Here is a 576,716-nt window from a genome sequence, read left to right as displayed (position 1 = left end):
ACTGGTGCCATGTGCCCTGGCACAGTTGAAGGGAGTCACAGACTGGAAGAAATTCTTATAAGGTTCATGATGTGACTTATATAATCCTGATTTGGGCTGTATGTTTTTCATATTGTGTTTATGGCCTTGGGCCAAAAGGGTGTGTGTTTGTGTATGGCTAATGTGGAGGGCCACACTTCGTCCACCCTTCCTTTCAGTGAACTCAGAGTTGGTAAAGGTACAGTAAATAAGGACTGGAGCAGTTTTGGGAGTTGTATTGATTGTTGCAGCTCCAATGTTCACTGTGCTGATTTTTGTTTTCCATCTGTAAATGCAGTTTTTGACACAGAATGAGTAGACTCTACTAAGAGATAAGTATAATTTGTTAATATGGAAGAGTCTCCTAAGGAGGTGACATATCTCACAAACTTGTGTTTCATATATAAACCAGTGACTGATAGATTGAGAGCACCCTTTCAGTCTATTTAATTTTTTAAAAAAATCAATTTGTTTAGGAAACATTGCAGTCTTGAAGAATATACACCTTGGATCTTAAGGGTAGTCAAAAATGACAATGAGTAATGTTGCTGAGCTTTGTAACTATCTGGATCCATCAATAAATTTTGTCTAGCTTGTAAGGTTTGGAAATATTTTGAATACAGAAGTTTTCTTTAAACACTCTTTCTCTGTGTGCAGTGTGATATGAGAGTACTATTTGTTTGATTTTAGTGACCACAAACCAGATTTTCCAAGCCAGATCCACAATAGGGAAGGTGCTGAGGTTCTTACCACTACCCCCTTCTTTTTAGTGAAAACTGACTGGATGGTGCAACTACTTTCAACAAACTGTCCAATGAGTGAAGGACATTCACCAAATTTCATATCTTCTGCAAAGCTCTGTAAAGCCTTGGCTTTTTTTTGCTCAGATTCAGACAGATTCTAAACACTCTTTGGTGGATTAGTGAAGACTAATTTTGGAAAGATTTTAATTTGTAAAACAAAAACAAACTCATTTATCTTAGTAACCTACACGTGGTGGGAGAAAGACAACAGTAATTTATTAATAGGGCTTGCTCATGTGAGTGGAGATAATTTAAATACAATAAATACTGCTATACTAATCTATCATTTCCCAATTGTTTTTGTCTGTATGTACTTGCAATGCATAAACCTTCTTCCTAGTAATTATGTGAAGTTTTAAGTAATTTACTGTAGCGAAATGCCAAAAGGTGACGTCATTCCGGCCTGTCCATCACAGAAGCTCAAGGGGGAGGAGCCAAGGATAGGGCAGGAGGGGCAGTGTTAGACAGACAGTTGAACAGTTAGAAACAGTTGGAGATGTGGAATGGCAGTTGGAGTTAGGGTTTAGGAGAACGAAGGAGAGGGTTAGTGAATTGAGCTGAGAGTGTTAGGAGAGGAAATTGAGAAGTTTAAACAATATTGAACAAGCAGGAATGAAAGTATAAGCACTACAAGAGAGATATTGATTGAAAGTATACAGCAGTTTGGAATAAAAGTGATTGCCTACATGATCCAATACGTGTTAATACCCGAAACAGTTCATATGTGATTTACCTTTATGATTTGTTTTATAATAAAAGAATACTTAATTAAACCTTTGATTCCTAAATTATATAGCCCTTAATGTTGGCAGCACACGTGTATGACATAAATTGGTATTAGGAGAATACCTGGTGGCAGCGTGAAAGGGAGTGATCCTTTGTGAGGGCCAAATAAATAGGGGCAACAAAGGGAAGATTGCCACATTAACTGAAGTGCAATGGTATTCACTATACAATATGCTCAACTAAAGCTGTGTGTAAATAGTGTTTCAAAATTGTCTGCTATATTTTTTGGTGGGACTATGTTGTTAATTTTTTTCCAGGGAAAGGAGAATTAGCAGAGGTTAATATATGTATATGTATGTGTATATGTATGTGTACATATATGTATATTGTAAGGAGCTGCTGAAAGCAAGAACAACAACTGCATATGCAATCTGGATACCATTTTCATCCCTCACTATGGTCTGAACCTAGGCTTATTCAAAGGCACTGATTTCGATGGGGCTAGAACAGGAGACATCATCAAAAATGCAGAAAATCCTGCCAAGAAAATGAGGAAGCAAATTCTGACTTCTTCTCATTTGTGGGGAAATGGGAGAAGAGAAAAGCTTAGAGAGAGAGAGAGAGCACGAGCACGAGCACTGTCTTCTCTGAGAAAATTTACCTAGATTTTACAAATAACACATTCTGAGTGTACCAGCTTTCTATCATGGATTTGCATTGGTACAATTCCTGATTTCTTTCTGTACCTCTAATGGGGCTTTTATGGATATTATCTCTGTAGAGAGATGGAAAAACTCTTTTCTTTCCGTCTTTCAGTTGTAAACAGGAAATTCACAGCATAGCCTGTTTTTCAAGATATTACAACTTGAAGTCATCATCGCTTGGAAAAGTAGAAACAATCTCTCTAGACATTGCATGGAGTGTAAACAGAAAACAGAAAAAGCACAAGAGTTTAAACTTGTATTTAAATGTGTATTTTTAGAGGTATAGAAAGTCCAAACCAAACACTTTCATTGCCTTTGGACAGCATTATTAGAAATGATAAATTGCTTTCTCATATCTTTGGTATATTTTAGATGTTATTTATTTATTCACTCATTCATTCATTTGCTCAACTTCTATACCACCCATCTGGCTACAAGGCCACTCTGGGTGGTTTACCGTCAAAAAATTAAGACACAAAATAAAGATGTCATCAAATTATAACTATCAATAGTGGATATAAATTCAAAATTAAGCAAAATCAAACACAAATCAAAAATGGAACGTGCACCATAAATAAAATCAACATAAACATAAATGATTAAGAGGTAAGATGGTGGAACAAAAATAAACACTGGAGAAAGCAACGCATTATTCAGATGTCAGTTCTGGAAAAGCCTACCTAAAAAGCCATGTCTTCAAAGATCATTTCAATGTCATTTCATTTTATTTGCAAGTACTTTTAGGCTGCCTTTGAGAGGGGAACTTTCCCTAACTGATATATACAATTAAAGGAGAAATCATTAAACAATAGTCACAAATAAAAACAGGAATGTAAAAAAAGATGAGTTCACAGGCCAATTCCTTGCATTTTCATTTTTAGGCATTAGGTACTAGAGAAAAACAGAGAGTAGGCCTCAGATAAACAAAGTGGCAATAGACATAACCATGTTGCATATTTATAAGGCCACTATTGCTTATTTTTGCAGCCTTGTGTGTAGTCATTTTGCTGCTTTTTTATTCAGCACCTTGACCCTATAATAGGAATATTAAGCAAACAAGCATTCCTTGAGAAAAAGAAGACAGCTGTCTCTGGATTATCCAACAGCTTGCTGGACAACTGTATAATCACTATTTTCCTCTAAGCATAACCAGAAGTGCATTCTGCCTACGAATGAATTGGCTGAGCTGGTTAATCACATCCTGCGCTGTGAATGAAGGACAATGTGGGAAAGAAAAGACATCTGAGTGAATCAATAACTATGTTTTTGGAATTACTCATTTCAGATTCATACAATTTCTAGAGATTTATTTTTCCATAACACGTTAGAAAAATGTATATTTGAAGAATGGGCTTCACTTCCACATACCGTTCCAGAATATGTTGGAGGGAACCAACCACATCTATAATTTATACGCAATACAACATTTTGTTTATCTGTTTCCATAGCCTTGGCTCATTTACAAATAGCTTCAAAAGAGGAACTGGGGACATAGATACTTACCTTCTGCACCACTAGAAGGTTAGCAGGAGGACCTTAAGACCATTCAGAGACACAGGCTGAGCCCCACCTCCCACCAGGGAGAAAAGAACTAATGAAAGCCTCTCATTTCCTCCTACAGCAATGGTTCCCAACTTTGGGTCCCCAGATGTGCTTGGACTAAAACTCCCAGAAGCCTTTACCACTATCTGCACTGGCTAGGATTTCAGGAAGTTGTAGCCCAAGAACATCTGGGGACCCAAGGTTGGGAACCACTCTTCCAGAGGAAGTCAAGGAAAAGCTGCTGCTCTTCAAATTAATTTATTAGATTGAGAAAACACAACACTGCTCTTCAGTACCTTGGCTGTCCCACTCTTTTTTGTCCTATTCCATCATAATGTCCTGGTTGTCTGCTCAATCACCCTTCCTCCTGTTTGCCAGTTTGCTTAAACTGCCTGCAAAAGTGTTCTGCTGATCCTCCTCTCTTCTCTTCTGTCCACCTGATTGCTCATCTCTACTGCCCCATCCAGTTTGCCTTTCTGATCTTGCAAGAGCACAACAATAGCATTAGCTTGTGGGTTGATTCTTTCTGTGTTACTGCGTGTAACCCAACTGAATTTAATTTCATTTGCTCCCTTACTGACAGAGAATCTAACAATTATTCTCTATTGTATTTTCAGATAATTGCACGGAATAGCTTTTTCAGAACACTGATGTTAGACCTATCAGGTTAGGAATATAAGTCCTGATGTGTTTTATCTTCAGGCAACAAATGAGGGGTAAAAATCCTCAACACAGACGGTAAGTTTGTAGTTTGTTTTCTTGGTCTCAGAGATATTTTGTGCATTTGTGAGACTATGTTTTGCAGATACCTGTCAAATGTACAGCATCAGAAAATGCAACAATTCATGCTTTCTTGCATGAACTAGCAAACATAGTATTGGATGGGTTGTTTTCTGTAGTTGTCACCATTTTTTTGCTCCCTGTGTGTATATGTGCTTAGTAGGAGAAAAACTTTGTTTTTGCACTGTAGTATTTTGTGCAAAATACAGAAAATGGGGTGAGAAGGAGCCCTCAGGGGCTGTCTACAAATCCCTCTTTAAAGGTTGAAACTGCCATCAGTGGATTCAGAGTGGAACCAAAAAAAAAAGCCCTCCTTATTTTCCAGGTTTTTTTCTGCTACTGATGGGTGATGGTCTATTTTTTTCTGCTTGGCCCCAATTTGCTCCAAGGCAGAATCTGTTTGTATGGATTCCAGCTGATTCCCCACTGATGGATGGATGCTAATCTGTGTACTTTGTGGATGTATGGCATTTGATGATGTTTCCTTACTTTTCTGCTGGTCAGTCTCCGCTCCTCAAAAGTCAGCTCTTCCTGCATTCTGCTTTTTTATTTTTTGAAACATTATCACTTTTGTACCTTAGCACAAGAGTGAAAAAAAAAAGTGAAAACATGAAGTTCTGGAAATGGAGGGAAGGTAAAACTGGATGAGGAAAGGGGGAAAGAGTGGCATGGGCAAGGAGAGGGCAGCGAAGATCCAGCTGGTCCTGTGCTCTGATTTTTTTTAATGTTATCTGTCCATAGTACAAAAATCAAAAGTAAAAATTTTTAAAATGAAATTAGAACGTCTCACAGCAAAAAAAAACAAAAAAAAAAAAAAACTGAAGATTTGAGAATGGCAGATTGGTAAAACCAGGAAGATTGGGAAGAGAAAGTGATATAAGTGGAAAGAAGGCAGAGAAGATAAGCAAAAGAGGAAACAATCCATGTTGGGAGTGAGACCTCATGGAGGAATTTGGGATGTGTGTGGAAAGGTAGTACTGATGATAAGGTATATCCAGCAACAAGTTTGCTCCCCCTGTATGGAGGTCAGTGCTGGACTGATCTAGTCACACCTGCAACCAAAAAAAAAAATCCAGAATGACCCAGAATAACCCCAGAATAAGGGAAGAGAACACCACAGTGTGGATGAACCCTCGGTTTTCAAACTGGGGTTTCTCATGGAGACTGGAGAATCCTTGACAGGTTGTCATGGTGTTGAAATGCACTGCCTTGACTTAACTTCTCACTTGTTTCATCCTAGCATGTGAAGATAAAAAGAACCTCAATACTAATTATTCCCATTCCCAAAGAGTGGTGGGCATTTTCTGATGCGCTCAACAACAAGAGAATAGAGAAGTAATAATTTTGTGCAAATTGAATTACACAAATAATGCTTTAATTCATTTAGAACAATTTAATTCACTTAAAACAAACTGTCAATGGCTGCTACCTTTTGGATGGATTTAGGGGTTAGAATTTGGGTTGTCTGTTCTTTTTTTATAAATCAGCTAGTCTTTTGGGCTTGCCAATATGTGTTGCTTTGCTCTTCACAAAGAAAGAACTCTAGTTCTGTGCAGATGCAGTTTGCATAAGTAATGGAGAACCTGATGAGACAAAATGTTGGTCATCTCACTATTGTCTGGAAGTGAGGAATCTCATAGGGCTTCGAACTTATGCATTGACGTTTTTCCATAGATTCAAGACAACCTAAAATAACGAGAGAGAGAGAGAGAGAGAGAGAGAGAGAGAGAAACTCTCATCATCCATTGCAGCACAAACGAGGGGTCATCAGGATGTTAAGCCACACAGCAAGAAACATCTTCACCTCCACAGAAGCCAAGAAGAATGAAGATGGACATCTGAAGACAGCCCTTAAGGCTTGTGGATATCCAAAATGTGCAATATCCTGATATCCAAAATGTCCAGCAGGACAACGGAACAGTCTGGGACCCAGAGCCAATGGCAGAACCTGGTCATTCCTTACATGGCAGGTGTGTTTGAAAAGCTCAAAAGGATTTTTGGTAAACACCTCATACCTGTGCACTTCAAACCCACAAACACACTAAGGCAGAGACTCATCCACCCAAGAGACTGGACACCAAAACACAACAATATAGCATATGTGGTCCAAACAGCCGCTAAACAGGAGAGTGACCCAACACAGGAAGGGCAATGGTTCAAGACCACAGTCAGCAGTGTTCCTTCATTTAAAGGACAAAGGACACTCATTTAATGACCAAAATGTACTAATTTTGGACCAAGAAGATAGGTGATTTGAGAGAGAGGTCAGGGAGGCCATACATGTACATATAGAAAATCAACAGAGGTGGAGGCCTTCGATACAATCTGCCTCCTATTTACCATGCTGCCCTTTCATCTGTTCCTGGAGAGATTAGGACCACACACACCAGAAAGACCACTGTTAATGACTGTTAACAACTCATGACAATGGGACAAGAAGGACTGCAGAAGTGGGATTTTCATTCACCTCCAGTCCTTTGTCCCTCTAATGAACCTATTTAGACCAGAGGGAAGTGAAACCAACATGAAGGGATCTCCTACCAACTCTCCTCAGACTGAAGAAGCTACTTGAATGAGTAGCAAAACATTTCAGCGCAATAAGAAATAAATCCAGTTGCCATGACTCAATTTCCAAAGGAACACCATGTGCACATGCATGCATACAAATGCACACACATGTACATAGGTATGTATATATAGAAAAGCAAATTACACGAACAACTTGTCACATGTGTTTGCACTGCTGAAATCACAAAGCAAATCCCAGTCATAAGAATGATCTTTGCTTCCTTGCTTGCTGTGCCAAAGTTTCTTTTAAGTTTAATTCCCCTCTAACTTCCTCAACAGTGCATGAAAATCTAATGCAAATAATGTGCTAAAAACTAAATGGCTGAGACAGTTTGTTGGCAGAATAAATTTATATCAGCCCTAAGGGAAAATAATGAATAATGTCTTGATAGTGTGTTGTTGTTGTTGTTGTTGTTGTTGTTGTTGTTGTTGTTGTTCTTCTTCTTCTTCTTCTTCTTCTTCTTCTTCTTCTTCTTCTTCTTCAACAAGAGAGAGAAAGAGAGAGAGAACTTGAATCCAAACAGAACTCTTTCTACCTTAGTCATTTCCCCCTGATGGCAATGAAATTTCTCTTGCTAAGGGATATAAGATCTATAAATGGGTAAGAAGAAGCTATTGATTCCCCAAATTTGGGAGAAGCTGCTTGTTCCAGGAAACAAGACAACTCTATGGGCATGTTTTGTATGATTTACTGTCACTTTTTAACTAACTTTGTAGGAACTGATGCTGCATATCGCCTGAAATCTGAAACCTGTTTTAGTATAGGACACCAAAATCAATTGGATTGCTCTGATGTAAACAATTAGAAAACTACAGCTATAGACTGGAACATGTGGGGCCTTACCATTGATAACAGATTCAGTAGTACGACTTCCTTCAGAAATGTTTTGGGAAGTTTAGTGTAACACATTTGGCTAAGCCACATTTCTAGAGGAGTAAAAGCCAAACATATAGAGACAAACAGATGGAGAAGACATGCTTGCATATACAGTGTGTGAACTTTCAATCAAAATGTGAGAAAAACAGCATGCATAATAACCAATTGGTGTAAGCACCACTGTGGCTGTATTAACACACAAAGCAAAGTGACTGTGAAGAAAATATTTACACATTTGAATTTGGACCAGAGGTATAATGAAGCCAGGTACCTCATGGCTAAAGCACTGGGATATTTTTATGAGCAGAGATGACAAGGTTAACTGACCCTTCTCCCAACTTCCTTATCTCTTCTGAGTTTCCATTGCAACCCTCACAGTAGACGGAAAAGAGAGAGGAGAGTGTTTTTTTTTCAGCAACAGCATGTTCTTATATATATCTGTTGTAATCCATTAGAGCATAATTTAATTGGCAATTAAAACCTATTATATTTACAATAGACCCTGTCCTGGTGGATACAGTGATCCAAATCCTCTTGCCCAATTACTCTGATTGAACACAAACAGCACAACTTTTGGATATGAATTGCCTTAAGTTAAGAAATTACAGTGGTGCCTCGCTAGACAGTTACCCTGCATGACCATTTTTTCGCTAGACATTGACTTTTTGCAATCGCTATAGTGATTCGCAAAACAGTGATTCCTATGGGGGAATTTCGCTGGACAATGTTTGGCCCCTGCTTTGCAAACCGATTTTTGCTAGAAGACAATTTTGACAGCTCTGTCCGTGCTTGCAAACAGGTGTTTTCGGGACCTAAGCTTCGCAAGACAGTGATTTAAACAGCTGATCGGCAGTTCGCAAAGTGGCTTTCCTATGGCTGATCTTCACTAGACAACAAAGATTCTTCCCCATTGGAACACATTAAACAGGTTTCAATGCATTCCAATGGGGAAATGCTTTTCGCTAGACAATGATTTTGCTAAACAGCGATTTCAGTAGAACGGATTATCATGGTCTAGCAAGGCACCACTGTAATGTGTTGCAAACTGATGTCAGAAGTGCTTTCTTAACTTGGGACAATTTGCCCCCCAAAAGTTACATCATTTATGTATCTACAGAAGAGGATTTTGGCCAGTGAAAACTGGCAAGATTTCTTGATGTGAATCAATACAGCTGTCTGTATTTTCTGGGGACTTTCCTACATAGCACCACTAGAGGGACTGTCACAATGACTACCTGCACCTCAAAAGGTACCACAGCAGCACTGTATGGGACCTGCCTTTGAAATATGCAGTAACACACAACATTTCTAAAATGGAGAAAATATGCATTGCTCATGTGCAACTCTATGTGTGTTGCTCATTACTACCTGTGAGCAGCTTGTGGATCAGGCAATTTTTGTAAACTAACAAAAGCAGTTTCAAGAAGAAGAAGAAGAAGAAGAAGCTGTACTTCAAATACACTTAAAGTCAAATTCAAGTTAAACAGAATTGTAAATAGATATGCAACCGCCCTAGTAAATCACTAGATCCCTCAGCAACCCTAAATCCTGTCTTTGTCAAAGACATTTATTTGCATTTATTTTGCTGAGTCTCAGATGAGCTGTTTGAACAACCTGCCAAAATCGTATATACTGAAATTCCAAAGGGCTGTAGAGAATGTCAGAGAAGACTCCTTCAGTTGTTCCAAGTATATCTTATCAAGGGGATAGTAAATGGCCTTTAAAATAAAGCCGTTACCTATTCCATAATATGACAAAGGTGATTATTTCAGTGTTTCAAAAAGATAACTAAGTAGGCAAGTCGGATGGTTTTAAATGTAAATGTGGAGTCTTTCTCTGGAAGTCAGATAGCAAAATGAATTTAAATTCAGATACAAAAATGGAAGAAATATATCTCAAAGGCTCTACAGAATTTATAAATATTGAAGTGTCGTTAAATATATATATTTCCCAGCAAGTTCTAGGAGGGAAGAGTTTATCAGTGGGCAGTCTGTTTAGGAAATCTGAATCACACAGTGATGTAAAGAAATCTTCTGGAAAGGGGGTGGAAATGGATTCTTACAAAAGTTGCAGGACTATATTCTGATTAGAGATGGACAGTGGCTCCCCAGCCCAGTCCATGCCCAAATAAGAGCACATAGATTGCTTCCAGAACCAGGTGTGTCTTTCAGAGAGATTCTTCTCCAAACCTTGCCCACGCCCAGGCCACTATATATATGTCTCTGGGAGGAAACTCATACCTCTAAATGGGAAAGTTCAAATGGCAATGGGGCAACTGCACCTGCCACCAAGGTGTTGAGGGGCTCTAAAGTAGTGGCAGGATACAAGGGCATCTTGCCAGGGCTGCAGCAATTCACAGAGCTGGGCATTCTCTTTTATATTCCTCCTTCCTTTTCCAAACTGTCAATGAGAAAGCCCCAACCTCACCAGTGAGTAATATAGCTTCCTAAGGCAGTCACAGGGAAGGGAGTGAGTGAGGCTTTTTAAGAAAGCCAAGGGGTGTGGTCCTCTTCCATTCCTTCTTAAAAGGGCAGTGCAGAGAATCTGCTCCTCCTTCACCCTTCCTGGACTTCCTCTTCCTGCCTTTCTCCTGTGTCAGACTAAATATGTAGGCTCTGTGCAGGGTGCCACTCCACCCCATGGGCAATTAGCAGCTACTTGCTCCACCCCGTGATCATCCCAGAAATGCACATACATCTCTGTTTCAGTTAATGCTTCTGCTTTTGTCCAAAGACAACACACATCCCTAATTCTCATTGTCCCAGGAATCAGGCAACTTTGAATTAAAGTCAGGAATGGCTAAGGTCAGAGAAGATGTAATAGCTAAACATCATGCCATTTTTGTTGTTTCTACCAAAGCAAGATTGATGGAGCCAGTCAGAGTAAATCTTCTTTTCCTGTTAGAAATCAATAATGTTACATGGTAGGAAATACAAAAGCAGTTCAATCCAACATATTCCACATTTGAAGATACAAATACGTAAGAGGGATCCTAAACATCAACATGGTTGACTTTTCACCTGATGAAATCACATGCCAGTGGTACCCCAAAATTCACAAGAGAGAAATCACTTTATTAGGTCTCTTTGTCTGGCTGAGGTAAGCAACAAATGGAGTGAGGACTGACTACCTCTTCCTATTCTCCATTTTAAGATGATAAATCAGTGCAAATTCACAGTCAGCTCTATGATTAGACAGAATGAGCTGACCATCTCAGAATGCCTACTGTATAGTGGAGGACAGCTACACAGCTATTCTCCTATGATATTTGGAGAAAATCTTAGTCTGGCTTTCTGCAGTGTTTTTAGCCCTATTTTACCATTGTGCTTTCCTTAATGTGAAGAATTCTGGAGAACTCCAAAATGTAGTTACTCTATGATGCTTCGGTTAGTTTATTGTTAAAAATTTTCCTCTTATGAGCTATCAGTCAAAACAACCAGTGCTTTCTTTATATGTTAGTAACATTTAACCATGAGGTGAAGCCAATGTCTACAATCAAATCTCAGAATTTCTCTTCCTGGAGCAGGTACAGAATTTCTCTTCCTGCCCCAAATAATACCTTTTTTAACAGATCTTACTTTAGTTCTTGAGCATAATACTCAACCTTTTGGGGGGGGGGGGAATCCATCATCCTATCGCAGGAAAGTGTTGTGTGTGATTTGCCTCCACTCAAATTTTCCAAGCCAAAGGCAACTGTTTAAGACAGTTACAGTGCCAAGGTCTCTGTCACTGCTCTACTATGGACCTTGCCATATGTGGGGCTCTATCAAACAATATTGCAGTGCTGGGGCCAGCAATCCACAAAACTGAGTCAAAGAAACATTTACTATGTGTGGAGTAGGGCAAAATACAGCAGTTTTCTCTCCCATTCCCCAATAGTCCTCACCCAAGCACTATGGATAGAGATAGCCCCTGCTCAGATCTGGTTTCTGCCTTAGTCCTGATTTTGTATGTAATAATCTGGTCTGGTCCTATTGTTAAGCCAAGTTTTTCATACGATTGTATTTTTTGCTATCAAGGACAAGAGTATTCTGAGTCAATTTTTCTGGCACCAAAATAGCCCAGCTGGTCTCAGGTCCTGAGCAGTGGTGGTAGGGAGTATCATTTGCTGTACCTCAGGCAACAAAATGTCATATGTGGTGACACAGCTACATATGTTATCAGGCACCGCATATCATTTCTCCAGCAAGAGGAATAAAAGTATCCTCAAATGCTGTGAATTTACCTCAAAAATTTGCCTCAGACCTTTCTGCCTTGTTATTTTCTTTTTTCCTGCCTGCATTTTGGACTCTCACAAACTGTCTTTCCATTGTGTCCTTTCCCACAAGCCTACAGAATACCATCCTTCACATGGGGGAGTAGGCCAAAAGAGCTGGGCTTGCTTTCAAAACCAAACTCTCCAAGGCCTCCATTCTCTTCCTAGCATAGGCTTCCCGAAGAGAATGCCCTACAGATATCTTAAACTTCTCCCACCCCATGTTGTATTAACATAACTCCCAGAACATTTTCAGATTTTATCTGTAAAATGCAAACTTTAATAGAACAGTCATATGTCTCCTTGCTTTCACTGGAGTCAGAGCTGGAATAAGTTAGTGTTAATGCTAATTTATTAATTCAAAAATTAATTTTTAGCAGCATTAACCATTTCAATGAAAGTTATGAAATGAATTCACTATGTTGGTGATGAATACCTTATTAATGATATATTGGTTTGCAATGTTTAAAAATCAATTGCGGTCACTGAATATGGTCCAAAACAGCCATTGATACCCTAAAATAAACTCCCCAAAGACTTCAAATCAAATAACATGAAAAATTACTTGGTACCCAACCTGTTAATGTTATCATATTATTATTACAATAATGACTTTTAAATTTTTTTTGTTAAAATGCTTAATGAATTGGAAATAATGAATTAATTCTTCATTCATTATTTCCACAATCAGGGCAGGACTGACCTTCAGCCAAAAGACTATAGATCTGCAGTCAAAGCAAACTTTTGTTGATTAAACTGAACATAATACACCTGATCCAGTAACCCTGAAAGCAGAAGGAGTAGCATTATCATTGTTACAAGGGATACCCAGTACGTACCTGTAATCGGATCTCTGGTGAAGAGGTGTGTTCTAGGCCTCCTCATTTAGTTCTCATGTTTTCTGGATCGTGTTTAGAGAGAACTGATTAATTTATGAGTGATATAGGCAGTCATTCTGTTTCTAAAGATGTTTGATGTGATTGGAGTTACTGCGTAACCTGAATAGTGCATTTGTGAGAAACTTTTCAAGTCCCTAAGCAGAGAGAAAATGAATCGTCATCTCAATGAATACAGTGCGTGACAGGGATCTTTCCGTACAACTTGCCTTATTAATCACATCCACAGAAGAGACGTTGACAACCAGAGAAGGTGCTCTATGTCCTCAAGTAGATTGCTGGGCCAGCCTTCCCACTGGGCAGAGTGAGGCAATTTGCTCACATGGCAAATGCTGATGTGGGAGTGGAGACCAATTATGGGATACTGGAGGGCAGACCTACTTGTGCCACACAACCTTTTCTATGTTTTCTAACTTAGCCAGCTATGCTCAGGTGCAAAGTATATTAGACTTTGGAGTTTGTTTGTTTTTAATGGGCAGAGAAGTTCTGGAGGAGAAAACTATTTGGGCAAGCCACCCTTTTTTTATGACAGCCTACGGTTGTCATATGTTTCACCATTCCAAGAAAGATTCAATATACTATAGATCCATAACATCTCACCCTACCTGCTGAGCACACTTTTTGCCTCAACCTTTTTCTTGGGAATGGTGGAAATCTGTTACTTTTGCTACCTTCAACATTCTTTTTTCTTCTTCCAAGTTCTTTCCATCACAAAGATGATATTTGTGACATTTGGTTAAAAGGGATGTGATCTTCTGGTTGTTGTTGTTGTTTTAATCCTCAGAATTCACCAGGAATCCCCTAGGCAGGATTCTAGGGATTGCAACCCACAAATCCAAATATGCACTTCTGTAGGGTTTGCCACCTAGAAAATGGCTTTCATGTTGCTTGCTTCCATCATCAGCTTCTCCAGTCTTAGTGCACTCATGTTAAGTTTTTTTTAAAAAGAGAGAGCGAAAGCTACCATAGTGCTTCCTGGGAGTCATAATCTCACTAGACTCTATAGAGGGCACCTCCTGGAGAACTATGACTGCCTGGGAACCTCTTGGGGATTTCTGGGGGCTGAAGTCCAAAAACATAAAACAGCACGCTTCTATTGGTAAATTCTTAAAGGATAGGCCAAAATTAAATTTTCACCCATCTGTACAAGTGAAATTCTGCAGGAACATTTACTTCCAGACTGAAAAGACCATATTGCATGTGTTTCTCATTATTTATTAAAAATGTGGAATTTTTGGGTGGGAAAAAGATACGACTGCACTAAATTCTTCACCAACAGAATTCAAACAGTCTTTTAAAGTTGAAAAACAGTTTACACCGTGGAAGCCCAGCTCCTGGCACTTTTCATTCTTCCCACTTAAGTTATTTCCATTTCAAATATGAGGACTTTGTGAATTTTATTTAAAAAATCTTATTTAAAAAAATTAAGTGAAGAGAATTTCTCCCACATCACCCAACATACTTCAGTCTTCCTTGTTTTGCCATACATACAAAAATGTTCAGCAGGATATATTTGAAGGGGGAATAATATTTTTGTTTTTTCAGAATGTAAGTAATGTGAAATATTCAGTGACATGAATTTTCCTGTGAAGGAATGTGAAAATGCCCTGAGAAATTTCTTTTTCATTGCAACCATCGTTCTGGGTATAATAAATTTGCAAGGAGTTTAGATTCTGAGGAGCAGATTGAATAAAAAATTCTCTACTCCCAAAACACTATATCGTTGTGCTTCTCATATACAGTGGTGCCCCGCATAGCGACAATAATCCGTGCAGCAAAAATCGTTGCAAAGCAATTTTGTTGCTATGTGAAATTAAAAAGCCCATAGGATTGCATTGAAACTCCTTCAATGCATTCCTATGGGCTTAAAACTTACCTTTTAAGCGAAAATCCTCCATACGGCGGCCATTTTAGCTGCCCAGTAAGTGAGGAATCCATCCCTATTTTAACTGGTGGCCATTTTGGAACCACCAATCAACTGGGGAAAAATCATTGCTATGCGATGATCAGTAAGCGAAACAGGGTACCGATCATCACAAAGTGATTTTCCCCATAGGAAACATTGTTATGCGATCGCAAAAGCAATAGCAAATTCTTCATCGCTATGCGAATGCGTCGTTAAACGGGGCGCCCGTTATTTGAGGCACCACTGTATATTTTTTTCTCCTGCCAACATTTTGGGACTTTGATTCCCTGAGTTCCTGACCATTGGTCATGCTAGCTGGAACCTCTGGAATCTGAAGTGGAAAACAGCTAAAAGAACAGTAACTGATAACCAGTGCTCTAAAGCTTAAAGTCAGTTTTTTTCCAAGTGAAATATATCCATTTTTGCAGCTAATTTCATATAAGTGTTTCAAATCTGTGTATGAAATATGCAACACAATTCTGTACATGCTTACTTAGAAGGAAGTCCATTGAAACTTCTAAGTTCATTTATTTATTTTTTTAGACATACACTCCACCCATGTATTGGACAATTCACTACTCTGGGCAGCTTCAAAAAGTAACATGAATATACAAACAAGATTAAAATAATGAACATGTAAAAACCAAAAGCTCTCATAAAAACCTGCAGGCCAGCAAATATTCCAAGACTCAGAATGGCAAACCACAGGCCAGTATAGACAAAATTAGTATTACAAAGGGGTGAGGCTTGTAAAGACCTAGTTTAAAAGGCTGGCTTTGACTTGCTTACAAAAGCTCAGGACAGTGGGGAGCCAGTTTCACCTCCACAGGGGGAGGTGCTTTGACAGGTAGCAAGGTCATAAACCATAAAGGGCTTTATAAGTTGACATCAGTACCTTGAATTTGGCCCTTGGATTTCCAATCAATGCAGCGAGTTATGGTTTACTGCTACAACCCTATGCACACCTGAAGTTGATCCTCAGTTCCCTTGAAACTGGAGTTACAAACCACCACTGCCTCTGCACATAATCTATGGGGAAAGGGCCTTTATAACAGAGGAGGACATGCCTTCAGATGCAGACCAAAAATTACTTTGCTTTCAGAAGCAATTTTTTAAAAATACACATTACGCCTGTCAAAGTCAAAGTAGTCTAGGGAGTGTAAGCCTGCTCTCTCCATGCATCTTGGTAACTACCTTGCTTCTAAAACTATTATGCAGTTACATGATGATGTATTTTTTAACACTACTGGTAATGCAGCAAAATCACAGTGTTCTATTTTGCTACCCGAGTTGTAATTTTCTGCCATTGTGCACTGGTTCAATTAGATTCTTACTACCAGTAATGGCTTGCTCTGTGCAGCAAAAAATCATCAGAGAGACTAAGCACAGATTCCACATCCTTCGGATTTGCTTCTCAATTTACTGATTTGTGGAACAGCTTATAGGTGAACACTTAACTTTTTGAAATTAGACTCAGCAATGATGGGAGCAGAGAGCTTGGAGGAGAAGCAGTCAGACATACTTGAATGTATCATAAATGGAATGGCCCCATTGTTTTAAAAAAAGCAACATATGAATCTTGTCCTGTGGGCAATGGAACTCTTCCTGTCTGTGGATGAAAGTGAGATCCACAATCACCTGCTGCATTAGGAATAAAACAAATGGAAAGCACAATTCCATAGATGTCCATTCAGAAGCAAGCTCTATTTAATTCAGTGAGATATGATGGCAAGGAAGTATGCATATGATTTATTCCACACTAAGGATCTCTGATTTCAGGAATAAAATGCATTGTTTCAGAACATTTCATTCTTTGAGCCAGATATGAGTTGGTAACGAAGATATAAACCGGTCCCCAAGGATCATGCCTTGTCAAGGTGTGAGTGATTTGTGAGAGTACTGCTATAGAGTTGATGACTTTTCTAACACTCAAATATATATATATATTTGAGATTTGGAAGAAATGCAGAACAAATATTTTGTGGTCTCAGCAGGGGGGCATCTCACCCCAATAAGCCACCTCAGGAAGCCCACATCATCAAATTTTAGAGCTTGAAAAACCTGGGGTTGTTTTTAACTACAACTCCCATAGATGGGATTTGTTGTGCGACACTATATGGTCATATATCTTTTCTAACACTGGCTGGTTCTTGAATTTTTCTTTGGAGTCATTATATGTATGGGATATAGCTGTATAAATGCTAAAGCTGATAATTAGATATAATGAAATATGAATGTTTGGGTTTTACCTATGCACAGATGATTAAGTCTTATTTCCTTTAGTTGAAAGCTGCAGAGATCAACTACTCCAACAAAAAATTGGCTAGCTTTGTCATATTTCTCAGCAATACGCTCAGAAGTGATTAGTTTCCAGGGTGAGGGAGATCAGAGGTGAACTAGATCTCCCAGTCAAGTAATGCAGTCAAGTAATTTAATTGGCTGGGAGTGACGGGAATGTTAGTCCATCAGACCCAAGGGGTTCCAAGTTGGGGAAACATTTGCACAACTAATCTTCATCAACAGGATTGTAGCTATGGCATGGAGAAAACAGAGAGCAATTTTCTGACAAAATGCTAGAACCGGGGGTTCATCCAAGGAAGCCGAATAAAAAGATATCCCTGACAGATAAAAGGAAGTACTTCACACTATGAAGTTAAACTGTGGAATTTGCTCTACATGATGTAATAATGGCTTTCAAGGAGTGATTGGACAGATTCATGGAGGGTTAAGCTATCAATAGCTGCCAGCTACCATGGCTATATATTTCATTCACCATCAAAGGCAACATGCTTCTGAATAGCCTGTGGTGGGAAACTTGAGCAGAAGAATGCTGTTGCAAACATTGCCTGTTTCTCATCGGCATCTGGAAAGTCACTCCATGAACAGAATGCTGAACTCAACAAGCATTTGGCCATATGCAGTGTGGTTCTTCTGTTCTTAAGGTCTACGACTGTATCTCTTTAAGAATAACAAATAGCTCTGACTTCCCAGAAACAAAAAAAAATTATAGAAGAAGCAAAATAGCCAAAAAATCAGGGAGACATGAAGAAATTAATATTAACAAGATGTCAGCACTAGAAAAGCAAAGACGATCTGCATCATAGATGCAGCTGTCAAAGAGCTCTTTTTAAGGAAAGCAATGTAAGCTATGACCCCAAGACATTTCTTGCAATCTCTGAGTTTATTGTTCAGTGAATCTCACAGCTTCCTGTCTATATCACACCTACAACATTTCGAAAGCAGCATTGCTTTGAGAAGATTGGTTTATGTAGCTGTTACATAGAAGGGATAGAATAGCCTTATTTGATCACATTAAAGGCCTATTTAGCCCAATGTCTCTTTTCCCCAGTAGCCAAGTAAACATCCATGGAAAGCCCACAAAGGAGACATGAGGTCAATAGACTTATCCTGCTGGTGGTCCTACCAACAGGAACTCAATGGAATACTTTCACTGAACCTAGACATGTTATAAATCACCATGACTTACAGGCTTTGATAGCTTTACTTGCTAAGCAGATGTGTGGTGGGGGGTTCAGAGGGTTATGTGCTGGTCTGGTCTGGCTGATCTCATCCATGGAAATATCTCTTTCTTGAATTGGTTGTGTTTCTCTCAATGGCACTTGCATTCTTATCCCATCCCTTTCTTTGCATCTGTTGTGAATCCTTTGTCTTTAATGCTCACAAGAAAATTACAGACCAATTTTTTTTTTGCATAAATTATGCCACCATAAGGGAAGGATTGCCATCTGCTTAGATTCTTTATTGCCTCCATGTAATTTCATTGTGTGAGAGTCGGATGGCTTCATGCCATCCAACATTGTGTGTGTTTAATTTCTTCAAGGCATGTAGCAGGCCTTGCAAAGGAGTACCTTTTTACGGAGTCTCAGAAAGTGCACAGTGATTGCTTTCACTGAGGAACTCCATTCCTGAAATTGTTTGTCATCCCTGTTCCTCTGCCCTTCTAGCCCCTTCCTTTGGATAGAGTTGATTTGTTATGTACAAACCGAATATCTGACAAGAGATGAAATGGCTGAGGTCCACGACCATGTGCTCGGTCTCAGGTCCTACCAGAAAGCAACAACAGGGATAAAAAGCAGCCAAAACAAACAAAATGATCTGGTTTAGGATCAAAGGAGTGACAGGCACTGGTGAGAAAAAGAGACTCCTGCTCAACATAGCCAAATAAATCTCCATCAGATATTTCAAACTAGAGTTGCACTTATTGATCATCCTACTTGGATATGAAAAGGAAATGGTTTTCCTAAAACATAGCCTGTTATTAAATGTTTTACTGACAACAGCCAGGTTCATTGCAATTAATATTTCGGATAGGGTTCCAAAGTTAATACTGCTTGTTTGCTCGTAATTAATTTCTGGCTAGATGGAAACTAGAGTAATGAAGCCAAGCATAAATTTTTCTTACCGAACTCCTGATAAAGCAAAGAACTTCCTGGCCGTGCTTGAATATCTTTATGGGCCTTTACTTAACTAATGGAACAGTGGCAACTGATGGATGTGTAGAGGTCACCAAAGCTTCCAATGATCATTTCATTCAATGGGCAGGAGAATGTTGGAAAAGGCATTGCTTCCCATACCTTTCTTCCCACAAGGATTTAAAAGCACGTTGAATTGGACTAATAGATAAGCAATAACAAAGGAGATGGTTGAGAATTGGTGGATATGAGAAATATGTTCCTGTCTATCAATCACAGTCAGATGTGCTAGTGCTGATGTTTGAACTCGCTGGTATTTCCGAACAATCTTCAAAGCATTGCTACCTGCAACATATTTAAACAGTCTAAACAGGAGATGACCAGGACATAGGTAGGTGTATCCAGGTTATAACTATTCAGGAGGGGGCACAAATTAATGCCAAGCCACTGACTAAAGCCAAGCCACTGACTTCACTTGTGTTTCAAGCAAAGTTGGCTTATAGACCATGCATGTAGAAGCACATCTCCTCAAATTTTGAGCACGGCACTCTCAGTTCAGATTATATACAGCTAATACTCTCCACTGACAAAATAAGGCCCACCTCCAGCTTATCTCTTTCAAGGAAGTTCAACCTCATTCAGATTGAAATTGATCTTCCTCTTTAGATCACTTTTCTGTCCTCCTCCATAGGAATATGCAGGGGTGGCTGAAGGGAATCCAGGAATTTTTCTTGAGTTTAGTTTAGTTTCTTGAGTTTAGTTTAACCTTGTTTCCTGAGGTTAACAAGATTAAGAAGGTGTTTTTTTTAAGAAAAAATTGTTTATCATTCAAGGTATACTTAGCGTATACCTGTTAGTTAAGCCTGTTTGTTAAGCCTGACTTGGGAAAACTTTGGCCATTACTATTGCCAGCTCCACTTTCCAGGAAGGTAAGGATCTTTTTAGCTCTGGGTGAACAAGTCACAACAAAAAAGAGCATTTCTGCTTCTTATTTGGAATTCTAATTTTTCAAAATGAATCTATTATGCAAGTTGGCTTGCTTGCATCTTCTTTCATGCCAGTCTGCACAGTTTTAAAGTATGCCAAGTTTTCATAAAACTTAGGAGTTAATTTTTTTTGTGGCAGCGTTAAGATTGTTTCTGCAGATACAGTAAACTGCAAGTCCATGCAATAATAGATATACATTGTTGCCCCTGTAAAATGTTCATATTTGTTAGGCAAACCTCTCTTAGCAAATGTCAGGCATGGCCACAAAAAGCTTTGTTCCAACTCAAACATTTCCTATTTCTACATTACTAGCAGACTGTCAAGATCATTAGATTAACTGGAAGTAGCCAAACTTTATCATATCTAGTATAGGCAAGAATCTGTGATTATTTGGAGATGTAACCTGATATCAAATGTACAATAGTTGCCTGCAGGTAATAGCCACTGGCATTTTTAAAGGGCAAAACTCTATCTTAAGAGTTGCGAAGTCAACCGGTCTTAGCTGAGATATGTGTTTCATTATATGTCACAGTTAAATGACCAGACTAAACGTTCACCACTTTCCACCATCTAGAGATAATGGTTGTCAATTCACCTTTAATCACCCTCTTCACAGTTCTTGGTTAGGGTTGACCAGAATGGTAGAAAACAGGATAATAGATCCCCTCAATAATCATTAATTTGAATTATCATAAACTATGGGACAGTTCTCCTTCCATGAGCTTCTCAGACTGGGTTTTCAAACCATTCTGCCTTTTCGAAGTAACAACAGCTTCATAACTATGCTAGGTGAGATGGGGATTGTGCTGTTTTCAGTTAGTGTAACTGACAATCCTGACTGAAAGTGAGAACCTATGAACAAGAGGAAATGGAGTAGACTAAATCACTCATAGGCAGTCAGCCAGGGCAGCAATTCAAACTGGAGTTGCATGACCCTCTGAAACAGGTTGCACGGGTAACAGAATGTATTTTCCAGTCTCTCTAGAGGAATCACTTTGACCTTGGGCTCAGCATTCCACCATCCCTTCTTTTGCCAATCAAGTTGTGGTAAACAGGATCTCTACAGGAGCCACTCTGAGCAGGGGCCATATGACCTCGGGGGTGGGGGTGGTGCCTGGCACATTTGAAGTGGGCACAGACTGGAAACAGTTCTTCTCACACCACCTTATAAGGTTTATTATACAACTTATACAATCCTGATTCTGCCTATATTTCTTTCATATTGTGTTTATCACCATGGCCAAAGAAAAGGCTGGGATTGGCTGCTCTGGTGTACTAAACCTACCAATGACTTCATAAATCTATTCATTTGGTTCAAAACTTTTTCTTTTTCTTTTGTTTTCACCTACGTTTTCCCCCCTGCTCCACTTTAAGAGCAAGAGGTTGCAGGCTTCACATCATGAGTTGAAATTCAAAACAAAGGTTTTAAAAATGCAAAATGTTCTTTTCTATGAGATAGAGGAAAAATAAGACATATATATTTACTCTACAAATGCACACATGCACACATACCCTGTATACAGATTTCTGCAATGTTTTCATTTCTTTTATCTATTGATTCCCGAGTGACCATATTTCTTAACAGTGATACTAAATTTTCCTTGAGTGTATATTCTGTATATTCAGATTTTTAAGAAGTACATAATACTATGTGATATTTTAAGCCTGTCTAAGGGATGGACAATGTGATATAGTGGACAGAATAATGAACTAGGACTTAGGGGGCCTGGGTTCAAATCTTTACTCAGCTATGGAAACTCATTGTGTGGAACTGGAAAAAACACTCCTTAGATATTCCCCTTACTTTATAATAAATATTAAGGTCGCTAGAAGTCAGTTCTTGCTTGAAGGCACATAACAACAACACATAACAACAACAAGGGATGGATAGATACTGTATGTCAGTTTTACCTTCTCCCACATTCATCTTCTTTTCAGTCTCAAATTTTAGTCCTCCTAGTTGTGAAGAAATCTCTGAATTTCTTTAAATTTATTTTACTTGGTTTTTGAAAAAGTTGCCAAAATACAAAGCTTTCTTCCTATAGAAGGAATCAAGAGTTTTCGAGGCTCTGGACTTCCATACCAAAGGAGGCTAAGTCAGATCATACCCTTCTCTTTCCACCGATAATTATATTGAGTCCAGCTTTGGGCAACCTTTTGGTCCCAAGGAAAGGCTTTGCATAGTGTACGTGCTTTATTGTCTTTGCTGCATGTTTTAAAATTGTGATTTAGATATGTAAGATTACATTTACGTTATATTGTAATTGTATTTGTTTTCCATAATTATTAAGTCACCTTGAATTCCATTTATGGGAGTAAAGCAAGATGGACATTGAATAAAATACATAATAAACAGATAAAGAGCTCATGATTGGGAAAAAAAAATCAAATGTGGGAAAACAAAGAAATGACAGAATATTCCTTCCCTAATCTCTAGTTGGCATATCACTGGGGAGCATCCCATTTCTTTCTCCACTGAGGAAAAAAGATAAGGTCTATTCAAGAGTTATAAATGCTAGCACTACGAATTTCCTTAGAGATGAGTGCCTGCATCCTTCCTCCATTGTCATATTCGTACTTCAATTGAACTTGAAAAGGAGAAAGCTCCTGTTTTGTTGAGAACTCAGTTTTTCCAGGCACCAACATGTGAAAAGGAATCTCTTCAGAATCCTCTTCAGAACTGACAATGAAACTGTGACAAATGTAATAATATTGGAGGCTGGGCAACTTCCATCCCTCTATGCTTGTTCTTAGTGTTGGCATTTGTAACACCTCAACAGGATTATACTTAAATGAACTGCTGGGTAGCACAGGGGTTTGGGTTCAGAGACTGGGATTCTGATTCCCTACTTGCATCGTTGACAAGAGCTGGACTCAATAATCCATAGAGTCCCTTCCAGCTTTGCAGTTATAAGATGACAATGGTAATGATGATGATGATGAGCAATTGATTCAACTGTTTTGTATTTATAATTTAGTTCTGCAAAAGCTGGAAAAATGTCTGGAAACATTCTTCCATTGTATGATAAATAGCAATGTGGTATATAATCAACAATTTTGCAAAGTTTCTGAGATGTGCACAGTGGAAGAATTAAACAAGGATGTCATGTGTAAAAGGAAGGAAGGAAAGAAAAACGTGTGGATAGAACATAAGTATAGGATTCTATTTGTCATGCATTATGAGCCAGGTGGAACAGGATTCCAGTAAAATACATCTGTTTTGTCTTTGAACCTGCCTAGCAGCAGGAGTGCAGACACTTTAAAGCAAGAAAAAGTAAAGGTGACCTTAACCTTGTTAGCATGGAGAGCAATTTAAAAATGTATAAAGGAAACATACCCTATGACTCATTCCTTGCTGTTTTAGTTCTTTTATGTAGCTACTGTGTACTGAAGCAACTGCTCCGAACAACTTATTTTTGCAGTTAGGCATGTCTCTATTCTGTTGACTTTTGGCATTCTTCAGAAACTTGGAGTTTGGGTGAGGGGAGGCATGTTGGTCCAGAGTACAGTACTGTAAATATTTAAAATAAATCCCTCAACATTTCAGTTTTGACCAATAGTGAACATGCCATGATGAGTATACTCTTTGTGCCTTTACTCTGTTCTTGCCTTCTGCAAAAGTACTAATTTATGAAGGAGTCAGCTTGGCAGTAAAGGAGAGAATGTGTGGAGAGCATAGCATTTCTGTAGATACTCGTACCATTGAAACTACAAGGCACTGAAAAGAGAAAATTGGTTTCTTTTGTGAGCTAGATAATAACCCATTCAGTATAGTTAATATCTCCATTCCCAGCCACATTTGGATTCTGTTCAGGAAAGAAAGAACATATAGATTTGTTCAGTTCTTCAGACTATGTCAACAATAACAAATAAAGATTAGATACAGAGTATAAATGGAAACTGTGAAATAAGTGCAAGAGGAAAACCTACAAATATAAAATATTATCCAATCATGCATGGGCTATATGAAATACTTATGTGATTTCAGGTCTAGAGTACAATTAATTAAAGTTAATTCTAAATTAACCATTTAAACTGACAATTAAGAAATTAAACTGAATTTAAATTAAAAGCATAAAAATTTATTGTCAATGCTTTATTGTTTATATTATTAAGAATTGTTTCAAACTCTCAGTTTATTGTTTGCTCCATTTTGTTAGCTATTAAGATTTTGATGCTGTCTTAAATAAGTGACAGAAAACAGAAGGAAAAATAATTAAAACAGAGGGCCTTATTAACCAGAAATAACTGCTACAAGCAAATTTAGTTTTAGTAAGTCAGCCATTCAAAGCTCTCTCTCTCTCTTTTTTTAAAAAAAGAAATTTTTATCATCTTAAAGAAGACCTGGTTTGGGACTACACACTTTCAATAAATTTGGAAAAATGTATTTGCTTTGAGCGTTCCGTGTCTAAATCACACTGGCCATGTGACCACGGAAAGATTGTCTTCGGACAAACGCTGGCTCTATGGCTTGAAGAGCGGGATGAGCGCCGCCCCCTAGAGTCGGACACGACTGGACAAAAATTGTCAAGGGGAACCTTTACCTTTACCTTTTATTTGCTTTGAGAGAGAGAGAGAGATACAATAGCCAAAATCCTGTTGCATAGTGTAGTAAATCACACTAGAGTAGGGCCATTGAAACAATGGGGATTTGTGAGTGAATTCCTTTGTAAGTTCCATTGATTCAAATGGGCCTACTCTGTTACTTACTTTAGTATAGTAAATTGCAGTAAGAGTAGGCCCATTGGACTTATGGAAGAGTTGACTCATCAAATTCCCATTGATTCAATGGGCTTACTGTAGTGTTATTTACTATAGTAAGCAACAGGATTTTGGCCACTGTATTGCTGACACTTTCATTTAAAACATGGAACTTAATGATCAGCCTTGGACCGTTAATGAAAATAATAATACTATGTGCATACCTTGATTCGGGGCAGGTAGCATTTGTTACTCTGTCTTAAGCAACAAATGTCCCAGGTTAGTTCTGTGTCTCCTTCATCACTCTGACAAGGTCAGACTATGGGGGCCACTTGGCAGCAGATTATGGGCCAGTGTCTTCTTAATCCATAAAGACCTTTCACATAAAGTAGAGCAATTCTGTTATGGAAAGGAGTTTCTGTAGGAACATCTCTCACATAATTGCACAGAATTATGCCATCATTAACCTTTAGAGGAAACAGCTGTGGTACACCAGTTATGGCACCTTTGGAAGCATCCAACTGGCATGCATGCTGCAGAAAAAGTAGAACTAGGTCAATAATACAATGCTACAAAATAATATTCTAACAATCTTGGGGCTTCATTTAAGAAAGTAAGATCAGAACCTGCCAGACGTAACCAGAGGTTTGTGTTTATGAGCAAACATTATGGGACAAATATAACTTCCCACCCTTCTTATAAAGGAAGTAATATTGCTAGTAATAAAAGCCACAGTTTCAGCTTCTGCCTCACCCTGCTCCCTGCCTGCCATTATTTTTCTAGACCTTTATACATAGCCTGTGAGAAAAGGACTGGCAGGTTATGAAATTACCTTTTGAAATGTGCTTTACAATGAGTTGTTTGCCAAACTCAGTGTTAGGAGATTATGGCCTTTCATGTTTGGGGACTCACAAAATTGAAAGAACTGTGTTCTTAAAAAAAGGTACCTGAATTTGGCATTGAACAGTGTATGACCCTTGGAAAAATGAATTCAAAGGTTCGGCATGAAAGGCAATGAACATTAATGCAGTGGCTAGTGTGCTCTGTTCTTTAGCTCTTGAATGTCAGGGCTAAAAACACATTTGCACAACTATTCCATAGAATTTTGCATGGCAAAACCATAATACTGTTTTTCAGGCTTCTTGTTGTTTAGTCATTAAGTTGTCTCTGACTCTTTGTGACCCCGCGACAAGAGCACACCAGGCCCTCCTGTCTTCCACTGCCTCCCGGAGTTTGGTCAAATTCATGTTGGTAGCTTCGATGACACTGTCCAACCATCTCATCCTCTGTCGTCCCCTTCTCCTCTTGCCCTCACATCTTCCCAACATCAGAGTCTTTTATTTCTCTTTTCATGAGATGGCCAAAGTATTGGAGCCTCAGCTTCAGGATCTGTCCTTCCAGTGAGCACTCGGGGTTGATTTACTTCAGAATGGATAGGTTTGATCTCTTTGCAGTCCAGGGGACTCTCAAGAGCGTCCTCCAGCACCACAATTCAAAAGCATCAGTTCTTTGGCAGTCGGCCTTCTTTGTGGTCCAGCTCTCACTTCTATACATCACTACTGGAAAAACCATAGCTTTGACTATGCGGACCTTTGTTGGCAAGGTAATGTCTCTGCTTTTTAAGATGCAGTTTAAAATGCTGTCTAGGTTTGTTTAGGCTTACACTGAAGAAAAACCTTCATTTTTGAAAGAGAATGACTGGGATGCTACAGCAAGCATTATAACAAAATCTCTTCGTTGCCTTTAGGAATGGAACATCTGATAAAAAATATTTCACATTTAGTTTGGACCCAGACTTTTTGACCCCCTTGGGCCACCACTATCCAGTCTCCTGCCCTTGAAGAGCTCCTGTTCAGGTCCTCTTAACAGCTTCCAGCCAAACACGTCATATAAAATTGTAATGGAGAAAAAAAATGAAATACCTCTCATATATACCACACTGCTTGAAGATACAACTGGAACTGCATGGGCCAAAATTAGTGTTGTACAAGCATCCTATTGGATTGAGTCTTTGGGAACATTCCAGTTCATCACAGACAAATCAAGGTTCTTTCCAAGCAGGTCCAGTCCTACCATGTGGCAGACTAGGGCAACTGTAGGTGTAGCAAATCTGGGAGATGTAGCAGATGTTGGGGACATAGCAGATATGTCACCTTGACATCTCCTTCTGAGCACCCTGGCCACTTCCTTCTCCAAAATGGAAGAAGGCCTGCCTTGTGTCCCTAAACTAGCTTGCTGCTTCCAGGAATGGAGGAGAAAAGTGTTATTTCATCAATACCAAAGTCAGAGTCATCTGCCAGTGTAGTTCAGTACATGGAATGAAAGAATGCCATATTTCCTCTTGTGCCAGACAGGAAAATGCCATTGAACGGGGAGGAGGAGCTTCGTCTTGGTGAAGCTAGCAGCTCTCGGGAATAGCTCCCGGGAAAAGCTAGAACCACTTCGGTCTGGGACCCTTCCAGAAATGGGGGGGACAAGGAAGAGTCAGGAGAGACCCTTCTGCAGCAGCTGGTGAGCCACAGAAGTTAGAAGATTGGGCAGCAACTCGATTTGTCTTTCTTCTGGAAATTCACATCAGCACAGATGAAGATGGGCGCCATTTTTGGCAACTAGCCAAAGACAGCTCCGTTCGCCGAGAATAAGAAAACAGAAGCACGGCGAAAGTATACATCAAAGTAAGTGGAAGCCCTTGTTCTATGAAAAACCTCATTAAATGAAGAACAAGTGATTGTGTGCAAATTTATGACCAAATGAGATAAGGAGCGGCATTCCTAGCATTCCAGCTTTACCCAAGCTGAAGGTCGGGTTATTTCGAAAGGAACAGCCAGGCAGAAATAGCTCGTGTCTCCATTAAAGGAGGAAAAATAACTCTTGAAGAATCAACTGACGGGCCTTGAAAAAATAAATTCTGTTGCAAACTGTTCACTTTGGACCCCTTTTCCTCTGTGGTTATATATTTTTAGACTGTATGGGACTCTGCTTTCCGTGGATAATATATTGCTGGGACTCTGATTGCTGGATCTCCCTGTTCGGGGGAGGAGAAGGAAGTCTTTGGAAGTAAAAGGAAGAAACGAACGGTGAGCTGTGAACTGGGGGCTATGTGGTTTGAACTGAACTGGGATCTTGACAAATGACATTCTAATAATAGAGTCTTGCCGGGTGAAGGTTAAAACAAACTTGGAGAAGAGAAAAGAAGGGGAAAAAAAGAAGCAACCGGTCTGAAGATATTAGCGACTACAAAGACACTTGAGAGATTTATGTTTTAGATTCCATCTCTTACTTGAATGTACCTGCTATCTTATTGCTAATATGGTATAGTTGTAAGGTGAAATATTAGAAATATTGGATGTGTACTGGGGTAAAGGGGAGAGGGAATTTTAAGTGAAAATAGTGGAAACAGAAAATGGAACCTCCCCCTGAGAAAAATACAGATCGGTGGCTAGACTGGAAAACCTCTTTTCAGATGTCACTGTTGCAAAAATTCATGCAGGTAAATTATTATATTGACCAGATGGAAGACGTGATTGGAGGCTCTAGGGGAGGGAAGGTAGCAGAGGTTAAATTACACCAAAAAGAGATCTCAGAACCGGTTGTATTGATGAAGATATCAGATAATATACAAGGGATGGAGGACCACCCAGTAAGAGATGTAGCAATAGCAGATAAGGAAATTGAGGTTGAAAAGCAAACTTTGAATGATATTGTTTCCCCTTTTAAAATATGGAAGAAAAAAGAGTCGCAGAAACAAAACAAGCACAGGGAGGAAAGGGGAGGGGAGAGCAGGATTTATATTATTTTGGGTCTGCTGAGTGCATTCTCAAGAAAAAAGGAGGGTGAAAGAGGGGATATATTTCACAATTGGCCTTGGTGTTCTGATGCTGTGGGAATAACATAGATTTAAGCTGTATTACACATATAAGTTGAAAGCTAAAGAGATTAATACATAGACAAAATAGTCAAAAGAAGAAGAAGAAAAAGAAGAAGAAAGATGAACCTTTATTGGAACATGAATAGATTAGATGTTTATATACTTGATATGTAAGATTGAATGATTATGCATTTGATGTTTTCTTATTCTCAAAACCCTTTTTCCATTCCCCCCCACTGCCCTTTGCCTTTTGTATTCCTTCCCCATTACCCAATAGTTTTGAAAATAAAATTAAAAAATTTTAAAAAAAGGAAAATGCCATTGAACTGACCTTGTTTTCTAGTGTTTGATGAGAACTTTCACAAAAGTTTACAAAGCTATTTCCATTTATTCACCCTGTTCCTCAGCCAAGAAACTAATTTTGGAGCAGTGGAAGAGTTTCTTCCAGAAATGGACAACAGCCTTTTTTAAAACCTTCATTTCCCAGAATCCCACAGCCAAAATAGCAACTGCCATGTTTTTCATCTTTGGTTCTAGAACTACAAGTCACAAAATTCACAGCTGAAAGCTAATATTCCATCTGACATATTTGGCCTGGCATTCAGGGACTTCCCATTGCCCAGGAACTTGGGAAGGACAAATTCTGTGAGTGCCACTACCTTTTCCTGTCCCAAGGTAACTGGCTTGAAGGGCTAAAGAGAGTCCAGTTTCTTCTTCCAAGCATTTAAAGAATCCTCATAGTTGTGATACCATCCAAAACTGATATCAAGAAATCAGTTCTGAATTTTTTCTCCACCATCAAGTAGATATCTTATATAAAGCGAATGCATAGACCTTAACTATCTATTCAAGCTTACTCAACATACCTGGCATTAAAAAGTATGCTGCTTAGGCTCACACAGTGACTTGGAAAAATCCATTATTTTGTCCAAACTCTAGTGAGGATCACAGCTAAGTAAACTCAGAGAAGACAGGGAAGCCTAAGGAGATGGGGGCTGAAGGTGACAGATGTTCTTATAGCCCCCTTTAATCAAAACGTCTTGGTGTTCTGACCCAGCTCTGCTCTCTTACACCAGAGACACAGATCAAAACTTCTCTGTCACCTTTTTAAAAGACAATAACACCCTAGTTGCTCTGAGAACTCAACAGATGTGAATGCTAAATCTGTGCTCCTCTCAATCCATGTTGTTAAAAGTAGCCACACCGAGGGAGGCCAAAAAGGCAAATACAAGGAATTGTGCCCTTTAGTTGTGGTCCTCAATCTTGGGATCAAACAGTCTTGGGATCAAAATGCCATCAGAGATACGCCAAGCTCCCTCCCTCCCTATGTTCAGAAAGCTGGTAAATACTGGATTATTTAAAGCTGCCTTTAATAGCTGACTCTCCTAGATGTCAAAAAATGTCAAAAATATTTTTAACTAATTCTAGATTTTATAGGGTTATTTATATTTTTGGTTTAATTACTATATGTTCTATCGCTGTATTGTTTTGAATATGTTGTTGTTGTGGGTTTGCGGGTTGTAAGTTGCGATCCTATAAACCACCCATTGTAGTGCTTGCATTAACAGGGTGGTATATAAATCAAATCAAATCAATCTGTCAGTCAGTCAGTCAGTCAGTCAGTCAGTTATACTCTAACATTGTCAACAAGGACTCCTGACTATGTTTCTCCAGGAAGGAAATATTGCCTAGTCAGGCAACTAATTTATCCATCTGCCTAATATGGTACATTTTGAACACATGCAGCTTTCTACTTCATGTGGTGTTCCCACCACCAATTCTCACTTCCCCCGTGCATCATAGTTGGATTCTTGCTTTCCTCCCTTGAGCCACTGATATGTTCCGCTGCATCAAAATGAAATTGGAATGCATGGAATCATTTAATCCTTCTCCTCAATGGTGTTTTTAGCACAAAATAAATAAAGCTGAGAGGAGAGGTAGCATTTTTCTAAATGAACAGCCACATACAGGTCATTGAAAGCTTCCTCTGTCGGAGCAATCATTCTTTCATGCAGCAGAAAACATCTTTGAAGGATTAGAGGCACTTGTTAATGAATTTTCCAGCTCAATGTCTTCTGTCCCATACATAAAATAGACAGCTAATGTGATTATATGCATGCACATCCTAGAAATCAAGCATAGCTAACAGGAACCACTTCTGTAAAGCTGCAAGTGGAAGCTTTTTTCTTTTTTCTTTATTTTTATTTTTATTCCTTTTTTTTTTTTTTTTTTGAAAGACAGCTGTACTGTAAATATGTTCAGATTATGATTCACTGTTATGGAGAGATGTTTTCATTGCTTTATTGTTCAAACTCACAGACAACATATCATTATAAAATCAAAGCAGTTCTTCAGTGGAAGGAAGGAAGGAATCCAGAGCCCAAAATAAGAATTTAATAGACACTCAGTTGTTGCTTTCCCCATGTTAGCTTTTGTTTTCATTCCCGAGTGGTCATCTGAACATTCTTTATGCCTAATCCAGCATCATTTAGAAGCATTGGGCTACAACTCCCATAATTCCCAGCTAGAATAGACCTGGGAATGTATTATTATTCCGCAGGTCAGCCTTCCCCAAATAGATGCTCTCCACCACCACCCAGCCAGCATAGCAATGGGACTGAATAACTATATTTTCTGTCAGCCTTCCCCAGTGTTATACCCTCTGACACAACTGCCATTGTCCTCAGCAAGCATGGCCATTAGGCATCTTATCTAGGAGTGATGGGAGTTGTAATTTAGCCCTTCAGGAGGATGCCAAGCTGAGAAAAGCTGTTTTTATGTCTTCCTTAGGATTCCAAAATGAAGTGTGCTAATGTAAAGCCAGATATTTGGAAGCATCTAAAATCAAATATTTCATGAAGCACTAATGAGACCTATTAAAATAGTTTAAAGTCAGGAGAATAGTAGCACAAATTGCTACTAGGTTTTGCCTAAAATTAAACTCTGAGATGAGTATGGTGACTGAAGAGCTAAAAAAAAAAAAAGCCCAATAAATTCTAAAGGAAATCAAAATAATTTTTATGAGGCTATGGAAAATTCCAGCAGGGTATTATTTCCATACATCCCCCCCCCAAGAAATTATATTCATTGCAACATGTTTTAGTTACATTGAAATTCCTCAGATCTTTCTTTCATACAAACCTTTCAAGGTACCCTGGAGTCTTTCACTAGCTGAAATCTGGTGTCAAACCTTTCATTTATTTACTACATTTTTTAATTATTCCCTTCCTCCAGATAAACTAAGCAGAACAACAACCTTCTCCCGAGCCCACCCCATTCTTCAGGAGCTCTATAATTTTCCAGAGAAAATTTTCAGTGTGCATGGCTTTTGTGTTACAACATTCATGCCACAAAAATCACTTTCCAATGGATATTTCTTAATTGCTTTAAAACAGTTTCTATGGCTGCTGCCTAAGTTCAGATGTGGGGATGAGGTCAAGAGCAGTTTACAGGAGGGGGAATTGGATGTTGGCATAAATGGGTTTGGGACCTAACTCTGTTAGAGAAACTGCCCAGGAAATTAATATAGGCTAGAGATCAAAAACACACAATTTCATTGTAGATTGCTTCATTTGATCTGTTCAACACTTCGGAGCAATGACAATGGTGAGCCCACATAAGCCTCTGAAAGGATCCTCTTGATATGAGGGTGTCACACCCGGGCTTCATGCTGAGGATCTTGGTAATTCCCTGAAAAACATGATCATGGGAAATCCTGAAGTAGATCTCTGTGGTTACACCATTACACATTCATTTAAAAGCAAAATCATTTTCTGCATTCAGCCCAAAAGAGGGGTCACTGCTGTTGCATTCCAGAAAGGGCTGAAGGACCTCATCAGTGTATGACCGTCCTTGCTTAGCACAAATGAAGTAATGGTGGAAAAGTACAAAACAAAGAAGGATAGAAATATCAAATAACCATGGAGGCACTAACGGAATGGACAACTTGACACATATAACTGAATTGGGATTTATGGGGATAGGGCTTCAAGTTTTACAAATTTTGTAGGACTTTAAAAATAAATATAACTGAGGAGGGGAAAGGGTTCAGCTTGCAAGAGACAGTATAGTAGCCAAAGGAGCTTGAGTTCAAATCCCATAGATTGAATGGTAATATTTAGCTATTCAAAGTCCCTCACTCTAGCCTTGCACACTGAGTGACTATAAAATGGGAAAGCCATGTATATACCGCACTATTGTCTTGGAAAAAGAACAAGATGCACTTGAAATTAATATGTAGCTCCACCATACACCAAATCTAGATCATAAGATTTGATATCCTTGTGATTTCTTTGCTTTAGAATTGGGTATTAATATGTTAAGCTTGTAGCAGTCAAGTAAAAAGTTCTCAGGTAAATTTCCTTAGTACTCTATCCTTTTGTATAATCCAAAATTGGATGAGTACCAAGCATTTTGTAGGAAACAGGAACAATTGACAGTAGGCTTAGTCAAATCAAATTTATTGGTCTTTGATTATACAGCTTTTAATAATAATCCAATATATTTATTTTAGGGATGTGAACGCAGCCTTCAAAGTGCCTTTGGAAAGTGTCAGTCACTCTTGACAGGAAAAAATACCTGAGGACAGTTTACCATAGCTTTCAAAGCTACACCAACAGTTTAAGTATTCTTCTATTAGAGAATTTTGGCCTTTCAGCTATTTCTGTCTCTTGACTCCCAGAAGCCCTAGCCTGCATGACAAGAATTAAGGGATATGGACAATTTAGTAGAAAACCTAAATGTCATCCATCTGTACATCATTGTATATTATTCTGCTGCCTGATTATTCTCAGTGTAATGGAAAAGCAGGGTGGTGGTAGATTCATTCATGGTAGTTTAGAATAGTATAGGATAAATTATGTTCCTGCTTCTCTTGCAGGTGTGCCAATAAGAGTTGGACTGGATATTTACAGCTGGAAAACCTTCGTACCAAACACATTTTACCTTCTGATTCCCTCTACTGAAGCTCCCAAAACATTGCAATGCTTTCAGTACAGTTACCAAAAGTAACACTGATATAGAAGTCTAACCACTAAGGATATATCTGTGAAGATCCTCAGTCGTCCAGGTGTAGCTATCTGGAAGTTGAGTCATGGCAACTGGACTTCTTTCTTGTTAGGTTGAAACATTTCACTATTCATCCAAGCAGCTTCTTCAGACTGAAGAACTGCAGACTGAAGAAGCTACTTGGATGAGAAATGAAACGTTTCAACCTAACAAGAAAGAAGACCAGTTGCCATGACTCAACTTCCAGATAACCACTAAGGATGTGAAGAAAACTAGACAAAGCCTCACATATAGTCAAGACAGGTTATCTCAATACAGTGAGACAACCTATCAGGTGTTCTGAATCCCCCAGGAGAGATTGCACCTCCAGCATGACAGCAAGACACAATCATGGTATGTGCAATTTGCACAAAATGTCTTGAACATCCTTTTCTCTTTCTAGAGTTAAGCACACATGCAAAGCAGGCACAAAATGGTGGGATGATTGCCACAAAGTTACCAAGAACCCAACGAATACTTCTTCCTTTTAAAAGTCAATGCAAAAAAGGCAGCAATTAATTATTTTTTTACTTTTGTGCAATTATCAAATATGTCTGTCTCAAAAATGAGCAAAATCTCTCTGAAACCAGCAAAAAGAAAACATCTCATCCACTATTCAGAAAGATAATTTGTCTTGTTTTGTTTTTCACTTACTCATTTAGTATGTAAGGATGAGCCAGGTCATGATTTACACCCCTACTAACCACTAGTAGTTTTCCAAGAGGGAAAGAGGGCATTCCAGTGCATTTATGAGCTTGTGCAGGGCAGCTGTGGGTTCAGAGGATCCTAAGTTTCTTCAACACACCAACAAAATTAGCCAAATAGATGTTCTCTGTGCTAGACCAGAGGCTGGTAAAAATACCTGTCTCCCACTGATGTTGGGAGAGATTTCTATCTTTTGAACTCCTTCCTCACCAACATCAGTACTGGGTATGGTGCTTGTTGTACCACAGAATCTCAATATCTTCCTCACCTCCCAGGATGCAAGTGTTCTGACTTCCACTATGCCACACCACCTCCAAGTAACCATTTCAATTATTAGTAGCAATGTAGGAATCATAGTGCTCAATATTTTGTAGAGATCAACATTGTGCATTATACATACAATTTATACTATCATTGAATATTTGGACAGGGAGTTTGAATTTCCGAGATGGTGAAGGATAAATGACACATTTCCCTTTGGCAAATAAAGAATTAGACTGTGTGGTCACTGTTTAACATGTTGGACACAGAAAGAGTCACCCCAAAGAGTGGGAAAGCATTGTTGAGTATATTTGGGCACCCCATGGGCAACAACATTCAGCCAGCCAATCTTTCACTTCCAGAAGTGTTGTACTGCAAACTTGCTGACAAGATCATCTGGAAAAACTTAATAGACTTTGAAGCAAAGTAGGAAGATCAAATAATAATCAAGTGAAATGGGACTACTTGGATACAAGACAAATTTTCTGTGATCATGGAGAAATTCAATCAACATAGCACTGATGTGCATGCAATTTATGCCCCACCATTTGTACAAAAGAAGATCTAGGAAATGGCCAAGATGACACTATTGAAATAGCTTGCTTCTGGTTGAAAACAGTTTAATTATCTTAATATTTTAATTTGTTATTAATTTTACCTATATTTTGTTTATGTCCATAATTTTAAAATATGCAACACTCTGATATGAATAAAGAAAGGCGGTGTAACAAATAATTTTTCCCTAGCAGCTCACCAATGCATTAGATTTTACTTAAGAGGTAGTTTCACAGAGTTATTCTGTATTCTAGTTATTGATTAAACATTTGTGTCTCACCTTTCACTGGATAACTCTATACTGCTTGTTGAAAATACACAGAAAAATTGAATAGCACAGTGATGAAGAATGAAATCAATTGGGAGCAAATGACATTATAACCTTTTCTGCACCAGGTATGTTGATGACCTTCTTAAAAGAAAAAGAATGTTGTTGTAAAAAGTACATACAATGGTGGAAATGGAAAAAGTTGATCTCAGACATGATTAAGGATGTGTTTGTAATAGCTGCAACATTGGTCCATGCCTTTTCCTTCTTAACATTCATATTATCAACAGTACAGCATATCCCGTCAAATGAATTCTGACTTATGGCAACTCCTTTCAGGATTTTCCACATAGGGAGTACTCAGAGTGGTTTACCATTCCCTTCCAGAGGCACTCTGGGGCTATGCAGGTTGCCCAAGGCTGCACAGGCTGGCTCTACTTGCAGAAGGAACAGTGGGGAATCGAATTCCCAACCTCTGGCTCTGCAGTCAGTTATCAAACCACTGAGCTATCCTAACCCATACCAACAATCCCTTATGAAAAGACTATGTTTTCTTATTTTTCACATGCACACAAAAGGATCTATAATGTGAAAAATAAGAAGAAACATCATTTATTAATTGCATGTGCTTCATGGGAGATATGAGGATGTATAGACACCCAGAACAAGAAACAGTAATGATTAGCACAAAGACTTTTAAAATGAACATGACACACATATTATTTGCATTTGCATCTATCAGTGACCTTGTAGCATACCCAGTGAAATGCTGTTCACATGTTTCTCAAAGCATTTACTTCTTTTCTCTTGTTTTTTAATCTTTGAACACAAATTAATACAGGGATCTGGGGGCTTTGAAAACAATCCTTATTGTAGTGATTCATCCGTTTGAAACTCACTTTGTTTCTTCTTATCACAGTATCATATTATTGAATCTGTGCTGCACAGTCTAATAATAGGATGTGTTGTTAAAAAGTGAAGAAGGAGAAAAAGAATGTTGCCCGCTATTTAAAATGTTTGCTGCCTTGAACATGTTGCTTTAATATCAAGATAGTACTGAACAATGGTTCTCAGCATGCCTTTCTATAGGAAATATTGCTTTCATTCTAGGGGTGTTGGAAGGCAACAGACCAGAGCCTCATCTTCTGTTCTTTCTTGCTTTTGAATCACCCTATTAGGGCTCAAATTTAAATTCACTGCGGAAGTCTCGTAAATAAAAGCCTGCACAAGACCAGACTTCTAATAATAGATCTGATAGCCAGTCATTGTTGCGACAGACAAAAAGATTTTGCAATACAAATGCTTTCCTCAGTCTAGTGCTTGACCTCAATTTTGGATGCTGACACGGCCACTTCAGTCATGTCACCGACTCATTGGTTGTGTGTCTCAGATGGATAGACCCCTAGACAAGGTTGCACAGAGAAGAGGAAATTATAAGGGGATAGAGAAATGCCACAGGCATAAAGAAGGCTGGAAAGAAGATGCTGAAGAAATTAAGAGGGTCAATAGAATGCACATTCATTGAACAAATGGGCAGAGTACCACTGTACATTCTGTACAGTTTACACAGTTAGGAATCTGAGTGATTGCCAGAAAACTTAAAAGCAGTGTTTTCTCATCTTTTAAAGGGTGCAATAGGCTAACACAAAATAGTGACATCTATATAACTTTCCATTCCCTGAATTTGTGATATAAATCTGGATATGGGATTTTTTTCCACCTCAACCTTACTGTTATTTAAAATGATGCATTGTTTTTGGTACAAATTCAGTTGTTTCTCCCAGCTAGAGTAGGGAGAATGGAAATTGTTAAGGCAATTCATATAGAAATCCAGTTTACTCAGTGGGTCCACTTACAGCAAGTCTACTCTCGCTGGAACTAACAATTGAATTCAGTTGATAGAGTATAACAATCATCTTCTAGCATCATCTTCTAGGCTGGAATTTCCTGGTACTTCTCAGTGGCCAGAATCCTATTGGGATTCTGGGATAAGTAAAATTGCCTAAGTCTTGGTTGAGAACTGTATCTAATTAGTGAGGAGCCAATTACATGCTTGGTTGTGTGCCAGTCACGTAATTGGATGTGGAAAGAAACACAATGACCAGCATGTTAACTAGCTACAATTTGCCACTGTGGTTTATGCAATTACTCTAGAACAAAATTCCAGTAGGATTCTGCCTAGTGTCTCACAGTCCCATCCTGGTAAACTAACTCAGACAGCCAATGTTATTAAATGCTGCTAAAAAGCCAGAGGATGAATAATTTCTTGTCACCAGACAATTCAACTGGTTCAGCTTTTCCTTAGCATGAAAATTCAGTTCAGAAAAAAAGTTCCGCACATTGACATTCTGCCTGTCTTGCACACAATAAGGATTTGTTAGACTTTATAGCTTTGAACAAATTTATTGAATAAATGCTCAGAACAGGGGGGAAAGGTGTTGCTGGTTAATGTTTTTCCCTACCTTTAACTCCTACACAGACACACATAGTTTCAAAAATGTACCCATGTAGAATTTCTGAACCTGTAAGTGGAATTACATTGAACCGATATTAATTCCTGAACAACGAGTATAAAGAATGCTTCCCAGTATTATAAGTTTGTGATAGCAAACTTAGAAGAAATTGTTTTGTATTTCTTATTTGTATTTTCCTTTAGGAGCAATCATTTTATACTTCTTATTTGGCTATTCCTTTATCTGTGGGTTTCTCTATTTTCATTTAGCAATCTTGCATTTTTGAGTATTCATGCAGCCGTACTTGAGACAAAAAAAGGAAAGCCATCACTTTGAAAGGTAACTCTTGTTGGACTGTTCCCAAAATAACTTTACTAGTGTGGTCAGTGGCCATACTGTCTTGGGGATTTTTAGAAATATTGTCCAATAAACAAATGTTTTTAAGCTCTGAGAAAACTGATATCACTCCTAATCACTATGTGAATATTGAACAAGTTCTTGCCCTAAGAACAAATCTTAAATCTTTAGCCCTTTACAGATGATCAGTACACACATTAAATGAGAATAGGATCATCTCTTTAAGATTTTTTTAATGCAAATAGTGGTATTTCTTTAGTCCATATAATTGCTACATTCTTTGCCATTAAATTACAACTATTGTTATGTCTGGATACAGAGCCTTCTACTGCTTAATTTATCACAGGGGTTCCCTCCAAAACTTTGTGGAGGTCCCCCCACCAGCCTTGGTGCCTGTTCATTTTGGGCTTGAACTTGTTTTAGCCTCACTGGTACTGTACTTTCCCTTCCCTTATTCATAGTCTTTAAATAGCTGGTTTTCTATCTTGCTTCAAGTCAAACATGGGACGCAGGTGGTGCTGCGGATAAAACCATTGGCCCACTGGGTTTGTCGATTACTAGTTTGGCAGTTAATCCACGGAACGAGGTGAACTCCTGTTGCTTGTCCCAGCACCTGCCAACCTAGCAGTTCAAAAGCATGTAAATGTGAATAGATGAAAAGGTACCACCTCGGTGGGAAGGTAACGGCATTACATGGCTAGTCATGGCAGCCACATGACCACAGAAAGTGTCTATGGAGAAACGCCAGCTCTACAGCTTACAGAGATGAGCACCAGCCCCTAGAGTCGGACACAACTGGACTCAATTGTCAAAGGGAACCTCAGGCACCTTAGGGTTCATTCTGTGTTGCCAGAACACCTTCACCTAGAGCAGTGGTTCTTAACGTGGGTGATAATGCCCGCCAGGGGGCGATTTCATTTTTCAGGGGGGCAGTAGAACAAAAAGGGGCGGTGCGGGGGCGCTGGAGCAGAAGGGGGGCGGTAGGGGGGCACTGGAGCAAGCCAAACCTGTGAAGATGGCTGCAGCCTTTTTACAGTGTGCATGAATATATATTTTCCTCCAATCTTAATTTAGTTTCAGAGTTTTTGTCTTGAAATTTTTAGTTCCTGCATTGCGGTTTGTTTTTATGCCCTTTTTATGCTGTATTTCTTTTTGCGTCTTAAAATTCGGTTGCAACTAAATTATTAAATGTTACTTTTTGGGGGCATTTCATTTTCTTGGAATTGAATTTTGTTTTCAGGGGTCATTGGATTTAAGTGTCTTAAATAAATAAATAAATAAATAAATAAATAAATAAATAAATAAATAAATAAATAAATAAATAAATAAATAAATAAATAAATAAATAAATAAATAAATAAATAAATAACATCACCATGGGGAGGGGGGCGATGATAACTTCCTCAATGGCTCAAGGGGGCGTTTCTTTCAAAAAGGTTAAGAACCACTGACCTAGAGTAAAAGCCATAGTTAAGGTTCAACACATGCCATTATGACATAAGAGAGGAAAAACCCTAGCTAGCCCTTGAGAGGCAGAGCTGAGTAGAAAATACGTGGCTAGCGAGATCAATCTTCTGACACCATACAAGACAACTCCCTATTGAAAACATGGACTTGGTACCATAAAGCAGGTGGAACTCACAAAATTTGCATAGATTTTCAGCCCACATTTGTACTGCTTGCCTAAGAAACTTCTCACTGGACAAATGTATACATTTTCCCTCTCACAGCACTCAATTTGTGTTCAAGCAGTATAGCAAGTTCTGTAACAGCATTGTGTGACATACCTCTGACGGTACTAAATCATATTCACTTTTCATGTGTGTTTGTGTCAGTCATCAGTGAGGGCGATACATATTCTTTACCTCCCTCAGCCAACTAAATGAGGTGCATTTTTGCCTGTCATGATATTTCAAGATAACAAGAAATCTCTCTTTACTTCTAGCAAATAGTCTGTCTATTTATAATGCAGGTATGAATGTTTGTTGTTATCACTTTTTTTTTCCTGTCTTCAGCCTAGCAATGGATTTTTTATATATGGTATATCATGTACTGTCTGCCAGCCATTGTTTCCTTCCTAGCATACGTTTGTCCTTCAAAATTTGCTCATAGTACTTTCAAGGGTTGTCACATTTCAGCCAGTTTTCAGTTCCATTATACCAGGGGCACATAGTCTTTTTTGTAATGATTGTCAAATTGGATGTTAGCTGAATGGAGTAGGGCTGAAATACACATGCATAGATGCACACATGCACAGGCAGGTGCGCACACATTCACATTTATTGTTTCATTGCATTAAATGGAAGAATTCTTTTCATTACATTAATTTTAAACATGCCAGATTGTTGTGCCTCCACTTCAGCCTGGCAATATATATATATTCTTATGTCATTTATTTTACCTAATGCAGAAATATCCTGCAGGAGGAGGCAAGCAGGTATGCTCCCCATCTTCTTACCGGTAGGGATTGTACCCATAGGAAGAGAGAGAGAACCGCATTAGGTCCCCTAAATTTAAATCTCCTCCAAATCTTCAGGAAAAAACTGCAAGCTGTAACAAAGAGTCATAGACAGAGGGACCAACTAGGTTTCAAAGAAAGGAAGGAAGATGAAGGGAATGTGATTAGCAGGAAATTGACACTAATGCTTGGGCCAGCATGGCAGGGTTCTGGCCAATGCAACATTGCTTTCTGAAATCATAGTTCTGCAAACTATTTCTTGACAGTAACAGCTACATCACTACAGTTTTGGTCAGCAGAGGTTGGAGGTCTAGGGATTGAGGTGCATAGACAGCTTGGGGACAGGTCTCTGTGGCCCGTAGGTCATAACTAAACTTCCCTATACTATATATTCCACATTAGAAAATGTCTTCTTTTTACAACATAACTAAGGTTGTTTGCCCTAGCCTTGCTCAAGGGAAGAGCCCCTGCTTGTGTGCCGCTCTTCCATACTTCAGCAGCTCTGAATTAATGGCCAGTTGCCACCAAGCCAATTGTGAATATTCTTCACCTCAGGCTACAAGGCAGGCCCTCTTGCTCAGGGTCTTGCCACAAGTATAGATGAGATTTTAGAAATCGTTTGCTTGGGCTTGAATAATTGGATGCTGGTATTGCTAATGCCAGTGGACCAACGGATGTATAGCTGATGCAGATTTAAAATCAAAATTACTGCATAGCTCATTTTGAGGAACCTTGAGGATAGCAAGCACAATTGTTCAGCAGTACTCTAGGGATTTACAATTCAACAAATCACAATACAGAAATACTCCAGGAACAAGTTTTCCATTCAGGCCAGTGCTGGCATTTATAATGAGGAGATTATTTCTGCCAGTCATTCTGTTCCCTGGACACTTCAGTGGAAGGTGCTGAAGGCTGAGTCAGGGGTCTCAGATATAAAAAACATGCTCTCCAACTCAGAACTGCTATGACATCCACAGCTCTTAGAAGCTCATTGACACGTTGCAAATCAGAAGAGCTGAAACTCTGTAGGTATGAGCACATGTTTTGCATCTAGAATATTCCAAATTCATTCCAGCTAGGACTAGGAAAGAGGAGGCTTGCTGCTAGTTAAAACAAACAGTGCAGGTGATAACTGAGCTAGATGGCTGAGGGTCTGACTCAGACCCCGATTCAGTTACGATTCTTAAGGAATTTGTCAGTTCTAATACAAACTCTCTCAATCGCTACCTCCTAGCCATCGTAGCCTTTTACCAACTGGCTTTCACACTTCCTGAATGTTCTTGCCTCAAAGGAACTATTTTGAGAGGAAAACCTCTTCAGGAATGTGTTATTTTGAGAGCAAATATGTTTAGAAATGCATATTTTTGGAGGCACTATATTTAGAAACATGCATTTCAGTCTCCGCTTTCATGGAGATTTGAAGAAGGGGAACACCTGACAGACAGCTCATAGTAGAATGGAGTGGAATAAATGTGGGAGTGAATGAATGAGAAAGAAACGTAGACTGGTGAATTCATCTCAGAGAATAAGGCAGTTTTCCAGTCACCTTTGACGGATGAACATTGCACACGGCATGCCCCTTGACATCTTTTACCATTAAAAAGATGGCATTCACATAGTTTGATGAAAATCTCCTGTCTGTAGGATTTTTTCCAGGGATGAAGGCAAAGCTGAAGAACAACATGAGCTTGTACAACCTGTATGCTTGCCTTGTGTGCTTTCTTGCTCAGAGTCACGATCCAAGAATCTCACAGCACTAATGCAAAGATGTGCTAGAAACAATCTTCACACAATACGCATCATGAACTCCCACAAAACAGTATCTGGAATGAGAGTTACAAAAAAGCATAAGAGCAAGAGAGAAACAAAACACTTGCATAAACATAGTGCAGCAGTCTTAAGAGTGTCATATTTCACTTTTTGTTTTTTGTTTTTTGGAATGGCTGTCCTATAATAACATAGATGACATGGACCTGTCAAGAAAATGACCTGTTTTAGAATTATTTCTTCCCTCTTGGTAAAGTCTGCCAAAATGTTGGCAGGGAAAGGGGAAAAGAATGAATCAAGGTGGTTTAGGGTTCTTGAAGAGCCTGAATTACATCCTTGACTTTAAACATTATTCTTAGCTGCATTTTACATCCCATGAGCATACATAGGTTTCTCACAGGACAAACCTATGTATTGCCTTTCCCCCCAAGTTCTATAAGGCATGTTTTGGGGTTCTATAAAGATATTTTGGCTGGCTGGCTGGCTGACTTAAATTTGAGACTCTTGTCTGGGCAACACCACATTGTGTATATTGTGTATATATGCATGTACTGAAATAAAAGGGAACCTATAAAGTATTGCCTACTCTTGTATGTGCATATATTGGTATGCATGGTGAGTGACTAGAGTTTTATTGGTAGTGGTAAGTTGTATGTGTCCCAAAAGAATCAGAGTAGTTGGAGGATAGTGAATAGGACTGTGTGCTGATTGGCTGGCATGTGTTTTAGAGATGTTGTTTTAGCAAACAGAAGGATTTGAGAAAGAGAGGGAGACTGGTTAAGATTTAGTTCAGTAGAAACAGAAAGAGCTATAAGGCAGATAAGAGCTCAGATCTGAGACATCAAAGACACTTTAGAGCAAGAACGTTTTCATGTGTAGAAGCAATTAATTAGGTGGCATGGGGTTTTGAGTTGTGTTAAAATGAGGTCAGAGTTTAAGAAAGAAAGATGTTTGCTAAGAACTGTAGAAAAAGCTGAGGTGTCTGTTTTGTGAAGAAGTTGTGAAGTCTAATGTATGATTCTATGAAAATTCTCAGTCATCCAGGTGAGGTTATCTGGAAGTTGAGTCATAGCAACTTGACTTCTTTCTTGTTAGGTTGAAATTTTTCGCTACTCATCCAAATAGTTTATTCAGCCTGAGGAGAGTTGGTAGGAGACCCATTTCTTGTTGGGACATGTGTTAAAACAAGCATCCATATAGACATGTCATGCATATCACTGGCCAATGCTGTATACACAGTCAAGACTGAGTCACCAAAATCTTACAGGCAGCATGTGCTTCACCAAGTGTCCTTATTTATTTATTTATTTATTTATTTATTTATTTATTTATTTATTTATTTATTTATTTATTTATTTATTTATTTATGAATTTATGAATTTATGAATTTATTTATGAATTTATTTAATTATGAATTTACTGTATGTAGTTATGAATTTATTTATTTATTTGATTTATATCCCGCCCATCTGGTAGGTCAGTACCACTCTGAGCGGCTAATTTATGTAGTTATTTATTTATTTTAAGACTATGTAAATTCAGTTTTTAGCTCTGGCCATGTTTAAACAGCCTCAGAAAGGAAACACTGGGTGTTTGCCTGGCTTGGTAAAAGGAATATCCTAACAGAAGGAGTCCATATTACTAATTAAATGCCAGCCCTAAACTTAATGAAGGGATTTGTGAGTGGTGGTTGTTTGGTGGCAGCACACATCAGACAGAAGAAGGTGAATGACAGGTGTTGCTGGACTGGCATTTAAGGCTCTTTGCTCTCTCCCCACCCCCAAACATCCATGAGAACGTGGCATATGGGAGAAACATTTATGGCATTCAGTAGTAAATCAAAATGTAAGCATGAAAATGTGTGAAAAGCCATACTCATGATTTTGGATACCCATTGATATAAATATTACATGGCAATATTTCCGGGGAAACGACAGAAATGGGAAAGAAATAGGCTCATTTAGTGAAGAGTCTTGGATTGTTCCTGAGAAGGAATATACTGAATGCTCAGTCGAAATGTTCTTCAATTCTCCATTGACGTCCTGATATCTTTAAATGATCCGTAAGCATCAACAGACACCAGGTTTTTGATGCACTCTCCCACAACCCCCAAACAGTTCTGAATTTTCTTTTCACCTAGTATTTTTACAAATGCAATACTGTACAAAGCAAGGGAGTCACGTCTTTATACATTGCTGCTAAGTTTTTATGAGTCCTTCTCGACAGATAGCTATAAAAAGTCTTTTCAATCTTTATCAGCCCAGTATTCACAAATGGTTCTTCCAATTGACCTTCAAGATGAGATTTCCACAAGCACTTTGGTTTCTGGCCAGTTCAGTATTTCTCCGAAGTGCTCAATCCCTCATCATTTCTTACTGGTGAATTGTGCATATTGCTTTTGAGTGGAGCTGGTAATAAAATGTTTCATACATGCAACTTTTCTTTCTTCTTTTACTTTGCAGTATTAGCTCTGTTCAACTCTTGTACTGAAAGTCTAATGAGGGAATTTACAAAACGGCGGGCCATGACCCTAAATGTTTTTTGGACGTATGTCAATATACAGTAGATAGTTGTTATTTGCCAGTAAGTGATCTTAGCATGGAGACTAAGTATGCATCATCATCAAGTTTACATTCTGAAACATTGGCAAAGGAAAAATAATAGGACATACAGTTAATTGGGAGAGAAAGGGGAAAGTATCATATGCTTATGAAGAAATGTTAACATAATGGTTGTTGTGGGTTTTTCGGGCTCTTTGGCACTGTCCTCTGAAGATGCCGGCCACAGAGACTGGTGAAACGTTAGGAAGAACAACCTTCAGGACATGGGCAAAAAGCCTGAAAAACCCACAACAGCCATTAGATCCCGGCCGTGAAAGCCTTCGCGAATACAAAATATTAACATACTTTATTGTGCACTTAAAACAGGGGTGTAAGTTCTTCCCTGTTTCATCTTTGCACAGTAAATGAGAGAATGCAATGTTTTCCCCCTTGCTGTGGAGCAGCAAGTTTTTAAAAACTTATCTCAGAAAGAATTCCTGTATTTTTGAGGTAGATTTTGTGTGTTTCTGTAAATGTGCAGAATGTAAAGCTTTGATAACTATTGTCGTGTCTCATGGACTGCTAGAGCTAGCAGCGCTGGACTGATTGTCAGTGTCCTTATGATCAATCAATGTGTCCTTTTGTGATTGCTGTGTTTGTGTGTGGGGTGTAGCTGCTCAAAGAGATAAACAAAGCCAGAGTCATACGGCCATAGATTCAATCTGTTTTTCAAAATTTTGTATTCAAGTGATCCGGACCAGCAAATTTTGTGGGACAAAATGAAAAAGAAGAGCAATTATTGGCCACTAGGGGTGCTCTTCAGGTCAAGAAATTATTTGGAATCTGAAGCAAAGTAGGGGTATTTGTCCATTTCCAAACTAACCCAAAGTAAAACAAGAAGTCCAAAGTGGAACTCAGATTGACTCATGGCTCTCTGAAGCACTGAATTTCGCTTTAGCTGTTCAGTTTTAAAGACTGAAAAAAATTAAAACCAACCAACCATTTGGCACGATGTCAGTCAAAAACTATTTCTTGTAACAAGCAGAATACTAGCCTTTTGCTTGCTAATCTATAGTGGTGGACCTGAAACTGGGATCCACAGATGTTCCTGGACCGCAATTCCCACAAGCCTTCACCACTTGCTGTGCTGGCCAGGATTTCTGGTAGCTGCAATCCAAGAACATCTGGGACTCCAGTTTGAGAAGCACTGATCTATAGCAGTAATCTGGACTCTGAATATTAGGAATTATTATTACAGATATTCGGAACTATCATATTCGTAATATGGCATTATTTAGTGAATTCTGAATATTTCCAAATCTAAATGCACATCTCTATTTGAGTAGCATTTGGGTGGAACAGATCACAGTAGCATTAGGAGAAAATTGACTTCTCGCCCAACCCCAGGCCTGGGTTAATGCCTTGTTCATCTTTGGTTCAGTTTCCACAGATATGGAGCCTACGTCCCTGATACTGTTTCCATAACTGGGGTTAGGGTTTGGGGACTTTGTTTCTCTTGATTTTTGGTCAGGTAAGCTCATTTCACAGCACACCAAATAGCAAGCAGCAGCATCCCACAGTTTTCCATATTCTTGGAAAATGAAGAATAACTGTGTTTGGGATTAATGTTGGGTTTAGGATTGTTGTTTTTCTTCCAGCTGTCAATCTGTTAAGCATACCTGACTGCACATACTTGAAATTTGTTTTCTGTACTCTCCAATGTCAAAGAACGTATACCAAAGAATAAGCAGCAATGTGCACCCATTTTCTATATCATTGGGAACAGCAAAGTGATGGCAGAAAGCCAGGCCTTAGGCTTAGGGTTTGCATTAGAGTTAGGGCTCTAGATTTCAATCAGATAAAACTTATTTCACAGCTCAACAAAGATCAGTTAGCATTGCACACCAAATTTTCTACTCTGGTGGAAATCAGAGAATAAATGAAGAGGGACTGGATTCAACACTAGGGTTAGAGTTAGGATTAGGAGTCTTCACATTTTCTTGCATTTAAGTGAAATAAGCTTAACTCACACACACCCAAGAACAAGCTGCACTCAGCAATTTGCGACATTTGTGGAAATTTTAGAGGGACGGGGATATGGTTTCGGAATAGGTTTACAGTCGGGGGTTCTGCTTAGGAGGCATGTTTTCTACTGACTTTTAATCAGTCTTTCTAAAAGGTCACAAAAGAAATCTCAGAAAAACAGGTACCTGAGCCTGTATTCTCTAATCTTTGCTATGCAATAGACTTCAGCTTTCTATAACCAGTGCATGTATCTGGAGAATGTCTTGTATGACCTTGCATACAGATGCAACTATAATTCTCTTTGGTTCTTCTCTGTATGTAGCATCTACATGTGGAGAATATCTGAATAGGGATTATCTTATATTGTTACCTGCAGATTCAGAAGCACTTTTGTGCCTTTGCTATGATGACACAAATTGTGTCTGGGAATTGTATGCTTATAATTGTGGGCAGTTGGGGTCACATGTTCCATTCTACAACCAACTCTCCAAGTGCATTCTGCATAGAAGATTTGAATCTCCCAAATGACTTTAAATTTGAGTTCATCCAGAAACCTTCCTGAAAGTTCAAAAATATGTATTTAGCTTCACTGTGGGGGAAAAAAAGCAAGGCAGGGACATTTAGACTAATGACATAAATGCTGATCTGCTGGAAGAAAAGTATAATAGGAATCATAAAATAGTAAGCTGAAGCCTGCAAAACTGGAGAGAGGGGAATGTTTTGACATTTTTGAATAAGGCTGCAAGATTAAATTCTCATCAGGACTGAATACAGCACTCCATCCACTTTTCTCATTGTGTAAAGAATATCTATATCTAGAGTGGAGCAATTGGAGCTTTGCCACAGGACACCAAAATTTAGAGGGCACCAAAATCCAGAAGTGAAACAACTGTTGAATGTTAGGAAAATAAATGGAAACACCTCCTGGTTCTATTCATTTACCTTTTTTAAAAAAAAATGTTGGTACCACATCCAGTCCCATTTGGTGATAGAGAGGACTCATGCCCATGCATCTGGGTGGAGTGGGTGGAAAACGGTATCATTTTCTCCAGATACAACAATTGCTAATTATGGCTCTGTTGCAGGATGCAATTGAACGTAAACAATGCACTCAAAAGTGTCTGACTTTTTGAAAAAGTAGATTTTCACAGTTCCGGCACATAATCAGAATATGGTACTGTTCTATTTCATTGGCCCCTTTAACTCATGTCTCCAGAATAATGAGTCATGGTAGGCATTCACAAATATTTAAACCAAAAAAATTCCATATCATTCTGATTTATTAGCATAAAGACATAACTGTCGGTAAGCTCAAATACCACGATGCAGTAAACGTAACAAATTGTAGAAGCAAAACATTGTGAATACTGGCTTTTGTGATACCATCCTGTGCCTCAAAACCAACCAGCCAGAAACAAACAGCTTAGTGCTCTGAGAGGGCCAATTTCCCTTCCAAACCATTTTTTATGGAAGACGTTATTCCTAGTGGTGCTGGCTTTGCTACAGGTCTGAGAGATTTTGAGTTGTCATTGCGCCCCATAGGAAGTCCATTCATCCACTTGTTTTATGAAAAATTTTCATATGTTCCTCATTTGTAGAAGGAGGGACACTTAACTAGTTTGCTGCAGCATTCTTAGTTGTTGATGTTGGCAGCAAGAAGTGTTGAAAATGGCATAATATACCGCAGCAATGCAGCATTATACCTCTTGCTGTCGTTTGGTTCTCACATTTCCTTACAGCTGACAGAAGTTCTCCTTTGGAACTCGCTTTCATTGTAATTTTGAGCTGAGGGATAGATAGCCTTTTACAAAAGGTCTATAAACACCTGTAACACTGGTTGCTTTAGGAGTTAGGTCATACCACAGATAATAGTTACCAGTAGAGATGGGGAGGAATACAAAAATGGATTGCTTTTTCTGACGAATATAGCCGATTTGTTAAATATTCACCAATCTTTATTTGTGGGTTCCAGAGACCCCCACAAATATGAAGGGCCAAATATTTACCCATTTTTATTTATCCTTTGTATTTTTTTTTTAAACCACCATTCTGCCTATTGGCAGAAAGGCAGCCACCACTCCACATAGTCACCTAATAACACAGCCTACCCCCACCCCCTTCCTTTCCCTCCCTTAGCCTGCCTTAAGGGAATCCAGGCTGCCCTTTGCAAAGATGGCAGATGCAGCTTCCCTACTCTAAATGAAGCCACATCTTTGCAAAGGGCAGCCAGTCTCCTTTTTTACATGCCGTGGCTGCGAAGGCCTGATGGAGACCTCGGCAGCAGTTATGAAGGTAAGGGAGCGTTGGTGGGAGTGGGGTGGGAAAGGAAGGGTGTATAGGAGTAGGCTGTTGGGGTGGCTGGCTGTGTGGGGGTGGTGGCTTCCTATCGGCTTCTGATCAGTTGATTGCCTGCCAGTAGGCAGAATGGGCTTCTGTAAACTCTCCTGGGTGAATAACTTGGAGGTCTGATATCCAATATTCAACAAAGTTGGCAGGCATGTTGGGGAAAGACATAGGAAGTTCTTTTTGTGATTCTGGAGTCTCTAAGTACCTGGAGGGAGCTTTCCTGGGGGGGTCCTCTTTGTGACTATATAACTCAGGAGTCCATGATCCAATATTCACCACACTTTCAGGACTTGTAGGAAAGCATCTGAAGAAGCTTCCCTGAAAATATGGTGTCTCTAGGTGCTTAGGGGGAAGTTTTATAGTGGTTTAAAGTGCAGATGAATTGACAGATTGATCCATCAATTCATCAAAGAATATTCGTATTCGTTGATCCGTTAACCTTGATGAATAATGGATCAGGGTGAATCACTATTTTTTCATTTGTCCCCATCTCTAGTTACTAGATTGCTAGTCTTCAGTACTTAGGGTTCATCTTATGACTGAAAATTAACATTTACTGAAAATTAGAAAAAACATGTCATCATAGTTACAAGAATTCAGGGACCCTATAATTCTGCATTTGTTTCCCACATTCCAGTGCTGCTAGTTGAGCATAAGCTGAGAAGTCATTCTTAACTCTTAACCATGATCCCCCCCCCAAAAAAACCCAAGAAGTTTCACTTCCATATTACCTTAGGGTGCTGGAAGTTTATCTAGCAAAACTATATAACTCTAAATTTTAAACATATTTTAATCATCATGGTTTTCTGCCTCAAAATTTTTTACAGTAGAAAAAGAAGAAAAATCAATTTCAGGAAAGTATTGCAAATTCTGTACAAGGACTATGTTGCATACAATTTTTTTCCCGTTTAAAAAAGGGTTTGCCTTAATCTTCTTCCCCCACAGCTGAGGAAAATACCGTAAATAATGCAGCTTTTGATACGGTATCTTATCCAAAGTACACACAATTGGAGCGCAAAACCTAATTTAAATGGGCCTTGGAGAAGTAACATTTTCCTCTCCCTGAGATAAAGGAATAGATGCTTTGATATATTTTTGGCAGAAAGCTGCAAAATCTGAGAGCATGTGAGCAAAAGCCCTTGTCAGTTTGGAGGCAAAAGCTATGCCAAAATGATATTAAACAAACAGGTAGCTGCAAAGAAATGAATCAAAGTTTCAATTCATAAAAAAGGCAAGTCCAAGGGGCTTTAAGTGTAAAATAATATTTTATATTGCTTCTGACATGGTGGGAAAACAGACAGGGTCACAGTTTAACAAGAAAATAATGTGTCTAATGATTTTGTGGTGTAATTTGTTCCTCAACTATTGAATTGGTGTTTCTTTTCTCTAACAGAATTTTTCAGATAACTACTCATGACTATGCACCTGAATCTTTTTCAAAGTGTGACCATAACTCTAACCCATGAGTGTAACCCCTACGAAATATTGGTTCTGTCTAAAGGGGCAGAATTAAGAAAGAGCAGGGCTGTGAGTAAGGGATTTGAATCAGAAAGAGCAGGAGAGCTGAAGAGGCTGGAGCTGCTCTTGCCACTTAGACTGCAAAGGCCCTTGCCAACTTGGTCTAGGGCTTTGAAGGTTTTGCAGGTGAAGCTGATCCTTTTATGTTAGAGAAACCCAGTTAGAGATACCAAGCTGAGGAAGTTATCTTGGACTTTTGTTTGAATTTGAATTCAAAAGGACACTTGAACCTTGCAATTCTATACAATTTCTGTATTGGTGCTGTTGCTGAGGGCTAGGGTGCATTTTGTTGCTGTTGTAACTGCTCATGTTATCTGTTATATAATTGCGAATACGAAGAGACTCCGTTTATGAAATTGTGTTTGCAAGGTTTATTAATAAATATCTAAGTGAACAAATAGCCTTACAGAACTCAAAGAGATCAGTTTTTGAGAATATATGTTAATTTAAGAGACAGAACTTTCTGGAGCAACCAAAGAAAAATCTCTAGAAATTTAATTTCCAAAAATTAACCTCTGAAAAGCAACATTGATTGAAATCCTGTTGTTAAGTGTAAAAAAAAAATCATAACTTTTAGTCCCTTTCTAGCCAGCAAATAAAACATTTATGTCATGAATCTTTGTGGGCACATGCCAACCCATCATTCTCATGCACTCCCCAAAATTACAATGGATACTTTTTATTTGTCAGCTAGAAAAAGACTGAAAGTTTGGTCTTTTCTTATACCTGACAACTGGATTTCTGCCATTAACAAGTTGTTTTAATCTTAAAAACCCTAGTTTGAATATGTTTTCTCCAGAGAAGGCATGGGAATTCATAGTCCTCTCCCCAAAGGATAAGAAGCCCGTGCCTCCTTTTTAAAACTACATTTATAGTGGATAGCTCAAACTTGCCCCTATAATAGTATCTAGATTATGCCCTTAGAACTCTTAGCTAAGGAGTTAGCTGGTGGGTTAAAAGAGTCAAGGATTGAATACAATATTTAATTAAATGTTAAGAGCTAAATATGAAAAGGGTTTTGTGGGGTTTTTTTTTCCCTTGTTCATCAATCGTTTCATTCATCATGAATTGTTCTAAATGGCAGGCAGCCATTTAGGTATCTGGCTGTGGAGCAAGAGGTTGCGAGTTCAATTCCCCTCTTGGCCTCCTAGGAGAAGAGCCAGCCTGTGTAGCCATGGGCAAACTGTACAATCCCAGGCTGCCCTCAGAAGAAGGGAGCACTTCTGAGTATTCTCTAACTGGAAAACCCTGAACAAGGGCTGCCATAAGTCAGAACTGACCTGATGGCAAACACAAACACACCAAGACAACCAGGCCAGGTCAGCTCAAGAGGGGCTAGGGTTAGGCTCCCTTGTCCAGAGACAATGGGAGTATCCATGCAATTCAAGCTACGTACTTCCTGCACAGAAGCTGCAGAGCTGTGGTTTTGCTTCAGGAAGGGTAATTTTGCAAAATGGTCCACGGGATATTGAAGCCAGAGGGTTTTTTTTTTACCGCAGCTTTTGCATAATTATGTTGAACTGCTTTGTACTCAAGAAATTTGTTACTATAGCCTACGTAGCTGCTTGAAAGTATGGTAAATCTTGGGTGGGAGATGCCTTATACGTAGACTAATTATTTCTTGTACATCCAAAGAGTTATGGTAGATGTTTAGTTTTGTTGTTTAGGAAGCCAGGTTAGGTGAATCCACCATGGCAATTGTTAGGGCGGTATGTTTTGTTGCACATCAGCATCATATTTTACCTGTGAAGATACATGGTTAATATGAACTAAAGCCTATTGTATTTTATTAGTTAGGAATTCTTGGCACTGTGGTTAAGGTTACATGCTGCTGAAGGTTGGGCTGCTTGCAATAAATAAATGGCTGGAAAATCTTGGTATTTTATATTTTACCTTTCAAATCAGATCTGGGAACAGAGTTTACCCATTTATATAAGATTCATCTATAGGTATTTGTACACACCAAAGGTGCCAGCTGGTGTTCAGAGTTTCCTGCTGTGGGTGCATGGATGAAATATGGGTTCCCTGTGAACCATATGTTTGTTGCTCTGAGCTATTCAGATGAGCAGTGGGGTATAAATATGATAAAAAATTTACAAATTTCCTGCAGTAACACAGGCAATTCATCTTGTAAAGTGGCTGTTAGACTCCAATTGTCCTAAGTGCACTTAAGTTAGCTTTCATCAATTTGTACAGAACTATATCAACAAACTGCTACTTTACAGTGTATTAAAATTGATAGAAGCTGAAGGAGCTTGATGAAGGAGCACAGGTAACATGACAAGGTGTTTCTGAACATTTAGGGGGGTGCTGGAGCTTTGGACTCATTTTCATGAGGTCTGGATTGAACCAGACTCAGTTCTTGGACAAAGCAAAATAGCATGAAGGGACTAGTTTGGCAATTCTGCTGACTTAAATGAATTCGGAGAAGACAGAAAACAGGGATGGGTTGTGTGAACAACAACGGTTGACATGATTGGGAGGGAGTTTTGCCCATGGGTAGCTCTAACATGCAATTTGAGGTGAGAACTTCATCACCACCCTCCATTCATGATGCTTTCAGCCATCACTGCAATAGCCTTGCCTGTCACATGAGGGACAAGGAAGGAAGGAAGGAAGGAAGGAATGAAGGAAGGAAGGAAGGAAGGAAGGAAGGAAGGAAGGAAGGAAGGAAGGAAGGAAGGAAGGAAAGGTAATTTTGCAAATTACCTTCCCCCTCCTTCACAAGAAGGAGGAGGAAGACTGTTGTCACACATCACATCTAGAACACCCACTAGGAGAAGGGAAGACAAGAAAAACTAAGGTGGTGCTCCTTGGCCAGCTGTGTGAATAATGCCTGGCTTCATGGAACCTTGGGAACAAGGCACTATGGGGTGGGGATAGCAAAAAAAAAAAAGTCACTTGTGTGCAGGCAGTTTTTTGACTCCCCTCTCTGTAATGCCTTGGGTCCAGACATCATTCACCTAGCCAGCCAAGGAACGCGTGGGCTATGCAGTCAGGTGGTGGCAATGAAAAGAAAGATGATGCCACCCTCTTTGTTCTGCTAGAGGTGGCCAGGCTATGCAGGCGGTGAGACAATGGCTGGGAAAATGAATTGACATGACTGAGCAATCAACTGATTGAACGTGGTTTTTTAAAGATTTTTTTAAAGCAAATGTTAGGAACCTAATAGAGATAGCCTTGAAACTGTCTAAATTTTACTCTCCTTTTTAGGATCTATTGTATCTCCAAAGCTCAAGTACATCAGTACAAAAAGAAAGAAAGAAAATAATAGCTTTTGGGGGGTTTCCAGTGCATGGATGTGGGGGTTCTGTTGTACTTTCAGTGTAAAAGTAGGGGTGCTCAGAGGTTGACTTGTGGTTGTTGTGGCTTACTTTAACAGCTACTGTACAATCTTTTACATGATGCGGTGCAGCAGGACTGAGGCCACAACATAACTTTTCTTCCAAGATTCACACCTCACAATTTCAAATAGCCTTAAACTGCCCCACAAGTACAGTAACTTCCTTGCCTCCAAACCTGTCCTTTTGAAACCAGTAGCTTTCCCGCCTGGAGACAATTCTGTGATGTGTGTTCTTTTCATGCAAACAGCCCCCAAAACCATGATAGGAAGGAACCAAAAGCAAGTCATTTTACCCACAATGTTTGGCTCTTCAGTTTCACATGAAGGACAACATCTGTCCTACTGAAACTTTGCAACTTTTCTACTTAGGATCACCTCTGTGCTCTCCATCCTTTTCAGGACAATGCTTCTAGTAGGACAGTTGCATCCTTTCCCTATATCCTCCGAATGGAAAAATTGCTCTTGCACAAAAATCTGTGTACCTATTTGTCCAACTTACAAGCTTTGATTTCCTCAGAAGACAAGACTATGCTGTACAATTTCTTTGATTCCCTCCTACGACAGGACTATGCCATACAATTAAAATGCTACAGACAGTTCAACTAAAGATTCAAGGGCACATAGCACAAAAACCTTTTGGCGGTGTTGACCTTGCTTATCCCTTCCTAAGCAGATACTATGCCTGCAAATGTCATTCAGTTCTGTCAAAGATCAAAAAAGCAAGGACTGGTGATGTTGCTTTTAAACTATAGTTCTCAGAATCCTATATGGGGGAAAATTGTAGCTAGTTTTGGGTACTCAGTTGTAATTGCTGGGAAATATGAACATTTTAGTTTTGACTGAAATTCAAGCAGATTGGCTTCAAACTGATCTCTGTTGAAAAGGACATTAAATTCTGTGAGCTTTAAAAAGAAACCTGTGACAAAATAGGCACTATTTTACATATTCAGGAAAAATTATGGCATGATTTTAGAGGTTCCTTCCTCTTAAACCTCTCCCATAACCTCTTAGTACAACTCAATTATAAAGACCAAAGATGTTCCCAGCCAGCCAGAAGTGGTAGAAAAGGAGTTGTGATCAGAGCAATCTTGGGAATAATTAGGTATTTGTTAATACTGAAGAGCTTCTTATAAAGTAGTGAGGTGGTATGCGTTACATCTACCTATCTTGTGACTGAGTACAGCTCAGAAACTGCATGTAAGAAAATGTAATTAGTCTATGTCATTTGTGACAAACAATGAATATTTGTTCCTTGGCAAATTATTTTGACATACCCACAGATCTGTGATGCCAGTTCGAATGCCTAGTGCCTTTTTTTAATTCCACAGAAGGTCATCAGTATCAAATATTCAAGAGCTCACGCTGCTGCGCATCTGGGTCAGCTCTTGCATTGTTTGCCATTCTCATTACGGATCTGCAAGAGAGGTGTAATCAGTGGCCCATTAATGAATAATGCTTACAAGTAGATTTGGTCTGTTAAATTAAGCCTGTGTGTATCAATAGCAATTCGGGACAACTTTTTCCTGCAAGCAGATCTGCTCTATATAATCTCCTTGATTCCTGAACAGCTGTAGCATGTTCAGGGTGATGACTCATCTTCTTCCAATCCTGCCTATGATTGGTGTTTGCAGCTGTATTCATACCACTTGGGTAAGATTGGCAGTAAACTGATAGAGTAGCATTGTGGCAGTCAGCCTTAAGAACACAGACTGGCATGGAGATGAGCCTTTGAAAATGTAATTTTGGACTTCAGCTGGATAAATTTATCAGCTGGGGTTTCTCCCACATTTGTTTTATTCATTTTTAAATCTTTAGCTCCTAGTGGGAAAAAATGTGCAAATTTTGGTACAGATTAAGCCTCTCCCCCCCACCTGTCTTCTGAGCTCCAGAAAGAAATTAAAATAAAGACTAATCCTCATTTCAATGTACAGGTTGAGCAAATTCCATTGTTAGAGTATTCATGGAGAACTCATCTGCTTACTGTGCTTTGTTGCCACAGCCAGGTTTTCCAGTCCAGACCTGCATTTTATCATGTCACTTCAAAAAGTTGTGACAGTATTTGGTGAAGGGCCAACGTGAAAGTGTAAGACTGGTGTTAGCATTTGTTATCTAGGGCCCTGGTAAGATCTACTACTAATGTCTGCCTCCATATATTTTTTTTTCCTTATCATGGCATTCCAAATGCTACCAAGTGACATGCCCTAGACCAGTGATTCTCAAACTTGGGTTTCTGTAGACTGCAACTCCCAGAAATCCTGGCCAGCCCAGCAAGTGGTGAAGGCTTCTTGGAATTGCAGTCTAAGAACATCTGGGGACCCCATTTTGAGAACTGCTGCTCTAGACCATGCTTCCCAGCCTTGGGTTCCAAAACATTTTTGGCCTGCAGCTCCCATAAATCCTGGCCAACACAATTAGTAGTGGAGACTTCTTGAAGTTTTAGCCCAAGAACATCTGGGGACCCAAGGTTGGGAACCATTTCTCTAGACACAGGCATTGAGGCATTGAGGGAAACTAAAATGGTGGCTGGACCCAGCTGGCCAGTCCAACTTTTAACACTGCGCTTCAGCCAGGTAAGCCCAACTGGGTTCATTGAGAATCCAAAATAGCACACATTAGTAGCTGACTCTGTACAGGCTCATCACATCTTACCAGGTCAGCGGGTGAGAATTGTCACTTGTACTATCAGAGTTGCACTTGAGTGCTTCTGGCCTACTCCAACACAGAGAAATTAAAAGGATGTTGTATCGTGGGGAATATACTGAGGAAGAGGATCATACACGACTTCTGCAGAGACAGCCACATCACATAAGCTTGAAGATAAGTGACTAAGCAGTGATATCTCTGTACCGACTCTGCAGGTGAATTCTTTAAAAAAGGAGTTGGGAATGTATGAAGTATGGAAGCCTTTGGACTACAACTTTCAGCACTCTTTAGAGTTGGCTGTGCTGGCTATGGCTAAGGATGTGACAAAAGCTCATGAAATTACTCATTCTCAATGAAACAGCTGCCATAACAGCCTATCAAGAAATCACTGGGACGTCGTCTTTCCAGAGCCAGAACAAACCAAGGAGCCCTTTATTTCCTGATGAGATTCCTACAAATTATCGAAATATCTCTGTGTCACATGAGAGTTGTAGCCGAAGAATACCTAGATGCCCCCACTTCTCTCATCCATATTAGAATATGACAGACCTGAGAATCAAAAATGAATGCTGCAGTGACATGTATTCACGGACTTAATTGAAATTATCCTCTGGGTAACTTAACTTTTAATGACAAAAGTGGTACCAGGAGAAAAAAAAGAACAATAGGTCCTTTTCCCCAGCAGCTCAGAAATAGATATGCTGCCCTAATCATAGTAACCATGCAAATGATATGAATATGAGAAAGGAAAAAAAGGGGTTGTCAGGAACATTTTCACTTGATTATTCCATTCATCTCACCTCATAGTACTTTTACCGTCTCTCCGGACACCTTGACTGAAACTTCCCTTGTAAATGGAACAGCAATTCTTCTAGGAACAGCAGAATTCTGGTTGAAACAGGTATTAACAAAAATGTAGAACATGTTTTTGAGTCTAGAACTGTAGGACATTGTTCATCCCTTAAAAATCTAGGATAAACAGTGGATTTTGCAAGATTATTAATAGAAACTAGATGTGCTATAAACTGACTAATTTACGGCCTCAGAAGTTATTGTTAAAATAATTGTACATGCTGTATTTAATGGAACTGAAGCAGCTATGAATTATAAACTGTCCAAAGCTTGCTCAGAAATCAAAGGAAATTAATTTCTCTTGCCCAAGAGGCAGCCCAATTGATTTGGGGGGGGGGGGGGGAACAACCATCCTAAAAAATTAAAATGAAACAAAATATCTTTAACATGAACCACACTAAGATAAGATTTTGTCTCTTTATGAAGAATTGCAGAGAAATGCAAATAGCATATAACAGCAGTTGTGGAAAACAGCCAAGATGTGTGTTACTGAATCTGCAATGGGTCAGGGAAATTGAAGTCATTGCCTTCCAGCAAATTAAGGAATACTAATTATCTTATGGGATCAGTTTTTGAACCTATTCCTTTCCTCTTTTTACATTAATTTGCTCTGAAATTACATTAGTTGTCTAATAGGAAAACAATCTCTTCACTGGAAATGAAAAATATTCAGCAGACCTGGGTTAATTAATTAATTAAGGATTATCTACATCCTGAAAAAGCATTTTCTTCACTTTTGTTTATTTATTTTATTCGTAGACTTAGTCCTGAATGCTACAGAGTGACTGGAGCTGCAGTTCTACTCACATTTACTTAGATTTATGTTAAGTTATCTTCAGCTATGCTGATAAGTGCTAAGGTTGTCCAAGTCTCAAGCCATAATAGGTTGAAACCCACCAAATTGAAGCAGTCAGATATGTGGGACATCCACTTTGGGGCTGGCCTAAATATTCCCACTTACTGAGACAGGAAGTGAAATTCCAATGCATGCACAGCCCATGAGGATAACACATGAAGCAAATCCTAGCTGAAGTCAACAGGTGCAACATAGATGATCCATTTAGTTTAAGGATGTGCAATTTCTGCTGGTAGAGGGGTCTCTGGGGGCCTCCGTAGTTGCATGGATCACCAACATTGCAGAGGAAAAAGAGGAAATAGAGAATATGAAATGGCTGGATATCTTCTTCTGTTTTGGGGGAATGGACATTTTGGGTTAAAAAGTATTACAAGAAGGCCCTGTGGCCTATTTAAAAGGTAGTCAATGCTTCCAGAGATTTTAAGAAGCATCAGTTCTCCTTCTACATGTTGCTGGGAATCTGATAGGAAGGTTGCAAAAAACAACCTTGCACTGGTTACATATTTTTGTTATTTCCTGGAAGCCACCCAGAGTAGTGGCTTGTCCACTAAATAGGAAGGGTACGTTTAAACACAAAATAAAAAAAATAAATCTGGAGATCCAAGGTTGGGAATCACTGCTCTAAACAAAGACTAGGCAATCATGGGCCACCAGGTGTTTTTTGCCCATAGCTCCCATCCATAGCTGGTGATGAGGAATGATGGGAGCTAAAGTCCAAAAGCCTGTAAGGTCACAGCTAATCACTCTGCTACAGAGAGCTAGGCAAGGGTAGTAGAATACTCTGAGTAGAGAGGAGCAGAGAGATAGTGGAATGACAGATATCCATATGGCATGTAACACAGGCATGAAAAGTCTGGCTGCTGCTGAAATTTACTGTAAGATCAGACACAGGGATAATTTAATGCCATAAGCTTAGTAGAGCAAGGGATGTGAAGAAGAACTGCTCCACAACTCAAGCACCATATGTTTGCAGAGATGTGCTAGATGCAGGTCAGGAAAGCAAGAGATCAGCAGAAGTTCTAGTACAGGTTAGTAAAGGGCAAAGGAAAACTGGGGAGAGGAGGCTGAAACAACAAAAAGGGTTGGGTAGCAGTCTCCAGATTACGGATAAGAATGTGGAGAGGTTACACTCTTTTCTCCTGCCAGTTGGTGATGAAACAACTCAAGACAAATAGCTACAACCTGTGTTTTCACTGTTCATAAGAGGGATGTGAAGAATGCTCAGAACATTCCTGGTTCTCACAGAGCCTTCTCACTGACACTTTCCCCTGCACCAATGAGATTTCTCTGCTCCCCACAAAAATGAGACCCCAGTCAAGTTTTCCCACATTTTTAAAAAAACATTTTTGCCTGTTTATTTATGTGAGAAATTGCTAAATTCTATCCAGCTCAATGTTCTTTCTGGGGAATCTCAAGCTCTGGAATCACAATAATTCTCAAAGATCAATATTTTGTTTCTTGGGATAAAATGACTCTGGAGGAGCCAAGAAATCTTTCACAGAGGGGGGAAAAGAAGAAGAGAGATCAGGCAAGTCTCTTTGATTTTCTTCCCCTCAGTTTCTCATCAAAAGTAAAAGGCAGTAAGATTTAAATTCCTAACTTGTAGCATTGCTTGATTCTCTTTCAGGCACATTTCGTTTCCTCCCTTCCTACAAGCAGTTTGAGGCAGACTCTACAACTGGCAAAATTTATGAAAGAACTCAGGAATGGTGTGTTTGGGATTGAAGGAGGGTGGCGCTGACAGGCAGTGGCAACCCAGCTATGATACTCTCTTCTGGGTTGCAACTGGGGAGCCATCTGACAGCATAGGAGCAGTTGTGGGTGGGAGCAAGTAGAGAACAGAATACAGTACAGAGGGCTCCACTACATCTCTCCCACCACCTGGCCCCACTCTATGTAATTCTGGCTGTAAGACATATTGCAACCCTTTCACGATTTTTCGGGAGGAAGGGGGAAGGTGTGAAAGCCTGAATATTGACCTACCAAGATATAAACTGGGACTAGAGGATGAAAGAGGCACAAATAGAGGTCAGGTGACACAAATAAAAGGACTGGAAAGAAGTGTGGAAAGATTTAGAACACGAAGAGGTAAATCTGAGGGGAGAAGCAGACATAATGAAGCAGTGTGGTATTATATTGGGGATATATTAGGATGATGGAGTGGCACTGTCTTCCTTCTCTTCCCATCCCCACACACTTTAGATTTGAAGAGTACTCCTAGAAATGGTCATAAATAGAGAAGTCAGCTCTAACAATAGGCAGCTGACACTTAATTGACTGCCTCTTCCTTCTCTGGCAGCATTTACACAGGAAAGCATTTGGAGTTGCTGCCACCTGTAACAGAAGGTAGTTTGAACTCTCCCTTTCCAGAGCTGGGCAAACAGAGTGCCCATGGACCAACGAGAACAGTGGCTAGAGGCAACTACCCCTCTGGTTTTATTTTAGCAAAGACATACATGCAAAATTCATACATTTAAAAAATGCAGATATCTAAAATGAATATATCAGAAGAATGCCCTCCAGTATATTTTAGTCAATTGGAAAATGTGTAAAAATATGTACATTACAAAAGATGTGCACAAAATATGTACATTAGGAAATGGTATACAAAACATGGTATACTGGATAGAGAGTGAAACTTGGATTCAGGAGGTCAGGATTCAAATTCTGGCTCAGCTACTGAAATTCACTGGGGATGTGAAACTGGTAAAGCCACTCCTTAAATCTCTCAGTTACCTGGAAAGCCCTATTATGGTCTCTGTAAAATGTTTCTGACTTGACAGCACATAACAACATAAACATACCCTGTTTTCCCCAAAATAAGACCTAACCTGAAAATAAGCCCTAGTATGATTTTTCAGGATGCTCGTAATATAAGGCCTACCCCAAAAATAAGCCCTAGTTACATGAAACCCTGCTCTCCAGACTTGTGCAGCAACCAGAAGATGTTTTTGTTGTTGTTTAGTCATTAAGTCATGTCCGACTCTTCATGACCCCATGGACCAGAGCACGCCAGGCCCTCCTGTCTTCCACGGCCTCCCAGAGATGGGTCAAATTCATGTTGGTAGCTACGGTGACACTGTGCAAGCATCTTGTCCTCTGTTGTCCCCTTCTCCTCTTGCCCTCACACTTTCCCAACCTCAGGGTCTTTTCCAGGAAGTCTTCTCTTCTCATGAGAGGGCCAAAGTATTGGAGCCTCAGTTTCAGGATCTGTCCTTCCAGTGAGCACTCAGGCTTGATTTCCTTCAGAATGAATAGGTTTGTTCTCCTTGCAGTCCAGGGAGCTCTCAAGAGTCTCCTCCAGCACCACAATTCAAAAGCATAAATTCTATGGCAGTCAGCCTTCTTTATGGTCTAGCTCAGTGGTTCTTAACCTTTGTTACTCGGATGCTTTTGAACTGCAACTCCCAGAAACCCCAGTCAGGACAGCTGGTGGTGAAGGCTTCTGGGAGTTGCAGTCCAAAACTCCTGAGTCACCTAAGGTGAAGAACCAGTGGTCTAGCTCTCACTTCCATACATCACTACTGGAAAAACCATACCTTTGACTATGCGGACTTTTGTCGGCAAGGTGAGGTCTCTGCTTTTTAAGATGCTATCTAGGTTTTTCATCGCTTTCCTCCCAAGAAGCAGGCGTCTTTTAATTTCGTGGCTGCTGTCACCATGTGCAGTGATCATGGAGCCCAAGAAGGTAAAATCTGTCATTGCCTCCATATCATCCCCTTCTATTTGCCAGGAGGTGAAGGGACCAGTGGCCATGATCTTAGTTTTTTTGATGTTGAGCTTCAGACCATTTTTGCGCTCTTCTCTTTCTCCCTCATTAGGAGGTTCTTTAAGTCCTCCTCACTTTCTGCATCATCTGCATATCGGAGGTTGTTGATATTTTTTTCGGCAATCTTGGTTTCCATCCAGTCCAGCCTTTCACATGATGTATTCTGCATATAAATTAAATAAGCAGGGGAACAATATACAGCCTTGTCATTCTCCTTTCCCAATTTTGAACCAATCAGTTGTTCCATATCCAGTTCTAACTATTGCTTCCTGTCCCACATATAAATTTCTCAGGAGATAGATAAGGTTGCCAGGCACTCCCATTTCTTTAAGAACTTGCCATAGTTTGTTGTGGTCCACACAGTCAAAGGCTTTTGCGTAATTAATGAAGCAGAAGTAGATGTTTTTCTGGAACTCTCTGGCTTTCTCCATAAACCAGAAGATGACATGACTTTAAAATAAAACAGCCCCTGTAAATAAGCACGAATGCGTTTTTGGAACAAAAATTAATATAAGACCCTGTCTTATTTTCGGGGAAACACGATACCAAAAATAAATTGACATGTGAGAAAGCAAGGACAATTCTTCCAACTACAAAGATGATGATAATGCTGTTGGGAATCTGAGAAATGTGACAGTAACAAAACTCAGGCTTTTACATCCCTTCTCCTGATCACCCCCTCAAGGGTTTTTGAACAAAGTGCCACTCAAGCAACCTGATTGATCTGGGCAAGAAACAACCATCTGTGCTCCCATCTATTTATTTATGATTGCAGCTTAAATCAGGTGAGTGTCTAAGAGTTTCTTTTTATGGACATTTCTAACTGGAACAACATTACTTTAAGTGCAAAATGATAACTTCTTTCATAAATGTATGTGTGGTGATAGGTCCTGGGTTAATGATCAAAGTAATTTGCATCAGACAAATTAGGTTTTCCATCTGTACTTGTTTTCTTTTTATGAAGACTTTATAATTAAGACACAATGAAGAACAAATCTATCATTTGACTTATTGAAAGGAATGAATTTAGACAAGTTTACAGTATACCTTTATGAGAAGTGCAAGAAGTGAATTTTAAAAATCAGAGCTAATTTAGTTTATTATTATGACTAGATTAAAGTAATCAGATAACATCCACTCTACACATAAAGATGAAGGTCCTACAGGAGTCATATTCTTTTATTTATACTGTAATAAAGGTTGTGTAATTGGCCTAATTTAATTTATTCCTTTTATTTTCAAGTATTTCCACAATAAAATTCTAAGTAATCTCAAGGCAGTCCTTTATGTAATTTCCTTCCTTCCTTCCTTCCTTCCTTCCTTCCTTCCTTCCTTCCTTCCTTCCTTCCTTCCTTCCTTCCTTCCTTCCTTCCTTCCTTCCTTCCTTCCTTCCTTCCTTCCTGTAAGGAAAATTTCTTGTAACTGAATGCTTGACATGCAGTTATGTAAACCCATTTTTTGTCCTCCTCATACTTGCTGAATTTTTAAGGAAAAAAAAACACTGCTTGTCTCTTTCCTACTCTTGACTTTTCTTTGCTTTCTCCTCTGTCTTTCTCTTTGTGCCTCTTTAATTGTCTGGTAAATTCTTTTTAATTCTCCTTTTGAGAAGTTTATGGGTTCTCCAAGTATGTCATTTAACTTCTTTTTACTCTATTTTTCAGTTACTCTGACATCTCTTGGTGCTCTATGTCACATCTTAGTGTCAATTCTCAAGGTTACACTCAGTGTCAGTCATGTTTTCAAACAGACTATACTTTCAACTACAGTTCTGTCATATCTCTTCCCTTTTCTAAATGACAGATATGTCACCCCATACTCCATGTTCTTAAGCAACCAGATTCTCTTTATGATACCTAATATATCAAAATATTTAAAATATAGTTTGGAATTTCACGGTGAGGGCATTGCTTCATCTGAACCCATTTAATTTCTAAAGTGATGGGGGGGTTATAAAAAGCCAAGCCTAAAAACAGAAATTAGGAGTATTGTCATGAAGAAGGCTATATATTTAGTTAATTCATATGTGAATAAAACATGTCAACTAGAAATGGAACTCTTAAGTTGCTTTGCGCACAGAGGTAGCTGATTAGCTCACTTCACTGGAACTGGATCAGTTGATTTTCTTACTTTTAAAAATTTATCCTGAAAACATATAATGGAAATCCAAACTAAACATTTTATATAAAGTTGGAAGAAAAACAACTTATGATGGCAAAGGGCGCATCCACACCATTCATCTTTGCTTGAAGATATGATACCTGTACTGCATCCCAGGGGCCACACAATATAAAGGTAAAAATAGTGTCAAGAGGGAAAAAGGACCTTCACTTTCTGTGATTGCTGAAACCACCACTGGATGAAGATCTGTTCTTCCACCACTGAATGAGAGTTTGTTCTCTCTTTTTTTGGTCTGATTTGCTCCAGTGGAGGACCTACTTTTAGGGACACCAGTACCATGCTGATGCTTGCTAATTCCATCCACTTTGTGGATGTGTGTTTGGTGCCATTTTCCTCTGCTTGGTCTTCTGCTTGTCAGTCTCCACTCCACCCGTCTCTGTGCCAGAGCAATCTGTGTTGCGAATGAGACACGAAGAGCAATTCTGGATGTGTGTGAACGGGTGGTTTTGGGACAGCTCGATGCATCTGAATATATTCCAGGAACAAACGCCCTCCGCATCTGCAGATACCAATACTGAGATGATCTAGTCAGATCTGCAATTAAAAATCTTCTGAATGGTCCAAACCAATCCCAGAATGACTGGAGACAAACTGGAAGTGTGGATGAGTCCACAGTAGCATAAAAGCACCTCAGGGTATAGAATAAATTCTCAAATTCTTCTGTCAGATAGTTTTAAAGCTCCAGATAAGTGGACTTAACATCTTGCATGGAAATCTTTTGCAAGATCAGAATTAAGCTCTTACCTTAAAAGATTTATTTTATCCCTACCAGTTGTTCACTGAGGCAAATGTATTCAGAAGAAGATTTTGAGAAGTAAAATATTATGTGGCTGTCTTTTTGTGTTGAGCAGTGAAGTTTTTTATTTTATTTTTTTCTCATAACCCTTTGTATGTGGAATTGGAAGCCTGGGTGACCTTTGTTTGAAGTCTTTAACATCAGCACCTTGCTGGATGCAAACGCATGTATAGGCACTGTTATTCTTGTTGTGGGAGCACCATCTATCAAACAGGAACACTTTCAGTATCTTGGATAAAGCTGAAAGTACTGGTCAAGATTGTTATCCTGACAATGAAAAAAACACTGCTCAGCCCATGTCCTCATTATAGGACATTGGCTTATGGAGTCTCACCATCCTTGTAAACTGTCCTTTCATGCATAAAGTGAGATGATTATAAGGAATGTCTAAAAAAATTGAGGGAACAACAAAAGCAAAGCATACCTCAGGAAGACATAATTTTAAGGGAGAAGAGGTAACTCCGGAATCTTCTGGGGTATGCCCAGACCACTTACACAGGAGTTCCAGCATTTCCTGAAAGGGTGTCAAGAGCTGAGGAAAAGTGGTGGACTTGGAAAGAGTTCTGTTAGGGAGGGAGCCCTGCTCATGCAGACCTGGGCTAGCATTCCACACATTGCTCCTAATGTCTAAGGTATGTGGATGCCGCAATTCAGTACTTCCCCCAGTCCTACTGCCACTAGACAACAGCTACTGCCACTGGACTAGTTTTGAGGGATATTGGCATAAAAGGATGTAAAGAAAAGGTGACTCTTAGTTTAAATACATGCAAAATTACAATATATGTAGACCTCTGGGTAGAAGGGAAGGTATGGTTTGCATCCCCAACCCATGTCTCCATGCCTTTTTCTTGCAAAATGTGTATGGAAATGGTACATGTTATAGAAGCATCTCTAGGTGAAATGTCTGTGCAAGGACAAAAGAACAGGTACAGGGACTAGGGGATGATGATGAATGAAAAACAAGTTAAGATTATTTTGTTTTGTTTCCTGCTCAGTTGGTGCAGAAGTTAGAGAAAGTGTAATATGACAAGGATGGATGAGGAGCTCATAGGGACAGAGGAAGAAAAATCTGAACACCCATGATATCCAAAAAGGGACAGCAAGATCCTTTCATGCTGTGTAGCAAAAAGAAGCCAAGTCTAAGATGGCTGGGCCTTGCATAGGACCAGTCAGAGCGAAAGGACTCTCATGAGACCCAGCAGGGCATCCAAATCCTACATGACAAAGCCTTTCAAAATCCTGGCTCTGATCTCTCTCACCATAGGACAACAAGGCAATGAGTGCCTTGGTGTGGACTCCCCACAACTGGTGTCCCTCTGAAAAAGCTCTCAGTGCTGCCAAGGCTATTCCCTGTTACCTCCCTGCCAGGCACTGTCACCTGCCTCTCACCTTTTCATGGATCCTTTTCCCTGTGAGTGCCCAGGTGGCATTCATCGTGTGATCTCTCTATAAGGGAAGCTGATGCCAAGTCCAGGTCTCATCACTGCCCTCTAGCTGGACACCGTTGCCCAGCTCTCACTTGCTCTTGGATGCAGGGTAAGCAAACCTCCTAATAAGGTCGTGGCATTTCCCCTTGCCTCCACCCATAAACAAATCCTGGCTTGGAAAGGGAACTAAGTAATCTTACTGGGAGCACCTTTGCTACTCCCTCAGTGAGTCAGGTCCTACCCATCCCTGCATCCTCTACAAATAAAACTACTGCTGCCATTTCCCTTCAAACACCCCATGGGCCGGGCATTCCTTGCCTAGCTGTGAACCAGCACTGGATCCCTGAAAAGAACAGCTGACACCAAAGCCATTTCTCTTTCTTCTGTCTCCATGCTGTCTAGCTAGCACCTCTCCTTGTATCTACATAAAAGGCCACTCAACACCCCCCAAACCCCAGCCAACCTTTGCATGATTGCCACAAGTAGGCCTTAGGTGCTGCTTTTTCTTAGCACATCAGGACGAATGACCCCTCGCAGAAGCAATCACATCTGGGGAAGAATGACACTAAGTCAAAGGCATACATGGAAGCCTGGTGTGGCGTTGTGCCCCTTGCTTGACCCTCAAGCCTCAGAGCACACGAAGGCAAACAATCCTCTTTTTTACACTGCTGCCACCAAGTGATCACTAAATCGCCATTACTTCAGGAAGATTGAGGTCCACACTTCAAGGTCTCTTAAATAGAACTTTTGTTTATTGATTACAGAGATTGAAATTGATTCATGAGTATCTTCTGTAGGTAAAGTTATTATCAACAACAACCTTCTATTCAATAATACACTCCTAATCTAATCACACCTCAGAATTCCCCAAACTCCACACTCTATCCCCTTCTCTCACATTCCACTATTACTGACTCTGTTACTCTCTCTTTGACTATCTCACTCCACCTCTTATAGCATCTCTCTCAGGCTCCGCCTCTCAGCAACATGAATATGCATGAACCATTACATAACAAAACATGAACCATTGACCTAATAAATGGGGAACGCTACACCTGGCACAGACCGCCAGCAGCTTAAACTGGGGGATATCACATGAAGCACCATAGGGCCAGCTTTCTTTCTGCATGTTATTAAGGGGTGAGGTACTACTGGGGCATACCTAGTTTCCAATGTTTGCTTTTCTGACAAGGCTGATACAGAAAGCTTCACCAGACAGGTGTGTTGGTCTGTTTTAGCACGGAGAAGAGAAAAAACTGCAAACAAGCAAACAGAAGTCCAAAGAGAAGGCACCACTAGGAAAAGGATGGAGACAGCCACCAGGGAGCTGGAAATGGGAAAACCTATGTGGCCAGAGAGATGGGAAAGGATTGATCCTGCCACAGTAACTGGGCACCTGTCCTGCTACAGTATAAGGAAACTGCCATAGTCCCCTCGGCTGGGTTGAGGAAAGGAATTTGCTGCTAAGAGCAGGCTTCTTGAATGTAAAGACAGAAACAGCCAATAAGGGCTGCTTAGAGAATATTGACTCGTACTTTGGCAAAGGCAAAGCTGGCTTGCTTGGTAAAGTCGCAGGAGAAATGGCCTTCCATTTCTACCTATCCAGGCCAGAAAGAGCAGTAGGCAGCTAAAGTAGAATATTGCTTTATAGTCTGTAGGTAAAATAATGCATGGCTGATGTATCAAAATATAAAACACTTTAAATTATTAAAACTGGGGAAACTTCAATGATTACAGTAAGACGGACGGACGGACGGACGGACGGACGGACGGACGGACGGACGGACGGACGGACTGACGGACCGACCGACCGACCGACCGACCGACCGACCGACCGACCGACAGACAGACAGACAGACAGACAGACAGACAGACAGACAGATAGATAGATAGATAGATAGATAGATAGATAGATAGATAGATAGATAGATAGATAGATAGATAGATAGATAGATGATCAAATGTTTTAGGCAGAATTATGTAGCCATCCTGTAAATACATGACCAGAATGATTATTTTGGCTCTTGCAAGGCAATATTTAAACCTGCTGATCCACACTTCTTTATTTTGTGCTATACATTTCTTCATAGAAATAGTTTCCTATTTTCAGTATTAAGATAATAAATATTTTAAACCATCAAAAGTTATTGTTGTTTTATAATCCTGCTGGTAAGTGTACATCATACAATTGTTTCCTACACAATGCACTATACAGAACTAGTTTTTTGCAGCCTGGCAGTTGCCATGGAAACTGATGCAGGAGGCCTACTGTTTTACTACAATACAGTTTGGAGTACTGTGGAGTACTGTGTACAATACTGGAGTACTGTTGGTTCATACACTACCTCTCTTGGAAGCATCTGGTTTTTGAAGACAGCAGACCTAATATTTGATACCTCTAGTCAATGTGTCAAATTGAACATATTTTATTTACTTTTTAATCCAGTTCTTTCATAGACTAGCTAGGCATTAGTCTAGAAGGACCTTTGGTGCCTTCAGGCCTCCATGGTTTGAAGACAATTCATACCATAATGGGTAGGTCTACCCTCTAACCCAACATTTGGGCTACCTGCCTTTGTCAGAAAAATCCCATGAGATGCCTACAACATGGCTACATTTTTTGAAGGAGGGAGACAACATCCAGAAAATATATCTATACAACCTTGCTGACATTTCTGTTCACTCTGTGAAAATAATAAGAGATTGTAACATCCCTAGCATTAATTGATATACAGGTTTATGAAAAATACATAATGTATTTGCATGGATGCATAGGACAGGATCTTTGTTTCTAGTGCCTGAAAAGGACCTTGTTTGCTTCATATATATAGATCACCATTTATCTGACTACATTCAAAAGTGTTCAGAAGTTAAGGCATTTCAAAAAATAATTTCTGAACTAAAATGGCATACAAAATGTATGTTAAGATAATTTCTGTGGTGTATTAAATCTAGGGGAGTTGAATTATTTAAATATTCATGGGCAGAATAATAGCAGCAATAACTGCTGTATCAAACCACAGGACAAAGAGAGGTAAGCCCAGTGTAAGAGTGAACTGGTAATATATGTTTAATACAATTGGGGTACAGGTTAAAAATACAGGGCAGAATTCAATGGTGGTGTTCTGCTGGCAGAATAGCAGGAGCCATCAAAATAAGAGGTGATCCTACTCTGAACTATAGCCCCAAATCAGCTCTGGGCCCAGATGGAAAATCCTCCAGAGCTGGAGAAGAATGGAAAATGTAGGGTAAAGGGTGAATGTGAAACTGCAGCTGCCAGTAGCCCATTGTACCACTGTAGCATATTCATGCACGCACATCCAGATGCACATGCATGTACTGTACCTCCTTATGCATGGTGTCTGGCAATACTTAGAGGTAAAACTAACTTTCTTGATGCATAATAAAAGAAAAGTCAACTTCAATCCTTTCTTCTTAAAGCATTCTGTTGCTAGTTGATATTACTTAAAACTTATACTGTATTTGTGTTAATATTTTCTGCAGAAAGAGGAACATTAGTTTAAGGAACCATAAAAGAACAAGAGAATTAGAGTCCATACTTTCCCAGCTGATGTTGCCAGCCTTCATTTGAGTGAAATAAATGGTTAGGTGCACCAATATTTCAAATAAAGTGAACATCCAGTGCTAATGTGAAATACACAATTTGAATTCTTCCAGGTCCTTGGGCTTTCTTTCTTTCTTTGCTTTCACTTAGAAAGCCAACATAGACATAGAATTTTGAATGCAATTATTCCTGTACCTTTTTCTAAGTGCTGGCACCTTCTCACAGCAAGACTGTATTTTTCTGTTCTAAGGATTTCCGTGAAAGTACCTAAGCGATGCATTTTTTTTATTTGTGTTCTGTGTATATGCATTAAAGGTATCTACATTGGTCTTCAGAATGCCAGCATTTCAGTACAAAACAGGCTTTTAAAATTGTGCTAAGATCTCAGCCCATAACATCTGTTTACAATATCTATTCATATATAATCATTCACTTTAAGTAAAAAAATATTGCACTCTGATACAACACAGAAAATTCTTGCTACAAGACTTTTAATGCCAATAAACAATTTTTGTATAAAAATATAATGCAACAGAAAAGAAGAAAACTAGGAAAAGAACAGCATGATAAATCTTTTTTGTGTTGATAAGTAGCAATTGATATAAAGTCCTTCCAGTTACTGTGGCTTTACCTCATGTGTTACTCTACATATTTTTAATTGTCTCTCTCTGTCATGTTTTTGTAGATTTTTATCTACAAAAACATGACAGACAGAAACTATTTTAAAATATAAATGTGTGTAGCATAAGAATGAGAGGACACTATACCAGAGAAGTAAAGTAGTGCACATAAAATTGCAAAATACTGTATTTATCTTCACCCTGCAAGACTGGTGAGAATTCTTGCACTTCTGCAAGTTACCATAGTTGTTGCCTCTTTGCTTGGATGTTTAAAAGTAAAAGCATTGGATGGTATATTTGCAGCTTTTTTATCAATCAGCCATTCCTTCTGTGGTTGCTTTGGCAGTGTGCTTGGCTTCAGAAAGACACTAGTTTTACAAAGAGAACAGAAAGATCTCCAGATATCTTTTATACACCTTGGGAAATGCTCATTTTCTCATTTTCATACTGGCAGTGAAAAAATCTTGTACAGGTGTCACTTCTCTTCCCATGCTCAGTGTCATTGAGAATGAGGACTGGGCTTTTCTGAGAATTCTTCACCTCCCTATGCTACATATTGCAGAATTAATCCAACTGTTAATCAATGTTAGACCAGGTTCCATAAGTCAATGAGATCTGTGCAAATGATAACTTAACAAGTCATATTCATTCAGTGGGTCTATTGTACTTGGGACCAACATTTGAATGTGCCCCTGAATGAATGTTATTGTGTCTTTTGTTTATTATAGCAGGTAGAACTAAAGGCTCCCAGAGAAAGGAAATGACAACATTCATTCCTCATTAATGTTTGAATACACAGGGCTTCAAATCCAAATTTCCAAAAATTCTCAAAGTCTTGAGTTTGAATGGACCAATCTGTCTATTCCATCTTCTATCCTATATATATATATGGAATAGACAGGTTGGTCCATCCATTATATATATAATCTGTGAATATTAGTAAATACTTGTAACAAACAAATTGAAACAAACGTGTTCCCCATCCTTTAGTGGCACTGAAGCATAGCAGAAAGTAGCAGCTCCCTCTTCTGGCCAGCTATCATGCTTTCATAGAGCTTGGGTCCATGATTAGAGATCTGCCAGCTTCTAATGTACACACAGCAAGCAGGACAAATCAAGACTTCTCCCAGTCTGCATGAAACGTGTTTCCACGTTATGGTCTTAAATCCAAATAAATAGTTCAAATAATGAGCATGGAATTAACAACAAACATCCCAGCATTGTTTCTCTGGATGTAATGCTGCAGAACACTGCATCCACACTAAAGTCCAGAATCCTATTGCTGATTTACATTTATATAAGGGAAATCACATACGTCTTGGTGAGACATTGCCACTCACTAGCGAAGTGCTGGTTGCATTCTAAGGTGCACACCTGAACACGTGCTTGGACGTGTGTCCAAGAATTCAACCAGCATTTCATCCATGAGTAGCAGTTTGCAGCATGACTTCTCTTAAACAGCATAAATTGGCAGCACAATGCTGGTCAGTGTTTTGCAAAACATTGTTCAACCTAGGCAAGTCTAAGAAAATAGGCAAAATAGACAAAGGCTTGACAAAGCATGGTGAATCATGACTTTTCTGATGCAACCAGATGATATATGTATTTTTTTAAAAAAAATAGCAATTTTCTCTTTGCAATTACACGGCAAAGGCTGCAAAAATATTTAGCATTTTCCATGCATATTATACAATATCATTTCCATTTTGTTCAGTAAGCATAAGTGCCTGGTAGGAAGTGTTGACCTCTGTGGACGTCTGTTAATGCTTGTACACAATCAGCATGATAAATAATCCACTTAAGCCCTAGTATTAAGAGTTGTGTAAATTTAGTACCATTGACTTTCAGTATTTTGATCTAACTGGCTTGTGGATTAGGCTGTTAAGAGAACACCCAGGAGGAATCAGATGCACAACACAATTAGAAATGAAACATGAAATATATAGCACAGGGAGCAATGGTTTGTATGGACTACTTGACAAAAAAAGGAATTAAATGGGCTCTGTGTGCCACATCAATGTGGAAAAAAGCAATAATGAATTTCTGGTTTGGAAAAACATATCTGTTCTGAAATTTAATTGTGCTGGCATCACTTTTAGTTAATGATCCAGCTGTTTATATGGATCAATAGTTTTCACAAGAACCATCTTTATTCCTATCCAAGGCTGTAGTGCTTGACAGAGCCAGAACTTTGCAGAACTAAACTTGCTCTTTCTGCCAAAGCAATTTTCACTGTGGAAGGAAAGATATTTCTTTAAAACCTAGACATAAGCTAGCCTCTTCAGTCGTGAAGGGCTCTGTGAAGGATGTGTTGCCGAGTTTTGAATTTCTGGTAAAGATCTCCTTTTGTTACACAATAGAAGTACAGAGATTCACAGAGAATAGCTACAAGTTCCCTGGAGTTCACCCCTTTCTCATTAACTGGCACTTAAAGTCTCGATAACTCACTCTGAGACATTTGTTGGAGAAAGACTAGAAAATATTTCTTTACGTGGAGTTCTTTACCTACTACAGTTGTATATACTGCTTTCTTTCTGCACACATTCTAGAAACCAACTGGACAGATCAGAAGCAACAAACAACTGCTACCCACCAACAAAAGAGAGAGGCAGAACGCTCAGCAGACAAGTGGGGCTCTTTCTGAATTTCAAAGCTTGATGGAACAATTGGTTAGTGTTCGATAGACAATCACCACATCCCAGACAGCATACAAGGGTGTAAATAGAACTCCAGCAATATAACATCAAGTGAAATGCTGGATGACCATATGTAGACTTCTTCTATATGCTATTAGCTTTCCAAACCATGCTTCCACTTTGTGGGCCCAAATTTCCAAGTCTCAATCTCCCCATCCCACCCACACCAAATAAAACCTAGATTAGGAATTAAAAACATAGTCTAAGAACATAATGAAAGGCCTCCTGGATCACATACAGTCCATACAGTAGTCCAGCATCTTGCTTACTAGAGGCACCCATTAAGTGCCTTCTGGGAGGCCACAAACAGGGTATGAAGATAATGGCCTTGGGTTTTTTTGGTCCTTGGCCAAAAACATTCAGTGCCATGTTCTCTTGGATGGTGATTGAGATATCATTTGGTCATCATAACAAATGGGCACTGATGAATTTATCCATGAATTTTTCTAATATCCCTCTCATAGACTCAATTTAGTGTACAGATGTACACTGCTGGACTTTCAAAATTCTCCATCCTATCTGTAGTTTAAAAAAAAGGATCAGACCATTTCACCAGAAAACTCTCCAACTAGTTCTTTGTGGCCCTGCTCACTGTTAGCAGTGGATGCAGAGAAACATTGTTCTTTTTTTTCCTCATATGATTCTTGGGTTTCGCACCGTGTTTAGCTCCAATAGCAACTTCATTGGCAATCCGGCCACCATTTTAATTAATCTTTGATGCCCTCTCCCTATTACTGTTCTAGGCCATTATGGTGGGGAGGGTGAGAGAGCCAGTTTAAACAAAATGGTAGAGAAGTTTTCAAAATAATTCTGCAATGTGAGCTTATATTTCTAGAAGAGGAGGAGGAGGAGGAGGGAGTAGTAGTAAATGATTTCTAAGGAGAAAAGTTTTGACAATTATCTCCTCAGCATTTGTTGCTCTTCTAGTTTCAGCATTTTCCCCAGGTCTTTCAAATATTTTTGAGGAGTCAATATACATAAGTTTATACATATGCCTCCACTGCATTAGAGTAATAGGTACAAGGGAAGACAGTACTGTGTTCAGCTCGAGGAAAAATGAAAAGATAGTGCTGTATGATGCTTTTCATTTCTCTGTGAAAGAGGTTTCCATTTTTCTGCCTCATTCTCAGAGCCCTTTTGGTTCTATTTTTGAGCATAACATGACATTGGGAGATTGCTGGGGACTGTGTTTTATTCTTCCTTTCTCTCACCTATCTTATCATTATTACTCTGCAGCTTCCCATACTTTTTTCCCACCTTCCCTGGCTTTCCTACCTGCCATTCCATACTCCACATACAAGCCTTCCCTGTGGGAAGTAGCTACTTTTGATAGCTTCCTCTGGGTTTTAACTGAAACATGAGGTTGTGGGAGCTGCCAACTGCCACAGGGACAATAGTACAATGAAATTCAAGACATGTACACAGTCCTCAGCCACCTCATAAGAAAGGTAAGCACAACAATCTTGAGCTTCACTCATGAGTTGATCTCTGAAATGTCTCCCGCGTTTGAAATGATTTTGAAAGCAAATGCCTTTTCCATCAAATTGAAGGACAGTGATTGAAATTCTCATGGGACAAATCTTTGCAGCAACACTAGATTGTACTCACTGGCCTCTGGCCAGACTAATTAGCCAAGAACAAAGGAAGGAGTAACCTACAAGACTTAATGGAAAAAGGAAACCTTTAGAAGATAAATATTAGCACGGGGACACAACTATGACTAGCACAATTCACAGTCTTTTTCTAAATATCTCTCCTGAGGTAAATGGTTCTTCATTTTGTTTCATGGCAGTAGACCAAGGCAGACAGTAGTAACCTAACATAGCTATCCATCTGTAAAATTAAAAACAGACACAGAGCACTCCAAGTGCTGAAAACTTCAGTACAGCATCCAGTCCACTGAAGGTATGAAAGGGAGAAAGAGAGAGACAAGGCAATATCTGTCACTCATTAAAGATGCTCATATTTATGTTTCTTCATGTTTAGCTTCACTGTTGTGGAAAAAATGAGCATGAGCGTCGCTCCCTTCACGCCCCAACTATCCAGACATGACAGATAGACAGTTTTGTTAAGAAGGAACTCTCAGTTGATTTTACAGATTTTTATAAGGGAGTTAGATATTAAAGAGGATATCCAGAAGCAAACCGTGTAGGAGCTTTACAAGGCATGTGCATATATAGAGAGGGGTGTGTGTATGTGTATAACAGAATTGTCAACCAAATTCCAGTTATTAATATTAATATTAAATCTGATTAAACATAAATAATATTTAAAAGATTGTTAGTTAAAACAAATTTAAAACAGATGATTTTAAAAATGCTGGGTCCCTGCTAAAAACTCCAGTTCTGCTTGGGCTTTCAGAGATCAAAAGACAATTTTAAAAGGAAGGTGTACACTACCCAGAGGAAGAACTATAAGGACCCAGAGGAAGAACTATAAGGACCCAGAGGAAGAACTATAAGGACCAACCTGGCTTCATGTGGGAGGGAAGTCTGCAGAATTTCGTTCTCTATGGTGCCCAATTGAAACCTTCAGTCCATAGATAATTAGTATTCTTTCAAAAGGCAATGTGGTGTGATGGAAACAATGCTATGTGGAAGATCTGAGTTCAAGTTCATGAAGCCATAAAGTGTGTCACACACTGATAATTCCATGTCAGCTTAATTTATTTCACATATTTGGAAGATAAAATGAGGAGAGAAAACACCCTGTGTTGTTTGGAAAAGTGTGAGCAGTAAACACACAAAACAATATCTTCAGAAATGTTTTAGAAGTATTCTACCTGGCCTGGTGTAGTGGGCAGAATAATGGGCTAGGGCTTGCAAGACCTGGGTTCAATTCCTCAGCTCTGCTAGGGATACTCACTGTGCAGTGGCAATGGTAAAACCACTCCTTAAATGCCCCACTTATCTTGAAAGCCCTGTTAGGATTATTATAAGTCAGTTCCGACTTGATTGCACATAACAATAAGAAATTCTTTGTTACTATGTACACACTTACTGGGACGTGGTGGCGCTGTGGGCTAAACCGCAGAAGCCTGTGCTGCAGGGTCAGAAGACCAAGCAGTCGTAAGATCGAATCCATGCGATGGAGTGAGCGCCCGTCACTTGTCCCAGCTCCTGCCAACCTAGTGGTTCGAAAGCATGCAAAATGCGAGTAGATTAATAGGGACCACCTCGGTGGGAAGATAACAGCGTTCCGTGTCTAAGTCGCACTGGCCATGTGACCACGGAAGATTGTCTTCGGACAAAACGCTGGCTCTATGGCTTGGAAATGGGGATGAGCACCGCCCCCTAGAGTCGAACACGACTGGACAAAAATTGTCAAGGGGAACCTTTACCTTTACCTTATGTACACACTTATAGTCCAATTGTGGCCTGAGGAACAGAAGGCTCAGTCTTAAGTAAGGCTGACCCATTTTATTTTTAAAAGTGTAATTTTTGTATGAACATTTTTTTTAATTTTTTGGATCCTGTTTGAACAGGCAGCAAAGAGGCTGATCCAGAGGGACCGAACCTTCTTAAAGGCTCGGTCCCCCCTTCCCTCCAAAAGCAGTGTCACCAAGTACAACACCACTCTCCGAGAGGGAGGGTAAAGTGTTCCCGCCATGGCAACTCTGTGCCATGGCAGAGCGGACAATTTTAATAAAAATAACTGTTAAGAATAATGGTTGGATGACAAAAAAATTAGATGATAGAAAGTGAGAGCCACTGAAATATTATAAGTAAAAAATACATAAAAATCATCCAAAACTTTGCAGAAAGAAAGTTTTGTCCACTGTGGCTATTATAGTAAAAGTAAATAAACTCATAATTATTAATAATAAAACAATTCTCTTGGAAAGGCAGACTTTTCTCGCAGATGTGACAATTCTCTATGAAGCCTGGTACATTTTTTTCTAGTGAATGTGCATGCCATAAAATATGCTGGTCTAATAACACTAAATAATACAATAAATATGCAAATATGCCACATTTCAATACTTCATGATATACGGTAAAGCAAAGTCTAATCTATCAGACTCCGTAATTACAACATTCCACTGATTAAGAAATGCATTACAACATTGCTAATATGAAAATAATTGCCTTAGTGCAGCACATTTCATATCACAGCATGGTGAGAGTTTGTTTATTTTCGTACTTACGAAAATTATGGTCAAAACAGTACTCTGCATCAGACTGCAATGTGGAGGTGCCTGGGTAAAGAATAATTTCAGCAATTAAGTACAATTTTGTAAACTTCTGAAGAGAAATTACCTTTCAGATGACTGCGTGCAAAGATAAGCATAGACGCTTATTAAACCTTCCTCACTGTGTTTTCAAACAATTACATTTTTTAAAGAAATGAATAGCTCCAGTGTCATTTGGCAATTTATTAACTAAACAAAATATTGTAGCAGTTTCTTAAGAAACTGGGAACACCTTCATATGGAGCAGATTACATAGCAGGCAACATACACACTGAGCAGCATCTAAGGCTTTCTCAATCCCTGAAACGAAATGAAGAAAAGTAACAAATTAAAAGTATATTACACAACATATGTCAAAGAGTTTTATCTCGTCTAATTTAAAATGCCCCAAAGAAAACACATCTTTAATTTTACTCTGACATTTCATCTGTCTACTAGAAAGGAGGGTTGATGTCTGGACCTGCTGGTCATTACAATTATATATCTTGCTATTTCACTTTTGAAAGGCATTGACTTATTCTTTTGCCATCTCTTAACTTTCATCTTTTCCCTTGACACCCTAGGTCAGCCTCATTTTGAAAGTATTCTGGTTTACTCAAGAAATGATGGCACTTGACACTCATCTTTTAGGACAGATTAAAGCTTAACTCTGACAACACAGATTAAGTGGATGTAATGTTCCTGAAAATATAAACTACGTATCTAAAAGTCAGTTAATGAAAGTAATGTGCTTTAGATATTGGACTTTCCATCTAAAGAAATGTTTCACTTTGAGCAGTTTTGCTGCTTTGGGAGTTTGACCTGTCCTCTATAGAGAGGCAGGGTGTATATATAAATATGCATATATAGATGGCAGTTGCTCTTATTCTTTTGAAAATATTATTAATATTACTGATGGTCTGATAAAGGAGTTTTATGTTTAGGATGCATGGGCACTAATGCTCTCAACCAATTAAAGATTTTGTTTTTCTTATCTGTTCATCTGCTTTGAATCCCTTATGTGTTAATATATGGACATAATATAACTTCAATACATGTGCATTTGTTGAAGAAAACATATGAGAACAATTTCATAAACAAAAGCTACCAATTGTTGCTAGAAACAAAGAGCATATCTGATATGTCTAATCACTCCATTAAAGCATATAAACAAAAATAGCCAAATATGTTTCTGTATCTTGGAGCTCCATCATGTGAAATATGCTCCTGGCATCTGTCAAATCAATCAAGTGAAGCTTGAGTTTATTTGTTGATTAAGCTAGCTACGTAAGATGACTAATTTATCAGTGGAACTCATTATAGTTTTAAGACCTAATGCTATTTCAAAAGACAACTGTAAGATCTGTGTTACAGTGTTTGGGGACGTTAGTCAGGGCTCCAGATGATGAATATAGAGAAATCAGCAATGGGACAAAACCAGTGCATGGCTTGCATTTATGGAGTAGGAGCATGAAAAGAGGATGGAAAAAGAAAATAAAGACAGATTGAGAAAAAGAGGATTGAAATTGAAAATCAGATATTTTCCTAGTTTAAATTCAAATCGAACAGAATTTTGCCTCCTTTTTTTCTATAAATGATGGGTGGAAAGGAGTGCTCTAAGAGGTTTACTTTTGGTCTGGCAACAATAGTTTTCTGAAGAGAGTATCTTGTTTTCGGTAATGGCTGCAGTGATGGATCTGCAATTGGTGGACCAGAGGTCAACCGTACTCCTCGACAATGGCTCTGGTGAATGACACTTTCTTAGGATGAAATGTCATTCCACAGACTCAGTGAGGGGAGGAGGCGTTTCCCACTGCTTCTCCTTATCTGTGCTGATGAAACAATGTTACATCTTGGCATACTATCATAAATAAGCAGGTCATGACAGTTGCTGCCCCCACCCACCCACATCTTGGTGGTGCATTTCTGCCCCAGTTAGGTCCATGACACCCCTATAATGTACCCACCAATGGCTCATAATCTGACCTGGGAAAGCACCTTATCACTTTATCCCACTATGGCAAGATGAGGTATGTTTCCTCAGGAATTGGACCACACACTGCTGTGGGAGTACCCTGACTCCACTAGTCCACTAACTGCATCTCTGTCAGGAAGTGGAACGACTAGTTAAAAATAACTTCTACTAAAAAAAAACCCTCTACTGCTGCTTTCACTACAACGTACTATTGCAGATTTCAAAGACATTTTAAAATGCCCAGCCCACCCCAAACCAGTGCCTCTGCCTGCTTTCAGAGCTTGTGAAGGGCAGCAGGTGGTGGTGCTCAAAGTAAGTTTAATATCGCTTTTGGAAACAGACAATTCAGGGATGATGATAACATTCATGGAGTTTTTCACCAACTTCTTAGCATATAGAGAGAAAGGAAATCAGGTGCCTCACTTGAGTTCTAGCACATCTCTTAACACAGTGGTCCCCAACCTTGGGCCTCCAGATGTTCTTGGACTTCAACTCCCAGAAATCCTGGTCAGCAGAGATGGTGGTGAAGGCTTCTGGGAGTTGTAGTCCAAGAACATCTGGAGGCCCAAGGTTGGGGACCACTGTCTTAACACACACTCAGGGAGAAGTGATGTGTAATCTTGTATACTAAATTGCTGCCAGAACCAATATTCCTTTGTTTGCAATTGTTCAGGGCTGATTATTTGTGTATAAGAATTAATTTGAAAATGTTCTTCCATGTACCTGTGTGAGAGAAACAGAGAAACAGATTCATCTGTATTATAAATCTCAACTCTTTTGTTAACATTAAATAACAGATAAATGCAGGGCCAGAGCCATGGTTGAGAATACCATTGCAAAGGGTTGAGTGGTGACCCTCATTGTCATTGAAGGTGCAATCTCAGTCTTTGAACTTCTGTCTGTTTATGAGTGTCCATAGAACAGGGATAGGGGATCTGTAGACATTCATCCCTTCATCATCCATGAGCATCATACTTGTTGCCATGATGGAATTTGGAGACCAACAACATCGGGAAAGCCAGAGGATTCCTATCGCAGCTATACAAAACCAATGGGATCCAATGGACAATGACCTAGACTTAGCCATGTGTCCAAGGCCCATTTCCAACCTTTCGTCACTGTCTCTTAAGGATTACTCTTAATACGATTGTTTTGAGGGTAAAAAAAAACCCTATAGAAGTATCTATATACCAAATACGTCATTAATATACCAAAGAGTTGCAATGTTCTTTAATGTAGTTCAACGAGAACAACAAAAGCGGCAAATCTTTCCAATAATTACGCAGATGGAGAACATCATGAAGATAATGCAGTTACGTTCACCATAAAGTATATATAGTTTTATGACATTAGAAGTAGAAGACGAAATACCAGATGAGAGGTTTGGAAATGTTATTATTATGTCCTAATATTAATTCTAAGGCTCTCAGGTCAGACTTTGTAAAGGTGAATTAATATAACATGTCTGTATTATGCATGAATACATGTCAGTTCATTAGGATTGAATTATGTATCTTTTGTCCGCAGATGGCTCCCAAGAGCAATTATGAAAGTCATATACAGACATCAGCTGTTCATGTGGCATAGAGAGAGTGATGGATAGAAATAGTTTGCTTATTTATCTACTATTAATATTTCTATTCTTTTCATTTTCCTAAAAATCTACAGTAGTGTACAAATGAGAATAAAAATGCCAGTTAAGATCATATTCATACGCTAGCCAGATGACAATTGGGGCCCTCTCATTTGGCCTGGGCAGAGGATGGTGCCATAGCTCATGATACCGCACCCAACATGTCCACTTCATGGGCAACAGCCCCCACCTGAACAATAGCCCAAATTGAGGAAAAATATTCTTCACACATCTCTGGCTCAGAATATTAAACCAGAAGAAGCTAGACTAAAAATAAGGAAAAGCAAAACAATTCAACTTGCCGAATGGATGAATACTTAAGACGGTCCCCCACCAGGGCAAGACTCTAGCTGGACCATTTGGAATTCACTTAATAGACTTTGAATGTAGCAAGATCAAAGAATAATCAAGGGAAATGGGGCTACATGGATACCGGATAAATTTTCTGGAACAGTGGAGAAATTCAATCAATGCAGCACTTATGTGGGAAGGAGGAGGGGCCAAGATGGATGGAGGTTGCAAATTGGGAGCTCCCTCTCAATTGTAAACACTGATGGAGGTTCTGTAGGCTTGAGATAGCCTACTTAATTTTCCAGGAGAGGAAAATATATTCCAAAGAAGAGAAGCGCTGTCTGAGAAGGTGGGGGGAGCCAGACGCTACCTCCCTATCCCAGAAGATCAGCATTCTCTTTGGCAGAACTCAGTACAGGTCTGTAAAATTGACACAGTCCAGAAGGCTGGAGGAGAACAGATACACAAAAAAATCTCCTTTTTGCCAACCACAGGAGATGCCGTTCTGTGCCTTCAGCGCTGCCTGGAGGCCGTACTGAAATGGATGCAGGAGAACAGGCTGAGGCTGAACCCGGACAAGACGGAGGTACTAAGTTGGGGATTTGGGAAACTCCCTCTCTTTTGGGGGGGTGACTCTGCCCGCCAAGGATGGGGTCCGCAGCTTGGGGATCCATCTGGACCCAGCGTTCACCATGGAATCACAGGTGGCGTTGATGGTCTGCACCGCCTTTTTTCATCTCAGGCGGATAGCCCATCTGCGGCCCTACCTTGATGTGGGGGCGCTCACTGCCTTGGTACATGCGCTTGTAATCTCAAGATTAGACCAAGATGCGCTCTACATGGGGCTTCCTTTGAGGCTGCTGCGGAAACTACAGGTGGTGCAGAATGCGGCGGCCAGATTACTTAGCGGAGTGAAAAAATTCCAACATATTTCGCCCACTCTGGCCGCATTGCATTGGCTGCCCATCCATTTCCACATCAACTTCAAAGTGTTGATGCTCATGTATAAAGCCCTAAACGGTTTAGGGCCTCGTTATCTGGCGGAACGCCTACTCCCACCAAGATCTACCCATGTCACTCGTGTGAGCCAGGAGGTGAGGCTGAGGAGCCTAACGCCGAGGGAGGCTCGGAAGGAGAAGACAAGAAATTGGGCCTTCTTGGCGGTGGCTCCTCGCCTCTGGAACAATCTACCTCCTGGGCTTCGCGGGGCTCCCTCGCTGGGTATCTTCAAGAATCAACTAAAGACATGGATGTTCCGGCAGGCCTTCCCGCCAAACAATTCCTGACGCTTCTTTCCTTCCCCTCTTCTCTGGTTTTCTATCCCTGTAAGGTTTTTATTATTTATGCCGCCTTATATATGTTTTCTTTTATTATTTTCTCTTGTTAGCCGCCTAGAGTGGTCCTGAGTTGACTAGATAGGCGGGATATTAAATAAATAAATAAATAAATAAATAAATAAATAAATAAATAAATAAATAAATAAATAAATAAATCCCAGATACAGTATATGACACCAGTGTAAACAAATCTATTTTATTAATATATTTCAGCTGAACACCTGAAAAGCTACTGCGATATATGAAGATAGGTGGGAGTAGTAGGCTGTAAGACTGAACATTGAAAACATTCAGAAGCAGACAGCTGAAGAGGATGGGAGGAAACACAGAAGCTTGTTAAAAGAGATTTTAATCTGATGAACTGCTAAACTATCTATCTGTAAAGTTCCCCCTTAGAGTCCTGCTGGTTACTACTGAATAATACTGAACAGTTCCACAATATTAATCATTTGGAATGTGCCTGCACTCACTTGAAGTACTATCCATGCTGGAAGAAACCAACAAGTCCAGTGCAGAGAAGAAAGCAGAAAATGGAGGCTGCTTATAATCAAAATGACACACTTGTGGATTATAAAAGGGAATAGATTGGAGTCTAATTTTCTTTCTTTTTGATTTTTATTTCTTTTGTTGAGAGTGGTTGGGGGAGGAGTTGAAAAATAGCTCTTTGGGTTTATTATCTTAATTTCCCTGTTGTTTTTGAAATATATTTTTGGTGGAGATGTTGGAAGAGATTTTTCTTTCTTTTTTTCTATTCCACAATATTTTATCTTATCTCCTTCTACTCAAGGTCTCAAAAGTTGCCCAGAACGCTGAACTATCTGACTTTTGCCTTTTTCTCAAATCTAGACATTAACAGACTTCTTGAAGTGGAGTAATATTGTCTATATCTATTGTATCTAGGATATATTCTCTCTGTGTAAAAATGATTAAAGATAGTTTCCCCTTTTCATTAATAACGTTGACTTTTTGTTTGATATAGTGCATACTGGGCAATCCCCATCTGTTGGCTGATTGATTCGTGTTTGTGTTTGTTAGCTGTTCTTATATTTCTCCATATGTATACATCCTTAATGTATTAGATTATTTAAATCTACGTAAGAAGGGAGAAAGGAAAAAGCAGATACCAGTGGAGAATATTGAAGAATTGTCATATAAAGGTTCTTATAAAAATGGCTGCAAAACTTAAGGTGAGGAAAGGAAATCCAGCACCAGAAATTATACCACTGAGACTGAGGCAAGAAACCCAGTCCTCTTTATTAACAAAAGAAAATTTCGAAAAGCTCATGAGCACCATGTTCAGCCAACAGACAGCCCATTTTGATAGGAAGTTTGAGGAAATTAAGTCGGATATTTCAGATTTGAAAACTAAAGTGCCAGACCTTTCCAAACAGCAGGAAGGCATAAATTTACAATCGGGGCAAATGAAAGAGGAGGTAACACAGCAAAATCAAGAAATACAGAAGACAGCGAGACCAGTAAAGAAAACAGAGAAGAAAGTAATAGAACTTCAGAAGAACTTAAGAAAAGTGGAAACCCGACAAAACCAATATGAGAAATCAAGGATTCAGAAGACAACTAGATCAGCAAAGAAAATGGAGAAGAAAGAATTTCAGAAGGACTTAAGAAAAGTGGAAATCCAACAAAATCAATATGGGACATCACAAATTCAAACCCAGATAGAGAATGCATCATATTTTCTCCGAATAAACTAGAAACTCAAAATGAAGATCTCCTAGAAGTCACAACTGACTTATTATCAGATTGGGCAGAATGTGAGAAGGCGGAAATTAAGGGGAAAATAGATGGGGCCAGAAAAATGTCCTCATTATTTACCAAAAAAAGAGAAATAAATCATCCCCCACAAGATATGCAAAAAGAAGGAAGGAATCAGAAGACACTGAAATATATCCCCTGGGAAATAAGAAAAGCGCCATGGTATATAAGAAATGATAGAAAATATATGAAAATGGATAAAGACTATCAGCTGTATAATCAATAATCAGAACAATAATATAACGGTCCAAATTTGATTTTCCCTTTTGCTCACTCTTTATATTTGTTTCTGATATGTAGAAATATTACTAGATAGAATGTACAGAATTACAATGGAAAATAATAATCTGTAATGTATCTGTTGAAATCCACACCCTCCGAGGGTACCCCCATCCCAGTTGTCCCTTACCTTACTCTACCCCTATACGAAAAATAAAAAATATATATTAAAAAAATGCAGCACTTATGTGCATGCAAATTTTGCCCTTCCCGGGTGTACTAAAGAAAATCTAGCAAATGGCCATGATAACACTATTGAAATAGCCTACTACTCTATCATTTGTACTGCTCTGTTCCTTGCCTCTTCTCCACCCCTCCTTTCATCCCCTTAAGAGAGAAAAGGAAGCTGTTAGGGGTTATCTGAAACCACACTTACCTGACAGAGCACATCTGATACAACATGGCATCTGGTAAAGTATGATTTTCAGGTTTTTAAAGGTTTGGAGCAGAGACAGCAGAAAAGGAGGGGTTGGCCAGCTGTTCACTGCCAGAGCAAGGTGGGCAAGCTGCTGGTATCTGTAGAGCACCTGGGTTTCTAACTTTCTTGAACTGTGAATTGTGTGAAACAGTGGTTAATCTGCAAGATGGGGAAAAAAAAGAAAGGAAGAACAGTTTGAACTGTCCTGGACTTACAGTAGTCTGCTTCCTAAAACGTGCTTCCAGCTACACATAGCTATCACATTTGAAAAAGTGAGCTGTATATTGCTTTATGACACTTCTCTGAGGAAATCAATGTCAGTGTCACCCATCACTGTTCATTTGGAACAATATAGGCAGCGCCACATGCCAGAAACTGAGATTCAAACAACACAATCTCAAACCTTCCCCCTGCCCAAAAGAGTAGCCCTCGCCAGTGAACCAAAAAGACTGGAATGGCAATAAAACAAGGTTGGGCAGGTTCATAATTAGCTGTACAGAGTGTAGTTGCCAGAAAATTCATTGAACTTAACCAACTGTACATCATGTAGTTACAATGAACCCCAAAGGAGAACATACTAACAAGGGATAAATCGCAATGTAGCTGCACCCTTACTTATAGACTGGTGTGTTTGCAGAAAATCCTTATAGACCAACTCTCTATGTTACATCTTCCAGTCATGTCAAGTAAAATATACTGAGGTAGAATGAACAGTATACAGTGGTATTAATCTCTTGTACACAATAGGCAACACCTGCTAGTACCTCAGAGGTGGGGGTCATATTAAGATAGGAAGACACTAGATACTACCTGCTGGTATCTGTAGACCAGAGTTTCTAACTTTCCCAATCACAGTTTTATTTTGTCCCATCTCTGAAATCATTTGTGCACTAAGTGAAAAAAGAGTCCATGTAAAATACCATATGCTTTTCCTGCTCACATAAGCATATGATATGCCATTCTCCTTTTGTATAATTTTTTCAGTATGATTTGAATAACTGCTTTTTCTTACAATGTGCATTTCTGAGCACACTTTTCTTATATATATGCTTTTTCAAATGTGTAAAATGTTTGAATTATGAACTGCATTGGAAAAATGATGGCATGTACAGCTTTTAATGTGCATTCCGAATTGTTTCAAAAGGTTTGAATTGTGTGTTTTGATACACGAATTCTCCCTGATCCCTATGGTTGCATGAAAATAGCTCTTGAAAATTAAATGTGCAAATGACCCTCTTGGCCACACCTATCCATCTTTAGTCCACCAATGTAGGAGTGCAGCCCTAAGGCTACGTGTGGGTACACAGAAGGTAAGCCATAAACAATTCTTATTTGTAACACTGTATGCCCTAATTACTGAATCGCAGGGATGCTTCTGTTGATGCATTTGGTTTTGATTCCACTTTCTTAGCTTTGTGGAGCTTGAGTCAGTTTGAGATAGCCATAACTCTGGTCTTTGAATGGCAGATTTTGGGTGTGTGTGTTTTTTTTAAAAAAAAAAACACTGAATAGGTAGTATCAGTATGTAGAAAAATGTGCAACCTTTAGAAGCCTTCATTCTGCCTCCCCACATGAAATAGCCATGGTCCCCACAGTGTCTTGGATTTGGGTATTTGTCTTCAGTATAAATGTAATCAAGGTTCATACATGTCGCTTGTCCCTGAGGGACATACATTCCAACTTTTGAGAGCGGCTAAGTCTGATACTCTACTCATCTGCAATGCAAGCCTCATCTTCCTCTATCCTTCAGATAGTCCGTGGGCAAAAACCAGCACAGTGGGTTGTCAGGAGGCAGCCCACTCAAAATGCATTTATAAATGTAAAGGACTTTATTAGACCCACTCAGTGGTTCACATACTTTTGACAAATTACATAACAGATTTTTGAACTATTTCCTGTCACAGGTGATTTTTCATGTATTTTTCAGAGTGCTCTCTGCAGGTGGAAGTACAGTGTATTTTAAATTGTAAGTAAATCCCTTCATTAAAAACAGCCAAAGAATAACAAAATGAAAAGAAAGAGACACTCATCTCATCTCACTGAACAGCAGCCTAAAATTAAACTCATCATTAGGGTCTAACATTTTAAAGGGAATTATTCACTTATGTTGAAGGGGAAATGGTTGCCTCACCACACAAAGCTAGTCCTTTCTGCATTATCTAGTGAAAATGAATGAATTTTAGCATCACCTTTTGAACAATACACAATGGATATAGAATTGAAGATAGGGGAACTCTGGCCTATAGGTCTTGTTGGAAGTGAATGAGCGCAACTCAACTTACACTCAAGAAGATGCAAGTCCTTGCATAGGGAAAATGAGAGGGAGAAACTCTTCAGGTTTCCTAGACCACCCTTTACCTGCTCTGACATGTGCTGACCTTTCTTCTACTTCAGATTGCTGTTCTTAGGTTGCCGGTGTCTTACGCTTCTTCCTTCCTTCTTATGCTCTTCTCTTGTTCCTCCCAGGAGAAGACAACTTGACTTTGTTCTTTGGCAGCCATGATTCCTGACATCTCCAATTTACTTAGAACTAGACCTTCTCTAACCTTTCCTATGATGAGTGGACTTCTCTAATAAGTAGAAGCATTCTCATTTTCTCAGAAATAAGTGTGGAGATTATTCCTTTACAAAGCAGGGAGTGTGGTCATTCTAAATTTTAAAGGCCTTAGCCCACCAGATGACATTGCTCCGGTTCATGCTTACTCCCCAACAGATCTAAGCATCCCGCAAATGCCCTGAATCCAGACTGTGGATGACAAGATTGAGGCCCCTTTCTCAAGCCCTGCTCCACCGCATTGGAAAAAGATCACTATTTTGTCTCCATTCAATGGGACAACTACATGGAGAAGGGGCAGAGAGAACAAGGCCAACTATCTCTCGGCTGATGCTTCCAAGAGCTCATGGAAGTGCCACCTCAGAATGTTTCATTTCTCCCCACTGTTCCCTTGTGTGATAAAGTGGAAGACAAAGAGAAAAGATCCTAGGCAATGGCCCAGGTAGAAAGGCTCTGCATTGTGCTTCAAAACTGAGGTTCAGTGGTTTCAGGATGAGGAGCCAGATTGTGTGTCATCCAGCTCAAAGACCACTGAGAGATGGAGAATTTGGAGGTTATAGTTCATGCAAAGGGCAGCAGACAGACTATTTGGAGGCCACGTCTAGCCAGTCTTGAACCAACTGTGCCAGCTTCCAGTTTGCCTCGAAGCTCAATTCGAGGTACTGGTTTTGACCAACAGAGCCCTAAAGACTTGGGGCCAGAAAATAAGGAAGACTGTTTCCTTCTGTATTGCTCTATACATAGGAGGCTTGTTTAGTAAGAGGCTTGCTTAATGAGTATACAACATGTATTCCTTTGTAACACCTCAAATGTAGAACCCCCCCTTTCAAGAGAAGAACGGGTAGCTCCATGATCATCAAGCTTGTGATGGGTGGTCAGGGCTGTGTGGCTGTGTATGGTCTTTCCTTCTTAAAACTGGTTTCAAAATTACCTCAATTGTTTTCTAAATCTGTTTTTAAAGAATGCTGGTGTCTTTTTAAAATTGGCTTTTAAAGGTAGTTTTTAATCTGTTTTTCAAGATATATGGAGTACATTGCCTTCGGTGCCCTAACGGATAAACAAATAATAAAGAAAGACAATAGATAGATTGATAGGAATGAAAAAGCAGGGAAGGAAATAAAAAGCCCTCTAGTTAAGCCATATGTTGTGGCTCCAGTTAAACTGATTCTCTAGTTCAAATTCATTTTCAAAATGGAGTTTACAGACTAAATGTGGCATTTAGTCTGTAAACTCCATTTTGAAAATGAATTTTTATTCCTATCCTCATTTTTGGATCAGTAGAGCAGTAATTTTTTAAAATATATATACAAAGTATCTTACCATTTCAGATCTTTACCACTCACTTCATCTTACTTTATCCTGCTACGTGGAAACCAGGCAATATTCAGGGGTGTCTGAAAGACCATCCACCCATGAAATTTCAGGTGATTTCAATAGCAGGTCCATGAATAAATGTAGTGTTGATAGGTGCCTTTGTTATTCAAGAAGAATCAGATGTACAGTAGGGTTATCGGCATCTCAGATTGCGATGCTTCCCTGTGTCTCCAGGAGGAAACACACATTTCAGAGAGAATCATGCTAGTAGAAGTGGAAGTGTGATTTTACTGTCTGTGATGGCTTTCATGCCTAGATGCCATGATCTCTCCATTCCTAATTGACACCAGAGCTCCCCACTCAGTGTGAAGCTGTTTGTATGTGAGTTTTGGGCCAGGAAATCAACATTGTTTGCTTAACTTTCTCATGTGCTTACACATATCAGCTGAAACCCTCTTGCACATATTTGTGTGCACAATAGTGATGACAGCAACAGCAACAGCAGTCACCACCGATTAAAGACTTCATTTGGCATATCTAGATGTACAGAACTTTATTGTGTTGTATACAAGTCACATGCACTCAGAAATCAGCTTTAATCTGTGGTTATTTGCCTCTGATGATGATATCACCTACATTGTTCGTACAGAACTGCATAACAGGATTTTAGCCACTGTTTCAGTTCTTGGACAAAGGCCTTGCTGGCTGTGATCTCACACTGGTACACACATACACACACACACCACATATATATATTCCATGGTCCTGGGCTTTAGCACTATAATCTCGAATGGGAAGCTGTTGACATGGCAACTCTAAATTTCTATATTCTTTCTGTTGGGTTTCAGAGCCTTTTGCAGGCTAATGTGATTGTCCTTTGCCACTAACTTGATTAGTAGATTTCTCTTCCTGCCTCTGGCATTTGAGGCAATCCCCTTCTCCCTCTTCCTGTTTGTTTGCTTGCTTATATTATCTTTGTTGTTGGTTGCCTTTTCCTTCCTCTCACTGCTGAACAAGCAACAAGAATGGGAGGCTCTTCCACATGGTAGAGACTCCATTTCCCCACTTTTTATTCTAGTGACTGTAACCACAAGTGGTGAATGTAAGTGTAGCGTTCAACCTTGTTAGGTAATATGAGTCATGTATTATTCATGTTCTATGCTAATATGGTTGAGAGGCAGAGCCAAAAGAGATGTCAAAAAGGCAGAGCCTGAGAGGAGAAGGGGTCAGTGTAAGTCAGATTCTGTGTTAGGAATCAGAGAGAGAAGGAGGGGTCTGAGGAGTGAGACAGGACAGGAAGTGTTTATTTATCAACTATAAGTCATTAAAATACGTTAAAATAAGATAATAAGCAGCAGGTGAGATAGTTAATTAAAAAGAAAGTACAGTAAGGCGTAAGCAGGAATCAAAAAGACAAATGTACAGGGAACAAGCGAGCTCGAATGTTAATTGCAGCCAAGGCGAAGTTTGCCACGTTTAAGGTGGTATTGGCGTTAATGTCAGCCAGGAGCCAACAGACCTGGGTGAGATTAGGTCTGTCTTGGATGGAAGTCAGAGAACTTGCCAAAAACCTTGATCTAGGGGAGTGGTAATATGGACATCTCAAAAGGTAGTGAGTGATGTCTTCGACTTCTCCAAGGTGGCAAGGACAAATTCTTAGGTGATAGGGCAGATTCTCGTGTCTGCCCTCTAACACTCTTGAAGGCATACATTGAAAACGTAGAGCGGTAAAGGCCTTGCGAAGGGCAAATGTAGTTATCCAAGTCAAATAGTTTTCCATGACAAAAGTTGACTTATAGAGTGGGAGTGAAGAGGAATAGGGCGAGCTAGAGATGATGCAAAGGTCACTTCTGATATGAAAAAGGCGAATTGTATCCATGAGACTAGCTTTCACACATTTGGGCGGAAGAGCGGTTAAAGAATCTAAGTCGATGCCATAGGAGTCAGTTATTTGTTTCACAGCACTCACCCAGGATTTAAGAGAGGGGTTGGCCAGTTGTTCTCTAAGGCAGATCTTAGGTAAACTGGTATCATTCATTTGGGACAGTTTATGCCAGTACCGGACTAGTGCTGAGTGGCAGGTGGCAGCTACAGAGATAAGGCCTACTTCTGCCCTAAGTAAGGAGGCTGGAGTACTCCGCGGGACACACAAGATGGAGTGAATGAAGGTGTTCTGTGCGGCGTCTAGGGTCGAAATGTTTGTGTATCCCCAGATTTCGGCCCCAAAGGTCATTTGGGGAATCAGTTTCTTGGCAAAAATTTCAGTAGCGGGCGGAACCAAGTTGCCTCCTTTAGACCTTGTAAAGTGTAGGAGAGCTTGGATGGCATGGGCAGCTTTAAGCCTTGCTGAGTCCAGGTGTTTTGACCAGGAAAGATGAGGGCTAAAAATAATACCCAAGTAATGAAAGGCTGACACTTGCTCGATTGGGAAGTCCCCAAGCCTCCAGGTATGTTTTCTGCGGTGGTTCCCAAAGGTCATCACTTTGGTTTTTGCGTGATTTATTGTTAGTTTTTCATGGCTGCAGTAAGTACTTAATTTGGCCAGTAGTCTACGTAGCCCAACCGGGGTGAGTGAAAAAAGGGCAATGTCATCGGCATATAATAATATTGGAAGTTTTATGTCCCCAATTGTCGGCGGAAAGAAATCAAGGCCTTGGAGCTCAGGTACAATGTTGTTTATGTAAAAGTAACCTTGGCGGACCCCCTTTTCGGTAGTAATTTCCTCTGAAAGCGTACCATGTGGGCCGAGTCTGACTCTGAGATTGGTATTTGTGTGGAGCTTTATAAGAAGAAGGAGGAGTCTTTTGTCAATATTGGTTTCTGCAAGTTTCTGCCATAGACGGGATCTATTTATTGTATCAAAGGCCGAGGATAGGTCGACAAAGGCAGCGTACAATTTTTTCCTCCCCACCTGGGTGTATTTACGGACCAAATGGTGGATAACAAAGGAATGATCCAGCGTTGATTTCCCTTTTTGAAAGCCAGCCTGTTGAGTGATTAGTCTGAGTGTAAATTGTGAAGATAACTATAGAAGGTTATTACTGAAGCTTGATAAAACTTGCGGATTCTGCTTATGAATTGTTCCAAAAAACCAACTATAAATGATAAATCTGTTCTATTAAAAAGTCAGTACTGAATGGACCATCGTATTTGCTAAGGAAAGTTGATAAGGAGATCAACTGGTGGCAGCTTGTCAAGAGGAGTTTTGGGTTTGCCTTTGTGAGGTCTGTGTTTAGTGAGACAAACAGGGGCCACAAGGGTGAACGCCATAGTAAGGAAATACAACTTTTTCTACTTCATATGCTTCTATAATAGTTTTACCATGGCAAAGTGCTAATTTGTATGGAAAAGAAACCAAAGGATTGAGGCTGAGCTAATATTTCTATTCTCTGTGCTGCTGGGTATTTTTCTACTTCATACTTTGCTAACTAAGAGGAATAAGCAAAATTCCCCAATACTCTCTTTGCATGCAGTCATGTGAAGAAGGAAGTACACTTGGAGGTTCTGCAGTTTATTTTTAAACAATTGGTCAATGTTCACAAATTTCTTTATAATTTAAAATGGAATGACAAAATGTTTGAAAATGTAGAATACAGTGGTGCATGGCATAGCGACGTTAATTCGTTCTGCAAAAATCGCTGCAGAAAAAAAACATCGCTATGTGATATTAAAAAGCCCATAGAAATGCATTAAAACGTGATTAATGTGTTCCTATGGGCTTAAAACTCACCGTTCTGAGAAGATCCTCCATAGCCATTTCTGGTGCCTCTTAAGGGAGGAATCCGTCCAAAAAAACAGCGGGTGGCCATTTTGTTTACCCAGCAAGCCATTTTGAAACCGCCGATCAGCTGTTAAAAAAACATCGCTTTGCGATGATCAGTGCCCGAAACAGGGAGCCGATCATCACAAAGCGAAATTCCCCCATAGGGAACATCGCAAAGCGATCGCTTTTGTGATCACAAAAAATGTGTCACAAAGCGATTTCGTCGTAAAACGAAGCGATCGCTATGCGAGGCACCACTGTATAAGGGAAAGCAGAACTGACTTTCCCATATGTGACTGTGGGTTACTCATGCACTTATCTTTTGCCCTTTCCAGGTAATGCACAGAAGCTCTTATGGCACAGCATGTCTTTAAATAACACTGTGGCCGTAGGCTTCTCCCTGCATGTGCCTGCTGTTTGCATATTGGGCATCATATTGCAATATTATCTCATATTATTAACCTCTAAAGAAGTCCATTTAAAAAAATTATGATCTTCTATATTAGGAATATTTAACTGCTCTTAAAATTCATATTAATGTAAAGGAAATTAATGAGAAGATGTTAGAATGAGACACCATCATGCATAGCATCAGAGATGGGCAAAGTGTTATCCTCATTTCTTGCATGGGTGAGTGCCAAAACCAATTAGATCCCCATATATTCTCTGAGAGAACATTGTTATACAATAAAGGTCACACAAAATTGCGTGTGTTGTTTTATATTATCCTAGGCAAATTATAAGGCAGTAATAAGGTAGTCAAGCCTTCCAGAAGCAGATTCTCAAACAAAGGACTCTCATTTTATTTGAAAAGTAGATAAAAAAGGACAATAGTGGTACAGAACTTGTAACTCAATTTAGAGGATGGACTTCAGCTAAACAGGGTCCACTTTGTAAAAATAGCACTGGTTCTTAACTATTTCCTATAGACCTACAGAATCTGTGTAGGGAATGCTTCTCAAGAGAAGCTGGCCTTTTTGTTAATTATACAAATGATTATACTCTAATAACTTCAGTGAGATAATGCAAGCTCTAAAACAGGAACAAGGGAAGTATATTTTGTAAACACCACAAACTGGAAATTATTGAACAGCAATCAATTATGAAAAGCTACTTAGCACGATAGGTCATTCTGGAGGTCATACATTTATTGGATCACCATAAGTTAAAAGTGATTTTATGGAACATAACAACAATAAGAACAATAATACATAGTAAGCCCTTGTGATGTATTGAATAGAGTGTCAGACAAGGACTTGGGAGAGCTGGGTTCAAGATTCTACCCTGGCTCCACTCAGCCAGAGAAACTTACAAAGGTAACACTGGTAAACTTAAATACTTCCACACACCTTTAAAGCCCTATAAGGGTTGGAATAAGACAATGCAACTTGATGGCACTTACCATACAACAGTACACACATAGTAAGGCAATACAGTAGGGCCCTCTTATCTGTGAGATCAGTATCCACTGATTTACTTATCCACAGTCTGAAAATATTAAACATTTTACAAGAAAAATCCTAGAAATATATATTTTTAAAGGTGAAGTTACCAGAACTGGCCAATAGAGTGAGACAGAGACCATGCTATGTTCACTATTAAACTAGTTTTCTCTATAATATGCATTTTTCAGCATCCATGGAATTGATGCCCTGTGGATATTAGGGTCCTGCTGTAGTTAAGATTAACTGATACAGAATGTGTGTGCATGTGTCTGGTCTCTGGGTGTCTGTGAATTTCATTGTATGGGTACACTGTGTATATACTTACAAGGACAATAAATTATGATGATGATGATGATGTTAAAAGTATATTCTGAAATTATTCTTACATCCATATGAGTGTGATGATAAAGTAAGTACTAGCATTTACTTTGTGTCTATTAAGATTTTTTTGACATTACAGAAGGGATTCATCCATTCTACATTTCCTGCAGTATTTAGGAGTATTTTACTGAAACAATAATAACCAAAATGCAACTGTTCAGCTTCACCTAAAGGAGAGCCATTGTATCTATAGTATTTACATAAATGTTCACTTACAAAAGCCCATTGACTTGACACCAAGAATTGGGTTTCGATCAAAAGTTGTAAGAAGCTAAATCCAACATGGTGCTAGCATCCAAGTACTAGTGTGGCAGAATTTCCCCTCCATGTTCTCTCTGCAGCTGTTCTGCATTGCTCCAAAACCAGCTCCAATGGGTTTCCTACCCCTCCAGAAAAGTGTTTTAGGGCTGTAGAAATGGGGAGTGAAGGACGGCCTCTTCCCCCGTTTCTGGTAGTTGAAGCAGTTCTATGAATGGAAATACTGTCCTGGATTCTGACCATAATGATTCTGGCATAATGATAGTGGCCATCACCGTTGTTAACCCACGTCATCATCACTGTGGCCACCGCAGCATCAACAGACTGATCCTATAGTCTCCTTTTGTCTCCTATATACAGACCGCTCTTCAAGAATTGGTGAAGTAGTGCAAGTATTGTGTGCAGAGTATCACAGTAATCCTGACAAGAGTCCTATGGGGTAGATCGTTGCAGATCCTGAGGAAGATGACTTGAAATAGAATGAGTAGCTTCCCATCTAATTAATTTATTGCTAACAGGGACCTTGAATTATTTTTGTGCCCAAACTACATTACAGCACTTATAAATCATAAATCAGATAATGCTCCCCCCTCATGCATATTGTAGCTCAAATGACATCTTGTTACTGAAGGGAATAATAATAAAGTAAAGATAAGGATAAGGATAATGCACTCCAATGCACTGCTGTCAGGACAGCATTTTTGCAGAGATGTAACATGCAAAAGGTGGATTTTGCATTGCACTACACTAGAACTCGAAAAATAGCTTGAGGATAGCAAAAAAAATAGTAAGCTTGAAAAATACCAGATTTATTTTGCCATAGACGGCTGTAGGAAGAAAAATGGTACACTGTTCCTATCACTGGGCTAAGTGGAACAAATGGATTTTGAGCAATATCATAGAGAATATAGAATGTTACATGTTGTATCACTGTGTTACTCATTACTTCTCAACAGTCAGATTTCCCCTCTCTGTTGCTTTGCGTGCTATTTACTCATTGTCACCAAACCAGAAAAAAATGCAGCAAAATATTGATTCCCTCTACTACAATTCTAATATTGCACTTTGGAAATAAAAAGCAAACAAAAATATTAAAGGAATGATTTTCCCATTACGTAGGACTGCTAAAAAAAACTACATAAAATCTGAAAAATTTCTAGCACCATGCCTCAAAAATTGCCTTAAATTCCCTTTAAAAGTAACTTCAACAACATGTTACCAGTTATTTGTGATCAGTAACCCAGGTGTTACTCATCACACCTGAAAGTAACTTTGCAACTAATAAAATACACTTTACATTATTCCAAAAAGTAAATAATTACAGGTAACTATGTCACTTCTTAGTTCTGGGGATAGAGGAAGGAAGAAAAAACAGAGTGAGTGTTTACAGGAAAAATAACACTGAGGGCTTCATTTCCTAGAGCATAAATAGCAAAACATCTTGAATATGAAGATGATGGTGAAAAAAAATTAATAGCCAGATTAACATGATAATGAATTGGTATCCCAGTCACCAGAACATATCCTTGATGATGCATGAATAACTAGTGCATGCAATATATATTTCTGGAAATTTTGCCTAGGATGAAATTCAGTCACATTTAGCCACCTTCAAAATAGTAAACCTAAACTCCTGTACCAGAGACGTAACTTTTTTCTCTTTTAGAGGAGAGTGGCCATGGAACTTGAGTGGAAAAAAAATTACCTCTTGTTTCCTTTGCCACGATTTCTGTTTCTGCTTTGTTTTTACCAGAATGGCCCACAACGGCCCCTTATCATCCCTCTTGATCATGACTGTAATGACCAGGCCAAATAAGTCACCAGCAAAACCATCACAATCCTTGATATTTAAACTCTAGATAAACAATATTCTAGAAAAGCTGTGGGTCTCCTTTAAAAAAAATTAAGGGACGTGGTGGCACTGCGGGCTAAACCGCAGAAGCCTGTGCTGCAGGGTCAGAAGACCAAGCAGTCGTAAGATTGAATCCACGCGACGGAATGAGCGCCCGTCGCTTGTCCCAGCTCCCACCAACCTAGCAGTTCGAAAGCATGCAAATGCAAGTAGATAAATAGGGACCACCTCGGTGGGAAGGTAACAGCATTCCGTGTCTAAGTCGCACTGGCCATGTAACCACGGAAGATTGTCTTCGGACAAAACGCTGGCTCTATGGCTTGGAAACTGGGATGAGCCCCGCCCCCTAGAGTCGAACACGACTGGACAAAAATTGTCAAGGGGAACCTTTACCTTTACCTTTACCTCCTTTAAAATAGTGTAGCAACCCAGCCCAAAGTGCCTTCTTTCTTTGCCAGTTCCCTTTGATGGTGAAACATCTCAGCCTCCTTTTCCGTGGTCACAGACAAAGCTGTATTGCTTCAATAGACTGACCTTGGGTTCTCTCTCCAAGCCTTTCATATCCCAGACCTTTCCCCTGGCAAACCATAGAGCGTGAATATGTTCATTACTTCCTGGGGAAATTCAGAAGCTTTACATTTATTCCTTAGAGTGCAAGCATATGACTAGTGTATTTATTACATAGGCCAGTGACCAGGTCATGCACAAAGTGACAATGGTTTCTTCGTACAGGAATAGGACAATCAAGTTGTAAATAATCCATTTAGCACATTATAGATATGAGTCTGCATGGTAACAACAGCAATTACTGACATGAGTGGTAAACTGTGGGTGTCAATGTATGTCCATCAATTCTATTGCATAAAGAGTGTCCTGTTTCTCCTGTGCTGAATATAGAAGGGCATGACTGGCAAAGGATGGCACAGATCACATCAGCAGAGGAACAAGTAAACAAGCCCCTAATGATGTGTGCGACATTGTTAGGATCTGTAATTGTGTTGCTAGAGTATATTGTACATGGAAACAAAGCTTGCATTTGGGTTTATAGCAGGATGTATATCTGACATCAGAACTGGCATCACACAAAAACCTGTTTCAGAACATTTCAGTCTGCCATGATGCTCTTTGAACAACCTGAATGTGACTGTCATGGGGAAACAAGGAAAGGAAAGGTTGTGACTGTCATGGGGAAACAAGGAAAGGAAAGGAAAGGAAAGGAAAGGAAAGGAAAGGAAAGGAAAGGAAAGGAAAGGAAAGGAAAGGAAAGGAAAGGAAAGGAAAGGAAAGGAAAGGAAAGGAAAGGAAAGGAAAGGAAAGGAAAGGAAAGGAAAGGAAGCCAGCTGAAGAATCAGACCTGAAAAAGAAATAGCTGAGATAAGAAACATACATAGGCTACAGGCTGTGTGCAAAGGATTAAACATCAGCCAAGGATTCCAAGCTTATTACGACATGTGACACCCTACATCAAGTCCCACAGTTTACCACTTGTGTAAATAATGCTATTGTTACTTTATTGATTTGCATCCAGTACCTGAAAATGAGATTATTTACAGCTTGATAGCGTTGCTTCTATACCAATGAACCATTGTCACTTTGTCCATTATTTGTATCTTCACCTGGTCAGGAGGTTATGTGTAAATATAGCAGTCATATAGTCTGAGGAAGTGGACTTGAGCCACAAAAGTTTACATTACATTAATCAGCTGCCATGGTGGACAAAAGAGGAATGTTTGGGACCTGCTGTTTGGGCTGGAGGTCCCATGTTGGCAAGGGTGAAGATTACATTAAGATCACACAGGTAAGAAAATTGTGTCTGTCTTCTCTGCCCCCCTCCAAACATTTGAAGATTGAGCGCAGAACAACACTGCTCTTAAACATTCACGTTTCCTACTGAATATAAAGTCACTGGAAGTTAGAGGGTGGTAGATGACAGTTTCAGACAGGAAACCCAGTATCCTAGAGGAATATTCAGTTGTTGCCTCCACGGATACCCTCACCATGCATACCAAAGGAATGGTCTGCCCCTCCCTTCTGCCTTGTCACTTTTCTGTAGGTGGAGAGTGACATGTCTGTGCACCAGATGCTCCTGTTCACATACAGAGTGAGCAGCATGCCCCTTTGCAGGCTTGTTGCTTTCCATGTACAGAATGCAACAATGGAGACGGGAGTGGCTACCCACTCCACTCTAAATCTACTGTGTCCAGATAAGAAACAGACCAATGCCCATATGTATTGTTTACCCTGATAAATGAGAAGCCCTTATAAATATAAACTAAAGGAAGTGTAACAGTATGCTTCAGAAACAGATAACCAACGGGGGTGGGGGGTGGGGGTGGGAATCAGTTTTACAACAAGGCTTTACATCCTCTAGATTATCTCCAGATAAACTTTTACATGTTGGTATTTTCTGAACTTCTTGAATGTCCCTATATGAATTTTAGATGAATGCAGATTTTATTTTTTTTTACACATGAGAGTACAAACGGTGTGGGATTATATGTTTCAACAAAGAAAAATACCCTTTTGATCTGAAATCATAATGTTTAAAGCAAAAGCAGCATGGTTCATTTCTTCTTCTTCTTCTTTTCTCACCCTTACATTAATCTTTGACTGGCAGCCCAAAGCGTTATATAGATTTCCAGGACAAAAGAATGTTTCCACAGATATCAGCTGAAACTGAAATTGCACTTCTGCTTGCTTGTTTGTGACTGGGCATGTAGTTCAACAGCACTGATCTGGGGAAGTACATTTTACAACAAATGTCCAGAATAAAGTGAGTACATAAAAGAGACAAGTCTTTCTTCAAAAGGCACAAAAGCACATCTTATGTATTGAATGATGCACATAAGAACATGAAATAAATGCTCATTGTTTTATAAATAAATGGGTTTGCAAAAGTTTTCACTCAACAGGCTGAATGTAGTTCACTGGTCATACATAGTATCTGCCAGCTCTTTTTTTAACAGTTTATTGTGCCTCATGAAACAATTTTTTGTAGCTGGCTAGGATGAGTTTTCATCCTAAAGCTGTGCCAACTGGGGGTGGCATTCTGCTTAAAGTAGCCACTTTCGTACTGCACACAAAGGACATGCATGATCAAAAAGGATGGACAGCTGAGGATCCTGATTTGCACAGCATTGCACATGCTTATTTGTATGTACAGCTGATATGCAGTATGTAAAATTGTTTTCACAATTTAATAGTGCTTTAATGCACCATAGCAGAATAGAGATGGCAGCAGCCAGCTGACTTAAGTGCCTATTGAGTCTGCTCTCCGGGGCTTATAGTGGTTGGACAAGTTCAAAGGTCCTTATGCTACTTTCTCTTTCAACTACACTTGGATTGGATAGCTTTTCAAACAGAGGACACTTTCGAAAAGAGGACTGCCCTCTGGCAACTCTTTAAATAGAGAAGCATCCAACCTAAAAGAGGCCATGGGACCACCCAAATGGTTATCCATTTCCTTTTACATGGACTATCAGTGGATAAATCTGTCTTTTTTGTCCAGTTTCAAAACGTCTCAAAATATGAAGCCAACTTTAGCAGAAATAAAAGCGGCCTTGGATTCCCTTGCCTCTGGCAAGGCACCTGGAAAGGACAACATCCCCGTTGAAGTTTTGAAGTGCTGTAAAGAGATCATCACCACTGAGCTGTATGAACTCTTTTGTCTTTGCTGGAGAGAAGGTGGAATACCACAGGACATGAAGGACGCAAACATTGTCACATTGTATAAGAACAAAGGCGACAGGGGTGACTGCAATAACTACCGTGGTATCTCTCTTCTCAGCATGGTAGGGAAGCTGCTGGCCCGTGTTGTGCTGAAGAGACTTCAGGTGCTTGCAGACAGAGTGTATCCAGAATCACAGTGTGGTTTTCGAGCTAATAGATCCACCACCGACATGATATTTTCCCTCAGACAGTTGCAGGAGAAATGCAGGGAACAACAACAGCCACTCTTTGTGGCCTTCATAGATCTCACAAAGGCCTTTGACTTGGTTAGCAGGGATGGACTTTTTAAAATACTTCCCAAGATTGGATGTCCACCTCAACTCCTTAATATCATCAGGTCCTTTCATGAGGAAATGAAGGGCACTGTAGTTTTTGATGGCTCAACATCAGATCCCTTTGACATCCGAAGCGGAGTAAAACAAGGCTGTGTCCTTGCGCCGACCCTGTTTGGGATCTTCTTTGCTGTCATGCTGAAGCAGGCCTTTGGAACTGCAACAGAAGGTGTCTATCTCCGGACTAGATCAGATGGAAAGCTCTTTAATCTCACTAGATTGAGAGCGAAGACCAAAGTCCAACTGAAATGCATGCGGGACTTCCTCTTTGCTGATGATGCAGCCATTGTTGCCCACTCTGCTGAAGACCTCCAACAACTCATAAATCATTTTAGCAAGGCCTGCCAAGACTTTGGACTAACTATCAGCCTGAAGAAAACACAAGTCATGTGCCAGGGCGTGGACTCACCTCCCTCTCACCTCCCTCTATTACTATCTCCATGCAAGAACTGGAGGTTGTTCATGAATTTGTGTACCTTGGCTCAACAATCTCTGACACTCTCTCCCTAGATGTCGAGCTGGATAAACGCATTGGGAAAGCAGCTACCATGTTCTCTAGACTCACAAAGAGAGTATGGCTTAATAAGAAGTTGACGGCATACACCAAAATACAGGTCTATAGAGCCTGTGTCCTGAGCACACTCCTATACTGCAGCGAGTCCTGGACCCTTTGTGCACGGCAGGAGAGAAAGCTGAACACCTTCCATATGCGTTGTCTCCGACGCATTTTTGGTATCACCTGGCAGGACAAAGTTCCAAATAGAGTAGTCCTAGAACGAGCTGGAATTTTCAGCATGTATACAATATTGAAACAGCGCCGTCTACGTTGGCTTGGTCACGTCGTGAGAATGGCTGATGGTCGGATTCCAAAAGATCTCCTGTATGGAGAATTAGTGAAGGGAAGCCGCCCCCGAGGGAGACCACAGCTGCGTTACAAGGACATCTGCAAGCAGGATCTGAAGGCCTTAGGAATGGACCTCAACAGATGGGAAACCTTGACGTCTGAGCGTTCAGCCTGGAGGCAGGCGGTGCATCATGGCCTCTCCCAATTTGAAGAGACACTTGTACAGCAGACCGAGGCAAAGAGGCAGTCCCGAAACAAGCAAAACCAGGGAGCTGGACAGGGGACAGATTGGATTTGTCTCCAGTGTGGAAGGGATTGTCACTCTCGAATTGGCCTTCTCAGCCACACAAGACACTGTTCCAAGACCTCCATACAGAGCACATTACCATAGTCTCTCGAGACTGAAGGATGCCTACTGCAATAACTAATTCTATTGGTCATCAATTTTTCTTCAGATAAATTTATATTTATGTCTAGAATTTGAAACAAGCACTGTTGTGATATTTTCAGGGGGTTGTACAACTCTTCTGGGAAAATGGAGGTAGCCAATTTGTGTATTGCTATGTAAGCTGCCTTGGGTCCTTTTGAGGAGAAAGGTGAGGTAAAAATATTTGAAATAAATAAATTTAAATAAATATGCCAGCTAATTGCATCCATTTAAATCTGGATCCAAGACACCATAGCTTTTCATAGATTCCATATACAGTATAGCATGACATGTTATATGATATTCAGCACTGAGAAGATATAGTGGTTGCTAGAGCTTTCAAAACTAATGCAGGATTCAATGTTTTTCTGCTGACAGTAGCTCAGAATTCATTCTGACAAGCCCAGAGGCTTTTGGGGTGGAGAAGAGAGACTACTGTTGAATCTGGCTCATGTATAATGATCAGTTTTAGATCACACTAACAGTCCATGAGGAGACTACTAGTGGCATGGCAAAGTTTTTGCCTCCTGGTCTTTCTACCTTAAGATGCCAGGGATTGAATCTGGGTCCTTTTGCATGCAAGATCTGTGCTGTAAGTAGCAATGAGTGAAAACAGAGCCCGTGTCACATTTTAATGCAGGGCTTCCCTCTCCATGTTGCCAGGGATTTAGCACTCAGAAATCCATACATTCCTGAGTTTGTGATGCATTTCAGAAAACAAAACACACCAAAACAAAAGCATTTGTGAACATAAACAAATGCAGGTGGGAAAAGGCATACATTAGAAATACAGGTATAAATTCATATTAGCTAATGTAGGAAAGATAAACAGAAAGCAAAAATAGTATGCTGCTTATATACTGCCCCATAGCACTTAAAGCACTCTCTTGGGGGAGGGGTGTTACAAGTTAATTGTGCAGGCTACACATTGCCACACTCCCAGTGAGCTGGGTACTCATTTTACCAACCTCGGAAGAATGAAAGTCTGAGTGAACCTTAAGTAGATGCTGTCTAGAGGGGCAGGGTAAAAAATCAAATAAATAAATACAATAAAATAAATAAAGCTGGCTACCTGGGATTGAACCCTGGATTGTGAGCCCAGTTTTGGCTGCAGTACTGCAGTTTCACCACTGTGCCCTGAGGCTCCCATACATTTGGAAAATGAGCACATCAATGCTAAAGGGGAAAAACAAGAAGCTGATTGAGCTTGAGCTCCAGAGATGCAACCATCCTTGTCCTCTTTCACAATGAGTTGAGACTGGACGGTTCCCACAGGAAAGGTCCAGGACTCCAGTCAGCCCAGTATCTAAGCCAGATGGATCCACTCTATTCTCCTACTACCAGTTTCTCTTTTTTTCCCAGATCACTGACTCATTGTTCCATGTCAATGAACTATTACGGATCTGTTGCAATTGGGATTATCCTTTAGGGCAGTCGTGGTGAATCTTTTTGGGCTCGTGTGCCCAAACTTGGGGGGGGGGACAGAGGATGGCATGCCGCAGTGGCACCAGCAGAACTGGAAGTGGTGGTGGTGGAACTGGAAGTGGCAGCAGAAGGGGGAATCCCGGCATGAAGGTGCCTCGAGACCCTACTCCAGATCCACTACCAGCACCAGCTGCTCCAGATCCGCAACAGCCAGCACTGTGGCTGCAGCCACCTTCTCAGGTTTGGCTGCGAGGGGGGGGGGAGTAACGATCTGGCAATTTATGGTTCGTGTGCCAGCAGAAAGAGCCCCACGTGCCAGCTGTTGGCATGCATGCCATAGGTTTGCCATCGCTGCTTTAGGGGCTTTTCCCCCTGAAGATTCATTTATATACAAAACCCCCAGTCATCAGATCTGTAGACACCTCTAATTTCCATGTGGATGGTGAAATTTAGGTTGTGCAACCATAAAAGTGTGGCTCAAGGCCAGATGGCACAGTATAAAAGTGTAAACAATAAATAAAATAAATAATTAATAATTATAATTAACATATATGACTATAACCTGAACTACAGCCTGAGAAGAGAGAAAAGGAAATGTCATGAATCCAAGGAATATTTTGAAATTATAGACCTACTAGTTTTCTTCCTCCTAAAAGGGATTTCCATAGAAGACTACTGTGTTTCCCCAAAAATAAGACAGGGTCTTATATTAAATTTTGCTCCAAAAATGCATTAGGGCTTATTTTCAGGGGCTGTTTGATTTTTTTTTTTCATGTACAACAATCTACATTTATTCAAATACAGTCATGTCATCATTCTGGTTGCTGCACAGTGGTGGAGGGCGGGGTTTCACTTAACTTGGGCTTATTTTTGGGGTAGGGCTTATATTATGAGCATCCTGAAAAACCATCGTTCATTCGTTTAGTCGTGTCCGACTCTTTGTGATCCCATGGACCAGAGCACACCAGGCCCTCCTATCTTCCGTTGCTTCCCGGAGTTGGGTCAAATTCATGGTGGTTGCTTCACAGACACTATCCAGCCATCTCATCATATTAGGGCTTATTTTCAGGGTAGGTCTTATTTTGGGGGAAACAGGGTATCCTGTTCTCAACTCTCTCATTTTATTTTTAATGTTTTCCTACTGGCAGACACAAGATTTAACAGCTTTGGATTACACCCAACAGCTGTAGAGGAGTTCCAGATGTCATGTTAATCCCTTCACATCTGTTATCTGAAAACAAATGTGCTTTTCCTTTGAACAGCAAGAGTGTGCGTCACTGACCATCCTACCTGTGTTACACTGAAATCATGAGCTCAGTATGCAGACAGTATTTAGGAATGTACCAGACCCTCTGCACTTCTCCAGACATAGTGATATCGGAAGCTAAGAACTCAACAAAATATTCAAAGATTGAGCCAAGATTTATTACCATTGAATCTCAAAGAAAAGGCTAGCCATAAAGGCTGGGGCAGGAAGAGGTGGGACACACTTCATGGGAATAAGCTAGCAAGATAAGATAAGATAAGGTGCTAAACTACAGCAGAGAAAAATTTAGGAGTCTCTGGAGAAGAATCAGTCTTACAACAGTAATTCTGAACAATCAGAAGCAAGACTGGTACTAAAAGGCAATTCTATACAATTAATCTGGAGTAGGTTCCATTAAACTCACAGGGCAAAATCCTTCCGTGTTTTTAAAGTGGTGTAATGCAGATATTGTAACATTTGGAGGTGAACCACCTCATGTTAAAAAGTCAATACAGCCATTATCTGTGTGCTGAGCTGAATGACTTGATGCACAACAGATAACATCCATTTTAATTTCTTCACTTGAGGTAATTCCTCTTCCAAAGTTTTGCAGTTCCTCTTCCAAAGTTATGCAGGAGTAGATAAGAAGATTTTGGCCACAGGGACTTACTTCTGGGTAGGCATATATTGGATTGCACTGTAGATATGTTCAAGTAGTACAGTTGATAGAATGCTAGATTTGGACATGGTGAACCACCCCTCTGGCCTGCATGAAATACCATTTCTCTTTCAACATTTGACAAATTCAGAAGAAAGATACTTTTGAAACAATTCTTATTTGCAACGAGCTGAAGTTTTTGAAAATGTTCTTTACTAGATTTACTTTCTTTTAAAAGACTTGAGAATTTTTATGTAATTCCAAGGTTTTTGTAATACAATCCAACTGCATTTCTGTGACACTCATAGTTTTATGGCAAGCTCCAAGGTGTCTAGACCATTATCTCATTAAAACATTTTTTGGCAATTTTCAATGGCACTTCTTTTCTAAAAGAAAGAGTACTCACAATGTAGAAACATTAAAAGGGCATTAACATGTGTTGTGATTATTTTCAGTGACCTCTGGGTAGTTTGGGCGGCATATAAATTGAATAAATAAATAAATAAATAAATAAATATAAATTAAATCAGTAAAGAACCTTACAGCACCTCATTGGGATTGTGAACTTCATAGCCTTCTGTTTCTCTGCACAAATTTCTTTTTCCCAAGAAAATGTGCATGATTTTTCAATTGTTTTATGGGGGGATTTGTTTGTTTCCAGGCAAAATGCTGACATGCTCAGAATTATTATAATACCTGCAAACAAATGGCATTGTTCCTACACAGGATTCACAGGGAAGTGCATTAAGCTGCAGGCGTTTGGTGATTTCCTGGGCAAAAGAAATGGGTGAAAGCACGCATAAATAAATAAAAAGTATATCCTGACTCTGAAGTGAATTTGATTTTATTAAATTTTATTACTTTTAACTCTACTAGCATTAATTTTCCTCTGGGCTATGGGTGGTCCTATCCTAAGATAAGTTAGAAAGTTTGGCACTATTTGTGACACCAGACAATTTATTGTTCCAAAAAAAAATCATCTGATGGCTGGTTTCATTTAATAATAAGGTGAACTAATGGCATTTGTTTCTTCTTTATAATCGCTGTGTTACAAATTTTGTAGAGAAGAGTAACACAGCTCACAAGTGTTAACATATTTTAAGTGTCTTGTCTTCAAGAAGGTTATTCCAATGCTCCCACCACACCTAAGCTTATACTGTACCATCAAGTATTCTTGTCTCCTGACATATCTGAACATGTAAAATGAAGAGCCTTCTCAGCTGAAGAGCATGCAGTAGCTCCATCACCATACTAGGATAGGCATTTGCACATAAAACATAAAGTCTAGAATTTGTTTTATTAGGTTGACCGTAGGCAGAGAGGAGGTAGCATCATCTATGAGACAAGACAGTCTGATTTAGGATTTACAAATTAAATGAATAGATTCCAAAATAAATATTCTTCCTGCAGAAAGAAAAAAAGAAAGAAAGAAAGCAAAAGCAAAAGCAAAAAGGTCTGCAGCATAAAGTGCCCATAGCTCAAAAATGTGATTTCAGATCATATTTTGGAACAAGAAATGGTCTAGTAAACACATGCATACTAGAAAAGGAGGAAGAAGGTACACTAAGGGAACAGAAAAGACCTGAGGTTGACAGATATAACAAGTATAATAATATAGTTATGACAACAGTAAACTGATACAAGAAAACATCTTGAATCATGAGTTGAAGTGAATAAAATCTCGGATATAGCAAATGTTTAAATTGAGATACTCAGGTGGTCTAGCACTTCTTGAAATCAGTAAAGAATCTTACAGCACCTCATTGGGATTGTGAACGTCATAGTTTTCTTTACCCTGTGCACAAACATTTCTCTGCACAAACTTCTTTTTCCCAAGAAAATGTGCATGATTTTTCAATTGTTTTATGGGAGGATTTGTTTGTTTCCAGATAAAATGCTGACATGCTCAGAATTATTATACAGTAATACCTGCAAACAAAATGGTTTTGTTCCTACACAGGATTCACAGGGAAGTGCATTAAGCTGCAGGCATTTGGTGATTTCCTGTGCAAAAGAAATGGGTGAAAGCAGGCATAAAAAGAGCAGGGGGGTGGAATGAAACCAGGTCTTTTTCTCATAATGAAAGGGGAAGTCTTGTAATGGCAAGATATGGGAAATCATAGTACAATGCGAGTACTCACCACATCTTTGCCTTTAAGCATACCACATATATGCCACCCCGGACCACTTAAAGCACTCTCTGGGTGGTTTGCAATTTAATTATGCAGGCTGCACATTTCCCCCTCAGCAAGCTGGGTATTAAATTCACCAACCTTGGAAGGATAAAAGACTGAGTCATCCTCAGGCAGGCTACCTGGGATTGAACTCATGTCATGAGCAGAGTCTTAACTGCCATACTTGAAGGGTAGTACATCTAACTGGGCATGAGTGTTTATGAATGAATGATGAAGTGGTTTGCAGTGAAAAAAAACCTCATGCTAACTAATTCATGTTGATTTTCAAGATACACAAGACTCATTATTTTTTCTGTAACAGTTTAACTAGGTGATACCCTTAGAAGCATCATCTAAAATCAGCTAGGTATCTGTCTAGGCTTGTTAAGAGTATTCAAAAAATTCTTGGTTCTTGAAGTTTTCTAAATCTTGCTATGAAAACACATCTCTGCAAAACTTTCCCATGCACCAGCAAGATTCTTAGCTTCCCACAAAAAACAAGACCCTGGTCTCATTCCACTCTTTTCTTTTTCTTTTCTTTTCTTCTTTTCTTTTTCTTTTCTTTTTCTTCTCTTTTTTCTTTCTTTTTCTTTTTTCTTTTTCTTTTTGCCTGCTGTAGGAAACTGCCAAAGCCTGTGCTGGTTTTTTTTCAGTGAATCTTTCTCAGGACAGATGACATTCTGTGCAGGAATTGTAATGATCCTGCAGAGCTTAGTACTTTCGTGGGCCTTTCACAGCAAATTATATGTGGGGGAAATGCCATTCTGCACAAGAATTTTAATAATCCTGCAGAGTGTGGTGCTGCTTCCAGTAAAATTTACCCCAACGTTTCACTGAAATTCCATGAGGTTTCCAATGAGATTTTTGTTTGCACCTTTTATATCATTCAGCCATTCCTTCTTGCTATGTATGCTTGTGTTTTGCTTTTGGGTGCACAAAGTTGATTTGTTGGTTTTTGTACCACACATTTGACATCACATGTCTATAACATCATTTTTCAAGATCTCTCACTGGTTCACTTGATCACATTGATCTGCTGGGTTTCTTTGTCCACTTCCAAAGTCCAACCTATGGTTTGTCCATAATTTCCATCATTCCATGTCAATGCCCCACGTACTGATCCTTTGATCCCATAATCCTCTGTTTTATTATCATGTTCTATGCCACCTGGCATTAAAGTTCTTTTCATCAACACTGGATAAGAGGACTGAGAAAAGGCCTGCAAAGAGCCCCCTCTTACATTCTGCACCCTCAATTGGAATCAGACCTTGCTGTTCCAGGATCTGTGGACTGGCGAATGGGTCAGATTTGCCAATGGCACAGAGAAGGAGCACCTCTTGTTGCCTTGCCCAGGCCCTCATAATGGCAGCTTAGACACCCAACTGATCTAGTGTCCAGCAGGCCCACAGCCACCCAGAAGAAGCAATAGCAGTGCATGAGGCACAATCAGCAGTTGCTTCAGGAGTGGAGCAAACTGCTGGGACTCAGGCACCTCCATCAGCTCAGCCATCACTGGTTCTCCCTAAAGGGTGGTGGCTGGCTGGGGTTAGTCCTGCAAACTCTATCCCAGTCTCAGACTGGAAATTCTGGAGGACCGGTGAAGAGCATGTGGGCCTGGTTAAGTATGGTAGGCAGTGGGAGCTAATAAGTCCTCCGTGAACTGTTGGGGTGGGAAGTATGAAGTGCCCAACCTGATTGTGTACTCCATTCCACAGTTGTAATAACAGCAAGTTCCTGTGACACCAAGAGTCTGGAGTCTATGGAGCTTATGACTGAGGAGATCCACCCAGCCACATTCCCCCTGGGCAGGGATGGCAGCAGTCACATTGTTCACCTTAAGAACAGCAGTGCTTTCAGTCTGCACCAGCAAAAGAAAAAGTAATAATAAAGGATTGCACATTGATTTGTCTAGAAATGGTTCATTAAAGATTCTACAAGTACTCGTACTGCCTCTCTATTATAATATATTCCATTTGGTCTTGTGAGCTATTATTTTTTAAATTCAGTACTGTCTCATATATATATTTTTACCCCACAGTTCAAATAACTGGTAAGTGTACAATTTTGGAGGGGCTTAAAAATATGCATTGCTGTAAGTATAAAAGTAGGTCAAGTGGCTTTTAGCTGTGTATATTGTGTATCTACATGTGCAATTCAGCAAGCTCCATCTTTCCAAAATAGCTTGTTGTTGTTGTTTAGTTGTTAAGTTGTGTCCGACTCTTTGTGACCCCACCAGGCCCTCCTGTCTTCCACTGCCTCCCAGAGGTTGGTTAATGTTGGTCGCTTCGATGACACTGTCCAACCATCTTGTCCTCTGTCGTCCCCTTCTCCTCTTGCCCTCACACTTTCCCTTCTCCTCTTGCCCCCACACTTTCCAGGGAGTCTTCTCTTCTCATGAGACAGCCAAAGTAATGGAGCCTCAGCTTCAGGATCTGTCCTTCCAGTGAGCATTCAAGGTTGATTTCCTTCAAAATGGACAGGTCTGTTCTCCTTGCAGTCCAGGGGACTCTCAAGAGTCTCCTCCAGCACCACAGTTCAAAGGTATCAATTCTTTGGCAGTCAGCCTTCTTTATGGCCTAGCTCTCATTTCCCTACATCACTACTGGAAAACCATATGACTATGTGGACCTTTGTCAGCAAGGTAATGTCTCTGCTTTTTAAGACGCTGTCGAGGTTTGTCATCGCTTTCCTCCCAAGAAGCAGGTGTCTTTTAATTTCGGGGCTGCTGTCACCATCTGCAGTGATCATGGAGCCCAAGAAAGTAAAATCCGCCTCCATATCTTCCCTTTCTATTTGTCAGGAAGTGATGGGACCAGTGACCATGATCATAGTTTTTTTGATGTTGAGCTTCAGACCAGTTTTGGTGCTCTCCTCTTTCAGCCTCATTAAGAGGTTCTTTAATTCCTCCTCACTTTCTGCCAGAGTGGTATCATCTGCATATCTGAGGTTGTTGATATTTCTTCCGGCAATCTTAATTCAGGCTTGGAATTCATCCAGTCCTGCCTTCCACATAATGTATTGTGCATATAAGTTAAATAAGCAGGGGGACAATACACAGCCTTGTTGTACTCCTTTCCCAATTTTGAACCAATCAATTGTTCCATATCCAGTTCTAACTGTTGCTTCCTGTCCCACATAGGGATTTCTCAGGAGATAGATAAGGTGGTCAGAAACTCCCATTTTTTGAAGAACTTGGCAAAGTTTGTTGTGGTCCACACAGTCAAAGCCTTTTGTGTAGTCAATGAAGCAGAAGTAAGTGTTTTTCTGGAACTCTCTGGCTTTCTCCATAGTCCAGCACGTTAGCAATCTGGTCTCTAGTTCCTCTGCACCTTCAAAATGCAGCTTGTACTTCTGGGAGTTCTCAGTCCACATACTGCTGAAGCCTACCTTGGAGGATTTTGAGCTTAACTTTGCTAGCGTGTGAAATTAGTGTAATTGTACAGTACTTGGAGCATTCTTTGGCACTGGCTTTTTTTTTGGATTGGGATGTAGACTGATCTTTTCCAATCCTCTGGCCACTGCTGAGTTTTCCAAACTTGCTGGCATATTGAGCGTAGCACCTTAACAGTGTCATCTTATGAGGCAGCAATCCGTGAAGGGTTCCCAAAATAGCACTCTTCTATAAAAAGCTAAAGAGGCTCCCATTAGAATGGTGTGGAATGGAACATCTTGAATGCAATTGGAACACCTTAGACATGAAAGATAATCATTTTTAAGGACTGCAAATATAAGTAAAACTTTTCTGTGGGAATCAATGGAACTTAGAGGTGGCTGGAGTCCTCTACATCAGGAGTAGGCTTCTTGCGGCCCTCCAGATGTTACAGACTGCAACCTCTATCAGCCCTAGCTAATGGATCTCATGGTGGGGACTCCTAGCACATGAAGACTAACAACATCTGGAAGGCCACAGGTAGCTTATTTATGCTATAGTTCTTGTCTCTTCTTTGGATTCTACATTTCCTAAAATAAAGATAGTTGGTTTTCTTCTCAGCACCAAATTAAAGGCCAGATATTTAAGCTTTTGAGACTGTTTTACAGATGGCTTCTTCTGCTTTCCATTGACTTGGTTAGCTGAGGAGATTTTATATTTTTCATGATGTATTTTTATATTGCATTCATTCGTTAAAACAACCATTCTCAACAGGGACCATATGACCCCCTGAGGGACCCATGGCACATTTGATAGGGCCCACAGACTGGAAACAATTCTTCACACACCACCTTATAAGGCTCATTATGAGATTTATACAATCCTGATTCAGCCTATATTTCTTCTATATTGTGTTTATGGCCATGGCAAAAAAAATAAATAAATAAATAAAAAAGAGGTTGAGAATGGCTGCATTTAGAATATTGTTTATGCCACCCTGGGGACTTTTACTGAGGAAAGGCAATTTATGTTTTATAGAAATATTTTGTTTCATAAATTCTGTAAGTAATGGGGGACAGAGAGAGATAGAGCGATAGAATTAGGATACTAGCAGTTCACATTGAGATATATTCAACTGCAGAAATGAGCAAATTGGTTATTGTCACTTTCACCCACATTCCTATTCTACAAATTGCAGTTGGGGTGATACAAAGGTCAACTGGTGTATGTTTTCCCGCTGAAGGAGGAAGTAAAAAAGCAGACTAGGGTTGCAGGTCAGAATACAGGTCAGATGCAGATTTGCAAATGATCTGTAATTGTTGTTACAGGGTAATCCCTTGTATCCTAAGTCTCTCAGACGGAGAATCCCTGGGAAGCATATCCAATGTCATGTGCCTATTATCTCTGCATTGCTTCAGAAATAAGGACAAAGTTACTAGTGGCATTACATATTTCAAATGCCATTATGTTCCATAATAACCTTTGATGTTTGGAACACTTTCAGTTGAATTTTACATCAACAACAAGGAAGCATGTGCATTTGGTATGTGCACTATCTTTGGAGAAAAGTTGCAAAACATATTTTATGTGTGTGGTTTTTGGCTGTCGAGACACTCCCAAGTGCTCCCCAAGGGTGTCACCCACCCCAACAGACAATGCAAGTTCTCTCCAGCAGTACTGGGAGTAAAACAGTAGCACAAGAAGAGAAAAAGACGAATAACCAGTAAAACCCCAGAGCACTCCAACTGCTAACACTGTGAGATGTAAAGTCACTGCAGTTTATATATCTCCCTGCAACTACTTGGGCAGCCATTTTATACTTGGGCAAGGTACAGGGAGGAGGTTGTGCTGTTTGAGACTAGCGTTTACATTTTGGAATTTTCCACTTTTTAAAAAAAATTAATTACCTTACACTTCTGCATTACTGTATCATAATAGGGTCAAGAATGTGGGTGAATGAAGGTCTTCTTTCTTGTGTAGGCTTGTTGGAGGAATCTGGAATTTGGTGTAAAAAAAAGCATGGAGAGATCTGCCCAGTCTCATCCCTTTCCATGGAAAATGAAAATTATCAGACTGGATACTTCTTAGTTAAAGGAAACAAACAAACAAAAAACCCTTTTAGATAAAGTTCAAATCTTTGTTCTGTTATATATAGTCTTTTAGTGTGGATCTACATGTCTACAGATCTGCCTTCAGAGAGCAAAAAGTGGAGGAGAGAAATGGTGTCTAACAAAAGAAGTAACAGGAAGGCAGGGATAATTTCAAAGACTGTGAGATATGGAAAAAAGAAACTCTATGTTTAGTGGCAGATACAGAGCATGCTCCCCACAGACACCCAGTGTTGAAGGAAAAGCATGCAGGATTGTATTTTTCCAACAGGGCTTTGACTGAATAGGTCACAAAATCATTAGGAATTATTTTCCACCTCTTCCCTTTTTTTACTGTTTTCCTTCTTCTTTTTCATCGTTGATGCATTGCAACAAAAACACCTGTGCCTGGTGCTGTTCTAGTCTGTTGGCAGAAGTGAAGAAGAACAGAATAGTTTTTAATTCAGATCCCAATGAGTTCTATTCCCCACTGTGCCTCCTTGACAAGGGCTGGACTCAATTATCCATGGGGTCCCTTTAAGCTTTGAAGTTCTAAGATGATGATATAAGACCAATTCTGAATTCTCTTCTCACTTTCAGTCTCTTGCTTGGGCATATTTTTAGAAGGTAGTTTCCTGACTGGTAGACTCACCTAAATAGCATGATCACCTCTGGATTCTCTGCTGGAGAATGGTCAAGGAGATTATTCCTTTCCTAGTGCAAAGCAGTACTTTAGAGGTGACTCCCCTCAATGCTTGGGAACATATGACCGTCTGAAATGTAGGCAACAATGAAGCTCCATTTAAAGTACACCACATTGCCAAACTAGATGGTATTGCATAATGCCCTACCACTCCAGATCATATCCCCTTTTTCTGCTCATTCAGTTTGGCATAATCCTGTTCTGGAAATGTATAAATATTCACAACAAGTCAAGAACAAACTGGTTCAGGTCACCTCCAAAGCAACTCAGAGTGGGTTGGTCCTGATCTCCTTGAAAAATGTTTGGATACCAAATGGATCAAAAGGCACTTGCACTTTCCTAAATGTTATATACTTTGCAGTGTAATGTAATGCACTTTACTGTACCTTGACTGTAATTTTTTCTTATAGAGATCTTCTCAAGCTCTTAAGCAGTTCATTTTTTCCATTATATTTCCTTATACCTAACTTTCACCACTGCATTTAACAAGGATTATTCACATGAAAACAGGATTTTCCACTCTCCCCATAGTTCCTGTTGCTTAATTCTTACTTGAAGTCATAATCCTTTTTATCACATCATGACATTCTCCTAATAAATGATTGTGATGTCATTGAAAGAGGATTATGACTTTAAGGGATTAATTGATTGTGAAGCGGTTTTAATTTACATAAAATTAGGCTTTATAACATATAAATTATATGAGGTGCTAGTGCAAGGATACTGAAGATTAAAAAGAGAAAAATCTCTATCCAAATGATAAATAATCACAGAATAGGCATAACGCTTATTTCAGCTTTTATGGAAATGAATTCTACTTGCATATAAAAATATTTTCTGAAAGAATAGAAGATCACATAGCTTTTGTCTAGCATATTCCACAGAGTATCTCCAAACTTTACACAGAAGTAGTATTTTTCCCTCATTCACAGACAATTCACAAATCAAATATGAAGTTGAACTAACTGATGCATTTTTAAACACCTTATGAACCACCATCTTTAATTTTTATTATCCCATCTTGCAAAATCAAACTATGAAACACCACAGTTGGTTAAAACTAGGGATGTAATCTTATAACTGGTCTGAAACCTAAGCCTGTAACTCCCAAGACTCTAGAGATGGTTAATTGATGCCAACTTTTGGAAGCTTTGGAAATTACTCTCTCATGCTGCCTTCTTGCTTTTCAAATGGTTCCATAATGGCTCAAAAACTGAAAAAAGGACCATTTACCATGTTCGGCCTTCCATTACTTGCAGGCAGGCACACAGACACCTTAAAATGTATGACAGTGATGACCTGCCATCATCACCCGCTTCCAAGATGCTAAATGTTCAAACTTACTGAGCTTGTCCAGCACTAAAGGGTTCCTACCTCTAACTTTGTTGTGGCCAATGAAATTTGGAAGACTAATTTTAGTAAGTCTTCCTCCACCTCTTTGAGGCTTCCATGGGCTCATGCATGCTTACTGGTTGTTCCCACACTTCACTCACTTAATGGGACACCTAGCTAGAGCCTCACATTCAGCACTTTTAATAGATGACAGATAGGACAAGTTTTTGATTTTGTGTTGTTTTTGTTTTGGGTGTGTCTATTTTGGGGAGGGGGGACTACAGCTTCCAAAAATATCCAGGCCAGTGAGATAATCTTTCTCATCTACCAAATCCATTTCTGTAGTTTGTGATCATTTGACTCAAGCCAACTTCAGTGGCAGTTTATGTTACTGTTGGAGCCTTGCAACCATGAACATACTTACAGTACTATGACGCAAGTCCTACTGAGCTCAGTGGAGATAACTTCTGAACAAACAGGTCTTTATCTCAATTCTTTCAAAAAAAATGAAAGTTTTGAAACAACAGTATTTCAGTAAGGGTCTGCTGAGGAGTCAAGGGCATACTGGGCAGCTGGAAAAAAATATTTTAGAGGGATGTTTTTTGCAGCACACACCTTGCTATGCTGCTGAAGTGAAGACATCAATCATCTGCTTTGATAGCAGTCAAAATATTATCGTCCTACATTATTAGATCAGAGGCCCTGCCCTTTCACTTAGAATTGGAAAATGGTATCTCTGACATTTCTTCTACATGTCCTGAGTCGCTTACAGGAAATTGTAGAGCAGAGCTTTTTAATAATACAATTACTGACTTTTTTTCCTATAATATCTGGGGTGTTAAAACCCTGTTCTGCACAAAATGCAATATAAGATGACTTTTCAGAAAGTCAGTCTATTTAAAGCATCACCCTTGCCAAATCCTCGTGAAGGTTTTAGCATCCTCGCACTACCCACCTCCTGAGTACATATCTTGCTCTGTTTTTTACCCATGTTATAGAACTCACTGAATTTCAGTGCTGAGGGGGTCTGGAGAGACAACTGCTAGCACCCAGTTCCCTACAAACACTATGTATACAGCAAGATTTCCATGTTAATAAGCTTTTTAAAAGAAAGAAACAAAAGTAGATCTGGTTCAAATTGATGTTTACATTGCTTTAAATGAGATTTTGCCTTTGTCTACCAAGCACGGTTTAGTGAAACATTTATGTAAATATCATGCAAGATTGTGCCATGAACAATGACGTCCTTTCATGCCCACCATAAATCATTTTTCTAACTGCTGTATGGTAGATATGGGTGTTTTTAATAATTACTTGGCAGGTGCCTGGCAGTAATCTCTGTTGCGAGCATCTTTCGGAAGAATTGTTTTTGACTGGCTCTTCCTAATTCCAGGATGCCTCTGAGTGGCCAGGCTGTATGCGGCCTGTTATTGAGTGAGCAGTGTTAAACTCCTGCAAAAGGGCTGTTCTGAGTCACAAGAACTTGGGGTCCTAACTTCTATTTCCAGTACTGAGGCACTGCAATCTACACATGCTCATATGTCACATGCTTACCTCGTCTGCAGAACTTTGACAAGATGAACCAGGACTGAGCCATGAACCTTGGCTCAGATTTTTTTACAAAAAAAGCAGATGGAGCAGGTGCAAGATAGGAATAAAAGTGAAATAGCTCTGTAGGTATTTATCACTGATTCCAACTGGCTATTTTGTAATTCCTCTGATACAAAAGTATAGTAATTCAAATGAATACAGGTGTAGCTTAAGCAGTTCTTCTTTAAGCAGTTGGTAGGGACAGCAATAATCTAGACCAGTAATTCGCAACCTTGGGCAACCCAGGTGTTGTTGGCTGGGGGTTTCTGGGAGTTGCTGTTCAAGAACAACTGGGGTTACCCAAGGTTGTAAATCACTGATCTAGAGTCTGCCATGTTGGAAAAAGCATAGTTTCAGAGTAATAGTACTTATTGGCATGTTATTAATATATGTAAAGTTATTGTAAGGATTTAATGTATTTGCGAAGGCTTTCACAGCTGGGATCTAATGATTGTTGTGGGTTTTTCGAGCTCTTTGGTTGTGTTCTGAAGGTTGTTCTTCCCAACGTTTCACCAGTCTCTGTGGCCGGCATCTTCAGAGGACAGGAGTAGCACTCTGTGCTCTGGTGCAATTTGTTTGGGAGTTGAGTATTTATAGCTGTAGGATCAGCTTTTTTCCTTTTCAGGCGATGGGTGATTATGGTGATCAGTGTATTTTTGTTGTGGGTGTATTGTTGTGATAAGGAGGAGAGATTATCTGTCACTGTGATTGATGGGTGTCATTAGCTGGTCTTTTGTGTGTAGTGATCACTGGTCCTTGTGGTTGGGTAAAGTTCGTTGACCTTTTGCAGGCTGTATTTTTCAATGCTGGGAGCCAAGCTTTGTTGAACTTTAAACTTTCTTTTTTGTTGAAGCTCTGCTGGTGTTTGTGGATTTCAATCGCTTCCCTGTGCAGTCTAACGTAATGATTGCTGGTGTTGTCCAGTATTTCAGTATTTTGAAATAGAGTTTCATGTCCAGTTTGTTTTAGGGCATTGTCAGCTACTGCCAATTTTTCCAGTTGTTTTAGTCTGCAGTGTCTCTCATGTTCTTTGATTCTGGTGTGGATGCTTCATTTTGTGGTACCAATATATACCTGGCCACAACTGCAAGTGGTGTAGCTGAACATGCCCTAAAACAAGCTGGACATGAAATTCTATTTCAAAATACTGAAATACTGGACAACTCTGAAGATGCCGGCCACAGAGACTGGTGAAATGTTAGGAAGAACAACCTTCAGAACACGGCCAAAGAGCCTGAAAAACCCACAACAAACACTGTAGGGATTGTTCATGAGTCTGTAGAATGTTGCCTTCCACACTTTTACAGCATGCCATTTTGCTATTAAGTATTCCTATTATATCTCTATTATCATCTAACATTTATTTGGTTAGAACAACTGGCTTTCAAAACTTAACAGAATAATGGCAACTAATTAAAAATGCAAGATAAAATTTGCGATAGAATGTAAGATCTGTCATCACATATCTGTGACATTTAGGTTCAGGTTCATCTTTTCTCTTAAAAGATGGTGAAACAATAGATCTGTACTAGCCAGGGTTGGTCCTGCCACTCAGCAGGATAAGGAAGCAGCCTCTAGTGACCAGTTGTGCATGTCATGAAAGGGAACCAAATTGTTAGCCACTCAGAGTGGTATAAATATACCAGATGAGCGGGCCATAAATCTAATAAATAAATAAATAAATAAATGTGTCATTTACTCTGATAATATTATTTATTTATTTATTTATTTATTTATTTATTTATTTATTTATTTATTTATTTATTTATTTATTTATTTATTTATTTATTTATTTATTTATTAATTAAATTTATACCCCATCCCTCTAGACCATGTTGCTGCCACATAGAGGGAAAGCTGCCCTTGGGATATTCGACCATATGTTGCCCACATAACACCCCTGCTTTTGGATATTCGTGTATCATGACCTAAATCTGTGAGAAGTTCCTTTTTCTCCTTTGCCTTGGGAAGCAAAAAGTTATCTTGGGGCAGTCCTGGTTCCAAGGATAGGCACCCTGAAAGCCACGCAGGCCTCTTCAAGCAGTCTATTTATAGAATCACAATCATAGAATAATTGAGTTGGAAGGGGCCTATAAGGTCATAGAGTGCAACCCCCTGCTCAATGCAGGAATCCAAATCAAAGCAGATCTGACAGATGGTGGTCTAATTTTCTCTTGAATGCCTCCAACATTGGAGTGCTCACTACCTCCCAAAGTAATTGGTTCCATTGTTGTACTGCTCTAACAGTTAAGAACTTTTTCCTGATATTCAGCCTAAATCTCACTTCCTGTAATTTGAGCCCATTATTACCTGTCCTTCCCTCTGCGATGATCGAGAACAGATCCTTCCCCTCCCCTGTATGTCTACCTTTCAAGTATTTGAAAAGTGCTATCATATCTCCATTCAGTCTTCTTTTCTCAAGGCCAAACATGCCAAGTTCTTTCAGTCTTTCCTCATAGGGCTTGGTTTCTAGTCCCCCGAACATCCTTGTTGCCTTCCTCTGAACTTGCTCCAGTTTACTGGCATCCTTCTTCAAGTGTGTTGCTCAGAACTGAATACAATACTCTAGATTTAGATATCCTGCCACAGGGACATGTCTCTCCTTTCATAGCCCTGAGGCTGGAGCAAATGGGGAAAGAACAGACAAAACTAGAAGAGTTTTTAAAAAGATGCACTGAAAAGGGAGATGGGGCAGAGGGCAAGTGAAAGAGCAAGTAGAGATGCCCCTTAAGCAGAAGAAAGGCCATGTGCACACCCATCTATACTTAAACCAATTTTTATCCCCAAGAGTAAATCAAGACTTTTTAAATGGCAATCAGTATTTGGAAACAGAGGCCTCCTCCCTCCTTTAGTGGTAAACATTTTCTTCAGGCTATATCAATATAGTCTGTAGATAGGAGACCATGTGATTGACTGTCTCTATGCAATTTTAAGATGTAGTTGTATGAATCAATTGCAGCCATAACAACAAAGTGTCCTGTGGAATCTTAATGTTCAACAAGTTTTATCTGGTACAAGCTTTTGTGGACTGAAGCCCTCTTCTGCAGATGCCATTAGCCTTTGGGCTACAACATTACTGGCACATAAGTATCTTGTTGAAATAGCTGTCACCTCAGACCCCTCTGATTACCTATCCCCCTGAAACTTAAATGTGTTTATTATTTTAATGTACATAGACAGATGCACTGTGTTTGTAGCATAGCTGTGCCATGCATGTGAATTATGCTGTCACAGCACTTTGCAGTTTTGACCCACCCCAGGGAAAATTGCTGCAAACACTCTTGCAAGTGGTTGTTGTGGGTTTTTCGGGCTCTTTTGCCGTGTTCTGAAGGTTGTTCTTCCTAATGTTTCGCCAGTCTCTGTGGGACTGAGTGCTGTCCTCTGAAGATGCTGACCTCAGAGACTGGTGAAACGTTAGGAAGAACAACCTTCAAAACACGGCCAAAGAGCCTGAAAAACCCATAGCAACCGCTAGATCCCGGCCGTGAAAGCCTTCGTGAATACTCTTGCAAGTTTTAAGGAAGGAAGGAAGGAAGGAAGGAAGGAAGGAAGGAAGGAAGGAAGGAAGGAAGGAAGGAAGGAAGGAAGGAAAGGATCCTTCTTACTGGCATTTTTTATTTGATTTGATTTAAAATATTTATATGGTGCCTTTCTCTTAAAGCAGTGGTCCCCAACCTAGGGCCTTCAGATGTTCTTGGACTACAACTCCCAGAAGCCTTCACCACCAACTGTGCTGGCCAGGATTTCTGGGAATTGAAGTCAAAGAACATCTGGAGGTCCATAGTTGGGGACCACTGTCCTAAAGGATCCAAAGCAGCTTACAGTATTAAAAGAAAAAAAGTTAAAAGTTAAAATAATAAAGTATTACAATATTTTTTTAAAAAAAATTAAACACATATCTTAAAACTTATAAATAAGAGCAACACTGAAACTACAAATAAAACAGAATACAATAATCCCTTTACAAAATCCGCTTAGTCAACCAGTCATTTAAAGGAAAGAGAAGAGAAAGGTCTTCGTAGACAAAGTTTACCGTGTAGTATCTCCCCAAACCCCGGTTTAGGTCAAATATCATTCAGTCATAGGAGCCCTGGAGTGGTACAGCCTTATAAACAGGCTTTGATATCACCTCCAGCTCAGGTTTGTTCTTTGAAGTCTGAGCTATGGAGGCTCTGCGGAAACTACTCGTCCTCCACGTGCCACCTAGTGGTCAAAAAGGGAGATCTGGGTTTGTAAAACGGATAGTAGATGGAAGTGAAGATGGGGGCGAGGAGGTGGGAAACTCCTAGGCAGCGTTCCAGGAACGGCGATTATTTTATAAAACTAGTTCATAACGATTTGGCCACTGTTAAAAAAAAATCAGTGGAAATTTGGGAGCAAGACGGCGGGGCGCGTTGCATAATCAGATGTTACTTAGATTTTAGTTGCAAATTGGCATTTTTAAAACGGGCGCGCAGTGGCGGCGGGGAAGGGGGTGAGGACAGAAAAAAACCCTGCAAAGTTTTAGCAACTCTGCATTTGATTAATTCAATGCAGGGTCTCTTTCGTTGTATTTTTTTTAAAATCCCTGAGAAGTCTTTTTAGAATCCTGATCCCTTCCTGGAAGGAAAATGGGCTCCGGATCCTAAAGTGTGTGAGCGCGCATCCGAGTGTCTGTACAGTATATGTGTGTGAGAGAGTGTGAGAGAGATGCCTCTGAGGATGGGGCAGAGCGACAGGCGCGCGCGCGCACCCACCCTCCACACACACGCAGTCCCTTCGCCTGTACTCTACGATCAAGCCGGAGTGTGCACCGATTTGCGATTCTCTTTGTTCCCCTCCGGATCGATGCCCTCCTCCTTCCTCACGCGTCGACTCCCACCTGCTTTCTGCTGCTCCGTCCTCCTCTTTTTGCCTCCTCCGGTGACATTTGCAGGAGCGGAAAGGCGACGCAGAAGGCGCCCCTGAAATAATAACCTGCAGCAGCAGGGTGGGATTCTCTCCCCTCCTTCTCCTCCTCCTGCCTTGCCTTGCCTTCTCCGCAGCAGCAAGAGCAGCGGCAGCAACGGTAGCAGGAGGCGGCGGTGGAGGAGGAAGAGGAGGAGGAGGATCGGCCGCAGGCAAGCCCCTCGCCTTCGGGTCGGCGAGGCATGGGCCACCCACTGGAGCGGCAGCGGCAACAGGACGCCGGTGGAACCGGGTCCCCCCGGCCAGCCTTGCCTCCGCGATCAGACCGCGGCGCGGAGAGCGGCAGCCCCGCGGCTTGACTCCGAGCAGCCGCCGCCGCCGCCGGCTTGAGTTTCCTGCCCGAGCGGGAGACGAGGCGGCGAGGAGGTGCGGTGAACTGCCGCCCCCCGGCGGGATTGCGTCGCTCTCCGCTGCCCGCACCCCGCCCGTCCCCCGCCTCTGCCGCTGAACTTGTTGCTGAGGGGAGAGAAGGACCGGGCGGGAGGGTGGAGGGGGGAAGGAGAAGACGGTGGTGGAGGAGGAGGAGGTGGAGGAGGGCGGGCTGACCAGAACGGAGTCTCCTCAGCTGCATCTCCGCCGGCGTCCACGGGGGACTCGCCCACCTTCCAAGTCCTCTCCATGCAAACTGAAGCGCTCTTCTGGCCAGACTTTGCCAGGTAAGGAGACTGCGGAGAAAGGGCGGGAAGAGGAGGTTGGAGAGGGGTGGGGGCGGCGAGAGCCCTTCCTTTGGCTGGTCACAGCCCCCCCTCCGTCAAGAAAGGGAGCCCCTACATCTTCTCCCTCATTCAGACCCACACTCCCGTCCAGTCACACTCGCTGTCTTACACACACACACACCCCACACACATCGAACCTGGGTGCCCCCGCTTTCAACCTCTTCCCTCCGCCAACAGGTTTGGGCGCCGCGCCGGCTGAGCAGCATCAAGTGGCGGGGAGAGTTTGTGTGTGGGGGGGGTTGCTCGGGAGGCGCCGAGGCGGGAAGACCGCACCGGCAGCGCGGCTGAGGAGAAAACAGGGGTGGGGGGCAGAGGGGCGAGGGAGAGGGAGAAGCAGCTCTGGAGAAGCAGGGACGCACATTCGGGCAACTGCTGGTGTTTGGGGAGGAAGGAGAAACAGCAGGAACAACCCAGTCGGTTCCCTTGAAGCCGACTCTTTCGTGAAATAGGTTTTTCCAAAATAGCATTTCCGTCGCAGACTGCACAGCCCCTGCGTGCCCTCTCTGAGACTTCTGAACTTATAAGTTCCTGATTTAAGCCATTCTGAAGGTTCTCCGTTCCAGACCGCTCATCATCTCCTCTTGTGGAACTGCCCATTTTCTCCCTCTCTTTGGCACAGCAGGAACTATGGATCCTGGGAAAGACTGAGAGAGATTCTTGAGCGTCCACCTCTGTAGCAGGGCACCCCCAGAAAGAGAAAGGAAGGGGCTCCTTAACATCCTCATGTCCCAAACCTGTCCTCATCTTTGTCCATAGAACTCCAACTGTAATTTTTTTTTACCCTCCCTAAACTTTGTATTGTGTTTCAGGGTTCCTCTACTTCCTCTGTGTCTCTTTTGTTGCCTTAGATATAGATTGATTCACTGCTCATCCCTTTGCCTCTCTCAAATCCATGTGATCCCCTTCCTCCCTCACCACAGCTCCCCAACATTTCTATGTGATGATCATTACCTCAGCTCCCAGTGCATCTCTTTCTCATTCTACCCTCTTCACTCTCCACCACATTCTTTTCCCACCTAAACTTTCCTCCCAACTATACTTGTCTCCTCCTCCTCCCCCCTGATGTTTGATGAAACTCCTGGCTTTTCCCTCTTTTATTCCATTAAAGCTTTCTCAGGAGTGTCCTCCCCCTGTTTAAACATTTCCTTCTCTCTTCTCACTATCCCAGTCATTTGTGTAAGAAGTTCTCTGATCAGAAGTTCTGCTTAGATCAAGTCGAACACTGAAGTCTTTCCACACAGACTTCTCCTTTACTAAGGCACCTCTTATAATTCCTAGATTTTTTTTTTAAAAAAAATTCAGCTCACCTTAACCAAGGGGGTGTGCCAAAGTGTTTTTCTAAATATCTTTTTCCAGTCATCTGCTCCTCTTGAGTGGAAGTGTCCCCCAGTGCTTTTGTTAGTTTGTTGGGTGCTTTAAAAAGGAAAACTTGGAAAGTGTATTATTCTGCTTTGTCTTTCTAAAACAGTCAAAGTCTAGAGGAAGTGAGTGGTTTTCCTGATGTGGTGATCAGGTTGAAGAGAATCAGCTATGAATTCAAAAGGGATATGTTCTTCACGCCTCCCTCCTAAACCAGCTGTTGCTAAAAGATGGAGGTGGAAATTGGCAAGTGTTCCTACAGCTGCCCTAGCCTACAGATTTACCCAAGACCACTCAGCCTCCTGTTTCCGTTCACCTCATTTCCCAGCCAGCAGTTGGCAACTGATGGGTGTTGTAGGGATAGGTGGGAGGAGATATGGGTCTGAATTTGGAAGACATTTCCAAGAATCAGGACAGAACTTCTTTGCCAGAAGATTGTGCCCTTGGCCTGGCAGATTGGCCAGATAATACTTACCAGACCTGATCTGATTTGATGACTAATTATCTATTGCAGACACTGTCCTTCTTGCTAAAAAAAAAAATTCACACATGGAATTTTCCTGATCTCAGCCAAACAATAAAGAAAGTGCTACATTTTTGGCAGTCATATCGGACAGCTCCTCAGGTATTATACATAGTGAGGATGTTAAGCCAGTTATCTTAAAATGACTTGAATCATGGGAAACCATTGAGGGAGGTAGCATCATGTGAGAACAAGAAAAAAATAACGGGCAAGGCTTTCCATTATATAAAAACAATAGACACCCTAACATCCTGACAATCTTGTTTTTACATTTCAGTGTATTGGACTGTTTCTAAAGAAGACACTGAGCAATACTTATAGCAATCTAGACAATGGCAGCTGGAGTAGCAGCATGGTTGCCTTTTGCTCGGGCAGCAGCTATAGGATGGATGCCAGTAGCCACAAACCCCATGCCAAGTGCTCCTCGGCAGGACAGAAAGCGAAGCCAGGACTCTCTTGTTGTGCTAAATGTGAGTGGCACCCAGTTCCAGACCTGGCTGGACACCCTAGAACGCTACCCTGATACTCTGCTTGGCAGCTCAGAGAGGGATTTCTTCTATCACCCAGAGACACAGCAATACTTCTTCGACCGGGACCCTGATATCTTCCGACACATCCTCAATTTCTATCGAACAGGGAAGCTGCATTACCCACGCCAAGAGTGCATCTCAGCCTATGATGAAGAGTTGGCCTTCTTTGGTATTATCCCTGAGATCATTGGCGATTGCTGCTATGAGGAATACAAGGATCGACGACGGGAAAATGCTGAACGTCTTCAGGATGATGCTGATCAGGATAACGCTGATGAAAGCAATCTGCCCTCCATGACCGCACGGGAAAGGATGTGGAGGGCTTTTGAGAATCCACATACCAGCACACTGGCACTGGTCTTTTATTATGTGACAGGATTCTTCATTGCAGTTTCTGTCATTGCCAATGTGGTGGAAACAGTGCCCTGTGGGGTAAGTCCTGGTGCCATCAAGGAATTGTCCTGTGGAGAGCGTTACGACGTGGCTTTCTTCTGTCTGGATACAGCCTGTGTCATGATCTTCACAGTTGAGTATCTGTTGCGTCTGGTGGCTGCTCCCAGTCGTTACAAGTTTGTGCGTAGTGTCATGAGCATCATTGATGTGGTGGCCATTATGCCCTATTACATTGGTCTTGTGATGACCAACAATGAAGATGTCAGCGGGGCCTTTGTAACACTGCGTGTCTTCCGGGTCTTCCGGATCTTTAAATTTTCCCGCCACTCACAGGGTTTGCGTATCCTGGGCTACACTCTGAAAAGCTGTGCATCAGAGCTTGGCTTTCTCCTCTTTTCTCTCACTATGGCCATCATAATCTTTGCTACAGTCATGTTCTATGCTGAGAAAGGCTCAGCATCCACCAAATTCACCAGTATCCCTGCTGCTTTCTGGTATACCATTGTCACTATGACCACCCTCGGGTAAGTTATGTGGCTTTTGTATTTACTTGGTGGAGAACTGTATTGTTACAGTGGGTTGTCTGCTGCTGGTTTTCAAAAAAGTGTTTGATATATAAACTGATGTTGGCTGCTGGTGTTTTGATCAAGGAAGTTCTCATGACTTCTTATTATGGCGATTCACCATCTCCGAAACAATCAGAAAGATTGAAAAAAAGCAATAATGGATTCTTAGAATTGCTTTGATTTCCATACTCCATTGTGTTGGTGGTAAAATTTCTAGCTGGCATCACATACCAATTTCTTTTCACTGTTAAAGTGAGAGTAGGGAGAAATGACCTTAATGACCTTATGACTGAAATCTAATCAGAGATGTTTCATTTGTGATCATTGAATCAGAATGATTAAAAAAAACCCCTCTCAAGCTTTCAGTTATATTAATAACTTATGTATTTGTGTAATGGTGACTGTTTTAACAAACTTTACCCTGATCTTTGATGTCCTAATGCCTCCAACTCAATCAGAACTTGCACAATCCTTCTCCATTTGTTTGCATTTATGTCAGTGTTAGTGTACCATAATAATAGATTATGATTGCCACGCAAGATAATGTTTCTCTAAATATTTGCTAAAGATAATTATGCTTACAAACAACTCCTGATGGATTTAAAAGTAACTCAGTTTATATTCAGATTCAGAATATAGCACATTGAAATGTATGTGGGAAGTTCACTTGTTTACAAATGGCAACAAGTTTGTCAAACGCTTAGATGGATGACATGGTGATCTCTTTATGTTTCAGGAATGTATAAATGTATTTTCCTAGGGAGGGAAATGATGCAGCACAAAATAAGTTCATTTACATTTTAGTGCAGAGAAGTTAAACTGAACTTAAATCTCCTCTTGAAGTCGGTGGTTTTCCAAAGTGCACAATACTGGCTATGCTTGTCTAGAAAAATTAAGTTAATTTAAAAAGATTTTTATAATTTTATTCAAAAGTATTTACAATAATTCATTCAAGGACATGGCAAAAAGATAACCTTGCATTTTCAACATTACAACTGTGTAATAATTGTAATTTAAAAAATTATTAGCTAGAACTAAACTCAGTAATTAAATATTTTATTTTATTTATTGTCTGATTTAAATATTATTTATTACTATATCAAAAATAAAGAATGTGGGTTTATAGTTTATGCTGGGATGATTTTCAAGTAATCTATGATGTATAAAGAAAAAAGGGAGGAAGTGCTTCAAAAGATGAAGGCGGGAGTATTCCGTCATCAGCTCAGCAACTTGTCTGATAATAAGCAAAATTATTTTATAGGTATATTTTGTACAGCATTTTATGTTTAGTAATCAATAGTAACATAAAGATAGAGGAAATAAATAGTCTTCCTCTATAGGCTACATTATTATTTTCCATTTTAATGTAGTTTTACTCATGGGACAAAATATAACCAATTAAGCATCATTGTTTTAGTAGCAGAGATTTAAGCATGCATTTAACAGTCTCACTGAAATCAGTGGGATGCAAAAAATGCTTAACTATGGCTTGATCATGAGTATAAATTAGATTCAAACCAGACATAATGGTTGTAGAACTTCTCTAAAATGCACCAGTCATGAAACTGCTGATGGTGTTAGGGAGTATTAATCCATTCATACATCCTTCAAAGACTTTCCCCCCTAAACTGGCAGTGTTTGAATTGAAGCCTGATAAATGGAAAAATTGTCCGGAGGTGACTTAAAGGAAAAAAAAGGGCCCAGCAACTACTACTTTTAATTCTACTCCCTTATCCTCTTGTTTAAATGTGATTTGGATTAGACTAGAGCCATGCCTTATGAAACAAGGAAACTGCATCTTCAGTTTCTCATTTGGCACCAGATACCTCTAGTGTGGCATTCAGTAAAGTATTGGCAGTACTGCTACAGGAAACATTAGTTGATGCACAACATTGAACTAGTATTTACCACAGCACTTGAAGACAGAATGTCTGGTTTCTAGTTATTGTGGCTCATACTGTGGTTGGCCTTGTCCATGGTTCTGAAAGAGACACTTGCTTTTTGCTCCATTGCCTTGCAGCTAGTTGCTCCAAGTTGAAAATCCTCATAATCATTTACTACTAATACTTCTTCCTTCCCCTCTCCTTGTTTCTACTGTTGATGTATGTTGTTATTTATTATGATTAAAGAATCTAACATTCTCATGAAAGACGGATATAGAAAAGAGGTGGGGCATGTTGCATCCTGCAACAAAATATTAACATTATCCTTTTGTGCAGGACCCCAGCAAACAGTTTTTCTAATCCTGTATGTAATGTACACCTTCCACTTTTAGAACTTAGATCTATGAAGATTATTAAGGTTTTTAATACAAGGGATAACTGAAATACTAAGAATGTGTGTTAATGTTGTATTTGACTTGAAGATGATGGCACTTTTAGATTTCCTGTGATATATTTGCTGTAATCCTGTTGCTTAGCATAGTAAGTCACAACTGGTGTAAGTCCAGTCAACTTGGTTGATCCTCACTGGTCAGTAGGCTTACTCTAGTTGTGACTTGGTATGCTAAACCACTGGTTCTTAACCTTGGGTTACTCAGGAGTTTTGGACTGCAACACCCAGAAGCCTTCACCACCAACTGTGCTGGCTGGGGTTTCTGGGAGTTGCAGTTCAAAAACATCCGAGTAACAAAGGTTAAGAACCACTGTGCTAAACAACAGGATTTCGGCTAACATTGCACATATCAGGAAATATAAGACTGATACTATTTGTCCTTTTATATCAATTTTGTTACCTTTATAAAGTTTGTGGTTGAATTTAATATAGTAGTTGAAATAATATAGTAGAAAATAAATCCTCTCATGTGCATTTTCAGTTTATTTTGGAGCAAGGTCAAATAAAAGTGAAGAAGAGAAACAGGAAGAAGCAAACTTAAATGACAAAGATGGTTACTATTTATATTGACTTTTAAGAACAATCCATTTTCCAGTCATCCATTAGACACAATTACCCAATTCACATGTTTTAAGTCTATCTTAGAACTAAGTAAACTTTACACTTTATCTACATGAAAAATTACTTAATTTAGCAAAGTTAAATAAAAATTGTGCTGTGCTTGCTCAGGAAATTATCTGGAATGTATAAAATCCCGTGGAAGTTGGTAATAAGTAAATAGTTAACTTTATGATACATTGTAAAGAATGGCTATGATTACTCTATTTTGCTGAGAAAATAAGGCTGTTGAACAGCAACTTCATACATTTGAAATGTTATAATAGAGGGAATTTTTCTCAGTTCTGTGAACCGTTGGGCAATTGAACAATCTCCAAAAATGAAGTAGGTTACATTTTTTTCTTTTATAAACATTCATCATGCTAAATACTTTTACATTTTATCATCAAATAACAATTCTGACAGGTAATGTTCAGAGTCAAGAAGAAAGTTAAAAGTGACCTTTGGGGGGGGGGGAGGCACAGACTACCTTGAAATTTAGAATAAACTTGTATACCTTTAGTCTCAACACTGACTTTTCTATAGCTGTCAATAGAATTTGCCACATTCTGATGCCAATGTAGTGTTATTATTAGTTCATGGCATTTTTTAAAAAATGCCAGAGATATGGTGAACAATCCTATCATGGAGAGGAGGGATTGAGACATGTCTAAGGTCACCCACTGGGACCTGAAATCCCAGTCTAGTTCCCAAACTTATATCCTTGAAGATCAGAATTTAGACTAGAGAAGTCAAGACTTTTCCTCCGAGCTACATATAGTTATAAAATAGTCACATTTGGAGCTGGAAGTCCTTTAGCATTGTATGCCATTGCATAGCACAGTAAAAGGAAGCCACTGGCGGTGTAAAGGAAAAGGATTTATCCCTTTCTCACTGTGAACCCCCCTGAATTCTTCCAAAGAAGCAAAGGGACAATAGTCTTCTAGCCAGTGACACACTTTACACTTATCCTATGGTCCAAAAAAGTCAAAAGTTACCACTTCCCTCAGATTTGAAGCATTGCTGCTAGTGAAAAATCACTTTAGCCCTATTCAGGCATCTCACATGATTCAGAATGGGTTTCCATGGTCCTGAGTCATGTGGAAAGCCCCCACAGATAGCAGGTGCTCTCTTCTTTAGACTCACTACTCTCCATATATGCAAAAGCAACAATGCCAGGAATTGGACTTGCAGCAACAGCACTCACCAGCCTCCATGATAAACACTCCCACACAAACATATATAAAATCTGCTAATGACTGAATAGGACTTTTATTCATCATGCTTCTTGGAACTCTGTGTCACTGTTACTTACTTCCCTCCCTCTTTTCATTTTTCACTGTGAGTACCTATAGTTATCAAATTAGTGATTATGATTTTTGGTTTATTGTGATTTATGTGCACATAAATCCTATGGATTTCAACAGAAGGAAAACAACAGGGTTGAGTATCAGGAGATTGTGCATGCACATTCATATGTGACCCCCTCACAGCATACAAAGGATGTGTTTATTAAGTTGGTATTAGTACTTCTGAATTAGTTCAGCTAGTGAGATATGTGCATTCTGATTAGTTATTTCATAATCTTCTTATTCTGCCCACTGATATTTAAGATCATGGATAAAGACTGTTATGGAGTTCTACTACATATTCTATTGTACTGCTATTGCAAACAGACCCAAGGCATCATATTGGCTCAGCAGAACATATATCAACATTGCTACACTGGTAATAAAAAACTATTGTTTCACAAAGCTATTATGCAGCAAGAGGATATTACAACAGCAGAGTGGTAATGACTCACTCTTCTGGCATTTTTTGTTTATGCAATTAATACTTTAATAAAATATAATTCAATAATATACAATATTTCTATGTCGATATAATGAAATCATCACTGCACAATTATCTATGGCTTTGTGTAAATTAATAAAATACATGACATCCAAAGATGCATATGATTTACACTGCCAATATTTAGTAAAAGAAGAGTGATTTTTTGATACATCTGTTACACATTGCACTATCTTTTAAAAAGAAATATAGAAAGATGCCTTATACCAGTCTGAATTATTCATTCAGATAAGCTCAGTATTTTTTATCCTGACTGGCAGCATCTCTATGATCATATGCAGTGTTATTTGCCCTCATCTGCTACCTGTCCAACGGGAGTGGAGATGTTACACATTGAATTCTTCAAAATGCAAACCATCTGCTCTGATACTGACCTATAGTCCTTTTTGCTACTTCTGCCATGCTCATATATTAATATATTTTATGTTCACATTCCAAAGTGTATAGTATTGTTAGAACTCTCCACTACTTAGCACAGCAAATTCACACTAACACTATTTACACGAAGTTGCAGTAATGAAGTAATATTCCATTTGCAGCAGTACTTTTGTGTTGTCTTAATGTCATTTTATTCTCAGCAGAAATAGGTCTGTTGGAACAACTGCCTACACTTAATATTTGGTAGGAAGCCTTAAATAGGGAACATTATCTTCCACCTGCAAACTAGAAGAATGACTCAATCTACTTACCAAGTAGTGGATACGTACAATGATAATGGTTTATATATGTATGCTGTAGATTAATTTGGAGCTATAATTCCTAAATTTTTATGTACAAAACCTCTAGAATTGCACACATTCTATAAATTACACAGTTGGCTGGATAGCTCAGTGGTTTAAGTATCTTACTGTAAAGCCAGAGGCTGGGAGTTTGATTCCCCATTATGCCTCTTGCGAAGAGAGCCAGCCTATGTGGCCTTGGGCAAGCTGCAAAATCTCAGGACACCCCCAAAAGGGAATGGTAAAGTACTTCTGAATATTCCCTACCTGAAAAACCCTGCAAAGGGTCACCATAAGTCAGAATTGAACTTAATGGCACATGATTAATATTCTTATTATAAACTGCATAGAATGTGATAGGCTATGGTGGCAGAATTCTGAATTGTACAATTCAACTGGATTTCTAGAGTGTTTCCTAATGTAAAATGTTTCTTGCTTTTGGTAAACCAAACTTTTGAACTTCCCCACACCCCTGTGTGCCAGCTTTTTACATACCCAACATATTTATTCAATGCTACACAAGAGTACACATGCACCCTCTGCAAAATTTGCAGAGGTATGGTTTAAAAATTTATTATCCTTATCTATCAGTTAATTCTGCATAACTGGCAGCCTTTGATAGAATCATTTTTAGAATTCTGTAAAGGTAAAGGTTCCCCTTGACAATTTTTGTCCAGTCGTGTCCGACTCTAGGGGGCGGCGCTCATCCCGCTCTTCAAGCCATAGAGCCAGCGTTTTGTCCGAAGACAATCTTTCCGTGGTCACATGGCCAGTGTGATTTACACACGGAACGCTGTTTACCTTCCCACCGAGGTGGTCCCTATTTATCTACTCACATTTGCATGCTTTTGAACCGCTAGGTTGGCGGGAGCTGGGACAAGCGACGGGTGCTCATTCCGTTGCGTGGATTCGATCTTACGACTGCCGGATCTTCTGACCCTGCAGCACAGGCTTCTGCGGTTTAGCCCACAGCGCCACCACGTCTGTACATCCTGACAAAAATTTTCAATTAGCAACATGGGAACATTCAAAACAGAAAAAACAAGAAGACAACCAATAGAATGGAATAGAGAAAACTGTATTTTTTTTATAAACAAACCCTAGTATATTATGAAACAGAATGAGCACATTATAGGGGCCCCCATTGTGCTTTTAAAACTTTTTTAAACCTAAGATTACATTTTCATTACACAGTTCGCTAATGAAGGATAATTATGCTTTGAAACAGTTTTAGACAGTACTCCTATACACACATATCTGAGAATAATCGCTGCTGAACTTGGTGTGACTTATTTTTAGACCTACATAAAACTGCTCTGTCTCTGTACCTTTCTACAGATTTTGATAGCAATCCTGTAATCCAGGGGTCCCAAACTTGCAGCCCGCAGGCCGATTGCGGTCCTCGGGATGATAGTTTGTGGCCCCCACCTTAATATGAAAGTTTAATGTTAGTGCGGCCTACGAGTTTGATACATATGGCACTTTACAGTGTTGTGTGTGGAGCTGAACAAACCTACCAATCACGGTGGGATATATGGATCTCAGGGGCAGGACATTGGCCAGGCTTGATGCAAGCAAAGATAGATTTCTCAATGAGTGAAAGTTACAGCAGCCTTGCCATGGAGTGTTTTCTTCCGTGCTTGGCTGGCTGCCTCGTTTCTATTGGGCACGCGTGGACATTCGTCCCAGCGCGCTGCGCTCACAACAGTTCAAAAAAAGTTTTTTTAAGTTGCTGTCCAGTGGGACATTATATGTATATATACATATATAAATGTATATGTACATTGACACACATCAATGGCACTTAGAGAGTTAATATGAGCGCTCTCTCTCTCTCTCTCTCTCTCTCTCTCTCTCTCTCTCTCTCTCTCTCTCTCTCTCTCTCTCTCTCTGACAAAATAAATTGAAGTGATGTGTACGTGGTGAGAAGTATGTTGATGTCATTTTGAAGCTACAGGAGGAATTTGATCACAGATTTGCAGACTTCAAGATGCACAGAGCCACATTTTAATTTTTTGTGGGCCCCTTCTCCTCTGATGTGCAGGATGCCCCTCCTGTGCTTCGAATGGAGCTCATTGACCTGCAGTGCAACTCTGAACTCAAAATGAAGTTCAGGGAGGTGAGTGGAAAAGCAGACAAGCTTGGGCAATTTTTGAGAGAATTGACCCCCAGCTTCCCTGAGTTTTCCCGAATGTTCAGGCAGACCATGTGCCTTTTTGGGAGCACACACTTGTGCGAAAAGCTGTTCTCCACCTTGAACTTCAATAAGTCCAAGTACAGGTCCAGGCTACTGATGATCATCTTCAAGCCATACTGAGGGTCTCAACAATTGACTTCAAAGTGTTAATGCTTACATATAAAGCCCTAAATGGTTTAGGACCTCGATACTTGGTGGAACGCTTACTCCCAACTAGCTCTACCCGTGTCACCCGTGCGAGGCAGGAGGTGAGGCTGAGGAGCCTGACGCCAAGGGAGGCCCGGAAGGAAAGAACTAGAAACCGGGCCTTCTCGGCGGTGGCTCCTCTTCTCTGGAATAACCTACCTTCGGAGATTCACGCTGCACCCTCGCTGGGTACTTTTAAGAACTAATTAAAAACATGGATGTATAGGCAGGCCTTCCCTTCCAGTTAATTCCTGTCTTCTTTCCTTTTTTTCCCCTCTTTATTTGATTTATTTTGTATTTTTTCCATTGCAAAATCATTTAATTAATTAATTGTTATAAATTTTTCTTGAACTTGTTATGTTTTATGTTGTAAGCCACCTAGAGTGGTCGAAATAACTAGATAGGCGGGGTATAAATACAAATAATAATAATAATAATAATAATAATAATAATAATAATAATAATAATAATAATAATAATAATAATAATAATAATAATAATAATAATAATAATAATAATAATAATAATAATAATAATAATAATAATGCTGTAAACATTTTATTTATTACTGACTGACTGATTTATTTTCTTATTAATTCTTTATTTATTTTTTTATTTTATTTTGTGTTAAAAAATAAAAATAAAGAGATTTGAGAAGATTGGAATTTTTTAACAAAGCTTTTCTTGTGGAAAACCTGATGTCTCCCAGCCTCACCCAGACTCTGCTTCCAGTGGCCCCCAGGTAAATTGAGTTTGAGACCCCTGCTGTAATCATTTTCACAGTGAAAAAAGGGGGAATTGAAGATGTGCTAACCTATATCAGCTAAAGAGCAAGGGGTGAAATCTAGATTTGTCTTCTTCTAACAAAACTGTATCACATTTGTGTCCCTTAACAGAGGACAAACAGGTAGACAGGATCTGATTTCTGCCAGTGAAATCACTCCACTTGTGGAATGTCCATCTTTCTGATTTTTAGGGATCCTCTCCCAGTTCAGCAGAAATATTTTGGCTTTCTTTACAGCATTTTCATAGGGTTGCAGGAGGTTGCAACTTTTTAACAAAGTTACAACTTTATGCACCACAGTGGCTTCTACAGTTGGAGCATTGCCTAACCATAAATACTGAAGAGGTTACTGCCAACATTTTTTGCAGCTGTAGAATGAGGTTCTGTCAATATGTCATGATTCCTATAAGTCTCTCCTTGCCCTGGCTCAAGATTGCAATTGTGTGACAAGTTACCTTTTAAATACATCATAGATGACAAGAGTGAAACAACAGAAACATGACAAAGACAGAGCCAATGAGTGCTGTTCCTTTCCCCCTTTACATGATTTCAAATCCATGGTGTCCTAGTGCCTGGACAAGACCATTGTCAACTCTTGCAATGTACAACCAAGATGATGGGTGCATTTTGAGCTAAGGCAATTTGGTCCTATGGGCTTCTCTGGAGCAAGTTTAGCCAAACCGTATGTCTTCATTTGCCTGTGAGTAAATTTAAAGATGTGTAACTTTAGAAAGGAAATGCTAGATATAGATAGATAAATATGGTTGCTTGGAGCCCAAAGTGTTACGTAGAGATGGACATGAATCAGAAAAATTGTGATCAATTTTGATTAATAACAAATCACAAATTATGAATTTACTATTTTTAATGAATCAATGAAGTGATTTGTCAATATGTTTTTGAATTTAAAACCCTATAACACACACACACACACACACACACACACACACACACACACACACACACACACACACACACACACACACACACACACACACACACACACACACACACACACACACACACACACGGCATCTAGAGACACCAAATTTGCAGGGAAGATTCCCCTGATGCTCCCCTACAAACCCTGCAAGTCTGGTGAAGTTTGGGTGTAAGATTCCAAGTTATACACCCATAAAGAGGGGCCCCCAGGAAAGTTCCCCCCAGGCACCTAGAGACACCAAAATCACACAGAAGCTTCCCCTGCCCTTTCTTTATAATCCCTCCATGTTTGGTGATTATTGAGTTTCAGACATCCAGGTTATACACCCACAAAGTGGGTCCCCACAGGAAACATATATTAGAAACATATATTATTATGGCAAGATATACATTCGGTCAAAATTGTACTCTGACCTGATGCAGAGACTGTGTACAGGTTACCATGAATTAAAAGCAATTGATTTAGTTATAATTTTTTAAAAGAAAATGTTTGCTTGACTATAATCATAATATGATAACTTCTAAGTCTCCCTCTATTGGCTTGATTGTTAACATTTTCAAATGCAGTCCCATACTTCATTCATGCAAATTTACCCTTATGCTTTCATCATTATCATCTTAGAACTCCAGAGTTGAAATTATGAAGTCCAGCCACTGACAAGGAGGCACAGTAGGGAATCAAACTTGCAACCTCTAGCTCCACAGCCAGATATTTAAACAACGGAGCTATCCAGCAGTATGAAACAATCCAACTAGGATGATCATGGAGCCCAGGAAAGTAAAATCTGTCACTGCCTCCATATCTTCCCCTTCAATTTCCCAGGAGGTGATGGGGCCAGTGGCCATGATCTTAAGTTTTTTTTTTCTGATGTTGAACTTCAGACCATTTTTTGCACTCTCCTCTTTCACCGTCCTTAAGAGGTTCTTTAATTTCTCCTCACTTTCTGCCATCAGAGTGGTATCATCTGCATATCTGAGGTTGTTGATATTTCTTCCGGCAACATGAAAACAATGTTTTCACATTCAAAGCAAGAGTAGAAAGGCTTACAACCCCCTGTTTGGATATAATTTAAAAGTTTTCCAAGACACCTATAATAAGATGGTTATTTTTAGCCATGCAGTAAGCTAAATCAGGGAAAGAGGGTTAGTAACAGACAGTATATACTACCATTTGACTAGTATCAGTTTTCATCCAGGTTCTAACATAGTTAAATCCACCAAAGGAACATTTTCAGAAGCCTCTACATTCTAGCCTTCTAACGTCTTTCTATTATCAGCCAATATGTACTCTAGAATATATATTTTTCAAAATTTGCTACGTGAGAATGGTGTAAAGCTAACGTCATTGGCTGAACCAAGATGAGAGCTGACATATTGATAGCTGCTAAGGATGATAGGTAGGTTGGGAATAACCTTGTGAGGAGCCTTGAAAGTGAATTTTGTGTTTCATACAATAGAAAAGATAGAGTGGAAAGGTGATGTGATTGAAGCAATTACCCAAGAGAATGGCTGTTACCTCTGAGCTTGAAGGATGCATGATGAGTTCTGGTAAAAGCCACAGGACATGAGACTGAAGTAGGGGTAGAGATTACATATTCAAATTAATAGTATGGCTTTAACAGTCGTTTGGTTGAAGGGATAGCAATTCACTTGTGATGGGAAGATGAGCAGTCTGACATAAGAAGGAAAGCCATTGTATCTAATCAGAAACCTTTCAGCAGCGTTATTTTTCTTATATTAAAATGTAAGAAAAGGCTTGATAGGTCAGCCCATTCACCCTACTGTATTCTGTAGAACAGCAAGCACAGAGACAGACATTATAACAAAATGGGCCGCGACATTCAAGTTGCTCTTTATAGAGCACAGTCATCTCTAAACGATGAGCAGCATCTCTCTCCCTCTCTCCCTTTCTCTCTCTCCGCACACATTCACCTCTTTGTTAAGGATGGCAGTCACAGCAGTGATTATAGATATCTGATATTCTCTTTCGGTGTCAGAGTATTTTGACATGTAGCTGGAGCACCCAGTCCACCATAGGATTCTGTTTCATGGAGAATGCGTGACAACAGCTCTATTCGGTTCAGGAGTAAGTCACTCTGGTTTAATTATTTGAACTACAAATCCCATAATTCTCCATTCTGAGAGTTCTAACTGACATGCAGACACCTAGATATGACTCACTGGAGAGAAAGGCCTCATCTGGAAGGCTTTCAGGCTGAGCTAGGCCTAGCTCCACCCAGGTGTCCTGTTCTTGCTCCATTGAGACATTTTCTTTTTGAACAAAAAGCTAGGAGGCACTCAGCATAGCTCAGCCTAGAAACCTTCCAGTTAAGGCTTTTCTCCCAGGTAATTCACATTTAGGTGTCTTTCTGCCAAGCAGAACTTACAGAATGGAGAATTACAGAATATATAGTCCAAGAAATTGGAAAATTCCATTCCTACTGGCTATAATTCTTAATCACATGAGATTACACATGAGAAGTGTTATATAAATGCAGAACTATAACTTGGGCTGAGTTTTGCAGAGGCTCTATTGTATTTAGTCTGTGGGATGTCTGGGTATTAAGGAAGCAACCATACAGAGGTTATATTTTGTTAAAAGTGAATTTAGTCTAAATGGAGATGGGGGACTTACCATTATGCTTCACAGCAGCAAAGATGAATTGGATTCTTTACTGTTTCAATTTTTGTAAAACTTCATCTTTCAAAAAGAAAAAGTAATAGAAAAGGAATTTTAATACTGCTTTAAAGCACAGTCTAATTTCCAGAAATATTGTTTCTTGTTTTTTTAAAAAGTTGATGATTTTGCTATGGTGTTGGTGGCAGTTAGGGGGATGATTTAAAACAGGTGGCAAAAAAGAAGGGAAAAACCTCATGAATCTGAGCACAAGAGACAACATGTAATTCTTTCCTTTGTTGCCACCAAGCATAATTGTAAATCCCCCATCCTAATTTCGAGAATTTCTTTTTAACAAAATACAACCATTGTATATATCCTACAGGCTAAACACTGTCCCCTTCTGTTTGTGGTTATTATGTATGTATTGGTAACTTAGCTGGTTCTATGATGGTATGAGATGCATGGGTCGATTGATAGGTGAATGCTGGGTGAGTGCTAGTTAAGATAGTTAACATCTATATGAGGCCGCTGGGTGGGGTCATCAGGGGGTGTGAAGCATAGTGTCATCAATATGCTGATGACACCCAGGTCTACATCTCCTTTTCACCAACTGCAGGTGATGCTGTCCTGTCCCTCCAGCACTACCTGGGGGCCGTACTGCAATGGATGTAGGAGAATGGGCTGAGGCTGAACCCGGACAAGACGGAAGTTCTGAGGGTGGATGGCCCTGTGGATGGTGGCTTGGGAAACTCCCTCATGTTTGGGGGGGTGGCCCTGGCCACGAAGAGTGGGGTCTGCACCCTAGGGGTACACCTGGACCCGACACTCACCATGGAAACGCAGGTGGCGTCGGTAGTCCGCACTGCCTTTTTCCACCTTTGGTGGATTGCCTGGCTGCGACCTTACCTAGACACGGGGGCGCTCACTACCTTAGAACATTCACTTGTAATTTCTAGATTAGACTACTGTAACGCGCTCTACGTGGTGCTCCCTTTGAAGCTGATGCGGAAACTTCAGGTGGTGCAGAATGCGGCGCCCAGACTCCTTACTGGAGTGAGAAAATACCAACATATCTCTCCTACTCTGGCCATGCTGCACTGGCTGCCCATCCGTTTCAGCATTGACTTCAAAGTGTTAATGCTTACATATAAGGCCCTAAACGGTTTAGGACCCCGATACTTGGCGGAACGCCTGCTCCCAACTAGATCTACTCGGATCACCCGCACGAGCCAGGAGGTGAGGCTGAGGAGCCTAACGCCGAGGGAGGCCCGGAAGGAAAGGACACGAAACCGGCCTTCTCGGCGGTGGCTCCTCGCCTCTGGAATAACCTTCCTCTGGTGATTCGTGCGGCCCCTACGCTGGGCACTTTTAAGAGTCAACTAAAAACATGGTTGTATGTTCAGGCCTTCCCTCCTGTCAATATTTAATTCTTTCTTTATTCTTTCTTTCATTTATTGGTTTTATTATTGTATGTGTTATAAGAATTTTACAAACAGTCCATGTTTTATCATATACACCTTATGTTTTATCGTATACACCTTTATTATTAAATAAATAAAATAAATAAGATAGTCAGGACAGTTGGACTGTGTTAAGAATATACTGTAAATCCATAGAATTCTGTTGTGATTGACTGCTTTCCACAGTCCAAGGATTGGAGCAGAGAATATATGAGAGTGAGTATTTAGGAATAAGATTGTTGACATAGCTAGGGATTAGAATTGTGTGTTTTAGACAGAGAAATAGAATTTTGACATTTGTTAGGATAAGGTTTAGATTAGGACTAGACATGGGGAAAATAGAATTTCACTTCAAAAGATAAAAAGGCCTCATGATGTACTTAAAAACAGTGCGTTACTGTTATTCCAATCCTCATTTTATCTATCATAAAATAAGCAAACAAAAGCACCCATTGTTTTCTAAATGAAACATCTCTATGTCAGTTATCACATAACAAACATGTACACTGGCTGTTTGGTCATAGCTTAGCAAATAGGTAGAAGAAGAAGAAGAAGAAGAAGAAAACCATAACATTTCAAAGAGTTTGGTTTGGGATTGTCAAGAATCCTAATACTAAAGTAAAATCCTTCCACAGGGTAAGTCCCAGATGGTAGGCAAATATGTGCACATTGAGGAGCTGTTTTGAGTAGCAGAAGGGCAAATCCATGTGATAGTGTAAAGCGGCAAACCAATTGAAGGAGGCTTCAGCAACCATACCTGCTCATGCTTGTCTTCCAGTGCCAAATAACAAAACACAACGAACAAGAAAACCAGACCAAGCACAACCAAATGTAAGTTATGTAGGGGGAAAAATTAGTATGTGCTATGACAAACAGGTGTCTTTTATCACTTAAAGCAGTGGTTCTTAACCTTGGTTTACTCAGGTGTTTTTGGACTGCAACTCCCAGAAGCCTTCACCACCAGCTGTGCTGGCTGGGGTTTCTGGGAGTTGCAGTTCAAAAACACCTGAGCAACCCAAGGTTAAGAACCACTGACTTAAAGGAGCACTTCTAAAAAAATATTCTAAATGTATCACCTAGAGATCTACTCTCATCACTCTCCTGAATCATCCATGACTTGTTTAAGCCTGTTGGGTGACCTGGGACCCACTCTGACTTGCTTTCTAAGTATTTTGTGGATAATGTTGCTTGGTTACACCTTGATTGAAGAACACAACATTCCAGTTAATCCATTAAGCATTCAGTCCTTTTTTGTTGGATGGATTTCAGTATTGTTGTAGCTTGATAATCTGGATGACATGCTTACTGAAGTATAGCCTACCACCTGTCTGCAGTGCTCTTTAACAGCTAACACCATTGGGAGGGCTCATCTTAAATGACATATCTGTTCTAGCAACAACAACCCTAGGAATGATGTCACATGACACAGTGGTGCATCCATTGGACAAGTCACAGGGGCAAAATGCAGATAGGCCAATGCTCACGGTGATAGCAAAGTTTTGAGAAGGTTTTGTTTTTAAATAAGAAAACCTGATAAAAACTGGCTGCTTCTCCCCAGTACAAGTTCCCTGCTAAACTCTCCCCATGACAAAAGTGTTAGAAATACTTCTATTTGGCAGGTGGCAAATGAACGAACATAGGAAGCATCAGGTATTTTGACTCAGCAGTAGGTCATTTCTAATGGAGTTTCTACCCCCCACCCAAATGGAAACAATTATTTATTAGACAAAGCCATACACATATACTCCTTGAACAGGATCTATGCTGTACTTACCGGCGATGCTCTAATTTTTGCCTAGTTGAAATGCTTTTACCCAGCAGAATCTAATTTCCTCATGTCCATACTTCCAACTGGAAAGGGAAAGGTGTGTGTGTGTATCTTTCACCTTATTATTTTGATCTGATTGTTGCATTATAAGTGACACAGATATGGTACAATCAACTTTTGTAATCTCTCTCTACACAATCTGCAACCAGCCAGCTAACATTTCCTTGAGCTGCCTTTATCAGTAGTGGACAGATGCAACAAGACTGCCTAGAAATGGCTTAGGAATAAAGTTGATGCATTTCGCTATGGTGGATTGCAGCTGCTCCATGGCTCTTATGCTGAGAAATGGAAGATATGCTGCCCATCATAAAAGGAGAAAATATCACTTACATTGGCTTTAAGAAAAGAATTTTATCTGCTCATTGATGTGAACCAAAACATTTAAAATGGAGCATCATTCTTACAAAAAAACATGCAGCTGTAATAGGCTTGCGATTCTCTCCATTAATTTATTATAGGCCGCACATCATAAACATCTTAAGAATGGAGGTGATTCATAGTTGTTATAGTAAATGACATTCTTTCTTCACCTGAAAATTGATATCTATTTATGTTTCTTTCTTCCCCACGGAGTTCTACAATAATAAATTTGGCTCTTTCACCTACATTTCTTTAGGCTAAAAAGCCCAGTTCAGGAGCCAGGGCATTGTTTGTGGCACTAGTCAACCTGCTAATCATTTAGAGTGGTTCTTTTACTCTCATGAAGGAAACATGAAGACATGAGAATATTCCTGTTGATGGCAAGACAGCGAATTTCTTTTGATCAGAGAGAGTTGCAATAATGATCGTTGCACATTTCTGTAAATATGCACATTTCAAAAATGCAGCCATTTCTGCTTTTTTGCAACAAATTGTGAACACAGCAGCATTAGATGGATGGTGTTCATCTTTTTAATCAATCAACCTATTGTTTTGCATTTTTTGTCCTTTTTTCATGCTCTAGGTGAGAATTCTTGATAAGCTGTCTCAAGAGATTTCTACACATTCTTATCACCACCACCACCATCATCCTACCACCACCACTAGTAGTACTAATAGTAATAACAATAGTCAGTTCAGGATACGAAAGTACAGAGTGCCCAGTTTACAGAATCTAGTTCTCCAATTCCAAATTTGCCGCAGGGCTTTTCAACACAAGGAAATGGGCATATATTTCTTCTTCAAATATCAGTCAATCAGTCAATCAATCACTTAATGGAATCCAATTTCTACACACATATGGACCTAGCTTAGTAAAGGTGATGGACTGATAATTTGTTCTGTTATATGATAAGCTCATTCCACCTGCTAGTTCATCTTGGTTTATTTAGAATGTAAATCAACCAACAGATGGAATGAATTTATTATATAGCTGAAGTTATAAAACCATGACCTTTTGGAGGCACTGTCAATTCATGCTTTCTTCTATAATGATTCACAATGCAGTTCATCTTCAACCTCTAAAGAAAAAGATCTGGAGCTAGTTACAATGGCTGGGACACAAATGTTTGACTCCAGAATGACAAGCTTTACAGTGTTCCATAGCAGCTTCAATTTCTGCTGATACTCTAGGCCTGTGGTCCCCAACCTTGGGCCTCCAGATGTTCTTGAACTACAACTCCCAGAACCCTTCACCACCACCTTTGCTGGCCAGGATTTCTGGGAGTTGAAGTCCAAGAACATCTGGAGGCCCAAGGTTGGGGACCACTGCTCTAGGCCAGTGGTTCTTAACCTTGGGTTACTCAGGTGTTTTTAGATTGCAACTCCCAGACGCCTTCACCACCAGCTGTGCTGGCTGGGGTTTCTGGGAGTTGCAGTTCAAAAACACCTGAGTAACCCAAGGTTAAGAACCACTGCCCTAGGCAGCTCAAGGTCTGAAATCATGTTGCACAGCTCTGTGTGCACAGTGGTGATAATATAATAATAATAATAATTAGCAAATCATTGCTGATTGAAGTATTGCTTCAGTGACTGTGAGGTGCTTGTGACTTCATCACATTGTGTATGAGTTGTGTGCATCCCAAAATCACCTTTAAACAGCTGTAGCAATTTGCCATTGATTATGTTGTTATCTCATGGTTGCACATGCAGAGCTGTGTGACACAAGTTTAGGCAATGAGAGCTTGCTTTCACGTCTATCAAAAATCACACCAATATCTCTTTCCTGTCAAATAGTGTAAATGAAGGACATTCACTGACAGTTCACTGTCATCTATGGGATATCCACTTAAACGATACACATTTTGGAATTTTCTATGACATTGTATATTAAGGAAGATTTTGAAGACACTTGATGTCTCTCAGAATTCAATCAAGAGCAAAATTCCTTGTACACATAAATCCATCAAATTTACTTAAGACAAATGCAATACAGAATGTAAATAGAGATGAATATGAATACAGAGAGGTACACCAGATGGTAGATAGAAATGTTGATGCAAGTCAATAATTCAAACAATAAAAAGGACACATTTTGATGTTGCAATATTTATTATATACTCTGTAATCAGCTGCATTAAAATAATTATCTTCCAAAAATAACTTCAGAAGGAAACTGAGTGACAATATCAGTACAAACTGGATGGTGTTTCTGTCTTCACCGCATTGAACAGGAAGCTTTAAAATGTAGAGAACAAGTTTAGTTTCTTTCTCCAGTGAGAACTGTTTTTCTTGTGTTGCATCTGGAACAGATTCCCAGGTCCTTCAGTCAGTAAGTTCTCCTTTCTGCACATATTTTCCTATTTATTTTATCTTCAGATGAGTGATAAAGAACAGATAAATGTGTCTGTTTCTTATGAAATATCCAGTGTGGTACAGGGGATAGAATGATAGACTAAAACTCAGGAACCCGGGTTTGAATTCCCATTTGATCATAGAACTTGAGGCAGGGGGGAGATGCCTGTAAATAAATAATAACTGCCTATTCTCAAGTTTCACTTATGGTGACCCTTTCCAGAGTTTTCTAGTGGTTTACTATCTCCTGACAAAAATACTATTTAAATATCTCACATACATTCAAAGCCCTATTCACGTTTCTATAACTTGGTACTGACTTAATGTCCCTACAGAGAGAGAGAGAGAAATAGCTCTTTTTGTACAAACTAGGTAGTTATTTGTTGTTTTTGTTTAGACGTTAAGTCGTGTCCAACTCTTCGTGACCCCATGGACCACAGCAACGCCTCCCGGCGTTGGATCAAATTCATTTTGGTAGCTTCGATGCCACTGTCCATCCATCTTGTCCTCTGTCATCGCTTCTCCTCTTGCCTTCACACTTTCCCAACCTCAGGGTCTTTTCCAGGGAGTCTTCTCTTCTCATGAGACGGCCAAAGCATTGGAGCCTCAGCTTCAGGATCTGTCCTTCCAGTGAGCACTCAGGGTTGATTCCCTTCAGAATGGTTAGGTTTGTTCTCCTTGCAGTCTCTCAGGAGCCTCCTCTAGTAACACAATTCAAAAGCATCAGTTCTTCGGCGGTCAGCCTTCTTTATGGTCCAGCTCTGACTTCCATACATCGCTACTGGAAAAACCATAGCTTTGACTATGCGGACCTTGTCAACAAGGTGATGTCTCTGCATTTTAAGATGCTGTCTAGGTTTGTCATCATTTCCCTCCCAAGAAGCAGGAGTCTTTTAATTTTGTGGCTGGTGTCACCATCTGCAGTGATCATGGAGCCCAAGAAAGTAAAATCTGTCACTGCCTCCATATCTTCCCCTTCTATTTGCCAACAGGCAATTGGACCAGTGGCCATGATCTTAGTTTTTTCGATGTTGAGCTTCAGAGCATTTTTTGCGCTCTCCTCTTTCACCCTCATTAAAAGGTTCATTAATTCCTCCTCACTTTCTGCCATCAGAGTGGTATGACATGCATATCAGAGATTGTTGATATTTCTTCCGGTAATCTTAATTCCGGCTTCGGATTCCTCCAGTTCTGACTTTCACATGATGTATTGTGCATATAAGTTAAATAAGCAGGGGGACAATATACAGCCTTCTCATACTCCTTTGCTAATTTCGAACCACATCAGTTGTTCCATATCCAGTTCTAACTGTTGCTTCCTATCGCACATATAGATTTCTCAGGAGATAGATAAGGTGGTCAGGCACTCCTATTTTTTGAAGAACTTGCCAAAGTTTGCTGCAGTCGACACAGTCAAAGGTTTTTGCATAGTCAATGAAGCAGAAGTAGATGTTTTTCTGGAACTCTCTGTCTTTGTCCATAATCCAGCGCATGCTAGCAATTTGGTCTCTAGTTCCTCTGCCCCTTCAAAATCCAGTTTGTACTTATGGGAGTTCTTGGTCCACATACTGCTGAAGCCTACCTTGGAGGATTTTGAGCATAACCTTGTTAGCATGTGAAATGAGTGCAATTGTACAGTAGTTGGAACATTTTTTTAGCACTGCCCTTCTTTGGGATCAGGCTATAGACTGATATTTTCCAATCCTCTGACCACTGCTGAGTTTTCCAAACTCACTGGCATATTGAATGTAACACCTTAACAGCGTCATCTTTTAAGATTTTAAATACTTCCGCTGGAATGCCAACACCTCCACTGGCCTTATTGTTAGCCATGGTTTCTAAGGCCCACTTGACCAGGATGTCTGGCTCTAAGTCAGCAACCACACTATATGGGTTGTCCAGGATATCCAAATTTTTCTGGTATAATTCCTCTGTGTATTCTTGCCACCTCTTCTTGATGTCTTCTGCTTCTGTTAGGTCCCTACACTATTCGTCCTTTACCCTGTCCATCTTTGCACAAAACGTTCCTTTAATAGCTCCAATTTTCTTGAACAGATCAATGATTTTTCCCTTTCTATTATTTCCCTCTATTTCTTTGCAATGTTCATTTCAGAATTGTCTCTCCTTGCTATTCTTTGGAAGTCAGCATTCAATTTTCTGTAACTTTCCCTATCTCCCTGGCATTTTGTTTCCCTTCTCTTCTCTGCTATTTGTAAGGCCTCCTTGGACAACCACTTTGCTTCCTTGCATTTCCTTTTCTTTGGGATAGTTTTTGTTGCTGCTTCCTGTAGAATGTTACGAGCCTCTATCCAAAGTTCTTCAGGCACTCTCTCCACCAAATCTAGTTCCTTAAATCTGTTCTTCACTTCCACTGTGTATTCATAAGGGATTTGGTTTAGGTTATACCTGACTAGCCCTGTGGTTTTTCCTACTCTCTTCAGCTTAAGCTTGAGTTTTGCTATAAGAAGCTGATGATCAGAGCCAGAGTCAACTCCAGGTCTTGTTTTTGCTGACTGTATAGAGCTTCTCCATCTTTGGCTGCAGAGAATATAATCAATCTGATTTGAGTATTGCCCATCTGGTGATGTTCATGTGTAGAGGTGCCTCTTGTGTTGTTGGAAAAGAGTGTTTGTGATTACCAGGTTGTTCTCTTGACAAAACTCTATTAGCCTTTGCCCTGCTTGGTTTTGAACTCCAAGGCCAAACTTACCTGTTGTTCCTTTTACCTTTTGACTCCCTACTTTAACATTCTAGTCCCATATAATGACAAGAACATCTTTCTTTGGTATCAGTTCTGTCATAGTGTTGTAAGTCTCCATAGAATTGGTCAATTTCAGCCTCTTCAGCATCAGTGGTTGGTGCATAAACTTGGATTACTGTGATGTTGATCGGTCTGCCTTGGATTCGTATTGAAATCATTCTATCATTTTTGAGATTGTATCCCTGTACAGCTTTTCCCACTCTTTTGTTGATTATCAGGGCTGCTTCATTTCTTCTACTGGACTCTTGTCCGCAATAGTAGATATGATTATCATCTGAATTGAATTCGCCCATTCCTGTCCATTTTAGTTCACTGACACCCAGGATGTCAATGTTTATTCTTGCCATCTCCTGTTTGACCACATCCAACTTACCAGGGTTCATAGATGTTACATTCCAGGTTCCTATGCAGAATTTTTCTTCGCAGCATCAGACTTGCCTTTCACTTTCAGGCATGTCCTCAGCTGAGCATCTTTTAGGCTTTGGCCCAACCACTTCATTAGCTCTGGAGCTACTTGTACTTGCCCTCTGCTCTTCCTCAGTAGCATGTTGGACACCTTCCAACCTGAGGGGCTCATCTTCCAGCGTCATATATTTTAGCCTTTTGTTTCTGTTCATGGAGTTTTCTTGGCAAAGATACTGGAGTGGCTTGCCGGTTCCTGCTCCAGGTGGATCGCGTTTAGTCAGAACTCCCCACTATAGCTTCTGTGAATTACTCAAGCCCCTTTGCCATGACAAGGCAGTAATCCGTGAAGGGGAAGTAGTTTTTAGCTACACAAAAACTTGACTAAATTGTCATGAATATTAGTGTGTATCAGAGGTTTTACTAAATACTGGCCAAAATCTTACTGGGTTTTTACACTGGCATAACACAAATGGTGTAACTCTTGGGAGCAAATTACTTTAAATTAAGAAATCACTAAAGACATTGCCAGTTGTGTTCCAAGCAACACAACAGACTATGTCTACAATGTTTTCTTAATTTGAGGAAATTCACTTCCAGATGTTGCGTCGTTTGTATTATGTTGCTGGGCATAACTAACAAGCTTTTGGCCACTGGTATGCTACTGGTTTGTTCCAGAATTGTTGATATAGAAACACATCTCTGTTAGAGGGTGTTGTGAATCACTAGGGCAATTTGACTTAAATGAAATGCATTTTACTTCCTCAACAAAGCAAGAAATGCCTCCTGTTCTCTCAAGTCAAGATGCTGAGTATCCCAAGCCAGGCAAGTTATAATGAACAATGAACCATGGGTACCTCTCTCTGACCTGGAAGAAAAAAATATAATAAGAAGGTAAATAATTATATGCTAACCTTTCATATCATTCAGAATCTGGTTTCTGAGACAGCTTTTTGTCTCTGCCTAATAACAGGGCTAACTTTACTTCTGAATATAATATATATTTGAAATTATTCTATTCAAACTTATAATAGAAAATTTAAAACTAAAATGTTGAATGAGGTAATAGCATGTAGACTAATAAAAGAGTAGTTGATGCAGAAAGAAGATGTATGGTCAGTGTGTGTTCCTGCTGGTGTGTCTTGAAACAGTCCTTCTATGAAATATTAAGGCGTTTTATGAACAACAACTGTGTTTGTTTGTTTGTTTGTTTGTTTGTTTGTTTGTTTGTTTAACATGCATATTTGAAGCTGTCTTTCTGGACAAAGTCTTCCCAAGTTAACATACATCTAACATATTTTTTCCCTACATTGGCTGGCAGTAGCTCACTGGGGTATTAAACAAAATTCTTCCGTAGCCTTCTCTTGTGGAAAAAAAAGATACTGAATCTGAAACCTTTCTCCTGCAAAGTATGTACTCTGTCATTGATCTTTTCTTCAGTTGCTTAGAAAGTCTAAATTTATCTTTTTCAGAACACAGTATTAACACAGAATATACGTAAGTTACGTGCTTGTAATGTAGAAGAAAACAGATTGCTTTGACATTGCTAACTGCACTACAAAATAATATTGATAGATTCAGAGTGGGCTTCATGTAATCCATCTGAGTCATCCTCATCCACATCCTAGTTCTTATGACTGATTGAAGAAAAGGTATTTTCCACTAGGCAGTGAGTTCTCTCACATATGGAATACCTGCTTACAAAACTAAAACAGTTACTGCATTACTGTATTGTTCTTGATGTAACTTGAGGTCAGGTATATCTCTAATGTGTTATGAATACAAAGCCCATTCTTACAGGACATGTTTGAACAGAGAGATGTAATCTAAATAGACTTCAGAAAAGACCATCATCATATGTGTAACAGATAGAACTGAAAAGTGAAAAATCGTAGATTATTTTAAAATTTAACAAGCATTTGTGGTTGCATCCAGTGAACTAACCTTTTTAGAGAGGCTTTTTAAATAGAGAGATTGAGAGAAAGAAATCCTACAGAAAGAACACTGAAAAAAGGACAGCATCTGCTGAGGAGGAAACCATAGCTTAAATAATAGCACCAGTGTACCAGTAACATTTCAGAGAACATTATGTATTAGGTCTACTGTCATCTGTGTTTCATTGGAGAAAGAACATTTTTTATAGTAGGGTAAAAAAAACCTCTTATAAATCTATTAATAATAATACATGCCATAAAATATTAAGCAAGATACTTTGCAGTGCCTGGAGTACAGTGAATGAATGGTACTTATTCAAACCTAGAACTTCATATGATAAATGAAAAGAACTTTCTGGAAATGCTCAGGGGAGTTCAGAGCTTATGCATAACAACTGCAATTGCCTCCATTGGTCATTAACCATAGACAGCCAGTGCAGAGCAGTGCACAGAGTGTTGGACCCAGGAGACCTTGGCTCAAATGTCCTCTTGGAAATTCATGGAGCCTTGCAATAGCGAACAACATCTCACATACCTAGAAAACCATGGCATGGTCCTTGTATATCCAAAGCAATTTGATGGCACACAAAAAAACTGACCCTAGAGGTCTCCCTTGTGATGTATGGAAGTGAGAGCTGGACCATAAAGAAAGCAGACTGCCGAAGAATTGATGCCTTTTAATTGTGGTGCTGGATGGGGCTCTTGAGAGTCCCCTGGACTGCAAGGAGAACAAACCTACCAATTCTAAAGGAAATCAAGCCTGAGTGCTCACTGGAAGGACAGATCTTGAAGCTGAGGCTCCAATACTTTGGCCATCTCATGAGAAGAGAGGACTCCCTGGAAAAGACCTTGATGTTAGGAAAGTGTGAAGGCAGGAGGAGAAGGGGATGACAGAGGACGAACTGGATGGACAGTGTCTGTGAAGCAACCAACATGAATTTGACACAACTACGGAAGGCAGTAGAAGAGAGGAGGGCCTGGCATGCTCTGGTCCATGGGGTCACGAAGAGTCGGAAACGACTAAACAACGAGAGGTCTCCCACAGCAGCTCAGTCACATCTACATATAATTTCTTTCCTTTGCTTGTGGTCACTAAATAAACTGCTAATCCAATTCACTTTATATATGCTTGAGGAGATGCGATTAATAAAAATCCCTTCACATGCAGGGAGGGCAGAGAGCAGGGCATCATCTATCAAACCAATGCATTAGGTTTGAGAGGACACTAGGGTTGCCTAGTAACATTCCATTTTTAAAGATTGGGGGGGGTCAAAGGTCAAGACCAGCAGCCAGACCATTGGAATGTTAGACTGATTGGGATGTCACAGAGGTGGAGAAAGCAGGTTTTGGGAAGGAGTTGTTTTTTCCCCATAGAGCTACTGCTGCCACTGTTTGTGTAACAAGAAGGGTAATGAGTCATGGCTTAGGTGCTCTACTCCTTACTTTGCTACAAATGGTATATCTAAAAAGCACAGATTATGAGGATGAACTGGACAGAGAACTTTGTGTGTGTGTGTGTGTGTGTGTGTGTGTGTGTGTGTGTGTGTGTGTGTGTGTGTGCATGCGTGTGTGTGTGTGTGTGTGTGTGTGTTGCACCTCCGCCCATCATGCCATTTGAAGGAGTATGCACACTGTTTCATGATGTGAGCCCTGACGAATTGGGTACAGATGGTTGTTCAGGCTTTAAAGTCAACTTAAACACAGTCTTCATACTTTTAATTCATCTAGACATTTGGCTCCCCACCCAAAGGCCCACAGAAGCATAGCAGTTACCTGAAACTCCAGCTAATGCCCCTAAGATCTTGCATATGTAAATAATGGGATTTATTAGGGTAAAAGCCATGGGCAAGGCACAAGTAGTAGGAAGTTTCACACTGAAAACAGTGGTATCTCTCTTTTTTTATATATAACTGCACTGTGATATTGAATAACCTGAAAGAGAGGCCTGTAGGTGATGTGGGCATGATGTAATGGACGTAATTTATACTTCAGTCCCATTATTAATCATTGAATGTCTTTATTGCATAACCTGGGCAGGAAAAATCTATCTAGAGATGTATAGATTTCTCTTTCTAGATCACAGCTTCCAGAATTTTCCAAGCAACAGCTGTATTCATTTTAACAGCCCAAGTTTCTTTCCTAATTATGCTGTCACAACATACATGGTGGATTGCCCAAGTTAAGAACTCACTGTAGACATTATCAGTCACACAGTTGTATGCCTCAGCAATGAACTGATATTTGGTGGATTCTTAACTTGGAGCAATCTGCCTCATAGTTAATGTGTTTGTGTAGGATACACAAGAGGATTTTAACCAATACAAGTTTAATCTTTTCAGTGGGAGTTAATTGAACCTGGTGGCCACAATCCAGTTCAGAGTAAAAGTTATGTGCTGTTAAATCTTTTGGAATCCATGGACTTTAGTATGCCTGTCTTTGTTTTGTATTCCAGGCCATGCAAAATTATTGCAATGCTTGCAGGGATTACAGCTGGCATTCAAAGCATTCTAAGCTGGCAGAAGACATATATCTTCTCTGCACACACACACACACCCAATAATGGAGAATTATATTTCCTTCCTCTTTTCTGCAGCCTCCTTCAAAAGCAACGGCTCCAGTGTGTCAGGAGGCCATGTAGACATGGAGGAGGGCGAAAAGGAGGTGTCAACAGTTCCTTTAAAATGTTTTGATGTCATTGTATATGTAATATTTAGAAGTACCTCTTAACTTCTTCATTTTTCAGAAGCAACTGAAATTAGTTACTTTCAGTTATTGGACTGAAATCTGAATGTTACCAGCCACTGACTTGAGCTACAAAACCTTCTGCTCCCGACCACCTTTCCATTGCCTCATTATCCACAACTGAGCACAATGTAGCAGCACAAAACACAGCACCAACTGGGACTTGAACTAAGAAATATTCCTCCAAAACCATTTAGTGAAGCCACTCTTCTGTATCTATATAAGTAGCTAAAAAGACAGCTGTACAACAAAACAAATGAAACATTCTCTCATCACATTAAAATCAGAATGTAACATAGATATACCCAAATTATTAGAAAGAAATGTTAAGTGCAAGCAATTTGTTATGTGAAACTAGTTCCTCTAAAAATCTGTCCAGAATGTGCAATTGTAGGGTCTTTGGAATCAGTGTGAAACTTCCTACTACTTGTGCCTTACAGGCTGAAATCATGTTGATATAAGTTCCAGGTAGTAAGGCTCATGTCATCAGCTACAGCAATGTTTTGGAAATAAAGCATTTCCTTCTCCCATCCTCTGGCCACCATAAGTCCTGAGTAATGCCTTTTATTTTTGAGAATGCATGAAGGCTACAGAATGGGAAAGGGAGGGCTTTAATTACTGAAAATCATTGCTGCCTATCAGAGGAAAGGTCTAATTTAAAAAAAAAAATTTATCATGGCTGATGACATCACCAGTCTTACAACTTTGAAAAACAGGATTTCAGCAGCTTCATACCACTGTATTTAAAAATGCTGTTGTCTTAGCATTTAGGATGAGAGCAAATACTGTAATGCTGAAGATCCATAATTGATAAAATTATGCCAAGGCTCGGGAATCTCACCAACCTGGCAAGCACTGGCAAAAGCCATAGTGATGGTAACTATAGTTCAACATGTGGACAAGTTATCTACCCCACATTGCATTAATTGCACTGGTTTTATACCCTGCTTTCCTCTTTGAAAGTATGTTTAATGCAGATAACATTGTCATGCACGCCACTGGTCCCCAACCTTGGGCCTCCAGAGGTTCTTGGACTACAACTCCCAGAAGCCTTCAACGCCACTTCTGCTGGCCAGGATTTCTGGAAGTTGAAGTCCAACATATGGAGGCCCAAGGTTGGGGACCACTGATGCACACCCAAAGCCCTTTTTTTCCACTTCAAAAGCATGGTATCTATAGTAGGGATATTTGGATAGCCACTACTTGATCTATAGATTAGCAAGTATGTAGAAGCAAAACTCTCTCTAATCTATAACTACACAAAGACAAATTATTTGTTGTTCCTGTCATAAAAATCTTCAGCTGGTTTATGTAATTCATTGCAAAAATGCAATTATTCTTCAGTATTGAGCTCTAAGGGTTAGATGCTGTGCAAGCATCTGAACCTAGAGACCATGACAGTTTTTGGGCTATCTCATTAACAAATTGTAGTTCTGTAGTATGTGCTGATTCACTTATTTATTGAATAGACAATAGGAAATAACCCATTTCTTTCTGAAGGCATAAATACTGTGACAGGAGGACATTAAATGCACTGAGATATGACAGAAAAGCTAAAAACTTGTAGAGTTTAGTACTTTATAGCACTGGTTCTTAACCTTGGGTTACTCAGGAGTTTTGGACTGCAACTCCCAGAAGCCTTCACCACCAGCTGTCCTGACTGGGGTTTCTGGGAGTTGCAGTTCAAAAGCATCCGAGTAACAAAGGTTAAGAACCACTGCTTTATAGTCCCTGTTCCATTTTAACAGCTACATGTAAAACAAACAAATACATTTTCATTGGAGGTATTGAGTGTTTTTTTTGGGGGGGGGGATTGGTTGTGGTTTTTTTGGTCCAATTATTAATTTAATGAACTTCTGAAATGGTAAAGATTGTAAAGTCACCCATTCTGTTGCTTAATCATATTTTGAAATTCAAACAGGGAAATTCACTTGCTTTGGTGTCATTGCCTTATTTACAGCAGAAAGTCACTAGCTGTGGTCAGAAACAAGGAATTGATCCTTGATGATGTTTTAGTGAATAGGATCCAGCAGAGCTTTCCTGTCAGAGGAAAGGGGTGTAGTGGAATTTTTCTCCACTTCCTGCTTGTCCTACAGCTCTCAACTCCAGTTTCCATACTGTGCACCCAGGGAAGGCAGAGAGAATGAGGAATAAGATAAAATTGCCGTCCCATTCCCTTTCTCCAACACTAGCTGAACTGTGCTTAGAGCAAGCCTGAGCTTTTTCCATCTCACTGGACTATGTCCTTTTTTTGTATTATTGTGTTATAAATTTTTGTGTTTTTTTTAATTTCAGCCTCATATTTAACATACGGTTTGGAAATAGTTATGGATGAATTATTTTCCTTTTAAATGTATGCTTACTGTATATAGAACTGAATGTATTATAGAGTTAAATACATCTCTTGCCAATGCAGTTACATGAAGGTATTATGGTCACTATCCACTGTGGCTGTATCCACATATACAAGATAATGATGCATGTACCCAGAAAACTGAAGCTGTAGTCATAGTCACATATTGAAGAGGCAAGCTGGTTTTCAGTTAATAAGGCTTGCCTTTTCAACAATGTGAAAGCAAAACACATCTTATAGTTACTTGCTTGTAACTCAGTTGCATGTTTTAATACTCTGCCAGCATAGGTTTGCCCAATCCCTATTGGTCAGGAGTAGTCGTAGGAATTACTTGTTGAAGCCAATGGGGCTACACTTCCATGAGGAGGTATTGGATACTTCTTTGAACAAGCCCCAGGAGTATTGTGACAGCTGCACAATGGAGCAGTTGTGTAGGTGAAACCAACAGGATACTAGCCTATACAAGATATTCTCCAAATGGCCTTCCTATGACATGTCGGCAGGGTTACTTATCTTTGTAAATCTTTCATATGATCTTGTGTAAGCATGTACACATTCCAGCAAAACAGAGTTCTGCTCACAGTCTTTTCTTTTGTATACTATGATAAATTCTACATTTCTATGAGTATATAACCTCCAAAAACAGCAATTAGCAACATATAGCTTACTTTTGGAGGAGAGATTATGGGGCTAAGAAGAGGATAGCCTTAATTGTTAATGTCAGTTAGTAAATATTACATAGCAGTTTTATATATGGGGCAGCTCTATGAGTGCAACCTAATTGTGCCTGACATTGACTGATAAAAAAGGACATGGACTTTTGGATTGAGACTGTAATGTGAAAAGTGTGTCCCCAAACCTCTAATCCCGGTCCATGCATGCAGTGTTCATGAAAGAAGGAACCGGAATGAGCGTGTTTTTTGGCTTGCACAATTTGGGGTATCATAGGAGATCTAAAAATGGAGTGTATCACTCTTTCCATATCAAATAGGATATAGGCTTTCTTCAGTTAGTCGGCGAGTCCTTGACAAACTACATTTTTGTCTATGATGTGGCTGTTCTTTTGGTAACACAGCTTCTATATGCAGATAAGGAAAACAAACAAAAAAGTATATACTGTAATATTAACCATATGAATGTTACTTCCAGCTCCCTAATGTTTTAAAAGGCTTTTTAATAGAACCTATTAACAAATAATTTAAGGACTGCGTTTCTGTTCAAATTAATTTAATGGATTTTGGGATGTGTGTCTGTTTGCCTGAGCTAGTCGTATAAAGAGGTGGGCCTGTTAGAAACAAAACCAGATAATCTCCATAATGTTCAAGGCTAGAGAAGAAACTTTCCCTGAATATGAAATTAGTTCACTTGTATATATGTCTCTTTGGCTGTTCTAAATTATTGTAGCTCCTGTAGCATAAACTCACAGAGCACAAACATGGTAATTAAGTTTACAGGGTCTTATAATTTATGTGCACTACTCAAAGTCATTTATACAGGTTATGCTAGCAACAGCTTTGCTGTATGGACAACATTTTTTCATGTCCATCTATGGTTCCCCCCTTATATTTGGATAATCTAGCAGAAATATTTTCTTCAAAATCAAAGTAGCATTCTCATCTAAAAAAGACTTTAAAACAATAGGCTAAATCCAATTGTTAATCCCATTTAGAGTCGAGACATTGACTGAAATCCTGTTCCCCAAATTGAGCTGTGTAAGGCTGATAGTATAATCAGCTGCAACAATTTGCCCTCTCCAAGAAATGAAACGTTTCCAATTTCTCTCTCTCTCTGTCATGCATGCACATACATGTGCACACGCACATGCACATTTGGGAGCCACAGGCTGGGGAAGGAATCTTTAATTTTTGAAAATTGCCATCAATAGTATCATCATACGGACTGAAGATTTTGGGAAATTAAAGACTTCCCCTCCATCCTGCAGTCCCAATGGTTTTTCTGCAATGAAAGGAATCCTGCAAGAGCTTTGAGACATTCAGGGGAAGGATCAGAAATATTTTATTTCAGAAAAATGCCATGGTGGTTGATATCACAAACATTACATGGAATAAGTCATACTGCTGGATTTCAGCCATCAAATAAATGGGGTTCATTATGGCAACATCTATGCAAGTCCCCATTTATTCTGTGGGCTCATGCTAGTTGGGATTGACAGTGGGATTTAGTTTATACAGTCTAGTACACCACTTGGGTTTAGAACAGCAAATATATCCTTAATAACTGAAAACTGATCATGTTATCAGCTTTCTCTCTCTTATATAAGTGGCTGCCTGAATGTCAGGTTTCATGCCATTATTCTGACATTTTCCAACTGTTCTAACTTAATTATGCTTTTGTAAAACCCATGATTTAAAATATATCAGTTGAGAAACTAAGATATTTCAAGCCTTTAATTCTGAAGCACTTGAGACGCTGCCTTTCTTTATAGTTACTGGCAAATCTTGCAATAGAATACAAATTGATTCTGAACATGAGGACTATATTAAGCCAATATAAATTCCAGTATGAAACATGTTTCATTTGGTGATTCATTCATTAGAAAGACATTCAGCTGTTATAGGGACATGTGTATTATGTCACATTGCACCAAACATTTTGATACAATTTAACTAGACTATAATAAATGTGAAAATTGAACTTTACCATAGTCTTATATACATGTAGAGAGAAATGATTGTTATATGCAGGGCGGGGGGGGGGGGGGGAGATTCCACATAGATTCTCTGTTGACTGGCCTAGAACTGACTTTGTGCAAAACTGAAATCTTTTGAACCTGAACATTCTGAGAAGAGTCTACAACATTAAGGACTAGAGTGTAGACTTCTCAGTAACAGAGAATACAGTTTCATTTGCAAAAATATATATGAACTGCCAAAGCTTGTGTGTGTGTGTGTGTGTGTGTGTGTGTGTGTCTGTCTGTCTGTCTGTCTGTCTGTCTGTCTGTGTCTGTCTCTCTCTCTCTCTCTCTGTGTGTAATTATTACTATTATTTTCATTAATTTTTTTTCCACCCTTCATTTAAAACATCCCAGGGAACTCGCATTTTAAAAAAAAATCTGGTGAACATCTGATACATTTATGCAATAATTAAAAAGTGGAGAATAGACAATTGAATAAAACCCAGTAAACCTACCAGTTGTGACCAGTTAGTTGGCATGCTGGAGTGTTCCATCTCATACTTTGTAATTGCCAGCTAGAACAATAACTAACATTTGGAAAACAGTTGGTATTTTTTTTTAAACTCCAGGAATCTATTCATGATTTCATTATTCCAAAGCACAGTCCACTTAATGAGCATGGAATATTTTCTCAAAGCTAAGTTTGGGGCCTACAAACAGTCTAGCCAGAACATGTAGATTTGCTTTACTCAGAGCCCCCAACCCAGTCTCAGTTAATACATAACTGGGAAGGAATTAAAACAGCAAAAGCATAATGGGACCCTTATGTTTTATTTAGTATGTACATTCCTTTCATGGACTGTAACCCACTTCTTACACTCTCTGAAGAACTGGGCCACAATCCACAAAAGTTTATTCCACATAAGACTAATTGGTCTTTAAGGTGTCATGAGATATTTTGTTGTTTTCCCTGCAAAAGACAACATGCCTACTTCCTTGGCCTTTTTTAGGACGAAGGTGAAAGGATTTCCAATTTATCTTGCTTCTGGGCACAATCATTAGCCATGATGGTTGCGAGATTCCGGGGGGTGGGGGAGGAACTTTTCTAAAAAGTATATGGAAATATGAGGTTTGGATACTATTTGCTTGCCTCTTCTGTCCTCTGTGCATTATCTACTATATAACTTTCAAGGTTGTTTCTAGTCCACTCCAGACAGTGTTTGAAACTGAGTACAGTGGTGCCCCGCTTAACGATTACACCGCTTGATGACGAATCCGCTTCATGACGATGTTTTTGCAATCACTATTGCGATCGCAAAACAATGTTTTAATGGGCAAAATTCGCTTTACGACGATCGGTTCCCTGCTTCGGGAACCAATTCTTCGCATTACCACAATCAAAACAGCTGATCGTCAGGTTTTCAAAATGGCTGCCGGCTGTTCAGAATGGCTCCCCGCTGTGTTCAGGATGGATTTTTTCGCTGCACAGGCATCGGAAACTGGCCGCCCTATGGAGGATCTTTGCTGGACTCTGAGGTATTTCGCCCATTGCAACGCATTGAACCGATTTTCAATGCATTTCAATTGGCTTTTTTATTTCACTTGATGAGGATTTCGCTCTACAGCGATTTCACTGGAACGGATTATCCTCATCAAGTGAGGCACCACTGTACTGAATATAATATGTGGAATGTGAAAACAAAACAAAACATGTTATTTTTTCTGAAATACCGTGCTTGGAACATAAAATGATTTTTTTCCTCTCTAAACTGGATTTGCTCACTAGATTTGTGAAGCAGAATATTTCACTCTGATCCATGAAAGAGAAGACGTGATTCGGTTGTTCTCTTTTCCCTACTTTTTATGCAGTGCTCCTTCTATTTTACTTGATAGGGAGCCTTTCCTTCAGGTAATTCCATTTTGTTTTCTCCATTCATTCATTTTCAGGTACTAATAAAAAAAAAATCTAAAGAACTTAAAAACAGTTCTAAAAAAGTAGAAGCAAGACAAGAGAGAAGCAATCTACTCCAAAACCAGGCAACAGTACAACCAAAAACAACCACCACCAAAGAAAACAGTCCCTAATACCCCACCAAAATATATACTTTTAACAGAATAAATACACCTAGTAAGTTTACCAAATAACAATATTTTTGAAACAATCAGACAGAAAAAACATCTCCAAAGGGGGAAAATTGCAAATAAAAGAGATGCACGCAGCCACCCTCCCCAAAAGCAAGAAAATCAGGCAAGCAAATAAAGGAAAGCAAATAAAAATACAGTTAAAGCACATACACTCAACCCCAAATTACTAGATATGAGGAGAATTCTCTCCTGCTTGATGCTTTCTCTTCTCTTCTTTGAATGAAGTACAACAGCAGTCACACAGTGAAAAATAATCCAAGAGTGGAAAGGACAAAGAGGGAGGAAATTAGGTAGGTAGAATTTAAAAAATAAGTCCCAAGGAGGCATGCTGGCACAGGCAGGCTGCCTTGAACCACCAGCAAAAATAATCCAAAAGAAATGGAGGACTTTCTCACATATGAAGAAAAAAGGCAAAAAAGGAAAGGATCCAAAATAGAAGTACAGAAGCAAGGAGCCAAGGAAGCAGGCAGCACAAAATAGACAGTGCCAGCTGCTCACACACCCACATGGAATGGCTGGAACAAAGAAAGAGTACTCCCACTGGATTTCAACATTAAACATTCAATGTTACACATTCAAAATTTCTGCTCTCCCTGGACATTCTGATTGGCTTTTGACAGTAGCATTCATGACGTTACTGGGTGAAGAATTTCCCAGGTAAATTGACAAAGAGTGAAAGAAAGCTTAAAGAAAAGAGAGAAATACAAAAGAACATAAAACCTTCATGTATCCCTTGGTCATTAATATGAATCATTCATGTTTTAAAAACTTTCTTTTGGGAATCAATTAAAGAACGTGAAAATTAAAATAAAAAAGTGCCTCTCTCCTGTGTTTTTTCTTTTGTTAAAACATGAAAGTCCCATCCCTAGTAATAAGTACTCACAAGATTTCTCACTATGCTAGGATTCCCCACCAAGACTTCCTTCTAGGAAGATGTTTTTCTGGCTCTCTGTGAAAATAAAATCCTGACCTACTATATCATTTTCATTTTCACTTTTTTGTTTGTCACCCACTGTTCTGTACAGGAAACTGCACAGTTTTGTGTAGTTTAGTGCCCTTTCAAGTGAATCATTTCCAGGAAATATGCCATTGTGCAGAGGAATGGTAATGATTCTGTATAGATTAGTGTTCTTTCTGTGTTGGTAGGAAAGATGCCATTGTATACACAGAAATTGTGATAACCTGGCAAAGTGTGGCATTTGGGCCATGAAAAGATAAGACAAAGAGACCTCTGAGAAATCCCATGTTCATTAGCTAGTTACAAGCAGAAAAAAAGTGACCCCTCCCCAAATTTCTTTGAAAGAACAAGAGGATTCAAGAGTCTCATACTTGCTATAAGTTGTGGGAAGTCATTCCTGTCATAATGGCAATTCATCAAAGCAAATGGGGCACTGCTTCACCTCAGGTTTGAGTTGCCCTCACCAGCCAACTACTCTCTGCTTCCTCACTTTAGGCAGACAATCAAGATCTCATCTGTGTTCCCCTCTGGCTGTGTTCCCCTCAGCCTTATGGGGTGTGTGGGGAGTGAGGGGAATGGACAAAGAAACTGAAAGGACAATAACTCTGTTCCAGATACTTTCATTTTCTCAGGAGATTGAGGAATGAAGCTTACATGGGAATTCACCTGATCCTTGTTATCCAGACAGATACATTACCTTCCACTGAGATCTGCTCAGGGGGATTGTTGCTCTCCACTTGTTGAGCACCTGGTGGCCACCAGCTGCTCACTGTCAGTCTTTTGCATGCATCCCTCAGCACTGGGAAGACAGTGGCCACCAGGCAATCAACACAGCACAGTGATTCAAAAGCAAAGAACAACAATTCCTCCTGAGTAGACCTCAGTGTAAGGCAGTGCCTCTGTGCAGATAACAAGGAGAAGAAGTAAGGTAAATTCCCATGCAAATGTCTTTCCTGGATCTCCTTAGAGAACAATGTGGTTCAACTGCTCAGCTCTGAAGCCAAGCATCAGTTAAGAACACTTCTAATGTGGAGGCAATGTGTTTTTTTTTATCCTTGTCTGCTGAGTTATAGAGTAAATGATGGATTAGAGATGAGACACTGAGAGAAAGCCAGACCAATTACATCTCTACGTATGAATACGTTTTTTGCATCTTCCCCTTGGATGTGTATATGTTTATAAATACCTGCTTTTACACCTAACTCTGGCTGCCATTCATGACTCCACCCATCATTAACTAATGTGACTTCTTCCCCATAAGCAGCATTTGGGAACCAAATATCACCACACTCCTGATTGTTTAAAGCATGATGATGGTCTGAATCAAACTGTATTGTTGATGGGTCATTTATGTATGATCTCCAAGCTTACAGATATTTGGTTCATTCTAATAAAGAGTTCACAAACAAGAACACAAAACCATGATTTCAGAAATGGTGCAGTTCAGTTTTAGCTGCTGTTAGAACAAACCTCAGTCCCATAGAGTCGTATAGAGTCTGGCCACAACTTGAAATGGCAGTTTGTTCTAAAGTGAAAAAAAGAAATGGGGGATATCATACATGGAAGAGCACATGTTCCTGTGCACTGTGTGGCTCTTTGCCTAGTAGAAGTAAACCAGATTCATGTCCCTGCATTTATTCCCAAGTTTACTGTGTTTTCACGAAGGCTTTCACGGCCGGGATCTAATGGTTGTTGTGGGTTTTTCGGGCTCTTTGGCTGTGTTCTGAAGGTTGTTCCTCCTAATGTTTCGCCAGTCTCTGTGGGACTGAGTGCCGTCCTCTGAAGATGCTGGTCACAGAGACTGGTGAAACGTTAAGAAGAACAACCTTCAGAACATGGCCAAAGAGCCCGAAAAACCCACAACAACCTTTACTGTGTTTCATAATCTTTATGAAAAGGAGTGTGTAAGAATAAAATATGCTTATTGGATCAGGTCAGCATTCTATAGTCAAATCTTTTGAATTAGTTCTGATTAAAAGACTTGTGCTACTAATCTGGCATGCAAAGAATGGATCTGACTAAAGCATTGCTTATATAAAATCCATCTGGGTATGATTTGTCTTCTCCCTTTAAAAGTGAAAATTGATGTGTTTGAGAAAAATATGTATACATAGTATACAACACAATTTGATTCATTTCTGGAACAATAGTTTATTGGATGGCTTATGGAACAAAAACAATAAAATCTCAACCTAGCTTTTTTCCCCAGAAGCTTGTCTGTGATTTTGAAAAGGAATTTCATAACACAGAGACATCTGTGCATTAAAGCTTATGTTTATCCCTTTCTGCATGTAACTAGGTAATGTTTTCAAACAGATGTAGTTTTGGATTTGGATTGTTCAAGATTTAATTCAAAGTTTGTACAGAGATTTCCTGAAAGTTCAGACCAGGTTCAGTCATGTCTAACAGCATAGAAAGTTAAGGGAAGATTTGGAGCCCCGTGTGTTTTTCAGATTGAAAATTTCCTGTGGAATGTTTCCTAATTTTCTAGTAAGGACATGTTAAATTACATGTTAAATGGAAGACTATTTGTCTTTTGATTCTGAAACTTTTAGTCAAAATACTTTGCACCTTCACATAATCATACATGGTTTGACTTCAGGAACAGGTCTTGGTTTTTCACATTTCTACATTGTCAAGCCATAAAAATATATTTTTCTGTCTCCAATAGCATGGTTTATTAACTGAGACCCCGGCCTCATAGGGCTGTAAGATTTCAAACATGCATATTTATACAGCTTACAGAACTTTGTTAATTTTCCACTATGTGGACCAACACTTCTGAATAATGTGTTCAGGATATTTGTTAGATGTAATGTTAGATTAAAATGCCACATGATTTTGTAATATTCCTAACATCATGGCCTCTCCCATTTTGAAGAGACACTTGTACAGCAGGCTGAGGCAAAGAGGCAGCCCTGAACCCAGCAAAATCAGGGAGCTAGACAGGGGACAGACTATATGTATTTGTCTTCAGTATGGAAGGGATTGTCACTCTTGTATTGGCCTTCTCAGCCACACTAGATGCTGTTCCAAGTCCTCCATACAGAGCACGTTACCATAGTCTCTCAAAACTGAAGGATGCCTAATCTAATCTTTATAATATTCCACATGACTCTCCTTCTCAAACCAATGCAATAATAAAAATCCCATGTTTAAAGAAAGGAACTCCACGTGATGTAGGTGTTCTTGTTGTTGATTGGCAAATTATTTATAACCTTGAATTAGAAAAGTCTAGTTTAGATGTACTTAAGTTAAAAACCACACTGATGATTATATCACAAAGCAGATTATAAAAAAGATAAATATTAGTTTCACTACAGGTGAAAACTACAGGATATACTTTTTTTTCACTTGCAAAAGGGGATATTTAGACTAATAGAACTAAAATGAACATTTGGAAAAAAATAGATTTTTCTTTTCGGTATCCAAAGGGATACATTCACTGAAAGAAATAGAATCAAGAGGAGACTGACTACCTTTCCCCATTATAGGCTCTTCTATTTCTAAAACTAACTTCAGAAGGCTGTGAAATCCCCCCAACACATTTGTTTTATTTATTGGCTATAGGGAGAAGGAAAGGGGAAGAAAAATATACTGCACAAGGGATGTAGTGAAAGTGTAGTGTTGGCTTTTAACCATAGCCAACAGAGGCATTCAACACTTTCACAGTACAGTCCTTTACATAATTATATGATAGACTATGATGTTTAAAACAACAAGAGATACTTTTAGTAGGCAAACATAAGATTGCCGTTTCAATTTGCAAGAAATATTTTTATAACATCTATTGTAGTTATTATATAGCATATAAATATAAATGGTAAGCATAGCAATATTTTACTTCTAAATATACTTTCTCTTTGCAAAAGATGTACTTGGTATAGCAACAGTGTATAAATAGAAATGATTGAACAGAACCAAAAATTTAGTATCATCTACAGCTGTAAGCACGTGACACCCTGATTAGACCTTATATATATATATATAATGTCTTTCCTATTCATTATATTTCTTAATAATGGAAATGTCAGTGTTCAGAATCCATCAAAATACAGAGTTGCACTGAAGGATTTCAAAGACAATCTTAGAATACAAAGATGTGAGGTTTTGATCATAATGAACTAAGTGACATGAAATCAATGCCAGCCAGTAGTCCTGCTGACCATGGATGTATAATCATGGCATGTTCTCTTCTCACTACTTCTGGATTTTTTTAAAAAATATTCTAATATAAAATGATATTTCCAGAATCCACAAGATACTTATGTCTAGTTGGATGGAACAACTCTAATGGTAAAATTGAAGATAGTATTATCAATCAGCTTCAGACCCAAATATTGCAAATGCTCCAGAAACCCCATACTCTCCTTTGTATCTTCTCTATTATAAGGGCCAATTGAGAGTGCTGGTGTCTATGATTTAGTAGCCTTGGTGCCCAAACAGTTATATACTTAATCTTTAGACAGGAGAGAGGATGCTTAAAGAACTGCTTTGGTCACAGCACTGCTTGTACCACAGTTTTTACATATAATGTATCGTTCCAGCATGGAATAGTGAGTTCTGGAGACATATAATAAAGGTTACTAAAATGAACTAAGAAACAGAGAAGAAAAGCTGAATAAGAAATTCTATTTTGAATCAAGGTTGATATGAAAAGAGGCCAATGCATTCCTTGGCTTTGATTAGATCTGGCAGTTATATTACCCCTAATAACTTGCTTTCTAAGACAGAAGTGAAAAGTTATTTTTTGGTTGGCTGAATGAATTATACTGTATTATCCAAGCAAGAGTCTATAGCCAAAAAGTGCCTCTAAAAAAACCCACCTAACATATGCACACATGAAACCCAGTTGAAAAGTCATCATAGTATAAAATGAAGGGGGTGAATTACTTTGAATTTATTATCTATTCTGCCGTGCAGTCTTTGACAGCTGTGACTTTTAAGTGGTTTCAGTATTCAAATGTTTGAATTAGCCATTATCTGAAATATTATTGCCAGGAAACAGTTCCATCAAGATGAATGGGCTTTCTTCCACAGTTAAAGAAGAAGAAGAAGTAACACAGCTAAATGTTATTTCAGATAACAGTGGAGACACTGTCTAAAAATGAAAATATAGGTTATAGGTTAAAAAGGCTTGCTATCAAAAGCAGCATACTTTTTTTTTCATTTTCTCCTCCTCTTATCATTCATCAAATATCATTCATTGTGCCTATTAATGCTGCTGACCTATCCATTTGCCCACAAGCAGGCACTGAGCAAACTTTCCAATATAATGACAGCAGGACAGAGGATAAGTTGCAACCTAACAAGGCTGTCATTTTTAATGGCAAACCTACACAACCATGTTTATTTCTAACTTTAATTAATGGAGTGTTAAGGCACACACACAGCCCTAACAGTATGGTGTACTGGACAGTGCTGGGGAGGATGAAAAATAATGCTCAAAAATATTACTGACATGAAGAAGAGTCAGTTTATCCTGGCTCTGTACAGTGGAATTGATCCATACATCTGACCGCTGATGAACTGCTTCCCCAGCCACCAGATGTGGAAAAAAACTATGGGATGATTGAATATGACAGCCCATGGGGAGAAGCCATTTTATGGTTCCCCTGACACTTGGGATTGAGGGAGATCACATGGCTCTTCAGCTGGGTATATACCTGATGTCCTCACCATAAATAGGAAAGAATGGGCACACAAGCCTGGATCTAGCTCAACCCCTGCATCCTTTATGAGGATGTTGCCACATAGCAGTCAAAAATACCCTACATGAATTTCCAAGCAGGAAGGCAAACCCTGTGAGACCTCTACAAGGTGAAATTCCTGCTTGGAAAAAATGTTCCAAAGGATACACAAATATGTGGGGCCAGGATGATTTTGGGAGACAGAAGAATGAGCAGGATGGCAGGGAAAAGTTTTATGCCCTTCAGGTAGAGGAGAAAAGGAGGGTACTCAACAGGTGCTATCCTGCTCCACACCACATCCCAGAGGGCACGAATAAGGACCAGGTGAGTTGGAACCTGTCACATTCCTATGGGATTCAGCAAACGAAAGTTGAATAAGCCAGTCCAAGGTCAGAAATCCAGGAGATACAAAGCAGATGACAAATTGTCAAAGCCAAAACACAAACCGTAATCAGAAGTCAATGTCCAAAAGCCAAGGGTCAAGAGAGCAAGGTTCAAGATAAGCAGGTGCATGAACATGAGCCAGGGAATTGACTGTTAAAACTCTGGGCTGGTCGACCTGATGTTCCTGTGAGAAGCATTCATGCAAGCCTCAGACCTCTGTGTTGTGGGTCTCTGCTGAAGCTTATCTCTCACTCTGGCTAGTGGGGGAGGAGAGTCTGGCCGTGATTCAGAATCTGTCTGTGATACTAATTGCCCAGCATTTTCCTCAGCTGTATGTAATTAACCCCTCTGATTCCAGGCCTCCTTCAACTGAACTCATGACAGAACCTGTGCTTAGAACTGACCACCTTCTTAAAAAAAAAAGCAAGCATATCATTACCTAGTTTGGACTTTATCCCTTTAACTATGGATCATAACTGCCCTCCTCCATGCTGTTATCGCAGTTCTTTCCAAAGCTCTGAAATGGGAATAAAAACAGCACTGGCTAAATTTTTTATTTAGACTTTCTTGATTTGGAAAAACACCTTGAAAAGGAATGTTCAAGCCTCACAAGTTTCCTCAGTACCAAGCAAGAGTGAGACCTATTTTTTATCAAGATTTCCATAAATTGTGCAAACTGTCTACATGAAAGGAGCACATTTTCCATTTGGAAAACAAAGCACACATGCACAGAAGGAGCGACTGATGGTTATAAGAGATACAAACTACGTGTCCAATGCTTGTATTCCTTAGTCCATGAAGCAGAGCTGTGGCCATTGTCATTTTTTACTATTTGTATTAAAGCATTATCTATGTCAACTTTTGCACCATTTTCCTGAAAGTCCTTTTTAAAAATCCTCGTTTTGCTTCTTGTCACGAGTGCAACAAAATACCTCATTCTTTTTCAGAGCAAGGAGAATAATTCTGCAGGATTGTGGAGAAAGCCAGAGAGTTCCAGAAAAACATCTACTTCTACTTCATTGACTACGCAAAAACCTTTGACTGTGTGGACCACAACAAACTATGGCAAGTTCTTAAAGAAATGGGAGTGCCTGACCACCTTATCTACCTCCTGAGAAATCCATACATGGGACAGGAAGCAACAGTTAGAACTGGATATGGAACAACTGATTGGTTCAAAATTGGGAAAGGAGTATGACAAGGCTGTATATTGTCCACCAGCTTATTTAACTTATATGCAGAATACATCATATGAAAGGCTGGACTGGATGGAAACCAAGCTGGAATTAAGATTGCCAGAAAAAAATATCAACAACCTCCGATATGCAGATGATACCACTCTGATGGCAGAAAGTGAGGAGAAATTAAAGAACCTCTTAATGCGGGTGACAGAGGAGAGCGCAGAAAAATGTTCTGAAGCTCAACATCAAAAAGAGTAAGATCATGGTCCTATCACCTCCTGGCGAATAGAAGGGGACGATATGGAGGCAGTGACAGATTTTACCTTTTAGGGCTCCATGATCACTGCAGATGGTGACAGCAGCCACAAAATTAAAAGACACCTGCTTCTTGGGAGGAAAGTGATGACAAACCTAGGCAGCATCTTAAAAAGCAGAGACATCAACTTGCTGACAAAGGTCCGCATAGTCAAAGCTATGGTTTTCCAGCAGTGATGTATGGAAATGAGAGCTGGACCATAAGGAAGGCTGACCGCCAAAGAATTGATGGTTGTGAACTGTGCTGCTGGACGAGACTCTTGAGAGTCCCCTAGACTGCAATGAGAGCAGACCTGTCCATTTTGAAGGAAATCAACCCTGAGTGCTCACTGGAAGGATAGATCCTGAAGCTGAGGCTCCAATACTTTGGCCATCTCATAAGAAGAGAAGACTCCCTGGAAAAGACCCTGAGGTTGGGAAAGTGTGAAGGCAAGAGGAGAAGGGGACGACAGAGGATGAGATGGTTGGACAGTGTCACTGAAGCTACCAACATGAATTTGACCCAACTCCGGGAGGCAGTGGAAGACAGGAGGGCCTGGCGTGCTCTGGTCCATGGATTCACAAAGAGTCAGATACAACTTAATGAGTAAACAATAACAACCTTGTCCTAACCTGTGAGGAAAGGCAAGGGAGGAATAACATCTGTATGCTGAATGTTATTTCTGGGAAATAACATCTTTGGGGACTAACAGCAAGTGACGGGAATTGATCTTAGGTTTAAAAAATAGTTTTGGGAGGAAATGGGTAAGCCTGTTATGCCACATTCCCCAGCTTTTGCACACACACTGCAAGCGGAACGAAAACCAAAGTGGTCAGTTCTCTACCAATGTAATATGTAGTCTCATAACCTGAAGATGTTCATTTGGCATCTTGAAGTGTATGTACTGTGTGCATGGAGTAGTCTCAATGACACAAGAGAAAGCAAAATATTAGATGTGTCTGTATTTGAACAGTGAGAATATAACTCACAGTATTCTGCAAAATAAACTCTTGGGTGGCCTGTGAACTGGGTTGCTGCACCAGAAATTTCAAAGGAAGTGCCTCCTAATTTGACCATGAGCTGTCATGGCAAGATCTTAAATATTCAGGATATACAGATAATTTAAACAACCTTGTACAACCTTTTAGATGGCCATGCTATATTCCATATCTCTCATTTAGATGGAATTTAGATTTAAGTACAGTGCTCTCACTAAAATATGAAATGTATGGACGATGATAGGAAATGAGAGCAGTATATAAATTGATGTAGTAAACAGCAATGTAATCCACATTATTATACATCCCGGGTTTATCACTGGATTTACACAACATATTATAATTGTCCAGTCCTGGTCTCAATGATAGGATTCCACACAATACAGCAGGAGAAGAAATGGGTTCTGTGCCTGATCTACTGGGGAGAATGTGATGATGGAGCCTTCAGGGTTTTGCAACGCATGGGATCCTTTACTGCAAGAACTGATTTCAGGAATGGTAGACATTTCTTTGCTTCACAATGTATATATTCACAAGAATATGAACAAATCTTATGTTTCCCTTTATTTTTAGTCAGTGCTACAACTGTTACTAGTGATTTATTTTCTTCTACCAGTATAGATTAGAAACACACACACACAGAGATACACTTGTAGAAGAACCCACACAACCTCTCTTTAGCTTGAGAAAAATACATTTTCTTTTCTGTTGTTGTGCTTTCAAATTATTTTTAAAATTGTTTTAAAGTGGTAGCTGCCTTTATGATGCTGACTTATTTGTGTTTTAACACTATACAGTGGTACCTCGACTTACAAACTTAATCCATATTGAAATGGTGTTCGCAAGTCAAAAGTTCGTAAGTCGAGGCACCATTTCCCATAAGAATGTACTGAAAACTGATTAATGCATTCCAGGGGAAGAAAAAAATACCAAAAAAGAGAGTATCATCCCATTTCTGCTCTGGCATACGTCAGCATCTCATTCATTTTTTTTTAAATAAAGCAACTTTCTGAACTTTTTGCAGAATATAGTGTATTTACATAACACTTTTAAGGTACAATCAGTCACTGCTTTTGAGACTTTTAGCACTTTTATCAAGTGGAAAATCAGACAAAGGGTCCATAGTAACTCTATGGCCCATTACCTCAATGATTTCCTTTTTTTGTGGTAAAAGGAATTCAGGTAGCTGCAGGAACATTCTAGATGCTTTCCAGTCACTAGCAGAGGAGATCAGGCGTTTTTGGTATCCTTTCCAGTTGTGGGTGCCCTCTGGATTTGGGCAGAAGAATGGTCGAACTCAGTAGTTTGATTCTGGTGCGATAATCAAGCGGTTGTGCACATTGTGAACAACCTTACATCGTACTCAGAACGAGTGATGAGATTGGTTCAAGCTTTCACATCGTGGGCATTGTGATTTAACATATTGGTGCACTTACCACGTTCCAGGCATAGACAACAGAATAGCTGATGCTCTATCGCGTAAACAGATGGAGCTGTTCAGGGAACTAGCGCCAGAAGCCAGGGAGCTGCCAGAAGTTCTTCCCTCAGAGGTCTAGCAGATTGGCGTGCAGACACATCCAGAGCAATAGGCTTGGCCTTGGTTCCCAGGACAAGGAAGGGTTTCCAGGTTGTAAGTATAGAATTTGAGGACTTTAGAAGTTCTATCGGGCTAAATTTGATGTGGCCAGCTCCAACTGAGCACATTCTGCAATTTATGGTCAGCCTTTATAGGAAAGAACTGGCTCCGGGTACCATACGAGGTAGGTTATCGGCCTTGGCCTTTTACTCTAAAGTAAATGGCATTAAGGATTACTCGAAGGATTTTAGGATTAGGAAAATGTTGGAGAGCTGGTCTAAGGAAAGGGGTAGAGTAGGGGACACCCGAGTCCCCATCTCTCCATTGGTTTTAGAACGTACAGTGGTGCCTTGCTTAACGAGCGCACCGCAGAACGACGAAATCGCATAGCGATTAGGTTTTAGCGATCGCAAATGCAATCGCATACCAATGGCCCCTATGGGCAAAAATCGCTTTGCGAAGATTGGTAAGCGTTCTGCTTACCGATCTTCACAAAGCGATGCAGCGGATCAGCTGCTCGGCAGCTCCAAAATGGCCGCCGGAATCCCCAAAATGGCCGCACACAGCATTTTCGAGCCCTCCCCTCGCTTACCGAGGGCGCGAAAATGGCTGCCGCAGTGGAGCAACCTCGCTGAATGGTGAGTTTTGCAGCCTATTGGAACGCATTAAACTAAGTTTAATGTTTTCCAATGGGCTTTTACGTTCCGTACAGCGATGTTTCGCCATAGCGAAGGTTAATCCGGAATGGATTAACCTCGCTATGCGAGGCACCACTGTATATGCCATTACTGTGTAGGGACGAATATGAAATGGCATTATTTAAAGCCGCTTCATTGATAGCATTTTTGGGGGCTCTTAGGATTAGCGAGCTCATGACGGGGGGCAAGTCAGATAAATACAGATATGCTTTACAGTGGCAGGAAATTAGTGTTAAGAATAGTAAAGTGAAGATTTCAATCAGATGATCCAAGGCCGATCAAAAGAGTAAAGGGAGACATCTAGTGTTAGGAGAATGCAGCGTTAACAAAGAAGTTTGCAGATTTATCTGCAGCAGCTTTGAATCAGTGATTGGCCATCCTAGGATCCAGGTTGGGAAACATGATTTATTCAGGAGTAATGGGGTTCACCTGTCTGACATGGGCCTGGATATGTTTTTGGAGGACATCAAAGGGGGCCTGCTTTCTGCTCATGCGGCTCTGTGGCGGGCATGGGACTTAGCATGGCTAGTCCCTATGCTGTGGTGGGTAGTGTGGAAATAACAGGTTTTCTCTGTGTGTCCCATTTGTAACATATGGTAAGCCAACAGCGCATCCAACCTCCCGGCAATGCGGATCGTGCAATTACAGTGCCTGTGGTGGGCGGATGTGCTGGGCCACTTCCAGACCAATGGTCATCAATTAAAGATCGCTTGAGGTCTGTGGGTGTTTGATTAGTGGCTGAATGGGTTCCTGCTGTCAGGTGGCCGCTGGAACTTGGGGCCGGGGGGCTCGCCCATTTATGCATATAGGGGTATCAGCATACCCGTGACTTTAACCTCTTTCCGCACTGCTGCAGCCCCCCCCCTCTTTTAAACATTGCAAGTCTTTCATTTGGCATAATTTTAATAAAGTGGCCCATATTTAATCCATATAGTTGTCTTGTGTCTTTATTCTGGGGTTGGGAGGGCAATGAGAACCGAACAAAAGAGGAAACGTGTGGAGTCATCGGTAGTTGTTTTAGAACATTTTGCAAGAAATGAGTCAGATTTCCTGGGCAAACTGGTGACTGGTGATGAGACATGGATCTACTGTTATGATTCTGAGACAAAGGAACCGTCTAAGGAATGGAGGCACAGTGGTTTCCACAGGCCTGTTGCATGACAACGCCTCGTCATACACTGCAGGTGAAACAATGGCAAAACTGATGTCCTTAGGCTTTCAAGTGATGCCCCATCCACCCTATTCTCCTGACCTGGCTCCTTCTGACTAGTATCTATTCCCCAAACTCAAAAAATACCTAAAGAACAATGATTTGGGAGTGTTTTGGAGGCAACTAGTGCTGCAAATGGGTGGTTACACCAGCAGTCGGAAGAATTTTATTTGCAGGGACTTAAAATGCAGGACCAATGAGAGTACCAGCAGCCCTTTTTCTATGAAATGACCCATGGGTTGCAGTACATAGAAATTTTTTATAAAACTTTATAAAGAATTATATTCCATAGTGGTATTTACCTTAATTTTAAAATATACATTTTCAGTTGCATTTTTTTTCAAGAAACTAATCTGTATAAAACTGTGTCTTTCTCAGGTCAGTTCTGTGCTCCTCAGGTCACTTTTGCAACCTTCTGAGGTCAGTTTTGCGTCCGTCTCAGGTCTGTGCTCTAGGCAGTTGCCTAGTTCACCTAGTGGTAGCTCCGGCCCTGCTTTCTGCAAACTTCAGAACATGGCCAAAGAGCCTGAAAAACCCACAACAACCATTAAATGCATACCCTTGGCAACGGTGGCCTCAAAGGACAACGTGGATCAGCACTCTAGCTGAAAAGTCTTGTTATACTTCAGCTTGGGATTAATTACATATAACTTCCATAACATGGAAAAAATGCTACTTTATTGTTTCTTTTTTTTTCCTACCACACCAGTTCCAATGATATTTGAGAAACATACAAGTCAGATTATATCCTTGGAAGAGTGAATCTCCTCAACACCTGACAGTTGCTTCCAGGTCAAGGACTTTGCCTGGTTCTTTCCTACCTGGAACAGGTACTTCAGTTTTAAATGTTAGACTCCCCTACTCCCTTAAACGAAGCCTAGATGCCAGTCATTTGTTTGTAGATGGCTGCCCTACTATATATAAAGGCAGCTACGGCAGGGAGTGGAGAAGATTGCTCCTTTTCCTCTTGCATTTTTAATCTAGAAGGAACAGGCAGATGCAATTAAGACCACATATTTTCTCAAGTTAGCCAAGAAAAAGGTTTACTGTGTTAAAATGTAATTGGGCATATCACTAGGTTCATTATTTTAATGCATCCATTTCTCAGTGAGAGCCAGGAAAAATTCGAGGGTGGTAGGATCTTACAGTTTAAGACTCCAAATATATTTCCATATCTAAGAGTTTTCAGAGGGGATGGCTGGAGTTTAAAATGCTGAAGCCCACACTGCCATGTTAAAGCTAAAATGCTTGTAAAGAAGGGTAACTATTATGGATAGATACACCAGGAGCCAGGATGATGAGGTGGCAACAGGGGGTGGCCAAAGCTGCAGTCTAAGATTGGAATAAGGCACTGTCTTCTAACAATACTGTAGCAGTGGCTCCATTTCGGTAAAGTCTTCCCTCTTCAGAATTCCAGAGGAACATATCCGGGTTGTAACCTCTGAATGAGCAGTGGCTGGCAGCTGTTCCATTCTCCAAGACTATAGGACTTTTAAAACGTTGCTCACCTGATTCTCAATGCTATAGTTCTCCCCTACTTTCAGTGGGTCCCAGGCCAAGCCAGGAGCAAAGCCATCATCTAAGTATATGATGATTACTCACACATTTTCTCCTTGAAATGCAATGAAAATTGATGTTTTGACATATGAAAAGAATGTGTTTAAAAAAAAAAAAAGGTCAACCACTGTGAGAAACTCCATTGCAACACAACAGTGAAAGCACCAGCACATTTCTAAATTAGCAGCAGCTTTAGAAAAAAGGGATGGAAACCTGTATGCTTTTTTAAAGGAAAAAGTGATTTTTAAAAAATTATTGACACGAAAATGTGTTTGTCCAGGGGGGGAACCTTGCATTTTCCGTAAAGTATGCATGTTGTGTGAAATACTAGATTTTTCAACAGAAAGTATTTTTTTTCCTCACAAGATAGGATGAACAAAATTTATTTATTTTATTTATTTGATTTATACCCCGCCCATCTGGAGTAAAAGACCATTCAAAAGAATGAAATGCAAAAAGTGCAAAATAAACTATTAAAATTAGAGATGGGGACGAATATAAAAACAGATCAGTTTTTCTGACGAATATAGCCAATTCATCATATATTCGTTGATCTGTATTCCTAAAATTTTAAATTAGAACGAACATGGCTTTATGAATATTTCCTCAGTTTTATTCGTTGATCCGTTCATATTCGTCTATATTCATTACCCCTTTGGGGAGCCTCTCTGAGCTTGCTGGTGCCAATTAGAAGCTCCGGCCAAACAGGACAGAAATCCTGGATTGGCAAGTCTGACAGCCAATAGCACTGCCAAAAGGTGCCGACTGGCTATATATAAGCTTTCCCCCTCCAGGCGTTGCGCACTTCTGTTCATGCTCTCCAGAGTGAGAACAGTTGCTGCTCACTGGCTTGCTGGTGCTCTTGTGGTTTCGCTTTTGCTGAAGCAAAGCAAAGACTTATATTTATCTTTTTCATCATCATCATCATCAACAACAACAACTTTACTGGGAATTTAGGGAGGGATTTTAGGTAGCTTAGACTACTTCTTCAGAAGGGCTTGATTTTATTTCAAATTCAAATCAATCAATTTTTTTTCCTGGAGACCTCTGTCTGTCTGTCTGTCTGTCTGTCTGTCTGTCTGTCTGTCTGTCTGTCTGTCTGTCTGTGTTTTTGTGTGTGTGTGTGTGTGTGTGTGTGTGTGTGTGTGTGTGTGTGTGTGTGTGTGTGTGTGTGTGTGAGAGAGAGAGAGAGAGAGAGAGAGAGAGAGAGAGAGAGAGAGAGAGAGAGAGAGAGATTTGGTGGGGGAACTGCCATTGTCTGACTGTGGAATCTCTTTTACTTTATATTCATTTTTCAAATGTTCATTTTAGAGAGGCTTGTGTCTCTCAGGGAATTTGGTGGGTGGCTGGATCCATCATTTCTTTTCCTTCCAAAAGTAGGGAGTCTGACTGCGACTTAGCTGGCAGGGCTTTTCTTTTTGGACTTTTTTGGCTTCTCTGTCACAGTGAGTTGGGGGGGATTTTCCTAATTACATTATACTGGGGGGGGGGGCTTTGTTTAGGCAGGCAGGTCACATTTTAGTAAAAGAATTACACCGCCATCATTCTAAAAATAAGATTTATACACAGTCTCTATTAGTTTCCTTCTTCAATCTCCATTGCTTCATTTGTTTGGTTGGTTTTGTTAGGCAGGCAGTAGAAAATGAAGGGATTTCTTCAGGGGCAATCGAAGGGGAAGGCTGTGAAGGCACAACTACGTCTACAATAACCACCAGTACTGCCACTGTCCCTCCTCCAGTGGCCCTGCAGGCAGGCATGGAAGTAAAGCTTCCAGAGGTGCCAAAAGAACTGCCGCTCCTCTTCCTAGAAGAATCTGAGGAGTTACTGGTTTTCGAAGATCCCCAGTCTGATTTGGAACCGGTACCGTCAGGGCAGGCTTCACAACCCCCCACCCCACCCCTGTCCCCAGAGTCATCTGTTCCATACCAGCAGCACCCCTGGGGCAGAGAGTTCTTTCCAGGCCAGCAGTCAGGAGCAGGCAGTGGGTCCTCATTGGGGCAAACATGGCAGGGGGGCCATGTGGGGTCATTTCACAGCACTCAGCAATGACCCACAGGTGGCACGCTGCAATAGCTGCCTTAGGGTGGTCCAGAGGGGGTCAGACCCCAGGCATCTGTCCTCCACCGCCCTCCACCAACATCTGGAGAGGCACCACCCAAGGCTCCTGTCCAGGGAAGGCACTTCGTCCACGCCATCTGGGAGAGGGAAAAGAGCAGCTCCAGGGGAGGCAGAAGGGAAGCAAGAGGAGGCGCCTCCTTTCAAAAGGGCAGCCACATGGGTTTCTGGGGCCAGGAGCATGAGGCAAGCCATGCTTCACGAAGCTGCACCCATTGGGTCTGCCATGACCCTCAGCTGGCAGTCAAAGGGCAAAGCCCAGCAGGCGGCCACTCGTCTCATCGTTGAGACGATCGTCCTGCTCGGACTTCCACTGTCCATCATGGAATCCCAAGCCTTCTGCATCTTTTTTTGCCCCCTGGTACAACCTCCCCTCATGGAGAATTCTCAGTTCTAGAGTGCTGCCAGTGCTCTATGACTCTGTGAGGGAGGTGGTCCGTGACCATTTTTCATGGCTACAGGGTTGCAAGGTGCACTTCACAGTGGACCTGTGAAGCAGAGGTCAGCACGGCTACTTCTCACTCACTGCCCACTGGTGGCAGCCAGAGGACTTGAGTAGTGGCAGGGCATCAGCGACACGGCTGCAGGGGGAGGCCATTGCCCTGCCCCCAGGCTACAGGTCTGTTTTGCTGTGGCACATGGAAGCTGAAGCGACAGGGAGGAACATTGCCGATGAGTTCCTGTCCATGCTGCAGGAGTGGGCACCAGAGGGGGAGGTGACCCGTGGCCACATGGTCACAGATGCTGGGCGGAACATGTTGGCGGCATTGAACGCGGTGGGCTTTGAGGGCTTTGCATGCATGGCACACAAATTACACCTTGTGGTGCACGATGCCCTCAGCCTGGGCAGCCATGTCAAGCCCGAGTGGGATGCAGACACACGGGAGACGTGGACACTCCTGGAGCAATGCTGCCAACTGGTGGGCCACTTCTCCCACAGCCTGAAAGCCGCCCACCGGCTGCATGAGAGGCAGGAGGAGTTGGGTCAGGAGATCCATGTTCTCCTGACAGACCTGCCCACCAGGAACTCCACCTACACCATCGTGTCCCACCTGGTGGAGGAAAAGGCTGTTTTGGAGGACATCATATCCTCCACACCCATTCTGCCTGGGAGGAGAGAGGTGGGCATCAGTGCCACATATTGGCTGGCGCTCTCCCAAATGGTGAAAGTGCTCAAGCCTTTCCTGGAAACCACAGACATCTTGTGTGGTTATATGGCAAGCCTGGGGCAGGTCGTCCCCCTGATTCATGCCCTTGATTGGTCCCTGGAACCTGCTTTGGCACCAGGATCCTCTCTCCTTCCACGGACTAGGGCTTTGGTGAAGAGGTTGCAGGCAGGCATGCAGAAGTGACTCCATCCTGTCTACAGCGACAGAGCTTGCCACATGGCCTGCCTGAGTGATCCTTGAATAAAGGGGGCTTGGCAGCATGCACCTAAGACCTTGAGGAGTGGAGCACGGAGCTCTCCACTGAGGTCCTCAGGGCGCTGGGGGCACAACGCTTGCATGGGGGGCTGGGAATATCAAGCCACAAGGGACAGGGTGGTTTGCCCAAACCACAGGGGAGGTGTTGGTGTAAATTAGCAGAGTTTTTGCCCCAGTTCAGGCAGTCCAATTGATTCACACAAACAAAGGCAGCTTCTTCCAACACCAAGTGTATTTACAGTATATACAGAAGTTCAGCAGTACAAACCGGCAGCATGACAGTGTGACATTCATTAGAAGAGATCTGTACAGCTTCTCCACATGTCCACACAGTTATACACATATGCACATTTACATACAGCCAATCAGTGTGAACATTGCATCAGCCCAGACTACTTGATTCAGCATTTTTCATATCTGTCAAGTATGGCTGCTGATTATCATAGGCCTTGTTCTGCCTCAGTGTGGAAATTATCCTTGACACCCCTCCTAATTTACATCTGAGCAGAACGTATTACCAATTCTTCAGTTAGTTCCCTGTATCTTTGCACATTCAGTGGTTTTGTTAGAATGGCAGCTACATTCTTCTCTGTTTCACAGTATTGCAGTTGAATTAGTTTTTCTTTTACTGCCTCTAACATTATGATATTCAGTATCAATGTGTTTGCTTCTACTTCTCATTTTTCTGTGGTTGTCATCTGTATACATGTGGTGTTGTCCTCAAACACTGTTATGGATTGATCCACTTTAATTTTTAGATCTATAGGCAATTGCTTATACCATACTAGCTCTGAACAAAGTTCTGAAAGAACAGCAAACTCTGCCTCAGCAGTGGATGTGGTAACGGAACTTTGTTTCCTTGATTTCCATCCCACCAATGTCTCAGCAAACTTTATTGTGAAACCTGATACTGATTTCTTGTCAGCTATGTCGTTGGCCCAGTCACTATATACATAAACTTTTAATTTTAAATCACTAGAGGGTTGTATTAATAAACATGTGTCAAGGGTACCTTTTAGGTATCTAAATATTCTTTTCATCCCCAACCAGTGTTTTTGTGTTGGCTTTGCAGTATGCCTAGTCAGAATATTGACTCCTACAGCAATTTCTGTCCTTGTCCCGTTTGCTAAATACTGTAAACTTTCAATTGCTGATTGGTACACTTCTTGTTCTTTAAACTCTTTGCTTTCATCCTCTGACTTTTGAAAATCTACTGTCATGGGTGTCTGTATACTTTTGCAGTCCTGCATGTTGTATTTTATTAGCATTTCCTCTATATTTAATCTCTTACTTAGGACATAGCCATTGTCTTTTTTCTGAATTTGAACCCCCAAATAATTCTGTGTCTGGCCTAGGTTCATTAGTTTGAACTCTTTTTTCATGGTTTGTTGCCATTTCACTTTCTCTGCCTCAGGCAGAAGCAACATTTCTTCATAATTCTTAGGTTCATGGAACACGTGACAAACTCTTATTTCCCCCATACCAAACCTTGATGGAGGTATTCCTTTGTTAAATATTTCTGACCTTCTGGGAATCTCTGGTGCTTCTTTAACATGCTGACTCTCTGCCTCACTACATTCCCCATCATCATCCTCTGAGCTGCTGGGACTTGAGCTTCCATCAGCCTCTTGCTTTGGAAGCACCACTATTATTTATAGGTATGAACACTTTTGAGTTTGCATAAACCTTGTCCCAATTTTCATGTTCATAGAAATTGGCTGATCTGGAAATAACCACATTTCTATTTCCATCTAAGAATCTATATGCTTTAGACCCTTTTTCATACCCCAGAAACCTAATTTTCTTGGCTTTTGGTCTCCCTTTTCTGATTGTTTCCTTTGGAATGTGCACCCAGGCACTGCATCCAAACACTCTCATATGTTGCAGGGAAGGTTCTTTGCCATATAACATGAAATATGGGGTCTGTTCTATGGCTGAAGACCAAATTCTATTAACTATGTAGTTAGCCATCTGAATCGCCAGTGCCCAATACAAATTACTCATGTTAGCATCCACTAACAGGGCGTCTTTCATGGTTTGCAGTACTCCATCCTGTGTTCTGCCACATCATAGTCTCGGTGGGCTGTTTGTTCCACCTTCTGCCTCCCTGACTGCCTGCTGGGTCACATAGTTCTGGCGGGCTAAGTTTGTTCCATCTTCTGCCTCCCTGACTGCCTGCTGGGTGACATATTCCTGGTGGTCTAAATTTGTTCCACCTTCTGCCTACCTGCCTGGGAGGAGAGAACTCCTGCCTGGCATGGGTTAAATGAACCACATCAGCTCTGCAATCTGAAGCCAGGTGATATGGTGATGATGGGGTGACATGCAGACAGCCTTTGGTTGGGGCAGACCCAGAGCCTGTCTCAGCACCCCCGAACATGCCAAGAGGGCCAGCCAACCCTCTTGGCTCACTAAGAGCCTGTCTCGGCATCCCCAAATGTGACAAGAGGGCCTGCTGCGTTATGTAGTCCCGGCAGGCTGTTTGTTCGCCTTCTGCCTCCCTGACTGGAAGGAGAGAACTTCTGCCTGGCACGGGTTAAATGAACCACATCAACTCTGCAATCAGAAGCTGGGCATTATGGTGATGATGGGGTGATGTGCAGACAGCCTTTGGTTGGGGCAAACCCAGGGCCTGTCCCAGCACCCCCGAATGTGCCAAGAGGGCCAGCCAACCCTCTTGGCACACCCAAAGCCTGTCCCAGCATCCCTGAATGTGCTAAGAGGGCCAGCCTGTCTCAGTTCCCTCAAACCTCCAAGGGCTATCTTTATCATATCTGGGCAGTCTCAGCAGCCAAGTTGCAATCCCCCCCCCCAAGCTTTCTAGTTTTAAATGAGCATCTTTGTTTGTTTGAAGGTTGTCAGCAAGTCTGGTTAGACATTGGTGACTGTGACAGGTGAGTTTCCTAGGCCTGTCCTGTCTCAGACCCACCCAAAACCTGTCCGGGGGTTGTTACATTGCCCCATCACATGGCTTCAGAGTGCAGAGCTGAGTCGATTTGTTTCTGACAGCCCCTTGGCCCCATGGATTAACCACTGTTAGTAGCTCGACCTTGTTCATCTGATGGTGCTGCTGGGGCTGTTAGAAGTTGCAAGCAACCTCGGTTACCTCCTGGGGCCAGAAAAAGAAAAACCTTTCTTTTGCAGGCAAATCTGATGTTGCTGAAGAAGACCAGTCACCAGAATCTCCTATGGCTGCCTTTTGCCTCAGTGTCCTGATGGAGCCCAAAAGAGCCTGCTTTCTGGCTGCCAACTACCTCAGAGCCCAGAGGGGGTCCAAAAGCCTGTCCAAAAGCCTGTTTTCCAAAGCTGTCCTCCTGGCTTCCCCGTGCCAAGAGGGCTGGACAGAGAGAAGGAATTTGGCCACTGATTCGGTGGTTATCTTGTTTGTGTTGCTTAATAAATATTTTGTATGCCAAATCAGAGTCCTACCTGGGAAGACATTCATTATGGGCTTGAGGAATTTGATACGCTCATTTCTGTAAAAATTACACTCAAAAAGAACGTGTTTCAGAGTTTCAATTTCTCTATCCTTACAAGGACACAATCTTTTTTCGTAAGGGGTGCCAGAATATTGCCCATCTAAAACTGCAGATTGAATACAGCTAAATCAGGCTCTTGAAAAGACATGCCTGTATTTTGGGATAATCGCATTTGAAATACTGCATTCTGTCATACAATCCCACATGAATTTCAGTATATGCGGGGTAGGCCCTTATTTGGAGTTGTGGTGATTTCTTGCCACAATTTTTAGCTAATTAAAATATACTCTACAACTGTTCAATTTATTGGGGAGGTGTAATCCAATTAAGAACTTAACTGATCTGGAAATATATTCTGCTAATACACAGCCACTGTAGACTCTTATAGCATAAAGAAAAATAACACCATTAACAATTAAGCAAGCAGCAGGATCACATCTATACAGCTGTTAGGTGTGTTTGTAAAGTGTTTCTTAAATTATTTAAACCCCTAGACATTTATGCGTAACACACTACTCTCTATGAGTGCTGTTCCTCTTGTCACAATGAATGGATACTATAGGAACATGATTCCTAAGGGGTGCCACTTATTTTATAAGCAGAGTTTTTTCAGTACACAGATAGTGTTTCAGATCCCAGTTGGGGGCTAATATCTTAGTATATTTGCCAGTTTCTCTTGAAATGTCTCAAGGAAATACAAAGCAAACATTTCGTTCTACTCCTCCAAAAAGTTACCAGTCATCACTTGCAGGGGTGAAAGCAAAAGCAGTGGCCTCTGAATTTAGACTGGGAGCTTTTTTGTAACATACTGAGTGGAGAAATGTGAGATCCACACATTGTGAGTGGAGAAATGTGAGATTCAAGCATACAGTACTTCAGTGACCTTTTGGAATTTGGAAAACCTTGACAAGAAATGCTAGATATTTGGTTCAAAGCAGTAAAATATTATTTGCACTTAGCAAGATTTCCTTAGGAACTATATTATCTGCTGTGATTATGGTTACCTCATTGCCTTGTTGGATAACTTCTGCCCAGATTTTAGGAATGCTTCATTTAGACTATTATCTGGCTTCGATTCCTAGCTTTCATTTGGGGCGGGGGCGGGGAATGAACTAACCAAGTATCAGAACATCTGGAAGACCAAATTTACAAATCACTATTTTAATAGTGTTGGAGATTCTGGATGGTGGAGAATTTGATAGGAATTCCATGTCCTACTACAATTTATCTCATAGCAGAGAAGCAAAATGGCAGGTATGAGTGGGGAGGGTGTAGGAAATATTTATATTGACGAAAAGAAGCAGCAGATTATGGGAGGATAATAACTAATCACTAATGAGTGAGATCTGTTAGATTGGATTGGCATATACTTTTAAATACAGTAACAACATATATTACCAAGAGCTGGTGGTAAAGTTCAGGAGATGGTAACATGTCAACGTTCTGCAGGAAAAAAAAACAGGTCTTGTGACACTGTAAGGAGAAATAAGTTTGTTTGCCATAAGCTTTCATGAACTTCGGCCCCTTTCATCAGATCCATAATGTGTTCCAATTCTTCACATGTTTCAGCAGAAAGGTGTGATTAGTTATTATGAAACATCCTTGGGTAGGAAACTGAGTGAAACAGAACTGAAATGTGGGAAGTACAAATATTAACTGCACCTTAACTGTAACAATTAAGAAAGAGTGACTAGGTTAATAACAGACTTCTGCCATATATGAGCTGATTGATACATGCATTGTGATGAAAAGTCAAACAAGGCAAAGAAAGTTACACTAGCATATGTCACACACACCCAGTTCCCCTGTTTGTTCTTCCACTCTATCAAATATGACTCTGAAATCACAGTTCTCCAATATAACAAAGTCTGTTTATGTGTTTATCAGTAAATCATGTAAAGTGAATCATGGATGGTCTTATTATATTCATTCAATAAATTGTGCTTTTGTAACATTTATATTTGCTTAGGTAGAATCATTTCAATCAAGGTATTTATTCATTTCTTTTCACTTCTCTTTCCAGTCATAACCATAAACCATACAAGATTTGTACATTCCTTGTCTTATTCTCTATCTCTTTATTACCCTTCTCTAACACAAGGCTGCTCCTAACTGCCTAAACTGCTTCTCTCTAACTGATATCCCTAACTGAAGTCCCTGTCCCTAACCCTAACTCTAACTCTAACTCATCCCTAACTGATCTTTAACTGTCTTCCATCCCTCTTGTATTTCCTTAGTTCCACCTCTTTTGTTTATCCATTGGTTGATATATCAAGGTTCCATTGTGATGGACAGGAGTGGTTACTGACCTGTCTGTCACAGCATATTTCTTAATTAACATTTAATATTTAATCAACTGTGAGAATCGTAGTAGTTAGCCTGCCAGCATAATTCCATTGATGTAACTTTCAGCAGCAAATTGCCACAAGTTAAAAAGTTAGTGTAGGCACTTCCTATCATACACTAGTCATGTGAATCACAGTGTGATAGGCAGTGGCTACACTGACTTCGTAAAATTTTGCACTTTGCTGCTAAAGGTTATGCTAGTGGAGTTTGTTTGTTTGTTTATTATTTAACTTATTTGTATGCCACCTTTCTCCCCATGGGAAATCCAAGGCAGCTTACAACAGGTAAAACAACTTATTTTAAAAACGCTATATAAATATCTTATTTAGAAAAACAATTAAACATGTATTAAGATTTTAAAAATCAATTTTAAAAATAATTAACAAGCCTTTAAAAACCTGTAAGTTATATTGATGGAAATATGCAACAGACGTCTAGGCTGTTAACACTGAAAGCAACTAACCTCCTCTTTCTTGCCCTCACTTTATCCTGCTTCCCCCCATCAAATATGATGATAATTTATCATTTGTGAAAGGTTCCTTTGCTTTCCTCACAGATTTGTGAAGCTGATATTAAAAAAACAACAGTAATCAGTCATCAAAAGCTCCTATACAGTAATGTTCAGATGCTTCCCAATCCCCATTTATTTCTTCAACAAGCCTGTAAATTAAGGCAGAGCTGAGAGACAGTGAATAGCCCAAGGTCCCCCGGTATGCCTTTTGACAGATTTGAACCTGGATCTCCATTACACATCGCTGAGTCTCTCAGCTCACACTGTGCTGGGTCTCTCAGTTTAGTATATGTATGGTCCTAAGGCTGAAACATAGCAGTAGAAAAACAGTGCAATAATTAATATGCAAATTGGGCTACTCAAATTTGAAGAAAAGGAATAAGGCAACTCTAGCTAATTTTCTAGGCAGCTGGATTGAGTCAAAGTTCTTAACCCAAACAACAACATACTGTTCTGTATTAAAAGATGAGTCATAGATCTGAAATTTCCAATTATGAAGAGCAAATTCGCTCTATTTCATTTTGGCCTTTTGATAGGCTTTGCTCTTTTCTGATTACGATTTAATCTGTTCCTATTTCAACCGGAAGCATAATTTTAGATGAATCCTGCTTTAAGGTATATCGTGAAGGATAACTAATTCATTAAGTAGACTTAGTTAAGCATTTAGAATCTCTTGAAACTGTTACTTCTGCTTCTCCCAAGAATTATCCTGTGACTGTGTAACTTTACACAAGATTATGTGCCCAGCAGATGAGCTCTAACTAAGATATGAAAGATGTTGAGCGTTGTCTTAAAGACAGAGTACCTTTTAAAATGTATGACAAGCCCAAATGAAATAAATCCTGGGATTAACTAGACATGAGAATAAATATTTAGGCTGAAAAATTACATTTATCTGCTACCTTAACGTAATTTAGCATATTTAGAGGATAAGACAAGCTGTGCATTTCTGAAGTGCAGGAATAGTGTTACATCTTCTAAAAGTTACTATACATTAGCATCCATTTACCTCCTTAAATGAGCTCTCTCATTAAAAGATTTCACAATCAAAGATTCTTCTAAAACTCATAAAGAATGAAATAGCAGAGCACTGGAAAATGGAATAGTGCTTTCTCTTGGTTGGAAAAAAAAATCTCGATTTATGCCTTAGGTAACTCTGAACACAAAATGAGAATATCAGTCCTAAATAGACATGGGAGCTTTGCATTCATATCTTGGGAGATGCAAATATGAAGCTCAGCAATAGACGTGCCGCAACACTCTGTTCCCACCCCCAGAAGCAGCTGGGTCCACTCACTGGGCTCCTCACAGTATGCATGTCCGACGGCAGTGACTTCGCACCAATTGTGGACATAGTTCCACTGGTGCTGTCCCACCTCTCCCCACAGCCAACTGCTCTGGCAAGGGAGCAGGAAGACAAGTCTCCCCGCTCAAATGCTGAGCAATCAGCTGATGGGAGAGGCGGGGCAGCACTGGGGGGGGGACTATGTATGTGACTGGTGTGGTGTTGCTGTCATCGGACACAAGCACTGTGAGGAGCTCGGTGAGTGGACCAGGTTGGTTCTGGAGGGTGGGAATTGACCACCATTGTGCCTGTGATGCTGATCTTCATATTTGTATCCCTCAGAATGCGCATAAGAATCTTCCATGTCTAGTCCTGAACACAAGTCTATGTGTTCAATTGATGGCTACACTCCATAGATTGAGCGAGGTGGACAAACTGCAGTCCATGAGCCACGTGTAGCCCTGTGAGAGTCATCTCCAGAGCCCCCAATCATCTTCAAGATCCCTCCCATTTAAAAAATAATAATATTTTTCATTTTAAAATGTGTTGTGCTTCTGAAGACCTCCAGGAGCAGCAGTTTTTTCACTTGATAGTTTTAGAGAAGAGCTTTATGGATACCATTGACCTACAGAAAGCCAAAGAAGTAGGTGCCAGATCAAATCAAGCCCAAACTCCTTAAGAGACAACTTCCTTCTCCTCAGCCTGTGCCACATTTATACACTTATATGGGAACTAATATGCATGTATTGGGTATACACATTGCCTCCCTCACTCTGTGTGGATGTGATCCCAACTCACTTGCAAGATTATTTTGGCTATACATAAAATATACTACTGCTATTCATCATAAAATAACCCCAAAACAGGGCACAACTGTAATGAAATACAGTATAATAAAACTGTGCAATCAATCTACCCATGAAAACAATAAAAACAGGAGCGAGCCTCTGGTTCAGCTGAATAGCAACAGCACAAATCATAGCCCAATACTAGAAGTACTTAAGCCCAAGAAAAGAAAAATAGTGTATGTATACTGAGACGCTTATAGGCTCGGACCACAAGGCATGACGTCACCATGATGTTTTAAGACCCATGAAAACACCACTGGTGGAAGAATTCCCCACAGCTGAATTAAATAACAAATACAGGAAGGCTGACCTGAAAACATTCACCAGGAACCTCAGCTCCAGCCAGGACAACAAGAACAAAGCCTGCAAGCAAATAAAGGAGGGGGAGACCACACATCAATACAGGGCCTTATCACCCCATTCTCTTTAATTGGCAGGAGGGGCAACAGCAGAGGCATAAGATGGGAAGTTAGGAAGGACAGGGTGATGTTTATTTCAGCAACCCCTAGAGCAGACCTTGGATCCCCAGATGTTCTTGGACTAAAACTCCCAGAAGCCTTCACCATTAACTGTGCTGGCCAGGATTTCTGGGAGTTGTAGTCCAGGAACATTTGGGAACCAAAGATTGGGGAACTTTAGAGATACCACTAGTAGACAAGATGCAGGCAGGAAAGACAATAACAGCGGGAAAAGAAGAGCCAAACAAGAGATGGACTGACTTAATAAAGGGCTCTGACCTTTAATTTGCAAGACTTGGCAAGGGATGTTAATGACAGGACCTTCTGGAAGTCACTCAGAGGGTTTTTACAGTATATGTTGGAAGCATCTTGATGGCATGTCACACCTGTATAAACCAGTGATCAACTTGGCTTGTAGACCTATACAGATTGATTCTAGTGGCTTTATGTGGAAAAAAAATCTAGTGTGTGTCAGGGAATGACTAAACAACATGGAGAGTTCCTGATACAGAGACATATCTTTTGTTCAAAGCAGAAAAGGGAAAAAGAATTTGATGCTTATGGTTTCTTCTGAGTGATGGAAAACTGAAATATGCACATATCTTTTTGTTAACAGACTTGCAGACCATAGATAAATTCATTCACATCTCAATAAATGCAGATTTATGGCTGACCCCTAGGTCTTCAGCACCTCATATGTATGGTGGTTTTGCTGTTTCTCTTTTTTTATATATATATTTCAAAATATTACTTCTTTAAACAGTCTTTCAGCATGAATGCTTGAACAGCTGTATTTTAAGCACAAGAATACAGCCTGACATATTTCTGCATTGTTGGTACAGTCTGTTTTTTTGTGGTTTGTTTTGAAATGCACTTCAGATATTTGTGTCATCTCTGGTATTTTTTGTACTTACCAACCTCTCACTATAGGGGGAAAAATCTGAATAAGTCACAAGTTTGAATAAGGCTATATTTATAGTTAATGATCACATGCCACAAAGAATATTATGATTCAGTGATAAAAGGTCAATAAACAAGTAATCTGAGAAAAACTAATTATACTGAGAAAATATAGCCTCTTTTGTCTAATGGCTGTTTTTAAATTATCACTGAAATCTGATGTAATGCTTTTACCTTGTGAAAGTTAGTCTACAAGTAATCATTACTCAGTGCTCTTACTGTTAGGTCATCATCACTATACATCTAAGAACTCAATTCTGCTTTCTACTTCTTGATTGCAACTCAGATACCATATTGTTACTGGTATTTTTGGCTATTAGTTTTTCACAGAAACGGTGACATCAGAACAAGTAAAATGGGAAAAACAGCCCACTCATTTAAAAGTCAAAGTGCATTTTAGATTCTGTATGTGTAATAGAACAGTATATCAGCCGGACATTGGTTATGAGGTGGAGATTGAAAGCTTTGGCTTTGATTTTTTTAATTATCTTCAGTTTGGCATTATATCCAAACCTGGAAAAACTGTGGCTACTCATCATCATGGTATGTATACTGAAACAATCCAAACCAAGAGGGTCTGCAGAAATAATTTGAGTGGGGTAAAGTTTTTTCATGACAACTGTGAATTTATTTCATCTGACAGTAGTTTTTACCAAGTTTAGGATTCTGGAGCAGGGAAATCCTTCCCCGCTGAAACCCATGATCCAAACCTCGAGTTGTGAAGCTGGCTTGCTTCAGTTAATCATAGTTAAAATTAGTTGCTTTCATGTTAGTGCTACACTGTGGTTAACAGACCCTCCTATCTATTCCTCACAAACAGAAAAAAGGAGAGTGTGGGAGATGGGTCAGGAAGAATTGGAGAGGCTCACCACAGACTTTGTTGTTAAGCAGACTCACTATAATATGTTATGTTTGTGCATGCTTATATATGTATAGTGATGGCTTATTAGAAACCTACTGCTAAATCAAATCAAGTAACTACTTAAGATCTTTCCTTTGTTTTATCTCATGCTTCTCCAGGTAGTTCTGCGGCTCAGGTTCCTGCCTTTGCAAACAGAGCAGGAATCTTTCTTCTTGAAGTGAGCTCAGCAAACTCTTGAGACAATCCTTTTATGCTGGTTTTCTTTTGTGAACTTTAACTTCAGACGCATACTGTCAAAAAAGTAACTCCTTTCAGAGTTTAGATAAGAGAAACCACCATACATATGGGATGTGAATATGCATTAAAAGCAGGGTAGTGGAGAGGCAGAATTGTGTATCAATAAACAAATAAACAAAAAGCAGCAGAGCTTTGGGAATATGCATACCCCATCGTAAGCATCAGCAAGAAGACACTTGAATTACCATGTTTTCCCAAAAAGTTTGCCTCGAAAGGGCACCCAGAGTTCCTGTTTCTCATCCTGTGAATATGTCCTGCCCATGGATCTTTGCACATAACTGCTGCTATACACAGCTGTGTAGAAAGATTATAAGGCTGCAAAGTTTGTCGTTCATGCTGGGTTGTGATAAGATCAGGAGTTGAGAAATGCTGGTCCGTGCCAAGGCTGGTACCGCAACCAGTGACTATGTGTGAATATGGAGTGGGTGGGAGTGTTCCTGTTGATGCTCTTTTGCCATGACTAGCTGAAAAGAGCTATGATATTATGTACGTGTCTTTTCTGGCTGCCTCAAGTGGAGATTGCATTTTTCCTGTGAATTTGGCTAACCTCCCATGAATTTAAATTGCAGCAACATCACACAATTCCTGCTGTTGCTATTTCTCAGGCACTGCTGGTGACAGGATTCATTCCCAAATTACTAGGCAAAGGCAGTAAAATAAAATAAAATCCTCTCCCCACTTCAATAGGAGGTTTCATAGTTTAGTGTATCATTTGTTCATTTTATTCACATTTTACTATATTTCTGTTCTTTTGAGCTATTATTTGTTAGTTACTAAATGTCAAAGAAAACATTCAAAATATATGCATTGGATTCCTCCCTATAGTGCCTTGCTACTCCTACCTATAACTTTGCTGTCAAAGGCAATTCCATCATGGTTGAAGAATTTTATCCCTTGATTTGCTTCTCTCTCTCTCTCTCTCTTTCAGTGAAGAAGGCATGTTCCTATAGGCAGCATGTGCCTATAAATTTAAATTTTAATTATCATAGTTTTATTTATTTTTTAATTCTGTTTAAGATAATAATGTTGACAACCCTTCAAGCACAGCCTGGGGGAAAAAAAATCAATGAACAATAATGATTCAGATACAAATAGAAGCCAGTAATCACAACTGTGAAAATGTTAATATTATATTTTGGAACACATTACTCTGCAACAAAGTATTAATCAGCATGATTAATCAATTATTTCATTCCATTCAGATTAATTTTGCATATTTTAATTGGATTTTAGTTATCACTGTCGCCTATGAAATGCTATTCACTACTGATAACTATTGTTACGAAAATGGTTTATGTATACAGTACTCTTTATAGCAGTGGATATGTAATATATTCCCTGTTAGGACTTTGCAAAGGGTCCCAATCCCAAATCAGTCTAAAGTGATATGTGCTTTGCCCAGTTCAGTTTGGGCTCTGGATCTGAAATGATTTATGAGTTTTCTGCTGACTTGTACAGGAAGACTGAAAAGAGTATAACTTGATGCACATGGAATTTGGAGACACAGTAGACCCTAAAAAGAGGAATAACCTGCCAGATTTCTGAATGCTGGCTTCACAGGTTTTCTTACTAAGCTCTTTTAAAGTTTACTTTCCTTGATAGAAAGATAGGGGGGAAGAAATGTCACGTAACATCCAATTTAGTTTGTGTTTCTGATTAAACTGATTTATAAATTTACTTTGCTTTGCACCAAAACCAAATTTGGCCATTCTGCCTTGATCTGGACTTCATGCAGATTGGAGCAATCAGAGCAATTTGGTTAGTGACCAAGGATCTGTCCAAATGACACACGAAAGCCTATTCCCAAGGAACAACTGGAATTGCCTATTTACCACAAAATGCTATTTTCACTGAAGATCCTTAGATTACCACGTTCTTAGGGATAGAAACCATTCATTCCTTAGTATGGGTTCTGTGATCAATCAAGATTGCTCTTTCACCAGTTGCATGCATGAGTCATGTATATGGACATAACAGTCCAGTTTGAGTGCGCATTTACACTAAACAAAACTGTTCCCGTTTAAATGGAATTTGCTTGCAATAAAGGGTGCATAATAATGTACTGCAGGCTACAATTCCATGATCACTCATGTAAACTACATTGAACTCAATGTGATGTGTAAAATATAATGTTACTGTAAAATATAGTGTAAAATATATTGAATATATTGTTATTCATTTGTTATTCACAATATATATATATATTGTTATTCATTTTCACAACACAGAAACACATCATATTCCATAGGTCAGTGGTTCCCAACCTTGGGTCCCCAGATGTTCTTGGACTAAAACTCCCAGAAGGCTTTACCACTAGCTGTGCTGGCCAGGATTTCTGTGAGTTGTAGTCCAAGAACATCTAGGAAACAAAGGGTGGGAACCACTACCCACAGTCACAAGATGTGGTGACAGCTGTTAATTTGTTTGTTTGTTCATCTGTTTGTTTAGGTGGTTTTTAAATGAGGTTAGATAAATTCATGGAGGAAGATGAGAGTGGTCATGATGGATAGATGGAATCTTGAGGTTCACCTTGAGTACTCAGGAGCTTGGAAAAGTAATGTGGGAATATGCTGCTGAATAACATTTGCTAGGACACAACAGCTGGAGAGGACTGGCGCCCTAGTGCATCATGAGGAACAATATGGAAAGCAGGTGCCAAGCTCATTTAATCTAAACCAATGGGGCTCTTCTAATATTCTTGTCAGAAATTTTAAAAATTTACTTTTTGTAATACAACTTCCAGAATCCCCACTCCACATGGTCATAGTGTTGATTGGAAGATTCTCAGAGTTTATACTTAAAAATATTTTCCCCCTGAACTCTAGTTCTTATGCTCTTTCAGTGAACTTTGTTTAATGGATAAATAAAATCTTCTCTGAAATAGATACCATCTATCTATCTATCTATCTATCTATCTATCTATCTATCTATCTATCTATCTATCTATCTATCTATCTATCTATCTATCTATCTATCTATCTATCTATCTATCTATCTATCTCTTTACCTATGTATGTATCTATTTCTATGAACCTACTTAATATTTCTGGATTTTAGTTTCATTTTCTTTTCTCTCTTTCGGATAAAATGCTTGACACACTTTCTTAGGAGCAAATCATACTTAGACCAGGGGGATGCTCTTGAGAGAGCATGCATGATATTACAGCTTTTTATCAATGTGATTCACTCATCAATCCCTGCATTAATTCCATTAAAATAATTGAGGTGTTGGCAGAACATTTTGAAAATTAAGCTTTTAGTTCATTGCCATATTAGGCCCTTCATCTTGGCAGACTCCTCTGTCCTATTGTGGGATCCTGTGAGCCTTCTTTTACTTATTACATGAGCAAGACCTTGGGATATAAATATTGTAATTAGCAAAAACCTTTTAAGAGAGAACGTATAACTGTGGCATATGCCTCTAATGAATCATTCAGTAATGAATAACTGTTAATGATAGTATGCTAAATTGCTGCTCAAATATAATTGTTCTCTTTCTGCTGTGCAGAAAATATACTCACTGCCGAATTCCCTGTATTCCATTTGGAAATGGTCTAATCTGTCTTTTACTTTTTTCCTTCTTTTCTTTTTGAACCCACAACTCTTCCTTTCTTGCAATTACTTAGTTATTCCTACAGTCAGTGCCTGTGCAGAACTTTGGCTACTCAGCTATGCCTACAGGTTTGCATACAGACTGTCAGATTTAGAATTTTCCAGCCAGAATGTCTATTATTTGCTGGGGGGGTTGGGAATTATAGTCCAAAAAGTAATTTGTCCAAACTCAGTTTAATACTGTATCTTCAGCTGGATGGGGAATTGTGCACCTAAATGAATGATACAGATATAATGTCCCAGCCTGGCTAATCCAAGACTTTCAGGGAGTGTGTATGTTTTTCTTGGGGGGGGGGAGTGTTCTGAGATCCAGTTGACAGTCTGTTCAGGAAGTTGCAGGGAGTGTACAGATAAGTACCTTCCTTCCACCTTTCCTTCCCTTGCCATACAGAAGCTCTGAGACTTTTTCTGCATGCAGTTTGTTGGATCAGAACCGCCCAGAGCACCATACAAATGAGAAAACTTATGGAAAAGGTTAAACAATCCCCATAGTTAAGCAGAATAGAAACATTAGCTAACTACCTACATTGTTTAGGGGAATTTATCAATTTAAACTATTCAAGAAGGTTTTAAACTTTGCATTTTACTAACTACTTAATATTCAAGAAAATATGCCTTGATGGGAATAGTGATGAGCACAGAGATGTAACTCACAGGAGAGAGGATTATGATTAAGGAATAACAAGCCCTATGTTAGTGCAGATTAATTAATTCTCAAAGATATAAAGCAAAGCAGAGGCAAAGAAAAGGACCCCAAAATGTTCCCCAGGTATGTTCCCCAGGTCCTTATTAAGGACTTATGTAGCACTAACAAGAATGTTTGACTGTGATTATTACATTGTCAGTTTAAAATGAATATGATATGCTTTTCAATATTCAATTTAATATTCAAAAATATTCTTAGTAAGCTTTAACTAGCCCCAAGAGGAACTTTAGTAAACTTTGTTTTTTTTTATAAAACTACTAATTTAATTGCTTTAATTCTCTCTTTCTCTCCATACTTCCTTGATGCTTTTGAATCTTCTTCAGCCTCAAAACAAGCTCCTAACTTTTAAGCACTTGGAGATGCCTTCTTTATTATTTTCAATACAATATTGATGATGCTATATAGGTTATATTTTCGTACAAACTTCCTGAAATAAAAAAGACAGACTAATAATAATAACCTTAGAATCGCAGAGCTGGAAGGGACCCTGTGGATTATCAAGTCCAGCCCCTGTCAAGGACGCACAGTCGGGAATCAAACTCCCAGCCTCTGGTTCTGCAGTCAGATACCTAAACCACTGAGCTATCATATATGTATGGTTTTGTCATGTGTTTTCAGATTCCAAAGAGATACTCAGGTTAGTCCATCACAGCAAAGCATTCTGTGATACCTTAAAACTAAAGACAACAATACTTTGTTACAGCAGAAGCTTTTGCATGTTCCTTTTAAAGGTGATATTTGCAAAGAGTATATGGGTGGTTTATACAATTGTACTCACAGTTCAAGGAGCTGTTTATTACCTTTATATCTCTAAATGACAGGGCACCAATATGTTCTCCACTGTAGGGATATAATAGATATCATCAAATTTTGTGGGTGAAAAAGGAAGATGGGTAAAAGCCCCATCATACCTGCATACAAAAAAAAGGCCTTGTAATTTGCCTGCCCAGAACACTGGGTTTTCTGTGCAAAATAGTTTGCTCTGGGTTAGTTTGTTAGTTGCACAGAACACAGTTTTACAAATGTTTCATAAAAACAACTGTGTGACATTTTCCTACAAAAAAAGATGCTGAAACATGAAACACACGCACAACACTCTCATGATCTTATTCTAGCAGAAGGAATGACAGTTTCATTCTCACTTAAGAAAACCAAATAAGGGAAGATTTACATCCCCCATTCCAGTGGTTCCAAAGTATGGCAGAGAATACTTTTGGGGAGTTCTACTTTCTAGTTGGAAGAAGGGGTCTCTTGCCATCCAAAGAAATGATTTTCCTTCAGCTTCCAAACAAGTGCCATGTAGCTAGCAGGTGTTTGGTGTCTGGCATGGCTCACACTGAGCTGTCAGAATATTATTTACATTTGCACTTCAGCATTATATTAGCCTGTGCGAGAGAGGAATTCTTTCATTTCATGTAAGGACTCAGGCCTAGTTTGGATGTGCTCTGAGCCCAGAGTCTAAAAAAGAACAGTGTTCTTGAGGAGATAATGATCTTCTCCTGTGCTACAACTTCCTAAATTTAGCTTCTCTCCATGTTCATAGAACACAGACAGAGTTCTAGCTCCTGTCCTCTGAAGATGCTTGTCACAGGGACTGGTGAAACGTTAGGAAGAAAAACCTCCAGGACACAGCCGAACAGCCCGAAAAACCTACAACAACCATCCCTCCATATTCCTTTGTTCTCCTTTCTGATGATGTGTAGTGAGTTAGGTATCTGACTGCAGAGCCAAAGGTTGGGAGTTCAGTTCCCCACCTGTGTGGCCCTGAGCAAGCTGTGCAGTCCCAGGATTACCCCAGGAGCAGGAGATGATAAACCACTTCTCAGTACTGTATACATAGAAAACCCTGAAAATGGTTGCCATAAGTCAAAAGTGAATTGTCAGCACACTATTACTGTTATAATTAATTGGCCAACCTACTGCCAACAGAGAGAAGGAAGTTCCAAATTAAGACTGCAATTCCATAGGAATGGAAATGTACAGTAAGTTAATATTTTTTGTTGGAAGGAACATCTGTTCATCAATCTCAGCCATCTCTAGATATGTTCTGTTCCATTGTCTCTACTGGAGTGATAAAGAAGCAAACCAAAGTGATATAGAAGGAGTGATACGGAAGTACATCAGAGCCTTTTAAAAGGTGCCCTGGGTCCTTTTAAGGAGGCAGGCAGGGTATGTATGTATGTATGTATGTATGTATGTATGTATGTATGTATGTACGTACGTACGTACGTACGTACGTACATACGTACAGTGGTGCCTCACTTAACAACGTTAATTCTTTCCAGCGAAATCGCTGTAGAGCGAAAATGTCGTAAAGCGAAATTAAAAAGCCCATTGAAACGCATTGAAAATCATTCAATGCATTCCAATGGGCTGAAAACCCACCGTCCAGCGAAGATCCGCCATAGGGGCAGCCATTTTCCATGCCTGTGCAGTGAGGAATCCGTCCCTAAGCACAACGGAGGGCCATTTTCTTCAGCCGGTGGCCATTTTGAAACCCAACAATCAGCTGTTTTTGATCGTCATAAAGCGGAAATCGGTTCCCGAAGCAGGGAACCGATCATCATTAAATGAAAAAACCCCATTGGAATCATCGTTTTGCTATCGCAAAAGCGATCAAAAAACTCAACGTCAAGTGGATTCGTCATTAAACCGGGTATTTGTAAAGCGGGGCATGACTGTATGTATGTATGTATGTACATATGTACATACAAACGAACAAACAAACAAACAAACAAACAAGACCATCCAGTTGTGTAACACTCTTGAAAGATCACCACCTTTTTTGCTGATCTTTAGCTGAGCAGTCATGAGAATAACGTGTGCTGAGGTGGAAAGACACTGAATCCTCAATGCCCTCCACAGTCCAACTTTTGGGGATAACAGGAACATCAGGAGCAATGATGATGAGAATATGAGGCTCAGCCAGATGAACCCATAGCCATCCAGTGGAGGTGCTGGAGGAGGCAGAGGCAGCAGGAATGCTAGTACTTAACCAGGGGAGGATAGTCCACCAGGCAGACCTGGGACCTTCACCATTGCCCTCAGTGTGGGCATATAAACCCTTTCTGCTGGACACCACAAAGCACCCCATTAGGGCTGACTAGAATTGGGACTATAACCACAGGGCTATCAAACCTAGTGAAAGATCTGCAGAAGTGAAGGGAACTGTCCCAAAGAAGACTGCTGGTTGTGTGTCTGTCTCCTCTATCCCAGTTGAAATAAATCCTATTGGCATTAATTTATTTTTGTTATTTTCTATCAAGTCAGGGCTGGAAGATGGGGCCCACACTGAGTCCACTGAGGCTGGTGGGGCTCACAGTGCCTCCAAAGCACATAAGCATCCATTACTTTCAATGATTTGTTGCCTCAAATGCTATGGTCATAATTTTTTGTTTTTATCCAGTGGGAAACTGAGAGCCTAATATGGTAAATAATTTGCATTTCATTTTTATTCCTGTAAAAATCTTCTTAGTATTCAGTAATTGTTTTAGCTCACTTGAAAAGCACGATTTTGTTCTGTTCACCTATTTAAAACACTTCTTATTTCTTATTTCGTCTAGGTGTGATCATTTGTTGTTCTTATTTTAATGAACTGTAGAGCCCACTTAAACTGCAATAGATTGCTTTCCAGGGGCATAATAGAAGTCAGCCAAATTCACATGAATATCTGGATATGTGAAATCCTGATGTAGAGCATACATTATTCTGTAGGATTTTTCCCTAGTTCTTTTAGTTCTTGTTCATTAAAAAAAAAACTCGTGTACTAAAAATCTGGCATGATATTGTATGATGTGTGATATCTTTCCCTTTGGGTACAGAGTTAATGATCATAAAAGAAGGAACAAAGGAATTAGTGATTGGAAACAGAAGGGCTTTTCTTCTATGCCTCAGGACTGACTCATGGAAGAAAATGTGTGTCATGAACAGCAGAAGGTTCTAGCACCCCAGCGCAGAGTTGCGGCAGAGAATCTACTTCTTTATGAAGATCACAAGAAACTGCTTTATATCAGTTCCATTCACAGCTAGAACAAATTACTCTGGGGGATTCACACAGGGGTTTCAGGGGCCAAAAAAGTAACTTTCAAATGCTCTAGTTCAGATTATTTATCTGCTGCTCTTCAGAGTGTAAATCCAATTATTAGTGCCAGCTAGACCCATAGACGGGAGTACTTGGCCACCTTATTATCTCCTGAGAAATCTATATGTGGGACAGGAAGCAACAGTTAGAATTGGATATGGAACAACTGATTGGTTCAAAATAGGGAAAGGAGTACGACAAGGCTGTATATTGTCCCCCTGCTTATTTAACTTATATGCAGAATACATAGTGCGAAAGGCTGGACTGGACGAATCCCAAACTGGAATTAAGATTGATGGAAGAAATATCAACAACCTCAGATATGCAGATGATGCCACTCTGATGGCAGAAAGTGACGTGGAATTAAAGAACCTCTTAATGAGAATGAAAGAGGAGAGCACAAAAAATTGTCTTAAGCTCAACATCAAAAAACCCTAAGATCATGGCCACTGGTCCCATCACCTCCTAGCAAATAGAAGGGGAAGATATGGAGGCAGTGACAGATGTTACCTTCCTGGGCTCCATGATCACTGCAGATGGTGACAGCAGCCACGAAATTAAAAGACACCTGCTTCTTGGGAGGAAAGCAATGACAAACCTCAACAGCATCTTAAAAAGCAGAGACATCACCTTGCCGACAAAGCTGAGGCTTCAATACTTTGGCCATCTCATGAGAAGAGAACTCTCCCTGGAAAAGACCCTGTTGTTGGGAAAGAGTGAAGGCAAGAGGAGAAGGGGATGACAGAGGACAAGATGGTTGGACAGTGTCACCAAAATGACCAACATGAATTTGACCAAACTCCAGGAGGCAGTGGAAGACAGGAGGTCCTGGCGTGCTCTGGTCCATGGGGTCACAAAGAGTCGGACACAACTTGAATGACTAAACAAGAACAAGACCCGTAGACTTAATGTAATCTGGGAAATGTCAAAACTTACATAGCTTCCTCTGATGAAATATGTCTGTCCAGTCGAAAACTTAAGAACTGGAGTTGAGCCTAAGACCTTAAACAGAGAATGCATTCCTCATCATTTATCATTTAACTGGAAAAGAAATGGATTGAACTCAAATGCAAAATAAATGCTCTGCTACTGAGATAGGATTCTTCCATGTGTCTGCAGAACAGTCAAAGCATACTAAAGTATATTGGGGTGGGCTGGGGTGCTGTGTTGAGCAGGACTGGTGCCTTCACTGATATTCACCGGGCACTATTAAATTTTTGTTCCATGCTGAAGGTAGAAAGAGTAAGGCAGAATGTGAGCCTTCTGAATTAAATAGAAGCAGGTATCACAGTACTGTCAAAGATAATTTATGAAATTATTGGAATGCAAACATATCCCATTTTGCTTCAAAAGAGGAAACTTCTTGAAAATGAGTGAGAGAAGTGGCAAAACAATGTCAAAAGGAGAAAGGCCAGAACGTCAAATCTCTTTAAAATCCTTGGGGCTCCGAAGAGCCATAAGAGCATAAGCTCAGACATTTATCACTAACTAGCATCTCAAGAAAGCTATTTGAGAAAAAGAAATGTTTTCTTCACAAACTGGTAATCTAGCCCAAACGAGAACAGAAAGGAACAGGAATACATTCTGCATAAAGGAAAAGGAAACAGGTAGCAAGATGTGTCCAGATTTTTTTTGATGATGATATTACTTTACGGAAAGCCAAGAATACAGAGTTTTTCAGGTACATATGGAACAGGAATGGAGGAACAGGGTAGCTGGATAGTTAGAAGACAATGATGCAAAGGAGTACTAAAGGGTGATAAGGAGATTGCAAACATTTCCTAATTTTCATCTGTTTTCGCAGCAAACGATGCAAAGCATGGATATTTTTAGGCACTGAGTTTGAGAAGCTGAAACAAATAGTGGCGAGAGGATAAAAAGTTCTAGGTCTTCCTGACAAATTTAAAACAAACAGATCACCCAGTCCACAGGATATACATTCTAAGGGTTTGTTTTTGTTTTTAAAGTTAGGAAGTGAAAATGACTGTGGACTGTGGATTTTTTTTCTTCTTCTCTTAGAAGATGCTATTATTTTGAAAGTTCTGTCTCTCTCTCTCTCTCTCTGCGTGTCTTTGTGTGTGCAAGTACAGTATATATATATCAAGCCACAATGTCTCCTAATATGCTGCTCAATCATTGGGCTGGAAATTACTAAATATTAGCAAGTAATTAGTTAACTTGTCTATAATTAACTTTGCAACTTGATGGAATGCAAATATCATCACATGAGTGGTGAGTTTCACTGAAACTCAGATAATTTTTTCCACCTAATCTTCTCCTGCTCTTCTTTCCTCTTTCTCCCTCCCCGCCTCTGCTCCAAAGAGCTTGCAGGGTCAATCTTTCAAAGTGTATGCTTCACTGAATACAATTATTAATAATTTCCCTTTAGGAAAAAAAATATGAAATTAAGTATTAAAGAACAGATCTAAACATTGTTAAGCCTAGAGCTTCTAAGCATGGAGTTTCAGCTAAATTCCAGTAAAAGATTACTGACCTGCTCCAATGGAAATGTAAAATTGGCATTGAGATAAAAACATGTCATCCTCTGCCTGCTCTATCAGCACTTTTCACACACACCCTTTATTTGGGCCCTATTTTGCAAGGAGCTGAGCACTGAGATTTCTTCAGAAGTGCTCAGTACCAAAATAAATAAATAAGTCAGCAATTGCTGAAAATATGTAATGACTTAAGCCTTAAAGGACATTTCCCCCCCCCCAATATTTATATAATAAACATTACTAAAATATAGTCTAATTTGTTTATGACTTTACAACTAAGTTAAAATTGAACAAAACAATAACGGAGAACTGATTACTGGTTAACATCCAAGTCATCTACATTCTAGATGGAAACTTCCATTTCAATGATTCATGGCAACCATTTTCATGTTATTTCCTTGTAGGAAATAGATGACAATCATTACACTGTGATTGCATGTTGTGTTCTAGTGAAATGTCATTGTTAGAAATCTTGAGGATATCATATTTTGCCAGAATTCTTTAAGGAGTTCACAGAAATATTCTTGCTGTTCCTTCAAGTCAGCCTCTTTATTCTCATGCCAAATCAGGAAGAACCTATTTATTTCAGGATTAATTCTTCCCTTTCTGCAATATTCTATTTTTCTCACTTTCTCTTTCTTTTCTATACAAGAATCACAGGGGTAGTAACAGCTCATCTGCAGACAGAAGAAGGGAAAAGTCAAGTTAATAAAACCAAGGCACATTTTCCTACATATAATGAGGCAAAGGGCAAATCATGGAAAAGTGGCTTTATGTTTTCTTATTGACAGGCATCACGGGATCACAAAGCTGCTGTTCACATTATACAGAGGAGAGCTTTGCTTAAAATGACATCTGCTTCCCTAGACTTTCCAAGGGCAATTATAAAAAGGAATCTATCTAGCTCTCTTTGGTGTGGGCAAAATAAAAGCACCACAGTTCTCACCCTCAAAACCGTAAGATGACTCAGACTGGGTCCTGACAGAGTTATCTGTAAGCTTAAAGAATTAAGGAATATTGGTTTAATTATTCCAAACATCTACTGATTTTCTATAATGTAATATTTGATCATATGTGTTGTCTCCCTGTGTTTCCATCAAATTTTAAGACACTTTATTACCCATGCATAAAACCCAGTGCATAAAGATGGTGAAGGTTTTGACAGATTGTCTCAGATTGCTTGAGATTATGAGTATCTGTCACAAATTCCTCAAATTGATTTATGGGAAACAGGGAAAAAGGAGATCATATAAGACTACGTAGTATGCCATTTAGCTTTTCATAACACTGCTAGGCATTGGTTCCAGCTGTTGTCTAATTTCATATCTCCACTGATGGTGTGGAAAAGAGAGTTAAACAGCATAAAAATAAAATGTTGTAAGCAATTAATTTGTTATGTTGTGGGCACCATGGAGAGTCTAGGCATACACTCCCATTGTCCTATCATGCCTAGGCATCACTTGTGTTATTGTGAGGTTTGGTTATCCCATGTTCTGATTTTTTTTCAGGCTATGCCCCTCAATATACTCTTTCATTAGAGGAGCAATAGCTGTGTTATGAAGTAGAACTATTAACTGGATATATGCAGATGCCCAAAATGGGTATTGTCAATCATGCTTGCAGTTCTGCGCATATTGAATGAAATTACTGAATTATATTACAGAATCTCAACAGCTATCAGTAAGTGATTACCACATTCATTAGTATGTCTATGTATTTGCAGACATCCACCAGATGCTGAAGAGCAGTGTTTCCTTGTTAGGAAGCAGATTATAAACTGCTACGGACAATTCAAGAGGTATCCGTCCTATTACAGGCATGTCCTATTTGGGAGTTTCCGTGAGTGATGTCTCGCTATAGTTGCTAGGATTATTTCATATTTTTCAGAGTGCGGTAGCCTAGTGCTCTGTTATTAAACAGAGGCAATCACTCTAGATCAGTGGTTTCCAACTTCGGATAACCAGATATCCTTAGACTTCGATTCCCAGAAACCCCATTAAGGTTTTCTCTAGTGTCACTGCTAATGCCATTATGGAGGAGTCTTGTAAGTCTGTCTCACTCTAGCAAAGAAAGCCAGAAGCTGAAAGATATATCTGAGGAGGAGTAAGAAGGAAACTAGCCTAAGAGTAGTAATCTGCATGTAGACTCAGAAAAACAAGAGGAGAAGATACTTAGGTAGCTATCTGTCTGTCCCTCTCCTGGCTGATTCATGTTAATGCTCAGTTCTGACAAGTTAAAAACACAGTAATTGTGCAAATTGATCTTTGTTCTTATCCAATTAGATAAAAACTTTGGTTAATTCCTCTTCAACTGCTCTGATCCAATAACCACAACTCATCTTTCATATATCATTCGTTACCTCAGAAACACTTCCTGCTGTATGAACCTGCCCATTTAATGTGGGCCTTCTCTAAGATCTTTTAAGTAGGTGAAGACTGTGAAAAAGTATTTTATTTGGGGAATTCTGTGTATGAATGAAATATGTTCCATATCTTCTGTGCCTGGTGCCTACTTGCATGAATGCTTTTACTGCCGGGAAAAAAACAGCTTCTATTTTCTTACATTTTACCATTGCTGCTTTTTGGACATATCACATCCACAATATGGGTTTCAGGCAGAAACCCATATTTAGCTGGTGGTGGTGCAGTTTGTCTTTTAATTTTGTTGTTTGTTTCCATCCTGTTTGTTATTTGCTTTCATTTTCTAAGCCAGGAAATTAAATTGGAATGGAGAAGTAAACAAACAATCCAATTAAATAATTTTGAAGTGCCCTAGCCAGAGCATTCTACAGCCAGTTCCACCAACATTGTGGGAACCTCTGTCTCCATCAGTTATTAAAGCCATTCTGTGTCTCCTATGGGGGCAGAGAGGTGCCTCGCCCCAATTTTTGGGAACGGTGCCCCCTGTCCACTCATGAGCCATCCTGAATCTTCTGTCTTTGGGTTGAAATGGGCATGATAGGAAGCTTGTTAAATCTGTCCCCCACCCATTTCCCCCTCTTTCTTTCTGTTTAAATTAACAGCTGTGGGACAGGATACAGGCTGGAAATACTATGTGCATCTGTGCATGTTATTTAACCCTTTCCCCTGCAGCATCTTCCAACAGAAAGTCATCTCTTCTAAAGGTGGCGTTTTCCACTATTAAAAGAACTCAACACAAAATGAAGGAGGAGAATCCTTCCCTCCCTCTGTTTTTCAGTCTTGTTTAGATCACCTCCCATATACCTGCTATTTTAAAGCAAGCATGCAGGAGAGATGATAACATATATTATCACTTTCAGTTTTGTTCCCAAACAATTAGGCTCATAATTCATGTTACATTCAGTAATTGATTCCATTACATTAAGTACATTATGTTGAATGTGTTGTATACAGCTGATTCCTTGCTTTGAGTAGCTTAGAGTATGAAAATAGGAGTTCAAAGAAGACGAAAGAAGAACAGATTAGAAGGGGAGAAAAGGAGAGGGATGCCTTCTCCATTCATGACACAGTACCTCCAACATGAGATACAGAAGCAGCTGCTACAAAGGAAGGTATGTTTAGTTCTATCCTCTTTGGATGTTGAAAGACCAAACGTATGTAACTTGATTTAAGGTGCAGTATTTCGAAGTGTATTCATAGAGTATTACCTTTATATACCCACTCAATCACTGCTGGAGTCACAGTTCTGTTAAATAAGTGTAAAACAATTGCTATGCGTTGTACAAGATAAAACTTTAAAGAGCTGCTCTTCATTGGAGAATTCTTCATTTGGCGTCTTGTGGCTTAACTCGGACACCTTTCTGATTTGTTATTTAGAATGCCTACTGTTGGCCAGGTTAAATTTCCCTCTCCATTTTAGTTAAATTAAATGGGCATCAGCCGAGAACATTTGGGACCCTACTGTGGATTCAAACTGTCTTGGGTGACACTTCTCTTGAGAACACCTCACTGAATTCCATTTTAAGCCACCTCTATTTATGTATCTGAGAGATGGAGCAACATATTTTTATATGTGAAAAGAATCTGCTTTCTGTAGCAAGAAGAGAATATCATTAAAACTAATGAACCAATGGCTAGCATTTGAAAAGGCAGCTAACAAGCCATTTTCTTCCAAGAACCTGTGCAGACTTAATTAAATCAGGTCCTTTCTTTCTGTGTGCCTGTTGAAAGTGGCCTGGAATTCATGCTAAGCTTTAGAGATAATCTGTTTCCCCCTTACAAGTGACAGTGACATTTCTTTGGAGACCTGTTTACCAAGGAGATTGCCAATGTTCTTTTTAATCAAATTAAAAGTATATGGCTTCAAGAAACATGCTGTGCTGCTGAAGAAAAGTGCCACTAGTCCCCCTGCAACACGTAATTCATTGTGATTGGCTCAGTTTCAAGTTCATAGCATGTGCAGCCAGGTAAAAACTATAAGAGGAGCACCTGTTTAGCTGTATTTGCCACCTTTTTATTCTTAGGTCTCAATGAATGTAGATAGGAGGAAATGCATCTTCATATGAATTTCTCTCTCATACATACCGTATGGGGTAATTGATTGGCTAGAAAAATAACAAATCCAAAAAGAGGTCCAAATGAAACCTTATTAGTATTCTCTCTGTTTACCAGAGGAAAATAAAAATTTATCAAATAAAGAATTGGTGGCAACTCTTATATGGGCAGCACAGAATGAAATTGCCCAATGCTGAAAAGATGCTCAGGATCTCACTTTGCAAAGATATAGGAATAAAATATGGGCAGTGGTGCTGATGGAGAAACCGACTAATTGAATCAGATCATACAGAGGGGAGATTTAAAAAGATAACTTTATGGAGATGTGGCATCCCCTGTTGAAATTTGATATGGAATCAAAATACCAGGTGGACAATGGGGTAGACTGTTGGCTATTCTATAAGCAAGCAAAGCAAAGCGTGCTGCTTATATACCGTCCCATAGTGCTTCAAGCACTCTCTGGGTGGTTTACATGTTAATTATGCAGGCTACACATTGCCCCCCCCCCCCAGCAAGCTGGGTACTCATTTTACTGACCTCGGAAGGATAGAAGGCTGAGTCAACCTTGAGCCGGCTACCTGGGATTTGAACCCCAGGTCATGAGCACAGTTTTGGCTGCAGTACAGCGGTGTAACCACTGCGCCACTAAACGACATTAGCTAGACATAAAAATGAAGTAATGGGCCAAGGAAGAGACTATGTGAAAAGATAAAGAGATAATGTAAAAATTATATGCAAATATATATAAGAGGACTTTTATATATATTTATAGAGTATTATATGGATTATATATATGGATCTCTCCCTGGATTTTTGAATTATCAGGTCTTCTTTCCAAAAGCACATTATAACACACACCCTGCCCTGTGGTTCCACGTTTTAACTTCCTGTCTAAGCATTTCACAGTATTGTCTTTGCTACATTAATGTTTAACCCCTATTCCTAAGGCCATATATGTACACTGTAAAAATCTCCATTCTGTTGCAGCAGAAGTAACTGAGGATTGTTGCATTTTAGAGTTTAGCACATTTGTTATGGCATAAATGTTTAGGAACTAGAGTCTTCATCAGATGAATGGGTTGGTATTCTCAGTTTGGAAATACAGATAAACATAGGTGAGGGGGAAAGTTGAAAACAATTGGGCCAAGTTGCAATTAAATAGAAAAATTAAACAGAAATAACGGAAGGAACCTTTTCTGACAGTTCATTTTAAGTGTACATGAGCGCAAAATACATTTGTAACAGTAGCTATTGCTAACAAAATTTTGCTAGCAGTGCTAAATTTGTCAACATTTCTAGTGGAATGAGGAACGGATAAGAAGACTCAAACTTCTCTATAGCGTTTAACTCAGCAGTTTCGCACTGCCCCTTTAAAATTACTGTGTTGAACAATGACTAGTTTCAGAACATCAGTAGAGTGTCCTGTGAGGGCTTTTCCTCTTAATGTTTATTGTTGATTTGTTTACTATGTATCCCCACCTGCCCAGAAACATGCTCACATTCTCCCAGTGTTTACTTAGAGCCTGCCATTTTTCATGTTTCATTAGTGTTCTTTTATTCTATTGTTTAGGCACTGACAGTTTTGTCCAATGCAGAATATAGAAAGTCTTTACTGGCATTTACTGATTTTGAAAAATTCATCTTCCTGTGTTTATGGTGAGAAACGGACATGGATAAAATACTGCTTTGAAGAATATTATGACAATAAGCTTATAGTGGGAATGATACCACAAGGAGCTAACAGATTATGTGTTACAGAGTTTGTGTCATCAGCAATTGCCTTAAAAATGATTGAGTGGGATTATTCAAACATTCAGCTCACACATTAAGAAAATCTGTTCCCATTACTTACTATGTTGTGTTATATTCTCAGTTTTCATAAGTCTGGAATCTGAGCAACAATTTACGAATGTAAGTGTAATTACACAATTGATTTCCATGGCTTAAAAGCAGTGATTTTGTACATAGATAGAATACTTGCATGTCAACTCAGAATATTTTGTACTGGAGCATTTTTATATGCAGCATGTGTTCTGTCTTTGCAATCATGGCAACTGCCTATGCAAATTAGAGCTGCTTTTTATTTATTTATTTATTTACAATATTTTTTAGCCGCACCATTACCAGTGGCTTCTGGGTGGCGTACAACATTAAAACTTAGAAACATTTTAAAAGACAATATAAAATATCATATATTAAAATAATTCTTAAAACATTAAAAATAATAGGTCCTGCTGCTCATGTGGCCAGCTAGAGAATACTGTTTAATTAAAATGCTGGCTAAACAGAAAGGTCTTTGCCTGGCGCCAAAAAGCCAAGAGTGTTGGAGCCAGGTGGATCTCTATAGGGAGGGCATTCCAAAGTTGGGGGGCAACAGCCGAGTAGGCCCTGTTTCAACATGCTATCCCCCTCGGGGATGGCACCTTCAGAAGGGCTCCTGGCCTGATCTTAGAGGACGGGCAGGCTCATATGGAAGAAGGCGGTCCTTTAGGTAACCAGGTCCTAAGCCGTTTAGGGCTTTATATGTCAAAGGAAGCACTTTGAATTGGGCCCGAGCAGCAACCGGCAGCCAGTGCAAATTTTTCAGAACCAGCGTGATATGAGTCCATGCGGCGGCACCACTTACTAGCGGCGCAGCCCGGTTCTGTGCCAGTTGCAGTCGTCGGACCGTCTTCAAAGGCTGCCCCATGTATAGTGCATCGCAGTAGTCCAGTCTAGTTGTTACCAGTGCATGAGTGACTGCTGCCAGGCTCCACTCATCCAGGTAAGGGCGAAGTTGATATATTCTCCGCAGCTGTAAGAAGGCACCCCTGGACACAGAGTCCACCTGGGCTTCCAAGGTCAGACGGGTCAAGGAGCACCCCATAGCTGTGGACCCTGTCCTTTAGGGGGAGTGTAATCCCGTCTAAGGCAGGGAAATGGCCCTTTAACCTATCTGGCGGGGCACCTACCAGCAGCACTTCAGACTTGTCTGGATTGAGCCTCTGTTTATTGACCCGCATCCAGATCATTATCGAGTCCTGGCACGAGTTCAGAACGGTGACTGACACACCTGGATTGGTAGAGAATGAGAGGTAGAACTGGGTGTCGTCAGCATATTGCTGACTCCTCAGCCCAAACCTCCTAATGACCTCCCCCAGCGGTTTCATGTAGATATTGAACAGCATGGGGGACAGTATAGAGCACTGAGGAACCCCATGACACAACCGCCATGGATCAGAGCTACTGTCCCCCAGCACCACCTTCTGGACTCGATCAGCCAGGTAGGAGCGGAACCACTGTAAAACAGTGCCTCCAATTCCCATCCCAGCCAGTCTGTCCAGAAGGACACCATGGTCGATGGTGTCGAAAGCCACTGAGAGGTCCAGGAGAATCAACAGGGATGCATTGCCCCTGTCTTTCTCCCGACAAAGGTCGTCAAACAGGGCGACCAAGGCAGTTTCCGTCCCATAACCCAGCCTGAAACCCGATTGAAATGGATCTAGATAATCCGTTTCATCCAGGAGAGTTTGGAGCTGCTCAGCCACCACACGTTCCAACACCTTGCCCAGAAAAGGGAGGTTTGCTTTTGGTTGATAGTTGATCACTAGACCTGGGTCCAGATTAGGTTTTTTTAGGAGTGGGCAGATCACTGCCTCCTTTAATGGGGCAGGGACCACTCCCTCTCTTAACGAGGAGTTGATGACCTCCAGGACCCAGGTGCAAACTCCCCTGGCAGATTTTTTTATTAGCCATGATGGGCAAGGGTCGAGTTGTGTAGTGGTGGCACGAATCGATCCAAGCACCCTGTCCACAAGCTCAGGTCACAACAACTGGAACTCATCCAATAAATTATGACAGAAGTCTGGAGCACTGGACACAACCATAGGCTCTGCATCAACAGTGGAGTCCAACTCTTTGCGAATCTGAGCATTTTTTCCCTCAAAGTGTGTAACAAATTCATTACAGCGAGCCACTGAGCAGTCCAGGACCTCCACTGAACCATTTTTGTGCATCATTAAATATTTCTGTCTCTTTAAAAAAAGAGAAAGGATCTGTATTCAACAAGGATCTATTTCAATATCTGTCAGCAGGACCAATAAAAATCAGTAATGCTGGACCTGCACTAATTCTTGGCAATCAACATAGCTATGATTCTTTATCAAAGTAGTAAAGTACGTACACATATATATTTAAAGAAATTAATTATTCTGTTAGTTATCATTTTTTTTCTACCAAGAGTAAAGTGTAAGAAACTGAAAAACATTATGAGTCCCTAAATAGGCACAGAGTGTCTCTTTTCTTTTTTTCCCCTCAGCATTTTTTAAATTGGAAATATCTTATATTTGCATCCTAGAAAAAAGCAAATAGATATTTTCTGTCACACAGCATTTATTGTTATGGCATCAGTAAGCACTGTGTAACATGTAAAAGTGAGATAAAATTGAACTTTGCTGCACATTCTATGGAAAGAGCCTATAAAGAAAGCTTTTATCAGTAGCAAACACAAAGTGTGTTATTCAACATTTTATTTTTTTCAGAGATCAAAACCAAATCTCCTTTTTGTGATTAATACCTTTCTTTAACAGAAATCAGATAAAGTCCCCTAAGGATTATGAGATTATATCTATATAATATATCTATATTTCTCCATATAATATGGCTAGTTAGCTAACAAGGTATGATTTGTGCAATGATGAAAAATAATGGCTCAGTGGCAGCCTTAACAAAATGTGTTTAAAGAAAAGGCAAGGAATGGCAAAGAAGCTAAATTTGGGATGCCTTGGCTATCTTTGGGGAGATGTCTACAGAAGAGATGAGATTTCCATTTTCTTATATGACAGTGTGGTCTGCTTTCAGCTCTCGACATCTGGAGAATGGATATAGCCACAGTGGTATATGAAGCACTCTGACACCTCAGAGGTTAGTGCTCTTTACATCCAGGAGACAAAACAGGTGCACACTTTGGGTTATAAAAACATTAGCCAAACTGCTGGGGTGCACTCTGTTCAAGAAAAGCCACAGATAGGATGCAACAGAGGGTATTGGAAGACAGTGTGCCTTGGTATTTCCTATTGCTTGAGATGGGAGAAGTGCAAACCCAGCATGGTACATGCATCCCACTTGCCCTCAATCACCAACTCTGAGTCCACATCTTCCTGACCTCACTTGCTGCACCATCACCCCATGCATTCCATCACCTCTATCCCCACATCCTCCTCTTTGTTGCCTTAATTCTGCTGGGTTGACATAAATCCTGCCTATTTAAAAGAAAATGAAGGAGGAAGAAAGGGGTGGCAACAAAGATGAGGGAGGTGCTGGCAGGGGCAGCAAAGTACGCAGTGCCGCACAATTCACTGCTCTCCATCTCCTTGCATTCTGCTATCAAAGGCAACTGTCTTGGGCAACTTAATGCTTACACTGCCCTGGTGAAAATGGGAGTGCATGTAAAAGCATTCAGAGAGGGGAAGAGGGCAGATTTGTTGGGGAATTTCTATGAGAATCAGGATGAAAATGGGCATTATAGATAGATTAATCCGAGTTCAGGCCGTGTCATGGCATGGAGACAGCATTGGTCACCCTGCAAGATGACCTCTTGAGGGAGGCCGACAGGGGCAAAATGTCCTTGCTGGTCCTCCTTGACCTTTCAGCTGCCTTGGATACCGTCAACCATGGTATCCTCCTGGGGAGGCTCTCAGGGTTGGGGATTGGTGGTCAGGCTTTGGCCTGGCTTCAATCCTTCTTGGAGGACCGTCCTCATAGAGTTCAGCTTGCTGTCACGTTCCTGGGGGTTTCAACAGGCAAAAGTCCAATAAGCCAGTCCAAGATCAGAAATCCAGAAGATGCAAAGCAGATACCAAAATGCCAAAGCCAAAACACAAACCGTAGTCAGAAGTCAGAGCCCAAAAGCCAAAGGTCCAGAAAACAAGATAAGCAGGAGCGTGGATGCGAGCCAAGGTGTTGACTTATTGCTTTCACAAGCTTCCAAGCCTCTGGGTGCAGATTTTATAGCAGCAGCAGTTATCTAAACACTTCATCCTGCTAAAACTCAGGGCTGGTCGACCTGATGTTCCAATGGGAAGCATTCATGTGAGCCTCGAATCTTCATGTCATGAGTCCTTGCCAAAGCTTATCCCTCATTCTGGTTACTGGGGGAGGAACATCTGGTGGTGATTCAGCTGTCTGCAATTCTGATTGCCCAGCATTTTCCTCAGCTGTAATTAACTCCCCAGATTCCACTTGGGGAGATGTTGTCCGCTCCGTGGACTCTCAATTGTGGAGTCCCGCAGGGGTCAGTCATCTCCCCAATGCTATTTAATATCTATATGAGGTTACTGGGGGACGTCATCAGGGGTTTTGGAGCTTTGTGTCAGCAATACATGGATGACAATCAGCTCTATCTCTCCTTCCATCCTTCTGCAGTGGATGCTGTCCCGTCCCTTGAGCGCTGCCTGGATGCGGTGCTAGGATGGATGAGGAACAACAGACTGAGGCTGAACCCGGATAAGATGGAAATCCTGTGGGTGGGGCCCCCTAGTGTTTGTGGTCTTGGTGCCTCCCTATCTTTTGGGGGGGCACTCTTTCCATGAATGATGAAGTTCATAGCTTGGGCATGCTTTTGGACCCATCGCTATCAATGCCATCTCAGATAGTGTCTGTGGTCCGATCCGCTTATTTCCACCTAAAGCAGATTGCCCAGCTACATCCCTACCTTGACACGGGGTCCCTCACCATGTTGATCATGTGCTGGTAATCTCAAGATCAGACTACTGTAATGCCCTCTACGTGGGGCTGCCCTTGGGACTGCTATGGAGAGTGCAACAGGTCCAGAGTGCGGCAGCCAGACATCTGAGTTGGGTTAGAAAATACCAACTTATCTCCCCCACCCTGGCCACCTTACACTGGCTACCTGTTCACTTCCGTACCAGTTTCAAGGTGATGGTACTAACCTATAAGGCCCTAAACAGTTTGGAACCTCAATACCTGGCCAAGCGCCTCCTTCCAGTTAGGTCTGCCTGTCCTATAACATCATTGCAGGCAGGGTGGATGAGAGTTCTGACCCCGAGAGAGGCCTAGGAAACAACTACTAGAAATCGGGCCTTATTGGTGGTAGCGCCACAATTATGGAACTCTCTTCTGCCTGAAGTCCATCTGACCCCTTCACTGGGCACATTCAGAAAGCTACTAAAAACCTGGCTATTTAGACATGCCTTCTCTGAACAAACTATACTCTGATACAATAGTGTCCAATAATGTAACTTCTATCATACTGCCACGCTCCAATGTTTTTATTTTTCTGCGCTTTTAATTGTATTTATTGTATTATAGTTTTATCTTCACTTCACTTTATGATTTTTGATTTCCTATTTTGTTACTCTGTTGTTTTTTCTTATTTGTTGTAAACTGCCCAGAATGGCCTTGGCTGCCAGATGGGTGGTATAGAAATCAAGTAAATAAAATAAATAAATAAGATCATTATTAGAACTTAAAAATGCATTAGTGCTGTGGATTTGACTAAAGTGAATGTTCATGTATCAGTCATTAGATTCAAAATAATGCTTCAGTTTTAAAGACCAGTCATAAAACAAAGGAAACTGATTTGCGAATTACATGAGTTGAGGAAAAACTTCTGCTGCATGCTCAGACGTTTTCAGTAATTAAGGAACTCTCTTCTCATGAAGTGTTATCTGTACTATCTTTTTCTGCTTCAGAAACTCACATTTTGCCTAATGGTAGAGCTGGTTCTGTATGTCAACAATATCATAGCTATGTCTGTTTGACAAGTGTGTGTTTGCATCCATTACAACAAGAAGAACTCTTATCTTTTGTCCTTCTTTGCAAGAGAGTCCTGTGCAGACTCCTTTTGCATATGTGGATTGTACACACATATTGGATATGAAGGTAAGCTCACTTCTGCATATGAATCAGCATTTTCAGTAAGGGCAGAAATATTTTTTGCACATCATCTTATCTATTCAGCTAAATTATCATACAACCCAAGGTGTTATATAAAACCAGCTGATAGTTGTATTAGCTTGCAAAGGTTTATGTTCATTTATGTCTTTTACATTAAAAAGGGTGATAGAAGAGAGAAAATTGTGACATCTTATTATTTCTAAATGGCATATGTCTTCTGAGTTAACCCATGCGGAAAATTTATCACACAGTTTTAGTGAGCAGCTCATTTGTAGCTAAAGCAGAAGGAAATGGCCAGTAAGTTCCTAAGTGTCACTTAGAGCAGAGTAACTTTTTTATAAGCAAAATATTTTGTTCAGGTAGTTCAGAACCATAAGGCAAATGGCATCACCTGAGGCTGTGAGAAAATTCAGCCAAGTCTGTCACCAGTTAGTTGCCTACCTGCACATTGATCCAAATGCATATCATATTTATGAATCAATAGATAATCTGGCAGTTAGGGAGCTGCATGCATAGAATTTGCAATCTTTAAAAGCCCCTATTAGGGTTAAGGCTGAGTTCTTTGTTCTGGTACTGTACTGGCAGAAAGCAGAGGATTACATTTAAGGGCCCTTTCCTGCACACTGCCTAATCCATATCCTACATCAGTCCATCACTGGCATTTTGGCGGTGGATTTTACCAGCTGCAGCTTTTCTTCCACCGACAGTACATGATATCCACAAGCACATAACATGAAAGCCTGATGGGCACTTGTAGGGTTGAATATCTCTTTCAGGAGGGAATGACTGGGGGGGGGGGGAATGGTGGAGAATCATGAAAAAGGAATGAAAAATGAACTACCTTTATTCCTTTCCCTGGAAGATAGGTTGACTGATTGATTGAGTGACTGATTGATTGAGTGACTGAAATATTTCTTACCAGCCCTATATCACCAAATCTCAGGGCAACATAAAAAGGAACACACATTTTAAAAAAAAAAATTTAAACAATTCAGGCACTTTGAAACAATTTAACAATTAACCTTCTTTCCCCCTTCTTAATGAGCTAACCATATCTTCTCTTCTGTGAGACCATTCATACTAGCTCCTCATTTGTAATCTATATAACTGCCTGTGTCTAAGAAGCATTGACAATGATTGTATGTTGTGTTTGTGTGTACGGATGATGTGCAAAAGAAACACAATTGTGCAAATAAACTATAAACAAAATAACACAAATTAAGTGGATGTTGCTTTGCTGTATGGGCTTTTTAATGATCAAAAGTCCCAGAAGGGCTGTGTGCCTCATTCATTTTTTTTTTTAACCATCAGTCAAACATTCTGTGCTTGCTGTGTCTTTGCTTCTCAAAATTTGCAACATTGTGCGGATATAGTTCACAGAAATTATGGAGGCGCTGGCCAGGGGAAATAAATACTGCTCCTTGTCTAGCTCTCACCCCAAACCAAGGGATAGCAGGAGTTGAAAATTCCTCACAGCAGTGTTTCATCAAATTGAGAGAGCCTAAATTGGTAAGCAGCCTAAATTGGTAAGAGAGCCTAAATTGGTAAAAATTTAGAAAGCAGCCTTTACATCCCTACTCAGTACTAGTGACAGGATCCATACAGGGAATCTTTCACTCATCCATTCTGGTTATGGTAGGATGTACAAAGAAGTAGTCTGATGTTGGGTCGGATCTGCATCAAGTCATCCAGAAAATGAAGGAGGCATGTCCCCCATTAAATATGAAACATGGTTAGGATTGAGTTCTGGAAAAGATTATTTGCAGATTGAAAGGAACTACTTAATTTTAAGTGTTAACAAGCAGAGCGGAGTCTGTAAGCCTGATATTTTGGCAATATCAAAATAAATATTTTCCAGAATTTACTTTTTATAGAGGACTCTGCAACTGGAGATAAATTTTGCTAGAGGCTGTTTGCTGGAACTAAACATTTAGGACTTGGGTACAATTGTTACTCCAAATTACAGTAGACCCATTCAATAAATAGGATTTTTATCAAAATTCCATTGCTAGAATGGGTCTAGTCTATTTTGGTGTAGCACTTGGATTTAGAGCATAGAATTTGCAAATGTCGCTCTTCTTCAGTGTTGAAATAGCAGCGCCATCAGATTAAACGTTTTGTCCAAGTGGTAGGGAAGAAGACTGGGACAGAAAATGTCAGGACAAATATAATTGTGCGGAGCCTGATTTGTAAGGATAGAAAGAGACACAATAGCCAGCTGCAGAATTAGGAGGTGATAACTCTTTATCTCCCCCAAGCACATCCTCAAAGAATTTGTGTGGGCAAGATTAGCATGGGAAAACAGCCATTGTTTCCTCACAGTGACCACTAACCAACCAAAAGCAACTTGCAAAGCTCTGAAAGATGTTAAATGATGATCACATGATGTTTACTGCTTCAGTCAGCTTGATTTTTAAACCTGAAGATCATTCTCTCTGTTACAAAGTTTTTATTTTCTGGTTAAAATTCCTTATACTACACAGTAGAAGTACAGAGGAGAATAACTTCAAGTTACCAGATAGTCCATCCCTTTTCTCTTTAACTGTCACTTCAGGTCTCAGTAACTCTGAGACATTTGTGGGGGGAAAAATAAAAATGTTTCATTATTTATAGTTGTGAACAGATCAACACTAACGGACAATTGACACTGACTTTGACACTCTAAAAAGAGGGAAAGAAAAAGCACTCAGCAGAGAGCTAGGTCTCTCTTTGAATTCAGAGAGAGGGAAAAAATGACTTGTTATTTCTGGGTAGATTGACAGTCACTTGAGCCCAGAAGGATCTGTCCTAGTCACTCAAAACACAGGCAGCATGCGAGGCTGTACAAACTCTTAACAATCTCAACTCTTTTAGTCCTGAGACGGCCAAACATTTATGAGATCCAGAGCTTGGAATACAGTTTCTTTTGAACTACCACCAGTCCGAAAGAAGCCATGTTTCCACATTCTGGTGAGAACATAGGATATTTATATTGCTTATACAATATGTGGACTGGTGCATTTATTTGCAACTTTTATGCCTTTACTATAAATAATCCACTTTAGAAAGACTCGGTTCTTCTAAAGGCAACTTATATGTATATGTTTTAATATGAATTTCATGGTCTTATATTCACTTGCTCTCTTTAATATCTGCTCATCTATTTCTGTAGTTTTTAGGTCAAACAGATGTGGAATGAATTCACAGAGGACTACACACTATGAAGTAGAACTACTTCCTTTAGGTGATGAATGGCTTTTAGTGCTTCACGCTATTAATACTTTGATAGTATTTATGATTCATCTTTTATTTACTCCAGTATGCCTCTTCCTTATATCACACCTGTCCCTAGCGATTGTGTTTCTTCAAAGCAGCTGGCACTTTATATAGATGAAAAACAAACCACTTCTTTCTCAGGTTCAACATCTTCACTCCTTTAAATGGGCAAAATATTAAAGGATGGTTCTAGTGGCCAGTGCAGAGATATCTGGGTAATAGAGTAGACGTTGTCTAGAGCAGTGGTTCGTAACGTGGGCAATAATGCCCCCCAGGGGGCGATTTCATTTTTCAGGGGGGCGGTAGAACGAAAAGGGGCGGTGTGGGGGCAAAAAAACAGAAGGGGGCGGTAGGGGGGCGCTGGAGTGAGCCAAACCTGTGAAGGCGACTGCAGCCGCAGTGCTGGCAGTAGATCCGGTGTTTCTGCTGCCGCCAGATGATCCAGCTCTTTCTACCTGCCACGTCTCACCTTTCTCCTTTAGGGGAGCACTGAGTGTGGATCGGGTAGAAGGAAAGGGTCTCTTGGGTTCTCATCCTCGCCCCATGAAGCGCTGCCTCGCACCCGGGTGGGGAGGGAGACTAGGTAGGTAGGTAGGTAGGTAGGTAGGTAGGTAGGTAGGTAGGTAGGTAGGTAGGTAGGTAGGTAGGTAGGTAGGTAGGTAGGTAGGTAGGTAGGTAGGTAGGTAGGTAGGTAGGTAGGTAGGTAGGTAAGATATCATCACCTCAGGGAGGGGGGCGATGATAACTTCCTCAATGGCTCAAGGGGGCGTTTCTTTCAAAAAGGTTAAGAACCACTGGTCTAGAGGGGTGGGGTAAAAATTGAATAAATAAATAAATAAATAAATAAATAAATAAATAAATAAATAAATAAATAAATAAATAAATAAATAAATAGACACTGCAAGTGCAGTCTTGGACACACAACCAGCAAGTAAGTCTCACTAGACACAATATGACATACTTTCTAATAAACAAATATAAAGTTGTACTGTGGCTAGACTGGATTTCCTTTGTTGTTGTTTAGTTGTTAAGTTATGTCCGACTCTTTGTGACCCCATGGACCACAGCACGCCAGGCCTTCCTGTCTTCCACTGCCTCCCGGAGTTGGGTCAAATTCATGTTGGTAGCTTTGATGACACTGTCCAACCATCTTGTCCTCTGTCATCCCCGTCTCCTCTTGCCCTCACACTTTCCCAACATCACGGTCTTCTCCAGGGAGTCTTCTCTTCTCATGAGATGGCCAAAGTATTGGAGCCTCAGCTTCAGGATCCATCCTTCCAGTGAGCACTCAGGGTTAATTTCCTTTAAAATAGATTGGTTTGTTCTCCTTGCAGTCCAGGGGACTCTCAAGAGCCTCCTCCAGCACCACAATTCAAAGGCATCAATTCTTCGGTGGTCTGCTTTCTTTATGGTCCAGCTCTCACTTCCATACTCAGCCCTCTATCCTTCCAAGGTGCCCAGCTTCCTGGTGTGTGTGTTTGTGTGTGTGTGTGTGTGTGCATGTGCAATGTGTAGCTTGCATAATTAAATTGTAAATTGCCCAGAGAGTGCTTTAAGTGCTATGGGGTGGTATATAATCAGCACACTTTGCTTTTTTAAATGAGTTTCTACATTGTAATTCAACCTGCATTTCCTGAATCTTCCAAGAAACAGTGGAATAAAACCTTTCTCTCTCTTACACCAGTAAGAAGGAAAATGCAGCAATATCACTAACATTTTTCCCATGTAAAAAGGAGACACATTTGGCCCTCACCATGATTCACTGGCTTTTTTCTTCCACTCTTAGGTTTCTTTTAGCAACTTCCATCATGGCAACTCTCACATTTACCAACTCAACTTTTGTCATAGATTGTTTAAGCCAGAAAACAAGAGAAAAACACTGGAAAATTGCTTTTTTTCTTTTAATCTTTTTTTTCTTTCTGACAGGGGAGAGGAAGACATTAGGACTTCCAGAAACCACCAGACAGTACAGTGGCTATCCTGACTGGGGGTTTGTGGTAGATAATGTCTGCAGTCCAGAAAAATCACTTTTCTAAGCTATGTGAACATGTTAGATCTGCCACTGACTTTTAAATACGAGATCATGAACTAATGGCCTGAACTAGAGATGTGAAGATGTTTGCTAAATCCTTCATTCTCATCTAGCTAACCTATCTTGACTTTATCAGGCTTTTCAGTGAAGAGTTTCAAGTGCAACGAAACTCTTTGCCTCAGCTAAAAATGGGGCAAGGAGTGTTAATTTTTTTTCTTATCAGGTTCACTATAATTTGTGCAGACTACCTAAGTACAAAGTTTGTGTCCTTTCCCTTTGAGAAGAAAAGTGAACACACACACATCAGACTCGGAAGGACAGGCTGATTGTTTGTTTGTTTGTTTTTTAAAAAGAGGCATATAATTGTGCCAATCCTTTTAAACCTTAGAAATCCATGCAATAACATAGCACCAACCTTGTTGTTTTGCAGAATTTCCATTGTTAAAGTGCGATTTGCATTAAAGCATTACATGCAAAATTTTACTTTATTTGCACAAAAATGTTCCCCCTTTTCTTGTTGAATCACCATCACTTTTTAATGAAAGATGGGCAAAAACTTGCCTATTGTTGAAAGCTAAACACTATGTTAAATACAGAGCTGAGGCTCAATTTAATTCATATGTTATTTCATTGGCACACAAGAGCCAATTCTGTAAGGTAATCTGGATGTAGAAGTGTATTTCTGCACTTTTTCCCTAGCATACAGGATAGACATTTTCAGTTGAACAGTTAGTTAGCTTTCCATTATTACTATGAAAAACAACAGGACCTATTCATTTTGCAGAATTCAGAGTGAACTTTAATTGAAATCATTTTAATGGCTATTTAAAAAGTAACTCTGTGTTATGGCACAATGCTTTCTCAAATAGATTATCTGACTTTTCCATTTTGACTTTGCGATTTAGAATGCAGAAGAAATGTATGGATATTTTATATCAATAAAGCATTTGCTAAGATATAATGAGTACATGATTTTTCAGTTTTCTGTACTGTATTGGCTGCTACTAGATAACATGTTTGAGCTTGGAATACAAAGCATGTTTCCAAATCAGGAACAGAAGTGCAACAAATACTAAAAAATATGACTAGTAGAACAGATTCTATGCTTATTTCCAGAATGTTTTACACATGACAAGATTTTTTATATATATTTGTATCAAACAAATCTATGTCCAGGATTCAAACAAGCAAGCAGGTTTTGTTGCCTGTTTCATAACAGCTGTCCCCAGCGTCAAAGTTACAAAAATACTGCAGGTTCTGCAAGAGAAATGAAACTCCTTAGCTCTGAAAACGATCATGTATACTAGATATATGTAAAGATAGCACTGATATACTATTGAGAGAAGGAGCCAAAGAAATACAGTCAGAGATAACAGAGATCAGAAGGAAGGAAGGCACTGAAGAGGCAACAAGGTGAACAGGAGGAGGAAAGGTGATGCTAGATACAGATATGTGTTAGAGGATAGCAGGACCAGTGAACTTCATGCAGAAACAGACCATGCAGAGCAGCTCTGCATGTCTAAAAAACTAAGAGCCAAAGAAAAGGCAAGGGCATTATGAGATGGAACAAAAGTAGGGTTGCAGCAATACCCGACTAGCCAGGTTTTGCCTGCATTTTAGACTTCTCACCCAGTGTCCATGTACCCAGTCATCTGGCCTGGATTCTAATTTTATTATTATTTTTAAAAAATTAAGTGTCTAGCCCTTGTGTTCTTTGCTGTCAAGTAGGAACCAACTTACAGCGACCCCAATAGGGCTTTCAAAGTAAGTGAGATATTTAAGAAATGGTTCTACCAATTCACTCCTCCAGTGAATTTCCATGGCAAAGTGGTGATCCAAACTCTGTTCTCCAGAGCCCTAGTCCATCACTCTGTCCACTACACCAGTGGTTCTTAACCTTTGTTACTCAGGTGTTTTTGAACTGCAACTCCCAGAAACCTCAGCCAGCAGAGCTGATGGTGAAGGCTTCTGGGAGTTGCAGTCCAAAACTCTTGAGTAACCCAAGGTTAAGAACCAGTGCACTACACCACACTCAGAATTCTCATAGAACTAGAAATATAAAGGAAAACTTGCCATCACTGTTTGGGCTAGAAGGCTTTCCATGGGGTTAGCCAATGAGGGAAGCCATCCAAGTTTACCAGGGCTCAGAGATATCTAAACCAAAGACTAAAGGTAAATGGTACAATGAGGAAAATGTTTGGTTCTTGTAGTACCGCCTGCTAACTGTACATAGAAAGTAGTTAGCCCATCTCAGTGAATGATAACTAGGTGGTTATGGGAGCCATAGTCTACCAAAGGAAGTTTTGTAAGCTCTGCTTTGGTGGCAGGTGGACTGGACTCAATGAGGGACTCTACAAGTCTCTCATTCAATGAGTCTGTGTTTTTCTCGAAATATCCTTTCTACTTTTTTCTTGCACTGGCATATGAACACTTAACCAGGAATATGGGTAAGTGCTGTTCTGAGGAAAACTCCCTCCACAAAAACAGTGTGGGAGTGGGGAGTACAAATTATTAGTAGCTTCTGATTGTTGCCGAGGTTGAGTTTCTGGTTGTTATAAGTATTAAATTTCTGTAAAAAATATTTCAAACAATGGAAAGAAAATATTAACATGAATTCTACATATTTGTCTCGGGAGTGTGATATGGCTCCTTGAACTGCTTTCTAAGATATATATCCCACAAAATAAAGTGGGCCCAATACCTCAGTAAATTGATATAGCTGTCTATATTAAGAAGCAGAATTAGACAAAGTTATTTTCTTGGACTAGGACTCCCAGAATTCCTCAGCCAACTTGGTCAGTGAGTATTCTGGCTGAGGTATCCTAAATGGTGTAATCTCAAAAGCAGATTTTCAAACTGCTATTAATTTCATTCCCTACTACAGTATAGCCCATAGCAGTGAAAGGAAACAGGCAATAATGGGGTGGGGGTGGGTGTGAAGATAAATATGGCAAACAAGGATAACTTAGGATATTTTTTTCAGTTATATTAAAATACTAAAATATTTGACCTTTACCTCTGAAGGAAATGAAACTTTCTGATTCCCTCTAGTTCTTCAATTTGCCCTCACTTTCCTCTGCCTCATTTTCCTGCAAATCAGATGATATTGTGCCACTTATGAGGATTCTTGTAGTATGGATCTGGGTTGGAGGTTTGTTTGTTTTTTGCTGTTGATAAAAACGGAAGGCAAAAACAATGGCAGCAGAAGGCCACATGCATGGCAAAATGTTCTTTATTTATATGTATCAGAAATGTTCAGAGATGTTTTATATGGTGCTTCTCTCCCCATTTTATGATGGAAACAACACTGCAAGGGAAGTTTGTCTAACAAATTGGCCTAAGGACACCAACTATGCTATGTTCAGGTATGAGCTTTAGTCTCCAGTACTAACCATTACACTATACTGATTTTTCCAGATCAGTGTCTGAGTATAAATGATGCCAAAGTTGGAACATACTGATAGGAAAATAACAACAACAACAATTGCTTAATTTGTATAATATGTAAAAATTCATATTAATTTGCATAATATGCCAATTAGGCTGCCTGATATAACTTACATTTTATGCAAATTAGGCTACATGCATTGGGAGAACTGGAAAATGGTAATCCTAGATAAGGGGGTAAATTAATTTGCCCTAATTTACTAATCTTTCTGGGCTCTTGACAAATCTATCTTTGTTATAACGGGAAATAATCTATCACATGATCATCATTTAGTGGGTACCATAAAATGTCGGGGAAGAATTTGAATCCAGTGCAGTTAATTATAGAAAATTCTATTTTGAAATAAAAATTGCTAAGACCATCTCTTTTTCACTTCAGAATGAGACTCTTATCTCCCCTGAAAATATTTGTCCCACAGTATTATATGTCATAAGCGGGGAGGGGGGAGCACAAAAGCTAGTAAATGGCATTCTACTTTTATGTGTCTCTTAGGTGTAGCTGTAGCTTTATGGTAATTCTGGTAGCAAAACCTATGGTTCTTTTGGAGGATTCTGTTCTCTTTTCTTTGTGTGTATTCTCCATTTTGCTTACATTTTCTCTCTTAGGACAGCAAATGTAATCAGTATGCTACATCTGAAGCATGACCTTGCTTTCCTGTGTTTTATCATTCATAAAGCAAAGATTTCAGGCTGTCTGGGTGTGCATGAAACCCTCTGCAGTGTTATGTGTTATGCTGATTTGTAGCAGTTTCAGTTTGAGTTTTGAAATAAATGCTGACTTGTGTTATCTTTTTTATCTGACATCTGAGTTTAACTCTGAACCTTAGCTAGCTTATGTATCCAGGATAAGTAGTGAGGGATTGATCTTTTCTATCTCCTTGTTTCCTTTTCCCACCCCTATTTTAAACATTTTTATTAAGATGAAAGGATTTTGACAGACAACATGAAAAGTGGGCTTTTTTATCATAAAAGAATGAAAATGAATATTCAGTAATCATTACATAGGAGATTAAGAAATGTTTCTGAGTTGAGTATTTTAGATTACCAAACACTGGAGAATAATTGGATAGTTTATGTTATTTAGTATTTCTTATGTAAAGGCTGACAAAGCGAATATCCATTGTTACCTAAGGGGATTGTTCCACACAGATGTATAGAAGGCATTTGCTTCCAAGTATTGTCATTTTGATTAGCAAAACTAATGAAAGGTTACCATGTCACACAATAATTATTTGTGTGTAATGTATTATCCCCTACCTAGGTGGCAATATTTATTTATTGTTCTCTACCAGAAAGGAAGAGCATTGAGGAGATTGGGGCAAAAGCCCTAAATAGAGTGTCAAAAAGGCTTTGCCACCATCACTTTGCTGAGATGGAAACCATGTTCAAGGTTAAACAGTCTGCAATTCAATTTTAAATATTGCACCATAGCAATGTGGCACCTCAGATGGTATGCAAGGCTGCCAGGCCCATGTTGCCTTCTCCTAAGGAAAGACTCTGTTTTGTGATATAAGTTCTCTTCCTTCTTCCCTTTACCAGGGAAGAAATGTTCACACAGAGAGACCTATGGAAAAAATATATATTTTAATAGTATTTGCACCTCGTATGACAAAGCAATAGCATGAGCGGTTTCTGTTGCTACCCTTCTCTAGAATGCCTAGCTTTGAGTAAGGAAGACCCTTCTTCAGAACAAGGCACAGGGGCTGCATAGCAAGGTGTAGATGGGAAGAAGAGTTGTGATGAGGATCCCTCTCAGTAAGAGGCTGCAACAGCATGGGCGGAGATCAGCAAAAATTAACTGTACTCCCTCTACTGCAAAGCCATCACTGGACACAACTCCTGATATGTCTAGATAAGACGAAAGAGTTGCAGTCAAAATTACCTTGACCTTCACTGACTGTGGACAACATGATAAAGTGCCTGTAAGAGATCTCTTCAATAAGTGTACCCTGCATCTTCTGTCTCTCCCTTCTGTATTGCCACAATAACAGTGATTTCACATATGAAAATTACAATCAGTGAACATGTCATACTGCAGTTGCATGAATGTTCAACTCCCAATTGTATCATTCCAGTTAAAATGAAGGTATGAAGTCTAAGGGTGACTCATGTTGTATTGTACAGCCACCATTGTGTACATTATATCTTGGTTTTATATAATTACTGTTTTCAGAACAGCCTATAGGAAAATGCGTTCTGCATTGAGGAAACTCAAGAGCAACAAAAGATGGATGGAAAAGTAAGAAAATATATGTGACTTGTGATCTTCTGTTTGGGAAGTAGTTCCAACAGAAGGCAAGTGACATCACCTCCTTCTTCAGCAAGAGATTGGAATTGACCCTCAGAACTTCCAGTTCTACAGTTACATGATTGTCTGGTCATATGTCACTCATAATCCAAGCACTTCATCCTGCACCTATCCCTGAAATTTTGAAGTGAAGTGCCACTCCATTTTAACTATGAGTCACCCCTGACCAGCATACTATATTCCCTCATGGCAAAGTGTATTTTCATGCTGGAGGGAAATAACTTACCGTACATCTCACTCAACTGGTTATGTTACTACTAGGCATGTGATACTCTCTCACAAGATTACTCATACTCAGTGAGACAGGATCTATATGTAAAGACACCATGTTGAGAAGACACTGGTCTCCCTGATATTTATTGTTGGCCACACAAGAATGAGACAACATGAGATTATCCCATCGAGGTTTCTGCAGTCTGCACAAAATATCTCTGGGTAAAGTTAGTGTCTTTTTGCTTCTTGAAGCAAACTCTACAGCAAACCAGAGGGATTGGCTGGTTGGTGAAAAACATGGAACACCCCGTCCAATGCTTCTAATTTTTCTAAAATGCATGCAAGCAAGACAACAACCATTATAACTGTTGTTCTTGTTTAGTCATTAAGTCGTGTCCAACTTTTCATGGCCCCATGGACGGAGAGCACTCCAGGCCCTCCTGTCTTCCATTGCCTCCCGGAGTTTGGTCAAATTCATGTTGGTAGCTTCGATGACACTGTCCAACCATCTGTCCTCTGTTGTCCCCTTCTCCTCTTGCCCTCACACTTTCCCAACATCACGGTCTTCTCCAGGGAGTCTTCTCTTCTCATGAGAGAAGAAATTATAACTGTACAAGTTGCAAATACTCTAAGCAAGAACAGGGGAAAATATTCTTGGAGGCAGGGTGAAAAATTGGGCAGTTTCTCATTCTCATGCACAAAAATGAGAAGAAGAGGAGTGAGGATTTCAGTCTCTAGTAGATATTCCATCTCACAGAGGTCCAGATAAATTTCAGAAGTGACTCTTGGTTCCTTACTACAGCTACTGCCTCAGGTGACTGTGAGAGTTGACCATGTTAACTTCAGTGAAAGTTCAGCAGGCCATTCTTTATCACTTAAATTGCTTGGGTGTAAACTGAAATCCAGTGACGGTGGCTTAGCTGGTGGATTGTACGAAGCAGTCACACAGTAGTTTCAATTACTGACGTACTTTAATCTAGAAAGTAATTTCAAAAATTAATGGGGTCATATTTTCACTCCTGTTAGACATTTTGTTTACCCTTGCAGAATTCTTGATTAATTCCTCTTCCTTCCTCATGTTTTTATATTATGTATTTGGCTTTGAGATCATGCATATACAGTAGAATTCAGTAGACAGTACTGAGAGCTTTCAATCCCTTTGAGGAACTTCAGTTTCCTAGATTGAAGCACAAGGGCAAAACCATTTTAAAATACAGGTATGGGCCAGAATTCTATTGGCAATTTGTACTTGCTCAAGGACAATCACCTGAGGTATTGGTGGCAAATTGTCACTCATTTGTGCTGGTTGTTGTGGTGACCGACCTTGTTGCCCCTGTTTATTTTGGCCCTCACAAGGGGTCACACCCTTTTTTCCTTCACACTGCCACCAGGTATTCTCCTAATACCAATTATGTTATACACATATGCTGCCAAAACTAAGGGTTATTGAATTTAGGAATCAGAGGTTTAATTAACAAATATTCTTTTATTGTCAAGTAAATCATAAAGGTAAATCACGTATGAACTGTTTCAGACATTAACACAGATTGGATTATGTATGCAATCATTTTTATTCCAAACTACTATGTACTTTTGATCAATATCTCTCTGAGAGTACTTATAACTTCATTCCTGCTTGTTCAATATTATTTAACCTTCTCAATTCCCTCTCCTAACACTCTCAGCTAAATTCACTAGCCCTCTCCTTCTCTCTCCTAGACCCTAACTGCCATTCCACATCTCCCCAACTGTCTTTCTAACTCCGCCCCCTGCCCTATCCTTGGCTCCTCCCTTTTGAGCTTCTGTGATGGACAGGCAGGAATGACATCACCTGTTGGCATTTCGCTATGGTTGCATTCTGGGGTGTGCACCTCATGAACACTATTGAGCACCTCATTAATGAATATCAGTTATATGATTTCCCTTATGGTAGCAGAAATTGTCAATAGGACTCTGATGATTAATTCATATTTTTATGCACAGCAGTCAATGTGATATTTAATTATAGCTCTGCTACAACTATGATAATTTAAGGTTGGTAGGCTAGATCTGTATTTATTTTGAATCAGTTTCTCTTGTCAAGGATAATCAATGCTCAGCATTGTTCCCCTAGGTTATGAGGTATTTCAGGAAAATTTCATTTTGATTCTGTGTCTGTTGATGGCACTCACTAGGATTGCCAGTGTTTCCTGTGGAGCAACTGGTAGCCACTAAATTGCTGATTCTGTTGATCAGGTTGCAGTTTAGTATATTTTGGCTTTGCTGGGATACTATTATTAAATATTAACAACATGGAAAAATCTATATATATATTTTTTGTGCTGAACTATCAAGGCATTTCAGGTGTTTTACAGAGGAAAAGAAGAAGAAAAATTCACTCATATAAGAAAGAAAAAAAACACCCACTCATAATGCACTGGCGTAGGAAAACAGAACTGGGTTGTCTTTTTATTGAAGTAAAGCAAACAATTCTCTGATAAAGGTTTTAAAATAAATCCCAAATAAAGTGTTGTGATCTTCATTTGGAAGTCAGAGAACATGGTAACTAACTTAAGATACATAGTGACAATTTTCTCTTTTGTTTTTTTCCCCCCAACAATGAACAATAGCTTGGGCATGGGACAAGATGCTTTTAAACCTCTGAGAGCCGCATGCTCTTTTGAGCATATGCTATTCCTTTTCAAAAACCCAAGAGAGTCTCTAAATTAACACTGAGCATAATGTTTCAGATATCCAGACTGAACTCAAGGGTAAAATAGAGGTAACATTTGGAAAGCACTTTCACCACAGTCCATACAGTTGTCTCACCTAGGGCAAGACCTGATGCAACCCACTGTGCAACAGCCAACTGTGGACAGGATTTCTGTTTTGCCAAAGTGAACAAAAATGCCTCATGATTGTGTGAACAATTCAACAATTCAGATAACTTCTGCTATGTTTATGGTGAAGTGATTTTTGCATCACAAAAGCACACTATAACCACTATGGTTACGAAAGTCTATTACCTTTATCTTGGCTGCAAAATTGGTGATCAGGACAAGAGGTGGGCCCACCATGTATGCTGCAACACTTATGCAACAGATCTTTGCCAGTGGTTGACTAAGAAAATGATATCTGTGCCTTTTGCAATACCCAGTGATTTGGACAGAGCAAGAGATCATACCAGCAATTGTTACTTCTGCATTGTGCATCCAGTAGAGAAAACTGTGTCAAAGAACTAAAAATGGATTGTGTCTAACCCAAACATTCCATCACCTATATGCCCAGTATCCCATGGAGAAGTTTTTGATGCACCAGAATTATTCTCACTTGAGTCAGATGAGGAAGAGGGAGAGGATGAAACTTCTGGTCCTCAACCACCAATTTCACAGCGCCAATATTTTCTTCCATCCTCCTCCTCTGAACCATATCTCATAACACAAGGTGAACTGAATGACCTTGTCAGGGATTTGGAACTACCCAAAAGTAAGGGAGAACCATTGGGCTCCAGGCTATAGCAATGGAATTTACTGACAGGTGATGTTAGGGTTTCCATGTTCTGTGACCATCAAAGGAATTTTGTTCATTCTTCTTCACAAAAGGTAATCTTGTAGTCTGCAACAACATTGATAGTGTGATGGCAGCCCTCAACATAATTCATGATCCAGATGAGTGGAGACTAGAGATGGGGACTCACCATTCTAGTGAGTTGTCCTGCTTCATGAGTCATCAAAGCTCACAAAGCATGAAGTACGAAGCTCCTTTCCATGAACCGATGAAGCACGAACTTATTCACTGCTTCATGGGGGGTTACTAAAAAACGTGGCTCCCCTTTGCAAAGATGGCAGCTGCGGCTTCATTTATACTAAATGAAGCTGCAGCCGCTATCTTTGCAGAGGGCAGCCAGTGTCCCTTTCTACAGGCTCTGGTTATGGAAGCCAGCTGGAGACTGTGGTGGCGGCGATTACGGTGGGGGTGCGTCGGTGGGGGGTGTCGGTGGAGGGGCGGGAGGCAGGGGGGTGGCAAGGGCAGTGGCTAATGTAGGGAGAGAACAACAATAGGTTGTGGAGGTGGGTGGCTGCCTATCAGCTTGCTGATCAGTTGATCGGCGGGCCGGTAGGCAGAATGGGAAAGCCATAGGAAGAGAGGGAAGGCTATGGGGGACAAATAAAAATGGGGAAATATTCATCCCTTTATATTTGTGGGGGTCTCTGGAAATGACACCTATTCATAGCCAAAGGAGGAGAGGAAGCAGTATGGAAGTGTAAGATGTGAAATACAGAACTATGTCTATTTTCAGCTCCAAGAATTTCCCCCCAAATGATTCTGAATCTCAAAGTAGTGACAATAAAAAATAATAGTAGAATTGAAATAGATGTAGTTGAGCCTCTGCTGTCCTTCATTACCATGCTAATGGGACAGATACTTTACATGCAGCATAACTCAAAGTGAGACAGGATCTAATTTTAAAATCTGTATGTAGAACAACATTGGACACAAATGATTTCAATCATCAGTGTTTATACAGCAGGTAAGGTTCAGATCAAAGAAGCTACATGTCATCTGTCACAATCTGTTTTTCTCAGGATTACAGGAAATAGATGTAGGCAGGCACCGTGTAAAAATTAGCTGAATATTTTGAAGAAATGCCTCTTTTCTGTTATAACCGTCACTTGGATTTAGAGTCTTTTCGTAGACAGTACAACACATCAATATGTCCTTAAGAGGATTTGTGACATAACAGGAAATGGTTTGCTTCCTCCCTCCATTCTTCAGAAATGATCTATTATGTTCCAAGTGTTTCCCAAGGCAATATTCTTCCTTCCTCAGAATAGAGCAAGTTAGCATGTTTTGATGCAAGTAGCATTCGATTTTTCTCCATAACATACCAGTTAGTAAAAACTTCCATGTTTACTCGGAAAGCACTTTGAATCCTGAAAGATCAGGAATTAAAACTGATCTATCTTTACTTGAGTTAGCAGAGGTTAGAATAAAACCGTAAAAGGTTTCTGCAGTGTTTTACGGAAATACTAAGGGCACTTCATCTGCAGTGTCTCACTCATTGTTACAACCACCTGATAAGGCAGGTGGATCTTCTTTCTGATCAGTCATTCAAATTTTTGGTGATCTGGCATCTCCTAATTTGCAAGGAAATTGGATCACTGAAATATAAAATACTAGTTTCTGTATACTTTGACTGTTCTCTAGGATTGCGGAAGTATTTTGATTAGAGATGGGGACGAATCACCATTTTGGTGAGTCGTCCTGCTTTGTGCGTCATCAAAAGCAACGAATAACAAAGTTATTCATCGATTCATGGGGGGTTATTTAAAAAAAATAACACTTCTGCGGTCCCCTTCCAATTACCAAAAGAAAGAAAGAAAGAAAGAAAGAAAGAAAGAAAGAAAGAAAGAAAGAAAGAAAGAAAGAAAGAAAGAAAGAAAGAAAGAAAGAAAGACCACCATTCTGCCTACCAGCCGCTGATCAGCTTATCAGCAGCAGATAGGCAGCCGCCACCACTGACAGCCAGCCACCCCAACAGCCTACTCTCACACCCGCTTCCTTCCCCTAGCTTAGCCCCCAACCCACCCCCACCAACATCCCCTTACCTTAATGGCTGCTGCTGAGGTCTTATTCTGGCCTCCCAGCCATGCATGTAAAAAGGGAGACTGGCTGCCCTTTGCAAAGATGGCTGCTGTGGCTTCTTTCAGGGTAGGGGAGCTACAGCTACCATCTTTGCAAAGGGCAGCCTGGATTCCCTTAAGGCAAGCTAAGGGAATCCAGGCTGGCCTTTGCAAAGATGGCAGCCGCAGCAAAGATGTCCCCATCTCTAATTTTGATTAATACATTTAAAAGTAAATTAAAGAAAACTCCCAACAAGAATATTTGGCAACACTGAAAGGTCTTGAGATGTGGCATACTGGACTAAGAGAAATGTGATATGGCTGTGCTGCACTGCTGATGATTTAGCTATCAAATTTTGGTAGCATCACGGCTCAAAAATGACCTATTTGCCTCTCAACAAGGCACATACTTGTGGTACAGCTTCATATAAGGAAGCTCACCGTTCACATTTTCAAAAGGCTTTAAGGAACATACATATATCTACTTGTAAGCAAATCATATGGGGAGGACATGCAGGTGAATAGATGGTGGTCATGAACAGAAACAGAAGTAGCAGGGAGAGTCTGTTCATAATCTTGAAGGAAAAATACACACCACTGCACTGATGGCAGAGGAGGCAGAAGTCCCTTAGGGCAGTGGTCCCCAACCTTGGGCCTCCAGATGTTCTTGGACTACAGCTCCCAGAAGCCTTCACCATCACCTCTGCTGGACAGGATTTCTGGGAGTTGAAGTCCAAGAACATCTGGAGGCCCAAGGTTGGGGACCACTGCCTTAGGGCATGGAAAAAAGGATCAGGGAACCTCATTCATCCTGCAAGCCACATATTCTCCACTACAGGTTATAACATCCAGGAAGAGGAGTTAAGATTGAGATGGTAGCTCTGCACTGCACTATGCAGGAATATTTCAGGAGTAAACAAAACAGGGCCATGGCCAGTATTCATCTGTCTACAATGAAGTTCAACAAAGCATTCGATCTCCAGGCTGGCAACCATTCTTGAATCTGGACTTTAATGGAAGATAAGCTGCTTTCAAAAGGGTGTGGAACAAAAGAAGTGCTATTCTCCTTCCCACAAGCCGCCCCCCCCCCCCCCCAATCCAAGGCCTTAGTCAGAACTGAAAGGCAACCATTCAGATACAGTTTGAGTTCTGAATAAAAATGTTGATGTTAGGAGCTGGGAGACTTACTGTGGAGAATCGCAGTAACATTTCATCTGCTCTAACCAGAAAACTGTAATTTGTATTACATATTAGAGTCTTCCAGGCAGCAGATTGCAAAGGAGGAAATGGAGGCAATCACTTTATGCCTTAGAGAAGAGAGGTTCTGTGTTTATGCTCTTAGCCGTTACCTACTTCAGCTCTAAACACATCTTGACATTTCTTCTTTACCTGAAAGAAGGCTTCATTGCGGCCATGATAGAAGTGACATTAAGTCCATGTTAGCATTTAAAGCGCTGGATATTCATTCTTCGAACAGCAGTTATAAAGCTGTGGGAGCCTGCACAGGGTGGGGAAACACAGGAGATATAACCACAGTTATGGGAACCACTCGTGTTCCACCCAACCAACCAACTATTTGGAGTGGGAGGAAAAATTGTGTTGATGTCCATGGAGGCATTCTCGTCCCAAATAAATGGCAGCTTTGGGGAAACAACTTTATGTACAATTACAGCACATCAGTAAAGGGTTGCCCACCCCTTTCTAATATGTTACAGTCCCAGATTACTATCCTCCGGAAGGTCTATTCATAATTAATTATTATGTGTCATCCAGTCAATTCCAACGGATTGAGACCATTTCTAGGATTTTTTAGGCATAGAGTGGTTTTTAGTTTCCTTCTTTTGGGAGCATTCTGAGACTATGCAGCTTGCCCGAGGCTATAGAGGCTAGCTGTTCTCCCAGGATGCATAGTGGGGAATTTAACTGCCAAGCTCTTGCTGTGCAGGTAGGTACACAATTCACTGAGCTATCTAGCCCTGGAGTAAAATACACACTGACAATGTGTTTTGTTTGATTGTTTGGTTTTTTTTTCATTTTTCAGAACTTCAGCAGATCACCGAAAAATGTATGGGTTCACAGTTCATTTCTTTGTAGTCTTCCTGAATGTGATTCATGCCAGGTCACTGCTTTTGACAACTGAATGAAACAGCTCCTTCCATTTCTTTGTGTCAAGAGGCAATGCAGGCTTATTCAAATCCATCCAGATATGTGAACATGTCTTCCACACACCTCCACTATTGGTTTAAATTGCAACATTTACATTTTCACTAAGGAGTCATGGAGAACCTATGTCTTAAGAGCTGTGGATTTAGTTTGCATACTGTATTGTAGTTCAGTCTTTGCAGATTTGTTTATAAGTGATTTAACCAGCAGTCCTTGAGCTATTATGCAGTTAAACACTAAGCTATTTACCAGAATCCACATTTCATGCTGCAAAAAGGATTCTCAGCAGTTCAAACACTGGAATGTTCGTTTTGAGGAAATTACATATTTAAGCATGTATTTAGAAAATACATGTTCAAGCACAACAATGCAGTGTACCAGGAAAGTAGATCGGACCACAATTATTAGAAAAACAAGTGAAAGTGACTGGAGATGCAAAGAATTATCTGTCCCTAAAGCTACAAATGGATTTCCAGTGTGGTGTAGTAGATAGAATGATGGATTAGGACTCTGGAGAACAGGATTTAAATCCCCACTTGGTCATGGAAGCTGACTGGGGAAGTGGAACTGGTAAAGCCACTCTTTAAAAATATCTGAATTACCTAGAAAAACCTATTAGGGTCATTATAAGTCAGTTCCGATTTGACAGCACAGAACACACACACACAAGGCTGCAATCCTATGCATATTGTTCAGTAACTCGGTGAACTAGAAGGCTATGGAACCAGAGGTTGAGAGTTTGATTCTCCACTGTGCCGCCCAGGAGAATTGCTAGGCTGTGTAGCCTTGGTCAAGCTGCAAAGTCCCAGGGTATCTCCAGAAGAAGGGAATGGTAAACCCCTTCTGAGTACTATACCTAGAACTTCATGGAAAGAATTGCTGTAAGTTGGATTCAATTGCATGGCAAATAATTATTTATTATTATTCAGCCTGGTTGAGTATCATGTGACTTACTTCGGAGTTGACATAGACAGCACTGCATTGTTAAGTAGCTGTCTTTAATGGTAAAGATTTAGTGAAAAATTAACATCCATGATCTGTTATTGTTTAGTCTACACTTTATTTCTACATACTACCAAATGAAGTGCAAACGTGAAAATAATCGAGGTTGCCATGTTTCAGTATGTATTCAGCTGCATCTGGGAAGCAGACTGTGGTCCACAAAATCTCACATGAAAGTCAGTCTATTAGCCTTTAAAGTGCTGGAGTACTTTTTTTAAAAAAAAACAACAACAACCTGTTTCTGTCTGCTTTTGAGACTTTGTATCATGTTTAAAAGTTCAGCTCACATTGTCTTCTATAAAAATAGAATCATGTGAACGCATACAATGATCCCACATACAACTCTGTTGCCAGATATTTAGGCAACCACTGTGAAACTTAGATAGTTTCATATTCTCTGCTGGAACCACAGTGTTCTGCTATTCATTCGCTATGAGCAAAAACCAAATTGCTGCAGACTAAAGCTGTTAAGCAAAACCTCCCCAGTTCCTTAATGCAATTCAATTGTACCATAAAATCATAGCCACCATTTGCCACTACTTCACACCACATCATAATTCTAGACAGCATGAGAGAACTGTAATTTCCAGCAACTGGCTATCGTCTGCTACACTCCGCCAAGCATGCAATACTGTAGCACAGATATGGCTGGATGCCAAGCCTCTTCAGCACTCCACAGCACTCCACCTTCAGCTCATAACTCAGCCTCCAAGCTTCAGAAGGCTGTAATGGACATCTCTGTGTGGGGAAGAATTTAGCACAGCTGTGGAGTTATAGGCTGGCGCTCTATTGCAAAACATCAACTTGCAAAATTTGTTCTTACTTTGTGAAAAGGGAAATGGGACATTGCAGGAAGCACCCTAAGCCCCATCGTTGTGCCAAAATAGCATTTGGAGCATCTATGCAAACTAATAGAAGCAGGGGAAACAGTGCCAAAATCCATATTTAAAATTTGAGGATATGAAGAATTTTTGCCAGTTACTCAATTTCAGGAGAGGAAGGGTAGTTCAGCACAGTGAGGCAGTCTGTCTAAAGTTCTTCAGCCCTCGTGTGAAATCTCACAGGACTAAGACATCAAGGAGATATTTTCTAGATGTGATGTATGGTCTAGGAGAAAGCCATTCCCACAGTTCCTATATGTTACCAAAGAAAGCCAGCATCTTTTTCCATTTGCAAAGCTAAGTTCCTGTTCACAGCAACCACAAACCAGCAGGTAGATTGATCACAGATACATGAAAAACCTATCCAGTGGTACTACTTTTGTTAATCCATTAAAGAAGATAAAGAGTGACCAGTTTTAAATTTTGCACTTTTACGAAAAGTGCACAGAAATAAATCTCAGAAATGCTTAAAAACTCTCTAAGCCCGATCCTCTGAAAATTTCCTCTTTATGCTTTAAATAAGAATCATCTTACCATGCTAGAGATACATGAACCATGGAAATTGCTACTAAATATATATGCAGTTGTATGACTCTGATCATATAAACATTTGTCTACACAACAAAGGAAGGCAGGACTGCTCATTTGAAGTGTTATGTTGTAAATTAGCCTTAAGCTTCTTGTAACTATTTGGGACTAATAAAACAATGCATTCAGAAAACTTTGCAGTTCAAGATCTCGCATTTTGTACCATAGACTAATTTCTTTTAAAAAAAAACATATTCCAACTGCTGTGCATGAAGAACAGATACAACCTAAGGCAGTGAAGTAATGAAGGCAGCAGCAAATGTTTAGTAACTGAACTAGGTGCAAGTGACTGTAGTGTTGTGAGAAATGGACATGTTCCAATTTGCTCAAAGCGATAATTTTTTTACAGCTGGCATTGTGAAGTTTCTCGTGGGTCTCTTCTCCAAATGGCTTGTAATTCATGTCGGAACAGTTTTATGTGCACTGTGTTAAATAAAAGATACTTATGTTTTATGTGTGGAACACTTTCAGGCACTTCAATCACTTGGGTTATGTTTTGATTCAATACAAATTACAATGTTATATGTGTTCTTCTTCCGGTGATTAATACATAATGACTTTCTGTCTCCATGTGGAGCCATCTCTTCAGAGTCCATCTACACATTTAAAATTTATTTAATTCCCCAAGCCCAAATTCCCCATCTTGGAGTAACATCTTTGTCTTATCCTAAGTGAATATGAGTTATACTGTTACCTTTATATGCCCCACCTAAGTGCCAGCCTAGATGAGCGAAACACTGAGATAGGAAGAGCTTCTCACAATCCAAATCGCCACACAGGGGTCTGCCATCTTATATTAACTTCTTCAAGGAATGTTTTCAGGTTTAAAAGTATCTGTTCAACACAGGCTTGTTCACCATGATAATTTTTCTGTATAGGTTGCTTATGACTGGGAAAAGAGGGTTGCCCCAGCCAAAACTTTGAGATGATGCCCTGTCCATGAGATGCCCCACTTCCCTGTGAATCCATCCCTTTAGGAAAAGAAACAAAAAAAACCCAGCTCTCTTAATGCCATTTTGACATCAAAGGGCAACAGAGCAGCTCTCCCCTTTACACTCTGCCATGTTTGCAGGTTTGAGTATTGCAAACACAATGGATGAAATCCTGTTGCTTAGTGTAGTGTGTCACACTAGGGTACCACTGAAGCAGTTGGGATTTGGTGGGTCAGCTCCTCTATAAGTGCCATTGATTCAAATGAGTCTACTCCAGTCATGACTTACTACTGTTCAAGGCAGTAAGTAGAAAGTAGGAAAATGTTCAGTGAAATAAAATAACTTAGCTTCTGTGCCTCATCAGTTGTGCATACATTGTCCAGTCTGACCTATTATACTTGCTTACACATTAGACACCATGGCCTTGGTCATCTAGCATGGCATGAGCTTAAGGAAAGGGAATTTATCAGGTAGAAGAGAATCAACAAGTGCATGTCATAACTTTCTCCTGTCTTTCTTCCCTTTCAGCTGCAGTTTAGGACAAAGTCTGCACCGTTGCTTAGAAGCAAGGGGGCTTTGTTTTGGATAAGGAAGCATAGGTTCAGCAGTGGCTCATCATTAGATGACTAGAGATAAGCAGACACTGTTGAATTGTAGTTGTAGAAGGGGTAGCCTACACAGTGCAAGCTGTGTAGAATTGTAAAAGGTTTATAGGAAGGTATCCTGAAATATACAGACATGCAGTTCACCTTGGTACAAGCTGAGGTTATCATGTTATCTGGTTAAGGGCACTCTTTCACCCTTAAGATTTTTAAAAGTAAATTATTAGAGTCTTGAATGTGATAGATCTAACCTAGAGTGCTAGCAAACAGAAAGAATTATTGTTTACTTTATGTGCCATTTCCTCTCTTCCATAAATATTGTAGAGCATTCTTATATTCCACAAATTGTAATTAATGGGGGGGAGCCCTTCCACCCAAAAAAAAATCCATTGAAAGAGCAACTTTAATCAAGTCTAGTATCTGAAAAGCATATTTAAAGTTTATAAACCAACATATCATTTTCTTTATAGTAATATTTTAAGTATGTGCGAACATAACCACACACATGCATACACAAGTCGTTATTGAGATGGCTCACTCTTGATGCCAACCCTGAACAACAAACCTTTCTAGATCTAAAATTTAATTTGGAATATATGATTCTGTTAGAACAGTCCAAAATCCTAGATTTACTTAACGCAATATTAACTAATTTATTTCTATTTTGGCTTTGTTTATAGTTGTACCATTTATATACACCCAGAGATTAGCAAGTATTTATTGTGCAGCCTGTTTTGCATTTTGCAGTGTCCACTTCTTTTTGAAGTATACTTATTCTCTTATTCATGGCATGTATCTATAATATCCACCGTCACACATAATACTGCATGAAAGAAACAGAAATAGGAAGAGACACTCTGTTTATCTCTACCAGGTTTGGTCATGCTGCTGGCTCCCGCTCCAAATATCCATGAATTCCCATGCACTGTTTGGGTTCAAAACCTCCAGTCTTCTCTAGCCTAAAGGAAGGATGTACTTCTGATTAACGCCACAGGCAATTGTACCACCAAAACAACTCTATATAAGTCTCTGCCATATCTTATATATACCAGTGAGAATAGTTTAGGGCCAAACTGCATTGCGCCCGTGTAGAAAATATAATATGCAAATGGAAACAAGAAAATAAAAGAATGTTAGTACAAAATGGGTTTTCAAAAATCACCAAAGCAATTGTTTCTGCAATCGTTTACAACAGGCTGAGAATTGAGTAAGAATTTAAAAGAATTTTTGTTTTCCCCCAGAAAGGTAGATGTAAATATTGTAGACTAACCATGGATCACTTGAGACTGAACAAAGCCTTCTCTGGGTTTATGCAATCATGTGATTCCACAGTTCGGTAATTTAGTAACAAAGCAGTTTTTTGGAGTTAAAAAGGGGTTAAGTTCCCCCCCCCCCGGGAAATATTTTGACACTTCAGAAGTGTTATCACCCAGGGGCTATCATTGTCTATAATGTGAAAATTGCTGACAAAGAAATGCAGGATACAACTGAAGCAGTCAGGATGTCTTTTCATGAAGAATAGAGTGTGTTACACTGAGTAAAGGAGGGGTGGGCAAATGACCACGGGTCCATCTGTATCCCTCTAGAGACAAATGCAGCCCTGGATGTCTCAGACTCCCCATGAAAAAAAAACTTAACAAAATTGTCTAAATGTCTCCTTGTGTCTTCTTGGAGATGTAGGGAGGCAATTTTTCCAAGTCCTGGCACCACCATCACCATCAGGTCTCCTATGATTGTATTACTTTTTTTAGCTGCTAGAAGGCAAGTGGGGGGGGGTGCATTTTTAAAATAATATGATATGTTGGGCTGGGGTCCATGGGATTGAGTGCATCTCTCTGGAAGTTGCCCACCTCTGGATTAAAATGTTGGGATTATTACTGCCACACAGCTATGAAGTTTACTGTGTGGTCTCAGCAATTCACTATCTCTCATTCAAAGATGTCTCACCTTTTTGTGTGTGAATTAATTAGCTCCATTAAGGAAAAACAGGGTGCAAATTGGATAACTAAAACTCAAGTGTTTATTGCTATATTAAGTCTGAATGGCCTGGTTCAGATGTTCAGGTTTGGGGTTTGTGGGGTGGGCAATTAATATATTGGACTTTTTTTCCTAATCGCAAGAATAGACTGTGTGTAATGTAATTTGTACGTTATCTACCACAGTGTTAAATTCCTTCTGCAGCTTCTCCCATTTGTATTTCATTTGTGACTTTTCTAATGCACATGTCCTAACCTCACCTATAACCTTGATCCAGCAGATAGACTATTTGCATAAGTTGGTTGGTGTGTAAATTGTCACCTATAATATGGAAAGAAACTAACTCTTAATGCAAACCTGCAGTGCTATTTAAACTGATCAGCAATTAAATGCTACTGTGAGACTCCTGGCATACATGTTGCAATTACATGAGTCTGTTAGAAATGGACACTTCCCCAGCTCCCTCTCCATGGTTCAAATACATATTTACTCAGTACTCTATTCTTTATTGGAGAATTCTCCATGAAATACTCTTTTTCAGCTAATTAATTTTCAGCATATATATTTAATGACTAAAACTGCTTGCCTCTGCCTTATCAAATTGCTCCTTAATAACAATTTGCTTATTAAATTGGTCGTTGCTAATCAAATTCTTCGTTGCTCATCAACTGCCCCTACTTCCTAAAACAGTTCCCCTCAAAAACCAAATGGGTTTTATAGCCAGGTGGGAGCTTGGAAAAAAAGTTTTGTATCTGAAAATAGGTAGTTGTGCAAAATTTCTAGAAGCTTTGCAAAAGAGACTCATAGCTGTGTTATCTGTGTTACTTCATCTTTGTTTAGTTTGTACTCAGCTATAAGAAGATAAAAAGTGCAGAATGGAAGAATGCTATATTTATATCCTCGTCATCCAATTTCTTGCTGAGTTTTAAGAAGTACAGCAACAATAATACAAGCAAGAAATTTTAGCATACATGTTTTTGTGTGCTATAAAATCAAAAGGCTGTGTTATGTTCTCCCACACGGGCTACAACCTCTTTCCATTTTTCTCCATAGACACTCATTAAAAAATGACATTTGATTCATTATCTAAACCACATTCTTTGATATTATTCAGTCCAAAACCAATACATTTTCAAAAAGAAACCCCACCGAGATGACACCACACTTTTCCCTCCATATGTTTGCTTCCCATAAGTACACCACACTGGGGAGAAAATTCTCTTTTTAATAATATATAGAAACCTCAACCTTTCACGTCTCTTTGCCTCCAATTCATTTTTCAGCAAATTATACAGCAGAAGAGAACCTGGGCAAGATTGAGCTTGTAAAATAATGGAGATTGCTCAAAACTGAAATTCATACTGGGCCTCTGGGACTAGGCTGCTGAAATAGATTAGGACGAGCAGGATGGCAAAAGTGTTTTGACAGCTTTCATACTTTTGTTGAACTACTAACACCAAGTCAGCCCAGCTGTAGGTCAAACACTAGCTGAAGCTTTGGAGGTCTGAAGCCAGAAAGCATTTAATTTCCAAGCTTCATCTAATGATAATGGCCTCATTTTCAATTTACTTTCTAACTTGAATGTCTGCTAAACACTGATTTTGTTAGTGTATGATGGTTTCTCAGCCTCTGATTTTTGTTGGCATTTATGATTTTGTAGCTCCCAGAAGTGTACTAGGGAATATCATTGGACAGATGAATTATATGTAGTAATGCCAGAAAGCTTATAATTTCATTTTACTCGTTGATTAAATGTAGGGGTAAACAAATGCAGAGGGAGCTGGAGGATGATAATGCTGAAAATCACTCTCATTTCCTGTCATGGATCTTTGTGCCATGTGGGGTACAACATACAGAGTGATTTAACTTAAGACAGCTTGCACTTGCGTTAGCATGAACAAAAGCTATAACATCTGGAGACGTGGTAAATGGTAAATTTTAAAAGACTGCTGTTGCTTTCAAAAGATGTGACAATTCGGTCTTTATTTTAGACCCCACTTCTCACAAAATAACACAAAAACTATTTTAAAATTGAGACTACAGCTCATTGAAATGCCTCAAGAACAGTGGAGAACATCATAAGATTGCAGGCATGTAGAAAACTGCAAACTTGATACTTTTCTGCAAAATGACAGAGTTCATTTCAAAGGGGCAGACTTAGTTTTTGTTCTGACTTTTGGGGTCCTAGGTATCAAATCTGCTTTCAGTTACAGGATTCATCCTATAAAGAGTGCTTTTGATATGGGATGCCATTCCCCCATCATGCTAGGGGGGATAATTAACCTCCATCTACCATCTACCTGATACTGAAAGGAAAAGCTTCTGACAAAACATCAGCTGTTGGTTTAGAGCTGCCAACAGAGATTTGTCTAGCAAGTATGAGTCAGAATGAAATTGAAGATTACTAGTTTCTGGGAGTCTGGAACTGAATGTGTGACTGGTGTAAAGAGAGAGAAATGAGCATCCTCCCCAGAACTTTGCTATTTACCGTTTTTTTATCTATCTGATTGTTTTTATTTGCCTTCTTTTTTTTTCACTACAATTTTTTTAAATGGCCTATGACATTCCAAAATATTATAAATGATTAGGAATGTTATTTTGGGGAATTCCAAATGAGGGGGGGAACAGGAATGATGCTGTTACCACCACTATCATGCTCTTTAGTTTATTTAAAAATGTCTCAGAAATCAGAATAATCCATTTCAGCAAATGAGATTAAAATGGATGCTACAGGTTTCAATCAGATTTCCCATTTTCATTTGCCCTTTTGTTCAGCTCTTGTCTGTCAAGTTGACTGGAAAGTGTTTCATCTAATAATTTGGCAAAGACTGCTATCAGCAGCAAATCAGAATGTCCTGGAAGGTCAGGAAGGGAATACTGAGTTGTAGAAGAACCTGAATTGGTTGTGGAACACAGTGAAGAATGTTCTTTTTCTTCAGTCTGTTCCTGTGGCTGGGATCTGTGTGCTGCTGAGCTCCATTCAGTACACTCCATCTTGACTGTGCTCTCTGTGCATTTTGTTTCTTTTTGCCTTTCCCTCCCTAGAATATTTGGGGGCATTTTCTCCTTTTTTTCTCCTTCCTGGATTATTTTTTTTTTTGCCTGCTGCTATGTGTTGGTGGTAGTCTGAAGGAAAAAAGAGAGAAGACTTTGAAAACGGGGAGATAAATTTTCTCTAAGCCATTTTGATTAGAGGGGTTGTCTTTGACTGTTTTGTTTTTTGCCTTTATTAGCTTATTTGGTTTTCTTTGCTTCTTTGGTTTGGGGGAAAGGGTGGGTGTGCATGCATGTGTGTGTTTCTCTTTTTCCTCATGTATGTAGGTGTTTCCCCTGATAGATTTATTTTTTAAAAATTGGTATTTTACTGTAGATTTACTATACCTTATATCTCCTTTTTGAAGTAGTTTTTGAGGGTTCTTTAAGGCTTTTGAATTGGTTCTCTGTTGCCTACTTTGCCCCTGTTTTTCAAGAGTAAATTAAGAAGGGTTCTTTGGAGCTCTTAGATGATTACCAAACAAAACCTGAAGAGGAAACATGAAATGAAAGAACCTGGAAGAGCTGGTTTCTTTCACTTTTAGCAAAAGGCCTGAAGACAAGAAAGACTGGAAAACAAATGAGCCCATCTCAAAGAACTTTAAACAAATAAAAATGGAAAGTTTTCCCTGTGCACATCTATAAAAATGATCACAAAACTCCAGTTAGTAAGAGCTATGCGTTTCCATGAAGAGTCACATCATAATCGCAAATGGTAATTAATATGAAAATCGTAGATTTCTTTATTATTAATGCATTTTAATAATAATAGACTCTGCTATGTGTCCCACTTATTTAAGGCATTTATATGTTCATTATTTAGATACTATATTAAAATTTATTCCTCCACATTCAATGAGAACCAATTGATGAGGTCAGTGACTGGCTCCAGACTTTGCTGCATAATACCACTGATTTCCTCCATGAGTCAGCTTTCATCTTAATACTTAATGTACTCTGAAGAGTTTTGTTAAGCCCTCCCACAGGCACCAACAGACTTGCCTCAAGTGCTGGAGTTGCTTCTGAATCGTTTCTGGAGGGAAGATTTTTTCAAAAAAAAATCAATGTGCAGATTACCTTGACAGAAAGATATAGCTTTTCATTTAACCACTACACCATAGATTTACTAGGTTTTGACCCAAAATGTACTTTATTGTGTAAATTCCTTAGATGCTGAGCATGAGGCAAGCAAAGCCAAAAAAAAGGTAGATGAATTGCATACTCTCCCTTCAGAAACAGAGCACTTCATCTCTGTCACACCACTGTTAAGAAATGGAAATGGCTATTAATCTTCAGATAATTCATAAAATATGTATTTTACACCAAGATATATTTAACCACTGTAAGCCCTGCATGGGAGCCTTATTTACTTTTTGATATGCAGAACTTTCTCAAGTATGAGAATATAGACTATTACCCTCGGTGAAACCTCCTTAATTTCAACTGGGTTTGTGTGTTTAACTATGTGTAGACTGTGGTAGATTGTCCAAGTCTTACCTTGAACAAGAGTTGAGATCTATTTTCAGCACTAGATCTCTGCCTTTATATATTCTTCTACAGTATAACATTTGCATTACTTAGTTCAATCAATGACTAACCCACACAACTCTGAATTGAAACTAGAAATATAATCAGTGAAGTGTGCAAAAAATAGCCAAAAGGAAAAAAAAAAGCCTTGACAGACGACTGATGAAACTCTTCAAAGCCATGACAGATTACTGATGGAACTCTTCAGACAAGAAGTAAATGTAAAAGTTGCCAGAAATCAGTCTAGAAACATAAATGCAATTTTTTTCAGCAACTATTATAATAGTTATGACTAGCGATGGAGACAAACTGACAAAATGGAGGTTCTTCTTGGTTTATGGTTTGTCAAGGTTGACAAACAATGAACCACGAATATCCCCAGGGTTGACCAACAAAGCATGAACTGGTTCGTTGGTTCGTCAATTCTATTTTTATAGACAGCCTTTAGCTGTCTTTTTTAAAAAGCTGAGCCCTCCACCCCACAGCCTGCCCCCTGCCCCTTCCTGCTGCCCCTGTTGCCTCCTTACTAGCTCCAGTCCTTCCTCAAGGACCGTGAGAGTCCAGCTTGGGGATTATTTGTCAGCTCCCTGGATGCTCAACTGTGGGGTGCCCCAGGGGCTGTCAATATACAACAATACTTTAATGTCAGCAGTGAAGAAATTGAATAAGTTAAAGATTTCCTACCCCTACGTTCAGTCATCAAATGGAGACTTCAACCAAGAAATCAGAAGTGAGACTCAGAAAGGTAACTGTGAAGGAACTAGAAAAGATCTTCCAAGTGCAAGGATGTGTTAGTAGGGATCCAGATGGTTGTCCACAGTGTGGTATTCCCAATTACTACATATAGATGAAGAAAGAAAAAAGATCAATTAATGCTGTGTTGGAAGAAAGCTTTATGAATATCATGAGTTGCAAGAAACAAATGGGTCCTAGATCATATTAAGCCTGAGTTCTCCCTAGAAGATAAAATTAGACTTTTGTACTTTAGATATATCATGTACTTTAGATATATACACTGGAAAGGACAATAATGCTAGGAAATGTTGAAGATAGTGGGAAAAGGGGAAGACTGAACATGAGATGTCTCAATAAAAGGAAGCCAAAGATTTTGGGTTTTGTTTTTGGGCTGGCTGGCTGGCAGGCAGGCAGGCAAGCAAGCAAGCAAGCAGGCCCTAAGCAGGGTTATTTAAAACAGCAGCAAAGGTTTGAAACAACATGATGGCATATAACAGCACCAAATTCAAGGACTGGGATCTTTGTGAGCTTTTTGAGCAGAACATTCCATCAGGGCTGTCTGTGTCCCTCTTAGACCAATTTTTGGCTTTCCTTCTTTGATGTGTCACTTTCTATAAGCCAGTGCAGTGGCTTATTTGTCTTTAACTTACAGGAAATTTTCTACAGTTGAATTTTCTACTAAATTAAATATGCTAATTGCCATGCAGATGACAGAATAGCCTTTAATTAATAATAGTAAATGTGTGTCATTAAGTCAGTGTTTTCCAGGTGGAGAATAGACATAAGTGCTTTACCATTTCCTTCTTCTGGGGACATCCTGGGACTGTGCAGCTTGCCCATGGCCACACAGGCTGGCTCTTCTGGAATGCACAACTGAACTCTCAACATCTGGAACATCTAAGTCACTGAGCTATCCAATCAGCAGTCTCCAGTTTACTGTATTTACCCAGCTGTATTCACTAATAAGTAAGATTAGTAAAATGCAGATGGGAGGAGAGACACACTATATTACATCCATAGAGGATTTACACTGATATATCATTTACCCAATTCAGTCAAGTATTTACCTATGATTAGTCTCACTAGAATTAGGGCCATGATTTACTGTCCAGGCACACTATTTTAATTCAATTGAAATCAATGTATGTATTCCACAGAAAGAGGACATTCTTGTGTTAGAACTCACCTGAGAAAAGTTTTCTAATATGTTAGTTCAATTTGCAAACTAAATCCTCATTGTCTCTTACACATTATTGCTGTAATGCCTTTGTTATTTGAACACCAACACAGCTTTAGTAACTTCTGCTTATCATTTCTCCCATGCTGTTTACAAATCTCCTTGGCCTTTTCTCTTTTACAAAGGGTAACATATAACATTTATATTGATTCAAGTAAGTAATGCATTTATTTGTCCTGCAAAAGAAAGAAAGAAAGAAAGAAAGAAAGGGAAAAAAAAAGAAATAAAAGAAAAAGATTCAACAGGTTTGCCAGATTTGGCTATAAGACTATATTCCCTTACCTGGGAGTAAGTCCCAGTGATTATAATGCAGTTGACTTTTCAGCAAATATGCATAACATTGTATTATTCCACTATTCCTGAACACCAACCTGCAAAGCATAAATTAAGCGGATTCTGTTCTTTTTTCCAGTTGTCAAGATAAGCTTAACATTCCTTTAAGCTCCATTGTTGTTGTTTAGTCATTAAGTCATGTCTGACTCTTCGTGACCCCATGGACCAGAGCACGCCAGGCCCTCCTATCTTCCACTGCCTCCCGTAGTTGTGTCAAATTCATATTGGTTGCTTCGCAGACACTGTCCAGCCATCTCATCCTCTGTCGTCCCCTTCTCCTCTTGCCGTCACACTTTCCTAACATCAAGGTCTTTTCCAAGGAGTCTTCTCATGAGATGGCCAAAGTAATGGAGCTTCAGCTTCAGGATCTGTGCTTCCAATGAGCACTCGGAGTTGATTTCCTTTAGAATTGATAGGTTTGTTCTCCTTGCAGTCCAGGGGATTCTAAAGAGTCTCCTCCAGCACCACAGTTCAAAAGCATCAATTCTTTGGTGGCCAGCCTTCTTTATGGTCCAGCTGTCACTTCCATACATTGCTACTGGAAAAACCATAGCTTTGACTATTCGGACCTTTGTTGGCAAGGGGATGTCTCTGCTTTTTAAGATGCTGTCTAGGTTTGTCATCACTTTCCTCCCAAGAAGCAGGCGTCTGTCATTATGTGCAGTGAGCATGGAGCCCAAGAAAATAAAATCTGTCACTGCCTCCATATCTTCCCCTTCTGTTTGCCAGGAGGTGATGGGACCAGTGACCATGATCTTAGTTTTTTTGATGTTGAGCTTCAGACCATTTTTGGCAGTCTCCTCTTTCACCCTCATTAAGAGGTTCTTTAATTCCTCCTCACTTTCTGCCATCAGAGTGGCATCATTTGTATATCGGAGGTTGTTGATATTTCTTCCAGCAATCTTAATTCCTGCCTCTCGCTTGATGTATTCTGCATATAAGTTAAATAAACAAGGGGACAATATACAGCCTTTTCGTACTCCTTTCCCAATTTTGAACCAATCAGTTCAAACAATTTTGGACCAATCAGTTCAACAGCAGGGACTAAATAAATAGCAGGAAATGAAAAACCTCAAGAACAAACAAGGAAACTAGACATGGTAATAGGTATAGTCTCTAAACGTGTGTCAAAGAATCTCTTTATCAAGGTAAATATCTTCAGAACCATGCAAAATTGTGTAGTATAAATTATATGTTTCAAATATAACTTTGCATGTTATATACAATTGTCTACCACAGTTCTTGGTGGATATTAATCATTTAGCCTATTCAGCTATGAGTCATCATTAATTAAGTGAGACTCATGCCTGTGTTAAAAAAATAGAATGAATTCTGTCTCCTGTTTGGTGAGATTACTGTTTGGCAGATGCTTATATAAAATTCATGCGCACTGGCAACAGCCAAATAGAGATTCCATGGCTTGTGGGGTTTCTAAATATGAGATAACCATAATTAAACTGTGCTTCCTTAAAGAAGTGTGTGATGTGATGAAATCCGTTTCACTGAACAGCCAATTCCATTTTGTCAGGTGACAACGTCGTTTTAGCTGCTGTGTAGTTGAACTGAAAAAACTGTAGCCATCCTGATTGTATTGGAATTTGAATGCCTTCGCCCTTACCATTACCTAGGCTGCTTAAGGCTGATGGAATAGGAAGTCCAGCTTTCAGAGAGTCACAGTTCCTCAACTCTGCTGCAGGTAAAAATGGCCTTCTGAATGCACACATATTTTAAAATAAGTAGGTTTAGTAGTTGGAAATAAATTATTTTAAAGTTTAGACATTTCCAACTATGCAAAGTTGTCTTATATTTACTTAAAAGTACTGTACCATGTCCGTCAGGTTTTACTCCTGCAAAAGCATGTAGGTGTATGTAATTTCTAGTGCATGCATATCAGAGTAAATGTGCTTAGGTAATGTGCTGATTCTGCATAGGAAGCACACATATGATGTGCACCTGGTAATAACAAGGTGGATATTGTCACTCCGTGCTGCAAACTAGAAAGCTTCATACTAGGAGACATTGATGTAAGGAATTTGCAATATTCAGGGTCTATAATTGAAAAGAAATAGACTACTCGTTTTTCTTCAAAAAAATGCTGCATGCTCAGCTACTGTTATGGAAACATTGTATTTTCTCATTCCAATAATATATAATACAATCTACAGTCAATATATATGGTAATGTTAAAATACATTAAGCCATTTGATTGTAATAGATTAATGAACCCTGTTGTTTAGTCGTTAAGTCATATCCGACTCTTCATGACCCCATGGACCAGAGCACGCTAGGCCTTCCTGTCTTCCACTTCCTCCCAGAGTTGGGTCAAATTCATTTTGGTAGCTTCAGTGACACTGTCCAACCATCTCGTCCTCTGTCACCCCCTTCTCTTCTTGCCTTCACACTTTACCAACCTCAGGGACTTTTCCAGGGAGTCTTTTCTTCTCATGAGATGGCCAAAGTATTGGAGCCTCAGCTTCAGGATCTGAACTTCCAGTAATAACCCTGTTACTATTCTCTGAAAAAATCCTCTTGCAGAGCTATGCTAGCATAATGCAAATAGCATAACCTTTGGAAACAAATTGGTTAAGAAATTGCCATAGGTATAATCTGTTGTGCACTGAGTTGTATGACTCAGTCTGCAACAGATAATGGTAGCTTTGTAATTTAAGGCAGCTGAGCTACAAGTGTTAGACTTTTTGAGTTATGTCAATATAACTGTTCAAGAGAATGTCAGCCGTTGATTTCAACAAGGCTTACTCCCAAATAGATGGGTGTGGAATTGCAGCCCCGGAGTTATAGTTACATGTAGTCATACTTGCTGTTGCACTAACTTACATTGATCTCACTAACAACTTCACATTATATTTCCCTAATATCTCGTGGTTTTTTTATTAAAATGCATCAAATTACACACAGAGACAAAAATGCTAAAAGCACTTGTATTTCTGTATTTTTTTTTTTAATTTAAATGTCCGTTCTGAGGAGATCCTTCATGGTGAAACCTCTCAAGATAATATGTAAATATGATGCTGATTTTTTAAAATAAGAAAATATGGTGTCAAACCAGCAGTAAACCAACAGAGGAAAAAATGACCCAACAGCTAAGGAACCATGGACATATGCCAGTAAAACAGCAGCATCAAATGGAAAGAGGAAATGTATGACATGATACCTAAAAAGTAATAAAATTTCATGAGAATAATATGTTTAAAAAGCGAGTTTCATCCCTTGATTATTAGCTTTTCTGACTTCAGGAAATAGAGGTCCACACAAAAGGGCCTACATAAAAAATCTCCACTGTCAAGCAAGTTCAACATAACAAATGATGCTATAGCCCTAAAACTGCTCTAAGTATTCCTTCCCATGTTGCTTTAGTAATATGCATTTCGTCAAAGCAGCTCACAATGTAAACCTGCCCCCTTCCCTATTAGTGTTGCTGATTGCGAAACCAGAGCATATCTAATGTTAAGGAAGAATTCCCTCCCTGGGCCCAGAAGAATGTGTGTTTATCAGAGCACCTTCCTTGTTGCAAATGGAACATCAGAAGGTAACTTTGAGTGCCTTTGTTAAAGCTTCTACAGGTTTTTTAAAGAGCTGGCAAACTGCATTTCGGAAGTATGCATGTTGATAAAAGTCTGATGGTACCGAAAACTATAGAAAATGTATTTTCAGTGCCCCAATCTGCTTGTTTCCATTATTTGCCATATGCAGGAAGTTAAAGAGGAGTAAAACAGAAAAAAAAACAACTCTAAGAGATGTGGAAAGATACATAATATAGCAACATAACTTCACACACATTGTTTTATTCTTTCTCTTTCCCCTTAAGATTATAGCACAATACAGGCTTTACACATAAGTACCAGATGTTTACAGTATCTGCTGTAGAATTCTTCCATGCGTATGTTCAAAGTCAGTGTAATATTTTGAAGTCATGACTACTTAGAGGATAGGGAAAGTTACTTTTTGAGGGGAACAACACTCAGAATACAACAGACAAGTAATGCTAGTTACTTTTTCCATCTCTGATTATTACATGAAACAGATATTTGGTGAGCAATGGATAGATTCAGTAATCCTCATGTTTGACCTTGTAATTTTCTCCTTTTTTTCTCTCCGCTACCAAAGGTTGGATGTCATCATGGCTATTTTAACTTTGGATGCCAGAGCTCAAAACAATGTTGTGTTGCATCCAAACCACTCCAATTTTTTTTTCAGCCCATAAGTTCTCCATCCTGTATTTTTCCTGTATTTTTAATTTTAATTTTAATTTTATTTCATTTGTTTAGACCAGGGTTCCCCAACCCCCGGTCCGCGGCCCGGTGCCGGTCCCTGAGCAGACATCAGCTGGGCCGCAGGGACACAGCTTTACAAAAAGGGAGGGGTGGAGTGGGCTTGCCTGGGCTTGCAAATCACCTCTGAGAAAGCCTCAAAGCCAGGGAATATCTATTGGAGGGAGCGGGCGGGGCTTGGGCAGAGGGAGGAGGGAGGCCAGCCCAATGGCCCCAGGAGGAACCATTACAAAAAAGAGGGTTGTTTTTTTTTGGCTTGCCTTGGGCTGGAAAATCTGTTGCTGCTGCTGCTAAAGCCTCAAAGCCACGGAAGATCTACTGGAGGGAGCGGGCGGGGCTTGGGCAGAGGGAGGAGGGAGGCCAGCTCAATGGCCCCAGGAGCAACCATTACTGCACAAGAAAGGGGTTTTTTGGCTTGCCTGGGCTGAAAAACTGGTTGCTGTTGCTGCTGCCTCAGAGGTAAGAAAGCCTCAAAGCGACTGAACTTCTATGGAGGGAGCGGGTGGGGCTTGGGCAGAGGGAGGAGGGAGGCCAGCTCAATGGCCCCAGGAGCAACCATTACAAAAAAGAGGGGTTTTTTTTTTAGCTTGCCTTAGGCTGGAAAATCCTCTGCTGCTGGTCCCCTTTCTGCCTTTTACCAGAACAATTTAGCATAAGCTAATGTGTACTTTGAAGGCAGTGTATGAGTGTGCATTTTGTTGGGATAGAACACATGTTGATACAAGCAATTTGAATTATATGGATGGTAGGCAGATAGTCCAAGTGTGTATCCCTGGCCCCACTTCTCTCTTCTTCCAGATCTGCATGCAGATTGGCACCAGCCTTCCCTCTCTGAGATCACTTACTGAATTTTCTTGCTCCTCTCTTCATTAAAAGAGACAAACTGGCAAGCATGAAGGGGTGTCTGTAACCATATTTAATAGTCCTTTTCTCTCTTGCATGGTTCTTACATGAGTTGTTTATTTAGTAAATAGCAAGAGTTTTTGTTTTGTAATGGCTTGCATTTTAGTAACTGGCCATCCATTTCCTATGTATGTATGTATGTATGTATGTATGTATGTATGTATGTATGTATGTATGTATGTATGTATGTATGTATGTATGTATGTATGTATGTATGTATGTATGTATGTATGTATGTATGTATGTATGTATGTATGTATGTATGTATGTATATAAACTGTCCATCTGATCAGTGGTCACTCTTGGTGGCATAGAGCAGTAAACAATATGAACACAAACAAATTAACATATAATTCAACAAATACAATTAAGAATTGAAATTAAAATTGCTTTATATTTATTTAATACTAATGGTATTTTATTAAATGCGAGGCATGTGACAAGTTTGGTCCTTACAGTTGTTGTACGTATCTGGGCTCACATTTCCCCCATGTGCTTTCCTGTTTCTGTTCTTAATGAGTCTTAATGTGGACTTATTTATTTACTCAAAATATTTTACCACATCTTTTTCCTTGAAAGGAACTAAGGCAGCTTACAATATTAAAAGACAAAATTAAGGCTAACCCAAGTGAGCATATAAATACTTTAAAAAGGTCAAACAAATACAGTGGATATAAAAAGTTTGTACACCCCTGTTAAAATGGCAAGTGTCTGTGATGTAAAAAAATGAGACAAAGATAAATCATTTCAAAACTTTTTCCACCTTTAATAAGACGTATGATCTGTACAACTCAATTGAACAACAAACTGAAATTTTTTTTGGTGGAGGGAAGTAAAAATAAAAAACTGAAATAATGTTTGCATCTGTGTGCACACCCTTAAACTAATATGTTGTTGAAGCACCTTTTGATTTTCTTACAGCACTCAGCCTTTTTGGGTATGATTCTATCAGTATGGCACATCTTGATTTGGCAATATTTGCCCACTCTTCTTTGCAAAAATGCTCCAAATCTGTCTGATTGCAAGAGCATCTCCTGTGCACAGCCCTCTTCAGATCACCCCACACATATTCAATTGGATTCAGGTCTGGGCTCTGGCTGGGCCATTCCAAAGCGTTAATCTTCTTCTGGTGAAGCCATTCCTTTGTTGATTTGGATGTATGCTTTGCGTGGTTGTCATGCTGAAAGATGAAGTTCCTCCTCATGTTCAGCTTTCTAGAAGCCTGAAAGTTTTGTGCCAATATTGACTGGTATTTGAAACTGTTCATAATTCCCTCTAGCTTGACTAAGGTCCCTGTCCCAGCTGAAGAAAAATAGCCCCAAAGCATGATGCAGCCACCACCACGCTTCACTGTGGGTATGGTGTTCTTTTGGTGATGCGCAGTATTGTTTTTGCGCCAAACAGATCTTTTGGAATTATGGCCGAAAAGCTCAACCTTGGTTTCATCAGACCATAACACTTTTCACCACATGCTTTTGGAAGACTTCAGATGTGTTATTGCAAAATTTAGCTGGGCTTGGGTGTTTTTCTTCGTAAGAAAGGGCTTCCATCTTGCCAGCCTACCCCATAGCCCAGACATATGTAGAATACAGGAGATTGTTGTCACATGTACCACACAGCCAGTACTTGCCAGATATTCATGCAGCTCCTTTAATGTTGCTGTAGGCCTCTTGACAGCCTCCCTGACCTGACCAGTTTTCTTCTAGTCTTTTCATCGCTTTTGCAGGAACATCCAGTTCTTGGTAATGTCACTGTTGCACCATCTTTTCTCCACTTGATGATGACTGTCTTCACTGTGTTTCATGGTATATCTAATGCCTTGGAAATTCTTTTATACCCTTCTCCTGACTGATATCTTTCTAACAATGAGGTCCCTCTGATGCTTTGAAAGCTCTCTGTGGACCATGACTTCTGCTGTAGGATGTGACTAAGAAAATGTCAGGAAAGACCTACTAGCACAGCTGATCTTTATTTGGGATTCCTCAGAGGCACTTTAAATGATGGCATAACATACTGCATAGCAAGTATCCCCATGCACAGATGCCCCCCAAGCCCCCCCATTCACGGACACCGGCGGCGGCAGCCCCCCTGGTCCTTGGAAGAATGGTCTTCAACAAAACCGGTCCCTGGCATTAAAAAGGTTGGGGACCACTGCTGTACATTATCTACTACACCACACTGGCTTTCATAGAATAGTTTTGAGTTCTTTATGAAATTGTTATACACTTTTTTCTACTTTGTCAGTAACTGGGATAGGTATTCATTCAACATTGTTTTGTCTCTTGTTGTGTCAGCTGTTGTTAATAAGGTAAAGGTTCCCCTTGACATTTAGTCCAGTTGTGTCTGACTCTAGGGGGCGGTGCTTATCCCCGTTTCCAAGCTGTAGAACCAGTGTTTGTCCATAGACAGTTTCCGTGGTCACATGGCCAGCGCGGCTGAACACAAAATGCCGTTACCTTCCCACCATGGTGGTACCTATTTATCTACTCGCATTTACATGCTTTCAAACTGCTAGGTTGGCAGGAGCTGGGACAAGCGATGGGAGCTCTGTATATTCTCGAAGGCTTTCATGGCGGGGATCTGATGGTTGTTGTGGGTTTTCCAGGCTCTTTGGCCATGTTCTGAAGGTTCTTCCTGACATTTCGCCAGGGAGCTCTCTCCGTCGCGTGGATTTGATCTTACGACTGCTGGTCTTCTGACCTTGCAGCACAGAGGCTTCTGCGGTTTAACCCACAGCGCCACCACGTCCCCTTGTTAATAAGGTAAAAAGATGTGATTTGATTACATTTACATTGAAGAGATGCATTCTCAGAGCTTGACTACACAGAGTTCGGGGCAGGGTGATTCACGTTAATCACATTGCACAATGGGAAACAGGAATCAACCTAAACTGTTCCACCAGCCCCATACTGGAGTTTCCCTCTCCCCCCCCCCCCAGTGTCCCTTCTACTTTTTACAATCCTTTCACTTCAGTTCAAAGCATGTGATCGCTTTGAACCGATGCAGAATGGAAAGACTAACCAGCTCACGCACACAGAGAAGCAGCACCAGCATTCATATCTCTCTCTCTCTCTCTCTCTCTGCAAAGAGCCTTGACCAAGACACTTCTCCTTTTTTAACAGCTTCTCCTGGGCAGAGATCTTGTTGAGCAGTAAAATAATAATAATAATAATAATAATAATAATAATGAATAGAAAAGCTCTGCCATGGGCAAGATAAGTCTTTTGAACCGCGCCACCTACCAACACTTCAAATAGAACTGCAAATAGAAGGGATTTTTCTCTTCTACCTGTGTGGCCACTTAAATCAAAGAGAACCAAATGCCCCATTGTGACTTCACAGTGAGAAAATGTGAGTTAATGCACATTCCCCTCACTACGTAGTCGCACCCTGAGCTTCAAATCAAATTCAGAACTTTAAATATGTATATATGCATTTGTTACTTAATTCAAATCTGGCAGGATGGTTATGTGTTAGTTTTCATTATTTACATTTACACTCCTATAAACTCCATTTAATGAATGCAGTTTTGATGGCTCTCCTCCTTACTTCATTTGAAAAAACCATCCTGCGAAGAAAGGGAGGCTGAGAGAGATGGACTGGCTCAGGGTTACCCAGGTGAGAACTTCAATCTGGATCTTTTGTCAGAATCAAGCTCTTCTATTTCTGAACAATTTGTGAGAAGTCCTTTGATGACTTTGCACCATACTGCTTCCATGACTTGCAAAAGTCCAACACTCATGTTAACTCAATTTTCAAGAAACATTAATCCAAAAAAATCCTAAATCTAATAATTTAAAAATAAGTGGGGTTGAGTTGCTCTTTTTCTGTTAGAAAATTTTCCATCTCGATGTAACTAGCTTTAATCAGTTAAGTTTCCATCACTGCCCAAGGTTTGCAGAAATAGATAAAATGTTTATAAGAAAATTTCAGGTATTTTTTTTTAAATCAAGTATACACCTACACACTCAGATAAAACAGCCCAATAAGAACTGAGTAGGTTCATTGAGCAAGAAATGTGGGACAGGGGATGAAATGAATGTGGAATACAGTATGGATAAATAGGAACATTCAACACTTCAACATTTTGTTGCAGATTAAATTTGTGTTGTAAGCCGCCCAGAGACCTTTGGGTAGTGTGGGCGGCATATAAGTTAAATAAATAAATAAATAAATTAGTTCAGCCACATTCAGTTCTAGTAGCAATTGCACCGGTTGCGAATATATTTGCATTTCTTTCATCTACAAACATATGCTCATTTTCAGCACAAGATAAGGATTAAGGGGTTAAGATGAAAGCATCATTATGAACAAGACGGTTTTTAGAACAGGACATATATAAATAGGTAGGCTGTTTTTCAATTAAACTTTTTTCCTGCGCTACTTAATAAAAAATAAAAAATAAATTTACAGTATTAAGCTCATTTACATGTCATCTACTTTCTCAGCCATAGATTCTCAATGGATGTTTCAAAGGAAAATTTCTCTTTAAAACAAAGAAACAATTACGTTGGCTTTGCATAAATGTCAAACTATGCTCTACAGCAATTTGTCTTCATGTTGGAATGTGGATCCATTGCAACCAATACTACTCATTGCACTATTAAAAGAACACAATGACTGATGTTTGGATAGAGGTTACAAAAACTGAGGGGGAATGAAAGAGGATATTTCTGGCATGGCTAGAACACGGAATAGGACTACACTGTATGGCAACCTTTTGCTACAGGTTCCACTTGTTATAAGTTTCCAGTCCTCATTCCCAGACAACTCAAGGGTAATGTACTTAGTCTTCCATCTCTTCCATCAACAGCTCAGTGAAGGAGATTACACTAAGACTTGATAACTAGCTGAAGTTTCCTGTCTTACCTTTCAGGGCCCGGCAGGGTATATCACCTGAAAATAGTCTAATACAAAAGCAAACAACTCAAGTCCTTCAGTAAATTGTTGGACTGCAACTTCCCAATCCCTGACCATTGTCCATCCTAGAAATGATGGGAGTTGCACTCCAGCAACCGAGGGACAGATGGTTCCATCCCAATCCTTCACCAGTAGTGCTAACTCTTACATGTGGTAAGGGTTTTGTTTGTTTGTTTTGGAGAAGCATTCATGCTGAAATGGTGCAATCTGGGGATGGGTGTTGATGGAAGAAGGGAGAGACTCCTGAAGTTCTCATATGAGGCACCCTCCCCAAACCATGACATACATACCCCAGTATAGTCCATTCTACTGCCTCAGACAGCAGTCACCGCATTCTGCTAGATATATAAGCAAACTGTGTCTAACTCTCTAGCCACACTGCACTACATGACACTATTTCTCATCAGTCACCAATAAATACAGTTAACTGAATTTTTTAAGGGACGTGGTGGCGCTGCGGGCTAAACCGCAGAAGCCTGTGCTGCAGGGTCAGAAGACCAAGCAGTCATAAGATCAAATCCACAGGACGGAGTGAGCTCCCGTCGCTTGTCCCAGCTCCCGCCAACCTAGCGGTTCGAAAGCATGCAAATGCAAGTAGATAAATAGGGACCACCTCGGTGGGAAGGTAACAGCGTTCCGTGTCTAAGTCGCACTGGCCATGTGACCACGGAAGATTGTCTTCGGACAAACGCTGGCTCTACGGCTTGGAAATGGGGATGAGCACCGCCCCCTAGAGTCGAACACGACTGGACAAAAATTGTCAAGGGGAACCTTTACCTTTACCTTTAATTGAATTTTGCTCTGTTTGGATATTGGAACAAAGAGGTTAACAATCATTCTTTCTTTCTTGTGCAGTCACAGATCTGAATTGCAAAGGAGTTAACATGCAGATTGTGTCCTTTAGCCTTGCAACATTCAATATCTTTTTGAGTCTTTATTTTATCTGTCTTCTTATTTTGGTGTTTATTATCCAACTGCACAGAACCTAGGTGACCTTGGCACAGATCAAGAGGTGTGTCTAGAAGCTTTATAATTTCTCAGTAGGCGATTTATGTGATTACTGCCCAAGAGAGAACTTGTTTTGCTGTGACTGATGAGGACTCTGGCAGTATTGACTGATCATTAGAAATATTTATATGGCAGATTCTTTAAAGGGGTGGCAGACTTTTAAAGGAGATTAATGGCAGACAGAATGGAGAGCAAAGGCATAAACCCAAGGGGTCAAGTATATTCCAGCTCTTGATTGCTCTTTATCCTCTAGAGCAGTACTTCTCAACCTTGAGTCTCCATATGTTTTTGGACTACAACTCCCAGAAGTCTTGGCCAGTACAAAATTATATAAGGACCCAAGGTTGGGAACCACTGCCGACTCTTCTTTGCCCAGAAGACAAAACCATATTAATACTCTTATAATCCATTGGAGAAAGAGGACTGTTTCTGGCATTTTATCTCCCTACAAGGAAGAGAAACGCTTTTGTTGAACTGGAATGCATAGTTAGTTATATCTTTAGGATCTCTCCTTCCAGTTTTTCCAAGAAAAATATCAACAGTTCTCCTTCTGTGGTACATATTCCATGAGCCTTCATATTGACACCATTCATTATAATGCAAGGAATGCTACTAGCAAAAATAACTACCTGGGTATTCCAGTAGGTATTTTGCAAATAATCTGCATTATTTGCAAATGCGTGATAGAGAATGTTCAGTCCCATAACTTCTTTTTGTTTCTCGGGCACTTGATGTATTTTTGTGCAGACTAAATATCTTCCCCATGTATCTGCTTTGAAAAATGTTAATTGAATAAAGTGACAGTAAAGGGGGAGTTGTAACTTTGAAGAGTGTAAATTTAAAAGATCTAAACAGAGTACTGGGTCATATTTACGATGAAATGGGTTATGCTGGTTTTTCTGTTGCTATCTATAGAAAAACGTACTGTGCTTGTCCTTCATGTTATGTTTGATAGAAGTTAATTGTTCATTGTTTTTAATTATATACCAAGGCCTTTGTCCTGGAGACAATCCAAAGAGTAGATCATCTTAGTGTGTAATTAACTGAAACATTTTCTGGGCATTTTGCCATTCTTGGAGTCAGGTGACACAATTGTCATTAAAATTAGAAAAATATTAGCATGCATATTTGAATTTAGGATTAACGAAGAGAAATGTTTCAGAACGTTCTACAAAACGCTACAAATGTTATTTTCTCATCATCATAATTTTGGATTAGCTTTAAAATGAGACTGTAGCATTCCCTAAGTAGCAGTGCATCTTTGTTCCCCTCCCTTTATGACAGAGAACAGCAGGTCATGAATATTTGTGAATCTCTGTAGCAGGTGGTTAGGTGTGTTCAAACGTCTAGCAGCAGCTTTCAGAACAGCTATTTGAAAAGGATTGGCATGCTCAAATTGGTCTTAACCTTGTACTGCACCAAAAAGTTCTATATCCCCTTGAAAGCTTGTGCTGTGGCATATTATGCTTTGCTGTATTATGACATGGACTCTGGTATATATAACGGAGACAACTCTGGTGGGTATGGTCTGGAAGAAAACTTTATGGTCTAACATCCTGGATACCAATGGAGATCAATGCTGAAGTCTCCAAAACTAATTTCTCCAAAATGAGCAGTCTTCAAATCCTCTTTACCTGGTAAATAAATATCCACTCACTTCTATACTTGTTAATATGATACTACAAGAAACATCTCCACAAAATGCCTTCACTTCCATTCATAATGATTCTAAAATCAGATTAATAAAATGTAGATGTCCATGAATATATTTAGTCTGGAAGGGGAAGCTCTTTGAACATGGGAGGAATTAACGGCCAACTTACTTTGCCTTGGTTAGATGAAAGAATACAAAAACGAAAGAGACATGGCTGAACAGAAGAAAATGAGACCTGAATACTAGCCATCCTCTGTGATAATGGCTCCTAACCTTGGGTATCCCAGGTGTTCTTGGATTACAATTCCCAGAAACCACAGCTAGCATAGCTGGTGTGAAGGCTTCTGCAAGCTGCAGTCTGAGAACACCTGGGTTAACCAAGGCTGGGAAACACTGCTCTATGAATATACAGTGGTGCCCCACATTATGACGACCCCGCTTAACGAGAAAATCGCTTGATGATGTCTTTTTTTATGATCGCTATAGCGATCGAAAAACGATGGTTCCGATGGGGCTTTTTTGCTGTACGATGATCAGGTCCCTGCTTCGGGAACTGATTGTACTCTAGACAACGATTAAAAACAGCTGATTGGTGGTTGGTAAAATGGCTCCCCGCTGTTTTGCTGACCTCCCCTCTTTCCCCCTCCACCTCTGCTTCCATCTTGTGGGCGGAGCTGCTGGAGAGGAGGAGGAGGCAACACATTCGGCTGTGAGCGAGCGGCAGGGCTTGCTTTGGGCTCGGCTGAAGGAACTCGCTTTGGAAAGTGGATGCTACATGCGCGCTAGCGAGTGAGCGCAAAAGGAGGGGAGGGGAACGAGCGAGCACGCATGCACATCAGCCGGAGAACGCGAGTGCGGGAGAGCAAGCGAGCGATGAGACAGCAAGCCATGGCCAGGAGCTCCATGACTCCAGACTGACTGACAATGGGAAACAGTGAGCACTGCAGAGTCAGGAGAGGAAGGCCACTGCCAAGCCCAAGCTCAGCCGCCTCAGCCACCGTTTCCTCCTCCTCCTCACTGCACCTGCCAGCAGCCCGGGCCCCGCTTGCTTGCTTGCTTCCTCACTCGCTCGCTGGCTCAGCACCCCTCCTTCACCAAGGCCGACTTGCCAGGAATGTGAGAGAAGGCAGCGTGCCAGGAGGCAGAGGAAACAGCGGCGGCACTCTCTCACCAGGCAGCACCTGTGTCTTTGGGGCAGGAGGGTGGTGGTGGCAGGAGGGCAGGAGAGGGGCTGGCGGAGCCTTGCATGGAACCGAGCAGTGCTGTGTCATTTTTGCCTTCATGGACATGCTTTCAGATCTTAAAATGAAAGAATACAAGCGCTCAGCTCTTAATGAACTTGTTTTGCTGACCTATTTTTGCAAGACAGGGATCGGAAAATGGCCGCCCTATGGAGGATCTTCGCAGGACGATCAGGTATTTCCCCCATTGGAACGCATTGATCGGTTTTCAATGCATTCCAATGGGGTTTTTTTTCACATGACGACGATTTTGCTGTACAGCAATTTTGCTGGAACAGATTATCGTCATCATGTGGGGCACCACTGTAGCAGGATCCTCCTGCAGACATTGATCTAATATATAGAGGGCAGTGATATAGGGAATGGCGAATAAGACAGAAAGAGTAAGTTAGTTAGCATATCCCCAATATCTCCATTGCATGAGGAAAATATTCTCTAAATAGGGTTTTCCTTTCTCCAGGTGTAAGTTGATCCTCTTCTGAATAAAATGGCCATAAATCTTATCTTATTCCTTATTCAGTATATCAGACGTAGAGCTTAGAGATAACTACTTACATGTAATATAATTATCCCTAACTAGTTTCTTTTGGGGTACCAAGTAATGTGATTAGTAGTTACAGTAAGAGAAAAAAAATAATGCAATAAATACAAAGTTACTTTTACACACAAGTAACATTGTCTTCTTTCATTCAGAAATTACTTCCAAAGAGCATTTTCTGGCATTTTTATAGTCATTCCAACAAGAATGTTTCAGATTTGTCAGCAGCAGCATTGTCATCACCAACTTAGAACTGCAGAGCTGGAAGGGACAATAGAGGCAGAAAGTGTTTCTTAAATCAACCTGTTAAAAATGCATGACACAATTAATTACTTGCAAAACTGAAAGGAAAATAATACTAATACCCTGGCTGTATAAAAGTGATGAGTAACATGTCAGGGTTTTTTCAAAAGTAATATTCCAAACTAGACATGAGCTATTCATATTCATATATCTGAGGGATACAAATATAAGTAGTCCATTCCTTCCTCCCATAAGCTGGTTCACTTACCAATGGCTGGTTCACTTACCAATTGCTGGACAGAGCTGGGGTCCTTCATAATTGTCATCACACTGATTGCAGAAGGAACCCAGCTTGCTCTTCCCCACCTCCCCATGCAGCTGACCACTCCAGCAAAGAGGCAGGACAGGGAGTCTCCCCACTCAGCTGATGAGTGGTTGGCTTCAGGGGGAAGAACATGCTAAGCTCCTTCTGCAATTAGTGTGACAAAAAAGGATCCCAGCTCTGTATAGTGACCGATAAGTGGACTGGCCAGTTCTAGGGGGAGGGAATGAACCTCCAAGGCACCTGTGGTGTCAGTACTTGTATTTGTAGCCTCGGGAATATGAATATGAATATCCCATGTCTATCCCAAACTCGGATCAGATCTATCACTTAAGCTTAGGGAATGATCAGCTGCATGTTTAAAGCCTTGTTTAATGGGACCACAGGTATACTGAGACATCTCATCTCTTTTCATTTTTTTAAATTCTAGAGAACTGCAACTGTTATATACCAAATTCATTTTTGAAATCCTGCAAAATGTGCCTTTTAAAAAGGCACTCTTGCAGGCAGACTCAGGCCTGTTCAGGACAGACTCTTGCAAAGTAAATTAATACAACCTGCAGCTGACAGAGAAAAGTCATCAGCAGTCTGAAACAGTGTACAAGTGGATGAGTGCCCAAGTAGTTATTCTTACTTGAAGACAGGAATACTATAAGGATACAAGAGCTTAACAAGTTTCACCAATTGCTGGAAGATATAAAATAAGTTTCATTAAGTATGCTGTGGCTTCCTTTTTCTAGAAAGTACTGTACATGTAGAATTACAGGCATAAATCACAAAGGCAACTCCTTCTCAATAACAAGGGATTACAAAACTTTCTTAGAAAATTAAATGATAATAATAACCATTATCTTAGAACTGCAGATCTGGAAGGGACCTTATGGATCATCATGTTCAGCTCCTATCAAGGAGGCACAGTAGGGAATTGAACTCCCAACCTCTGGCTCAGCCTAAACCACTGCGCTATCCAGCAGTTATGGGTCATTTAGACTTTATCTAGACAAAATGCAATATGCTGTGACCTTTCTAAGAAGGTCAAAGGTGCTCCCTCCCTGATTTTGATTTTTAAAAGATCAGTTCTGGAAGGGAAGGGATGATGAGGCAAGTGAGTACATGTGCCCCATTTTATATATCAGTAGAGGTTTTTTTTGGGGGGTGTTGTTTATGCTTGTATTCACAGTGCTAACCTATTTGAAACAGAGGTTGGCTTTTTTATAATTGCAAAGTTCTTGGAGGCAAAAAGTTATTAGCTGTCATATTTTGTAGGCAGGTGCATAGATAAAAAATAAATGCAACCAAAGAGCCCTGCATTTTGTATACAGTACTCTGATTTATAGTCCCAAATCCTATTGTGGATTTACATTGGTTTAAACCCAGTGTTGAACTGCTGCTAATTAACACATTGACCATTGAAGTCCTGTGAATGACAACTCATTAGTAGTAGTTCACCATCACAGTTTACACAAGTTTCCATAGGTTTCCATATTTGTTGGCATATTCTTGTTAGGATTTTGACAGATTCCATTTCTGTAGCTTGAAATAGTTTGATCAGTATTCCATTTACCGTTGGTGATTGTTTCTTCCTATTGCTTTTAGAGCAGCTTTCAGTTCACTTTCTAGAACTTCAGGTCCATCCTCATAAAAGTCCTCTTCGAGGGAGTCTGTTTTTACTGATAATTGTTGTATAGTATAGTTTTAACAGGATGGGAGCTGCCTTCAGTCTCCAGCTTCTTGTTTTGGACAGCAAGTTCCCAAATACTGTTGGTAGTATTCAAGCCAATAACTTCTCCACATTTTACTGAAAGAGCAGATTGCAAACTGACAAGCTGGCAGTTTGCTTCTTGCTATACTGACAGAACATTCTAAGCTTAAAGCCTGATTGTGATCCTTACTGCTGGTATTCAATATAAAATATGAGCATGAGCGTGCCATTGGGAAATATTTAAACATATCTGATGCTTCATCTGGTTTATGTGTAATTCTCCCTTTGATATCACTGCAGCTAAAAGTGATTAACTTTAGCAGGATCATCTTACCTGTTTTCAAAAACCCTAAGTTATGTAATATTTTGTGCTGCAAATAACTTCTTAATTTAGGAATGTACTCATCACCTAGATTAGAGAGAACATATCCTTCAAACATATGACTGGGCACTGTCCTGTGGACTCATTCTATTTTAAAGTAATAGTTTGTGGTCTCGTTCTAATTAGCATTTCATGAGCCAAAACCCATTGTGTTAGCAGTCAAACGTTTATTTTAATTTGGGAAGTTCATTGCAAATAAGTTGTCTTTTCCTGATTTAGGTAATTACAGTCACTTATTAAGCTAATGGCAAGGCCTGTTCAGGCATTCAAAATCCTCCCAGCTCTCTGCAGAACACTTATTAAGAGGAAAGAGGGGTATGCAGTTCTCTCTGATCACTTTAATGAACCTCAGTGTTTTTATTGTCTATTACCATACATGCAAAACCATGTCACAACTGTGTAGATGCTTCTAATTAAAGTTTTATTCAGAAAAACATAAAAGCTACCTACGTCATAATTAACATTTTGAAAATATACTTCCTAATGACTATCAAAGGCCCTTTATAAAATCACTTTGAAATGCTTATCCTTTTTTATGGAGATTAAGTCTTCAGATGCTTTAGTGTTTATATACTTTGTTTTGCTGAGTAGATGCTTCATTTGAGTTACAGGATTAGTGAAATATTAAATCTGCTGTCATTTTAGCTGGCGTCTGTTAATAAACTGCGCTTCACAAACCTGTTATTCATGTTCAGCTATATGAGGTAGCATTTTTACATGTCAATTTAGCATACAAGGAACAGATTCTGAAAAATACAGAATTAATCAAGGGCAGTTAGTAAGCTCATGAACAAATAGGATTTCAAAGCGGGGGCAGTGTTTCACGATTGTCAGGTCATTTCACTGTATAGAGTAATACAGCAACTGCCTTGAGTTTTTTAAACATATCCTGCAATCTTTTTAAAATATTTGTATTGGAACTGAGTGACATTTGATGATACAGAAGGAAAAGTACCTGGTCAGGGATGAAGATATTTTTGTGGCCCTGAACTGTCTTAAAGGGTTCAGAGACCAGCAGGATCAGAGAGTGAGTGAGTTTTGGAGGGTAAGCAGAGTCCCCCATTTGATGCTTAAATATGAGTGAATAAATCTAGCACTGCACTTGGCCTTTAGCTACACGTCATTTTAGTTTAGTTAGGAAAAGTACAAAGGGACTAGTTTAGCTACCTCTGCCTCTGTGCCCAGAAACAACCTATGAAGAAGACCTACTGAAGTTTTGCCATGCTTTTCCTTCATCCTTGGTGGATGACGTTATACTGAAATGTGAAAATGTAAGTGCTTGTGCATATATAATACTGTGTATGTGAAAGAGAGAAAGTCACACAATAAAGTACACATACAGAGTCTATGATGGCATGCTATTACTTTGAGAAACACAGGCATAACAGTTGTTTAACACTGCACTTAAAACACTACTTGGCTTAGAATGGATGAAGACTTGCAGTGAAATCATGTAACCTAGCACAAAAAAAAACCTGACAAACAAGAGACATACCAACAATAACTGCAGGAATAAATAATAATTATATTGGGATTTAGAGGAAGTTTTAAATATATGTCTGAAATAGAATGTGATGCCCTGTGTGCTATAATCAATAGAGTGACAGGCTGGGACTTACAAGACCTCGGTTCAATTCTTTGCTTGACTATGAAAATTCACTGGGGGCAGGACAGAACTGGTAAAATCACTCCTTAAATCTCACTTTCATTGAAAGCCTTATTAGCATCACAATGAATTAGTTTCAACTTGACAGCACATTAGGTAACTGGAATAGAATTAGATGGTTGCTGAAACAGAACACACCATCAACAATGTGACACTTCTTTGACAAATCACTGAAAGCAACCGCTTTGGAACCAGCATGTTGCAAATGGCAAACAACTTGAAATCAATTCCTTATTTCCAATAACATAATTACAATTATATTCTACTTTGTTCACACTTTGATAACAGATAACATAAGTACTTTTCTGGTACTGTATATGTATATTAAGTTACATTTATAATTGTGAGGATATGTCCTCAATTACTGGTGGGGTCAGAACATCACATAGCTGAAAAGCTGTCTTATAATTGGTTGTAGTAATAATTTTGGAGCAGAGTTTGTGAGGAAATTGAATGTGGCTTAAATAAAATAATAATAATGCCCCCCCCAAATCTTCCTAATTACCCAGCAAATTAAAATATTCAGATCGGAACCGACAGAGCAGATTGAGCTACAAATCTCCCTCAGTAAATCATCCCTTATTTGTTAGTATACCTCAGCTGGCACTTGCTGTTTCAGTAGATTCACTCTGGCAATGAGAAAAAATAAAATGTTTCTGATTGCTTACAGTTCTTCATACATAAAAACAAACATCATAAGGTTTAAATCTGTTAACTGGTTACATCACTGAGCTTAACTGGTTAACTAGCTTAATTACTGATTAACTGATTGATTACATTAAATCCCAGCCCAGAAAAGTCCCTTCCAGCTAAAAACTGCTTAAAATGCATTATATGTAGATTGCAATATATCCAACATCCCTTCTCAAACTCATATGAAGCCGACCTCTTTAAATTCCATCTTGTTACATAAAGTAGATCTGAGGTGAATGATTTTTGTACCACCTCCCAGCTTGCATTATTCAGATGCATTTTTAAAGATGTACATAAACATAACTATTTTAGGACTTGATCACACCGGCCAAAAGAACCCCAGCAATACCAATTTGGTTGTTATTTCTATTGTTTCATAATTTTCTGTTCACACAATACACAGCCAACATTGATTCATTTGCTCCAGCAATTGGTTTATTTTCCCCTCACGAGGAGGGTTATTTTAAATTGTACCAATGACATATTGCTTCACTCCATATCATTTCAGCATGTGTAAAAGTTGTTGTCAATTTATTTCCTTCACCAGTGGATTGGGTTTGTGGGTGCTGTGGCCACTTCATGGCCACTGCAGTGGTACACTATTAAAATATTTTTAAAGGGCTCTCAATACGTTGCTAGTAGCCACCACCACCACTAAAAACATGCATACATTGCTCAGAAGGAGCCAGCCTTTCCCCCTCCTTTGCAGGTGAAAGAGGGCTTGAGATTTCATGCTTTGAACTGTAAAGAAAGGAGAGATGTATTTATTTAACCCTGTTCTTCACAGCACTTTGCAAGTGGTTCAAAACCCACTTCCTTCTCTGGGAGCTGTTCAAAAGGGAAAAGAAAAATGGAATCCAAGAACTGAGAGGGAGAGATACGCAGGGAAATAAGGGAAAGGGGATGAATGAGTAAAGAAGGGAAGGAAAAAGGAGAAAAGAAAAGGCTTGTACTGCTTCATCGATATATCACCTTTGAAAAAAAAATTAAAAAGGACAAGGGGACTGATTGCCCCCCAAAACCTAGAGAAAATGTATTGATACAAAATTGAAAGAGCAGTGTAGCCTGCTCTATGGTTCAAATAGAAAAAAATGAATCAGTTCAGTAAACAATGTAAACAATCCCACCGATATATTACAAAATGTATTGGTACAACAGATGCATGAAAAGAATCAGTATAAATCAGGTTCTTTTCTCACGTATCATTGAGCCCTTAGTTACTTTTAAGCATAGGTGGACAAAATACAGTTCTAAGGGTGGATGTGTCCCACAGGGTTTTTCTGCATCATCCACCCAGCCTCCTCTTTTTTTCAGTCAGAAAAAAAGTGAATTGCAGATCCTGGAAACCTCCAGGAGTGGTGAATCATCTTTTAAATAGATCACACACCCCTTAATTTTTCATAACTGGAAGCAGACGTCTAGCCAGTTTTGCTTTCATTTTTTATGTTTTGGTGTATTTTTGGCAGTTTCCAGGTCTCCTCCACTTCCTGAGCCAGAACATGGGCTTCGGAACCCAGTGTTGTGGCCCACTCCTGCATTTCAGTAATGGAAGAACAAAGTATCTGTAACTGCAGTGATAAATAATTAATGTTGGGAACTTTTAAAAAGCAAGTATGTGACTACACGGTGAGGGGAATGCAAGTTCTCACTTGCTGTGAAGTTGCACCAGGAATTTGGATACGTGTGATTTGAGTGACCACACAGAAAACACGAGGGAGCCTCTTTTTGGCTGTTTGCTTGCCGTACACACAATAAAAAGGCTTCCTACTTCAGTTTCCTTATGTAATTATCTTGTTAGCTTTTTTAAAAAAAAATCTCTCACCCTCGGACAGAAACTCAGTTTCTTAACTTATAATATAAAAACAAAACTCCCGGGGGTGTCATCAATAGAGGAGAACTGTTTTTTAAAAAACATGTACAGTATTGCAAAAGAGGCTTTCCTCCCTGCCAGTATGTGCTGCTTATGTGTGTGTGTGTGTGGTTCATGAGTAGAGATGGGGACAAATATAAAAACAGATCGCTTTTTCTGACAAATATAGCTGATTCATTAAATATTCATCAATCCGTATTTGTGGGTTCCAGAGACCCCCACGAATATGAAGGGATGAATATTTGCCCATTTTTATTTGTCCTTCATATTAAAAAAAAACGTTCTGCCTACCGACCACCGATCAACTGATCAGCAGCACAAAGGCAGACGCCACCCCGCACAGCCACCCAATACCACAGCCTACCCCCTTTCCTTTCCCTACCTTAGGTCCCACTTCACCCCGCCCCCCCCACCAACACCCTCTTACCTTAATTGCTACTGCCGAGGTCTTCTGGCCTTGGAGCCAGGCATGTAAAAATGGAGACTGGCTGCCCTTTGCAAAGATGGCGGCTGCAGCTTCATTTAGGGCAGGGAAGCTGCAGCCTCCATCTTTGCAAAGGGCAGCCTGGATTCCCTTAGCCTGCCAGTATCTGCAGTTTTAGTTCTTTGTGGTCACTGCTGCAGTAACCCAACCCACAGTGCACACATGCATACCACAGTGCACATGTTTATTTACTTTTTCCTCTGGCCCTTCTTGCCCAGGGGATAATAGCAAATGGGTTCACTCGTATCCACAGTTTCAGACATTTACAAATGTCCTATTGTACTAAAAGGAAGGAAAGCATAAGCAGTTTTTTGTATTATGGCACGTAGAATCTGACTCTGGTCTCTGCCTCATCTACCAAGTTATTGATTAGCACAGAAAGTAAAATTAATGTAACGTACGTCATTAAAATATTTATGATTTTTGCCTCATGTAGCTACTCTCTCTTCTGCTACTCTTCAAAACAAAGGAGCTGGGATCCTTCCTGCATGCAGGGCTACGTTTTGTGTAGCTCCACATTATGGCTCTGCAACTTGGTTTGACACTGAGCAGTTAATGATCACTCTGATGATGAGTTTAAGACAAAGATACTCCCATGGAAATTGGTAGGCCACCGATTATTAATTGGATAGTGTCAGGTTGTTAAGTTAGGCCACTGACATTCATAAAAGAAATTACCGTGAGATGAACTATAACCATGCAATGGGGACTGCCAGTTTTTTCCTCTCCTGCTTCATGTGTGATTGCACCCAAAAGTGGTAGGAAGGTTAATTCATAATAGGATGCATTAATGTCAACAGGTAGTTTTTTTGTGTGTAGAATCTTTTTTTCTTTTTTCTTTTTCTTTTGATCTTGCAAACTCCACTTGCTTGCTTGCTTCTGTGCCTTAGAAACACATGTAGACATGGACTATGTATTTATTTGTTTTAACTTGTTCCTTACAAGGAAAAGACGTTCCAGGTTCTTGATACTTTCCCGGCATAATTTCAATGCCAAGTACGTTTCTCTAAATTCTTTGTGGGCTGTTTATTTCTTGCTCTTTAGTCTCACACAGGCCTACTAATTATTCTGGCACTTTTCTAGCAAATGACCTACATTAACAGAGGGCTCAGATGTTAATTAGATATATTAATTTTAGATGCAATTGCTTTGGTTCCCTTTCCTACATTACCAAGGAGACCTTAGCATAACTCTCCTAATGTTAATTCAGCTATTAATGGTCTGTCTGCTTCTAACAGAAGTGTGGTGTATCTGTATTTGATATCTACATGCATGTATAAATACTGTACCTGCTAAGTCATTATTTTTATTTAAAAGAACATGTGGCTCAGTTAAAACCTTCTGCAAGCTAATTTAGGGTGCAAAAGCCTAGAGAATGATTTTCAATTTTCTAGCCACTTGCAAACATGCTTACTAGACTCTAGTATATCAATTCACTTTGCAATTGGCATGGTGATTTAAAAACTACATACAGTATTAAATGCCAACTCCAGTTTTTTTGCTCTTTTACTCTACCATCTCTATACCATGCAGAGCTTTGTAAGCAAACGATAAATTAGATGCCCCACTTCTAGCCACATCAGTACTTAATCATTTTATTTGCTGTGTGTTTATTAAAAATATTTGTATACAACTTACAATTTGTATACAACTTACAATTTGGTAAAATCCAATAGCAATTTAATGCTTGCATAAGTGAAATGGTGTAAGATGCAGCAGCCAATTGCCACCAATTAACAAGGTGCTGATTGCATTACTGGACACATGCCCATGAATGCAACCAACATCTTGTTGACTAGCAGCAGTTTGCTGCCATATCTTATTCCATTTACACAAGTGTAAGTCGTTTATTCGATTTTGGCCAATAATACCAAAAGAACAAGATGGTAAAACAATGACATCTTTCATGATTATCATTAGTTAATAGTCAAGAACATGCCTAGGTGAAAAGTTAGTATTTAGTTGGCCTGAGAAATATCTCATATTGGGTCCTTTCGTAATCTCAGTGAGGAGATCATCCTCATTCCATATAATGGGTCCCACAGTGGAGAAGGTCCTCCACTTCAAATGAATCTCATTATACAAGAGAAAGATAAACAGGGCCTGCCCTTCAAACAATAAAGAATGATGTGGTTTGTAAAGAAGAATCATCTTTCACATAACCTAACTAATTTAATTTCTCACAAATTTAGGATTATAAAGACTTTGATGGTACTGTTTGTTGAGACTGATTTACTTGAGTTCTGTACCCTAGTATAGTACTCTTCCTCTGTACACATTGAGGAAGGGTTCCTAGTGGAGATGTGAAAATAATCAAGTTCTTCATTCTCATTATTTAAGATGTGTTGACTTGATGAAAGACCTGAGTGAAACTTTCCTCACCTCCAGCTGATAGCAACCAGAGAACTTTCCTACACCCACACAAAGTCATTGCTAATTTGCACAAAATGATTCTAATGTGTTTTTCCTTTGAGAAGCAAGGTACAAAAACTACTGCAAAGTACAGAAAAATGAAGAAATATCCCTCAATGCTTCATGTTTTTAAACAAAGCAGCAGTCATGCAAGTTTGGGGCAATTTGCACAATCTGAGAAATTCACAAATTGTGGAATTGTGCCCGTCCCCCCCAAAAAAGCAAAATTGTGTGCAAAATATTGGCATTTTTATACAAGGCATTGTTCTTGTCAATGCAAGAACTATATCAAGAGTGCCAGGAAATTCCTTGCTGTGCTTGCCAGTCTTTCGAAGAATGTCATTGTTCTTCATTGTCACAAGTGAGGATTCATAGCTCTAGCTCACAGACATTCACAATCTACTGTAATGTAAGAACTGCCCTTCATTATCCTCATTACAGATTCTATCCATTTCACATGCCCATGTTACTTTTTCACCAACTTTCTCCAAGACCAGTAAGATCACAAGTCTAGAAGTGAGCATGCAAAAAGGCAACTACACCTAAACCTTTAATCAAAAATTTCTCTTTTATTTTCTTTTTCTCTTCCAATGTTCTTGACAGTCCCAAAGTTCAAAAAAAAAAGGTGGGAAGGAATTTTCTCTACCACACAGTTTAATTTTCAACTGTCCCCCATACTTTAATTTCATTGCTAGTAAACAATAGACTTTATATCAGTACTAATATGCCAACATGACATTAATTCTGCATAACCTTCAGAAATTAGGAAAGGTAGCAATTAGACCCTTAAAAAGTCATTTTTGAATTGACTAATTAATCATTCATTGCCTGTGACACTAATAAGTCATTAGTCTTGTAGTGGCTCATTATAAGGTGCACTGTGTAGATGGGCTCATTTTTGCAGATCCTTGCTGAATGTTGATTAAGTTATTTATAGATAATACGTGCTTGTTATGATCAATTATAGCTTACATTCATAAAGAGTTTTTCTGGTAAAAGACAACAAGGTTAGGTCTCTGTTAAATCACCTCTACAATCATAGCTTCGTTGAAAATTTCCTTAGTATCTTGACTTCTTGGTGTAGATGGAATATATTTGGAGCAAAAAAAATGTACAGCTGAGATTGTATATGCATGTTTTAGGTATTCATTCTTGCTTTTCAGCTTACTTTTCTAGTATTAGTCTGCATGCTAAAAGCACACGTGGCCTATGAACCAAACATGGGGGCCCCTCACCCTCAAATTTAGGGTTGATTTTCATCCTCTTGAACCATCAACTGCTTTTCTCATTAGGATAACTAAGTAGTAAAGCCTGGACAGGGATTCACCTTCTCAAAATAAATAAATAAATAAATAAATACAGACCATACCCTGCAGGCTTAAATGGCTGAACCCTGGACAGTCCATAAGAACAGAAGCTTTAAACAAGTCTTCCAGATTGGCTTAAGGGAGGAGCCATATTTATAGAAAAAATGTTTGAATGCTCTTGGGTGTGGGGGTAAGAATAAAAATGGTCAGCTATATCAAGTTGTATGTTCGTCAGATTTCCTTTATTCCACCATTATGCTCATCATGAAGTTTTTCCCCCTTTTGCGCAGAAATTAATGAACAAAATTATTCATACCTAGTTACTCTGACATAGCACAAACAGTGTACTTTTGGAAGTGAATTGCCTCAAGTTTTAAAAAAATCACCATGGCCGTTGTGCAACTTAATGTGTGACTGATAATGTCTGTGATGATTTCTTACCTTAAAGCAATTTGCCTCCAAACATTATGACTTTTGCATAGCTACACAAGAGGATTGTGGTTGGTATGATTTTGTGCTTATTTTTCAGGTCCATCCATTTTGTGCCCATTTTCTGGATTTGAAATGTATATATTTTTGTATATACATTTTGTATATTTTATATATTCCTGCTGTCTCAAACAGTTTGTGATCATTTGATTTTTATTTGCTGATATGCACATGTTTTCTTTCTTTCCTGGAAGGTACTTCAAGATCAGAAATATATGATGTTTCAACCCTCCATTGTATTTTGTTTCTATGTAGGATTGGTGAACTGGATTTATTTATTTATTTATTTATTTATTTATTTATTTATTTATTTGGTAACACTTGACAGGGCAAATTTGTCACTGGCCCCTTGGATAGTGGTTTTACTGGCAGTTTCATCTGGAGTCATCTGTGGTGTCCGTCCAGGTCATAAATATTAATATGATATCTGCATAGACCAATGGGAGTGCTGCAGGGGTGGAGTCCTGAGATATAAGAGACTCAGCAGGAGGAGGGGAGTTTAGTGAGAGAGAGTCAGGGAGATTGAGAGTTTAGAGAGAGTGTTGGTTGAGAGTGGATGAAGGAGGATGTTTGTTTAAGAGCTAACAACATTACTTGAACTATCATCATCTGTAGTAATAAACTATTTCTATTTAGTTCTTTTAAAATGACATACGGCCTGAACCTCAATCATTAATAATAGTTAATGTTGATGTTATCAACTGGTAGCAGCTGAAAGACAACTTGTGTGAGCTCTTAGTTTGGTGAAACAAGCAGGGGCCATGTGGGGAGGGTGACAGCATCTTGTGCTGGAGTCACAATTCTGTTAACCCCATTGACAATGGGATCAAGATGCCTCCCAGAGAACACCTCCCTGCCATTCAGGGCATCTCTGCTTATATATAAAGCCTTGCTTCCCACTGTCTGTAGAGTCAGATTCCAAATCTACACTGCAAGTGTACAATGAAATTTGTATTTTCCCACAATGTGATTTTTTTTTCACTGAAAAAAATCTTTTGGAAATTGAATATTTTGATAATAGACTGACAAGAAGAAATCCTGCAAGTGAATGGATATACAACTGGTATGTAATCCTCCACTGTATGGGGGCCCCCACTCATGATCTCTGAAAAGTCATGTTTAAGCACAGCCATCTGCAGTAGAATAGTAAAATGTCAAAAACTTAGATTAAGGAAGAAGGAAGATGTATTACAAGCAGGCTGCATTTTTATGTTTACAGAAACATTTGCAAAATACATGCCACATATATGCACGCACACTGTTGCCAGTTGCTTCCAAAAACAGACCTGGACACTTGAGAAACTATTTTATCTATAGAAAATTACTTGCAATGACTAAACTGATCATAAGAATAACACCACAGGGGTCAAAACAGAAGAGTCTGGTTGATTGATGTAATTAAATAAGTATGAGTAACCCCTAAAGGTTTCAAAAGAGTCTTCTTTTAGAATTAGTGGTTGATTCATCTGCATGCTTTTTAAAAAAACAAAACAAAACATCAGACTAATTGCACAGTACGTGTGTGATCAAAGGTAATGTAATATTTATGCAATCAATGTAAACATAAAGGCATATCATGATTTTTTCCCAATGAGCTATGAATATGAATTACAGATTAAAATAATTATTAAACATCATAATATTTGCAGGGAGAAATTGTGTTTTTGTACAAGTAATCGCTTCTATCATTATCTCAAAGAGGATTACACAAATTAATTGTTTGAAGAGTGTCTCCATAGGATTGAATACTCTTTGACCTTTTCAGACTAATTTTTTCAGTGTTGTTATATTAAGATACTAGTGTGTATAGGCAGCTGTGTTATCTAGTATAAATTATATTTAAACTTTGGCTGTGCGGCTGCACACACTGGCATCAGGCTCTTCAAGCAAAAGCAAATCACACTTTGCCCAGAGTGCCAAAGACCTTCTCTCTCTCTCTCTCTCTCTCTCTCTCTCTCAAGCAATGTGGTGTAGTAGAAAAGCAGGGCCAATTCCAGACATTTTGCCACCTGAGACAGAGCAGTAAAAGGCAGCCCCGACTCATCCAAAAGGAAGTGCCTGTATCCCATGCCATCCTAGTTATACTGATGTGTGGGACAGAAAATCCCACAGGTAAGGATCCCTCTAAGGTGGTGTGGGTATCCATGGGCATGTGACTCCGCCTCCCTCCATGCAGCTTTCCTCCTCCATGCAATCCCTTTGGTATGGAGTCCCATGCACATGCACGGGAGAAGTTGTGCAAGAGAGAGATGTAGCCCCACCCAACGGGGCTGAAACTTAGAGGGTGCGTTGGCCACAGGTATCTCTCCTTAAGCCTGGCAGGAAAGTGACAAATTTAATAATTCAAAATCTGGTACCTTCCTTGGCATTCACCATTTGTTGCCTGAGTGGCCTTTTTCTTCTGTCTAATGGTAAGGGCCAACCTAAGCTTACATGGTAGAATAAGGCCAAAATCCTGTAATTTACATATGCTGGCAGAATTGCAACAATGTAAATCACAGTGGTGACCTGCCAGTAGTTAAGAGCTTGCCACCTGTATTCCTCACCATGCACTAGTCACATGAATCAGCATGTGAAAAGGAATACAAATAGTGACATCAAGCAGCAATTTACCATTGTGATTTACGCCATTGTGCTTACACCAGTGTATGTCAGCAATAGGATTCTGGTCTAAAGTTAATAAACATTAATAAATGAAATAGCATTGCTTGCACCCAAGATTGAGTCTGTTGAGGAGAACGTATTGCTTTTTATGCTCATCATTTCACTTCTAAGCTATTCAGATCATGCACACACACCCCTTGAGTGTTAAATACCTTTAAAAAATCCCTAGACCAAATTTGGAGTGGTCCAGCTAGCAGCATATAATGACGTACAATATTGTAACAACTGTATAATTAATGAACAACAGATACAATGCCAGATTATCTTTGTCATCGTTCAAATTATGTGATGCCTGCATACATTATATCCATTGAACTTCAATTGGAATCATGTAACATAATCAGACTTGAAAGTCACATACCAGCTGTTTCATTCAGCTGGCTTGTCAGTTTGTATAACCAGAATGTTGTAACTGCATTTGGCCCTGGTTGAATGGCTATTTTGGAAACACCTTGTATGCAAGAGACCAAATGTGTGTGTTTTTCCAGCTGTTGCATTCCACAGGTCTCATAGAGAAAATGTGCTGGGTTTGTAACCATCAGCACAAGTTATTTGTTCACTTTTATCTGCATCCACTCCAGATATTTTGTTCATCATTTTTTCCCTCTCTGGATTTCTGAATTTGTCCGCATCACACTTCTGAACAACTTCTTTGCTTTCCAGATAACTTGAATCCGTTACTTGTCAATTATGAGCTTTGACTACAGCACTACTTCATCTCACTTTGTCCGCTTGTGTGCTGCAGATTATCTTTTCTAAATGGCTGTGCAAAGAAGTCATTATGACTTGCATTAAGATAGTGATTCTGCTAGGGTCCAACACAGAGCTTGGAAATTACTTTGTGGACTATAATCCCCAGAATTCTTTAGCTATCTGGTCTGAGGATTCTGGGAGATGTAGTTCTAAAAAGTAAGTTTTTGGAAGTCTAGTCCAATGAATGAGTTTCAGAAACTCATGTGTACCAGGTTTCTGAAGTTACTACTGAAAGCAGTGTAACATTATTGTGATGAAAGGTGTTTTCATCTTTAGTTGGTCATGGTGACACATGCCTTAGTTACATCCTGGATGGATTACTGTAATGCACTCTATGTGGGGCTGCCAATGGAAAGTGTCCAGAAACTTCAGCAGGTCCAACATGAAGCAAGCAGATTGCTGACTGGAGCTAGTTACAGGAATTAAATAACTCCCCCTGTTACAGCATCACCACTGGCTGCCGATTCATTTCCAGGCTGAATTCAAGGTGTCGGTACTTACCTATAAAGTCCTAAATGGCTTGTGCCCAAGCTACCTCAAAGACTATTTCCATTTATGAGCCTGCTCAAGTGTTAAGATCATCAGGAGAGGCCTTTCTCTCAGTCCCGCCACTTTCACAGTTATGTTTGCTGGGTACATAGGAGAGGGATTTCTCTGTTGCTGCTCCCATACTCTAGAACTTCCTCCAACAGGAAGTCAGACTGCTCCATATTTGCTGTCCTTCCACAAGCAGGGAAAGACCTTTCGCTTCAGGCAGGCTTTCCCTGAGGGATTGGCTGCCTGAGTGGGTTTTTTAATGGATTGTTGTACCTTACTGCTTTGAATGTATTTTGGTATTGCTTATGTTTTTTGTACAGCATTTGATCCTTTTTAGTACAGTGGTGCCTCTCAAGACGATTGCCTCGCAGGATGATTAATCCACAAGACAATGGGTTTTTGCGATCGTTGTTGCGCTTCACAAGATGGTTTTTCCTATGGACGATTTTCGCAAGACGATATTTGGGTCTGTGATTCGCAAGACAGGGGTTTGTTTGGTTTTTTTAGACCAATGCTTCGCAAGACGGTTTTCCCCCCCATTGGAACACATTAAATAGATTTCAATGCATTCCAATGGGGAACCGTGTTTCGCAAGATGGTGTTTTTTTATACTGATGCTTCGCAAGACGGTTCCCCCCCATTGGAACACATTAAATAGATTTCAGTGCATTCCAGTGGGGAACCGCGTTTCGCAACACGATGTTTTGTATGAACGATTTTCACGAGACGACAATTTTTCCCCCATTGGAACGCATTAAATATATTTCAATGCATTCCAATGGGGAACTGCGTTTCACAAGACAATGTTTTCGCAAGACAGCAATTTCTGTGGAACGAATTAACATCATATTGCGAGGCACCACTGTATTTGTATACTCATTGCTAGTAGCTTTCATATTGTCTTTTAATGATGTAAGCTGCCATGGGTCCTTTTAAGAGACTGGGTTTTCATCAGTGTGGGAAGCTGGAAGGTCTTATGGGGGGAGGGGTTCAGAAAAGAGTTTTGGCATAATGAAACTTGGGAAAATACTGAAATTAAGAAATTTTTGAGAACTTATATCTTTGATTATCATTACTATGCTGCTACCATTTTCTTTTTGTTGTTCTATGTGTGACAGACATTAACACTGAGGTGTGTTTTTCACTGTTATTTGAATAACGTTTAAATGGCCAATTCTGGTAATGTGATTTACCTTTTTTACCCATGTGGGACATCAAAGGTGTCAGGGGCACTTTCTGCTGGTTTTGATAAAATGGCTACAATGTCCCCTGAGCCCTTTAAAAATGTCTATTCCTGTAAATGAAGGAGAGAAGATGAAGGCAAGGGTAACAGAGGAAAAGTGGCAGAAGAGAAGTACATTAAGTTAATTCAGTGCAACGTAGTACAGTGCAATATTGTTATATCATTATTATAAATCATATTAACAATGTGATCTAATATAAAATGTTTCCAGAGAGAGAGAGAGAGAGAGAGAGAGTTGCTCAAAGTGGAGGGAAATGTATAGTCTCCACCATTAGTTTCTATGAGGTAAGTAACATACATCAACCCTAACTATTCAGTGGCTAGAGCTGTCCTATTAAAGAGATGAGAACTAAGTGGCTTTTGTGGAGAGTGTTATGCATCAGTAGCCTGTTTCTTATTAAAGAAATTCCTTGTGAATTTTTGTTTTAAAAAACACAAAGATTTATATATAAATTTGGGTTTCTTTAGATATCATCTTTTTCACCAAGAAAGCTTATTTATTTATTTAAAATATTTTTACCCCACCTTTCTCCTTGAAAAGGACCCAAGGCAACTTACAAACAATGAAAGACAATATTGAAAGTTGAAAACAATGAGTATACAACGGTGGTTAACATCATTAAAAGACAATATTTAAAACTACGAACAATGAATAGGAAGGCATCTTACAAAATTAACAGCCAATATTAAGGCAAAGATCAATAAGTATACAAAGAAAATGTCACTCTGAGAAATGGAAAACACAACTAGTACTAAAAATCCTATCAAAGCAATAATATATAACAATCTGAAAGTTGAGCCATGGCAACTGGACTTCGTTCTTGTTAGGTTAAAACGTTTCGCTACTCATCCAAATAGCTTCTTTGGTCTGAAACCAACATGGGAAGTGAAACCAACATGGAAGATATATCAGGGGTCTCTTTCCAACTCTCCTCAGATTGAAGACGTTACTTGGATGAATAGTGAAACATTTCAGCGTAACAAGAAAGAAGTCCAGTTGCCATGAGTCAGATTCCAGATAACCTCAGTTGGATGACTGAGAATCTTCACAGATATAATGTCTAAAAGTCAAACACAGCTGGTTAGTGAGGGAAGACTTGCCAGAAGAGAAAGTCTTTGCCTATTTATGGAAAGATACCAAAGACGGAGCCAGTCTGGCCTCCTGTGTGAGGGAGTTCCAAAGTCTTGGTGCAGCACCAGAGAAGGCCCTTTACTGTGTCCCCATCAGATGCACCTGTGAAAGTGGCAGGACCGAGAGAAAAGACTCTCCTGATGATCTTAACACCCAAACTGGCTCATAATTGGATATATGATCTTTGAGATAGCTTGGACCCAGGCCATTTAGGGCTTTATAGGTTAAAGCCAGAACTTTCGGTCATTGGAGATTAAATATTAGTGAGTAAAGTTTCTAATTTTGTGGGTAGGAGGAGAGATCAGTTATATCAAGAGCTATTCTTTTTTTAAAAAAAATGTAAATATCAAACTGTATTAGAACTATTTTCCTTACTCAGGCTCTAGGTTCCAAGGCAGCTACATGCCTGCATAGTATTATTCACTGTACAATTCAGGCAAAACCTGTTCCCCGGACCACCTTAATTTCATTCATTTTCAGCTTGATTATTGGAGCCTTGCTGTTCTGTCATTCAAGGCAGAGGAATCGCACTGTTTGAAATGGCACTTATCATTTCTGTTAAATATAATCCCTATAATTTCAGAGCACTTTCGATTTCTTTGTATGGGATGTGGGGTGGGAGTCTTTCTCCTTGAAAAGTTCCAGTGTTCACAGACGCCAAGGGCATGTGCGTTTTCCTCATTTTGAAAATTGCCTGAACTTCTGCTCCATGTCTGTCTCACAAAGCTGTATAATATTCCTCCCATGGTGGAACTGACCCAAGCTGCTTACCTCACTGCTGAACTTGAAATGCTCTCTCACCTTGGCAGGGTTTCAGCTCTATGTAAGCTAAATCATGAAGAGGTAAACTCTGTCCAACAGCAAAACACTTTTCTTAGAAAGATGTGATGGTGACCTAGAAATAATACGGAGGCAAGAAAAACAGCATTGTTTCATTCACTCCAATTTATATACCATCTATTGGGCATATGTGATATGTGCTGCATAAATATTGTCATCTATACCTTATCATCATCATGTACACTGTAATGTAACTATCTACCAGATTCCATATTTCTGAAACTTCCAGTATAACCTATGCCATGTTGGATTCCTATACTGGAAGAAATATTGGATATAAAATAAATGAATATCTATTTTTAAATGGATACTTTGATATAAAATAGATTTAGAAATGTTTATTTTAAGAGAAATAATTTTTTAAAAAATCTGTATTTAATTATTTTTTTCCACTTTTGATTTATATATAGCAAATCTCAATGCAGAAATTAATTTAAAAATTAACATTTGTGCACAGAAGACACAGATTGAAAGCAGAATGATTCATACATCACTAATTAGGGAAATTTGGGGGTTACAAACTGTAAGAGAGAGGAGAACAGCTCCTGCTTGCCAGCATATTTTCTGGCCCTTTTGTGTTAAAAAAATAATTAAGAAAAGAACAATGTGTTCCTTGTATACATATGTTCTTGCTGATCCAGGCATCGAGACAGTAAGAAATAGAAAACTAGCAACTCTGTTCAACCTGTAAGATTTCAAAAAAGCCTCTACAGAAAAGCTAGCTACAATTTATACAGCCTATTTCCACTCCATCTCTTAACTTTAAGTGTTATTCCTCTTTCCCTCCACACCCCTGTTCTTGTAACATCCTGCCTGATTATGAGATGCTACGATCTTGAATGCTTGCCCACATTTAGGTACCTGTTTGATCAGTCTAATGAAGATATTCATTACTCAGTGCTTCATGACTTGTATCAGACAAGCTGAATTCCCTCTTTTTGTATTTGTTTTAGGGTTTTTTTTTTACACAAATAAACTACCTTTAGTTCAACATCTAGTCAGTTTTGCCAGGCTAATACAGTGGGGTCTCTACTTAAGAACGTCCCTACTTAAGAACAATTCCACTTAAGAACAGCTCCATTTGCTAAATTTTGCTTCTACTTGAGAACAAAAATCCAGATAAGAACAGGAAAAAAAACTTTCCTGCTCTTTTTTTAACCTTAGGTCATCTTAGGTTAAAAAAAAGTTCTCCCCCTAGTGGTAGAGTACGTATTAACCAGCTTTGCATTAGTTCCTATGGGAACTAATGCTACAATGTACGAACGCACCTCTACATAAAAAAAAAACAGCCAGAACGGATTAATTGGTTTTCAGTCCATTGCTTCAAAATTAGCTTCGTCAGAAGTGCTTTTAACACTGTTCCCTGACCGAAGGGGAAAAAAAAAAGAAAAAAATCCCCCTCTAGTGGTAGAAGGCGGAATAGCAGCTTCCCATTAGTTTCTATGGACGGAAAAGAGCTGATACGAATTAAATGGTTTTCAATGCATTCCTATGGGAAATGCAGATTCTACATAAGAACTTTTCCACTTGAGAACCACCTTCCAATACGGATTAAGTTCTTAAGTAGAGACCCCACTGTATAGCATAAGAGCATGTGCTGGTCTCCACTGGGCACTGCTGTTATCTAGTACAAGGGTAGGTAGAATGTAGCTCACCTGATGTTGAAAGGCAACTTCCAGCATTCCTGGTCTGCATAGCCAATGGTAAGATATACTAGGTGTTGCAGACCAACAGCATCTGGAGAGGTGTGGTTTGCAACTCTCTAGTTCAGCAATATGGTTCCCAAATGTGGATCCCCAACTGTTGTTCACATTTGTCCCCCAGAAGCCCCTGCCATAATGTCCAATGATTCTTGAGATTGTACTTGAAGAGATAAAAGTTTGGGAGCCCAAAGTTTGAATAAACACGTATTATTGAATGTATTTAGTGATGAAAGAATGAGGAAGTCCAAAGAGAATAATGTCCTCATCAAAGTTCGTTATGGATTTCATTTTATTGTAGCTATTTCTTGTTGTATAAAATCTGAAATTGGGGAGAAAAAACCCAATGTATGACAATATCAGTCATGTCATTAGGTATTAATGAAAATCTCAAGGATTGACAAAAATATTCATTAACTATGATATATAACAAAAATAGAGTAATTTCTTCCTTTGGCTAGACATCTGAACAGTACATTTCATTTCAACACCTTCATGATGAGATGAATGTTTTATTTTTTTTCCAGGTCTTTCAGTTTATTTTTTAATTTTTAATTTTATTTTCATGAACAAAAGAAGCAGAAAAAATAGTCATTAAAACGACTAATAAATAAATGTTTAAATACAAGTGATTCCCTCACCACCTGGACCATGTGGAGTAGTCAGCTATACTATCTATCCTTCTGAAGCCCCATCTCCCTTCCAGAATTGCATTGACCCTTTTCATTGGGCTTTGTCGCTTCTCCTTTATTAATACAAAATCTAAAAGATCTTTATCCTGAGTAAAAACATTCATGGCAAAATTAAATGTGTAGAGGAAAACAAATCCTGAGAATTGATTTAGAATTTGATATGCTATTTAATAAAAGGGACGTGGTGGCGCTGTGGGTTAAACCGCAGAAGCCTCTGTGCTGCAAGGTCAGAAGACCAGCATTTGTAAGATCAAGTCCACACAACGGAGTGAGCTCTCGTCGCTTGTCCCAGCTCCTGCCAACCTAGCAGTTCAAAAGCATGCAAATGTGAGTAGATAAATAGGTACCACCACGGTGGGAAGGTAATGGCATTCCGTATCTAGTCGCACTGCCACGTGACCATGGAAACTGTCTTCAGACAAACGCTGGCTCTACGGCTTGGAAATGGGGATGAGCACCGCCTCCTAGAGTTGGACACGACTGGACTAAATGTCAAGGGGAACCTTTACCTTTACCTTTACATGATTTTGAAAGAAGGTCAGTTCCCCACCCTGACTCAGTTTTCTGTTTAGGACTGTGTTATTTTAAGTCAGGTGTTTTATGAATTCACTTGCCTAATGTGCACTCCTCTGCTGGTGGAAATTCCTCCCCATTTCTATGTCGCCATGCTAGTTCTTTCCGTGTGTGTTCATGTGTTCATTGGTTCTCCCATGTTTTTGTTTTGAGGTGATTCTACATAGAAAAAATCATGGCATTTCTAATGTCATCTTGCTTGGCTGTTTCTTATTGCACTTCCCTCCTCCAGGTGCACACACCAAGGGTATACTGTATATAGTATACATGTTGTATACATGCAAGCAGACATGCCTACCTCTTTGAATTCCAGCGTTGAATTGGAGAGAGATTGTCTGGCAAGGGTGTCCTCTCAAAAAGACAGTACTGAATGTTTGTTTCAAGGGAATTCAAACTACAATTCAAACACCACGTGACACCATGTGACTCAGAATCAATTTAAATTTACACTGACACATACCCCGAACTATTGCTTTAATGTAAATGAGGCTTGAGTCGTGTTACTGGTGCACAATAGATACTGCCTACAGTGATTTCTTTACTTGTCACAACTCATCTTCAAAATGTTACGCTGGTTGTGTAACAGCAGCATAAAATCCCAATAGAATTTTGGTCTAAAAATGGGGGGGGGGGGGTAAATGGCAAGAAAACAAAATGTCTTGCTTAGAAATTATGTGATGCAAAATACGCTTGTATGAGCTAGCGATTTGGTCCAGGTCTCCAGTTAGCCTTGCAATTCAGTGGGCCATTTTGGAGAAATCAGTATCTTTAAAGGTAGGTAGGTAGGTGGGTGGGTGGGTGGGTAGGTAGGTAGGTAGGTACAAGCAGTGCTAGAAGCAAATAAAGAAATAGAAACGTAACAGTCCCATTTTAAGAACCCTCTTTTAAACAGCCAGTCACTAAGAGAAAGCCTGGTTGAAGTGAAAGGTCTTTGCCTGCTTCCATGGCAGGAAGTTCCAAGGTTTGGCAGCAGCAACTATAAATCCAGTCTATAGGTAGATGAAAATTAAAGTCCAGTTCTTTTAACCTTTGTCCCCCTTGTTTAAAAAATTAGAAAGTGGCACAAAGTGAAATTTAGAGATTGGGTGAAAAAAAATTCAGTTTAATGTTTACTATAAACTTTGTGCATGAGGACAAAGCACATCCCTAGCCTAATTTGTGAACATCACATAAGATGAAAGTGTCCGTGATATGTAGAGATCACTAGAGGAATGGCAAGATACAAATGTGATTATATAAAGTAGTTCAGTAGCACAAAAAAGAGCAAAAATTTATGAATCCTAGGAGAAGAAGGTCTGTCTACACGCCAGAAATCCACTTACAAGGACTTTCAAAAACAGAGCTGCTAATAAATTATTCTGTAGTGCCGTTTCGGATTACTGGTGAAAAGAGCAGATGTGTGAAAATTGTGGCATCACTGAAAATCACACCACCCCAGGACTGGAAAATATGCAGAGTACTATTGTACCAAAGACAATAACTATTCTGAGTGTTAAAGATAACACTAGCTTATCATGTATTAGTCTTAACATGTCTCCTCATTGCTTCTTAGCAAGCTTTTAAACACTGATATGGAAGTTTCTAAAATCATTGAAATCCTGTTGCGCAGTTACAGAAAAAGCATAACTTTTGGAGGCAAATTGTCATAAGAAATCTCCATAGACATTAGTAGTTGTATAACAAGTCTACGAAGATATCTTAACTTATAGCAGTTTTCTTCTAAAAGTGATACCTCTTGCGCAACTGAGAAACAGGATTTCAACCAAAATCTTTTATCTGATTACAGTGATGACTTAAAGTCAAATGAACACAAAAATGAATGGAAAACATAAATAACAGTAGAGAAATGCTTTGATCTTCTGAAATTTGTTGGTGTGCTCCATTAGCCAGCGGATATTTGTAATATGATCTTGAGTGCCTCTTCCTAGAATCCAGCTTGAAGATCTGGCATTTCTTGCTCCGTATACAGTGGAAACCCTTATTGCAACACCTTGGGGATCACTTTGCTTGCATGGGAAATTAGAACAATGGCCCTATACTTACTGCACTCTGTAGAATCTCCTTTCTTGGCAATTGGAATATATATTGTACATTGCCAATCTGTGGACCATCATTTTGTTTTCCATATTGGTTGACATATATTCATTAGAATTTGGACAGATTCTGTCTCTGTGGCTTGAAATAGTTCTATCAGTATTCCACGTATTCCTGCTGTTTTCAGAGGATCTTTCACAACACTGCAGTTCTATTATTATTATTATTATTATTATTATTATTATTAGTATTATTATTATTATTATTATTATTATTATTATTAGTAGTAGTAGTAGTAGTAGTAGTAGTAGTAGTAGTAGTAGTAGTAGTAGTAGTAGTATTGTTATTGTTATTGTTATTGTTATTGTTATTGTTATTATTATTATTAGTAGTAGTAGTAGTAGTAGTAGCAGCAGTAGCGGTAGCGGTGGTAGTAGTAGTAGTAGTAGTAGTAGTAGTAGTAGTAGTAGTAGTTTCTAGAACTTCATGTTTTTTTATCATAGGAGCCCTCTTCAAAGGAATCTGTCATCCGTTTATCTCTTCTATATAGGTATACTGTTTCCACCTTCTCTTTATTTTTTCTTGGTCAGATAGTGTTCCTTGTCAGTCATTCAGCATTTCTAATCTAGGCTTAAATTTGATTTTTTAAAAAAATCTTCTGGAAGTGATACCTTGGTTTTTTTCCCCTTGTTGTTATTCTCCAGATATATCGCCAGATATCTTCCCAAACATAGCCAGATACTGTTCCTTTGTCAAATGTACGGCCAAATGTGCAAACCTGTTTATAAAGCTTATACACAAAGAGTTCTGCTCAGCACTGTCTGTTACAGTATGTCCTGTGTTCTCTTGGCAGATATGTTTACTTAACAAAGGAAACAACAACAAAGAGTTCAAGTTGTAAAAACAAATCTATTAAAATGGATTAAAACGAGTTGTTAGTCCTAACGAGGCCTTAATTTAAGTCCCTTAATTTAGATCCACTAAATTAAGGGGACTTACAAAAGCCTCCTGGAGTCACCTGTTCTACTCTATTTAATAATAGATTGAGAGAGAGAGATTGAGATTCTGTAAATCACAGTGAGATGTGTGTTTAATAACCTTATGATTTCCTTAGGAAACATAAATAAATGTCCTTCTTTTCCCCTACTCCTTTTGTCTTATTTCAATCAAGTAACATTTGATGCTTATATACTCCACCTTCTTCCTCAATTACACTGTGGAAGAAGTAGTACTTAAGAGGCATATCTTTGCCATTGTTAAAGCAATTTTTAAAAAAGCAAATGCACCTCCCTGCTTTTAAAACTCTTGACAGTATGCATTTAATTAAGCTATTATGTCAATGAAGTAAAAACTTGTCTTAAGTTAATTGTCTCCAGCTGCCAAGTAAGTACCTCTGCAAAGGAAGACATTGTTTTCTTCTCAAGTAATTGGCTTCGATCTTGTCATTATGACATTATTCTTATCATATTAAATGAATGATGCACATATTAATCACCTTATCAGATTGGTGACAGGTGCATGACAGATGCTCAGTACAATAGTACAAAGTTACAATATCTCAATATGAGATTTTTGCCAAATCAGGTGATATGTTTTATTCATGTGGAGGCCACAATATTAACTGATCTTTTCTTGGCTGCCTTTACTGTTTACCAACAGTTCCTCATCACTAGTAGTCTTGTATGACTTACAGAAAACGCATCACTTATAAGGTAATTCCTATGAAAGGCTTCAGAGGTGAACATCTGAAATAAACAGAATTTCCAAGCATATCCTCAAATGTCTTTTAGTTCCTGTTTCTACACTTTCATGTATTAAAAAAGGAAGGTCAATGAAAACAATGAACCACATCTACTCATCATCCTTGGGGATGCTGTTTCTCTTGTAGCAGAAATTCCATCACAATGTCCCCTCAATTATGGTAAAATCTTTTAAGGCCTTTATGGATTTATACTAGGAATGTTCTGTTTTGCTTTGTTTGATAATTAATATGATATGCTAACTTAGGATCTCTAGGAAAAGGGTGTTATGTATATATCTATATAGCTGCAAGTGACAGAGTTCGTTGCTAAAAGTGTTGTAAGGGGCTGTCAATCTGAGCTGTCACAGTGTGAAAGCCTGAGGTACATTAAGACAGCTTTGCTATCTGCCTCATCAGATTTCATCACTAATGTAGGTTATTTGAAAACAACCTTACAATAAATCCTGGGACGTGGTGGCACTGTGGGTTAAACCACAGAAGCCTCTGTGCTGTAAGGTCTGTAGATCTTCAGCTGTAAGATCGAATCCACGTGATGGAGTGAGCGCCCGTCACTTGTCCCAGCTCCCGCCAACCTAGCGGTTCAAAAGCATGCAAATGCGAGTACATAAATAGGGACCACCTTGGTGGGAAGGTAACAGCATTCTGTGTCTAAGTCGCACTGGCCATGTGACCATGGAAGATTGTCTTCAGACAAACACTGGCTCTATGGCTTGGAAACAGGGATGAGCACCGCCCCCTAGAGTCGGACACGACTGGACAAAAATTGTCAGGGGGAACCTTTACCTTTACTTTACCTTACAATAAATTGCTGGGCCAAAGTTGAGGCCACAGCAAACTGTCAGATGACCTAGTGAACCAGTGAGCTTTCTTTAGTTGGAACCTTTCCTTGGTTTCTGCCTCCACTCTATCTCTACAATCTGCTTATTCTGTTATGCTAGGTCCCCCTTCCTTGTCTCCAGCTACTATCAGGGGAGACATTGTTCTGCCCCATGGACCCTTATCTGTTAAGGCTCAGGAAAAGCCTGACAAACAGTAGACCTGACATTATCTCTACAAAACCATGCCCACTGTACCATATGTTCCCTCTCTCCCTCTCACTACTATTTTAGGATTAAACAACACAAAGGAGAGGAAAAAAAACCTTCAAGTTTCTTTTCCAGAAATAGTTTTGGGACTATGTTTTCCATTTCCACCTTCCATTGCTATCTTTTCTTTCAAAGGGCCCAAGTGTAAATCCCTCACTGGGATCTATTAAAACAGTTTATAAATGATTCAGAAGAATTCTGAAGACCATACAAATGTCATGATTTTAGTGCAGGTACATACTTGCTGAAGCTAGAAGCAGCTTCTGCGTCAAACTGGGAAATGTCATTTTCTCTTTTCCACGGCCAAGGCCTTAATATTGATCCTCTTGAGAGATGGCTCAGGTGCTCTAAGTATGAGAGAGCTTCCAATTTTCACACCATTGGTAAGAGTTCATTTCTTCTACCATCTCTTTGTATGTCATGCTACGGTGTTAAAATATACTAGTTATAAGGCAACTCAACTCCACATCTGAGTTTCATTTTAAATCAAAAGAATGTAAAAGTTATGTTGACCATTCTTTCAATGCAGTTTCCAGTCATAAGAGGAGAAGTGTTCTGGAAGATAGTAATTGACACCTTGTGCCAAATATCTGCAGATAACCAAGTACATTTATAGATAAGATCTGGTACAAAAGATGGGATTTTCACTAATTATATTGTATATTATCTTTATTAGCTCTTACAAATACACCTCTATTTTGCTCACAATTAGCTCTGCATAATGTATATTGTGAGAGTGAGCATTTCAGGGTAAACAGATTGTCATTTCACACATGTATTTTCAACTATGTCTTTGAATGTGTGTGCATGTCCCCCATGTCCTCAGGGGGTGGGGGGAGATGTCAAAGAGACCACACATCTTGCCATGAGGGTTGGAGTCAAAACTTTTTGTAGTTCAGGTTTATTAACCAAACCAACAGTACTCCTGCCTGCCTAGGTCATCAGTGGAAGTCTTTCTCATGGTCTCACCACCATCATAGGTGCATTTGGTGGGGACATAGGTAAAGGCCTTCTCTGTTGCTGCTCCCAGACTCTGGAACTCCCTTCTGTGGGAGGCCAGGCTGGCCCCATCTTTGCTGTATTTCCACAAGCAGATGAAAACTTTTCTGTTCAGGCAGGCTTCCCCTTAGTAATTGGATACCTGAGATGAGCTTTTAAATGGATTGTTGCGCCTTGTTGCTTTTAAATGTGTTTTTAATATTGATTTTAGTAAAGGTTCCCCTTGACATTTAGTCCAGTCATATCCAACTCTAGGGCACGGTGCTCATCTCTGTTTCCAAGCCATAGAGCCAGCGTTTGTCCGAAGACAGTTTCTGTGGTCACGTGGCCAGCGCAATTTAGACATGGGACGCCGTTACCTTCCCACCGAGGTGGTACCTATTTATCTACTTGCATTTTTACATGCTTTCGAACTGCTAGATTGGCAGGAGCTGGGACAAGCAACGGGAGCTCACTCCATCCCGTGGATTTGATCTTATGACTGCTGGTCTTCTGACCTTGCAGCACAGAGGCTTCTGAGGTTTAACCCACAGCGCCACCACGTCCCTATAAATATTGATTTTATTTATCATTTAATAAAATTGTGTAATACTTTTAAAATATTTGTGTATTTACTGTTTTAGGTTTAAATATTGTCTTTTTAAAATAATATAAGCTGGCTTGGGTCCTTTTTAAGGAGAAAGGTGGAGTAAAATATTTTAAATAAGATAAGATAAATGCACTCCTAGCCACTGCCAAAACCTGGGCATCCAAGCTCAGAGATGAATCCAGGAACACACTCAAGCTCTTTACCTGTGTTTTCGGTGGGAGTGTGACCTCATTCAGCACAGGCTGAATCCCTGTTCTTTGGTCTGCCTTTTGACTGACCAGGAGCACCTCTGTCTTGTCTGGATTAAATTTCTGTTTGTTCATTCTCTTTGAGCCCATTACTGACAACAGACAGTGAGGTAGGGCCAAAGCAGCTTCCTCAGATTTAAATGGAAAGGAGAGATAGAGTTTGGTGTTGTCAGTGTATTGGTGACACCAAACCCCCAAACTCTGAACAAGCTCTCTTAGTAGTTTCATGCAAGTGCTAAATAGCATAGGGGACAAAACAGAACCTTGAGGGGCTCCACAGTTGAACAGGAGTCCCCCAGCATCACCCTCTTGAGATCTCCCTTCCAGGAAAGACTGGAGCCACTGTAAAATAGTACCTCCAAGTCCCATCCCAGCAGGACAGCTCAGAAGGATATCATGGTTGATGGTATCAAAATCTGCTGAGAGGTCCAGCAGAACCGACAGGGACACACTTTCTGTGGCCAGTTCCCAGCATAAATCATCCACCAAGGTGACCAAAGTAGTCTGTGTCTCACAACCAGGCCTGAAGTCAGATTGAAATACGTTTCCAGCCCCCTTGTTGCCCTCCTCTGAACTAGTTCCAATTTGTCAGTATCCTTCTTGAAGTGCAGCAACAAGAACAGTGGAGACAGTAGATAAGGTTTAACCAGTGCTGAATAGAGGAGATCTAGTACCTCACAGGATTTGGAGACTATACTTCTGTTAATGTATTTGCCTTTTTTTGCAGCCACATCACACTGTTGGCTCATATTCAGCTTTCAATCTACAACAATTCCAAGATCTTTCTTACTTAAAGTATTACTGAGCCAATTATTCCCCCATCTTGTAACTATGCATTTGTTCCCCCCTCCCCCCTCCCAGGTGTAGGACTTTGCATTTATCTCTGTTAAATTTCATTCTGTTCTCACTGCCTATTAAGCGCTGTAGAGGCTGCCTCCCAAAGAACTAACCTTCCCATCAGAAGTCAAAAATGTTGATTGAATTGTCATAAAAATGCCAGACTGAAGGGAACAGTTCAACCAACATTGCCAGAAGTGGAATTCAAAATTCCTGTCTTATCTTTTTAGTCCTCATTTTTAAACTGGCATAACCTTCTAGACATAATTTTTGGAACTCTTGAATTTTTAATATGACATCCACAGATAAGTGGTGTGCAGCCTGATTAAGGGCTGAAACATAGCATTTATTTGGGATCTTTAGTGGTGTAATGCAAGTTATCACCACCAACCCCGCCTTTGCCTTTAGATTATAAGGACCACACAGGGTTTTTTCCTTTTGTGAAAATTATATGTGGAATTACTAACATAAATAAAAAGCTGTTACATAAAAAGCACTTGCAATTGTTCAGTTTCACAACCTGATTAGGAGCTAAAGAGGCTGGGCAGCTGAGACAGAAATCAATTTGTATTTGACAAGCGGTAATATATTTAGCTGACTGGTGTGAATACACCCTGCCACAACAACTCAAACTTCACTCTGTAGGGAAATAAATAAGACATCTGGAAGATAATTTATATTGCTTTTTATTTACTGCTAATGCTATTTTTTCTTAAGCCCTCTCTATTAATATGTATTAAAGGCTAGCAAACTGAAAATAGTAATACAGATATTCCTTTTCTCTTTTTAACCCATTAGAGAGTCAAGGGCAGTAAAAAAAAAGGCACCATGAAGAAGCAAACTGCGCACTGATGATTTCTGAAAGAGCTTTTCAATTTCAGTAGTTAAAAAACAAACAGCAAGCCAACTGTCTTCCAGTTGCAAACCAGACCACAGGGGCTGTGGGTGGTGGAAATATCTATCTAGATGTTTTCACTTTTAATCAGATTTTGATGTTTTGATCCCTTTAGAGAAGCTGAGAGATTAGCAGAAATATGTTCTGAGACTGACCTTTTTCTGTAGTTGTGACGTACACCCCGTGACCCTGTTTGTTTCCCTCAACCCAAGGGTCCACACTGGCGACGTGCCTTCTTTCTCTCTCGCTGCCACCAGTGGATTTCTTTTATCCACACTGTAAAGAACTTTACTCTGAGACTTGCTGCCAACAACAGAATTAGTTTTATTAAAGGGTATAAAAGGGTAACTCAGAATCACAGATGGTCTTTATTCATTTTCATTAGATCACAATCATTGAAATATTATATTTTATGTTCCACACTAGATCACTTCTTGTTTACTTATTTTCAATTTAACCAGCTTATATTTATTAGTAACAATTCTCTCTATCTCTGACTATCTCTCTCTCTGCAAACCTCACTATTTCTTCTCTCTAATTCTCCAACTGACTAACTGACAAAACTCTGCCTCTCCTGCCCTCTCATTGGCTTATGCACATGAGGTTCCACTGTGATTGACAGGAGCGACTTGGGTATCCGTCACAGTAGTGCATTCCTGTTTCTTAATCAGGCTGAAATTTGTAAATTGATTCTCAGGTCTACTGTGGGAGAGCAAAATTGTCCACCCAATCAAATTGGATGGTTATGTGGACCCAAAATAATAATAATAACAATAAAGTCTTCTGAAATATAAGGGGATATAATTCATTTGCTAAAGTTGACTCAGCCTTCCATCCTTCCGAGGTCGGTAAAATGAGTACCCAGCTTGCTGAGGGGGCAATGTGTAGTCTGTATAATTAAATTGTAAACCGCCCGGAGAGTGCTTGTAGCACTATGGGGTGGTATATAAGTCCAATAAATAAATAAATATGTGGATTGCCTCTCCCAGCTTTTGTGCATCTCAAATTATGGAGCAGCAAAACCCTCAAAGAATCTCATCCACAGAGCATATACAGAAGTGGGCTGCAGTCCACAAAAGTTCATGCTAAATACCACTTGTTTGTCTTTTTCAGCTCACTATTGGTGAACTGCAACAGACTACAGCTGAATACAGCTATACCTCTGGGGTTCAAGAATAAATATTTCCATTTTAAAATGATTGCTGTTCCGAGTGGCTGTGGTTGTTTCTAATTTGTTCAAAATTCTGTAAACTGCAAAACTTTTCTTGCAAATTGTTGCATGTTACACTTTATCAAATTTCTACCAAAGTATTCAGGTCTGTTTGAAATTCCCTTTATCATCATCTCTACAAACCATGTAATTAAAACTATTCTATTGGGACAAAGACAATGTGTGACTATGGCAATGAAGTCTGGCCTGCCTCTTCTCCCTTGCCTACTTTTAAAAAGGGTGCTGAAAACAGTACACTGAGATCATACCAAAGCATCCACTTCTCCTTGTGAGCATTCCCCAGCTGTAGCATTGGCCTGCTGCTACAGAATGGATCGAAACTATCATGTTGTGTTCAAGTCGTCATCTTCCCTTAGAGCTGTATGTCTGTGTTGTAAAGGCAACTCATCAGTGTGTTTGATTCTTTCAATATCATGCCCACTACACATCACTGAAAAGCAGATCTTACATGTCTTCTCGGGGATATATTACTGGAGATCTCTTACTATAATTGTTTCATATGAAAATGTGAATTAAGAATGGGAAGAAATGTCACTGCCACCAAGACTGTAGTTGACTCATAGCTTGGCTTAGCAGCAGCTCAAGGGATTTCCCAGTTCCTTCGAGAGATGTTAACTGCAATACAAGGCAGAAATCAGAAAGGTTTTTATTGTTGTGTGGTTGTTTTCACAATATCTGCAAATTATAATATACATGGAACTGTCTCTGTACCAAAGCAGTGTCTTCTCCCTTTGTGCAGCTAAGTACCATTCTCTCTCTCTCTCTCTCTCTCTCTCTCTCTCACACACACACACACACACACACACACGCACACACACACACACACACACACACACACACACAACCGGAAAGGTTGATTGATTGATGGTGCTCCTTCTAGTAGTTTAAAAAAGACAATATTTCATTTTCAATGCCATGCATTTTACAATCATGCACAAATACTACTTGTAATATGCACACATTTTCGTATATATATATTGCTTTTGCTGCATGAGAGTGAATCAAGTCAAGATTCAAATGTCTAATGTGAATCAACGTGTAGCATACTCAGACCTCATCATCAAAAGTGCAAAGAAAAATTGTGCTGAATATTAAAAAAGGCATGTTACTCCCATCTGACCTTTAGGACTGATCTGCGGGTCTTTTCAGAGATTAAAACTGAGCAGCTTTAAAGAGAAAATATTACCATGCTTTTATGGCCATGCTGAATTAGAAATAAAAGTCAAATTTTCCTTTGGCTTTCCATTCTGTTATCAGTAAAAGTGCTTATGTTAAAGCTGTAAATTTATAGTATATATAATCCTAGTTTTGAGTAAGCAAATGTCCAGTTTTTGCCCTAGAGTCCAGAAGTTACTTTTTTAAGGGGATGGGAAAGGCTCAACAAGTTACTTTATTCCAATAATGAAGTTATAATTACTTCAACTTAGAATATGATTTAGAAAGTAATTAACTTATCTCCTTTTACCAGTTTTCCCCATTCTGCTTTCTTCCCCCTCACACACACATGTAGAGAAGGTAAAAGCATCCAGCAGTTAATAAAATTCTGTGGATGTCACATGTACTGTTTTTGTGAATATATGGCATATGGTTTAAGCCTCATTTTTTTTTCCAAAATTGTCTTCTTCCCTTTTTTCTTTTTGAACTTCTTACTGCTTTGTTAGACAAAATTAAGTCTGCTGCTCTTTCTACATGGCATACATGGAACACTTATCACCATGCACTGAATAAAACACTCTGTGCATCCCATTCTAATACTGTACACAGTAAACTGATAATTAATTTTTACATTTTCCCGTACTTTAATAGGGCACTGTTGCTCTCCAACCTTATCTATCATTGCTCCAGCTCTCTTTGAATTTTTCTAATGGCTCCCCTGTAGGCTACAGTGGAATGTATGTAATATAAAAGTCCTATTAAAAAAGCTTGTACAGTATAAGAAAGAGAGGACAGATCCAATGTTATATAAAAGGTTATATATCGCCCTCTCTTGAAAAAAATACTTTTCTCCAGACAGGACTGGTTTGCTATGTTTTTCTCCACTAGAAAGAAGCAGGCTATGTATTCTGCAGTAGTGCAGGGCAACATTTATTGACAGGGATAGATACATTGCTATTTTGTGTTTTTTATTTCAGTTTTTAATTTGGCCTTTCTATGGAGATTCAAGGCAAGTTTAAAAAAAACTCTTCAAAGCTCATTTTATGTTTAATTTTTGTAACAACACATTCCCATGTTTCTCCAGTAGTTTCCAAAGACTCTCTTTAGAAAGTGAAAGGCTAGGTTTCTGATTGCTAGAGGAAGAAGTGGACGTGAAACCTTTTTTTTCTCAGGCATCCAGGAGTGATTTCTTGAGAAATGAAACATTAAGAGTCTCTGGTACCAAGGGCAGTGGGGGCAGAGAACCTAGTGCCTCCTGACATTTGGAACTATCAAATTCAGATTTGATATATTCAAAACTATCTGAATATGGCATTCTTTGGTGAATTCTGAATGGTTCCCCATCTCTAGTGGCAGCCACAGAGCAGATCAGAAGGGCATGCATTCTACCTTGATACATGCCAATGATGCCATTTAAAATGCGGGCCATACTGTTTTCTTATGCAAACTGCTTCTTCATGAGGAATCTAACAGTGCCATTACAATAAGCTATAGGTGATTAGCAAAGCAAATTTACACCTAGGTCTGAATTCCAGGTGGAGTGGTAGCAAATGGAATTATAAACTCTGATTCAAGTACTTTAAAAGGAGGCATAATTCGCTCTGTGGTTTGATCCATATATCTGTTTCAAGCAAATCATTTTGTTCCACTCTTCCAAATAAAGGCTATTTAAACATGTTTAAAAGCAAAGAATGTTCATAGGATTAACTTTCCTCCAATTAAATCCAGAAAAAATGCAATGTGAAAGTTTAAAAAAAAAAACCAACACAGAAATCATAGTGAAATATTAATTAAATGCACCATTTAACAAAGCAGTACATATTTTCCAACACTTAATCCATGAAGGTTTAATAGAAGAAATGTTTCTTTTGAAAAGAATAGTCTAAAGCACCAACATAAATCTGGAGCATCTCTTCTGGCAGGGAATTTTGGTTTAAGGGGCTACTTTGTAAACCACAAATATAGCACTTCAGATGACAAATATTGTATCTTAATTCTCAAGTGCCAGGATTAAAAAATATATATTGAGTAAATTCTGATTCCACTGGAATTTCAAAATACTGAGTCTTGACAGCAGGGTTAGGGTGTAGCTTTAACAAACACTTCCTGTTTTCCTAAAACTATTAAGAGTTCAATTTCTCTGTTCAGATCAATCTCCCTGAATGAGGCCAACTACTGACAACTAAGGCATGTCACATGTTCCTCAGAACATCATGAGACTGTGGGCACCATGAAAAAAATGGCAGGAGACTTTTGTTTTTGTTTTTCGGCCCAGGAACATTGGCCAAGATAAAAATATGGTCCAATGAAAAGAAGAAATACAATTCTGGGAGCAATTTTTATCTCAGCTATTGTTTTAATATTAAGAAAATACTGTTTATGGCCAGTGACTGAAACTTGGCAACACGGTTTACAAATATTCAAAGGACAACACTGTAGAACACTCACCTTGTAATGTTGTGGAAGATACCTTCAAGGCTGGAGGTCCTGCTGAACAAACTCATGAGTAACTACTAAAGAGGAGAGAGCAATATTGACGCAGTCTTTATTTATGGGTGTCCCTTGAGAAAGGGAACTTGAAGCACAGCAAGAACCACACCGTTTGTATATGTTTCCAGATTATTACTTCATACCTATGCCATTAATCAATTACTTCTGTCATCTCTCATGGTTACAAAGCTATGAATTCGTTTATACGGCTCATTAATTGCTAAGATTGATAATCTTATCAATCTTTCTTTGATCTTAGAAAGGAGCCTTGTTTATCACATGATGGGGGACAGGATACCTTGAAGACAGAATGTCTGGAACATGCTGATCCTATCAACATTCCATACCATCTAAAGGCAACTTGCAACAGAAGCCAAAGAAGTAGGCTAAAGATTTCATGATTTTCCCTACTTTACAGGTTAAGGTCTGTGTGTTTAGCCCTTGCAAAAAAAGTGAATGAGGGACTGTAATCTCCTCTTGCATTTCATGAGGGTTAACATAATAACGCCCCCCATAAATGCTGTGCTTATCTACAACCACTACAGTTTTCATCTTGCTGCCCTTTCTTGACACCCAAATTAGTACCTAAGGAGGCTACTTCACTCTGCTAATCATAAGGCCAACTCTGCGCTTATTGGATGAAAGAGTACACAAAACAGCTCCCTCTTTAGTGATCACAAGGAGATATGGCCAGAGGACAGACTTCTAAGATTTGTTTCAGTTTATATTTTGCATTTTAATTTAAATTATCCACTTAAATGTTTAAGCCCAAGCAGAACAGGCTCCTGAAAATCCCCACCAAAATGGGAATTTGCAGGTGCCTGTTCTGCTTGCATTAAAACTTCCAAATAGTCTTCCAGGTACACAAACACCCTACAGTAGCCATGTGAATGAAGTAAAAAGTCATCCTTCTAGTCAGAATTAACTAAGAGGTGCCCCAACCATGTTCTTTCTTCTCTGGGGTTAACATGATAGCACAGAAATCCCATAAACACCTCATTTTTGTTTGTGTCAAGAACAGTACCAAATGACAAACCTAGAAGATATCATCCAGTGTCAGGATCTGAATAGTTCGTTCAGTTATAGTGCACATTTGCAACTACAGTGATGCCTCGCTAGACAGTTACCCCGCATGACAGTTTTTCCGCTAGACATTGACTTTTTGTGATCGCTATAGCGATTCGCAAAACAGTGATTCCTATGGGGGAATTTCACTGCACAATGTTTGGTCCCTGCTTCGCAAACCAATTTTCGCTGGACAACAATTTTGACAGCTCCCTCCGTGCTCGCAAAACGGGTGTTTTTGGGACCTAAGCTTCGCAAGACAGCTATTTAAACAGCTGATCGCAAAGCGGCTTTCCTATGGCTGATCTTCGCTAGACAACGACAATTCTTCCCCATTGGAATGCATTAAACAGGTTTCAATGCATTCCAATAGGGAAATGCTTTTCGCTAGACAATGATTTCGCTAAACAGCGATTTCAGTGGAACGGATTATCATTGTCTAACGAGGCACCACTGTATAGTTACACCACTGACAGCCATTAACAATTATGGATTGATTGATTGCACTGTGATATCACAAACATGGATATTCAGTGTGATATAGTGGGTAGAATGATGGACTAGGACTTAGGAGTTACTAGCAAACTCACTGGGGGTGTGAACTAGTCAATCTACTCCTTATATATCTCACTTGCCTTGAAAACCTTGTTAAGATCACCATGAGTTGTTTCCAGCTTGACAGTGCTAGAAACAACAATTGTAAGCATAACATCGTATTGTAAGCATTACAGACATTAATCCTGCATTTTCATGCTTTCTTTTTACAAAATCACTTACACCTTCTAGCTGCTGTCATAAAGGGTAGTCGCTGCCCTTTCTTAACACGCAAACTCTTGGTAGCCAAAGATTTTCCAGTTGACATAATATTTTCTTCCTAAAATCTTGTTCAATGTGGACTTCTCAGGAAGATGACAGAGGCTACAGTGATTATTTAGCCTGGAATAGAGAAGACAGAAACAATATTACAACCATTTTCAGATATCTAAAGGAAGATGGAGGAAGCTTGCTTTTTGCTGCTTCAGTAGATAGGATCCAAATGAACCGATGGATTCAAATTACAAGAAAGGGGAATGCAGGTAACAATTTGGGGCAAGTTCCTGATGGTAAGAGCCATTCAACTCTTGAACAGATTGCCTTGACTCTCTTTTCCTAGAGGCTTTTGAACAGCAGTTAGAGGGCCATGCATCACAGGTGCTTAAATTCCCACTATGGCTGGGAAAGGGACTAGAAATTACCCCTGAGACCCCTTTTAGCTGTGCATTTCTGTGATTCCAGGAAAACTTGTGCAAGGTTAATGCCAGAGTTTGGATTCAAGTCTTGGTGATATGTGTGTTGTGTTGTGCTTATGAACACAAGAGGGGAGGGAGTTACTTAGAAGTGATAACCTAGTGTCTTTAGAAATGTCATGGCCTTTAAAACAGTGGTTCCCAACCTTGGGCCCCCAGATATTCTTGGACTACGGCCCACAGAAATCTTGGCCAGCAGAGCTACTGGCGAAGGCTTCTGGGATCTTTAGTCTAAAAACATCAGAGGACCCAAGCTAAGAACCATTGTTTTAAAACAATTCCTGCTGTGACAGTTTATAGCCATGACATTACTGGAAAGAATCTTTCCTAATTTAAAAGAATTAGTAAAGTGCATTCTGTAGAATGTAAATGAAAATGGTGTTCACTCATTAGGATGCATGCCTGGCATGTAAATCCCTCGACCAGATCCTTATCTAATGGGGCGCCTTGCTAGAATCAACTAAAATTGTATAGAGAACCCCTTGTTATAAACGAGGCTCATTTATATTGCACACATGTTGCAAAAGGAGTTGAGGGACTATAAATATATCAGGAAGACTGTTGACATTGAAGCTGCCGAACAGCTGATAAAGTGTTGCCTCCCTAATCTAGAACTGCAGAGGATGTTGCTTTGACTTTAATTCAAACCGGTTCTCAAGCAGGGACTTTTCAAACTCTTTGTGTTTTCTAAACAGAATGGCTGTGGATGACTCTTAAAACAAACAAGGAGAGTATTGGTTGTTGTTGTTTTTTTTAAAAGGTAAAGCTGTTTGAAATTCAAGGCATTTAATGCATATTACAATCCTGAAAATAGACACTTTGGCACAAAATTTTGCAAGGCATGCAAGAGTTTTGAGACACAAAAAATATAGGACAGCTTGGGAATGGGAAAGGACCCATTTTTAAGCACAGCCTTGCTTTTTGAAGAATGTGGGTGATGAAGGGGGGAATGGAATTTTCAGCATGAAAGCAGATATCTTTTTGAACAGACACATAAATTTATGCCCCATGTGAATAAGGGAGTGAAGTTGTCCTCGAGTATTAAGACTGTAAAATACAATGTATAGTGAACAGAATATTTGCAAGATTCCAATTAATAACAGTTTGCAGAGCTCATGTCACTTGGGATTTTAATGCACTATCAGATGTTCAGCTCCTGTTGTAGTCATGTGGTGTTTTTGAAATGGTCTAGGGGGAAAAGGTAGCGTTTGAGGGCATTGCATTAAGCCCTAAGATATTCATTCCAATCCAAATAAGAAGGAACCCCCTCAAGGCTATAACAGAGTTATCTCATTTTTCTTACAATTCTTGAAATTTTCTGTATAAGTTGTTCTGTTGATTTTAGTGGGGTGAGGGGAAGAAGCCTCTGCAGGCACTCACTTGACCTCTGCAAGAGATGCATGGGATGGAGGCAGGGGGGAGGGTATCCCGTAGGAGTCACCATGGCGATGGTTATCTCATTTTTCTCTGCAAGAGATGCAGAGGTCAAGGTGAGTGCTTGAAATAGTTTGTACTTACCCTAAAAACTTTCTCAAGTATTGCTTAAAACACCACACTATGCTAGTTTATGCTCATCAGACCTTTCCGTTTTCATGCATTTAGCATCAACCACCAATATTCATCCATTTAAAATCTATTGTACAAGCCTGTGTAAATATTTCATTTAGATACTTTGGGGAATATATGATTAGAACAAGCTCTAGAGAGAAAAAAGGCACATGCTAAATAAGTTACCTCTATCATCTATGTGACAAACTACTTTTTTTACCCCTGCATTTTAAATAGCCAGATCCGGTAAATGCTGCGTTCTTTTTTTAAAGCCAGCATAGTTTATGATAATAAATTAACACAACAAAAGTCTTGGCCTGCTAGATGACCAGTTTTCAAGTCAGTGACTTGACAAATCAAGCCTTGTGCAGATAGTTGGAGCATGTACATATGAACATATGGAAGTAGGGTTTGGATCATGTCTGCTGGCAATTCTGGCTTTATCGGGTGGAGTGCCATCAGTGGAATCTTTTCCTCTTTGTGTTAATTACCCGTATACTTTCCCTCCGACTCTGGACACAATCTTTGTCACTGATCAGACAGGGTGGGCAGACTAGTGAGCAGGCAGGACCACCTGCTGTTCTTTCTTGCTGCTGCTCTCTGTGTAAGCCAGAAGCAGGTAAACCAGATAGCAATGACAAAAGGTATCACAAGAGTTTGTGGGGGTTTTCAGTGGGACCTGATTCTATGCTGTTCACTAATGTAACCACTGAATGTTAACAGTGAAAGTAGGTTTTGGGATTAACACCAAGTGACCCTTCTCAGTTTTTGAGATTTTCATCAAGTAGTCCTTTTGAATAGCATCTTCACTCCAAAAACAGAGGCTGCTGGATTCATAACAGCAGAAGATATGGGATTGCCTATCCTAAGTTAGATTGCCAAGGTCTCAGAATGCTAGTTGATGCCCTCAGGGAATGTTTATGCTTCCTCCTGGTCGGGAGACAAATTTCAGGTTAAACCACACCAGAGAAGAAGGAAGTTGATTTCTGTGAGAGAGGTGGTTTTAAAGCCTGGACACCATCTCCACCTATTGCCATGTGTACGGGACATAAGGATGAATGGGATTTTCATAATTCTAGGACCTCCAGTCTTAAAAATTGCCTAGAATCCACTAGACAGGCTTCTGGGACTGGGAGAGAATCAGAAGGCAAAAAATTATGTTTTCGACTTCCATTCTGTGCTTCTCTCTACTTGTATCAGCCGGGAAGCAGAAGAGAAACCCCCCCCCCCGCCAAACTGCTGCTTGAATATCATCCCTGTGTCCTATAGATAGCACAATCTTGCTACCCATTAGACTCTACAGGGAAGCATCTCACTGAACTGCCCTCCCATAGAGCATTGAGGGGACTCATAGAAGCAGTGAGACTGAGAGAGTGTCCCCTTCTTCTTTCCAGTGGAACTACGTGGAGTGAAGCAAACAATGGTGATAGAAAGATCTCTTTTGCTTTCTGGTGTCTCTTCTCCAAGGCCTAGAATCCCCCTAGCCTGACTTCTGGGACTGGAAGTCCTAGAATTATGAAGCCCCATCCCTAACCAGGACACACTAGCTAAATGTACCAGTGTTTGTATTTCTGTTGTGCTTGCTGCTTCACAATCTTTCCTTGCCCTGCCTCTGTGAGATCTTAAATTGTATGATAGATAAGTACAATATTACAAACAATCTTAAATCTATGATACTAGCTTACCAGCATGACAGTTCTTTCAACTTGAAACAATTGTACTTACTAGGTACTAGGCTGGCTAACGTAGATACTGGCTGGGGGATTCTAAGATTTGTAGTAAAAAAAAAAAAGCAACATTCATAAATACAGTGGTGCCTCGCTTAACGAGTGCACCGTTTAACGAAAAATCCGTATAGCGATCCCTTTTTGGGGATCGCTATATGGATCAGCCCCAATCGCCGCACTCGCTTTGCGACGATTGGGGCTCCGGCGGCCATTTTGGAGCCGCCGAACAGCTGATCAGCGGCTCCAAAATGGCCGCCGCATGACCCGAAATGGCCCCTATCAGCGTTTTCGCGACCTCCCTAAGCAAGGGGAGGGCGCGAAAACGCTGATAGGGGCCATTTCGGGTCATCCGGTGGCCATTTTGGAGCCGCCGATCAGCTGATCGGCGGCTCCAAAATGGCCGCCGGAGCGAAAACATCACTGGAGGGGGTAAGTTTAAACACTTATTGGAACGCATTAAACTAAGTTTAATGCGTTCCAATAGGTTTTCCTGCCCCGCACAGCGATGTTTTCGTATAGCGAAGGTTAATCCGGAACGGATTAACCTCGCTATACGGGGCACCACTGTACTTCACTCCCAAGCCAACTACACCAGAGCACAGGTTGCTGTCCTCTGAAGATGCCGGCCACAGAGACTGGCGAAACGTCAGGAAGAACAACCTTCAGAACACGGCCAAAGAGCCCGAAAAACCCAGAACAACCATTCATATCTGTGCCATTATTTATAATAAGCCTCTCTTGTATATTGACAGAAGTTTAGACACTTTATTGGTACGTGAAAAGAGGAAGGATGGAAGAAACAACAACGAAAAGCACTGGCAAGAGCAAATTTGAATGTCATCCTGTGAAAAGACTAGCAGGACAACACCTGAGGAAATGAACTGCATTTTGGACCACTTGTGGAGCAGTCTGATATGATCTATTTCCTAGTGATCACACTATCCATGGGGAAATGCACTCTGACCTGACCCCAATCTATACGCAAGCTGGGTCTTTTTGATCCAGCTGAAGTGCTTTTACTTTTGGAGTCCAGATGGGAGTTATTCCCTGGCAAAGAGAAGGGATGCTTTAAGAGAGATTGTTCCCATTCAGGTGACCCTTTCCTGTGTGATCAGATGTGTGCCTGCCTTCCCAGCCATCTGATTGCAGCCTTAATTTGGTTTCTTAAAGCAAACACGAGGTTAACCTTCTTTTCTAAAAGACTGGCTGAAATAACAGCAGATATAGTTTCAACTATACCTTGAACTGGAGACATCAATTTCTAGCCTACTGGAACACGTTAAAAGTTAATGATGATATTTTCATTGACATTTTGGCGGTTTACAGGTATTCGCTGGGCTTTTCCAGCTAGTAAAGAATATAGTAAAGGGTGATCTAGAAATAGTAATACTTGAAAAGGTCAGAATGATTTCTCTCACTTTGCTCTTCTAAGTGCTGAGTTACATTCATTTAGATGAATTGCATATTATAAATATATTTCTATTGGCATGTACATCATTTCTCACATATAGTTTGTAAATTCCATAGCAAAGCAAAGCAAAAAGCCAAGTGTACAGCTTATATACCACTGCATTGTCCTTAAAGCACTCTCTGAGTGGTTTACAAATTAATTATACAGGCTACACATTGTGCCCCTTGCTCACTTCACCAACCTCAGAAAGATGGATGGCTGGACCATCATTCAATTGGCTACCTGAGCTTGCTGGGACCAAACTCACTGCACCATGAGGCTTCTAGCTCCTATGTCGAAAGAAGCATAAACAAGGAGCCTCACGGTGTAGTGGTTAAACTGCGGAATTACAGTAAAGACTCTATTCATAACCTGAGTTTGATCCTGTATACTTCCACATTCATACTAGCTACATGGAGTTGAGGGAATGTAGCACCCTGAGAGTTTATGCCAGCCATGAGAGGCCATCTGCAACAAGTAAGAAGTAAGACAGTGCCCCAAATCCCATTAGTTACACCTATCAGCATAACACAGTTAGCATAAATCTCATTGACAATTTGATGCAAGTAGTGTAAGGACTGGTTGCTAAGCACAACAGCAAATGCCTACACTAACGTCTTAACTTGCAAGCAAGTCACCAACAAGATAATTGCCAACTGCATTACTCTGGTGGGCATAATTAATAGGATTTGGGCTTACAACTATTTTCAGGCAGCAATCCAGAGGTCCATCATGAGGATGAACCAAAGTAGACATTTTGTGTCTCAGGGAAGCATGCTATGCTTTCTGTGTATCAGCAGCTCATTGAAAGAAATGGAGCTCAGCTGATGTATATTAATTATTTGTTAGTAAGACTGATGTGTGGAAAATAGTTTCAGAGCATCTGTTTGAAGTGTTCTATTAAAATGATATATTTGCTATTACTTAATCATCATTAGGGAGACACAATTTAATTTTGCAAAAAAAGGTATCACATTGAACTATGACTCAAGATCAATAGGAAGTCAGTAGTGCATGTGGCAAATGATTTCTCCAGAAGAAAATGGAGAGCTGTTTAGCTTCCAGTAAATATTTCATGAAATGTAAATCATTTCTACTTTTTGTTCCCTAGAGAAAGTATGATGAAACTAGAGAAAGGTCCTGCCTGGTGTGCACAATTCATAGACATATGGGCAGAATGTTGTTTATAAAATGAGAAAGCTATGTCATTTCTACAGGATATCTAAGACATGATGTAAATTACCTCCTGCAACATATGTTGTCTTTCTAATACATTGGCAATTTGATATTCTGGTCAGAATTATTTGGGGAAAAATATGCCTTGAACAGTCAGGCTCATTGAATAATGTATATTTGAGAATGTCTCATTGAGAGTTGTTATAGCACAGTGGCTAAGAGACAGAGCAACAAATCTCTCTGCCATAAACTTCTTTGGTTCATTGAGACAAGCTGCAGTTCCTTCAGGGCTGATCCTTGCAACATTTGGACAATCATTTTCAGAGGTGCAGCCATGCAAATTTGTTGCCACAAAACAACAAAGAGTTGTTTAGCATTGTAAGCACTAAGTGCACAAAACAACAAAGAGTCTATAGCATTGTAAGCACTAAGTGCATTTGGTGAAGTGGGCTACAATCCATGAAAGCTTATCCTAAACAGAAGTGTCATTCTTTAGGGATACTAATATAATAAGAACAGTTGTTGATTCATTTTTTTGCTGGCACTGTTGTTCATTTTCTAGGCCTTGGGTGCATCTACACTGGAAAGCCAAATCAGAATTATTTGGTCTTGTTGTGAATTGATTCACAATCTGTATTACATTTGAAATTGCAGTCACTGCTCACACAGGGGCTGTAGACTGATTTAGGAGTTCACCGTTTATATTGGATACAATGTGAGTCACATTCCAGCCTACAATTCCTCACTCCTTTTAAAAACAAAGTAATGACTTTCCCCAAGCCTTCTTGCCTTCTCTTCATTTGCTACAGGTCCTCAGATTCCGAGCTGCAAATGAATCAAGATGTTTCAAGTGTTCCTGTCAAACACGCAGCTAAGTTTTGATTGTTTGTTTAGTATTTAACAGGTACAGTCTAGCAGTCCATTTTACTTGCAGGTCATCTGGGAGTCATGCGTCCATGTTGACTTTTATCCATCGTTAATGTGTGAGCTCGCACTTTTGCTTTGTACCACCTATCATCACCATAGCAACCATGCCTCCCCCTCATTCATTAAATTGGCAAAAAGCCTAGTGGACTTCCTGGGATACTGACTTTCCTGTTTCTACAGGTTAAATCCCTGCAGAGGCTAAAGGTCTCTAAAGTAAATCTGACTCAACATATTTAAGTTGGAGAGGCTATGAAACACGCAGCAGACTATACTAAAATAATGAAAACAGTAAATTTTCTGTAGCGAAATAAATGCTTTCAATATTTTAAAGCACCAAGAAAGAATTCTTATGTTCTTATGAAGGGATGTAGAAAAGTGAGTTCTTTTATAGATATATCAAATGAAACTTCTGTAATTGAACATAATGATCAGAATATTTTCAGTCCAAGTGTTCCAAAAACCAGGCAAGCATTCTCAATACTATACTTAAAACATACACTTTCTTTCAAACTTTCTACTTAAAGAAAGAGCCATCGTAGTGTTGTGGATGGAGTGCCAGGTGAGGATTCAAGAGACAAGGGTTCAAATCCTGACTTAGCCATGGAAATTCACTGGGAGGGTGCTGTCAGTAAAAATGTGCTTTAAATATCTCATATACTTTTAAATCCCTACTGAAGTCACCATAAATTGGATGCAATTTAACAACAACAACAACAACAACGCAGAGGACTCTTTTCACTACTGTTTGTATGCTGAGAAATCCCTGCACAGTTTGGATTCTGCTAAAAAAAATCCTACTCTGAGCAGGAATTGGAAATGATGCCTCTTTTGGGCTGCAACTTCTAATAATAGGCTCTAGACTGGCTGGAACATCTGGGTAGTGTAGTCCTGAAAACAACTTTTCTGAGCTGTGACACAGGGTTGTGGGACCTTACTGATTGCCTTTATGATCCTGAGATCATACTCTAGAATGCACATAACATCTCTAGTTAATTATATGTGTGTTTGTAAAAGAATGGTTAGGGTGGACAAACTGTTCTGGGAAAGAGCTGGAAGAGACATTACTAGCCCTCTAGTCCAACCCTGTAGTCTATCTTGAAAATACATAAGTAGACCACACACCACTGATGGCTGTCCAGCCTCTGAATGGATATATTAAAAGTGGTGAAGACCATCACCCTTCTAAGTGCTCAGCATTAGAGATGGGCACAAGCCGTGCTTCAGCGCAACACCTGCGTAGGTCTTCCACAGGCTCAACATGCTTCCTTACCCGACCTCCTCTGTGCACTCGCCCACTCACCACCAGCCGCGTACCTCCCTCCTCTGCCATCTCTGCATGATTGTCCACTCACTGGCGGCACTACAGGCTTCCCTTCCCTGCCTCCTCATCTGAGTGGGTGAGGCAAATTACTGCTTCCTATTGCAGATTTACATTTACATATGGGAAACTGTGCAAAACTTGACAGTAAATTGCTAGTGCAAAGTAGGATTACATTTCAGGGCAAGTGCCTGATTGCATAAGAAGATGTGCAATCAGGAACACAGGTCGCATCTTGTTAATGAGTGCCAGTTTGCCACTATGTAATTACTTTTATGCAAGCATTAAATGGCAATAGGATTATGGCCACTAATGCAGCCTAAAATGGCACTAGCCTTCTTTAGAAAAGGGTTATATTCCTGAGATACTTTTCACATGTTCTACCATAGTGGTTTGTCACTGCCAGTTTTAAGAATGAGAAACCTTTGATAAGCTTTCAAGGAATCCTGAGGGTTCCTCAAACAATAATTTTCTGCCAGTAATGACACACTTGAAAAGTCAGGACTGGAATGATGGAGCAACAGTATTTGGGACAATTGCCATAACAATAGGACTTTGTGTCATTTATTGTGATACGAGACAAGCGAGAGAAAGAAATGTGCTTTTATTAGTACCTCTGTGAGCCACCTTAAGAATACTTTGTGAATAGAGTGTGTATGTTTTAAATGAAGTGGTAGCCTTCTAAGCCATTTGGATTTCTGAAAGTTTTGTTACTGATTTTTTTAAAAAAATTAAGTGTGTTTCATCATTTCTAGTGTATAATGGAGCGTTAAGAAATAGGTCCAGCAACTCTGTAAAAAAAAATCAAAATGTAATGTAACTTTCTATAGAATAAACATTATGTGCTTCAGTTTGCAAAATATTTACTGTATTCTCAGGTTGCTCCAGAATAGTGGAGTCAAGTTCATGGATTGTGTTTCTAAATTTTGATCTAAGAAATGATATTATTGGCTGTATGTATCTTTATTTAACAGCAGCAAATTGCAAGTTAAAACAAACAGTATAATAAGTGAAAAACTAAATAATCAAGCTCCAAGCAGATTTCAGTCCTATACTGTAAATATCTATTAAGAAGGAAGTCCCGTTGAGAGTGTTTAAGGCTGCAATATTAGTTGTTCAGACCAGGAATTCAAGTTTCATGGGAAAAAAGAATTTGAGATACTGCAAGACATAATTGTACTAGACATTAGTGCAGGAATATTTGATAGAGATACAGTACAGAGTGTTCCAGATACCGGAGACTGGGAAGACTGTCTGAGACACCCCTGCAGTGTGCATCTGTTGTGCTTTGGAGAAAAGTGAACTTTATGAAGATGCATTTCAAAGCAGTAGGAAATAGGAAACAGACACGTTGCAGTTACTAAACTACTAGTTTGCATGTGTATGTTTTAAATATGTATGAAAATTCTTCCAATACATATAGGAAGAGAAGAGAAGGGGTTAGTTTCTTGCTGTCAGTAGGTCATTACTTCAGTTTTTCTCTTTCACTGTGCCCTTGATAGTATCCCTCTTCCAGTGCTGATTACTCAATTGGCATTGCATCACAGCCTCTCCCAATTTGAAAAGACCCTTATCCAGCAGGCGGAGGCAAAGCGGAAGTCACAGAAGTAGCAAAATCAGGGAGCTGGACAGGGGACGGATTCGATTTGTCTTCAGTGTAGAAGGGATTGTCACTCTCGAACTGGCCTTCCCAGCCACACTAGATGCTGTTCCAAATCCTCCATACAGAGCATGTTACCATAGTCTTTCGAGACTGTTGGATGCCTAATGTAATACAAACCAAAGTACAGGAGGAAGAGAAGAAAGATCCTCCCTCCTCTTTGGCTACTTGGAGCTTGGCATACTGTTACTGCTTGTTGCTGTTTTGGTCAGTGGCAAAAAAATCACTGGGGTTCCACCTAACTTTTGCCGATACATATCCCAGATGCTTGAAATAATCTCTTGATCTTGCAGCCCTTAATTAAAACACAGGAAGGAATAATGGATATTGACAAACATCACATACACAATGAGCATAATCTCTTGAAGGATTTAATAAAGGTGCAGCCTTTTGTCTTTCTCCATTGACTTTATAAGAGAAACCTCCAAAAAGCTAATTACATATATAAGTCATAAGGCTAACACTTTTTCAAAAAAGGGTATATATCATCTTCCTTGTGGCTCAAACCAGATTATTTGCTTAGCCTGTTTTTCGAAGAGGTAATTTTGCTTTTGTGTGAATTGAAGGTACAGGTTTCAGCTGTTAATCTGATTGCTGAGGAACCAGCCTCTGTTAATATCCTATTGTTGGAAGAAAATGGGTTTATTGGAGGGAAAACACATTCCTCTTAATGTCTAATATTATCCTTAATTCCTTACTTTCTGACCATATTCATTTCTCACCAAGGAAGACATGCTGAAATGGATCACTCAGTCTTCAACTCCTGTCAGATATACACATTATTGTGTTTACGTTAAACACAAACATCCTATATATGTTTAACTGTGTCCCACTGAACTCAGTGAGGCTTACTTCTGAGTAATGATGTATAAATTGCCTGGTAAATTAGAAGGGACATGATCCACTTTACCATCAAATGTAATTGTTGTGAAGCATTTTAAAAGGAATTTACTTCATCTTTTCCTCTTGGCTGGGTACTCATGCACTACAAGTCAGTTTAGGATTGGTATCACTCACAACACTGTATCATTGCTAGGAAAATCCATTTGCTCTCCAATGACTTTGAGGACTGCAAGTGAAATCACGGGGAAAGTCTGAGGGTAATGGCAAATATTACAGACTTTGCTCATCAAAAACTCCCAGAGCTTAATCCTTGGATACCTGGTACCATAACACCACTGCTCCTGGAACTGTAGTCCAAACAACGACAACAACAACAACAAAAACCCCATTGCAACCACAGTTTATCAATTTCATGTTGAAGCTTGGAGGCTCCTTCCTAGGACTATGCATGCAGACTTATCATCTTTTGAACTAGGTGCATCCCAACAATATACTGTACCATGCAAAAAATAATCTGTAATTCTCAAAAGCTTTCTGTGCTGTTATATTAGTTTTCCACAGGTGTAATTAAAATTCTCTTGGATTGCTTTTTTAAATTTGGAAGAATAAGAGCTGCAGTACAGACCTGCTCTACAGTAGCTCAGCTGTTTCCATTATGTTATAATCCCTGTGTAGTAAAAGGTGATATATGAATAGCACTCCATGGATTTCCTTCATAAACTCAGTTAGCAACAGACTAATGTGAAAGTTATATTGAGACTTCTTCTATGCCCCTTAGAACACAAATCACAGTCTTACAATAGAAAGAGCTAGCTTGTTTTTAAAAACAAGATACACCTTGTGGTGGTAGATCATTAATTAGTTTGCTGCAAACCTGTGATTCAGAGACAAGTTTTTCTCATTGCCATAATTATACCTCTGTTCTAAGTCAGGGCTCAGTTAATACATTGTCCTGGCAAGTTAAATTCATCATATTTTATAGTATCCTATTCCGTTGGCTGACAAGATGTACCAAGATCTCCAGTCATTTTTTCAACAACAGCAAACAAAACCAGAATACTTTAAAAAAACTTAACATTTTAATTCAGCTCTCTAAATAGTATTTTCATGAAATTGGTAATCTCTAAATAATGTTTAAATAATTACCTTAAAAAATAACCATAGCTAATTGTTTTATCAATGATATTTCAGTTAGTTCATTAAAGGAAGCACTTTGAAAGGTTGTTGAAATCTGTCCAAAGGATGAAGGCAAATTTCTATCTAGCTGTGTTGTGTTATGCGCCAAAAGGTTGCTTCCACCTTTCAGTGAACTTAATAGAATTTTCAAGGCACATGAGATAATGAAGAAGTGGTTTATTACTGCCACTCCCATCAAGCAAGACTGACACTGTAACCACTGTATCATGAGCCTAGCTCAATAGCTTCATGGCCTACCTTCCTGCTCAAAAAGCAAGCTGCCCAGTTTCTTGCTAGGAGACCCCCAAGCATTCCAAGGCAATAATCCAAAAAGGGATATGTTTTTGCAAGTGTTTCATCATAGCATACCAATACTACAAGTCCTTTGTTTACCCAACTACCAAAGTGCCCAGCAGTAGCTTTCAGTTCCAGAGATGGGACTTCCACAGATGACCAAATATACAGGCAGAGCCATATTACTGAAGGAACTGCCTTATCAGGGAGCAAGGAGTGCATTTTTCTCTTCCCTTTCGTCATGCTTTTGGGGGAGAGTTTCACCCCTTCATTTTAAAAGACCCATTGCAATAAAAGGAAAACCATGTATGGTGTAGTTCTGTACAGTGGTGCCTTGCTTAACAGGTGCTCCGTTTAATGACAAATCCACATAGCGATTAAGTTTTTGCGATCGCAAAAGCGATCGCATTGCGACCGCAAAAGCGATCTCATTGCGACCGCAAAAGCGATTGCATTGCGACAATTTAGATAGGAAAAAACCGCTTTGTGATGATCGGTAAGCTGTTTCGCTTACCGATTTTTGCATAGCAATGTTTTTCTAACAGCTGATCGGCGGTTCCAAAATGGCTGCCGGGTAAAAAAAATGGCCGCCTGCTGTGTTTTCACACCGATTCCTCGCTTACCAGGCAGTAAAAATGGCAGCCGTATGGAGGATTTTTGCATAACTGTGAGTTTTTTGCCCATAGGAATGCATTAAACAGGTTTTAATGCATTCCTATGGGCTTTTTTATTTCGCATAGCGATGAATCTGTATAGCGACGATTTTGGCTGCACAGATTATCGTCGCTATGCGGGGCACCACTGTATTTAAATAATTTAAATACATCCCCATTAACATCTCCATCCCACAGAGCCTCTTTCCTTTTTGCTTCTGCTGACATGTTGGAGGCCAGGCATCAGGAAACAAAGGCCACCAAATTTTCTACAGCAGGTAGGTGGGGATGCAAGACTGAATTTTCTCCCGAGATAAACTGTCTTTCTTTAGGCTTTAGGAATGAGATCCAAAACAACCTATAGTCACTGGGACATGCCCCAAGGATTACAGAGTTGCAGCCTTAGTTTCTCATGAATGTAGTTTTCCTCTGTAAAGCATATTTGTTAGGTAGGTTAGCTGTTTTTGTCAAATCAGCTGGTATTCCTTTTTAAAAGAAGAATTATAAAATGTGATGCAATACGTTAAATTCATATAAATGAAAAATACAGATGTGCATAGCTTTTCTATAGACAGCACAAAGATGTAAATTGACAGCTGTATTGCTTACACTGAAAATCTGTAGCATTTTCATAAAGCTATTATTGGTACCTTTTTATGAATTCTTAAGGAACCACCTCCACACACAATTCTAGTTACATATGCAAGTGCAGTATACAGCCTTTCATGGGCATATGCGTGAGTATTCCATGTCAGCACATAATTGTGTTATTTTTTAATGTATGCAGTTTGACTTTAATAAATATTTTAAACGTGCATATCCTGTCTCCAGGTGCCTTTTGCCATAAATAATAGACTGAATCACTTACAATGGAATGAACAATCCTTGCCTTCTAAACCTGGGGGAAATGATTAACCAGAGTTTTAAAAAAAGAGTTGAGGGGAAGACTATCAATACAGTAACCCTAAAAGGGATAAAGAAAAGCTAACTCTTTTTTTCAGTATGATGGTTACCCTACAGCCCAGCATCTGCTCCACAGCCTAATCCTGTGGTGATCTATACAAAACATCTCCAAAATACTTCTCACTCTTTCCCCAATGGAGTAAACAAAACCTTAATAAATAAATAAATGTTGCTGCCATTCATTGCATACATAGTTGCAGCTGTCTTGTTTTGTTTAATGGTAATCTGGATGCCAACTGCCTAGGATTTCAAAGGCCAAAACTACTAGCACTTAGAATTAGGCCCAGAACAAATGGGCAATCAATGTAATTATCACAGAGTATGTCCCACGGTATTCTAGTTCTCAAATAATATATCAGCCACATTTGCCAAACTACTTTGCAGGGCAATGCCACATGGATCACATAAGACAATGCATGCATCACTGAGGCTAAGTCAGCTTTGTCTACATAGAGCTAAGTTGAAAAAAACATTTTTGGACATCAATAGTACCTATGCTTCTTAGATAGCAATAAGAAATTCCAGTATTAAGTAGGGATGCTAGCTAGTCTTTGGGTCCTATTCCCAAGTCTAAGTCCAAGTCTTGGTACAAAGTCCTGAGTCCCAAGCCCCAGTTCTTGAGTTCCTACTAAAAACAAACTTTTCTCCTCAGATAAAAGGGAGGGGTGGGTGGGTTACAAGTTGCAAGTCAAGTCTGAGTCATGGGGGTGGGGAACCAAGTCACATCCGAGTCACGTCTGACTTGACAGTGAATCCTGTGACTTGAGTCCCCATCGTTGGTATCAGGCATGGGAGTTTTGGACTATAAACCACAGATATTTTCAGGGATTCTCCCAACTACACATTCAACAACTTAATCAAGAAATTAAAGTCTTGACAGATGTCTTTTTTTCTGTAGCTATGACAGAGGAAATAGGTGGGGGACAAAGAATACGGTTTGATTGATTGGCTGGCTGGTTGGTTGGTTGCTTACTTGCTTGCTTCCTTCCTTGCTTGCTTGCTTGATTTGATTTGATTGATTGAATGATTGGTTGGTTGGTCGGTCGGTCGGTCGGTTTCATAGAGGCTTGATATGCAGGACCTAATGGGCAGAAACTACTACATTCATAATCCATTGCAACTCCCATAAAGCTTACTCTTGCCCACCCATTTCCCTTCTCCACAGGACAAAAATGGCTACCAGAGTATGAATTTATTAGCTGTGAGAACTTGAAAACACCTGTTAGGCCTTGAATTTATTGGTTAAAGACTGGCTGGGGGAATCCTTGCAGACCTCCAAAGGCTATCGTCCACAAATTCTGAAAATGTATGTACGTAGATTTTTTTTCAGGGGAATGCAGTCCCATGCATTCCCATGCATTAGAAGTTGTGAATATATAACAGTCTTTCTATAAGAAAATACTTTAGACAGACTCATTTGAATTAAATAACCACTCTACAAACGAATGAGTGCCAATTTTAATTTTTCATACTATGCTATTTCCTTTTAAATAATGTTCTTTAGTGATAGGAGTCAGCAGGTCATTGTAAATGAAAATACCTGATGGCCACAACAAAAGACGGCTGATCATTCTTAATGCAAATTTGTAGAGACATGTCAGCACAACCAGCTAAAATGTAGAATGTAAAAAATGAGAGCCATATTTTAAGTGGGGCATTTTTGGTACTGTACTGAAGGCTTTTTAGACACACAACAGTCATTATTGATGTTAATAGGTGTTATGCAGCTAAATTTAAAAGCAGATTCCTGAGCTAATAAGCAACTACTAAATAGAATATTGGGGATGTTCTTAACAAAACCTTATTTTAGAACAAAAACTTTGTAAGGAAGGAAAACCATGGCTTCCTCAGCCTGGCCAAGAGAGGAGTGCATCGGGCCTTGGTATAATTCTACTTCTGTACCAAGCTTGGAGGTGGGACGTGGTGGTGCTGTGGGCTAAACCGCAGAAGCCTGTGCTGCAGGGTCAGAAGATCCGGTAGTCGTAAGATCGAATCCACGCAACGGAATGAGCACCCGTCGCTTGTCCCAGCTCCCGCCAACCTAGCGGTTCGAAAGCATGCAAATGCGAGTAGATAAATAGGGACCACCTCGGTGGGAAGGTAAACAGCGTTCCGTGTCTAAATCACACTGGCCATGTGAACACGGAAAGATTGTCTTCGGACAAAATGCTGGCTCTATGGCTTGAAGAGCGGGATGAGCGCCGCCCCCTAGAGTCGGACACGACTGGACAAAAATTGTCAAGGGGAACCTTTACCTTTACCTTACCAAGCTTGGAAACACTGCTTCTTTAGTGTACTGCTCTCAGAATCAGTCAGCAGGGGCAGGGGCCATGTTGGCTAGGACACTCCGGGAATTGTTGTTGCTATTGCTGCTGCTGTTGTAGTTGGTATGTACTGTAAAGCTCCAACTTGCAGTGGCCCAATGAATTGGTGATTTCTAAAAGGTCATCAAAAGCCTTGGTTAGCTCTTGCAAATTCAAGACACAATTTCCTTTGTCAAGTGGGAATGTGGGATGGCCATCTATGTCAAAGAAGGGGTAGAATCCAGCAGAATGGAGATGGACGGCGGGTCTGACTCCATCATAGAATCATTGTGGGTTAAACTACCAGGCCCAAGGATCAATGTGATAGTAGGGGTGTGCTACTGTCTTCCAGATAAAAAAACTTGAAGGGGACCTTGATATGAGGAGGCAAATCAGAGAGGAGTCTGTGGCGGTCTCCTCTGAAGCCCCTATTCCCTCAGGCCTTCACAAGGTTCTTGCTCTTCTTTCTTCTTCGCTGCCACTAGGTGTTGCTGTCTCAATACCATTCAGTCAAGGAGACATGTGTACTTTTGTAACTTAACTCATTTATTTGATCAGGGAGGTTAACATCTGATTAATATACAGTAGGTAAATCACAGGTTGTTAATCACTTGAATCTGAATCAGTTCTACTTTAACTTTAAAGCTCTATCAACTCTCTGTTCCATTCATCGTCCTTACAGATCTCTCACTCACTCTTAGTACACTTTTAAGTTTCACACAGTCTCTCACTACCAGAATCTCTATCACTCGCAGAATCTCTTTCACAGAATCCCTCTCGTACTCCATACACCAGCCTTTATATCCAGCCCCCTCCCCCCTTGGCACCGCCTTCCGTCCCCCCATTGGCTCCTTCTCCACTGCTCAGCTGTGACGGACAGGTGAGAGCAGGGCTGTTAGCTACAGAGTCCAGGAGAGACAGGATTGTGATCATGGGGGACTTCAATTATCCTCACACCGACTGGGTCAATGTGTGCTCGGATCAAGAAAGAGAGACCAGGTTTCTTGACTTGCTAAATGACTGTGCCTTGGAGCAACTTGTCATGGAGCCCACCAGAGGACAGGTGGCTCTGGATTTAATATTGTGTAGTCCTCATGACCTGGTTAGGGATGTGAATGTCACTGAGCCAGTAGGGAATAGTGAGCATGCTGTGATCTCTTTCGCCATGCATCAGATGAGGAAACTAGTTAGAAAGAAGTTGAAAGGGAAGGTAAAAAGAATCCAGTCTTTCCAGATTGCATGGAGTCTGTTTAAAACAATGGTAGTAGAGACCCAGCGGAAGTGTATACCGCAAAGAAAAAAGGGCTCAACTTAGTCCAAAAGGGTGCCGGCATGGTTAATGAGTGGAGTTAGAGAGGCTTTAAAGGGCAAGGAGGGGTTCTTCCATAAATAGAAATCCTTCCCAAATGAGGAAAATAAAAAGAAACATAAACTCTGGCAAAAGAAATGTAAGAAGATGATACGGAAAATAAAGAAAAACTTTGAGGAATATATGCATAAAAGGGGACACAAAGGGAAATTTATTTATTTATTTATTTATTTATTTTATTTATTTATTTATTTATTTATTTATTTATTTATTTATTTATTTATTTATTTATTTATTTATTTATTTATTTATTTATTTATTTATTTATATCCCGCCCATCTGGTATATTTATACCACTCTGAGCGGTAATAGAAAGCAATATAAAGGGGAATCATAACAGCTTCTTTAAATATGGTATGTTAGAAGCAGGAAACCTGCCAGAGAAGTGGCTAGCCCTCTGGATTGTGAGGTAGGGAAAGAGAATCTAAAGGGGGACTTGGAGACTGAAGAGAAATTAAATGAGTCCTTCGCATCTGTCTTCATGACAGAAGACCTTGGGCAGATTCCGCTGCCCCTCCTAACTAATGAATGAAATCAGATACAGGTTAAAAGAGATGATGTTTTAGATCTAATTGGATCCTTTTCAGTCGGGCTTCAGGCCATGCCACGGTACAGAGACGGCATTGGTTGCCCTGTACGATAACTCGTTGAGGGAGGCCGACAGCGGTAAAATTTCTTTGTTGGTCCTCCTCGACATCTCGGCGGCCTTCGATACCGTCGACCACGGTATCCTCCTGGGGAGGCTCTCTGAATTGGGTATCAGTGGCTTGGCTCTGGCCTGGTTCCGTTCCTTCTTGGAGGACCGCCCCCAGAGAGTGCAGCTTGGAGACAGAGTATTTCGACCCCGTGGAATCTCAATTGTGGGGTTCCACAGGGGTAGATCATCTCCCCAATGCTGTTTAACATCTATATGAGGTCACTGGGTGGGGTCATCAGGGGGTGTGGAGCATTGTGTCATCAATATGCTGATGACACCCAGCTCTACATCTCCTTTTCACCAACTGCAGGTGATGCCATCCTGTCCCTCCAGCGCTGCCTGGGGGCCGTACAGCAATGGATGCAAGAGAATGGGCTGAGGCTGAACCCGGACAAGACAGAAGTTCTGAGGGTGGGTGGCCCTGTGGATGGAGGCTTGGGAAACTCCCTCATGTTTGGGGGGGTGGTCCTAGCCACGAAGAGTGGGGTCCGCAGCCTGGGGGTACACCTGGACCCGATGCTCACCATGGAAACGCAGGTGGCGTCGGTAGTCCACACCGCCTTTTTCCACCTTTGGTAGATTGCCCGGCTGCGACCTTACCTAGACACGGGGGCACTCACTACCTTAGAATATTCACTTGTAATTTCTAGATTAGACTACTGTAACGCGCTCTACGTGGGGCTTCCTTTGAAGCTGATGCGGAAACTTCAAGTGGTGCAGAATGCGGCGACCAGACTCCTTACTGGAGTGAGAAAATACCAACATATCTCTCCTACTCTGGCCATGCTGGACTGGCTGCCCATCCGTTTCCGCATTGACTTCAAAGTGTTAATGCTTACATATAAAGTCCTAAATGGTTTAGGACCTCGATACTTGGCGGAACGCTTACTCCCAACTAGTTCTACTCGTGTCACCCGCACAAGCCAGGAGGTGAGGCTGAGGAGCCAGACACTGAGGGAGGCCCGGAAGGAAAGAACTAGAAACCGGGCCTTCTCGGCGGTGGCTCCTCACCTCTGGAATAACCTACCTCCAGAGATTCGCACTGCACCCTCGCTGGGTACCTTTAAGAACCAACTAAAAATGTGGATGTATAGGCAGGCCTTCCCTTCCAGTTAATTCCCGTCCTCTTTCCTTTTTTATTCTTTTTTCTCTTTATTTGATTTATTTTGTATTTCTCCCATCACAGAATCATTTAATTTTGTTATAAATTTTTCTTGAACTTGTTATCCTTTATGTTGTAAGTCGCCTAGAGTGGTCAAAATCACTAGATAGGTGGGGTATAAATACAATCAATCAATCAATCAATCAATCAATCAATCAATCAATCAATCAATCAATCAATCAATCAATAAATAAATAAATAAATAAATAAATAAATAAAAATGATAAATTGATGATCAATGACACCAGACCCAGATGGCATCCACCCAAGGGTTTTTAAGGAGCTGAGAAATGAAATTGCTGATCTCTTAACATATACACAACTTGTCCCTTAAAATGGCCACAGTGCCAGAGGACGAGAGGATAGCGCATGCCATGCCAAACTTTAAAAAGGGAAGGACCTGGGAAACTACAGGCTGGTTAGCCAAACGAAGGAAAGATGGTGGAAAGCCTCATTCAAGATAAAATCTTAAAACACATAGAAGAACAAGCCTTGCTGAAGGAAAATCAGCATGGCTTCTGTAAGGGTGTAATCTTGCCTCACAAACCTTTTATAATTCTTTGAAAAGGTGAACAGGCATGTGGATGTGGGCAAACCAGTGGATATTGTCTATCTGGATTTTCAGAAGGCATTTGATACAGTCCCTCACCAAAGATTGCTGAGAAAACTCCACAGTCAGGGGATAAGAGGGCAGGTCCTCTTATGGATTGAGAATTGGTTGAGAACCAGGAAACAGAGAGTAGGTGTCAATGGACAATTTTCACAATGGAGAGAGGTAAAAAGCAGTGTGCTCCAGAAATCTGTCCTGGGACTGATGCTGATCAATGACCAGGAGACAGGGATAAGCAGTGAGGTGGTCACATTTGCAGATGACATGAAACTTTTCCAGGTGTTGAAGACCTGAAGATTCAACTGAAGAGCTCCAGAAGGATCTCCCCAAACTGGGAGAATGGGTGGCAAAATGGCAAATATGTTTCAGTGTAAGAAAGTGTAAAGTAATGCACATTGGGGCAGAAAATCAAAACTTTATTCATCAGCTAATGGGTTCTGAGCTGTCCGTGATGAATCATGAAAGAGATCTTGGTGTGCTGGTGGAAGCCCCTCAACCACCCAGCCTGGCTGGATTGAGTGGTACGAGTAGAGCTAGGTGGGAGCAGGTGTCGAGGTCCTAAACCATTTAGGGCTTTATATGTAAACATTAATACCTTGAAGTCAATGTGGAAACAAATGGGGAACCAGTGTGAGGCTGCCAGATTGTGGGAAATTTGATGATATTTTTTCACTCCAGTTAATAATCTGGCGTCCATGTTTTGGACCATTTGTAGTTTCCGCAACAATCTCAAGGGCAGCCCCACGTAGAGCACATTACAGTAGTCTAATCATGAGATTACGAACACGTGGACCAGAGTGGTGAGCACCCCAACATCAAGATAGGAGTGCAAGATAGGAAAACAAATGTTTTTAATGTTCTTCTAGGTGAGCACTGTAGAGAATGCAAAAAAATAATAAAAATGCAACTGGATACTTCTTTCCTTTCTTTCTGTGCGGTTCCTATTTCAGAGGTTCCTATACGAATTTAAACAGCAATGTTCTTTGAAAGCTTGTATACATTTCTAATTAAAAGCTTTAGGCTGTGTTATAGTTGGCTTTAGTTGTTAAAATCACAATGAGTTCCTGCAGTGCAAAAATTATACCACTGAGCATAACTAAATATTTTGGATATCTTGCCCAGGAAGCGTAGCTGGTGGACCAAGACATGGGGAGGACCTCACCCCAAAATTTCAAGGGACTACTCCTCTGCCCTGCTCACCCGCCGTTTATACCACCAAGAGATCACAAAATGTGCAAGAAGAGGCTATATGCTTCTTCTCTGCTTTTCCTGCTTTATTAAAGGGTGGTTTTTTTTCTAAAAAAAACTAAAGGATGCATTACAAATGGCTGAAGGTCTTTTATTAAAACTCACTGTATTGTGCAAGTGGAATCTCTGCTGTACGAAACAAACCTAGCTGAGTTCAGTGGAGCATACCCCCAAATAATTATTCACTGGCTTTCAACCAGCTTGATCCTAATAAATGAGTCATTGTGCTTTGTACTGCTGCTCTTTGGCAAATGTGAAATAAGCATCATATGCCATGCCTTATCTTTCTCTCTGGGACAAAAGCCAATGGGCCCAGAAGGAGAGATAAGCAAAAGAGGAGGAGGGATGTTCACTCAGTTTGCCCAATAGGGAAAAAAAACTTCATATCTATTTATATGTGGAAATCATACGAGAGTGACTGGTATATGCTACACTGTATGACACATCTCTATCCTGCATGGAGTTACTATTATTTTGTTCTTAGTGGTTCCTGACCCATACAAAAATTCAGCAGGTATTTTTTTTCCTCCGAAATCCTGTTGAATTTCCACCTGTCAGAGAATAACTGAATATGAATGAGCATTGCTAGTAAATTCTGCTTTTCTCAATAAGCAAAGGGATTAAGCAGGAAACACTACGATAAAGGATGTGAAGCAAAATTTAGGGGTAAGTCTAATTTATCTCAAAAGACAAGATTGCTGTATTGGAAGAGGAAGTCGTGTTGCAAAAAAAATACATTAGAGATGAAGGACTGTTACTATATTACAGCCCACTGAAATCAATGGCTTAATATGCTATTTTGGATTTACAGAGTTTGATGCGGAAGAATACAGTTTTTTTTATTTTTATTTATTTATTTTAAGGATTTCTCTGTGCCATGTTTCAGAAATACAAAGTTCTCCCAAGATGCTTAGAAAACATAAAAGTAACTGCTACTATATCAAGAAGCACCATGTTAAAGCTAGAATAAAATTCCATGAAATCTTATCAGTAGAAAAGCAAAATAATACAACAAAATGGCAGCCTAAATCAATCACAATAAAATTTAATAAAGACAAATAGCTAAGCTCACACAAACAAATGGTGAATGGAAGCATAAATATTCTTTTCCATACCAATTTAAAACATCACAGTGTGTTATCCTATTGTTCTAATTTTTAAAAAATAATTGCTTGATGTTGCAATCCTGAAATGAATAAGCCATGTTGTACACAGTGGTACTTTGAAGTAAATCTGCATAGATTTTCACTCTAATTTTGTCTGTAAGGCTTGATTAAAATGGAAATTAATTAAAATACACTTATAAAATACTCAACTTTGGCTGATTCTCTCTCCACATTATTGACAATGCAACTCCATGTCCATAAAGAAGTAGGCCTTAATAAGTTCAGAAGTGCCAAATCTTTGGGAACTGGATGTACAAAGGCACCCTTAAGGATTCTTCCCTGAATTTCAGCTGTAAAAATGTGGAGTCCTGAAAGGCACTGCCAGTGTGACATCAGTCCAGGTAATCCAGCCATAATACAAAAAAACGCTATTTAACACAACAGTGCACCTTTTACTTATATAAAAAGAGGCAAATGAAATGTAATGTTCCATTAACCTAAGCTGGTATAATAAAATATGAAATTAAAAGAGGGGAAAAGTGTAATGTCAGCAAGAATGACTTACAGTGTCAACCATTCTTTAATTCATAAATCTCTTTACTGAACCTTACATCTGCTTGAAAGTCTTTGAGTGAATGTTAAGAAACAGTAGATATTAACCTTCCAGCGTCACCTCCATTTAAAGAAGATTAAGATCCAAGCTCATTTAGAGAAAGGTGGCTCTGCTCTAAATGTTGTCTCCTATTTACTCACCAAAAAGTAAAAATAAAAACAAAATGCAATTTTACAGAGGTTGAGATGGCTAATTAAATGGCAGGGGGAGAACTGTGATGATCATAAGATATTTCTGGAGTTTTTCATCAACAACTTGTTTTTTCCCATTTCTTTTATCACACAACAAGAAATGGCTGTGTGATGCATTCATAGAAATATAGTGTGAGATTGGGCAATATCTTAATTGGATCACTAAAAAACTACGAATAAAATGAGCTTTCACATTCTCCAGACCCTCTTCATCTTCAGATAAAAATGGTGTAAAGCTTGGGGTGAAGGCCAACAGGTCAAAATTAGGCCAGACTTTCTGCCCATTCTTCATGAATCCAGCATGCCAATAAGGCAAAGTGGAGTTTAGATCCTTTGTGAAGCAAAGGTGATAAATATATTCACTTTGCAATCTATTGTCATGTTTGCAGGGAGGGAGAGCCAATGTTTTGTTTGCATTGGAGAAGGTTCTGGAAAACTCAAAGCTGTTCAGTGATTCTATGAAGGTATTACCCAACCCCAAAGAACAAACAATGTTTCACTAATTTCAGGAACAAGAATGTTTCAAATCTTCAATGGTTTCCTTCTAATACATGGGAAATAGTAGCTTGCCTTCCAGAGCTGCAGAATTCAAAAAATGGGGGAAATGATTTTCCAAAAACTAGCTTAAAGCAGCATTGTTACGGTTCTGTCAAAAGCATTAAATCATTTTAATTGAATGTGACACTTTTTAAACCCATCATATTGTTGGAAGGTGCAAAAAATAAAAAATAAAAATAAAACAGACATACTTTATTTTGCTGAGAAACATGATGCATAATATTCTGATTTTTAGAAGGCACCAGAGAAATGTCAATTTGAATCATCAAGAGCTAAGAACACATATTTCCCCCCCTACCAAAACTCCCCTGAAGCACATGAATCAATCAAAACAAGTATGCCGTTCAGTGCCTGCTATCATAACACACACAACTGTTCATCCTACCGCCACAGTTCTCCTTCATGCCCAGCAGTGACTTTTAGCTCACCAGGTTACTGCCTTAAGAAAATTAAGAATGTCAACCTATAAACATAAAGATCTCATTCCCATTCTGCCTATGGTGAGAAGAAAATCAGTGAAATCAAATGTAATTCAGCCAGTAAGTAGCACATCTGTCAACAGACGCAAGTTCTTTGCAATTTGGCAGACAAATGTTACTGAAATAAATAAATAAAAGCAGAATCAACCAAAGCTACTTTGCTGCCTGCAGGAAAGGGCAAGGTGGTGCCCCTCTTAATTCCATGTGCAGAAGCCAAATGGATGGGTTGTTAATCTGACTTCTACAGTGGCAATGCCAGGTAGGTGGATCTCGTCAGCCTTGGAAGGCAGCCCATCTAGGAGAAAGAAAACTTTGATTTTAAACCTCCACTGCCTTGTGGCTATATCCACTGATGGAAAAGGCTTCAGGAGTTAATATCAAGGCAAAATCCGGAGCCGGAGTCCCTAAGGCAGTTCATGTCGTTCTGGCAACTCCTGCGACGTCGCTGGAACCAGTTGTATTGGCTCTTGCCTTTCCATTGGACTATTACAGCAATGTGGAGAAGGGGGATTTGCTCCTTGGGTAACAGCCTATCCTCCATATTATTTTACCCAGGTTTCATGCTCTGGAGAGGACACGCCACCTTTGCATACAGCGTTGAAACAACATGGGAAGTAGCAATTACTGGTTAGAAGTCTTTGCTTGATTGGTGTAGAGCATGATGCCGGGGGCTACTTCCGATGGTGGGAGAGGTCGTTGCACCTCACAAGGTAGCTACCTCCCGCCTTAAACAGACATTGTTGCCCTGCAAGAGATGACATTGCCAGACATGGGATCTGTCAAAGAAAAAAACTTCTCATTCTTCTGGCAGAGAAAACCATTGAATGAGACCAGGGAACATGGTCAGACATACTCTGTTGAGATCCATTGTTCCACCTACTGTGGGGAGTGAAAGAATCTTGTCTCTGCATCTCCACTCATCAGCGAGATCGGTCACCCTCATTAGTGCATATGCACCAACACTGTCATCCACAATAGAAGTCAAAGACAAATTCTACAACGATTTGGCAGCTACTATTTAAAAAAATCCCCTAGAGAGAGCCACTGTTCATTTTTGGAGACTTTAACACTAGAGTTAGTGCTGATCACAATTCTCGGCCCACTTGTCTAGGCCATTTTGGCATTGGGAAGATGAATCAAAATGGCCAACGCTTGCTGGTGTTTTGCTGTTATTATGGTCTCTGTGTTAGCAACATGTTCTTTAATACGAAGCTTCAACACAGAGTTTCGTGGAGACATCCAAGATCCAAGCATTGGCATCAGCTCGATTTGACCCTCACTAGCTGTTCTAGCCTTCCTAGTATTACGATCACACACAGTTACCAGAGTGCTGATTGTGATACTGATCACTCCCTGCTGTGTAGTAGAGTAAAACTGTGAACAAAGAGATTGTATCACACAAAAAAGGAAGGAAGACCATGTATTAACAGCAGCAAGACCAGCGATCAAAGAAAGGTGGAGGAATTTGCCCGAGCGCTTGAGGAAACCCTACCAGGCCCAGCTGATGCAAATGCACCTGAACGATGGAAACATTTCAAGAACACTGTGTATAACACCGCCCTGTCCACATTTGGCAAGAAGACCAAAAAGACAGCAAACTGGCTCGAAGCCCATTCAGAGGAGTTGATGCCAGCCATCCAGGAAAAGAGGAGAGCTCTAGAAGCATACAAAGCCTGTCCTACTGAGTAAAACTTGCAGGCTCTTTGACTTGCTCGTAGCAAAGTCCAACAGGCTACCAGGAGATGTTCCAACGATTATTGGCTTCAGCTCTGCTCCCAGATACAGATAGCAGTGGACACAGGTAATATCAAGGGAATGTATGATGGTATCAAGCAGGCTTTAGGTCCAATGCAGAAGAAATCTGCTACCTTGAAGTCTGCTACAGGCGTGATCCTCCAGGACCGAGCACAGCAGATGGAACGCTGGGTGCAGCACTACTCTGAGCTATATTCCAGACAGAATGTAGTAACCAAAGAGGCACTAAATAACATTGAGTGCCTGCCTGTCTTGGAAGAGTTGGACAGCGAACCAACTTTAGCAGAAATAAAAGCGGCCTTGGATTCCCTTGCCTCTGGCAAGGCACCTGGGAAGGATAACATCCCTGCTGAAGTGCTGAAGTGCTGTAAAGAGATCATCACCACAGAACTGTATGAAATCTTTTGTCTTTGCTGGAGGGAAGGTGGAGTACCACAGGACATGAAGGATGCAAACATTGACACATTGTATAAGAACAAAGGAGACAGGGGCAACTGCAATAAATACCGTGGCATCTCTCTTCTCAGTGTTGCAGGGAAGCCGCTTGCCTGTGATGTGCTGAAGAGACTCCATGTGCTTCCAGACAGAGTCTATCCAGAATCACAGCGTGGATTTTGAGCTAATAGATCCACCACGGACATGGTATTCTCCCTCCAACAACTGCAGAAGAACTGTAGGGAATAATAACAGCCACTCTTTGTGGCCTTCATAGATCTCACAAAGGCCATTGATTCAGTTAGCAGGGACGGTCTTTTTAAAATCCTTCCCAAGACTGGATGTCCACCTCAACTCCTTAACATCATCCGGTCCTTTCATGAGGAAATGAAGGGCACTGTAGTTTTTGATGGCTCAACATCAGATCCCTTTGACATCCGAAGTGGAGTGAAACAGGGCTGTGTCCTCGCACCAACCCTGTTTTGGATCTTTTTTGCTGTCATGCTGAAGCACACCTTTGGAACTGCAACAGAAGATGTCTATCTCCAGACTAGATCAGATGGAAAGCTCTTTAATCTCTTTAGATTGAGAGCAAAGACCAAAGTCCATCTGAAATGAAGAAAAACCTCCAGAACACGGCCAAACAGCCCAAAAAACATACAACAACCATCATATCCCAGCCGTGAAAGCCTTCAAGAATACATTGAAAAACATTCAGCCCAGGACAGAACCCTTTTCAATGTGATGGGGATTAATCACCATTTTTGTGATTCATCCTGCTTTGTGATCTGTCAAAGTTGACAAATTATGAATCTCCCCCCATGAACTGACGAAGCACGAATTTATTCATCGATTCATGGGGGGTTAAACAGCCAGAGGCTAAAAAAACACCTTGACCTCCCCCCACCCCCTACTGCTGCCCCGCCACACACCACCGTGCTGCTGCCCCCACTGCCAACACCAACCTGCTGCCCCCTGCTGTGCCACCCCACCCTGACTGTAATCACCCCCACCGCTGCCCACCACTATTGTGCTGCCACCGCCCCCCCACTGTAATCACACCACCACCACTCCAGATATTATTAAAGTTAATAAAAATTTAATTTGGATAGAAATAGAAATGCAGGGCAAGGAAGAAAAAATTGAAAGTATATTGTTTAAAGAAAAGATTGGAGAATAGATTAAAAAGAGTACTAACCCTTTCCTTTAAAATAGAAAATTGGAAAATGTTTAGAGGTATATTGAGCCCACAAATCTCTCCCTTATCCCAGGTTGTGGATTTAAAGAATTTCCAGATTTTTTTTAAAAAAAGAATATATTAAAAGATAAAGGGATAAATAGGATAAAAGATTGGATGGAGAAGATGAAAGATAAAGAAAATGTAAAAGAGAATTTTGGAAGGAGAGTGGATTTCTTGGTTTAATATTCAAATAGCAAGGTGGACAAGATAATGGAAAAGTAAGAAGGGGAAAGTAGAAAATGACAAAATTTGAAGAGATTGAAATTAGAGGAAAAGACAGAAAGAAAGGGAAATGTAAGTCAAATATGTATACTAATTCAGGCCAAACAGGATACACAAGGATTAAAAGCACAGTGGCCAAATGATTTGGATAAAGAAGTACTAGGAGAAGAATGGGATAAAAAGTGAGACCAAAGAATTATGAAGAATATGTCTGTAAGGATAAAGGAAAATTGTTATAAAGTAGTATGGAGGTGGTATTTAACGCCGGTAAAACTGAATATAATAACTAAAAATGTATCATCACTATGTTAGAGGTGTAAAAAAGAGAAGGGGACATGTTTACATATGTAGTGGTTATGTGAAGTAAGAAAGAAAGAATGGAAGAAAATTTTTAAAGAAATAAAGAAAATAACTGGGTTAAATATCCAAATATCCCTGTCAATGGTTTTATTGAACATGGTTAAGAAAGATCAATTGTTGAAAGAAAATAAGGATTTAATTGTAATAATGGTTACGGCAGCAAAGTTAATTTTTGCAAGAAACTGGAAAAATGATAACCAACTTAACTTAAAGGAATTGTATAGGGAACTATGGGAAATGGCAATTAATGATAAATTGACATGTGATATGAAAATAAAAAGAGGCCTATAATAAATAATGATTTTAAGAAAATATGGAGTGTATACTTGGAATATGTATTTCGGAGAGGGAAGGGGTTTACGCCGAGTGAAGAAACAATGAAGATTTGGAGAGAAAATGGATTGAATGAATTTGTAAAATATTATTAACGCTAGCCATGAGGGTGAAGGTGGCACTGATGTATTGTGTAATTGTATCCTATTGTGGTGTTAGGTTTATGTTCTTTAAGTTAGATGTTTGTTTAATTAAAAAATTGCTGCCAACCACCACCACCCCCGCTGCCAATCCCACCCCCACCATGCCACCGAGGCTCCACCACCATAATCACCCCCCTGCCACCCCCACTGCCCCCACTCCCCACACACACGCATCTTCCTGAAGATGGGGATGATATTTGCTCCAATTCTTGAAGAACAGGCAAAATCCCTGAAATCTGTGATTTCCTTTAGCAGATTAGAATTTCACACTAGATGAACTAGTTTAGTACATATTTAGAAGTAATGCTGCCTCAACATGCCTGTATCTTGCATTTAGATGAGCTTTGATTTATGATTGGTAATTGGAAGAAAAACATAAGCTATTTTTACAAATATATTGCTGAAATAAACATTTATGAAGATATTGCATTGCTGGGTTAGGGTGGGTAGATTATGAACTTTAGAAGACCTGCATTTTACTTAACCTCAAGTTTTACTTTCAGATGTTAACTGGATTTCATACTTCCTCAATAATGTGTGTGAGTGAGTGTGTAGAATTGTGTAGCTTTTGTGTAGATTTTTTAAAATTTAAAGCCCAAATAGAATGGTTTTAAGTTGAAACTGATTCAAAAGTGATACAGACAGGTAGTAAATGGACAGATATGTCACTGAACTGTCACTGAATGAAAATATTCTCAAATTTAGGCACCTTTGCTTTGTGTTTGTTCAGTGTATCAGCTGGTCTTCTCCTTCCTCTTTTCATGAATGTGTTATCTTTTCATAAACATACACATACATACAGTCTAGTTGCAGGGAATCACATCTCTATCATTCAAAGTTAACTGATTCAGGGACTCAGAAAGAAGAAGGATTGGCCAGGGAAGATGTAATTAACTGTTCTTCACATGTTCTTTTCCTTTATAACACTTTAAAAATATATTATTACGTGTTCACTTTCATTTGAGAGATCAAGCTGGTACCATTCAAGACTTACGTTGCTTTTATTTGGAATTAGGTGCAATAACTCTCTGCCCTGAAGAGTTTGATATTCTGATGAATTTCTTTCACACACAGAGCTAGTAAACAAATTTGATTTTAATGTGACAAAGAGATACAGCTTTGCAGGATAAAGAAAGGAGGGGAAAGAATTCTAACCGTATATGTGCACAAAAAGTCAAAATCTTCTGTTGCTCTCATATGAGAATTCCTATCCCTAGCCCTCACAAGATGGAAATAAATGGATTCTACCATCCTTAAACATGTGTGAATAAGCTATCACAGGTCAGTCATAGCTATAGGTGTTGGGAGCTGTACTGTATTTATTAAGCAGCACTAGAAGCATTTTAGTTATAAGGGGCACAACTGCCCTAAAGCTTGTGTAAGAATAATAAATCCCACTAAAGCTGGTATTTATTTATCTCTGGGCATACTACTACAGTCAACAGAGTCTTTGTGCCTCAGAAAATATGATTTAAACATGTTCACCAGATTTATGTAAACTATAACTGCATTGCTTTATCCTGTGCACAACAACTATTTAGATTCTGGTTAAAGCTTCCGGAGATAGTGTTTCATGTACAGTATTTCACAATACCCATAAAAGTAACAGCCATCTAGTTCAAGCCCTTTCAGAAATTTTCCTGGCCCCAGAAACCATTTTAAGAGGTGCAGGTGAGAAGCAAGATAACAATAGAGTCATACACTATATATTTAGCACCCACACACCCACAAACACAGAGTATCTATGTTGTATATATACTGTATATATATATACACATATACATATATACATACTGTATATATACTATATATTTGAACAACCTCATAATTTCTAATGATAGTGGGTGACCTGTTCCAAGCATAGCAGTATAACTGACTGAATGCATGCTAAGCAGCTATGGATCCAAACTATGAAACAAATCCCTGGCGCCTTGGAGCCATAATTTCCTAAAAGTTGTACAAATAATTAGTAATCATCTACAAATAAATTAGAAATAGAGGTGAGAAAGAGAGAGAGAGAGAGAGAGCAGATTAAGATATTTAAGTGATGATTCCAGCTTTCAGGATGGGCAGCATTCATTGTAAATTTTTCCGTGTGTCTCTGGGCTATGACAACATCATGGGGGGGGGCATATATTTTTAATGCAGTCCAATGGAATGGGAACAGGAGGGGGTGTCAGTGTAGGACATACAGCTGGTTTACAAGATAACAACCTCTTTCCAAGTGGACTGCAGATTTCATTAGTTTTTTATTTCTCACAATCTCTTATATGTATGTCCTTTCCAGGGAAAACCAGTAGGGAGTGGGGCGAAATTGTAAATTGATTTTTAAAACAGAGGGAAGACAGGCTACAGTGATGTAGCAAAAGCAACCAATTAGCAGAAGAGCAATATTGCCTTCCGGGAAGATACTAATGTGACATTGCTGTCATTTTACCTGGATCCAGTTTGATTTTTTTCTTGCCTTAGGTTCCTTCAATGATTTTAGTGAGGTATGGTTCAAAGGAAGCTGACCTTCTAACAAAGAGAATGCACAAGGACCATAACTATGAACCTCTAAGGTGCAATTTGCATTTTGAGAGTTATATCCATAATAACTTCCTTGTGGTGTGCCCAGGGTTTTAACTTTGCATCATCAACTTCAAGGTGCCATTGCACTGGCCTTTACTGCTCCACTCAAGAATAACCATTGTGAAGGAAGACAGTAGAGAAGCTCAAAATATTTTTCATTTGTTTGTTTTTTTATATAATGTACAGCCATTGAGCAAACAATGTTCTAAAGAAACTAAGGAGGTTGTCGTAAACAAGCATAGCAACAAAGAGAGGAACACCAAAATCATCAAACCAGCACCTGTCCCCAAGAGTCTACCTTTGTGTTATGATAAATGCAGGGTTACTGCTAAAAACAACACCATATATCTATTTGTACCTTACCCCTCCGTAGTAGCTAGTAGGACTTGACATTTCAATAGTCAGAGTTTTCTCCATCCCTGCAAGACATCACCGAATGCCAATGTCAGAAGTGGGAACAAAGAGAATGTCACGAAGACACTCTACTACATAAATCTGATACAGGGGCGGTGGGAAGTGTTTTGCTGCCAGGAGCACAGCAAATGGCTTGCATAGCCAGCCAAGTGAAGGTGTACAATACTTCAGCTCAGCCCAATTATTTTACCACGCAAGACAGAAATTGCACAAATTCTTCTCCCCATCTGTGGCAGTCAAAATACAATAACAGATGATTAAATAAGTACCTCTTCATGACACTCAAAACCAGAGTGGAGAAGTATTTCTTTCTTTTTGAACCTACTGACTGGGCATTTCTACAAACTGTGATTTTTTTAAAAAGTAACTTTCCAATATCTACCCAAAATATGCTTCCCGAGATGGCCATCTGCCTTTTCCTAACAGGAGGACTAGCCCTGATTCTATAAATCTCATGGTACAGAGGGAGCTGAAACAGTGTGTTTAATGTAATGTCTAGAATGGTTTTAAAATGGATATACACTGCTCTCCTACTCCCATTTATTTCAGTGGAACTTTGGCAAGAGACTCTCTAGGTTATCCCAAGCCCTCTTGCACATGTTAATTGGTTCTGGATAAGATTGCCTCAAAATCATATTTGGAAGGGGCTGGCTAGTGGTGGGAGCAATCTCAACATTTTTAAAGAGACTGCTAAAATATCCAGTGCAAGTCTGTCCCCCACCTGCCAAAAAAGAGACAAGACTTTCCTAATATTCACATGATCATTAGGCCAATATAATGACTTATTAGTGAGGAAGCTTGTAGCTAACTCTTTTCCATGAGTCATTGGAGTCATCTAATTGGTCTGCTACAAAAGAAGGGAATCTATAAAAGGTACTGCTGGATTCATTATGATTGTTTGTTCCAGCTTCTCCAGACTTCTCTTTGAACTAAATACTGGAGCCACTTCACAGCACCTTTGAGCAGCAGAATCAGCAGACCATCCCCCTTTATATCCTTTTACAACTAACACAATGGCAAAATGCTGTTATTATTTTCTAAAGACAGAACTTGGTAAAGGGGGGAAAACACTAAAATGAAGAAATTCCATTCCATTGACAAATCAAAGCAGATTAAAGTCACATTAGAAGACAGAAATAGGGGTGGCAACAGACTGGTGGTCACTGAATAAATTAGAATCAAGATATAGAAAAGATAGAAATTTGGGCTTTTTTGAAGGTGAAGTACAGGTAGATAAACTCTGGAGCTATACTGATGAGAAAAAATAAAGAAAATGTATACATATTTACTGGAATATGAATTGGAGGATGAGAGGGTAAAGGAGACAATGATAAAATGGGCAAGGGATTTTGGCTATAATATTGATATTGATCACTGGACGATGATGTGGAAAGACTGTTATAAAATGATTAAGCCAGTAAATCTAAGAGAAAATATCCTCAAAATGTTTTATAGATGGCATTACACTCCTATAAAACTGGCAAAAATGTCAGAAGGTAGCAGTAATATCTGTTGGAAATGTAAAAAAAAGTAAGAACTTATTATCATATGTTGTGGTCATGTGAAAAAGCCAGGGTTTATTGGTTACAGTTGTGGGAAATGATAAAAGGAATTATTCAAAAGAAATTAAACTTCAAACCCAAAATAGCATTATTAAATATTATGCCAGAAATTACCGATAAGAAAATTAAATATTATTTGATGTATATATTGATAGCAGCTAGGTTACTCTGGGCTCAAAAATGGAAAAGCGAAGACTTGCCTACAATGGAGGAGCTCCTGAAGAAGATGTTGGATATTATAGAATTGGACACATTATCAGAAGCGCTGCGAGATCAACCAAGAGACTATGCAAAACAAAGTTGGAACTTAATACAGGCTTGGGCCCAGGGTCAGACTTGAAGATAGGGCAAAATGATCGATGGGCTTTGTTCTTTTTTTTTCTCTTTTCACTTTCAATGCTCTGGAGTTTGGGAAAGCTGGAATGTAATGAGGTCTGAATCTCTGTCCTCAAAGGGGGGGGGGGGTTGGGGTGTCTGTATTGTACTTTAGATATGTGTTTGTAGTTGAATTAAAAAGAAGAAGACAGAAATAAATTTCCCCATATGATTAAGATATCATTGGCATATTTTATCGGCTAGACCTTTCCCTTCTTTTTAGTGGACCAATTAGATGGACTCCAGCAGTGACTGTTTTCATGACTGTGCTTAAGGAATTTGATGACCTGGAAGTGAGGAAAATCTTCTAATTAAGAGTACTTACACCAGTAGAAATTGTATTAAGTGCTCAAAAGGTTTTTGGAATTTCATTCAAAGCAGAGCCCCAGAGTCCTAAAGCTCCTTGCACTAAGACGGATGGATCTTAAATAGATTCGTTTGATATTAAGGATGTGTTCAGATGCTATTAACTGCTTTAGAAAAAAAAACACTAGGAGGAAAGTGACTCATCATCATAGCAACCGAGTTTTACCCACAGCAATATGTGATAGTAGGAGACAAACAAGGGAAAGAAAGTTGCAACAGTCAGAGAAGGTTAAAATAAGTGCTTTTTTTTTGCTGTGGAGCCTTGCCTATGTTATCCGGGACCCAGAGAGACCCTGCAATATAGCATGGTGGGCTGGTAAACCAAATGTGACAACCAACTGCAGTGCTTGGGCTGTTTTCCTATATATCTTTCTCCAAAGCTACAGGCATGGTTTCAAAAATAAACAACTTCTCTAAGAGTTTGAACTTCCCCACTATTATTCAGCTCTCAAGGATAAAAGGAAGACATGCAAAGGATGACCAACATCTAATCCATGAATCTTTATTCAAGCTCTATGCAGAGATTCATGGAGGAAAAGAAATAACATATGATTGGCTGTGGTTCATGCTTATTCGTTCTAACCTTGACTTACCATATTTTTCTGTGTTTAAGATGATACTTGAGTCTAAAATATTTAGTTTAAAACTTGAGGGTCGTCTTTACACAAAAGTAAGGAGGGGCAGGGATCAAAGCGCTTTGATTCCTGTTTTCCCTCTCCATTTTCTTGCGAGGAAAGTGCTTTCCTCTTCTACTTTCTTTGCAAAAAGTGGAGGAGGAAAGCAGGAATCAAAGCACTTTGAGGATTCCTGCTTTCTCCCTCCACTTTCTTGTGAGGAAAATGCTTTCGGGAAAGCACTTTCCTCGCAAAAAAGTGCAAGAAAGTCGAGGGGAAAAGAAAGTGGAGGGGGAAAAAAGTGGAGGGGGAAAGCAGGAATCAAATCGCTTTGATCCCTGCCTTCCCCCTCCACTTTCTTGCAAAGAAAGAAATTTTGGTTTAGAAAAGTGGGGGTGGCATCTTATACATGAGGGCATCTTATGCATGGAAAAATACAGTACTCTTTGGATCTGGCACAAAAGAGTTGGTATACGTATATTTAAACACACCGCCAGTATGGTCCTTTTTTGAGAGTATAGCCTGCACATACAAAAGCCCCATATTTCATTTGAGTGTTCATGCTTAGGTTCTGTATACCAGTTTCAGTGAGTGAATGGAGATCTTCTTTCATCTCCTTGTTTTTTCTGCCTGAACTGAATACTTGAAAGGGGCTTAGATTGCTCAAACATCAAGGACAGCTTTGGGAATGGAAATTATTACAAGTTATTACAAATGTGTTTTGAGTGATGAAAGGAATGACGGGGAATAAATAAAATATCAACAGAAACTAAGAAAAAGCAAGGGATTTTTTTAAGGCTTGGGATTGATGACTGTTGGTCTTCTAGGAGGACTGTTGAGAAGGTTCATTAGATGTGTGAAAAGATCATGGGGCAGTCAGCTATAGTTGGCTGTTGTCCATTTAGACTGACATGAATATAGTCTGAAGGTTCTCAAGAGAAAAATCAGACTAGAAACAGACACCCACCCACTTATATGGTGATAAAAGATCACCTGTAAAAATTGGAGGCTTCTTTCCACAGGAAATTTCTTAGGCTCAGAGACTGTAGAAGACCATGGATTTCTACAGTAGCCAGTGCCACAGACAGTGGTGCTATGATACATTCGGAAATACAGTTCCTCATTATGACAGTCCCCAGAGTCACATGGTTAAAGAAAAGTCCAAAGTGTCAGGCACATATCTTTCCCTTTCCATGTGTATTTATTATATATTTGTGTCTACATACCATGCACACATGCATTAGTACTTTCCATTACAAGATTATCTCACAGCAATATATTGTTGCAGGGCAAACACACCAGCCCCAGCTTCTGTGGGGATTAGAGATGAAACAGTCCTACCAATCAAAAGCTGTGGGTGCTTTGACTGGGAGTCGTGGCTCTCCTACGGCATTGGGCGCTCTAAGGGTCAAGGCAACTGATAGCATGTTGTTAGCATATTGTTAAAGACAGCTTCCTTAAGTGTCAAAAGATGGCTGTTTGCCATGACACATGCTTTCACTCAACTCAGTACATTTCATCCCAATGTTTTGTATTCAGGTCAGTGGAATTTTAACCCAGGCTTCATTTGCATGACTAATTGCCCAGTCTTATATCTTTTCAGAAATTATGTGAGAAAATAGAAAAACGAAACAGGCAACTGGCAGGAAATGTGTATTTTTCCAAACACTTTTTTGTACTCCTTGGATGACTTGCCTTCTAAGATTAGGAAAATTTTGGTCTTTAGAGTTGGTGATCTCATTTCATCTCCTGAGCCATGATTGTAGTGGTGCACAGAATGGGTCCGTTAAACTAATATTTTCTTTGCACTCTGGCTGGTTGAATGAGAGGCGGAAGAAAAAGCGGGAAATGTGACAATGTCAACTCTGTGGGTTCCACACCCACAAAGCAGCGCAACCTTAGTGCAGCCCCAGCTGAGGACAAAGGCAGGAAAGGGTTACCTCTAGAGATGGGGACGAAGTGCCAAAATGATGCTTCATCTTGGTGTGTGGGTCATCAACCACGAATTGCCCCCCAGTGGCCTGACAAACCACTTTAGCAAGCCGCCCAAAGGGAAAATCCCTTTCTGCTTATGCCCCTGAGGAACAGTTGATCTGTGGAGACATAAGCAGATAGGGAAAGAAGGGATGAATATAAAAGGGTTATATTCATTGCTTCATATTTGTTGGGTTCTCAGGACCCCAAGAATATGAAGCAACTAATATCTGATGAATCAGGGATATTCAACGAATATCCCGATCCATTTTTATATCTGTCCCCATGTAAACTAAACTTTACTACAAGTAAACTATGCAGACTTATATACAGTATGAGCAAATCAGCAGTCCAAATACCTGTGTGGATCCTTCTCACAGGAGAATAAACATCTCCCATGTGAACAGAATGATTGCTCAAATGATAAAATAGATATAGATATAAAGATAAAATAGATCATACTGAAGATAAGAACCTTTTAAGTGTGAACCAGACCACTCCAGATTCCCCTATCTAGGAAGGCCTTTCTCTATTGAGAAACAGTAGTCATTGATCTGCTGAACGTCCTGACTTATAGCAACCCAAATAGGGCTTTCAAGGTGAATAAAATATTTAAAGAGTGGTTTACCAGTCCCAAATCCCAATCCTGTGAGTTTCCACAGCAGAACGCAGCTCTTTTGAATTTTAGTCCACCACACCATCCACTGTATCACATTGGGTATCCACATTAAACTAGATATGTATCCTCTTTTTCATGACATCCAAATCTTCTACTTGAGGCAGCTGCTTCATTCTGCCTAGGCTCACTTTAGAGCAGTGGTCCCCAACCTCGGGCCTCCAGATGTTCTTGGAAATCAATTCCCAGAAATCCTGGCCAGCAGAGGTTGTGATGAAGGCTTCTGGGAGTTGTAGTCCAAGAACATCTGGAGGCCCAAGGTTGGGGACCACTGCTTTAGAGTACTTATTTTGAGAGAGAGAGAGAGAGAGAGAGAGAGAGAGAGAGAGAATTTCATTTCAAAGAATCCAAAATAAAATTAAGAGCTGCAGAAAAAGACCCAGTATGTTAAGTGGCATAAAACCTTTACGAAATTCTTTGCACACACACACACACACCCGAAAGAGAAAAACCTTAAATAACAGAAATTTCTGAGATGTTTGACCAAAATCGGGTCCTGTGTGATCTATACTGCTCTCCTTTACATTGCAAACTTATGTTGGACATGATATAGAGGCGGACCAGGCATCACAATAGTGATGCTGCTTAATTATCTCTACATTGTAACTGGTATGTCTACCCCATAGCAAAAAAATGATAGGAAGTGGCAACTATTTTATTTAGGTAGGCTCTTTCAATAACTGATTCCAAAGAAAGCATCTTCATTTCTTTTTGAGCGGTGCTGGCAGTGGAAGCATGAGCTGGTATTTTAAAAGTAACCAGGAGCACCTGAATAAATAAGCAAACAAACAGAGCAGATAGCTAGAAATAGATTAAGCAAATCGAGAAAACATGGCAAGAAGGGAATTGACTTGTCAAACAGACTGCCATCTGCAATCTCTTCTACTGAGCAGCACAGTTGGATAATTTATATCAGATGCAGCATGGAGAGAAAAGGAAATAAATGGTGGGGGTGGGGAGAGAAGGTGAGACAAAAACAGGAAGAACAGACATTAAGGAAGGATATCTCACTAGAAAAAATGTTCTTAAAATGATACAAAGAGCTGATTTAGATTCTGAACTGAAAAGCTGAGGTCACTGTGCTTTCAAAAGGTAGGTGGAAATCTAAAAATGTTTGTTGGGGAATATTCTTGACAGACTTTCTGGGTTCACCTTGATCATGTTTATGCTAATAGTTGAGCCACTCAAGCTGCAAGCCAAAGCAGGATCAGATTCCATGGTTCAAGACAAAAAAGCTCAAGGCAAGACTTGTTCCAACAGACTTCTGCCGCCCACCAATATTGCAAATTTGTTTGAGTTATTTTTTTTTATTCCACTATTCTCTGCCTAAATAATTCAGTAGGTTCATCAATAAGCAAGGTCTTCCTTGCTAAGGGGCTTGCAGTGTAAAAGACGCGATACAAAAGGGGATGAGGCGGGAAGAAGGAAACAAGCAAATGATTGTCATGATGATTAACTGGATTAGAAAACAGATCAGGAAGAGGACAGGCAAGCTGCATTTTGAGCAGTCAGTGAAATGGCCTATCTTTCTGCTGCACCCTGGTGGAGTCACTCTCGCTATTCAAGAAGCAGTTTGCACTGAGTTACAAAGGAGCTTGTTCCAAAGATCAAAAAAGGAAGCCCAACACCTTCTTTCAGCAAACCCTCCCATGGCTGTTGCTCATAATGACACTGCATATATACTTGGAAGTCTGTCTGGCCAGGACCTGTGTTACATAATAATATATAATAGGGGAACCTGCATGCAATTGTGCAGATTTTGTTTGTCTGTAGCTCCCATTGGCTCATGTAATTACGGCAGATGGGAATTGCAGTTGAACAACATGTGAAGGGCCTCTACGCTCAGCTATGCTCCAGATAAATAAATAGGCAAGAGAAAATTCAAAAGCCCACCTTTGTCTCCTTTGAATCACTTCTCATTGCTTTCCATTTGGGGATATCAGTTCCCTATGTTCCTATTGTTGTTCCCCACAATCGTTTCCCAGCAGGAGTGGACAATGCAAAGCCCTCCAGATTTTTATTTATTTGTTTGTTCATTTATTGGACTGCATCTCCCGCTTTAACCAGCAAGACCAGTGGTGAGGGATCATGGGACCTGCAATCCAACTATGTCTGGGGATCATACTTTGCCTACTCCTTCAGTACATGCATAGGCGGGATTACCTCACCTTAGCTTTCTGACACACTGTTGGTCACAGATTGTCAGCTTGATGAGTGTGCAGATCATCATCACAATTGGAGCCATCTCCTAGGCCCATGTTTATGTTTGCTTATAAACAAACTTAGCCTAGGTTTGCCAGATTTCTTAGCTGGAACATGTCCTGTTACCCTGTTTCCCCTAAAATAAGACCTAAACTGAAAATGAGCCCTAGTATGATTTTTCAGGGTGCTCTTAATATAAGCCCTACCCCCCAAATAAGCCCCAATTAAGTGAAACCTCCCCTCCACCATTGTGCAGCAACCAGAAGAAGACGACATGACTGTATTTGAATAAATGTAGATTGTTGTACATGAAAAAAAAATTAAAGATCGCCTGAAAATAAGCTCTAATGCATTTTGGAGCAAAAATTAATATAAGACACTGTCTTATTTTTGGGGAAACATGGTAGCTTTCAATAAAAGGTAAATACAACTTGAGCAAAGACACTAAAAACAAAGTAGTAGAGGCCATAGTCAATATGTATAGAGTAACCTGCCTATTGAAATCTAACTTATATTTCTGTTGCATAAAAAACACAGTTAACAGGGCTTGGCTGTATTTAGTTTGAGTGATTAGGAGGGATTCTTCTGGGCTGGGGAGATTATCTATCCAGCACTAACAAATTGTTCATTCCAACTTTTGAAATTTAAAGAGAGCCCCATCTCTCTGCTAAGTGCTCTGCCCCTCTCTTTCCTGAGTTGGTGGCAGTTCTTTTTTTTGCTGCTGTTCTGTTCAGTTGGTTGCTAGTATGTGTGCCCTAAAAAAAATAGCATACACAAGACTGCAGTTTGAAGCAACTGGAAGTGAAAAAACTGGTGTTATTCTTTCTCTTAAAAATGTCTCAGAGGAAGCTACCGAGATTTTAAGTGCCAGTTAATGAGAAAGGGGTAGGCTCTGGGGAACTTATAGCTATTCTCTTCTTTGGAACTCTGTATGTCTACTGTGTAGCAAAAAGAGAATTTTACCAGAAATTCAAAAAAGCAACACATACTTATGAGTAGATACACATGGGACTACACTGATATTTTATCAAACATTAAAATGAAAAATCTGGTGCAAAGAGTAGAAACCAGAATAAAAAGTATTCCATACAGTGCAACTCTAGGCATGCTCACCCAAAGTCTCACTGAGTTCCATCTTTACTACATACATAGAACTCGAATCTTAGAACACATGCCTTCTTAGAAGTAAATTCCACTGAGTTCAATGGTGGTTTACTCCAAGGTAAATGTGTATAGGATTGCATCTGTAATGTTAAAGTAGTGCATAATATTTTGTTTAGTTTATGATTGCAGTAGGCAAGGATGATTAAATATAGCCAAACAAAACTCTAATGACTTTACCTAATTGCACACTACTGCTATATCAAAATCACTTACATTTCAAAAGATCTCTAGCACAGAAGATTATATGGTATAATCTAATTTGAACATGGCATTTTGTATTTCCTCTTTCTTGTTGTCTTAAAAGAAGCTTAAAATAATGGAAAATTTAATTCATTGGCACACAGAAAGTCTTGCGGAAAAAGCAACTAAAATGGAGTAAATATCTGAACCAAACAATCAGAACAGCTATTAAATGCTAATGGATTTTCACTTTACCGTGGAGTTTTCCATAACTACATTACTTCTGGAAATAAAAGCTTGAGGGAAAAGGAAGCTTGATTAAAAGTGCAGTCTTGTCTTTGCACATGTTAGGCTTTAAGGAAAGGATGAAAAAGATCTGGAGAGGCAGAGAAAATAAGAAATATTTAGAGGAGGAGGAGGAAAAAGAAAGTTCTGAATATATATATATACATATATACATACACACACACACACACACACACACACACTTCACTGTATATATATATATATATACAGTGAAGCAATATAATCTGTTTATAAAGAGGGCTCATTTTTAAATTTGAAAGACTGGAAGGGAATTTTTTTGTTCTGATGCTGTGCCAAAATCTGTCCTCCAATTTCCTCAAAAAATTCTTCATCAGAGGAATGCAATGGGGAAAAGAGGAAAGAAAGAAGGTATTCATTTGGGTACACAGACTCCTCAGACAAAGGTTTGTGCTTTTAGGCACAAAAAGAGAGAGGATAGAGAGAGAGAAGACAATGCGGGGGGGGGGAGTTTGGAGTCTAAAACAAACAAACAAAAACCCATTCCAGGAGGGACTAAAAATAAGGGACTAATGTAAAAGTGGTTAATCCATCCACTAGGGGGTGACTTTAAAAAAAACTAGGATGACCTCTAAGGTTAAAAAAATGGGCAGGAAAGGAGGGAGGGAGGGAACAATGGGGAAAAGAGGCCTTTTTTCCGGTTGTATCTCAAAACGCCAGTTGCAATTCAAAGCAAAATGTTGTGACTGGAGCTGGCTGTAACTCGAATTGTTGCAAGTCAAGACGGTTGTAAGTCGAGGCACTACCATATTTCCTCTTTTCTTCTCCACAGCTTTCTGATCCAGCAATGTCTCATGGATAGCCATAGCACAGGCAAGGGGCAGGTTTGCACTCAACCAATCATATTTTCAATATTCAAAAAAAGTTACACATGAGTCCGCTGCCCTCGCTCACCAGTGATAAGTTCCTATTGTCTGGAATCCTCCCCTGCTAAATACCGAACACTATTTTCTGTTTTGGAGAAACTTTAGCTGTGTTTAAAAATTCTGTTTCTGTGAATAACTAAAATACAGTAAATAATGTTGAACATATTGCAGAGTTTTGAATTTTTGATTAAATTCCTCTAGCTGCACAGTAGAACCACAGGGATGAACAGAGCATAATAGCTTCTAATTCCCCGATTTACTTCACCCCTTTTTCTCATTTTAACTGGCACATATACTCTGGAGACATTAATAAGAGAAAGAATAAAAAACCGTTTCTCTACTTATAGATCAACAGATCAAACATCAAAGTGACAAACATGTCCAACAGACACACCCCCCCCCCAAAAAAAGAAATTCTGAGTTGAGAGGTGGGTCTCTCTTTGAATTCAGAGGCAGGAGGAAACTATTAGTTACTGCTGGAAAATTTTATAGTCACCCCAGCACAGAAAGATAGTCATCCCAGCCAAACCAACAAAAGGCAGCCTGCAAGGGTGCAAAAACTTAAACAGAGCATGTGTAGGAATTGTGCCCATTTTGTAGCAAATACAGCCAAAATGCATGCTCATACTACGGGAACCCTAATTGAAATTTGGCAGTGGGGGATTCAGATTAGTTACCAGCTGCTTCTGCCTGCAGAGATCTTGGACATCTTCCAACAGAGAAATCCATTGGCAAAACTCCTCTGCTGGCTACGATCTGAAAGCAGAACAGCCAGAGAAGGGTTGCCTGGAGAGGTGCCAAATTATGCCGGATCCAGGCTTTCTCCTGCCTGAGGAAACAGCTACAGTGCAACCGCAAAGGAAGGACAGCATGAGAACAGCCAAAACCTCAATTTGAATTACAATTGCTCTTTACAAAATCTCAGAATAAACTGATTTTCAGCAGCTAAATTACTCCTATTGTACATTTATATACATTTGTACCCTGCCTTTTCCCCTAGAGGTTAATGGTTTGTAAAATCATCTCATTTTATCTTCATCATAATTATGTGTGGTGGATGTTAGGCAGAAAGAGAGTGTGAGATACGGAAGCCAAACTAAGTCTACACCTGAGGGGGAACTTGTTTTAATTGGTTCATTTTATGTACAGTTTTGTTCATTCATTTTATCATGCACTTTTGGCCCAGTGGGTTTAGGAAGGTGATTTACAAATGCATACTAAAACATGTTCAGAATACACATTTTACCCAGTAATGAATATTTTAAAATTAGAATTAAGCAATAATAATAATAATAAAGTAATACAATCCAAACAAAAACAAAACTGGACATTCCCATTCCTTCCAGATTCTCTCCAGAGTCTCCCTAAAAAACAGACATCAATACAACCTCCACTGTGTCCCCACACTTTCAATTTGTCTCTCAGAACTTTGTTTTGTCACAGAGGTCAGGAAGAACAGAATGTATGTTGTGGAAGAGACACCACCCATTATGGATATGGAGTGCGCATGTGGATAGGGGAGCAACTTGGTTTATCTTGGGCAAAGAAATTCTTGATGCGCAGAGTAGTGCTTAAAGACATCAAGACAATGTCTTCTTAAAAAATGATTAAGAGTCATGAACTCTATTGGGATCTTCCAGCTAACACTGAAATGAGGAATGAAACAATCTCTCAGTTCGGTTTTGTTCAGTTTCTCCAAATCTCCCCTGTATTTTCTTGCTGTATTTGCTTTGGAAATGCATCACCAAAAAAGCTGGTGATCCAAAGAGGAAACAAATACGCAAAACATTTGTATGTGTTAATTCTTACCCATATTTACAAAATAAGAAAGAATTACTATAATTTCAATGGAAAACAGTACATTTCACCATAGTGGCAAATACTGTGATGAGGTAACTCATGTTCCTGTTTAGTTTTCTGCCTGAGTGCTAATGGTTAATTGGGCAAATTCTACGCTCTGTCCTTCCTTTCTCAGAGTTCTTCATCATCAAACTGTTCTTGGGATGTGTTGTGTTAGGCATCCTTCAGTCTCGAGAGACTATGGTAACGTGCTCTGTATGGAGGACTTTGACACTGTATGTGAAGCTGGACATAATAGGTTCCAGAAGATGGGCGTAATTCAAAATGGTCGCAAGTCGAAACACCATTTCCCACAGGAATGCATTGGAACACGATTAATCTGTTCCAGAAGGAAAAAATACCAAAAATAAAATAAAATAAAACACTGCAAGCCCCATAGGAAAGTGTTGGGGCTGGAAAACAAAAACAAAACAAAAAACACACAGAACGCATTGGGGCCAAAACCTTTTTTTACCAAAACCAAAAAAACACAGCCAGCCTCATCGGAACACAATGGGGCTGGGGACAAACACACAAAACAACACACACACAATCAGCCCCAGCAGAACGCGATGGGGCTAGGGGAAAAACACCAAAACACAAAAAAAATCACAGCACAGAAACATAACCCCCCCCCAAAAAAACCCAAACCCACCCTGCAAAACAAAGTAAATGAACTTACTCAGGAGCAGAAAGCAGCTCCAGACAGTCCGAAGCCTCCTCCAATGCACACACTCTAACCGTTGGGGTAAAAGAGCTACAAAGAAGCAGCCTCTTCACCTACCAACAGTTTGCACATCTGAATTCCCCACCTTTTTTCCCTGCCTTTTTCTGGTCGCACCTTGAAGCTCCGGACACAAGTCGAAGCAAAATTTTGCAGCTGGAGCTGATCGCAACTCGAAATAGTTATATTTCTGGATGTTTGTAAGTCAAGGCACCACCGCAGATTTTTTTAAAGCTCACTGTACTTTTAACACAAAATTTTCAGCCAGTAGAGATGCAACCATTGGCTTTTAATTAAAAATGCAATATTGCAAAGAGATATTATCTCTTAAACTGCTAGTATCCCATTGGGTTCATTGCCTAACTGGGTATGCATGATCTTCCAGCTATCTGTTGTGTGTTTAGACATATCCAGGTTGCATGGACATAACAGATGGCCAGACAACAGCAAAAACTTCTTGCACAACTTATCTTACATGTGTAGTATTTTGTAGTAGGACTTTGTCCTTTCTTACTATAGTTTTAAAAATTAAAATTCTTGAGCTCAGATCTAGGGTGAAGATAATCCACAAGATTATCCTACCTTGAAAAAGGAGCCAGTAGTTAATGGTGCTCTTGTCAAGAAGAAACAACCCAAATTGGTACAAATTAAGCAACATTGTCTAAAGAATGTTTTAATGCAAAAAGCACACATTGTGCATAATGATTATGTTTTGTCACATGGAGTTTCAAGGATTAAAAGCACCAGAGGGGTTATTTGCATTTTTTGCACTGGTCAGCCACTTCTGTGCTTATGTAGATATTTTGCTTTCAAAAGTACACTAATTTTATGCAAAGAAATTCATAAAAATTATTGAGACCTTGCCAGGTAGTCTCATTGTCTTGTTCTTTCTTGGAGGCAGAGAATAATGTGTTGCTTGGAAATTTGTCATCAAGGTGTCTTTTCATGTTGAGACAGCCTAAATCAATGAGAAAGCAACACTTGGCAAGTATTGTTTACATGTCTACTTGGACCATGGCTAATAGAGTGTTCTGCATTAAAAGGCAGAGTTCAAAACTGGTATGGGGGAAAATACAGTAAGTACACAGTCAACTATTGCTGTGCTCATGAAGAAAGTGGTGGCAGAAAATAAAATAAATCTTAAACCACAACAAACTCCATTCCAAGAATTCTATACAAATATAAGTGTGTGTGTTTGACAATTAAATGTAATTCAAATGGTGGCTGAGCTCAGATAATCAAAGAAGCATTACCAAAGGATATGTGAATAGTCTACACTTGCTTTTTGCAGGTTTTCTACATTGTGCATGACATGAGAACATGCATGAAATCTAAACAAATAAGGAATAGGATAATATGAACTCCCACATTGCCTGTTCTCCAATAAATAGGGGGAGGGAAGAAATATGATCCTCAAATTTATTGAAATTCCTAAAGAAAGATTAAAGTATTTCTGAGTAAGCAAAATGTAAAACCGATTTTTTTTTAGTGCTGGGGACTTTGAGAAGAAATATAATCATATATGGAAAATGCAATGAACTATCATAGATGACAGAACAGAAGATATACAGGTGCTTGGGGTTAATTTGAGATTAGCCATTTAATGGGAGACCTTAAATATTCTACATGCTGAACTTCAAGCTGCCTTCTTTTCTTTTTGCTGCTTTCTTTTCTCTCCTTTGGCCTCTCTTTCCTCTGATTACCCTGACTCTCTATGCTTGGGATCAAATGAAGCAGTGCTGGATTATACACTGTAGACTTGAAAGGACACTTTGCAGGGGCAGATTAGTTTGCTTGTCCTAATTTCTCGACAAATCTGTGTTTCTCTTGCTAATTCCTCAATTCACTGCCCTTTGGGTATATGCCTGGCATGACTTTCTGGCATTCCAGGGCGAGATGTGGTCTCAAGAGTCCTGATGACCACTTGGGTTGCTATTAGTGCAGGCACAGTGATATGACAGAACTGTGTATAATATTTAAGGACTACCATTAAATCATCTAATCTGACTGCTGCAGGTTTATTGATATGATAAGAGGACCAAACTAGTAGGGCTGCTAGCTCTCAGGGTGCCAGATGACATTTGAGGGAATTGCTGGTCAAGCAGTCCTGAAGGAGAAGGAAGTTTAATTTTATTGTGCTTTTCAGCTTCAGTGCCCATTGCTCCCCCCATACTCAGATGGCATAAGTTTCTGCCTGCCTGCTTTCTTGCCTGCCTCTTCCTCTCACAGATAAATATGCACGTACGTGCACTTCTTTGCAATTGTTACTCAAGGGCAGGTCTTCTGCAGCTTCACAAGACCCTAGCCCTTCATCTGAGATTTGCCTCCAAAATTTTAAGAAGTGGAAAACTGCTGACCTGATAGCCCTTCAGGCTACCTGAAGGCAACACAGAGAATTTTCAATTAATAGTTCTGAGTGTTACAGGCAACTAAATGATTCAAACCTAAAGCATTATGTACGACTGCTATGGGGTTTTGAAAGGCACCTTGTGTGTGCAAATTGATTGCAACATAGTATAGGCACTCCGTATCAGAAACAGACTAGACATTCTCTTTGTAAAAGCTGGATATCTGTACTAAATAAATACTAATGCATTTTCCACTCTTTGTTTGGAAAGGTTAAGCTTCTGGTTAACTTCCATCAAAAGGAAACTGTTCAAATTTTGCTTCCGGTTTAATAGCACCTAAACTGCATACTTAGAGGTTTATAATCTAGCACAGTTTCATGACCATCTAGAAAAGAACCTGCAGGGTTCAGAGGCACTTTCTAGAACTCAAGTCCTAAAGTAACCTGGGAATCCACTCTCTTTTCCACTGGCAGTTGTTGCTATCCAAACTAGTTAGGCATCCTTCAGTCTTGAGAGACATGGTAACGTGCTCTGTATGGAGGAGTTGGAACAGCGTCTAATGTGGCTGAGAAGACCAATTCAAGAGTGACAGTCCCTTCCACACTGAAGACAAATACAATCTCTCCCCTGTCCAGCTCCCTGATTTTGCTGGTTTTGGGATTGCCTTTTTGCCTTGGCCTGCTGGACAAGGGTCTCTTCAAACTGGGAGAGGCCGTGATGCACCGCCTGCCTCCAGGCTGAATGCTCAGATGTCAAGGATTCCCATCTGTTGAGGTCCATTCCTAAGGCCTTCAGCTCCTGCTTGCATCACAGCTGTGGTCTCCCTCTGGGGTGATTTCTCTGCACTAATTCTCCATGCAGGACATCTTTCGGAATCCAACCATCAGCCATTCTCACAACATGCCTAAGCCAACATAGACATCACTGTTTCAGTAATGTATACATGCTAAACATTCCAGCTCGTTTTAGGACTACTCTATTTGGAACTTTGTCCTGCCAGGTAATATTAAAAATGCATCGGAGACAATGCATATGGAATGTGTTCAGCTTCCTCTCCTGCCGTGCACGAAAGGTTCAGGACTCACTGCAGTACAGGAATGTGCTCAGGACACAGGCTCTCTTTTTGAGAGCCATACTCTCTTTTTGAGTCTAGAGAATGTGGTAGCTGCTTTGCCAATGTGTTTATCTAGCTCCACATCTAGGGAGAGGGTGTCAGAGATCAAGGTACACAAAGTCATGAACAACCTCCAATTCTTGTGTAGAGATGGTAATAGAGGGAGGTGAGTCCACGCCCTGGCCCATGACTTGTGTTTTCTTCAGGCTGATTGTTACTCCAGAGTCTTGGCAGGCCTTGCTAAAATGATTCATAAGTTGTTGGAGGTCTTCAGCAGAGTGGGTAACAACAGCTGCATCATCAGCAAAGAGGAAGTCTCACATGCATTTCAGATGGACTTTGGTCTTCACTCTCAATCTAAAGAGATTAAAGAGCTTTCCATCTGATCTAGTCTGGAGATAGACATCTTCTGTTGCAGTTCCAAAGGTGTGCTTCAGCATGACAGCAAAAAAGATCCCCAACAGGGTTGGTGCAAGGACACAGCCCTGTTTCACTCCGCTTCAGATGTCAAAGGGATCTGATGTTGAGCCATCAAAAACTACAGTGCCCTTCATTTCCTCATGAAAGGACCGGATGATGTTAAGGAGTTGAGGTGGACATCCAGTCTTGGGAAGGATTTTAAAAAGACCGTCCCTGCTAACTGAATCAATGGCCTTTGTGAGATCTATGAAGGCCACAAAGAATGGCTGTTATTATTCCCTACAGTTCTTCTGCAGCTGTTGGAGGGAGAATACCATGTCCGTGGTGGATCTGTTAGCTCAAAATCCACACTGTGTTTCTAGATAGACTCTGTCTGGAAGCACATGGAGCCTCTTCAGCACAACACAGGCAAGCAACTTCCCTACAACACTGAGAAGAGCGATGCCATGATAGTTTTTGCAGTCGCCCCGTTCTCCTTTGTTCTGCTTTGTCCAATGTGATGATGTTTGCATTTTATTTATTTATTTATTTGATTGATCGATCGATCGATTGATTGATTGATTGATTTAGAACCCCACCCATCTGGCCTAAAAGACCACTCTAGGTGGTCACTAGGCATCATTAATGTCCTGTGGTACTCCACCCTACCTCCAGCAAAGACAAAAGATTTCATACAGCTCGGTGGTGTTGATCTCTTTACAGCACTTCAGCAGGGATGTTATCCTTCCCAGGTGCCTTGCCAGAGGCGAGAGAATCTAAGGCCACTTTTATTTCTCCTAAAGTTGGTTCACTGTCCAACTCTTCCAAGACAGGCAGGCACTCAATGTTATTTAATGCTTCTTCGGTTACTACATTCTCTCTGGAATATAGCTCAGAGTAGCGCTGCACCCAGTGGTCCATCTGCTGCGCTCAGTCCTGGATGATCACACCTGTAGCAGACTTCAAGGGAGCAGATTTCTTCTGTATTGGACCTAAAGCCTGCTTGATACCATCATACATTCCCTTGATATTACCTGTGTCCACTGCTATCTGTATCTGGGAGCAGAGCTGAAGCCAATAATCGTTGGAACATCTCCTGGTAGCCTGTTGGACTTTGCTACGAGCAAGTCAAAGAGCCTGCAAGTTTTACTCAGTAGGACAGGCTTTGTATGCTGCCAGAGCTCTCCTCTTTTCTTCGATGACTGGCATCAACTCCTGGCCAATGCTTCAATCTTGGATTTCTCCAGGAAAATCAGTGTTGAAGCTTCATATTAAAGAACGTATTGCTGACACAAAGACCATAATAACAGCAAAACACCAGCAAGTGTTGGCCATTTTTGTTCATCTTCCTAATGCCAAAACGGCCTAAACAAGTGGGCCAAGAATTGTGATCAGCACCAACTCTAGTGTTAAAGTCTCCGAGAATGAACAATAGCTCTCTCTCAGGGATTTTTTTATAGTAGCTGCCAGATCATTGTAGAATTTGTCTTTAATTTCTGTTGTGGACGACAGTATTGGTGCATATGCACTAATGAGGGAGCTGCAGAGACGGGATTCTTTCACTCCCCACAGTAGGTGGAACAATGGAACTCAGCAGAGTATTTCTGACCGCAAAGCCAACACCATATTCCCTGGTCTCATTCAATGGTTTTCTCTGCCAAAAGAATGAGATGTTTTCTTCTTTGACAGATCCTATTTCTAGCAATTTCATCTCTTGCAGGGCAACAATGTCCATCTGCAGTCTACTCAGTTCCATATCTATGACAGCTGTCTTGCACACATTGTCTATTTCCTGCAGGTTGTCAGAAAATCCAGGGGCCATTGTCAGAACATTCTAGGTGCCCAACTTTAGGGCACAAGTTTTCTTATTATTGTTGCATGGTGTAGGGTTATCAATCTGTTTGTCGGCTTTCACCCTAACACCAACGCACCCCTTGAGGTTAACAGACCGTGGCGAGGCATCACCTTACTGGCTGGGAACTGCCCAGCTTAAGACAGATGGTAGCTACCTAATGAGGTGCAATGACCTCTCCCACCATCGGTAGTAGCCTCTGGCATCATGCTCTGTGTTAATCGAGCAAAGACTTATAACCGGTAACTGCTACTTACCATGTTGTTTCAACGCCGTATGCAAAGCTGGAGTGTCCTCTCCAGATCACGAAGCCTGGGTAAAATAATATGGAGGATAGGCTGTTACCCAAGCAGCAAATCCCCCCTCTCCACATCCCTGAAATAGTTCAGTAGAAAGGCAAGAGCTAATATAACTGGTTCTAGCGACGTCGCAGGAGTTGCCGAAGCAACATGAACTGCCTCCGGGACTCCGGCTCTGGATTTTGCCTCGATGTTAACTCCTGAAGCCTTTTCCATCCGTGGATATAACCACAAGGCAGTGGAGGTTTGAAATCAGAGTTTTTCTTCTCCTAGATGTGCTGCCTTCCAAGGCTGACAAGCGCCACCTACCCGGCCTGCTCTGTAAGAGTGCAGAGTTTAGAATACAGGCCTCCAGCTGCCAGACCTTGTCTTCCAAGAGGACCACCAACTAACACTTAGAGCATTTCTACTCAGGCACCTCATTGACAAGAAAACAAACATGCCACAGTTGTTACAAGTGCAACAGATCCTGCACTATCCATCTCGACTGATTGGTCAGTGAATTAAAAAAGGGAGGAAGTCTGATCCTACCCCTAAAACTTTCCTGCCCCCCAGGTGTATGCAATGCTATTTGGCTTTCCTATTTACCAGATTAGAGTAAAAAAATAGAATCAGAGAATAATGTTGAGCGCTTCTGCCAGCCCACATTTAAAGCCAAAATCCTGCTCCCTTAGACCATACAGTCAGGGAGAATAAAGGTCAGCCTAGAAGAAAATACCAAATAAAATGTCCTCCCGAACACAGCTCACCTCCTGCCTCAGCTCCTCTTCAGGAGGAAACTATCCAAACTAGCCAATGTGCATTTTTGTGCACCACGGTAAGATACTTTGAATATTTACACTGAACTTTTATTTAGTTCTGACTATACTTGAGTCTTTAAAAGGGTCTTGATTTTCTCCTATCACAAATAATGTCATTAATTACTATGTATTGCTAAAGTGTATCTCTTTATTTAAATGTTTTACTGTTTTGAATGATAAAATTAAAATTTGGCTGATATCCTGTTGATGTATGTTTGTACTGTGTGGATGATGTTATCATCTATTGACAGAAAGCTTTGATTTAATTTAAAACTTTCCGCTTCTGAGGCTCCCTATATGCTTCTGACTGATGCCATAAATGAATTGGTGTTGTGCATTATCTCTTTAAAGAAATTTATTAGAGAAGAAATGTTCACATTATTAAAAGGTTCCAAAATAGGATGGAGGCTGACTTAGCTATGGCATATCTTATCCTTAACAAATAAACAGTGTATTGTCCTGTGCTCTCCTGTGAGGCACAATCCCATTAATGACCAATAAATCCAAGGTGCAAAATAGCAATGCATATCAATATGTGTAATATTTATAGATGTTCTGCAGCTTTTTAATGTGGCCCAAATTGACCCACAGAAGTTCATGCTCCAGTTCATAGCTCTTAGCAGTGTGAGTAGGTCTGAGAAACTTGGGAAATTTTGCAGCAAAGTTCATAGCACAGTGTGAAATTCTCTACGATTATTACAACTGTAATACATTGTTTATGCCAACAGTTCATACATTTGTTGAGCATCTTCTTTTAACTTTAAAGAGTTGATCCATATGGCTACTTTATGATTACACAGAAGCATTTAGGTTACTGCACTGTTCGCTAATGTGGTCCTTAAACAGATCAATAATAATAATAATAATAATAATAATAATAATAATAATAATAATAATAATATGGTCACAAAAAATAAACCAAAGGAGTGCTAATTTGCATAAAACTATTCTTATTGACCTCCACCCCCCATGTTTCTTTATCTTGAAATCAGATATGGATAAAGGAGACCTTCTGTGTTTTCTAAAAGAGGATATGGAGCGACCCTGCAGGTCACAGAAGATGGGAATGGCAAAATTCTCAATTTTCTTCCTTGGCAGTTTTCACATTGTACTCTGCCTTAACTTGATAGCTAATGAAATTTGTTACTACAGATTTTTCTCATGTTTCTGAAGTGTCTTGTGCTAATTATTCAAGTGCACACTCTAGTCAAGTGTTTCCAGGTGAGAGATGCAATTAAATTAGACGTATTCCTCATGCACTGCAATATGCTTTAAACCTTTGCATCCTTTCTGTTTTCCATCTCTCTGCTTTTGATTTTGTTTTCCAATAGTACGAGTCTTCTTTTTTGTCACATTTTTCACTTGCAAATTTCAGGGTCATTAAAAAAAAAGAACATTAATTTGTAAAATCTCTGTTAGGGGGTCACCTAGAGCACCCACAGCAGGACATCTGGCCCCACTGCACAATCCCAGGAGAGCCTGAGAGACAGTGAATCTCCTGGGCACTTAGTCAGGGATGCATCGCCGCAGGGAGAGGAATGGGCAGCTGCTGAAGTGGGACATCTGGAGATGGGCAGTCCTTTGTCCTGTTAGTCACACCAGTGGTTGAACAATAATTGTGCAATAAGTATGTGACTAGTTGCACAAAGAAGAGCCTACTTAATGGGACTCCCTTTCTCCGCTGGCAGGTGGCTCCTGGGCATTCGTCAAAGAGCAGCAGGTGGCTTGCCCACCGGGGGCCGCCTCCCACTCCGGCACCAGCTCCAGCAGCTGTTCACCGGGGTGGCTACATCAGGTTTCAGCATCAGAGTGCACGTGGGCCTCGCCATCAAAGTGCTGCGATAGCTGCTGCATGGAGGGTGAGAGACTCTACCAGGCCCAGCCGGTGCGAAGGCATTACTGAAGGAAGCCATGCACCTGGGCAAGCACCGCTGCCACCCAACGGGCTCCTCCAGAAATGGGGACGGGGGTGGCAGTGGCCCGACAGCGGGAGACTGAGCCTGGCCCTGGCCGCCCCTGCCCCCCTCCGCCGCGATTCACCTCTCCAGCCACTGGAAAGAGAAGCTCCTCCTGGCTGGGGTGCTTTGATATGAATTTTGATGGATATTCTTTCAATTTATGATTCTTGAACTCAATAAGCCCATATATGCCCATGCTCCAACGCAAATAAAAGTATTCTGTACATGCCTTTGGATGATGGCAGCGGTATTTTGTTAGGTCTCAGGTTTTCCTATTTGAATCGTGAAGATAACTGTGCATCTTGTCCATAATTTCAAAAGAATAGGTTGATACTGGTTTTGCTCAGGAACTGATAGCAGTAATGTTTCGTTCTGCATCAAGTTCTGTTTTGACTACTGCTTTCCCTCTATTAAATTACATATTCTCAAATAATGATCAGTGCTTCTTGTGGTTTATACAGAGATGTTCATAGATGTTCATAGGTCTTCTGCTCTTCTAAGCATTGAATAAACTGTCCATTAGTGAGCTTATAGTTACTGTCCTCTGAGAATGTGCCTCTTCTCATGTGGATAATAGCATACAGTGGTGCCCCGCATAGCGATGATAATCCGTTCCGGATAAATTGTCGCTATCCAGAATCATCGCTATATGGGGCAAAAAAACCCCATAGGAACGCGTTAAAACCCCTTCAATGCATTCCTATGGGGGATAAACTCACCGCTATGTGGAAATCCTCCATACAGCAGCCATTTTCACCCCCTCGGTAAGCGAGGAAACTGTGCGAAAACGCTGAGGGTGGCCATTTTTTTCTTCCAGCGGCCATTTTGAAACTGCCGATCAGCTGTTTTCCAAACATTGCAATGTGAAGATTGGCAAGCGAAACGCTTACCGATCATCGCAATATGATGTTTAGCCATTCTAAACATCGCAATGCGATCACTTTTGCGATCGCAAAATCCGCATCGCTATGCAGATTCATCGTTAAATCGGGTGCTTGCTATGCGGGGCACCACTGTATTTATCAACACCAAAGTTAATTTTCATATCTGTTCAATGACTCAAGATGTTTAAGAGACTGTCGAATTTATCAGGAGAACATGTAAACAACTTAATATCATCCATATACATTAAGTGTGAAACATCAAGGGCATTTCTTTCATAATTAGGACACAAGCTTCTCCTCTTTCTCCTCCTTTTTCTCCTTCTTCAGTGCCTTGAGTTCTTCTGTTATTGCCATCTCTTAGTACAATTCAAATATAAAAATGGAATAGATACATAAACATATAATTATATTGTGGAAAATGCTATTTGTGGGAAATATTTTTACTTTCTTTCTCAAGAGCAGATGCAGAAAACTTTGGCACCATTTTCCTCTAAAATTGTTTTGTCAATCAACTGGACACTTTATCTTCTGGTAACTTTTCTCTGGAAATGCTGATTTTTCTGTTCCCAATCAGTTTCTCCACTGCATCCCAATGAATTCATTTTTAAATTAAATGATCCTAGGAAGCAACTGGGAAGCAACACAAATTTTTAATATAGGACTAATATGATTGTGATGTCATGCATTGGTAAGCCACCTAGCTGGTGGAGTTTGCACCAATTGAAGCAGTTTTTTAAAAATCCGTAGTCCTATGTCAGAGATTGGAAAGTTGCTTTTTGGGACCACAACCTCAAAGGCTAGATTTCCAGCTTCTTGCTTGTGTAAAGAATTATTTCTAGCATTTTCTTATTTACTATATCCTATGAACTACCTTCCTTCTCAGACATGTCTGAGGCTACAACATAGTTTGGGACTGTTAACTGCAAGTAGTATGACCTTCAGTTGCTGCCTTTTGCAACACTGAAATGGGATTCTACATTCTATACTTATTTTTTTCTTTTGGTTATTGTATAAACAAATTCCTAGTTGCTTTGAAATTCCATTTTATGCTCAATTCAGAACACAGAGAGATGATCCCTTTGAAAGAAAGGCCAAAAAATTATGCTTAAATATGTCTTCAATACAGGTATAAACAGATTTTCTATATTGCTATGGTAGACAACACACATATTTCTCCTGCTTCAAAACAATGTTAGACTTGCTGTGTTAAATGATGAAGAAATATCAATATTTATGTGTTCATATTTGGCTCTAACCGCTCCTTTATGCATTTATAGCCGCATGATTCTCAAACACCCTGGTTTCTTTGATGGCAAAATAATCCAATTTTTGTTGAGCTAAAGTAGAAGGTTAGAACAATTTCAAAGTCCTTTTTGAAAAAGAAAAGAAAATGGTACTATGGAGTTATTCCTGTCCTTCCAGTAGCCTGCACAAAAACATTTACAGGGCATCACATTGAGAACTTGCAGAAGTCAGATAACCATTCATTGTTTAGCCCATACACTTTAGGTTTACAGTGATTATGGAGAATCTCTGTATAGGTCAAACAGTCAAGCCTCAGAACTACTTTTCTGCAAGCACAGTCCCACTTGAACAGGTGATAGTAGAAAACAATAATGGACTAACAGTGTTACAACTTGTGAGAGCCAACCTATAACTCAAGATGGAATTCTTGTATTTTTGAACTACAACACCCAGAAGTCTGTGGAATTGCCCTAGCTGGGGGGGGGGGTTTAGTCCAAAACAAGCCCTTTCAGGTATTTGATATGAAGTACATTTGATGCATAAATTGAAAAATATCCTGCTATATCTGAATTCTGAGGCAGAAGAACTGGCTGATTGAGGCTAAGGTCTATAGCACTTCAAGGCATTAAGGGCAGTGTAGTTTCCTGAGACGTACCCTGTATGGAGCATAATGGGCAAGGAGACAATAACTCTAACACTCTGCATTGCTACAGAGCTTAACTCCACCTAGCTAGTTCCTCAGCCTCTGTCAATATGTGATAATTGAACATGTGGCTTAAATTAGATCATCTTTAGGCTGAAACTGGGGGATTCATATGTGCAATCCAAGACCAAGTTATTTGCACTATCAGAAAATAATTATGAAGCCAGGAATGATATATACAGTATAGAGAGCCTGTCATGAAGAAGAGGGAAAAAAACATTTCATCATAGCATAGTTGGATTCCCTAAACTAGCATCATTGGATTATATGTAAAGTTGCAAAGATTTGGCTAAATCTTATGGATTAGTCACATCTTTTCCTCCATTTTATAAATTCCAGTCACCTCCAGATTAAGAAAATGAAATGTATTGAGACAAGCAACTTATCATGGATGAAACAGTTGATTTTAATAAGCCACATATACTTCTGGTTAGGCAAAAAAGAAAAAAGAAAAATAGACCATGTAGAAGATGAGATCTTTGCTTTGTTTATGCTCACAGAGAAGGAGGAAAAAATATCAAAAGATGTCTCTCGGCTGAGCAAGATGTCTCTCGGCTGAGCAATTTCTCTGCACAGAAATATACAAAATATACAGAAAACTTGTATTTTGCATTAAAATCCTTGTTTTTGTGCAAAATGCAAGGTAATGGAAAATGCAAGGTTTCTATTAAAAAATGCAGGATTTTATACCAAATATTGTTGCTGACTCCCAAAAAGTTCTGCTGCTTTCATTTTCGTTTTGGAGTGAGGACTCTTTTCAGTAGGTTTTCTCAAAGTATTGAGGCATTTGCCTTTTGTTAAGAGCAAGAAAATATACAAATATTTGTTAGAATTGTGTCTTTTGGATCACTTAGTCTCAGGTGATATAGGGCTTCATGCATCATAATCAGCACCTTGACTTGAGCCCAATAACTCATCAGGAGTCTGAGAAGCTGTTAACAAGAAAGTCACCAGCTCCTGTATTATGGGTTTTACAGACAGTGAGCTTCAATTTTTCATCAGATGTTCACCAAAACCTCTTTCAAGTACAATGAAATCATTTATCTGGGCGTATGTCCCATTTTAAAAATCCAGTGTGGTATAGTGAACAGAGGGATGGACTAGGATTTAAGAGACTTGGGTTCAAATTCCCATTCAGTTATGGACACTCACTCACATGCCTTGAAAACTCTGTTAGGGTTGCTGTAAGTCAGGTGTGACTTAACATCACATAGTACACACACGCGCCACTGTAAATTTAAAGAGACATTTATCAAATTTCCTGGCAAAATAAGTAAACTAATCCAATCTTAGAATATTGTTTCATTCCTTGTCCCCTTGAATGAAAAGACCTCCTTTCTTTTAAACAGAGAGTTCTGGATTCTTATAATGGCAACCATTTTCATTTGTACATTCTCAGAACACATGTATGAAATAATGCATGTTCTGTACATACACAATTTTAAAGAATCTTTCAACCATAGCGGTAGTACATTTTAACACAAACTGGGCTCACTAAATCTTAGGTACTGAGATATATTCAATGAGAGAATGCTGTTGTATGCATAAGACTCAGAATATCCATTTTGTAGAATAGCAAATATTGCAGTGGAGCTGCATAAATGGAAAACAGCATATAAACAAAGCAGGTGATTATGTATAAAAATACCTTTTCTTTAAAACTATTTTATGGAAATTTTAATGTAAAGAAGCAAACTCACAAGGCTGAAAAGGTTTTAAGACCCAATAAATTTTTGCAAGTCCCCTCTAAAAAGGGAAAGGTTTGGGGCTAAGCAGTTTATAATGCTGGGGTTGCCACAAGAAGGGAGCAAAAGAAGAGGAGATAGATATAGGGCAGATGGAAGCTAACAAAATTTTCTGGATAAATCCAAGATTCTAGCCTTCCATGAAGAAGCTCAAAATAAAGTTGTTCTAGACCTGGAGTGGGCACTGAGCAGTGTTCCAGGTATTGCTGGGCTGCATCTCCTGGCACTGAAGTTTCTACAGATGACAGGTCTCCATGTTGTTGCAATTACAGTGTAGGCCAGGACTGGGTAGGCAACTTGCTGCAGCCCCCATATTGTTGAATTGGGTTCATCATCCTTGCAGTTGATTATGCCGGCTAGGACTGATGGGGGTTGTAGTCCATCAAAACCTGGAGGACCACAGTTTGTTCCTTCTCTTTTAGACTGGACACCTCACAAGTTCCCAAAAGCAAGCACATCTCTGCAGCCAGTTTTAGAAGGCTACATTTCTTTAACTTTCTGTGAGCTACTCCAGAGTGCCCACCACTTGCCGTCCACCCTCTTTCAAGACATGACTTTCTGTTGCTAACCCACCAAGTAAATATGGACAGAATTCCAACCTGACCCTACATCTCTTCCATTAATTAACGTTCATCATTCATAGCCAAGGCATTAATTAGAGGAGAGTATAAGAATGGGGGGAAACATAATATTTATATCATTTGTCTTGTAACATCTTAAACTAATTAGGTATTAGGGACTGATTTTAAATTTTAAAGGTCTTTCTTGATGCTTAAAAAAAAGATTTGCTACAGGGAAATTGGGTCAACTTCACAGAATGTTTCATAAATCAAAGCACACTGGGACTCACATTTACCATTCAATTGTGACATTTTCCTGATCCCTAAGGGATGGGAAAGAAGTGGTCAAGGTGTTAACAGTGAGGCTTGCACTGTAAATTGCAACCTTAATATCTGGACCTTGTATTACTTAAACTTTTGCTTAAATGTTAAAAGTGCATGAAACTGAAAAGTTAAAATTTGCATTCAGACCCCAAAGCTTATTCCATCTATTCAAATGATGGATCTTCCTTTCTTAACACCAGAGAGTATGGTGGTTTTATGGCAATAGCCCAGCTGTGATGGTTCACATATATTTAAAGTGCCAGTAACATTTGTTCAACAATCTTACATCCACCTTATATCAAATGTATACACATCTTTTGACATCTGGCTTCGGGAGAGTATTGCAAGGCCTGGAGGGACTGCAAAAATGAGTTGTATGAGTTTCAAAAGAATCCTCAAAATAAATCAATCTAGACTTCTATAAAATGATGTGCAGGAGATTGTCATTAAACTGATTAATGCTTTGTTCAAATGCACCACTGTCTGCCAAGCCAATATACCAATCTTTCGCAAGGTGATATTAAAAATCTCTGCTAGTGGCAAAATATTAAACATATGACACAACTAAGTGTATCTAAGAAGCATTTCATTTCTGTTCTCTTCTTTAGGCACAAGGTTTGTAGCAAAGAACCAGATTTTTTTTCCTTTTTTGCTGCTAATTTTTATATTTACAAATTTCACTCTGCAAGCATCTAGCCCTACATAACACACTTTTACACTTATTTGGAAATCAATACAGTAAAAACAAATATTAGTATTGAAGTTTTATGATTGTAAAATCATTAAAAAAAGAAAGAAAATTAAAGGTGAAATTGTTCAGTTTAAAAATAATGCATCATAACTTGCACTATGGACCTTTTCACAGAATTGTGCACTACTATTAGATTTTATTTGAACTTCAGGTTCAAGAAGAGCACAATTTACTTCACATCACTTTCATGGCTCCTTTGGTTTGGTCCAAATCTGAATCATATTTCACATCTCCAAATCTTCTTGCCTTCTGTTGACTACGAGTAGAAATCATCAAACAGGAATGCTTTTTTTTTTTTTTACTTTTTGCCAAAACTGGGGGAAATTATTTGTCATGAAAATGCCATATATCACAGTTTTTCATTGAAGTCCATCATTAAGGAGTTTGCAAAATTTCAGTAGGATAGGCACAGTGGTTTTTGAGTAAGAGAACGCTTCTATTTTTTGAAGGGGGAGGAATTGATGCGCTTTCCCTTACACTTTCATGATTATTTGTATTTTTTGAAACATTGGGCAGAACACAGTTCCTTGAGTTCCTCTTGGGGCTAGATGGTGGTGCAAGTATTTGCAGCGGCTTGGCACTCCAGAGATCAGTATCTTTTAATTAATATTTTTATTGTGTACTCGTTGTTATAGACTCTGCATGCTCAGGCACAAGTAATTTACAGACAACAAGAATTATTAACTATAGGCAGAGAAGGCTGCAACTTTGAACTGAGGGTCTCAACTTACAACATTCCAGCTGAGCTCTTTAGACTGCCTGCATATCCATGGGTTATTCCCCCTCCTCTCCCTGTCAGGAAGAAAAGAACACGGAGAAAACACAAGCAGAAAAGAGGTTGCATGGCCGGATTACAAGTGAGGCTAGGCAAAAATTCTCACAAGTCTGCATTGCCAAGTCTTTTTGTTTCAAATGTTAGATCTGTACCAAACAAGATTGAGGACTTGGAACTTACTGTCTCCCTGCAGAAAAATATTCAGGGCTGTTGTGTTATGATCTTTACAGAGACGTGACTTGACTCTTCCATCCCAGGGGAGGTAATAGAACTACGAGGACACAGAGTACATTGAGCAGACAGGACTATTGAATCTGGGAAGAGCAGAGGTGGAGTGGTTTGTGTTTACAAAAAAAAATAACTGGAGCACGGATATTAAAATAATGGACATTCACTGTTCTCCTGGTTTGGAGTATTTGGCAGTGAAATCCCACCCCTTTTAGCTGCCTCATGAGTTTAATGTTGTTATATAAACTGCAATATATATACACCTCCTGATGCTAACATAAGCACAGCTATGCGTTGTTTGTTAACTGCTATCAGCAAACAGCAGCAGGCCTACCCAGATGGAGTGCTGGTGGTAGCAGGTGATTTCAATCAAGCCAATTTAAAGACTGTCCTCCCTAAGTTTTATCAGTGCGTAGATTGTCCCACTAGAGGGGAAAATACCTTGGATCAGGTATATAGTAACATCATGCATGGATATAAGATGAAGCCATTGCCTAGTTTGGGACAGTTGGATCATATATCTCTGTTTTTGATTCTGTCATACAGACCTCTAGTAAACAGAATCAGACCATGCACTAGAGAAATACAAGTGTGTCCAGTGGGTGCATCTGAGCAACTTCAAATTTGCTTTAGGAGCACTGAATGGGCACTGTTTGAGGAGGACAATGTTGATACTTATACCTCGATAGTACTGTTTTATATCAAAAGCTGCATTGATGTTGTTACTACCACCAGACAAGTACGAGTGTTTTCTAATAACAAGCCTTGGCTAAATAGAGAAGTGTGCCTTTTTCTAAAAGCCAGAAATGCTGCTTTTCATTCTGGTGATGTGTTACAGTATAGAGAAGCCAGAGCTAAATTGAAAGGGGGTATTAGGGACACCAAAGCTATGTACAGTTGGAGGATTGAGCAACATTTTGAGAGCTCTGACACTCGTCGGGTATGCATGGCCTGCGACAAATCATGGAGCAGAGTACCAAAAACAGTCTGTTTAGCAGCAGTGATTTTTTTGGCTGAGCAGTTAAATCAATTATTCAGCCATTTTGAGGTGGAAACAGGAACAACCATTATTCCAGCACCTACTATCTATAGTACATCACTAGAATCTACCATTGACAGACAACCACTACTACTGCAGATTTCAGATGTCAGATGCGCTTTCCAGAATATTAATGTACAAAAGGCAGATGGACCAGATGGAATCCTGGGACAAGTTGTTAGGGGCTGCACTGCAGAATTAGCTGGAGTTTTTACGGATATTTTCAATCTATCCTTACTGCAGTGTTCTGTCCCCACTTGCCTGAAGACATCTATTACAGTGCCAGTCCCCAAGCAGTCAGCTGTGGTATCTCTCAATGATTACAGACCAGTAGCTTTAACATATGTTATTATGAAATGTTTTGAGAGATTAGTGCTGTATTACATTAAGGCTAGTCTTCCACCTTCTTTGGACCCATGGCAATTTGCATACAGGAGAAATAAATCTATTGATGATGCTGTGTCCATTGTTCCCCATACTGTGCTGGGTCACTAAGAACAACAGGGAACTTATGTGAGGCTGTTATTTGTGGATTATAGCTCTGCTTTTAATACCATTCTACTCAATAGGTTGTTTTTTAAAATGATCAACCTGGGATTATCTCAGAAGATTTGTGTGTGGGTAAAGGACGTTCTGACAGATAAGCCACAGTCAGTAAGGATGGAATCTCACCATTCTTCTACCTTGGTACTAAGTACAGGAGCTCCCCAGGGCTGTGTGTTAAGTCCCTTCCTCTATTCCCAGTACATACATGATTGCACTCCACTGTATATCACCAATGCAATTATTAAATTTGCAGACGATATGACAGTGGTGCGGCTCATAAATAAGAACAATGAGTCTGCTTACAGAAAGGAAATACAAGGGTTGATACTGTGGTGTAAAGAAAATAATCTTGCATTTAAAAGCAAAAAAAACCTAAAGAACTCATAATTGATTTTAGGAGGAAGAGAAATGTACATTTACCACCGTACATAAATGGCGAGGAAGTGGAGAGGGTTGGTAGTTTTAAATTTCTGGGCACTTACATCTCAGAGGACCTCTCATGGACTATAAATGCCAACATGCTAGTGAAGAAGGCACAGAAGAAGCTGTATTTCCTGAGAATGCTCGGGAAGTTAAATTTACCTCAGCATTCACTTCTGCCCTACTATCGTAGCACCATTGAGAGTGTCCTAACCTATGGCATTCTGGCATGGTTTGGGAGCAGCTCTGTAGCGGACAAAAAAGCTCTACAGAGAACCATTAAAATTGCCCAAAATATCAATGGGCTCCAGCTACCAACTCTGGATGACATCTTCACATCCTGCTGTCTGAGGAAGTCACACAACATCCTTAGAGACTTTTCCCATCCTGTTCACAACTTCTTTGAACTGTTGCTGTCTGGCAGAAGATACAGAACAATTAAGACTCGGACCACATGTTTTCTGAATAGTTTTTATTCCAGAGCTATAATTGCACTTAATAATCAACATAAAGACCACCTGCAGTGGACAGTTAGAATGTGTTACTTAGCCTGCAGTGCAGATGTTTGTGTTCTTAGTGGAGCATTTTTAGTGGGTGGGGAGTGTTTGGGGATTTTTTTATGTGTGTGCATGTGGGTCTAGTCTCTGGGTGCCTGTGTGAATTTCGCTGTATGGGTATACTATGTAGTATATACTTACAATGACAATAAATAAATTATTATCATTATATCTTGCTTATTGAAAAGCAATTGTAGCTATGTAGAACAACATGTACTGTATTTATTACCTATATACGTCTTATACAGTGGACCCTCTACTTAAGGAATTAATCCGTATTGGAATGGTGGCTGCAAGTCGAAAAGTCTGTAAGTCGAATCTCCATTGACCTACAATGCACTGAAAACCGATTAATCCCATAACCAGTGTTTTTTATTCTATTTTTATTCCATTTTGGTTTTTTTCTGGTCTGCAAGTCGATTCTCTGGCTGCAAGTCGAATCTAAATTTTGCAGCCAGAGAAGTCTGTAACTCGAAAAGTCTGTAAGTCGAGCCGTCTGTAAGACAAGGGTCCACTGTGTATAACTTGCAGAAACTTAGTCAAGGTACAGTTCAATGTTTCATGCATAGTTACTCCTTTTAATTTCCACAGCTGCATGGGCCACCAAGGCAAAACTCACTGAAAAGAGCAGAAGCCGTTGCATGGTAACAGTTTATGAAGCAGCATGCTCTTCTCCATTGTATCCTTATACCTAAATGTTGGGCCTGATTAACAACAAAGATAACCTACTCATAAGCATCTTGCAGCTCACACTGTATCTGTCACACTGTTGTGAATCAGACAAAACATTTGCCTAAAACACACATAGCCTTAACTAAGCAAAGAAGAAGGATATTTTCTATTGCCAATTGAGGAATATGGCCTGGCAAATTACTATTTAGTCCCGTAATCCTGACAATTGTCTATTTTTTAAAAAAATTAAAATATTTTTAGCCCACCTTTCTCCTTGAAGAGGACCCAAGGTGGCTTACATCATTAAAATACAATATTAAAGCTTAAAAACAGCTAGCATGGGAGGAAGAATGCTATTCACTTTCTTAATGTTTTTGCTTGCTCTTGTTTCTATCCCACCTGTGCCTAGAGAGGTGAATCCTCACTTGTGTCATCCTTCCATGCAAGGACAAGGAACAGCATAATTCTCCTCATCCTTGACAGAACAAGGTATTTTGTGGTAGTCTTAACAAGGCAAGAAAAGGAGAGTGAGAATAATGTGTTGCGCCAATTAAACAAAATTATGTCCTTTAATACAAATAATGCAGACTATGTGAAGTGCCAATGGCTACTGTTTTGTCAAGTGGCTTTTTAAGGATTGGAATTTTTGAGGGGTTGACAGCGTTTTTAACAGTCAGCTACTTTTTCTGTGCTTGCTCTGTGTATGTGTGTATTTATCTGTGTGAGTGTGTGCATGCATATTAATCTTAGATGGAAAAGACAATAGTTTTGCACAGAATCCCCGTGTGCTCAGCTTACAAAGATCTTGAGAAGCATTAAAAAGCACTCTCTTGCTCTCTCATATGGAAGTCAAGAATCTCATGGGGGCTCAAAAATTCCTTGTTGAGGTGCCTTGTTGAGTCAAAACAGCATAGATAAACAAGAACAAAGAATTCAGTGAGTATCTTTTACATCTCTATCCCTGTGAATGCAGGGACATCTTTTATATGTTCATCATACCACAAAAACCTCCATGGCTGAAAGGACTCATTTTAATTCTATATTGTGCTTATGTTTTTTTCAGTTATTCTTGTGAACATTTCTTTTTTTAAAAAAAAACTTGTACTACTAAAATAGAAAAAGCTGCAATCCTTTTAAAATTCTGAAGCATTATTCATCATGGAAGTTCAGCCACTTTGTCATGCCAGGAAAGAGGGTAACTTTGGTGCCAATTATGCAAAGGTGTAGAAACCCATCCATTATGACACTTAAATATGTTCCTGAAGGTTATTGATTCAGATCAGAGCCTGCCAACACCTTGTTTGTCACATTGTAATGGGGAACTAGTCCATTTATTTAAAGAAAAGCAAAATTGTTGTAGACTACAGAACATTGGTAACAGCTGGTTTATTTCAGGTCCTTGTGCTTTAAGTCAGTGGAGAAAGAAAAGATGAAAAATTTAATAAAAGGTCTAAAATAAATAAGATACTTCTTTGGCCACCTAGAGCCCCAAGGAAGTTTTGAATTCTTTATTTCAACTGTTCATTAGAACTCACAATTCTGCTGTTATATTTTACCATCATGGGAGTGCTTTTGGAATCATTCCCACGGAGGCAGCTAAATGGAATACATTGCATCAGACCTCGTACCCATATGAGTAATTCAGAAAAGACATGTAAATGGATACTGTGACTCTTGTTTACCTATGTATATTTCCTGGAAGGAAAGGAAAGCACTACCTAGGTTTGCCATTCTTTTTCCATTTTTTTCTGTGTATGGTCCTCTGCCAAAATTACTCTCAAAGTAATTCTCTGGAGGAAAACATTGTTTTGGATCTCCACATTCCCTATGCTGGTAATATTGCCCGTTTGATTTTAAAAACGCCTGTTTCATTTTGTCCATCTATATACAGATTCATTTGATAGGACTAGATTCCTAAAAATCAAAGGTTGGAAGAGGCTATCTAGTTTGACCTCAGAAATCAATATTAGAAATCTGTGCCCACATATCTGCAAATGCCAGAATTTCCGAAATATATTAAAAATTCCAAACTTTACTTCTATTGTTTTAGTCAAAAACTAAAACAATGTTAAGGAATAGTTATATCATACATATAGCACTGGTAATTTCAGAGGCATTGAAAACAGTCCAGTCTCTTTAGCTAAGCAATGGACTGACCCCTTTTTTGTGTATCTTATATTGCAAGTCTTCTTTTGTTACTCACATTGAAATATGAATATATATGTGATATAGCTCCAAAGGTATTTTTCTTTCATTCTAGAAAGAAGCAGTGTTCAGAATTGATCACCCTATAAGCACTGAGAGAAGGAGAGAGGGAATATTCAAAATCTTGGTGGCCCCTAAAGTGAATATGATACATAGGTTTTTATGTGCGTAAATAAATATAATTTATTAGAATGAAATAAAATATCCAGCAGCAAAGGTAAAACCTGGAAAATATGTACTCTGCCCTTTTCACCTGCAACAGGATTAACTTGTAAATTTAAACTGGCTTGCTGCATTTTCAGCCATGGCATGGGTTCTGTAAAACGTTCTCATAAATCATGACCACCATTTAAATTTATTTGTTAATTACTGACAGATGGAAAATACTGAATAAGCAATGTTTAAATCCTGCTTGGGAGCAAAATACTTTAAAATATGTTGGTCATGCCCTGTTGCTGGTGATGTCTATTATGGGTGCCGTTTCCTGGAATGTGAGCAGTTTCTATAGGATTTGGTGCCTGTGCAATGACATGAGAGACACCAGGGCTATCATATGGTGATGAAATCTATGGTATTGTTACAAAGTTTTTGTGAAATGGCATTTCATTTTATTATTTATACCTTGCCTTTCTTCCATAAGGCAGTTTACAATATTGGAAGCTTAAAATGCAAAAACTTATTACAGTATTTAAAAAGCAATTAAACCAGCATCATATGAAAAACAGCTTAAACAATTTAAAAAACATATTAGAAAGATCACGTCCCACTTACACGACATACCAACTGTGTTATAGAGTTGCTTTGTAGCTTCTGGGGTATGTCATGTATATTACAGAGGAGAGGAAATGAACCCAAGAAGCTACAAAATATAATTACAAAGAAGGGTCTTAGCCTCTAGGACAAAGGAAACAGTTAAAGCCAGGAATATTAGGAAATGCTATAATAATTTTCATTTACTGCCTCCTTTCGAATGGAACACGTCTTTCATCTAAATGATCTGCTGCATTTTCCCAGGAAAAGGCTGCTATTTTATGGTAATACTACCACTCTTTCGTTGACACTGAACATTTTCCACCTAAACATTCATGGGAGGAGGATATTTACCAGGTCACTAAACATGGACATGTTACTTTGCAAGACAGATTAACCTAAAAAAATTATATGATACAGTGTTACACTGCATCTTTTCTGACCTTGGCTTCAAATTTGTGAAGCTATGAGTGTAAGTACACAAGCAGGGGGCAGTATTTATTTGAGATTAATTGGTATAGAAATAGAACCAATTATGAACATTCATTACACCTGCCAGAACAGGTGGGGCATTGCAGCTGGGAGATGCAATGATACATTGTGCAATGGGGAGGGGAGATCTTTGCAATATGCAGTGGAAGAGGTTATATACAGAATCACTTTAATGGAAACAGTATTTGACAGTATGATCCCCATTGTATACCTCAATTATATGCCAAGGTTAAGAACTATTCAATTTTGGTGGCACAGTATGCCCTTGATCTTTCTGTAGGAGTAATTAAAAATGGGAGCCTTATTCATCAAGGGAAAAATTATTCTAAGAAATTATTACAAATTGTATCATAGTTATATATGGGCCATGAACTATTTATGGGGGAGCAAAGAGGGGTAGGAAGAAATCATAGGGTACTATTGACCATCAGATGTCTTCTTATCATCACTTGTATTTATCTATATTTACAGATATACTTGGAGAAATCCCATCCTGATTGTAAGCAGCAACACAGAATTTATCAACTTTTGTTTCATTGTTCTAGGATCCTGAATTACACTGTACTGTTTTGCAACACTGTTTCATTGCATTATTGAGTATTATTTGTATCTCACATTTTAAGGCTGTACTTAACCCAGATAACTTTGGACTATGGGCAGCTGAAAAGTACAACAATTAAATGAATCACCACTCCCCCTCCCCACAGCCTGCCTATTATAGATGCAAATGGCAGTCAATACAAATGCAAAGGAAGAGGAAAAATTAAATTCCTGTAGACAGAAATACCATAAGCAGGAATAGCCTACATCTTACGTAGGACATCTTGCATGCTCTCTCTCCTTCAAGAGCTAAACAAGGAATGAAGCATAATATATTGCTATCAGGACAACACAGTGCATAAGCACTCACTCTGACCAGAGGCAGAAGGGTTAATTGTATCAGATAAATGCTCATTAATCATCTGTCTCTGAGGGCAACATTATTATCCCAAATCCAAGGGAGATTGATTTCTTCCCCTCCCCTTTGAAACATGGTGTAATTAGGATGGCAACATTAGATTTTTAGAGTGGTTCTGTGTAGGCCGCTGAAACTTCCCTTCAATTCTCAAGGAAGCTGTGAAGGAATGGAAGTGTGGACTCTTCAGACATAATATACCAAATTAAAACACAATTACCACCACTCATTTCAGCAGTACAGTGCAACTAAGCCCTCACTTTATATCCAGAGTCTCTGTGGAACATAGTAAGATAACTGACAGACACCTATTTCTTGACATATGTTGTTATGTTCATGTGTAATTCAGAAACACAAGGTAAAATTCTGATTATTGTTTTTATGTTTTTCCTAACACTCACCAATTGATCACTATGAAGAATACAATGTGAGAAGATTTAAAGACTGAGTAATGGTGTCCTCTCTTAACATTGCTTAACAATGAACGCCGTCATTGTAGAAAAGCAATGTACATCCCAAGTAAAAAGGGAAGAGAAATTGGTGGAAAAGGGAGAGCTGTCCGTGGTACTAGTTCCTTTCCTCCCTATTTAATAACCATCATGTGCTGCCAAGTTAATTCTGACATGGCAACTTTTTTCAGGGTTTTCCAGGTAGAGAATATTCAGAAGTGGTTTCCCACTCCCTTCTTCTGGGGACACCCTGGGACTGTGCAGCTTGCTCAAGGCTACATAGGCTGGCTCTATTCCCAGGATGCATGGTGGGGAAGTGAACTCCTGACCTCTTGCTCCACTGCCAGGTACCTAAACCACTGAGCTATCCAGTCAGGTTGTAAAAGGACTGGCAAATTTTGTGGGAGCACACATAATCAGACATGGACAACCTCTATGGATTGATTAACACTGAAAAAAATGTGTCTCCAAAATATGATTTCTATATATTCCAAGCCACAGAATAGTCTTGCAAGGCAGCTGGAGTTGAAGAGCTCCTAGACAATAGAAAATCTGTGTCATGTGATCTCTTTTTTTTCCCATAGAAAATTATTTAATTAATAGCTACAGCCAAGATTTAAAAAAAAAAAACACATTCAAATGTAAATAGTGACCTTTACAAAAACAGACTCATAATCAAAATATCTCCTAAGAATATCTTCAGAGTGTACAGTGGGGTCTTGACTTGAGAACTTAATCCGTATTGGAAGGCGGTTCTCAAGTCAAAAAGTTCTCAAATCAAATCTGCATTTCCCATAGGAATGCATTGAGAACCATTTGATCCGTATCTGCTCTTTTCCGTCCATAGAAACTAATGGGAAGCTGCTATTCTGCCTTCGACCACTAGAGGGGGAAATTTTGTTTCTTTTTTTTCTTAGGCCAAGAAAGGTTCAGGGAAGGCAGGGAAAATACAGTCCAGGCAGTAAAGTACCAGGCAGCCCGAAGACTGTCTCCCAATCCACTCTCTAAACAGTGGGAGGAGTGAGGAAGCAGACAGGCACCCTTTTCACTGGCCAACAGTTAACTGAAAGTTCACATTTTGCACTTTCCCTGCCTCCCACGTGGGTTTTTTTTCTGTGTCGTGTGATATCTCTTTTTTTTCCCCATAGAAAATTATTTAATTAATAGCTACAGCCAAGATTTTTTTTTAAAAAAAAAAACACATTCAAATGTAAATAGTGACCTTTACAAAAACAGACTCATAATCAAAATATCTCCTAAGAATATCTTCAGAGTGTACTTCAAGGCTTAAGATTCACTGGAAAGTGCAAGCTATAAGTTGAGTGGCACTGTTATAACAGATGTTTCCCTTCCTAAAGGAAGGTTTAATCAGGCATATATTCTAGACTGAATTTCTGTAATACATCTTAGTACCAGATTTAACTAATGAGGAACGTGGTATCATATTTAGTCATCAGGATTTCACTGGGACTACAGATGTACTAAGTTAAAGCTTACTTTAAAAACAGTTGCTGATATGTTTGTTCTTTAAAATTTGCTATTCTATCAAACAAATTGGCAAGAAAATTGAAAACTGGAATATAGGCAGTCCTGAATGAAATATAATAAATGATTTGCTATTCACATGTTGCCTGTATTTGATGCTAGAATTTGCTTAAACTCATATTCATATTTTATTTGAAACATCTTTCCAATTAAGACATTTTCTAATACAGTGGTGCCTCGCTAGACAGTTACCCCGCATGACAGTTTTTTCGCTAGACATTGACTTTTTGTGATCGCTATAGCGATTCGCAAAACAGTCATTCCTATGGGGGAATTTCGCTGGACAATGTTTGGTCCCTCCTTTGCAAACCGATTTTCACTAGTCAATGATTTTGACAGCTCCCTCTGCGCTCGCTAAACGGGTGTTTTCGGGACCTAAGCTTCGCAAGACAGCTATTTAAACAGCTGATTGGCAGTTCGCAAAGCGGCTTTCCTATGGCTGATCTTCACTCGATGACGATTCTTCCCCATTGGAATGCATTAAGCAGGTTTCAATGCATTCCAATAGGGAAATGCTTTTCGCTAGACAACGATTGCACTAAACAGCGATTTCAGTGGAACGGATTATCATCGTCTAGCGAGGCACCACTGTATCATTAATTGACTGGTATTTAATCATTAGCCTGGGGAATTTTATGAGCTTTTTTGTTGGTGGTGCTGTTAATTACTTTCTTAAGCATTCCATTTTTTGCTGTCTTGTATGTGCATGACATAGTGACAAGGCTGGATATCGTGACACACAGATACAATTGATCACCAGGCTTTTTAAAATAGAAAACAGAGGTCCTTGGCTATGACTATGATCAAAGAAATATTCATTTAAAGTAAAAGTTTTCTATTTCATTAACACGTTCAGATTTCCTGTACTGGCACAGAATTAATTATGGCATCTTCTCTGTAACCTTATTACGCAGTGCCCAGCATAAAGTGATTTAATACATCCCATTACTTAGAGCCAATGAAGTAAATTAAGTCATTGAGGAAATATTACCAAAACAAGAAGGCAGGGCAGTAGTTATTAATAGCAAAGTTTAATTGTCTCATTAAATACATTTCAGCAAAGATTACTTAGTCCCTCACTTCAGTCCCTATCCAAATTATCTGACTTCGTCCTAAATGTTTCCAGTTGTTCAATGGCAGCTGCCTATGTCCCCAAACAAAAATGGATCAGGATGAATTACTGACATAAATCTGATGTGTAACTCCCTACTCAATCACAGCTTGCTAGAATGCTTGTGACCAGAAGAATATAATTATTCCACCTCTTGATTAGCAGCACCCACCTTTCTTTTCCCTTAGTATTACAAGGTGATTTGCTTTCACTGCATGTTTGTGGATATATATTTCTAAATTTCAGTGAAGCAAAGTCTGGTTTATTCTATTGTATTTATTCTTATTGGCAACTGTATCTCCAGAACCTCCCAACCACAAATATTTAACACTGCCACTAAAGATAATTTCTAACCATAGATTTTGCCACAGTTTATCTACCACAGTAGGTCCCAGTCTTGGGTCCCAAGTTGTTCTCAGACTAAAACTCACAGAAGCCTTCACCATTAGCTGTGCTGGCCAGGATTTCCAGGAGCGGTAGTCCAGTAACATCTGGAGACCCAAGGTTCAGAGCCAGTGGTCTACAAGAATCCTACTGAGTATGTGTAGCATTAATCTAACATTGTATAACTGATGTGTGTGAGTGTTCTGACTAGCTGTCACATGCTTAGTTGTATCCAGTTTACATACTTGGTTATACAATTGATTATATGCTCATGGCATATGACAGACAACCAGAAAAACATGAAAAACACCTGTGCAAATTTTCTTACATGTGCAGTACTTCACAGTAGGATTCTGCCCACTGCGTTTTTTAGAGGTGTACGCTTAATGTTGATGGCCCTTTTAGGAACCTAGGGTTCCTTCTGAAGAAATCCAAGTAATTTGAAATATATTAGCAAATAATTTGCATTTTACAGTGCTGTCTTTCCAAAATGAAAATCACTAGTATTTATTTTTATTTATTTATTTGGCTTTTATACCACCCATCTAGACAAATCTACTCTGGGCAATTTACAGTCATATAGTACCTATATGACACCAAATAAAGTTGGGATTGAGAATGAATGCATCCCAAGTTTGAGACAATTTGCTTTTTAAAATAATTCAAAGCAATTCAGGTGCTTTCCAACCCCAGAAAAATGTAGACTGATCCTTCTGATCTAATTCATAGAAGCAAACAGAGATGTGGTCTACACACACAGCCTGATCCAAGGAGCAAACTTTTGTTAAATGCAGTCTTTCTCACCACATACTATGCTCCATCTGCAAACAATGAGCTAAGAAAGTAATCTAATGTGCACCTTGGCCTTATATCCCACACTTGGGAAGGCCTTTCTTCAGTACTGTTGTTGTTTGTTAAAGGAAAATCATAGCTCTGCCTCACTCCATCACTGTGTTCCACTTATTTATTTCCAAATTGGAGGCAACAACCAGTACAACCCTATGGAGGTTTCATTAATAGTAAAAACATGGCATACAATGTTGCCTGGAAAGGAGAACTGAAGGAGACTGTTCTACCCAACTTGACCAACACAGTATCCTGTATCATCTCTATGGCTGCATCCATTCATTCAATTTATATAATGCTGCAGATCAAGCAAGTATATAAGGTCAGCTGTATCAATCCCATTCAAAAGCAGTAGGCTTTGGGGCAGTTTCAGCTGCAGGTTTCTCATGCCAGGGCCCATTATGTAATCTGTTTGTGGTGATCAGTGACCCCATTCAAAAAATAACCCCCAGACACCATATATAACAATTAGCACAAATCAGTTTTACTGGAAGTATAGCTTTGGGGCGGGAGGATAATAGTAGTTCTTAGAGACATCATGTTTTTTCTGATGAACCAAGTAATTCTGGACAGTTTTGTAAGGTAAAACTATATCTCCATTTCCCTGCCCCAACAATGTTGCTATGCAAATTGCTATACTTGCCAGAAGTGGACTTTAAATGTAATGTCATATGGCAGACTTTGAAACCATGCATATGTGACTGTTAGTGCTCTCAGTGCCATACTAATGGCATCTGATAACTAAATCTCTAAATTAGGAGGGATCTTTTGGTTTAGCAATCCCATCAGCCTATAGGAGCTTCCATTTGAAAGCAATTACACATATTGCTAACAACTGTTTCTAGAACTATTCATAAACAGCAATGTGTATCTATTCTCTTAAGGTTCAATCAGCAAATGTAATCAAGGGAATATCTTAAGGTGCTTTGGGCAGCAGGGCTATATCAAATGTAAGTCATAAAATTGTGTTTGTGCATGTTTAAGATAATTGTAAATTATCTTTACAAATAATTTTGTTTTATAACATGAGTCCATTTACAAAGATGCTGCTTCTTTTCCAAAAAGCTGAAGCGTATTACCTTTGTTTCTAAACCTAGGAGGGTACTCAGCATTCAAACAACCATAATATTGGAGTGTGAAACTCACTGACATTTAAAAAGAAGGGTTTGGACAGAATTTGATGGTATTACTTCCACTGTGGAATATAAAGATGTGTAATTTTGTACAGGTCAATTGGGAACATCGTAATGTTTGTGCAGATGGTTTGAAGAAGATCTGGACAGAATTATAAATAGTCACCGAGTTGTATTGCTGCCATTGCCCGGAGCTAACTGAATTTCTGTTTCTTTCGCAGTAAGATTTAGTACCTGGCAACTGAACGATAGCATATGACAGAGCTGTTAAGATTAATAGTTTGAGGCTACATATCCTTATAATAGAAAACACTGAATCCTTGGACCAGGTCCATAACTAGAATGGAAAGATAATTGGGATACAATTGAGAGAACAATAGGCTTGATTGTTTTACGTCAGTTTTCCCTGTCCTGATTCATATATCTAAAACCAGAACAATGTTATTTGCATGATGGGGAATTGGGATACAGGCCAAAGGAATGTTGTGTTGTGAAAGATGTGCATACCATCATACAGATTGTGCACCTATCATTCGTACATGCTCAGGGGCCAAAAATGAAACAAGCACACCTTAATACAGCTTGGCTACATTCAACCAGATATACATTTTCAGCACATAGAGCTTAAAGCTTAGAAAAGTTAAGTGTTTTGACTTCAGTTCTGAAAATATCCCAGCTGATCTTGGTAATGATGATATAAGCTGAGGGATACTGGGAGTTGAAACTGGAGGGGAGGAGTATAATTGATTTCTGTAAAAGATGGAAGTTTGGAATGAAAACTAATTTTCATACCTCCCGCAATCACACTTTCACATTATAAGGATGGCTATAAAAACAGGCGGATGTTCCCTTAAGTAACTTTGGGTCTGCTTTTGATAGTATATGAAAGAGAAGGCAAAGAGGGGTATATGGTGTTGCAAATTCCTACACTGCTGCCATTATTTTAAGTGGTGCTGTTGAGCAGGTTACTTAAGGCTCATGTCTTACTGAGAGTTGTCTGTGAAATAAAAGCTTTCGTCATGCTTGCTTCAACGGCCCTCCTGGGATCCCAACAGTCCAAATTCTAATGCCACCCAAATACATCATCAGTCAGTCTATCAGTGGAATCCAGTGGGTTCCTAACTCTCAAATGTGTGCCAAATCCTTCTTTGATTTAATGAATTTAATACTTTTGCAATCCAGTCTGAAACTGATTACAATTCAGTTTGCTGAAGAGAAAAGGTAACTTCTGTTGAAACTAAAACAAAAAATTACAGTTGAAGTTATACCCCCAAACCTAAAGAAATCCAGACCACAGTTCATCCCTCATTCTCATTGAAAGTATGGCTACACTGATGCTCTGTTCTTGTACTTTAACTTCCTTCCCAAGTAAACATGAGATTAATTCTACTTTTTTGTTCTTCAGGAGGGGAAAAAATAAATGAAATGGGACTTCCATGGGGTTCCAGCTCTCCAGTTCTAAGATCATCATCATCTAACATGAACTAATAAATAATTAGATCAGGTGAACTAACAAACAAATATTAGAATATCAAGTATCAGAACCAGGGCCTTTTGATAGCAGAACTTATTATGGAGTCTCTTCTTTAATTTGCATTAGGTAGGAAGTAAATACAGTTCTGTTTCATTGGGCTTGTTTTATTGTTTTCCTAATTTTACTGTAAACTTTAAACATATTTTTATTATTCAATGCCCTGTGCGCCCATTAGAAAAGGGTACAGATAGAGAAATAGATAGCCAACAAGTTAATTACACATTACAACAGGGCAATTTGCCCATCGCTAATCCCACTTGTTTTTATATTGTAAGTAATATTTCTACAAACTGTAATCCTGTTAGTGCACAACATCCCATTAAATCTATCTTCCACTGTTCTCTGGTTGAGGTAAACGTAGACAGATTATGAATAGTTAATCAAAGCATGCACAGAGTGCATTTTTTTTAAAAAAATAAGTAGTCAAAATTCACCCCACTCATGTCAGATAAGATGGGAAGGAATGACATATCTTACTTCCCAACAGGAGTGAGTCCCAGTGCTCTTATTTAAGGTATTAATCTGTGCCTCAGCTCTGTCACTTTCTTCTTCAAGATATCACCAGAACCATAGTCTTACTCACAGTCTGACTTCAAATGATTTTGAAATGCTACTAGTTGAATCCATGAAGAATTTCCTAAAACTTCATACTGGATGCATGTTGTGCCAAATTCCAGCGAAGACAGAATGGGGATGTGAAACACTCACATTTTGCTTCCTGGTGCTTATTTATGTCATTATTTATTTTGGACCAAATGGAAGTAAGTTTATGCATAATCTGATTGAGTTCCTTCATCCCTAATAGCTGAGGACCTATTGAATTTACAGCCAGATGAATGCATTTTGGTCCATTGAATGCTTGCTTCTGTGTTTGGAATCTCTTTCCTGTGCAAACTGCAAATCTATAGAAGGATTTATTTTCATCTAGCTTGCTGTAAGTAGTGACTGGCAAGCAGTTCTCTTGTGGGAATTGTCTCTGCCTCCATCTGAGTATGACCTAAGACAGCATTCTTAAATTATATCGCACTTCTTGCTAAGTACTTTCTACAAAAAACTTCGGGGGGGGGGCAGGAGGAAGGATACTTGTTAATGCTTATAAAGCAGATGATCCCTGTGTCAGAAAAAGACAAAGGAAGCTACATGAGCTGCTTCTGATGTTGACCTCGAATCAAAGTATACGTTCTACATTTCATAAATCACTTTTTAAATTATGGGCATTTTAAACATATTTTTAATAACAGTCAGTACTTTCAAAGATTGATTATTCAGTAGTATTTCTGTTTTTTGCTTTTGGCATTTTTAACTTACCCTGTGGAGTTCGTTGATGGAACGTTTGGTAATATAGTGAGCCTTCAGTGAAATTTATTATCCTTTTTAGGCGACATAAATATCTTAAATAAAACTTTGGCATCAGCATCAAAGCCTTAAAATATGCCCTGTGTTCTCTACAGCTATTTTATATTTTATGTGTGTTTGATGTTAATGCGAATGTGGTATCAGGCTTAATAAATGTGTGGTAAAGGAAGAGTAAACATCAATAAGCTTCACTGAACACTTTCATTAAATGGTTGTATAGTGTGAAAAGGCACCTTAAACTTAAGAGACACTGTAAATCTTGTGTGCCAACATTAGGAGGTTCTGCATGTTGGAAAGAGATTTATAATCCTCAGTGGAACCTTCTAAAGTAATCAGTTGGTTAGCTATTTTAATTTTTTAAAAGCCAATATATTGTTTTGCTGTTTTTTAGGCCTCTGTGAGATTCAGTCATTGAGTTAATCACCAAAGGCATTACTTGATTAATTGGTGAGGCCAATTTTAATCTATAAGGGCAAATCTTAATGATTGGCGGTGAAAGTAAAGGGCAAACTTGTTTATCTTTTGGATGTTTTTTAGTTCTATTGGTTGAAAATGATTGCTATATCTAAGGGCATTGATAATGAATTGTAGCTTTTATATATTGAATAATAAATTATTCCCCACTTCCTTTTACTTTTCAGGAAAATTCCTATATTTGATAATAGGCAAATGTATTTAAATCTTAGTTAATTGGTAAAGACAGTACAATATTTTATAAATTGATTGCATTGTAGATGATGGAGCAGTTGGCTCATATGTTTACATTTTGGTGCACTTTATGTATAACCTGGCTATTTTGGTTGAATTATTATCAGTAGCCATTTCTAGGGGTTCATTTATCCTTGTGGGATTTGCCTGTACAGTATCAGTAACCCTGACTGTGTCCCCTTGGCTTGTAGAGTAGCGGATCTTCCATTTACTGTAGATGTTTAGCATGGCCACATGCTCAGTTTAGGATACAGATTAGAGTGAATATTCTTTGTGAGTGTCCAGCTTATATTTGTCTATGCACTATAAATCCAGTCATCTTACCCTAAGCACCTGGCAAAGGATCTACTCACAGTTCTTCCAGCAAAATTTCACAAAATATCTTGAAAATCATCAAACAGGCTGAGACAAATGTTTGAAATTTGTTTAAAAATAAAAAATACAGCAAGGAGCCATGTAGCTTCATAAAGATTTATATGTTTTATTCTGCATAATCTTTCAAGGATTGTAGGCCAGTTCATCCAATGCAAAATGTCCCCTGGAAATGTAATCTGCCAAAAATGGATGGATATGACATTTCTGCATGGTGGTACTTAGATTCCAGAAATCAAAGTGTAGATAAATTTTAGATGTGTAGATTTTAAATGGTTTTAAATTGTGGATCTTAAATGGATTTAAATTGAAAGGTTTTTAATGGATTTTAAACTAAGTGGTAATTTTGTTATGTTTTTATGCTGGAAAGGTTGGAACTGTAATTGTTTTTGTTTAATTGGTCTAAGGACTGTAATAAAATATGGATGGATATGACATAACTGCTCTAAGCAGAGATGAGAAAATCCTCCAGTTTTGATTTCTCCCACATGCATATTATGTCAATTTTGGTAAATTTTGATCAAAATGGAACTGAAACAAATTCTAGCCACTTGCTACTAGAGTTCAGCAAATCTGTCAGCTCTTCTTGCATGAGGATTTTGAAGATTTTGATAACAAAAGTGTGCTGCTGAGACAAAACTCTCACTCATCCATAAAGCTAAACATAGCTGGTAAACAGATGAAAATTTTGCATGTGTGCAGATTATGATGTGCATCTGTGCCCATGCACAGATTATATTAAAACAGGCACAGATTGCTTGAAGGAGCCTCAGATGCTTCTTGGGTACCAAACAACACTGGAAGCCTGCAATGCAGCGCATCAACTTTTCCCTTCCAATACAATCCAGACACTTCTTAATGCTGGCACATTGTGCTGTTTATCCATGGTAATTGCCTACAATGTTGCATTCACTTTAACTTGGGGAACTACTTAGATTTAACAGTGTGCTTTGCAGTCTGCGATGGGTTTGCAAGTAACTGTTTGTTATTTTTACTAGCTACAGTTCTTTGTGATGTTCATTCTGCATTGCTTTGGATTTACCTTTTAGTTCCAAAAGTACATTAATATTAGCACTATTGTTGCTGTTTTACTAGCAACATGGCAAAGTAATTAAAATACCTTTTAATCTCATTAATGAAAGTCATGGCTGGCATTTTGAATAAAAGCTAATGAGAACATAGTCTGGTCATGTTCTTTTGTTTTGTCTTCTCCTCGGCCAATTTCCGTTAGCGACAGTTTGTTCACGTCTCTAAAATTATATTGTTCTTCATTAAAAACCACAGCTGTTTTAAAAATGGAGTCTCTGGTTGAAGGGGATGATGAAGCAGGAACCTTTACTTGAGTGGATAAACACCATGACAGCCGGTGGTCAGTTATGATTGCCCTTTTCAGGCATTCAAAAGCTGTGTGCAGGGGGGAAACATGGAAGAAATATGAAGAAGGGCAATATCCCTTTCCTACCTTCATGCATTTCCACCCTCTACAGGCAAAGGCAGCACTGAGTGAGGGTGTCCTCTCTGTCCCAAACGCTCTGGGAAATCCCTTTCTAACTGCCTCTTCATTGCCACTGCCATGCCCTTGGTAAGAAATCCTTGATGACATTTATGCTCTGCAGGAAGTGCATCCTCCTATCTGTCCTGAAACACCCACTCATCTGCTTCATTGCATGACCACAAGGTCTGATACTTAAGCAGAGAGAAAGCCTTTCTCTGACTTATTTGTCTCTTTTGTTCCCCAAATACAGTTTGTAGCTGTTCGTTCACACACACACACACACACACACAGAGAGAGAGAGAGAGAGAGAGAGAGAGAGAGAGAGAGAGAGAGACTTCTCCTTTTACAGCTTTGCAAAACTATGGTCCTTCCTTTCTGTTCCTTTGACAAAACCTCTGGATCATGTAATGACAACATGTCATCTGGAATACTACAGTGTTTCACTTTCTGGTCCTCCATTTTCTCTCCTGGTTCGTATCACATCATCCAATCGATATTCTGTCATCCAAATAATTTACTGTTTATGTTGCTCTGATCACGCGAGACTAACCGTCTTTCCACTTGCACTCGTATCCAGCTCTCTTATTCCTTCTCCTTACCTGAGCAAAAAAGCTGTGCACAGGAGGAAAGCCAAGGACAATTCAAAGGCTTCAATGGCCTCCCTCTCCTTCTTCGCTTTCCACTCTTTCATTCCTATATGTCCATGTCCATTGTCTTACTCTTCCAGCACCAACACCCTCCACTCTATCCTTCTTCCTCAAAAGACTCCACTCTTTCTCTTTGGCTGCTCAATATGATTGGGACTCCTTCCCAGAAAATATGCATGATGCCACCTCTTATGCCTTTTTCATAGACCACAGCAAAATGTAGTGCTTCCGTGAAATCTCTTTCACATCTTCTTCTATAATTCTTGCTCAGCTACTGAGATTACCCACATTTCTTTCATGTTTACCACTGCGCCTCTATCTCTCTCCCTTTCCCTCTCCCATGTTCAGTTTCAGACTGTAAGGAACAGTTCTCTTGTAGAATAATTGTCATCATCAACATCAACACCAGCCACCATTGGCCTCCTTTCCCCCCCCCCATTGTCTCTACTCCACACAAGAATATTTAAATACACCCTTACTCCTATTGATTCCTTAATGCTGTAGGCTTCCTTACTGCCACCAAACTCCAGGAGGCAGTGGAAGACAGGAGGCCCTGGCATGCTTTGGTCCATGGGGTCACAAAGAGTCGGACACAACTTAACGACTAAACAACAACAACCATATACAGTAGAAGTGTGCAGATATGCCCTTTTGAACTAGAATTCCAGAACTCCCCCAGGTGAACTCTGGGAGTCATAGTCAAAAAACATGAATCTGCACACCAACTGCATTTGCACCATAATTTATATATCAGTCCTGGCTTGGTACAAGACAGCCTGCTTAAGATCCATTCATTCTCTCTGCAACAACACTTGGTTTTTTATATTTAAAATATCAAACCTCTGTATTATTAAAACATACTGTATATGGTATGCTTTGTGCTGAACATTGAGTTTGCAAGAAGCACTTCATTGCCAAACTGGAAATTTTTCATGTAACAGCCTTAATCCAGGTAACCCAGAAACCAGCAGATGCTGTTTGCAATTGAAATATGTCAGTGGCACTCTCTTGGCTCCACCCAAACCATTTGTACTACCTGTCCAAACCTAATTGGCATCAGGTGCAGAAAGCACTTGACAGTTCAGGGAGATTCAAAATGAGGGAGGAGTTCAAAGCTATGGCTAGTGCACTGGGAGACTGAGGCTTATAAACAAGTGTGTCGGATCTTGTTCTTGCCTTCGACTGCAGGAGACATGATTGTTTCTGGATAATAAGAACTGCATTATCCATTTGAACAGTGTCAAAAGAGAGCCTAACTCTATTCAAAAACTCATTACATTGTCTACATAAGCCTAGCTATATACGCAGCTGCTTCACTGGTCTGGCTAGCACACTAATGCAAAAGAATCACATTTAGTCTCAAAAAGATATGTGCTCTCAAGGAAAACCTGCAGAGCAAAAAGACATTTATTTCCTAAACCTGAACAAGCACATTTTTCAGTTGATATTTTGGAGTGTGTGTATGTTTTAGTAAATTACTAAAACTGATTTGGCAATGGGAGACTTTATTTAGAGCAATAGTGTTTATGCATCAAGTTTGCAATTTTATGTACAGAAAACAGACTTCATTGTGGATGCTAAACAGCATTAAAAATGAAGGGAAAGTGTCTGCTCTTGGTACTTGAATGCTGCACAATTCAGGGTGCAACAAATAATGTCTATGGAGATTTATTTTATTTTATTTTATTTTATTTTATTTTATTTTATTTTATTAGATTTATACCCCGCCCATCTAGACAGATAGTCTACTCTGGGTGGCATAACAAAACTTAAAAACAATAAAACCAATAACATATGAAAATCCAAGATGTAAAAATATATTTTACTTCTAAAGAAACCCAGAGAGGGAGGCAGGTGGATCTCTATGGGCAAGTTGTTCCAGAGGCGAGGGGCCACTGCCAAGAAGGCCCGGTTCCTCATTCTTTCCTTCCAGGCCTCCCTCGTTGTTAGGCCCCTCAATCACCCGGCCTGGCTAGAATGAGTGTCTCTGGTAGAACTGGATGGGAGAAGGCGCTCTGCCAGATATTGAGGTCCTAAACTCTTTAGGGCTTTATAAGTAATTGTAAGAACTTTGAAATCAGTGCGGAAATGAATGGGCAACCAATGCAAGGCGGCCAGTGTGGGGAAAATATGTTGGTACCTCTTCACCCCAGTTAGAAGACTGGACACACCATTTTGCACCATCTGAAGTTTCCGTGTCAATCTCAAAGACAGAGACTACAAGCGCATGGACCAAAGTGGTGAGCGCCCCAACTTCAAGATAGGGACGCAGCTGGACAATCTGCTGAAAGTGGAAATGTGCGGAACGGATCACTGACGACACCTGGGTCTCCATGGTGAGCGCCGGGTCCAGATGTACACCCAAGCTGCGAACCTCACTCTTGGTGGTAAGAGTCACCCCCCCCCAAAAAAAGCGAGGGAGTTTCCCAGACCACAGATGTCCGGGGCACCCACCCAAAGGACCTCCGTCTTGCCCAGATTCAGCCTCAGTCTGTTTCTTAATTTGCAGCAATTCACTTCCAAAAGGTGTCAGAAATGCACAACATAATTTCAGCTATTAATGTTTACCTAGTTCATGTTGATTTGTAGGGATTAACAATTGGTTTAGACCACACATTTGTTTTTCATACCCTAAAGCATGCCTGCTTGTGTGCATGTGCAAATGGCAGCGCACTCATGCGGGCCTGCACGCATGCGCAAATGGCAGCGTGGTGCTCATGTGGGCAAGCCGGAGCACATGCACAGGAGCAAACGGGCAGCGCAGGGGTGAGTGCACACGGGGGCGGCGGAAGTTCTCTCTCGGCAGCCCGTTCTGGCCCAGGCCAGGGACCAGGGGTTGGGGATCACTGCCACAGAGGATCTTGTACACACAAATGGATTGAAAGACTAAGTGAACCTCCAGGTTCAGCTTTACACAGACATGCACAGAATAAGTTTAGGAAACTGCCTTAAACTGATCCAGACTATTGATACGTCTGTCTCATTGTTGTCTACACTGCTGGAGTCTTTCCCTGTCTTACTTGGAGGTGCCAGTATTGAATCTGGAATCTCTTGCATGCAAAGCACGCACTGTACTGTCAAGCTACAACTCTTATGAAAGCCTTTATATTCCATTTGTTTCTATTACTATGCAGTTGTGTCTTTAGCTCCATGCTTTCAGAGAAGAGTTCAAGGCTCTGTAAACTCCAAAGGGTCCTCAGCAGCACTACAGTGCCACTCATTGCAATACATTGCTTTTGAAAAGCTTTTTGCAAAAATGAGTCTGGGATGCACTTGGAAGTCGAGCTCTGATTGCATGTGCTCTTTTCATATCCAGAGTGCCAGAACTGAAAATTTACATTTTCTGAACTAGTACTCCCAGGATCCTGAAAATTGTGTTCCCAAAGAGGTGGCCTTGCCAAGTTCACCCGGGACTTCATATGAGACGCTTTATGCAAGTGAAGCCAGTCGCTGCTGTTGCCTGGTGCCCTCTAGCCTCATCTCGGTAAAAGTTATTTTTAATGGAAAATCCTGTTGCCATCAGATGGTAGGAAGAGAAGACACAAAGTAGATAGGCCAAAGGATGGAACAAACATGCCTCTTTTTCTTTTATTTTTTTAACCTTTTAAGAGAGGCTGTCAGGTACATTGGGCTGCAGAACTCCAGCAACCTGTATAAAACACTGTGGTGGGATGATAAGATAATTCATTGGGGCCCCTGCCTTCCAGTGCCCACACATGATAAGGAATGTGAGGCAACAGAGAAAAGCAAATAACTGGCTTGGGGTGCCTGGAAAGGGGGAAAACTGACCCCTTTTTCTTTTCCTTTCTTTTTTCCTTTTCTTTTTTCTCCAGATGTCTTCACAAACTCTTTTTCATGTCAGAGAGCAAAGTTCCAGTGTGCCTGACAAACTTTGTTCACAGTTCAGACAAAATTGGATGGGCAGAACTTTTTTTTTCTCTTCCCATTGCCTGGTAAGGAATAGGGTTATAGGAAAAGGCAGGATGGAAGTCTTGAGGATGTATCACAGCTTGAGGAAGAGAAAATTTGGAAGAATCTTACCCCTTCTAACTCAACAGCACCACTGCTTATTTCAGTTACCCTGAAGCCGTGGAGAACAACAAAATTCACATTTCTCTCATGAGGCTGTAAAAAATTAACTCACCCACCCCCCCATCTACAGGTACCTCATATCTGCCAGCTAGCTGGCCAGAAGAGATCTTTTCTTTTGCAACTTGGAGAGTACAGTCAGTCCCAAGACAACAAGGGTCAGAGGTTTCAAGTCAAATGTTGTAGCTCCCGAGCAGAATTGGACACTTAATTCTTTTTTTCCTACAAAGTGTTGCCTCTAACCTTAATAGTTAATTAGTTTATTTGCTCATAAACAGTGTCAGCCTGGTTTTTTTTTGGAGGGGGGAGTTTTTTGGATGCCATAAAGATTCCCATTCCTGGTAGCATAAATGAGGCATACTAATCAAAGTGCAAACTTTTGCAAAGGAGGTGTGTGTGTATCATATTGGATTTTTGCAACTATAGTAATTTACAGACCATTGCTTTTTCACAATTGCATTGCTAATTATGCTTTGGTAACTCTAATTATTATACATCATGATGCGCCTTTCATCATACAGTAAAAACAAGGATGATTTTAAAGCTGTGGTTTAGATATATTAGGTCCCTTCCCCACCCCAGCCGTTTTGCTATACCCAAGCTGGGGAAAGAATGTAGCCAGAAGTTATCTGCTACTTAGACTTTGCCATTGTGCTGGCATGATGATAAAAGGGGTGGGCTACAATTGGGGACGTCCTGGTCCACATCTCCACGGAGCCATGAAACTTGTTGTGGACTTTTGGTTCGTATCTGTCAACGTGACCTACCTAAATTTAAAAATATACATGCCATCTTGTCTGCTCTGATTTATGGCAGTCCTTTCCATGATTTTCTTGGGGGCACTCCGTGATCATATAGCTTGCCCAAGACTACACAGGCTGGCTCATCTCTTACGAGGCATAGTGGAGCATCTAACTCCCAAACCAGGTGTTCCATCTCACTGTGCTATACAGCCAGCTCTCTACTTAAGGATAAAATGGAAATAGGAAAACGATACCACAAACCCACTGGAAGGCCTTCAGGATATAAATTAAATAAGTGAAATAATGAATACATGCATACAAAAGTACATACATAATGTTATTTATTAAATCACTTATATATGCCATTTTACTATCCCAACACTGACCCTCAGGACAGCTTTAGTGTACAGAACATTTCTGTTGTTATTGTTATGTGTGTTCAAATCAGATCTAATTTACAGTAACCCCAACAGGTGAGATATTTAAGGAGATATTTAAGGACTGGTTTTACACGTTCCACATCCCCAGTGAGTTTACATGGCTGAGCAGGGATTTGAACTCAGGCCTCCTGTTACTCTATCCACTACATCACACTGGGTATCCAGTATATTTTTGCTAACTCATTAATACTCATTAAGAAGTGTTTCATTCCCTCTCCAATGTATTAATACCGGCATCAAACTGACTTTTCTGGAAAACTGGTACATTGCCGGTTTTAATTAGGGATATGCCAACGTTTCCCCTATTTCATTTAGGAAAGCAAAGACGGTGAAACCCAAATACCTCACTGCTTCTTCACTTAACTCTTTACTATAACCCTTTGCTCCCCATTATGCTGCTCCTTCACTGCCACCACCAAGTGCCAACTGCCAACAGTGAGAGGTCACATGGGCCTTGGTTAGACATTCAGTTTTTGTAAGTGTGGAGAGCCATAAGAATTCCGATTTCCAGCTCTTCCCGCTCCACCCATGACCTGATGGGGATGGAGAAGGTCTGCAACAGTCCTATGTTTAACTGAGTATAGTTAACAACAGCATTAAAGACTCTCCAGAAGAATGGTTGTGGGTTTTTCGGGCTCTTCTCCAGAAGAACATCAGCAGATTGCATTTGGGGCAGAGCAATGCATCCCTCCATTCTTACAAAAATTCTATACCTGAAGAGCAGTGGGACAAGGGACAATGCACCACCACCACATTAGTTGACAGGGAAATAGTTCTTGAGCCAGCACTGCTTTCATTTAAATGAACAAATTGAAAGAGTCATGTTCAGACTACACAATACAACCACTTCACTGCACGCTGAGGTTTACTCTGCCTGAATCATATATACATACTTGAAAACTCATCTCTACCTTCTCAACATATATGGCAGAAGAAACGTGTGATATAAATGTAATAAATAAATAAATAACCTTGCTAAAAATGTGAGGAGGGGTCCCTTCTACTAGAAGTGTTCAAATAAGCACCTGCTTTCAGCTAAACCTGGTTCAAACAGTACATCTTCATAGGGTAGAGACCAACATGTCTTTGAGCATCCTCCTTCTTTCTCACTGTGATCTCTATAGCCAACCAGTATAGAAATACTGCACAGTGGCAGAGCCTTCCACAGAGCAAGCCCAGTTACCATGGGTAATGGTATTGCAAATATTCTGTAACCATTCCCAAGGAGACTAGCTTCCTTTGTATGCAGGCTCCATGAAGCATTTATGAGCTTCCACAGGCAAAACTGTTAGACTGCGACCCTGTGACCTTCTATCGTACATATGAAGTGCAATAACATCTTTGTACAGAGGGCCCCTTGTGAGCCAAGAAGTATTTCAATCAAAGGGGTGAATGGAATTTCAGAAATGAAAAATGCTATTCAGAATCTATATTTCAAATTCAAAATGCCAACATTTATCAAGAGTTCAGTGCAAAATGAAATGTCAGGCCAGCAGTTTGAAACCATTTTTGAATATTTAACTAAAGTATTACATGATTTCTTTTGGTGAAAATTATACTTGAGTGAATGAGTCACCCTTTGAGCGACCTAACAATCTCAGTAACTATGATGCATCCACATTTTGTAAAGCTTCAGACAGTATTATTTCCTTAGATTACCAATTTAAGAAAAATGATTTATTTTTCATTAATTAAGATTTAATTACCTTATCTTCACCACATTATGCTTTTAGTATGCCAAAAAAACCCCACTTCCCTGCATGTTTATAATGTTGTGGTAGAGTTTGCACAGAATAGATTTTTAAAGCCAATTTTGTGTCTATCATAATTAATAATAATGATGTGTTTTATCATTAAGTAGCAAATTAACTAAAACTGGGCTTAAATAATGATGTTATAACAGTTATGGGTTCCGCATTCCAAATTTCACTTATTGGTAAGAATTACTGTCCTCTGGTATCAGATACATAATAAATTCATTCATAAATTAACTCAAATTTTCTCTCTTTGGGGAGATATTCCACATTCTGTTCTGTCACACAACACTGTGTCATGTATGACATACAAACTAAGTTTCTAAACTATTGAAGCCATTGCATATAAGTGATACTATCTTAAAAACAATTGAGGTATATTCTACTATCCTAAATATTGCAAGGTGTCCTAGTGTGAGGCATTCAGGCACACAACAGGATAATGATAATATCCCTTTGAATAAAAGGGCAGCTTCTACCTTTCCCCCCTTTCTTCATTGTTTATGAGCAGCTTCCTGCAGCTCTTCTCAACCAGATTCTATAGTATCTGATTGTAAGCTTGAGGGCAACAATTGTCCCTTTGGGGCGAAAAGAGACAAGAGGTACTGCTCCGGAAGCTGTTTTGTTTGTTTGTTTGTTTGTTTTTTTAGCAACAGAATGGGAGCAAAAATGCATTCAATAAATGAAAGGATCCCTAAATAAATTCAGTATTTTCATTTTGGGTACATGTAAAAGTAGTACAACCAACATTAGTACAAGTATGGCGTTGGAAAGAGACAGAGAGGAAAAGATCCTGTATAAGATTGCAGATAAAGGCTATAACACGATGCACATGTACTTAGAATTAAGTTTAAGGGGTTCACTGGTACTTACTCTCAGGTACCACCTTAAAGACCAGTCTTGAATCTGTCTGCTCAGAGACAAGTCCCATTAAATTAACTGAGGTTTATTGAGCACTTCCTGCATCATACACACTTGAAGTAATTCCAATTAAACTCAGTCAGCGTGACATCCTGCCACACATATAGGATTGTGAAATCATGGACTGCAATTCGAAGCAAGTTTAACAAGAAGTGAGCTCCTATTAGTTGAGGATTTGGCTTAAAATTACTTTTAAGATGACATATGACTACGTACTTCTATTTTTGAAAGTGCCTTTCCAGCTCAGAACCACAACTGTTTTACATGCACACATATTTGGTTAATTGGTTTTTATTAATCAAGATGTAAGGAGCTTATGGGTGAAGTTACCTCTGTTTAGTAAATGAGCTTTCCATTATCATGGGATTCACTTAATAATTTAATATTCAAAAGCCTTATATTTCCTTTGTTATTTACATAAATATTAGAAGCTGAATATTTTCTGTATCATCGTAACCTTATTGGTGTTTTGATTTTGTTTAATTTTTGTCACTAATGATATGTCCCATTCATGGCAAAAAGAGGGGACTGGCTTGTTCAGTCAGACAGAGCAATGTTTATTCACCATCCCAAACCACCCACCCCATTCCATCCCAAGACAGGTATTATCCCCCAGCCCAATAAACAAGAGTAGGCCATTTCCATTCATCTTAATAGTGTGCCTTCTGTTTTGTCATGGCAGTGGTTCTCCTGACTACTGGGCAGACACTCCCTCTTCCCTCTACCACTGTATATGTTCTGTTGCTACTTCATCCAAAGCAAGATGGCTGGGGGATATTTCTGCCTGGTTAACCAAGTGTATCCCAGTAGGCATGCTTGGGTCGACTAACGGAGAACGATGTTGTTTTGAGCAAATAATTCTAGCCAGCTGACTGTCATCACCAAAGTTAAACAAAAATTCCATTGCTAATCCAAATTGGACTTTGGACATAAAATGAAGGGGCTGACATCTTATCCTTCTCCTGGTATGTTTGCCTAGGACTGGAAAAGCCCCCCTTTTTTTCGAGCATAGAACAATTCATGGCCCAGCTGACGGGCTGGATTTTGTTTAATGGGTCTGGGTTTTAAGTCATGCTGGCCTGTTCTGTGCTAAACACAGCAGTGACTACTGAGCTAGTTTGTCATTTTAAAAAATTGTAGCTAATTATTGGTGCCCATACAAGGGATCCATAATCACATAATAATTCCCTCTTATTTGTAGGTGATCTGAAACAACAGCACAGCAAGCATACTTTCACTATGGGTCAATATGTATTCTAAATTAATTCAGAACACCTTCTGTAGAAAACCTTCTGTATGGAAAGTCATATTTTAAAAATGAAACCATGTGAAAAACATAACAGATTGCACATGTCATGGCTGAAAATGTAGAAAATAATACAAAAAAGGAGATGGTTTGGGAGAATCAATATGCTCTTAGAGTCAGAACTGCTATATCTTATAATGAAAATGTATGTCCTAACCTTTCACTTGATGAAATTTACTGAATACGACTAAAATGTATTCACCCAGTAAATGAAATCCCGAATATGTACAGTTCTTCTGATATATAGCTAATAATGTGAGTCATGCATAACAAAATATTATGCTGATATTTCTATAAAATGACATATTAAGCTGTGCAAATACTTGGCTCCAGCTTCCGGTAATGAACAGATCAGGCTAAAACAAGCATTTCATATTGAATACTGGTTATAAGTTGCAAGTCTACATATTATTCCAATCATTTGCTGAACAAATTGTCAACACAGTTCAAAAGAATAAAGCAAAATATCCATCTGGCTATTCCATATATTTCAGTCTAGTTCCTTAAACACTAGAGCGGGATAAGGGGAAATGTCACTTTCCAGGATCACAATTGCCATTATGCCTCAACACTGGCTATTTTGACTAGGCCTGATGGAAATAACACTTTGTTGGTTTCTGGAAAGTCACACGTTTTGTAGGCCTGGGCTAAAGTGTAATGCTTTGACATTGCACTCTATTGCAAACAATGTTTAGTTCTTAGAAAACACCATTTACACATTACCAGAATGAGAAGATACTGTTTCAATAGGCTAAATCCAATGCTAATCTTATCTGAAGCAGACCCGTTTAACTCAATGGGATTTAAATTAATTATGGCTAAGAAACCCTGTTCCTTTCTTTCTTTTCTAGGTGGTACTAATGTTAGTTTTAATTCATAGGCTGAAATCCAGTAGTAATTTGTAAGCAGAGTAAGTCATTGAATCAATGGAACTTATAGAAGAGTTGATGCACCAAATTCCCATGGATACAGTAAGCTTACTCTAGTTGCAATTTACTAATTTCAGTCATTCTTTCAATTAGCCCCACAAAGCTCAGGTAAGGAGCAGAGACGACCACAGGTCTTTCCGGCACAGTGCCAGATTAAGACATTCCCCCATTATATAAGGATATCATAAGTTTAATGTTGAGAAAAGCTCTAAGCCACAAAGGCAGGACCTGACCTCTTCATGATATGACTACTCTTTTGCAGAGTTTTCAATTTCTGGTAGAAATGTATTTTTGCTACACTGTGGAAGTACAGGGATCTGCAAAGGAGAATAGCTACAAATTCCCCAGAGTCTACCTCTTTCTCATTAATTGGTACTTAAAGTGTCAATAACTCACTCTGAGATGTGTGTAGGAAAAAGAATAGAAAACATTTATTTGCTTACAGTTACTTGAAATTACAGACTTGTGTATACTACCTTCTTTACTGGGCATATACTGGCAATGAAACAGGTCAACAACAACAACAAACAACCTGCCACCAGCCAACAAAAGAGAGTGATAGAACACTGTGTAGGGCTCTCTTTGAATTCAAAAAGCTGGAACAATTGGCTAGTGCTGAATAGATAAACAATCACCCCAGCCCAGAAACAGTCCCTCATAGTCACTCAAAATATAGACAGCATGCAAGGTTGTAAATAAAACTCCAGCCCACTCTGCCCCCATTAGCCACAATGTTGCAGAGCCTCAACAAGCGCTATAATCAGTAACTATGAACAGGTTGAAAGTTGAGACACAGCATTATCAAAGTTTTGCCAAGTCAGTGGGGAAAACTACGGCTATTTCTTGGAGGGTGACTTCTTCTGCTTATTGTTACTTTCTGTGAAAGTGCCCTGAAAGCAAGCTATGAGAGGAAAAGTAGTAACTGTTACATACAGCACTGATGTTACCTGTCTGTCATGGGTTTGGAGGGAAAGTTCCATCCTATGGGGAGTGGAAGGCGGGACATCAGGAGGAGGGGCTGTACTGTATATATATGTGGAGCGTGTGTGGAGAAGTTTAGGAGTTGGAGAAGCTGGGAAGAAGAAGCTGGTGTGGGAGTCTGTGTGTCAGACAGGGTACTACTGTGTGTCAGTCAGTACCTACCTGATAGGTTCAGGTGTCTGTATGGTTAGCCAGAACTGATAGGTTCAGGGTCTGTGCTTTATTAAAAAGTGTTCTGAGTGAACCAAACTGGTGTATGTATGATTGAGACTAAGCCACGTTACTGTATCTTATTCACTTGATCCTTTTATTTTCCCTGTGTGTTGTTTGAATAAACCTTATTCCTTTATCTGTTAAAAATCCATTCCTGGTCTGTGTGACTCCTTACAGGGAATGGTTGGTGGCAGCTTAGTGAAACTGTGGCATATCCCAGTAGGTCTGGGTTTGTCACATTGATTGGTGTCCAGCGTGTGGGATACGACTGGTCCAGTTGTCCAGTGGTCCAGCAAAGCCTTGGCAAGTGTGCCCAGAGCAAGGGGGGTCTAGTCAGGGACAATCTGAGGGCGTGTAGGTAATCTTCTAGGCGTACCTCACGGGGAGGTGTGCTAGTGGAAGAACGTGCCAACTGGGGACTGGATTAGGGAGCTCTGGGGCAGCCTGTTTTGGCAGGAAAAAAGCTGAGGCAAGGCTGTGTGAAGTAGCAGTGATCTAGCCTGTCTGCTGGGAGGCCTAGCAGAGGGGGGTTGGACTCTGGCTGGCAACAGTTGCGGGTTGGTGCTGAAGAACAGCGGCAATCTATGGAGGGCTGGTTCTGAGGCAAAAGAGAGGAAAAAAAGGGGTGGTCGCTTTGTTTTGAGGCTTGACTTTTGAAGGCGGCCTGTTCTGGGGGGGATTGTGCCCTTGACTCGAAGCCAAATGGCAGAAATGGGTGAAGTGAAAGACCCCCAGGTTGACCAAGGTTCTGAGGATGAATTTGGCTCAGTGCAGGGTGACAGCACGGGAGAACAGAACCCAGAACTCAGGAAAATGCTCATAGCCCAACAGCATGAACTGAGGGTGAGGGAAATGGAGGAAAGATTAGAGAGAGAAAAAATGGAGGAAAGGGAAAGAGAGAAACAGAGACATTTCGAATTGGAGAGAGAGAATGGCGTTTGAGTTGAGAGGACTGGAACTGATGAACCAGAACAATAATAACAATAGGGATTCTGAGGGAGGCCAATTGTCTAAAACTGACCTGAAGAAATTCCCTGTGTACCACAAGGGAGATTGCCCTGAGGTGTTCTTTTCCCTAGTGGAAAGAGCGTTTGTGGACTTCTCAGTAAGGGAAACTGAGAAGATGACCATTATGCGATCTTTAATCAGTGGCAGCCTGGCAGAAGTCTATGCAGAGATGCCAGAGGAACTGCTAAAAGATTTCGCAGAGTTTAAAAAACTGGTGTTTGCCAGACATGGGATAAATGCGGAACAGCTGAGGCAAAGATTCAGGTCACTCACCAAGAAACCAGAGCAGACTTTTACCCAAGTGGGGGCCCAACTGGTGAGGCTGCTAGAGAAATGGCTGTCGCAGGAGGGGACAGAGACCTTCCAGCAGCTCAAAGACTTGATAGCGCTGGAACAGTTCTATTCAGTCCTGCATGGGGAACTGAAGTTCCAGGTGAGGGAAAGGAAACCGAAATCTGTGGCAGAGGCGGCCGAGATCGCAGATTTTATTTCCCAGATAAGAAAGCCCTTAGGTGAGGGAAAATCGATAGGTAAACCGAAAGAAACCTACAGCAAGTACTCTCAGGGACCAGGAAGAAACCAGCAAGGGGGAGGGACCCATGGTGAAGGGAAGCCCTCAGACATGAAACCACAAAGACCTCAGATTTTGGAGGGAAAACCAAAACAAGATGAGAAAGACTCCAAATACAGCAGAAAATGTTATTTCTGTCAAGGAAAGGGCCATCTAATCTCAGAGTGTGAGAAATTAAAGCAGCTAAAAGGAATTGTGCCTCATGATTCGAGTGGAACCAAGCCAAAAGCTGTGTTCTGTGTCCAGAAAGAGCAAAGCTCCTTGCCACTGAGGGAGCCTGTTGCCATGGCTACTCAATCTGGAACAGTGACATCTGCTGATCAGGCTGAGGAAAATGGTCCTCTTGTGGAGGTCAAGCGCTGCTTGCTAGTGAGAACAGATTCACAGTTGTTTGAAACAGCAGGGGTGGACGTAGGAATACTTGACCATCAGTATCGGGGGTTAAGGGATACTTGTTCCCAGGTGACCCTGTGCCATCCAGATATTATTCCTAGGGAGTATGTAATCCCAAATGAGAGCATAAAGGTGGCAGGGATTGAGGGACAGGTGATCTCGCTGCCAGTAGCTGAGGTACCGGTGTACTTTCAAGGCTGGAGGGGAGTTTGGCAGCTAGCAATTTCATCGACTCTGCCAGCAGCCGTGCTCATGGGAAATGACCTGGCTGAACATGTGAAACGGGTGCTAGTGATTACACGTTCACAAGCCACCACGGGGACAGTTCAGGGGGGTAATGATGAGCCCGAGACGGAAGCAGGTGGGGGGAGTTCCGAAGCTGTGGTGGAAACCTTAACCACAGACAGCCGATTTGGCCAAGAGCAAAAGGCAGACGCCACTCTCCAAAAGTGTTTTGAACAGGTGACAGACGCCCAGCTAACACCTGAAACCCCAGTGAGATTTCGAGAGAAAAAGGGAATTTTATATAGAGAGACCCTGAGGAATATCTCAAAAGGGGGAGATGGGATCAGAAGTCAGCTAGTGGTACCTGAAAAGTATCGCCCCATGATCTTACAAAGGGGGCACTCTGACATGTTTGCTGCGCACTTAGGGGTGAACAAAACACAGCAGAGAATCACACAGAATTTTTACTGGCCTGAAATAGGGAAGCAGATCAAAGGGTTCTGTAAACAATGTGATGTGTGTCAAAGGCAGGGGAATAGCCGCGACAGGACCAAAGCAAAGTTGTGCCCTTTGCCTGTGATTGACACTCCGTTCAAATGCATAGGGGTGGATATTGTGGGACCTTTGCCCAAGGCCACAAAGAGGGGGAACCGGTTCATTCTCACCATTGTGGACCATGCCACAAGGTACCCTGAAGCCATACCCTTGACTAACATTGAAACTAACACAGTGGCAGATGCCTTGGTGGGGTATATGTCCAGGATGGGATTTGCCTCAGAAATAATCACAGATTTGGGCACATCGTTCACATCGAAGCTCATGAAACGCTTATGGCAAATCTGTGGAATTAAGCACAAGGAAACCACTGCCTATCACCCTGAAAGTAATGGGTTAACTGAAAAGTTCAATGGGACTCTAATGCGCATGATTAGGGCTTACTTGGCAGAGAATCCAAACAATTGGGACCAGAAGCTGCAATCCCTTTTGTTTGCTTATCGATCAGTGCCACAAGCCAGTACCGGGTTCAGTCCGTTTGAACTTTTATTTGGGAGAAGGGTGAAAGGGCCCCTTGATTTGATCAAACAAAATTGGGAGCAGATCACCCAGGATGACCCACAAGACGTTGTGACATACATAGACACCTTGATGAATGACCTAAAGAGAAACCTAGAGCTAGCAGCAGAGAACCTGCAAGCTCAGAAGGTCAAAAAGAAAGCTTGGTATGGCCAGAAAGCCAGGGAGAGGCACTTTAATCCAGGGGAGGAAGTGCTTTGGCCTAGGCCCTGTAAAGAGAACAAACTGCAGCTGGGTAGCCCAGAAATAAAATACTTGGGTCACATAGTAGGGGGAGGAGTGATAAAACCCCTAGAGGCTAAGACAGAAGCAGTTCGTGATTGGCCTAGACCCAACACCAAGAGAAAAGTCAAATCATTTCTTGGGTTGGTGGGCTACTACAGAAAGTTCATCCCGAGGTTTAGCGAGATAGCGACTCCGCTGACCGATCTGACGAGGAAGAAGACTGATGACCGCATCCTGTGGACCAGCGACTGTGAGGAGGCGTTCCAGAGGTTGAAGGAGGCCCTCATCAACTATCCAGTGCTGCGTGCTCCAGACTTCGACCGGGAGTTCATCATCTACACCGATGCGTCTAACAGCGGGGTAGGAGCAGTTCTTTGCCAGGAGGATGAAAATGGTGACCAGCATCCAGTGTCCTACCTGAGTAGGAAACTCCAGAAAGGTGAGAGACATTTGGCAACCGTGGAGAAGGAGTGCCTGGCCATAGTCTATGCGATCCAGAAGGCCAAACCTTACATCTGGGGAAGACATTTTGTTCTGTGCACTGACCATTCACCACTGCAATGGTTAAAGACAATGAAAACCCACAATAGTAAACTTATGAGGTGGGCTTTAAACCTGCAAGACTATGACTTTGAAGTGAAGGTGGTCAGAGGGTCAGTGAACTGTGTTGCTGACGCCTTGTCAAGAAGACCCGAAGAATGAAGACGGCGAAGAAACATGGACTATGTATATATTTTGGTGACCAAAGGTTAAATGTATTTGTTTATTAAACATGCGTGGTTTGTATGAATAAAGGTAACTTGATGTATTGTAAATGGTAAATGTTTAACTTAGAGTGTAAGTATAAGTAAGTATGATATTGTATGTATAACTGTTTTTGTGTGTTTTAACCAGGTTGTTTTTTGGTGAAAAGCACCTTAGCTTTCCCCCTACAAAACAACTTATAAAGAGGGGAGGTGTTACATACAGCACTGATGTTACCTGTCTGTCATGAGTTTGGAGGGAAAGTTCCATCCTATGGGGAGTGGAAGGCGGGACATCAGGAGGAGGGGCTGTACTGTATATATATGTGGAGCGTGTGTGGAGAAGTTTAGGAGTTGGAGAAGCTGGGAAGAAGAAGCTGGTGTGGGAGTCTGTGTGTCAGACAGGGTACTACTGTGTGTCAGTCAGTACCTACCTGATAGGTTCAGGTGTCTGTATGGTTAGCCAGAACTGATAGGTTCAGGGTCTGTGCTTTATTAAAAAGTGTTCTGAGTGAACCAAACTGGTGTATGTATGATTGAGACTAAGCCACGTTACTGTATCTTATTCACTTGATCCTTTTATTTTCCCTGTGTGTTGTTTGAATAAACCTTATTCCTTTATTTGTTAAAAATCCATTCCTGGTCTGTGTGACTCCTTACAGGGAATGGTTGGTGGCAGCTTAGTGAAACTGTGGCATATCCCAGTAGGTCTGGGTTTGTCACATTGATATCCAAACAGGGACATAACTCCTCATTTGTCTCATCTCCACACAGAAGGATGAGGTATCATAACTTTCTTCCCCCTCATCTCCTCATGAGTATGGATGCCAAGGAATCTCCTGGCACCCTCAGTACAGTCATTACATTACCAATAATCCAATATTGCACATAAGTCATTGTAAAAGGGGAGGACCATTTTTATTCATGACTGCACAATTTGTGCAATTCCCGTAACTGACACAGTTGTATACATTTCCAAGAATTAGGCTGACTGTTGCTTTATTTATGAATTTCATCCACTATGTACATATCTTAATAATCAGCTAGTCTTTCTGTTCTTGCTCTGTGTACGTGTCCATGTGCATGTGCGTGTGCGCGCACGTGTGTGTGTGTGACATAAAGAGAGACAGAGTCAGAGACAGAGAGAGAGAGAGAGAGAGAGAGAGAGAGAGAGAGAGAGAGAGAGAGAGTTTTGTTCCTAAAAGGGAAAGATACTTTTTGTTGTTTAATAGTTAAGTCATGTCCGACTCTTCATGACCCCATGGATCAGAGCATGCCAGGCTCTCCCGTCTTCCACTGCCTCCTGGACTTGGGTCAAATTCATGTTGGTAGCTTCGATGACACTGTCCAACCATCTTGTCCACTGTCGTCCCCTTCTCCTCTTGCCTTCACAAACATCAGGGCCTTTTCCAGGAAGTCTTCTCTTTTAATGAGATGGCCAAAGTACTGGAGCCTCAGCTTCAGGATCTGTCCTTCCAGTGAGCACTAGGGGTTGATGGATAGGTTTGTTCTCCTTGCAGTCCAGGGGACTCTCAAGATTCTCCTCCAGCACCACAATTCAAAAGCATCAATTCTTTGGTGGTCAGCCTTCTTTATGGTCCAGCTGTCACTCCCATACATCGCTACTGAAGAATAGAATAGAATTTATTTATTACGGTCAGGTGACTAGCCCACGAAACATATCCATGGCTAAAACATACAAAATACAGTTTAAAAATATACAAACAATTGACAAAACATACCATGTGGCCAAAATACACAAAATGCAATTCAAAAGTGTATAGCCAATCCATAAAACACACTACATGGTCAAACACAAAAAATGCAGTTAAAAGAGTGCAAAACAGGCAATCAACCATGCACTGATTGTAAAACATGGGGAGAATAAAAAACAGCAACTCTACAGCTATCACTACTGGAGAAACCATACCTTTGACTATGGGGACCTTTGTTGACAAGGTAATTCTCTGCTTTTTAGGATGGTTTCTAGATTTCTCATTCTTTCCTCCCAAGAAGCAGGTGTCTTTTCATTTGGTGGCTGCTGTCACCATCTGCAATGATCATGGAGCCCAAGAAAGTAAAATCTGTCACTACCTCCATGTATTCCCCTTCTATTTGCCAGGAGGTGATAGGGCCAGTGGCCATGATCTTGGGTTTTTTTTGATGTTGAGCTTCAGACCATTTTTTGTGTTCTCCTCTTTCACCCTCATTAAGAGGTTCTTTAATTCCTCCTCACTTTCTCCCATCAGAGTGCTATCATCTGCATATCTGAGGTTGTTGATATTTCTTCTGCCAATCTTAATTCCAGTTTGGGATTCCCCCAGTCCTGCCTTTCGCATGATGTATTCTGCATATAAGTTAAATAAACAGGGAGACAATATACAGCCTTGTCATACTCCGTTCCCAATTTTGAACCAATCAGTTGTTCCATATCCAATTCTAACTGTTGCTTTCTGTCCCACATATAGATTTCTCAGGAGATAGATAAGGTGGTCAGGCACTCCCATTTCTTTAAGGACTTGCCATAGTTTGTTGTGGTCCACACAGTCAAAGGCTTCAAAAATTCTTTTCTTTTAGGAAGATACAGATTTTACCTTACACTTAAAAATCCAACTGATTGAGTGTCCATGTGTTTGAATGTGCCATGGACAATTTAAGTCTCTTATGAAGGATGAAGACTTTGAGTGTGTTGGGTTTCATTAGCATCAGGAATTTGATCTAAGTATTCCGCACCTACCAACCATTTTGTACTTTATCCATTTAATGCCTGCTGCTTGCTTTTATTTTTGCAGCACTTTGCAGCACATTGAATTTTCCTTATTTCATTGTGCCAGACTCTATTCCAGATGGCATGGTTGACAAACATCACATAAAAGGCAGCAGATGACTTTTCTGTTCACTGGGACAGTGAATCTAACTTTTGTTATTCCCACTTCAGCAAACATTGTTGTTGAGTATTTTTGTATGCTGTCTTGGGTCCCCATTAGAAGGCTGTGATACTAAATAAATAAATAAATAAATAAATAAATAAATAAATAAATAAATAAATAAATAAATAAATTTGAGTAAACATTATTGTTTCCAGAAGGTATGGAGGATGGGAACTTACAGGAGCTTTGCCTGCACTTGGAGCCTGAGCAGTAGTTGATGACACCAAGTTTTAACCTCAGTTCCAGGTCAGAGCCCATTTTTCCCTATATTTTCCCCATAGAAATAGTTTTGAATATTCAGATACAAATCAAAGCAATTGGGCTACATCTTGAAGCAAACCAGTTACTTTCTGAAAGTCAGAATGAACTGAAATAACACATCTCTGTAAAAAAATTATACAATAAGGCAACATTTAAAATAACTGAGCATCTACAAGGCTGAGAATCTAGCTGTCCCATACATGCTTGGGTACAGAGTTATGTAAATCAGCATTATCAATTGGACATTAAGGTGTGAAATTCCATTATTTCAACCTACATTGATACCAAAATTAGATATTGCACAAATCTTGTATATAGAAATTAGTCTCTATCGTGTTCTGTGATGCCTGATTGTAAAAGCACGACAGTACTTCCAGCTATGCTTCTTGCCTTTCTCAAGGTTTGTTTCAACCATACAAGCCTACAATCATACATCTCAGTTCATCACAAGCTAAAGTTAAAATATGAAACAGGGAATGTTTTTAGATGTTTGTGTTTTTGAAATGCATTTTTTCTATTGGATAAAGCATTTTCTTCATTTTCCCTGCCCAATATACATGTTTTTATATGCACCATTTGAAATGTATATAATTTAGCACACAGTTTTACTAATTATATATTTTTGTACATGTTTCTTTCATTGTAAACTTTGAAAAAAAATATCTTTAGACAGCTAACCTAATTCTACTACTTATTTAAGACAATTTGTTATTCTGCAATGATGAAACCCATTAATACAACAAAATAAAACCAAATAATAAAGCAGAAACCAGTAAAATAAAGTGCTCCATTATTTCTCATTCATACCAGGATTGAGAAATGTGAATTTGGTAAGCTGACATTGAAATGGAAAAATAAATCTCTCACACTGCTGAGGAAAAATGGTATTCATGTATGTATATCCGCATAAGCATAGATCAAGTTTGCATGATTCTTAAAAAGACAATGAAACATTAACCTGCATGTCCGCTATCCAGTTTTTAGTCATTTGGTGCATGGTATTCCAGCAAAAAGTAAGTCTGCAAAGGAATTTATTTCACACAAAAAGATAGCTCTTTCACTAATGTTTTCCTAACAGCTACTTGTCTACAATTAATAGGTCTATATTTATAGGCCTCTATTGTGCTGGCTGGATCACTCAATGGTTTGAGTACCTGACTATAGAGCCTGAGGTCAGGAATTTGATTCACCACTGTGTCTCTTGTGAGTAGGGCCAGCCTATGTGGCCTTGGGTAAGCTGTACAATCCCAGTGTGCGCCCAGAAGAAGTAAATGGTAAACCAATTCTGAGTATGCCGTGGAAAACCCTGAAAAGGGTCAGCATAAATCAGAATTGAGGGCATATGATTATTATTAAACAGGGAGGTGGGAGACTAGTACCATGGACAGCTCTCCCATCTTAAACCTATTTCTTCCTTTTTGCATGGGATGTACTCTGCTTTTCTACAGTGACATAGCTCATTGTTAAGCAATGTCAGGTGAGGACATCATTAGTCTTTAAACCAGTGATGGTGAACCTATGGCACGCATGCCACAGGTGGCACGCAAAGCCCTTTCTTCTGGCACGTGATGAGTTAGTGGCCCTCTCACCCGCCCTTGTGGATAGAAACCTTTTGAAGTGGCTGCAGCCGGGATTCCCCCTTTCTCTTCCTGTTCTGCATCCATTGCCATGATTCCTCCCCCTTTCTCTTCCTGTTCTGTGTCCGTTGCCATGATTCCTCCCCCTTTCTCTTCCTGTTCTGTGTCCGTTGCCACGATTCTTCCCCCTTTCTCTTCCTGTTTTGCATCCATCACCATGATTCCCCCTGCAACTGCCACTTCTGGTTCTGGTTCCAGTCTTCTGGGTGGCATGACAGCCACTGGTTTCTCTCCCCCCCCCCTCATATTGGGCACGCGAACCCAAAAAGGTTTACCATCACTGCTTTAAACCTTCTCACATTATTTTTTTCATAGTGATCAACTGTGAGTGTTAGGAAAAACATAAATACAGTAATCAGGAGAAAGATATTTTCTTCTATTAGGTACCTGGCTGCGGAGCCAGAGATTGGAAGTTCAGTTCTCCACCATGCGTCCTGTGAGTAGGGTCAGTCTGTGTGGCCTTAGGCAAACTGTACAATCCTAGGGTAAACCATTTCTGAGTTGGAAAACCTTGAAAAGGATTACCGTAAGTCAGAATTGACTTGAGGACACATGATTATTATATAAGACCTTAGTTTAAAATGCTTGTAAATTAAAGAAACCTACAAATGTTAAAATTATCTGCTTGTTTACATAGTAGTATGTGATGGTGAAATCTGCAGTATATTTTTCTGAGTAAAAGTATATAAGATAAGGCTGTCAGCTGCATACAGAAAACTTTAAAAAAATGTTCTGAATCTATTTGAATTCAGTTTGAATGTATCTGAATCACTCTGCAGTGTGATTATCCATTTAAGACATGTCCCATGAACCATCTAAATCAGGCATTTTGAAGTCCAGAGGATTTCACACATGATTGGTGGTAAAACATTTTGCAATTATCTTTGATCTTATGACTGCGTCACACTGGATAATGCTGATGTTCCCAAGAAGAAATATACTTCAGGATTAAAATAAAACTTTAAAACCTTTTGTATATGCTTAGAATTCATAAAGCATTTCCCAAGAAGAACAAATTAAATCAGAAAAGGACTTATTTTTCATCAGGAAGGTTAAACAGCAGGAAAAAATACTTTAGGCAACAATCCCAACCTTTAAAAAATAAACTGTATTAATAGTTTAGTCCTACAGGTTGTGGATCGTACTATTTGACACCAGTTCTTAATTTTCTATTTTAAAAATCTTATTAAATGTATGAGTAAGTATCAAACATGGTTTAAAACACATTGTAAAAATATAAATCATGGTGATTTCTGTATTCTCACTTGGGATTAAAGGTGCAGTTGGGGTGGAATAGAAGCAGCAGGAAGGTTCTGCTTCAGGTCTAACAGGTTTTTACCTGAAACTGTTCTGATGGCACTCACTATTCATTAAAGTTTGAATCACTCCGGATTCATCATGCCCAATAACACACAGCCTTGGTAAGCACATAATATTTCTATCTTTAAAGGATATTTTCAACATGTCATTAGAAACCGAATGGGTAGAGCAGATCGGGAAAATTATAATACCAGTTCTATCATCTTGAAGTAAGGATGCTTTTAAAGAATTATGATAAAAGAGGTGCCGGATCATTTCATTTTATTTTGCATTGTATAGTAATTTCTCTATTAGCTGTGATCTCTATCAAAGCGTGACCACTTTCGCTCAGAAATATTTTATGGCATCTCAGGGTTTCAAAACAGCTGTTCTGCTTGGAACGTCTTAAGTTTTACTGCCCATTCGTTATAGAGGATTACAGATGTATTCATAGACCTAATCTTATAAGAATAAAGGATAATAATAAATTAATCGAAATGTGAAATAAACCCAAGGCTTGTTTTGATTCTCAGAGAAAAATCACATAGAAAAAGATAGTATTGTTTCCCCCCCCCTGCTTCTTTAGTTTTTAGAACTTTAGCAGATTAAACTTTTAATAGGGTGGTTGCTGATATATTACCAAAGAGGAGGACAAAAGGAAAGACATAATTACATATCATTGCTTTATATGTGCAAATTCAAAATTAAAATTACTTTTATAATTTGAACAAAATTACACTGTATCTCACTTGAGCTGGGCAGTCTGTGACCAGATGACTCGTATGACTGCTGAGTCTGTAGCTCAGATGCCCATTGTGGATTGGCAACTTTGAAGTACCTGATCTCCCTCCTTAAGTTTCTCAAAATCAGAAGTAGGCTGAACATTCCCTTTTTCTGGGGGTTCCCTGGGATGGCACAGCTTGCCCATGACTACACAGGCTGGCTCTTCTCTCAGAAGACACAGTGGGGAATCAAACTCCCAACCTCTGACTCCACAGCTAGATTCTTAAACGTCTGAGCTATCAAGCCAGTGTAGAATTGTGTGCCATTGAGTCAATCCTTTCCAGGGTTTTCTAAGTTATGAGTGGTTTACCATTCTCTTCTTCTGGGAGTACCCTGGGACTATGCAGCTTGCCCATGGCTACACAGACTGCCTCTTTTCCCAGGATGCACAGTGTGGAATTGAATTCCCAGCCATAGATACCTAAACCACTACACTATCCAGCCATCCACCCCATACTTAGCTGGAAAGATCAATGTTAGGAAACCTATGCTGAGCCATTTCAGAAATACTAATCCATCCCGCACAATATGATCATATTCTGATTCTAAATAAATATGTGCCATTGGTGCTCCATTCTCACATAAAGAGGCAACAAAGATCCAAAACCTATACAACCATCTCAGACCACCAAGAGGGCATAATCAAGTTTCAAGAAAATATAGAAAAGTTTGCAATAATTATTTGCATATATTTTCTATCCAAAAGAATTTCAAAAGTTAACCTTTTGAAATGCTGGCCAAATTATTTCAGATTTTGAATTTTCAACTTGATTATAATCACACTGCTCCAACTTTGTATCGCACTATACCAGATGATCCACCAATGTTAATCAGAAAGAGACAGTCTGTTGGTGCATATCGCCTAAGGCAGTGGTTCTTAACCTTTGTTGCTCGGATGTTTTTGAACTGCAACTCCCAGAAACCCCAGCCAGCACAGTTGGTGGTGAAGGCTTCTGAGAGTTGCAGTCCAAAACTCCTGAGTAACCCAAGGTTAAGAACCAGTGACCTAAGGCAGTGGTTCTTAACCTTTGTTACTCAGGTGTTTTTGAACTGTAACTCCCAGAAACCCTAGCCAGCAGAGCTGATGGTGAAGGCTTCTGGGAGTTGCAGTCCAAAAACATCTGAGTAACAAAGGTTAAGAACCAGTGGCCTAAGGCATCCTAAAAAACCATTTTAAAACTTTGCTCTTCTTATCAAGCCATGCAATGTCTAATCTTAGAAGGAACTTTGGCTTCAATAAAGTGAGATTCATGTATGCCAGCAATGTCCTGTTGCCTTTGTTCATTATGTGTAATTAAAGAGATATAAATGTGAACAATTTAATCTTAAGCGAGGCAAGGTTACTGGGTTCATAGCCTATAATACTGGAGGCCCATGTAATACAAATGGAACCTACAGGCGTAATTCTGGCTTTCCATGTAGCAGTTCAGCACAACAATTGTACACAATACTGCTGTTAATGGATACTACTGTCAGAGCCGTGGAGCTCAGCAAATACCTTATGCTAGGGATATGACTATTAGGTCTGATGTTATGAGCTTTTATGTTTGCAGTTGTGCTTACATTGATGTCTACAGAGGACAATAAAAAATTACACACTTTTTGATTTTATGCTTATAAAAACTAACATACGATGGGTTGTTTAAACTCTTACATTTCATGCATGCTGAGGTTCAAAACACCTCATACTTCTTCATTTGGCATTGCAAAGCCTGGCAAAGATTGTGGATGAGATACTTACTAAATTCCCAGGTCTTATCAATACAGCTGTTTCAACATGTTGAGACACTTAAATGAGGAATTTCTAAGCCCCATGATACTCCTTGCTTCCAACACAGGAGATAAGAGGATTTTTGTTTTAAAAAAAAAGTCTATTTAAAATGTCTTTGAGCCAATTTATGCAAAAATATTGTTCTGTCCCTTCAAGAAGGGAAACTTAGGATGCAATCAAACTGGTATTTAACCTTCTATTTGGATGGGTGCAGAGACAAGTTCGCTCTTATTGACAGTGATCACACAATGCCATTGCTGGTGTAAACCAAATCATCCCCAGAACATTCCTACCCACAGCTTTATGGCCTGCATCATTTTGGAGCAGGTAGGATCCCTCTGGTTCGGTCCATTTCCAATGTGTAGAAACAGATCAAAAGTGAGCCTTCCTCTGATTTGCCAGTACTGTGAAGTGGCTTACAGTTCCTATGGTCTATGTGGAAAAAAAATGGAATGAAACTGAAATAGAATCAATTACGTCGGGAGGTGGGGAGCATCCCTATGTTAGAGGTATTCAAGAGAAAATTGGACAGTTCTGTCCAATTTTCAGATCTGCTTTGATTTGTATTCCTGCATTGAGTAGACTCAATGACCTCATAAGCCCTTTCAAACTAAATTTTTCATTTTCAAACTGACCTTAAGTGAACAAGGAAGTCCAGGAAGGTACTCAAGTCAAACCAGGGCTCTCTGAAGTGCTGAATTTTGTTTCAGCACTCTAGAAGTTAAAAATCCAGAGCAGCAGTTTTCATTTCAGAGCAATCGTGGTGACTGATAGACGGTCAACAGTGCCCAGCTGATGTAGGATGGAACGGTTGGAGCTAGGAAAGGAGTAAATTGTGTGGCTCCTGGAGGGGAGGGAGAGAGGAGGGAGAGGGGAGATATATAGGAAGGAAGGAAGGAAGGAAGGAAGGAAGGAAGCAAGCAAGCAAGCAAGCAAGCAAGCAAGCAAGCAAGCAAGCAAGCAAGCAAGCAAGCAAGCAAGCAAGCAAGCAAGCAGGCAAGCTGGTGAGAGCTTTGCCTGCACAGTGGAAGTCATGCAATAATTGATGGCACTGAGTTTTACTCTGTCCTGGGTCAGAATCCTTTGTTTTCCCCATTATCTATTTTCCCTCCCTCTACTATTCACCCCACAACAAATACATGCAATCACTTTAAAATATTCAGGTTAAATAGAATTGGACAGACTACAAATCAGGTTGAAGCAAATGAGCTGCAACTTGTAAGGCAAATATATTGGACCCCGTCAAAGCAAATGGTGTTCACATACTCCTAAAAACTACACTGGAGGGTCTAGCTATGTTCCAAGTATGATTACGATTCAGCCAATCTTATTTGAAGCAAAGCAAAGTGTGCTGCTCATATACTACTGCCTCATAGTGATTATAGTGCTACCAACATGAATTTTGACCCAACTCCGGGAGGCAGTGGAAGACAGGAGGGCCTGGCATGCTCTGGTCCAGGGGGTCACAAAGAGTCGGACATGACGAAACGACTAAACAACAACAACAGGTAGTTTACAGTTTAATCATGCAGGCCACACATTGCCACTCACAAATACACACAGCAAGCTGGGTACTCAATTAACCAATCTCAGAAGGCTGAATGAACCTCAAGCCAGCTAGCTACCAGGAGTTGAATCCAGGTCAGGAGGAGAGTTTTAGGTGCTGTACTACAGTTTAACTACTGCACCATGAGGCTGATTTGATTCTGTACTTATATCATTGATCACAAATAAAGCAAATTAAGAATAAGGGATATGCCTTGTTAAGGGTGGAATGCTTTCAAACCAGCACTAAATTGATAGTAGGAGGTTGATTGTAAGCCTTATTATCTGTGCTTTTTGACAGCAACAAAGATGTATAATAAGTCCCAGCTAAACTCTGAATGAAGGAGCACTTTGGAATGTTAGCAGCTCATGGACTGGAAATGGGGCTGCCACAACTAAACATTTTAAGAGATGTTCCCCCTCCACAAGTCCTGAGCCATCATTGCTTTAGAGGGCTCTATTTTGGAAAACACTTGTTGGGCAAGCTCATTAGAATCTTGAGATTAAACTAAGGAAAATGTGCTCAGCTTGTTGTTCCTTCAAGCTTTTCAGTAATTTTTGACAGCATCTATCTGACCTCTTTCATACCATTAGTTGAGAAAATCATAAGCTAGAATCCTCTTGCACACCTTTACATTGTGCAATGCTGGTGATTTTATCAGCCGTTTTGGAGAAGTTTCTGATTCTCTCCCCTTTCCCCCTTTCAAGTTTGAAAAGCATCCAGGGATACTGTTCAACCTGGGGGTACATTTGGGAGTCATACAGCCAGCAGAAACTCTTTAATGCCCAAAAATCACCGTTGTTGGTACCAGCGGCATCCCATAGTTTCCAAATGCTTCTCCAGGATGAAAGGCATGCCCAGGGAACCTATGGGGTGGTCGAAAACGTTTAATTCCCCCAAAATGGCCACTGCTGATGACATCATCAGCATTGTGTAGCATAAGGTTGTGCAACAGGATTCTTGCCAGCACCTTCCAAGTAACCTTCCCATAAATCTCCCATTCATTTCCATGGGTTTCCCTCCCCCACCAGGAGCAATATCCCTATAAGATTATAATCTGAGCCACTAAACCTCTAAAAATGGTGCAAATAAAGGTACTTTGTTTTGCTGCTTCCCTGTAGCACAGCAGAATGACTATTATTATTATTCCCTAATGGCTAGATTCTATGAAATGTGTGTGAATTATCTGCAGTCTCTCTGCTGATGTCTTTAAGTCCAGGAACAAAAGGTAATAAAATAGACTTACAGATGATTAACACTTTTCAACAAGATCAGGATTCTATCTATAGATTCTTATTCTTTGTGGAGCACTTTTCATCATTCATCATTTTTTCCTATCTATATTTTGAGAAGCTATAGGCTTTATGTTGCTCATTCACCAGATATACCTAAGTGATTTAGTTTAAACTGCATCTGGCTTTTGAAGTCAGTTCTGTTACAGTGGAATACTCTTCTATTTTCTCTTGTGAAAGACTATTGGGGTGGGGGAACTTTGATACAAACGTGAAAAGACTGAATAGTCTTGATAGTTGTTCCCATTCCAAAATGCTTCTTTTTGCAGCAAATTGGAGTGGGGGGGAGGCTATAATGTCTCTGCCTAGGACTTTTCAATTAGTAATAGCTGTAGATCCTGCTGCCCATGTATGAGTAGCTTCCTGCCATTTCCACAACCCCCAAGTCAAGGCTGTGCAGCAATCAAACATCAGTGTTGTAGAAACAAATTGAAAAGGACATAAAAGAACTTAATGGTTCCCCAAACTCTGTCCTATTGCTTTTTGTTGTGGTGTGTGATGAGAACAGCTGCTGAAGGCAAACTTATTTCACTTGCACTATCTAAGAGATGCAGAGATGTTACATTTTAGATAGACCATAAAGACTTTAGAAAGGGCAGTCTATCTCGACTTTTCCTAAGGCATTTATATTATTGGCTATCTAGAGCACACCATTTGTTGTTAGTTCTTAACTCAGACCTTTCCTAACAGTCACTCTGAATTGCATCCTTACCATGAACATCTCTAAGATCAAAAGTAAATTTTGTAGAAGGGGAGCAATGCAGACTGCCTTCGTAGGAGTGTGGCTAGCTCTCAACGTGCCAGCTGAAGCCTCGTGGAATTACTGTGCTTTCTGGCTCTCTAGCTATGGAGACAAATCTCAAGGTGAGCACCGCTGATGAGTTTGTGCTTCTATATCCACAATTCAAAAACCCAGGAAAGAGCCCAATATTGTTGCACAATATCGTGCCCACATTGCCAGCAGAAAAAGGATGCCAAGCTTTACATAGCAAAGGGCAGCCTGAATGTTGGCAATGCCAATAGCAGCAGTCAAGATGGCCTACAGGATACACTCAGTACCATTCACATTTGTTAAAAAACAGCCCTAACAATTACTTCATGTTTGGGTGAGAAGTCATTCACTGATGAAAAAAGGAGTCAGCTTCTGAGATTTTCCCTTGCGTGTTGTCACTCTGTGAATGGTAGTGGCGCTAGGGGACTTCTGTTCAACACCTTGGCCATTAGCCTGTGGAATGTCTCAGGGTTCCTGTCTAGGCATCCTTCAATCTCGAGAGACTATGGTAACGTGCCCTCATCTAAGAGAAGAACTGTCAAAGATGAAAGGAACTCAACAAGCTAATATGTTTCTAAATACTACACAGCACTGATTCTCACAAATAATATCTTTATAGGTCTTGGTTGTCATAAGACTTTTAGCTGCTATTGCTGAAATAGACTACATTGCCTTTTAAATTAATTAGTAGACATACAGTATATGGGACAAATAAATATATATCTCCTTTACCACAAGCCCCTATTGCTGTTAGCACCCTCATGCAACAGAGATGAAGCCCAGAGATCTGCAGTCATCCTCTGTTCCTCCCAACTTCAGTTTTGCTGTCTCCATTTCCCTCCCACTCCTCTGTTGTCTCTCTTGAAGCACCTTCTAGCTTCTTGGAACATAGACTGGACCATTTCAAATAAGCCGGGGCAAGGTTCCAATGTCTCTTCTTTGTTGCTCTTTCAAATAGTCACGTCCATTGTTATATTCAGTTCTACCTCTTCTCCTCCTAGGACATGAAGGGGCTCCTGTCTGTCTTTTTCTGTTCATGACCTGTCCTTTCTTGAGAGACTTGAAAAGGTGTAAGTCTTGGAATTTCTTATGAAACAGAGGCCCTTGGTCACAAGCTAGAAGGGAGGAGAGAAAACAACTGGAATTATAGCTCCCCTTCTACTATACAAGCACAGTGAGTCTGAGACACTTCGGGTTCTAGATGTTACAACTGTTTTAATGGCCATTTGTACAGTGAGAACAGTGCCATGTATAACATATGAATTTACTGTCATAGTCACATCATAACTGGCCCTTCCTTTGGGCTTTTAGTAGTTTTTTGAAATTGCTGTCAAGTTGGTGATTTTAAATGTAGTGTGATTACACCCTTATGGAGAAGAAAGTGCTGTTCCTCAAGGCCATACAGAACACAGCATCCAAGTATAAATCTCTGTCTCAGTTGAAGCTAAGAAGGTGAGAAACAGGGTTTACTACTTCCTCCAATACTAATGGTATACGTAGGCTGGTAGATTTTACAAGCCATATAAAAGACATACTTTTTAGCCATGTTTCTCTCCTTCACAGGAATAAACAGGAAACAAAAATATTTAAACTAACTAATAATTTTAAACTAAACACCAGACTATTACCACCTACAAATATCAGACTGTAGCAAGAAAAGCAATCCCAAAGCAGCAAGTTGTTTCTGAAAACCAGTAACAAACTGCTCTCACAGAGTATCAGCGCTAATACTGATGCTCAGGATTGCATCTCTATCCATCTGACAGGTAAGCAGGCAGGGCTATGATGTCAAAATGGAATGTGTGTCATAAACGCTTTGCCAAGCGGATTCAGTTCTGGTTATGGTTGCACTTGTTGATCATGGCTCTTCATCCACATTAAATATTTTAGTTTTAGGGTTGCTGCTGCTGTTAAGTTCATCAGTGGCCCAAATCCTGTTGGGGTTTCATATGTGTGCAAGCAGAATCACATACATTGTCACAGCTTAACTGACAAAGTGCTGGTCATGTGCTGGTCATACTCCAAACTGTGTGACCTGCATGTCAGTTAGTCACAATTCTTCTTGCTCATGCCTAAACCCGAACAGGATTTTGGCCAATGTTTGTATTTAACTCAGAATACCTCTAGCATTCTTAAAGACTGTGGATGAATTAGTGCTTTTAATTCACACGCTCTCCCTGCCACCTCCTCAATTTCTTTAATTACTCAGATTTTCTGTTCTCCCTCAGAGTTGACTCATAAATGTATCCACCTCAGAACCTTCTGAAACAAAAAGGATTGTGTTTCAGGCATTCAGCAGAGGGCTACACTTACATGGTTAGAGGGAGCACATCCTTATGTGGTTGCTACCTAATCCAGTTCTCTCTAACAATATTAAAGAGACCACCTAGCCTCTTCTCTCCCCTCTCTTGCTTCCCTTTCTCAACATGGAAAGTGATGTGTCTGCAACAGAAAGGTTCCTGGTGCATACAGGCTTTCCATATGAGGAAAAATCCAGGCTTTCTAATGTGTGGAAACAGCTTTTTGACTATCAGTTATCCTAACCTTCTGTGACCTTCATTATTGGTGTGCAGGTATGCAGCAATATATTGTGCTCATAGGAGTAGTCAGAATTCTGTAAGACAACTTAAAAAACAGGGATGCCACAAACAAACAAAAATGTAACTACGAAAATCGACCTCAGAGCACCACCAAATTTGGCACAGGTGTAGCAGAAAGTCTGCTCTTCCTCCTTGCCAAATTTGGGGACATTTCAGCAAAGGGTTTCAGGCTACAGTTTTTAAAATCAGTAATACTATGAATGCGAAGGATCTTAAAATTGTTGCAGATCAAAAGCTGAATTTAAGCCAACAGTGCAATATGGCTTCAAAAAAGGCAAGTGCTATTTTAGGATACATTAACAGAAATATAGTCTCCAAAACATGTGAGGTACTATTCCCCCTGTATTCAGAACTTGTTAGGCCTCAGTTAGAGTACTGTGTCCAGATTTGGACACCATACTTTAATAAGGATGCCAACAGACTGGAGTAATTTCAGAGGAGGGCAACAAGGATAATTAAGGTACTGGACATCAAACCCTGTGAGGAAAAACTGTAAGAACTGGGCATATTTAGCCTTGACAAAAAGAAGACTTATGGGAAATCTGATAGCACTTTTCAAAATTTGAAAGGTAGTGCTACAGAGGAGAGACAGGATCTGATCTTGATCATCCCAGAGTGCAGGACACATAATAAAGGGCTCAAACTACAGGAATCCAGATTTAGGCTGAATATCAGGAAAAACCTCTTCACTGTTAGATAAATACAACAATGGAACCAGTTACCTCAGGGTGTAGTGAGCTCTCCAGCACTGGAGATATTCAAGAAAAAAATTGGTCAACTGTCAGACCTGCTTTGACTTGAATTTCTGCATTGGGCAGGTGGTTGGACTTGATGGCCTTATAGGACCCTTCTAACTCAATTATTCTATTATTCTGTTATTCTGTTTTACTTCCATGCAGAACCAAGTGATCTGGAGTTCCAGCTGATTTTAAATAGATGAAATATATTGATAAGACAACATCTGCATACCTGGAAAAAAAGTATGGTTTAGGTGGATTCTTTCATTCATTCACCAGAATTGAGCCATTCAATGTAAATGAGGTAAACTTGCTTTGAGATCAACTCCAGCAACAAAGTAAAGAAGAAGAAACCAGTAATTTCACAGCTTAAATGAATGAGCTTCTGAATATTATCATCTCTTTTTAAAAATATCTCACTGCAGTTAAAAAGATTTGACCAGAAGGAGTTAAATGTTTTCTTTCACATTGAATGCCCTGGCAGGGTTAAAAGTAACAGACCTCTGGTATCTGCCTGTATAACTGCCTAGCTGACTCCAGATACATTCTGATTGGTCAGAATGTTATGCTGTGCAAATAGTTGTCCTTTAGAATGTTCGAAGTTATAAAAAAGCCAATGATTTCAGCACTAATTAAAAAGTGTGATTTAGAGCCATGAGTTGGTCAATTATTGTGAAAGGGAAAAAAGCAGCTAAAACAGATGTGTGTTTTTTCAAGTATGCAAATTTTGTCTTATCAATGTATTTCATCTGTTTTCAATTAGCCAGAGATTCCTGGTTGCTTGTTTCTACATAGGGTAAAAATTGTGTTATGCTTTAAGAAATCATAATTCAACAACCTCTTGCCCAAATAGCCCCAAATCTGGCACACAGCAAGAGCAGACTTTCTACTACATCCATGCCCAATTTGGTGCTGATCTGAGGTCTAGCTTCATGGTTATTTTTTTTTTTGTTTGGGTCACCCATATTTTTTTATTTGGCTTATGGAATGCATTCTGCTTCTGAGAGCAGAACTGTGCAGCCATAATGTAGAAACACACTGATTAATTTAATGGCCAGTGAAGTAAGGGGCTGTATCCAAGTTTGGGGACAAAATTGCAGGGCAGTCCATAGCATTCAAGTGGCTAAATTAATACCACACTGGGTTCATCCATGCAGGATGCTTGCAGCAACAATAAGGTAAGAAAAAGTAACATCTGAGTCTCAGGGTCAAAGCTTACAATCCTGCAACTGTAGCCTTTAGTAGAAACATGTGCTTCACCACTGAGACAGGGCAATTACGATGAAGGATAGGTAGATGGGAAGATGGATTATGGACAGAATATTAACTCCTATCCTTTGATAAGTGGAGATCAAATGTGGTAGAAATTACCCATATAAGTCAAGATACTTGAAACTTTGAGTTTCTTCATTAGAAAAGTGTCCTCCATGCTTTGTTGTATAATCATCCTCATCACACAAATTAGAGACCCATAGCTAGCAGTCTCCAAGTGAGGGCATAGCTGTGGGTATTTCATACGCTGACTAGGGAAATCTGAGAATTGTCATCCAAAAAAATGTAGTTTGCCGTAACTATGGTCTAGCCTCATTAAATGGTGGTACTGGGGTATGATATAGTTCAGATAACTTGTGCTTCTACTTCATGTTCTGTTGCAGACAAAAAGATGGATGAGAGGTCAGTGACCTGTTACATTCAAGTATTGTTCCTTTTAAGGGAATCACAAATGACCATTTCAGTTACTTTTGAGAAGTGGGAGGTAAAAGGTTGCTTTTTACAAATGTACAATCAATGCTAACTAATTACTTTGGGTGCTCAAAAATCATGATTAAAATAAACTAAAATAACTGTCTGTGTTCTGCATGCTTTTTACCTCTTACTTCTTTATTATTTGAGAAACCATACATTCACATTTGCACAGTTCTTAATTGTAGGTACTATAGTGCTTTACTTTGCAACATACTTTTAAAGGTACTCCATGTTTCCATAATTCCAACAAAACTGGTACCCTTCTCTTTTGCAAAGAGGCATTAACTGAAGTGTACTCTCAATAAGTAGTTGTGCTTTTTAAGAAAAAACTTCACCCACCACCTTGAGATTATGTTATAATCTTCTAAATGTACATGACCATAATCTCCTTTATTTGAAGGCAAGCTTCACTTTGAATTGAGAAACAGAAAGTAACACAAAGGCAAATCAATGGTTTACCTTTCTTGGGGGAATGCCATTGCACATATTTTCCATGGCAACCAAGCCTATTTCCCATCTCTCGTTCAATGTTTTCCTTCTTTTGTCTGGTCATTTCAAAATATAATAAATCACAAGGCTCACCAAGGCTAGAGCTGGATAATGGGGGATGCTTGATGTGCTGACATTTCACAACAACTAAATCTGGAAATTCAAAATGATATAATTAGAGTGGCCTGATTTTCATGATGCTGCTACAGCAGCATCACAAGTGTTTCTAGACTACATGATACTCATGTTATCCCAAGATCATGGGAGGGTGAACTGAGCAATGGGGCATTCCCTCCCCAGTTTAGGATGAGGCACCCCCTTGCACAGTCAATGAGCCACTACTGCCTAAGATATTTTGCTACAGTATTTGGAGCAAAAGACCTGGTCCTTAATTACTTTATTTTTTTCTTAAATAACACGTAATGTCAAATGTATGTGTGTGGGGTGGTGGTGGTATTTTTTAGTTTAAAAGTAGTAGGTTTGGGCCTTTGGATAACAAATGTGGTTTCAAGTATTATTTGTTTCTATGAAGAACCATGCAGGAATTAATAAATAACTTTATTTAAATATATGTATTTGCTTTCAACTTCCGCCTCTGTCCCTTCCATGCCAAGATGGTGTTACTGAATCACTTCTGGGCTGCACTTCTTAAGTTACTCTTCCTCTCTGCTGTCCTATCCCTCTCACTTCATTCCATATCTATTGCTCTGGGAACGGTTGATTGCCAAGAAGGCTCTGACTTTCCTAATCAATGTGGGGGGATACAAAAGTCTTATTCAGACGTTTTAGAAGTGTATGATGAGAATGTATTGGCCTTGCCTCCTGTTCCATCATTTCTATTCCAATGTCAAAGCATCTGCCTGAAGAGAAGCCCCTGCTAAGGCTCAACACAGAAAGTATAATGATTTAAAATAGGGCTTCTGGAGGGCATTTTAAAGCTCAGTTGATACAACCAGTTCTCTTCTTCAGACAGTTGCTTTATTTAATTTTATTTATTTATTTAAAGTATTTTACCCCTCCCCTTTCTCCTTGGAAATGATCCAAGGCATCAATCCCCTTTCACAAGGGCAATACCATGATTGTGCGTGGAGTTTAACCAAGGGTCAGCTGTAGGCAAAGCATGTGTAAAGGCACTGAGGTACAGCTCCACTCCAAAGATTAAAACATGATTTTGGATCTATTTTTCTGCACATATTGTGCTTCTCTATCCACATTTCAAAACCCAGGAAATGGCTCAATATAGCTTCACAATATTGTGAGCACAATGCCAGCAGAAAAAGGGATGCCAAACTTTATGTTGCAAATAGCAGCCTGAATGTTGATGACACCAATGTCAGCAGTCAAGATGGTCTGCAGGATATCTTTTGCTCATTACCATTCACAAAGAGACACCAAACAGGGGAAAATCCCAGAAGTTGGCTCCTTTTTTTTATCAGTTAACCACTTCTCCGCCAAATGCAAAGCAATTTCAGAGGGTTCCCTTTTTCTTTTTTCTTTTTTGTTTGTTTTTAAATAATTGAATATCAGCTCTCAGCACAGGGTCCTAAAGGATGATCTTGTCTGGTACTAGGAATGTGTTTTCTGCCATACAAAAATCTCTTTGAGATTTCTTTAGCCTTACCTAAACAACCCCCTCATTCTCTGTGAGGGGTACCACAACAGTCAATGAACAGTGTTTTGAAAGCCCCAAAAATAAAGAATCGAGGAGATCTTTGGGGAGGTTGAGTCACTCTGTCTTAATAGTATGGAGGCTCCTAAAGATGTCACAAGATGTCCTTGATGTGAGAAGTGAATGGGAAGTAATTGATACATTGGGAATTGCATGCACTAACAATTCATCTTCTCTTGCTGGGATGATGGCTGGCCTTCATTCAGCATGCAGCAACAAGTGCCTAACTGCTCAGCTCCAGACAAAAGGTGAGGGTGGGCAAAGGCCCACAACTGACAACAGTTAAAACATATCCTACACTGATTATCAGTGTGCTGAAGGCTGTAGGCATCATTAACTGAAGAAGCCTGACACAGTGACATCTTCTACTGAGCAACATGTATAGGCTCCAGCCATGTTTTCTGAAAGCATTCTCTTCATTTCTGATCAGAAAGAAACTTCTTCTCACCCATAATTGTTTGTATGTGATTTTATGCAAGTGTATGACTGTGTTTCTTGACATAACACAGATATGAATGACAGCATACCTCCCCCCCCCGTGATTTTGCACCTCTGTGTCATGAATCCTTTCTAGAATATGATCACTGTTCTATGCAACAGCAACGACCCTTATTTAATACACCTAAGAATATCATTACAAGAATGTGACCATCCCTTTTCTCCTGTAACCTTGGAAACCCTGAGCAATGCCTCCCTTGTGCCTTCCAGGTAACCTCAGTTTTATGTCACCCAAAAGGGAAGAAAGGGAGGGGAAAAAAGAGCTTCTGATGATGCATTGGACCACTAAAGTATTTTTAGCAAGCATTATTTCTGGATGCATGAAACTAATCAGCGCTCCATATACTGTAATCAGGACTCCATCTATCTCTTTAACTGAGGGCATAATCATCCATTTGTGAGCCATCTTTTTCTTTTGTTGAACTGTCAGGGCAATAGATAGCTGTAGTGAACTGAAACTGCCTCTCAGCCTCTCAACTCCATTTACTGAAAGTGAGCCTTATCTCGAGGGCACATATGCACTCTGCCAGAGAGCACTAGATTTAAACTTCATTACAATCCTTGCATATTAACTCTAAGGTGGTTACCATGATCTGACCTTAGCCAGAACATAGCTGACATTTTGCATTAGTTATGTAAACAAGCACACTTTATCTGCACAAAAACACTGGGTTCTTTGTGTTGTGAGGGAGACATGTGATTTGGGAGCATTATCTCTTTCTGGTTGTTGTTCTACTCTAGCATTGCCAGAAATGTCTCAGTGCCAAGGCATGAATGATGATGCTAAAAGATTTACTGTGCTTAATTACTCTATGACCAGCTGCTCCATCATTGCTTCTTTACGTTGGCAACTCCGCTTCCCTTGAATGGGTTCACAACAATTTTTTAATGTTGTTTGTTAATCACAATTTATCATGCACTAAACTAATCACCTGATCGTTCTTTTACAGTATGTTTTGTAGGCATCAGCCGTAAGGTTTGAATTCTTGTTTGGGTCCACCTCATTGGAGCTTGAATAATAGGAGCATAGCAAGCTGCCTCTCAGACCACCAGTCCATCTTGCTCAGTATTGTCAACAGTGATGGGCAGTGGTTCTCCAGAAACTGTGAGAGGGTTCTTTTGTATCCATATTCGGCAATGCCACGGGCTGCACATGGCACCTTTTGTATGCAAAACACATGTTGTAGCACTAGCCTATGCCCCTACCACAAAATCTGAAGGTTACAGTCCCACATTCTCTTGGTGCAAGGCCCTCATTCAGCATTATAACAAGAATGTGACCATCCTTTTATTCCTGTAATATTGACAACTGTTTTGTGCTTGAGACGTGGTAAACGGATGAAAACAGGAAGTCAGGTTCTCAGATTTCCCCTTGCTGTTTCCGAGTGGTAGTGAGTGCAGGAGGAGATCCTGTAAACCTCTTGAGTGCTGATATAGGCTGGCTTTTATAATGTAAAGCCTGGTGTCCTTTTTCCTGTTGGCATATTGGGAATGATATTGCAAGGTAATGACAAACCATTTTGAAATGTTGGCACAGAAGCACCATATCCCACATTTATAAATCAGAGGCAGAGTTTGAAGGACTGAACACATGCATTTTAGGCTTTAATTTTTCCATCCTCAGCTCCCAAATGAATATGAAACTAATTTTTTTTTTAAAAAAAATGGAAAACTTTAGGATTGATTCAAAAGACTAAAAAAAAAATTTAATTAAGGAAAATATGTCCCAATAAACACTGATGCATTTATGGAGTTGAACTATTCTTAGTACAGATTATTGTTTTGCATAAATCTTATCTTCACAAACTTCCATGAGTACATTGTGTTCCTGGTTATGATCTAACTCAATAGTTTCCAACCTGGAGACCTAAGACATTTTTGGACTCAAACTCCCAGAAGCCCTTGCCAGCACTGCTAGTGGTGAAGGCTTCTGGGAGTTGCAGTTCAACATCTGGGGACACAAAATTGGGAATCACCGATTTAATTGCCATCTGGCTTAGAGATAATTTTTAAAAAGCTATTCCCTTTGCCACTCCCCACCCAGAATTCTATTCTTTTAGATCATTCTCTAGCTTTCCTTTCCTTTCTAACATACAGCTTGGCTTGCTTGTATGAGTTGCTCTCAGGGCTTCTGTATGACCATGTTCTACATCTCTAACTGTGTCTATTGGCTGACAGGTAAATGTGAGGCCATCCTTTTTCCAGGCTACTGCAGAGAAAATAATGTATGCCATTATTACCCTGTTTCTTTTGGGTGCGACAGTCATGGGTGCTTTTCCCCTTAATGATTCATCAGCTTTACAAAACATTCCCAAGTTCACACAGGCATGCAAAGAGAAGAACATGCTGTCACTAGTAGCTCACTAAGCAGCTAACCAGGCATGAAAATGAAAACTTTCATGCATACATAAAAGAAGCAAAGGGGAAAAAAAAAAACCTTTCTGCACTTGAAATTGATGAAGTGCTCTCCTGGAGGATCTTCAGGCTTTACATAAATTGTCTGTCACCCAGGGCCTGTGTAAAATCGTGTCTCCTCTAGAGGACATTGAGGGCACCATTAATAATTCTCTTCTATATAAATATCTTTTAAACAGTTTGTGAGATCTGATGTGCTTCCAAACTAGGACTGAGAAGCAGGAAGGTAGAAGTATTATTGGGATGATAATAATACAATATTCATTAAAGTGTTTCCCCATTCTGTATTCCAAATAAGCAATTAAATTTTTTGCGTGCACTAAGTGCAAACTGGCTGATATCTCTTGAGCCAGCCACAAGGTATCAGCCAGCTGAAATGAACATTAGGGTACCATCAAAGAAGGCCCAAGGAAAAAGCCTGTTTCATCAAGCTGTCCTTGCTATGTACAGTCTTGTGAAAAAGGAAGTACACCCTCTTTGAATTCTATGGTTTTATGTATCAGGGCATAATCACAATCATCTGCTCCTCAGCAGGTCTGAAAATTAGGTAAATACAAGCCCAAATAATTATAAAATATATCAATCAACTCAAATAAGACAAAATCAAGAATTCAACAAAGCACAAGTGCAGTATTACAAGGGGGGAAATCTAAACTGGATACATAGGAAACATAAAGGAAAGACAAAATGAACAAGTTGAAACAAAAAAAGACTGATTTTTCATTGTGCAGAATCATAACTTGGGTATCTCAATAAACAGTCTCACAGCTAGCTCTGTCTCATTCTTTTAAAGCATGGCAGCAGCAAAGGCTGTACAAACCCTACTGTACTCAAGCAATGTGTTTCCAGTATCCAATCCTAGCCAAATGTCAAGTGAATGTAAGCAAATTTCATTGGGACTGAATTTTTAAGCAAATTCTTCCTTCCTGGACAAATATGCAGATTGGATAACATGCCTTTATGAACTGTGCTCTGAATTCTGCAATAAAATACATGTATTGGGGAATGTTACATGGAAGCCTGTTTCATTTGGGAGCATTTAGTTCTACTGCATACAATAAGGAAAACTTAAATTAAAAATAAACACACGTGTTCAGGATTTTTTTAAAAAAAAACCATTGGCTAATTTGGAAATTGGACGGAAAATGTTTTGTGACTGAATGATCAGTGTATCTAGAAATTGTGGAAGTTGTCAAAAACAGGCTCAGTGTGTCACACACCATACATCACATATCTTTGGCATAATCTTCTGTAATTTGGGGTAGCAGAACCAATATGCCTTGAAGTTTCAAACTGGACTATAAGCTGTGGCATCCCTGAAAAGGGTGTGAGGATGCCATATAGAAGGATTACATCTCATTCCTTCCAGTTTCTGCTGACTTACCAATAATTGTGAAGATGAGCTCACACATGCTGACATTGCCCAGTAAGTACAGCTGTGAGCATGAGCTCAACTGTAAGTATGAGTTCCCCAGATGAACTCCTTCCTTTAAAGTTAGTTTCTCAAGTGATTACATGGTGGCTGTTTCATACAGGCAAGCTAAGTCATCATTGGACAGTACAATCAATGAGTGAAGAATAAGCCCATACAAATAAGTCCTGCAACACTTTTATTTCAGCCATGAGACTAAAAATGTCATTGACCACAAACAGACAAGATTACTAAATGCAGGGTTATGTCTAGTCATCATGACCTGTACTGTATGGGTATTGAATCTGCTCTTATAAGTTTCCCAGCTCTCAAGATAAGATGGGATGGGACAGGGACGGCTGTGAAGGGAGCAGTTATTTGAAGTACCAGCAGTATCCATTCCCCTAGTGGTGGGAAGATACGATTAGATACAAATTGTTGTGAAATGTGGCATAACAGTTATGAATTTCTATGGAAACTTTAGAGCTGTTTACTGATGATAGAATTTTAAGCTGATTGTTGATCTACCTTTTACTATTGTATTGGCCACATTCAAATAAATCAGCACATAACCATGGCCTTGGTATACCTGTCTTAAAGTGAAGGGTAGAACAGCTGATATAAAACAAACAAGCAAACAAACATAAACATCTGTTGTTCTTAGAAGAGGCAATGTTAAATATTTTCTCTCACCCATTTTGTCACAGCAGTACAGCAGAATCAAAACTGACTCAAAGAAAAAGTAACGTACTTGTGATCTTACTTCTTCCAGTACAGCATTGACTATCATTTGTCAACAAAGATTAACTACAGCTTTAGCTGGTTAATTTTCTGATTAAAACCTTCAGACTTAATTCAACCTTTTAATGACAGAAAGAGGAACAGAAAAGTATAAGAAATATTTGTGTAAATGGTTTAAGTATAAAATCCTGCAATATTATATTAAAAGTAATGTCTGAGTTGCTGTAAAGCTAAACCAGAAAGAGAAAGCATAATGGAGAGAAAAAGGAACCCAATAAGAACCCACTAATCCTTTTTAAATGATGCATTGCTGATTTGAGTACCATGTCACATACCTGGCTTCATTTAACAATCTTGCTAGGAAAGTAGCCTGGAGCAGAAACAATGGAGGAAGAATTCAGAAATGCTATTAGCCCAATCACTATTTCCATAGCCTCCGGCTACTAGACATAAACCACCTTTAGTTATTTTTAGAAATCCACCCATGTGACAATGAACTTGCTAGACACCCTGTCTACTTTAGTGGTTTTGGATAAGCTATTATTCCATAGGAAGCATTCCAGTTCGTTGCTGTTTGTTTTATTCTATCTCATTAATCTTTTGAGCACTGTTGTCTAATATTTGTACTGTGAACAGTGCCTGAAGGTCTTAACCAAGATTATAGTTCCATTATGCTAAATTCTGTGTAAATGCACAGTTAATAGGGAGTCAATGTTGCAAATGTCTAATGCTCACAACAAGAATGAGAAATGGGAAACCAGAAAGAGTGACAAAACTAAGTGGTTTTCCAGAGGTCAAAGTGCCGAGCAGTGGCAGAAACATAATTCATCACCCCTGAGCCTACCACCTTATGCTTTCAGGGCACATGAGCCACCTTTAGATCCAATACATTCTGACAGCTGTATTCACAATTCAATGCTTGGGTAAGATTTGCTCCAATAAGTTATAGAGGAGCAATATTTGTCTTTGGTAGTGTCCAGGACAAACTGGAAAACAAAAAGGAATTAAAAGTTCAAATGATAATTCCTTGCATGGATGCAGAAGTAATAGTCAGCCACAGTGAACACAGTTTGTCCTGCACAAGTATCACTGATACGAATGGTAGCTGAACAATAGGACCACGCAATCTCCCTGCACATTTCAGTGGGTCCAGTGTGGACAAAGCTGGCACAAGTGAATGTGTTCACACACATAAGCATATGCAACCTGGACTGATGACTGTATAGTATGTTACTTATACATTGATGAAAAAAACAGCCTTAGCATCACAATCTGAGAACCATAGGCTAGTTTATGAGTCATAAAGCAGGCTGCTGACAAACTCAGCAGTTGTCTGCCAACATTTGACCACTTATTTGGCCTTACTCCAGTGTTTGACACCTGAGGTTGCTGCCTCGCTCACCTAATGGTAGATTTAGCCTTGAATGAGGCAGCTGCTCTCAGAACATGGTCATCCTCTTGCACAGTTCCTGTTTGTTTTGGGTGAATTTACAGAAGCAAGTTTCACACTAGACTGTGGCATTTTGGTACTGGGTTAGTAATTGTTTCAGATCTCCTGAATTCTACGACTAACTCCCTTGCCCCATTTTTCAAATTATACCTCTGGAATATATAGAAAAGGAATTTGCTTCTGTTGTCCAGGTACATGACACTTCTTGTCCTTTCACCAGCTGGTCATGTGAGTCCACCACCATTTTATAGGATCCAGCCTTCAGAATTCATTAGCAAATGTTCCTATTTTGGGAAACAAAAGGTATCACCTTAATCCAAAGGTGGATAGCTGAGGCCCTCCAAATGTCTTTGAACCATACCTCCCATAATCCCTCCTTGCTGGCTCTATTGACTGGAATTGCACAAAGTTGTAGGCTGCAAATATCTGGAAGGCCACATGTAACTTAACACCACCATCCTCATCTCAGACAACCATTGCTCCAGGGCTCAGCCTACCAATATGCAAAGTATGGGAATTCCCTCCGAGATTTGTGCCGCTGACATGCTTGATATTTCATAAACTGGGTGGCTGACTGACTGCTAGCCCATGATTGCCACTGCTGAAGAAAAATTCAACTCCCAGTACAGCCAGCTTTTCTATGCAGAGAGGGAGGGGTGCTCTCTTTTTCTTTGCCTCAGGAAGCAGAATATCTTGAGCTGGCCCTGGTTCGCTCACACTTCTCTTTTATCCTGGCCTCTCTTTTCTTCTTCTCCATTTCATTTCTGGCTTCCTCCTTTCTCAGAAATTAGACTATAGATTGCAAACACCTCACAGTTCTAGTTACACTAGCATGCATACCCACAAGACAGTGAGCATGTGGACCAGCACAAAACAGTTCAATATGATTTCTGTTCTCTCACATTTTCTGATATATCTGTAGCCACGGGCAAAATGCATCTGTTGTAATTCTACTAAGCAGCTTGGATGGATGGAAAAGCTTACTAAGCACACAATAACCTTCTGCACTCAGCCCTTTTATGTGAACATTTTAAAAAAATAAATAATTACCTCTGACGACAAAAATATTTCCAGAAATAACAATAATATTTATTAAACCTGTGGGTATTCCCTCCCCCCATTATATTCTCATTTATTCTCATAAGATACAATATATGACTTGGTGAACTTCTTAAATTTTCCCTTCCTCCTAGGGGATTAAATAAATCCCCTAAATCCTTCAGCTACAAGCTAAAATGCACCAATTATTATCCTGTCATAAAGTTCTGATTGTCTTTACTGGTTCTCTGATTCAGCATTTGTGTTACCAAAATAAATTCTCTTCCTCTGTGCTTTTAGTCCCTGCACTGTGCACAGCACTGCCACTGATAAGTATTCAGAAACCTCAGCAGGCCTAGAATAGCCAGACTGAATGATTTGTGAAAGCACATGAGTCCATAGATATGATAGCTTTCCTGTCTGCAAAATGCCAGTGGTGACCTAGAAAGCCCTCTTCAACTTATGACCATGGTATTATAAAGACTGAACCAGCCTCTCATAATACTCTTTGGTACAATATTCTAATCTGATTACAGATTGCATTGGTGTGAATATATACATGGACCTGCCCAAACTGTCTGTTTTGGTGTAGGCTGGATGAGGCTACAGAGGGTCAGTTGAGGTCAGGGGGAGAAGCGATGTGCCATTTGGCACCTCCTCGCATCCAACTTGCATATCAGTCTTTGACTCATTGCACTGTCAATTAAACAATTCTGCTGGTCATCTGCAGAAGGTAAAGGGAAGTAAAATTATGTTTCACATCCCTACATCATCGCTGATGCTATGAATCACTTCAATTAATTATTTAAAAAATATGTATTGCGAATCAAAAAGTCCACAGCTGTGGTTTTGATTGGCAATACACAGACAGGCAAATAATATATATTTTAATTTAAATGGAGTGATTCATCACATCAGCGACAATCTAGCAGATGCATTAAAAATAATTTCACTTCCTCTCACCCTCCACAGATGATCAGTGGAAGTGTTCAATTCCTGGACATAAACCACTCCAGAATACTAAAAATGGAACTGCAAGGCTCTAGTTTAATCCAAGCTGCCACAGTCTCTGGGAATGGACTCAACCGGAGCCCTACAACCTGCACCGAAATAGTAGAACCCCCTGATAGGAGTTCAAAAAGATGCAACACATGGGACAGGATACTATTCTTTGGATCTGCATCCTATTATGCACAAGCTGTCTGAAGGTGCCAGAGAAAGCAGAGTCAGATGTCAACCAATCAGAAGTTCTTAACTGAATCTTGAAAGATAATGGATAGTTCCATACCAATCAAAGGATCACAAGTTATCAAGGCAAAGTTATTTTAGGAAGAATGGAAAAGAGCAATAAATGATGAGAAAATACCTATTTGACTTTGCATTGAGTATAAACATGGTCCTCCACCATCTAATATTTTAAAGAGCTTCATCGTAATACAGTGGGGTCTCGACTTACAAACTTAATCCGTATTGGAAGGCAGTTCTCAGGTTGAAAAGTTCTTAAGTCGAATCTGCATTTCCCATAGGAATCCATTGAAAACCATTTAATCCGTATCTGCTCTTTTTGTCCATAGAAACTAATGGGAAGCTGCTATTCCGCCTTCTGCCACTAGAGGGGGATATTTTTTCTTTTTTTCTTTGCCTAAGATGACTTAGCTTTAAAAAAAGGGGGGGGAAAAAGACTTCGTAACTCGAATCTAAGTTCATAAGTCGAGTCCATATATTCCTATGAGAGCGGTTCGTAAATCGAAATGTGCGTATGTCGAGCCGTTCGTAAGTCGAGACCCCACTGTAATGCCATCTCAAAGGACTGCAAAGAAAGTAGTAGTGGGTAGAACAAAGAGAAGACTGGAGGAAGAACCTTAAGGAATAACGTGGCACTCCATGCTTCTCTTGCCATTGCCAGTGAGAGGAATACTTGCCAGGAGGTGCCCTTCCTCTCCGGTTTGGTGGAGGGAAAGACTTCTGCCACTCTTAACGTCATCCCACCTTTCTGTAGTCTCAGCTCTGCAACTAATTTCAGTGCTTCAGACCAGGCTTGGGACTAGAATACTCCCCTATGAACCTCCCTGTTTATATTAAGAACTTCAGGTTAAGCCACTTCTTATTTATCTTCTAAATGGCTACCTAGAAACAAAGCCTTGTCATTGGCAGTATCCCAGCTTGAGATGCCCTCTTTAAAATATTGAAATTTTGTGTGTTTAAGAGAGTTATAAAAATTAAAGGGGGTGCAGAAAAAATTCTACCAAGTGGAAAGTGGTTTTAACATTTGTGGCTTGAAAAAATAGTTTGCATAAGTCATTGCAAAACAATTAGCCAGCTCTGGCAGAGCAACTAAATGAATATTTATCATGAGTAACAGGTAAATAAATGAAAAAGAGTTTTTTGAAACCCTATAGTACCATCTTTTGGAAAATGTAAATCCATGAAATATAGGCTTTAAGGTTACTACATTAGTGCCAAACTACATAGTAAAGCTGGCAGGTAGACACATCCTGGTGTAGCAAGAAGTACACAGAATGTAGGTGCTTACCAAAACTTGTGCATGTGCAAAGTCTGTGGATTTTTATATCACATTAGCACATCCTGGTGTGAGATATTATTGTAAAATCTGGATGAGCAGAAATAAATTGTTTATGGTTAGTGAAGAACAAATAAAAATAATTGAGAACAAATAGCCAAGTTAAGGAGTAAAAAACGATGCCAGGCAAAAATCACTAGAGGGGAGGAAAAGATAAAACAGCTCAGAAAAAAAAGACATAGAAGTCATGGATTTTCCTCAATAGATTTTTAACTGGTAGAGGGGTGAGCATTTAGAACTATTTTGTGTATGTGTGTCGTAATATGCTTATTTTCTTTAATAACTTTTTACATTTAAAATCTTTGGTATTTTTAATATGCTTTTTAAAGTACAGTACTGCTAAAGAGTACTTAAAGTTGGAATGCTTTTATTTTTCACTGATGTCTTCTAGAGATGGATTTTGTGCCTTTATAGGCTATTAAGCTCTTGTATTTTTAGAATATAATTAAAAATTTCTCACTGTTCTTTTTTACTCTTAAAAGATATGCTCCTATATTTTATATTCAAATATGTTCAGACTAATTTAAGTTTTAACACTCTTTTACAAGTTGCAAGGAAGTTTTTTAAAATAATTTGTGCCTTCATAGCTGTAAGACGTCTGTATTTTACAACAACCCTGAAGTATGTCATACATATGGAACACAGAAGCAATGTATATAAATAAAGCTTATAGAGTTAGACAAGATGTTGCCTGAGATTGTTACAACAATATAAAGACATATTTTAATACTCAGTTGGGTGTTAATTTGATTGTCAAAAATTGTTTGGTTTTATTCTAGCATTAGCCCTTTACTGGGGAAAATGCAGGCTGTGAAGAACACAGTCTTCTGATTTTTCCCTGGAGGTCTATGAAATTTTTGTAGGACTCTTAGGGAGGGTTCAGGCATTAGCCTGATTTTATTCTATAAGACTTTTGATGTCATAAAACAGGGAAATACTTTCAACTATTATTTTCTCTGCCATTTCATACTTTTTGTGCTTTGAGGGGATGAACAGCTATTTTATATCTCTGTATTATTTAAGTATTTGTTTAACCTGGTGTTCTAGGACTGCAAGTCCCATCATTCATGACTGCTGGCCATGCTGGCTTATGGCAATGAGACCTCAATATCTGGAGAGCCATAAGATTCTCAGTCTTGGATTAAGAATGGATTTGCCCAGGCCCCTAGGCGAGGAATGGCTCTTTATGTCTTTAAAACAAGAGGCCAAAGAACATAATTTGAAGCATCTTTCTGGATTATTTTCAAGAACAGCGACCAACTTTAAAACAAGATGCACACACTTGTTGAAGTGCATGTTTTCGTGACTTAAAATGAATGATTTAAATAGGAGAGGGGAGTGAAATCACTCATCCTGTGCTATTGACTGTAACCCAAGTATTGCACTGTAACTGTCTCTGTTTCTTTTTAAACACTTCACCAGAATTGCTGCTGGCAGGCAGTGCAAAATTTTCAGCCACTTACTGTAACAGTAGGTTGGGTTTCTGCCATGTTAGCCATCTTCTGTCAGTAAGAAATGGAGTGTGACGTTTCTAAGTTAAAGAGAATCTGGTCCCAAAAATATGTGTAATCTAAGTTTCAACAGAATTTTTCATTCTCTGAGACTTTCCAAGCCTCGCCAGGCTGAGACTTCATCCTACATCACTGAGCTTTCCCGATTTCCCTCAAAAATTAGATACTGGTCTTGTTCCTCCCCACCCCCGAAATGTTCTACAGAGGGCTCAATTAAATTCTGTGCCGCTGAATGCCCTTTCCAGCGAATCTTGTGCAGAAAAGATCTCATACTGTACTAGAATGGTAACAGTCCTTCACAGTTTGGTGTTTCTTGTGCCCTTCCCACATGAAACCTGTGCAGGAAATATGTTGTTCTGTGCAGGAATTTGTTCCAGAAAAAATGAGCTACCAAGAAACCCCATTAAATTTCCTATGAGATTTCTCAAGAGTAGAGCAGGGGGGAGACCAAGTTGCCCATCCATCTTTTGGTAGACATAGTACTTTACTGGCCCACATTTTTGATCATGAAACCACAGTGGTATTAAGACTGTAGGTCCAGTTAACTTGCTCGGCTGGATCAACAATAGCAATTAATTAACTGGCTGCCTCCCTGCAGCTGTACCAACATTGCTATGTAAGCTCAGGTGAAGAAGTACCTAAAATAAATAAATAAATAAAAGAAAGCCATAGTGAGAATGAGGGGAAAATCAATGTCTGACAAACTGAAACAGACAAACCTGACAATTAAAAAGGACATAAGACTTGTTATTTTAGAATTTCCAAAAAGAGCATTACAATCAACAGGAAGTAAACGAAAATTAAAACCTAATAAAACCAGGAGGCCTTGACAGACATTGTTTAAGTGATGCTCTCTTCTGTTACAAGCAATTGTCACTGAGATAAAAACGGTAGCGCTGAATCAAACTTGGAACAAAAATGAAGAACACTGAAAGCAATTATCTTCCAAGGAGAAAGATATGGAAACAACATGGATGGTGTCCAGGTACTGAGAAGGACTAGCGGAATCTGACCAAATGTTCTTGGCTGATTTGGAAGGTTATTGTTTCAGTAGGATCTGAAAAAGTTTCACAGTATTTTTAATCTTAGGTAATACTGTAGGCTTACCAGAGCACAGCTGAAGACAGTTGTTTGGGATCTAAAAGTACAGCAGATGTGACAAGTTAAGAAAGTCAAAGGACAAAATAAGACTTCTTTTGTCATTGCAGTTTCTCAAGCATCTGAAAGCTTTTCCAGGCTCATGTCAGCCTGGCAGAGGTAGTAGTGGAATTTCAGCAGTGTAGACATAAGAAATACAGAGATTTCTGGGGAGATCATCTCAGATTGGAACTGTTTTATCTCAAAACTAAAAAATCTCTCTTTTTTCCTTTTCTATTATTTTCCTCTATTTCTTTGCATTGTTCATTTAAGAAGGCCCTCTTGTCTCTCCTTGCTATTCTTTGGAAGTCTGCATTCAATTTTCTGTAACTTTCCCTATCTCCCTTGCATTTGGTTTCCCTTCTCTTCTCTGCTATTTGTAAGGCCTCCTTGGACAGCCACTTTGCTTTCTTGCATTTCCTTTTCTTTGGGATGGTTTTTGTTGCTGCCTCCTGTACAATGTTATGAGTGTCTATCCAAAATTCTTCAGGTACTCTGTCCACCAAGTTGAGTTCCTTAAATCTGTTTTTCACTTCTACTGTGTATTCATAAGGGATTTGGTTTAGTTTATACCTAACTTGCCCAGTAGTTTTTCCTGCATTCTTCAGTTTAAGCTTTAATTTTGCTATGAGAAGCTGATGATCAGAGCCACAATCAGCTCCAGGTCTTGTTTTTTCTCACTGTATAGAACTTCTCCATCTTTGGCTGCAGAGAATATAATTAATCTAATTTCAGTATTGCCCATCTGGTGATATCCATGTGTAGAGTTGCCTCTTGTGTTGTTGGAAAAGAGTGTTTGTGATGACCAGCTTGTTCTCTTGACAAAACTCTATTAGCCTTTGCCGTGCTTTGTTTTGAACTCCAAGGCCAAACTTTCCTGTTGTTCCTTTTATCTCTTGACTCCCTACTTTAGCATTCCAATCCCCTAGAATGAGAAGAACATCTTCCTTTGGTGTCAGTTCTAGAAGGTGTTGTAAATCTTCATAAAATTGATCAGTTTCAGTCTCCTCATCATTGGTGGTTGGTGCATAAACTTGGATTACTGTGATATTGAAAGGTCTGCCTTGGATTCGTATTGAAATCATTCTATCATTTTTGAGATTATATCCCATTACAGCTTTTCCCACTCGTTTGTTGGCTATGAGGGCTACTCCATTCCTTCTATGGGCTTCTTGCTCATAATAGTAGATATGGTAATCATCTGAATTGAATTCACCCATTCCTGTCAATTTCAGTTCACTGATGCCCAGGATGTCAATGTTTATTCTTGCCATCCTCTCTTTAACCACATCTAGCTTCCCAAGGTTCATAGATCCTGGGAGGAAGGCCTCAACTGAAAGGCTTCAAGGCTGAGCTAGGCCTAGTTCTGCCCAAGCATCCTGTTTCTGCCCCACTGCTACCTGAGAGCCCTTTCTCCCAGGTGAGCCACATATAGATGTCTGTCAGGTAAAGCTCCCCGAATGGAGAACTGTGGGATTTCTACTCCAGAAAATCCCATCCCTGACAGATTGAATACCTGGAGACAGCAAAGAGTTAATCACTGCCTGGACTTTATCTACAGTGCATGCTATAAAAGTTAGAGTTGTAGCACTTTAACATCCCTGAGGTTCCCTGAAGAATTCTACCCAGAATGTATAATTTGTTCAGGAGAAGACCAACATAATAGAAATATTTGGTTCTCAGCACATTTTTCAGCCATGATCTTCTGAGCTGTCTTTACAATTCAAGTGACAAATGTGCATACCAGCAAATCAAATCCTAGTTTAAACTGATGAGATTCCTTCTTTGCTTGAAACTTCCTTGTGGCTGATGCTATCTGTTCCTCACCTATCCCCAGTCCAATGCTAATGTAGTGGCTGAGGCGGCAATCCTATTGCTGAAATCCTGTTGCTTAGCACAGTAAATTGCAACTCGTCGTTGTCATTTAGTTGTTTAGTCGTGTCCAACTCTTTGTCACCCCATGGACCAGAGCACGCCAGGCCCTCCTGTCTTCCACCTCCTCCCGGAGTTGTGTCAAATTCATGTTGGTTGCTTCACAGACACTGTCCATCCATCTTGTCCTAACATCACTTTCCTAACATCAAGGCCTTTTCCAAGGAGTCTTCTCTTCTCATGAGATGGCCAAAGTACTGGAGCCTCAGCTTCAGGATCTGTCCTTCCAGTGAACACTCAGGGTTGATTTCCTTTAGAATTGATAGGTTTGTTCTCCTTGCAGTCCAGGGGACTCTCAAGAGCCCCCTCCAGCACCACAATTCAAAGGCATCAATTCTTCGGTGGTCTGCTTTCACCCTCATTACAAGGTTCTTTAATTCCTCCTCACTTTCTGCCATCAGAGTGGTATCATCTGCATATCGGAGGTTGTTGATATTTCTTCCGGCAATCTTAATTCCGGCTTGGGATTCCTCCAGTCCAGTCTTCTGTATGATGTATTCTGCATATAAGTTAAATAAGCAGGGAGACAATATACAGCCTTGTCGTACTCCTTTCCCAATTTTGAACCAATCAGTTGTTCCATATCCAGTTCTAACTGTTGCTTCCTGTCCCACATACAGGTTTCTCAGGAGATAGATAAGGTGGTCAGGCACTCCCATTTCTTTAAGGACTTGCCATAGTTTGTTGTGGTCCACACAGTCAAAGGCTTTTGCATAGTCAATGACGCAGAAGTAGATATTTTTCTGGAACTCTCTGGCTTTCTCCATAATCCAGCGCATGTTAGCAATTTGGTCTCTAGTTCCTCTGCCTCTTTGAAATCCAGCTTGTATTGCAACTACAGTACGCTTATTAAATCAGTAGGGATTGATGAGTGAATTCCTTTGCACATTTGATTGATTAAATGGCGACTTACTTCACTAAGCAATGGGCTTTCAGCCCATGTGTGCTTTCTGGAGAGGAGCAAGTTTCACAGAGCCTGGTGAAGCTTATCTCTGAGTAAACTTTCCCAGACTTGTACTTTGTGTGTTTCTTCCCCCACCCCGAAGGCTAAAGCAGGAGACAGAGGGAGTGGGTTAGCAGGCTAGGAAGGGTATAACTGGCAGATTGTTTGGCTCAGCTGCTAGTTATACTATAAAATGGTATTCAGCACAGTGTATCACCCAAACCTTAACCCAAGACATTGAGATAGACACAAGGAAGTTTTCTTTTTCTGCTAAAGTTCCCAGAATCCCACAATACCCCTGTGGGATTACAGTCACTGTAGTCCACAAAGCAAGAATTTCCCATCATTTCTTTTCAAAGGTGAAATAGCAAGGCTCTTTTCCTGCAGTCACAAGTGCAGAATATTCAAAGTTGATTAGTCAGGTTACTTTGGCACTTGGGAAAGAATGTTGTTGGGTTGGAAGTAATTCAAAATTTCCAGGTCTCCATGCAAGAAGAAATGCACCTTGCTTCGAGACATCATACATTGCCAAGGCTTATGAGATGCTTTGGAGAAATCTTTGGCACATATTAAAGAAAGAAAAGAATTTGAGGTCTAAACAGATCTTGTCTCTTTATGGAAGGATGATTATGACAAAATGATTCAAGGCAGGGAACAGTTGGAAGAGAATGAAGAAGAGTGTTAAAAGCCCTAGTATTATCAAAAGGCAACTATACAAGCATAGTGTTTGTGGAAACAGAGATTTGGGGTGGACTGGGGCACTAGTAATTGAAAAGCAAGACTTATAACATGTGGGTAAAGGATTCCATTCAGGCTGGAAAAAACAGTTGGACACCATTTTTGTCATCATAGAGTGATGCCTCTGCCATTGTTCCTCAGACTACTTAGCAAAAACAGTAGTGCTTCATGGATCAAGGAACCTGAAGATCACAGCCTAAATGAGATTAGGTGACAACATTTGTAGAGTGTCCACCTCACTGAATAAGAGCTGCTTTTGATTTTGTATCTGTCTCACCCAAAAGTGATCTGCATGTGAACCTGTCTCGGTAGCTTAAACTGAGTATACTCAACCTCCATCTGTTTGTTAGACAATGGATTTCATCTGCTCCAAGTGAATTGGTTCCTGTGCTTTTTAAAATCTGCCTGAGAGAAAGAAATACAAGGTTAGCTGATCATTTTTGTTTTCTTATTTCAAAATATTAATTTACTCAAAACCACTCCCCCCCCCCACATCTGGGATGGAACAAATTTTAAATTGAAAAATGTCTAATGCAGGAGAAATGAAACTGACAGACATCTTCATCTAGACTTTCAAATGCTTGACTATTATTGTGAGAAATTGAATCTATTTATACTTAACCATATGGGGGCTAAATTAGGGTTCCAAACCTCTTTCATTGAGAGACTTCTCATCTTTAAAACCTATAGCAGTTAGCTGGGAACAGGTCTACTTACTGAATTTGGTCTAAGTGAATGGGGAAATTTTCCATGCAGTTTTTTGAGGGTTTGATCTGTACATTCCAGGTTTTAGTTTGTATTTTACAAGAATTACCCAGAGTACTGAACCTATTTTGGACATAAGATCCAACACATTGGCTATCTCCTGTAAAGTGCTGACTAAAAACATGGAACAGATTCACAGAAAACCCTCCTTCCCAAGACTGGACTCACCCAGTCGCCACTGAGTTGCAGATAAGTGGTGTGTGGTGGCAGGAGAAAAATTAGAACAGAACAGCAGGTTAACACTAAAAGTTAAGAAGTATCTAGATACATACTGAAAAGACTTTCATGGTCATATTTTTCCAAGTTTTTTCAGGGGAGGGGGAGCAGAATGGAAGGATAATGAAGACAAAAGGGGATGGGGCAAAAGAGCTGGAAACAGTCACAATAGCTAGGAAGAATGCTGTTTTACTGTGGACTACACAGGCTGTCAACAGTAACTGGCTATACTGTAGGTAATAAGGCTGTATATCTTCATATTAGTAGCAATTGTTTGCTCTTTCTGGCACATGGGTACCTTGCTTTACAGCACTTCTTAGTATTCTAATTTTATGATTATAACAAACTTATAATTAGTGTCTCTGAACCATTTCTTCATGGCAACGTTCAGTAACTGGCAGAGTTTCCTGGGAAACGTTGTGCCAGTATCGGTGTCTCTTTGGCACAAACCATATTGTATGTTCCTGATTTGCCTAGAGCAGAGAGAAAAGTCTGGAAATATTTTTCCCCTCTGAGAAATACTGGCAATAAGCAAAATGCTACAGTATGTATTCTTGTTTGTCAGCTGCTTAGCTTGATGTGAAATCCCATTGTCAAAAGAAATAGAAATGTTTAAAAGGGAATACAAAAATTCGGTTTCCCTATCTCTCTTTTCTGACAATACCAGAGCTTCTGGGAAGGAAGAGATCCTATTTCTGGGATAAGGACTGCTCAGATCAAGGCTGCTTAGAATTCTTCACACCACATTTGTGTATTTTCAATGAGTATATGAAGAGGGAAGTGAGTACAGCTGAATGCATGTAGGCTGCCTTTTATCCAAATGTTAAATATGTGGATGGCAGCGGGTGTATAAGAATTGTGGATTTTTCAAAAGCAACTTTTTAATTACTTTTGGAAAACAAAAAGGCAAAGAGTTACTGTTAAAAGTTAACTATAGTGGGAACTACTTTTGGATACTTAGCACTAGAGGCAGGCATGAACCACCAGTTTGGCTGATGGCCACACAGCTGTTCCACGGTTCAGTGCCCCACCTTCTCCAGTGGGCGCATACACAGGAGGGGTTGGGGGAGGGTGCCGAACCACGGAACAGCTATGCAGTTGTCAGCCAAACTGACACAAATTGCCAAACCAGCAGCTTGTGCCCATCTCTACTTAGAACTATGGTTATACCTAATCATTTTTTTAAAAAAAATTATTAATAAACAGATAAAATAAAATAACCTAAGATAATGACTATTTAAAAAATACATCTATCACAAATCCACATGATAAGTTGCTATATAAGCTGATACTTTTTTCATGGATTTAAGTATTAGGAGATACATTTTTAAAAAAAGGATGTGTATCAGAGCAAGAGTTTAATACAGAAAAAGATACAGAAGTAAATTTTGTAAGGTAATTAGCCTAAGAAGCAATTAGTGTACCTACTTGATAACTTTAATTACTTTTTAAAGTAACTTTCAAGCTCTGAATAGCAGTGCTGTTGGCAAGGAGGAATATTAATCAAAATTTCTTATCCCTCCCTGTTCCCTCAAGCCTTTGCTCAAATTTCTGGGGGGGGGGGGGAATTGGGACAGATAGAGAGAAAAATACCTGAAAATCAGATATATTTATCAAATATGCACAATCAGACATCAAAATCTTTATTGCTTCTCATAGGCTTTCTAGACAGTATGTACAGAAGAGACAGACAAACTCTTTGTGTACCGTGTTGCAGTGAGAGGAGAATATTAATATTTTGAGGTCATGCAAATGCATTCACAAACATTGTTGACACTTTGAATGACCATGCAGAACACTGCTGCCAAACTCTGTAATTCTTCTTTATTTATATGCTTATTGCATTTCTATGTCACCAAACTTCCAAGGGTCTCTGTTTTATAATCTTTTCTACAGGGACCATAATTAGTATCCTATGAATAAGAGCTCCTCCAGCTGTTTTTTTTCCCCTACAACTCCCATGGCTGCTTACCATCATCCCTACTAGGATAACAAACCATGATATCTGGAGGGCCAGAAGTTCCTCCGACTTGCACCATAGCTGAACATTATTATCAACCGCCAATTGTCTTAAAAGAAGTTGTATTCCACAACGTAGTACCAGGTACTTTACTCCTGGATGAAAAGCTTCACCAAGCCTTTATTCCGTTTGTAAATTTCAGCCTTCAAACTCTAAAACGTATTTCTTATTTTTAGAACAAATGTTGCTGTGGAAGAAGGGGGGTTCTAGTCTTATGGGAAAGTTGTCTCAGGCATATTGGGTAAACCAGTGACAGTCCCATGAAATGTGGAATTATTTTTAGCAACTGTGGCTTGAATTGATGTCTCAGCAGCATCGAGTAACAAAGCTTGTCCCACACGGGAGAGTTTTTAGAGGCTCATCCTAGCAGACATTGGATTCCTGGATTCAGCTGCTGTGAAACCTTTGGCAGGTCCCTGAAGCTTCCTGTGGCTTAGTTTGCCATCTGCAACATGGACATAATTAGACTTTGCTGGGGCAGCCAAGCCTTGGGAACTAATTCCCCGGGCCTGGATTAGTAAACATTCTGTGTTGTTAGCTTGTGGGCACCTGCTCCCTTGTCTGGGAAGACAAAGTTTGGTCGTGGTGCATCAAAACATTTTCAGTTTGCTGCAGGTGTCATTTTAGGGACATTATATTGCTTCCTTCCCCTCTGATGAAATCCTTGCCTCTTCTCTTCACTATACTCATTGCAAATGTAATTGAGACACTATAATAATGCACAGCATTGTTATTTCTTATCACTCTATTAAAGGAGCAAATACTGTTTTTCAATTAAATGTTGGTCTGGTGAACCAGGCTGTACCATCACCTGTATTACCTACTAGATACGTTATTTCCCCAGTTGCTTTATTTCTTTTCAGTGTTATACATGGCCAAAATCATAAGAAAACCTGGCAAAGGGGATCAGAGAGGAGACAAATTGTAGACTGACCTACGAGCACGCCAGTTTCATGGCATGTCCACCTGTTCCATTGACAGTAGAAGAAAAAGGTGCAGGAACCAAAGCTGTCCTTGCCATTGGGCATAGTAAGGCATCTTTTGGGTGGTGTGGAAGTAGTATTGGGGCATACTTGGTGTCTGAGGACTGAGTTGTATGTTCCAAACAATCTGCCTTTCAATTCCCAAATCTTGAAATGGCTGACAATTATGTTTTATATTTAAAAAATTCTAACATATTAGTGTTAACGTAAGGCTTATTTTACAGAACATGGTGTGTTGAATGCAATCCTAAAATGTCATTTGGCCCCATTATCACAAAAGCTGGTGTACTACAAGAAAACATAGTTCCTCGTAATGTGTTGCTCCCAGGCTGTGCTCTAAGCTAGCCCACTGCTCTCTAGTGAGGTGAAAGGTGCAATCTCATTTGCAATGTTGAAGAAAGACTTAGCTGCCAGTCCAGCTGCACAGGAAGGTAGGAGTCCACCACCGCATTCTTTGTCTGAATATTTCTTGGACTGCTGGTCTTGGGCAATAATGTGAGGCAAACAAAATGGCAAATAATTAGTGACCTGGTTAAAAGAGAGAGAAAAAACACCTCGGTAGGTCTCGCAGTCCCCATTGAATAAGAGAGACCTTACTCTACAATTACAGCAATGAGACTAAAATAAATTAAGCATGTAATAGCAATAATTTCAATTCATAAATGCTGGGGGGGATTATTATTTAACCACGGCCACTTAGATTTATGATTAGAGCTGCACACTCAGCAGTTCAGTTTTGTTTAAATAAACATTCTGTATTAATGGCTGTGAGATTAAATGAATCCCAAGAGAAGAAAGAGATGGGTAGTTAGTAACTACATTAAGTTCCATGCTTCTAAAGGTATGCTTAGGCTGCAGTCTACATACTTATTTCAATGAAGCAAAGAACTTTGGCTTTGAGGTCAATGGATACACATGACACATGCGAGTGAGAGTGTATGAAATAAGTGTGAGGAGAATTCTCATTGATACATTGGGAGAAAATGTCAGAATGCATTTAGGATGTGACTTTTATTTTCCATCATAATTATAATAGAACATTTTGGTCTTTTTTTATTTTAACAGGAATTCACAGCCTTTTTTTGCAAACAGCAAAACAGGGTGTTCATGCTCATAAAAGACCTCTTGCTTTTAACCTAGTAAAATAGCCTCAGCACATCTACATGTTCAACTTAACCATAAATACTTAGTACGTTATATAGGCAAGTTCAGTCACTTAGGTTGTTTTTCATGTAGGTTTCCATGTCAAGCAGGTTATGTGTCCCTTCCTAAACGAAACAAGAACTAACTTATTTGTTTCATGACATAATGAAGCCAGACTGCTTTCTTCGCCCAGCACTGCTGCCAGTTTCTCATGTTCACCCATCTAGCAATTATCTTGGTGTAGACACCAACCTAATCTGCCACACTAATTTGGAAGATGTATTGCCCTCCTAAGGGGCTAATGTAGCACTAAACAGCATCTAAGTCTGACAAAGAGAAAAATGTGCACAGCCGTTGTAAAATTTCTGACAATAATCAATGGGCAGTTGTAACCAAACTAGCCAGGTTTGAAAAACACCCCTGCAATGTGCTGTTTTTAACTAGAACACTTGTCAAGGAGAAGTATACATTAAAACAGTGGGAGAGAAATACCTCAAAGGTCTAAAAGTGAGCCATGGCTCTAGAAGAAATACAGCTCTATAGCTTGAAAATGACTCCCATCGAAAGCACCTCACCTGGTTAGTACTGTATTTGAATGGAAGACCACCAGGAAACATGAGACATCCGCAAGCAGGGCAAAGTAGTAGTTGTGTTTGACACCTGGGGAGAGGCGGGATATAAATAAAATAAATAAATAAATACTTGTAAGAGTTGTCAAGATGGACCAATGGTTTGATTCAATGTAAGGCAGCTTCCTCTCTTCCTGACTTCCAGTGGCCAAGCAAGGATTAGAATCAACATGTCTCAGTCCTAGATTTTCTTTGCCAAGAAACTATCATGAATGGAAAATGATCCATGACAAAGAAATCAGTATCTGGTCTTGAAAACAATGCAGAATGACTGTGGTTGTAAATCATATACTGTCACTGATGAATATCCTTCCCTGAAACTTCCATACATCTTGTGGCATGCAGTTCTTCTGAGCAGAAACTGGACCTCTCACAAGAAGTCATCCATTTGCCAGATGCTATAGGGGGAAATTAATGCATTTTTTCTGCTGTTACCCATGTTTCTCTTTCTGAATTTCCCCAAGAGTCAGACAAACTAATCTTTCCACCACAGAGAGGAAAAGAATGCAACGACCTTGTTGAAAAATGGTGTCATGTTCATGCAATGAATGATTTCTATAAGCAGACCACATGGAAAATTTTCCATTAAGGAGATAGGCAAGTCAGGGCAATGACGCAGAGCCTTCCCTGATTGTTCACGTCAGCTGTTCTCTGACTTATTTCTACTTGATCCATGTAGTATAAAAGTACATTGGCTCTGCGTGATTACTGCACAGAGGCGGGAAAGCCTCAGGAGAAACATGCTGGAGAAGATTGTTAACTTTTGCACAAGTGTTATGAGTCTGCCAATACCTATTCAACCCGGCTGTTTGCTTCATTTTCATTGCTGTATTACCTGCGAATGTTGGCAGACTTTACAGTAAATATGTAGTGCAGCACTTTGTGCTGGAAACCAGGTGGAAATTGCCACAGCCAGGAGTGGGAGCAGGATGGCATGTTACCATTTTTCTGATAAAAAAAAAACCCATGGCCATCTTCTGTAAGTCCCTTGAATCATGAGTACACGACTTTAGGGACTTACACATATCATCCATGCCCATGCAAACTGCAGGAACATCCAGAAAGGAAAATATCACACAATGGCATGATTCAAACTAATGAGGAACCATATATTTCAAAATACTAGTGGCAATGGAAGCCCATGGCTGCTCCTCATAGAGTCCCTGAAGCAGGAGATGATTCACACATATTCCCTAATTGGGAAAATGCTTCCGGAATGGTAGTAATGGTAGGGAAGCAGCATTCTCAGTCAAGATCACTGAGAGATGGGAAAGATCTCACCTCCACATATACCAAAATGATTGCTAGGTCTGAGATATCAAGGAGGGAAGGTTTAATCCCTTCCCTCAATTTCAGGTGAAGACTTTGGGTGTCTATGCATGTATATGAGTGCAGCCCTCACCAAAAAGAAGAAAAATTGCTTTCAGCTCTGCTTGAGACTGTACAACATAACAAGTGGCTAAATAAAACACAATCAGAAGGCTTTAAAGCCAACTGATAAAACAATTCAATTCATATGCAGTTCTAGGAAGGAAGGAAGGAAGGAAGGAAGGAAGGAAGGAAGGAAGGAAGGAAGGAAGGAAGGAAGGAAGGAAATACAGTGGCATGTTGTTAATACATTAATTAGATTGCAATCCTTTCCTTGCTCAGAAGTAAATCCCATTAACTTCAATGGCCTGAAAGAGTGAGAAGATGCAGATAAGACTGCTGTCTTATTCCCTACAGCAATCCATCACATGTGTGCCAGATCACCACTTCAAAGGCTACGAAAAACTGCCTCTTCTGTTATGCCCTTCTCTATCTGTGTCAGGGTGAGCAACCTCTGGCCCTCCAACTGTGCTCCAATCATATCTGATCATTGGCCATTGCTACCTGGAGTAAAGAAAGCTGGTGTTTTACTGCATTTGGAAAGCCACTGTTCCTTCAGTCCTGTTCTTGCAAAATTATTTTCACATTTGAGTTGGGGAGCAGGATTTAAAGACTGCCAGTCAGAAAGAAGAATGCCAGTCAGTTATTAGGACATAGAAATCAGTGTCCTCTGAGAGGACACACCATTGATCCAAAGAAATTAAATCATTGGTATCAATGCACCAGTGCAGTTGTTTTTGATGCATGCATGCAGATTAGTGGTTCCCCTAAAGGTAAAGGTAAAGGTTCCCCTTGACAATTTTTGTCCAGTCGTGTCCGACTCTAGGGGGCGGCGCTCATCCCGCTCTTCAAGCCATAGAGCCAGCGTTTGTCCGAAGACAATCTTTCCGTGGTCACATGGCCAGTGTGATTTAGACACGGTGGTTCCCCTACACAAGGTAAAAATAAAGACCTCTTGCTTCTTCCAGTCTCTCTTACCTGCAACTCTCCCCTCACTCTGTCTAACAGTAGGGTGAACCTTGAATTGGCTCATTTTGAAAGGGAAATAACTAGAGCTATGCAAATTAGTGTTGTGATTTCCACACACCTCTAGAAAGGATGACTGGTGGAAACCTGGAAGCAACAGGATTAGATTCTCTAAATGTATTTGGAATGGTGCATAAATTCATCCCTGTACTGTTTACTGTTGCTGCCAATGGTGTTTGAAATTATCCACTGTTGTGTGTGCAATGCTGAAGTAAACAACTAATTAGAGTTCACTTTCCAGTGATTAGTTACCACACAGCTTGGAAGTTACAGGGAACAGTTTCCTAAGAATTTTCTGCACCTCCTCAGACAAACAGCCTGTTTTGCAGTTGTCAAATAGAATTTGACAGCTCTGTACTGTTACCTCATATTTGGCTTTTCTTGTTCCACTGTGTCAACACAGACCACTCCAGTCCTTCTCTGATGGTCTTTTCTCAAGCCAGGATCCAAAATGCAAGCATCCAATTGTTTGTTTGCTCTTTGCTCTGGGTTTCTTGCATGAACCATGAAATATGCCAGCAGCAGAGAATTACACATATTTTCCACATTAATTATTTTGGCTATTTGTGAATAAATCTTGTCATGTTTCTTTATTTTTGTTTTTTTTTTCCCCTGCCTTGTCCTCATGAATTGGAGTGGGCAGAAAAATCAGAAAAGAGAATCTTATACTTAATTTTTAAAGTATTGAACCAAAATAGACTATTTCTTATGAATCATGGGGCAATTAATAAAACATATAGGGCTATTTCGGTTCAACACTTTACAGTTTTAATATAGGATTATCTTCTCATATTTTTTCAGCCTGCCCCAGTTTATGAGAACAAGTTAATTTATTAGGCTAACTATAGGCTAATTTCCCTTCTTGGATAAGCACCGTAAGATGGTGAGACGGTTTCAGTGTGCCACACAAGCTCAGAGGAACAGCATTAGACAGCTAGACTCCATTTCAATTCCAGGCTCCAAGATGGGTCACTCAAGACAGAATGGTCAATGCTGTGACACCAGACTAAGAGGCATAAATTTTCTTCAGGAATTAATTATAGTTCTAATGTTAATAGGGTAGAGACATTTTTGAAGAGCAGCTAGTAGGCAGTAATGGAAGGTGACACTGGCAGAAGATATTTAGGTTAAATCTTGTTTGTATTGCAGAGAAAGAGGCTCTAGTAAATGACTTTTGGATGCTTTATACCTCAAAAATGTTGCAAAGTTTCAAATTTTGTTTAAACTAAGCTGCACAGCAGAAGTGCAAGGATTCACAGAGCAGAATAGCTTCACATTCTCCAGAGTAGTCCATCCCTTTTCTCACTAAACTGGCACTTACAATCTCAGTAACTCACTATGAGACACTGGTAAAAGAAAATAATAATCATCATTTTCTTTACTTATAATTGTCATCAGATCAACAGCAAACAGATAAACAATTAGATAACTACAAAGATTAGATTTGGATGAGGGAGGAATGAAAATTGATGGAAGCAGTCTCAACTGTTATGTAGATGGAATTATATTACTATCCGAAAATAGGACCAACTAGTGATGAAGGTTGAAAAAGAATGTGTAAAAGCAGGATTACAGTTCAATATTAAGAAGATAAGTACAGAATAATTACATAACATTAATGATGAGTTAAATATTTTCTATATCTCATTGCACCCATCTATTGAAATGGAGAGTGCAGCAAAGAAGTCAGAAGACTGAGACTCACAAGGGTTGCTTTGAAAGAACTAGAAAATATCCTCGAGTGCAAAAATATGCTGCTGGAGATGAAGGCCAAGTTCATCTATACCAGTTACTAAATATGAATGTGAAAGCTGGACAGTGAAGAAAAACAGACAGGATTAAAATCAATTCATTTGAAATATGGTGTTGGGGAAACAGTTTTACAGATTAGGATATGTGTGGCAAAAACACTCAATTTTGTTTCATTTTTGGCTTCTTCCAGTGGGATATCTCTTCTGTTTTCATGTCTTTTTAGTGCATTGGTCCTTTTGTTTAGCATACCTTTCCTGCCCCGTATGGCTCCTATCAACTTTTTATCGTATACATGACCCAAAATGCAATTTTGAGCTTTGCTAATATTACAGAACAGAACCCAGATGCTATTTTTCCAGTGAAATTACTTACAGTTGTAGCTTCCACCAGCTTCCCAGAAGGAGCTATTTACATTTACTCTTACATTTACAGTTCTTAGAAGGAAAACTTATCTTTCCCATTTCTAGTTACTTATAGTTACTTTTTAAAAAATCTGAATGCCACAAAACACTGTTATAAAAGCACTCCCCTTGTGTCCATCTCTTTCCTCCTCATGAGGAGGAGGAAGAGCGCAAGGCAGCAGGGCAGCATGATCCAGCACTGGAACCATGCTGGATTTTTTTTCCCTTCAAGAGATGTCACACTCATAAATACAAAAATAAGTACAAGTAAGAGATGCATTGCAAAATACTGATATTCTTCCAGGTCAGATTGCTGTTGTAATGCTTGTTATAGCAAAAAGGAATTAAATTTGACTAACTAGATACATCTAGATACTTTCAAGTAATTATGAGCAGAAGGGCACTGGCCTGCAATGTTAATAACAGCTAGGGAAGAAACAAGCAAGATAGCACTTTTTAATTAAAAGCAGAGCTGCCTTAAGAAGTAAAATATGTTTTGTCACAGCAAATCTTACATTGTGGGGTTTCGATCATGAGTGGACTGTGTGATGCATCTGAATGACTGGAATAAGCTAGAAAATTTCCACCCTATGCCCCTGGGTCCAAGCAGAAGAATAGTACATGTATCAAAAGACAGTCATTCTCCCTTCTCCTGTCCCCATGTTGAGAGGGGCTTGAGAAGACCTTGGAGTGCTCTCTAGACATGGTAGGGGAAGTCACATCCCAGGACATTTAGAATCCAGGAGAGATACACAGAGACAGGGAAGAGGTCACTGGCTGCCGATCCCTCTGCCTTATGTCATGCAGACCTGGACTGCAGCCAAGAGATAGATTATATTGGATTACATTTTTATATTATAGTCCAGAATTTCAAAAAGATAATGAAAAACCTGTAAATGTGAAGTATGTTTAACCATCTTCTGTAAAAAATGTGAATGGGGAGTTTCTTTATTCTTGTTATCCTAGGGGAGGATTACAGTCACTGAATGATCTTAGGAGACAGTAGGCAACAACACCAAAAGGTCGTGTTTGCATGTTGGAAAGGCATCCATTTCTTCTGCAGAAATTAATGCAAAAAACTATGTACATCTTGCTGTGCAAAACTATGTATTTTTTCTTCAAAATGATTATTATGTTTCCCTAATGCAGAGCTTTGAAACCTACTTTTGAAAAGTAATTCATTTCCATTACTTACTGTAGAGTGTGAAAAAGGATGTCATCATTATTACCAATTACAATATTGGAAAGTAAATGGTTGCATTATTCATAGTGTTATTCATTGTTTTTTTCATTACAGGAAAGGAATGTTGTAATTGGTTAAAGGATGGCACAACACTTGACAATTTTTTACTTAAAACTCCTCTAAAATGCTAAATGATGCCCTTATAAAATAATTTGGATGACTGACTAGGAAAATATTACTTGTATTTTTTTTAAAAAAGAATTGTTTTGAAACATGAGGTAGAATCATGTTGTGCAACTTTGCACGACACAGCACTGATGACATCATCAGCTGTAGCTGTTTGGGAAGGAATTAAAAGTCTCCATAACATTTCTGTAACATTTCACATTTTTTCTGAAACTTATATTTGAACTCATAAGCAAGTTCAAACATGTTTATGAATAATTTGGCCTTTCTTACCAGATTACTCATAAACATGTTAAAATTTACCCATAAGCTCAAACATAGGTTGCAGGAAAAAATATGTGATGTCATAGAAATCCTCCTCTCCCCCTCCCCCACTGCTTACACATGCACACACTAAAGGCTCTGGAGCTCCCTAGGGATTCTCTTCATCCCAGGAAGACTTTGGAAACTGCAGGATGGAGAATACCTTAATCCTCGAAAATCATTGCTACCAGAGGTGGGATTGATTGTGCTGGTGGTGATTTTCAGTCGTTAAAGAGTTCCTCTCCTCCATCCTGAAGCTCCAAAAATCCTCCTAGGGATCCCTTTCATCCTGGGAAAAATTTGGAGAGTTGCAGGATGTGGGGGGGGGGGTTCTTTAATATCCAAAAATAACCACCAGCCTCAGTATTTGGGGTTGGGGGGGGGGATCAGGAACTTTTAATTTTCCCCAAAATAGCTGTGGCTGATATCATCAGTACTGTACAGTGTAAAGTTGTGCAACAGGATTCCAACTGTTACATTCCTTTTGAAATAAAACTTCACTTCATCTCCGTTGTTAAAACAAAGCCAGTCATTACAGGGCACGGCATTACTTCACAAAGTCTCCTTAGTTCTAGTCTATCCATACCACACTGGGTACTCAGCACCATTACTACCCATTTAAAAAAAATGTACAAAGAACAATACAAGGAACTGTAGAAGGGCAGGGCTGAAGAAAAAAGGTAACAGAACACTGCATCCTGTTGGCCTGTTCTCCTCCCACCCAGCTCATGTTCCCTCAAGGATCCACAGCAGAAGGCAAGGAGGGGCAGGGGACGTGGCGTCAGCCAGCCCTTGAACCATATCCTATTCTTCCTTTCCCTTTTGTGAGGCCACAGCCCCATAACTATTTAAATAGCGAGTAAGTTGCCATTATATGACAAAATGAGTGATGTTACCCTTCAGTAAGTTACGACTGTAATCTCGCTATGCCTTGACTCCTGAAAAAAAATGGCTCACTTTCTCTTTCCGCCTCATAACAAGCAGTTGCTTCCAAGAGCTCTCCATGGAGTGTCTGTGGCCTGCAGGATGGTGGCTCTCCGTCCCAACACTGTCAGTTTGTCAAAGTGAAGTCAATTTTTTTAATGTCAATGAACTTGCCATCACACATTTGTTCGCCTCTAAGGTGCCTGAAGGCTCTTCTGTGTGTGCTTAGAAAACCCAGGGTCCCTAGATATCTCAGCAAGTTCTTTGACCAAAGGCTCCAATATATTCAGATAAGGAGACGCCAGGCAAATCAGAATGCATTCCTTGCCCCCGTTCCTATTTTGTTTCCTTGCAGAATTGGAATTTTCATCTTCTGATTTATTCATCAGCAGCCATGGTTGCTGCTGCCACCAGCGTTTCATCTTTTCATGCATTCTTAAGACATGACCTTGCCTTTTAAAAAGAACACCTGCAGGTTCCATGACCTTCTATTTGTCTTACTTTTCCCATCTCTGTAATCCCCTTTTTTGTAAGCTTTTTTTTGTTTAAAAAAATGCATTGTGCTATCTTCTTTTTCTCTTTCAGCAAGTACAGCAGAAGTTAAGACAAGAAACCCCACATGGCTGTAGCATTTGTGGAGAGAATATAATTGAACTGGAAGGGAGGGTATCTCTGGACGTGTTCGGGTACATTTGTGCCTTGTGGTGTGAAACATGACATGTTTTATGCTTCTCCTCCATCACCTTTGCAGTGGTGCTTTATGCCCTCTAGTGGATTGTCAGGCTATTACAGCACATTGTTTTTTTCTCCTCTTTTCAGCCTTTATTTCTTCTTTGATAAATTGGATTCAAGCCTAACACTTACCAGCAAAAAGATTTAATTTTTTTTCTTTGCAGCATTCACTGCACCTGGGTGTTTTTTCTTTTTTCTTTTTTAACTTTCTAAGTAACTTGGAAAAAAAAATCTTATCCTATGTTTCTAAATAAAGGAATAGGCTACACTGCTTTCAGTGACAATTGGATTTTATTTCAGGCACGGGTGAGAGAGTCTGCATGACTTAAAACAAATCTCTGCATGGATATATCTGCATCAATAGTGAATTTAAATAATGTTTAATGAATATGCATTTTTAAAGGGTGGTATCCTAACCCTCTTGGCTAGCTATAGTTCCGGCAAGCATCAGAAATTTCTTCTTGTAACCTCATTGGGCTGCCTGTTCATTTTGTAATCATGCTTAGTTTGGTTCAGGCCTTTTTTGTTTTCAAGGTGATTCACATTTTTAAGCAAATAGTAACAATTGCAGCAGCCCTGTAAAGCAAGGGAAGGGAACCCAGCCTGCTCCAGATGTTGTTGGACTTCAGCTTGCACCAATGGCAGTGATATTGTCGACCATCAGGGATAACGAGACACTGATTCCCATTCCTACTATAAGGTGTCAGGTTTTTTACCCTTGGTCTGATTGGTCAACTGAGTTTGAGTGGCTTGCCAATCGTTCCCTCATGAACTTACAGCAGAAAGATATAAACCAAGAATGTCCTGATTTATAGCTCAGTCTCTAAGAGCCTGTCCACACTGAGAAATTTGGTGCTATTTGGCTGATGCTTAAAAGCTACTTTTCTTCAGTGCAATCTGTTTTAACACTCAGTACACGTCTGTGAACAAAGAGCTGGTTTGCATTTCAATGAATTGTCACAAAAAGATTGCATGCCCTAGCCCTGTTCCAGTTTAGTATGGGACAGCTCTTAAAGGGAAGGATGGATTGTTCTAAGTTGAAACACAAGTAGACGTGTGTTTTTTTCCCCATGCCAAACAGTGCTGTCAAGAAGCCATGCTATATGTCATATCTATATGCCAGTGTGGGCAGACTCTAAGCCACTGTGCTACAGCAGTTCTCAATAGCACCAATAGCACCCACTCTGACTGGCAGCAGTTCTCCAGGATCTCAGTCAGGATTCTTTAATTGCTACCAGCAGTTTCCTGATCCTTGTAATTGTAGGCAGCTGGGACTGAACCCATGGCCTTCTGCATACAATGCCCATGAACTATCCCTGAGCTATGATCCCAGTATCCAAACTGTCTGAGGATTTCTAACAGCTGTAGCCCTTAAAAAGAACATTTCCAAGCTCTAGCCACAGCTAAAAGAAAGCTTTCAGAACTTCTCAAAGCAGTCATGAAACGTCCCTTGTCCATAGTCTCTGACTCTGGAAGTTCTTTGAGCCCTTGTTTCTAACAATGTGCTCTCTGCTGAAACCTCGTTAGACGCATAGACCCTGTGGCTGCAGATTCCAGAGTCTGGTTATTCCTGATATGAAGGAGGGTTTTCTTTTGGGGTAACTGAGTAAACTGGCAATTAATTTCTTTGGATGATCCACTTTTCGGAGTTATGAGTGAACCATATTTTTGTTTCACAATTCTGTCTTCTTTCAAACCGTGCATAGGTCTTTATCATAGGCCTTTAATCACCATTTCCATCAACTTAAAATCAGATTCCTCCATAGTATTTCTTGGATGATATTCCAACACCTAAATTTCCACCTGCATGAGACACACCACCTGCTATGCTGTTACTGCTGCCCAATGTAGCCCCCCTGAAGAGCTGCTCTTGTGATTTTTCAAATCTTTGGTAACAGTCTAGGTTGTCGTATCTAGTGGAAGCTGAAGCATCTTCAGCTAGGGCAAATCTGTCCTTGATTACTGACCAAAATGGGTTGGTTTGGTTGTTCCCAAAACTGAGACAAGTTTGTCATCATTTTTTTCAAATGGCTTCTAATTCCTTTGCTTTGATTCTTTGGCACAGAACTCTTGTAGATTTTCAAGCAGAACTTCTACATGGATTATTGTGAGGTGTTCTGGTACGAATTTGTCTGCCTTAATTTTTGAGGTCATGAACTTGAGATTCTAGTGGCACTGGCAAGTGATGTGCAGTGCAAGACATTGTTTACAGACAAGAATGAAAGAATGGTGTGACTATTTTAAGTAAAACTCTTAACCTGGGAAATTATAGTTCACTTCTATGAACAGATTTGTTTCCTCTTTTTAAATTCCAGGTATGGTGACATGGTGCCAAAGACAATAGTTGGCAAGATCTTTGGTTCAATTTGTTCCCTCAGTGGGGTCTTGGTCATCGCCCTTCCTGTTCCAGTCATTGTCTCGAACTTCAGCCGCATCTACCACCAGAACCAACGAGCAGATAAGCGCAAGGCCCAAAAGGTATGTTCCCCCTTTTCACTTCCACATGCTGGACTTCTGTACAGTATGTTTATGTGAGTGCCACACACAGAGATATGCCCACTCACGCACACAGAGCAAGAGACCATTTCTGAGCATCAGTAAAGATTTATCCCCTGGAAACCAGCGTTCAGGTTTTCCCCAAATAAAAAAGAAGTACTTGTTGGTTGTCTGGCTGGGTTGACAAATAACAAAATTCAAAAACTTGTGTTTGATATCTGTACACAAGTGTCTAAAGCCATGCAAGAGCATGTTCCTTGGATTGAAAGTTTCCAGGAACAGAACTTTTCTCACAGGATGTTCCCACTAGAAGGGAAGGAGGTTATATTTCCTAATCCCTTATTCGCCTTGAAGCCTCCCACATCTGTCCTAGAAAACCAGAAGATGGCTACAAAGGAGGAAGTATTCATTTACCTTACATTTCTTCTAGTGAAATGGTTCCCAATCTTTGGTTCCCAGATGTTTTTGGATTAAAACTCCCAGAAGCCTTCACCTATAGCTGTACTAGCCAGGATTGCTAGGAGCTATGTTCCAAGAACATCTGGGGGCCCAAGGTTGGAAGTCGCTGGCCTGGAAGGAGTTTCTACTGGATTGTGGGCCCTTCATAGATATAAGGCATCATTCCATTTGCGGAAGCACAAACTCTGAATTCAACCCTGTGCCTAGTCATAGTTGAAGATGCGTGTTATACTGTGTCAGGTTTGTCAGCTATTTAAAGATACCAGTATAAATATAAAAATGTGAAGTAATGAGAAAATATGCTTTTTGTTGATTTGAAATGAATTTTTAAAACAAATTTTGTAATACTATTATTAATATTTCAAGAACTCCAAATGTAATTTGGGGTGGTTAAAACTAAAATTAATACTGTCTATATACTTATATGTATGTGAGGAAAACAGCATTGAAATGAGCAGGACTTTGTTCTGAATAAACATGCATAGGATCAGGACTACAGATGGGGATATTTGTATATTAATACAAATGCCCCTGCACAGGTGGACATAATGAGGGTCCATTTGTCAGCCTGGCAGGGAGCACAAAGCTGGCTGTAGCAGCAGACGGGTGAGTGGACAGTCCGACCGCAGGGGGTGAGACCCTCATTATGTCCACCTTTGCGAGGGTATTCGTGTACAAATACAAATACCCCCATCTCTAATCAGGACCAAACTTGCTGGTATTCCAGAGATTCTTGCAGACTTTCGTGTCTGAGAAATCAAACTTTCCAATAAAGTTTGTGTTTATATCAAGAAGTTCAGTAACTAAAACAAAGGAAGCTAATTTGCAAACTATGAGAGGAGTTCTCTCTTCTCATGATATTGTCTCTGAAATGTATAGGTTGAACTTCAGGCTGCATATGACATAGATGCCAGCTTAAGTTATTTGCTGAATAAGTCCTGCAGTTCTAGAGACAGCATAGTGGCCAAAATCCTACTGTGTCCTTACATATGAGGAAAGCACACAATGTAACTCACACCAGCTTCTCACTGCTAATTGACAATCTCTGGCTAGAATTTTGAGTGTGAACCAGTCTATTTTCAGGTAGATTGGCACCTACCTGAAAATACATAAAAGAATGGATATTTGGCACAAAGAAGCCATGGCAAGTTACACTGTTCACCTTCTGGAGGCATAACTACACAATAGATTTTCTTCAGCCAATGTATTCCAGAAGGAAGTCTTCTACTGCTGCTAATCAAAATGCCTTGGGCTCCTATTTTGGATTTTCCTCCTTAACCATGTTTTTCTGGTAAGAAAATGGAGGGAAATTGTGAGAAAATATGGGAGAATTACAAATGAAAGTGATAATCTTGTTTGAGGCAAGGTAACTGTAGGTTAAAGGGATGTGGTGGCGCTGCAGGCTAAACCGCGGAAGCCTGTGCTGCAGGGTCAGAAGACCAGCAGTTGTAAGATCGAATCCACGCGACGGAGTGAGCTCCCGTCGCTTGTCCCAGCTCCTGCCAACCTAGCGGTTCGAAAGCATGCAAATGCGAGTAGATAAATAGGGACCACCTCGGTGGGAAGGTAACAGCATTCCGTGTCTAAGTCGCACTGGCCATGTAACCACGGAAGATTGTCTTTGGACAAAATGCTGGCTCTATGGCTTGGAAACGGGGATGAGCACCGCCCCCTAGATTCGACCACGACTGGACAAAAATTGTCAAGGGGAACCTTTACCTTTACCTTTACCTTTACCTAACTGTAGGTTAAAATTGTCATTTGGAAGCACCAAACACACACACACAAAAACACACAATGTTCCTTTTTTTCTTATCCTTACTTTCTATCTGTGCATTTGCCTATTCGTGGAACTTTTTCAAACATGTAATCTTTGCATAAGCAAGGGATTACAGCTGAAATGTGCTTCATAGTCAGCAAAAATCAATTTCACTGCAAATGGCCACAGGAAACTTTAATTAACAACCCACCTAAACTTGAGCTCCCAGGAGAACTCTCAAGGGATGGCTCTAATAAAATGTGCAGAGACTAATAAGTTAAATTAAAAAAAAGATGATTTATTTTATTATTAAACGAGGCCCTTGACAGTATTACGAAACTTAAAAATCTACATTTCTGTTGCTTTAATTTATTAGTCTTTTAAAAAAAATTCTTAACAACTGTGGAAGTGGTTTAACTCATTTTTAACCAAGGGAGAATATAAGTAAATATATTATACACCCCTTTATACATTTTATATGAAAAGTGCAGTCTGTTAATTATAAAAACAAATCACATCATTTTTATTTAAATGATCCTCAGTATTTGAAGAATGACTAGAGTACCCATGAAGAGTCATGAAATACAGAGGGCATAGTATGAGTAATCTATATATCCAAAGAAATGAATTTTTAACCAGTGAAGGTCAGACAGAAACAAGGTTGTTATACTTTAGAGCAGCACAATAGTTTCTCCTTAGTTTTCCCTCTCCCCACCCCACTCCTCTTTAATTTTGCTAACATGCTGCAACAGGCTAACAGACTTATTTGGAAACCACCCTCATGGTCACCACAACATCAGCAGGCATCTCCTGCCTGGAGGTAAGAGCCATGTGTCTTTCCTACCCAGAAGCACATCAGAGCTCAATGCACATATGCAAGTTAGGTAGAGGACAGCAGCACAGTAGTAACATCTAAGACTGGCATATTCCTGCCTCGAGCAGTGGGATAGCTTAGCCTGTACCTGGGTGAATTACACTTCCCAGATGCTTCGGGGACTGCAGTTCTCCTCCGCAAGATGCTCGGTCCTACAGGAGTTTACTTTTGTGCACTGTATCTTCCCACTCTTTGTTGCTTCCACACTCCCAAATATTACTCCCTCAGCAGAATCTGGGGAAATACTGAGCCAACTGCATTTGCCTACCTGTTCCTGATTTATAATTTGTAGATTCAATGGCTGAAATCCTGTTAGTATGCTGACTTTAACTAAAGCAGACCCCTTGAATCAGTAAGGATTTTTTTTTTTTGGTGAATCAATTCCTCTGTAGGTTCCATTTATTAAAATAAGCCTATTCTAGTTGGGATGTACAACTCTAAAGTGAGTCACAATTAGAGTAGGCTCACTGAATCAATTGAACTTACAGAATCCTCATTTAGTCAATGGGCCTACTTTATGTCAAGCAACACTGGATTTGGGCCAATGTGTACTAGGTGAGATCGAATTTATTATTGCATTTTAAAATGAAACCTGATATGAAATAAGGAAACACGGCCGTAGAAAGCAGATTGTGGTGAGAATAACATTTTCCTATTTCCAAATTCCAGTTATATATATTTTTTTTAAGAATTGAGTGAGACAGAAGTGTCATTTGTCTTTTTCACCTGAGGGAGAAAATGTGAGAAGCCAGCACTGAGATAGATTGTATTTTTACCAACAAAGAGCATAGGACTGGCAAGAGAGTTTCAATGGTAGATAGACATTTATATTTAATACACAGATCTAATTTCCAAATGGAGGGTCAGCACCATACAGTAGCAAAAGAGGCATATCCCAATGAGGCTGTTGTACAAGTAGAGATAATGTTAGTTTTCAGAAAGTTCCACTGGCCATTGTTTAGAAGAATCTAAGGTTCTGTCCACATTGACCCATAGATTTGATATGTGGATCACTGATAGCACAATTTGGATCAGAAAAAGAGGCCACATTCACTTATGTTTCTACTTAGAATGGTTTGTCTGTCCCCTTTAAGAGTTGTCCCACACCTTTCTGACACAGGGCTAGAGCATGCATTCTTTTTTCCTTGAATTGGGGCCCAGCAGGCTTGGGGGAGGGCAAGTGAGGAAGAGGAGCCCAGGAGGCTGGCTGAGACAAATGAAAGCTCCCCGTAGACCATTCCCTCCAAGGCAAATGCTATGCACAGGCTTGCCACGGCGTGGTGGCTGCACTGTGCCCTGAAGGCTGGTGGCACCTCTGAAGCTCCAGAAATCACCTTAGCAGTGGCAGGAGCAGCAGCAATAGCGATCACTTGGGAAGCAGACAAGCACAGCTGACAGACTGCTGTGAGGTTGAGAGCCCCTCCGACCATCATGCCACAACCAGTTTTCCACTTGCATTGATCAGCTGTAGAGCAGATGGGAACAGCTGAGAGGCAAGAATAACTGAATGAGAGGCAGGGGTACTTCTCCAACACTGTGGCCAGCTTCTCGCCCTCATTGATTGATTGGCTGGGAAGTAGAGAGGAGTCACAGAGAGGCAGTGAACCACTCCGACACCATGGCCAGCTTTCCGTGAGTCTCAAGGCTCCAGTGTGTTTGGAAGGATCACTTAAAAGAGAGTTTTAAATAGATTGCACCTTTTAAATACAGACATGATTGCCTCAAATTTTACAGTGTGGACTCTAAGAGAATCTTAATCTTAGGTACTCTACCTTTCTTCCTGAGATTGCAAGACCATCAGCTGCCTTTAGACAGCATCAGCATTCTACTGATCAAGGGAAGAAATGGAAAATATCACAGCAAAGAGAAATGACTTGCTACAGCTATACTTGCATTCTTTGTTTTGTTCTGAGTGGTTTTCTCCCTCCCCTTCAAGTTTCCATTACACACACAAAAAGAAAAGTCCTTTACATTGGTGAAATCAATGCCCAAGCCCCTTCAGTGCACCTGACAAAACACTCAGGTGGCAGATGCTAATGGAAAAAATACAGTTCTTTTCATCCTCTGATGACATACAGAAACCATCCGTTCTCCACCTGGCACCTTTCGGGGACTAAACATATTAAATCGCCCCAGTGAATTCTGTCAAAAGCTGCTGAATATGAGCAGTAACTGATAAGTTGGCAGCCTGTTCTATGATTAGTAGTGTGGTTGTAGCATAAGAAAAAATGACAGGAGTAATTTCAAGAGCAACTAAGTGATATTTACTAGGCCTGCATTTGCCTGGAACACTGCTTAGAAAAGAGGGAATTGCCCACAGACTACATCTGCTGTTAATGTCGCCTTGGAAAGATTTAATATTGCTTGGGACTCTCTGTCAGAAGGCACTGGAGAGCATACTAGAAAACATACTATTCTCTCTCCCGCTTTGATTTTATATAGACTTTTTCTCTATATAAGTGTATATTCAATAATTTCCAAGAGGTAGCTATGTTAGTCATAGCTTTTGTTCAATGACAGTAGCAGAGTCTTAAAGAGAAACGTGTTTTGCTGTGCATTAGCTATCATAAACTATAAGCTACTTTTTCAGATTAATCCCAACCTATACTTAGATATCCCAACATAGGGGCCTCCTGGCATTTTGGACTGTAATTCCCATGATATCGATTGACTTAGTCATTGAGTCCAACTTGACTTTCTACCTGCCCCCTGGTGCCCCCACCTAAATAGAGCAATCCAGAACCAACCAATATGGGTTTGAAAGACTGTTAAGAAACAGGGAATGTGATGTGTGCTTCTATCATGAAACTGAAGGCAGCTTCTCTTAGAAATGAATTCTGTTCATGTCATGAATTTCATGCATATGATTCAAGAAGACTAGTTGTACTCTTAACTATTCCTTTTGTTCTCTGTCTCACAGTTTGGAAGGCTTTCCTGAACATTTGATGAGACCATTCTTTATTTAAAAACAACAAATACCCCTAATTTCAAAACTTCAGGCCAGGTTACTCCAACTTGCTTTGTCAGTAGACATGGACTGACATCTAGGAAACATTCTTCTATATTTCTGGTATCAAAAGATTGTGGTTTAAGCTTGAGAACAAGTTCAGAATAGCTTCATCCTGTGCCAGGTTTTTGCCATCAAGCCAACTAGAGAGAGGTACAACTTCTCACATTCCAGGAAGCCAAAAGAAGGTTTTATTTGATTCTAAGAAAATTGTCACCTTCTAACAGAGCTTGTAATCTTTAATGTTGACTTCCTGCTGTTCAATTTACACTTCTTAGAACTGGAGCCGACTTTTTTTTTCTTCAAACTTTCTGCAGTCTTCTTTGTTCACTGCTTCATTATCCTCCACTTTAAGAACAGTCTTGCTCATAAGCTATGCCAGCAAAAGAGGGTGGCAAATAACCGCCCAAAAATTGCATTCCTACCATGTTGATATCAGAATTATTGAATGAACCATATACTTTAAACCATAAACCTGTTGCTGTTAAGAAAGACTCCGATAAGCAGCTTCTACAAATTGTACCCCAGAGCTTAGAAATATTACTTTTTTGATGACAACCCCCAGAAACCAGCTTGGTTGCCTGTTCCATGGCCCATCACACAAATGGCTCTGTGGCCAATGACACAAGAGCACATTCCACACATGCAGACCTGATAGCCGTTCTGCAGTTGTGTAACACAAGAGGATAATACACAGTCATCCCACACCATTCACATCTTGCCTGGGACCATTGTACCACTGAGCACATAGTTATGAAATCTCTACTGCCATCATATGCCAATTGTTCTGCTGCTTAGCATTTTCTGAGGGAATTGGAGTGTTCTAACCCATGTGTGGGCCACAGCATGACTCCCCAAAACTTGTAGTATATCCCAGTTTAGAAAGTAAGTGCATTTCAAACATGTGTTTACCAAGGAGATGGCATCAGACGGTTCAAGAGTGTGGCCAGTAGAGAAGGCAAATGATAGTACAACAGAATACATAGGGAGAGAAATGTCACTAATTCTAGAGCTGTGTTGCAACTGCCAGCTTTATGGTGCAATCAAATTCTGTCCATTTTTCATCTTGTCTGCCTTTTCACTTCTCCATTTCCAAAAAAATCTGGTGAGCAACCTGGTAGACCCTCCCCCCCCGCTGCTCTGCCCCCCATCGCCCTAATGATAGCTTTTAACAATCTTGCACTAGTATAGATGAGTACTGTGATGTACACAAAGGCAATCGTACTGTCCTTCCATCAATTTAACTCTAGAGTGAGAAGAGCAAAAGCCTTCTTCTTGGTGGCCACCGATTAAACATGACTGCAAGCCTCTCTGTCCCATAGGAAACACCTCCCACTGCCACTACTGTTCCCAAATTGTACAATTATTCAACAAAACATAGAAGTCCCCTTTTCAAGTAGTGCAGGAAATAAAACGGCATTTCAGCTCATCTAACAAGATGTGACTCTCTCATTACAGAATCCTTTTCTCAATCAAGGATTGGCACTTGTTTGGATTAAATTATTTGTAGAAAACCTGAGAAGAAAGTCAGAACTTAAGTGCTACCCACCCATATGCTTTAGGGCATGGTTTCTCGAAAACTGGATTGGAACCTTTATCCTTAGAACAATGGCATGAGAACATATTTTGTATAAAGTAAATGTTGTTGTTCCACTGCATATCTAAGGTGAAAATGACTACAGTTCCTTGATAAAGACAGTTTAAATTGACTTTTCGAACCCAAATATTTTAATCTGAATTCTTCAGTATTTCTGGAATATATCCCAAGAAGGTAACATAAACAAGGCCACACAGTGTGCTACTTTCATGTCAGAATTTCCAGCATAAATGGGGAACCACTGTTTTAGATCTCATTGTGTTACGCAGATGTTCTTCTACAAATCAGATTGTTCTGGGCAATTATGTGTGGCACTTCACAGCAATCAAACAACTACACATTTTTTTCCATCTATTGTCCTTTTCTCTCAAGGAACCTTTCATGAAAGAGTCAGAAACGGTGTAATTATAGTGCGATGAAAGCAGTGTTCCTGACCTTGCTGTAGAAGCAGCGGCATGATCACATTGACAGGAGAAATGAGAATGCAACATGTCTAATGTGAAAATATGTGTAAAATCACAGACTCAAACACCATTCATTGTTCTTCTTGGCTGATACCTGCTGAGAAGTGAATGGTTCTCACTCATTTGCATTATAAATGTGAAAACATTGCACCTGAAAGTCCAGGCGAAAGAATCACATCACATGTCTAATTAGGGAGCTTGCTATTCACAGGGATGTATTTTCTATTAGCGGTATGAGCTTTCTTTGAGAGCTGAATGATGGGCACAAAAGCAAGAGAGACTTCTTTCATTCTTCTTCCTCCAACGCAGAAAGCCCGGCTTGCTCGGATTCATGCGGCCAAGAGTGGGACTGCAAATGCCTACATGCAGAGCAAACGGAATGGCTTACTCAGTAACCAGCTGCAGGAGGTAAGGGTCATGTGTCTTCCCTATCCAGAAATACCCCAGAATCCTAGGACACCAGTGATTTGTGTTCAGAAGAAGCCAGTATGTCTCCAGACCTACCGTGATACACTTACCTTAGGCTGCAGGTGGAATCATTGTCTTCACAGGGGCCTGACTGTGAATGAGAGGTCAATGCAAAAAAAAAATGTTTTTTCTTGGGATCTGGTCAGATCCTTGAACACAAGCAAGTCTGTCAGGGATTCTACAGGAGAAGAGGAGGGCTGGGGCTTCCATTCAGTTCAATAAGACCATTATCTTGGGTGGTTGGAGTTCTGGAGGAAACAAATATGCCACTCTCCCTACAAGTTCCTGTTGCTTAATGGAGCTGAATTGCTTCTGAGCACCTATTAAAGCCAGTTCCTGCTGGCTGCTGCTATCTCTGCTCCAGCTCTTTGACATGGAGATAAGTATCTGGCTCTCCTACAAAAAGAATGGGGCACAGAGCACCACCTCCTCTTCACACATGCATGCAGGTAGGGGCACAGGTGGCATTGCAGCCACGAGCTTCTTCCTTTTGCCGACACATGGCAGGCACAGTCAACAGTGGGTCGTGTCTCATCTTTAGTTTCAGACAGCAGTTGCTGCACCCTGTTTCTCTGGCTTGGTCCTTCTCTCAGACAGCAATTGCTGACTGAAGCTCCAAAGCAGGAGCCAGACACAAAATTGCATAATTCAACCAGCAGTAAAGAAGAACATATTCTAAGGAACAAAGCTGAAGTCAGAAGCGTGCAGGTTTCATAGACAAGGCCGATAAGGTTGATGTAAAGGTGCAGTTCAGGAACAAAATTTGCAACAGATAAAAGTCCTCCTAATATCAAGTCAGGTCACGTGCAGGAAGCGGAAGAAAGTTGGTTGCTAATTCACAGTCAGGTATCAGCAGAGTCCAGGAACATCCATTATATGCAGGATCAAGATAACAGAACAAATATTTAGGCAAAGGTTATATACGGGTGCTGCCAGCTCCATCTGTACCACTGCCATATCCTTTCAGTGGTTGCCACTGCTGAAGTTCCTTACTGCCAATGAGCTTTCTACTGTAGGCTTGTACTCCTGCTGAATAGCTCAGTGGCTTAGGTCTCTGGTTGGGAGTTTGATTCCTCACTGTGCCTCCTTGAGAGGGATTGATGATCTAGAGGGTCCCTTCTAGCTCTGCAGGTCAAAGGTTATTATTATAATTATTAGCAGGACCATTTTGCTCTGCCACTTCCAGCATCCACACTCTTTGGCCTGGGAATATCTCCAATTCAGAGTCTGTTTCTGAGACCTTTCCTCTGGGCGCATGGGTCTTCTGCTTCCCTTCTAGAGAACCATGACTCCCTCTTGACCCTGGTCTCTGGTGGGTACAGCAAAAAGGTTCTGCAAGGTAGTGCAAAGTTCTACTGTCTGATGCTCAGCTGATGAGGACCTCTCTGGTGCATCCATGACAGAGGGGAGTGGAGAGATGCATCCCAGATAAAAGAAGGATGAAACATGAACCAGGCTGTGAACCTTGCAGGAGGTCTTGAGATGCAGGCAACCCAGACGTTTTCCAGCACCTGTCATCAGCTCAGCAAACAGGGGTGGAGTTTATCCAAGAGAAGAAGGAGGAACTCTCCTTTTTTGTCTCTACACTTTCCATCTTTCTCCTTTCTGAATGGTGTAGCATTGTTCCTGCCCTCCAATTGCAGTTCCATGAATTCTTGGTCCTATAATGTAAAACACGTGAATGAGGGCGGTATTAGCACATCAACAGGGGTGGTTGCAGAGGTGGTATCTGAATGTCTGGACTGAGCATCTGCAGTGGCCATCAAGATGGCCCAAGTTCTCAAGAAAAGAGCCCTGGACTAAGGCGAGCGGGACAGTGCATGCATGTGACCGTGACTGCTTTTACAGTTATTACCTGTTGAGGGGAAGTTGGGGGGGGGGGAATTGTTGGGGATGGTTTGTTGGACTGACGCATGGGGGCAAGTAATAACATTTTAGAGCTGCTGGCTATTGTACTTCATATTGACCAGAATCCTACTGCATAGTTTTGTCAATATGACACAATGGGCATAATGTAGTAGTGCAATGGTTCCCAATCTTGGGTCCCCAGATGTTCTTGGTCTAAAACCCATAGAAGCCTTCACCACTAGCTTTGCTGGCCAGGATTTCTGGATTCGAGAACATTTGGATTCCCAAGGTTAGAAAGTCACTCTTAGCTTTAATATAGGATAGGGCTTCAGTACACCATAATCTGACCCTGGTTTGTCCTGCAACATACTTAAGCCCATTGATGCAAACAGAACAAGGATTGATTTGACATGTGCAATATGTAATTAATGAAACCATGGCATCACCATAGAGTGGGCTGGTGTATGCAAATTACTCATGCAAATTACTCTTACCTAAATGCTTTGATTTGTTTTGGTCTTAAGATCAAATGTTTAGTCTAAAATGAAGGGGGAAACGAAAGAACCTTAAAGAAAACAGTAATGATTGTTGCTGCTCATTGTGTTGGTAATAAAGTACTTCAGTGCAGAAGCAGCTTTTGCTCTCTTTTTTTAAAAAAATAGAACCAATGTGTATTTTTTTGACCCAATCCCTTATTTAATGCCCATTTCTTTACAAATAAGAATAATATTTTATGTACCAACAGTTTTGTGGAGAAGAACAAGAGGCCTTTGTTAACAAATCTGGCTCTTCCTTTGAAATCCAGCACCACCACCTGCTTCACTGTCTGGAAAAAACAACGGTAAGTTGATCCACCTGCAGCCTCCTTCTGATCTGCAAAAAATAAATGCACTGTTAGATTACTGCTGTGCCATTGCTCTTAGTTAAGAATTACACTGATGCTGTGCATTTTCATCTCACTTATCAAAACAAATGAAATTATTCACCACCTGAGATACTTCTGGAAATGATTTTGGTGGTGTGGAATTTAGATTGATCTGCGACCCAGCTCTGCTGAGGATATAACTGTGCTTCAGTGATTACTATATCAGTGAAAACAGGGTGTCAGCCAGATCGGTTAATTTGCTGGTTCTGGGAAGGAAGTTATTGCAACAGGGAGCTGTAGTCATCTCTGGCTTCCTCTTAAGTGGTAGTATAGCAGGTCTAACCTTAGACCTGCCATCCCTGGTCTTTACTGTAGATAGCAAGGACCACCAGCTTGGGGAGGTGGGGACAGAGAGATCTGGGTGAATATTTGAGCATACTGACTGTTGGGAAAGTAAAGCCTTACTCATAGTTACAAGAGTATTTTTAAATATACATGTTAGAAACACATTTTCTGTAACAAATGTAGGGAAATAAAATAGCAGTATAGTGGTTTCTCCTAATATAGGACAATATCCACTTGTGCGGCTATTCTGACGTAACATAAACCATGCAGCTTTAGGAGGCAAATTGCTTGAAATAAACATTATCTGTTTTGTGCTGGATCATGCAACTCAGTACATAACAGGTAATGTTTATAGTTATTTTTTAAACTGTAGGTAGTTCACCTCCAAAAGTTACAACATCATTAGCACTATGCCAGTGTAACCGCACAAAAGGATTTTGGTCATAACACAGTTTTGTGCAGTTTTTTCCCCATTGTGGGTAATTTCTCTTAATATGTGTATTTATCTGCACATTTGTTGGTTTTGGGAACTGCAGATTTAGTAAAATTCACATCGAAATGCAAGCCTAACAAAACATTCAATCTAATGCCGCCTGCTGTTTTGGAATCCCAGCATTTCACTCATTTAATGGATGAGATTTAGTTTTAATGAGATGCACCATACCAAAGTTGGTTTTAAAAAAATTCTTAAAGCAAGTGCTTGTACTCCTTTATTTTTCAGATTTCATCAACCCTGTTTGGGACTTTAAAAAAAATGCTTGTGTTTAGTGGCCAGGAGCCTGCCTAGCATAAGCACAAACCGTAAACCCCCTACTGGTACCCTAATGTAGAATCTAGTCCTTATGACAATGGAAATCCCCTTTCCAATTGACTGAATTATGCTCATCCAATCAGGTCCTGCTCTACCTCCATGAAAAAGAAATCGCTCACACTATAATGAAGTTGTTTTCCCCCCTTCACGAGAGTGTCAATATGTTGAAGGTTAGCAATAGGGCTAGGAGTCAGTTTAAAATACTGTAGAACTGCTATATCTGTGGGATCAGTAGCTGCGGTGTTACTTATCTGCTGTCTGAAAATAAATAAATAACACACACACAAACACATGAAACACGCATTTTCAAGGTGTATTGTGATCACTAGCCACTAGAGGGAACCAAAGACTATGCAATATATAAGGTTTCTATACCTGCATTTTCTGGTATTTGTGGGAGTATGAATCAATCCCCTTACAGGCACGACAGTCCTACTGTATATATTCTGTATTACCTGAGTCCCATGAGAATTCCAGTGTGCCCTGTGATATAAGGCCTACCTCCTAACAGTCAACATGTTTCACTTGGTATAATCATTCACCAAAAAATAGTGTGGGACATTTTTATTCCAATATATTATATTGTTTGAGACAAAAGTGCCTGAATGGCAAAAAAAAAGCAGTAGATTTCTTTGGACAGCCTACGTGCGCGTCTAGTACTTTTAAAAATAGATGTCTAGGATCTTCCAATAAATAGACTTCATCAAGGGCATGTGGTATAAAACTCAGGCTGAAATATCATTCCAGTTCAACTTGAGACAATTTATTGTATTTTATGGGCTACATCTAATTATTAGTCCCAACTAGAATAGTTCCTTTGAATGGTGTTACTTTAATGTCGAAACAGTAATGTCTGTTTAGTTTCCACACATGTTAATGTTGACTTGACACAACCAATTCATTCAGTGGGTCTGTTCTAGTCAGGACTTATAAACAGAGTCAGCTCTATGTTTTTCATTACTGTTGTGAGCTATGAACTGTATCTTAAAAGGCAGCCTATAAACAGGGTTAGAAGCAAACAACCTTCTTCTGATGAATCATGAGCAAATATGAGTTATACCAGTGTCTTGACAACATTATCTTTTATCATAGCCATGTTCAAGTTCTTTTGTTCGTAAATATATATTAACAGTAGATTAACACTGATGTGGAAACTAATATGATTAAATTAATATGCAATTCAAAACAGCAAACATCTGCTTAATTCTGCTTCTCTTTCTCGACTTCCTATGGGTAGAATCATGAGTTCCTGGATGAGCAAACATATGAAGAAAGTTGCATGGAGGTGTCAACTGTCAACCGGCAATCTAGCCACAGCCCTTCTCTTGCCTCCCAACAAGGAATGACAACCTCGTGCTGTTCACGACGACAGAAAAAGACATTCCGCATCCCAAACACCAACCTAACTGGCAGCCGTCCAAGTAGTATCCAAGAACTCAGTACTATTCAAATCAGGTGCATGGAAAGAACACCTCTGTCTAACAGGTATTCATGCTTTAGAAATGATCCCAGACAGAGATAACGTTATGCTGAAGCCTTTTTTTTTTTTTTTGGCAAAGAACTGACAAGAAGGATGGGCTTGGTTGGGTATGTGGCAGTGTTCACTTTGTCTCAACGAATAGCCTCTGTTCTCTGTATTGTTAAGGAAAGCAATTGCCTCCCCTTGAAAAAAACAGTCTTAGAGTGCTTAATTGGGAGTAGAAGTGAATGAGTGTTGCTGCCTTTTAAACATCAAGGCACATCATTTATGTAAAAGTGGTCCCATTATAGCAAACTGCTCATGAATTGAAACCACTTATAAATTCAGTAGGAGGAACATTTTCCCTGTGTCATACTGTAGACCAGTGGGTCCCAACTGTTTTGACACCAGGGACCGGTTTAGTTGAAGATCATTCTCCCAAGGACCAGGGGGTGGTGGGCATCTGTGGGTGCATGCAGGAGGCATGCGTGTATGCGGGAGGTGGGCAGGGTGTGTGTGTGTGTGTGTGTGTGTGTGTGTGTGTGTGTGTGTGTGTGTGTGTGTGTGTGTGAGAGAGAGAGAGAGAGAGAGAGAGAGAGAGAGGGTGGGAGTGCATGTGTGCACACATACACATGTACGTACACGTTCTTTCGGCCCTAGAAAATCTGTCTTGGCGTCCCAGTCCTTCCAAGGCCATGAATTGGTACCAGCCCATGACCTGGGGTTTGGGGACCCCTGCTCTACACAATTGTTTAGAACACAAGGAAAAATACCCTCTAATTGCACTGAAAGATCTTTCTGTGACAATGTTACTGTATAAATTAGCATTGTATTGACTGGGACAATATTACAGTAGCACATTAAAACCCACTTGTCCACACAAGCTATATCAATAATTTAAATAGACAGACCTACTCTAAATCCAGAGATTTCTATGTATGCATACATAACATTGATTTCTTCCATTCCTGGCTTGCCCCATTTACTTCCAGAGAGGTACTGATCTCCACAAGCATTTCTAAAAGCATCAGGATACTGTGTCACTCCACTGAAATAAATGGGACCATTCTGTGGGCATGTGAATATCATATGTCTATGAATATGAAAAATAACACCTACACTTTAAAATAATATCAAGATAGGGATGACCATTGTTAGTAACTGCAATCAGATGTTACCTTACTTTCAATCGAGAACACTGTTGCCTAAGATTCAGTCAGTCATAGTTACTAGGAACAGCACAATCTGGTAGATATGGAAACAATCTTGATGTTGTATTCATGGTGGATTCACAGACTTACTTGCCTTTGCAGTGCTTTACTTGTGTACTGAGTTATTTCTTCTGCTCAGTCTTATTTCTCTGTCCACAATGAAGACATGAATCTTAATTCTTTCAGGTAAAATGAGCTGAGGCCAATGAATTGAGGCTGAATGACAGAATAGGTATGGGAAATATGTCAACCTTTTAGTTGCATCCCAAATATGGATGAGGATTGAATAAAAACGTCGCACAGATGGAATGGTTGTATAATTTTTTTGTACTCATTAATATTTTTTTTTAACTCCTCCAGCCGATCCAGCTTAAATGCCAAAATGGAAGAGTGTGTGAAACTGAACTGTGAGCAGCCTTATGTAACTACAGCAATAATCAGCATTCCGACACCACCTGTGACAACGCCAGAGGGAGACGACAGGACGGCGTCTCCAGAGTATTCAGGAGGAAACATTGTCAGAGTATCTGCTTTATAAAACCCTCAAACTAAAGACCACTTAGAAGCTGAAAGGAGGCAAAGAGGATCAGATTACGAAGAGAGAGAGAGAGAGAGAGAGACCACCAAAAAAAACAAACAAACCCAACCCTGTGTTAAAGGGAGCAGCAAGAGATGATTGAAGGATTCTGGAGATACAAAAACAGTCTGAAGTTTCAATTTTAAATTGTGTGCAGTGAGCAACCAAATGGAATTTCTACACTCACTTGAACTATCCTGGAGCAAACTCTTCTGTGACTCTTTTGATTTACTCTATGAGCACAATGAAATGTCTCCCATTGATGCTTCTTCTTACCGTGAAAAAAAAAATCTTTTTAATAAAATATCTAAAACGCAACCAAAAAAAATAAATAAATAAAGGAAAGAAAGAAGGAAGGAAGGAAACAAACTCAGACCCACCATTCAGACTGTTTATGTTCCAACTGAATGCAAAATCAAGGACGAGAACAATGTTTTGATAACATGTTCTCTCTTTTTTTTTCCCCCTTGCTGATAAACCACAAACCCATTGACAAGCTGACTTAAAAAAACGAGTGAGAGAGAAAATGGCTCATACCATATTTGTCTTGATTGGAAGAAACACGATCATAATGCATGTGAAAATTCTTTGGAGCTGTGATCTAAGTTTCCTTCTGTTGTTTATTTCAGGTTAGGCATGATAACATTTTACTGTAGAAAAAGGGCATTTCTGTGCACTTACAAAAATCTGATTGTTAATGTTCCATGGTTGTACAAATAACTTCCTTCTTTGAGGGGAAACAAAGTATTTCTTCCTCAAAACATGCATTAGTGGACTTGAGATGTTCAGTTAGTTTAGGATATTTATCATTGTTTTCTCTTGCTTTCTTGGTACTGTTACAACTGCAATAATTCAATGTACATCCGTTGTATCAGGAATCAGGCTTTCATTTATATAACTGCACAAATTCAGCTACACAGATAAAGGAATCACACATATAGACAGTACAGTGTTTTCTGTAAGTTTTAAATAATTTCATAACCAAAACTGTTTTACCACAAGTATAGGTTTATTTTTTAAATCTTCTTTCTTTTCTCTTTCATTACCCTATAATTCCTTAAGCCAATCATTGCCTTTGCTAACTTCTTTCCTCTTTGAATGTCAAGGGTTTCCATATCTTAGCTAAGAAACCCTTTTTAAATGGATATCATTCTATATTTTTTTTTTTGTTTCCAGAACAAAATGACAGTCTTCCTAGTATAGTGTTACAATATGGTTATCATCTGAAGTAACACTGATATGGTTTAGTGCTTAAAATCTCTCGAACTTCAGTGCTTTTGTGCATTTTAGTGGACATATCCAACACAAGAGACATGCAATTAAGATTTATGGATGATTACTACAACGTTGCTTGTCAGCCCTGTATTCTGGAACACTTCGCTCTTACAATATGGAATATTGTGGAAGTGACAGCCTTCAACTACTGTTGAAAAACAATAGCTGATGTCAAAGGATGTACCATTGTGTGATCAATACACAAACCTTACGGTTTAAATGTGTCTCTTATTTTTGTTTCAATATCGAAAGGATTTTTGAAATGCTATTTTCAGAAAAGCAAGTTTCTGCAGTGGTTGCTGACCTGTTTAGGAACATGGTGGTTTGTCATAATTTCATGTCCTCATGCAAAATGTATTTCAAAGGAAGAGCATGTAACCAAACCCTGAGAAGTGTTTCTAAAGAAATTGTTAGATGGATTTGTATAGCACCTCTACTTCAGAGGGCACTAAATGATAGTATATTGTCAGATGTACCATCGTCTGATCATTGAATCCACTAATGTATGGAAGTAAGAATGTCCTTAAGTGGTTTCTTGTCTCAAACCATTTCATATTAAAAATAATATATTGGATGTTGGTGATCAGACTTCATCCTCATCAGTTCCCAGCCAATTTGTCTAGTGCAGTTTAGCTACATCTCTGATTGTCGTATTATGTGACAAGCATCACACCCAAGCACATTTCACTTTTTCAGATGATTAGACCAGGTCTCCACGTATAGCTCACTGAAAAGGGAATGTAGAAGGGCAAGATATTCACCCTTGTCCTGTGGACTGACCAACGGCCTTGTTGCGTCAGCTCAACAGGAGTGTTGGGAGGCAAAATGGCACAATCTGTGCTATCCCTTGCAGACTCCTCTCCCCACAAAAAAAAATCAGCCCAAGGCAAACGCCTATGTGACGGGATCCAGGGTATTGCAGCCATGTTCAGTTCTTTCTCTTTGATATTGATCCTTCTTCAGTGGGCATAGATCCAAGGGAAAAAGCATAATGTAATACCAATTACAGGGACAGGCCCCGTTCTATTCTTTTAGGTCACAGAGCCCCCTCCATTAAATAATGTATTGTTGTTTTTAAGAGATGGAAAACTGTGCATTAGGAAGTTTAAAGGGTCTCTTTAAATCAAGTGTATGGTCCCCACACATCTATTTTAGTTCTTAAATCGCATTTAAAATAAAGGTGTTTGGGAGGAAAAGGGAGAAGGTTTCAGTTTCAGTAGGTGGGTGTCATGCAGCCCACTGGGATGGGTGTGGAAACCTGGTCCCCGGATTCAAAAATCATTGCCTGCCCTCGCCAATGGGAAAGAGGAGCAATGTGATGAGGGCCACAGAAGCACCCAGTTTCTGAACTTGGGAAAATAATGTTCACTATTATCTGCAGTTTTCAGCATCTGTTGGGGGGGGCTTGGAATCTGGGGGTCCTACTGTATTATTTGCATCAGATCATCACGTCATTACTGCCCATGGCATGAGTTTGCAAAAGCTTAAATTTTTGGTCCTCCTTTATAGTCTACATGGTCTACTTTACTGAACCACAGAATCATTTCATTTTTCCCAGAAAAAAAATTGTTCTGTGTTGATAACCAGTTGAAGGGAGCTCTTGTGCCTACCTTCTAGGGTGACTTTTGCACACTGTGCATTGTGGAAGGTGGAGGGATCTTTGGCTTGCTTCCCTATGAGGAGAGTGGGCCCTTGCGTGGCAGATTCAACCAAAGCAGTTACAGGAAAATCAAAGTTTACAATTTGTACTCACAATAAATTTTGACTATACCTGGCTTTGTTTGTGCTTTGCTCTAAGATATTTGAAACAGCCCTGATACTGACCATTTGCAATAGCTTCTTGCTTATTCTTAAAGTAACCAGGGGTGTCTCAAATTTATGGATGTTCATTTGCTGACAGAAGATATGGCACCCATATTTTGCAGGCTTTGAACTGCGAGAGATCTGCTACAAACAGAAACAGTGATCTGCCATATTGGTTTACAAATAGCCACCAGGCAAGAGAAAAACAAGAGCAAACCCCCAAAAAGGCATAATCAATGTGAAAACCATAACTTAACCTATTTCAACAGATTCAGGGAACAATCCCCACCCTGTAGCTATGGCCAGCCATGTCCCCCCACCCAAACTCTGGGAGCAGCCAGGAGCTGCCACCCCATTTAAAGCAGATTTAATTGCTTGCTTTAACTTTGTTATGTTGATTTGACGTTGAAACTTGGAATCAAACCACTACAAAGTTATCTGAAGCAAGCATTCCGAATTTTGGGAGCAAACCATTGCTTAATATTTGTTTGAAATGGTAAGTTTTCCTGGTTGCTGCTGAAATTGAGTTTTAATGGGGCCCAAAATCAGCTTACGGGTGGGGTGCTGGAAGACTGCTTTTAGCCAGTGGGTCACCTGTTTTCCTCTGCAATCCGACAGAGTTCCATTTGCACCCCTAGCGTCCACATGAGACTGTTGTTCCACACTACTTCCCAGTGCTTTATTTTTTCTTCTCCTATTTTTTTTTCTGATTAGGGTCAACTCTACTCTAAGATACAAGCTGGATAATTCAGCAAAATCATTCTGGGCTTCAACACTTCAATTATTTAATTATACTATGGCTGAAATCCTGTTGTTTAGCATAGTAAGATGCAACTAGAGTAAGCCCAATGAATCAATGGAACGTATGGAGGAATTGATTCACCAAATCCCTACTGATTCAATGGTTCTGCTCTAGTTGCAACTTGCTATACTAAGCAACAGGGATTCAGTGTATATTTTTTGTCAATGGGAAAGTGGAACAACAATGCAATCACTCAGTGAGCTACCTATTTCCAGTGGTAATTATCATAATTTAATCCCCTGCCTTTGAATTTGGTAAGGAATTTGCATAATGCTAGTCCGCCATTGCTCATGCAAAAATATTATTTTTTTTTAATTCTGAAATTCAGAAGTGAAAGATTATTTTAGTGTTTTAGGTTATTTAAATGCTGTTTTTCGGTAGTGAATGACTTGGCGACTGTAAAATGCATCTGTACTGTAAATGAAATGTAATTATTTCTGTGTATCACACAAAGAAACCAAGGTTGTTGGTTTTTTGTTTTTGTTTTTTTTGACAATTTTGGAGGGGGGATTGAAATTCATATTGTACTTTGGAAGGATGGTATAACAAGATGTGTTATGCTGAATAAATCAGACATCTGAGGACTATTTAAATAAAACATCTGCATGCTTGAATGGGACACCTGGTTTTGCAATAACCTCATTCAAGGAGCGTTTTGCTGTAGCCCAGATTTCACATGACTCTCTGCTGAATGTGGGAAAGCTTTCCTAAAAGAACTCTTGTCATTCAAGATGTCATTCATTCTAACTTTTGTGCAGTTAATAAGCACCAGAACTCATAAGAATCAGAGTCAACCTTTCTCCTTCAGTAACTAAAAATAGCTCACATTTTATTATCCTGTTTTCTAAAACGAAGAAAAAAAGCATGATGACCCTTCAACAGCTATTTAGCCTGATCCAGCACCACACTTAGCTCTAGGTTGACCATTGGCCATAGCATTGATTAAATGCTCAGTGGAAGGAGGAAAGAAAGGGGCACTAAATCCCATTTCCCATGGGTTTTTTGAAAATATCAGATGTGTTCGACCTGGTCCATTTTGCTAGCAATTATATATGCAGCCCACCTTCGTGTGCATAGCCTGTCTTTGCCCTGGCAAGATACAGGTTCTTGCCCTGCTTCTCTGTATAGATATATGGACTTTATGGACGACTAAAAAAATAAACCAATGAACAACCACACATGCCACCAGTTCACACAGATTTTCTGACTCCAATATTATCCTAGAGTGGCGTTGATTAGGGCACATCTTTCCTTTGCTGCTAGCTACTTAGTATGTTTCCTTTGCTGTTAGTTAGTTTGTATGTTTCCTTTACTGCTAGTTAGTTTGTATGCCGGAGGCATATAATCTATAACTGTAACTACAACTAGAACTATATGTATGGTTATAGGTGTGCCCTAAGCAACACCATAGGGGCGTAGTGGCGCTGTGGGCTAAACCGCAGAAGCCTGTACTGCAGGGTCAAAAGACCAGCAGTTGCAAGATTGAATCCATGCAACGGAGTGAGCTCCCATTGCTTTGTCCCAGCTCCTCGCGAACCTAGCAGTTCGAAAGCATGGAAATGTGAGTAGATAAATAGGTACCACCCACGGTGGGAAGGTAAAATGGCATTCCCTAGTCATGCTGGCCATGTGGCAATGGAAACTGTCTTCAGACAGGTGCTGGCTCTACGGCTTGAAAACGGGATGAGCACCACCCCCTGGACACAACTGGACTTAAAATGTCAAGGGGAACCTTTACCTTTACCTAAGCAAGGCCATAAAATCATCCATAAAGTCCTCCTCCTGGCATGAAAGTAATACTGGGGTGTGTGTATATATATGTGAAAGGGTCTGCCTGTGGACTGTAAGTGCTTGCAGGATCTATTAGGCTGATAAGACCCAACTAGCAGCTTGTGCAGTAGTTTGAGAACTAGCCTAGTTAAGTCCAGAGAAGCTCATAGTCCTAAAGATGGCCACCAGGGAATTAAATGGTCATAGCAACTATGAACACAACAGTGCTGTGTAGTCAATGAAATCAGAATGATGAGGAGGAGACAACTACCTGTGCCAGGAAGATAATTAATCTTCAAGGTATCAGTTACCTTTACAACATTTCTTCCTTCCAAGGAGCTCAAGGCAGCATAAGGAACGTCTGAGAAATGGTTGGGCCAAAATAGTGTAGTGGGTTTCATAGCTTGAAAACGTGAACCTGGATTCCCCAAATTCCACTTGAAGAAATGTACAAATGAGAAGCTAAGCAACATAAAGCATCCTGGCTATTTCTGGCTAAGCAAGACCCTCCCACAGAAAAACTGGCCAACCAGCATCAGCAGAGTGCTCTATAAGTTGGGGAAACTTTGGTGGGAAAGACAGAGCCTTGAGAGTCTCTACCATTCAGGCCAGTTTGTTTCAGTGCCACTGAAAAGTTGCTTATCTGTGAAATTCAGCTCTGAGACAGAACACATCACAAATTAATTGGATAGTACCACTGACTTTCCCACAGTATAGGCTGAAATCCACTTACAGATTTCCTGTTGCAAATTGAGTCACACAACTACAGCAATTGCTTTATGAATCGTCCTGGATCATAGAAAGGCAATAATTGCACAAGCAGCGGTGGCTGTTTTGCCACTTGTCTGTCAAACACCCCTCAGTTTCCTGGTTGCACAATCAATAATGTAATCATGCAATTCCAAGAGGATTTTGGCCATTACTATAAAATGCATTTAATATATGATAATAGCTTCCCTAACCTACTGCTCTCCAGGTGTATTGGACTACATTTCTCATAACTCTACATTAGTTGGCATGTGAAGACTTTTGGCTAAACTGAGCAAATTCTGTGTAAGAGAACATCTAGTCATTAATCATATCAAAACCAAAGTAGTAGTCTTTGGAAATAAGAGAAAAACCCGCACATGGAAGCTTGATGACAAACCCATTATGCAACTTTAGATATATTGGCCTTTGCTTGAATGCCCAACTTTCATGGATACATCATCTGAAAGCAATCAATCTGAAAGCATCTCATTCCACTCAGTCTCTTTCGTGGTTTACCACAATTCACAGAGGGAATTTAGTTACCCCTGCAGTTGAGGTATTTGTCAAGAAACTAGTACCCCAAATAACATAAGCAGAGATTTGGGTATATACAAAGACTGCTCAAGAAGTGGTTCAAAACTCTTTCATGCAATCTCTCCTAACAATCCCTCGTGCATATTTAAGGGCTGAATTAGGATTAACTCCAATTGAAACACATTCCCACATTGCACTGGCCATGTATTGACTGAAATTGGCCTGCATGAGAGACTCTCACCTCCCAAAGAAGTGCTACAATGAACAACTCCATAGTCCTTCTCGAAAGTCCTGGGTAAACTCAGTTTAGACCTATTTTACAGAGCTATGGGATTGCCAGAGTCCTTGCCCACTTTTGCCTCTAATAGAGCTAAGCATCTAGGTTAGAGAGAGAGAGAAAAATCAGTCTTCACTCCAAGTAACTGGATTTGTGTGCCGTCTCACAAATGTCCTATTTTCGTTGGTTCCCTCTGCACAAAACATCATTTGGTTTTGGATAATTATTTTGTTTAGCTAACCTCAGACCCTTTAAGAAAAAGCATTCACAGCTTTGCGTTTTCAGTGTATGCTATCAGCCATTTTGGAGGGGAGATATGATAATGTCCCATTTCATCAAAGACTCTGTATCTGTGGCTCAGGATAGATTGAAGATGCTTTCCATTTTTTTATTACGTTGCCCTTTATATGAGCACCCCAGAACTAAATTTCTTGCTAACATTCTCAGACTTCTATGTGATAGACCTCTCTTGGCTCAACTTTGCACGCTGCTTGTGGGTAGGGATGTAAATACTACTTATCAAGTAGCAAAATTTGCTTTGGCAGCAAAGAAAATACATGCCAAGCATCAAAAGTCTTAAGAAAAAAGAGAAGTTATGATATTTATGTATAGATATATTCATATATATTCGGTTTTGTGTTACTGTTGATATTGTGGTGACCTATGGTTTTAAACAATACTGCTTGTTCTGTCTGTTCTGACTTCTCATAACTGCTGAATTTTGGCCATGAATTTTGGGACAGATGGAAATTGTGGATCAAACATCTTCAGGGCACCAGGCTGGAAATGCTGTAGATTAAGCTTGTACTACAATAGTGGAGTGGCTACTTCATCACTGCAACAAACAAAAACTTCCTGTTTTGTTTTCAATTATTGGCCAGAAACTTATTACTCATGCACATTTCTATGCCTCAGTTAAGCCCACTGGCTGAAGTTGATCTAAACAATGAATTACCAGTGGTTAAGATGTCAATGTCATGGTGGCGCTGAGGGTTAAACCAAAGAAGCCTCTGTGCTGCAAGGTCGGAAGACCAGCAGTCGTAAGATCAAATCTATGCGACAGAGTGAGCTCCCGTCACTTGTCCCAGCCCCTGCCAACCTAGCAGTTCTAAAGCACGTAAAAATGCAAGTAGCTATATAGGTACCACCACAATGGGAAGGTAACAACGTTCCATGTCTAGTCACGCTGGCCACGTCACCATGGAAACTGTCTACAGACAAATGCTGGCTCTATGTCTTGGAAACAGGGATGAGCACCACGCCCTAGAGTCAGACACGACTGGACTAAATGTCAAGGGGAACCTTTACCTTTACCCAAGATGTCAATGTAGGCCTTTGGTGTCACCATTGAATTTGGAGCACAGTCACCAATGCTTTTCAGCTTCTTAACCAGCTGCAATTAGTAGCTGAAATATATGTTAATGGCCTTAATGGTGATCTGTTTCTGTGTCAGCTAAATGTTTATTTGTCCCGTGGGTAGATACTTGTGTTTAGGCTCTACATTCTGCTATAATTTATAACAGATTCATGCAACGGTGACACCAGATGTCAAATACATGCATTAGTACATCAAACAAATAACATTATGAAATAACTTGATCTTGAAAATACCATCCCCCCCAAAAAAATTTTTCATGAGTTCCAGCCCAGAGAGGATGTTTGTTGATTGTATCCTAACAAACAAAATAGGACCATCACTTTTTCAAAGTAATTGAAAGAAGTCCGTGCATGAATACAACACATTTATGTAAGTACATAGCACAGAGACAGGTACAGTAGTCAGATTTTCTTTCCAGTGTGTATTGATCCAGAATGGATTTTCTGCAGATTGCAACTCACTGCACCCTAGGAGAGAGCTGAACATCCTACATTCCTTTGGAGTTAAACAGATGCTATAAAGCCCGATACCCTCACAGCTGGTGGCCTACAACTCCTAGCTGTCTGAGTCAAAATGGCCAATGATCAGGAAGTATGGGAGATACATATCAAAATGTCTGGAAGGCAACAGGTTGGTGTATGCTCATCTGAAGGTAAGTAAATGGTCATCCTCTTCACCTGTCATCCAATGGAAGTTCTACCAGGAAAATCGCACATACACTAAGACTACTCAAATACTTAAGGTGTTTTCTTAAAGTGATAGTTAAACTGTAAGACTTGCTTCTACCTAGAAATATATGCTACAGTCTCCATGGAACAGTAAGTGTTCCTATCAAGCTATCTTTTCAAGCTTGCCTTGAATATGGCAGAAGTCAATTTATCTGTTTCCAGGAACTGGTGAAAAAAGCTCATCTCAATGGGAGAGCTGCTGCTGTTCACTATAGGCTATTCTGATTGGTTAATTTTGTGGAACACAGATTTCTATGTCTCCCATTGCTTCTCTTAGATGAAATGTGCAACCATCCATTTTAATTCATACATGAGATGCCATGAGGCTCTTGCTTAAGAAAGGAGGAGGAAAAGGCTACAACATACCACCAGATTCTTTGTTTATTTGTTTTCATTTAATTCATCTATTTATCAAGCCTTCTTTGCTTATATCCTTAAAGGCTATGATCCTTTATACATATGTCCAGGAGTAAGCACACTGAAAAGAATAGGGCAAATTTTGAGCAAATATGTATAAGCTTTCTTTGTAAAACATGTTATGGGTCTATGTAACCTTAGTTCCTTTATTTCCAATTTGCATATGAAACAGGCAAGCCAGAATTAGTTGAATGGTCTTGTCTGTCTGATACAATTATGTAAAAAAGAAAGTACACCCTCTCTGAATTCTATTATTATATGTACCAGGACATAATAAAAATGATCTGGTCTTTAGCAGGTCTGAAAATGAGGTAAATACAATCCCTGATGAACAACAGATGTCATATTACATCATGTCATGATTTATTTCACAAAAATAAAGCCAAAATAGAGAACCCATGTGTGAAAAACTAAGATCACCCTTACTGCTTCCATAAGAATTAAGGGGCTAAGTAGCAGCCTGGTGCTGCTAACATAATGCCCTTGAGTAACTGATCATCAGCAAGTGTGCCCACCTCGATAAAAGCTGAAGTTTTAGCAGTTTGATGATCTGGAGCACTCAGTTAACACAATGACAAGGAGGAAACACATCAGCAGTGATCACAGAGAAGCAACTGTTGCTACCCCTCGATCTGGGAAGGGTTATAAGGCCATTTTCAAATAATTTAAAGTCCATCATTCTACAGTGAGGAAAATTATTCACAAGTGGAAAACACTTAAGACAGTTGCCATTCTTCCCAGAAGTTGATGTCCAAGCAAAGTCACCCCAAGGTCAGATCATGCAATGCTCAGATAAATTGCAAAACAAACAAACAAAAAAAACCCCCAAAGAGTTACATCTCAAACTCTACATGCCTCAGCTAGCATGTTGAAGTTCATGACAGTACAATTAGAAAAAGACTGAACAAGTATGGTGTTTTGGAAAGGTTGCCAGGAGAAAACCTCTTTTCTCTAAAAAAAAGAACATGGCAGCATGGCTTAGGTCTGCAAAGTTGCATCTGGACAAACCACAAGACTTCCGGAACAATGTCCTTTGGACAGACGAAACCAAAGTGGAGATGTTTGGCCATAATGCAAAACCAAATAAAGCATCCCACTTGTCAAGCACAGTAGAGGAGAGGTGATGATCTGGGCTTGTTTAGTAGCCACAGGAACTGGACACCTTGCAGTCATTGAGTCAATAATGAGCTCCTCTGTATACCAAAGTATTCTAGAATCAAATGTGAGGCCATCTGTTTGACAGCTAAAGCTTGGCCAAAACTGGGCCATGCAACAGGACAATGATCTCAAGTGCACCAGCAAATCTACAACAGAATGGCTGAAAAAGAAAAGAATCAAGGTATTGCAATGGCCCAGTCAAAGTCCAGACCTCAACCGGATTGAAATGCTGTGGTGGGTTCTTATGAGAACATAAACAAATGCTCATAAACCTCAATGAACTGAAGCAATGGTGTAAAAAAGGGTGGGCCAAAATTTCTCCACAACAATGTGAAAGATTGATAAAGTCATACAGAAAATGATTACTTCCAAGTTATTACTGCTGAAGGTAGTTCTACATGCTATTGAATAATAAGGTGTACTGTACTTAGTTTTTCACACATGGCTTCTCCATTTTGGCTTTATTTTTAAATAAATCATGACACAGTGTACTATGACTACAGTGTACTATGTCATGTGTTGTTTATCTGAGGTTGTATTTACCTAACTTGCAGACCTGCTAAAGACCAGATGATTTTTATTATGTCCTGATATGCAAAGCCATAGAATTCAAAGAGAGTGTACTTTCTTTTTTCACATGACTGTATTTGGGAAAGAGTGTAAAGTTATAATCAAGCTTTAAGATAAGAAGAGCCTGCTCCTGACCCATTTCTAAGGATTATGGAGCCTCCCTGACACCCCCAAAATTGTCAAAAAAGAAAAAAAAAACTCCTTTAAAACAAGGTGCAAGAGCTGCTTCCATATCTTATTTTGTCCACAAGCAACATTTTTACACAACAACATTTTATGAACTCTTCCACTTCAATATTTATTTTTTCAGGGAACAAGACCTATGTTAGTTTTGGGGTAGACATACACTTCCCAGATCCTCTCAGGTTGCCCGACAGTGGCTTAGGGAAAGCTATTCTGAAAAACAGGAATGTCTAACCTCAAATAGATTATTAAAGAGGAACTCTGTAATTAATGGTACCTGGAGGCAATATTTCTTCCTGTGATACCTTAAAAGGAACAAGAGAAAACCATTCACATTTCTAATAAAGAAATCCATGACAAAATATAAGGAAGAAGTAGTGGTTTTATTGCTTGCCGCTTTGCACCCTACTTCCCCCATCCCCTAATCGATTCCAGTGCAAGCCAGAACAATTTTCAAAACGTGAGAATACAAATCTCTCCCTGTCCCAGGTACTTTTGTCCCCACTGGTGCATTCCTGAAGCACCCTTGATGTTTCCTGCTCAGACCTTCTGGCGGCTCATGTGACTGGCTCAAGAATAAAAGAGCTTCACAAGTTCAAAGAATCATGCCCCAGATGTGGATTCATATGACCCAACAACCCAGGGTAGCCATTTGCCACAAGGATGTAATAGTCTAGAGTTGTGGTTGGCTCCACAGATGTTCTTGGACTACAACTCTCAGAAATCCTGGCCAGTGCAATTAATGGTGAAGGCTTCTATTAGTTTCAGCCCAAGAACATCAGGGGCCCCAAAGTTGGCAGCCACAGGTCTAGAGCAGCCATTCTCAATTTTAATTTTTTTTTTTTTGCCATGGCCATAAATGCAAAATGAAAGAAATATAGGCTGAATTATAGATTGTATAAGTCCCAAAATGAACTTTATAAGGTGGTGTGTGAAGAATTGTTTCCGGTCTGTGGCCCCCTTCAAATGTGCCAGCCCCACCCCTGGGAGGGGGCATATGGCCCCCAATGAGAATGGCTGGTCTAGAGTTTCCAACCAACAGTTTTAGCCCAGCATTACTCTGCCCACCCACCCAGCCACCCAACTCCAATTTCTGAGAGACAAGTGGCAGGCAGCAAATCTGACTTGCTGACTGCTTGATTTTTTTCACCAGGAAGGTACAAGTCACATCATAAGCTTTCAGATGCCTACCACAAGATACCAAATCTTTTGAATGAACAACTGTAACACACAAAACAAGCTGGGAAAATGATAATTCTCTAGTACATATCAAATACAGTAAAATGCACTTTCATAATTCAATAAGTATAATCCTTTTGATGTGGTGCAACTTGATTGCAAATATATATATATATAATCCATCATTGTGCTCTCTGTAACTTCAGAAGAAAAGCAGCTAATTAATGTCCTATAATTATGGATTCATAGCTCTACTGCAGACATAACTTTGCAATAAGTGCCAGCATTCCCTCTTATTTCCCCCCAACCTTCCTGACCTTATATGTTTAGTTTGATAGGAGATTATGTACTTTGTTAAACTATAGTTTTCTGTGGTGTCCAAAACAGAAAATGTTACTTATCAACTATCTGCAATTCCAGGTTGCAAACCAGCATCCAACAATGGTGTAGAATCCTGATCTGTAAACAGTGTTTAAACCAGTGTATCATTTTGGAAGTTTGTAAATTAACAAATGGGGCCATCTCCCGTCATCACGATACATTAGAGGGAAGAGAGAGAGAAGTCTTGCACTATTCTTTGATTGCAGCCAACCATCACTTAGATTTGGGAACAACCAGATGCCACACCAGCTAAGAGATTCTGGGACTGCTGCTCCAAAAAAGGAACTTCTCAAGCTCTGGTTAGAGCATGGCCAGAGTTGAAAGTTACTGAAAGGCTGCATACCACTCTCTGATCCTTCTTACAGATCAACCTATGTTATCCAGGTGAAAATATGCTCCAAGCGGGGAATAGATGGTCCATAAAATGCTTTCTAGAAACCAAACAGATCCATTTGATTCAAGCAAATGAGTTAAATCTTATAAAACAGAAAGAAAATCAAAAGGTTAAGAGTAAATTCCAACCAGAGTCAATGACTGTAAGATCTCATTGGTTACAATGGGAAAGTCAACACTGGCTGCATAATTCTAAGGTTAGGAGTTGTTGTTTTAAATGAATATGGCAGCAGAAAGAGGATTAAATATATTCATCTAACCCCTTTGTTTGAAAAGTATGTAGAATCTTTGTTTAGTAAAACCAGTTTCAAAAAACATAAACCACTTAATTTCATATACAACAAAAGTGATTCATATTTTATATATAACAAGTGTACGTACTTACCAGCAAAAAATATTTTTAGTCCACATAATTTAGATTGAAAATTTAAAAAGCCACTTAGAAAAAAAATAAGACTTTCAGACATGTCCTTAAAACAGGTAAATAAAAAGTGCTGTGAAACAAAAAGATACTTTTACAAACACTAAAGTTTTAAAAACCAAACATGTATATGGATTTCAATTCTATTATATATACACAAACTTAATTATATATAAAGGCATCCCTGATCTTTTAAAGGCAGTCTTCATAATGATTTTGTAGATGGTGCGAACCAGCAATAGCCAAACCATCAATGAATTTGACTACAGGCACATGATTTTGTGCATGTTCGAAAGAAAAAAAAGAAAAAGTGTTCAATTCATGTTCTGAATATTGCAGTGCATGGTCTGAAAAAAAGGCAATGTGAAGATGCAACTTCTCCACAGGTGGGTTTGCACTTGATGTGCCTGCACAAGTAAGCAAAGCGAAACACATGGATTCTGACAAACTGCACCATTTACACCTGCAGACAATTAGTGCAATGCAAATAGTGGTATCCCTACGGAAGGCTACTGGAGAGCTTCTCCAACTATCTATCCAGGTCATTAGCACCATTCAGTCTCACACAACACGAATGGCTTCATCAGGGCTTGTGTGCTTTCTAAATCCTGAGATTGCTAAACTTTCAAAGTTCTTGCCCTCATGGATGAGGTGGGTAAATAAAGAAAGGAGTAATATTCTTCTAACTATCCAGAAAAATGAAAGCTTGGGGGGGGGGGGGAATCTTTCTTTTGCAACCTCATGGCTTTCAGAATATTTTTGAGATTTTGAAGGGGCTAATTTTAGAATTTTCTCAACGGCAATTAATAATTGCGGAAGTGTATCTGAGTGCAACTCACACAACAGCTGCAACTCGCTAGCTACTATTTCTTCAAAACATAATAAACCTCACTTAAATTCATATAACTGACAAACACTGATTACCTGGGGCCCCTCCGTTGTCATTAAAACTTCAACTGTTGAGCAATTAGATTGCCCATCTTCAAACTGATAGAACTGTTATAAAGTTAAAAGTTCAAATAGAGTATAACAGCCTTGAATTAGGCTGTTCCGACAGAATTGGACAAGTCATACCCTGAATGTTGTTGTTAAATATTTCTTATTTTAAAATATAGTGAACATTATTCCACTATGATTAATATTTTACATAATTTATATATTCTCATTAAGAGTCTATTTGCTCCCATTCGGTAAAACTGTGTGTGTGTGTGTGTGTGTGTGCGTGTGTAACAATAAAATCACAACCGTTTTAAGAAAATGACAAGGTTGACATTCACTGTCCATCATTCACTGTCCATCATCATCCTTTTAATTCTCTCACATAGCTGAATTAGAATCCTGCATTTGGAAACCTGGAAGATTTCTGTATTTCAAATGTCCAGACCTCAGGCTGGCCAATCATCCTACAGTTCCTCCATTTCAAAGTGTGTGTTAAAGCTGTTGGCCATGGCGGTGTGCTCAAAGATCCTGGTCAAGCTAGGTTTCAGCAGCTCCACTGAGTGACATGACAGGTGCTGTGTGGCGTCATTCTTTAAGGACAGCATTTGATCTGTACCTGGATTCCGCCGGTCATAATACAGGGCCCATAGCAAAGTAATAGTGAGAATCATGGCGAGAATTTGCGTGACCCCAATTGAGATTCCTAGAAATCGAAGCACTTGCAATTGTTTAGTTCCTCTCAGGAATGTGTACATCTTTTTACCACAACCCTGAAGAAGAGAGAGATGAGAAAGGTCAGCTATCATAAAGAACAATCAGTGCCAGACAGAACCATATATAGGCCTGGTGCTTGGCCCTGGCAGAGTAGAAAACCCAGCACTTTTGCTTGGACAATGTTGTCCTCTGCAACTCTAAACCTCTGGCTCCAATGTGACTTCCTGGATCACTCCCAGTAGCACAGTGCCCCGGTTGCATTTTGCATGCAACCTGGGCATTGCAGGCCCTCATCATTGAAAATTCCAGAGCAAAGCACAAAAAACTAACATAACATGCAATGATAACACAACAGCTGAAACAATCATTTTGTCATTAAATGGCTGGATGGATAAATCATGTCAACTTCGCCCCATGAATGCTGCCATAATAATACAATAATTATGTTCTATCAAGTCTATTCTGACTTATGATGACCCTTCTCAAGATTTTCCAGATAGTCAGAAGTGGTTTACCGTTCCTGCCTTCTGGGGTCACCCTCAGATTTGACAGCTTGCCCAAGGCCACAGAGGCTGCCTCTTCTCCCAGGAATTTCAATTTGGGAGGGTCTCATGGTGTGCATTCCAGAAGTAGACAGGCCTAAAGGCAGCAGCATGGGGAACTTCGGAGGCCAGCACCCAAATTATAGATGGGAGTTCCTCCATCCCTGCTGTATCGGGAGATCAATCCTCAGTTTATTCCACCTCCTTCAAGCCCCAGTTTTACAAAATTGTTTGTGGTACTGGGGAAATGGGCCAGGTTTATAAACGTATTATCATACCACCCACTATTTTTACTAAAATAATTCCAGCGCTACTCAGTGCATGGGCTGAAATAAAAACCTAATGTAAATGATGAAATCAATCATCCAAACAAGCTTCTGTTTATAACACACACCTGTTATACTTATGTTCAAAATCCCCATCCTTCTAGATTAAATTCCTCCTTCCTAGGAACTCTCTTTGTACTACTAAGCGTTATGTTCAGCTGAAACCAATAAGCAGTCAAGGTGTGTTGGTCAGTCAGCTCTCTAAAGACTTTGAAAGGGGCTCTCAATATTTACACAGCTGTTTAAAATGAATTCCTAAGTTCAGTGTTCAGCTTGCAATTTGCTGACAGAATGATTCAAAAACATGTGTTCATGTTCTTTCTGCCTTCATTATGTTTGTCCTAATGGAGAGGCCAGATAAATGAGAGCCTCCATGAATGAACAGAGCCACTGAATACAAAAGCAAACACTCGTGGATGTTAAAGTGGCATATAAGGGTATCCAGGGCTACTGGCCACAATGGCTATGTACTGCCACCACAGTCAGAGCCGGAGTGATTCTGAACATCAGCTGCCAGGGGGTAAGAGCAGGGATTGCTACTGCCTTCATGTATCACTTGTGAGCCTGCCACAGAGATCTTACTGGAAAGAGGATGCTGGGCAATATACTAGATAGGCTCTTGGTCTGATCCTGCAGGGCTCTTCTTAGTCATGGATGGGTGAATGACCTTTATGAAGAAGACCATCTCCTCAGAAGTCAACACTGCCCCCATCTTCTCTCCCTCCAGTATGGCCTAACTGTGTGGCAAATAACAAGTAGTTCCTAAATTATTTTGGGAGACTGCAACTCCCAGAAACTATAGCTTCCACAAACTGGCTGGGGGGGGGGGACTGTGGGAAGTGTAGGAAAAAAGACTTAATTTTAGAGATGGGGGTATTCATACTTGTATACCGCCGCACAGCTGGAGTTAACAAGGATCCGACCTCTGGATGCGGACCATCCACTCATGCATTCGCCACTACCGCTTGCCCTGCTTTTCCTTCCAGTTGCTCCAGAGCACCCGGGTGGCTAGCCACTTGTCAGCCTTGCAGGGAGACTCATCTTCTCTCCTTCTGCCAGGAGTGGCTAGTTGACCAGGCACTCTGGAGCAATTGGAAGGAAGATCAGGGCTGGAGCCAGCAGTGGACGTGTGAGTGGACACTCCGGCCCCAGGGGGCCGGACCCTTGTTAACTCCAGCTGTGCGGGGGTATTCATATACAAATACCCCCATCTCTATTTATTTTCCCAAGTATCTCCAAAACTTAAGGGCAAATTCTTCCTCACCTCCTGATACAGGTCACTAAGATCTTCATGGTGGGCCTGCCTGGAGCATCCTGGGAATTCTCTTACGCAACAGGAATCAGGAGGCCAGTCCATCTCTGTCATTTCCAACCAATCGGTGAAATACACCACTCCGCAGCATTTAAACTGGAAAAGAACAATTGCTCATATATAATGTTCCCCAGGCAAGTAATACAAAAACAGACCCAAGATTCTCTCCAACCTGCACACACACTTCCTCCGGTCAGTGCCATTTGGATCACTAATAGTTCTTTATACCGATTGATTCTCCCTTCAGCAAAGATTGAAAGACGTCTGGTGTGCTAGCTAGGCCAAATACGAACCTATCCTTCACTTGTCATCCTTCTACTGTGGCTGAAATGCATTAATCACTTACCCCGGAGGTGGCCCAGCTGTTCCATAAACCTCAGGAAAACCCAACTGAAATTCCTCCCAGAATATATTTTGTGATCAGCAGTCATTAACCCTATCTTCCTTGTTCCTTTTCCTTATGACTCACAGCTCTTTTAAAACAATTGGAGCTGATCTTAGGAAATCAAAATCCTTTTTGGAAGAACACAGCCAAAAAAGGATCTCAGTAATTTTTAAAACATCCTTTCCAAGCTGAAATTACATCTTTAAAAAAAATAGGAAAAAGGAAAAAAGAAAAAAGAAAAGAAAAGATAGGCAGTTATTAAGGCATGGAACAAATGGGGTCCCAAACACATTTTATAGCCAAGTTACAAGTGGACAAAAATATCACAATGCTCAAATGAGAATGCATTCCAAATTAGTTATAATTGTAATAGTAAGGCAGCTTTTCCAATTAAACCTCCTAAAAATTGCCTTTAGCCATGGACACATTGTATAAGTATATCCCCATTTCAAAAGTGTGAATTTGCATATCTGGCAACCGGGTTTATCTGGAGTTTTGATTCAATTTAAAGGTAGGTTAATAGCTGGATATGTCTATTACTGTGCAATCACTTCTTTGGCACGAAACAGGCTAAGGTTATACTGTACCTCAGTGGTCCCCAACCTTGGGCCTCCAGATGTTCTTGAACTACAACTCCCAGAAGCCTACACCACCAACTCTTCTGGCCAGGATTTCTGGGAGTTGAAGTTCAAGAACATCTGGAGGCCCAAGGTTGAGGACCAGTGCTGTACCTTTTGAATCTCAGCTTCCATTCTATTTTTTAAAAACAGGTTTCTAAACCTCAGGATAGAATCCAGGATTTTAAAGTGCTTAAATAACTAATTCCAGAGGTTCACACATACAGTACTGGACTATTGAAGCAAAGTAACAGTAATGTCACATGACATTAAAGATTCACTGTGATTTGTAGTGTGATTTTTTCCCTTCCCCCCCTCTCTCACCATCACTCATCTTGTCAGAAGTAACTTGCACATTTACAGTATAAGTGCACAGATACACACAGGAGGGGAGAGAGAAATGGAGGAGAAAGTTAGTTGAAACTGAGGAGGGAGTATGGAGACAAGAGTAAGCTAGGTCCAGGGGAAAGTTGGAATTACTTTCAGTAGCAAATTCCTACAGATTCTAAATCTAACAATCTAAATGTGATTCTCCTTGCCAGCATCCAGCCCTCCAAGCTCTCACTCTCTCCCAAATTTACTCCCATGGCATTCTTTAAAACTAAACTATTCTTCAGCTCTTCAGCAGAAACAACATCTAACGTATTATGTTTAAATTGTCAATATCTTTGTATTCTCGAAGGCTTTCATGGCTGGGATCTGATGGCTGTTATGGGTTTTTCGGGCTCTTTGGCCATGTTCTGAAGGTTGTTTTTCCCGACATTTTGCCAGTCTCTGTGGCCGGCATCTTCAGAGGACTGGAGTAGAGCATGGACAGAGTTCCTACTCCAGTCCTCTGAAAATGCCGGTCACAGAGACTGGCGAAACGTCAGGAAAAACAACCTTCAGAACATGGCCAAAGAGCCCAAAAAACCCACAACAACTATCAACATCTTTCTTCAAACTAAGAACTGGGAGTTTGTTCCAGATCCCTAGGGAGATTTAACAAAACTGTTGCTGGGGTTCCAGATTTCTGCCTGACTGTAGGAAATGTTTTAGACTGGCCAGGCAAGGGGCGCTGCAACAGGGATGGCTTATACAGCCCCAGCGGGGATGAGGTGGCAGTTCCTCCCTTCTCTCTGTTACTGGCTCTTGGATCAGGGGAGTTAGGTGAGTCCTTTTTCTGGTTTTGGGCGAGGTTAACTCTAGGGGAGCTGAACCTCCTTGGGGCTTGTGCCCACGTTGCTTTTCACACCTTTCTCTCTCCCTCAAGTATGAAGATCTGGGAGGGGTTTGAATGCTGCAGAATCTGACAAGCTCAGCTTTAGGCATCCCGAAGGTTATTGTCTCCCTGGTCCCGGGGTCTTCCTTTAATATTTCTTCCCATTCCTTTTGGGGCTCCTTTCCCTCAGAGTTCACTATCCCAGCCACTTGAGCCTCAACATTCTGTTCCTCCAACACATCCCTCCAGTTGTCCTCCTCCTCTCTTCCTGCTTCCTCAGCTTCCTGCCTTCCTCCCCCACCCCATTTTATCTCCTCCCTCCCTCCCTTATCCCCCCCACCAAGAGCTGTCTTTCCTTTCCAAGGCTTTCATCTTCACTCTGTCTTTCTTCCCTTCCTAGTTTTTCCATCTCTATTGTGTCATCTGAAGTGCTCATAGTCACTCCCCAACTGACTGGAGAGCTTGAGGGTGGCCCTGGGGGAAAGCGCAATGGCCCATGGACAGGAATCCTGTCATTCTGTCATCTTCGTCACGTCGTCGTCATTTAGTCGTTTAGTCGTGTCGGATGCTTCGTGACCCCATGGACCAGAGCACGCCAGGCCCTCCTATCTTCCACTGCCTCCCAGAGTTGGGTCAAATTCATGTTGGTTGCTTCGATGACACTGTCCAGCCATCTCACCCTCTGTCGTCCCCTTCTCCTCTTGTCGTCACACTTTCCTAACATCAAGGTCTTTTCCAAGGAGTCTTCTCATGAGATGGCCAAGGTACTGGAGCCTCAGCTTCAGGATCTGTCCTTCCAGTGAGCACTCAGGGTTGATTTCCTTCAAAATGCATAGGTTTGTTCTCCTTGCAGTCCAGGAGACTCTCAAGAGCCTCCTCCAGCACCACAATTGAAACGCATCAATTCTTCGGCAGTCAGCTTTCTGTATGGTCCAGCTCTCACTTCTATACATCATGACAGGAAAAAAACATAGCTTTGACTATTCTGACTTTTGTTGGCAAGGTGATGTCTCTGCTTTTTAAGATGCTGTCTAGGTTTGTCATCGCTTTTCTCCCAAGAAGCAGGCGTCTTTTAATTTTGTGGTTGATGTCTCCATCTGCAGTGATCATGGGGCCCAAGAAAATAAAATCCGTCACTGCCTCCATATCTTCCCCTTCTATTTCCCAGAAGGGGAAGATATGGAGGCAGTGACCATGATCTTAGTTTTTTTGATGTTGCGTTTCAGGCCGTTTTTTGCACTCTCGTCTTTCACCCTCATTACAAGCTTCTTTAGTTCCTCCTCACTTTCTGCCATCAGAGTGGTATCATCTGCATATCGGAGGTTGTTGATATTTCTTCCGGCAATCTTAAATCCGGTTTGGGATTCCTCCAGTGCAGCCTTCCGCATGATGTATTCTGCATATAAGTTAAATAAGCCAGGGGACAATATACAGCCTTGTCGTACTCCTTTCCCAATTTTGAACCAATCAGTTGTTCCTCACACTATACATCACTTACAAGAAAGCACTTTTATTCCGAAGACTTTCAAGACTACATAGAATGTCCAGGGAAACAGCCCCTGATTTGGGGGCACTAATATTTTTACTAGCTCTCCTGTTTCTTTGCACTACCATTTTTAATGATAACAAATTAGGATTTCTCCTGACATCAGAGTACAAGAAAATAATTATAAAAACCATTTTGATTTTCAAGAGAAACAAATTGTTTGTTTTTGTCTGTCTTCATAAAAAGCTACAAAAAGTTTTAATATTACATTTTTTAGCAACTTAAAAGAAGCCTGGCTTAAAACCTGTTGATTGATTCTATATTCCTTTTATTTATTCCTTTCTAGAACAAATACAGAGCTATCAAACACAGCCAGGAAACGTTTAAATAAACAGGAACTCTGCAGAACAGTGATAGATTTCAGATTTCAACCAGGGCAGGAGAATGATAGCCATTTAAATTGCTCTTTTCCTGGACATCAACATATATTTGGAATTAATGACTCAAGTTGTGCATTTTCTGGTTCATTATTCAAAACACCAAAAACAAAAGGAAGAAAACCCCACTACGTTTCCTCCTCAGAAAAGGGCCAAAATCAGACAAGTCAGTGCTGTTTCACTATCAGTTACATGCAAGAAATAAAAATTGGCCACTTCACAAAACAGCAATTCTATGAAACAGTACTTGCAATTGTCTGGAATTATTTTTTTCAGACCCATTCCAACTCTTCAAAAGTATACTTTCCCAAGCTTTCCACTGAAACCTCAAATTAAGAATATTTAAATTTTCAATTGAGTTTTTAATTCAAAATCCCTTAGGTAAAAAAACAACAATACCTCTCCAGGTACCAGTTTAATTGTTTATATTTATGTACGAGAAATGCTTATATGAATATTAAAATATCCTTATGAATATTAAAATAGCCATCCTATGCCAATCCAAAGGTCCGGATGTGGTCACTGGACCATTCACAGAATCCTAAAATTAGAGCACAATGCCTGTCTTACTTTTTTGTACCTAACCTAATTTGTCTTGTTTGCTTTTCTTACTTGTTTCTTACTTAGCTTTGTACCTACGCTTAGTCTTCTTAAATTTAATAGGAGTATTCATTTTAACAAAAACATATATTCCAAGTTACTATTCATCAAGAGGGACCGGAAGGAGAGATTTATTGTTCACCTTTGATTCATTAGAACTGGTAACAAATTTGCTTATTTGCTTTATTTATTTAAAGCATGCTTTATTCCAACATTCTCCCACAACTGGATCCCAAGGCAACTAAAAATTATAGGGCTTTGCCTATTATGTTCACAGCGTTGGGCACTGTGGTCTTTTAAATGTGACATATTATATCAACAAAATATTCAGATGCCGCTTGCACAGAGACCAAGCAACATTTACTGAATATTGTCCACCTCATGGAAACAGTTTTAACAGGCATTGTTTTGTCAATTTACCTCTCTCTGAAAGAAATTCCATGCATGAGTCAGCCACTGATATCTTGGTAAACCATAATTGATCATTCTGGCTTTTAAAGTAACCATATCTGACCATTGCACAGGAACCTGAGGGGGAAAAAAGACAACATTCATACATGCATTGCAACAAATACACTGAAAACAAAGGGATGACATGAACATAAGAATTTACTAAGACCCAAGACTGATGGTAAATATGTGGTCCTATAGCTCAGTGGTTCTTAACCTTTGTTACTCAGATGCTTTTGAACTGCAATTCCCAGAAACCCCAGTCAGGACAGCTGGTGGTGAAGGCTTCTGGGAGTTGCAGTCCAAAATTCCTGAGTAACCCAAGGTTAAGAACCAGTGCTATAGCTGATGGCCCACTTTAATGACCATTTCTGAGGTGGAATAGTTGTCATTGGCATCCCCTCCTCCCCACATCTGCATCAATTCCAAGGAAGTCTCCTTTCCATTTGCTTATTTTGAAAATAGCTGTGCAATGCTATGGCCAAATCTATTATTTCATTGCAGCCACTCCCCTCCTCAAAAATGATTAGAATTTTAAAATTAATGGTTAAAACATATAATGTATTCATTTAAAATATATATTCTAGAGAAATCCTACTTTTCAAAAAATAAAATTAACACAAGCAATTTTGTTGCAATGATTCTTGGGGCTCGATATTTTAAAAGCCCTGATCCAAAGACACACAAATCAATAAAATGACCCATTTATTTCAATGGTTTCAAACTGTGGAGAGAACTGAGAACTGACAAACAGAAGACAAATTGTTTCTATTTATTGGCATGGTATATTACACATTTTTGAAACAGCTATGCTTGCCCAACACCTCTTTGTATACTTGCAATGCACGTTCAGTGAGTGCTGAGCAAGTATTTCCTTTCCAAACTCCTTTTTTAAAAAGGGACTATTTTTAGATATACAGCTTGCTTTCACATGGCATAGAGCATGACCCCAATCAGTGTGTGAGTAACATTGTTAAGCACAATTTTGCTTCCTTCAACATAATAGTTAACACTGATCCTGTTTCTTCTTGATTGTACAGCCAATAACAAGGAGATATACCTGTATAATCCATACTATATAATTCTTGTCACAGCATTCACATTAAAATTAATCTACTGTAGTTATTATACTTTTTGGTTTGTGTGTTGACCGGTTCTACTGAGCTGGGTGCAGTTATTTAAGTAATACCCACCCAGTTTTCTCTCTGATAAACTGCTAGTATCTTCAACTATTACGTTGAAGTTGCTATAATGGCTTTGTTTCATCCATCCTTCAGCTATTTCTCCTTTTTAGGCAGTGCGCTAACAGCAAAAACATTCTGTAATAACAGACAGGTGAAACAGCTTCTCATAAGTGAAACAGTGTAAGACACAGCAACAATTTATCATGTAAAACCCCACTGTCAAAACAGATGGTGTGATTTAAGACTTCATCTTAATCCTTAAATAGCTTTTAAGCGCCTTTTTGTGTCAGGCCAAAGGCCTATGGAGCCCACTGTTATATTTCTATAATGGGCAACCAGATGCCTATGAGAGACCCTTAAGCAGAATCTGGGAGAGAGACTTTCAGGATATGGTCGCTCTTCGTATCTGGTGCTGTATGTGTTTTATCTGGTTCTATCTAGCTCTCTCCTTAGTCTCTACTGTTTTTTCCAGCAGAGTAACTTTAACTCCTTTAACCATACACCCCTTGGCTCAAGCCTTTGTTGTATTTTATTCAAGCACACATTTTGCTTTGCTCTTGTTTATTGAAGCACTGGCTGAAATCTTTTCCAAGTTTGTGCAATGTAAAGTTACACCTGTGGAAATATTGTTAGTTTTATTTGTATGCCGCATTTCTCCCAACAAAAGGATCCAAGGTGGCTCACAGCAATAAAATTCACACAATTAAGACACAATAAGTTAAATATTAAAAGACAAATTAGACAATATATGATTTAAAATAAAATTAAAACATTAAAACATGGAAACATGGAAAAGATTTAAATGATCTGCCAAAATGGGGTTCAGGGATTTCAGAAGGACAAAAGGGAAGGGGCCACCCTGATCTCCCAAGGGGGAGCGCTCCATAGCCTGGGAGCTACCACAGAGAAGGCCCTCTCCTGTGTCCCCATCAGCTGTTCTTCTCTTGGCAATGGGACCGAGAGGAAGGCCTCCTCTGCTGATCTTAATAACTGAAAAGACGCATATAGGGAGATACAATTCTTCAGGTAGCCTGGACACAAGCTGTATAGGGCTTTATAGGTAATGACCAGCACTTTGAATTGGGCACAAAAACAGACTGATAGCCAGTCCAGTTCTTGCAACAGGTGCATTACATGCTCCCTGTAGCTAGCCCCAGTCAGTAGTCTGGCTGCAGAGTTTTGCACCAGCTGAAGTTTCTGAACCATCTTCAAAGGCAGCCCCACATAGAATGTGTTACAGTAATCCAAACAGGATGTTACTAAGGCAAGTGTCACTATAGCCAAATCCGACAACTCAAGGAATGGGCGCAGCTGGCGCACCAGCTTTAACTATGCAAATGCACTCCTGGCCACCGCCGAGACCTGGACATTCAAGCTTAGGGATGAATCCAGGAGTACACTCAAGCTGTGGACCTGAGTTTTCAGGGGAAGCGATTGTATCCACTGCCCTGGCCATTTCCCCATTCCAGAGATCAGCCAGAGTTTTGACAGGGTTGCCTGCTGAGGCAACAAGAAACTCCCCAAGAGCCTTCAGAAAACCACTTGGATCCACCAGTCTCCTGGGGTGGACAATCCTAATAGGTCCTCCACCCCTGCAGAGATTAAGTGTTCCAGTAAATCTAAACCTCACCAGGTAGTGATCTGTCCATGAGAACCGAAATACAGAGAACTCCTCCACACCCAGATCACCACCATCCTGCCCAGCATGAAATATAGTGCTGCCTCGCATTACGACGTTAATTCATTCCAGCGAAATCGCTGTAGAACGAAAACATCGTAATTCGAAATTTAAAAGCCCATAGAAACGCATTAAAACCCGATTAATGTATTCCTAGGGGTTTGAAACTCACCGTCCAGCGAAGATCCTCCATAGCATGGCCATTTTCGCTGCCTGTGCAGCAAGGAATCCATCCCAGAAAAGAGTGGGGAGCCATGTTTTTTACCCAGCGGCCATTTTGAAACCGCCAATCAGCTGGCCAAAAATCATCGCTTTGCGAGAATCGGTTCCCGAAGCAGGGAACCTATCATCGCAAAGCGAAATTCCCCCTAGGTAACCTTCAACATATAGCGATTTCGTCATAAAACGGAGCGCTCGTAATGTGAGGCACCACCATACAAGGTCCAGAGTGTGCCCTGCTATATGTGTGGGGTCAGAAACCACTTGGGACAGGCCCATGGTTGTCATGGAGGACATGACATCCTGTGCCGCTCCTAATAAGTTGGTCTCAGCGTGGACACTTAAGTCCCCCAGTACTACCGGCCTAGAGGGCTCCAACATCATTTCCGATACCAACTCAGACAGCTCAGGAAGGGAGACTGTTCAGCAGCAGGGTGGATGGTACACCAACAGAATCCCTATTCTGTCCCAGGCACCCACCTGTAAATATACACACTCGAATCCAGAAAACTGTGGGACAAGGCACCAGGTGAGGGGGAAAGAGTCATGACAGACTACTGCAACTCCACCTTCCTGCCCCCCAGGTCTGGCCTGCTGCTGCACAGAGAAGCCGGGTGGGCAAAGCTAGGAGAGACTAATTTCCCCAGCTTCATCCAGCCAGGTCTCTGTAATACAAGCCAGGTCAACATGCTCATCCAGGATCAGGTCCTGGATGGTGAATGTTTTCCCTTTTACTGACCTGGCATTTAGCAACAGCATTTTTAACCCAGAGGGGCTATTGCCACGGCTATCCAGGCTGTCTGAATTGGGAGACAATGGGAGGCGGGGTAGGAACTAGGATCCTGGGCCCTATGTCCAGGCAGCCAGCACTAAATAACTGATCACAGGATTATTTATGTCATGGTTTCATGACATAGTTGCTAAACTGAGTGCATAATTCACAACTGCATGGTTTATACTGTGGTTCTGCGATCAACCACAGGGTTCATATAAGACATGTGTTGTGCAATGTATCTGTGGAAATGCTTTGTGAGTATTCTCTCTGCTCTGCCACAATTTTTTCGACTACCGCCACTGCTTCACATTACATACATACAGTATAGCTGAGCAACATGATTTCAGCCACAATTTTGGAATTCAATTGTTGTTATAAATATTAAACTGAAAGCTTATTTGTATGTCTATTGGAGAAATGTTTTTATTTTGGTTCTCTTGTGAAATTACCCAATTGCGTTTGTGACATACTGTCAGTTGCTAAATACAAAGTGAAATGCAAAGAAAATAAACAAATGGCACATGCACAACAGTATCTGATCAGTTGGTTTAGGTGTCATATTTAAGTTCAGCACATCAAAATAGCATATTTTATCTCTGAAGCGTACAACTTCTAAAAAATTGTAGACCTCACTACAGCAGTTCCCAACCTTGTTCCCAGATGTTCTTGGACTACAACTTCCAAAAATCCTGGCCAGCACAACTAGTGGTAAAGGCTTCTGGGAGTTTTAGTCCAAGAACATCTGGGACCGAAGGCTGGGAACCACTGCTCTAAGCCTATAGCAGGTTTTCCTCTCCTGGTGTGTAGATAATACTGAAATAGGTGGACATAAATATCCAAATAGCTGTTTATTTTCTAATTATATAATGACACTGATCTAGACCCCATTCTTCGTCTAGGGAATGACATATATTGTCAATGTTATACAGTGGTGCCTCGACTTACGAACTTAATCCATTTCGGAAGATGGTCAAAATTCGAAATGGTCGTAAGTCAAAGTACCATTTCCCATAGGAATGCACTGAAATGCAATTAATCCGTTCCGGCCAAAGAACAAAACACTGCAAGACCAATCGGAAACATGATTAATCCATTCCGGCTGAAGGGAAAAAAGAAAAAACAAACCGTAAAAGAACCCTTCAGAAATGCAAAAACAGCAAAGCAGAAAGCAAGCAAAGCTTGGGCAAGACCCATTAGAAATGCAAAAAGAAAAAAAAGGCAAGCCAGAAAGCAAACAAACCCCACAATACCCATCGAAAATGGGGGGAGACCCAAAAAGCATTGGAAATGGGGGAAAGCCCCCCAAAAAACAAACAAACCCTGCAAGACCCATCACAGCATAGAAACATAATCCCACCACCCAGCCCAAAACCATGCTGCAAAACTCACCCAGAACAATTTTTAAAAAGCAGAAAGCAGCACCTTACCCTACCAGGCAGTCCGAAGCCTCCTCCAATCGCACTCACTCTAACCATTGGAGCGAAACAGCTACAAAGAAGCAGCCTCTTCGCCTACCAACGGTTAACAATTTGAATTTCCGTCTTTTTTCTCTGCCTTTTTTTTTGTCGTTGTTGTAACTCGAAGCTCCAGCAACAAGTCAAAACAAAATTTTGTGGCTGGAGCTGGTCGTAACTGGAAATGGTCGTAAGTAGGGATGTTCATAAGTCGAGGCACCACTGTATAGCTCCCAGGATTTTTGAAAACTTGCTTAAGAGTGATTTCTGGGGGGGGGGGCTTTCTGATTTTTATGTATTGAGGGTTAGCAACAGGTTTAGGTCTGAGTTGTCCACTGAATTAAAGTTTGGGTTTAATGTATGAATTTTGTATTCCCTGAACCTACTAAGAACTACAATGTCCAGGTTATCAGATTTCAAAGAATGGTCATACTGGAATTTCCAAAAGCTTTAATAATGCAAAAGTGTGAACTGCTTTGCATTTTACTTGTTTTTAAAATGCTTGCTATTTTTCTGCAGCACCATCTACTCAGAATGCTTCAACTCCCTGTCAGATCCCAGCAATTTGAATATTTTTGTCTGAGTTTAGTTGAGCTTAACTGTGCGTTGTCTACTTTCCTCCAAAAATGAAATCACAGCAGCTCACAGAAACGAAGTAAGATAAAAATAATTCAACCATAAAAATGAATGCTAATGATAAAGTATACTATACAATCAGAAAATGGAAAGCACGCAAAAAAGAAAAGACATAATCAGTTGTGGCAGTAATCTATTTCAACAGATCATGGGAAATGCAGTTTTAATGCAGCCATTCATGCTGACAACCGATAATAGTGACCTTCATTCCATTACTGTATTACATCAGCTAAGTGCCTTGCTACTATCCTACTGAAATTACCACATCTGCAAGGGAGATCACTGAAGTAGCTTCAAAATGATTCAAAACATCAGGAAATGTCCTGATATCACTGCACAGTATTGTGTCTGTGTTGCCAGCAGGAAAGAGGATGCCAAGCTTTACACAGCAAACCACGGCCTAAATATTGACAACACCAATGGCAGCAGTCAAGATGGTCTACAGGATACACTCTTGTGCTCACTGACATTCACAAATAACACCACACAAGGGAAAATCCCAGAAACTGACTCCTTTTTTCATCAGTTCACCACTTCTCACCAAACACAATGCAATCTCCATGGCTGTTTTTTGACAAGTGTAAATGGTAGTGACTATAAGAGGGAATCGTGTGAACCATTTTTACTGCTGCTATTGGTGTTGTCTTCAGGGGCCTTTTGCTATGTAAAGCATGGCATTCTTTTTCCTGCTGGCAACATGGGCATGATATTGTGCAGCAATGTTGGACCATTTCCTGGTGTTTTGAATCATGGATACATGATATTCCACATTCATAAACTGGAGTTGTTTTGTTTTGTTTTTAAAGAATTTAATTTCCTGGCTTTTCCTAGAAATTTATATATACATACACTACACACAACTTTCAGCAGAAACTTATCTCATGCAGAAGTATCCAGTGCTAGGGGATCCCAGAAGATGAACACATGATCTGTATTATGGTTGCTGGGGGAGGCAGAATCAAGAATAACTTGATTGTTGCTGCAGTCCCTTTGTGCCAAAATATTTTGAAGGGTTCTTTTGGATTTAGTAAAATGGTGAAGCAAAAGTGTACGTGACTGCACACCCTTTAAACTCTCAGCTATCTAATGTTGCCATTCCCCAGGATGAAGTCCAGGAAGCTATGTTCCAATTTCCACACTCTTTCTTTTGGGTAAGCAATCTGAGGAAGCAAAGCGATATTGGATTGAAAGCTCTATGAACATGCTGTATCCATATTTTCCAAAAAATGTTCCCTCAGCTTTTTAAATTAAAAAAAAAAGACAAGAGAGTTTGGTGTTATCAAAGATTGTCACAGAAAACCAAGACCAAAAACATCCATATTATGTGAAAGACAATGAAGAAAGACAATGGAAAAATCAAGTCAATTGAAATGTGGTGTTGGACGAGAGCCTTACATATACCACAGACCACGAGAAAAGCAGAAAAAGTGGGTGCTCAGTCAAGACTGAACTCTCTCTGGATCAAAAAATGAGTGACTTGAGGCTATCCTACCATACACATATAATGAGAATATTGAACTCACCAGAAAAGACAATATTGCTGGGGAAAGGGGGGAGCAATAGGAAGGAAGAAACATCCTAACATGAAGTGCTGAAGATGTGAGCAGAGTTATTAATTATAGGATATTTGGGAGGTCATAAACTCATACAGTCATCACACATCAGAAGTGATTTAATGGTACATAACATCTCTGGAGGGTGTGTTGTTGTTGTTTGTTTGTTTTTTAATTATGAGGCAAGTGTATAATGACAAGACAGCAGAATGGTTGAGACTGATAGGTTATAGGCATCAAAGCTCTGCTAACATTTAGTAAGATCATCCCCAGCCACAAAGCAAAGAACAGCAATTTCACAGCTTAAACAAGTGAGCTTCTAAATATTTGTTCTCTATTCTTTTTAAAATAACTTTAAAAATATTTTTTACAGTCAGACACAGAATCCCTTTGTAAGCACTAATGGCTGTTTGGCCAGGTAGGAGTGAAAAAGTTCTCTTCCCGAGAGTCAGCAAATTGAGTCAAGAATTCAGACTAACCCAGACCTGGAGCTGATTCCTTCTCTTGTATCAGGAGACTGGTCTCAGAAATCCTAAGAAAATGTTTTCTGAAAGCACCTAGGTTTGGGGCAAGCATAACTGCTCTTGTTTTTGTGATGCAGAAATACTTTGAACATGACTTACAAAATTCTATGCTAACTCCCTGGAGATACATAGCAAAATTTATGGAGAGCTGTCACTTCATTGCTTTCTTTAAAACAAGCCTTTTTTTACTCCTTCCAAAATAGCCGTGAAAGTTTGTTGACCTGTAATTCTTCCTTGTCCATACACACATTGTATCATTTGCCTGACAAGCCCATACCACACATGCTCAGTTTATAGCAAAGTCTCTGCTTTTCCCATTTGAAAGGCCTCTTTTAAGGGTCAGTACTGTATTTCAGTGCCTACAGCCTGGATTTTTTCCACACAAAAAGTTGGTGACAGCAATCATTTTCTTTCAAGATAAATAAGATAGGGGATGTTTAGGACCACCTATTTTTGAACCGGGGGGGGGGGGAAGAGTTTTTATTTCAAAAATTGTAACTCAAAACCTTTTATCCAAACTCTCCCAAGTCTGGCACAGAACAAGAGCAGCCTTATGCTGATCTGAAGCCCAGTTTCAAAGTTATAATTTTTTTGTTTGGGCTACTCCCATTTTTTTAGAATTGCCTTGTAAAATGCTGATTTGCTCTGCTACACAACTCTTATAATTCTTCAAATTTGTAGAAAACAATTATAAATAAGAGTGTTCTATGTACGAAAAATAGTAACATTACCTCTCTAGAAAGAATATGATTGCTCTTATTTTTAGATATTTTATAAAGCCCATGTTCAGTTTTGCAGTACCTTATGTTTTGCACATTTGGAAGCAAAAACATAAGCAGGATGATTCTTTATTCCACAATAACTTACTGTATTAAACTAGTGAAACTGTGATATGGTTGTGCTTCCTTTTAATCTTAATTGTGTCCTGAAAATGAAATATCACAGCCTGACATCAAGTCAAATCTTACATGACGACTATGAAGGGAAACTGGAAATCACTGCCAAATGCAGGCAGTCCTATCTACTGTGTCACCTGAGGATATTCATCCACAGCTGTGCATTGAGTTAATTGGCTGGCTCAGCTCCCTTGCTGGAATTCTTCCAGCCTTTGTAAAGATTAACATATGCTAACCTGGAACAAGTCCTTTAACTAACTTCGCTGCCAAAGGAACACAATTAACACCTCAATCTTAAGTGGAGAACGAGATCTTAATAAATGTCCAGCCATCTACAGAGTACCGGAAAGCTACTGCTTGGAATCTAAGAAATCATGAATAATGTTGTGTAATAAGGCAGAAACCTCCATTATTTTTCAACTGGTGTTCTTTGGCTGTTATGCAAAATAATTCAATGGGATCATGAACACTGATTGGTACCCCCACCTCCCCAGATACATTCTTTCAGAACTAAATCATTTTGCCATATCTGGTATAAACATAAAAGCATGTGTCTTCTGTTCTTTCACAGTATTTGTAATGTATGTGAGAAAACGGCTTAATCCTGAGGTAGGGGGTGGGCGGGCTGCTGGAGATCTAACAATCAAGCAAAATAAGCAAGGGCTCACTGATTTTGAATGGAGCAACTCTTAACAAGAAGTCTGGATTTTTAAATTATGTTTATTATCATTATTCTAATAACTTCCAGGCCCTATGCTTGAGTTCATGGGCTTTCAAATGGAAGATATTAAACATACAAGGCCCACATTTTTTATTGGGAGAAGTATCATAATTCAGAAATCAAACATCGAATAAAAATGTTCTCAGAGATACATGCCAGAGGGGTCAAATTGGCTTTATTTTTCTTTTTCTGTTTTCTTTTTGCAAGAATGCACAAAAACTTTCATTAATGGAGCCTCTGACACCACTTCAGGCATTCTGACAGCTTAGTTTATGCTAAACTGAAGCCAAAATGGAACACAGTACAGATTGATAATTGTCTGATCCCTTGTTACAGTTAGTGTTTTCAATTACCTGGGTTCCCGAAGGATGCTCTAAGTTGCATGGTTAGTAGTGATAATAAAATGACATAGTTTTCAGAGTACTGACTTTAAAGCACAACTATAAACAACTGTGAATGAGGAACCTGGTTTGGATCCATTTTTGTGCGCTTCCTTCTTCCCAACCTTGTTATGTCCTATACCAAGGAGATACTGAAATATTCTGCTTTTAATTTTAAATTAACCATTAGTTCCTGTGATGTATTAGAGAAATGTGATTTATTCGAACTAGACTTTGAGAACAAGCCAGGATTTCAAACCATACTTTTACCCTGGTAGGGAGATCTGGGGAGTTACAGTCCAAAAAAACCCCCACAAACCTTTCTAAGTTCTACTTCAAACCTGACTTGTTTTATTAACTAATAATAATATAGCGAGGATGGCAAAGCCCCTACAACTAGATGTTCAAACAACCTCCTAACTAATGGCAGACTTGGTTTTTACTAAAATCTAACACAGTACAACTGGGCCTGCCCAGCTTTCAGTTTTACAAACTCTAAATACAGTACTGTACATTGGTGATGCAGCCCGGGCTCAAACTTTCCACTGCTCCTCCTATAACTCATAAGATAGAGGGTGAGAGAGGAGAGGAATTCCCAACCTCTGAGTCAGGTGAGGAAACTTAAGGAACTACAATAATTTCAGAACTGGCACCAGTACTCGTACCTTGCCATTGGTCAGCCTGGCAAAGGCTGATGAGACCAGGAATTCAACAACCTGGGGTGCTACAGGTTCTCCGGTCTTGATCCAAGCCACAGATTACGATCTGAAGATATGATAAAGCTATTTTGCTGAAGCTAAAGCAAGTCATTCTTGGTCACTGTGAAAAAAATCTTGAATGACTCCACCCCATGAACTTTTGTTAGAGGGGCCAGATCTATATTTGGTTCCATTGATTGTGCCTCTAGGTGGGACAGTGACAAATTCTGCTGCATAATCATAAGAGATAGCAGAAAGGACCCATGAATCACTGGAGATTCTGCACCAGTTGTTGATAAAAAAAAATGCTAAGAGAAGAAACTGGATTATAAATATAGGGTGTTGAAAAACTGATCTTGGTGGCATGGGAGTCAATAACATTGCTTGGTTTTCTTGTCAGACTTCCTTGAGGTAGAGGCAAATCTAGGCTTGCTATACTGTTATGATTGAAGTGTTGATAATGTTATGATTGAAGTGTTGACTAATGTGTCACCGTAGACTGCTGTGATAAACTCTCTGGGTAGTAATGGTAACACCTCCAAGGAGGTCTCATTTGTATTTGACTTTGTTGATAATGTTGAGATGATATACCCATTGGTCTCACTTTTTACCCAGGTCTTCTATTAGTTCATCTATTTTACTGTTAAAAAGATCTTCACCATCAAATGAAAGATCTATCCAAGACTTAGAATCATCAGAAATGGTCATTGATCTGAGTCACGCATGACACCTTAAAGCCACAGCAGATGCCAAAGACTTGGCAGAACAGTCAGCTACATGCCTAGCAGAGTGGATTAAATAGGCAGATAATCAGTGTCGTAGTGAAGGTTTTCTTATCCTCAGGTACGTACGTGAGCAGAGTTTGCAACTTTCCCCATATAAATTGATTATAGGTAGACATAGCAGCTTTGTAATTAGATATGTGAATTCCCAAAGATGCAGAGGAATAGAACCTATAACCCAAAAGTTCCTACGACTTTCCTTATTATTGGGAGCTGAATGAAGGCAACCTACAGGTTTTGTTTGAGAAGCTTCAAATGTAATTGAGTTAGACATGGAATGTTTAAGGAGATAATTTGCTTCTTCCTCTTTGACTCTGTACAGATGTTCTATGTATGAGATGTAGGAGGAGCAGTAGAAGATTTGAGCCAAGACTGCATCACCAAGTCATTTCAAGTTTGCAACACTGGAAAGCGACAGTTGTATTGTGCTAGATTCTAGCAAAAACCAAGTCTGCCACTGGTTTATAATATCTGAGAATTGCCAGATATCCTCCGAGGGTGGGAGAGGAGAGGAATTCCCAACTTCTGAGTCAGGAGGAGAAGTAAATAGGGCAGGAGTATATTGTAAGACAAATCACTATCCAAAATGGATTCATAATATTCCGCCTCATTTCATTCTAGAGAGATTGTATTCCTTGTCTTTTTCTGAGACTTATGTGTAGATCCCCAAGGAATCCAATTGGCAACAGGAGAACTAGTAACAGAGGCATAATCTTGTTTATGTCCTGTTTCTGCAGAGGTCTGCTGAAGTGGCAATTGGTGTGGTGAGATGCATCTGATCGGAAGGCACAAAATGCATGGGATGAGGAAATGGATAACCTCTTCCATATCTGGATTCTACAGAAGATGATCTAGCCCTCCTGTGACATAAGGTTTCAGACATGGATCCATGGCTCCTATGTCTAATTGGAGATCTGGGTCTAGATCTGGACTGAACTGTAGAAGCCAAAGGAGACATAGAGAAGTTTGCAATGCAGTATCGAGACAGTTTCACAAACTGAGAAAGACAACCCTCAATAGGTGGAGCTACTAGGGCACTATGTGGAGGTGTCCTCCTTAATTCCCCTTCTGAAACGAAACCCAAACAAGTGCTTCACCCATAGCTTGTGGAAACGAAGGCTGAGGGTTTGAGGTGAGCTGGGTTGGATAGTTTTCATTGCATCAGATACAGACATAGGAACCAATGGTTCAACTTTGAGGAAGGAGACCTGTGTTTCTTCTTTTGCTTGTTGGTGCTCTTTGACCATTTAGCTGGTTTTGAAGGAGACCTTGATTTCAACAGGGCTTTCTGGATGCCCTGAGTCTCCAAACTTGGGCCTGGTTGTGGATCTGCTTAGGCAGAAGGACAAGCCCTTTGTGCAAGTACCAAACCTAGTCCTATTCTTGTGATTCTCATTGTCTGAGGATTGTTGAGAAGCAGTTTGCTGGTCAGCAGAGACTGTTGCTTTAAAAGACTTTCCCCACAGATATAGTCTGAGTCTTGACTGACAGTTTTAAGTGCAACTTTGGTGAAAGCTTTGCAAATTGAACAGTTCTGTGACAAATTGTTTTCTCCCCAAAACAATATAGATGCTTTTTGTGACTGTCAGTGTGAGGACGTTTTGAGCCACAGTCAATATACTTTTTTAAAAATGGAGAAGAGGCTACATATTTTGGTAGGAAACAGCTTAAGTGAGGGAGAAAAAAGAGGGGGGAACTAAATGAAAAAAACCTAAACTACTCTTTTTTTTTTTTTTTTTTTTGGTTTTCTATAACAAACTCAACAATGGGGGCAGTGGTGCCAGTTTAAGAAGATGGGCCTGTTATGAGAAGTCAGACTCACTGGAAGACTCTTTCCGAAGAGTCAACAAAAACAGGGTGCCAGCACTGCTTGTGTGGTGGTGAAGAATTCCCTTTTGATTCTATCTCACATAAATCTGTCTTCAGACCAAAAAGGAATGTGATAACATTCCGGAATGCTTTCCCTTCTCAGATTCCCTGGAGAAGGTAGCAGGACTCAGAAGGCAAATGGGCCACAGAGAGTTACACTTCCATTCCGATGCTGACATTTCGACAAAGTAATATTTTTAACAGTAGTTATATTTGGAATAGTAGCCTCTCACTGGAATCTAGACAGCAAGGGAATGAATTCTGATGAAAACTGTTAGCATGCAATTTCAGATGGATCTGCCAGAAATTCCTTTGTTCCCAATGGTATTCAAAATACAAAAAAATGGGGGGGGGGCAGTGAAAAAAAAACGAAAGCAGCAGCATTATTTCCAATATACTCGCTGCTGCTGCAAAGGCCATTGCCTTGGGTATACCTTGGCAGCCCTGTGAAAAACTCTTGTCACTCTCTTCATAAATATGTACTGCATGGAAAATAAGATGGGAGGATTTAACAGCTCGTGGAACAACATGCCAGCTTGTTTTCTCCTCAGTGATTAAACTATTTTCCCATGCAACAATTACACTTCTGGCTTGAAAAGGAAAGGACACAGCTGCCACCTGAAGGCAGAAAATCTTATGAATAGCTGTAGTTTTGAAAGTGGCATATGAGTTTTACATAGAATAAAAACATTTAAGATGTGGCTGGTTGCTAGACTTCCAGCACTTCACTTCACTGTTAGAATAAATTGAGACTCCAGTCCAGCTGTGACGAACAAAGCAGTCCTGAAAATGAAAGCCTGTTGGATGCAGTGAGGCTTATCTTTCAGTAAACATGTGCAGGAATCAAAGCTCCCCAATAACCAAGTTATGGAATAACAACTTACTGGTAATTCATTTCTTTTATCAACATTAAGGCATAGCTAAGTTACTTTACAATGGTAACTTAGGAAAGCATCACCCCTTTTTTAGTATAACTATAATTTTATTTACTTTTAAAGTTAATGGGTTATGTTCCCCACCATTACACATAGGATACATGTTATGCAATACAGCAACAGCTTTTAGCATTCTGGGTTTTTTAAGAAAACATAACCATTTTAGTTACTTGCAGTTCTCATCAATCCAAATGGTGCCAAGTAGCCAAGAAGTATGAAGACTGAGACTTGGAAGTATAGCTATATATGAACTACAAAAGGTTCTTATATGTAAGGATATGTCACTGGAGATTGAGACCAAGATCATTCATCCTATGGGATTTCTAATTACTGTGTAGAAATGTGGAAGCTGGACAGTGAAGAATGCTGACGGGGAAGGGGGAAATCAATTCATTTGAAATGTGGTATCACTAACAAGGTTATGCTCAAAATCCTACAAGGTAGGCTTCAGCAGTATGTGGACCGAGAACTCCCAGAAGTACAAGCTGGATTCTGACGAGGCAGAAGAACTAGAGACCAAATTGCTAACATGCGCTGGATTATGGAGAAAGCCAGAGAGTTCCAGAAAAACATCTACGTCTGCTTCATTGACTACGCAAAAGCCTTTGATTGTGTGGACCACAACAAACTACGGCAAGTCCTTAAAGAAATTAAACTTATATGCAGAATACATCATGCGAAAGGCTGGACTGGATGAATCTCAAACTGGAATTAAGATTGCCGAAAGAAATATCAACAAGCTCAGATATGCAGATGATACCACTCTGATGGCAGAAAGTGAGGAGGAACTAAAGAAGCTTGTAATGAGGGTGAAAGCAGACCACCGAAGAATTGATGCCTTTGAATTGTGGTGCTGGAGGGGGCTCTTGAGAGTCCCCTGGACTGCAAGGAGAACAAACCTATCAATTCTAAAGGAAATCAACCCTGAGTGTTCACTGGAAGGACAGATCCTGAAGCTGAGGCTCCAGTACTTTGGCCATCTCATGAGAAGAGAAGACTCCTTGGAAAAGGCCTTGATGTTAGGAAAGTGATGTTAGGACAAGATGGATGGACAGTGTCTGTGAAGCAACCAACATGAATTTGACACAACTCCGGGAGGAGGTGGAAGACAGGAGGGCCTGGTGTGCTCTGGTCCATGGGATCACGAAGAGTCAGGCACGACTTAACAACTAAACAAAAACAACAATCACTGAAGAGTTTAACATATCATGGACCACCCAAAATACATATCAATGAATTTCAGATTAAATCAAGGCTGCACCCTTACTATAAGCTAAAAAGGCCTAAACAGAAGCAATCATGCTTCAGAGACATAGTGAGAATACAAGATTTACTGGGAAAGACAATAATTCTAGAAAAAGTAGAAGGCAGTAGGAAAAGAGGGAGGCATAATATGAAGTGAATTGACTCAATAAAGGAAGCAATGGCTCTAGTTTACAAGATCTGATCAAGGCTCTTAATGACAAGACCTTCTGTACATCATTAATGTATTAGGTTGCCATAAATCAGAAGTGACTGGGCAGGATATCACAACATTTTAATGATTTTTGTACATTAAGTAAAGGATTGCTTTTTTAAAAAAAATCACAACTATGATGTCAATTAAGTAGTTTTGGGGCCACGGAACTAGAACTCTTTACTTTTAAAAAGTAACTTCCCCAACCTTGCTAGGATACACAACTGGGAACAAGCTGTTAAAACAGCAGATGACTACAAAGTAGGTGAGGTAGGCTCATAGTGTATATCCTGTTTTCAAAAGCCAGTTCCAAGAGTCTCAAGCAGTTAAGTTCATCTGCATATCACCCATTCATATAAAGCACAAAATTGATTGGGACTCCACAGAGGACATGGCTCAGGGACATGGGGAGAAAGATAAAGGAATAAATTAACATATACAAGAAGATTCTTTCTTTTTTTCAGTAAATATAGGAACACGGGCTATATCCCTTCCTAAATGTGTATTAAAATCTCAGTTGATGGGTAAAGACATCTTATACAATTTATAGATATCAAGAGATGCAGTGTTTGCCGCATTTTACCTTGTGTGGACACAATGTAATCAAACACAGTTTAGTCGGAACCCAACCCACTTTTACTTGGTAGATTAAAAAGAATTGCTTTTCCAAAAGGGTTCCCTATAATAATAACCATATAAAATACAATTGATAGAAAAGAGAACAGTTGGCCAAGATTATGTGAGGTGTCTAGAAAAAGTGATATCTAGAAAAATTATACCCTTAAAGGGAAAAGACCGCCTGCTTATTTTAACAAAAGTGGTAAATTAGCTTGCACTTCTTTTGCCATTGGTCAACTGGGAGACAGCATAGCCTTATTTGTATGTCTGATGTCTCAGGCATGTAACACTGGAACATTTGCAAGTGGTCAGGGGGAAAAGGTTGTAAGAAGAGAAAATATACATTCGCCATAATCCATGGCCTGACTTCTTAGCTAGCTAGCGTGCAACCCCCCATCTTATATTTAGTATCAGAAATCTTGCAAAATAATTTCAAAAGGACTGCCTCCAAACCTGCACAGAATTGTGAAACAGGAACCTTTGCCATCTAGTTTCTTATGTGAGGGCTGCTTTTGGTTGGTTCCTCAAGGGAAAGGGTACTAAGCATTACAGTGGTGCCTCGCTAGGCAGTTACCCCGCATGACAGTTTTTTTGCTAGACATTGATTTTTTGCAATCGCTATAGCGATTCGCAAAACAGTGATTCCTATGGGGGAATTTCGCTGGACAATGTTTCGTCCCTGCTTCGCAAACCAATTTTTGCTAGACGACAATTTTGACAGCTCCCTCTGCACCTGCAAACAGGTTTTTTTGGGACCTAAGCTTCGCAAGACAGCGATTTAAACAGCTGATCGGCAGTTCGCAAAGCGGCTTTCCTATGGCCGATCTTCACTAGACAATGATGATTCTTCCCCATTGGAACGCATTAAACAGGTTTCAATGCATTCTAATGGGGAAAATGCTTTTCGCTAGACAATGATTTCACTAAACAGTGATTTCAGTGGAACGGATTATCATCGCCTAGCGAGGCACCACTGTATATTTATTGCCTGTATTCCAGTTTACACAACACTACAAATGAGGACAAGTAAAAGAAGATTTATTCTTTAACCCATTTCTGCCTCCCAGATGCTAAAAAGTAAATTTAAAAAGGTCCTATGGGATTAATTTGATCCAAGTTTTCACAGGGTTTGCTTCCATCTTTAGGGTAGTTTAATAAAATAACAACAATAATTTGCAGTAAAAATGAGTTAAGTTGAATAAATCTGAAAGGGGTACATTAACCCTTCCCCTTACCATTACTTCTTGTTCATAAGTCCAAACACCACAGGCCAGTTCAACACAGAAGATCACAAGCAAACTTCCAAAATACTGCAAAACACAAAACAATATTTATTGCAGTTTTAAACTGAAGTGAGTTTAAGAAGTGAAAGCAAGGAGCAAACAATAGTCATTTTGAAATATGTTCTGTCTCCCAAAATCCAAAATGAAGGAGTACTCTATTTAAAAAAAAAACACAAAGAAGCTATAAATCAGAATAAAATACAGTTGAAAATACTATTTTAATAACTCAAAGGCTAGTATCTTTGCTTAGCTCCACCTGCACAATGAGAATGACTTCAACATCAATGGCAGACTGCAGCTGATTAAAGATTTCCTTTTTCCTGTTCAGTGTGTGTGACTTTAGCACTGAAAGCAAATTCCACACACAGTGAAATAAAAAAAGGGAGTCTTCAGTCAGCTGCTAACAGTAATGTCATTTCCCTTGTGCAGGCAGAGCGGCACAACAAGATACTGGGTCATACAGTAAAGTAAGCAAAATCCATAATGAGCATAAGCATAATAGCCAGGAAGTCTTTTCTCCTTAAGGGTATAATTTTTCTAGATATCAGTTTTTCTAGAGACCCCAACATCAAAAAAACTAAGATCATGGCCACTGGCCCCATCACCTCCTAGAAAATAGAAGGGGAAGATATGGAGGCAGTGACAGAGTTTACCTTCTCAGGCTCCATGATCATTACAGATGGTGACAGCAGCCACGAAATTAAAAGATGCCTGCTTCTTGGGAGAAAAGTGATGACAAACCTTGACAGCATCTTAAAAAGCAGAGACATCACCTTGCCGACAAAGGTCTAAATAGTCAAAGCTATGGTTTTTCCTGTAGTGATGAATGGAAGTGAGAGCTGGACCATCAAGAAGGCTGACCGCCAAAAAACTGATGCTTTTGAATTTTGGTGCTGGAGGAGACTCTTGAGAGTCCCCTGGACTGCAAAGAGAACAAACCTATCCATTGTGAAGGAAATCAACCCCGAGTGCTCACTGGAAGGACAGATCCAGAAGCTGAGGCTCCAATACTTTGGCCATCTCATGAGAAGAGAAGACTCCTTGGAAAAGACCCTGGTGCTGGGAAAGTGTGAAGGCAAGAGGAGAAGGCAATGACAGAGGATGAGATGGTTGGACAGTGTTATCGAAGCAACCAACATGAATTTGTCTCAACTTCGGGAGGCAGTGGAAGACAGGAGGGCCTGGCGTGCTCAGGTCCCTGGGGTCACGAAGAGTCGGACATAACTTAATAACTAAACAACAAAAACAACAACAAAGCATAATGCTGAGTAGACAGAAGTTGAATGTAGATCTAGCTGCAGATCTCTGAGTGATTTATAGGAGATCAGCATGGTTTTCTGATCTCTTACATGTAAGAGGCACAAAATTATACTATTGAAATTTGAAAAGCTTGGGTTTACTAGGAGTAAATTGTTTTTGCACTGTGACCTCTATTCCATTTTAACACTGAAATCTCATGCCTAGGCTTAGAAATTTTCAATTCTAAGTTTATGTCTTCTGCACAGTCCTCTAGTTGCCAGGTCTTGAGGTTGTACTGAAAAAAATTAAATAAATTCTACCAACCTGAACTCTGTCAATCACTGTTTCAAGGCACAAACTTGATATGACATTAAGGGTGTGAAGTAAAGCAATGGACTTTTTAAATATACATTGTGCAAACAGCTGCAGGTAGATAGGAGGGGGCCAAACAACATTTGAACCACAAGGAAAAAGAAGAGTTTGAAGGATGCAGTGGTCCTGACAAAGATCTACTACATATGGTAAGCTTTGCTCCTGAAGCAAGTAACAGCTGGGAAGGAATTTTCTTCAAAATCACAACACCCCCATTTCCACACCATCTTGATTCTGACTGTTGCATTGATTTCATCCATTCATTCATTCACCTATCACAGTGGTTCTTAACCTTGGGTTACTCAGATGTTTTTGAACTGCAACTCCCAGAAACCCCAGCCAGCATAGCTGGTGGTGAAGGCTTCTGGGAGTTGCAGTCCAAAAACACCTGAGGAACCCAAGGTTAAGAACCACTGACCTGTCGCATCTTGTTTTGCCCTCATATTAAAATTGTTTTTAAAAAACCACCTTCTTTAAGGACATGAATTAATAGTCAAAAAGATTAACAGGCTACTTAAAGAATGCCATGATAAAAGGAATCTAAAATATTAAGATGTCTCAAATCAAGGGTAGGACAGAGTCCTCCGTCCTTCTTTGAAACTGTGAAGTATTTTGAATAGAACCCATAGTGCCAATCAAGGGGTGAGACTGGAATAATAGCATGTTCGGATAGGAGAGCAGAGACTTCCTCTTGGAGAGTGGATGAGAATGGTGGAGAGTGGATAAACCCCAAGGGGGGCAGATCTTCAAATTCAATCATGTAACCATGGGAGATGATGGAAAGAACCCATTTATTGTTTGTAATAGTATGCCAGTGATGGAGAAATGGTGCCAATCTAGTTTGAAAGGGGACTTTCAAGAGTGGAAGGGGGTAAAAATTTTGAAATGTTTCATTAATATGGCTTACCCTTCCTTTTGGCCTTTGCAAAAGGGTTGACGTTGGCGTGGCTGGCCCTGGGAATGAAAGGCCGGCATCAGTGGTTGTGGATTTGTAGGAGACCTTTCAGATTGCTGAGTACGATATTGTCTGTATGGATGGAATCACTGGTACTGGTACTGTTGGAAAAACCATGGGTATGACTGGTTGCTATTGAGATTGTTGGAATCCAGAAAATTGCTGGTATGAGTAAGGTTTTGCGGTCTTACGTATCATATGGATGTTTTCCATGGTCTCATCAGTTCTGAGGTTGAAAAGGCCCGTACCATCAAAGGGGAGATCTTCGATTCACTATCGTGGAAGATCTTAGCCAGGCATGGCGTCGAATAGAGATAGAGAAGACTAAGGTTTTAGATGCAGCTTCTGCTGCATGTCTAGCCACAATTCTCTGGTGCTTAGCAAGGGCTATAGCTTCGGAATGAGTGGTGATTAAGTCGGTTTTTATAGATTCTGGTGCTGATTCAAGAAGTGGTAGAACCTTGTTCCAGAGGTAGTGCTGATATGCCCCCATGGTGGCTTGATAATTAATATTTCTTAGTAAGAATGATTGGAGAGAATAGATCCTTCTGCCCAGGATATCTATTTTCCTTCTGTCTTTATTCATAGGAGTAACTTTGGATCTATTGTGGCCATGAGATTGGCTGGACTCCACTATTATTGAATTAGGTAGGGGGTGCTTTTTGAGAAACTCAGTGTCGACACCATGGGTCTTGTAAAGGTTGTCAGTTCTTCATGAAATCTGCATCGTGGAATGAGGTTTATCCCAGGTTTCTTTGATGAGTTTTAGCACAGATTTGTTGAAAGTCAAGCTGAGTGGAGGGGATCTCTCCTGATTAATGTTGTCAAACACCAGGTCTGCCTCTGGTGACGGTGGTTATTCAGTGTTAAGGTGTAGTGCTTGAGCCATCCTGGATATAAGTTGCAAGTATGAAGAGAAGTCCTCCGAGGGGGAGGAAGGATGATTATCCCCCGTGTTGTCAGGAGGGGTAGGGAGATCTGGGGATGAATGGGAAGGAACTTCAGAGTGATGGTTCTCAGATGAGGAGGATGAGTTAGGCGATGATGGATAGCCTGGGTCGGGAAAATGAAAAAGATATTCATGATACCGAGACTCTTGAACTTCTGCAGGCCCCCCAAAGGGTTTTGAGTAACCTGTAGTGGTTGAGACGGGATCGAGTGATCATGCTTCTTCGATCTCAACGTCGACTTAGATCATTTAGAGGGTAGCGTTGGGGTCGATATTGAGGCAGGCGGTGCGGATTTTCGAGATCGATGTCTACTCTCAGGTGAAGCTGGTTTGAGAATGATCCAGTGTACAATGAGCCCGTTTTTCTTGTTTGGAATGGTATCGTTCGTAGTAAGATTTGCACAGGGATGGGTCAAAAAACTGATATGGCATCATGGGGAATGTGAAGCAATCTCCATGTGCTGTCATGGGTCCTGGTGGTGAGAGATGCCTCCGTTTCTCTGTACGCTTTCTAGGAGAGGAAGGAAGTGTGTTGGGATTGGTTGCCAAACTTTCAACTGCCCACCCTGATACAGCGTTGGAATGGGCCGAGGCTGGGCTGGATGGGGGTGCAGCTGCAAAAAGACCAATGTTTGGTGTCAAGGTTGATGCCATGGTAGGGGCTGTAAGTTGCTGAGCCTCATCTCTGTCAGAATTCGAGTTGTGAGCATCCCTTGAAGACTCCTCTAAGACAGGCGAGGGTTGAGAAGGCTGGGGGGTGGTGGTTTCAATGTGAGAGGATTTGTCTTGCTTAGACTTTTTTACAGTTGAGTTAGACTTCTTTTTCTCAGTGAGATTGTGCGCCTGGGAAGACGACTTAGCAGTAGAGGACAATCTTTGTTTAACAACAGATTTGTTTTTCTCTGCAGGCTCTTTAGGTGGTAAAATGGACACCCCTGATTCAGAAGTGGGCTGTCCTGAAGCAAGCCTTTCGCCCTATGAACTGGGGGATCTTACCGCCTCCGTGGATGGTGAGGAAGGTTCATCGCCATTTGCCAGAGGTAAGATCTCAGCTTGTGTAGTCTTTGCTTCAATGCTGGTCTTGTTAGATTTGTATAAGTGGCGCAAGAATGGGTCAGGTGATTTTCGCCTAAACAGAAGAGGCACTTATTGTGACCGTCTGAGAGAGCGATTCTGTTCGCACAAGTAATGCAGCATTTGAAGGGTGCCGGAGAGGCCATAAGAAGGGGGAGGAATCAAATAGCGGGAAAGCGAAAAAGCAGTGAAATGAAGAGGAAGTAGCTGGTAGAGTAATTAAAGGAAATAGGAAAAGATCGATTAAGAGAGGAAATAGTCTCAAAAAAGGAATTCAAGGCTAGCTTCGTCTTTCCAGAGAACCGTACAGCTCAGCGGAAAAAAGGAACTGAGAGGAATGGTGGGTGGAAGGAGCATATGCCTCATGGGGAAATCACACCATAAAATTGTTACTTTTAGCTCTAAAATCTTCCGAGAGCGTCAGCACAGGCGCAGACAAGACCCATATGTGTGCATTCACAGAGGCCACGAAGAACAGCCATGTTCTCAGAAGGAAGGAGATGTTGCCACCTGGGAAGTTCCTGAGGGCCAGACTAGGATTGAAGGATGGCCAGATTCAGGGCCTGAGGTTCCCCACCCATTTCATAGAGAACCATAAAGTTAGCAGTAGCCAGGTCCAATGAAACAAAAAGGCTTTGACACACCGAAAATGCACAGAATCAGCTGGGAAGTTAAGAACTGATGAAAGGCTACTTACAAAACTGTTGCTGAGAAAGCAAAATCAGGAACAGGCAGCAGGTGCTATTCAATCAATAACAGATATTGTATAGAAATTTATATAATCAAGGCAGACCATTTACCAGCAATATTTTAGTATCAAATTGCAAGGCAGTTATTTACTGTACATCCCTTCATAGCTGGTTCACTACTAACAGTACAATGGATTTACAAAAATATTTCAATAATCAACCCACCAGATGGGAAATAACTGATGGGGGCAAACTTCACACTAAGGAGAAAGTTGTTATTGTGAACAACTCAGCATCTATGTGTTCAAAACACTTTGTGTGCACTATTTCATATATTCTATAAGAAGCTTGTAATATGGCCAGTACTATCCATTTACAGACAGCAGGGCTCAGAGACTATGGGATCTGAGGCCACCTAATGAGTACATAGTTAAGATGAAATTTGAACCAGCTATGCTGCTTACAGCTCCCACTGAGAGCCACTGTGCTATGCCAGCCTAAAGATCCTGTGTGCAAGAGGCATTGCTGTCTTACTGTCATTTGTATACATACAATTCAGTGATTTAAAAAAACCTGCCTGTTTGAAGTTAGAATTAAATCTGCTTCATGTCAACTCAAACAACACAAAGGCAGGAAACTGGAAGGCAAGATTTATCTGTGCCATAACAGGCATGCTTTGTGATCAGAAATGATCATCTACAAGGTCACAATACGTTCTTGCTTACCCTCTACACACTCACATTCACCTTTGTCTTTCAGGCCCAAATTCAGAGGAGGAAGATGAAGCAAACTCCCCATGGCTGTCATAATCTGAGAGCTAGTATACTGTGGTGGATGGAAGAGGATTCAGGGAGCTTGGGTTCAAATTCCAGTTCAGCCATGAAAACTCACAGGTGGTGCTGGCAATGGTAAAACTATTTCTTAAATACCTCACATACTGTGAAAACCCTATTATGTTCATCATAAACCAGAAATGACTTGCTGGGCATAATTACCTCATGTAAATTTGAAAATGCTAATTCTAAACAAATTGGGGGGGGGGGAAATGTTATAGCCAATGAGAGGCTACAGATTTCTAGTACAATTCTAACTTCAGAATAAGTACTGAGTCTACACAGCATAAATTTGCCAACACTTCCAAAATTGAACCAAACCAATCAAGGATACTCATTTTGAACAAGACTAACAAAAAAAAAATCCGTTTGTATGAATCAAAATTTGATTAATACAAATTATGATATACCTTTTCAAAAACTGGAGAAAAAGGAACACTGGGCTAATTTCAAGGACTGTTCAAGTTGTTGTAGCCATGATTGTCTTTTCAGATCTCAACAAGCAGTTAATGGATGTAAATTCCACATTATTACTTCAGGAGTTGTTCTTTTTATAAGTAATCAGACTGGTTTATAATGGTGGGAACCTTTTATTCTTTGGTCGCTTGCCTTAACTAAATAGGCACTTGTGTGGCCCTCTACTTCATACCAATGGTCTCTAAGGGAATAAAGTCCAATAGCAAGAACTCTCACTGGCATTTAAGCCTGCTATTCTATGCATACTAAGCCAGGAGTAAGCCCCAATGAATGTACTGAGACTTACTTCCAAAGCAAAATGCACAGGCTGAAGCTAAACAACTGTGACAGCTCTAGCTTTAGGCATTTTACTCAAGAGTTCATAATGCCAAGCCACCATTCCCTTGTTATATGAACTTCTCTGGCTTTTAGCATTGTGCTGTGGACAACATGTGCATATCACAGCTCTATGAATACAGCTGCCAACATTTTTTGGGGGGTGGCATATTTAGCACCACGAGCTTCAGCTCTGGTCAGCAGACAATCTGGGTCTAAAAAGCCAAGTTTTTGCCAATAAAGTCCACAATGCATTTTTGAAAAACGACTTTTCTTTGGTGTTCAACAATGCAGGGCCCTGTGACATGTTTCAAATTGTCACTTCTGAAGGCTTCCAGAAATAGCAATTTATCTTTCATTTTTATTTTGTTTTGTGTAGGAAAATAATTTCACGGCAATTTGCCACTGACATTTACACCAACAGGGTTACACTAGTGAGTGAAACTAAGAGGATTCTGGCTAATATACTGTATCTGCATTTCATTTTTCCCCTTTCTCTCCTTTCTTCTTTCTGTTAAAATTACAGAACTGTTAGAAAACTATTTGCCAAGATATATCGTTCCCATATGGGGATATACGTGTGTGTATGTGTGTGTGTGTGTGTGTGTGTGTGTGTGTGTGTGTGTGTGTGTGTGTGAGAGAGAGAGAGAGAGAGAGAGAGAGAGAGAGAGAGAGAATGTATTAGTTCTCTTTTACCATTCTACTGAATCACTGACATGTTTGTGGAGTGTCATATGGAATGACTTCCCAACCAATATTTCAGGCAATGATGCAAGCACTGTAAACATGGAAATATAAATCCTTCCATATGCAACAGTTCTGCCTTTCCTCTCGCTTTCAACATATCAGCTTGCTGAACTTTTTTCCACTTCTGAAATTGCATTAAATATTTCATAGCTGAAGCAGTGCAGAAGATAGAATATTTCACTGAGGCTTTTTTCTTTTTTTGTCTTGCTGGAGCTTTTCAGAAAGTTTCTCAGTAACTACATGGGAAGTTTTAAAAGTACTATTAAAAGCTATTACAAGGAGACCTGAAAGCAGGCTTTGGGGTAGCGCAATAAATATAACTACAGATGCTACTTTGCCAGTCCAAAGTGAGATATTTCTGATTAGTGGGTGTATACTGTAGCAAGCCCTGCCTTAGATCCAATGAACTGAATGTTCTCATAATTACAAAAAGAAAAAGAAAAAGAAAAAGAAATTACCGAAAATCATATTCATTTATTTTTATTTTCTGTATCTATCTTGAGTAGTTTGCATAGTTTGGGGTCAGTGGACAGCTCAGGCCTTTTAAACTTTAGCATTAAAAATCCCTTTCAAGCACAGCTCCTGCCATACACTTCCAAAAGTGGATTAAGAATGGAAACAATTGCTATGTGAGCACATAACTTTGTTACAAGGAACTGTAGTGAAAGAAAAGAAACGGCAAATACATCCCTGGAACTATTTTTGACAAAAGGTAACTCAATCATTTGGGATGTTGTGCCATTTCTGGGGATATTTTGGCCCCATTCGGAAAGTATTCAAACACGGATTTGTCATATATTCTATCACCTCAGGTATGTAATATCTTGCATCATTTTTGTGTGGTTTTAGAAGCTTTATTAATTCTCTCATATGCCGTGAGCAGAATTATATAATGCATAGCATAAGGTTACTAAAAAGGGAAAGAGCTTAACCCATGTAATTAAATTTGTACTTCTCTGTACTTGCTTCCTCATTTTTAATTTGTAAGCACTTTTGCTAATATATCTTCAAATGTTCATCTGCAACTGGGGGCATAAAAATCTAAACAAGGCCTGTCAGCACAAATCTAAAGAGTATTAGATCTCTCCCCTGAGGGTTCTGCGCTCACTCCTCACTTTTGCTTTCATCTACTCTGTCTCGATCCTCGGTGCTAGTTTTTCTTGATGCTACTGATGAATTTTCTCTAATACTGTATCCTGTGTCAGATCCTGTTCCACCATTCCCATTGCCTTAGCTGCTTGGCTGTCAAAATGAGGTTTGGACTAAGCCCTTGAGAACTCAAGAACATCATGGAAGATCTTTAATCTGAATTCTGAGATCTGTGAGCATCTCATGTGCCATTAAAATCAGAGGAACCTAGAGTAGTACTCGTATGGTGCAACAACACATGGAAGGCAGTCTCAGAGCCTTCATTAGAAAAAGCCATTACAACACTCGATGCTTACGAAAGTAAGGCTATACATCCTAATGGTGATCTCAAAGTGTCTGTGCTTATACTGTCAGAAGAGGGCCTACCTACATTCAGTGAGGAGAAACCAAGATCCCAGAGATTTCCTGTTGAAGTACTAAATTCGACACAATACCAATAAAAGAACCCAACAAACAAACAACAAATCAGAGGAGAGGGCACAATCCCAAAGCAGCCCAATGGAACCTCTCATACTTAAGAGGGCAAGAAATGCTGGTTGTTGGAAGATGGGGAGAGAGAAAACCTAGGAATGGGATGGGTACGGAATATAGTACAGCAGCTAGGATCTTTAAAAAGAAAACTGTCATACTGCAACGTTTTATTGCAGGTTTCAAATGTGTGTTCTACAGCTTTATAAAATGGATTTTAAAGATAAGGACTCATGCCCCAAATGCTTCCTCAGTCCCCCACACTTTTCCTCCTGCTGTCAAGGAAGGAAGAGAGAAGGGCAATGTCTAAACAGGAGATTCCAAGGGCAGACAACTGAAGAAGGACACCTACAGGGAAACCCAAAAGTTTGGCATATGTAGTATAGAAAGCAAATGCCGAGGTACAGCAGAATTTACCCACCAGTTACCAGCCTTTCTGGGGACAAAACAAGACATCTGTCTGTACCCCAGGAAGCTTCATGTAGCTCTCAGCAGAATGTTCCACTTTCAAAAAAAGTTGGAAGACGAAGTCCAACAAATGTTCCTCCTTTTGAAACATGAGGCATGGAAACTGTCAGGAGGAAGATGGAGGTCAGGAGTTAACTCTGATTTCAAGCAAAAAAACAAAAAAACAAAAAAACAGAAGGTTGAAGCAGAAAGGACCAAATTCCTGAAGGGTTAGAAGACAGACCATCTGTTGTCTCCCCCACTTCTAAATCTTTTAATTTTTTTACTTTTACTTTTCTTCTCTCTTTCCTTCCTTCATTTATATCGATTCTTTCTTTCTTTCTTTCTAGTTTTTAGTATTAACTATACTAATTATATTAATAATAGATAGCAAAAGTAATAAAACTAAAATTATTAATAATTCTGAATTTTAATTGTTTGTTTACTTATAATTACAGGGGGGAGAGGGGGTGGAGAAGGGGGCTTCAGTGTTATCAAATATTAAGAAGAAATGCGAACATTTGATTAAAAGAGCAGAGGCAAGGTTCTGGTTGCGGTTCCGCCGGAGAATGATGGTGTTTCCCACCCCCACCTTGTGCCCTCGCTAGTAGTTATAGTGAGGGAATATGGTGGGGTGGGAAAAAAGATAAATGTTCAGTGGGTTGTTAGGGGTAAAGCATTATATGTTCAGGTTATGCTGAGGGGGAGGATATGGAGGTAGTGACAGATTTTGCTTTCTTGGGCTCCATGATCACTGCAGATGGTGACAGCATCATCGAAATTAAAAGACGCCTGCTTCTTGGGAGGAAAGCAATGACAAACCTCGACAGCTTCTTAAAAAGCAGAGACATCACCTTGCCAACAACAGTACGCATAGTCAAAACTATAGTTTTTCCTGTAGTGATGTATAGATGTGAGAGCTGGACCATAAAGAAAGCTGACCGCCAAAGAATTGATGCTTTTGAATTATCGCGCTGGCCACATAACCATGGAAACTGTCTTCGGACAAACGCTGGCTCTATGGCTTGGAAACGGGGATGAGCACCGCCCCCTAGAGTCGGACACCACTGGACAAAAATTGTCAAGGGGAACCTTTACCTTTTACCTACGTTTCTTTAAAGAGGTTTAACACAACAGACCATGAAACATGTTAAATGTTTTGCCTAGCCTGGGCCACAGTTCCAGTTAGAGTGGGAATAGCAAGTAATAAAGGACTGGCTCCAATGAACTAAAGAAACTGTTTCGTAATTTTACTATGAAATCAGATAATGAAAATGCCTCTTAACCTTTCTGTCCCCCCTCAGAGGCTTCAGTGTTTGAGTTTCCATATTAAACATGAACAGCTACATGAAAAAAAGTATTTAAAACACAAATTCACAACAGGAATCTATCTTCACTCACATGTTCATGTTTTGTGCTGATATATTCTAGATCAGGTATTTAACATTCGCTGTCAGTATTTTACAATTTGCAGAAACAGGTCATCTAGCTGGAAGAAAAAGGCACCAAAGATCTTTAAATGCTCTACTCTACATTTGGAACCTGACTCCAAACAGTAGATTTTGTGTTCTCTTTTCGTCTAAACATGTTCAGTATTAACTACCCTAGCAAACAAAAAGTTGATGAAAGACCTGGACTCCTGAAGTGATGAAACACAGTCTCTGTCAGGCCTGGTTTTCTGCAGACCTTAATGCTAAACATCCTCCAGTTGAGGATTTTTTCCCACCACTCCTACCGTACGAATGACACTGGATGACATACTGAAATATTTCCATTTAGTAAACAATCAAAGCCCAGTGTTAATATTTGTACAAGGTAATGGAGCAGCTGCTGCAGGCATGTTATAGTCACATTCTTCAGCCATCTCTCACACCCAAAAATGTGCTGGTGTCTATTACTCCAGGAGATTTAAGAAACGTACAGTGGTGCCTCGCTTAGCAATCACTCCGTTGAGCAACAAATCGCTTAGCGATGAAGTTTTTGTGATCACAAAAGTGATCGCTTTGCAATGGTCCCTATGGGGTTTTTTCGCTTTGCAATGATCGCGGGGAAGCGATCATGGCAAAGCGACCCTTTTTTAACAGCTGATTGGCAGTTTCAAAATGGCCCCCAGGAAAACAAAATGGCTGCCCGCTGTGTTTCCTCGCTTAAGAGGCAGTGAAAATGGCCGCCCCTATGGAGGATCTTCGCTTAAAGGTTAGTTTTTAGCCCATAGGAACGCATTAATGGCATTTTAATGCGTTTCTATGGGCTTTTTAATATTTCTTAGCGATAAAATCGCTTAGCAACGTTTTTCCGGAATGGATTAACGTCGCTAAGCGAGGCACCACTGTGTAGTGATTACACTACCTCACTTTCTCTGATAGAACAGAAAACTGAAAATCCATCAGTTTCATTTATGTTTTGTTTCTCAGAATCCTTGCAATATTCCCCTTGTGTACTGGGTTGCATGACTTTTTCGTCTTCCTGCAGAAAAATGTATGCAGATTTTGGTACACATTTTTCCTAAGGTAATTCTTGATGCATTTTTCTTAACATTTGCAATTTTTACAGATATTACTAATTAAGTTACATTTATACACATTTTTGAAATATGGATGCCTGAGTTGTGAATGATTTGAATAATAAAGAAATCTCATGCTCATTGTTTATTTTTGATGATGGGACACAAAATGACATTGACGCTTTTTCATTAATATGCTAATAAAGCAAAAATTTAACGCCTCTGCAAGACGTTAGGGTCTACACAAATTTCTTTTGCATCCATATCCTAGAAGCAAGTGTAGTAGAAACTATAGAATTAGAAGTAGGAACCAGTCTGAATGCTTCTCATCCCCCATGTAGATTGATGGGCAAAAGTACAGTGTGAATTTGTGCCTGACAGATCTAACATTTAGCCACTACAAAACTACTGCATAATTGTGCTATTAAAGTAGGATTTAGCTGAATATATAGACCCCGTTGTAGCGAGCGCGCTGAAGCCTCTATTATCTCAGGCCTCCAGGAGGTGCTCACTCTTTCACTCAGTTGCTGCCACCAATTATTCAATTTCAATACCAATTATTCAGTGAGACATGTGTTGCTTTAAAACTTAAACTTGTTTATTTGATCAATAATATATAATAGGTAAATCACAAGATGCTAATCAATTTCTCTCACTCACTGAACTCACTGACACACAGAACCCTACTCTCACTGACTTTCTGGCTCACAGGCCCACAGACTCACGAATCTCCCCTCATATTCCATACACACCCCTTTATATCCCAGCCCCTCCCCCTTTAACACCACATTCCATTCCCTCATTGGCTGCTTTTCCACTGCTCAGCTGTGACGGACAGGTGAGGGCAGGGTGGAATGCTACACCCGTGTTAAGAACAGAAAAGAGCTGATCAGACTCAAAGGTCCACCTAGTTCAGACACTTAAGAGCAGCCCCTTAGCTGTTTCTTGCTTCACAACAGCTGGTATTCAGAGTACAGGGGTCATCTGAAACATATTGATTCCTGTAAGCCAAAGTATTCTGGCATCTGAGACAGACAATCGTTCAAGTGGTTGTTGTGGGTTCTTCGGGCTCTTTGGCCGTATTCTGAAGGTTGTTCTTCCTAACATTTCGCCAGTCTCTGTGGTCGGCATCTTCAGAGTACCCAGCTTGCTTAGGGGGAGGGGGATGTGTAGCCTGTATAATTGTGTTATAAATTTCCTAGAGAGTACTCTGGCAGTATGTGGTGGTATCGAAACAGCAGCAGCAACAACAAATTGAATAACTATTTGATGCCCTTTTGTGGCAGTGGGAATCTTTATGTCAGGCAGCTACTTCACCCTGTTTAATGGAAAGGTTTGACCTATCAGTGTCACATTGGATTGGAACCTGAGGTACCAGATAATCATCATGCTTATTCACCACTCAAATGTTTATCCTCCACGTATTGGTCCAATCCTCCTCTAAAGCCATCTAAATGAATGGCCCTCACCAAGTCTTGTGGTAGCAACCTTCATTCATTAATGACACATTGTGTGTGAAGAAATTATTTCTTTTCTCTGCTCAGCTTCATCAGATGAGTATAAGTTATAATCTTCTTCACGAATTTGCATGTCATCCTTGCGCAGGGGCCATGCTAATCTTCTTTGGCTTTGTAGTACATGCTTGTCTATGAAGTTATGTATTCAATTTTGTATGGCTCGATGCCGTAATAATAAAATGTATGTATGTATAATCTTCTTCAAGAGTTTAAAACCTTGAGAACCTACTTTTTACAAAAGCAACGTTTCTAGATCTAAGAATTATGGAGGCAGATCAGTAGACTATAGAGTTTTGTGAAATGCAATTATTAGGGCTGATTATTATGCCAAAAGCATTACAAATAACAACAATCATTTTTTTCTTCAGCTCTTGAGTAAGAGGCTAGGGAGGTCTTGGAAGTAAAAAGAACAAATGGTGAAAGGTCAAACCTGTTGAGAGATGTGTGATTGGGAAGAAGAAATGCCAGGATCAGTCTTGAAACAAAGCAATATGCACTTGCACCTTTGAGCAACATAGTTCAAACAGGGTGTCACTGTGCTTCTCATCTCCATCTCTCTGTATCATTTCCCCCCAAAACGGAACTGAAAGGCATTATTTTTACTTTTTGCAATATGTACAGTCCCCCCCTCCCTTTTTTTAATGCTCTAAAGAGGGTTCCAAGAAAGATGACAGCACAGGGAGGCCAAAGTCTGAAGGGACAAGGTTGAACATAAAAAAGAATCTCTGCATTTGTGATCCAGTCATCCCAGACAATAGTAGGATTCAAAAGGCCAAAGTAGGGAGGGAAGCTAGGAACGTGGTCACTGGAGGAAAAGCAAGACGCACATGTAAGTAATAAAAAACTAAAATCAGTATTTTGGAAGTGTACATGTGAAAGAGTTTCCTGATGTACACTAGAACAGTCTCAGGGTGCTGTCCCAAACTGCAGATCTCTGTGCTTACAGAAAATATTCTTCTTGGAATTTAGGGGACGACTGTTCAGAAGAGGGGGAGTTCCCACAAACACAGATCAAGGTCACCTCCCAGTTCATCGGAGTTCATCCTAATGTTTCTCTTTGCTATGCCACAGTGCAGTTATGATGGGTGCACATTTCAGAGGGTTATATGTAATCCTGGAGGTAGGGGAAACAGTGCTCTCCTCTTGCCATAAAAGCTAAAATGTATCCAATAAGAAAAAAACAATTATAGAACTTACGGCATGAAACATGAGTTCATGCAGAGGCTGTGTTTGCTAGCCATTCATCTTTTGCTATCAAGACATGCTACTCTGCAGATCTTCTCTACTGCTAAGACACATTTGGCAGTATCAGTACAAGCTGATTAAGTCATAGAGAACATTAATCATTTTAAAACAAAATTATTACACATTTTGTCCTGGCTTACGTAAAGGGGACAAGCCAATTTATAGATTCGTCATAGCTTGACTGTTTTATGTAAGTATTAAAATACAGCTCTCTGGGTAGTTCCAGAAAGGCCCTTCAGTGCTTATCTGCCAAACAATATTTATTTTTCTGCCATTTTTCCGATAAAGGCTATTAGTAAAGAGATTTGTGCCGTCAGCTTCAAGATATATTCTGAACAGGTTTCCTTTGTTCTGTACATACACATCCAGAGGAAAACATTAGTTCTGGGCCACAAGCTTCAGTTGGCTTAACAACGACAACAAAACCCATTTCCTTGTGTTATTTTTAAAACCCCACTAACACAATTTGTGCAGTTGTACTTTTGTCAAACAGTAACAGATCAATTTATTTTTATTGACAAACTGAGATGATAAAAACATTTCAAGAGACATGAGATATTGTAGAAACCATCAGGTTCTACAGCCATCATTCTCGCCATCAGGCTTACTGAAGTTATAAGATGTGGAATAGTAACAATAAAATGCCTCTGAGCATGTTAAGTGCACATCTTCCTTCTGACTGGGGAACCATAACATCCAGAATCAGGACAGAAGGAAGTTTACATGATCAGAAAGGGCTGTCTGCATCAGGTCGTCTCAGCCACTTTTTTGATGGCATTAACCACTGGTTTTGGTAAAAGGGGATTCCAGTTCAGAAAAGCTAATGTGTCAATAAATATGCTAAACTCTAAACTGCTGCTTTACAGTACTGCATTGCAACATATAGACATTGTTACTGCTGTAGATATCATTAACGTTTTGGACGTGCGCATCTTTTTCTGCTACTTTTGTCTGCTCCAATGTCCAACTCTAAATTAGCCTAAAGCTAAATTTTAAATGAAAAAGTGAAGGTACATTCAGTTTACTCTGCGATTTGTGGCAAAGTTGGCATGGTAAAACTTGATGAATTTCCCACTGGCTACATGGAGTAGGTCTGAACTTTTTTACCAAAGGCATTCACTGGTTTCTGCTCAGCAGACAGAGTCTAGTGGTTTTTGCAGCAATTCTGCTTGCATCACCTTGTTAAAACGGCTTCTGGCATGTGTGACCGCCTATGTCAGTCCAAAGCAGCAGTGGCAGATATGTCTTCATGTGACATTGCCCGTGACATCTTCAATGAAGAGTGCTACAGTATGCCAGTACAGTGGGAACATTTCCCTTAAGTGATAGCCTCATGTCTTGCAATGCAAACAAATTTCCAAAATTATGCATTTCCAGTATAGCACTATGTTAGATAAACACTGAAGCTTTACAAGTTGTTACATCAACTCAGTAATATGTCACTTGTTCAAAAACTGTTTATTATTAATTTTTGTTTTATTTATTCAGCTTTCATCCCACCTATCTAGATTTAAACAAATCTATTCTGGGTGGCTTACAGTCCAAGCAATATAAAACAAGAATTAAAAGAGATGATATCCAAACAAAAAAGAGAAGTAACCAAAGTCCAAGATGGGAAAACACAAAGAACTAAGTGATGGAAGGGAGGAAGGCCTGCCTGAAGAACCAAGTCTTCAGCTTGTTCTTAAAAACTCCTAGTGAGGGTGCCAGGCAAATCACAGGGGGCAAGATGTTCCAGAGGCGAGGGGCCACCTCTGAGAAGGCCCGGTTTCTAGTTCTCTCCTTCCAGACCTCTCTCGGGGTCAAGCCTCTCAGCCTAGCTAGATCGAGTGACACGAGTAGAGCTAGGTGGAAGCAATAATCTTCTACCTGAGCCAAAGCAGGGTGATCGCTACAAAACCCTAATGCATTTTTGGAGCACAAATTAATATAAGACCCTGTCTTATTTTGGGGGGAAACACGGTATTCGTGCCTACAGTTTTTCCATAGGTATAAGACTTTTGGATGTTTTCTGTATCTGAAGTATTTTTGTGCTTATGGAATACAAAAGCAATGTAGATAAATAGCTTGTAGAATTAGATAAGCTGATGTTGCCTGGAATCATTGTAACAATGAAAAAATATCTTGAGACTTAGATGAATTCTGATATGATTGAAATGATTGTCTGATTTCATTCTGGAATTAAACCTTAACTAAAATAAATGCCAGCTATGACAAGCAGAGGCTTCTAATTTTCCCTAGAAGTCTATAAAGTGTAGGCACCAGGACAAACAGCAACACTTAGCACCCTTCAGCAACAGCTGGGATTCCATCACCTAGCATCAGTCACTGCTAATGCCAGTCTAAGGGGAATCTCATTTTTTGTGGTCAAGTAGTTGGATCTAATTGCCTTCCCAATTTTCTACAATGCCTTCAATAAAACATCACTCTAAAGGTGGAGGCAGCATTTGTGGAAAGACTCAACTGATGGCTGCAGAATTCTTCGAGTCTACATGGATGGGATTGGAGATAGGTAGAGCTGGTGGTGGACAGAATGGGCTGGGCCAGGAAACAGACAGACATAGTCATTTTTTTATTTATTTCAAATCCTTTTACCTGGCTTTTCTACTTAAAAGGACCCACAGCCATGCCTCTAGAGATGACTGAGTGAGGGAAAGTAAAAGATTCTCCCCTCCCCAGGTATTTAGGAAGCAAAATGGAAGAGAATAACCATCTTAGTAAACTGTATAACACAATATAGATCTGTGAAGCCTGTTTCTGAGGATATTCTCATTTCACATGTTCACACTTATTTTCTACAAGTTCCATGCTGATTTTGATTTTTTTTTTTTTTAGTGGAAAGGAAGTTAGATATATCTTGTGAGCATTTTTCAAATGGACACATTAATGGACAAACACACACATACAGCATCCAAGCATGTTTGAACATAATTCAGAAATATGTAAAGAGTTTTTTTGCACATTTTTCAAACATGGGTGCCAAATACATTTTCTTCCTCTCAAAGAATGCACTGGAAGACTGAAATCAAGCAGTCAAACTCAACAACCAACCAAAAAATTGCATCTGTTTCAGTATTCAATCCAAAAAGCATAAATCTCGTAAGAAATTTCAACCAAATAAATTTCACACACATCCTTAACAACATTGCTCCAGCACGGAGCAGCAATCTCCCATCACTTTCTTCTGTAAATGATGGTCACATAAAAACAGAACCACCAAGTAACCAATCTACACAGACAATACAGGAAAATAACATGATTGGTAGTATCAAAACTCACTAAAAGATTCAGGAGAATCAGCCAAGTCATGTTCTTCCTTCACAGGCCATCCAACAGAATGACCAAGATTGCTTCAGTTTCATATTATAATGGAACTTACATTGAAACTAATTGTCCCCAGGAGTGTCTACAACTTTGGTGTTGTTTACTTGCCTGCTAACTAAACCTTCCCGTGCTTCAAGTAAGAATTTGCAATCAATGTGTCCAATTGATAGATATGCCACAACTTTAGTTTTATCCAGCTGGAAGCCTTCTGAGTTCAAACCTTTTCATTATACTGCTGTCAAATGACCATATGGAAGCAGCAAGTGATGATAAATGATGATGTTCTTGTAGCTGGACGCCAATGCTATTAGAGAGGCTAAACATGTCAGTTCAGTTTAGACTTACATCTTGCGTTAAACCCAAAAGCTTCCATTTGAGTTAGATTTTACTGCAAGCTAGCATTTTCTGAATCAACAGAGACATGGATGTACTGATGAAGAAAACTCAGAGGAAACCAGATTTCAAAGTGGCTCCATTTGAACTACAAATAAAAACTCACTCAGCTGTGTCATTATGATCCTTTAAAAACATATGTAATACAAAACCTACATTCTGAGTCTTAGACCCATACCAAACAGGTAGGGCCAATATGTTTGGAATATCCAGTATGGAACAGTGGATAGAATGATGGATGAGGGCACAGGAGGCCTGGGTTCAAATGCCCGATCAGCCATGGAAACTTTACCTGGTCAAAATGGTAAACTCCTTAAATATCCCATTTAACTTGAAAACTCTACTATGGATGCTGTAAGATAGTCCAATTTGACAGCACGTAACACACACACACACAAGCACAGGCAAATTACATTTCATGGACAAGTTTTCAATTAGGAAAAGACAGGAGAGGAGTTAACACCAAACAGACAATATAAATATCATCTGCCTCAGCTATAGATAATTGTCAGGGATGCTAGGAGTTGTCTAGTACATCTGGAAACATTAAGGTTGAGAAGCTTCTAAGAAGTCCTCCCAATGCTTATCTTCTCCTGTTACATGGCATCTTCCATGACCAGCCTAGAAATAATCCTCAAATGCCTTGGTGGCCTTTTCTTCTTCCTTTTCCCACCTCTTCCCTTCTTCCCTCGCTTATCCCTCACAAATAATCTCACTTAATTGACTCCCTCTCTTTGCATTAGTAGAGCACTTTTCACCACAGGAATGAATGGTAGATAATCACATACATAGGTCACAGATCATACTGTCTAGTCTGACTGGCTGTAGCCCTCCACGGGTACAATTTTCATTAAAGATACTAAACATGAGATTCTCTGCATGTAAAGCAAACACTCTCCTCCTCAGCCAAGGTATGTCACAATTAACTTATGAGATAAAAGGAATGTACTACTCAGAACAAAGAGTAAGCCAGTTCTCTCTGCTCTAGGCAACCTTACCCATTAAGACAACTCCTTTCTGTATACTGGGTTTCCTGACCACATATATATAATATGCTTTTGTATATATAATTGATATATGCTTGATCGCTTCATCCAACAGAATGTGAAAATAAAAGGGAGAATTATAAAGACTTAATAATGCATACCATGTTTATCGTTCAGGCCATCTGGTTTTATAAAAGCTTGTTCTGCTCAACCTTTTTTATTATTAGTGTGATGAATGAACTATTGACTCACGCTTACACATCTCTGCAATACAACAGCAAACTGCTTATTTAACAATTAGTCAAGAAGTGTGGCATACTTAGGAAAATATCATTTATTTTTTTGCTTATCAGTTGGGCCAGCATGAGCTGGTTCTCAGGCTCCTGAGAATGAAATATTGTAGGTTAAGAGCTCCATTAATGTCTAGGTTTGATTTAATGCAGTTTGATTGCTTTACACACAGTACATGTGTTTACTTCCAGATTGTGTTAACGAGCAAGAAGTGATTCTTACTCCGCTGGCATTTTGAAAGAAAGAAAGAAAGAAAGAAAGAAAGAAAGAAAGAAAGAAAGAAAGAAAGAAAGAAAGAAAGAAAGAAAGAAAGAAAGAAAGAAAGAAAGAAAGAAAGAAAGAAAAAGAAAAGTTTTAAATCATTTTGCTATTTGAATATATTGCACTTTTTAAAAAAATGTGATATACAGTATTAAAGATTTTTAAAAGAGAGGGCAATGGATCAAAAATGATCAGTGAGGTAACATAATATAAGAAATTTAGATTTAGAAGGAGCATATTTTGGAAGCTACCCATTCTGTTACAAGCAATTTACAGCAGGATGATGTACAGTGCAGCGCTCCCCAACATTTTTGGGGCCATGGACCGGCTGGGGGGAGCAAGCTGTGCGGGGGGGCACCCCGCACGAGTGCGGTGGGTGTGTCACACTCGCAGGGGGATGTGTATGACACACCCCCTGCGTGAGCATGGCATGTCCACCGTTGGCTCGACGCCCCCCCACGCAAGTGTGACATGCCCAATGCGCGTGCGTGTGGGGACAGAGATCCATATCTGTGGGCCAGTTCCGTCAAGCCCACAGACCGGCACGGGGCCACGGACCGGGGTTTGATGACCCCTGATGTACAGAACACCAAATTACACTGAATGTAATAGCAAGCCTTTGACAACAGAATATCAAATGAAATTGGGTTAAGCCTACACATGTAATCAAAACTGAAGTTAACTTCAGAGTTTTCAAAACAAGAGCTTGTGGGAAGGTTGAGTGTTAAGTTGTAGGACAAGCCATCCATCTTCCAGAGGCATTATGGGAAGAGCAACCCTTAATTGCTGTAGTTGTGTTTCTAAGATGGTGGTTATAGGCAGAGGTTCTGGGCCTCTAACTTCAAAAGTTTATTACTTTCTGAAGAAGTGGTTTCTGATATCAGTGGAGCTCTAGAGAAGTTCTTTTGAGACAGAACTAAAAGCTACCATTTAAAATCAAAGCTCAGCTTTCTGGAGTTTTACTTTGCCCTCCACAAGGAAAAGTGTTATCTGCATCATTTGCATAGAACCAAGATTAAAAGCACAATGCTCCAATGCGAGCTGAGAAGATGGACAGCACTTTGCGCCAGATGACAAAACAAAGTTCTTCATTCTTAGCATTATGTAGTTTCCAAGAGTATGGATGATGTGGGGGAGGGGAGAGAGATATCAAACACATCAAATTGGCTCCATTTATCCACATCTGTGCTCCCACACAGTACAACTAGGTACAACCACAACATAGAAAACTAGGGGATATGGGGAATTGTAGATTTTTTAAAAAAATATTTTTTTTCCAAGCTCATAGCACTGCATGCTCTAGATTTCAAGAATGCCTTGTGTAAGCAGCCCCTTTTTCCTAAGTCCACATCCTCTTGTTCTGGGCTCAATGTCCTCCATGGCCAAGAAGAAAAGATCAAAGCAAGAGGATACTCTAACTGTTCTTTCAATTTATTTATTCATACCAATGAGTTAACTACATTTCTATTCTGCCTTTCCTTCAACGAGTATATGGCTCTCCTCTTCCCCATTGTATCCTAAGAACCCCGCATGAGAGATTGGGCTGAGAGACAGGGACTGGGCAAAAGTAACCCATCACATTTCATGGCTCAGTGGTGATTTGGACCTGGGTGTTGCTGGCTTAGTCCAGCATGCCAGCCATTACAGAATAACTGACCTCCTCCTTGCTTCTACTGATTTCCAAAGACCCAGTTGAACAGGAAAAATGAAAAAAAAAGAACAGACCCAAGGGGTTTTAAGAGGGGGTTAGCAAGAGGTTTCTTGTATGGGACTCAAAAGGTGCCTGGCCTTGCCCACCCATGACATTAGGCCTGGCCTGCCATGACCTACAGCATGACTGACCATCAGACCAAGGCATTTATCCAGCAGCAATGGTGATTTAACAGCCTTTTTGAAAGAAAACTGGCCGGAACCAACATACACCAATGGAAAGAAAGAACCTTACCCACACAAGTAGTAAAAGATTTCTTTTCACTGTCCCACAATATCCCAGCATCCCAACAATGATAAGGAAACAGCAGACAGCAATCATGACTGGATGAACAACTGGGAAATACGTGGAAATAACAGCTTCTTCCACCCTGTGGGAAAATGTTAATTAGATTAGATTCATAAAATCGAATCCTGCTCCCCTCAAAACAACCGTCCCCAAATCATTTGTAGAATACAGTGGTTGTCTTGTTAAAGAATACAGCAGTGTTTCGTTATAGAGCAGTTGTGACACTGGAGTTCAGATTAAAATAGCCTAGCCTACCAGAAGAACTTTTAGCAACTACAAATTCCTCATTCATTAGCCTGCAATTAGTCCTGAAATATTAATCCATATTGCTGCATGCAGCCTTTTAAAATAACACATCGGTCAAGATACTGCAGTGAATGAATGAACAGAAGATGCCTGGAGCTAAAATAAGATCTGACAACAGGCAACATAACATTTGTTCCCAGAATAGGTCCTCCGGGGCTAAACTTAGAGAAGTTAAATTTCTGGACTACTATACCCAGTATTCCCTATGTAGGGACCATGTTGGCTTGAGGAAACTTTAAGCTGTACTCTAAGACAGTGGTCCCCAACCTTGGGCCTCCAGATGTTCTTGGAATTCAACTTCCAGAAATCCTGGCCAGCAGAGGTGGTGGTGAAGGCTTCTGGGAGTTGTAGTCCAAGAAAATCTGGAGGCCCTAGGTTGGGGACCACTGCTCTAAGAAATTATCCCTATCCATTCCAGCTGTGATCTCTCCATTTCCAAGATTCTTCTTTGTGCCACACATAAGAAAAACAGAATTTTCACACTCAGCGTGATCCTGTCAGGTTGCAACCAAAGGGAGGTACATAAAGCTTACAAGAACCTGACAAAGTTCATATAAGTATTTAAACAGGGTAAGGTGGGCAAAAAAAGAGAGAGAAAATTCTGGTATTGATAGAGAAAGATTCAAATATATGGCACAACAGGAGCAAGAACATTTTTAAAATCAGCTAGCAATACAGGATGACAGACTGCCCCTTTCAAAGTGGCACCCAGTTTCATCTTACCCTGGCATGCAGCATCATGAATACCATTCAAAAAGAAGGGGTCAATATACAAATGAACCCACGCTGCCCACCACATCTCTTTATAAATCCATTTCCTAGATAAGGTAGCACAAAAGGGACATACTGCACTTGGAGGGTGGATGACTAGGAGGGTACTGGAAACAATGGCTGGCTATGTTTGTCTTTGAGCATCTGAACGTATACCTGGAATTAATGGGGCTATGTCTAGGAACACTGACTGCATGCAGCTGGGCAGGCAGTGTGAGGTAAACACTCTGGGTAGCAGTGGCAGTCTCCTTCTCATTCCTCCTGAACTCTCAGGACATGTTACTGTACTCGAAATTAGAACTGCACATATCACACAACCTGTCCTGTGCTCATTATCTTACAGCCAATAACACAGTCAGATTCAACAGTAAATCTAACAGGCTTCAACAGGTGGAGGGAAATGGGCAGTCTCTTGTCCTTTACCTTAGCAAACAAAATCTCTCAACTTGTAACTGGCTGTGATTGGCTTTTAACTTTATTTATTTATTTATTTATTTATTTATTTATTTATTTATTTATTTATTTATTTATTTATTTATTTATTTATTTATTTATTTGTTTGTTTGTTTGTTTGTTTGTTTGTTTGTTTGTTTATTTATTACTTACTTACTTACTTACTTACTTACTTACTTACTTACTTACTTACTTACTACTTTTCTCCTAGAGCACTGGTTCTTAACCTTGGGTTACTCAGGTGTTTTTGGACTGCAACTCCCAGAAGCCTTCACCACCAGCTGTCCTGACTGGGGTTTCTGGGAGTAGCAGTTCAAAAGCATCCGAGTAACAAAGGTTAAGAACCACTGTCCTAGAGGATCCAAGGCAGCCAACAGTATTTTTTAAAAAGTTGAAAACCAAATACAGTGGCGTCTCGACTTACGGACAGCTCCACCTACGAACTTTTCAACATCCGTACTTCTCCGGCCACAAAGTTTCACTTCGACTTGTGGCCGGAAAATCGACCTATGGACCAGAAGATTGAGGCAGGGAAAGCACCAAATTCAAATTTGGTGCTTTCCCTGCCTCCGTCTTCCAGTCCGTAGGCCGTGGATCTGCTTCCAGATGCCTTCCAGGGCTTCTCCACTGCCATGGGAGACATCTCAGAGGTCCCCGCGCACTGCCGATAGTGCTTCAGAGGCACTATTGGCAGTGGGGGGACCTCCAAGATGCCTCCCATGGCGGCAGAGAAGCCCTGGAAGGCATCTGGAGGTCACCCCTGCCACCGTTGCCGCTGCTGGGAGCCGAGCCGTGCCGGACAATCCCGGCCATGCTCAGACCGAGCATGGTCGGGATTCCCAGCGTGTGGCGGCTCCCAGCAGCAGTTGCGGCAGCGGGGGACCTCCAGATGCCTTCCAGGGCTTCTCTGCCACCATGGGAGGCATCTTGGAGGTCCCCCCCACCGCCGATAGTGCTTCGGAGGCATTATCAGCGGTGGCTGGGGACCTCCAAGAAGCCTTCCATGGTGGTGGGGAAGGCCTCCAGAGGTTCCCCCAGCCGACACAGGCTTTCCCAGGGTTCACCAGGCCTACCAGGGGAGGGCTTCCCCCGGTAGGCCCGGTCTACTGCCTGGGAAAGCCTGGTAGACCGGGCCTGCCAAGACTGACACCAGCTTTCTCAGCAAGCACAATGCTTTTATTTATTTTTTAATTCCTGTTATCTGGCATAGCACCGTATCAGATTTTTTAAAAGGGGATGGGACATTCACACACGTGGAATCAATTCCAAAAAAATCAATTGCACATCTGCTACAAAATAAATGCTCCTCTGGCAGAGGAGCAGAAAAACTCTTTCTTCCCGGACAGTACTCCACGTGTGCATGTACCTCATAGTTACACTAAAGATATTTTTTAAAAAAAGCAGAATCCAGCACAAGAGTGGGTTTTATTGTCAGTGGGATTGAGCCCAAAGCTATATTTGCAAACTATGGCAAGGAAGGGAGGCTCCTCCTGTGACATTTATACATGCAATCAGTGCTGAAGGAATTCCCTCTTCTAACAAAGTGTTATCTGCAGCACTTGGAGATATTATAATAAAGACAAATACTTTTCACATGTCTTAGGACTCTAATGGGGGAAAGATGGAGAAGACACCAGCTTCATCTTCTCACTATTCTTGCTGCCCTTCTCTAAAGCCTAGCTACGTGGGGAAAAATGGTTATTTTCAGCCATGACATGCCTACCTTGTTTCTGCAGTTAAAGTCAGTACATTATTCAAGTAGTCCCGCATCCAGGCAGAAACACCTAGCACAGTGATGGACATCAACTGAAATAAAACAGAATTTATTTACTGAACACAATTTAGAACAGACCCAATGATTAAAACAGTTGTTATAAGCAGCATGCTACTTACTGCACAGAATAATTTTCTTCTCATCAATAGTGTGGAGCAGATGCATGGCTGAATTATTATATCTCTTAATGTCTTTAATTTAGTAATAACTCAGAAGAGCAGATTTTTCAATGGAGTGATTTTAGGACTGGTCATTCTGCTCAAAACCCTACACCTCAGGGACAGCAATAAGCTTTCAGGTTTTATTTTATGCTTACTGTAAGATTAATAACTCCAGCAGAGATTCATAAAAGTTAGTTATGCAAAGCCAGTATGGAAAGGAAAATATAAGACTACTATATGTGTAATTATTAGATTACAACCCAAAAAACCCCAAGCCAGATGCTTCACACAAATTGGCACTTATGAGATTGATCAACACACAGTCAACCCATCAGAGTCTTCAATGAGATAAAAATAATATTGTCTACTAGGGTCAAGAACAGCTTTCAAAAACTTGTACCTTTAGTATCAGATATGGATAGAGATGGGCATAAACCACAATTTGGCAGCTCAGCCCAGTTTGGCACAGGACTTGCACAGATGTTCCGCAGGCAGAAAACATTTCCCTCCTCCAGCTTCTTCGCACATTTGCTCACTCAACGATGGCAGAACACTTCCACCTTCCTCCTCGTCTAGCAGCTGCCCACTCAGTCAAGGAGGCAGGGCAGGGAAGCTCGTGGCACTGCATCTGAGTGGGTGGCCACAGCAGGAGGAGAGAAGCGTATGCTGCTGCTGGCATGTGGCTGGCTGCCCAGGGAGGTGGGGCAGGGCAGCACACTGCCACCCATGAGTGGGCGAATGCATGAAGGAGATGGGGGAGGGAACTTCATGGTGCCCATTGAACACTTGTGTGGGCATTCCCACACAGAAGCATGGTTCATGCCCAACTCTAGATACAAGTAATGAGGAAGAGTGATAATAAGTAGGATTCTGTATTTTACCAGTACATGGTAAGAGGATTTATGACACTCAACTTGAATCCTTGGTATTGATTGATAAAGCATAAAATATTGATATAAGAAGCTTGGATATAATCAGAATTTGGAAAGCTACTTCTAAAAAACAATTCATTTATAGTTTCAGGAACTCAAACTTTGTTCCTATTATAGCCCTTTAAAAAATTAACTCTTATTTTCACATTGTTAAAAGGAATTAAACTAGCTATTTCCCTTTATTTGTTTAAAATCAATAAGCTACATACTGTCAGATCTTGAAAATACCTGTGAGAATTGTTGATCAAAGTTTGTAGGAAAGTTTGTAAGAAAATCTGTAGAAAGAGTTTATTAAAATGATGCAGCTGTGCTAGCAACAAGCTACCAGTTAGATATTATACAGCTGTGGAAACAAAATGCTAAAGAAAAATGCTACAGAAGCTAATCTCCAATTGGCCACAAGGGGCAATAAAGCTGACAGCCTCAGAATACTGTTTCTTGGGGGTCGGATGGAGAGAAGGAGTTACTCTGCGGGATTGATTTACAGAAGCAGAATTTACGAAGGACTCTGATTTATGATATGGTAAATGGACTGACATTGATTGCTGTAACATGTATGACCAAAGGACTGAAGAAAGGACTATTCTGTATGTATTACTCCTGTTACAATATTGCTGTAATACAAATTTCTTTACTGCTCTCAATAACATTGTCTGTCTGTTTACTGACACCCTGAATTGGATTAATCTCAGCTGGGGCATAGGAAAAGGCACCGCCTCATCCATAAAGCTGCTGTCACATACCACTAGCCTGTGGCAGAAATCACACTCTCCACTCATCTACTTTGTCCTTGCCGCAATACCAGCAAAAAAGGACAAGGCAGCAGCACAAGGCACTGCATAAGCCAACAGCTAATCCATGTGATATTTCTCCCTCACCATTTAGTGACACTGTGCCACATCACTTCAAAAAGAATCGCAAAGCAACATTTATTTTATTGATTAATTTCATTTTTAAGTGGCCATTCTCTCAGTGAAGGGATCTATTTATGCCTCCCAATTGAATTTGTCTATACCCCAAAGTTCTCACAGAGTCCAAAAGACCTGCATGTCTTCTAAAGCATTTTCTAAAACCAGGGACTACGTCTATGTTGCGCACCAATACCCTGTCCTTTTGACATCCTGTACTGTCATGTGTTTCTGTTACCATGACCAACCACAGAGTGGCATGTTTTTCCCAGTAAGCCTTCATAAGATGGTCTCTGTATGCAACTCTCCATGTCCTGAGAGGGAAGCTGTGGTGAGGACTGCATCGGCCTTTGCTAATGAAACAGACAACGTTTCTCAAGCTTAGAAAAAGTAGTGACACACTGTTGCTTTCTTACTCTTAATGATCTCCCATGAACATGAAATGCTGATACATCTGTTTTCATTTTAATTTATCTGGCCCAGTTTAACCTCCTACAGGGCTCACAGCACCTGTCCTGTTCATAAGCATTTTCTGAGATCACAAGCTGGCTTTGAGTGTGTGGTGTTGCACACCCCTACTCAGTTCTCCTGAGATGGCACTTGGATCAGGTTAGGCTAGTTCAGTGGTTCTTAACCTTTTTGAAAGAAACGCCCCCTTGAGCCATCGAGGAAGTTATCATCGCCCCCCCCCCCGCGGTGATGATATCTTATTTATTTATTTACTTACCTACTTACTTACTTACTTATTTAAGACACTTAAATCCAATGACCCCTGAAAACAAAATTCAATTCCAAGAAAATGAAATGCCCCCCAAAAGTAACATTTAATGATTTAGTTGCAAGCGAATTTTAAGACGCAAAAAGAAATATTAAAAGGGCATAAAAACAAAGCGCAATGCAGAAACTAAAAATTTCAAGACGAACACTCTGAAACTAAATTAAGATTGGAGGAAAATATATATTCATGCACATTGTAAAAAGGCTGCAGCCATCTTCACAGGTTTGGCTTGCTCCAGCGCCCCCCTACCGCCCCCCTTCTGCTCCAGCGCCCCCACGCCGCCCCTTTTTGTTCTAACGCCCCCCTGAAAAATGAAATCGCCCCCTGGGGGGCATTGTTGCCCACGTTAAGAACCACTGGGCTAGTTTACTGTAGGGGCTTTTGATGTTCCACCCATTGTTCCCTGTTTGTTTCTCCCAAACGCAGGATCACCCTCTGGATACGTTTACTCTTTCTTCCGCTACCACCAGTGGATCTCTCATCCACACTGCACCATATATGCATCAGATACGTGCTGCCAATATAACTTATTTATTTATCTTATGGTTTTTAAATCACAGATGATCTTTTATTATTGTTTAAGATCAGTCATTAAACTTCTTATATTTGATTACACGTTTGCTTATTCGGGTGTTGTATTTACTTATTCACATTAAGCAACTCATTAATATTCTCTGATTATCTATTTAGCTTTATTATTTCATTTATCTCCTTCCCATTCTCTCCAACTTTCCAGTTCTCTCCTCTCTAACTCTCTCCAAAACTCCTCTCTAACTGCCTCCCTCCGTCTAACTGTCTTTGATTCCACCCCTCCTGTCTTCTCATAGGCTCCTGCCCTTGAGCTTCGGCTATGATAGACAGGAGTGACTTGGGCATTCTGCCACAGGACTCAAGACCATTTACACGGAAGCTGCTTCGTTGGTTCCCTCCCCCATCCTTTTTAAGGAAAGTTGCTGGCAGCAATAGCTGGCTGGTTGCAGCTGGAGAGAACCATGATCCAGATGTACTAGCCTTCCTGGTATGCTCTTTCCATGCAGAAATATAGGGTTATTTCCTGCAAGGAAAGCCAGTTTTTGGCCCATGTGCATCTAAAGTGAAAGGAGATGGCCCTTACCAAGTGATATGGCTACAGAAGATGGAGATGGAACATCACCTGGAAATGTCAAGATCTGATATAAATAAAAAAGAAAGCTTGTGGCGTATGTGATACCACATGGAGCCTTCCATGTTAATGAGCCTGCCTGACTCCACACTTCCTTGGGTTTTGTGTGGCTCCAGCCCCTGCAAATGGCACTTGGGTGAACCTGCTGCAACAACACACCTTTTGCATTCAACACAGATGCAGAAAACCTATCTGGGGTCCCCACCTGCCCTTAGATCCTGTACATGCAAAAACTTTGGAAAAGCCATTAAGTGGCAGTGAGCGTTTTCTAAAACAAAAGACTGAAAAAGGGGTATTATTATAAGCATATAATCTCTGCAAACTGCTCCTGATTACCCAAGAAAAAGCAGCAACTAAGGCCAACCTGCTGCAACCACGCTTCAGGATGCCTTTGGTACACACAGCACAAACACCCAGTTCTCTCAGGGAGTGGGGGTGTCTCACAGTAGCACCTTATTGGCTATGAATCATGGAAGGTAACAAGGCAAAGGCTGGTAGAGCTGGGAGCCAAGCAACAGCAGCCAATTTCCAGGCAGGACAGAATCTGTTCTCGACCGCAGTTTTCCTTGCAGAGGGTCTACTGACAACTACCAGCTCGGCGGGAGTGCATGACAAGAGAGAAAGAGACTGGCGAAATGTCGGGAAGAACAACCTTCAGAACACAGCCAAAGAGCCCGAAAAACCCACAACAACCAGTAAGCACACTTTCTTGCCTTCTCTGATACTAATCATCGGTTAACATTTATTAACCCTAGTTAATATGACAAATAAACGGGTACTAGATCAAAGCCTGAACTCTCTCTAGTAGTGAAAATGACTAAACTGAATCTATGGTACTTGGACCTAGCATGAGAAGACAAGCTTCACTGGAAAATATCAGACATGTTAGGAAAAGTGGAAGGCAGCAGGAGTTGGCAATGTGTAGCCTGCATAATTAACTTGTAAACCGCCCAGAGAGTGTTTGAAGCACTATGGGGCAGTATATAAGCAGCATGCTTTGCTTTGTTGGCGGGGGGGGGGGCTGAATCTGAGATAGCAAATCAGTAAGGAAAGTTAAGACCTTTCGTTTGCAAGACCTGATCAGGCATTTTAATTACAGGATCTTTTTGAAGTCACTAATTCACAGACTCCCCATAAATAGGAAGCCACCTGACATAGCAACAACAGCAGTTAACTTAAACCATTCTCCTAATTACATTGTTTTAAAGTGTACTAAAATATTAATATATTTGAAATGTTTTACATTACTTGTTATGTTATACAATGCCATCTTACTCCAAGATCTGTCATTATAGAGCCGGTTCGAAATGTTTTGTAAAAATAAAACACAACAACATAAACCATTTTCAGAACAAATCCTGATCAACTGTGCATTCCGTATTAACTATGGCGGAGAAATAAGTCAGACTAGGGAGACGTATGAAACTTCTTAATGATAGCTGGAGGACTGGAAATAGAACCAAAGAGGCTTGCCACCGTAACTAAAGCTTTTTGATGTCAGCCTGCTTCATCAGATGCATGACGATCCATGTATTTGATAAGGAAAACCAAACCAGGAAAGCTTAAGCCAAATAAAACAGGTTAATCTTTAAATTGCCCCAAAACTAGATTAGTCTTGTTGCAACAGATTAACATGACAAACCCTTCCCTGGGATTCTGTGACAGCTGCATAGGCTGAAGGTGACTTGTTTGCTCACTATCTCAGAAAGAATGCTTGAAAAACTAAGGGCTGCAGGGGGATCAATACTAGTATATGAGGTAGACTGGTCCACACCTGCTTTTCCATCCTAAGATTCATTACCAGTCACCACCAACCTGCGGCACCACCAAAGTGAATGTACTGTACACTCTTTTTAGGAAATAGATCAGCTAACACTTGGGAGCAGGTAGAGACCACAAACTGCAAATGAAAGGCACTTGGGAGGCTGGGAAGTGGGTGGAGGGACAGCAGGCTGAGCTCTAATTGGAATGGTGTGGATGTTTGGTGTAAGTTTTGAGCTGCCTACTAGCAACTGAAACTACGAATGTATTTACTTAGCTTCTGCATATGGAACTGAGGTGAAACCTTATCGACTTATCCGCACCCTCTGAATATCTTTAAATTAATCCCAAACACCTTCCTACATTTTTCTCTTAAGAAAAAGATAAAAACAGACATATAAATTTCTTTTCTGCCTTTGCTGAGCTATATCCTACCTTATAATGATGGCACAAGTCGTCCTTCAGCTGTGGCTTCTAATTGCCTCTGACAACACACATAAAATATCTGCTATTTCAAGCAATATTGCTTGACGTTATTCTTGATTCCCTTGAAAACAGCGGAGAATACCAGTTCAATAGATGTATACTATCTAATCAACTATGTGGAGCTATAAGCAGCCTGCTTATTCAAGGCAGGAATGTCAGAAGAGAAAAGGAACAGCTGCAACTTGCAGCACGTTGTCCTGGCATGTAAGAGGGTTTCAGAAAGGAAATTTACGAGAACGTCAGATAGAGAGTGCGTAATCGATAAGGTGTTTTTCCGGAGCAACACTCTTGTTCTACCTCTTCCTTTCTTCTTTCCTTAGAAAACATAGACATTTCTCCTCAGAACAACTGCTAAATTGTTTCTGGGGCAGGGAGCAATTACATCAGCTTGTCGTAGCAAAAAGAAGCAGAAGCTTTTGGCGCTTAAAAACTAACATGTTTTATCTGCTTATCTCACAAAGAACAGGTTGTTAATGTTCCACACAGCTCTTTGTTGTCGCCGATAAAAGTTATAGCCATAAAACTTTAAGAAACTATTCTCCCCTCACACTGGATTGTTTGTGAAACCTCACTTTGCTATTACAACAGTTCAATCATTTGCATGATAATCTGAGATGAAGCTCACATATGTGGCCATCACTGAATACTTGCGATAGTTCAAACCTTCTGTTTGTGGTTTTGTATTTGCGTTGACTTTGTCATACACTCTGGTCAACACTGGATATTGCAGCCATTGAGGGATAAAAAAATACCAGCTCTAGTTTTGGGGTTCCTTTGGACAAAAGACCCCAGTCCTCCTTCTTCCCCTCCACATTCTCCTCATCACTATCCATCCCCTTACCCTCTTTGGTTTTATTTATTTATTTATTTACAGTAAAATATTTCTATCCCACATTTCAACTCAGGAGGACTCAAGACTCTAGGCCCTGTCCTCAGAAATGCCAAGGGGGAATGCAAGGCAAATGGAAGATGTTACTCACACCTCTTCACCTACATCATTGTCTGAAAGCTCCAAGAGAACCAGTGAATGGGAAGGAGAAAGAATACCACTGCTGGAATGCTCTGATAGTTGGGAATGGGGCCCTTTCAGGTGTATGGGCCTCACCAGGTACCTGGCCATTCCAACCTGAAAGACAGGGTCTAGAGATGAACATATGAGGACCTCAGTCATACACATTATGGTGTGAAAGAAAAGTGATAAACCAGTCCAAGCCAGAGTATTGTGCTTTATAACTGCAAATTTTTTCTTACTTTCCTCAATGAATTAAGAAAAAATTCAGCCTGGAGGCAGGTATTGCATCACGGCCTCTCCCAATTTGAAGAGACCCTTGTCCAGCAGGCCGAGGCAAAGAGGAAGTCACAAAAGCAGCAAAACCAGGGAGCTGGACAGGGGACAGATTGGATTTGTCTTCAGTGTGGAAGGGATTGTCACTCTCAAATCGGCCTCCTCAGCCACACTAGACACTGTTCCAAGTCCTCTCTATACAGAGCACATTACCATAGTCTTTCGAGACTGAAGGATGCCTAACTAATTAAGAAAAATTAATTAACTTATTCCAAAACTACTACATCACGGATCATTTTACATTTTTTTTAGATTTCCTTCCAGAATATTTATGCAGGGGCAGCTCATGGAACAAGCAAGAGAAGCATCTCACAACTCCAAAAACTGAGAGCTTGCCCGCACTGCTCTGGTCATGATCCCGCTATCTACCACCTCAAACACCCTTTTGAAAAATAAGTGTGGTTTTGTGTGTGTGTTTTTTTTAAAGATGCACTGGAGTTAAATTTTCGCATCCCCTTTCAGAAAACTTCATCAAGTTTAATTCAAGTAACATTTAGGCTTCAACAATGTGCAGCAACTACCATCAAATAAAAGTCAATTGGAAAATCTAAATCTTATTCTTTTTTTGATTTCTTCTCTACGTTGACCATACTTGTTTCCAGTAAAGTAATTCTACACTAGTGTATTCTGCAAGATTATTTACATGCCTGACTGCAAAGCCATTCAAGTAAAGTAATATTACCAGGGATGGGGGCTCAAGTTGCAGGACTCACTGTTAAGTTGGACCTAAGTCGCAGTGGCGATTCAACTATTTTTTTTAATTACTCAGACATGCCTCATACCTCAGAACCGACCCACCGTCTCTTCTTCTGGGGAGGGGGGGAGAGCTTGTTTTTAATAAGAACTCAGGCATGAAGCTTGGGACTTGGTGACAAAACCTTGGACGTGGTATCAAAGAGTCAAACTTGGGCTTGAGACTCAGACCCAAAGACTTGCCAACCTCCCTGAATATTACTAATTTGAGGAGGAACAGGTACTGGGTGAAGGTGGAAAGACCCATATTTCAAGAATGAGTTAATAACTAGAGATGGGGGTATTCGTATTCATATACAGTACGAATACGAATACCCCACACAGGTGGACATAATGAAGGTCCGGCCCCATCTGCCTGCTGCCGGAACAGGCTCCGCTCTCCCTTCAAATCGCTCCAGAGCTCCTGATCAACTAGCCACTCCTGGCAGGAGGAGGGAAGACGAGTCTACTTGCCAGGCTGATGAGTGGACAGCCGACCAGGAGCTCTGAGGTGATTGGAAGGGAGAGCAGAGCTGGTGGCAGATGGGTGAGTGGACAGTCCAGCCCCCCTTGTCACGTCCAGCTCTATTAATAACACCTGTGACCAACACACTCCTAAGCAATCTCTTCAAAGTTAAATTCTAACTTGGAACAAACATAGTCAACACTGGGGTGGAGATAATTCAGATAAAACTGGTTGATAGAGCTCTGGTTGACCTCCAGATCACTAAGGAGTTCTGGTTCCTAAATGTTTAATAACAAATATTGTTTTCTCCATCTAAACTATGCCGTTGAAATGAAGAAAGCTTTTTTGATTTTAAAAAAAGAGGAGTGTTCCCTTCTCCGTTGGTACTAAAATCAAATTCCCACAAAGCTCAGGATATGCCCTAAAGCACTCTGTCTTTTTTATCTCTAAATACAGTGGTGCCTCACAAGACAAGCGCTCCATTTTATGACGAAATCGCATTACGACGAAGTTTTTGCAATCGCAAAAGCAATCGCAAAATGATGTTTCCTATGGGGGAATTTCACTTTGTGATGATCGGTTCCCTGCTTCGGGAACCGATCATCGCAAAACATTTTCCTACTGCTGATCGGCGGTTTCAAAATGGCTGCCGGGTAAAAAAAATGGCTCCCCGCTCTTTTCTGGGACGGATTCCTCGCTGCACGGGCAGCGAAAATGGCCGTGCTATGGAGGATCTTCCCTGGACGGTGAGTTTCAAGCCCATAGGAATGCATTAATCGGGTTTTAATGCATTTCTATGGGCTTTTAAATTTCACTTTACGATGTTTTCATTCTACAGTGATTTCGCTGGAACAAATTAACATCGTAATGCAAAGCACCACTGTATGTATGTGCGTTATACATGACTCTGGTTGGTGGAACTTGAAGTTCTGGAAAAAATATAAAGCACATCTGGTAAGCCTGACTCCTGCTTACTTCTGCCTGGATCCAAATGTTCTAATGGCAGTTAACAACTCTATGGTAATGTCAGAGGATAGTCTTTTTAATCAGAGTGAGGGAATCAAAATCCCAAAGATGAGCAAATACCTGTCAGCTCATATTATACATGTCTCTTGCTGTAAATAGATTATACCCTGTCCTTTCAAGCCAGTGCAATGATAATATAAAGCTGTTTCTTCAAAGAACAACATAATGGGGAAATTCCCATTGTTTGATACACAGTGTTCACATTCCTTTGAAACAGTGCAAAAGCTGTACTGCGTGGAGAAGTTTGCCACACAAAACATTTTGTCAGCGCTTACCATATCTCTTTTGGCGGGTGGGGGGAAAGGAGGTAGACTATTACCTCTTCTTTTGTTTACATTTTTGCTTCAGGAAACAGGAAGAAAGGAAGCATAGGGGAGAGACAGATTATGAGACTGGGAGCACTGATATAAAAGGCAGAAGAGAAAAACTGAAGTTTAGAAAAAAGAATCTTGAAGGAGAGGTAAGTTCAGAGATTCATGTAGAAAGACAGATACAGAATTATTAATCACACTTGACAGACTTCACAGTCTTCCATTCTTTATACGGGGATGCTCACAATGCTTAGAACAATATAACTTCAAAATTACATCTGGGAACAAGACTTGTTTCCAAGTAAATGCACTTAAGAAGAGGAGATCTATGCATTTATTGAGGTATTTTAATCCTATATTTCTTTTTGAAAAATTATCTAACAAAGATTAAGAAAAGCATTCAACAATGACTTTTTACAACATCCCTAAAATAAGAAATCCCTTTCTTAAGGGAAGCCATGCTCATCTTACAAAGACATTATACGTAGCACCTCCCTTCGACTCCCATTTTTATCATCCTGACAAACTCCTCCAATTTAAGAGGACAATACAAGGTGGAACACACTGCTTTATGTTAGGGCCAGTCCTGGCAGAGTCATAAGAATTCTGTTCTATCTGCAAACTATTAAGAGGTCAATTATCCACAGGCAAACTGTAATGCAGTTAGATATTCTGGTACCAAATTCATTAACTGCTATGCTTGACTAATAATGCTTAGGTTTTAAAGAAAGTCACAAGAGACCTAAACTAATTTTAAGAAATTGGTAGAGAAGTATGTGTGGGGGAGGATCACACTACTCAATACTTAAACTTGTACAAAATTCTGAATGTTCACACTCCAACATCATTTGTTGATCTTCATACAGATTGTGGGAAAGATCTGAACAGGATGCTCATGGACCATGTGGAGTGGGTTCAATTTCTAAAAATGTCAGAAAGAGCACAATAAATGTGTATTAGTGGTACTTAACACCAATTAGATCAGCCCAGTTATAGCAATACGGTTTCCTAATTGTTGGAGAGATTGCTATTAAGAAGTGGCAACACATTACTTTTTATACTAGGTGTGCCTAACATTCAACGCTGATGTTTCAGAAGGTAGAAACTGAGCAAACTGTACATTAGAAAATCGTTCTAGTTCCTGACATGGCATTCATCCATTCATCCATTTATTACATTTCTACTCTCTCTCCCTCTCTTCATTAAAACAGCTCTTATGGCAGTTTACAAACATAATCCAAATAGATGAAAAACAAGGTTAAAAATTGAACAACCAAGCTATTAAAATACTGTATTGTCATAACTGTCCCATTATAACCAATGCAACACTCAGTAAACGTCAAACAATTTTGAAAAGGTCAGTTCAAAGAGATGTCTCTTCACACTCTTCCCAAAAGTAATGAGTGGGAACTGATTACAGCTCTGAAGGGAATGCATTCTGCAGCCTGAGAGAAACATGCAACAAAGCCCTCTCTTCCACACTTAGCAAGTGGACCCAAATCCAGATGGGGAGAATGGAATGCCTGGAACAAGGAAAAAATGTCGCACTTTGCCCACGTCCTTTATTGTCTGACCAGACCTCTGAGCACTGTTGCAAAATTATATGATTATCATATCTCATCATCATATAATTAAGTAATGTCCACCTAACTCTGATTTATGGCAATCAATCCAGATTTGAGAACTGAGAAGTAGTTCACTAATCCTCTTTCTCGTGGCATTCTAGGATCATGTACTTACTCAAGCCCATATAAACTGCCTCTATTCCTATAGGAGACAGCTGAGAATCAGACTTCTGAACTTTGTACAGGATGTACTACTGTATGTGGATATCTCTTTTCCCTGCTACATCCTGCTCTTGTTCTCCCATCTACCCCTGTCCTATCCCACTTCCAGTAACTTTGGTGCCATATGATCAAGGAGGAGAAAACAACCTGAACCGTTTTTCACTCATTGAAATCCTCTCTTTAAATTTATCCTTGGGAAATTTTTGAACTCTGGATTTTGTTCACTGGTGAACGCAGCTGCATTCTATATTTAAAAATTCTGTTAAAATTTATTTCTCACCAGCATGCTATAGCTGCATTCTCTGCAGACAGCGAAAAGCAAAACAAAACAAAAACAAAACTTATGCCTGAAGAGTTACTGTGTGTTATTCTCCCCACACACACACACCCGTCACCCACCCAAAAGAAGAGGCCTGTTATTATCCAGCAGAAGATGACATGCAAGTGGAAGCCATCTGGCATCTGGATTGTATATTCAATATGCACTTTTGGCTTTTGACTGCAAGGGAGGGAAGTCAGCCCACACAGCATCTGTGCTTCTAATATAATTTGTTCTTCTCAACACTTCCTCCTACTGAAATGTGAAGTATTCCAGATGAACCTCTTGTCTGTGATGAAGAATTCCAAAATTACACAGAAATTGTACAGAAGTTAGGTTTATTTACAAGGTAGAATGCTGTTGTTACCCACTGCTGCCTTCCCATTATTAAACAAAAACTTAATCGGACATTCAGTAAAATTAGGAGCTCAAAACACTTACATGAAAACTATCCTTTATTACAGTACTGTACTTAATAACTTCACTTACAACACTGGAATTTCAATAATAATGGGAGCGCAAATACCTCTCTGAAAGCTATCCTTTCCTACATGATGACTGCAACGACAATACTGGAATTTCTCCTGAAAATATGTAAACAAAGCAGAAAGAGAAGTCCCACTATCTTGAAAATCAACATGTATGCCTTACTAGCTGACCCCCAACCTAGCTAAACAGGCACCAAACACACTAGCTAGAATCCTACTGGAATTCACATAAGTTCTGCTTATTGCCCTTACTAAGTGTAGGTAACTGTTAAGATGTGAGGACATAACTAGGGTGCATAAGCAGGTATGTGACTAGGCAAGTAAATAAGATATACAGTGGACCCTTTACTTACGGAATTAATCCGTATTGGAATGGTGGCTGCAGGTCGAAAAGTCTGTAGGTCGTGTCTCCATTGACCTACAATGCACTGAAAACCAATTAATCCAGTAACCGGCCGTTTTTGTTCCACTTTTGTTCCATTTTGATTTTTTTCTGGTCTGTAGGTAGATTCTCCGGCTGCAAGTCGAACCTAAATTTTTGCGGCCAGACAAGTCTGTAACTTGAAAAGTCTGTAAGTCGAGCCGTCTGTAAGTCGAGGGTCCACTGTACCCTAGCACTAGTTAGCCACAGCAAATTATGTAAACTTTACATAAAACACCAATAAGATTGAAGCCCTGATTGGGCTCCAATAGCTCCAAATTTAAGCAAAGGGCATGATTATACTGACAAGAAGGACCACTGTTGAATCACATTTTGTGTAATTAAAATCAATTTTAAAACTCCTGGCTACACAACACACAGCAAGCCCACTTTCTGACTGCAAACCAAGTTTTTTTGAAGAGGCTAGCAGGGCCTTTTTAATTTAACACACTTCTAAAATCTATTCTTTATTAATCATTTTGGGCAATGTGAATACCTCTGTCATATTAAACACTGCCTTTGTGGGTGGCTGAAGCTTTCGGATGGCAGTAACGCTGTCATCCATATAAAATAATTTTTAAAATATTTTTAAAACTTTAGCACTGCATCACTGTAGTGACATGCCACTTAACATTCACATTTTTTAAAAAAGAGAGAAATGCAAACATTCCAAAAGATGCCTGAAAACCAAAGAAATACTACACTGCACCAGAGCACAGAGTGCTACTCCTGTCCTCTGAAGATGCCGGCCACAGAGATTTGCGAAACGTTAGGAAGAACAACCTTCAGAACACGGCCAAAGAGCCCGAGAAACCCACAACAACCAAAATATAACACTACATTGAAAACACGGTCTGCAAACATGCTGGTTAGTGAAATGATTTAAAGCTTCACGTGTAGTTTTCCAAAACAGTTTCAAGCCCCTACTTTATATCAGAGTCATAATTTTCAAAGAGAACACACACAGCGATACAAAAACCACATGACTGCACATTGATTTAGAATATATCACAGTTGAAACCGATACAAATCAGCAATGTCACCATGAATGGTTCACACAAACTGAGCCTTTCAAGTTCTCCTTTATGAGCAGAGGAACACTTTGTATGCACTATAGACATACCCAACAGCAGGTAGAGTGTTTCTCACCATAGAGGAAAGTAAGAAGCCCCTACTCAAGCAGAACATCAGCTTCATCCCTTGGGTACAATCCAGTTAAAATCTTCCAGTCCTAAATATACCAGGCTAATTAATACATCCATCCATGGAAGGACCTTTCTGGAGCCATAAGGCTAGAACAATTACATTTTTAAATCCTACAAACAAATACTGATGGTTCATGAAAAATGAGGAAGATGGCTAAGTTGAATTGTTGCACACATCCACATGCTTTTACAATAAGAGGCTTGTTTATTGTCTAATGTTGGGTAACTAAAAATGTGATGTCCTCCACTTGGTACTATGAGATAGTACACTGTAGGAGAAACTTTATCACCATATTTTTGCTAAAAAAGGAATTTCAGTTATAGCAAATTATTTTAGCAGGACACACCTGGGTTTCTCATGACTGTATCTTGGGTTGAGAATATTGCAAGCGAAAACAGAGCTGCTAAAATGGTAAATAGTCCTTCTTTCTGAGGAACTTTCCTTTACATGGCTAACAATGGCCACTCTGTATCTGTATGGCCTCTGGACAGCGAACACCATATTGAACTAACTTTCACTAAAATCAGTTAAGTTCTACATCATATGTTTATAGTCAGCATTTATATTTAAGTGCTTCTGTAAGCCTATTTAACTGGAGATAGGCAGACTCTCTGGAATGTGTCCATGATATGCAGACACATGCTCATGTCAACAGAATTCACTTTAGCATAAATGGTCTTGTGGCTTCAGCTAGCACTTTCACATCAGCACACTGAGCAGCAAGTGTTATTGAAATAATCAGAGTCTACCCTCTGGAAAAAGGTACTGAAACTGAGGTGCTAGTTTAAGGGAATCAAACAGCACGGACACTTCTAAGGCAGTATTTTTTTAAAATCCTGTATCACCAAAGATGCCAACACACCAACAATGTTAAGATTGAAATATTCACTGCAATATATTGTAAATACAGCACAAAAGAACTAATCCAAGACATTCTGCTTGCTGCAGATGAACACCCAACTCACATTACTATGAAACTGCTGCTTGAAACTTTTGTTTGATACGCCAACCATCATGATTGTCTTGAAAATAAATAATGAAGCCACACAGACTGTCATTTGACTTTCAAACAATACTTGTTCAGTTTTAATCAGATTTTTGCATGATTACATTTTTTTAAAAAAATCTAACAGATGCTTTACAAATATTAGAGTTTTAATTGTTAATATATTAGACATGATATAAATGTTATGTAGCCAGTATGAAAAACACGCTAGCAAGGCTCTGAAAAAACTAGAGGTCAGAGTTAAGCTAGAAATTTTAGGACAAGGATCATACTTATTTGCACATTGCTTCTAAATTATTTTATGTGGAAATTAAATCCATTAAAATCAAAGGCACGTAATTACAAATAAGCAGCTCAAACTAAAGAGAGTTGAGCCTACACCTGCACTGAATGTCAGTGAGGAATCTTATGAGCTTGTACCAATGATCAAACCATCCACAAGTAAATTCTGATCTCAGAGAATCGTGTCAAGACAAACTGGTATAGAAAATCGCCTCATCATCACACATTAGGATTTCTACCACATAAATGCTATTTAGGTGTAATAGCCTGAAAGCAGGTATGACTGAAGATATAGGCAGATTGGGGGCACATATGTACACCCTGCCCATTATCCTCCTGCCTGGATCTTTGTTCTTCTGTGACCTTCACATGTTGAAGAGTTGCTTTTAAGTGCATTTCATTGAGTATGCTTACAGATGCTTTGCCATCTATATTACTACAAGCCTGATGTAAGTGACTTTTCATTTAAATGAAAAACAGTGGGAATAATTATTCTTTTGTTACTTAAGCCGCATTGATTACAATAAGAATAATCCTTTATCTACTCTGTATCCAACAAATTAAATGTGGCAAAGGTCTTCTCACCAAACAGTAGAACTATCACAAGCGTGTCCATGAAGTTAAGACTGTTTTTGTCTATCTTGGATAGGTGAGTTGGTATTTTCCAGACAATTTAGACTACAATTCCCCAAATCCTTGACCACTAGCCATGCTGGCTTGAAATTACAAAAGCAGTAATTAAAAGATATAGATGGCACCCACTTGCCTACCTGTGTTCAGTATCATCTAACTGTAAGGAGGGTTTCCCTACATACAAAGTATCACTACAGTATATAGTATAACACTTGGTAAAATTGGTTGTCTATACATATTTTCTCTTCCATTAGATTGCTTTCTATTTGAAAAGTAGTCAATAAATATTTTAACAAAATATTTTAACAAAATACTAGGCAGCCACCAATCTTTCTTTGCTCCAATTTTGCTGGCAGATGATATGTGCGTAGGGAATCATATCTGCTAGTTCTGTTACCATTTAATAAGATTGACCAGGGTATCCTTCTAAATTGTTGCTGTGATGTCAAGCTAATGCTAAATGAGTAGATCTATTTATTATATTTATTTTATTTGTTTGATTTGTATCCCGCCTATCTGGTATATTCTACCACTGTAGATTTTGTTAAATCTAATATTAGGAGTACTATTATAAATAGTATTACTCTTTTTTAAAACAGGTATATGCAACCCTACAATTGTTAAGGGCTATAACTTCCACCTACCCAAGTCAGCAAGGTCAACAGTTAGGCACAATGTGAGTTGTAATGCAAACCATATGTAGGATGTCACAGACAGACATGTCTGTGAAGATTCCTAAAGTGACTATTGCTTCTGAATGACAATATGGCTGTTGTGGCCAAGACTGTGTTTCCTCCACTTCAGTTAGTACACCAACTGTACTCTTTTCTTGAGAAAATGGCCATAGCCATAACGACACATGCTTTGGCCACTAGCAGCTTATGCAATGCTCTCAGTATAAGGCTGCCCCAAAGAGTTTTTGGAAATTCCACCTGGCTCAAAATAGAATAGGATGCTTTCTAGTATGTGCTCTTGTGATAATTCACTGATCTTCTCTTAACCATCAGTATGTTCCCAAGCCTCTGTGAGTTCTTAACTATAAAGTCTTGACTATGATATTTCTAAGACAATTCTTCTTCTATCGACCTGCTAATAAGGTACAAACATATTCTATATTATATGACACTCTTCTGAAGTGGTTCTGTTAGTGAGAACCACTTATAGTGCATTTTCTGTGGCGAAAGCAACCTGGGTATGTAATTCCCTCCTAATGGACATTCATGTGGCTCTATTTTTGACACATTTTAGTAAGGGTTTTATTCCCTCTGGCTTACATGGTGCTTAACTATGAGGATGCCTTTCTCCTCTCTTGCTTCTTAATCTCTGTCTTTAATTTCATTTAATATTGTTTCTTTCACTTTATTGGTTTTGATGTTTTGACCTGTGAGAAATCAGTAACAGGAGGGGAGGGGAATGCAACCAACCCAAGACTTGACCCAGCTTAGAGTTACAGTCGGAAACCACGCCTTCCCATTGCATCCAAATCAAGCCTAAGAATCAGAAGTAAAGCCAAACACAGAAGTCTTCATCATCCACAAAAACAAAACAAAAAAACCTAATAACCAAAATGGTAATGACGCTTCCAATCTCACATATGTATATACAAAATACTAGAGAGAAAGTATGATTTTCACAGAAGGAGGAAGGAGGATACCCATAGGAGTAGGGGATCTTTTACACTTTGCTAGAGGTCATGTCTTAGTGGTCTGAACATCTGGCTAGGAACTTTTATTCTCAATGGAACTATCTATTCAAATTCAGCCAGACCTGGCTTAAATAGCAGTGCTGAACACCATGCAGTCAGTTGTGCTGATATTTCCAATGTTTACAAATCCAGTTTTCTGGCTGCTTTTCTACATTAAACAATGCAGCACTGTTCTGCCACAGTAATGTTTCTGGCTGAATATTCTCCTTCACACCCAAGTCTTAAATATCACTTTGCACAAGCTACAGCTTGTCATACATCGTAAGTGTACTGCTAGGCATATCTAACATGAAGCCTGACAAGAGGTTGCAACTTTTGAACATGTGCAAGTGTGTGTGTATATTCAGAACAGTCAAGTTGTGTATGCACTGCCCAACAAGCCAGGGTGAATAAAAATCAATGTTTTTTTAAAAAATATCAAGTTGATTTAAAATATTGATTTTTTCAATTTAAATTGTCAAAAAAACCCTAATTTTTAAAATTCTATCATGATTTAAATTGTGATTTAAATCGAATCCACCCTGCAACGAACTCTTAAAAAATGTAGAATAACTGCAAAGGCCGTCCCAAGGCAGGACAGGAGAGCAAATGACATCCACCCACCCAGCCAGCTCAAGCTGCATTGCAATCCATCAAACTTTTTCTGCCCCATGAGACAAAAAATTCTCAAGCATCTCTCATATTTGACAGTGAAAATATAATAACAGCAAAGAAAGTAACTATTGGTATTTTTTTTCAACCAAAGTCTAATGCTGAAGGAGGCTTCTTCTCTCCATAGAAGTGGTCACGGCTCCAATTCAGAAATTTTGGCTGCATAAGGGTCAGGGTACCTCCTTCCAAGATTTTAGTACAAGATGCTTATTATATTTTTGCATTTTGTCTCCAGTTATATTCTTGCACCATTTTTCCGTAACCAACTCCAGGCTAATTTTAGGTTGGTTTACTTCCGTGAAGTAATAGCATACCAGAAAGCATGTCCCCGGAATATTATGTGCCCCTCAAGCTCTAAAACTGAATTCAGAGGAAACAAATCCTTCTATCCACCTTCTCTTATTGCCCTCTAGTTTTAATTAGTCCTTGCCCTTCTCCCCTTCCTCTTCTGGGGCAATACTAAGCTTTCAGTGTGAACCCCCTTTAGTCATACTGTTGCACATGAACACCAGCAACACATATTTTGTTTACTGGATCCAAGGCTCAGACTTTGTGGTTCTGGCTCTACATTCTCCGCATCAGCATGCTGGAATATTCTGTGACGTACTTCTTGGCTTCTTCTTTTTATTTTTTAAGAAGCCTTCTTTAGATTGCAGCCACAGAGGCAGGGGAAGTTGAGTGAGTCCTGCTACCCCCCCCCAATAGCAGCTGTTACCATGGGGAACAGGTGAGTATTTTACATTTGCAGGGCTAAAGAATTTAAAAGTTCTACAAGCTATTATCAACATTTTAGCAGCAGATGTTGACAAACCACAATGTTTCAGATCGCTAGAAACTAAAATGCTTGAGAGTACCCAGTTAAGTCTTCCCTGTTCTATACCCAGAGTTCCCTGGGTCTAGTTGTTAGACATCTGGAGGACTCACCCTGTTAGATGCACCAAAGGTGATTCTGCTTCATTGCCAAAAATATATCTAATGCCAGGTATCAAAGCAGCAGTAAAATACCATAATATATTGAATTTCAGTTTTCTACAAAGAGAGAGAGAGAGAGAGAGAGAGAGAGAGCTGTTTTTCAGAGCAAATGACATTACATATACTGCTGAGTTGTTTCCTGAAAGGATGGTTGTCTTTCCCTCCAGGAAAAGCAGGACATCCTCTTAAGAAGATTAACACCCTGGGCGGGTTCCCTGGCCCATCCTATATCCAACACTGGGCAATTTTAAAGTTGAAAATTCCCAGTCTGAACAACAACAACCAAAAACAAAACCCATTTATGAAGCATTTTTCTCTTTAGTTCATCCTTAGCCTTGGACAAAATAAGACTAACAGGACATCCTGAGTGTGACATCACTTGTGAGCATTATTGCTCATCTACTGCAGTTTCTGTCCTCCCAAAACTGTCTTGTTATAAAGTTACTGCTGTTTAACTCAGTACCTCTGTAAAATTCCATTCATTTTATACTGAATGGGAGGGGGGGGGGGAGAAGACCCTATTGTTTGTTTATTACATAAAAGCAAATAGCCATTGCGCTTTGCTTACTTTTCCTTATACAGCATTGGATTTCAAATGCTTCCCTGTCAGGGCTGCCAAACCTCAGTCCATATTTACAGCTTTTTTAAACTGCCCTCTTGGGCACTTTTTGAGAAAATATTTGAGTCCTGATGTCCATCTCAATTCCTTGAAAATATGATTTCCTTTACAGCTTTTTCTGCTGTAATAAACACTATATATTACAGGCTTTGGAAGAACAGAAGGCAGAAAAGGCCTAGACCATTGCACTTCAGATAAGGTATCTTAAAAACAGCTACATTTTGAGAACTTCCTACAAGCCTGTGTTAAAACAGTAAGACAACAGAGGCCTGACTGAACTATGTACCAAGTATATACTTGCCTGGACTATAAGGTTATTGATAGAATGTCTTGTAACTGCTTTTGCTCCAACTATGTGGCAACCACACGAAAGACAGGGCATATATCTGACATCAGAAATGACAGTATTTAAAAACTGGTGGGAGAACACTTCAGTCTCTTAGACCACCCTGCCACTGAACATAAAAATGGCCACTATGTAACTTCAAAGGGAGATTAGAACCAGAGACTGGCAAATTACAATTCATCAGGCAGGTCTAGTGTATCACTTGGGTATGAATGAGGAAAACAGATTCCTAACACATTACATTTGTGAATTGGATCTCATAGTGTCAGGATGCTGGTGTTATCAGGAAGTTTGATGAATGCCCTGTAGTAATAGTGTAACTATCATTAGCAGCATTTTCTGCATTTATCACTGTTTACAATCCCAATCCAAGACATGTATGCCACTTACACCTTGGAAATTCTGGCTAAGTCTTCACAGAAATGGGCTTGAAAGCCACTATTACCATATACTAAATAAGTTACTATATACATAGTAACTTATTTAGTACTGACCAGGATGAATAAAATCAAAGATTTTTTAAGTCATTAAAAACAATTTTAAAAAGCTGAATTGTGATTTAAATTGTGATTTAAATCAATTTAATTAGCATCAAACCCACCCTGGATAGTAATACAAAATGTATTCATTTTCAAGGCATCACAAGACTTGTGGATAAGAATTAATGCTAGTACTGAATGGATGACTGGGTTTTACCTGCCAGACTTTGCAGTATGGTCCAGTGCAAGGGTAATGCTTAACCATGGTTTACCATTGTATTTTGTGGTCTTCAGGGCTGGTTTCAATTCTGAGATGGAAGGCATGGGCAAACTAGCCATTCAGCTCTGAGGGGGCCACTCTGGTCATATTGTGCCATAACTACTGTACTTTCTTATACCTCCAGAGTGATGCTGAGGGGGATAATGAAAAACGAAAACTACAGCTGCTACACCACTCAAAGTGTTGAAACAGAAAAAAAAATTCAGTGATCACTCAGGACAGGTATCTATCATGATACTATTAGAATGGATGCTGGAACAACTAGTCAAGGAAGCCAGAAGACGATTCCTACCCTGGTTGAATAGCCTCACTTAAACAATAAAATTATTGCCTGTCTTCCTACATTAAGTTGTATCCTCCCAAGACTATCGTCCACTTTTTCACTATGGGTAGACCTCACTATCAAGATTATGCCAGGTCAGATAGGCCCACACTAACCACTCAGCTGCACTACCCTGACTTTCCAAGTGTGGGTAAAATCCAGGAGGGCCCAAAATGCTGATGGCTGGGGAAAATCTTCCTGCTCAATGCCCTCTCAACACTCAAAGCACTACTTCCAGGGAGTTACTGAAAATTCAAAACCATAAGCACTTGAACTATTACATCAAGCCTGCAAGGTAGGAATACCAAAAATACCCACAAAATACACAGGCTCCCAGCAGATGACTGAGGCAAGGTTGGGTTTTAGGTACCACCAACTCTCTTAATCCAGAATGACCAAACAGTTGTTAAATTTAACTTTTTTATTAAAGATGGTGAAAAAGTCTAAAAGGTAAAACTTCAATAAGTTTCAAAAGTTCCTGAAACATTCAAACAACTGTGGAACAAATACATAACCAAAAAATGTATTTGTGAAGGCTTTGACGGCTGGGATCTAATGGTTGTTGTGGGTTTTTTGGGCTCTTTGGCCGTGTTCTGAAGGTTGTTCTTCCTAATTTTTCGACAGTCTCTATGGCCGGCATCTTCAGAGGACAGCACTCTGGGCTCTGGTGCAGTTTGTTTGGGAGCTGAGTATTTATGGCTGTGAGATCAGCTTTTGTCCTTTTCAGATGAGTGATTAGTGTGTCTTGTTGTGGGTGTGATAAGGAGGAGAGATTATCTGTCACTGTGATTGGTGGGTGTCCTTAGCTGGTCTTTTGTGTGTAGTGATCCCCTGTCCTTTTGGCTGGGTAGAGTTCGTTGACCTTTTGCACGCTGTATTTTTCAGAGCTGGGAGCCAAGTTCTGTTGAGTTTCAAACTTTCCTCTTTTTTGTTGAAGTTCTGCTGGTGTTTGTGGATTTCAATGGCTTCCCTGTGCAGTCTAATGTAATGATTGCTGGTGTTGTCCAGTATTTCAGTACAGTGGTGCCTCGCCTATCGATGTTAATCTGTGCAGCAAAAATCGCTGCTAAGCGATTTCATTGCTAAGCGATTTTAAAAAGCCCATAGAAACACACTGGAACCCCTTCAATGTGTTCCTATGGACTAAAAACTAACCTTAAAGTGAAGATCCTCCATAGGGGCGGCCATTTTCGGTGCCTCTAAAGTGAGGCAAAACAGCGGGCAGCCATTTTGTTTTTCTGGTGGCCATTTTGAAACCGACTATCAGCTGTGTGAAAATGAGGGCTTTGCAATGATCGCTTCCCCGCGATCATCGCAAAGCGAATTTTCCCCATAGGGACCATCGCAAAACAATCACTCTTGCGATGGCAAAAATTCAATCGCAAAGCGATTTCATCGCTATAGGCAGCGATCACTATGCGAGGCACCACTGTATTTTGAAATAGAATTTCATGTCCAGCTTGTTTTAGGGCAGGTTCAGCTACTGCCTATTTTTCTGGTTGTTTTAGTCTGCAGTGTCTCTCATGTTCTTTGATTCTGGTGTAGATGCTTCATTTTGTGGTTCCAATATATACTTGGCCACAACTGCAAGGTATTCGGTATACTCCTGCAGTGGTGAGGGGGTCCCTTCTGTCCTTTGCTGACCGTAACATTTGTTGTATTTTTGTGGTGGGCTTGAATACTGTTTGTAGGTTGTGTTTTTTCAAGTTTCCCCATGCGGTCCATAACCCCTTTGATGTATGGCAGAAATACTTTATTTGTAGGTGGCTGTTTTTCTTCTTCAGTTTGGTGTTGTTTTCTTGGTTTGATGGCTCTTGTGATTTCATTTTTGGACTAGCCATTTGCCTGTAGGGCCCAATTCAGATGGTTTAGTTCAATGTTGAGAAACTGAGCTTCACAGTTCCAATTTGTATGATCTACCAGTGTTTTGATTATGCCTTTCTTTTTTTTTTGCTGTGGTGGTGGTTGTAGTTTTTGTGTGGGTGGGTTTTCTGTAGACCTTGTGTCCCAGTCGGAGGTCAGTTTTGCGTAGGACCATGATATCTAAGAATGGGAGTTGGCCCTCTATTTCTTTTTCCATGGTGAATTGTATATTTGGGTGGATGCTGTTGAGATGGTTGAGAAATTCTTCCAATTTTTCTTCACCGTGGCTCCAAATTGCAAAGGTGTCATCCACATATCGGAACCAGACTGTGGATGCGAAGGATGCCGAAGCCAGGGCCAGTTTTTCGAAATGCTACATGGTCCATCTGAATTGGGCCCTATTTCTTTCCTCCTCCTCTTCATTCAGCTGAAACCATTTGTCTCAGTACCACTGGCGGCACTCATTCTGGCCCTGAAGCTTCCAGTTTCACAGAGATAAGGCTGTGCTCCAACTAACAGGGCATTTTCTTCCCCTTCTCCTGGTCAGCTCATCCCAAGAATGAACTACAAGCCCTGTTTTCCACAAGGGCAACAAAACTGTGATCCCTCATGTTCCCAGTCTCTTGAAACTTGCTCCTGGATTACTTGCCACCAAAATTAAGATTAAAAAAACAGCTTTTTGGCTATGAATAGTCCAGATGCTGAGCTTGCAAATATTATTGGAAAGGGATTACACTAGCATTACCTTTATTTTAAAAATAGTCCATTGGCTGTACTTATTAGTAACACACTTTTGTAATTTTTGAAATAAGAATCTCCTTCAGAAATACCAAAAAAAGGTTATAAATTGCCCCCCTGAATAGCTCTTTGAAGCAACACACAAATATTACTCGTTACGCAGAAGCTCTGTATCCGCCTCATTCTCCTTAAAGTGCTTGCATACTGTATAATTATGTTGTATTTTATTATTTTGAAAGGTAATGAGAGGAATAATCTGTGAAATAGTCATAGGTAACAAATATTTTAAACAATTAGTTCCAAGCTCTGGCTGTAGAGTGCATATACCACAGGCCACAAAATGTTCTGCAGTTGTATAAAATGGGAAATATTAATCTGTTCAGTGTTAATCTACTGTTATTTTAACTGATTTTGGTAGACTGAATGTTCTATCTGAATAGGAGATGCAGAATGGTAATCACATAAATTTGACACACAATTATTTCAGCAAACACACAACCCCATGGCATTTTTTCCACATGTCCAAAGGCCAGTTTTTTCTGAAGATGCCACGAAGAAGGAATGCATTAATTACTCTGTTCCTGAATTTCCAGAGGAGGGAAACAAAATTCTTTCCCCATGATACAACAGTCTGAGCTGCCAAATTAGAAAGTCAGAGGAGGTCTTCGCTTTGTACCTGACAAAGGATATAAACAAATCTGTGAAATATATATATATAAAAAACTGTTACTGTTTCTGAACTACAGTGGTGCCTCGCACAGCGAGGTTAATCCGTTCCGGATTAACCCTCGCTGTGTGAAACATCGCTGTACGGAAGTAAAAAAGCCATTGAAACGCATTAAACTATGTTTAATGCGTTCCAATAGGCACGTTTACTTACCGTACAGCGATGCCGGCAGCCATTTTCGTGCCCTCCCCTCGCAGAACGAGGGCGTGAAAATGGCTGCGATCAGCTGTCCGGCGGGTCCAAAATGGGCACCGGAACAGCCAAAAGGGGCCAGGGCGCAGCGTTTTCGCGCCCTTGGTAAGCAAGGGGAGGGCGCGAAAACGCTGCCAGAAGACCCGAAATGGCTGCGCACAGCGTTTTCGCGCCCTCCCCTTGCTTACCAAGGGCGCGAAAACGCTGCGCCCCGGCCCCTTTCGGCTGTTCCGGCGGCCATTTTGGACCCGCTGGACAGCTGATTGTCGGGTTGCAAAGCGAAGGTCGGTAAGCAGCAGCTTACCGACCTTCGCTCTGCAATTTCCCGCCTATACAGGCACTGTTTTGCGATCGCATTTGCGATCGCAAAAACGGCCTCGTAGAGCGAATTCATCGCTCTACGAGGCGCCCATTCTGCGAGGCACCACTGTATAGAGATCAATACCAAAAAGGCTTATTTGGAGGTATAAGTTTGTATCTAGTGATACACTGATCTTTGCACTTTTAGACTAGTGATATACACGCTGCCAGGAAATCTTTTTTTTTTTTTTTTTTTTTTCTGGGATACAAGCCTCTTCCTAATGCTAGTTCAGCATAAAGACCCAGTGTGGTGCACTAGGCACAGCAGTGAACTAGAAGCTAAGATTCAAGTTCTCACTGAGTCATGAAACTCACTGGATGACCCTGAGTCTGTCACTTTCTCACAGCATGAGTTAACTTACAGGGCTGTTGTGAGGATAAAGTAGGGAGGAAGAGAGCAATATATGCCAGCTTGAGCTCACTGAAATAAAGATAAGACATAAAAATAATAACACATTCCATTCCATTGAACTCAAGGAAGTGTACCCTTCAAATATTCAAGATCCCAGGTCTTGGTACTCGCATTCCCAGGTGGGAAAAGGATAGAACTGTGGAAAGGCGCCACGTCACTGTCAACAGCACTAGGTTACATGGATCAACTGTCTGGTTCCACCTTGTTTTGTCAAGTTAGGACTGCAGCCTGAAGAGCACAATGACTGTTTATTTTCTCCAGGAAGAGAAAACTTGACTGGCATAGCAGCTGGGCACATCAAGGACATATACGCCCTACGCTAAAGACATATAAAACTTGGCAGCAGTATCCAAAAGGGAATGTCGCTGAACAGTAACAGAAAATGACTTAGAAATAACTTGGAGGTTTTCTTGATCCAAGCATGGGCATCTCAGACTTAAACGTCTCTGTGAAGATTAGAACCATCAAAGGCTGAAAGGGTAGCCAGAATCCAGAAAAGCTTGTGCATGTGGAAAATGCAGTTCCGTGCATGCATGGTTAGGTTCTGATACACTGCCCCATATATCCCTCTGTACCTCGTACAAGGCACATTACAGTACAGTCACTGATCATGAAAGCAGCTTTGAAGGGTTGCCACCAAAAGACAGGGGAAGACTGAAAAACTTCTAGCCATGTTAACACAAAATGTTTGAGAACATGGTAATTTTCATGAATATGCCAAATTATTATTTGTTAAGAATTACAGCATTCTGTATTGGACCATATGTTATATATAGGTTCTGCCCATCACCTAGCACACATAAAATACAAAAATGTTTAAGGAACAACTCGGACACGCATAACATAACAAACACCACTCAAGAGACTGAGCAGGTTTTCCTCATGCTCTGTCTGGTTTTAAACACAAAATCTGAAATTTTAGTAATAAAATTGAATGTTCAACTTAAGTATGCAGTGACTATAGCACTGGACTAGAACACTAAAGATCCACTTTAGATACCAAGGTGGATTTTTATGAGATCTTTTTAAAGAATATATTGAAGCTACTGTTATTAATGAACTGCCATGGACACACACAGGTTATTTTTTAGCTTATGTAGCCAATTTGGCATAGCTGTTGTACATTTATATACTCCATGGACCAAAGCAGTAGTACACAGAGCTTGTAGACAAGAATATGGATAACAATATCTCTTCAGAGTCACAAGGCGTATGTGTGGCCTTGCCAAGGCCTTTTTCTCTTTCCTCTCATACAATATAGTAGGTTGCTGCAAGGATAATATGAGAAGCGCTGTTAAGCAGTTAACTGACAAGTGTTTAATACCCGTAGTAATTTAAAATAAGTGATCACAATCCTCACATTTCAGCAAATACCTAGAAAAGTTCATTAGTGGCACTAATATATTAATTACACTGATTTTGCCAGATGCCCATCTAAGTTCATCTTAAAATAAAAATACCTTTTACTTTTTGAACAGCATCAAATTTTATCTTTTTATGGAACCTTCAAGTAGAAATATTTATTTGATTTATGAAAATATGTTCTATCCCACATGTCTCCATTCACAGAAGATTACAAAATAAGAGCAATGAAGACATATTTAAAACAATAAAATCACCATTAACTGTTATGTGATTTTAAAAAAGAAGAAGAAGAAACGATACTTGAAACTATGAAAAACAGACCAACCTAGGAAATAGACAAAGGTACAGAATAGTCATCTGATCTTTGCCTGGGATCTAAATGCCAACAATAAAAGTAACCAAGTAGACCTCTTAATGTAATTGGCCAACCATGCCTTACCAAAAGAATGGAAATATATTAATCAACCCTCAAAAAAGGATCGACATGCTGGATGGGGTATTCAGTGATTCACTGGTGGCGATTTTCAGTTATTGAATATTGTACTTCCTCCTACACCTCACAGCCTCATGCAGCTTCCTTAAGGAGAAAAGGAATTCCACAGGAGGGTCAGGACAAGAAATGGGGACAAATCAGCAAAATGGCAGTTTATCTTGGTTCGACAAAGTTGATGAACCAAGGAATTTCCCCACGGTGAACCAACAAACCACGAATCGGTTTGTTGGTACTTTTGGGGTTTTTTTTAGACAGTCCATGGCAAAGATGGCGGAGGGGCTTCCCTTCAAGCAGCCAGGCTATCTATGTGCCTGCTGATCAGCTGGTTGGTGGGCTCCTAGGGTAAGCCTGGCTGGCTGCCTCCGCCACTGTCTTTGCTAAAAGCAGCCAGGGTTCCTTTCCAGCAGCCTAGCCTTCCCCCTCTGCCTATGCCCCCAAGGAACAGCTGATCCACGGGGATATAGGCAGAGACGGAATCCCCTATGAATGAACGTATATAGAACTGTTACATTCATCCCTTCGTATTCATCCGGGTCTCTAGAACTAACAAATTCAAAGGGCTGGATATCTGACAAATATCAATGAATATCGCAATTCATTTTTATATCTGTCCCCATGTCTAGTCAGGACCTTCAGGGCTGGGGGGAGGGAAGAGGAGGGTTGGAAAAGGTTAATTCCAAAACAATCACTGGGACTGATATTGTCACCCTACACAATAGAACCTACGGAAGAGGATTTCAGCCATGCTTTCGACACAAAACACTTAAAGCCTTTTTCTGTTTCAGAATACTTGAGTAACATTAATTCAAATGTAAATCCTGCCAGTCACAGAACTGGTCTGAAGAGAATTCCGAAAACTGACTCTGAGGAGTGTGCTTCTCACACCAGCGTCATCCAGTTATAGGCTAGCAACAGCCACTGGGTGTAGGGGGCAAGGGAAGGGCCAAGACCTGAAGGCCCCTTCAGGCTTTGCTAGCTGTTCAAAACGACAGATTTAAAGAACACTTGCTAAATTCTTTGCTTCTCCCAATATAAGATTTCTCAACTTGGCAAGACAAAGAAATTTTCAAGACCTGCAATATTCCTTGGCTCCATATAAGGATAACACGAGGAGTCATCATGGTCTCTGTAATTTGCACATAGTGTCTTTTCAGTACACTAGCGCCTTTTCACTTTGACAAGTGCAACACATCCAGCAAGCACAAAACTACTGGTTGATTATAACTTTGCTAATACAGTAAACAGAACTCCAGTGTTTCACATCTTTACAAGCCCACACAGCAAAGCAAAAGATACCATCAGTTTGTACATTCCGGATTAGATCAGTTAAAGCATTAAATTGATATTTGTGCTGTTTTACTTAATATGCACAAAAGAAAAATTCTGATTCTCTTTGATTGTATCATAAAACACCTCACCCTCTCACGGGATGGGAAAATTCGCATGCGTGGCCAACATCTTCATCAGTGTGCCAATCGCAGCAGTAGCTCAGCTGCCACAGCCCTGCCTTCCTGCTCGCCCAGCCACTCCATGGCTGAGCAGAGAAACTTGTCAGAGCGGCTGGGGGAACAGTGAGGCAGGGCAGTGGTAGCCAAGCTACTGCTGCGACTGGCGTGCTGGTGATGATGCCGGTCACACACACCGTGCAATAAGTGGTCTGGCGGGGTCTGGGGGTGGGAGGTAATCAAGCTGGTCACCTGTGCCAGGGGTCTTCATATTCGTATACAAATATGAAGCCCCCATCTCTAATTTACATATCTACTCAGGAGTACTGAAGACAATCTACAGCTAAGAAAAAGTTAATTTGGGGCTATAACTCCCAGAATCCCCATATTTTCAGAGCTACAGCTGAACTTTTTCCAAGCTGTGGCCTTAACTGACTGGGCAGTTTATATTCGTATTAAAATGCCCCATGTACTCTGTGCTAAAAATCTTTAGACAGATAATGCAGAGAAAACAATGAAAGTTGCTTTTAGGGTGGCACTGTTTTCTACAGGCACAGCTATTTTTTTCTTTGCTGCAACCCCAATAACATAAATGAATTATGTTCTTTTTTGATGGATAATTAATCAGTACAGTTGCCAACATCAGAAAGGATATCCCACAGAAACATGCTTACTGATATCCCTCTGTAGAGACAACAAATCCAGGCCCGCACTTATTCCTTAACAATCCAAATGCAAGGGAAAAGCTAACTTCATTTCCACTGCATAGATTTGGAAACAGAGATTTCCAATCTATGTTTATTAACTATTAGATATGGGGGTATTCGTATATGAATACAAATATTCCCACGCAACTGGATTTAATGGGGGTCCGGCCCCTGGGGCCAGACCGTCCGGCGGCCCCTCTCTCCCTTCCAATCGCTCCTGAGCACCGCTTCGCTAGCCACTCAGCAGGCTTGCAGGGAGACTCATCCTCCCTCCCTCTACCACGAGTGGCTAGACGATGGGGAAGAGAACAGCGATTGGAAGGATGAGTGAAGCCGACAGCAGCGGAGGACATATGAGTGGACAGTCTGGCCCCAGAGGCCAAACTCTCATTAACACCAGCTGCGCAAGGATATTCATATTCGTATATGAATACAAATACCTCCATCTCTATTAACTATTCAATTGTAGTCCTTAAGGCAGCCTGCTGTAGGCTACAGGGATCAACTTTTTTTCTCTCTATAGAGGGCAAAGGGGGGGGGGAAACAGCAGAGTAATCCATGCTTAATACATGCTTAGCTGTGTCCTTTTGGTGCAATATCTGATGGTGTTGGAGGCCTGTAATTTGAGCTGGGCAGATGCCACCTGCTTCTCTAAAGAAGGATGTGGTAACTCACCCAGAAGAGCAGATTGAGGGCATAGAGTAAGCAACGCAAACACTTCACCGAGTCTTCTCTGGCCATTGTGAGCAGAAAGCCCCATCCTCTAATTCACTACATCCTCGGAGGAAGCAAACTTTAGCAATCTGCAAAAATAAAATCAATAATTAAAAGGGGATGGCAGGTCAGAAAGAAAGGAAAATTATTCCATTGGTGGCTGCAGAAGGAAAGCAAATGAGTGCAAGTGGAAAACCACTGCAAGACAGGAAGAAAAATGTCAATGCCTTGATATTTTCCCAAAGCTATTGTGCTACCGTGTTTCCCCGAAAATAAGACAGGGTCTTATATTAATTTTTGCTCCAAAAATGCACTGGGGCTTATTTTCAGGGGATGTTTTATTTTTTTTTCATGTGCAACATTTATTCAAATACAGTCATGTCATCTTCTGGTTGCTGCACAAGGGTGGAGGGCGGGGTTTCACTTAACAGGGGCTTATTTTTGGGGTAGGGCTTATATTACGAGCATCCTGAAAAATCATACTAGGGCTTATTTTCAGGGAAACAGGGTGCCTGCTTCTAGCTACCTCTACTTCACCTCAAGTGGAATTTGTGCTGAAGGGCACACAAACTGATCAAAGGCTTTAAAACCTAAACCAAAACCAGAAAGGTCCTCCTTTGCAGCAACACAGGATGTCCTTTTTTTCCAATCTAAAATTCATGAGGCGGAAAGTATTTTATTTTGACAGCCATTCACAAGACATCAGACACTGCCCTTGCACCTCACGTTTCATTAATGGGGGGAGAGCGCTGTTCTCACCCTCTCACACAACCCTTGCTCTGAATACTCACACCTGCTTGGAAAGGGTGGGAAAACTTGGCATTGTTAGTACTCATGCACCGCCTTGCAGGTGCGAGCACCGCACAAGGGTGGAAAGGAGGCATCTGAGGTGGGGGGGGGGGAGAAGACAACATACTCTTCCCCAAACCTTTCAGAGATATAGTTAAGAAGAGAGTAATTGGGGAAAGGGGGCTGAGATAGGCGACGAGAACCTGTTGCTTTTTCCCAGTCTCGCTCAAACTTTAGAAACTCTTTTTAAAAGTTTTTTTTAAAAAAGCCAAAATAACAAGAGAGGGGAAAGAAGAGAAAAAGAAAAGAAAAGCGGATTTTGGAATGGGACTAGGGTGAACGGTGTGGGAGAAAATGAGTTTTTAAAATGACAGAACTGACCGGCGAGAGTCTTGCGGGTGGCGTCCAGCTGTGGCAGCCCAAGGGGAACAGCCTGCCACTTGTTTACCCCCCGTATTCGAGGGAGGGGGAAAATAGCAAAATATTGCTGCCCTAGACTGAATTATTTCTGTGTGAGCTTCCGTGGGACAAGGTGTCCTGAAGATTTTGACCCACGGAAGCTCACATTGAGAGAAGTCCGTTTAAAACACTGCAAACTTTTGCAACTCCCAATCCCCTTCCTTTTTTCCCCCCTTTCTCTCCTTTTGCCTGCACGCGGAGGCAAGAGTCATGCCGCGGCTTCTTTGCCCTCGTCCGCCCGTGCAGTTCGACACCCCCATCCCGCCAGTCTTCAGGGATGTTCCCCAGCTCTGAGTCATTTTCCCCCCGAACTAGAAACGGAGGAAGGCAGGGGAGGCAGCAAAGCCCCTTCCACCGGGCGTTGGTGGAGAGCAGCAGCCCTTTCGCTCGCGCCCGCCCGGCAAAAGCCCCGCGATCCCGCACGGGGTCGGGGGGGGGGCAGAAGCGATCGGGGGTTCTGGGGGCAGTGAGGCACTTACCCCGCTTCCCCCGCGTGGGCTACCCTTTTTCTCCTCTCCAAACTGGTTCTCCTGCCCCACCCCGGGCTGACTGATCCGAATCAAACGACGAAGCGCCCGGTGGAAACGCAGCCACTTCCCAGCTGATCCTCCTCCAGATCCAAGGGAGGCAGAAAGGGCTGCGTGGGCAAGCGCCGGACTCGCCAACTCTGCCCCGTTCCTCCCGCCTCCTTTTTCCCAGCCCGGAGCTGTAAAGGCGGCTCAGCGAAAGGCAGCCGCCAGCTGCTGCACACACGTATCGTTCCCACGCATGCTCCACGTTCCGCGCTCCCAGGTTTCTGCCGGGTCTTAAAGCCCGCCGATCCAGGAGAGAAAGATTTTTCTGCGTTCTGTTCCGCGCTCACCGAGACGCTCGCTTCGAGGCGCTTAACAGCCGGCTCCTGGGCTGAAAGGAAGGGGACTGTGTCCTGCTTCACGAGCCTGGCTTATTTTGCGGCGAACAAACCCCCCACTACAAAAATTAAAGGGTACCTTACTAATAGCGAACCAATTTATCAACACTGTATAGCGCTCTCGTGGTCCAAGTTCTTGTTCGCTCGCAGCATTCAGAGCTAGCTACTGCCGTCAAACCTTTTCACCGTCCGCTGTTAAGTCAACTCACAGGCAGCATGAGAATAATGCTCCACATTCAGGAAAGGACGGGAGAAAACCGTTGTCTCACACACGGGCGTGCGCATGCACTGCGGCTTGTTTCACTTAAGTAAGTTCAACAAACTTGCAAAACTCCGAAGCGTGGAAAATTTAAATTTTGGATTGTAACTCCTAGACTTTTTCATCCAACGTGTTGACTGGCTGGGGGATTCTAGAAACTGATCACAAAAAAGAACCTTCTCGTATCTAGGGAGCTTTGGTTTCTTACCCAGTGGACAAATATCAGCAAGACTGTAATAAGACTATTAGAAACAAATGGACCGACAGAGCTTTATTTTGTTCTTTAAAAAAAAAAACTGGAAACGGAAGATGGCATTAATGTGCCTGCTACTAAGACTTCTGCAAGACCATTCAACTGACTTTTGAGTAGACATGGACAAAACTGTGTGCCAAAAGTGTTACAGCCAACCCTGTATCCTCTCCTCACTAGAATATGTTTGGTCCCCTGTATTTTCAATTGAGCTTGTCTTTCAATGACAGAAAGGTGAGGTACAAATCAAATAAGTAAATAAAACTTCTAGACAGAGTTAATCCTGTTACTCTGTTACAGGAAAATAAACGGATTGTTCACATTCCGCACACTGACAGCTGTCCAATGTGTTTATTTGGAAATACATTTTAATAAATTAAAGGGAAATTGTTTACTTTAATTTCTTATTTATGTGCAGTTAAAGGAATTCCTTTTCTTTTTCATTTATTTATTTGGTTTTCTCATTTAAGTACAAGTATACCATTATATAGATTTTTCTATGGTTTTTTTCTACATACATTTCCCTTCAAAAGGGAAATACTATTTTTATCATGGTTTCTTTATACTTCTCTCTTCAAATACAGAGTTGTAACCCAAGAACACCACCCTAACTATTCCTAGAATCCACTTGGAAGAAATAAGTATCAGTAAATGTGTAAGATTGGAGCCACAAAAAGTAAGATCTACCAAAGTCAAGAGTGGATTTCTTTTGAGTAAGAATACTGTTTAGATTTGTTCACTAAGTGCTCTGATCTTGGCAGCCTGGTCTTTATCTCACATGCTGGGCAGACAGACAATAGAAACGAAGTGGTAGGGGACAGAGCTGAGTTTGCCATATTCCTTTTTTACATCCCTCTAGCCTGCTGTCCATAGATAGAGTGGGGGCACAGAGAGAGAGAGAGGTATCACCCATGTCCAGAATCTGGTGCACACTTACTGGGCAGCAGAGATGGGGTAAACCCCCAGAATAACCCAGGTGGCACAGGAACTGGCCATGATGGCTGGGATATTCTAGGAGACAGCATGGATTTGCCCACATCATGGAGGAGTACAGGGGGAAAAAAATTTAATTTCCCTATTTACTATCTGTAATCTCTGTATGTTGCCATATCAAAATTCCCTCTCGTTGCACCTGCCTGTCTCCTTTCACTTCTGGGGGGAAGTTTTCAAATTTTGTTGTTTTTTTCTTCTTTTAAAAATGATGCAGTGCACCAATGCTATCAGAGCACAGTTGTTTTTTAAATAACTTTTACTCTGTCTTTCCACATAGCAGAGAAAATGTCTAATTTCCCAATATCATGAAATAGGTAAGCTCTATTCTTAAGCCACTTAACAATATTGGCAAATTGATAGCCATAAGCTCACTTTGGTTTATTTCCAGTGATTTCATATACTTGATATGAACCAAGCAGAGCAATTTTACCTGCATAAAAAATGTAAGCGTCCCAAAAAGGTGTGGGTAGGAACATTCTGGGAACAAAGCCGATTCCCTCCAGCAATTACTGTACATTGTGTGATTGACAGAAAAAGGAGTGAATCAGCCCGTCACCGCAGAACAAAGAAATGTCTGCCTGATCACACCTACAGTATAGTTCTCCAACACATTGTTGACTCATGACACTGCTCCTTGAAATTGAGCAGCAAATGATGACACATACCCAGTCAAGGTACATCTAGAGCTGGTAATAATATCTCAACACAAGAAGAACTTTTGCAAGTGGTAAAACTTCAATAATAACAAATTAAATAACTTTTTAATGTCCCATCAATACACCCCAAATCAACTGCCTGGGGGACTGCCTGCCTTGCTGTGCCTAATGGTAGAGCAGGTCATGACAGTTACAGTTATGTTTGCAACAGTGGCATTGTTGTTTTCTATGTTCACAGTAGCACTGCTTCATGATGCAAGTTTAAAATAAAAAGGAGACCTGGGATTTGTGGCCTGAAATATAAGTAATTGCCTATATGCTAACTCTTCCTTTTTTTAGAAAAAGGTTTTATCTTTTAAATTAGTGCCAACTGACAATACTCAATTCAAAGATTCCAAGTATTCTTTGCTCTCTCTTTGTCCACTTTTGAAGCACATAGTAAACAGATCATATTTCTTCAAAGTTCTAAAAATTCATTCTGAGCAATCCTAATTGATTTGTTCCTGGAATAAGATCAGGTACCTCTGCATATGCTTGTTTTATGAACAAAAAACAAAGTAAGTTAAGTAGAATAAAAATGCTTATACCTAATTCCACGCAACTACAAATGTCTGGGGCTGAAAAATCAATTAAGTAAATGTTTTTCTAATGGTGGTTCATTAACAATACATGGCCTCTCACAAGGTCACTTCAAATATCACATTCTTTTTTGTTCAAAGATGGGAACAAGCCATATATATATACTGTTCTGTATGAAACTGCAAGGGCTGCCTTTTCTTCTCCCTTTTTAAACTAACTAGTACGCCAATATAATGGTGTTGGCAATCCATTTCAAAATATGAGAAGTGGTTTGCTCACCTTTTTTAGGTCCTTGGTAGCTGATAAACACCTTGTTTGATTTTCAGAAATGCTTGGTTTTGGAGAGGTAGAACACAAGGGCAATAGAACATCAAAAGTATGAAGGAATCTTTCCACCTCTGAAATTGGACAAGGCAAAAAATTGTGCACTACCAGGGGCTGATTCAGATGAAAATATTGCATCATATTAGGTAGAAAGGCCATGTCCGCGAAGGTAGTGACTTTATCCCAGTGAAATTGTAAGAAAGGTGGATCTTGTCTTAAGAACAGCAAGCTCAGTTGCTCTCCAACATGAGGTTATGGCAACAAGAAAGAGAGACTTGAATGGCAGGAGCTTAAGATCTGATGCTGCCAAAGTTTCAAGGGGAGGTCTTGTGATTTGATGAAGGACCCGCAGGAATGATCACCGTGACAAAGGAGGTTGCACATCAGCCTAAATGTTTCTCAAATTCTCTTTTGAGGGTGGAATGTCAGAAAAATCAAGAAGTTGAGAAACCTTTGGATTGGGTGCTACTATGGAAGATAAGGGATGTGGTGGCGCTGTGGGTTAAACCGCAGAAGCCTTTGTGTGCTGCATGGTTAGAAGACTAAGCAGTCGTAAGATCGAATCAACGCGACAGAGTGAGCGCCTGTCGCTTGTCCCAGCTCCCGCCAACCTAGCGGTTCGAAAGCATGCAAATGCGAGTAGATCAATAGGGACCACCTTGGTGGGAAGGTAACAGCGTTCCGTGTCTAAGTCGCACTGGCCATGTGACCACGGAAGATTGTCTTCGGACAAACGCTGGCTCTATGGCCTGGAAACAGGGATGAGCACCACCCCCTAGAGTCGAACACAACTGGACAAAAATTGTCAAGGGGAAACTTTACCTTTACCTTATGGAAGATATGCTTTAAGTGGTAAATGAGATAGGCTTAGCGCTATCAAATCTAAAAGGAGGCACAGAGCAGTATGGAGACTAGGTGATAGACATGAAAAGTTCACAGCCTTCCTCCATTTACATGTATAATTCAACTGAGTGAATGGTTTCCTGGCTTGGAGAACAATGTGTTTTATTATTGGAGAATTCTTTATGCTGTAAGTTTCAGTTTGGCCAGATCTGGTTGAGAGAGAGATCGAGTTTGGATTGGTCTTTGTCTCTATGTATGAGTTCACACCCCTCAAGTCTAGGATAGTGACCTTCTTGGGCGCTGTGAAATAATGGGAATAAAAAACTTGGCCATCAACTCCAAGGGGATCCTTTGGATAGCATCCTTTTGAAAGAGTGAGCACATATTGTGGATCTACCCTACCAGAACATGTTACAGTGGCCCCTTGACTTACAGACGGCTTGACTTACAGACTTGTTGAGTTACAGACTTCTCTGGCCGCAAAATTTAGATTTGACTTGCAGACTGAGATTTGACTTACAGACCAGAAAAAAACCAAAATGGAACAAAAATGGCCTTTTACGGGATTAATCGGTTTTCAATGCACTGTAGCTCAGTGGAGACTTGACCTACAGAATTTTTGACCTGCAGCCACCGTTCCAATACGGATTAATTCTGTAAGTCAAGGGTCCACTGTACTGCCTGGACTGTATTTTCCCTGCCTTCCCTGAACCTTTCTTGACCTAAGAAAAAAAGAAACAAAATATCCCCCTCTAGTAGTTGAAGGAGGAATAGCAGCTTCCCATTAATTTCTATGGACGGAAAAGAGCAGATACGGATCAAATGGTTTTCAATGCATTCCTATGGGAAATGCAGATTTGACCTGAGAACTTTTTGACTTGAGAACTGCCTTCCAATACGGATTAAGTTCTCAAGTCAAGACCCCACTGTATGTGTTACTACAGCAGGTGATATGGTCTCTGCTGGACAAGTCCTCCAGCGAGGATCAGCCACCACTAAAACCTGAAATGAGGGGATGAACTTGATCCTCCAGATCCTAGACACTCAAGGGTCCATAAGACTGAACACCTAGGAAAAGGTAACTCTGTGCCTGAGTCAGAGGATGAGGCTGTACCAGGAAGATACTGCAGGATAGAGGCATGAGCCTTAATGGATCTCAAGTGTTCATTTTCTCCTGTATATTCCATGAAAAATGGGCTTCTTAAGAACCACTCCTTTCTCCCTCAGCTACTTTTTATTTTTGGCTTTTGTTTTGTTTTCAAATAGAGCTATAAATATATTTTTTGAGTATGTTAAACATTTGGAAGCTTCGGATACATATGCACATATATGCACAGGAGTTTGTATTTGAGATAGATACAGTGTATGTTTATTTATTTATTTTAAATATTTATACGGCACCTTTCTCCTGAAAATGATCCAAGGTGGCTTACATTATTAAAATAAACAAAACATAGCATCTCTCCTGCAATCACATGGCTGTATATGGAGGGGACTAAATCACAAACAGCAAGGGATCCTTCCCTTCTCTTGGTGAGCTTTGAAAATACACTTTCCTTGTTGCCATGTCCAGTCAACCAGGAACTGACTTTATTTCTCCACAACCCAGTGGCTAGAATCCTATTAATAATTACACTTGCCTGTCTGACTCCACTGGCATGGACTAGAACTGCAAAAGCTGGTACAGGCATTTGCTACTGCACACAAGTCATGTGACTTGGTGCGCAACAGGAAATGCTTATGCTGATTTCTTGAATGGCCATTGGACTTCACAGCTGGAATTTAGATTATTGGATTTGTGCTAGAACAATATTTCAGCTGGATTCTGCCCATGGACTATAGTGTAAGAAATAATGCAAATATTAAAAACTTATGGAATTTTCTTCGTATTCTTCTTCCTGTACTCTTACACTTGTCTACTCAGAAGTAAACATCATTCCGTTTAATGTAGATTGCAGGAGAGGTAAAAGGTAAAATCGAAAATAGGTAAAATGTACTTTCAGATAATTCTGTGGTTTCTTTCCAGTTTCAGTGAGGAATTGTATAGCGTGTATTAAATGCAAAGCCTGAACAAGCACTTCTGGCTTTCACATGTGAATGTTTGGCAGGCTCTGCACATTTAATGATCAGTCCCGGAGGAGTGCTTCTTTCTACTTGCCTGTCAACTTTTGTGAAATGTCCATGACACCGAAATTGGAAAAGAACCACAGAAAAAGTTCCCATTCAAGCAGAGTGTGTAGCAGCGTAACCGGAAGCATTAGCGGTTAATTTCCAATTCAGAAAGTCCTTTTTAATTATTTGGAACAAGGGAAAACATTTTTGAAAGGAAACAAATAGCGCCAAAGTAAAAACTATACAGTATGTTTAAAGAACTCTGTCTTTAAAATTCCTTTGAAAACATAAAGGAGAAAAGGACAGAATTTGTTGCTTTTAAAACTGCAGAAATATATTTAATTATGTATGCTATTTTTTCTGGAAACAGGTATAAAACTGTTTGTTTCAGTAAAAACAATAAAAAAATTTTTAGCACTTTAAAGATCAATACCTAGGTCTAACTCCTGGTTCCAGGAAAGAAGATTCATTATATCAATGGCCATTGGATTTAACCCAAATTAATTTTATTTAAGAAGCTATTATTATGAATTACAGTGCACTCCATGAAAACTAATGGCAAATAAAATGCTGCAGTCTTTAAGGTGCAAAAACAAAACAAAAAGGAAAAATTAAACATTGTGGCACCTTAAAGACTAGCTGCTGTATTTTAAAGTGAGCTTTCGTGGACAAGTCTGAAGAAGTGGACTTGTCCACAAAAGCTCACATTAAACTATTGCAGTCAGTCTTAAAGGTGCCAAACATTTTTGTCTTCTGGTTTTTTTTTCATTTTTTGTTTTTGCCTGACAAGGTTTTTTGTTGTTCAGGAGGGTAAATAAAAATGGCCATCATCGGAGCAAGGGGGAGGTCCTCTTCATGAAATGATAGGGTGGGACATCCCTCCATTTATACCATGCATAGGTTTTTAAACCTATGAGGTATAAATGTGGTATCTACAATCTAAGATTTGGTGGCCTATCCAGACAATCTACTGTATGAAACAAAGAGTAACTAGGTACATCATGATTTTATTCTGTATTGAGTGTTATTATTAGACACTCTGGGTCAAGTAATTCTTAGCAGGATTGTGGGTTAAGCAGTGATAAAAGCAGACGACTTACTTAGAAAGCTTAAACATCCCCTCTCTATCTTATGGAGGTTGTAGCCACCCATCAACTCAATTCCACATCAAAACGGGTCTATTTCTTCTTTCCTGAAACAAAAACCCACAAGGCTAATAGCACCCCACTAAACCTAATAGATCCACCAATTGTAGAGCTGCTTGAGCTATTGCAGTCTTGTAGTCTAGTGCTTCAGTGTCTCACAAAGTCTACTATTAGCACTTCCAGGAGGTTTCCCAGAGCACTATTAGCCTCATAAAGAGGCTATGTGTATCCTATACAACTCGGATTTTGATTTAAAGATTCTAAAAAATCAGGAATCAATTTTGTGAGAGGATGACTGGGAGCAGCTCCTATATATTTATCTGGAGTAAACCCATTGTGGGAAACATTTATAGTATGCAGAACATGAGCACCCTGTGCCACTAATGTTGATACACTAATAACATGTAACACAATAAGCCAATGACATGGTCCACACAACAATAATGTCAATGGCCTGATTTTCTGTGGAATAATGAGTAACATAAAGAGTTCCTCCCTCATCCCATACAGATTCAATTTCTGGTTAGTTGTTGGTCTGCTGAGGAAGACAAATAGAATTTCTCTGTGTTTTCTAGTTCTCAATAGGCTCTTATATCTTAATTATGAACTTGTTTGGGCAAAGTCAGAAAATCTCAGCAGACCTACGGTTTAAGAAATCCTTATTGGGAACAGTTCTGATGGAAGAAATCTGTAAATGATTGCCATGGAAAATAACTTTGATTTTGGTAGTGTGGTTGGTCAGTCAGTCATAACTCTGATTTCTTCCCTTTTTTCTATGGATTCAGTACTTTTTCAAGGCTAAGTTTTTCCCTAAACTGAACCATAATGAAATTATAAGCCTGCCAGGATATTGTTTACTATGAAGCTTCTATTTCATTCCTACAATGTTTAGATGCTTTGTATAACTCTATGGCATGCTTTACTTTAAACAGACTCCTTAGCTTGCATCACAGTACTATGTATAGAGCTCTTGGTTCTATCTTTATAGGATCAAAGGAAAGATCACTGTGCTTTGTAGGCTAAGATAGATGTAAAGCAGTTACCAAAGTAATTCCTTGTTACTCTGCTCTGATGAGTCTCTCTTTGAACTGATCTCAGCACTGCCCTGCAGAATGTGTGCCAAAGATTCTACTGAATCAAGGAAATGTGACTAGACCACTTATTTTCTGTCACCTGAAAGCAACTTGGTTTGAACTACAAAGCTTAACCAAGACAGCAAAATGTCTCCAATGTTATATATCTCATTATTTGCTTTCTAAAACCAAACTGGAATATTGACCAGGATTCTATTGCTTAGTTACATCAGGGTAGGTCCAGTGGCGTAAACTGCAGCAGAAAATTGCTGCTAACGAGTGGTTTATCACTTATATTCCTCACTGTGCAGCATCTAATGACAGTGGCATATAATGAGGGATACAAACATGACTTGTTAACTAGTTGCAATTCACCACTGCAATTTATGAATTGGGTTTACACTGGTTTAACTACCAATAGGATCCTGGCCACTATGTCTTAGCAGGGGTGGGCAAAATGCGGCCCTTCACATGTTGCTGAACTGCAACTCCCATAATTCCTAGCCCACACAGCCAATAGTGAGGAGATTTGGGCCTAGCCCACACAGTGAGGAATGTTGGGATTTGCAGTTCAGGAACATCTGGAGGGCCGCACTTTGCCCAGGTCTGTCTTACAGGGCTGGCCCTATCATGAGGCAGCCAAAGGTGGCTGCCTCAGATGGCAGGTTTTTACCAGCAGTGAATTGTGTCACTTCTCCCATCAGGAGGCTCCCTGCCACTGCTGCCTCAGCTCCCTCTCTGCCTCTGCAGCTGCCTCCAGTACTTGTGGGGCACTGTCCATGCTTCTGCCTCAGAATTAAAGTATGGTTGTTCAGAACTACCACAGAAAGCAATTTAGTGGCAGAACTTAATCCTAGTGCTGGATTGGGAGCAGCCATGTATTCCAGAGCAAATCTTGCATAGTTTAGTTCAGCTATAGGATGAGCTTTTAATGAGGGTGGAAAAGGTAAAGGAACTGTGAGAGGCATTTTGAAATCAATCCGGAGTTTTCCTGGAATACCTTTGGATGCCCAGCATATTTGCACTGCTTTGCACAAAATATTCTGTAGAAAAAGAAAAAAGAAAAATGGTAAGTAATTTTTTTCAATATCAATATATCTGAGAGAAGCCTTGTATTACAGGAGTGATGACAAGAATCTTTCCCCTGAAAAGTCTAGTTTTTAAAAATGTGTATACATTAAATACTCATGTTAATCTGAAGCTATATTATTTCATTCCTTTTTTTAAAAAAAATCTCCAGTTTATGAATGTGGAATGGGTGCTTCTGTATCTACTATTCAAAACACAAGGAAATGGCCTGATATTGCTGCCCAATATCATGCCCACACTGCCAGCAGCAAAAAAAAAATAAAAAATAAAATAAAAACAGAATGCTAAACAAGGGGCAGGTTGAATGTTGGTGGCAATCATGTCAGCAGTCAAAATGGTCTACAGGATCCCTTCTTGTGCTTATTAGAGCCACCAAGCAGGGAAAAATCCCAGAAGATGACTCTTTTTTCCATCACTTAACCACTTCTCTCCCAAAGGCAAAACAATTGTCAGGGTTGTTTTTCAACAAGTTTGCCTTTGAAGGCTGCTCGGAAAGTTCAGTTAATTGAGAATGTGGCTGTATCAGCAACATTCATGAATTCAGAATTTATCTTTATCTAAAAATTAACATCTTTATCTAAAAATTAAAAAGAGGTAAACATTGTAATATATTTTAAACTTCAAGGAATTCAAAACATACTAGTAAAACTATCCTTTCTGATTTCTAACAGTTAAATGACCACTTTCTTAGAAAGAGATTGCAGGTATTCATTTCTGCAATAAGATATACGATAAATGTAAAGTCTATGCATTTTGGGGTTAAATCAGTGCACCTTTCCTCATTCAGATTAAATTAAATAGCAATCCTGGTGCTACTTAGTTATCGGGGGAGAAAGAGACTAACCAATTTCTATGCAATGTATTAGAATTAGTTCAGGCTACAGAGATGTGAAGGTAGTTTAATGCAGAGGAGGAAAACTATGCTAACTGCAGGCCATTGCATTCATGGGACTAAACAGGAATGTGCAAGATTACAGGCACACAGAAATGTCAGAAACACAAGGGTTCATAAAATAACTTGCATAACTGTGTATTGAATTAAGCACATATATATTAACTTCACACGTTTAGCTGGAACTAAACTCCACTGAGTTGCAACACACACACCTCAACATAATGGTGAGTGCCTGAGGAGTGGGTAAGGTGCAGCATCAACCCTTGCTATGTGGACACTTCTAAATTCTAAAGTTTGCAGAACCCAAATCCCTATTCAGGTGTTATAATTTGAATAATGTGTAGAGGAGACTATTCTAGTACTGCCCTTGACCATCTCCTGTTTCATCACCCTCTTCCAAGCAGGCCTTGCAGTTTACTCAAGCTCAGGATTATCCCAGGAACATACCAATTGTCTCATTGTGGACTGGGAAGGATGTTTTCATGGGAAGGGACTGTTGTTTTTGCTTTCCTTGTTATCACATTTAAGAGTACACAAATAAGCTGCAGCCCTTCAACATTTTGTGGCATGCAAGCGTCACAGCTGTGACAGATATGGTACAAAAGGAGGATTAAGGCCTGCAATTAATAAAATCAAATTTTATAATTCAGACCAGCTCAGTGTCATCCAGCAGGGCAATGCTGGCAAATGACAACATCTGTTGAAATAAACTGTAGCTGTAGGTAGGGCTAAGCTGAAATGGTAGGCTCAGGTTTGAGATGATGAGGTAGCGAGCCAGTGCAGTACAGATCATCATACAAATCCTTTCGATAAAACAAAGCAATCGATATTTGGTCTTCTCAATTAATAAACCAACTTCCTTATTACACTTGTAATTAAATAAATATGATGAAGATTTTAAGCAAGATTCATGTCTGTTGCTTCTTTTGCTTTGTCAGTGGAACTTATTGTTAAGTACATATGCAGCAGATTGAAGTCCTGAGACACCTGTACTACAGAGGGAACAAAGATCTCTGATAAGCAAGCAAAAAATTGCACTATGTGCTTTATGAACATTTGTGTGCTTCAGATGTAGAATCTCCCAGTCAGCAGGGCCACTTTCCACGTTTGCTGGGGGATTCTGGGAGTTATAATAAAAATATATGCCTAGCATTTTACTCGTTAACACAACAGATATATCGATTGAATAAAATAAACCCTCAAAATGAAAGCAAAAACATGATGACTGTGACAATCAAAATGATATAGTAAGGTAAAATAACTTTGATTTTCCCTCTTTAAATGCATGAAAATGAAGAAGTAACAACCTAATATTTCCCATGCTTATTTCCATTGAGTTTAATGGAGATTTATTTTCTCTTAAACTCATTTAAGACTGAAGGCTAATGCTGGGTTCAATCAGATTCCATCACACCCACAAGGGCACATTGTGTGCATGGATGCTTTTTCTCTTCCATTTCCATAAAGGGTATTCACTGCCTGTTACACAAGTAGAAACTGCATTTCTTTGAGAGTGGTGATCTCTAGCTCACACAACTACAAGCCAGAGATCAAGAACATTACACCTCCACATTCTGCCCATAGAAAATATTGAACTTAAAATACTCAGCATGACTATGATGATTATGCCTAGATCCAGCTACAAGGAAATTCACCACAAGATTGTATACACAAAATATATCCAACTAATTGTCAATAGACAATTATATGATGAAAAAAAAATGTTGCAGGACAATTCCGTAAGTTTCTGTACAAGAGTAAGTCTCAACGTTTGTGTTCCCATGTACAGTAAGTATGCATAGGAATACAGGATTAACTATAGAACATTTTGTATATTGAAGATAATACAGTACTTCTTTTTCAATAGCTGCATCTCTGAATCTGCAATCCTACATATATGCACCTTGTGAGTTACCCTCACTGACTTAAGTGAAATTTTTCATGAAGCAGGAAGTGCCTGCAAAAAAATGGACATAGTTTATAAATATAATATATTAGCAGAGCCTGGATTGTTACTTTTAAGAAGAATTAATATGATGGCATACTGAAACCACCTATAACTACACAGGACTCAGAGCATCATCCCACCAGTACTCTGTTAGGAATGGATTCAGCATGTCACTATATCTGTCAAAAGAAGTAATTGAATGTTGGAAGGAAAGGAGATAATTCAAATGTTGAGAACAGAATTTTTTTTAAAAAAAGTTGTGGATTAAAGACAATTATAGTGAGCAAAAGCAACAGCTGGTATATTCTTGTCTGTTATCTGATAGGGAACATCCACTGCATGTTGCTATTTTCTTTCTGCTTCAACAAACGATAGCAACTCATAATTTACTTATTATAAGGAATATATAACCAAACTGCACTGATAATTGGTTTCAGGGTGGGGGAGAAGAAAATCACATCTAAGAGGCCCCTAAGAAATCCACATGGATTAGTTTCTATATACATTTCAAGTTGGTATTCATACTGAGTACTTTAATCCCCATTAAATCTAAGGATTTTAGTTTTGAATTTTAGCCCTTCAATAAGATTATATAAATAATACAAGCATTTTAAAGATGCTTTTAAAATAAAGTTTAATGGAAGGGGCTCCCCCCCCCATTTAATTCCCAAATGCAATTAGTTTTCTCAGTACAAACTCCTATATTCCCTTTTCTGTGCTAAAGGCAAAGAAAACTGTATTGAAATGTATTTCGAACCTATATTTTAAAACAGCAGTCTAACTCTAAAGTCTATGTCTTACCCTTTTTTACCTATTTAAACTTGAGGCAACCTTTCTAATATTACCACATTGTGTGTGTGTGTGTGTGTGTGTGTGTGTGTGTGTGTGTGCAACCTTTCTAATATTACCACATTGTGTGTGTGTGTGTGTGTGTGTGTGTGTGTGTTTTGTTCTAATTCCTCAGATGGTAGTTCCAGAGTTTGAGTATGGCTACAGAACACTCTTATTCCTGTGTCCCAAACAATTGCAACTAAGGTATTCCTTCAAGGTGGCCAGGAGTGCTAAATAATAATAATCATGTGCCAATAAGTCAATTCTGTTTTATAGCAACACTTTTCGGGGGTTTCCAGGTAGTGAATACCCAGCCAAGGTTAACCATTCCCTTCTTCTGGGGGTGCCCTAGGATGGTGGAGCTACAGTCCACAATTAAAGGCACTATACAGTAATTCCATTTCCCCTCACCTTCTCATAAAAAGAGTACATCTGATAAGAAAGTAGATGGGGAAAAAAACAAGAAAAGGACAGGAAGACTGCAAACAGGGGACAAGGTTGTCTAGATTTCCCACAAATGTCAATTAATGGGGCATTCCATTAAAAGTACAGTTTATGAACTCCTCTTTCTTAAGACACTCGCTGAAATCCAGCAATGTAACTTACACCAGTGGTCCCCAACCTTGGGCCTCCAGATGTTCTTAGACTACAACTCCCAGAAACCTTCACCATCAACTGTGCTGGCCAGGATTTCTGGGAGTTGAAGACCAAGAACATCTGGAGGCCCAAGGTTGGGGACCACTGACTTACACCACGTAAGGCTGCTAAACATCATCAGCTGTGGTGATTTTTTAGAATTAAAACATTTCCAATTTCTCCTCTGAAGGTCCCGAGGCTCCTGTGGAATTTCTTTTGTCCCTGGGTTGTGGGGAAAGAGGAGGAAGTTTTTAACTACTGAAAATTGTCACCAGCAATATGCTTTTACCAGTGGCAGCAATTTTCAGTAATTAAAGATTTCCACCTTCTGTCCCTCAGCCCTTCCAACAATGAAAGGAATTCCACAGGAGCCTCAGCACCTAGGGGTGGGATGGAAGTGTTTTATTTCTGAAAAATCACTCTGGCAGATGGTGTCACATTGCTGGACAAACAGGGTTTAATCTAAAGGGGGGCTCCTAGAGGATTCATGTGATCTCCAGGCCACTTTCCCCCTCTCTGTTTATGAGTTAGTTTCCTGGGGCTTCACATTTATAAGCCCCTACTCCGTTGCACCACTGCCCTGTCACAGAACATACTTTTCCTCACTTGAGTAAGCCCATTTCCTATCCTGAGATTTACATTTGAGTAGACATTTACAGGACAGCGCCATTAGAGTTTTTAAACAGCAAAATCTGAGTTGGTTACATGAACTGCTGCTACAGCAAGTTGCAATATGACTCCCACCTCACCTTTCAAAATGCATAATTGGGCTGTAAGGCCATATCCAACTATTTCTAAGTAAGCCCCATTGAACTCAGTGGAACTTATTTCTGAGTAGTCATGTAACAGATTGTACTCTAATTTACTTTTAAAAAAATTAGACTCATTCATTTTATCTTACTTTATATTGTGTGCCCTGTATCTTTTTTTAAAAAATATAATGATTCTTGTGTTGGGGTATAACCTTTGTGTTTAATAAATACATGTCCTAAGAAAGTATTCCCATTAAAACTATTTTTCCTCAATCTTTTTCTAACTTTCAATTCACAAGTTAATTTATCATTAATTGCTAGATTCCACATCTCATTGTACCATTCTTCCAAACTCAACTGATTATTCTTTTTCCAGTTCCTTGCAAATGCTCTAATTTACTTTAATCTCCACCTCACCCATAATGGTGCATTTGAAGAGTACATGTGATTTCCTCCACTGGCAGGTAAACTGCTTAGAATGCAGTCTGCCTGCAACCTACTTCTTCTCCTGCTCTGATGCCTTCATCAGAAGGATGGGATGAGGTAGGGCGGAGTGGAAACTGAATCAGGGGGAAATTTTGCAGCTGTCAGTGCTGTTGCTCATGACTTTATTCAGTGTGATAAGGTAACATAAATTAGTTTAAATTTTAGCTTGACCTGAAATCCATTTAAATTCCAAATTATTTATATCAGCTACTACAAAGTTTAAGTTTAAATAAAATTGAAGTTTAGTTTGTAACTACTTCTGTTGATCTCTAGCTTCAGAGCAGATTTGGCCAGCCATAATAGTTGTGGTTTTCATGGAGTAGTTAATATGTGGTATTCGTTGGTCCTCACGTCCAGCTTCTTAGCCACATGGCAGTGTCTTTGGTGAATCACAGACATGAATTCTAGTTTGCCTCTTCCCTTTAAACTAGTTTATAGCATTTTGGCCACATTCCAAAACAGAGTCAAGCATGCTGAAGACCACTGAAATCAATGCTCCGTTCTTTATTATGGTTCTCAAATGTAGACCAAAAATGATAAATTGGCTGTATTCAGAAGGAATAATTGCAAACAGTTGTCAAGAAAGAGGGGGGGGGGGGAGAGAAGGAGAGAAAGAAATCTATTGTACTGAAATCTCTGTATTAGGTAGGTCTAGTATTTTGTCTACACAAAGCCATTTTAGTGCCATCATGATAATCTAATCTTCTTCTTCCCCAGATAGTTCAAAATAGTATCTCACTGTTCCCTGCTGGAAACTAAATATTATGTTTTCAATGGGAAGGCATTCTTCAGACAAGTTCAACTAAAAATCTCACAAGGGGACTGTCTCTGTTGTCCAATTCATTTATGAGCCAGGATCAGTAAATAAAGAGAGCAAACTACATCTGTCTTGTAACTTTGGAGGTCACCAAACAATCCCAGAAACTATAAGTCACCAGTCTAATGGAATTTCACATTTCCTTCGTTCAGAGCTTTGGGTCACATTAGCCAGCATAATTTGCCAGAGTGTTCAACTGAGGATACTTGCACAGAAAGGACTGCAATGAATGTTTTTCATTCTGACAACCTTGGCACACATTTGTAACGTATCCTGTAAAAATACAGCCCTTATTTCATTGTGAAATATTCTTGCTATCTTCCTATATATAAGATAGCATGAGGAAGAACTGACGGGAGAAATTGAGGAATTCAGTACTTAGCTATGCTTCAGCACACTAGAGCCATTGTGCAGAGTGGGAATGGGAAAATCCAATCTCAGAGATATTCAATGGGTCACCTTCAAAAAGCTTATTTCGTGGTCAAACATTAGCACTTTTTCCCCAGAAGTATTCCTGCAAGTGAAAAAAAAAATCCTTCTGGCATACCACATGATTTTCTTTACCTATATTTCTTGCATTTAGGGGTTTTTTTTGGGATTTTTTTTTACTAAGTCTAGATTTTATAGGTTTATTTATATTTATGATTTAATTTCTGTTTGCATATCCCTGTACTGTTTCTGAATATATATTTTGTTAATATGGGGTTTTGAGGGTTTTAAGTTTTAATCTTGTAAACTGCCAAGAGTAGTTCTGGGATGATAAATAAATCAGATGAATGAATGAATCTCTATATCTATATCTATAATTGGTCATTAGAAGATAAACACAGGCTTAATTTGCAAATCTGATTTCTAAGGCATATATTTCAATGTAGCAAAATTTCTTGCCGCTGCTGTTAAAATCTGTGAAAGGAAGGTTTAAAAAATTAATTGATTTTAGTTATTAGTGGGAACTTGTAAGGGAGACTAAGGTAGTAACTTTGTTAGGATGCTTTTAACTTAGTATATGTTTTATATGTGTGTTTTTGTACATTTATTTGTATGTTTGGATATTGGTCTATGACTGTATTAAACTTGATCTGATCTGATTGTGAGAGGTACAATGGGTTATGAATTCAACACGAGAAAGATACATAATCCTTGACATGTAGTTGATCCTCAGTACTTCCAAGTTTTTAAAATATTAAAGACTTCTAGGGCAAGTTTGTAGGGCAGACAAATCTACCTCACTAGCTTTGGTAAGGATGGGATGGGCACCATCTAAGAACCATGGGGAAGGGTTGAGTTACAGATGCAAGAAATTAATGACTGGTCCAGGAGGAAAGTGTGTCTTATCCATCTACAAAATGAACTGCCTTGTCATATAGTTTAGCTTATATACAATTAAATGGAATTTAGATGTTTCTGTACCATCCTTCTATTCTAGGGTGGTGGTCACAAACAGCATATAACAGAAGTAGCCATAACAGAGAAACAATGAACAAGACAAAAGACAAAAAGGCAGTCTGAAAAACAGTTAATAGAAGTGGGTTTCTAAGAACCCATCAGACGTTAGGAGTCTGTGAAAACAACAACAAACAGGTCAGCACTATATGAGAGAAAGTGTTCAGTGACATTCTGTTTGGTAAATTTCTCTGAGGAGAGAATGCTGGAAACATGGGACCACTACTGGAAAGATCTAGTCGACAATTAACGTCTTGCCTCATTCAACAGTGAGGGGACCAAGAGGAGAGCCTCCACAGATGTTCTTAGTGCATGGGTAGTTTGGTAATACTGCAGAAACTCCTTCCTCATGCTAATGAACTTTCCTTCACATAACCAGTCCCAGTCCTGCACCGATAACAGTCTGAAGCACTGTAAACCGTTTGCAACCATATTCTATACAGAATGTAGTCATTTCAGCCGCTTCAACAGATATTCATTATGGCCACCATGAAGCCAGTAGGCAAGGATGTTTAATTTTGTTGCACTGCAATGTGCTGTGGATTCTGCTGTATAGAGGAATTCAGTATAAAGTAGGAAGCTACTTTATACTGGTCAGCTCAGTGTTGTACATTTTGACTGGCAGTGACTGTGCAGATTTTTTCCTTGTCTTCACTGGAGATGCTGAACCAAGGATATTCCACATGCAAACTATGCAGTCAATGCTAGACTATAGGCATTTCCCAGTACAACACCTGGTATTTCCACAAGTCTCCCATCTAAATACAAACCCGACCTGGCCCTGCTAAGGTCCAGAAATTAGAAGAGACTGGGTATGTTCAGGATCAAACAGTGGAGAGTGGTCTCCTTTGGCATAAGGCACCTTCCTATGTTCCCAGGTACTATAGAGTCTGTTGAGGGGACTTGCAATTTACAGTAAAAGGAGAAAAGAACTATTCTGTGTAAAAATACAGCACAAGCTTTGCTAAAGAAACTTAAGACTCCTCTGGCTGTGTAGATCTATCCTTTGGAGAAAAGCAGATGTGTTTTTGGACTACAACTCCCAGAATTCTCCAGGCAGCATAGCCTGGAGATGTAATGCAAAAACACACATCTGCACACCTCTACTTATACACAGCTCTCTTTTACGAATTGAAAATAGCTTGTGTGTACTCTCTGTCATCCAGCCAAAGTAGTTAGTCCCTGTTTCATAATGCATTACAAGGTCAGACAAATATTTGAGAATAAAGGGGTTTTGGAACAGTCAAGTCTAGCCAACAAAATTTACCACTGGCTCTTAGCTGTCTTATTTTTAGTGGAGATTTTCACAACATCTTGGCTGTGAATTGCCACCCCATTAATTAGCCTGTGCCCAGATGCACAGTAAACAAGAGATTCATTTATAAATTGTATACCAAGAATTCTACACTTGGCTTTTAGCACAAAATTTGACACTACCAATCAAGTGTTGCCAGTAATTGTAGACTGAAAGACTACTTGGTGTGTAAATTATTAACTGTAAAATAGTGCATTTTTGTAGAGAGGGGAAGAAAGAATGTAACCCTTCTGAATTTACTGGTGGCAAAGAAGTAACCCTGGACCACTTTCCAAAAGCTCTCTCGTTATTGCCACTCCACCATGTTTGTTATGTGAGGCAAACATGCCTGCACCAGAAGATGTACTGCAAGG

General features: G+C 39.9%; 2 protein-coding genes, 4 long non-coding RNA genes and 1 other non-coding gene across 11 annotated transcripts; 4 read left to right on the top strand and 3 right to left on the bottom strand.

Moving 5' to 3' along the window:
• The first annotated feature begins 121,084 nt into the window (after positions 1 to 121,084).
• On the top strand, positions 121,085 to 463,432 carry KCND2 (potassium voltage-gated channel subfamily D member 2). Its single transcript, XM_020807342.3, has 7 exons — positions 121,085 to 123,072; positions 125,292 to 126,461; positions 443,009 to 443,171; positions 451,659 to 451,757; positions 454,411 to 454,506; positions 456,924 to 457,171; positions 458,717 to 463,432. Exons 2-7 carry the CDS (start codon positions 125,347 to 125,349, stop codon positions 458,892 to 458,894), a joined length of 1,899 nt encoding a protein of 632 aa, XP_020663001.3. The 5' UTR covers positions 121,085 to 123,072; positions 125,292 to 125,346; the 3' UTR covers positions 458,895 to 463,432.
• On the top strand, positions 215,709 to 225,736 carry LOC144583251 (uncharacterized). Of its 2 annotated transcripts, none has more exons than XR_013536949.1 (2): positions 215,709 to 216,010; positions 216,071 to 225,736. It is a non-coding gene; the product is annotated as an uncharacterized LOC144583251 (long non-coding RNA). The 2 variants fall into 2 exon arrangements; XR_013536948.1 differs by having other exon boundaries at positions 215,709 to 216,018.
• LOC140707388 (uncharacterized) lies at positions 334,026 to 339,978 on the top strand. The gene is made up of 2 exons (XR_012087417.2): positions 334,026 to 334,112; positions 337,663 to 339,978. It is a non-coding gene; the product is annotated as an uncharacterized LOC140707388 (long non-coding RNA).
• Positions 416,482 to 456,843, bottom strand: LOC144583252 (uncharacterized). Its single transcript, XR_013536950.1, has 2 exons — positions 454,405 to 456,843; positions 416,482 to 453,478 (listed from the first exon to the last, which is right to left on the bottom strand). It is a non-coding gene; the product is annotated as an uncharacterized LOC144583252 (long non-coding RNA).
• A 7,510-nt stretch (positions 463,433 to 470,942) lies between the features above and the next one.
• TSPAN12 (tetraspanin 12) lies at positions 470,943 to 561,357 on the bottom strand. Of its 4 annotated transcripts, none has more exons than XM_020807334.3 (8): positions 557,997 to 561,357; positions 555,721 to 555,848; positions 525,109 to 525,191; positions 521,802 to 521,937; positions 499,575 to 499,649; positions 481,932 to 482,039; positions 476,738 to 476,881; positions 470,943 to 474,661 (listed from the first exon to the last, which is right to left on the bottom strand). In XM_020807334.3, the coding sequence occupies exons 2-8, from the start codon at positions 555,784 to 555,786 to the stop codon at positions 474,356 to 474,358; spliced, it is 918 nt and encodes a 305-aa protein (XP_020662993.3). In that variant the 5' UTR covers positions 555,787 to 555,848; positions 557,997 to 561,357; the 3' UTR covers positions 470,943 to 474,355. The 4 variants fall into 4 exon arrangements, with proteins under 4 accessions (XP_020662993.3, XP_020662992.3, XP_072856637.2 ...); XM_020807333.3 differs by lacking the exon at positions 557,997 to 561,357 and adding an exon at positions 557,487 to 557,888; XM_073000536.2 differs by lacking the exon at positions 557,997 to 561,357 and adding an exon at positions 544,650 to 544,754 and having other exon boundaries at positions 555,721 to 555,830.
• Positions 513,400 to 513,507, bottom strand: LOC140707922 (U6 spliceosomal RNA). Its single transcript, XR_012088052.1, has one exon. It is a non-coding gene; the product is annotated as a U6 spliceosomal RNA (small nuclear RNA).
• On the top strand, positions 529,616 to 546,572 carry LOC144583253 (uncharacterized). The gene is made up of 2 exons (XR_013536951.1): positions 529,616 to 529,795; positions 535,265 to 546,572. It is a non-coding gene; the product is annotated as an uncharacterized LOC144583253 (long non-coding RNA).
• Positions 561,358 to 576,716: the final 15,359 nt, after the last annotated feature.

The sequence above is a fragment of the Pogona vitticeps genome, chromosome 5 (genome assembly GCF_051106095.1).
Source record: "Pogona vitticeps strain Pit_001003342236 chromosome 5, PviZW2.1, whole genome shotgun sequence".
Lineage (NCBI taxonomy): Eukaryota > Metazoa > Chordata > Lepidosauria > Squamata > Agamidae > Pogona > Pogona vitticeps.
Note: the sequence above shows the minus strand (reverse complement) of the source record. Positions and strands in the feature narration are given on the sequence as shown.

What these genes read in the sequence shown, in the direction of transcription:
- TSPAN12 (XM_020807334.3), bottom strand. Translation starts at nt 555,786, where the DNA reads ATGGCCAGAGAAGACTCGGTGAAGTGTTTGCGTTGCTTACTCTATGCC. An exon ending in CCCTCAATCTGCTCTTCTGG is followed by an intron (nt 525,192 to 555,720) that starts GTGAGTTACCAC and finishes GTTTTATTTCAG; the next exon opens with TTGATGTCCATCACTGTGCT. An exon ending in ATCTTTTACTACTTGTGTGG is followed by an intron (nt 499,650 to 521,801) that starts GTAAGGTTCTTT and finishes TGTGTTTTGCAG; the next exon opens with TATTTTGGAAGTTTGCTTGT.
- KCND2 (XM_020807342.3), top strand. Translation starts at nt 125,347, where the DNA reads ATGGCAGCTGGAGTAGCAGCATGGTTGCCTTTTGCTCGGGCAGCAGCT. An exon ending in ATAAGCGCAAGGCCCAAAAG is followed by an intron (nt 443,172 to 451,658) that starts GTATGTTCCCCC and finishes CCTCCAACGCAG; the next exon opens with AAAGCCCGGCTTGCTCGGAT. An exon ending in AGAACACCTCTGTCTAACAG is followed by an intron (nt 457,172 to 458,716) that starts GTATTCATGCTT and finishes TAACTCCTCCAG; the next exon opens with CCGATCCAGCTTAAATGCCA.